General features: G+C 40.8%; 30 protein-coding genes, 3 long non-coding RNA genes and 1 other non-coding gene across 73 annotated transcripts in view; 22 read left to right on the top strand and 12 right to left on the bottom strand.

Moving 5' to 3' along the window:
* The window catches only part of skib (SKI proto-oncogene b), a 29442-nt gene extending 26228 nt beyond the window's left edge, over positions 1–3214 (top strand). Inside the window, exons 2-7 of the mRNA XM_026167606.2 lie at positions 282–389; positions 569–669; positions 807–1036; positions 1475–1749; positions 1844–2074; positions 2201–3214. Of these exons, the coding sequence (XP_026023391.2) occupies positions 282–389; positions 569–669; positions 807–1036; positions 1475–1749; positions 1844–2074; positions 2201–2422 (1167 nt within the window). The 3' untranslated portion in view covers positions 2423–3214. The remainder of the gene's footprint in view (positions 1–281; positions 390–568; positions 670–806; positions 1037–1474; positions 1750–1843; positions 2075–2200) is intronic.
* Positions 3215–7369: 4155 nt separating this feature from the next.
* On the top strand, positions 7370–18768 carry plch2b (phospholipase C, eta 2b). The gene is made up of 21 exons (XM_026167603.2): positions 7370–8004; positions 8942–9088; positions 9568–9811; positions 9927–10056; positions 11560–11730; positions 12037–12130; positions 12256–12459; positions 12555–12675; positions 12767–12938; positions 14055–14165; positions 14253–14336; positions 14419–14516; positions 14609–14697; positions 14810–14995; positions 15091–15198; positions 15301–15425; positions 15519–15603; positions 15694–15840; positions 17034–17113; positions 17203–18283; positions 18371–18768. The coding sequence occupies exons 1-21, from the start codon at positions 7653–7655 to the stop codon at positions 18376–18378; spliced, it is 3837 nt and encodes a 1278-aa protein (XP_026023388.2). The 5' UTR covers positions 7370–7652; the 3' UTR covers positions 18379–18768.
* Positions 18518–25901, bottom strand: grik6 (glutamate receptor, ionotropic, kainate 6). The gene is made up of 10 exons (XM_026167604.2): positions 25753–25901; positions 25542–25631; positions 21316–21347; positions 21051–21230; positions 20675–20898; positions 20415–20512; positions 20091–20308; positions 19788–20007; positions 19436–19680; positions 18518–19131 (listed from the first exon to the last, which is right to left on the bottom strand). The coding sequence occupies exons 2-10, from the start codon at positions 25606–25608 to the stop codon at positions 19027–19029; spliced, it is 1389 nt and encodes a 462-aa protein (XP_026023389.1). The 5' UTR covers positions 25609–25631; positions 25753–25901; the 3' UTR covers positions 18518–19026.
* Positions 25902–28956: 3055 nt separating this feature from the next.
* Positions 28957–42456, top strand: brpf3a (bromodomain and PHD finger containing, 3a). Of its 4 annotated transcripts, none has more exons than XM_026167601.2 (13): positions 28957–29257; positions 32679–34202; positions 34373–34529; positions 36315–36446; positions 36649–36777; positions 36890–37202; positions 37323–37661; positions 37889–38422; positions 38526–38583; positions 38703–38785; positions 38960–39057; positions 39520–39674; positions 39788–42456. In XM_026167601.2, coding segments are annotated over exons 1-13 (3708 nt in total). In that variant the 5' UTR covers positions 28957–29255; the 3' UTR covers positions 39972–42456. The 4 variants fall into 4 exon arrangements, with proteins under 4 accessions (XP_026023386.1, XP_026023387.1, XP_026023383.1 ...); XM_026167602.2 differs by having other exon boundaries at positions 28959–29257; positions 37868–38422; positions 38984–39057; XM_026167598.2 differs by having other exon boundaries at positions 28959–29257; positions 37868–38422.
* trnae-uuc (transfer RNA glutamic acid (anticodon UUC)) lies at positions 29263–29334 on the top strand. The gene has a single exon. It is a non-coding gene; the product is annotated as a tRNA-Glu (tRNA).
* Positions 42457–44017: 1561 nt separating the features above from the next.
* Positions 44018–52144, bottom strand: mon1bb (MON1 secretory trafficking family member Bb). Of its 4 annotated transcripts, XM_080301753.1 has the most exons (8): positions 51419–51526; positions 51240–51334; positions 50820–50933; positions 50086–50180; positions 49403–49996; positions 48233–49025; positions 47699–47846; positions 44018–47002 (listed from the first exon to the last, which is right to left on the bottom strand). In XM_080301753.1, exons 2-8 carry the CDS (start codon positions 51329–51331, stop codon positions 46775–46777), a joined length of 2064 nt encoding a protein of 687 aa, XP_080157879.1. In that variant the 5' UTR covers positions 51332–51334; positions 51419–51526; the 3' UTR covers positions 44018–46774. The 4 variants fall into 4 exon arrangements, with proteins under 4 accessions (XP_080157879.1, XP_080157880.1, XP_080157881.1 ...); XM_080301754.1 differs by lacking the exons at positions 51240–51334; positions 51419–51526 and adding an exon at positions 52035–52144; XM_080301755.1 differs by lacking the exon at positions 51240–51334 and having other exon boundaries at positions 51419–51498.
* On the top strand, positions 51553–53635 carry tcta (T cell leukemia translocation altered). The gene is made up of 3 exons (XM_026167597.2): positions 51553–52012; positions 52098–52149; positions 52998–53635. The coding sequence occupies exons 1-3, from the start codon at positions 51802–51804 to the stop codon at positions 53038–53040; spliced, it is 306 nt and encodes a 101-aa protein (XP_026023382.1). The 5' UTR covers positions 51553–51801; the 3' UTR covers positions 53041–53635.
* On the bottom strand, positions 53626–59958 carry glyctk (glycerate kinase). Of its 7 annotated transcripts, none has more exons than XM_080301759.1 (7): positions 59639–59957; positions 57883–58202; positions 57668–57780; positions 57123–57509; positions 56891–57042; positions 55965–56140; positions 53626–55867 (listed from the first exon to the last, which is right to left on the bottom strand). In XM_080301759.1, exons 4-7 carry the CDS (start codon positions 57476–57478, stop codon positions 54977–54979), a joined length of 1575 nt encoding a protein of 524 aa, XP_080157885.1. In that variant the 5' UTR covers positions 57479–57509; positions 57668–57780; positions 57883–58202; positions 59639–59957; the 3' UTR covers positions 53626–54976. The 7 variants fall into 7 exon arrangements, with proteins under 7 accessions (XP_080157885.1, XP_026023361.2, XP_080157883.1 ...); XM_026167576.2 differs by having other exon boundaries at positions 57668–57742; positions 57835–58008; XM_080301757.1 differs by having other exon boundaries at positions 57883–58008.
* Positions 59959–60015: 57 nt separating this feature from the next.
* LOC113022318 (twinfilin-2) lies at positions 60016–72438 on the top strand. Its single transcript, XM_080301761.1, has 16 exons — positions 60016–60409; positions 61046–61143; positions 61657–61723; positions 61820–61919; positions 62047–62163; positions 62256–62411; positions 62548–62617; positions 64563–64705; positions 69299–69472; positions 70053–70148; positions 70236–70340; positions 70479–70493; positions 70678–70803; positions 70893–71043; positions 71307–71428; positions 71821–72438. Exons 1-16 carry the CDS (start codon positions 60249–60251, stop codon positions 71986–71988), a joined length of 1869 nt encoding a protein of 622 aa, XP_080157887.1. The 5' UTR covers positions 60016–60248; the 3' UTR covers positions 71989–72438.
* A 5163-nt stretch (positions 72439–77601) lies between these two features.
* On the top strand, positions 77602–79574 carry cisha (cytokine inducible SH2-containing protein a). Its single transcript, XM_026167590.2, has 3 exons — positions 77602–77744; positions 78161–78324; positions 78547–79574. The coding sequence occupies exons 1-3, from the start codon at positions 77725–77727 to the stop codon at positions 79041–79043; spliced, it is 681 nt and encodes a 226-aa protein (XP_026023375.1). The 5' UTR covers positions 77602–77724; the 3' UTR covers positions 79044–79574.
* On the bottom strand, positions 79245–93063 carry hemk1 (HemK methyltransferase family member 1). 2 transcript variants are annotated; one of them, XM_026167583.2, is made up of 11 exons: positions 92777–93063; positions 91244–91417; positions 91066–91157; positions 90891–90984; positions 90653–90790; positions 81958–82022; positions 81779–81828; positions 81580–81685; positions 80843–80968; positions 80451–80561; positions 79245–80301 (listed from the first exon to the last, which is right to left on the bottom strand). In XM_026167583.2, the coding sequence occupies exons 1-11, from the start codon at positions 92840–92842 to the stop codon at positions 80229–80231; spliced, it is 1095 nt and encodes a 364-aa protein (XP_026023368.2). In that variant the 5' UTR covers positions 92843–93063; the 3' UTR covers positions 79245–80228. The 2 variants fall into 2 exon arrangements, with proteins under 2 accessions (XP_026023368.2, XP_026023369.2); XM_026167584.2 differs by having other exon boundaries at positions 80843–80938.
* nprl2 (NPR2 like, GATOR1 complex subunit) lies at positions 92429–101121 on the top strand. 3 transcript variants are annotated; one of them, XM_026167582.2, is made up of 11 exons: positions 92429–92602; positions 94140–94231; positions 94343–94511; positions 94598–94706; positions 97372–97508; positions 97817–97914; positions 99059–99095; positions 99646–99739; positions 99828–99945; positions 100059–100201; positions 100291–101121. In XM_026167582.2, the coding sequence occupies exons 3-11, from the start codon at positions 94350–94352 to the stop codon at positions 100356–100358; spliced, it is 966 nt and encodes a 321-aa protein (XP_026023367.1). In that variant the 5' UTR covers positions 92429–92602; positions 94140–94231; positions 94343–94349; the 3' UTR covers positions 100359–101121. The 3 variants fall into 3 exon arrangements, with proteins under 3 accessions (XP_026023367.1, XP_026023366.1, XP_026023365.1); XM_026167581.2 differs by having other exon boundaries at positions 92429–92619; XM_026167580.2 differs by lacking the exon at positions 92429–92602 and adding an exon at positions 93181–93892.
* Positions 101122–101296: 175 nt separating this feature from the next.
* On the top strand, positions 101297–111012 carry zmynd10 (zinc finger, MYND-type containing 10). 2 transcript variants are annotated; one of them, XM_026167565.2, is made up of 12 exons: positions 101297–102930; positions 106341–106449; positions 106560–106676; positions 106754–106807; positions 107985–108122; positions 108208–108296; positions 108401–108495; positions 108677–108849; positions 109269–109394; positions 109481–109602; positions 109692–109817; positions 110770–111012. In XM_026167565.2, the coding sequence occupies exons 1-12, from the start codon at positions 102842–102844 to the stop codon at positions 110849–110851; spliced, it is 1320 nt and encodes a 439-aa protein (XP_026023350.1). In that variant the 5' UTR covers positions 101297–102841; the 3' UTR covers positions 110852–111012. The 2 variants fall into 2 exon arrangements, with proteins under 2 accessions (XP_026023350.1, XP_026023349.1); XM_026167564.2 differs by having other exon boundaries at positions 106338–106449.
* A 280-nt stretch (positions 111013–111292) lies between these two features.
* Positions 111293–125645, top strand: LOC113022310 (ras association domain-containing protein 1). 3 transcript variants are annotated; one of them, XM_026167567.2, is made up of 7 exons: positions 111293–111618; positions 113808–114167; positions 115127–115251; positions 123863–123967; positions 124059–124344; positions 124433–124548; positions 124642–125645. In XM_026167567.2, the coding sequence occupies exons 2-7, from the start codon at positions 113849–113851 to the stop codon at positions 124786–124788; spliced, it is 1098 nt and encodes a 365-aa protein (XP_026023352.1). In that variant the 5' UTR covers positions 111293–111618; positions 113808–113848; the 3' UTR covers positions 124789–125645. The 3 variants fall into 3 exon arrangements, with proteins under 3 accessions (XP_026023352.1, XP_026023353.1, XP_026023354.1); XM_026167568.2 differs by having other exon boundaries at positions 111339–111618; positions 113769–114167; XM_026167569.2 differs by lacking the exons at positions 111293–111618; positions 113808–114167; positions 115127–115251 and adding an exon at positions 120747–121932.
* Positions 125646–125790: 145 nt separating this feature from the next.
* tusc2a (tumor suppressor 2, mitochondrial calcium regulator a) lies at positions 125791–132999 on the top strand. Of its 2 annotated transcripts, none has more exons than XM_026167570.2 (4): positions 125791–126742; positions 127369–127598; positions 132085–132205; positions 132293–132999. In XM_026167570.2, exons 2-4 carry the CDS (start codon positions 127456–127458, stop codon positions 132356–132358), a joined length of 330 nt encoding a protein of 109 aa, XP_026023355.1. In that variant the 5' UTR covers positions 125791–126742; positions 127369–127455; the 3' UTR covers positions 132359–132999. The 2 variants fall into 2 exon arrangements, with proteins under 2 accessions (XP_026023355.1, XP_026023356.1); XM_026167571.2 differs by having other exon boundaries at positions 125791–127153.
* A 5583-nt stretch (positions 133000–138582) lies between these two features.
* On the top strand, positions 138583–143452 carry hyal2a (hyaluronidase 2a). Of its 3 annotated transcripts, none has more exons than XM_026167560.2 (5): positions 138583–138723; positions 138870–138941; positions 139362–140334; positions 140807–140896; positions 142449–143452. In XM_026167560.2, exons 3-5 carry the CDS (start codon positions 139405–139407, stop codon positions 142839–142841), a joined length of 1413 nt encoding a protein of 470 aa, XP_026023345.1. In that variant the 5' UTR covers positions 138583–138723; positions 138870–138941; positions 139362–139404; the 3' UTR covers positions 142842–143452. The 3 variants fall into 3 exon arrangements, with proteins under 3 accessions (XP_026023345.1, XP_026023346.1, XP_080157877.1); XM_026167561.2 differs by lacking the exon at positions 138583–138723 and adding an exon at positions 138731–138774; XM_080301751.1 differs by lacking the exon at positions 138583–138723 and having other exon boundaries at positions 138782–138941.
* Positions 143453–143757: 305 nt separating this feature from the next.
* hyal1 (hyaluronidase 1) lies at positions 143758–151225 on the top strand. 2 transcript variants are annotated; one of them, XM_026167563.2, is made up of 4 exons: positions 143758–144439; positions 144782–145692; positions 145782–145871; positions 149149–151225. In XM_026167563.2, the coding sequence occupies exons 1-4, from the start codon at positions 144379–144381 to the stop codon at positions 149473–149475; spliced, it is 1389 nt and encodes a 462-aa protein (XP_026023348.1). In that variant the 5' UTR covers positions 143758–144378; the 3' UTR covers positions 149476–151225. The 2 variants fall into 2 exon arrangements, with proteins under 2 accessions (XP_026023348.1, XP_080157878.1); XM_080301752.1 differs by having other exon boundaries at positions 144417–144435.
* Positions 151226–160649: 9424 nt separating this feature from the next.
* Positions 160650–162596, bottom strand: LOC113021682 (uncharacterized). Its single transcript, XR_003272338.2, has 2 exons — positions 161542–162596; positions 160650–160786 (listed from the first exon to the last, which is right to left on the bottom strand). It is a non-coding gene; the product is annotated as an uncharacterized LOC113021682 (long non-coding RNA).
* A 55053-nt stretch (positions 162597–217649) lies between these two features.
* Positions 217650–399555, top strand: cacna2d2a (calcium channel, voltage-dependent, alpha 2/delta subunit 2a). 2 transcript variants are annotated; one of them, XM_026167551.2, is made up of 38 exons: positions 217650–218067; positions 223833–223914; positions 272505–272621; positions 308251–308310; positions 335234–335278; positions 340154–340292; positions 358787–358918; positions 359152–359209; positions 370432–370482; positions 370814–370913; positions 372308–372469; positions 373998–374108; positions 374794–374872; positions 381219–381268; positions 384084–384173; positions 384904–384972; positions 385548–385622; positions 385712–385786; positions 385912–385983; positions 386142–386213; positions 386367–386428; positions 388496–388572; positions 391564–391624; positions 392275–392372; positions 393856–393946; positions 394044–394106; positions 394297–394400; positions 394503–394601; positions 394795–394886; positions 394975–395022; positions 395125–395196; positions 395288–395440; positions 395836–395888; positions 396873–396928; positions 397173–397296; positions 397599–397708; positions 397993–398075; positions 398988–399555. In XM_026167551.2, exons 1-38 carry the CDS (start codon positions 217952–217954, stop codon positions 399108–399110), a joined length of 3324 nt encoding a protein of 1107 aa, XP_026023336.1. In that variant the 5' UTR covers positions 217650–217951; the 3' UTR covers positions 399111–399555. The 2 variants fall into 2 exon arrangements, with proteins under 2 accessions (XP_026023336.1, XP_080157873.1); XM_080301747.1 differs by lacking the exon at positions 335234–335278.
* LOC145428884 (uncharacterized) lies at positions 244130–245594 on the bottom strand. The gene is made up of 3 exons (XR_013909216.1): positions 245291–245594; positions 244996–245155; positions 244130–244418 (listed from the first exon to the last, which is right to left on the bottom strand). It is a non-coding gene; the product is annotated as an uncharacterized LOC145428884 (long non-coding RNA).
* A 3893-nt stretch (positions 399556–403448) lies between the features above and the next one.
* abhd14b (abhydrolase domain containing 14B) lies at positions 403449–408655 on the bottom strand. The gene is made up of 4 exons (XM_026167544.2): positions 408402–408655; positions 407380–407594; positions 406317–406558; positions 403449–404606 (listed from the first exon to the last, which is right to left on the bottom strand). Exons 2-4 carry the CDS (start codon positions 407591–407593, stop codon positions 404427–404429), a joined length of 636 nt encoding a protein of 211 aa, XP_026023329.1. The 5' UTR covers position 407594; positions 408402–408655; the 3' UTR covers positions 403449–404426.
* A 117-nt stretch (positions 408656–408772) lies between these two features.
* mst1 (macrophage stimulating 1) lies at positions 408773–423727 on the top strand. Its single transcript, XM_026167543.2, has 18 exons — positions 408773–409034; positions 409752–409896; positions 412186–412301; positions 412382–412496; positions 413295–413431; positions 413779–413899; positions 414039–414157; positions 415483–415657; positions 416095–416225; positions 419155–419257; positions 419598–419734; positions 419841–419873; positions 419957–420074; positions 420162–420239; positions 421525–421671; positions 421777–421883; positions 422150–422289; positions 423004–423727. Exons 1-18 carry the CDS (start codon positions 408986–408988, stop codon positions 423163–423165), a joined length of 2133 nt encoding a protein of 710 aa, XP_026023328.2. The 5' UTR covers positions 408773–408985; the 3' UTR covers positions 423166–423727.
* A 2032-nt stretch (positions 423728–425759) lies between these two features.
* LOC113022301 (uncharacterized) lies at positions 425760–433992 on the top strand. 6 transcript variants are annotated; one of them, XM_026167542.2, is made up of 6 exons: positions 425760–426130; positions 428065–428234; positions 428337–428420; positions 429824–429874; positions 430021–430059; positions 432444–433992. In XM_026167542.2, the coding sequence occupies exons 2-6, from the start codon at positions 428130–428132 to the stop codon at positions 432510–432512; spliced, it is 348 nt and encodes a 115-aa protein (XP_026023327.1). In that variant the 5' UTR covers positions 425760–426130; positions 428065–428129; the 3' UTR covers positions 432513–433992. The 6 variants fall into 6 exon arrangements, with proteins under 6 accessions (XP_026023327.1, XP_026023325.1, XP_080157876.1 ...); XM_026167540.2 differs by having other exon boundaries at positions 425791–426130; positions 428018–428234; XM_080301750.1 differs by having other exon boundaries at positions 425791–426130; positions 428018–428234; positions 432249–433646.
* Positions 433993–437329: 3337 nt separating this feature from the next.
* Positions 437330–441167, bottom strand: c5h3orf18 (chromosome 5 C3orf18 homolog). 3 transcript variants are annotated; one of them, XM_026167539.2, is made up of 6 exons: positions 440781–441144; positions 439380–439816; positions 439251–439276; positions 438825–438954; positions 438630–438665; positions 437817–437919 (listed from the first exon to the last, which is right to left on the bottom strand). In XM_026167539.2, the coding sequence occupies exons 2-5, from the start codon at positions 439644–439646 to the stop codon at positions 438660–438662; spliced, it is 429 nt and encodes a 142-aa protein (XP_026023324.1). In that variant the 5' UTR covers positions 439647–439816; positions 440781–441144; the 3' UTR covers positions 437817–437919; positions 438630–438659. The 3 variants fall into 3 exon arrangements, with proteins under 3 accessions (XP_026023323.1, XP_080157872.1, XP_026023324.1); XM_026167538.2 differs by lacking the exon at positions 438630–438665 and having other exon boundaries at positions 437330–437919; positions 440781–441167; XM_080301746.1 differs by lacking the exon at positions 438630–438665 and having other exon boundaries at positions 437330–437919; positions 439380–439802; positions 440781–441116.
* Positions 441168–442647: 1480 nt separating this feature from the next.
* LOC113021899 (calmodulin-like protein 6) lies at positions 442648–444956 on the bottom strand (the record flags this gene model as incomplete). The annotated part of the gene is made up of 2 exons (XM_080301507.1): positions 442648–442875; positions 444760–444956. Coding segments are annotated over 2 exons (333 nt in total), but the record flags the coding sequence as incomplete, so codon positions are not given.
* A 3390-nt stretch (positions 444957–448346) lies between these two features.
* Positions 448347–458991, top strand: gnb1b (guanine nucleotide binding protein (G protein), beta polypeptide 1b). Of its 3 annotated transcripts, none has more exons than XM_026167532.2 (11): positions 448347–448781; positions 453192–453301; positions 453461–453499; positions 453580–453686; positions 453862–453925; positions 455500–455662; positions 455966–456032; positions 456122–456323; positions 456428–456644; positions 456782–456897; positions 457227–458991. In XM_026167532.2, exons 2-10 carry the CDS (start codon positions 453245–453247, stop codon positions 456886–456888), a joined length of 1023 nt encoding a protein of 340 aa, XP_026023317.1. In that variant the 5' UTR covers positions 448347–448781; positions 453192–453244; the 3' UTR covers positions 456889–456897; positions 457227–458991. The 3 variants fall into 3 exon arrangements, with proteins under 3 accessions (XP_026023317.1, XP_026023318.1, XP_026023319.1); XM_026167533.2 differs by lacking the exon at positions 448347–448781 and adding an exon at positions 451875–452010; XM_026167534.2 differs by lacking the exon at positions 448347–448781 and adding an exon at positions 452970–452992.
* Positions 458992–460349: 1358 nt separating this feature from the next.
* tardbpb (TAR DNA binding protein b) lies at positions 460350–465015 on the top strand. Of its 3 annotated transcripts, XR_003272417.2 has the most exons (6): positions 460350–461141; positions 461698–461861; positions 461961–462110; positions 462213–462383; positions 462476–463540; positions 464202–465015. XR_003272417.2 is itself a non-coding variant. In XM_026167531.2 (5 exons), the coding sequence occupies exons 1-5, from the start codon at positions 460901–460903 to the stop codon at positions 462965–462967; spliced, it is 1209 nt and encodes a 402-aa protein (XP_026023316.1). In that variant the 5' UTR covers positions 460350–460900; the 3' UTR covers positions 462968–464132. The 3 variants fall into 3 exon arrangements, 2 of the variants coding, with proteins under 2 accessions (XP_026023316.1, XP_026023315.1); XM_026167531.2 differs by lacking the exon at positions 464202–465015 and having other exon boundaries at positions 461961–462101; positions 462476–464132; XM_026167530.2 differs by lacking the exon at positions 464202–465015 and having other exon boundaries at positions 462476–464132.
* On the bottom strand, positions 464583–469982 carry cenps (centromere protein S). Of its 2 annotated transcripts, XM_026167537.2 has the most exons (6): positions 469850–469982; positions 469624–469665; positions 469372–469495; positions 465375–465408; positions 465179–465245; positions 464583–464983 (listed from the first exon to the last, which is right to left on the bottom strand). In XM_026167537.2, exons 2-6 carry the CDS (start codon positions 469651–469653, stop codon positions 464870–464872), a joined length of 369 nt encoding a protein of 122 aa, XP_026023322.1. In that variant the 5' UTR covers positions 469654–469665; positions 469850–469982; the 3' UTR covers positions 464583–464869. The 2 variants fall into 2 exon arrangements, with proteins under 2 accessions (XP_026023322.1, XP_026023321.1); XM_026167536.2 differs by having other exon boundaries at positions 469624–469899.
* A 1452-nt stretch (positions 469983–471434) lies between these two features.
* Positions 471435–472528, bottom strand: rbp7b (retinol binding protein 7b, cellular). The gene is made up of 4 exons (XM_026167529.2): positions 472395–472528; positions 472011–472189; positions 471732–471833; positions 471435–471506 (listed from the first exon to the last, which is right to left on the bottom strand). Exons 1-4 carry the CDS (start codon positions 472465–472467, stop codon positions 471453–471455), a joined length of 408 nt encoding a protein of 135 aa, XP_026023314.1. The 5' UTR covers positions 472468–472528; the 3' UTR covers positions 471435–471452.
* On the top strand, positions 472414–474934 carry LOC145428883 (uncharacterized). Of its 3 annotated transcripts, XM_080301743.1 has the most exons (7): positions 472414–472540; positions 473405–473440; positions 473520–473582; positions 473682–473761; positions 473850–473980; positions 474070–474136; positions 474234–474934. In XM_080301743.1, the coding sequence occupies exons 1-7, from the start codon at positions 472473–472475 to the stop codon at positions 474311–474313; spliced, it is 525 nt and encodes a 174-aa protein (XP_080157869.1). In that variant the 5' UTR covers positions 472414–472472; the 3' UTR covers positions 474314–474934. The 3 variants fall into 3 exon arrangements, with proteins under 3 accessions (XP_080157869.1, XP_080157871.1, XP_080157870.1); XM_080301745.1 differs by lacking the exon at positions 473405–473440 and having other exon boundaries at positions 472424–472540; positions 473566–473582; XM_080301744.1 differs by lacking the exon at positions 472414–472540 and having other exon boundaries at positions 473220–473440.
* h6pd (hexose-6-phosphate dehydrogenase (glucose 1-dehydrogenase)) lies at positions 474871–545319 on the bottom strand. 2 transcript variants are annotated; one of them, XM_026167527.2, is made up of 5 exons: positions 545188–545319; positions 478880–479546; positions 478667–478784; positions 478268–478537; positions 474871–478163 (listed from the first exon to the last, which is right to left on the bottom strand). In XM_026167527.2, exons 2-5 carry the CDS (start codon positions 479519–479521, stop codon positions 476818–476820), a joined length of 2376 nt encoding a protein of 791 aa, XP_026023312.2. In that variant the 5' UTR covers positions 479522–479546; positions 545188–545319; the 3' UTR covers positions 474871–476817. The 2 variants fall into 2 exon arrangements, with proteins under 2 accessions (XP_026023312.2, XP_026023311.2); XM_026167526.2 differs by lacking the exon at positions 545188–545319 and adding an exon at positions 480571–480711.
* Positions 545320–552546: 7227 nt separating this feature from the next.
* Positions 552547–565419, top strand: epha2a (eph receptor A2 a). Of its 2 annotated transcripts, XM_026167525.2 has the most exons (17): positions 552549–552780; positions 553571–553638; positions 555097–555733; positions 559157–559312; positions 559417–559749; positions 560147–560274; positions 560415–560592; positions 560710–560812; positions 561085–561137; positions 561227–561352; positions 561451–561636; positions 561724–561785; positions 562087–562296; positions 562485–562634; positions 562895–563088; positions 563930–564085; positions 564633–565419. In XM_026167525.2, the coding sequence occupies exons 1-17, from the start codon at positions 552705–552707 to the stop codon at positions 564739–564741; spliced, it is 2925 nt and encodes a 974-aa protein (XP_026023310.1). In that variant the 5' UTR covers positions 552549–552704; the 3' UTR covers positions 564742–565419. The 2 variants fall into 2 exon arrangements, with proteins under 2 accessions (XP_026023309.1, XP_026023310.1); XM_026167524.2 differs by having other exon boundaries at positions 552547–552780; positions 561451–561785.
* Positions 565420–567410: 1991 nt separating this feature from the next.
* Positions 567411–568499, top strand: LOC113021681 (uncharacterized). The gene is made up of 3 exons (XR_013909217.1): positions 567411–567635; positions 567853–567986; positions 568322–568499. It is a non-coding gene; the product is annotated as an uncharacterized LOC113021681 (long non-coding RNA).
* A 381-nt stretch (positions 568500–568880) lies between these two features.
* Positions 568881–571590, top strand: cplane2 (ciliogenesis and planar polarity effector 2). The gene is made up of 5 exons (XM_026166378.2): positions 568881–569230; positions 570319–570471; positions 570631–570755; positions 570852–570991; positions 571192–571590. The coding sequence occupies exons 1-5, from the start codon at positions 569119–569121 to the stop codon at positions 571409–571411; spliced, it is 750 nt and encodes a 249-aa protein (XP_026022163.2). The 5' UTR covers positions 568881–569118; the 3' UTR covers positions 571412–571590.
* The last annotated feature ends 415 nt before the right edge of the window (positions 571591–572005 follow it).

Here is a 572005-nt window from a genome sequence, read left to right as displayed (position 1 = left end):
AGGCTCTGTTGCTGAACGCTTGCACAGATGCATCGTCTATCCTCCTCGCCTCTCTGAGACTTCTCTGCAATATTTTCTCATTCTGTGACCTTCTGCTCTTTTACTGTAAAACATCTCTACATGTGCTGACAAATTGACGAGTTGCTCATGAATAATGCCATTTACAGTCACACTGTAGCATTTTTAGAAATTGTGTGGTTTTTCTCAGCTGTCTATGATGTGCCGTATCTCTGCCTGGATCGTGATGATTAATCGTTTACTCCCCTTTTCTCCCTTGTCAGTCTCCCAGCCCCATCCGAGCCAAGAGGTCCAAATTCGACAAATTGCAGTCAGCTGACAAAGACAGGAAACCCGATTGGCTCCAGTCACTGTCAAAGTCTGCACACAAGGTTTGTACACTATATGTCTGCGTAACTTATGTGTAATTTAAAAGATTAAAGATCTAAGGACTTTAAAGCATGGCCTCTCTTCATCTGGCTTCTTTGAATAAAGAGGGGCCTTTGAATGAATGTTCTAGCAGCAGTTTTCTGAGTTTATCCAAGCTTGTTGTGTTGTTGTGTTGCTTCAGGATCTGAAACAGGTCCAACTAAAACAGAGGCCCTCTGCTTTCCGCCCCTGGTCTCCTAAGCCAGCAGAAAAAGAGAAACCGGCCAAGAATGAGGTGGAGAGGTGAGCCTTCCAAACAAAAGATGTCACAGTTTTGGTTTTAAGTACAGCTTAAAACTGTTTACAGTTCCTCTTTAATCAAGCCCCTTTTTTTTAGCATTTAAATGCTTTAAGTCTGGCTGTGTTTATTATCCTCACAGGTCGTGCTCGAGGAATCAGGAGACACACAATTTGGCATTTGCCCACCTGGCCCCTGCGGTCCATCCCAAGGACAGCAACACTCCTGACAGGGGGACAGCTGCCATTTCCGTGCAGGAGCTGCATAATGGTGACGCACAGCCTACAACAAAGCCGGCCCACTCCAGCAACACCAACCGAGCCGAAGACATGGACACAGATGGAGAGATTGATGTGGATGACTGTGATGATGGTGAGTACCACCCACCATCTTTTCTGGTTTTTTTGAAGTGTAATCACAAAAATAAACTGTAGTTGAGCTTTAGAAAAAGCGTATATAGGGCACAGACTCTTCGATTCCAACTTTTATTGCACAGTAAAGGAGCAGGCTTGTTCATGGTGATTCCTGTGCAGCTGCGCCACCTGGTGTCAAGGGGGGAAAGTACAAGAGGAATAATGGCTTTCTATTTATGTAGCAAAAAATGCAAATATTTGTAGCAAATAATTAAAGATGCAAAGCAAGAAGAACAAGTGAACATCAATGATCTTCTGCTTTTTGTAACGCTTGTCTTCTCTGTTAGTGGTTATTTGCAGCATCTCAATTTTATGTTGAGTCTTTGAGAATCACAACACTAATATTGTTGGGGTTTCATCACAATCTTAATAATAAAAAACCTCTCTCTGTCCTCAGGTCCAGTGCAGTCTTCCTCCCTGGCTTCACCTCCGTCTGCCTGCACCAGTGTGTCTCAGACTCTGACTCCTCAGAGCATGGCTCGGGCTCAGGAGAGGCCTTCCTGGCTGCCAGGGACTGTTTGCCCAGAGATGGACACCATGAGACAGATGCTGTATGCTGGTCTTGACACCAAGGAGGCGCGGGAAAAACTCCTGCAGGAGATTGTCAGGATGAGAGTGAAGCAGGAGGAGAAGCTGGCAGCTGCTCTTCAAGCTAAACGCAGCCTTCAGCAGGTAACCCGTGAGACCAATCTCACCAAAACTAAATAATATTAAAGCTTCACTGGATTTCATTTTCACAACTCTGATGATTCGAATGTTTTTGCAGGAGCTGGAGTTTGTGAGAGTGGCTAAGAAGGGGCGTCTTCGCGAGGCCATCGAGGCCAAGCGCAACCTGCGAAAGGAGATCGAACGCCTTCGCGTGGACTGGGAGAGGAAGATGAGGGATGCGGAGGAGTCTTGTGGGCGGCTGAAGAGAGAGCTGGAGAGAGAGAGACAGCAGCGAGTTTGCGATAAAGGCTGCGAAGCCGAACGCCTCCGGGTCAAATACTCTACTCAGGTGAGATGCCCCCAAGATGACCAAAGCCAGCGAGAGCACTAGAAAATATTGTGCACTCGGTTGTGGTTATTGATCCCATTCCTTGGCTGCCGTTCATTTAATCTTGCTGCTTCCTGTGTTGCGCAGATTGAAGAGCTTCATGTGCAGCTGCAACAGGCAGAAGCCGATCGTGAGCAGCTGAGACGGGAGCTGCAGCAGGAGAGAGAAGCTCGACAGAGCCTGGAAAGCGTCGTCAAAGACCTGCAAACCCAGCTGGCCCTGCAGGCCGGCGGCATCCTTCCTGGAGAATGCAAGGACACGAGCACAGAGGCGCACAGACAGACCGCACAACCCACCAACGGATCCTAAAGTTGCACATTTAAAACGAGACAGAAAGATTCAGTAAAAGGAGCATGTTTAAGGGGGAAAAGAAACGAAGAGTGTTTTTGGTATGGGGGAAAAAATTAGTCATATACATTATGATACAGTATACGTCATTATTATTATGACATTATGAATTTTATCAAATGAACTGGAAAGCAGCACGATGTCCGAGCATGTAATAGAGCGTGAAACTGCGAGAGACTTTCTTCAGCGATGGAAAACCACATCTTTCCGGTGACGTCAGAGCCTGCGGTCAGACACCCGACGCCGTGCAAGGATTTCATTTCAGTATAAGCTATTCTAAGATGTGCAAATATAGCTACATAACACTACTTGAATATGAAGGGAAGAAACACGTTGCGCCTGGTGAGCAGTTGATGAAACTCTTGTTGCCACAATATACTGGTACACACAAAGGTGTCATTGCAGACCACTGGAAACAAGAGACACGAGTTTACCACTATTTACTTTTAATATCCGCTTGCTTTTTAAGAAATTCCTGCTTACGCAGCACTGTTATTCCACAAGCAACAAAAAAAAAGGGGGGAAAAAAAGAAAAACATTCATATATAAACATGTACGCATGTAAACCAGCTTATCTACCTTTTGTATTTTATAAGCCTGAAGTATTGGAGGTTCTGTGGGCTGCCTTCAGGTCCACCACTGTTTTATTCTTAGATATTTTATGGAAGTATTACGTTTTTCGTTGTTTTGTTTTTTTGTTGTTGCTGTTATCCAGTAATGTTTTTGGCTAAATAAACAATAAGTTAGATGAAACTTGCCCACATTAGTCTAGTTAAATCTATAAACACTCCTAAAAGAGAGGAAGAAAAAAATACTCTCAGTAGTTTCTGTTTATGCTAAAATGCGGTACTTCTGATTTTCTATGGAGTATTATAAAATAATTTATATTTTAGCGATAATTTGCTGCCTATCAATAACACACATTCATTTTTCGTCACTGGCTTTAGGGCTCTTAAATCAACAGTTGCTGTTTATATGAACAACATTTCTACATATATACAGAAGTAAGGAGATATATTTTTTTACTTTAAGAAAAAGGAATTGCACTTTTTAAAGAAAGAACCTTGCATTGTGCATCGTATTCCCTGTTACATTTTTCAAATAACAAGTTAAACATGGACTTTAAATTTAAATACTTTCCCTCAGTATCCCCTGATGTAAATACAATTATAATGTAAATAAGATATCGGTATGGTATGGTATGGTATGGTATGTTTGCTTGCTCCAGACTTAAATTGATTGATTATGAATATTATTTTTTGCTCTTACTTGAAACCAAAAATAGACTATATTTGGATTTGTAAACTGCAGTTTCTTTGTTGCTGATCCCTGAGCATCATTGCAATCACGGGGCATTCACCAGAACAGACGGACTCTTTTTATTTTAAACCACTCTTTTTGTTTTGTGAACTTCTGTAGTTTTGTGGGTTTGACCCATGGACAGAATATTACCATTTATCTGTTGATTGTTGATCTTTTTTCTAAAAAGCGCTTTGCTATTTGATTTTATATATATATATATATATATATATATATATATATATATATATATATTACATTACAGACCAAAAAACTGAAAAATGGATTTTAATTCTTTGCACCTCCGGCTCCATCATCAGGTAGAGTAGAAATGACACCTTCTCCTGGTTTAAACTTTAGGTGGTCTCATATGTTTTAGAGAAGAAAACACTTTTATGTCTTATTATAATGATACCCTTGCTCAGTATTTGTTGGGTACAGTGTAATAGCACTATCCATTTTGTTAGCTGATATTGTTGTAGTTTTGGTTTGGAACTGGGGTTTCATTCGCCTCTTGTTTCAGTGTTTCCTTTTTCCTTCGGATGACTTGTATAATACCCATTAAAATCTAAATCATTCCTTCTTCTGAGAACTTTGTTTTTTCTCACCGTTAAAGATTCGTGTGTTGTTGTGTGTGGTTTTACTTTTAGCCACTTTGGGAACCTTTGTCCGTCCGTCTGCAGCGTCCACATATTTGTTCCAGACTGAAAATAAATTTATAGAGATTATTGCGTTTCCCAGAGGATGAAGATAATGACTAGAAGCCATTAGTCTTGCTCTGCTCTGTGGAAGTTTTTTTTTTTTTTTTTTTTGTTCCAGCAAATAGCAGCAAAACTGAAGTAATTCCCATCAGCCTCACACATAAAAGTTATGTGCATGTAAGAGTTTTATGGTAAAAATCTAACATTTAAAATATTAAAGTAAAGTGCTCTCTGTTCATTCAGTACACCTGTTCAGCTCTTCATTAATACCAATATCTAATCAGCTAATCAACCTAATGCATTTCAGCATGTAGATGTGGTCAATTTGACCTGCTGATGTTAAAATGAAGCATCGGGATGGGGAAGAAAGGCGATTTAACTGATTTCAAACATGGCCAGACATGCTGGTCTAAGTATTTCAGAAGCTGACGAGCTACTAGGATTTTCCATCCTTAACCATCTCTAGGGTTTACAGAGAATGGAAAAAGAAACAATATCCAGGGAGCAGCAGTTCTCTGGGAGAAAATGCTTTGTTGATGCCTGAGGTTAGAGGGGAATGGCCGACTGTTTCTAACTGCTCTTGTTACAAGCAAGGTATGAAAGAGAGCATCTCTGAATGCACAGCACGTTGAAACGTGAAGCAGATGTGCTACATCAGCAGAAGGCCACACTGGTTGCTACTCCTGTCAGCTAAAAATGGGATACTGAGGCTATAACTTAAACATCCTCAGAGTGGAAAAATGTCGCCTGGTCTGATGAGTCCTGATTTCTGCTTCAACACTTAAATGGTGGCGTCCAAATTTGGCTGAAACAACATGAAAACATTGATCCATTTTACCTTGTATTTAAAGGTACATGCTGCTGGGAGTGGTGTAATTGAGTAGTGTTTTCTGTGTATTATTGTAGCGCTGTTGTTGTGTATATAAATAAAACTGAATTGTTTGTTTCATTATAACAAATGATGATCACATAAATCACTTTATGACCACAGTGCACTCATCCCCTGATGGCTGCTTCCAGCAGGATAACGCACTGTGTCAAAAACTCAGATCTTGTTAAACTGATTTCTTGATCATAACAGTGAGTTCAACGTACTCAAATGTCCTCCACAATCACCAGAACCTAATCTAATAGAGCCCCTTTGGGATGTGGTAGAAGGGGAGATTCATATGATGAATGTTTCCAGCACCTTGTTAAATCTGTGCAATGAAGGCAGTTTCTCAAGGAAAAAGGTGGTCCAGCTTGGAACTAGTGAACTAGTGTACCTACCAAAGTGCCCACTGAACGTAGAAAAATCATAAATGCATAAAACTCCATTTAGTCCACACATACTGTATACAACATAATCATAGAGCCTGAGAGTTACAACGCTTTGTAAATATGGAGGCGCATGAGAAGACAACATCTTTCAAGAGTCCATGGGTGAAGAAGAGAATGCGTGGTCGTGAATCAAGGGGGAGACAACAGAATAAAGGAGGATGGCAAAAGCACACGCTGTAGTTCTTCCCCCATTAGCATGCTTTTTGTCCCGCTCACGTAACATGCAAATGAAAGGAGTTCTTTTGCCATACAAAGTAGAATGTAAAACCCAGTAAAATAAACACCTGAAGAGCATCCACCCTGATACACCACAGCAGTACAGAAGCCATTCATTGACACAAAGCTTTTATTTTGACTCAAATGTGTTTCCCTGCATGCGCGTTTTTAGAAATGTATCTTCCGTAGTGCAACCTTAAAAAAGGTTTCAAAAATACTCAGAAGCAATTGAGAAAACGTGAAAATGTCCACGTTTCCTATCACAGCTTTTCTCAGTTGCTTTAGAATATTTCTCAACACAGTTTCGATGTTCCTCGAAGTGTTGATGCATTTCCCAAAGCAGCTCATGCGTTTAGCAAAACACCACAGTTCTGCTGGATGCATGAGCTTTTTCTAATGTCACTGAATGAGTTATTGCCAGGTTCCTTTGACATTGTGTAAGCATGAGTGGTCAAAATATTTAGCCATTTTCTCAGAATGAAAGCCTTTCTGTGGCTGACTAACTGCTATTGTGTGGTTTCACGTTCAATTATTCTATTAACATCTTATGACAAGTGCAAATAAACTATTTTATTTGTCCTGCCATGATCTCACAAAACTTTTACACTGCACAGAACATTACCATGGAGACCATCAATACCAAGAACATGAACTGTGGTAAGAAAACAGTGCTGCAACACTGAACAGCCTGTTGCTTCTGTCCTTTTGGACACCAGTAAGAACTGGTGTCCAAAAGGACGCCTGATTCTCTCCCTTGCAATGCAGCAAAGCCAGAACCACAATGTGCACCACATCCACCCTCTGCATTCTACACCTACACACATCCTTACATCTCTTCTTCTTCCAAGGCAGAATTGTTGCCTCCAGGAATGTTTATCTGAGAAGGCTGCTACATGTTTATTTGTACTTTGATTTATTTTTTAAGAAGCACAAAGACACAACCAATAACTGTAAACCAATTGTAGAATTTGTATTAAGCTTCTGAAACATTTGCAGATAGCTAGACCCTTTCTCTTGTGTACAAGTAAAAATATTGTGAAAAATTTCACACATTGGTTTGACAGCTTCACCTGCCATTCGAGAAGCGTCTGCTCTATGTCAGACTTTTGCCTCTAGGGGGAAATCACTGCACACAGTATGACGATACTTCAAGCTTCTTAAAACCTTAATGGCTCTAGTGGTAAAGCCTAATACTGTGTGTCATAAACATGGTTATGAAATCTACTTTAATGTCCATATTCTGTAATAACTTTGACTCTCATAGGTATGGTTAAAATAAAATGTGCAGCCACCGTGTCCCACTGTCTTCCTTCAGAGGCTTACTGGAAAATCCCTCTATGAAAGCAAGGCTGAAGCCTCACTCCGGGATTACAGCTTCAGGAAGATTTACTGACACAAACAAGGTGCACACTTCTTCCAATCTGAGAGCCCTCTCTGCATGAAAACATTCATAGAAGAACACTTGATGGTCACTACACTGGAAACCCGGACAAACAATGTCAAGGAATGAGCTTCCAGGGTGGGAATGTCAGTCCTTGCTCCCATGTAGGAATGCTTTAACTACAAGATGAGGATATGCTGACCCGCGTTACAAAGAAACCTGTCTGAAGAGTCCAACAGAGTGGGGAGGAAGAAGGTGGGTTCTCGTGGTGTGGATGGGCCAGGAGAGCTGGACCCAAATGTACAACTCAGGGATGAACATCAGCTCTGCGATGGCACCACAGTCTCCCGGACACAGTGGAACTCCACCACTGTCCTCTCTGCCTCCTAAGAAGACAACCTTTCAGTCCTTGGGATCTCTGTCATCAGGAGTGTTTTCACCGTCTCCGGCTAAAGCCTCCACTCATCAGGCAAACCCTGGCTCCAGCCGACTGAATTCCCCCACTCCATCTATTATGAGCTCCCCAAAACTTTGGCAGAAAGCATCTGTTTCTCGACTCGCAGAGGAATTCTTCTGGATTGGTGGAAGTGTGGTTGCACAGCCTAAATGGAGACTGGGTCAGATAGGTAATATTAAGTCAACTGATCACTAAATAATACTTAAATAATCACAGAAGCTCAGCAGCCTGTTTAGCAGAGGTGCTTGCTGTCTGCACCACACTGAGAGGGAAGAGGGAAAAGTTTTACTGGACATTTTTATTCCGGGTGTTGTAAATTTAAAACATTTGCCGTGACGTGTTGTCGCGAATGGCCTTCAAAACAAGGAGCTCGCACGTATAACAAATTAGGGAAGCAGTGAAGCAGATAATGGGCATATGGACAGTGGACAATCCTTTAGGATTAGCCTGAATGGTGTGCCAGGTTGCGTCACATGCACCTGAGCTTCAGATTACAAACAAAGGTTACTCGCACACAACATATAAACTGGTGACCTGATAATGACTTCATTGTTAGGAGAAAAAAGTGGTTCTGTTAAACGCTTTCCCAGTATACTTACTGTGGGCGCACACACCATTAAAGATTTCATGGAAAGTCACTGAAGGAAAGTCAGAAGAGACACTGTAGAGCACTGTGACGCATCTGACTGTAGGCACAGGCGTTTCTTTTTAGACAATAAGTAGTTTGTGTATTTTCATGGTGTAACTCAGCCTGTAATCTCACGAAGTAATGCTTGATAGTAAACCTCTAATCATCCCTTTGAGCTCATGATACTTCCCAACACAAAATAATGTGGTGTAGGATTTCATAAGTTACAAACATTCTCAGTCAATGACAACAGTAAGGCTCTTTTGACTTGGTGGTGGTGTAAGTATGGCACCAACATGATATTTTTACTCATAACCTCAGCATGCACGGTCCCAACATAGCAAGATTTTATTATTAAACTGAACATTTGATATCTTTGGGCACCCTGTGGTGCTGTCCATAAATTAATCGCAGTGGATTTCTGACAATCTTGACTAAAGAAGCCTTTGATAAATTTGTTTCTTGTGTTGTCCTGTAGTGGAGAGGTGTATGTGCACCATGCAAACTGGCACTCAGTTAACCAAAATGAAGGGGAAGAAGAAAGGACTGGTGCGATTCTTTTACCTGGACGAGCACAAATCCTGCATCCGATGGCGACCCTCCAGAAAACATGACAAGGCCAAAAGTGAGTGACCAGCTTTTGGTGTGGACGATCACTCGGGACTATTCGTATTGCATGAGAATTGAATTCAGCTCAAAGTTCATATTTGTATTTACTGATTATGATGTCTTAAAGAAACCACATTTTAGGCGTGGCCCTTCAGCTGAGGAAAAGCCACAAAAAGCTGTTTTGATGAATATTTGGTTTGGACCATCAGTTATAACTCCTGTTAGTTCGGCAAAGTTTCTTTTGGTTGATGGCAAATTTACCAGAAGAGTTGGATTTCAGCTCTTTAAAAAGCTGACATGTTTTACATCTGATAAACTGTTGTATTGTTGGGCGTTGGGACATTTGTATGTTTGCACATGGTTCAATAAATCATTTTCCTGGCAAGATTTATAATGAAATGGAGGTTTTTGCACAATACTGCATATTATTGTTTATAATTTATTTATTTTCAATGCTGCAGAGACATGAATGACCTCTCTGTTTTTGTTTTTCAGTAACTATTGATTCCATTCATGAGGTGTGTGAGGGGAAAAAGTCAGAGGTCTTCAGGCGTTACGCAGACAACCGTTTCGACCCAAACTGCTGCTTCAGTATTTACTACGGGGACCGTGTGAAGTCCCTGGACCTGGTCTCCACCAACGCAGAGGAGACCCGCACTTGGATCACTGGGCTGAAATACCTCATGGCTGGTATCAGTGATGAAGATAGTTTGGCTCGGAGGCAGCGCACCCGTGATCAATATCCTTTATCCGCCCACACAACTGTTCAACATGGTTTATAGGCACAAATACATCACTTTATATTTGGTAAACTGATTGTTTAGCGTATGGTTCAGCCTTAACTGCAGCTGAACGTGGTTACAGCAGACTTTCTCTGAGGCAGATAAAAATGGAGATGGCACCCTGAGCATCGGAGAAGTTCACCAGCTGCTCCACAAGCTCAATGTGAATTTACCCAAGCAGAAAGTCAGGGCGATGTTTCAGGTAAGACTTAAACTTGACAGACTTAACATGAATGTAACCTCTAATTGACACTTGCCCTCTGCTCCCCTACACTCAAAAAGTGATTCTTTGACCTGAAACATATAAGGTCAAAGGTTAACTTATTCAAACAATGAATCATTAAGGAAAAAATGCCTGGTGAAAACTGAATGTATACCAATCAAGTCAAATTTATTTGCCTAGATGTGATAAAATGTAGCGTTTTACACTGTACTTATATAACAAACTTACATAACAAAAGTTCACATTTAGGGCGTAAATATTTTTTGAGTGCAGACATGTTTCATATAATTTTAAACTACAACATGTTGGTTACTTGAATGATAGCTTTACCTGAGTTTATTTGTCAATGATATGTAGTAACAAGCCTCATCTTTATTGAGCACGAGCATTGCTGCCACTGTCATAGTCGCTGCCTTTGTCTTGTTGGCATGCGTGTATTCTCATTGATAATAACTGATCCTAAGGGAAGGGAAATGTATATATCAGAACAAATTTTCATGGCAAATTATTCAGTAGGTTCAGTAGCTTAAAGTGTTTCTGACATGATGCCCTTCAGAACCAGAAGAAGTCCTCCTACTGCGCCAAACTATTTTTTTTTAACTCACTTAAAATAAAAAGAGATCCAAGTTGAATTTTTACACGTGCAAAGTTAGCACAATAGCTTCCATATTCATAAACTCAGGGTCACTACTTTTTTAATGATATGGACTAATTTTGTTTAATAAATAAAGTGAGAGACTACATAGGTGTGTATGTCTCTCTTCTGGTAATGTCATTGTCTGTTTCCAGTAAGAAGGCAAGTCCCACATTCTGAGAAAAACTCACAGTCACTGTCGAGACATTTAACACCACACCTTTCGTGGTAGTGACAAAGCAAAAGCATCACCAGAGATAGCACGATTCCTCCTCAGAGGACCATGTCAGTAGTTAAATCTGCACAAAACAAGTATACCAATACTTGCAGAGCCAAACCGTGCAACTAAAATGGCTAAAATAAATAAATAGAGCAAGAAAAAATATGACAGCTAGTAAATCTAGTAAAATGTTTCAAACCCAGAAAATATGACAGGACACAAATCCTGCACTCTGGGGCAGCCTAAAGAAACCAGATTGGAAAGTGTATTAACCAATAAAAAAATATGTAAAATCCTTAAGCAGACTCTCCCTGTGATCTTCCCATGCTTCCCATCATCCCATGATTATATACAGAGAAGCATAAAATGCTACAGATGGAGCCAGCAGACAAATATGTGCATTCAGTGTTTTTGTTGGAACGGTGGAAAAGGCTATCACCGGAAGCCCATATGGTTGTCACAGATGGCCTTTGTTGTATCGCAATATTGCTTTAGTTGCAGTAGCTCACTGCCCGTCCTCCCCTCCCCCACCTGTGAATGAGCTCTGTTTTGATGCTGACAGATATATCATTCAGAAGGTACTGAGAGAGAGACAGACATCATAAAATGTTTTCGCCACTATCTGCAGGAAGCAGACACGGACGAGAACCAGGGCTCTCTCGGCTTTGATGAATTTTGTTCATTCTACAAGATGATTTCCACACGCAGAGACCTCTACCTGATTCTGATCTCCTACAGCAATCAGAAAGAAGTCCTGGATCTCCATGACCTTGCACGCTTTCTGGAAAATGAACAGAAGGTAGTCAAAAGTCAAACCAATCACAATCATCTGTTTGATACTATTTATCCCCATTTTTACCTCTCCTTGAAATGTATTTTAAGTGTATCAGATTGACATCAGTGATGGTGTCTAAGAAGAAGCTAAAATGTATTTTAACCAATCACTGCAGTGCAAGAGACAAACGTGAAGTCATGAAATTGAGATATAACAAGCAATAAAGTGCTTTAAAAGATTGAATGAAATTATTGCTAATAGCAGTTTTCAAAAAGCTTTTAACTTTTGGATCCAATAAGATAAAAACAGTTCATTGTGTTCTATTTGTAGATGCGAGGCCTAAACAGAGAGCATCTAGTGGACATAGTGGCCAAGTTTGAGCCGTGTCCTGAGAACCTCCAGCGTATGGTACTGGGTATTGATGGTATGTAGGCCTTGCTCAAAGTGCCTGTGGCCGGTGAAACGTCGTTATTATCACATGTCAGTCAAACCAGATTTAATTTTCAGTCTGCAAATAAAATAGCTGCTCCAACAACTCTCTTCCTTTAGGTTTCACCAACTACATGCGGAGTCCTGCAGGCGATATCTTCAACCCCGAGCACAATCAGGTAAACCAGGACATGACGCAGCCTCTAACCAACTACTTCATTGCCACGTCTCACAACACCTACCTGACAGGAGACCAGCTGCTCTCTCAGTCTAGAGTGGAAATGTATGCCTACGTCCTGCAGGCAGGCTGTCGCTGTGTGGAGGGTAAGAGCCGACACAACAAGAACCTGAGCTGTTATTTCAGTGTGTGATTTTTTATAAGATTACAAATGGTTGTCAGCTCTTTCCCCCTCTCTTAGTGGACTGCTGGGATGGACCAGATGGAGAGCCCATTGTCCATCATGGTTATACCTTGACATCCAAAATTCTCTTCAAAGATGTAATTGAAACAATTGACAAATATGCCTTCACAAAATCACAGTAAGATTTTTTTTTATTCCTGGTGCTGATTACAATTTTGTCGAGCTGGTGCACCTGCGCAGTCATTCAGTTATTGTCACCTCACTGCCAGGTATCCCGTGATCCTGTCCATAGAGAACCACTGCACTGTGCCTCAGCAGAAAAAGATGGCTAAATATCTGAGAGAGGTGCTGCAGGACAAACTGGATCTGAGCAATGTCAGCGTGCATGAATGCAAAAAGCTGCCATCCCCTGAGATCCTGAAAGGAAAGATTTTGGTCAAGGTAGAGTTGTTTTTACCCACACACACAATCACAATCACACACAAGCACACACACGCGCGCGCACACACACACGCACGCGCGCACACACACACACACCTATATGCTATTCAGACGTCACCTGACTACAGTAGGTAGTCGCTTCCAAGTATCATCTCATTGTAGTTATGACATGCAAAGTGGATGAACCAGCTGACAAAATACCTCACTGAGCTGATAGGAAGTTAACTTTAAACCAAATATTTAATCATCACAACCAAGGAATGCAGACGAGCATCTCTGATCGTGCAACGTGTTGAACCTTAAAGCAGATGGGCTACAGCAACAGAAGACCACACCAGGTGCCACTCCCTTTAGACGAGAACAGGAAACTGAAACTAAAGTTCACATGGGTTTGCCAAACGTGGACAATCCTCATTACCTCACCGTCTTGTGTCAACAGTTCAGTCTGGTGTGGTGTTGCTATAGTCTGGGTATATTTTCTTGTCAAATTTTGGGCTTGAGCATCAGAATAAGGACCAAAATCTCAGAGGAATGTTTCTAGCACCATGGAGTTAAGAGTTAAGGCAGCTATGAAGGAAAAAGGAGGGTTAAACCCAGGACCAGCAAGGTGTACCTAATGAAATGGCTGGTGAAATTTGAAATTAAGCAATACTGTTCACGTTTAGCTCAAAAACAATTTACAATGATGTAACTTTTAGCACCTGTGAGGCCACAGACTCTCATTCACATTACATCTCAGGAATGTGACTCTGCAGATGTTGAGGTGTGTTCATTTCCCTTTGTGAGACACAATGCTGAAAACTGTCTTTTTTCTTTTCTGTAACAAAGTCTGTCAACACAACACGAAGGTGTAAATGTAAACCCTGTCCAGTCTGTTGCAATCACTATCCCTCATGCAGTGATGTGTAACCCACACAGTACTTGTGTAGGTTACAAACTGCACACAGCAAGTAGAAAGAGTGCAGCTTTGTGCTTTCTCTATCATTGTCCTTGGCAGATCCTTGGCAGTTTACAAAATAAATGATTATATGTATATTATTACACACACACACACACACACACACACACACACACACACACACACACACAAGGTGATTGTTAATTTTCTGTTTTTAGGGGAAGAAGCTGCCAGCAAACCTTGATCCTGATGTGGAGGAGGGTGATGTGTCTGATGAAGACACTGGAAATGAGGAAGAAGAGGACGATGATGACGATGATAACCCACAGGCAAATGAAACATTTAAACAGAAAGAAAGAAACAAAGTAAGTAAGAAAGAAGGTAAATATAGTAAGATTGCAATTTGAACTTTTCAGGATGGGAATAGCGTTAACTCTACTAATCAGCCTAAGAAGAAGAGACGATTTGGGAGATCAATCATGAGAAGCTTCAAAAGAAAGGTCAGCTGATATAAAACCAATATCTGACAGCTTTCCGTTTGGGTGACTTTGACTTAAAATATTCGATTTTTTTTTCTTTCAGAGAAAAAAGAGAATACGAGTGAAAAACAAGGCCATGTCTGATGGTGAATCAGACTACAGCAGCAGCAGGGAGAGGACACAAATTGTTTACCATCCTAAGTAAGACCCGTTACTAAACGTCAAAAACAGCTGACAATCTAAACGTTATCATATCTGGGATTACACGTATATGATTCCCTCTGTCTCCGTAGAAAAAGGAAAACAATGAGGCTCTCCCGAGCTCTCTCTGATCTGGTCAAATACACAAAATCTGTCCGTGTGCATGACATAGAAACACAAGGTAAATCCAACTAGAAACCTTTGCCTGCATTTTTGTTTTCACTAAGCACATCCCAACTCATAGAAACTTTTCAGAGTGAGTGTCTCATACATTTTAATTTTCTTTTTGGCAGCATTCATGAGCAGTTGGCAGGTATCATCCCTGGATGAGACAGTAATGAACCAGATCTTACAGCTTAAACCGGGTGAGCTGGTGCGTTTCAACCAGCGCCAGCTTCTAAGAGTCTATCCGTCCAACTACAGAGTGGACTCAAGCAACTTCAACCCACAATCATACTGGAACTCAGGATGCCATATGGGTAACAAAAGTGTCACTAAAACTCAATACTAGCGTTATGTGATACTGTTTGTTGTTAACTTGTTAACTTGTTGTCACGTTGCTGTTTCATCTTAGTTGCTATGAATTATCAAACAGAAGGTCGCATGCTTGAACTGAACCAAGCCAAGTTCTCGAGCAATGGAAACTGTGGATATATTCTGAAGCCCAAGTGCATGTGTAAAGGTACGTGGTGTTCACTCACACTTAGTAGATTTCTGCAGATTACAAAGTGAAGAGCAATGAATCCTGGATCAGCACCTAATAAATACTATTGCTTTTCATAAGGTGCCTTTAACCCAGTGTTGGAGGAGCCCCTGCCAGGACACAGAAAAACTCAGTTAGTGCTGAAGATCATTAGTGGACAGCAACTTCCTAAACCCAAAGACTCCATGTTTGGGGACAGAGGAGAGGTCAGGTCAAAATACAGTAGATATAAAGTCAAAGAGTTCAACAAAAAATACGTTTTTAACACTAAAGTCAAGTTTTTCTTGGACTTTTTTTAGATAATTGATCCCTTTGTTGAAGTCGAGATCATCGGCCTACCTGTTGACTGCTCCAAGCAGCAGACTAGAGTAGTGCATGATAACGGTACGTGTGAAGCTCCACGTTGCAGTTTAAATCACTCCGAGCCAAGCTGACTTTGTGTTTCTCAGTCTTGGTGACATTCTTTTCTTTCAGGTTTCAACCCAATGTGGGAGGAAACCCTCGTCTTCAACATTCAAATGCCTCAAATCGCCCTGGTGCGATTCCAGGTGTGGGATCACGATCCTATTGGAAGAGACTTCATTGGACAGAGGACTGTAGCTTTTACCAGCATGATGCCAGGTGGAGTACCTGTACACTTGTTTGCTTGGTTCCAGAAGTTATACTTCTGAAAGGATACTCCTTTATTCTGTTAAAATTGTTGCCTTTTGAAAGGTTATTAATTTTTCAGTGTTGCAAAAACTTCATTTTTACAAATAAATTAAAGATTTAGGACAACTTCCCACTTTCTGCAGAGTATCATTAGTGTTTTGTTTTAACTATGAGGCATTTGGGAAATGCATCTTCAGAACATCAAAAATATGAGAAACGTGCTAAAGCGATTGAGCAAAACTTTATGAATTTGATTGTTTATCCTTGCCAGTGTTGCAGATTTGTTTTGAGTCCTTACGTGTTAAAAAAGTGAAAGAATATAAGGACTGAGCTTCCATCAGTGGACTTATATACATATACACACAACGGTGCAAGAAAAGAGCACAACACATTGTCATCATCCAGTCCAGATCACACCCCCCTCAGACCAAAACAATCAGCATAAACCATCAGAGGCAGCAGAGCGGACGGTCTGATCTCACACGCTTCCACAGCAGCTTCTTTCCTAATACAGGAAATACAGTTTTTATACTTGAAATTACCTGACATATTGTCCTTTCCACAAAAAAAATTCTGAAGTAATTTTGTGGACTTGAAAATCTAACTAGAGTAAAATAAAAATAGAGCAAATATCTTGAGTTGGAGCGTTTTTTAATTTGGTGGAAATATTATGAAAACTTGTCTCATGAGACTTTGATGTATTTATTGAGACTGGATGTCTAAAATACTTCAACTGCTTTCAAAATGTTCTGTGCTTTTATTGTAATACCTGTGCTGATTTTCCTATAATATAAATTTCCTCTGACTTATGCTCTCCACAATACAACAATAATTAATAACGACTAAAACTAAGATTGAAACCAGTGAAAACTAAACTGAAGTGAGCAAACAAACCCTGAGACTATTTTAAACTAAACTAAACTGAAAGCAAAAAGTGAAAACAGAAAAAACAAAAACTAATTCATAAACAAAACTAAGATAACTCTGGTCTTGACTTTATCTCCGTGCGCATTTTTTATGTTGGCATTCATTTGTCTCTGACTCTAAGCTCTCCACAAGATGTCCTACATATCCAAACCCAGTGTAAGTGTACAGATGCCAAATAAAAGATTTCAAATCTAAATAATTTTTTTCCTGTTGTTTGTTTGTGTGCTTGTTCGCAGGTTACCGCCATGTCTACCTGGAGGAAATGGCAGAATCATCGATCTTTGTTCATGTCGCTATTATTGGCATGGCAGGAAAGGTATGGCATTATAAAATACACTTACAGATCTAAGATCATCTTCACCTGACAACTCTATCTTATGATTTCTGATTTCCTTTGTGTGACAGATCAAACCAGCAAATGCTGTGCAAGCAGCTAGGAAACACATCCAAAAAGCAGCCCAGAAGCATATGAAGAGCCATCAAAGGCAGCCATCTCTAGATTTTTCTGTCCAGTCTTCAGAAGATGGACGTGCTTTGTACTTCCGCAAAGATCTGGACACCATCTCTCAGGACAGCAGGAGTGGGGAAACGTCTCATCTGGTTCAAGGGCCCGCAGCCAAAGCTGCCATCCACAAAGGGGCCATGAGTGAACCTGTCAGACGAGCTCACAGAGTTAAAATTCTTGAACCACAAGAGACAAAGAGAGGGATCTTTAGCCGGATGTCTTCCACTGACTCCCAGCACACTGGGGTTGCTCCCTGCGTGATAGCTGAAAGCTTTGACCTTGAGACCTCTTCCCAGACTTCTTCTCCTGACAGTCCTGCTCCAGACAGCCAAAATCCAGTAATTCAAGAGGAGCTGGAAAATGACCCCAGTGAATTACAACAGTCCAACTGTGCTGGGCAGCAGATAGAGTCAGAGCAGCCTGAACCACCTGAGGAATTACCACCAGAATCAAAACCAGGCAATGACATTGCCACAGAGCCTGAGCCACTGCCAGAAGCTCAGAGTCAGACCGACACAGTCCCTCAGCCTCCACTCGTGCCACAGCCAGAAGCCAAACCTTCTCCTCTTGTCCCTCCATCATCCCCTGCAAGGGTTAGACGGACTTTAGAAGCTCCCGTGACCCCCTGGCCATCCACCCCAATAAGGACAAAGGGCCGCTCACGCAGTTGCCCTCGAAAACAGACTACCTCTGCTCAGACACCGATGCTGAACCGAAAGCCTACTTTCCACTGTCAGATGCGCGGAGCTCAAAACTACAGCAGCTACAGCAACCCTGTGAGACGCATACCCAACGGTCTCTGCCTGTTGGACACCACGTCCAGCAGCAGCAGCGACAGCAGCACCGACAGCCTAGACTTTGTGCCCCCGCCCTCATCAACTGGGTCAGAGCAACACGAAGGGACACTGCAGAGAGAGATGAAGGCCCTCTTTGACCAGAAGATGAGGGAGATCCGCTGTAAATCACCGCTTTTTCTAGATGGTGAGTCACATTTGCAAAAGAATGAAAAGAAGTTTGATTACAAAAGCTAAGTGGCTTTTTGTTCTTTACTGTTTTTGTGATTTTTAGATTTGTGACAGGAAGAGATCAAGGTCGTCCTGAAAAAAGAAAAGGATCAACAACAAGAAAAAAGAGGAATGATGGTGATGGTGGAGTGATATGTGTCAGATATGTAGCTTTTCTTTCTAGAATGATGGACGACGCAAAGCATTAAAACACTGTTAGATGGTTTTTTTTTATTTCTTTTCTAATCTTGCTGAAATGTTTACAATCATCCCAGTTTTTATGCATGAAGTAGTTTTTAAAAAGAAATTGCTGAAGTCACATGATGCCACTGCCAAGTGTACAAAATACATGATGCAGAGTTGCAAGCAGTAAACCTAGAAAGTAAACATGTGCACAGTTTGTTAGCAAAATGTTGAGTTTACAAGTGTAAACTGAAATTAAAAACGTTTTTTTATACTGAAGTGTTTGATTTTTCATTGAAAGAGTAGCAGTTGTACTGAAAAATCAGTAATTTATATATCTGAAAAAGTTGGACTTTTTTTTACATTTTAGTTCAAATGTAAATAATAAGGTTTACAGTCTACTGAGTTAATATTTCTGTAAATTCTTTGAACAAAGTTATCAAGTGTTATCAAGCCAAATGGAAAACAATAATTAAATCAAACATAAAAAGCTCTAAAAACTAAACGTTTCATAGTAGTTGAATCTTCCAAAGGCTTCTATGCCTTTTCCTTGTCTTTATCTACATTTTCCTGGGATCTGTTCCCACTGCTGGTCCTCAAGCGCAGACTCAGCTCCTCAGTCAGTACAGAGCAACATGTCTTCTGTGGGATGGACATGCAATCAAGATTAACACCAGTGCAACAAAAACACTTTATTCCACCTATTAGTTTAATGCAAATACAGATGAATGGATGGGTAGGCATCCCAGTCATCTGTATTTTCTAAAATCCATGTAATAAATGACAATGTTGCTTCAAATTGCAACCAATAAAAAAACAATCTTCTAATGGCAGAAGAACTGCCGCAGCCAAAAAAAATCATCAATTAATTTAAAATCTTAAAGAATAAACACACACACACACTGTTTCACTTGAGACATGTAAGTTGCGACAACCTTGCGCGTACCTTGTGCTCTGCTGCACGCCTGCGACTCTTGAAGGTCAGCTCCAGGACAGCCACAATTGTTCCCAGCCCAAGGCCGAGGGAAAGCACCAGAAATATCCCCTTGAGGTTATGCGGCTGCACAGCTGACACCTTGCCCTTGTCTGCTATGCAGCTGCTTGCCCACCACTTGCTTCGCAAGTAAGCCAGCTCCCCTGCCTCACTTAGCTGTAGGATTGCCACACTGAGGTTCTTTATGATTGGAGAACCTTTGAGGAAAAAAAATGATAGTTTTGGGTTATGTGCTGAATTTGATTTTACCATCTTTCATCTAAACTTAACTGTTTAATTAGAGTTTAAAAATAAATAACCTCACCAAGAGCAGCAGCAATGCTGTATCCCCTCATGCCAACGACTTCATGCGCCCGGACTAGTTCACAGTAACGCGCTACGGCTAAGTCCAGAGAAACAGACTCTCCAATGAAGGCGTAGTTGCCCTCTTTTGCACGTCGAATGCCTTCATCCATACTCGACACAAAACTCTTTGTCCGCTCCATGTGCTCATAGATTCTGCGGTACACTGGGTTGTTTGAATTCTAAATGAAGAAAAAAGAATAGCTTAGAGAGAAAAGCTCTCTAATTCCAGCTGAACTAGACACTTTAGGGCTGCAGTACTCACCTTAAAGAAAGCAAGTGTGGAAGAGCCAGCCAGGCAGCCATATTCAATCACATCCTGATTGGCCAAGTCCTCAAACCCTTTCACCATCAGGTGAGAGGACTCTGGGGTCTTAGTGGAGCTGAGGTTGGAGAAATAGCAAGCCAAGAGGACAACGCTAAATAACCACCAACTGCTGCAGATGACACGCCCCGAAAGGGCTTTGGGATGAGGGCCGGCACCTGAAACACAAAAAAGGCTCAACAAATGCCACAAAAGGGAGAGATGTTCACTTGTTTGTTGTTCAGATGCTTATCGGATTAGGTGGTGTCTGGATTTGCCATTAACCTTGAAGAGTCAGAGCTCCAGCTGTGTACCAAAGGCTGTGGAGGAGACCGAACGTGTTTTTCTCACTCTGAGGCTGACTCCACTCAGAAGGGCTGAGTCTGCAATTTGGATCAAAGGTGTTAATTGTTAATGAGACAGCACTCAGAGTAACCCACTGCCCGAAGGAATACAGATATAACCTCAAAACCCTCAAGAACTTAAATCAATCATTATTAAATGAATCATAATAATCACTTTAAAGAACTGCTTTCATGACCAACCTGGCAACTATGAAGATGCAAGCAGCCGTCCCCAGATAGGCAATGAGTATGCCAACCCAGGTCTGTGCTGAGAAAGGGGAAAGGAAATCAAAGAAGCCTGCATCCTCTGAAATGTCCTTCCTCAGCAGAATACTGATTCCCGTCTGCATGAATGGTTTGGTCATTCCCACAGCTTTCTCCCGAGCTGCAGTGAGAGTCAGTGGAGCAATAGCGAGGTCTGCTTCCTGTAGGATAAAAATATATTTGGCTAGTTTGGATATATAATGTGGATACTTTATTGGAACTTCTTAACATAGTTAGGTTTAAAGTCATGTTGATTTTTTTTTCAAAAACACCACATATTCACTTCTTCTTTTGAGAGTGCTTTGCTGCTCACCCCTCTCACCACCTCTCCAACCATCCCGTTCCAGTTCCCGCTCTCTTCCTGTCTACCATACGCGCCATCTTTCACCAGCTGCACTTTGTACTTGAAGCCCACTTTCTTGGCTACTTCAGAGAGCAGGTCCACGCAAAAGCCTTCCAGCTGAGCACCTTTGGACATCACATACGGCTCTTGCTGAAAGAATCGATGTGAAAGTCAGTGGGATTTATTTCACACTTAATTTTGTATTCACAAAGATATGCAAAGCCAGATTAGGTACCTTTATTGTTGTGATTCTGAGCTCTGACTGCACTGTTGTTGAGAGACAAAAATAATTAGATCAGCAATTCCATGAATTTTAAAAACCACAGCACACCTACATAACAGCTGTTTTCTGATTTTTATGGGACATTATTTGGAGTGTTATGTATTTTATTTACTGTCAAATATTTTTTAAATCTACTCAAAAAATCTGCACATTTTTAGCACACGCATCCCCAGGTCTCTGTTTATGTTTGAAAATGTCCTATAATATGTGTACCAATCAGGAATAACACTGATTATCACTGCATGCTGGCACCTGTTGGTAGGTGGGATATATTAGGGAGCAATTGAATATTTTGTTCTCAAAGTTTATGTGTTAGAAGCAGGAAAAATGGCCACAAGGATTTGAGTTAGTCTGACGGGGGCAAATTTGGATGGTAGACAACTGAGTCAGAGCATCATCAGAACTGCAGGTCTTGTGGGTTGTTCCCGGTCTGTAGTTGTCAATATCTGTCAAAAGTGGTCCAAAGAAGAAACAGTGATGAACCAGCAGCATCATAGGCTCATTGGTTGACCCATGTGGTCTGATACAACAGACAAGCTACTATCGCTGAAATTGCTGAAAAATGTTAATGCTGCTCCTGATAGAAAGGTGTCAGAATACACAGTCCATTACACTTGGTTCGGTACGGGACTGCATAGCTGCAGACCAGTCAAGGTTTCCTTGCTGATCCCTGTCCACTGGCAAAACCATGAACAATGGGCATGTGAGCATCTGAACTGGACCACAGAGTGATGGAAGAAGGTGGCCTAGTCTGACAAATCATGTTTTCTCTTAATCACAAAGCTGGCCGGCTGCATGTGCATCACTAGAAGGAAGCAGGGTAATGGTTTGGGCAATGATCTGCTGGGAAACCTTGGGTTCCACCATCCATGTGGATGTTTAACACCTATCACCAACCTAAGTATTGTTGCAGATCATGTAGAGCTGGGCGATAGAACGATAACGATATGTATCGCGATATAACTTTTACTCGATAGAGAAATTAAACTATCGCGATAGACTTCGCCACTCTTGTCCTCTTAAAAAAAAAAAAAAAAAAAGGTCAGCCAATCCAAATTAAGTAGCGCAGAGCCGAACCAATCACAGCCGCAGCGTCACGTCGCGTGACTTGTTACGTACAGCACAAGTGCCAAGCCGCACGTGTGTTTGTTTGGGAAGCAGCCAGCGCATAATGGAGGAAATGAGTGTGCCGACTAGAAAAATCAACCGAGCGTGACCGAAGAGAAAACAGATGATGGTTCCAATGCCGGAGAGATTGTCGAACGGAAGAGCCATAGAAGTTCCGTAGTGTGAAGGTATTTCGGCTATTTCAAGTCTGACGAAAAACAGAGTAGCATGCACTGTAAATTGTGCCGAAAGCAAGTCTGGAAATACAATAAACTGGTGCATGCGTCACACTGTGCACCACGTTATTGTTTCGGTGAAATGAATTTCTACAATACTGTTAATTCTACTCTCTGCAGTGTTTAAATGCTTACATATACACACAGTTACTGTCCGTCCACACATACGACTCTGTTCTGCTTCTATGCCCCAGCTTTGTTTACTTTTTCCCACCGAGGCTTCTAGACTTCTGATTGGCCAACATTTCTGCACGGTTAGGAATCTAGCGCCACCTGCTGCTTTGGCATGTTCATAGCAGCGTTTTCCTTCATTTCTGCCTTTATGTGTGGACAGGATTATTTTTTAAAACGAAAACGGAAAATCTCCGTTTTCAAAAATACCCGTGTACGTGTGGACGTAGCCTCAGTCTCTGACTGGAAGCGCTAATTCGTCATTCGGCTTTTGTCAGACTAAAGTAACTGTTAAAACTGTTTGAAAAGCTCAGCTATACAACAAGGAGAGATTGAGAATTTCCTTTTAGTTCTCAGTTTATTTGATATTGACAAAGGTTAGTCAGTTTTGTCTGTTCTTCTGTAAAACAAACTAAGATTTATTTTTAGAATTAATATTTTGTTTCTAAGTGGAATTGACAATTTAGTAGTCTGTTTCGTTTGTTCTATTTTGAAACTTAAACGCTTTAGCGGCTGCCTTTTGTGTAGTTTGTAATATTTGCCTTTATTTATCTGAAAAAGTCTCATGTTCCTTAAGTACATCTACCCTGTTGAACTTATTATGGGAAATAAATATTTAAATAAAAACAAGCTGCTGATTATTTCACATTTTACTTGTGAGCAACGGCACATTTAAATCTTACAAATATAGTTATTTGGCTTATATCGTGATAGATATCGTTATCGCCTGAAATGAAAAAAACATATCGTGATATGAAAAAATCTCATATCGCCCAGCTCTAAGATCATGTACACCCTTTCATGGAAACAGTACTCCCTGATGGCTGTGGTCTGTTTCAGCAGGATAATGTGGCCTGCCACAACAACAAAAAAATGAGTTAATTTAAACCAAGAGTGGTTTAAATTCCTGCAGATGCACTTGACAAACAAGTCTGATCCACGGAGGCCCCATCTCACAACTTACAGGACTTATAGGCTCTGTTGCTAAAATCTTGGTGCCATATACCACAGCAAACCTTCAGGGGCCTAGTGGAGTCCATGCCTTGACAGATAAAGGCTGTTTTGGCAGCAGAAGAGGGACCAACATAATATTATGCAGGTTGTAACAATGTGTATATTGTATTTGTGTAAATGTTTCTCTCTCTTTGTGTGTTACCTTTGCAACAGGCTAACAACCTGTCCTGGGTGTAGCCAAACCTTTGTCCATGTGATGTTTTGCCATAATGCACAAAACCAAACACAGTAGATCTGCACCTGGTTTACTGTTTTTGGTCAACACCTCATATCAACTGTGAAACATGGTGGTGGAAGTTGATGATTTGGGATTGTTTTGCAGCCACAGGCCCTGGGCACCTCCCACTCACTGAGTGGACCACAAAATCTTCTCTATATCAAAGTATTCTAGAGACAAATGTGAGGCCATCTGCCTAACTTTGGCTGGATTTACTTCATTTTAAAACCTGCAATAGAGTACAGTAGATATTTTTTGTGTGTCCTGAAAATGCCCTGATATAAAAAAAACCATACAATTGACACAGAGTTTACTTTCTTTTATGTCTGTAAGCTGTACTAACAAATATTCACATTTTTACATGTTTATAAAAGCTCAAAGATTAGAAAGACACAATGGGAAGAATAAGTTAAAAACAAGTCCTTGTATGCTTTTACCATCACAGATGTTTTCATAGTTGGAGTCCAAACTAAATTTAGAAGAATCAAAAACTCCTTTGTGCAGCTTTTCATCTTCAGACTTTAACACACAGAGACGTCCCTGAGGTGAAATTTGGGGTCCATCTACTGACTTTTTGAGCTCAAGTGGTTTCCGGTATCCTGGAGATCTGGCGGCTCTGCTCGCCTACTTGAAAAGTGTCCACAATCTATTTAGAGCAGTGTGTTATTCCAAAGAATTACAATGCTATGGCGCTGTGAGATGGGAGGGCAGTCAAAGAGCATCAAAAGCCTCAATTCAGGCCAAGGCCTAGGGGATCCGTCACCACAGGGTGACCCTGACAACCATCAGATCCTCCTTTTCAAGAGATGACACCAACACAAGCTCTTAAAGCCCCTGTCAGTTTTTGGCCACTCTTACAGACAGGGTCATTGTTTGCTCCATGGACTTGATTTATTATCGTTTTTTGTGTCCGCTGGCTAGCTTTCTTGGACAGGATGTAGTGCAACACTTTGATATTCAGCAAGGCTGACAGTTTATGTATTTGTTTGCTGTCAACCATGATCATTTTCTACCAATTACTGGGGAGGAAACATGAGGAATTTGGCAAAGAAAGAAAGCAAGCTGCCACCACTCTGGATTACAAATGCAGTGACCGGGTCAAACTGTAACGTATCAGTCTGTAGAAGCAAACTTAACAAACACAATGTTGTTGTTGAGGGATGGATGGATGGATGGATGGATGGATGGATGGATGGATGGAGAGATGGAGGACCGGACATCCATCCATCTCTCCATCCATCCATCCATCTCTCCATCCATCCATCCATCAACAACATTGTTGGATGGATGGATGGATGGATGGATGGATGGATGGATGGATGGATGGATGGATGGATGGATGGATAGATGGATTGATGTCCATCCATCCATCCATCCATCCATCCTTATCTTTTATGCATAGATGTGATCTAAATAAATAAACAGTCTCTTACTTGCAGTACATGTGCCCCTGTCCAGGAGAAATCCAAAGGACAGCAAAAACAATCCAAGCAGCATCATCTCTCTTAATCTAGACTTGCAACCTACAAATTATTAGGAGAGTAGTAGTAGTTTAAGGAGCATGCATAGAAGAGATGCATCAACTTTATAACACAAAAGCAAAAAACAAAGCAATCAAAGCAATAAAAAAGCTTAAAAACTAACCTGAAAAGAGTCCAGGATTTGACAGCACGTCAGCTTCGAACTGACCCTGACAGTAGCCAGCGCTCGACTGTGATTCACTGTGAACTGGCGTTTTTCAGATTGCAGTGAAACAAGAGATAGCCAACCAAGACTTTGTGGGTGGAGAATGTGGAGTAATTATTTTAAGGGGGTGGAGACAAGCAGCATAATGTTCAAACATATAGCTTCCAGTGTGAATTAAAATGTGATTCATTCTAATGATGACTAAACAGATTATGCAAATAAACATAATCCGATTCACAGGAGGTTGCATTATAGTTAAGCTGAGCCCCCATAAGTTGCATGATACTTAAATTGCATGCTGGGCATTTGAAGCAAGATTTCTCTCATCGTAAAAGTAATTGTAGAAAGAGCGAAAGCTAGGGCATATTTGACTGGTTATTGGAGATGCTGATGTTACATATGCACAAAACACAAAACACTCAGTGGGGAAAGAGTCAAAATATGACTTTTTGCAGTGTTACACTCTCTGGTGAAATGAGACCATGTCGATCAAAGGGTTGCAGTACACAGAAAGAAGATAAAATAACGTTCTCTCTCAGAGAACATAAACAAGGCTTTATTGGACAGTGTTCACTGCCCTTGGAGAGACATCTGAAGCTCTGTGAAGTGTCAAATTGCTAAGAAAGCCTTTGAAATAGTGCAAATGAAACAGTGCTAAAGGTAATATGGAGTGAGAGACTGTTTTTTCCTTGCAGCTCTAAAACCAGTGTTTGACCTGTTCCCCCTCTTCAGGTTTGTATTTCTGATTGACTGCATGTTTTTTACAGTATGGTTTAATTATTAATGGAAAACCAAGAAGTTAAAGTTTTATTTACACCCAAATGAATCTGAATTCTGAAAATGTACACAGTCTTAAAACATTTATTAAAATATGAACTAAGAGGCTTCCTAGCAGCCGAACTGCAATTATTTTTTTCAGTTTTGCAGTAGGAACTGGTTACTTAATAAATACACATGATGTTAAAAATAAATAAATAAATAAAGGAATGATGCTAAACTGTCTATATGAATTTGTTCTTCTATTGAATCAGTATGTATGTGTGTTTTCAGTGGGTGTCTTGTAGCTTCAAAATGTAGAACAGACCTAAAGAAGTGAGTAAGCCAGTGATTATATAATCAATCTATCTCATCTTTCATCTTATGCAGAAAGAGTAATAAATTAAAGTAATAAAGTAAATAAATCACTGCTGATTTAAGCAGGACTGAAATATGATTGAACTACCTTTTCCTAAAAACCTGTCCCACTAAACCATCTACAGGTCACTCTTCTGTTGCAGGGCTAATGTTGTAACATTGTAGAATGTGGCACAGTGGAATCATTATGAGGATCTTCTGCCAGCTATTGGCTTAGGACTATTCTTCTTCTTTTGCATGTTTTTATTTATTTATTTGATGTGTGGACTTTAGCCACATCCACGTGGGAGGTTCCCCTCTTGTCTAGCTGCCAGCTATTTGAAGTTGAATACTGTTAGTGTGGATTTGGAGCCCTTTTCGATGAGGACAGAAAGGGGGAAACTCTGGTGTGGAGAGGGAGGAAACAAAGGTGCTGGAGATCACATGAGGAGCTGGTTGAATTAGTTGTATGGGAAAAAGCACACCTTTATTGCAAATGGTTTTACCCTGGACTGGCCGGTTCTTTTTTAGTGGAAGGAAGATCCATTTTTAAGGGAATATGTGGAGTTTTTAAGAAAAAACTGGACTGGGAACTGATGCTAGCAACTTATGTATTATGAGAGTCAAAGGAGGAAAAGCCTACTGCACAATTAGTAGGTGACCAACCTGATGGAAGCACTAAGACCAAGAGATTGAAAGTGGCATTCCCAGGACTTGATGTAGAAACTCACTCCCACCAACACAAAGCTTTTTTAAGTGGAAGGTGGGTGGAAACTCTTTTAGGAAGCTACAAAATTAACATATGATTGACTGCTTATTTCGTTGAGTGACCATCTTTTCCTGTCTATGACCAAGCTAAAAACTCAGACCATGTTCTTAGGCCATGGACTGTGGACCGGAATTGCACTCCCAGTGCAGTAGTCTGCTATGAAAAGAAAAAAATGTATTGCTTATTTCCTGTGAGTGTGGTGGTTTTCTCCAGAGTGCTATTAGGATTTGTTTCCTTCTTATACCGAGACAACTTTTCCCCATTTTACATAGACTAATACATAGACAACTATTCAAGCCTACAGTCTGATAAGAATCACCAATAAAACTAGCCCGATGCATGCTTTTAAGTTGTGGGAGGAAGCCAAAGTACATGGGAAAGAAAAAAAACCCCACTCAGACACACTGAAAACATACAAGCTGCCTAGACTGGATTCAAATCCAGGACCAGAAGATCAAAATTTTAGCTGTAATCATGCTTATAGAATTGGGTTTTGTCCACTCAGCTGATGGCAGCATCAATAATTTGTATGAATAAAATGAAATGTGGCATCAGAAGGAGGATGTAAGGTCAGAAAGTTTAGGGAAAGTGCCCAATCTAAGAGTGGGGTGTGAGGATTTGATGTTTAAGGGTATTTACTGAAATGAATAAAAGGGGCTAGCTGCGGGATGCTGGTAGTGAAGAGGTCCAACAAAGTAAACCAACCAAAAATTGAGATGGCATGAGGAACACCAGCAAAGAAAATGAGCAATTGGTAAAAACTGGGAAACCGATTGGGGGCACACAAAGAATTAAGAAGATGATGGCAGGGGAAACTGATGAGGATGGCAAAAAAGATCAAAAACAAAGACAGGAAGCAAATGAAGAAAAAAAATCTCACTATAGCAACTGTGATAACCAACAGAAAACAGGAAGTGGCTATAACAGAAGCACACAAATGCGCTTTAAAGGCTTTATGTTCCCCCGGAGGACACACCCATGCATACTTGATCAAGTCTCCTCTGTCCTTTCAACATGACCTTCTAGGTCAGGTCAGGTCAGAGTAGACCAGGAGGTACACATTAGAGAAATGAAAGAAGCCCATAGAGACATGCAGAAAGGGTCAGTGGGAAATAAAATGTAAAAAATAAAATAAAAATAACCCATGCAAGAGGCTTTGTGTTTTCTTTCGTGCGGATATGGTCTTGAAACTACACATGTGACAAACAAAAATCTATTCAGAGCTGCCAAACGTCAGTCTACATCTGCAGTGGGTGGAGCTCGCTCGGTTGTCATGAAGACGGTCCGTTGGGTTGCCGTTGTGTGCACAAAAAGTATCGGCGTGGCTTTAAATTAATTTAATGAAATTTCCTTCATTTAGCCAGTCATGGAGTAGTATTATTGTTATTTTTTTATTTCCCAAAGAAAGTCGGAATTTAAAATTCACAGCAGCAAGAGAATCGCTCCAAACGGGTCTAAATGAAGCAGTAACAGCTGCCAGTGACTGTCAACAAATCCACTACACCCACTGCGAAGGACTGTGGAGAAGTTTCCTCATTATTTAACCTTTTTTTTTCATCTGCACACATCTCTGACGTGAATGTAAGTCCCATATGGTCTAGCGGTTAGGATTCCTGGTTTTCACCCAGGCGGCCCGGGTTCGACTCCCGGTATGGGAACTCCTTTTCACAGTGTTCATGCTCACGCGGTTAAAAGATCTCTACCAATGAGAAAGGCGATGGAAAAAGTTTCTCCTCGTAAACACTAAGTGTGTTGTGTTTTCTGCTCCTTTCTGTTGTTATAGAATATAATGTTGAGGCATTTTCCTGCTGTTGTTGCTGGATGTTGGAGTTTTTGGCATACTGTTGTTGGACCCCACTTTACCTACACAAGTGCTTTAATTCAATACTTAATTCCAATTCCATAGAGGTGATTCTGTTCATCTGGATATCCTTACATGGATGACTGAGCGTGCCTCAAGCCAAGTCTTCATGACATAGATTCAACAAGGTCCTGTAAACGTTCCTCAAAAGGTTTGGTCCAGATTGACATGACAACAGCAGAAGTTATCATTTCAGTATGGTTGCCAGTTGTACCGCCACGATGTGACTCTCCCATCACTTCCACCTCATCCTCCTAAAGGTGCTCTGTTGGCTCGAGGCTTGGTGACTGTGGGGGTGATTGGAGTTTGGCGAACTCATTGTCATGTTTAAGAAATCAGTAAGCAACAATATTCAGGTAGCCTTAGGCATTTAAAGGAAGAAAGCACTGTTGTGCACACAAACAAGCATAAACACCCATACCGTCAGGATAAAAGAGTAATCACAAATGAAAATAATAAATAGATAGGTAACAGTCCTGATGGTAGCAGCAATGTGTTTTCTTCACTGATCGTTTCTGCTACGAGCTCCACAAACTAACCCGCATGTTCCCCTTTGAAAATGTGGTGAAACGGGTACTGCGCTGGTCTGGAGGAGATGGGAGACAAGGCCAGAAGGCGCGCAATAAATTTCAGGTTGTTTTCCTCACCGCTTCTTTCGATGATGAGCTCTAGAACGAGTCCGATGAGTCCGCTTTAGCCCATCGACCAATCAGAAGTCGGTGCGCGTTGAATGCGAGGTGCAGCGGCGCCCTGTGATTGGCTGAGGTGGGTTTTTTCTAAAGGGGCGTATTTTTCAAGCCATCTTGACTGAATATTTAGCCTCATCCAAGGTACATTAATTTGATATCTTCAGGATTTCGGTGTCCCTAGTTTGATGACCACTATCGTTTGAAAGGTTAAAACCACACCAATGAAACCGGGTCGAGTTTGTGTGTTTAAGCGCAGTCACGGCGGAGAACGGGAGTGCTGAAGATGACGCTGTCGCTCCTGAAATTACCGGCTAGCTAAGCTAACGGCTAGCATGTCTGCCTTGATTGTAGTCTGTCAGTAGCTGACATTTAGCTTGGTGCAGTTTTTCTGTCGGGCACTCGCACTGCAGAGGACGACTGAACAAGGTAAACAACTCTGGTGTGTTTTTTAAAGGGCACTTTCAGGACTGATAGGAAAATCAGCCTTTCTGTCACACGGCATCCGTGTGTCCTGTCCGACCGAGAAACGTTATCACATCGGCAAAGAGACGGTCTTTTTTTTTTTTTTGCAGGGGTCTGGACTACAAAGCAATACCCGAAAACGTTGCACGTTTGCACTCTCGTGATCTAAAGCATTCATGCAATGTAATATGCATTCGGACTCGGTGCATACAGTGCACCTGCTCTCTGGCTGCTGTTTGCATGTATAATTGGGCTGCTAATCAACTTGCAATACAGTCGTTGTCTCTGCTGTTGTGCGCCTAAAATGGCTGACAGATGTTAGATACTCGGGTTGGTATTTAGCGCGCTTCAACCTAACTAGGCACAGCAACAAGGGGGTAGAAAAAAAACATGGTGCTAGCGTTTTATTGGTGGGCGAGACTTGTGCTCGCGTTACGGACTCCCCTTTTGACCAATGGTGAGAGAGGCGAGATGCAAGCAGTGCAAGTTACTGTAGTTGTGTTTGTGCAACATGAGTGCTTACTGTGTTATTACAGAGCACAGCACCCGAGCTGACCCCCTTTTACCCTGTAATTATTTACACAGGAATAAAAAAGAAAACACCAATAAACAGAATAAAGCAAGCTTTTAGGGCAGAATTAATTAAAAAAAAAAACACGTTAATGGATACATAAAACCTATATATTCTCATTATGTCTTTATAACGTGTTTTAGGGGCTTTATTTTTCTTACTCTGGAAATGTGGTGATAAAAATATATGTAATGTGTGAATGCTGGGTGTGACCCTTAATTTACATACACAAAACCACATTAAGAGCCACAGGCATACAAAAACTACTTTACCTGGCAGAGCAGATTATTGAGTGTTGCTTTATATTGGTCGGTAAATTTTGCAAATTATTCCCGAATATCGGAAAAGTGCAATAATAATGAAAATAATAGAAAAATAAATGGGCCCCTGTCAAATTGGATTCATTGTTAGTGCACAATTGGTACAGTGCAACATCAAGTCAAATCACTTTACTGCCATTTGAACCATATACAGGTAATGCTGTACATAAATTGGTGCACCATAAATTACCTTCCACATGACCAAAATTGCAGCCAAAAATTATATGTAACGTTTTGCTTGTCTTGTAGAAATAAAATTAAACAGACAGTTTTAATGTGAAATGCTTTCATTGTTAATCCAAACAACGTGATCTCAGTGACTAAATAAGACCGAGATAGAGCATTAAAAGAATGTATTTTGGGTAGGGGGCTTTTTAGTCTTTATTTGGTAGGATAGTAGAAAGAAGACAACAAAAACTGAACCCAGGCCTCCACATTAGCCATATGCCAAAGGAGTCGCCTGCTTAACCCAGTGAGCTTAATCAGGACCAAAGATGATTTGAAATCTGTAATGGCAGAAGTGGCAGTCAACCAGTAGTTTTATTGTCTGACGCACATGCACGACTGAGGTTCATGATAGTTTCAGCTGTATCGCAGCAGGCGTTTCTACTTGCTTTTTGTACAATCTACTGTACAATATAAAGCGCCTTGAGGCGACTGTTGTTGTGATTTGGCGCTATATAAATAAAATTGAATTGAATTGAATTTTGCAGCAAAGCGTTCGGATCGTGTCTGCACTCTGGATGAATCCTTAAGGGAAGCTGTGTTGTTTTGAATTTTTGCAAATGTGTAGTAGAAAAAATGGCTATTTTGCCTTGTTAGGGTATCAAAATAGCTGCCTAAATGAGTTACCAAGGTGGCTACTGAGTGGCGAAAGTTGCTTGTAGAAGAAATTTGGTGATATGTTGTTTTTTGTTTTCACTAATCTTAATATAGGCACTCTGTTTTTCTCCCCTAAGCTTTTATATCTTCCATGCTCTCCAATGTGAATATACAGCAGCTACAGTAAATCTTTGCATATAATTTCACAAAGTACCAAATAGTGTTGACGCTGCAATTTCAATCGTTGCATTAAACATTTTTCTTCTCTATTTCTAAGGGCGCTAGTGCAAAGTCCCATGCAGAAGACGAGGAGGTGGGAATGCGAGGCAGTTGTTAGCAGACTCAGCATGGGTAGGGGTCGAGGCAGAGGGAGAGGAAGGGGCAGGGGTACATCTGGCCAGTTGCGGCCCCCCTCCCCTTACAGACTGCAGCTCTCTCCATCCAGGGAGACTTTGACATACGCTCAGGCTCAGAAAATAGTGGAAGTGGACCTAGATGGAAGACTCCATCGGATTAACATCACAGATCCTCTGCCAGTTATCACAGAGGACGAGATGATGGCCCAGGACATTGCAGAGTGCAACAGTAACAAGGAGAACAGTGAGCAGACACAGAGTAAAACCAGGACGTGGAGGAAACCCGCAAACGGCAAAAACAGGAGGAGTGGTAAAAACACATCAAACCAGAACCAGCGCTCCAGCTCTAATCAGCACACAGGATCGGCTTTTTCCTTTCAGCAGCCGGCCCTCCAAACACCTCTGCCTGAGCCGACCTTCCGCGTGCTGAGTTCGGTTTCCCCCACAGAGGCGCCTCCTCTCCCGGCAGCCTACTATCGTTACATAGAAAAATCTGGGGAGGAGCAGGACAGCGTGGCAGAGTACGACATGGACGAGGAGGACCTCGCCTGGCTGGAGATGGTGAACCAGAAGAGGGTGTCCGATGGCCATGCATCCGTATCTCCGGACACTTTTGAGCTGCTCATCGACCGCCTGGAGAGGGAGTCCATCTTGGAGTCCCGCAGCCAGGCTCTGTCCCAGAATGCTGTCGACGAGGACGCCTTCTGCTGCGTCTGCTTGGATGACGAATGTCTGAACAGTAACGTCATCCTGTTCTGTGACATCTGTAACCTGGCCGTCCACCAGGAGTGTTACGGTGTGCCCTACGTCCCCGAGGGCCAGTGGCTGTGCCGCTGCTGCCTGCAGTCCCCCTCCCGCCCTGTAGACTGTGTTCTCTGTCCCAACCGAGGAGGTGCCTTCAAACAGACAAGTGATGGGCGTTGGGCCCATGTTGTCTGTGCCATATGGATCCCAGAAGTTTGCTTTGCCAACACGGTGTTCCTTGAGCCCGTGGAGGGGGTCAGTAACATCCCTCCCGCTCGTTGGAAGCTCACCTGCTACCTGTGTAAGCAGAAAGGCAGAGGAGCCTCCATTCAGTGCCACAAAGCCAACTGTTACAGGGCTTTTCACGTCACCTGCGCCCAGAAGGCTGGCTTGTTCATGAAGATAGACCCAGTCCGGGAGACAGGTGTTAACGGCACCACCTTCTCCGTGAAGAAGACCGCTTTCTGTGAGCATCACTCTCCTGTTGGGTCTCGGCGAGACGGGTCTGGAGATGAGTCGGTGGAAGGGAGGCTCGTGGGGGGCAGGGGTAATCGGGGTCAGCGGTCTTATACTCAGAGTCCCCCCTCATCACCAAACAAGAAAGCTACCAAAGGACAAAAGAAGAAGAATTCAAAAGGGTCTGGTGGGTCACGTCGCTCCAATATTCCTGTGCTGCTGGTGCCTCAGATCCCGTCGCACAGGTGTGTCATTTGCATACTGTACAAATTTCCATAGTTTACCATTTGCTGTCTGATTTTAATCTATGTCACAGAGATTTTTACAGATAGCCTTATCATAATGTCACTATCCAGTGGTTATAATGTTAATACTAGTATTTTAATCTATAAACTCTCACGTTGTGTCTCAACAGGCTGAACAAGATCTGCACAGGAGCTGAAGTCCAGAGAAAGAACCAGTTCATGCAGCGGCTTCATAACTACTGGTTGCTGAAACGACAGTCGCGAAATGGGATGCCTTTAATACGGCGGCTTCATTCCCACCTACAGGCCCACAGGACTGCAGAGCAGGTGAGGAGAGACGTCATCAAATGTACCTATAACACAACAGTGACTGTTCAGTAATAACTGCACTGCAGTGGTGTGTAAATGACTGAGCACAAATGAAAATAAACAGTCTACATTTTTAGCATTCACACATGTGACTGCAAACGCAGCACCTGTGGTTTTGCCATCGCTGACCCATGTGACTGTAGTCAGATCTCTCACTTCTGTAAAGCTGGTGTCTGTACTGATAGCAGCAGAAACAATATGTGTCACGTGGAGTTGGAAAAAGGACCCAAGAGCAAGCAGTGTATGAAAAGATTAGTGGAGTTTATTTACAAGGTGTCAGTGGCAGGAACAGAAAACGAATAATGAGACAAACTAACGGAAACCTAAACTGGGAAAACTAAAGAGCAACTAGAAATCCACAGGACACGGGGTGAAAGGCAGAGAGACGCAGACTGACGGAGGATACAAAAACGCAGAGAGACACAGATGAATGCAGAAAAGCGCGGACTTACATGGAGTAATACAGACGAACCGGCAACAGGCAGGAGAACACACAGGGCTTAAATACACACACACCAGTAATCAGGGGATAAGAGACAGGAGGGCAACACAGCTGGGAGAAATCAGAGCTGACGGGACAGGGGAAATGTAAACTGAACACACTCACATCAGACATGAACCTTCAGAATAAAACAGGAAATTAACAGACAGAGAACCAGACAGGACACTGAACTTGACAGGCAGACTCATGAGCAGACACAATAACACCATGGACAGACAGAGGGAACACAGAGAAGTGGGAGCAGGCAGGCAAAGAACAGAAACCTAACAAATGGCAAAATAACAACAGAATACACACTCGGAATGAACAAAAGCATAAGGAAACACAAAACACTGAGTCCTCAGACTCAGGACCATGACAATATGAATGCAGCTGAGTGTTTAAATTATATAAATGACAAAATAAAATGAAATATTTCTATTCTGCTGTCAGTGGAGGATGTAACTGGTGTCTGGGGCCTTCAGAGAGTCTGTTCAGATCAGAATCAGCCAAGTCACGGGAATAAAATCACTTCACACCTTATTCTCCATCCTCACACACTGAAATCCAACATAAGCCCAGACATCACACTTTGCAGTGGCTGATTTTGAATATGGCAAGCTTCCACAAAATCCTTCACAGTTCTGCTGCTGCTGCTGGGCAGTGTGTCGAGATGGCCTGTAAAATGTTGTGAAAATGTGTCGTTAGTTATTATCAGAGATGGCAAAGATGTCCTACGCAATACACAGCTGATAAGAGATGTGTTCACAGTTGCTAAGTTGGTAAATATACTTTATTTCAACTCACGTTCTTTTGGTTTCTTTTAAACTTTTATAACAACTTTGGATGTGCAGCTTGTGTAGATCCTAGGGCTGCACAATTAATCGTTAGAAAATCGCGATTCATACTTACTTACACGCAGCGTCGAGCAACGGTGGAGACGGAATTTCAAGCAGTACAACAACAAAACGTGAGACATTTGTTGTTTTTATGTTTATTTATTGTTTTTATGTTCAGTCTCAACTGTTACAAAGTTGATGTGCAGTTAATAAGTGCAATAAATATTTATACTGGAAAAGAAAATCGTGAGAGAATCGTGATCTCAATTCTAAGCCAAAAAATCGTGATTCTCATTTTATGCAAAATCGTGCAGCCCTAGTAGATCCCCAAAACTTGATGCTGTTCATCTGGACAGAGAGAACTAAAGAGAGACAAAAAGAATAATTATGGTGTTTTTTTAAAGCTTTTTCTATCATTTTCAGAGGGAGCCTGATGAAAAGCTGAGTGCCGCGCGAGAGGAGCTGCGATACTGGCAAAAGTTGAGGCAAGACCTGGAAAGAGCGAGACTTTTGGTGGAGCTCATCCGCAAGAGGGAGCGGCTAAAGAGAGAGCAGGTGTGTTTAAAAGGAAGTCTGAGACAAGTTTATAGACCAAACATTAAATGTTTTCATTTAAGAAATCACCAGCTGATGAGGAGAAATTAACATAACAGTTCGAGGGAGCATGAATTTCTGTTCCCCGCAGCATTTGTCATTCTTTTGCACCCCGCAGAGTGACCTTGTATTCTCCCCTGTGTGATTATGTCACCACACACAGATGAAAATTCAGCAGGCTGCTCTTGAGCTGAAGTTGACTCCTGCGCTGGTGCTTCTGAGATCCACCCTGGAGCAACTACAAGAGAAGGACACAGCCAAAATCTTCTCTCAGCCCGTCAATCTGTCAGAGGTCGGTGCAGTTAGACAGCAGCCTGTTCTGAATGCACTCTTCACTCAGCAGCATGGCTACTTTGACTGTACTGTGACTCTGCTGACATTCCTTTTTTCTGTGATTTGCCGAGGTCCCAGATTACCTGGAGTTTATTACCCAACCCATGGACTTCTCCACTATGCGCACCAAACTGGAGGGACATGCCTACTGTTCCATCACTGACCTAGAAGAGGACTTCGACCTCATGATCTCGAACTGCCTCAAGTACAACTCCAAGGACACCATGTTCCACAGAGCAGCCTTACAACTGCGGGAGGTGGGAGGTGCCGTTCTCCGCCACGCCCACAGGCAGTCTCAGAGCATCGGCCTGGACCCCAGTACAGGCATGCACCTGCCAGAGGCTCCAAACAAACATGGCTTCTACAACTGTACATGGGATGATGGTGAGTTGAGCACGGGACATAGATCACATCTTTTCTTGGATGTAACCCTCAGGCTTCATTTGTTCATCTGGCTTTTTTTTTCTTTCCTCCTTCTTGTTTTTGTGGTTGTAATCTCTGTAGTTGACTCTCTGTTGGACCCAGAGAACAGACTGCACTTAACCACAGAGGAGCAACTAAAGGCCTTACTGGATAAACTGGACGTAGTCGCATCCATGCGTACCAGCGGCGGTCGCACCAAGCGCATTAGGCTGCTGCGCCGAGAGATCAACACTCTGAGGCAGAAGATGAACCAGCAGCAAAGTGCTCAGTCTGTGAATGGCATTGAGAAGGTGGATGAAGGAAAGGAAGAAGAGGGAGAGGAGGAGGAGGAAGACGAGGCGGAGAAGAAGAAGGAAAAGAAAAGGGAGAAGACAAATGTGGAGAATGGACTATTGACAGCAGTGTCAAATCCTAAAGCAGGTAATTAAGCCAGTAATTGTGCAGTTTATACATAATTACTATTACTTATTATTGTTTTTTTAATAAAATTCATAGAGTCTAATTTCTGGCTTTTTTCAGTTTTAATTTAGCAAAGTTAAATTCTCACACTGGAAAATCTGCATCCAGTGAAGATTTTAGGTGATGAATTACTTGTAAGATGAAAAAAAAAATTCTCTTTTACCCAGATGACTCTCCACCTGTGCTAGAGCTTACCTGCCCAGTATCATCACCGCTGCCAGGCGATGCTCCCCTGGAGCCCCCTATCCTGGGCATTGTAACGGGAGGACGAAGGTCACCCGGACGTTCCTACAAACGTCAGAGGTCCTCCCGGAGTGGAAGCAAAAGCCAAGGCGAAGATGAGGCTGAAGTCGGAGAAACGCCTTCTTCGGAACCAGACGCTGTTCACGAGGTCACGCCACTGGGCACGCCTCCAACACTGTCTCTGGTCGGAGTCGGTCGTCGCACGTCAGTTTTGTTTAAGAAAGCAAAAAATGGCGCGCGAATGGTGAAGAACAAGTCCCTTCCACAACAGAACGGTAAAACCTCTGAGGCTAAAAGCAACGGGTTGGATAGCACCGCCACCAGCCCGAATTCACCCAGTGTGAACAACATCACCACATTACCTCCTACCCCAAACGCCTCCCCAGCACCTCCTTCTCCCTCCTCACACCGCCTGAGGTCTAGAGGCCACAGCTCAGAAAGTGAGGCAGACAAACTCCCTCCTCCGCCCACAGAAGGAGGTAAGGACCGGATGGATCACTGCATTACAGATATTTGATTTTCTAAAGAAAACAGGGGGAAGAAAGTCTGTATTTGTCACCATGTGGTTTGTGGTGTTGCTAGGCCTGACAAATGGAAAGCACAGCTCTGCAGAACACGATGAAGACGACTCCAACCTAAGGTGAGTATGAGTAGGACAGGAAAAACTAGTGCTGAACTGAAGCATGCATGTTTTTTTCCATAAATTTGACTTGAATTTAAAAAGGTCCTTCTTGTTTTGGTTTCCACTCCTCTCTGCAGTGTCTCCCCTCCCAAACGCAGTCGGGGTAAACCTGCTTTGGCTAAAGTTCCTAGCAGCGAGAACGGAGACATCTCCGGATCTGGTGTGTATCACGAGAAGACAAAACACAGTGAAATGGCTCTGTTTTCTGTTTAGATTAGTAATTTATGAGCCTACACACATAAAAAAAATACACATTTCATTTTATTCTCAGTTTGGGCTCAGGATCTGTCATGAATACAAATTAATTGCATGTATTGGGATATCCTGTTCACAGGAAAGTCTACACTTCTGTCTTTAGATAGCGAGACTAAACTTGCACCACTGGACCTAGTCTGGGCCAAATGCAGGGGATATCCATCGTATCCGGCAATGGTGAGGATGCATTCAATCTTACACTCCATGGTCTAAATCAGGGATGTCAAACTCATTTTACATCGCGAGCTGCATACAATGCACTTTGATATTAAATGGGCCGGACCAAAAAAAACTCCTCTTTCCATCAACCTAAACAAGTTTCATTACTCATTATAAAAATGGTTGTAGATGGTGTTTACTTATTACTAAATTAAACTCTTATGTGGTGATTTTCCACTCTCCCATTTACACAAGCACTTTCTTCTATGCTGTAGTGCTTTCTGTCTAACAATCACCCACATGGCACGAAGGAGCAACCTCCTAAACTGCAGCCACCCCACATTACTTGGGTGTAGTATGATTGGAGTTTTTGTCGGGCAGTCTCCTGCCCCCTGGCCTTATGTTTGACAGCCTTGGTCTAGATAAACGTTGTTCCTGTGTTGCTAAATGTGCCGTATATGACATAATCTGCTGTTACAGATTGTTGATCCTGACATGCCCCAGGAAGGACTTCTCCACAATGGCATACCCATTCCCGTGCCTCCTCTGGAGGTGCTCAAACTTGGTGAATGGAGGCAAATGGAGGAAGACCAGAAGCTCTTCTTAGTGCTCTTTTTTGACACCAAAAGAACTTGGTGAGATTCACACAGTCAGGGATAAACTCATGTTGAATTTTAGTGTTAGTCTTTGTCACCTAAATTTAAAACGTAAAATGAAAAGAAAAAAAAATGTCCCTCTTCATTTTCAGGCAATGGCTCCCTCGTAACAAACTACTGCCGCTGGGAATGGACGACACTGTAGACAAGCTGCGGTTAATGGAAGGCAAAAAACCCAGCGTTCGCAAGTCTGTGCACACTGCTTATGACCGAGCTATGGTACATTTAAACCACGTGAGAGGAAATCTTAACTTCACACCCTCCAATTTTATATAAAATTTAAAAAATACAATTTATATAAAATTTAATTTTAAAGATTTTATCATCTTAAATAAGCTGCCTGGTTGTGTGTACAAAGCTTCTTCAATGCTCTTAAAAAATTTGGGAAAGTAAAACAAACGCTTCCCAACAGGTGTAGTATTTGAAGGTTATCTGCATAAAAAGTTTTTTTAAAACTGATTTTTGAAATGAGGAGGGGAAAAAGTGCTTTTTTGTAGATTTACTTGTTCATTTATTTGTGTACGTTTTTTTAAAATTGTTTTCCACAACCACTGTTGCTACGTGTTCATATAAAGATTTTATTTTAGGCCAAAGTGAGTCGAGACTTTCGTGAGAAAAGTGTAATTATTTAATCGTGAATGGGATTTTCTTGATTGAAAATATATTTAGATTGTATTTGCCATTGAAACGTCACTGTGTATACTGAAGTGTGAAAGTCCCACTTAACATTCACGTCATATCTGGACTTGGACAGCTATGGACACGGGTTTGTCTTCAAGAGTTCTCTATAATAACAATAATAATATCATTTGCATGTTGTTGTTTGCATGTTGCAGGTGATGTATAAGCTGCTCCTTCAGATCCTCTGTTTGTTCAGTTACTATGAGTTTTGTTCCATTAATATTCAGAGAGATAGACTGGTGCAGTGTTGCTGAAGCTGTCGGTTTATCAGTGGACCTTATTTTCCCGCCCTCTTCTACAGCCACAAGCTGCAGGTGGTGAGATCAAGATTGTGGATACAAGTGGTGGTAAAGAGCTTCCTCCGAGGGGTTTTTGGATCTCTCTTAGCAACAAGGAGAGAAGCTCCTTTATTCCAGAGGAGGTCGGAGTAGCTTCTTCATATTGAAAGGAGCCAGTTGAGGTGGTTCAGGCATCTGTCATGACGCCTCCTGGATGCCTCTTTTGTGAAATGTTTAGGCCACTTCCAACTGGAAGGAGGACCTGGACACACGAGAGAGATTAAGAATGTCTCAGGGTCTCCTTCAGAACAGCTGGGAGTGGGAGGTTGGGGGGGATCTCTGCTTAGACTCGTTTCTCTGACCAAGATAAGCAGCAATGCATGGGAGGATAATATTCATGGTATTACATCAAAGCCGTTACTGCAGGCATTCACATTGAAATTATATCAGAAGGGGTGCAAATAACTTTTTCTTTTTTTTTTGGTAACATTTGACTCCGGGACTTTGTTTTTCATGTGCTCATGTTTATTCAGCAGTTCTGGGAATTACTTGGTGCATGCACGATAACCATGCATCATTTGTTCTCTGACTGATATTGCTGAGCATCTGGCTACACCTGAATGCTGCAGGTAGTTGGAAGTCTCAGTGAGCTCTCTCGCTGTATCCTGTAATCTTCCAGTCATTCTTGGATATATATTTATATTTTTTCCTCCTCCTTCCTGAAAAGGGTCACTTCAGAGTCACGTCACCTGAGTTGAATTAAAAAAATATATAAAGGGAATTTATCTGTTATAACAGCGTTTTATATTTGAGCACAAAATTAAAAGTTTTTTGAAATAGATTTTTAAAAAAAAACTTTTTCAGGGATGAGGCTTAGGCTTTGGAAACGAGCACTAAAAATATTTTTTTATTTTACTATATTTTGAAAAACAAATTGAATTGAGCATTAAAGGAACAAGTGATTCCATTTGCTCCGAGGTCCCAAACTCTCAGTCCAGCTATGACGTGTCGTTGGTGAGACTTTAGAGTGTTTACTTAATTTTTCCATATTGTGAAACTGTACGGTGATATGAGAATGTCGGCGTACCCGGTGCAGCTACCTGGTTAGTTAGATGTGAAGTCACTACAGAGGTGAGATGATTTGTGGGGGAGGGAGGGGCAAAAAGAAAAAAGTCTACTGCGATCCTCACTCGAGAATTTGCACTTGAATGCAAATGTGGCTGAGGAAACTTGAAAAGCACAAATGGTTACTTTTAAGGATTGGATTGGTGACTCCTGGAGCCATATGTGTGGCAAAACCTTGTGTGTGTGTGTGCGTGCGTGTGTGCGTGAGAGTGTGTGTGTGTGTGTGTACAGCTTATACATACATGTGTACAACCTCAGTGTAGTAAAAGTGCATGTGTATAGTTTTGTAAATATGTAAATGTATGTTTATATCGGCTTACATGAAGTAATTTAAGGAATGCAAAAATCGAGTTTAGATTTTAATTTATAATTTGTGGCAGTTGAGAGTGTTATTTAAAAAGTTAAATATTGAAAAGATTTATGTATGATGCTACGTAGCTCTTTGTAACAGTGATGGTATTCGCCAACATATGGAACATATTCTCTAAAAGCGAGGAGGCACAAGACCTTAACTCTGTGGGCAGAAGCTGCTGCACCTGCCTGCAAGTTTTGTTCGTTTTTTTTCCCTTGGTGGCACAGGAGATTTTTGATCTTGTCATTTAAATTGTATTGCAAGATCTATAATCTGCCCGAGACAATATTTTCTCACACAACAATAAATGCTGTTTGAAACAGTTTAATGTGCGTAGCGTGTTTTATTTTTATTCGTTTTAGTGAATTAAATGTATTGTTTGAAGATAAATCTAAATGGAAGTAAATCATCTACTAAGACGTCCTTCCACACGGCTAATAAATATATTAGCAGTGTGTAGCACATTTCTACATTGTAGGTACGTACTGAAGACATCAAATATATGAAGCAAGATTTATGATAATGTAGCAGAGAAAAAATTGAAATCAAGTTAACAGCACCTCAGATTAGAGCCCAGATAAATGCCACACAGAGTTCCAGTAGCAGACACATCTCTACATCAACTGTTCAGAGGAGACAGCGAATGAGGCCTTTATGGCCAAATAGCTGCTAAGAAACCACAACTAAGGAAAAGCAACAAGCAGAAGAGATTTGTGGCCCAGAAACACAAGCAATGGACATTAGACCAGTGGAAGTCTGTGCTTTGGTCTAATGAGTCAAAATCTGAGATGTTTGGTTTTGCCTGTCATGTCTTTGAGCGACGCAGAAAAAGTGAACGGATGATCTCTACATGCATGATTCCCACTGTGAAGCATGGAGGAAGTGGTGTGATGGATGCTGCTTTGCTGGTGACACTGTTGGGGATTTATTCCAAATTGAAGGCACACTGAACCAGCATGGCTACCACAGGCATCCTGCAGCGACATGCCATCCCATCCGGTTTGCGTTTAGTTGGACCATCATTTATTTTTTAACAGGACAATGACCCCAAACACACCTCTGGGCTGTTTAAGGGCTATTTGCCCAAGACGAGTGCTGCCGAATGGCCTGGCCTCCAGAGTCACCAGACCTAAAACCAATCGAGATGGTTTGGGATGAGATGGATCGCAGAGTGAAGGCAAAGTGAACAACAAGTGCTCATCATCTCTGGGAACTCCATCAAGACTGTTGGAAAACCACTTCAGGTGACAAACCTCATGAAGCTCATCGAGGGAATGCCGAGAGCGTGCACAGCAGTGATCGAAGGGTGGATAGTTTGAAGAATCTAAACTATAGAACGTGTTTTGAGTTATTTCACACTTTTTTGTTTACTACATAATTCCATATGTGTTCATTCATAGTTTTGATGCCTTCAGTGACAATGTACAATGTAAATAGTCATGAAAATAAAGAAAAAACATTGAATGACAAGGCGTGTCCAAACTTTTTATTTTAATAAAAAAATATATATTTTAATAGAACTTGGAAATCTGTTCTGAAGGGCTTCCACCTTTTACTTAATGTTGTGATTTGATGCTATATAAATAAAATTGAATAGTGCAAAATTCAACAACAGCTGCAACCAGAAGGGAGTGAGTGGACCACCAAAGGAGGGAAGATGGTGTTCTCTATTGCATCAGTACTTCTTCATATCTAGTATGTATGGAGAGTGACAGTTTGAATGGAACAAGCTGCATTAGGTCTCTTATTTAGAGAACCAAGGTTCCAACGTAACCAAACATCCAGAGACTTTTAAGCCATAGGACTGGAAGACACTTACAGGAAGTTCATTCAGCCTTTTTTTTTCTCCTTTTTCCAGTTTTAAGCACATAAATAAATCACACATATGACACAAAACTATTTCTGTTTATTAGCTGAAAATTCTGCCTTTGTAAAACATACCTTGAAATGATGTTAAAATAATGGCATGTTGCTCTCTAAGACCAAGTAGACAGTAAAAAATGATATAATCCTTAATGCTGAGGGTGCAAATAAAAAGGAACCATAAAAAAAATCAAACAGCCTTGCAGAATGGAGCCTTGTTCTAAATCACTGTTTTAAATTTCAACCATACATTTTTTTCTGGCCACATCACTGAATTACTGAGTCTCTCCTGGAGGAAAGCTTTAACAGTCTTTGCTCGGTGAAAATCTTCATTATCGTGACTTCATCATCATCAAAGCCACTTTCAATCGGAGGAATGAGAAAAGTGCCCAAGGTTTCAGTGTAGACCTGTTCATTTACTAATAATAAATGCCTTCTCTGCTGGTCTTTTACCTGACATGTCACGACATTAGAACAACACCAGACAAAAGTTGCAGATTTATCAGCAAACATCACTTTCATCCAAACATCCACAGATAAGGATTGCCCCTCGTTATCCCACTCTAGCCTCATTTTCGTCCGCGTTTTGATACTGGTGCAAATTTGACTCATTTCTTACAACAACTCCAGTGTCTACATTTTATATTTTAAAGGCGTATTGCTTTATGGGTAAGACATATGGGTAAGTTTACATCTTACCCATGTCTTCCTTTTATAACCTTACCAATTTCTTTGTATTTGCTACAAAGTTTGGTCACAGCTGACTGGGAACAACAACATGTTTTACCACAGAGTTACAGAGTTACATGTTCCCTTTCATTATTTCAGCTGACAGCCCTTTTGTTGGAGCCTCGCTCCTTTTCAATCAGCAACAGCTGGTTAAGCAATGCAGATCCTCCCTTTTAACTACACACCTTGTTGGATATTTAGATATCTGCAATTATATGTTTTATAAGTGGGAATAACAAAACGCTTCTATATTTTTATCGATAAAATTAAAAATGGGCCATTAATTTTAAACCATTTGGTTCGTTCAAGGTATGTTTAATGAAGACAGTGTGTTCGACTACCAAACAAAACTTGTTTTGCAATCTATCTATGATTTGTTTATTTGTTACAAACTGCAAGATCATTTTTCTTGCCGTGGGTTTTAAAGCCAAATTGCTTTGAAGCTATTTTGGTGACAAGTTGCTCCAACATGTTACCAAGATGCCTTTCCTTCCTCTAAAGTCATCACCTACTTTTAGCTTTGACTATATTGAACAGTACAGCTGCACAGAAACAAGATGCTAACACTTGTTAGCAGCCTGCACTTGTTATGAGTCATGCCACATTAAAGCTGGTGGAATGCAAGACTTACCGTTAGACTACACAAGGTGATTCTGATAGTTTGAGGCGAAATTCCTGGTGATAAATATTCAACTAGCACTAGTTTGGTTTCTGCAAAGCTACACTGCTTTATAAAAAGATGGAAGGTTCAGAATTTAAGAATCAAAGACGTGATATCAATAACAGCTTAATTAATTTACCAGTTATGTCATTTGGGGTTTCTTGTAAGGACATATATAATGTGGCACTAATTAAGGCATACTCCCTTCAAACCATAACTTTAAAAGTAAGTTTTAGATATTTCTGTCATTCTTATTTATTGCTTGGCTGTACTGTACATCCCCAAAACTGCATGTTAAGCTCACCTGCTTTTCCCATGCTTGGCTCTTTCCACAAAACAGTCATCTGATTTTTTTTTCTCTTTGTAATAGTCCACTTAAATAGGACAACTGCTTTTATGCATCCTGGGATTTATTTTGTAACACTACAGACAAACTCTTAAGACTTGACAGGAAATTCCTCATTGGTCACAAGGATGAAACAACTTTTCAGACCACCTTTAGAAAACTATTATGCAAAAAGAATACCTGAACTCACTACATTAGATGTCATACTAAAGGTATCTGCAGAGCAAAACATGTGAGCTCATTGGCATCTTCCCACCTTATCAAGAAACTGATAAGGTCTGCCTTGTTTCAATGGAAACACTTAACAGTGACAATAATCAGGCTGGGGTTCCTACTAATCTGCTGCACAAAATGAAACATCAATAAAACTCAAAGTCTCGTTTCGAGTCTAAACATCAGCAAGATGAGAAACGACATGTTTTCAAATTCTGTGAAGGAGGAAAAACATTCTGCTTGTGGCCTCATGTGACTCACGCCGGGCCTCTCCCTCCTCTGGCAGTTCCAGTTCTTATTCCAGTTTATGCTGATCCCAAAAAGCACACACGCTAACAACTTGTATATCCTGTTTTGTGACATCATGTTATGCAACATAATTTTGTGATTAGGGCGAGGAGATAAAGATTATGAACGATCTTATCTTCCAAAGGTAGTTTAACTTAATTTTTCCTCCTCATGCTAACTCATTAAATATGTAATATATGTTCCATTCACTGTTCATGTTGTTGCTGTAATAAAACAATATAAAAATGCTTAAATACACCATTGCAAATATGTTCTGCCACAGTTCATTTTAAAATCTACTAATGTGCTTCTGCCCTGTTTCTGCTCAAAAGCAGCAATGTGATGACATGCTTCCTGGAGAACTAATAACACCGGTTTCAAAGACACCAGTCCTCCTTAAATAGTGTAAAACGTAGTGTTGGATTCCAGTGGTCAAAGTTTGTCGGTCTCGTAAGTGTCAAGAGGGTTGAAAAATATCTTGAAACCAGTGTACAAACTATTTTTGGATGAGGCAGAGCCACTTCTATTAGTGCTAACAGAGTCCTATAGAAGAGATAAGAAGCCATTATCTGTGGAGTCTTGCTGGTCAGATTTGCCTCCTCGAGAGCTTTTGCTGGGGTTTGGAGTGGTTGAATACTTTGGGGGGTATCTGATGAACAGACGGTCCTCCTCCTTTTTAATCCATCTTAGAAGCTTAGTGATAGCAGTAATGGCACAGGCCTTTGTCACCAGGGGGCTGAAGCAGGTGTACAGCTCAAATTTACTTGTGACCTTGAGTAAAGAAGAAAACAATCAAGAGAAGACTGTGAAATACATTTAGGAATAAGAAATAGAGCTATTACATTTCTTGCTATGTTAGATGAGAAGATCAATGATGCTTCAGTTAGGAGCTGGTTATCTTAGCTAAGGAAAATACCTGGAAGCAAGCTAACAGCTTTTTTTCAACGCCTTCTGAAAAAAGCTTCCCAATGAATGGACTATTAAGCCCCAGTTCCAAGGCTTTGTGCTAAGCTAAGCTGCCACTTACTGGCAACTGTCTTTCTTTTTTCTTTCTTTTTAAAGGTATCCCGTTCAACTGCTCTTTAATGCAATTATCTAATCAGCCAATCACATGTCAACAGTTCAATGCATTTAGGCATGTAGAGATGGTTGCATTTTCTGCTGAAATGATTTGAGTGACGCAAAGTGTGAGCATTTCAGAAACTGCTGATCCCCCCCCCCCCCGAATGATCTGAACATTGAAGCAGATGGGCTTCTGTGAGCGAAACACAGGCTCAACTGAGGACTGTGCCATGAAAAATTAAGGAAGTTCTGAAAGCAAGAGAGGGTCCAACCAGGTACTAGCCAGGTGTACCTAATAAAGTGGTCGTTGACTGTTTTGAGTGTAGTGTCGATCTTTTGGAAGAATCATTTCAAAGTTGGACAAACACAGTAAGAAAGAATACAACCACAAACTAATGTACGTACCCAGGCTAGCAGAGTTTCCCTCTCAGCAACATGGTAGATAAGCTTAAGGGGTCGTGAGGTGCTGTGGATGCGGCCGTGCATATAACGATAAAGATCCAGCAGTCTCATTTTCTCCTCTTCACTGCTGTATGGTGCCTCCATCTCTGGGCTACATACAGAAAAGCATCATAGGACACAAGTTACACACAAAAAACACCCAAAACATGTTCAATAACACTGTAGTGGAAAGAGAAACACACAATGCTTGATTTGTAAACTATTAAAACTCCATTTCTAACACCGACAGGACAATGTTGCCTAAAAATATCTTAGTGGGCACTTTTGTACTTCTCACACATGATTATTATCATTAGCAGCAAAAGGTTTTTAAACTTCTACACAGCTAGAAGATAATAAAATGTTATGCAAGACAAATATCACTAACTAACATGCAGCGCAAACACTCGGCATGTTTGCATTTTTAAACTCTAGTTTAGGCTCATATCAGCCTTATGCAACTGCAAGGACAGCAAGCATACACAAACAAACACACACCTGGTGAACTGAGTGAGCTGGCGGTAGTTGTCTGGCACATCAAAGGGCTTGTACATGAAGTGTCTGAGGTCTGAGACGCCCACCTGGCTCACACTGTACGTCTGAGCTTTGGCAATGAGGCTCAGGGAGTTCTGAGCCATCATAGCCTCCTCTATCTTTCTCTTGCACTCAGCTACAGAGTAAAAAGCCTCTTTGTCTGTCGAGAGCAGCAGCAAACAAACAGTGCATTCTGGAGGGTCCAGGTAAGAAATGTATGCATAAAAGTAACAGTCAGGATTAAAGAGCGGGAGGCAAATGGGGGTCCAGATCTCGCCAGCCTGAAAGGCAGAGGAAGCTCCAATGAGGTTAAGCAGAAGGTGAACATCAGCAGGCTCCAGCCGCGAGTCCTCAATGACTGTCTTTTCTTGGACGATGGTTAGAAGCTGGTTCTTGGCGATGAGGATGGAGAAAACGAGATTGGGTGTGATAGCTTTCTGCAGGATCTGGCTGAGAGAGTCCCTGAGAGAGGAGGCTAGAGGCAAGCAGTGCACTGCCGATAGCAGGAAGCTGGGGTCAGAATCCACCAAGTTGAGGAGACCATCCAGGATCTTTTCTGAGCCCGCTAGGAGTCTCCTCAGGTCGTAGTTTTTCTTGTGTTCAAAGATGCGGGATATACTGGCCTGAGTGAGCATGCTGATGATCTGATAGTAGACATAGAGGAGCTCTCCCCGCAGCTGCTGCTCAGACTGATGACTGCTGGAGACGCACACCAGAACTAGGGGCCCTTTCTGCAGGAACACTACGGTGTGCTCGTCTGAGGGAAGGGGGAAAAAACATGAGCAAATGTCAGAAAAAAAACAACACAAAAAAACAATCAATGAAAACTAAAACTGCTCCTAAGGATACCACCGATCCCCTAAACTCACTGTTCTCAAAATAAAACAATACAGGGAATGCACTGCTTATTATATTTCAGATACTGTTCTCTATGGTCCAGGAGCTTTTTGACAAGCTGGCAACAATTTTGCCCTGTACAGTGAGTCAGAGCCACACTTGCTCTTGTTGGTGTGTTTAAAAAAAGTCAGATTTCCTTTTAACGTAGTGAATATGAACATGAAAGTGGCTGGAAAAAACCATCATAGATAAAAATCTGTTCAAATTTGCATTTTGGCCGACGCCCAACATTCTTACCTGAGTAGACTGAGCGAATGATATTATCTCCACTTTGGACAAAAGACACCAGCGCCATCATCACTCCCATTGTTGATGAAAGAGCCTCTTCGCTGCCATATCGGGAATAAATGGGCTTACCGGCTTCGCTTAGCACAAAAACATGTTTCCTGTGCTGCCGCCAGCTGTCAGCTGTAACATCCTCATCGCGATGAGATGTAAATGACGAAGATTCCAGTGTGCCTGCCTCCAACAGCGGGGACGACCTCCCCTTCACACCTATACCTTGTTCTTCAAGCTTGGCCTTGGCCAGCATTGTTACAACAAATTCCCCAGAGTCGTTCTGGTCATTGTCAGTGGCATCATCTTCAGTTGTTCCATCAGTTGGCTGCGTGGACGCGTTGTTTTGGCACTCAGTTTCTGTCTCTTCGGGCTCTAGCTTCATCACTTGGTCAGAAGGAGGCTTCTCATCCAAACCGAGATGCTCTGCCGAAACATCTGGTGGGTGCGAATTCAAAGGCTCGATTCTGCTAACAGCGGCGCTCCCATTACTCTCTACTGAATCAGGAAACATGTGATTCTCCAAAAGGGAGAAGGAGGCTGCCAATGAGTCAGCTACAATGAAAACAAAAACCAACGTGTGATGTAAGTGATGAAGATTAAAATTAGACAAGCTTCAAAGAGTGATTACGTAGCTTATTTACCAGGTTGATTACTCTCTAAAGGGCTATCACCAATCTTCACTGCCGCCGCCTCTCCTTCTTGATGATTGGCTGTTTCCATGATACCATCCCAGTCTCTGGAAAGAATAAAGACAGAGAGGAATAAGCTGCTTTATAAATCATGCATTGTAGTTTTTGCAGATAAAAATCAGAGATCCCATGCATCTCCAGTCTGTTATGAATAGAAGCACTCATACTGGACCAGTGGTCAGGTCACATGATTACAGAGGAGAGTTACTCCAACTCCAAGTTACTAACACTGTGGAATTTAAACCTGATTACAGCTAGCAGTCTGTCTAATGTTACACTACATATCAACACGGAGAAACGGGACTAAGTGGCTGGTAGATTAAGAGCGCTAACGTCCGCATGATAACAACTTATCTACACATGCACGATAAATTTCAGACGTCCTGTAATGCTTACCTTTCTAATAAGTAACTAATAAATGAACGCTGACTGTAGTTACACGGCTAACACTGGGTGCTAGCAAGCAACACATACAGATCAATTTCATGGCCTTGGCTTAACAGTGCTCATGCAGCCAACCGTGGCTATCTAAAATTAGCCAGATAAACAGAGAAAGAGTGAAACTTACGGTTTTGTACCGTTGACGACTTGGACTGAATGTCTAATGTCAACACTGACTTTTATCAGCAGCCCCACTGCAAACAAGCTGTCAAGAATGAGAAGCAGAAAACAAATTTTCCCCTTACCGAAGCCGACATCCGGAATCTCTGATGACAACTTCAGCTGACCAATCAGCGCGCTCGCTGGCGTCGGTTAGTCCCGCCCCTCCCCACTCTCTGGTTGTGGGCTCGTAACAGAAACTTGAAGAGACAAATCTCAGATAAACGTGCAGCACATGTATGGGTGCTGCTGTAGCAGATATAATACAGCGAAACGCTTTCTGTGACAAAGAAAGAACGGAGAACTTAAACCCCCCCAATGTGAATTAAAACAAAAATGTTTTTACGTCTATATTGACCAATAAAATGTTTTTTTTTCTGGATTAAACTAATACTTAAATCCAGTATTTTCCATTTTCCGTATTACACTGGTGGCTAATACTAAAGCTAGCATGTACTCCCGTCCCCAACTTGAACCTTCTGACATCTGTCGTTCCTATAGCACACCTCATTACCGTCTTGCTGTCCTCATACATGCCTTTAACCAGGGTCCCTCCTGACCGCCTTCTCATACAGTTCCTCTCCTGGCAACCAATCATCTTCTTCAAATACACAAACACACAGTGTAGGTAACTCTGACCTTCTCTATACTTCTCCGTCAACACTCACTGCTCACTGATAGTCACCTCTCTTTAAACGAGCTTCAACGACTCTTTCCCATATCTTCATGGCACACATGAATCGGATTGACGGTTTAGCTGAGGTTTAAAAAAAAAAGGGGGGGGGCATAACACAACCTGGACAAATGATGTCGAAATATAGATTTTTATCCACGCACATTTGTTTAACTTCACTGTGTTGGTGCTGAAAGGCTCTGTTGTGTACGTGATGAAGTAGTCGTCCTGCGTACCACGTCACGTCCGATTGCCTCTCCTCTCCGTACGTAAACATCATAACGGTAGAAATGGGGAATATGACATCTCCAAACCAGAGTGCTGATTTATAAATCACTAAAACAGACACCGCAGCCCAGTCACTTAATTTGACACCAGTTGAATAAACGGACGCCATGGAGGAGCCGTGGGACTTTGAGTTTCTGTCCCGCATTGCTGACAGCTGCCTGTCGTTTCTCTCTGAGTTTGTAGACGACTGGCTCGCCAACGACATGAGAGTGTCCATATTCAAAATACTCCTCAGCTGGTTAATTTTTAGTCTAATCGCCATTCACTTCGCGTGGAAAGTCTATGGGAATACAGTGAACGATATGTATTACAGACAAGGTGAGTTTTTCCTCCTGCTTACCGGTGCGCTGCCTGCTAAGTGAGCGCTAACACGCTAGCTTGATCTGTGTGTGTTGATTTTCAGGGACCGGACAGAACGGAGGCACACCTGATACAGCTGCACACACGAGTGGATGGTAGGTGGCCGATTTCGGGGTCAGGTTTGCATTGCACAAGTGATTAATAAGAAATCGTGTTCATTATCACCGCACCATCACCAGTCACTTTATTAGGTAAACCTTGCTAGCACCCAGTTTGACACTCTTTTTGCCTTCAGCGTTGCCTTAATTTTCCATGGCTTAGATTCAACAAGTTGCAAGTTGAGATAATAGCATCGCACATTTGCTGCAGCTGTGTTTTGGCTGTACAGCCATTAGATGATGAGTACACTGTGATCACAAAGAGATGAACATGGTCAGCAACAATACTCGGGTAGGCTGTGATCCTCAGGCCCAGAACTTGACAAGAAAATATGCCCACACGTTTACAGCACCAACATGAGTGAGCCCATGTGAATTGTAGCCTCAGTTTCTGTGCTGTACTAAACTAAAGGGAGTGTCACGTGGTGTGGTCTTCTGCTGCTGTGGCCCATCACCTTCAATGCCCTACATGTTGTGCATTCAGAGATGCTCTTCTGCATAGCCCAATTCTGATGGTTGGGTATTCGAGGCACTGCCATCTTCCTTTCAGCTCGAAGCAGTCTGGCAATTCTCTGACCTCTTTTTGGGCACTTTGGCCCAAAATGCTATAGCTTACTTGACATTTTCTCCTTTTCGGACCAGTGTCTCAAAATCCTAGACATGCTTGTATGAAAAAATCCCAGTAGATCAGCAGTTTCTTAAATACTCAGACCAGCTCGTCTAGCACTTGTGCCATGCAGTAAGTTGCTGCCACAGTTGACTGGACAGAGGTACCTAACAAAGTGACTGGCAAGTGCATGTTTCACCACACTTAAATGGTTTATTAGATTTTGTTATCTTTGCAGGGAAGGTAAAGCAGGGGATGGTCCAAAGATTCATCGGGATTAATGGGAGCTTGATCGCTGGACTTTACCCAAGTGAAGGCTGGACAATTTGTATGTCCCACAGAGACACGAAATGCACACCAGTTTTTGGTTTTTTCATTAACAAAGCGTTACCTTCCATGGATTAAAGATGGTGTTGAGACAGCTTCACCTTCTGCGAATCACTTAGCCATGCCATTGGACATCACTCTAACAGTGTTAGAGTGATGGCCACTATTCATACAATGTTTAATTTGACCTCTTGATACTGCTCACTAAGCAGGACCTTATTGTGCATAAAGAACTAAAAGGACGTGTTTAACTGGTCACTTGGTGATACGTGATCAAGACTGTACTTGAATGGTGCATGAAAGGAAAACAAATCATCATTTTCCAAGTAATGACACAGGCTCACATGTATAGTTTTTGTAATATATATACATATATAATACGCTGATTTGAGTATTGCATTGACTTGTGTATGTGAATATTTATGATCCAAATAATTTGCAGTGAACTGTGTGATTTTGTTTTTGATTTTTTTTTAATCTTTGCTGTATTATAAATGGTCATCTATGGTCATTTTAAAATCAGACACAATAAAAGCAGATCATGTTTTATATCTTCAGTCTTTATTTTAACAGGCATTTTGCATTTAGTTCATTTGAAATCTACATTAAGTAATATTTTGGCAAACAGTCAAAACATTAAAAAATAAATAAATAAATGAAGCACAAAAACTTGAGGGGTATTGAAACAATACATTTTTCACCAAGGCCACTTTTAATGTTATTCTGTTTACCTCTGGAAAGATTAGCGGAAGTATACAAGAGAGGACTTTTAATTGTCACTGAGATTGTTGATTGTAACGACAATGTGATGTGTAATCTTTTCTCATATGTGCAGTAGTTACCAAGGGGGAAGATGCCGTATCTGAGCTACACTCAACAGAACCCCAATAGCTTACCATGAAGCTTAATGGCACAATGTATAAAGCAAGCTGCCTTTTGCAAGAAAAAGCCAAAGGTGCCAGATTACGTCAGTTTGTTTCTTTATGATAATATTTGTCTGTTAATGGTTCAAAATCGAGCTTATTACAAACTAAAAACTAGAGCTGGGTGCCTTTTTTTGTTTTTTTGTTTTTAGTTAATTAAAATAAAAATACAAACTAGATTTTTTTGAGAAAAAAATAAACCGACACAATTTTTGGAACCTGGAAAAAAAACTGAAATAAATTAAAAATCTACAGGAAATATCTTCGGTTTTAAAATTAATTACTTTAGTTTTTACCACAACTTGCCTGATGAGGCTTTGATGAACATATTAGGACGTGTAAAAGACTTTGAGTTAAGTCAAAAAGTTATTGTTTTTATTTTAATACCATTACTAAATCATGCCTTAATAATTAAAGAAATGACTTCAAACTAATACTGAAACTGGTCAAAACTAAACATATTCAAACTGTAACTAAAATGAGTAAAACCACTCAGGCAACTATAATAAATTAAAAATAACAACAAAAAAACTAAAGAAAAAAAATAAAAAAATAGAACAACTGTAACCAAACATCCAAAAACATCTAATTAAAACTACTGAAGGATGGTGGAGATTTTTAAACTGTACAAGTGTTTTTATTGCTATTATAATGGCAGTGTGTATTTCCAGAAATTTAAATTATGTACTCAGTCCTTGTAAGATGTGGGAGGGAGCTGGAGTACCCACAGAGAACCAACAGACTCCATAAAGAAACCCGGGAGCTTTTTTTGTTGTGAGACGTCAGTACTAACCCCCACCCTCACACTTCTTCATTTACTGTTTGCGTTGTAATGCTTTTACATATATATGTCTGTTTTTTTCCAATTACATCTTTATTTACCAATACCAACAATCCTTCATTTAGATTCATAAATATGGTGCAAAAATGTCTTCATAGTTTCCTTTAATTTTTTTGTGTTTTGGGATTATCTGATGATAATAGGAATAGCTGGAATCAGTAGCATGTGCACATCCATTACATTCGTGCAAGTTAGGCCGGGTACGAGTAATTGCTGCCCACCAGAAAGACGAGAAAAAAACGTGTAAGAATCATTGTTGATAAGGAAGTTGTCGATGTCCAGGCCCTGAGCTTTCGCTTCATCGTACAAACCACCATCAGTAATCGCCCCTGCTGCCTCAGTGGGTCCATCCTGACCATCAGTGCCCCCACTCAGAAAGACTGGCCCTTTAGGCGAAAGCCCTAAGCTTCTCAGTTCCAGCCCCACTCGCATAGCCAGCTCCTGGTTCCGACCACCTCGGCCTTTACCTGTTAGCTCCACAGTGGGTTCGCCTCCAGCTAACAGACATGTGGCACCCCATCCCTCTGTACGCCCTTTTTCTAAAACCTGCATTGTACGGCAGAGGTCCCAGCTCTCCACACCAACTTCAGGGCCCAGCTTCAGCACCTCAGTGGCAATGTCAGGAGGAGGTTCCTCTCGAGAACAGGCAAAGCGGGCCAGCAGGCCGTAGAGTCTAGACACAGACCGCACATCTCCACACACACTTGGCGAAAGGACTACAGGGAGGAAGCCCAGCTCTCGAGCACGGAGACCAGCGTGTTTAAGGGCAACACCGTTGGAGCCAATCACAGCATTGAGAACATGTCCCGATGTATCAGATTCCTCCTTATTCTCTTTCCACCTAGAATTCGGTTTGTCAAGGACTTCCTTTACTGATGTCGGAAGCAAGTTTAACAGCTTGTAACGCTCAAGGATTGACAAAACTTCCTCAGGCCACACCCGACTCATCACTGTGGGGCCACTAGCTATCATGTCAATAGGATCCCCGATCACATCAGATAGTATCAGTGCAACAACCTGTGAAGACGTTATAAGAGTGATATTTGACATACAAATTACAATACTGAGAATTTTAAACTCTGTTTAAAAGAAGGCTAAAAAAACTGTCTGTTACCTGTGCAGGGTGAGCATGATGTGCAAGCCCTCCACCCTTTAACAACGAAAGGGCACGACGTATGGTGTTCAGCTCCTGAATAGTCGCACCAGCACCTGCAAGTCTGCAGGTAACATCTAGCTTTTCTTGCAAGGTGATTGGCGGGATGGGTGCAGGTAGCAATGCAGAGCCCCCACCTAAACAATGATGAAAACCAGCATGCGTTACAGATATCTTGGAGTCGTTTATGACCAGGATATGTCCACCAGTGTGTATATTAAACAAATATTTTCACTGCTTTTTTGCATTTGTGGAATTTCTCTAAAATTAGAAACATCTAATTTTAGAAATTGTTATTTTATTTATTTATAAATTTCTTCTAGGCTGTACTACTGTAGTTCATTATTATCGTGAACTAAATTCCCTGAAAAGCCTTTAGCCAATCTAAAATGCTGCAGAGTACTGACAGGGTCTAGAAAGACAAAGCATATTTCTCCCATATCGTCTTCTCTTCACTGGCTCCCTGTTAAGTCCAGAATCAATTTTTAAAATCCTTCTCTTCACATACAAAGTCTTGGATCATCAGGCACAATCTTATCTTAAATACCTCAGGGTACTGTAACACCACAATAGAGCGCTATACTCTCAGACAGCGGGTTGACTTGTGGTTCCTAGTATTTTAAAAGTTGAATGGAAGGCAAAACCTTCAGCTTTTCAGACACCCTCTCTACTTTTAACATTAGGCTTAAAATTTCTTCTGACTGTTGGGGCTTTCTTTGTATTATTGAAGGGTCTTCATTTTACACTATAAAGTGTCTTGAGGTGACTGTTGTTGTGAATTGGTGCTATATAAACAAAACTGAATTTAAATTAATATTTTTAATGATATCTGTGAAACGATTATTGTTTTATTATTTTTAACAATAACCAAGAAGTGCCATTCGTACCTGAAATCAGTACAATAAGCAAGTCTTTCTCTGTCAGCTCACTGGCTAAATGCTTGATCTCCTCAGCTGCCTTCTGGGCATCCGGATCAGGCAAGTTGTGTTTAGCTCCCTCTATTACTTTGATGCGGCTGTTTTCTTTCAGCAGCAGATGGCTGTGATGGAAAAATAAATATTATTAACTTTACTGAGTTAACACTTTAAGTTGCTTTTACCTCTAAATGCATTTGCTTACTCTTTCCCATGCTGCTGTAATGTCTGCTGAATCCCATGTGGCACACTTATGACTCCTTTCACTAAATGATCACCCACAATCCTCTCTACCTCAGCGGCCATTCCCAGCACAGCTTTTCCAAAGCCCACCAAGTGCAGGTTGTGTTTGAGCGTGAATGTGCGACCATCAATAACAACAGAGTCCTCCTTGCGCTCAATACTTTGACAGACCACAGTATCTGGCTGCACGGCTTCCACTGCAGCTGCAAACACTTCACGTGCCCGCGTGTCCATTGACATTTTGCAGAACGTGGGTTTTCTCCTCGCCACAAGATGCAGAAAAGGCTGAGACCGGAACAATGAAAGAACACGGGCCATTGATAATTCAGTGGATCTGAGCAGAAATGTCCTAAGGGATATAGAAGAATTGAACAGATTTTTAAAGAGAGCACAATTTAAACAAACCATAAATAACCTGCAAAGGAAAAGGAAATAGTCATGTAGAAGTCATGAAGCAATTATAATTAGAACTTTTTCTTAAATTTACTTTGTGTGCCTCAAATTCACCTTTTTTAAGAGCTTGTTTTGTGTTGTTCAGTCATCACACTTCTTGTAAGTCTTGTTTATGGTCAAGTCTGATGACTGCAGGAATACAGAGGAATACGTTTCGCTTAAATGTTCTGAAAACAAAAAGAACACCTTTTTATTCTTATACTAGCTAAAGCTATACTTACATAAATGCATTTAGGTTTGTGTTTCAGTAGAGTCACGAGGCTGCCTACCCGAGAAGGTTGCAAATGTCATATGAAGCTGGTGTTTCCCTGTGGAAGCCTGCTGCGTTTGGACTCCAGCTCAGAGGTTAGGCAGTGTGGCAACAATCTGGCCAGACACTGGCTGGAGTTGTGTACCTTTGGTGTAATGATTGACTTCAGAGGATAACATGCCACATGAAAGTGCTGACACTGCAGCTGCGCATTAAGTCGTTTTTGTTGTAATTTGATTTTTTTCTGCCACAGATTGCATTAAACTCAGTGATACCCATACTTTGTTCATTGCTGTTAAACAAAGCAGCCTCTTGTGTAGCCACACCCGTCTTTAAGCCCTGTAGACATAATTTTAATTTATTTATTTAGTAGGGACAATGCAGTTTAACATAGTTCTGATGTGGAGCATGAAACTGATGTGGTGCAAATAGAGTTTATAGCTATTGCTAAATTCCAACCCTTGTTGGGCTTCTTCATTCACGATGCAAAAACAAAAATTACAACATTCAGTTACAGAAAACCATAATACACCATGAATACAAAACTACAAGAAATACACAGTAAAATAAAGTAAAATATAGTATAAAAAACAGAGAGAGATAGGTTGTGCATCTGGTTTTTAGGTAGTTTGCTTGTTTTCTTTTTCTTCTTTTTTTTTACAAATGAAAGCTGAGCCACTGGGATTGTGGTATTTTAATGTGATTAGATGTACATGCTAGAAATCCAGACAATAATGACAATGTTATATGATGAGATTTTAGATTTGTTAAATTTGTAAAAAAAACAAACAAACAAACAAACAAACAAAACAAAGAAACAAAATAAAACCCCTCAGAAACACTTACAGGTCGTTTTGTTAGGCACACCTCTGTAATACCACATTCTACCTCTTTCTTGCCTTCAGAACGACCTTAATTCTTCATGGCACAAATTCAAAAAGGTGCTGGAAACACCCTGGTGCACCACAGTTGCTGCAGATTTGTCAGCTTCACATGCATATCTCCTATATCACCACATCCACAAATTGCTCTACTAAGATCTGGCAACTGTGGAGGCCATTTGAATTCAATGAAATTATTGACATGTTCAAGAAACTAGTCTGACAAGATCTGAGCTTTATGACATGGTGAGTTATCCTGCTGGAAGCAGCCATCAAAAGATGGGCAATTTTTGGTCATAAAGGGATGGAGTGTCTCAACATTGCAGCAAAAATCAAGACTTGTGAGATCTGGAAACGTTCATGACAATTTTGGTGAGCCTGTATGAATTGTAGCGTGAGTTTTCTGTTCTTAGCCGATAGGAGTGGCACACACTGTGGGCTTCTGTTGCTGTAGCCCATCTGCCTATTCTGCTCACCTGGTTATAACCAGTGTTCTTTATGTAGTGTGACCATTCTCCCTGGAGTGTTTTTTTTCTACAGATGGTTGATGGTTGGGAAAGTCCCAGAAGTCAGTTTCTGAAATACTCATACGAGCTCGTCTTGGCACCAGCGACCATGCCACCTAACTATATTTGCCTTAACAAGTAGCAAAACAGGTGTACCTAACAAAGTGACCGGTGTGGATAACTTAAATATCATGCTACTTTTTATCTCAGTAAATCAAACGCCTATTGGCAAATTATTTTTAATTTACCCCTGCATGAAATGCATTGGCATTTAGTAAAGCAAAATTCTTCCTCTACAACCAAACTTTAGAGATTTCCATTAAAAAATATCCAAAAAAAAAAAAAAAGCACAAGCGGCAAACAGAACATTTCACTTAATTAATCGTACCATGGACTTGTCTTTCTGTGAGGACAAAACTGTCGTTGGTACTTTCTTCTTCACTTCTGCGTCCATCCTGCAAATCTAGAGGCTGCCAGATAACTGGACCCAACTGATAAACACACAAGGCTAACGGTGACAGCCAGAAAGTGCTAATGCGAATGCAAGAAGGCTTTGCTTTTTAAAAACAGACATTCTAAAACAAACTCGACTACAGTAGAGCTTTTTAAAAAAAGACAATAAGCTTTTAACTCCTAAACTGCATTTGGTAAGCAAACTGTGTAAATAACGACGCTGTTGCTGGTACAATGCAGCTATCGCGATAACATCTTGCAATATCGCGTGGTTTCCTAGGCCCGAGTTTGTCAGGTGACGAATATATATGCGCGTCACTGACGTGGCGAAAGCGGCGCTTTTCCCTCCTCCTCCTCTCCGCCGAGGACAGAGAAGTATCCCAGGCGGGATTTGTCGCTGTGTTTGAAAGATCCTTCTTTTAGGAAAAAAGACCCCTTTCACATCTCCGCAGCTCATATATTTGTAAAGATTACACAAGTGACACTAGTGATTCGATTTAAATCAAAACGAGGGCGCGCTTACCCTCAGACACAGACAGGCCATCATGAAGCTAACGGACAATGTGCTGCGGAGCTTCAGGGTTGCTAAAGTGTTTCGCGAAAACACAGACAAAATTAATTGCTTCGACTTCAGCTCGAATGGTGAAACGATTATTTCCAGCAGCGACGATGACTCGCTAGTCTTGTATGACTGCCAGGAGGGAAAGTAAGAGCGAGTTCTCCGTATTTTATTTTATTTTTTACTTTGCTGTTTTTTGACGTTAGCTATTTGCTATGCTAACTAGCGAGGCCTGTGCTGCACTGCGTTAATGCTCAGCGTAAAATTGTCCGAGTGCAAGCAACATCAAATTAACAATAAATCTGTTAGATTTAGTGTCTGCAGTTATGCACTATATTAGCAAATAAATATATAGTCACATTGCTCGAACCAAACCCTTAACGTTGAAAGGACTGTTCTCAGTATGTGTGTGTTTTTGATGGGTTTGTGTTGATGATCTCTGGTAGGATTTGCAGGGTCCGCTTATGTAAATATAATCACCGATAAATGTAAAAGCTCATGACTGAATGACAGAGAAATCCTTCATTGCTAGGAACCGTGTGCCCTTTTGCTGCGTTGTCTTTCTTTTTGTTGGTGGTGTTTTTTGGGAGGGTTTCGTGCAGCAGCTGCTTCATCCCATATTTCCCCTACGGGAGACAGTAAAGTTATTTTGTCTTAAACTGATGCAGTACATAAACACTTAAGATAAAGAGCACAATGCTCAGTTTTAATGAAATGTTTTTGGTGTGTTTCTTCACTGACAAAGGGGTTATTTTAAAAGTCCATATGGTTGTTTGTTTGCAGACCCAAGAGGACTCTCTACAGTAAAAAGTATGGCGTGGATCTGATCAGGTACACACATGCTGCAAACACTGTGGTCTACAGTTCCAACAAAATCGATGGTATGTTGATGCACAAGTGTTTTTTTTTTTTTGTTGTTTTTTTTTTGTAGTTTTTGCTTGGTAGTGTAGTAGGCTTGAGGTTTTTTTTTTATGTAATAAGATGTCTCACATGGTCAAAATAATAACAACAGCAGTGTAGGAGTAAACAAGGAGGCATGTTTGTTGTGCATTTAACATTGAAGTTATCACATTTAAGGTAAGATGATATGTGTTTCGATGGTTGGCGTGGACGGGCTGCTGCATGCCAGTTGATGACTGCTGGACTGACTGCTCACTTTGGTCTGAGGTAGTTGTTTGTACAGTTTGAGGGTCTGTGATTCTGCCCAATACAGGAGCTAACTGTACAAGTGACTGCCTTGCCCAAGGTTGAGTCTCCTCATCAGATCGACCTGTAATAAACTTCACGCGTGGAAGACAACATGTTTTGGGTTTTGCTCTTGCTGTCTTGTTTAATGTATAACTTGGCTGTGGGCTTCTCCTCCTTTTTTGATTATGTTTGTCTTTTTCTCCAAGACACTATTCGGTACTTGTCCCTTCATGACAACAAATACATCCGCTACTTTCCGGGGCATAACAAAAGGTGAGAACTGGATTTTATTTTGGTTTGAATTGCAGTGTTACATTCAAGGTTACCCTGTTGTAATTTTTTTTTCTTTTTTGTTTGTTTTGTGACCAGAGTGACATCTCTCTCCATGTCTCCTGTGGATGACACATTTATTTCTGGCTCATTAGATAAAACAATCAGACTGTGGGATCTGCGATCACCCAACTGTCAGGTGAGTATATTTGGTTGTAGTTAGGTGAGCTCCAAATGTTGTTATACCTGTATGCAACCTATTGTTTAATATTGGAGAAGAGCTGTATAACTGACACCGGCTTTATCATGTCACCTTGAAATTTCAGGGTCTGATGCACCTGCAGGGAAAGCCAGTTTGCTCATTTGACCCAGAGGGTCTGATTTTTGCTGCTGGAATAAATTCAGAAATGGTTAAACTTTATGATTTGCGGTCGTTTGATAAGGTAAGAGGCATTAATTCATTAGAGACTTTTTTTTTTTTTGTTTCGTTTTTTATTGGGGGGAAAAGTACTGAGTGGTCACCTATCGTCCACAGGGTCCATTTGCAACCTTTAAGCTTCAGTATGATCGAACATGTGAGTGGACAGGACTGAAGTTTAGCAATGATGGAAAGCTCATTCTTCTCTCTACTAATGGTGGAGCTCTGCGCATCTTAGATGCTTTTAAGGGTGCTGTGCTTCACTCCTTTGGGGTAAGAGACAAGTTATTACAACACAAAAAATTACTGGATAAAATAAAGCTCAAGTGTTTAAATATGAAAAATAAAAACCAATCCAGTAAAATGGATTCAACATGTATAACTGAATATACTGTTCATGTACACTCAGGGTTACAACAACAGTAAAGGTGTAACACTGGAGGCTTCATTCACTCCTGATTCTCAGTTTGTTATGATAGGTAAGTTAAGATGACCGCTTCTGTCTTGCCTTAATGTTTAGAATAAAATCTTTTATTCCATATATTTGTTAGTTTGATTTATATGTAAGTAGCATGTAAATAAGCAAATTAACAGATGTACAGAAACGTACCCCTGAAGTCTGTTAACGATACATGGCGCACATTCTGCATTTTGAAGACCAGATTTACTAACAGGTTGCACCAGTGCAAACTTGATTTTTTCTTTTCTTATTGTCAGTACTTTTAGTATTAACGTTTTTTTAACCTTATTGCATATGTATTTGTAGAATTAGTAGAATACTGAATTGCGTAAACCAATCGAATAACGTTTTCGACATGCAGTTTACCACTCATTGCCTTGAATACTTAACACCATAATAAAAGCTTGTTTGTTTTTGTTTTTATGCAGCTGGAATTATTATTACAAATAGATGGGGCAACTTATTTTTAATAGAGAGGCACCTGTGTACAAAAAACATATATAACACATTTTATTTAATAGTGCCTTTATTACTGTAGTAATCCACTCTTTTATAACTGGGGAAAAAATCCTTGATGTCATAATGACACTATCGCAATATCAGCACACACCCAAAGCTGACTCTGCATTCTATTTACCTCGAAAGTCAGATGTCATAGCTGGGAGTGATTTCACTCTCGAGATTCTAGGAAAAGTGAGGAAAAGCAGGTTTTGTGCCCTGGCAAGGTAGAGCCATTCATGCATGACAAGCAGCACTGCACAGTGCGTGGTGTATTTCCACTTAAAAATACCACCACAGCACTTTCATGGATGGTGTCCAGTCGGTGGTTTGCAGATAGCTTATTTAGCGAGTCACAAATACACAACAGTGACAGTTAAGATCACAAGTTTTACATTTTTACTTCTTGCATTCACTGTTGCTGAGTCAGGTTGGTGATTGATCTGCTTGCTCTGACATTATTGAGTTTAATCATAAAAAAATTTAAAAAGTAATTATTGTCAACTTTAGAGGACACAGGTATCGTGGGGATCACAGGAAAGACAAGAGTTTATTGTTTCAAACAGGACCTTAGAATTTTTCTTATATGAAGAAATAAGATTAGGAAAATATTCCAGCCAAAGTTTTCTTAGGTGGAGCCTGTGAACCTCGAGGTTAGTGGATTTCCACAGCCGTTCTACCTTACGACAGTTTCTTTTGGATTTACGAATTGATTCATTTATCCATGAAGTGAGTTTTGTTAGTGGTATGAAGGCAGGTTTTATTGGTGCTGCTATTTTAAGAATAACTGAGCAATGATTATTAAAACATGTAGCAACATCAGGGCAATCCCTCAGCAAAGATGGATTAAACAAATGAGAGAACTTCTGAGCAACATCCTGAGTAATAACTGGCTTTACGATTCTACATTTAACTGGTGTTGGGTCCAAAGGAAAACTAAGGTTTAAAAAATGCACAGCAATAAACAATCAAATGAATATCATTAACACATAAATTACTGATATTAAGGCCAAGAGAGAAAACAACATCCAAGGTGTGACCTTTTGTATGTGGGGGACCAGAGACATGTTGAATGAAATTAAGCATTAGTAATGGATAGAGTTAGAACACACTTGGACTTAAAACATTAATATATAATATACAGCATCATGAGTTTGTGTGTGTCTGATATCAATTGCTAATGAGGATCATCATGAAAGATTAATTGATCAGGAAAGAAATAATTACCTGTGATATTTACAATCAACAGACTTCAAGGTGGTGGTTGTGGGGCACACGTATAAACACTAACACCATAACCAAAAGTGTAGGTTCTATACTGATCTCACTCAGGACTAGCAGAACAGAAATGAGATTTGATTTTGCACTAAAATCCACCTTAAATGAAATTAAGACAATTGTTAAAACAGTGTGAGATCATAGGAGACAGGCTGAACATTTATCACATTTCTGCACACCTGTTTCAGGCTCCGAGGACGGAAAGATCCACGTGTGGAACGCCGAGAGTGGAATGAAGGTGGCTTTGTTAGACGGGAAGCACACGGGCCCGATTACCTGCCTGCAGTTCAATCCGAAGTTCATGACGTTTGCAAGCGCATGCTCTAACATGGTCAGTGGAAGCAGCAATGTGGGCTTAGTTGAAAAGACAACAGCCCAGAGAATGTAGCTCTGCTTGGTCTTAATTTTTATGCTGGGGTTGAACTGTGGGATAGTTACCAGTATCCATTTATTTAAAAGAAATAAAAAAATAAATAAAAGCCTGTTTATTCTTTTGTACTGCTGGCATGCAAACGGCTTCATATTGATGAAATGTAACCAGAATTGTTCATATTTAATCTTTCAGGCATTCTGGCTCCCCACCATTGATGAATGATGACGGGAAGCAGAGTAACCAGCAGGGGTCATCGCAGTCAGCTCCGTATGGACCTGTGTGAAGAATGAGATGAAATTTGTAAATAATGACTTTACAGAAATGATCAGTTGTGCATTCTTTTTTTTATAAATGTTTTTCTATTTAACATTAAAGAGTTTCTAAGAAGTTTGTTTTTGGTTTTTGTGTCTGTGATTTTGAAATGAGTTGGATTTTTAGAATGGGAGGGTTCCTCAATCACTGCCTACTTTATTAGGTAGTACCAGGTTGGAGCCCCTTATTGCCTTCAGAGCAACCTTAACTCTTTATTGCATCAATTCAACAAGGTGCTGAAAACAGTATCAGTAGAGATTTGGGTTCATATTACAAAGACGGCGTCACACAGTTGGAGCACATTTGTCTGCACCACATCCTAAAGGTGTGGAGGCCAGTTTAAACCAGTTTGAGATGATCTGAGCTTTGTGACACGGTGTGTTATAATCATGGAGGCAGCTATCATAAGATGTGGTCACAAAGGGGTTGGCATTGTGTAGCAGCAATACTTAATCGGGCTGTGGTGGAGGGGCACTACCAGGAGCCTTAAGCACCAGGAAACATTTCGTAGTCTTTACACAGATGGCTGTAGGCCATCTGCTTCAAGGTTTGAAGGTGATGTGTTCAGACATGCTCTTCTGCATACCTTGGTTGTATTGAGTTACTGTTGGCCGTCCTGCCAGCTGAAATCATTCTGGTCCTTCACCTCAAGTATCTATGAGGCCTATTGTCGTTTTTGTTTGTTTTGTATTAGAGATGGCTGTGTGGGAAAACCAGCCTGTCTGCCACCAACAACAACAAAACTACAATCAGTCTCTTAAAATCACGTTTCTTATGCATTCTGATGCTCACTGTAATCTGCATCAGGTCGTCCTCACCAAGTCTATGTGCCTAAATGCATTGACTGGCTCATTAGAAAGTTTTGTAAATGATCATTTGAGCAGGTGTACCAGTCATGGCTGGATGAGTGTATTAAGATATATATTTACAAAAGTATGACTTTAAACTCAATTAACGAGGGTTTTCTTTGGCGTGTTTGTCCAGAAGGACAGTTCAAATAGACACAAGGAAAATTAGTTGAATTTGATCGTTTTCAATCACAATATATTTTATGAGGTGTTTTATGATGTTTGCGCACCGTACTGACAGAATTTGAGCTAGTGCGGGGCTGGGTTTTTATTTTTGTTTCAACTTTGAATTGAGATTGACTTTCAGGTGTAATGTGATGTAGCACAAACAGCTGGAGATATTTTTAGCCTCGACTTGTCAGATTTAAAATATGTTTCTCAGACTAGGAGAGTGCTGTTGGCGTGACCAGGTATTTAGAGCTACAAAAACATCTTTCACAATCTGAGACATTAATGGGCAGTTTTTCACACCGTAACTCAAATTGTTTATAATATTTTGTTGTTTTTGTGTTAAATTCTACTAATAGGTATAGCATTGGTGTGGTTCAGTCCCACATGTGTTAATGGTAAAACAACAGCATCCTACACAGTCCTGCGTTGTGACCGATAATTTGCCCGCAGCAGTAAATATTTACCTTTTTCTTTGTAAAGATAACTTCTTCAGTCATTCAGAAGTTGGTAATCAGGTCTGGAGGTCATGCTCTCTTGCTCCACTGCTTGGTCTTGGTGTGTGGTGGGCTGTTCACAGGCCGTAGCTACTCAGTGGGAGCTAAATTTAGGAGAGGTGATCAGGTTCTCTCTCTCTCTGTGCACATGATACTGTCCTAGTTACTTGAGCAATGTCCCTTCTCATACTGTCGCACACTTTCAACAAACCCAGACGCACAGTGATCCTCTTCTTCAGGAGCTCTGTCCTCGTACTCATCGATCAAGCGAAGGACGCGTACACGCCGGACTTTGGTTGGACTTGAATAATTTCGGCCTGGCCCTGTGGAGCTTTCACTTCTGTCTCCTGCTTCTGTGTCTTCATCCTACAGCCAGCCCCTGGCGGGAGAAAAACACAGCTGACCCGCCATGTTTCTTGCACTTGTGGTGACACCAGAGTTGAGGCAGTTCTTGGCCAGGGCAAGAGGTGGAACAGTGCGCCTCATCAAGGTGCGCATCCAAGACGGTGAGTGACCAAGGACAGTGTAGAATGGAGATGCCGAAAATAAAAACCTCAAGAGGACCGACATTTTATCATTTTAAACCAAGCATCGTGTTTGTTTTTGTGTCTCTTTGAACACACCAAAACTCTTCTTCTGTCTCCTTTGAAACTGAGCTACAGACGCAACTAAGATTTCTTCTTCTTTCATAAACAAATTGTTAGTTCTATTTAATGTTTAAAAATGTAAATCGCAGTATTCTGAAGCCTGAGGTGATGCTTTTAGCTGCTCTGGTTTGTCTGAAAACCAGCTAAACTGAGATGAAGCACAGGATGATTTTAGTTGGAGAAAGTCATGGAAAGAAAAATGTAAGCAGTTGATCATTTGTCTTATTGCTAGAGGGCTAGATCATTGACGTCCGTTTGTGACCACTAATCATAAGTTATCTCCCTGATCATCTATGAACAGCTACACTTTGTTTCCTGTAAAGGTCTCCCTTTTTTTTTCTTAGAGGCCAGGAGGGTCGACGAGCCTGAAAACATTTGAGCAGGACTTTTAGAATTACCCTGAAATCGGCAGTAAATGTGTTCCTAACAACCTTCTGGGTTTTTCATAGCTGATGATGGTTTCTCAGATCTTCAAGTCATCTGTGGATGAAAGCAAAAAACAAAGTTGGGAATTGCAACACTCCGTGTCTGACGTCTAGGAAAAGCAGACTGTTGGCAGCTGTTGTGTGACAGCAGTCACTCAGCGTGTCAGCTGAGCAGCTTGTGGAAACAGTCAGTTTGGCAATAGGTGTCCGGGTGGCTGATTATGGAGGCAGACAGAAATGTTCATGATGTGTTTACGCCTTGTTTTTGGTATCTGATCAATGCCACGCTGTAATTTGATTCAAGGTGAATGCATTCTGGGCCTTTTTTTCAGGGGGGGGGGGGGCTATCTTTGTGGACTGTGCCTATCACGTTGAATATTTGGAAGGACACAGATGGACAGACTCAGCAGAAGGGCGTCAGGCCTGTTTTACTTCCCGACTAAAGCGTTTGGATGACTCCGTGTGCTATTTTGGAGTGACGTGACACGGTTGCACACTGCTGCAGTAACCATGTCACCGGTCTCCTCTCGTGTTTGTTCCAATGTCAAAAAGAGAAACACGATCATTCAAGCTGATTTCATCACTGCTGCCTCAGGAGGGCACACGGTCGTGTCCTCTGTAGTAGTGGTGGAGTCTAACCAGTGACTAGAAAAGACGAGGCCCTCCACCTACGAGTGGATAGTTTAAATGCAGTTTTATACTAATATGGATCTGGGGAGATGGGAGAGACTGGCTGATGGAAAATATGTGCGTGCAGAGCTGGAATGCTTTACAGCTCAGAATAGCAGCATGCCCCCAGAGACAGTCAGGAAATCCCCCTGCACCCCTGAGAAACATCAGACTTTGGGTTAATGTGTGCGTTTCAGAGTGTTTGTCACTGCTACGGACAGATTTAACCCGCTATCGTTGTGTCAGTCAGAAATGAAGCCAGAGATATTTTTAGCACGCCGTTGCTCTTCTCGTTCTTTCTCCATAGCAGTTGGGGCTCTCAGAATCACAATAGTCATGTGGCTTTATATAGGATGAAGTTATTTAGTCCGCATTATTCCCACATCCAAGTTTTGTATCGGAAATTGCTGCTTTTCTGTAATATGACCATTCTAACCATCTTAGGAAGGAAATAATGAGCGTGTTTCTCACGGTTTTCTCTTTCTGATGATAGTGGATGGCTTCAGAGAGCACATTTCTGAAATTTTACAGACCAAACCATTAATCTTTTCAGTTTAAGTTCTGTCTTTCTTCACATGCTTTAGTTGTTTATAAAAAAAAAAAAAAGCGCTCTAGCTCTTTGAAAATGAGAGAGACGTGATTGGAAATGTAAGAAGCTATTCATCTCTAAGAAATTTTATAGCAATTGTTACACAGACCTGAAAATGAGTTGTGTTTCAGAAATGTTGGAAAGTAGCGAAAGAGTACACATTTGGTCAGATGTAACGTTTCTCATGTACTATAAATAGAGAGGCACCTTCTGCTGTAGCATGCTGCTGAATAATTAGCCAGCAACAAGTGAGGTCAACTTCACCCTCTTGCTTTATAATCACAAACAAGAATCCTTCGTGTAAATTTACTGTGAGTGTGGACTACAGCGTCTGAATGTGCTGTGTGAAGGCCGTGCTGAGGTATGTGATGAGTAGTGGTCGGATTTTCAGAGCAGCTGGTGCTGGGGGCCTACAGAGAGCCAGAGAAGAGCTGGGACCAGGATTATGATCGCTTTCTGCTTCCTCTCCTCGATGACCAGGAGCCCTGCTACATCCTGTACCGCCTAGACTCCCAGAATGCACTGGGCTACGAGTGGGTCTTTATTTCGTGGTCTCCAGACCAGTCTCCAGTAAGAAATACCAGTTTTCTTTATTCTGTGCCAAAAAAATAAGCCACGTGAACACAGAGTTGCTGAGCTTTTATGAGAGGATGTATTGCTCCGGGTAGAGGGTAGTGACAGACTGAAGCAGAGGTCACAACATCCTTTTAACTTAAATTTTGATATTGATCCGATACCATGCATCAATTCTATCATGCTAGTATCAATACCAGCACTGGTATCAATACTGTTGATATTTGGATCTATTCCGCCACCTCTAAAAATGAACCCCAATGACCTGAATAATTCCATATAGACATTTGAAGCATACTATTAGGCCTTTATTAAACATGAAACACAGCTAAGTTTAATAAAGTGAAACACAATTTTAAAAAACTTTCTTTACAAAAAAAGATGCCTAATTTGTGAAAGGCTATCTCAGGGCTAGGAGATCCTAGCAATAAATGAATAGATCCTCATCTCCATTAAACTAACTCTGCACTGTCTGTGATCATTCTTGCTTATTTATGTGGGCCCACCACTTTAACATAAACTCCACACTTTCAGATTTTAAAGCTGGCACATTCATTTCCCTCTCTGACGGCTGCAGGTGAAACAAAAGATGTTATATGCTGCCACGCGGGCCACAGTGAAGAAGGAGTTTGGCGGTGGCCACATCAAATACGAGCTATTTGGCACAACCGAAGTGAGGACCAGCTAAATTTATACCTCTCCGATGACATGTTTTGGCAGCTTCCTGTAAAAGACTTGCTTGTTGTGCTTTCAACACTAGGAGGACATCTGCTTGCTGGGCTACCAGCACCACGTGTCATCCTGCTCAGGTCCTGCCCCGCTCACATTAGCTGAGCAGGAGCTCCAGAGGATCAAAATTACAGAGGTAAAAGGTCAACAAGCTTTCAGGCGTACTGTCGTTATTGCAACACAGCTTTGCATGTGAGCTGCTTCTTCTGAAACATGAGCTACAGACTGGTTGTTTCATACATTGAACTTATAACTGTTGTGGTTGTCTTTTCAGGGCCGGGTTAAACAGGTATGTGGATGAACTCTGCTGTAATACTGAATGAATGTGATCCAGTGGTCATACCAACTTATCCTTTTTGCAAAAGTCCTGCAGCCACAGAAAGTGTTGCTATTGAACATATTGAACACTTTGAGAATTTTGTTTTCCAGAAGCTTGAAAACACAGATGCCCCTCTGCTTGCTGCCCTCTGCAGGTGACGACAGAGATCAGCGTTGAGAGTAAGCACCAGACTCTTCAGGGCCTCGCGTTTCCCTTACAGGATGCAGCCAAAAGAGCCCTACAGCAGCTCGCCCAAAAACGCATCAACTACGTGCAGCTGGTGAGCCAACTTTAGCTCATATTTCAGAGTTCCTTAAAAACTAATATGAGGAGTGGTCTTTTAGCGTGCATTTGTTCGCTGTGTTTCAGAGGCTGGATGTAGAGAAGGAGACAATTGAGCTGGTCCACTCTAACCCGACAGAAACTCGAGATTTGCCCTGCAGAGTTCCCAGAGACACTCCCAGATACCACTTCTTCCTTTACAAACACTCCCATGAAGGGGACTACCTGGAATCTGTCGGTATGATACTGATCCTTGCACTCTGATAATCCTCCTGCATTTTGTTTCTGTGGAAAGACAGCTGTACACTCACTGGCACTGACACCACATTTATTGTGGATATTTATTGAAAGCTTTTGATATTACGATTTAAAACAAAGCTACACTGTGTACAAAGACTGTGAGCAGTGCGACCAAATACCGATTCTATTTGTGGAGGCTATACACTTTAATGAATCTTAAATGTGTATTTATTAACTCTCATAATGTTTCCCTGTCTCCAGTGTTCATATATTCCATGCCAGGCTACAGCTGCAGCATTAAGGAGCGGATGCTGTACTCCAGCTGCAAGAGCAGACTATTAGAGGAGGTGGAGAAAGATTACCATTTGGAAATCGCTAAAAAGGTATAACAGATGGATAGATATGGGTCTGGTGGGTTGGTATATTAGATAACATTGTTTCATAATGGGTTGTAGCTACTGCTAAGATCATGTCATCGTGATCATTGTTTTTGAGTCTGGTGGTTTTAGATGCAGCGTGTTTACTTCATTTTAAATCTTACTGGTACACATACATGCAGGATTTAGGATTTATTCAGCTGAATTATCTCATAACTGTTAAAAAATAAAGTATACTGAAGCAGTAATTTTCTTTAAGATGACAAGACTTTACCACCTCTGGGGCCTCTGAAGTCCTGACTACAGTATTGATGGAATTTCTAAGACTTCAAGCTGAAATATCTTTAATGAACTTCTGAATACAGCCCGTTTTTGGGGGGTGGGGCTATTTTTTGCAGTTGGAGATCGACGATGGAGATGAACTGACGGCCGACTTTCTGTACGATGAGGTCCATCCTAAGCAGCACACCCACAAACAGGCTTTTGCTAAGCCCCGAGGCCCTGCAGGAAAAAGGGGACACAAGCGGCTTATTAAGGGGACAGAAGAGGCCGTGCAGGACAGCTAGTTCTGTCTGCAGATCCTGGACTTCCCCTCTCTTCCTCCAGACCCATTAACACCTCATTAGGACACAGTGATGCCTTTCCTCTACCGTCTGTGCGTTGAAACAATTGTGATACACAGAAAATTTGTTTTTAGTGGAAATGTTCTGATGAATTATCTTGACTGTGCCTCTCTGGATCAGTTTACTACAGACAAAGAGCATTCAGAAAGATAGATAGTGATTTTATTTTTATTTTTAAAGCAAATCTGTTCTTGAATAATATGAAATAACTCTGCCGTTTACAATATGATACAAAAGGACTGAATTAGAAATGCATGGGGAAATGTTTCAGACGTCATCTTGCCTCCAGTACAAGTTTTGTATCAACCGTGTTTGTAAGAACAGTCATAATTAAAAAGAGAAAAAAAAAGTGACATGAAAAGAAATTCAAAATAAAATTTTGTTTATACTGTGCTATTGTTTACACTTCAGGGTATTTCCACTCCAGCACTTTTCATTGAAGAGAAGTCAAGCTCTGGCTTTTGAAAGACCTCACTGTGTCGCGTTAACTAGATAAAAATCAGTTCAGCCTGAGCGCTGGCCTGTGGATTCATACCATACAAATCTGCATCCAAGGCCCGCCGTGAACAGTTTCTTCATAATCCTCTTCCGCTGTGTCTTCCACACGATTCCACAAAACACAATGTTACTTTATCCCATTTACTACATTGTTTATATTGTTACATTGTTACTCCTGAGTGGAATGGCTATTCTAATATAGGTCAAGTTTTCTAGTAACAGAATTTACCCTAATGAGTAGATGTAGTGCCTTTGATCATACTTTCACTACTATGAGCATCAGCATGACTTACAAGCAAAGGGTGCTGCTGTTTAACAGGTGCGTGTGTGTAATGCTTATTTAGGGCAATCTTGCAAATAATTAACTACAGCTGAGGAAAATGTCATTAGTTTTTGTAGCAATAAAAAAACTTTGAGACTAAAGATACTTAAAGGAACGCTGACTTGCCGCACTCCAAACTGTTCACGCATTTTAGACAAATTCCCAAAAGCCAGCGTCGTGGTGTCGCAGGAGGAAAAAGTCCAGCAGACGTTAAGGTTCTTCAGCCTGGATTGAAGCAGTGGGCGGACTGACCGACCAACCTCTCACTGCCATCCAACTTACCTACACCAAAGCACTGCTAATGTCTTTTAAACATTGCATCAGCATAGTCATGGACATGATTTAGTTTTAATGAAGCCAGCCTTGTGTTTTCTCCAGTGTAACACATTATCACATTTATTTGGAGAAAGAAAGAAAAATCCACAAAAATAATGCCACAGCTTTGGTCAGTTAAATCTACTAAATCAAACAGTTAAAAAAAAAAGCAAACAATTTCTCTAGTCAGTGCCTGCCAGCAGTTCTTTTCAGGACTGTTTCTCTGAACAAATGTGGATGCTCAAGGTTTTTTTTTTCTCCCAACGCAGCACGGATGAATTTATGTTGCTGATTCCAGGCAAAGCTTTTCTCAGAATCCTTTTGAGCCTTCTTTTCTTCAGTTGAGCGCAGGACAACAGTTATTCATTGTTTCCGAGACATCTCTCAACTACTAAATCATTGCAAGTTCTGGGTATGCGGCGCGTTTTCTAGTGGTGGAAGTATAATCAAGTACATTTACTCAAACAATGGACTGCAGTACAAAGTTTAGGTATTTCAACTTTTAGCCCACCACATCCCAGAGGGGGAATACAGTGCTGTTATTTGATTGCACTTACGTGGCAGTCGTAGTTCTTTTAAAAATAAAGATTTTCACCAAAAAAACATGTAAAGAACTTGTGAAGTTTTATGTTTTTTGTGAAAAGATGTTTTACAATTAGAGCTGACAGGATTATGCGATGAATAAATCAATCAATAACTGTGAAAATTTAAGAAATGAGGGAAGTTATCCGTTTTCTTTTCAGAATGCAAGACTAGACAATCATGTTTAATGGAACTGAATGTGGAAGAAAAAGGAGCTCAACTTTAACAAACTACACTGAAAAATCTGGCTTTTACACACCTGCATGAGTCATGTATGCTCCTGAGATCCTTCATCGTCATATGGAGGCATTAAATGCAGGCTTTTCGCACCTTACACTTCATTCTGCTCAATAAAGCCTTTTAAACTTAGTTAAATGGTGCTGACTTAATTACGAGGACATACTTTCAAAAATAATGATGCTTAGGTTTTTTTCTTTTTTTATAACCCAAATAGCTGGGATATATTGAAAATGCAAACCAAACCAGAGCTGGGGTTTCATGAGGATAGGATACTATAAAGGTCACTGGGATATTTTCCACATCAAGCACATTTCAGTGCTTGTGCATTGTGACAATGTGTGTAGTCAGATAACATTTTTATGGCCTGATATTACTTCATATTAAGGACCTGAGCTTAGCTCAAACAGGAAAATTATATTCCATATGCACATATGCGATTGGCTAGGGTGTTGGTTTTGGAGCTATTGCTGATAAGCATGTTTGTCCTGGAATGTGAAAATTAAGAGGTCATTTACAGCTGGAAATTCTTAAAATGAATACATTTGTGAACAGGTGGCAATGCAAATTTATGGCAATACTGCACAGCACAGAAAACGAGTACACAGAGCTGATTTATTAGGCAGTGTAGCCCTACTATCAGATTTATTGATGCTTACTGGCAGACTATTAATTTTATTGCAGTATAAAAAGGGTAATATATGACAAACGTGCCAAACAAAGGCTGGGGCATTAAGAAACACATGCATGTGTTTTGTCTTTATTTTTTAAAAAACATTGGAAAGAAAATAAGTAATTTCTGTTTAAAATAAACAAATAAAAGAGATTTTTAGTAGGCGTAGGTGCGGTGTTACAGAAGATGTGCAATAATATTCTCGGATAGGCCGAAACAACACGTGAACCCATCTGACTTCGAGAAGCTTGAAGATAAAGAGGACTGTAACTTTGAAATATTTTATTATCAACTTAGTGTAGTGCAACTGAAGAGAAGCATAAAAAGACGTATGAATCCCTTCTGCTTTTTCTTTTAGGACTTAATCCAAAAACAGGCAAACACATAAACTATGCGCACTAGTGTCTCGGCATTAATGAGCGCAAAAGTGCAAGTAAATGGGGAAGTGCAATCCACAAATGCTGCCCTCAAGTCTACACTAAAGCGGATGTTGATGGTTAGAACATGATTTAGCAAGTATTTTGACAGCTGAAGTGTAATTTTAAGTTCTTTAAAGCTAAAACCACATTTTCTGTTTTTAGACTTTCAGATGTTTCTTTACTTGAGATTTCTTTTGTCTTCCACGGTAGTAACAGGAATTTTTGCACACACACAACCCCCTCCCCAACAACGGCATTTTAACACTGAAAAAAACAATTAGTCCACGGATCAAGAAAATAACTGCACTCCACGTACACAGGAAGCTCGCGCGCGCGCGCGCACGCACGCACTCTCTCTCGCACACACACAGCCTTTCTCTTTATCTTCATGCTTCCGGCTTTCTAGAAACTTGTGCCGTGACTGCAGTGGCCTTTTCAAAAGCAACAACTATAAAATTACACTGCAATTAAAAAAGAAAAAAGAATCTCAATTAGAACATCTGCACTTCTTCATCTTGACATTTTCACTAAAACTGTTTGCCTGCTTCATAAAACCACACACACACACACACACACACACACACACACACACACACACACACACACACACACACACACACACACACACAGCTGTTCCCTCTTACATTTTAGCACCGTGTTATGACCTTCTCAAACCTGCTCACACAAACTTATGAAATTATCTGCTGCAATTTTTTTTTAAAAGAGAGAAAAGCAACAGAAGGAATGACTGCTTTTCGAACGTCTGTCTAACAAACCTGCCTGTTTTTATCATGCAGAAGGGGATTGCTATAAATTACAGACCATTTATAAACAGGCGTTCAAACAAAGTGATTTATGAGGAATGTAATTTCTTTAAATCTAGTTTCTTGTGTCTGTGTGCTTTAATGAACTGCATGTGACTGCCTTAACCTGCCTGCTGCTGGTTTCTTTTTACTATAGCAATGATTACATCTGTAGACTTTCTGTTTCCATGATACGTATGTAAAATATGATTGCAGTAGCATAAAAAAAATTATGCTACTGCAATCATATTTGAAAAATGTAGATGTGTTTTTTTGCCTAAGGCCTCAAAAGGTATTTGTTCAACCTCACCCAGCAGGGACAGATAAAGTCCACAGAACTTCTTAGAAAGAAGCTCATTTCAGGATTTCTGAGAAGACGCTATTCAGGATCAGCGCGCTCTCCTGGGTATGGTTATGATTATGACGCAGCATATTTCACATATTACTCTGCTTCCAAACTACCACATATGTCTGAGCGATGGCTCTTAGTATTATTGGAATAAATATTTTAAAAAGCCGGACAGGATATGCCACAGATTTTACAACAATACGCAAAAACCCAGCGTCAGAAATAATCCTTAACAGCCCTTATTTGGCCATATTCTCGTAAATGAAACAAGATATCAACACCTACATGCATTGGAGTGTAAGCTGCAGGCCGATGCAGGGATCTCTTAGATACATTCCCGGGAAAATAAATACCAGGAGAGATCAAATAAGCAGAAATGTAACTGCAAATGAACTATAGTTTAATCTAGGGCTGCATGTGTGCAAACAAGACACAAAAGAGCAATAAAAGTGAAGATTATCAGAAGTCACAAACTGAAGCACAATCAGCTTTTCTCTGTCTCTACGGCAGTCTTAACCCGGTTTATATATTTTTTTTAGTTTATTGTCACAATAACAACTTGTTTTCTCGAGCGTAATTACTCTAAAGCTCCTAGAAAACCTCTCGCCGTGTTTTTCCACCAGGATCGAGGGAAATCTATATTACTGGAAATAGCCAGTGAGCATTCCTATTATCTTTAATGTCGAGGCGGTGAATTCCCAGAATGAAGCCTCTGTCAGGGCCGCCCGGCGGGGCGGAGTCAAGCTCTGCAATTATTCCTGGAAAGCGACTAGGCAGAAGCTGCCGCGCGGTTCCTGGGAGCGGAGCGCAGGTTCAGCGAAGGCGGGGAGCCGCCGGGTGAAACGAGGGGAGAGATGCCAGAGAAAAACAGCACGGTTCGGGGCGGTTGTCCTGGGAATTAACCGAAACACAAAAAACCCCACACACATATATGTGCGAACCCGGTTTGTCCGTCGAAGGAGCGCTAATAGAGGAGCTGTAGCCCTGCCGCGAAGCGAAACAACCGGCGGCGGTTGGAGCGGAGTGGGAGTTGGTGCGGCCGGCGTGACGTCAGAGCCGCCGGTGCTGCGAGTTCTCAGAATAGACTTCTAGGAAACGGTAAATTTTAAAAGCCAAGCCTTTACACTCTGTCCTTCACACATCGGGATCTCATTCTGGCGACAACACACTCCAACGCAGTGCTGCGGAGAGCTGAGCTTTACAGTAGAGCCGCTTTTAGGTCGTTTCTATTATATTTTATTGTTGTTCTCCTCTCTGCTGATCAGTGTTAAGGACAGGAGCAGAGCCTGTTTGCGTGCACGGAGCTCTTCGGGTTACAATCGAGCTATTCATACATGAAACCCATGTCACCGCGGATTGTTTGTTAGCCAGATTTTTATTTTTTTCCCCTCCTTTTTCTTTAGATACATTTTAGTCTCTGTATGTTTTGATTGTTTTCTGAAGTCCGATTGGATTTAAGCCCAGAGAAGTGAAGAAATAGAATGATTCTTTGTGTACCCGGGTGAGTTGACTTTTCTTTGTGTCTCTGCTTTCTCTTTGCTCGTCATTGTAAAGAAACCCAGCCGGGAAATTTCAGTTACACACATATATATATACACTTATATATATATAAATATATAAGTGTAAAATTGCCTTAATTGGCCTTAATTATTATTATTGTTGTTCAGGTGAAAACAAGACAAATGCAAGCCTGTTGCAAGATCTAACGTAACCTTTAAAAAATACTAGTTATTAGTAGTTCATTGTTTAGGTCAGTAGTAAAAATAGGATAAAATGCGATAAAGTCAGTTTTTTGAAAAATAAATAAATCAGCCAAAAAATATTAAAATTCCAGGGTTAAAAACAAGGAAGCTGTGATAAATCCTCCTGCTGTGTTTGTTTATGTCTGCTAACTAGTATCTTCCATCTGATTTCCAGTCCTGGAGCTCTTCTGCCCACTACCCCGTCCACTGAATCCCCGCGGGGTATGCGGGCAGGAACTGCAACTCCCACCCCCTGCTTCCAAAGCACCAGTCCACGATGGGACCCCACAAAAGATCTGAGGGCCATTGCCAGCAACTTCTGCTACCTAGAAAATTCAGGTGTGGTTTAAAACATGCTTCACATCTTTCTCATTCCAAAAAAAAAAGGAGAAAAAAAAAGCATTCCTAAAAATCCTCGATGTGTTCCAGGTATTGTTTGGTACATTTCATTATCTGCTCTGAGAGATTAGTTGATTGTTCATCGCTAAGTAAACATCAGGCTTCATGCAGGACAACACGATCTGTTCACGGTGACTAATATTTAGGAATTTGTGTGTGTAGGATGGTACTGGGGAGCTGTGACTGCAGCCCAGGCCCACGCTGCTCTTCAGGAGGCATCTGAAGGAGCCTTTTTGGTACGGGACAGCAGTCACCCTCTGTACATGCTGACCCTGTCGGTCAGAACCGCGCGTGGCCCCACAAGCATACGGATCCAGTACAGCTGCGCCCAGTTTCTGCTCGACTCCAGCTCCCCGGCCAGACCCAGCCTGTCATCCTTCCCCAGCGTTCCCAGTCTGGTGCAGCACTACATGGGACCAGAGAGAAAGGCAGAGGAGGGAAGAGTGGAGGAGGAGCCTCCTTCAAAAGCCTCTCAGCAGGGCATCCAGCAGACCACAGTGGTACTAAAACTCAAGCAGGCTCTGTACAAGCCCCAAAGCCTCCCCTCTCTTCAGCACCTCACACGTCTCGTCATTAACAGACAAACTGACTGTCCCGATCAGCTACCACTCCCAAGGCCCCTGCTGCGTTACTTACAGGACTATCCCTTCAAGGTCTGAGGGGGCGGAGGAGGAGGAGAAAGAGGAGAGGAGGTTCACTGAATCACTATTAATGGCTGAATCTCAGCTTAAGGGAAAAAAAAACAAAAAAAACAACACTTTTAAGCGGGTCCTTTGTGTCCGTAAAAGACATTGCTGCTTCAGCAGTTGGAGGCCAGTTGCAAAAATACTGGACACAGGGTGATGTTTTTGGTGACAAAATGTGTACAAATTCAGTTAATCCTGCTGTGTCTGGTTTCAGACTTAAATTGTTGAGGACTGGATGTCGAAGCACCCCAGGAAAAAGGAAAACAACAACAACAACAAAAACTTGTGAGAAACATGAAGTACTGTACTCTGTTTTATGATGGATGTGGAAAACTGTCCATATCTTCTCCCCTCCTTCATCAGTTCAAGATGTATATAGTTTCCTGAGAAGTACACTGATTACACTGAGACATCTTTTATGCCATTTTATTTTTGTTTTCTCAGTACAGCATCTTTTTGTACCTTTTACATGTGTACGTTTTTGTATTAAAACCACCAGCTGGACTCTTGGCGTGTCATGCTTTTACATTTGTATCCACTTGTTATTCATCTGTGTTGTTTGAAATGCCAAACGTTTCTGTTGTGTTAAGGCTTGCGATCGCCATCACCAACCCCCGCATGACGACTGCTCTTGTGACACTTGTTAGGAAATATTTTCCCTTAAATCACCTTTGAAACACAAAGACTTAGTGGCCTTTAAACTCTAAGTATGCGAGAGAAGCAGATTGTGTGAGGAAGTAAAGGCCGTGCTGCGTGAGCTTTTGCTCAACAATGCACGCCGCTTGCATCTGAGTCAGCGAGAGGACAAGCTGAGGGGAGGACCGTTCGTCAGTGGATTCACAGAACTACTGAATGCTTCCTGGGAGGAGGGTGAGCTTCTGAGAGGGAGGGTTCCGAGAAAAGCTTCGGTAATTACCTTCAGCTTTGGAGCCTGCGTTTTTTTTGTGCCTTCGTGCACACATTTTTTATTGTGACGCAGGATGTGATCACGACTGTTACTAGATTAAAAGTGCAGCGGTGACATGAAAACAATGTGCGCTTGTGCAAATTATGAATGCTGGGTGTTATCAGATCAGTGTGAGCGCGTGCTTGGTGGTTCAGTGGGGGTAGGGGAGCTGAGGCAGCGGCGACCTGAGCTAAAGCCAGCGTAATAGGATCTTAATTTCTCAGTCCAGATCCTGCTTGTGGTCCTTGTTTGACTTCTTCCTTCTGAAGGATGCAGAATCGAGGCCTAGGAAACACAAAAAACGAGCCGGCGTCACTGATGCCCAAACCCCAGACCCCTTAATCAAGTCACAGCGATGGCCCTGAAAGTGGGCTCACGCAGAGTGATTTCATATGAAAACTGATATTGATGTAAAGCAGTTTTATTGAACAGACCTGCCGGTGATGTCATGCCGTGCCTCCTTAAACTGCAGCCCGTCCACGTTCCCCTCCACCCACTGTCGAATGAGTGGGGGGTGTCTGGGGTCCACCTCCAAGTAAGCACGACTGTTTCTCACCAGGAAATAAAACAAAAAACCCACAGAAATGGGGTAAAAATTAATCATCAACAGGACTCGATTTTGAAAAGTAACCCTGAGATGAGAGCAGCACATGCCTGGAAGTGCATTCACTGGAAGTCTTTTAGAAAGCTTAACACATTAAAGAGGCAACACGATACATGTGTTTTTCAGAACATGCTGTTCTTGTGACAAGGCGCTTTTGCCTTTAGGAATTGAACACAGGTGTGTCCGTCTGTGTGTGAGAGTTGGCTTTTTTTTGGTTTTTACCCATAACTGGACAGAATCTGGGGAGCCAGGGTCAAAATCTGCTTGATCACTTTCAGGCCGTCTTCGCCTCCGTCTAAAGCTGCCGGGTCTTCAAATCTGGGGAGCAGCACACAGCAAAAGCACACACTGTAAAATAGATACAAACATCACATATTTTAAAATGTTTTCTAATGAAATCTGATAAGCTTATTTATTAGATTTACATTTTACATGCAAATTACAGCTAAAAGTAAAGGATGAGTGCACATTTCCTTCACTATGATCATTTCTTCTAATTTAAAGATCCCAACATTGATTAAATGGTCAGCTACTCATAAATAACATATACTAAACAGTATGTTAATATTGTTATATTGGTTTCATTGTATTTATTAAACAGCTTTAACAAATACAATGTTTAACAAATTGTAACAATTGTACAATTTTTTATAAATACAACTATATTTGTAAGCAACCTAAAACAGTAAATTCTGCTTGGTTTTATATGCCCAGAGATTATCTTTCATAAATCTTTTACAGTTTCATATATTTCCACCTTCTCCTATAAACCCAACAGATGAATGCTTAATGACATTGTAATTACTCACAATTATTTAAACAATACAACCTTAATAGCTCACTCTAAAGATTTGTACATTCTGCATTTAATAACAACTTTTGCGAATCCAACTGAATAAAGCTTTTTTTAATGTTAAACATAGACAGGTTTAATATATATAAAATGAGAATTTAGTCACCTTAAAATTTCAGGTTCAAGGGACGCCATGTCTTCTGAAAACAGGTACGGAGGGTTACTGACCAAAGTTGTAACTGGCCTAATGAGACTGAGCAGAGTTTCTGCATCTGATAAAAAACAAAACAAAACAAAAGAATCTTTTTATCAGCAGAGGGATCAGCTTTGTTATTTAGAAAAAAACATGCAAAACTTTCACTGACCCTTCATGACATCGATGTGATGAATCTCTAATCTATCCTCAAGTCCCAATCTGCAGACGAAAATCCTTTTTCAGATTTTATGAAATCTTTATAACAATGTAATGTAATCTTTATAATAAAAATAAATCAATGCTAAAGGACATTTACAACATAGTTTTCATGGGTTGTGCTGCAATTACCTTAGTGCGTTCTCTCTTGTTAAATCCACTGCATCCTGGCTCTGATCCAGGGTGACGCCTTTAAGCTGGAAAACAAAACACAAGAACTAACTTTACGCAGAAGTTTTCTCTCTGTTTTCCTGTATTTGTATGCACGGGAAAATTGGGACATTTTTACTTCTTTATAATCTGATAACAGAAGAGAGTCTAAAATATGCAAACACAATATCACAGTATAACTGGAGTGCATGTTTGATCAGCTGAGATGAGAAGATGTACATGTGATGTGAGGATAGCAGCTTATCAACTGGAAATCTATAACTAATGATTTATCATATCAGTTATCCTATTGATTTTTTTCCCTGTTAATCAATGTGGCTCGGCTACAGGGAGGGGTGGAGCGGGGGGTTCAGTGTGTTGTGTCAGGGGAGGTTGACCCACACAGCTGTTCTCCATCACCGGGTCATGCCTTCCCTATTTCAGGGGGATGCCGGGACCGGACGAGAGAGCGGTGTGTGCTGCGCAGAGCGAGGCAGCTGGAAAGCTGCACTTTAACTCTGTAAATAAAAAACACTCAACAAACTGTAACACTGTGGTTGTCTGGTCCTTCGCCATTACAGTCTATTAATAGTAAATAAATAAGTCATCACTAAAAAATGAAACATAACATATGGTCATCACAAGCCTCAAAAAAACACTCAATTAGCTCAGCCTAAAGAATCCACTGTCAAATGTTCTTTAGAATAACTAAATGACACATAAAAAGCTGCAGCCTTTGTATCAATACTCACTGTTAGGTTAAGGCAATTTATCTATTTAGACTTAAGCTGACAATAGTAGTGAGCAACACTTTCCAATGGCTATGGGTCAAAAAGCTCAAACAGCAGTTTGAGTGTATAAGGCCATGACATTCACCTGTGTCAGTACCTGACTTTCCCGAGGTGAGCATGGTGTTCCATTCCTCCAGAGGAATTTATTTAACTCAGAGAATTAATGCCAGGATTGAAACTGTTCTCATAACACACGACTGCCCACCAACTTACGTCGGTGTTTTTCGTAATTTGTAATTTTTCTCTAACTGATGCATCACGTTCAGCATCTAAACAAGCTGACATTTGCTTGTTATATGGGATTAGTTTCAAAAATGCTTGGTGCTACAGGAAATGTCACAACTTCCTGAAGAGAACATGAAAGTCTGTACACAACGTTACTGATTGCAAAGAGGATCCTGATCAAAACCACAGATGTTCAAAACACAACCTCATCTGACAGATGTTGATGAGGAAGAAAAAACGTCTGGGTCTTGAGATTTTGCAGACACACGACCACTAACCGCCAGACATTCAGTTTGTAGCTCATTTGGACGCATGACCGTCATGGTGACAGTGTAGGATCAAGCGAATAAGGTCCCGGTCACACAGGCTTAAAGACCTGTCAGTGACCATCTGGCAACCTCCGGGTCATGGAGGAATAATGAGTTTACCCTGACCGATTGCAAGTGGTTGCTGAAGGCTGATGGCAGTCGCTGGGAAAATAACTGTTAAAGCTGCAGCCACTCATGCCTAAAGACCGGACTCTTTATGGCGTTATTTTTGTGCCACTATTCTGAGCGCACATAAAAAAATTTTTTGCAGGTGCAAGTGTTGCATTTTGAGGAGAAATTTATTTTGAGTGAAGAAAAGCTACATTTGAGTGAACAAAATTCATTGCTGCGTGCAAAAACTGTGTTTGCTGTTATCCCCACACACACAATAGCAGCCCCTCTCGCTCAGTTTTTGCATTTGAGCTCGCTCGCTATGTGTGCTCTCAACATTTCTGCCCGTGCGCATTCAACTCTTTCTGTACGCCATGTGCCACAAAACCAGCCAATCACAGACTTGGATGCAAAAAAATCTGATTGGCTATTTTGGTCTCCAATCAGCTCGAAATGACGAAATGCAATATCCCAGAATCCATTTCGTCCAAACTCAAACGAGGCAGTGGCGGAGTTTGAAATATCACTCTTTCTGGGTTACAAAATAAACTTTTAAGATATTTTCATACGATAATGGTTCTGTGTAAACTTCAAAAACCTGCTCGATTTATCAAGACATCACATATTTGCAAAAGTGCTCTAATGTTTTCGGAGATGCCTGTTACCCACCAGCTGACCGCATAGCTGGACTGGCTATTGCGCATACCGGACATTTGCCCGGTGGGCCGATGGTGATCTTTCATTTTTATGTTTGCTTGTTTGTTTTTGTAATGGTATAAACAATGAAAGGTGGTGGATTAGCCAATTGGCTAATCAACTCTGGGCTGGACCAATTACAATACATCCTTATTGAGGTGAAAAGGAACGCGATTAGTCCCGTACTTCAGCTAGAATGAAAAAAGACACAAAGCTGGAGTTATTCTGTGTTTTTGCTGTACAACTGCCTGTTCTTCTCTCATTCTCTCCCCTCCCTCTCTTGTTGCTACTTCAATCATGAAACTGATCAATGATCAGCTGATGTCTCTCTTGTTTGTTTATCGCCCACTTTGCACCAGAAACAGGAAACCAGCGGATGTTGCGCTAAACAACACCAGCACGTTTAAGCTTGATAAGCTGTTGTTAGAATTTATTTAATATTACTTTCTAGTATCAGCTGATGTTTGCCAGAGCCACAGCTGTAAAAGCTGCTGGTCATGATATCGGTTTGGATATGTGGTGAGAGGGAAACATGAAGGTGATACAAATCATACATATATACCAACAAGACAGTGTACATCACTGTGACAACAGCGTTTGTTTTCATTCAAAAGCTTTATGGTTTTTCCTACAATACCTGGTGGTGTAGTCGGCCGATTTTTTGTCAGTTCAGCCTTATACTATGTTTAACCCGAGTGACCACCCGGTCAGCTGGTGGGTAACAGGCATCTCCGAAAACATTAGAGCACTTATGCAAATATGTGATGTTTTGATAAATCGAGCAGATATTTGACGTTTACACAGCACCATTCTCGCATGAAAATATCTTAAAAGTTTATTTTGTGACCCAGAAAGAGTGATATTTCAAACTCCACCACTCTGTGTTCCTCTGCCACTGCCTCGTTTGAGTTTTGGACAAAATGGATTCTGGGATATTGCATTTCGTCATTTCGATCTGATTGGAGACCAAAGTAGCCGATCAGATTTTTTTGCATCCAAGTCTGTGATTGGCTGGTTTTGTGGCACAAATATAACGGCATACAGAAAGAGTTGAACGCACACGGGCAGAAATGTTGAGGGTTGCTATTGTGTGTGTGTGGATAATAGCAAACCCTGAAATACAGTTTTTGCATGCAGCAATGAGTTTTGTTCACTCAAATTTAGCTTTTCTTCGCTCAAAATAAATTTCTCCTCAAAATGCAACACTTGCACCTACAATTCTTTTTTTCACGTGCGCTCAGAATAGTGGCACAAAAATAAAGCCATAGACTCTGACCCCTGACAACCACCTGTTGCTAGGGAAAAACATGTATTCTCTGACTGGTTGGCACAAAACTCGTTGTGATTGCTTTGTGTTACAGCATATTGCTGTGATCATAGTTTGAATGGAAGTGACAGACCTGTCTACAAACTAGTGCGAATAATTCGATGATAAAAAATTCTCGACACAAATTCTTTGACTCGATGCTTCGTTTAACACTTGGCTCTGAAGCATGTGTTAAACATTGTAAACGCAAGTGTTTCCCCCTCATTTGCGACTAAAAACAGTCCTACAATAGAGATATTTCATCACAGGATCCCTAAAAATAACTATAATAATAGTAGTAATGATAATAGATTTTAATATTATTTTCTGACATTGTCTTCTAATGCTATATTTTGCTACAGTGGGGCAAAAAAGTATTTAGTCAGCCACCAATTGTGCAAGTTCCCCCACTTAAAATGATGACAGAAGTCAGTAATTTGCACCAGAGGTACACTTCAACTGTGAGAGACAGAATGTGAAAAAAAAATCCATGAATTCACATGGTAGGATTTGTAAAGAATTTATTCGTAAATCAGGGTGGAAATAAGTATTTGGTCACCTCAAACAAGGAAAATCTCTGGCTCTCACAGACCTGTAACGTCTTCTGTAAGAAGCTTTTCTGTCCCCCACTCATTACCTGTATGAATGGCACCTGTTTGAACCCATCATCTGTATAAAAGACACCTGTCCACAGCCTCAAACAGTCAGACTCCAAACTCCGCCATGGCCAAGACCAAAGAGCTCTCGAAGGACACCAGGAAAAGTATTGTAGACCTGCACCAGACTGGGAAGAGTGAATCTACAATAGGCAAGCAGCTTGGTGTGAAAAAATCAACTGTGGGAGCAATCATCAGAAAATGGAAGACATACAAGACCACTGATAATCTCCCTCGATCTGGGGCTCCACGCAAGATCTCATCCCGTGGGGTCAAAATGATCATGAGAACGGTGAGCAAAGATCCCAGAACCACACGGGGGGACCTGGTGAATGACCTGCAGAGAGCTGGGACCAAAGTAACAAAGGTCACCATCAGTAACACACTACAACGGCAGGGAATCAAATCCCACAGTGCCAGACGTGTTCCGCTGCTGAAGCCAGTGCATGTCCAGGCCCGTCTGAAGTTTGCCAGAGAGCACATGGATGATACAGCAGAGGATTGGGAGAATGTCATGTGGTCAGATGAAACCAAAGTAGAACTTTTTGGTATAAACTCAACTCGTCGTGTTTGGAGGAAGAAGAATACTGAGTTGCATCCCAAGAACACCATACCTACTGTGAAGCATGGGGGTGGAAACATCATGCTATGGGGCTGTTTTTCTGCCAAGGGGACAGGACGACTGATCCGTGTTAAGGACAGAATGAATGGGGCCATGTATCGTGAGATTTTGAGCCAAAACCTCCTTCCATCAGTGAGAACTTTGAAGATGAAACGAGGCTGGGTCTTCCAACATGACAATGATCCAAAACACACCGCCCGGGCAACAAAGGAGTGGCTCCGTAAGAAGCATTTGAAAGTCCTGGAGTGGCCTAGCCAGTCTCCAGACCTCAACCCCATAGAAAATCTGTGGCGGGAGTTGAAAGTCTGTGTTGCTCGGCGACAGCCCCAAAACATCACTGCTCTGGAGAAGATCTGCATGGAGGAATGGGCCAAAATACCAGCTACTGTGTGTGCAAACCTGGTAAAGACCTATAGTAAACGTTTGACCTCTGTTATTGCCAACAAAGGTTATGTTACAAAGTATTGAGTTGTATTTTTGTTATTGACCAAATACTTATTTTCCACCCTGATTTACGAATAAATTCTTTACAAATCCTACCATGTGGATTCATGGATTTTTTTTTCACATTCTGTCTCTCACAGTTGAAGTGTACCTCTGGTGCAAATTACTGACCTCTGTCATCATTTTAAGTGGGGGAACTTGCACAATCGGTGGCTGACTAAATACTTTTTGCCCCACTGTAACTCCTCTACTGAAGAGTGAAAACTGCCCAGCGTTGTTGTACGTTTTTCGTTGCTGCGGCAGAAAGAAGATGGAGAGGCAATTTCATGACACAAATAAGTGATGCAGACTCAAAACAAACTTTAACTGAAATATAGCAAAAGTGCAAACTGTTCTGATAATGCAGGGGCGATGTTGTGACTTCTCTAAATAACGTCAAAAATGTTAGCTAAAGTAGCCTAAGTCACTCGAAATTATTAGCTAATTGTAGCTTTCGGAGCCATTAGTCTGCTGGTATATCGCTAGCTGCCAGCAAAAGGGGCTGATGTAGTTTATTATTTTAGTTTGTTATAGATGTCTATTCCTGTTCTGTGCTTCATTGTTTGTCTACAGTACAGCTCCAGATCCAACTGAGAGCATGTCAAAAGGAAATCTGTGTCCAGTAGCAGCCTTTATTCAGTCTGAATATTGTTCTAAACATGGATCAGTTTATGCCTTTTATTGGTTTTAAATTCTGTTTCACTGTTACATTCAACCTTTGGTTGACAGCATAGTCTCAGAGAGGAGCAGAGAGGGAGAGGAAGGGAGAAAAGGAGAGAAAGAGAGAAAAAAATAAACAGGCAAGAGTGAACATGTATATTTCAAAGGGAGTGTAGCTTCTGTTTTGCCCATTTTCTTTCATGACGAAATGTTTCTCCTTGTGTCTAGGATGGTTCTTTCCAGGTATTCCAGATTCCTCCAACAGAATAAACATGTGCAGTTAGTGGGGTTAGGTTAACTGTGAGTGTGAATGGTTGTGTGTAGGGCTGCTCAATTAATCGAATTTTAATCACGATTATGATCTGGGCTTTCAACGATCATTAGAAATGACTGAGCCGATTATTAGCCCCTCCCTCGTGCTTTACTCTCGCGCTGCTCCATGTGGCAAATCCAGCGCACCTCTCTGCATTTCAAATAGCATCACAAAAATTAAGAGGACCCAAGGGAAGCTCGGAAAGCTAAGCAGAAGTTATTTGGAGTGTAGACATAGTGTGTAAACTTTGCTACAGTGTCGTAGCTGCACCACAGAGCAACACTGCAAAGTTCACTAAACATAGATGTTTACATTTTTCATTTATTTTTTATATTGCAAACATTTGCACTGTTATCAGTATTTGCACACTATTTTATATTATTTTTTAAAGTCATTATTCAATACATTGTTATTGTTAACCCTTTAAATCCCTGTAGAACCGGAACCACGTAAGCTAGCGCAATAATTTGTTTTGCATATGAAACCGGAGGAGTTGTACTTACATCTTATGCCATCAGCTTAAGTGACGGAAGTGACGTCATTTTCACGGAAAATGTAGTTTTTTACTTGTAGGCCTTAAAAGCCTATACTGGTGTTTTTATAAGTCATGTTAACTTTTCTGAATAGTTTCTGGGATGCTTAGAACTCGAATTGCTCAGCTGGAAATAGTTTATTTTGATGCACCTGCTGTTTTCTTTCCAAATTTGCATCATAGGATTGTTTTTTGTTTTTCCTGTAGTATATAAAAATTGCTGTATCTCCAAAATAAAACTATGAAGACACTTAAAATAAATTTTCTGTGGTGGGAAACTATTTTTTTGCAACTTTTTTGTATTTAAAGTTTTGAGGGATAAACCTCTTAAATTTCCCCAAGTAGAAATATATGTAAAAAAAACAAAACAAAAACGATTGTCAATTTCTTTTGTAGTTTATTGCACTTTTTTGCAATTAATGTAGTTACTATGGACTTAATGCATACATATTATTAAAATATGGGCTATAACAGTTGTATTGATGTATAGCAACTTGAAATGCTCCCAAAAATGGCACTACAGCATGTAAAAAAAAAGTAATATAAGCTCTGGCGGACTTGGTTCTATGGTAGGTCTTAAAGGGTTAAATAAATATCGTCAAATAATCGAGATCTCAATTTCAGTGAAAATAATCGTGATTATCATTTTTGCCATAATCGAGCAGCCCTAGTTGTGTGTCAGTGTTAGCCCTGTGACAGTCTGGCAATGTCCTAAATAATACCTGCAATAATATCAAATATTGCGTTAGTTAAATTACAAAAATATTTAAAAATATAAAAATGAAATCTTTTTTCAAAAGCCAACAAAAGTGCACACAGGCCATAAAACTCCGATCCACTGACCTAAGGGTTGTTAGGTGGAACACTGAATTATTATTAATATAAATTATTAAAATCTACACTATCATAACGTCTGGATTTAGCAGCACAAAAACTTGCCTCTTGTTAATGTCCGAAATCTTTCCAAGAAAATAAAGTAAAGGTACATTTTTATGCCTTAGTCTGGACTTCATATATGTCTTATTTTATTTAATTTGAGAATGTAATTTTAATATTACACGTGCACACCGTCAAAGGGTTTATTTGGTTTGTTTTTTTGTTTGTTTTTTGACAAATGTATGCAGTTAAAATATAAACATTGCAATTTCTAAAATGGAAACTAATGAGGTGAGGTGTTCCGGGCATGTCCCACCAGGAGGAGGCCCCGGGGCAGACCCAGGACACGCTGGAGAGATTATATCTCTCAGCTGGCCTGGGAACGCCTTGGTGTCCCCCCGGACAAGCTGGAGGAGGTGGCTGGGGAGAACGAGGTCTGGGCTTCTCTGCTTGGGTGGCTGCCCCCGTGACCCGGCCCCGGATAAGCAGAAGAAAATGGATGGATGGAAACAGTTAATTTTGAAAGGTCTGTGTTTATTCTCTTTTGAATATTTATTATCGTTCATTGATATGACAGAAGTGTTTCTTATACGATTACTTATTTCCAGTCTGAATCACACTATTTCAATTTTTTTACCGCTTAGGTCGCAGTTAGCGAGTATTTGCAGACAAACATTAAAAACTTTGACGGCTGCCAGCTCCACCCCTCACGACACATCAACTCCTGTCAGTTGCACACGTGGTATAAATGTAAAAATGTATACTTCAGGTGACCTACTTCTCGAGTTATCGCATTCACAAGATTTGCAGAAAACCTGACCTCAATGAAATTCAATTTCAATCAGTGAGGGTAGAAATGAGAACCAGTCATAGGAATACACATTTTTCCCTAGCAACCAGTGGTTATATCACGACCAATGAGAAACCTCAATATACTGCATATATTTCACTGTTGTAATGAAAAATTTGACTCATTGTCAGTGTATTAAGACCCAAAGTGAGGGGTAATACATTAATAAGTTAAACAGCCTTTTTCCTGTGGGGTCCCTTATTGTAATTCCACTCGTCTGAAATCTTACGAGAAGCACAAAATTCTACCTGAGGCAGACTCTTCAGCAGGCTAAGAGAAATGGCACCAGACCCACATCCCACTTCCAGGCACGTAGGCTCCGTCTCAGCAGGCACTCCCATCTCAGTCTTCATCTGCAGATCATTGAGCACCAGCTCGACCAACTCCTGCATCAGCAAAGACGAAATACAAATCACATTTCGGCTTATTCGTGATCATTTGCTGGGTCTTCACTGCGAGCATGCACTGCCTTGTCTTTTCTTTTACCTCCGTTTCAGGTCGTGGTATGAACACAGGAGGCCTCATCTTCAGCGTCAGGTCCCTGAAGTCCCACTCTTCAATCACGTACTGCACGGGCATCCTAACCCAAACATGCAACATTGTAAATATTTTAATTGAAAATCACTGAAATGCATATAGAGAGATCTATGCACAAACTCACCTGGAGAGACGTGTGGTGCAGAGCTTCCATATCTGCTCTGTTTGTTCTCGGCTGAGAAACTCTGTTAATCTCTCCTGCTCAAGACTTTCTATCTGGATAAAGAAACGCTATGTGAACTTGATCCACGTTTACTGCATGTCAGTGCAAGTGCTGAGGCAATGTAGATTTTGCAAATTACAGTTTTAGCTCCGAGGAGATGAGCAATGATGTACTGGCTGGACTGCTCAGGCTCCGTCACACCTCTCTCCTCAAAGCGCCTCTTCCATAACTTCACCGCCTGAAGTGGTGTAATCCTGCCTGCGGGTAAGGCTGGAGCGCTGCATGTACGGACAGCTTGGGACTTCCAAAGTACCTAAAAGCATGACATTTAGGATTTATTTTTATAGCGAGCATTATCGCCTTTATTTTGATAGTGAAGCAGTGTGGAGTAGAAAGGAAAGAAGGGAGAAAGGACGAGGGAAGGCACACAGTAAAGGGCTGAGGGTTGAACTCAAACCCAGGCTGCTGAGTTCTGAACCATATGGCACATGTTCACCAGCTCAACCAGGGAGCCAAACTGGCACCTGTCGCATTTAAGTTCAAATAAAATTTCCAAGTATCAACTGCAGTTTTTTAACACTGATGTTAGACTCCCATTAAGCATTTCCTCGGGGGAATTTCCAGCAACTTTGGAAATCATCACGATTTATTTTAGATCAAACCTCAGACACCACTCACGATTACTCATAACACGTGTCTAGCTGACAAGTCATAAATAATTTTCACTTCCTCCCTATAACCAAGGGGTTAAGAGGGAATCTGTAAGTCAAGTTAACTTACATTAGTTTAATGTAATCCAGTAAGAGAGAAGTGTTATTATTAGTTACTGTATGTGTATGGACAATAATCATTTTGTTTATTTATTTGAGTTATTCAAGCTTATATAGTATTTATTTAGTACAGGTATAAGTTATGTGCCATGATAGATCGAAAGATACTTTACTGATCCTAAAGGGGAAATTACTATGTGATAGTAGCAGCATAAAGAACTATAACCTACAATAAAATTGCTTGAAAGTACCACGGGCCCATAATAAAGGCCTTATAATGTGAAGTAGTGCAAAATTTTATATGCAACAGCGATTTTAAAAAATGAAGCAAAAGAAAGACAAATAAATACAAAATAAGGCTGGGATTGTGCAAAAAAAAAATTATACTGGGATATAGAAGTGCAAACGGCTTCAATAAATAACAAGTACAATTTCAAATCCAACAGACACCAAGCAGCAGGAAGGTTTGATACTGATAAGTCTGAGGAATACGGACAGGTGTGTTCGCCTGTCAACAAGCAGGAGAGCTTTTGTAAAGCTTTATCGAGAACTGCAGGAATGTTTTCCTGAAGGCTTGACTCAGTCTGAGCTCTGCTGCCTCTGTGTGTGCCTGCCACTTTATTTTGTTAAAAAGAAGATAACAGAAAACAGATTTGGTCCAGTTGCGTCAATGGAAATCAACTGATAAACAGATCAAGAAACTCATTTGACCTGGTCTGTGCTTACAGGTGCGCCAGTTTGTAATGTGAGTAATATTTCCAGTTAGGAAGGCAACAGGAACAGGTTTGGACTGTTGGTTTTTAAAGCCGTGACACTGTCATGTTTTTGTTTGTTCAACACTTTGGACGCAACGTGTCGACTTCCCGGGAAAAAAAAATAAAAAAAATAACTTGACCAGTTACCTTTGGTCCACTACTCCTGCACCCAAAACATCTGTAGTAGCTTGTACTCAGCGACCTTCTCCACATGGTTAACAGTATTAAGTCTTTACATCGTTATTCATTGGGTTTCCGGAGTCTATGCGCTCTCGGGCTGAACTCGCTGCATGGCGGCAGTAGTCTGTTAGATCAGCATGCTACACTTTACGGTCCTGTATGAAATTCAAACATTTTTCTGTGTCGGAACAACAAGCTAACTGGCAGGGCTCTTACTGTGTCCTGCACGCGGCACAGAGAGCGACTGCGGCGCAGTCTGCGCAGCGCTGACGCCACTGAACGACGTTGCCTTCACGGACTGTAAAACATATAAAGCTACACCGTCACATACGTTAAGTCTGTAAAGTAAGATGGTAAAATAGCATCTATAAATGTAAAAGTCATTAGCAAGTAATAAAAGTAATATTACATTTGGTAAATACTATTATTCGAAACCTTTAAATTGTCTAAAAGGGAAATTTTCCTTAGTGTTGCGCAATTGTTCAGGGCCCAATACTTTAAAGCGTTTTTATACGACAACAGAGTTCGTGTTACTTTTATATTAATTTTAAAACATTATTGGTGCTACATACGCCACGACTTCCTCTGTCTTATTGTTGCCTTTACAGTTTTTGCGACGTCAATTTTTATTCTAAAGCTAAGTTACTGGGTGTCCCTGAAGGCGATATTATTGTTGTTCTTCCCTGTCTGGTTTTTGCATGCGTTGATGTGTCGAGTTATTGAATAGTTTGATGCCTGGGTGACCATAACCTCTGCTTAATACATTAATAACAGATTTTATAGGGCGTCTCTTAACTTTAGACCTGCGTTTAAGTACCTAAGGACGTCGCTAAGTTGTCTTTAAACGTTAAAGCTATATGCTAGCTCATGCTGCTGTAAATAAACTGGGAAGATCCACAGTAGACACACAGGAGATACCTTGTTAACGCAATTTGGGGCAAGTTAATAGGACTCAGCAGGGTTTACACACCTCTGGATTAGTTCTCCATGAGGATAAAATCTATGATGGGCATGCCCACTCGGATAGAGTGTATATTTTTCAGCGAATTTCATCCTACTCTGGGTCCCAAGATAACATATCAGGTAAGTCTGCAGATGGTCTGGTAAAGTAGTTTTATGTTATGTTATTTATTTTATAGCTACTGTCGTTATGATTATCTTTATAAATGCCCCAATTGCGAGCTTGTTCATGACTGAGTGTGTTTTAAACGTGCGAGGCAGGTTTTTAATCCTTCATAGTCATTTGGCATTGACATGTACTCTGCATAATCCTTCTGAGCTCATGTATCGTATTGGGCATAGTTTGTCATACTGTGTCCTCTCCTAACAGGTTCCAGAAGAGTACATCTCACGGGAGCTCTTTGACACCGTTCAGGTTTATATTATCACCAAGCCAGAGCTACAAAACAAATTAATAACAGTGTATGTAGTCTTATTCTGCTCGTCTGTCTCCCTGCCTTGTTTGAAGTCCTTAGTATTTAAATAATAGTGTATTAACTTAATCAACCAATCTCTTTTTTTTTTTAATCTTAGCACTGCAATGGGAAAAAAGTTAATTGGCTGCCCAGTGTGCATCGAACATAAGAAATATAGCCGAAATGCCCTCCTGTTTAACCTCGGCCTTGTTTGCGATGCCCGAACCAATACTTGCAGCCTCGAGCCTATTGTTAAGAAGCTATCTGGATACCTTACAACTCTGGAGGTAAAGAGTATCACATTTTCACATGTTCACGTGATCGCTTTCTTCGGGATGATTCCTTAGAGATTTTCTGTCTTGTTGTGTTGCAGCTGGAGAGCGGCTTTATATCCAAAGAGGAGAGCAAACAGAAGCTTTTACCCATTATGTCAACTTTGTTAGAGGATCTTAATGCCACGGGAGCCTGCACCCTACCCATTGGTATTATTTGGCATCTTACTGGCTATAAGTTTTATCTGTGGCAAGGAGCAATATATCTTTTTAATATATAGCTGTGGTCAGACGTTTACACACATTCATCATGGGCATGAATGTCATGGTAATTTTGTACTGTTTCATTGAACTGTTCTTTTTTCCAGGGTGGAATTATTTTAAATCTTTAATGACTTAAAAAGACAAGAATTTGGCACACAAGTTAGAACTTATTTTGGATGTTCTCTAATCCACACAGGGCCAGAAGTATATACATAACTTAAATATACACACTCACTTAAATCTTTTAATAAGTGGTGCTGAAGTTTCTACAATGTCTTTTAACTCTCCGAGACTAACTTCTTGTTAGTGATCATGATTTACATGATTTTTCTGGTACGTTTTCTTTTCCAGCATAAAAATGCTTGTTTGACATCACCCATTAGATTGCCAATACTCAGAACAATGGGTGTAGGAAGGGAAATTATAGATTTCCCTTCCGCAAGTTTGACTGCAGATTCCAAGATAATCTGTTTAAACAACTACATGTAAGTACAATGTATTCTGATGTGTCAACACTGCTGAAGTCTGGAAGATTGTCACCATCACATAAGAGGAAATTGGTTAGGATTTTCAGGAACAGCACAGGAACCACCAAAGCTCAAAGCAGCCATAAACAGGTGCCAACTAAGAAAGAAGCCCCTACTCCATAGTTGACAGCTGCCCACACAGATAAGCCAAATGCTTTCTGGAGAAAGGTTTTATGGACAGATGAGACAAAGACTGAGCTGCAGTACTGTAAAAAAGTAATTGCTCCCTTCCTGATTTGTCACATTTACATGTTTTAGATCATCAAATAAATTTTAACTGTAGACAAAGACTAAAGACCTGAGTAAATACAAAATGTACACAGCGTTTACAACTGAATCCTGTACAGTCTGTGGGTTTTAGGCTGTGGAGGTCCAAAGTTCAAATGTTCTTCGTCCTCCTACCGTCTACTTTTATAGCTAGGTTAACATAAATATGATGTTGTGTAATTAAAAATCAGTACATACAGACGCTGCAGAGACTTAAAGCTGTTATCTGGGTAAAGTTAATTACTCCATCAAATATGTCTTGATGCATGCTCAATCATCCAGGTCAGTAAATCCCAAAAGGTTGATTCTACTCATCTGGATGTAGCGTTTTCAATGGAAGAAACGTTTCGTCACTCATCCAAGTGATTGCTTCAGTCTCAGCTGACCACAGGTCTTTGATCAATGGGCATTTATCAGTGGTTGTTGATCAATGGTCATGACAATTTGCATATTAATGATCAAGGAACTGACCTCACAGCGCATTGTTCATTCAGTGGGCTGGTTTCAGTAATTGTGCAAATGTACTGTTTATAAGGTTGGAGAAACCGGCAGTCAGCTGAGACTGAAGAAGTCACTTAGATGAGTGACGAAACGTTTCTCCCATTGAAAAGGCTACATCCAGATGAACAGAATCAACCTTTTGGTACTCCATCAAATACATATTAATATTAGACAATAACTAGAGTAAATACAACATGCATTTTTAAAGTACATTACGGATGCATGCTGTATGTTCATTCCACCCTAGAAAAAGAAAAGCTCAGAGAAATCTTTAAAAGCCCAAAATTGTAATGATCCATGTACTTAGTAATAATGTGACATGTGCTCTGTTACTGTGCTGCAGATCATACTGAAAGTATCATAAACGATAGAGCTGCAGCTGCTCTACTAGACAAATCATGTGATTACGGCATTTCTAAATGAACTAAAGCATCTAGAATAGAATAGAATAGAATAGAATAGAATGGCCCATTATGTTCATTGCACACGTACAACTAAATTGTGGGTCCTCCACACCAACTGTGCCGGAATAGAATATAAATAGTAAGACAGCAGGAATAAATAACAAGCAGGAGAAATATATACAGGGCAAGATAAAAGCTGATGAGGGTTACTCAGGCCATGACTCTGGTTGGTTGGTGGGTGGGAGGGTAGGGGTGGGGTAGTGTTTGTCAACACTCCGAATGACCCAGGGGAAGAAACTGTTTGTCTGGAGGCGTGGGGCCTGATTTACTGGAGGTTTCGACCAGAGGGCAACGGGTCAAACAGGGATGGCGGGACACGAGGGGTCACCTGTGATGGCCCTGGATATCCTGAGGAAAGAGGATCTCCAGGAGTGGCAGAGAGCAGCCAGTTATGTTTGGGGCAGTATTAATTACCCTCTGCACAGCCTTCCTGGTTTTAGTAGTTGCCCCTGCGTGGCAGACATCCAGGCAGTAGGAGAGCACACTCTTCACTGAGGAGAGCTTTGTTATGCATTATGTTCGCTAACAACAGGTTTTCCAATATCTCTGATAAGCCCTTATCAGCCAACCAACATGCTGGCTGGGTTATGGCCCAAAGTGAAATTATGTGGTTGTTTGGATTGATTAGGTAAAGTCAAGACAAAGCAGTGCCACTATGCAAGCGGCTTTGCTCTGACTGTTACTCTTTTTAGAAATTCAGAGATGGGAAATGCAGGCTGATGTTTCTGAGTCAAAAATTTTATTTAAGAATTTACCAGCTACACATAGGCAGTATTCACATGTTGGTTGGCAGCAACAGTGTTTTGTTTTTTTTAAACTGCTCTTACTCTTGTTTGTTGTATCCTTTTTAAGATGAGTCTAACACCATTCATCTAAAGCTGATTCAGCTGCGAAAAGACCCCCCAATAGTTCAGGAGTACGACGTGCCAGTCTTTACCCAGTGCAAAGACCATTTTATCAAGTCTCAGTGGGATCTCACCACTCAACAGGTAGGCTTTCAATGTCAACAACCTCTGGCTGCGGCTCTTGAGAGGTATTTGATAGCACTCTAAGAAGTGCTTGGAAGAAAGATCAGTGTTTAAACACTTATCAGCTGTGCTGGAAGTGATATAAGCACGTTTTTATATCCTTTGTTTTATGATTTGCAAGAAGGCATTAGTGCAAGACAAGATGCCCTTTATTGGTACAATACTGTTTTATTGCTTTTATGAGTTAACATGTTTACAGCATTTAGTTACACAGTAATGCAAAAAGCACTACGTGCCTCTAACCCTTATCTATTTGCTGCTAACTGCAGATTCTTCCCTACATCGATGGATTTAGACACATCCAGAAAATTTCTGCTGAAGCAGACGTTGAGCTGAATCTTGTTCGTATTGCAGTGCAGAATCTCCTGTAAGTATTTTTCAGTAAATACAGTTGTACTCTTTAGTAACCTCACACACGTACTGCTTCATCCCAAAACTTTGTTTTATGTTGTTGTTTTGATTAACTGATAAACCAAGTGTGAACGCCTCTGTAAATGCAGAAGTTTTAATAGTTTGCTGTGGACCATTCAGGTGGGAGCTAACACAATCCCACAATCTTCCCGGGACTTCTTGTAGGTTAACATCCCAGCAGATTCACTTCAAGGTCAGGTCGTACAGTACTCAGCGAAACCTTTAACACAAACACACACACACACACACACACACACACACACACACACACACACACACACACACACACACACTCACACTGACAAGAGCTCAGTTAGCATGTTAAAGTTGATGGCAGCACAATTAGAAAAGACTGAAGAAGTATGGCTTGTTTGGAAGGACTGCTTCTCTGTAAAAGGAGCATGGTGGCACAGTGTAGGTTTGCAAAGTTGGATCTGAACAAACCACAAGACTTCTGAAACAATGTCCTTTGGAAAGATGAGACCAAAAGTGTTGACATTTAACCAGAATGCACAGCGCTGTTTGACAAAACCCAAACACGGCATATCAGCACAAACACCTCGCACCAGCTGTCAAGCACAGTGGTAGAGGGGTGATGTTTTGAACTTTGCAGCCACAGAACCCGGTGACCTTGCAGTCATTGAGTCAACCATGAACTCCTGTGTATCCCAAAATATTCCAAAGTCAAATGTGAGGCCATCGGTCCCAAAGCTACTGTAAGGCTTGGCCAAAACTGGGTTATCTGACAGGACAATGATCCAAAGCACAGCAGCAAATCTGCAACAGAATGACTGAAAAATAAAAGAGTCAGGATGTTGCAATCACCAGTCAAAGTCCAAACCTCAACCTGATTGAAGTGCTGTTGTGGGACCTTCAGAGAGCTGCGCATAAATAAATGCCCACAAACCTCAGTGAATGGAAACATTATAACACAATGACGCGAGAGACTGATAAAGTCATAGAGACAACGATAAGCTGAAGTTATTGCAGCTAAAGGTGGTTTTTCAAGCTACCGAATGAGGGGGGTGTACTTGCATTTTCACTCTGTAATCAAAATACACTTCAAAAAGATGTATTTACTTCTCTTTTTAACTTCACAGGTACTATGGTGTTGTGACTCTGGTGTCAATTTTCCAGGTATTAAACTAATTTCACATCACACATATATGAGTGTAGTGGAACAGTTTATCAGGGACCATTAGGGCCGATGTTAGTTTTAATTGAGAAGTTGTAATTTTTTTTTCATATAATTCCTTCTGTGTTCTGGAAATGTTTTGTTTTTTTCTGTTTTTGTGAAAGTGAATTTTCTTGTGCAGAAAAACTTTTTTTGGGGGGGGGAGCAGTACAGGTTGTAAAGCCGTAAAGCAAGCATCGGTTCTGAAGGCCATTCTGATAAAAGGGTTCATTTATTTCAAAAGAAAGCCAATTTATATATTGCACATTGCTCTCTATGCACCACTTTGAATACAGAATATTAGGGCAGGTTTTTTTAAGTGAGGGAAGGCTAACTGTGCAAGGCCTTTTATTTAAAACTTTAATTTTAATCTTTTCCTCTTTTTTTTTTTAACAAATACATTAAATTATTGTCTCTAGTCTTCTGATATTCTGCTGTAAAAAGCAAGCTATTAAAAAGTGGCTAATACTTCCTGATGACTTGTTCTGGTTGCCTTCATGGGTCTTTCTCTAGTACTCTAATGTGTACTGCACCACCCCAAAAGTCCAGAGCCTCATAGATGACAAGTCCATTCAGGAGGAGTGCCTTAACTACGTCACTAAGCAGGGTTAGTTGGGGTCATGACCATTAAAACACGTGTTAATCTTTATTTATTTTGTGACGTTAACTGTGCAGCTTTGCCCTGTCACTTTCAGGTCAGAAACGTGCGAGTCTGAGAGATGTGTTCCAGCTGTATTGTGGGCTAAGTCCGGGAACAACAGTCCGAGACCTTTGCTCACGCTACTCACAGCAGCTTCAAAGGGTCGACGAGAGGTTAGCGTCGCTCAAATGATCAGTTCCTGAAAAGACTTAGCGCTCCTGAAAATTCAGGTCAAAGTGGCACTGGCTCATACTGTATGTGTGTCATGTCACTCGTTTCTCCTAAGGAGGCTGATCCAGTTTGGACTAATGAAGTGTCTTATTCGACGGCTGCAGAAGTATCCCGTGAAGGTGATCCGCGACGAGAGAAGCAGGCCTCCTCGACTCTATACCGGTTGTCATAGTTACGATGAGATCTGCTGCAAAACAGGCAGGGTTTGAAGCCTTCTTTGATTGTTGGACAAAACTTAAGAACTGATGGTGTGAAACAAGTGTGCTTACAATGTCCTAATTTTACAGGGATTACTTACCAGGAGCTTGATGAACGTTTGGAAAACGATCCTAATATTGTCGTGTGCTGGAAGTGATGGGGCAGAAGGGTACAGCAGTGCCTAAGCAGCCAAAGATGCCTTGAACTAGAGAAGGAGGTTTCTTCAATTAACAGAGAAAATAATGAGTAGCGTTTTGCAGTTTTCTTAGCTTAGTTTTGTTCAAAAAAGAAAAAAAACTTGAAAGATTGGATATCACACACATTATGTGGCTATACAATCCATTCATTAAATGGAAAAAAGGCTAAAAATATCTATTTATGTGGGTTTCATACTTCATACATATTTTGCTATCTTTATTGCTTTGACTCTACTTATAACCCCAAATTCATGTCATTTCTACCGCACAAATAACATTCCAACATAAAAACAGATTGCACTGCCACATATCCTTTAGCTGATTCTACTCATTCCTGGAGGGTTGAAGATCCGTTTGCAGTTAGTTAATGCAATGTTATTAGCATTTGTATTTGAATTTGTACTTTATTTATATGCTGCATTTTTGCTCTAACAGAAGCACTGAAAGCGTTTCTTACTGCAAGATACATCCACCCATTCACACACAGATAAGGGCAGTTTCGGTTCTTTTTTTTACCCAAGGATATTTAAATATGTCTGACCTTCAGATTAGTAGGTGATGAAACATATTATTTATAACTGTTTACAAAATAGTAAAAACTTTTTAATGTAACTTAGCGGCAGTAAAATTCATCATGGGAGTGAAGCCCTGGAACAAGCAGGTACAGTCTTATGTTATCACACTGTGAAGAAAATATTTGAAATAAAATGCTTTGAAATGACACCCGCCATTAATACGTTTTTAATAATAATTTCATGTACTTTTATTTAGAAGGATGACTTGAATTTCATGTTTGCAAGTACTTTTTTCACTACCATATAAACTCACCTTAAGAAGCACACCGGTTCAGCTGCTAATAAGATAACACAAATGTCTAATTAGCTAATCACGTGGCAGCAACTCAATACAGACTTGTACTGGGATTTTCCTACACAACCATCACTAGTGTTTACAGAGAATGGCCCAAAAAAAGAGAAAATATTCAGTGAGCGGTACTTCTCTGTGCATAAAGGCCTTTACTAATCCCAGAGGTAAGAAGAAAATGGTCAGACAGCTTTGAGCTGATAAGAGGGCTACAGTAACTCAAATAACCAGTCGTTACAACCAAGGTATTCAGAGGAGCGTTAATGAAAGCACAACATGCCAAATCTTAAAGTAGATGGCCTACAGCAGCAGAAAACAAGGCATCGGGTGCCACTCCTATCAGCTAAGAACAAGAACCTGAGGTTGCAATTCACACAGGCTCGCCAATTTTGGACAACAAGACTGGAAAAATGTTGCCTGGTCTGATCTCAATTTCTGCTGCAACAGTCCAAAAGTGGGTCCAAACCAGTACTAACAGGGTCTATCTAATTGGTGATTTAACAACTTTCTGATATGTACGAACTAGAGTACATTATACGTAAAATAATTTGTTTTGACCAACAACATGAATGATTTAATCCAAATAGTATGGTCTGATTGATTTTTGCCATGAGGACATTGTAGACAGGTGCAGCTGCTACACATTTTTATTTTATTGAATAAAATTCAGCCCTGAAGGACAGACCGTTTTAGTAAAGACTAACTTCATCCAAGGACTGTGAGGAAAAAAGCAGGAAAGTCATCATCATGAGTCACCTGCAGGTTAGGCTGTCTCTCTTTTGCTGCATACTCTGGAGTATGAGCAACAGGGGAAACTTCGAGTCACCAAAAAGAAAATCACTGGAGTATGATGAAGACATCCATTAAAAAGGAACTAGCTACTCTAAAAACTTTGAAACCAGTTGTAACAGGGTGAAGCTGGTAATCAGGTTAATTTACAATAAGCTGGTTATCATAGTTTTGTATTTTACTTTTTATTCTTTTTTTTGTTTATGTGTTCAGCATTTTCTTGTTATCCATTCATTTTAGTTTTATTATTACCACCATCCTGGTTGAGTTTGAACATTGAACCTTGGGCTATTGTGAGAGTGTAATGGTTCATTTAATGGATAAAATCCTCCTCAGCCTATGAGCAGACTATCTTCTGCAGGTCTAGTATCTTGATATTACTAGGACCCTCTTTAGGAATATTTTGTTTATGTTGCTTTAGTTATAATTTACTTAGTTTAATTAATATGATGTCTGCACAAGGAAAAAAAAAGTTTTCTGGCGCTTTGCTGATGATGTCATATTTCACAACAACTCACCTTGGATTATTTTTATTGACATAACTGATTTTTTTTAAGGTTTTGCCAGAAATGTACAACTGTATTATGTTGTGTATTTGTTTGAGGTTCTGCTGCCCCTCTATGGCGGGAAAAAAAACTGCACCGTTCCCTTGGTTTTCCGTAACCATGACAACTACCGGAAACACTTCGTGTTGCTAACTTCGAACCGTTAACAGTACGAACAAGTCTACTCAAGCTCCAGTTAGACAAGTCATTTATTTCTTTATTACGTAATATCTTTTCTCAACGTAATGGATACATCAGTGATTCTTCCCGTTGAAGCGGAAGGCTTTATCCAGAGTCTGGAAACTTTCTCCCTCAAGGAAGTGGGCTCAGAGAGGTGAGACGAAACAACTAACTCTGCACCTGAGTTAAATTAGCTTGTAAACACGATGGAACGTACAAAAAAGGGAAAAAAGAAAGAAAAACAATGTGATAAATAAATAGAGACTATATTAGATTATTTCTCATTAGCCAGTACAGATTGTAAATGCTAAATAAGGGAGCTTAATGTGCTTTGTTATACAAATAAAATAAAATAAAAAATCAACCCAAAGCACTCAGTGGTGCAAATTAAACAGCTGAAATTGAGCAAAACGTCAGATTCAGATGTAGTTATAATATTGCTATCATATATAACTAAATAACGCTGATTGCATTTTTGCCGCGAACCCATGCAGACTGTAGGTTTGAGCATTGGAGGGGGCCCTCAGCCAAGAAATTCACATTTCAAACACTTACTTATTTCTGGTGATGCTTTTGTCCATCAGTTTTTGTCAATGAGAAGTAACCATCACAATACAACTCTGACCTTCTGATATTCATATTGAATATGAAAGTGCAGCAGCCAGAGCTCCCCCCCCCCCCCCCCCCCCCCCCCTTCTCTTTAATTCAACCAAATATATCATTCCTTTGTGAAATAAACACATCAATATATATACCAATTATTTGGGTAATAAAAACATCAAGAGCTAAAAAAAAATTTTTATAATGTGCAGGAAACCATCTGCTACACTTAGGTCCATAAATATTTGGACAGAGACACTTTTTTTTCTAATTTTGGTTCTGTACATTAACACAATGAATTTTAAATTAAATAGCTCAGATGGAGTTGAAGTGACTTTCAGCTTTAATTCAGTGGGTTGAACAAAAAGATTGGCTAAAAATGTTAGAAACTAAAGCATTTTAATCCCTTCATTTCAAGGGCTCAAAAGTAATTGGTCAAATTAAATAACTGAAAATAAAATGTTAATTTCTAATATTGAAAAACCCTTTGCTGGCAATGACAGCCTGAAGTCTTGAACTCATGGACACCCCCCGATGCTGGGATTTCGCCTTTTTAATGCTCCGCCAGACCTTTACTGCAGCGGCTTTACTTTTAATGCAATATTTTCCTTACGGGAGACTTGGATATTAATACACCTACCTCCTGGAGAATGTTGTTCACTTGTTTGGTTGTTGTGAAACGTTTTCTCTTCACCATAGAAAGTGTTCTGCTATCACCCAGGACTGCCGTTTTCTATGGATGGCCAGGTCTTTTTTTGTTGCTGAGTTCACTAGTGCTTTCTTTCTTTCTCAGGACCTAACTGTAGACTTTGCCACTTCTAAACTCGTAACAATTTCTCAGATGTTTTTTTTTTCCCTCTGTTTTTGCAGCTTAAGGATCACTTGTTTCACCTGCATGGAGAGCAAAATCTTCCAAATGCAAGCACAACACCTCAAATCAACTCTAAATCTTTATCTCCTTAATTGATAATGACATAATGAGGGAATTGACCAAACCTGCCCATGAAATTGCCTTTGAGTCAATTGTCCAATTAGTTTTGGTCCCTTTAAAAAGAGGGTGGCACATGTTTCAAGGGGCTGAAACTCCATAATATAGCTGTAATTGGAATATGTTTCAGTAAACAAGTAAAAACACAAAACTTGTGTCAGTATCCAAATATATATGGACCTAACTGTACTTTGGGATTCAATGTAATACATTAAAATACATTATTAATACCCTTTACAGGTTCAATAGACACACAGGAATGTCTCTTCTGTCCTAGTTTTCTGCTTCGTTTCAGACACAAGTAAAGTTGCCTTAGTTTCCCAGTCTGACTTCCTTCTTTTTCCTCTTTTGGCTTTTTCATGATTATCAGCCTGCCTGTGTATGGCACCATAACAGAGGTCATGCAGCTGCTGCCTGACATTGTAGCACTGTCTAGCTGTGTGAATATGTGTGTACGTTGACTGCGTCTCCCCAAAATCTGCACATATAAAGAAACTTATCAGTGTGGTCAAGTATAAAAGAGAAATGCATTCAGGACTCTACAGCTCATGACGTGTTTCTATTTTCTCCACTTCCTCTTTGCGTCATTTTGAAAGAGATAGAGATTTTTTGTCAGATCTTTGTTCATCAACTTCTGTTGGTTACTTTTAGTTTCTTTCCCTTTATTTGTGATGACAAATCTGGTCCTTTTTTGAGGCTTATCAGTCATTTGCATGTTGTGGTGAATCCCCTGAGGTTCTGGCCATGTAGTCGTCTTGTGATGTTTATATTGAGAAATATGTACATCTGCATCCTGTGAATGTTCAACCACATAAACCTAATATGTCTCTGATAGATTTTGTTATTAACCCACATTATTACCGTCTTCACTTGCATGATTAGCTCTTTTTTTTTCTCCTGAAAATAGCTTTTAATCTATGTGATCTATTGGTTTTTGACTGGTTGTCAAAAAGGAAACATCTGCCAAAGAACACTGTTAGTTTTGACTCCTTGAAATCAGTGTATGTTTCAAGTTCTTGAAATATAGATTAAAATCTACACAAACTAAAACTGACACTCTAATTTGCGTAATTTGACGCACTTTACTCAAGCATTGTTTGAAATTGAATGCACTGAAGCAGAGAGCCTGATAATATGTGTCTTTTAAATACTTAAGAAAGAGATGATCTGGTCCAGACAGATAAGATTCTCTGTAAAGAATATTCAAATCAGAAGTTATACTTCATTATAATAAAGGCCCTGGGCCTTGACTAAAAGGAACTGAGAGTTAAATCAGACTTATTTTAGAGCTAACTGGGATTTTTGTTGTGTGTTAGCTTTTGCATTCTTGTATTTTTACTTAGTTTTTGTTCCTGCTTTGGTTTATTCTTTCTTCTCCTGTGTCTTGGTCAGATTGTCCGTCTTCATTTGATTCCCTGGTTTCCCATCTCATGACTTGGTTTTCCCTCTATGTCTTTAGTTTTGGGGTTTCCTGCCAGTTTTTTGCAGCACCCTTTGTTCACATTTTATGAGTCAATAAAGCTACTTTTGCATACAGAGATTCTGTGTCCTGCTTTTGGATTCGCTCCTCATTACATCCTGATAAAATCTGGAGGTAGCTTCCTCATGTTTGAATTTCTCTCTGGGGACAGAAATTGGACTCCCTGCTGCCACTCCATAAGTATACCCTAATTCTGTGCATTTCGGTGTGATATTCGATGATTTACACACTTAGCTGCTGTAACTGATTGCATTCAATTGCTAACTTGACCCCATTCAGTCGCAGACTGTCTACAGACTGATTCCATCTTATGTCAACATATAGAGCAGATTTTGGTGACAGTGTTGGTATGTTGACAATCTCAGCATCAAAACATAACTTTATCTTATTGAATAACACTAATGTAATATTATGAGTATTGTGACAATATCATTGGTTGTCTGGTGATTCCGACCTTTAGAAGTGATGCTTTTTTATTGTCTTTGTGTGCTAGCAGATGGTTCAAGCAGCATGATTATATTGAGAAACTTAACATGCAGGCAATACTGAATGCCTCTGCCATGCACGATGAGTTTGTCAAGGACCTCCTGGTTTCATTTGGAAAGGTGACTGCCACAACTGCATATAAACAATAATAAAATGTCAGCTTTTACGCAAGCCCTTTTACAATTTTCTAAGAAGTGCTTAGAGGGGAGTGATTCCTTTCCCTTTCCAGATACACATCCTGGTCCATGAGATGATCCTTATTGAGGTGTGGAAGAAAAAAGTGTTTCCCATCTTATGCCAGCTGGAGGATTTCAATCCAGAGAAGACTTTTCATCTTTACATGGTGGTGAGTGTTAAATGAGATGTTAAATGAGCAGCTCACATTGCTCATGTTTCATGTGTTCTGTTATGACTCCTTTTTAGATCCATCATGAAGCCACCATCATAAATCTACTTGAAACCATAATGTTTCACAAGGTCAGTAAGAACTCAAATAATCCCTACATATCTTAAAACATTTCACACACCAAGAAAGCACGGACTGTCATTCTCTGAGAACATAAATTGTAGGGATGGGTACCGGTGTCCGGTGCCATGATGGCACCGGTTCTGACATAAACGGTAGTAACCAGACCGAAAAGCAGCGCACATTTCGGTGCTTTATTTCGGTGCTTTTTTTTCCTGAGCTGTGATACACTTCTAGCCAATCATTTTACGTTTCCGAGGATAGTAGGCGGGTCCAGGTACGTACGTTCTTTTAGAGCAGAGCTACAGATTAAAAATGTCCAAGGCGAAGCTGTCAAAAGTCTGGCTGTACTTCACAGCAAAATATGCAAACTCAGCAGCCTGCAACAAGTGCTTTAAGCTGATACTGTGATACTGTCAAAGGAGGTAACACCTCGAATCCGATGAAACACCTGGCGACGCATAGCGTTTTTTTTAAAAGCCCAGAAATGCGCCATATGATAGCTTGCTGCGAGACCTCACACCAAGCGCATCTACTGTGCATGGGTTGCCTGTTATCGGACCCGGAGTTAGCGGGTCACGAAGAGTAGAGTCCTGGCCCCTAGCCCTGCCAGTGTATCAGAAATGATGAGGATGATGATGGCAGCAGCAGCCGTTCTTCTCTGGGCGAGTAGCTTAATGTTGTTCGTGTGTAATTTACGTTGAGTAGGCTAACCACGTTATTACATTAATGCATGTAAGGTGAACTAGCAAACATCATCATAGCTACATGCGGCTGTCTTCTTGTTTGATGGCAGATACTCCCTTCACCCTGGCCAAAAAGGCTAAAATGACCAAAGAAAAAGTGGAAAACAGCTAAACATGAGAGGTTTTGGACAAAGTTTGTGTTTTTTCCATTGATTAAGCACTGCTTCCAGCCAAGAGTGATACCATATATGCCCCATAGCTGCAGAAAAGGCTAACACCGTTATCTTTTTACAAAAAACCAGCTGAACATGAGAGGTTTTTGGACAAAGTTTGTGTTCTCCATTCTTTAAGCACCGGTTTGAGCACCGTTTGAGCACCGGCACCGTTTCAAAAGTACCGATTTGGCACTGGTATCGGATAAAACCTAAACGATACCCATCCCTAATAAATTGTAAATTAAGCATTATGGCAAGTGTTCAAGCGGTTGTGTCTTGTTATGCAGGATTCATGTGATGCAGCAGATGACTCTCTTCTTGACTTGGTGGATTACTGCCATCGAAAACTCACCCTGCTGGCGAGTGAAGCGATTAAGGATGTTGCTGTGACATATGACCAACACAAACAGACATCCTCTCTAGAGGTGAGAATGTATGTTTTGTTTTTGGTTTGACACATTCGCCGAAGTCTGTCGCAAACTTTTGAACGCTTTGTTTTGTTTCTTGAAGGAGCTGCAGGTGCAGAGTGCAGCTTTGGAGTTTGAAATCTCTCTGAAAGCCGTGTCAGTGCTGCGCTACATTACAGACCACGCAGACAGGTATGGCGCCCTGGAATTCACTTGGTTATGTTCTAGTGGAAGTATACTCAGTATTACACTGAGAAACACGCTGCAGCTGACCAAAGGAAAGTGTTTCTTTGCAGCATCAGCATTATCAGTCGAATGCTGTGCACCCATAACCTTCCTTGTGTACTGGTTCAGCTGATTGACCACTGCCCCTGGAGTCGCTGCAGAGAAGGTATCACCTCAAACATGAGATTGGTGTTGATCTACTAATCTATATCACTGGTAAAAAAAAAACAAACAAAAAAAAAAAAACTTTAAAGGCTTCTAAAAGCTACCCAAGCCAGGAAGCTTACCTTTCACACCTGCTAAAGTTTCTTACTATTCAATAACCTACTCATTGTCTCCCACTGTAGGTAACGTGCAAAAGCACATTGATGGCAAGTGGCAGACGATACCTGTAGAGGATCATTTAAAAATGAACAAACTGGACGGTCAGGTCTGGCTTTCCCTTTACAATCTGCTGCTAAAAGAAGAATTCCAGAGAAAATACAACTTCAACAGTTTCAACAAGAGCCAGCTTCTGAAGGTATACAGTGGATGATTGTTTTATTATAACTTTAGATGCACTGATCATGCAGAGTTGTTGTCATTCATTGCCTGTGCTGATATTAAATTGGATCAACTCGTCCGTCCAAATGGCTGCTGGATAGTAGCTGTAATCTGGTGTTTGGCAAGTGTGTGAGTGCCGGGTTATTGTCCTCCAGCATCATATCTCATCTCCTCCCTTGTTAGAGCACACATTCAGTTTCCAAGGGTTGTTTTGACCAAGATGTTTCCTCCTATTATGAGCTTTCTCATCCTCTTCCTGTTCCATTAATTACATAACCAGCCAGCCATGTGCATCCTCCTGTAATCACATTTTATTCTTATGCAGTCTGTGTAAACTGATGATTCATACATTGTTATTCTTGCTTCACTGTATTTGTTGTCATTCATGTGCCACAGCTCAGAGGTTTCTTGACTGATGTCTTGATTGATCAGCTGCCAAATCTGGTGGATCTGCAACGTTTCCTGGCTCATCTTGCTGTTTCAGATCCAGCCCCTCCAAAAAAAGAGCTGATTTTGGAGCAGGTGCAGTCACACTCACAAATGTTCACTTATCCCTGTACCTAAACAATGTGCCTGTTCGTTTACACTCGGCTCTACTCTATTTATAGATCCCAGAAATGTGGAACCGCATTATCAGTGAGAATTCTAGAAAGTGGAAGGCAATAGCAAAGTATCAAGTCAAAGAAACATTCAGCCCATCTGAAAGTGACTTGAGACAACAGGCCCAGAGGTAACACTGAAAACACAGGTCTGACTGATTAGAGAAGGAACAGAGAAACGACTCAGGCGCTCTGAATAATCAGCGCTTGTTTTAACTAGGCTGGCCCAGACGTACAACTTGGATGTAATGGAGAGTTTACTTCCTGAGAAACCAAAATGTGGATCCTGTGGGAGAGAGGCCACAAAGAGATGTTCTCGCTGCCGAGGAGAGTGGTACTGTCACAGGTACTGACAGACTCTGAGCTGAGCCTGAAGGCAAAGCTCAGGGCTGTTTTAACACATGCATGAAAGTCCTGCACCTTCCTAGGACTCTGTCAGCACTACATGCAAAACACCAGGACACGACCACATGGTTATTACACATAATGCACCACACACAATAATCATAAATGCTAGCAATGAAGTTGGCCACTTCCATAGGTTACGTTGTAGGCTACAAAGATTCCCTGCAGAAGTGCACATGTGAGAGTCACTAACAGTATTAAAGATGGCCTTAACCACCATGAGCTCATTGGTTTTGGACTTTGCAGCTTTAGTTTTAGTTTTTGGTCACCACCGTTTTCATTTTTTGAAGCCAGGTTAGAAGCCAGTTACCTTATATAGATTAGAGGGTGGAGTCCTAATTTACTTTTTGCGTTTTTTTCGTTTACTTTTTGTTTTTGAAGCCAGCCTCGAAAAGCTAAAAAAAGTGTTTGTGTGAATGGGTGAATGTGGCAAGTTGTATAAAATACTTTGAGTTGTCAGGTAGAGTAGAAAAGCACCATATAAAAACCAGTCCATTTACCACTGGTAGCGAATGCGTGTCATGTGTGCTGCCTCCTGCATGCTCACGTAAACCACACAAAGTACTTCCAGTACTGCAAAGGTGTCTGAAGGGGAATAATTCCTGCAGATTACCACAAGTAAGACAAAACAAATGTGCTGCTTCTCTTTTCAAAATATCAAAAGGTCACGTGTGAGAGCGGCTCAGTACTTTCCCCCTCTCACTCATCGCTCCTAAGGTTTTGATAAAGTTGACGTAAGCCTCGCCGGGGCACTGAGAAAGAAATTTAAACACATTTGAGAAACAAATGGAGTACACAGAGGTGTGTTTCTTCAGTATTGGATGCAAAATGCATATTTTTGTTTAGAATGTGCTAAATGTCTGCGTTATTATCTTGCTGATGTATGTTTTCAGAGAGTGTCAAGTGAAGCACTGGCCAAAACACAAGAAAGCCTGCCAGCTCATGACCGAGACCACCGAGAAGATCATCAGCTGAGGGAGACCAAACGGCTCTTTCTGTGGCTGATGACAGAAAGAGAACAGTGTGTTTCCTTAGTAGCCCGACACATTTATACATAGACTCTTTTTTCTTTTATCATTAAAACTGTTGAAGAATTTAGGACGTTGTAATCAAACTGCAATAAAGTTTTAAACCTGCATGCATCTGTGTTTGCCTGTTTCATCAAAGTGCCAGGGAAGCGCTGCATCTTCTCTTTCACCAACAGCACCGTTTTGACCTTTGTATGCAATGCAGAGAAGGTACGAAGCAAAATACCACAATAACCCATTTTCCTATTGCTTTTAGGTAGAGCCACCCAGTTTGAAGCTCAGGTCTGTGATGCGTTCAGATAGTGGCTTTAGGAGTGGGGAGGGGGACTTTGCACGCCCACTCAGCTGTGCTCGGGACTCAGAAGCACCCCCTGTTTGAAAACATTCCGGATGTCGGTGCAGCTCAGTCTCATCTCACTCTCTCTTTTTCATGATGGGCCGCTTCCTCCTGCGCCGCAGTCCGACTTGAACAGATGGGTAACATCTTGAAAGACGTGCTCCGGCTCTGCCGTGAAAAGGAGGGCCCGGGGTTTCGTTCGCTGTAAGCGGCTGGTGATGAGAAATTATTTCCAGAGATGTCGCCGAGACTGCACACCTCCGTTATTTGGAAACCTTAAGACATTTCAGCGGAAAGTTTTTTTTTCTTTTCGACCTCGGATGGAAGAACTTTTGAGACAAAGCGGTAGCCACGGGGCTGTTTTCTCCCGTGTTTTGGTGAGTTAGACTTAAAATCACTGGATTTTGTTTCACTTCGCTGTTTATGAGTGACTAGTTTAATATGCAGCTGTGTTGGGAATTAGGTTTTGAATGATCTCCCCGCGTGTGTTTTTTTTTCATGGACACGGAGCTGATATATTTCTACTACTAAACTGAACTACATTTGACGGCACATGTCATTCTTTAGCTTTTTGTATTATTGTTAGGCTTAATTCTACATGACAGTGGTTTGAGGGGGGAAATTACTAAAGTAGAAAGCAATAGCAAGTCTACAAATCTTCGTTGTATTTTATTAAAGTTTTAAGGTATTTGTACTCAGGGGCGTTTCCATGATTTTCTTTTTAAACAAACAAGAAAAGAGGGTGGTCCCCCAGGATTTCAAAATAAACACCAAATTAAACCACTTGAAAAATGATTGGAAGTTACGTGAGTGTGAATTATTTTGTGGACGCGCATCCTCCCTGAATGGAGATGTGGCTGACCGTCAACAGACCACAGTACCGAAACAACTACAAAGTGACAGAGCTAATAAAAAGTAGTTTGATTACAGTTACAGATATGTTTTTCCACACTGAAAGGTAGTAGGAAAGAGCAATGCCACATACAGTAGGAGAAATAATTATTTGATCCCCTGCTGAATTTGTAAGTTTGCTCCCTTACGAAGAAATGAAAAGTCTAGTCTAGTCAAGTCTTTTCACCGTAGCTTCATTTTAATGGAGAAAGACTGAAGGTCAACCAAAAATCCCCCCAAAATAAACCCCAAAAAAGTGATTTGCATGTTATTCAGTGAAATAAGTATTTGATCCCCAAATAACACATCATTTAGTACTTGTTGAAGAAACCCTTGTTTGCAAACACAGTAAGTGTGTAAGACGTTTCTTGTACTTGGTCACCAGGTTTTCTTCCCACACACACATATCTCAGGAGGGATTTTGGCCCACTCCTCTTTACAGAAACTCTCCAAATCCTTTAGGTTTCCTGGCTGCTGTTTGCCCCCTCAGTGCAGTGAAATCGTCCTGTACCCCAAAGCATAATGTTTCCACCTCCATGCTTTCTCTTCCTCCAGACACAGCAGGTCGACTTGATGCCAAAGAGCTCCATTAAGGTTTCATCTGACCGCAGCACTTTCTCCCAAACCTTCTCTGAATCACTTGGGTGTTCTTGGGCAAACTTCAAATGTACATGTGCCTTCTTGAGCAGGGGGACTTTGTGGGTGTTGCAAGATTTCAGTCCATTACAGTGTAGAGTGTTGCTGATGGTGTTCTCAGCAACTTTGGTCCCTACTGCCATCAGATTATTAACAAGCTCCTCCCATGTAGTTTTGGGCTGATCGAGCACCTTTCTCATGATCATCCTCACATGAGGTAAGATCTTGCATGGCGATCCAGACCGAAAGTTCTCACCTTCTTGTCAAGCTTCTTGCTTGTTGCTGATGTTCTTTTAGCCCTTTCCAGCCCAAAGAGCCTTGGACAGCTCTTTGGTCTTGCCTATGGTGATAGTAAGTTTCGAATAAAAGAAGAAACTGATTATCTGGAGACAAGTGAACTTTATACATGTAATGACATTAAGAGTATGTTTAACTGATTGGTTGAGCGATTAATTGTCACGTGGACACACAGCCAATCCATGGAAGTCAGAGTGTGTTGTAGAAGATTACATATTTACCTTACTCAATGAGTTTCATGACTTGATACAATGTGGGGTTTTTCTGGATTTGTGATTGGTATTCTGTCTCTCTCCTTCAACATGAAACTACCATAAAAATTAGATACTGTTCATTTCTTTTCAAGCGAGCAAACTTACAAATTCATCAGTTAATCAATCAAATAATCAGTCAATGAATTGTTTCTCCCACTGTATACTCTTTTATTTATGCTGCTTTATGTTTATATTTCACTGCTTGTAAACTTTTATTCTTCTGAATTTGCAGACTTGAGATTTGCATAAAAAACTGTCCGTTTTTAAGTTATAATGCACTATTAATGGTGCAATGGTGCCAAACAGTCAGAATGCACCTTGACAATATATAACATCATTATGCTCTTTATGTGTTTAACCTAACTGTCCTACTAAGAGTACTACTAAGTACATTCATATTTGGTACCTTAGTACATTAAGCTGAATTAACACTAACTTCATGATTTCAGGTTGCACTCTGATTATACAGAGTCTGTGTTTTTTGTCAGTTAGTGATAAAAATGGAGGAAACCCGGCCCTGAGTGACACAATGTCTTGGGAGGAGTTCATCGAGCTCCGTGACCTCAGGTCGACCAAAGAGCAGATAGAGCTGACGGGGACGCGCGCTCCGTGCTCACCTCCGCGCCTAGAGAGAACCAACGCCCTGAGGATCAGCCCGGGAAGGGTCCCAGACCTACTGAGTCGTGTGGGCATTATCAGAGTCCTGAGCAGCAGCCAGGACCCACAGCTCACAGAGGAGAAAGGAGAGGGCCACGACTTCCAACCCTGTAGCCACGCTCAGCCCACGTGGTGCGACCTGTGTGGAGACTTTATCTGGGGCCTTTACAAGCAGAGCCTGCGGTGTGTCAGTGAGTTGGCTTACATATGCTTTTTGTGCATCTGGGTGTGTGCATGTGTCAGTGCTTTGGTGCATTTGCATGAAATGAGCGTACTGACAGAAAGAGGAAATTTACTAACACAGAGGAAGAGGCAACCACCAGTGTACCTGCAAGCCCAGATTACAGTCATTCCAGCCTGATGGCTTAAACAAGGCTTCATACTAAATAAACATAAATGCTCTCTATGTTAACATTCTGGAAAAAATAAAGAGAATTGTTGCCTGTACAATTTTTATAATTATTCACATCTACCCAGTATCTAACCTGCATACACTTAAGGGTTTGGTTATTGTCTAGGCTGAGGTTCAGCTACACTCATATGTGCATTTGCAAAAGTTTCATTAACTGAAACCCACCTAAATAAAGAGCAGTGGTTTGTACAAAGCATTTAGTGTGGGGAAATAGGGGTCCCTTACTGTAACCTGAACAGGAAACATTGTCACAGTCTTTGCAAAGAGACATAAGCTTTCCAGCTGACTATATGTTTTCACAGCTGCATTCAGCTGATTGGAATTGCTATTTATATTTCTTCAAGTATTTGCAATTTATTTTATATAGGTGACTATACGGTCTGGTACTTACATAATGCTTTTCTACACTATTGAAACACTGCTGCATTCACCCATACACTCGTTTGTATGCATAAGCACTTTTAATCTAAGATTCACACTCCAGTGAATGCAGCCGGGCAATTTAGGGTTCAGTATCTTACCTAAGGATATTCCAACATGCAGACCAGAGGAGGCAGGGAATCAAAACAACATTGTTGTTTTACTAAAAACAGTGAATAACTGCAGGTAAAACTGTAGTAACCTTTACCCTCCAGCAGAGGAGAGGCAATCACACTTACACAACATTATGACTTTCATTTTGCACATTCTCATGTATGGCAACATGAGTCTAAACTCTAGGACTTTCTTCATTTACAGATTGTAAATTCACATGTCACTACCGATGCCGTGCCCTGATTCAACTGGACTGCAGCTGGGAACGAGGCTCCTTGGCTGACCCCACATGTGTCGTGGAGTACACCATAGAAACGGACACAAACGTGGTAAGGAGCTGTGCATTAGGAAGCTGACAGCTGACACGGCGCCCCTTTATTACTTTACTACCACCTTTGTTCTTAATCAGCTGCGTTGCTAGTTGGTTTCACTTGCTTTTTTATGCTAGCGTCAATGTCGCAAACTTTACACCGCATAACATACATCATTTCTTAAGACCTCTGCACTCTGCATGTTATGCAATGCACTGCCTGTTTTGGATTGCATGTTACTGTACTAGATAGGAAAGAAATCAGGAACAATAACAATAAATGCACACAGTTCACACCTCTTTACTAACTGCACACGATCAACTGAAAGTTGCACCACTCTTTCAGATTTAGTTGTATTTACTCTTAGCATTGAAACTCCAGACAGGACAAACATTTCAAATATAACATTGCTCAGGGGAAGTAAAGTCTTTCAAAGGGGAAGCTTGTCTGCAGAGGAACAGAAAATGTTACCTTGAACACTTTTTGTAAAATGTGGCTTAGTTTAGTCAGTCACAAAAGTGAAATGTCAGTTTTTAAAGTACTTAAGCCTGTTGTAAAACCTATGTGCGAATATGAAACATTCAAGAAAAAAAAAACAGAGCACACTACAGCAACAAATTTTCATAAGAATCATTGTCTATTGGGCATAGCATAAAGTACAAATACAGACAGGTATTGTCCAATCTACAGCATTAGTTTTATGTCTTAGTTCAGAAAAAGAAAGCTTTCATAGCAGTAGTAGTAATAGTAGTTCTGTCTGAAGTTTTTTTTAAATACAAAACTGGTGTTTTTCCTTCCCACTGTCACCATGTTCTTGCTCATAAGGGGGGTCGTTTGATTTTGGGGGTTTCTTTGTATTATTGCAGGGTCTTTACCTTCCATAATAAAGGCCTCGAGGCAACTGTTGTTGTGATTTAGTGCTACATAAATAAAATAAAATTGAATTGAATAGTACTTTATGGATTCCTGTGAAAAAAAGTACAGCCCATGATTCAGTAGCTTGTGGAACCACCTTCAGCAGAAATAACTTGCGCAATTATTTTCTGTATGACTTTATCAGTCTCTCACATACACATGTGGGAGAATTTTGGGTCCACTCTTCTGCGATGTTTTTCACTGTTGAGGTTTGTTAGTTTATGCACAGTTGTCTGAAGATCAGACCACAGCATTTCAGTAGGTTGAAGTCAAGCGTTTGATTGGGCCATCTTGACTCTTTTTCAGCCATTCTGTTTTAGATTTGCTGTTGTGATACGGATGATGGATGGCCTCACGTTTGACTCTAGATTATTTAGGTGTGCATGGTTGACTCAGTGACTGCCCAGGTATTGTGGCTGCTGTACAAGCACAAATCATTACTCCTCCACAACCATGCTTGACAGCTGGTATGAGGTGTTTCTGCTGATATGCGTTGTTCTATTTTCGCCAGGCATGCATTGTGGCCAAACATTTCCACGTTGATCTCATCTGTCCAAAGACCTTTTTTCAAATTGTACTGTCATGAATTTTAGCATTTGACATGCTAACTGAGGCCTGTAGAGTCTGAGGTTGGAATACTTTTTATTTTGCTGAGCATTGCTCTGTCTCTGGGTGGAATTTGCTGGAGAGATTGTAGGATTATGTTAACACACACCTGAATGCTTCAGACCAGCAAACTACCAAAACATCTGCTTTTATAGAGGTCCTCAATCTTGCTGATGATCAGTTATTAAGTTCATTTGATTAGCAACACCTGCCTGCTTTTTATCCTCTTAATTTCTATACCAGCAATAAGAATGTACTTAACTTTTAAAATCTCTGAAAACTTTCCTTCTTACATAAACTGTAAGCTCAGAACAAGCAGCTAAACTATTTTTAGATTTTCCTATCATATAAGTATGAAGTACCAGGAATTAGTTAACGGGTTCAGAGAAAATCTTTTATTCTGTTTTTAATGGGGTTTTTCAAGGCCAGTTAGGCTGCTGTATTCAATAGTAGAAGAAATCCCATCACAATCTTTTTTTTTGTACCATGGTAGTATAATCCATTAAGTGGGAACTTAGTACAGTAGATATCCAGCAGAGCAGGTATCTTTTCATCATGTTAGCTGTTATTATTCACTTTATTAAGCGCCTGTTACTTATCAAAAGAATATAACTACAAACATAAACTTGAGCAAGCCGACACCAAGGCATGGCTAAAAAAACATGTTGGTATTTGAGCTTTTGTGTGCACACTTGCAGTCCTTGTATAATAGCAAAATGACTAGCTGCCAGGAAAATAACAGTCAAATTCAGAGCATTAAAAACCAAAAACAAATCACAGATATCTACTGACATTTTTGCAATACTACCCTCTGCAAACTATCATTCAAATGTTTCACTCTTAGCTCAGTAAGAGTGGGCTGCTCAGGTTAATATTTTGAACTGTTAGTTAATATTTGAATAATAAAGATGACACCGAGTCATACCTGTGCTATAGACATGCACAACCAGTACATAAATGTATGTTTATTGCAGTCATATTGACTGCTTGAGATGCCTGTACACCAGTGTGCCACCACTAACTTCAGATGCACCACAAATATTTTTGTTTTTGAATCAGTCCTGGTCGGCTCAATCTAAGAGCAGTATGGAGGTTTTCTGGGTTTAGCACCGGAAAACTCATTAGTTCACATTAGCAGGTTTCAGTGTATTTCCTTTTAATACATATCTGATCATATTTACCCTCTCCTTATTGATCTCTAAATGCACAAAGATGAAAAGAGATGTTCAAAAATACTTGAATCACTGTGCTGCTTGCTCTTGAATTGAGGTTCTTCTCAGTGTTATTTCCATATAACATGTTAATACCTTATAACATAACATATTGTCTGTGAAAACTATGGATGTTTTAGGTGAACAGAGGCAAGACTTTCATAAGACTTTGTCAGAAATTGTAAAGGCTGGACAAAAAAAACCAAACTAAACAACTGGTGTCCTGCAGTTTGAATGACGGTTATTTTGTAGCAATTTTGTCAACGTGTCTGATTTTAGTTATTTGGTAGCTAGGGTTAGCCACAGAATATACAAACTTTTACATAAGTCTTTTCATCTTTAGTCATTTCACAGTAACACCTCCCCTGCTGGTTTGGGAGGTTTTTCCATTGCTGCACACAGGAACTGAAAATCTGGGCTGCAGCTGGAGCAGTTTTTTTTCTCTCTTTTAATTAGTAATCTAACACAGAGCTGCATTTTTCCCTAATTACTTAATGTGTGACCAGAAACTGTTTTGACACTAAAAGCTGATCTTGCTTTTAGTCTAGCTTTACAGATTTTACAATAAGATTAAACAACCCCCCCCCCCCCCCCAACAAAAAAATTGCATTTGGTCCTGATTCGCTACAGTATGGCACATATGTGCTGTATCAACAGCTATACTTTTTCATTCATTTAGGGGTTTTATTTTTTCAGACTGATATGCGTTTTTGAGAGAAAATGTCATTGCAACATTTCAGTGCTCGCTGTAATATATTTAGATTGCTTGTATTTTCTGAACAGCCATCATATTATATCTATATTAATTAAAATCAGGGGAGGGGAAGAAAATACCCAGAATAAGCAACTGATGAATAATGTGAAACGCATTTTGGTGAAACTGACTGTGAAACAGTAGTATCATTATTAAAACAGGAACTGCCTTCCAGTCCGTGTCAGCTGGGTAGGCTCCAGCACCCCCGTGACCCTAAGTTGGACGAGTGGTTAAGAAGGTGGATGAAGTGATTTAAGGATCATGCTTTTTCATGTGACTTTTAATGTGCTCATCATGTGGATTGTTTCATAGCTTGTACAACTGTATAGTTTTATGTTAAGGGAGGTTTGGGGTAATTACTTTGGCTTATCTCGACTTGAGTTTAGACAAACTACTGACGGACGAGACAGAAAGTCTGTGTTCGAAATGAGATGGATTTGCAGGAAGTGGATACTCATGACAGAGTCTATTTATGCTTTTAGTGGGGGATGGGTAGTAGAAACAGGAAAGATTCTTATGGTGACTTCTTACATTTCCTTTGTGTTCAGGCACATGTCTTTTAGCTAACTGCTATACTTCCAGCCTTCTTGACATAATTACACCCCAAAAGCTGAAATAATTCTTTAGAAGTCACCAACTCATATCTTGGTATAATACAACAAATCGTCAAATTGAGCTACCAAGTTGAAACACGGGTATGTCTCAAGCCCTGTAAGCTTTTATCTATATCAGATGTTATGATGTGTTTCCTAGCAACCAGGCCTAAATGACCCATATTTAGCATTTGTGCACTTACAGTTGTGGTCAGAAGTTTACAGACTCATCGTGGGCATGAATGTGATGGTAGTTTTGGTCTTTTAATGATTTCTTTGAACAATTCTTTTTTCCAGGGTGGAACAATTGGACAGCATTCATCTTTAATTCCTTTAAAAAAACAAGAATTGGGTGCAGAAGTCTGAATTTTGGATTTTCTCTAATCCACATGGGCTCAGAAGTACATATACAACTAAGCCAGTATTTCATTAAATGTTCCTTAGCACCTTAATGCAAAGCTTTTGGTTTCCATCAACAAGCTTCTGGCATGATTCTGTCTGACCACTCTTCTTGGTCGACTTCATTTAATTGGTTGGTTTCCTGGCACAGACGTGTTTTCAAGCAAATTTTCAAAGGGGTTGAGATCGGTGCTTTAAAAAGGCCATTCCAGAAGCTTAATGCTAGCCTGCTTTTTCCATTGAAAAACAAGCTGTGATGTAGCTTTGGGATTATTGTCCTGCTAGAACAACTAATTCTGCACAAGTTTCAACGGTACAGCTGCTGATTTAATTTAGGTAGTCCTCCTTCTCCATTATTCTATCCACTTTGTGCAATATACCAGCAAAACAGCCACAGAACATGATGCTACTGCCACCGTGCTTGACCGTTTTTGTTTACTCCTTCAAACATAAGTCTTATTGAGGGCAACATTTCAATCTTTTTCTCATCTGACCATATGACTTTTCTCCAGAATGCATTTGGCTTGTCAGTGTGGGCAACTGCAAATTTCAGTCGAGCTTGAAGGTATTAGTTTTGGAGCAGGGGCTTCTTTATTGGTAAGCATCTTCTTAGTGTTCAAGCAGTTTCCAGGGCAGGCTTCAGGCTTCAGGCTTCCTGGGTTGTTTATGAACATCCAAACTATATTTCCTTTCATCTGAGGGTGAAAGTTTGGTTCTTCTTCCCGATCTTGGTAAAGTGGTGACACTAATTACAGTACAAGTCATTTAGAAATGCTTTCATGAAACCTTCACAACTTATTGAAATCTACAATTTGCCTTCCCAGACTTCTTTATTATTTTGTGTCAAGCAAATCTTTTTCATGTTGGCAAAAAACCCCCAGAATAATTCAAACCCGTTCTCCCAATTCTTGTTTTTTTAAAGTAACTAAAGGTGTATCTCCACCCTGGGGGAAAAAAGGACAGTTCAAAGAAGTCATTAAAAGTCTGTGAAATTCAAAGCCATGATGAGAGTATTTTTCACAAGAACCACCTTTTAATTTTACATTTAATGGGTATATGTCTAATAAGTGTACTAGTACACCTGTTATTTTAGACCTTGTGCAGCTGACATGGTCCCTTAATCGTGAATAAATGTAAACACATTTTGCTGTATACAAACTTGTAATCAGCCCCATATTTATTTTGTATTTATATAAACAAAATCTACCAGAGGTGGTCTTTACTTTTCTCATTGGGAATATCAGTTTGCTGTAGGGTTGTAGCATAATGAATTGCATTGTGGGAGTTGTAGGCTCCAGTGTTATGGGATGGCATTTTTCTAAGAAAGTAAAATAATCAATACAGCACCATTTAAATTTTCTATTGATCAACACTGAATAACGAGACATAAAAACATAATAAAGCTACATAACTGTTAGATACGTTAGGTTGGCATGGTAAATACAGTTTTAATATTTGTATTTAGTGCAAAAGTTAAAAAATGCTAGCAGCGAGCCCCAGCATCACATGACTGGGTCAGCGGTCCGTGGGGACACAGAAGGTCCACCAGCAGCACCCCCACGCTGGGAAAAAAGGGCAGAAAGACGGGTGAAACAGGGCTTTGAGGAGAGGAGAGGGCTTTGGTATTTCCCGTGCTGTCCAATCACTGCCGGCTGAAGCGGTTTGTGTATTTCCAAACTCAGCGGACCTGGGTGGGGCCTCTTCGGGGGAAGGAAGCGGGGCATCTAGGGCGGGGACCTGCACACATCCTGTTTCACACAGAGTTTGTACGGCGGAAACGTGGCTGGTAGGCTGAGTTTGAGGAGAAGATTCGTGAGATCTTGTTGATAGTCGTCGACATTTTTTAGCGGTATTTTGTCCTGCGCGAGATTATTTAATATTATCGTTAAAAGCTAGCACTGTTGCCGGTTAGGACTTTTTGTAAGGCATAGTTCAGTCAGTAAATTCCAATTAAGCTCAATCGAGAGCGATTCGGGGTAACAGCGTAGTAAAGTTAAAGGTTCCCGACTCTCTTATTGGATATATGCCGGTAGTCAGCATGACCACCGCGGCTAGCAGCTCGGATAAAACTCCCTCCTTTGAGATGACCTGGGGCAGCTCCACCAGCAGCGGCTACTGCAGCGACTCGGACTCTGACTCCGAGTTCGAGCAGTACTTCACCGCCCGGACATCTTTCTTCCCCAAAATCCGAAAAGATACTGTCAGTCCCGCAGTTAAGCAGGTGAGAAATTTTACAAGTTTAAAAACACATAGGTTTCATAAAAATCATTAGCTTTAAAATAAAGGGGAAGTGAAACTGTGGGTGTTTCGCAGCAGGACTGTATTCTCGCGTTATTTCCCCATTTCTGCTTATTAGCTGTCAGTGTTGGGTCTGTTATTGAGTTGTGTTTGTGTTCTTTTACTTCTGGGATGAGTTGCTGGGCGTCCTACTTTGTAGATGCTGCTGGGAATGAGTTGTTTTGCTCAAAGGAACCCCAGCAGACTAGATGGTTGGCAAGCCTGCAAGGCTCAAGGGTGGAGTTCCTCTAGTTCTAAGTAAACAGGTTAAAGACTTGTGTGAACTTTTTAAAATGCAAATGAGCACTCGTTACGTCTAGATTACACACACATACCGGTATATATGTGTCTTGTTGTAACAAGCACAGACCCACAGATGAACCTGTGACGCACTCAAGTTTCCAGCCAAACACCCACCATTCATTGACTCTCAGGTTGTTCACATTAATTTCTCAGTCACACATGAGTCATGGAGTGTTTTGGATTTCTTCATTTTCTTATCTTTTAGTCATACGCACACCCACATGGGTATCGGGTTTCTTTCCTGTGAGATGTGGGTACAGTTTACTGTAGAAATATTTGACTCCCCCTTTGCCAGCCGGCAGAGGCACAGTTGTGCATAATTTTCTCCCACCACTTATTGACTTTATTGATTTGTTTAACAGCAGCATATTAACTCTACGGCCCATGGATCTCCCTAGACATTTGCAGCTATGGATCTTTCTGGATGTCTAATTAACAATCTTTCTTAGGCAGTGTGTGGTTCAGCAGATAATTAAGCAAAAGGTAGCCTATAAGAATTCGCATTTGTTTTTTAATCTCACATTTACTGGCAGTCCTGCATCTACAATATTGGCTACTACTCCTGAGAAAACCCCTACCATGAATAATTATAGTGTAAATTGGAAGACACAAGAAAACCTGATTTTTAATCTGGCAGCCCTGCATCTGCTGGGGGGGCAAATGTGCATGACTGAAACATGACTGGGAGTTTGCGGTTGCTGAGGCAGCTGACTTCACAGGATGTGCCTGCAAAACAGAGGAGGGCATTGTCTCTCCCGCTTGTGAGAGCCTGTGAGGGGTGGCTATTTTTACATGAACACCAAGTTGAGGAATGCAGCGCAGAGCCGTTGGCCACAGTCATCATTGCAAACAGCTGCAAGTTGCAAACCCCCTCCCTTTTCCTCCCTCTTCCTCCTCCCTCCCTTCTCCCATCAGCCCTCCTACATGGAGGCATCAGAGCCGCTGAACTGGATTGGACAGAGCTGACATCATTGTGTTCGCCTCTTTTGCTGCGTTGTCCGGAAGTTGAAAGTCTGATGCAACTGGTGTTCGCTGTTAGAAATGCCGAACATCAGTTAAAACCAGCTTTTACTCTCGTGTTTCAGCAGTATTGCTGAAGAAAAAAAACACGGAAGACTTGTTTAAATCAAATTTGACTTTTTCAACACTAATGCAGGGTTTTTCCTGCATATAATTTTTTTTTCCACGTTGACCAAAAAGATTTTGGCCAACCACCAAAGGGAAACCAACAGAACTGTGATTTTTAAACCAGTTGTTTTTAAATGGGGTTTAATTCACTTGAGCTTAAGATGCATTTTAATTATCAAATGTCCAGAAAAAAATAAAAAGGCAGAAAATGTCTTAGATTTTTCTTGAGTAAGTGGCCACGGGGACATGGTCTTGTGTAGTCACCCTCTCAAAGGCTCATTTTGAGCGGGAAAATCCCTGTAATGCTGTAAGACACAATCATATAAAGGGCCTTTCCTCTGCTAATCAGTGTTTTGTCCTGCTCTCTGGCTTGTCCCTGCTTTTTTTTGAGGTGAGCACTGACACCTGGTGGTTAAAGACTGTAACTCTTCTGTTCCTTCCAGGATGAACAGATTGAATTGAGTAAGCAGGAGCTGACAGTGGTGGACATTCAGCAGAAAGTGAAGGAGTACAATGCTCAGATCAACAGCAATCTGTTCATGAACATGGTGAGCTGTGATTCTTCACAACAAATCCCTGCTTTTCCCTCCAAAGCATTTTTATCTTTTAGTTTAATATTTGTTTTTTTCCCTTTAACAGAACAAGGATGGGTCCTACACCGGCTTCATAAAGGTGCAGTTCAAGCTGGCCCGACCCGTGTCTGTTCCCACCCCAAAGAAAGGAGGCAACGACACAGGCGGGAGGCGGGCCAGCGGAGTGAAGCGGCGCACCTCTTTCTACCTGCCGAAGGACGCGTCCAAGCATTTGCACATAAGTTCTCGAACTTCGGCTCGTGAGGTCATCGAGGCTTTGTTGAAGAAGTTCACCGTTGTGGACAATCCCGCCAAGTTTGCTCTATTTGAGCGCAGCGAGCGTCACGACCAAGGTATTCTGCTTTAACATTAAATCGTGATTTCGTTTCTTTTTTTATTTAATGTGTTTGGTGATCGCTAAATGGTTTCTTTCTCCTCCAGTTTATATCCGTAAGCTGTCTGATACCGAGCGTCCCCTTCGTCTGCGTCTGTGCGCTGGACCGAATGAGAAAGTCCTCAGTTTTGTGCTGAAAGAGAACGAAACTGGCGAAGTCAATGTGAGTAAAACATAAACAGCTCTACATCCAACACGTATGGATCGTTCACCTTCAGATATACCAATTTAACTTCTCTCTCGCTCTCGGTTGCAGTGGCATGCCTTCTCCATGCCCGAGTTAAAGAACTTCCTGCGGATTCTGCAGCGTGAAGAGGAGGAACATATCAAGCAGATCGTGCAGCGCTACGCGTTGGCTCGCACTAAAATGCAGGAGGCTCTGGCTGGCTCAACGCCCGGCTGAGATGCCTACGCTCAGAGGGGCTTTAGCGTGCACCTTTCGGCTGGACGATCGCCAGAAGTTGACCGGCCATCGATGCATTCAAAGATCCCAGAGAATCCAACTCCAAACGCCTCTTGGTGAACGAGAGTGTGAGACAGGGCGCGAGACTATGAGAGAGAGAGAGAGCGCTAGCGCGAATGTGCATGTGAGATGATGTGAGAGATGAGACGTGCCTTACACCTGGAGAGTCTGATGTGCCTGAGAGAATGAGTTGAGAGAATTGACGACTGGCAGATGAGACAGTAATGTCTTTAGCTTTTGGTTACTGTAGGATTATCCTGCACCTCAGCTGTGTTATTTTTCCAGAAAACCAAAATTGGTAATATTTCAAATAATGCATTTAATCCCCTTTGCCTTCACTCAACAACCCACCATAATAATGATGCTTCTCACCCTCGGGTTAAACACATACTTGCTGCAAGGTATTTGGATTTTCACTTGACCTAAGCTCCGAGTCTGCCATGTCCTCTCTTACACCCCTGATGGGTGCAACTCTGAATTTCACTGACAATTTGTGAGTGTGACTGATGTATGGACATTTGTATGGAACTATGAATGTCTGCGAAAACAGTGCCCAAGTCACCCTGGTTGACTGGAACCTTGAATGAATATTTCTTTGGATGTGTTTAACTGGAAGTTTCCTGTCATTCCTTTATATCTTTGTTTTGTTCTGTCCTTTAAAACAAAATGTTTGTCTTCTGTCACTCTGTTCACTTTCACTGTATGGAAGTCTATGCACAAATTTACTTGTTGTAGCAATCTTAAGAATGTCGTGACTAATGTGCACTGCGTTTAGTAAAGAATTACCAAAAAATCTATTACGTTTTTGTATTTTTTTTCTTTTTTTTACAGGTGCAGTGCTGTGAAAAAGCATTTGCCCCCTCTCAAATTTTCATTATTTATTAATTTTTTTTATTGCGTATTTGTCACATTTAATGTTTTAGATCATAAGCTCATTTCAATATTAGACAAAGGCTTATCCAGGGCTGGGTTGTGGGGCCAGCAGCAAACCGAGAGCCAACTCACCCAGGAGCAATCCAAGACAGATACCCGAACCACCTTAACACTTTTCAATACAAAATGCCCCCACCCTTTTTTTAATGATGACTATATTTATTAAGGCTAAAACAAAACAAAACAACACAAACAGCTATCGAAACCAATCTGGTCCTATGTGGGGAAAAAGTAATTGCTACCTAAGCTGGTTGTGTCAGCCATGGCAGCAAAAACGGCAGTGAGGAATTTGGCCCGATCTTTGCAGTATTGTTTTGGGACACATTGGAGTGTTTTCAAGCGTGAATGGTCTGTTTAAGGTCACACCAAAGCATCTCATCTGTCCTCTGAAAAGTCTTGGGAATCTATAGGATCTTTTTTTGTTCGCCCGTGGCATAGATATGCTCTTGGGACTAATTTTGATACACTGGCCACTCCTGGGAAGGTTAACCACTGTCCCAAAGCTTTAAAATGGCTTTATAGCCCTTTCCTGACTGATAGACGTCAATGATTATTTTGTTGCTGTTCTGGACAGATCTTTAAACTGCTTCCCTTTGTTAAACAAGTCTTATTTAAGTTATGTTTTGATTCGACAGGTCTGAAAGTAATCAGGGTTAGGTCAGGGTTTTTTTGTTTTGTTTTTTTAACGAAATGGGGGTAAATACTTTCTCACAGTACAGTGTGCATACTATACATTTTTAAATCCAGATATAGGTATGAACACCCACTTTAAACATAAAAAAGATTCATTTAACGCACCTTTGAATAAATTCTTTAGTTAAATATTGGTGACGTTTTTTCTTTAATAGTCGGTCAGATCAGCTGATCTCCATCGTCGGTCGGACAGCAACGGCCAGCGCTAGCTAAACATAGCTAGTAGTAAAAGTTATGACAGGACATGTCAGGTTTAGTGTACCATAAGGTAAGATGTTTGTCAGAATCCCGTGTATAAAGCAGCAGTGTGTTTGCAGACTCGTCTATTGTTTAACCTGCGTCTGTAGTCGGAAGCTAACAGTCTGTTAGCTTACCTCACCTAACTGTGCAGGTACCGTTAGCCGGTAGTCATTAGCCACATGTAGGTCACCACACATCAAACGGGCGCCGTTGCAAAATATTAGACGATGTACAATATATTGTGAAGCCGTGGGTGTGTTTTTAAGTAACTTGTAAGGTGTCAAGCGTTTTGAGTGACACTTAATGCGTTTAGGTTCGGCTTTTTTGTGGCCCGTTGGTTAGCTTACGGTGAAGCTACCGTAGTGTAACGTAACGATATAAAACAGACGGAACTTTTTTTTATAGAAGTGAAGAAGCCCCTTGAAATATCTCATACCTAGTAAGTCTAGTTGCCTTGTCTTTCAAGCTCTCAAGATTATACTTAGATGTTTCTGAGTTTAGCTTGGCCATTTTCTGCCAACAGAGTCCTCTGTGCACCAAAATAGAGCCAGCAGTCAGTAAGCAAACAACGTCTTAACAGCTGGCAGCTGAGTAAACAGTTCACTCGGACACCAGACAGTGAAATTTACTTATTTATGTACTTTCACTTTTCAGGTTCTGACCTTGGTAAGCAATTGAGCATCTGGCTACCAACCAGACTGAACGCTCTAATCTGAGACTAACTATGCCTTATCTCTGAGAATGGGAGGAAGTGGATCCAAAGCCAAAGGTGTCTGGCCTTTCTCAGGCAGCGGAGGCGAGTCAGGAAATGATGGGAACGAGCAGTCTCTGGCCCGGCTGAAAGGCTCTAAGAATGCAACACCATTTGTTTTTACAAGGAGAAGGTAAATAAATAATACAGTGGATATGCTGTTGAAAGGACGTTTTCTATCCCACCCTTGAGTTTGAAAATAATCCATGCACACAATACTAACACATACATTTGCTATGCAAATTACACTCGCCCTGAGACAAAATGCAAGCCTAGTTAGCAGTTCCAAAATATTATTTAAATTACAAAAACAGCTCTTGAGGAATACTGCCAAAATGGCATTTTGCTTTTGTCCTAAGTTCTTAATAAGCAAATTGCATGCCAAATATTAAAGGTCATCTTTAATTAATTTTTTGTTTTGATTTTGTTGACATGTCTTAAACTGTCATATCCCACTAAGTCATTTCTTATCCTGATAACAATATAAATCAATATAGTGCATTTATTGTAAATTCTGTGAAAGGTTTATATAATCACCACGCGGAATCACCTGCTCCAAACACTGAGTTAAACTGGCGCCGATTTCTTTTGTACATTTAACTTAAATAATCAAAAGTGAAATAATTATGGGCCTTGTGTGGAGTTACCCATAGTGACACATACTAGATGACCCTACGCATTCCCCATGACTCAAGTGCTTCCCCAAAGCCTCTGACTATCATTACTGCTCCTGTATGGTTGTATCCTGTTTAGAGATGGACCGATCCGATATTACGTATCGGTATCGGTCCGATACTGACCTAAATTACTGGATCGGATATCGGAGAAAAATAAAAAATGTAATCCGATCCATTAAATATCACGAAAGCACCTCACAAAACTTGCAACGCGCCGTAACTCGCCTCAGAACGTTAGCACTCGGAGCAGTATGCATCACGTGATAGAGCAGCTGTGGCATGCGGGACCTGTCGGTGGTCTGGATAGCATTTGGAGCTTCGCTAGCAACCCGGCATTTCATCTCCGACAAAGTTATCCCCGAGAGAAGTAAAGCAAGTGTGTAAGTCCATCTCTGAATGTTTGTAAAGCATTCCTGCGTTAAGCTTAACAAGCGACTGCCTCTTCTTGCTGCTACTTCAATCATGAAACTGCTTAATGATCAGCTGATCGGCTTTTCTGTCGCGAGTCCGTCTCTCTGGTTTGCTTTTGGCCCACTTTGCACCAGAAAGAGGAAACCAGCGGCTGAACAACAGCAGAACGTTTAAGCTTGATAAGCTGTTGTTAGAATTTATTTAATATTACTTTCTACTCCAGGATCTTTTTCTACGTAGCTGACGCTGGTAACTGTGCAGGGGCGGATCTAGCAAAGTTTAGCCAGGGGGCCGATAGGGCATGAACAGGGAAAATGGGGCACAAAGACATACTTTTCTTTCTTATTCTCATTTAAAATGTCGAGCTTTTAATAAATAATTATCCAAATCTTACACCCAAAGTTTTAATCTGATGTAAAAGGAATAGAAGTCAATTACTGTATATAGTAACTATTAAGTCTAAAATATATATATATATATATATATATATATATATATATATATATATATATATATATATACCCTAGTAAGCTATAGTACTTTTTCCTTTGGGAAGGTACTGTCTGTGCAGTCTGCAATTTTGTTGAAGAAAGATGTTGAATCTATTTAATATTTCTTGAAAAATAATTGATTTCTGTGTATTTTTTTCACACTGCATCAAATTAAGGTTGATTACGTCGATTAAGCATCATGAGGTGGAGCGTGAGGGGTGGTTCCCTATTTTTTATTTATTTATTTTTGTTGTTGCTGGGAGTTGGAACCCTATTAGTTAGGTTGCTTAATATTTATGCTAAGTACTCTTTAAAATACCAGAATAGGGAGGATGGTGTAGGTTTAAGTTTATTAGATTGATCAGTATTGCTGAACTATGAAAATTTTTTTTTTGCATACAGGTATAACAGAATAGCTTTAGTGTAGTTGTTGTTTTAAACTTGAGTATGAACTTATACAAAATGCAGCAAGATATTTAAAAAACAGTTTTGTTGATTAAAAAACACTATATCGGATTCATATCGGTATCGGCAGATATCCAAATTTATGATATCGGTATCGGACATAAAAAAGTGGTATCGTGCCATCTCTAATCCTGTTGTCAGGATAATAGCCTGTCTGAAAATATCGACTGCAGATTGTTCAGTTTTGGATGAAGTGCAATGTTAAGCTCATACACCGATGTGTTGTTCGAATTGTTCACATATCTGTTGTTGCAGCATAATATGTTACGTCGTGGATTTCCTCCAATACTTTGGCTCGACACTTGTAATATAAATGAGATAAACAGACTTGTGCTAAGTGCTTTTGGTTGGGGATTGTATACCTTAAGTCGAGTGTTTTGACCAATGCACAAAATCTATTTCTAGATATAAGTTGAAATGACTGCCATTATCTTTGTGAGTCTTTATTATGTGGTGTACCACAGGCAAGAACTTGTTCCAACATTTCAGTCTGAGGTTTATTAACACTTGATGGCTCTCTTTTGTTTCCCATTTGTAAATTCTCTTTGTGCTGTGTAGAAAAGTTTTGTTGTGTGTTGCCTGTGGTGGGCACCGGTGGTCCACATCAGACTTTTCATTACCAAACCATGTCCATTTTACAGATTTAACCCCCACATTTAGGAATGAGCTCTGCAATTTGTTTTGGCTGGTCCTTCTGGGATGTCATGGTGACTATTGCAAACCATCATTTAAGGCAGCGAAAAAATTCTGTAGTAAAAGCAATAAACAATAGTGTATAATATGAAAATGATAAACGTTTTAATATTGTCATCTCACATATTTCATTGTATCACAGAGCCCTAAATCAAAGAATAGTAATTATGCACTGCAATATTTGCAGCTCTGTTACCGAAACCTATTTAGCATAACACAACAGTGCCATGACAAAGAGGAAGGGACATAACTGAGTCATGTGCTAACACTAGGGGTGTGTTTTCCGATCTATTTTGATTAGATCGAGTGTGTCATTTTAACTGCAACCCTTTTACCCGTATTAGCAAAGTAGAAAAAAATAATTTGAAAGCTTCCTTTCATTCTTTTATTTATATACAGTGGTCTGAAAAAGTGTTTGTCCACTTCCTGATTTTCTATTTTGTGTGTTTGACACACCTAAAACTTTCAGATCATCAAGCAAATGTAAATATTAGACAAAAATAACACAAGTAAGCACAAAATGCACTTTCTAAATAAAGTTTTAATTATTAAGGGGGGAAAAATCCAAACCTGCATGGGCCTGTGTAAAAAAGTGATTACTCCCTAAATCTAATCACTTGTTGGGCCACCCTTAGCAGCAACAGACTGCAATCAAGCATTTGTGATGCCTGGCAAAAAGTCTTTTACAGCGCAGTGGAGAAATTATGGCCCACTCATCTTTGCAGAAATCACCCACATTGGAGGGTTTTCAAGCATGAACCACCTTTTTATGGTCATACCACAGCATCTCAATCGGATTCAGGTCACACCACTTCAAATCACTCAAACTATATTTACTTGCATGGAGTTAGCATGCATATAACAGAAACACGTTACAAACCTAAAAAAATATTAAACCACATTTCTGTGGTTCTTGTCACATTCATTCAAGTTACCATATTCTTTTTATATCATCTAATCCTAGATGATTTTCTTTGCTCACAAGGGTTTAATCTATTGACTTTGTAATAGTTTGAATAACTGTATGAGAGGTTTATTTGAGAGGAAGATTTGAAAATAAATACTAAAATGACTTTAAACTGAAAAGTTGGGCAAAGCAGATTCTGAAAGTTGCTTAAATTAATATAAGTTGGGTCTTATATGAAGTTGAATGAATAGTCACTATCTTTAATAAATTCTTGAGTGTTAAATTAAATTATTTTTTTGTACTTGATGACAAAGTACACAGCAACTAAAATAGCTCAAAAAGTGGATCTTTGATGCCTGGGCAGATCTGATCAGCTGATGGTTTACTATTTGTTATTTTTAAATACATACCAGAAAACTATAAAATAAAGGATGATATTAAAAAAGAAATTACATTTTTATATAATTTTTAAAGCCTGTTTTGTCCTCCATTTGTAGAATGACCCTTATCTACTCACCCATTCAAATGCCTAGTACTACCTAGTAGCATATTTTTTTTGTGCCAGAGTGGCATTTGTGCATTTACAGTTTTATAGGCCACACTTTACTTTATTACTGAAATATTGTCCCACTTTAAACTGTCCACAGTAAGGTTTCTAGATTATTCTTGATTTCAAAGCCAATAATTTTATTCCTAGTGGGGTTAAGCATTAATGTCAAAATAATCCAGTAAATAATTTTTGTCACATTTAAAAACCCAGACAAACCAAAAAGGCACATTAATAAATACATGAGGCTCAAACGTTGGAGGGGAGTGAGAAATTTGGGTGGGAGGGGGGTTTGTTGTTGTTGTTGTTGTTTTTTTTGTTTTTTTTAAACTTGACAACCGTTTTAGATGCGACTATCAGCAAGCAAGTAACGCCTACACCTCCTCTATGTTAATCCTGACACAATTGTCCACCTTCTGTGTTGGCAGTTCTTTGTATTATGATGAGGACGGTGACCTCGCCCATGAATTCTACGAGGAGACGGTCGTGACAAAAAATGGCAGAAAGAAGTCCAAGTTGAAGAGGATCCAGAAAAATCTAATTCCACAGGTGAGCTAGGAACACGCTTTTGCAGTGGCAGGGCGATATAGGGTCAGTGCCATCACTCCTCCTCCTTTTTCTTTTTCCTTTTTCCAGGGAATTGTGAAGCTCGACCACCCGTGTATTCATGTCGATTTCCCCATCGTCCTCTGTGAGGTGTGACACGTTGCACAGTGACCGGTCTACAATGACGTGCAGCCACAGATCCTCTTTGCTGAGCATCATTCAAGTCTCGAGAGCTGCAGTCAAGAACTGCCGAATGGGGCTTGCAGAGGAAAAAGGAAAATTCAAACTGTCACATGAAAAATGATATATTGAATTAAATGTTATACATTTGAATTCAACAAGTCTTTATTTTGACATTCACAAAAATAGTGATGGTACAAGTTGTGTTTCCACTACCCAGCTGATATGTATGCAGACTTGGAGAATACTTCGGATGAATTCGTGTTTCTCCTGTTGAGTTTTTTTTTGTTTGTTTTTTTTAATTTTGCAGGGCAAAACATCTGTGACGTGAAAAGGGTTTAATGGTTCATGCCTTCTGTGAGATGTAGACTCTGTATGTGTCTTTGTACATGTGCTAGTTTTGGGTTCATGTGTGAACTACAAATGCAAGATGTATTTGCAGGGTGGGAATGATGAGGGATTGTGGAATTTGTATATATTTATGTTCTGTATTGTCACGTCTGAGTTAGTCTCAGTTATTGGCGCTCAGACCTGCACTAGTGAACATAATGTACTGTAAATAACATCAGATTTCTTAGTTGAAAATACTTGAATAAATGGTTTATTGAGCAAAATCACTCAAATCTTCTTTTTTTGTGTGTTATTTTTCATATTGGCTGAAGCTTTCTGGTGCAGTTCATCTTGTTTATTGTTACTGCACTGGGATGTTTGACCTTACAGTGCAGAATAAAAAGTTAGACACCGGAAGACCGTGTTCTCATTTATCATATTAGGAAGTGAAGTTCTTCCCCTTACATCTGAGTTTAGGTCCTGGATTTACACTAGTGTGCAAAAAGTCTTTAGTCACCCTTCCTTTCTTTGTATTTTGCTGGGAAAATGGGAAATCGGTGCAGTGATTTATTGAAATTTGCAGACGTAGATGGAAACACAACATACGAGGTCAAAAACAGTTTTTCCACAGTTTTAACAAGCTTGAAAATCAAGATTTGTTACAACTATTTTTATTTTTCCACACGGCCTAAACTTTTGCATTCAAGCTTTATTCTTCAGGAATAGTTCTCCAGGTTTATTGAAGGACTTTCAGAGTTTTGGTTTTTGGCTCCCTTTTATTCTCTGTTGATATGATCCCACACTGCTTCATTAATGTTGAGGTCCAATCCATGGTTGAGACTTCCACTGTATGTTTTACTTTCCAGGTGTTATGGCAGGTCATTGTCATCCTGAGAAATGAAGCCTTTGTCAATCAAATGCTTTCCATATTATTTTGCATGGTGGATCAAAATCATATGTATTCACTTCCATCAGTTTTGACGAAGATCCCCAACACAACTGGCTTAAATGAAGCAAAAAATCATGACAAAGCCTCTACTGTATCTTATAGATGAAGTTGAATGACCTACAGAAAAACCTGGAGAGCTGTTCCTCTAGACCACGTGAAAAAAAAAATACAGAAATGTCTGGTCCATTGATGTAAAATATGAAGAAATGAGGCCTAACAATTTTTTTCACACTACACTACAAGGAAGATTTTGTTACTTTAGTATTCTGGTAGCCAGTCATGATTCTTACATGGCTTACATGAGTGTAATGTGGTAACTTGAGACTTGTTGGCGTCTGTGAAATAGGAAACATCTTGTGTTTTGTACTACAGTAAAAACATTACACAGAACCGGTCGTGCTTCTCTTTTCTAAGAAAACAAGTAAAACTAAAATGTCAAGCTATTTCTGTGAACTTTAGAAAGCTAACAGCAATTTTTATTTTTAGCTGAAGAGGAAGTAGACAAGATTGAATTGATTTTATACATGTTCGCAAGAAATCCTTTAAGTTGCTAACTATTCAGAAAATATTAAGTGAAGTGCAGATTGCATTCAACCAAATGGTGACTTTTGAATGTGGGGTCAGTGATCCCTGTACTTGTGAAACAGCTGTAAGCGTAACCCTGGCATCTCCAGATTCTGGCTTATATTTAGTTTTCCTCGTCACCTTCTTGAATTTCTGTCTGGCTGTGCTTTGAGGCTGCCGGTGAAAATCAAACTTCTTTTTTTCCCCCCTTAATTTTTTTCTCCCATTTTTATAAAAAAAAATAAATAAATCTAAACTCAAGACATCTGCAACATAAAAGCCACATTTCCTCTAGATGGCAGCAAAAAGCTATACCTGCTTTAACTTTTTTAAATCATGCATATTTACTTCTTTGTGTGGAGTTTGCTTTCCCAAATAGATAAGGATGAAATTAAAAGCTCAGCCTCAGATCGTGACAGGTTTTGGTTGTTGTTGCCAGTATCAACTTTTAATGGCGATGTAAACATATTTCACTGCGCTCAGATGACAAATCCCCACAATAAATGGGTAGGGCTTCCTTTGCAGGCATTCTCTGGTGTCTGTAATTGTGTGGAATGCGGTCGGAGCGTTTCGAGGCCAAAGGTCAGCCCCTTTGATGTGTTTCCTCTCCATTGGTCTTTGATGTTTCGCTTAAAGGATGAACGCTTTCCTGTAAAGTCATAAAAAATGCACTAAGTTCATGAATATGACACCAAATAGCAGCGCTCTGATCTGCGTAATGTGCTCTCTGATGTATGCAGTGTGTTTATACGGGGAAAAGTTGTCCATGGGGCTGAGGCTGAGAGAGGCAGTCACTATAAATTATCAGCAGCCTTGAAATACAACTAAACCATACTTTGAATTATGAACAGTAAAATAGATATATTGTTTACATGGGAGTAATTTAACAAGCTGTAGTGCTTTAAAGTAAAACAAAGGCGCTTACTGTAGCCATTTTTGTGCTAGTTCTCACATGGATTCTGTTACATTTGACTGTGTTACAGTGAGATCATATGTAGTCATTACAAATAAGTCGAGGAAACTTGGTGGTAATCTCCTATTTTTTCTAGTAAAGCCACAAAATAAGGTTATAGTTACAAATGATGTAATGTATGCACTCCTCAGAGACTGAAGAATTTATTTTGATGAGTGATGAAATTTTTCCCCCACTCAAAATGTTACGTCCGTATCAACGTTTTGGGATACGTGCTCCTCAGTTTCAGACTTTGTTTGCATTATGAACCTTTAAATGTGGGTTTTGTTGTATTCTTATATAAACTGGATGTTTGGATGTTACAACCATTTATAATTCCTCAGTTCAAATTTACCAAGTCAGAGCATTACCCCAAATGTATCACAATTCATAAAGTGTTTGGGACAAAAAGTGAAGATAGTAGGGTGTGTTGGCAGTTTCCCTGCCATTGTTTTAGCTTCCTGACGATCCCTGACTTCAGCTGATGTAATGTTCAGGAGGCAGAGGTCAAAGGGAAGCCGAGAGTAGACGGAAATGAAGCCATTCCTTTGTTCCTTTCCCTCCCTGTTCATTCACACGGGTCTGTCCGTGGTCCACTTTTTCCTTACTCTGCAGAGCCCTAGAGAGAAGCTGATGACATGGTGAGGTGAGTCAGCAAAGTTCAAAAGCAAAACAAGCGGAATGGATTTTGGCACAGGAAACCAGAGAATTTCCAGGCTCCCCCACCTCTTCCTAGTCATGTGCTCAGGGATCTTTTAGTTAACATGTATCTCCTGGGGAAAATGTTACCTTTTCCAGGAATGCCGTGTTTCAGATCTTATTCATTGAGTACAGACGTAAGCAAAAGTTGTACCTGTTATTAGAAAATCACCTTCAAGTACAGCGCACATATGGATTCCCCAATTTTTCCAAATCATCCCAGGTTGTTAAATTTAGGTAATTACGTGTTGGTACATGGCCTTTACTATCTCCTCTCCACTGCCATATCTACTGTGCTTGGCAACATGACAGTATGTGGTACTCGGTTCCTCTGTTAAGCCCTCGCCAGTGGCTGTCATCACATGCTCCAGGCAGCAGTGAAATCTGTGTGCCAGATGCCTCTTGCCCACTTTCTGAAGTGTGTTCAAGACATTCAAGTCTGCATGAGTGGAAGGAAACTTTAAAATACTTAAGTACCAGCAACCAAAAGACTTGAGATAATAATTTTTCACTAGTCAAATAAAAAGAAGCTTTGAAAAATACACCACTGGTAAATTTAAAAAATATATTCATCAGACCAGTGAGATATATATATCTCAAAGGTAAATGTTATACCTGTAAACTGAACTGCACATGAAAGATGATGCACTGTGTAGCCCAAACAACCAAACTGTAAATTTATTAAAACATACTGTTGACATAAAAAAATCACGTTTTCAGAAGAGTCTGTGGAGTCCATTGAAAGATTAAGTAAGGCTAAGTAGCAGCCAGGTGCTACTAATCAAATGCACTTGATTAACTGATTATCAGCAAGCATGAGAACCTCTATAAAAGCAGAAACGTGGACAGTTTGCTGCCACAGTCATCCTAAAATCAAATCCCTCAGCAAATTAATTCTATTGGTCAGACTGTGCAATCCTCAGAGAAATTTCAAAAAAAATTTTCAGATTGCATCTTAGACTCTACAGGTCTCGGTTAGCATGCTACATGTTAAAGTTTACGGCGCTACAATTAGAAAAAGACTGAACAAGTATGACTTGTTTAGAAGGATTCAAATCACAAGACTTGGACATGCTGTGTCCTTTGTGTCCTTTGGGCATATGAGATCAAAGTGAAGATGTCTGGCCATAATGAGTGCTGTTTGACAAAAACCAAAGCATACCAGCAGGTCACCATAGCATTTCAAAGAGGAAAGATCATTTGGAAGAACCAAACATGATTTATTGAGATAGAGAAATTAATTTATTTGGCAGTTAGACTTCAATGACCCATCATGGCAGGATGGATTCCCAGAGGTGACAGGATTTAGGACAGGACTCCCCAGAGCCTGAGGTGGAGATGGGGAGGAGGTATGAATGCATGAATGAGAATCTGAAAGGGAGAATGATGGAGAGCACAGATTTAAAACATGCAGATTGGAAGCTGATTGGGTCAAAGAAGGCGGGCCGGAAGATGATTGGAATCGAGTAATGATAACAGAAATGAGTTTGGCAATGTGAGAAAGTGGTTATGAAGTACAGACCAGAAGCGGCCAAACACTCAGAAAAGGAGGCAGATGAATGATTACAGATATTCCGTACTGAACTTATGGACGACCTTCATATGAGCACAAACACCTCATACCAACTGTCAGCACGGTGGTGCCGGGGTGATAATTGGGGCTTGTTTTGCAGGCATAGGACACTTTGCGGTCGTTGAGTCGACCATGAACTACTCTGTGTACCAAAGTACTCTAGAGTCAAATGTGAGTCCAACAGCTAAAATTTGGCTGAAACTGGGTCATGCAACAGGATGATGATCCCACGCACAGCAGGAACTCTACCAGAATGCCTGAAAAAGAAAAGAATCAAGGTGTTGCAATAGTCAAAACCCAGCTGTTTATCCGCCTGAAATGCTGTGGCTGGACCTCAAGAGAGTTGTGCAAAAATGAATCTCTGGAAACATCAACAAACAGAAGGAACATTGTAGAGCAGAGTGGGTCGAAATTCCTCCACGGAGATTAGAGAGACTGATAAAGTCAAACAGAAAACAAACACTTCACGTTACTGCTGCTACAGGTGGCTCTACAGGCTACTGGATTCTTTGGTGTACTTAGCACATTTCCAGTCTTACTGAGTGCTCAAAGAGATTTAGATGTATCATGATATCATTCTCTTGGTACATTTTACTGTGTACAGTATAGAGCAGTTATGACTGAACAGCTTTGGGGTGTTTCTACAGTATTACCACCTTAAGCAAAAGATTTGAATATTTAAATAATAATTTAAAAAAAAACCCGGATGCTATATCTGCTCTTTTGTTTAAGCTATTAAAGTGATCTCAATGAATAACTGAATGTAGGAAGTTTTACAGTGGGACAAGTCTCACAAAAAGAAAAGAAAAGAAATATCAACACTCCATCAGATTTCTCAATATCCTTAACACGATTGTCATGCAGCTGAAAGGTGAGTTGTAAGCATGGTCTTATATTTAGGGATGTGGTACAGTGCCCTGCTGTGACCTTTTGTAGATATTGGCATCCCTGGTTACAGTGTATCTGTTTCACGGAGAGTGGAGGCGAACTTTCTCGGACCGACCCATTCAGGCGCTGAGCCGGGACACGAGGGTTAGCCTTGAGGAACAAGAAAAACAGGACGCAATCAAAGCACGTCTCGCTAAGCTGATACTCGAAGCAGTTTGAAGTAGTGACGTGAAGAAACGAATTAGAGCCGCTGACAGATTTTTTTAAAGGATGTCCATTTCCTTTCTCCGGCCCCCCCTTTTTCCTCAGACCGAATGGAACATCCCATCCCGAGAGTGGTTTGGCACTCGGGACTGAACGAGTTGCAACTGACAACATCGCAGGGGGTAAGTTGACTTCTGTGAGTTTTACATACCGCAAGGAGCCGGAGAGCCGAGGTTATAAGACACAGCACAGCTGCATGTGCTCCTGTAAAGTTACCCCGTCGTCTTTTTCTTTATACTGAATTTTCTTTTCCTATTTGTTTTTAAAGCAACGCCAAAACGCGGAGTGAAGTTGTAGGCTTCTGTCTTCGGGGGAATGCTTCCCCAGCCTGCCAGTAAAGGTAAGTGTATCCATCTGTAGGGAAGCTGAAGTTGATTAACTTTACCTTTTTATCGTTGCTAATAAAAGAGCTGCAAACAGTAATTAAATTGAAGGCAATTTATGTTAACAGCTTGCTAGAGGTAGAATCCAGTTTAAAGAAGCCTATTTTTTGGATAAAAATTGTATTACCATTTTTCTTTTATTTTCTTTTATTTATTTTCTTGTTTTTAAGAAAATATTAATAGTCTGCAGACATTTATGTAAATTAATCTGCAGTGGCAATGTCACAAAAGAGAAGCTTGTGCTTCATGTCCATGTAATTATAAAGTTGGTTTTGAATAAATAAAATGGAAACATGTTTAAGGTTTGTTTAAGAGAAAACACCTTATTAAATGTGCATTCAGGAAACTAACATGTCATTCCCTCCTGTGGATTGTAGAGCAGAGTGTGGCAGTCCTTTTTGTCCATCCACATCTGAAGACATGTTGCACGGGACTTTGTCAGCTTGGAAAGCTCTGCTGCTGATTGTCCCGCTGTGGGATTGCCTCTTTGCTCTGGGACTGCAGCCCACGAGATGGCCACTGTATTCCCGAAAGCCTCTGCTCCTTGCTTGGAACGCCCCGATTGAAGATTGTGCCCCGCGGCATAGAATTCATTTCCAGCTGGACCAGTTCCAGATTGTGGCTACACCCAATGAGGGCTTTGTTAATCAGAACCTGACCATCTTCTACAAGGAGCGCTTGGGCTTGTACCCCTATTTTGAACAAGATGAAACACCGGTGAATGGGGGACTTCCGCAGGTGGCCAGTCGCACACGGCACCTGGAGAAAATGCCAGAAGATGTTAAGAAGTACATACGTTCAGAATGGGCCACTGGTTTAGCTGTTATCGACTGGGAGGATTGGCGTCCCCTCTGGATACGTAACTGGGAAGCCAAAGACATTTATCGCAGACATTCTGAGGAATTGGTGCGCCAGAAGAACCCAACCTGGCTTCCTGATCAGGTGAAAAAAGTGGCCCAGCAGGAGTTTGAGTTGTCTGCCAGGCTGTTCATGTTAGACACACTGAAGCAAGCTAAGAACCTGAGGCCCAACCAGCTGTGGGGTTTCTACCTGTTTCCTGACTGCTACAACCACAACTACGTGCGCACTCTGGAGAGCTACACGGGCCGCTGTCCTGATGTGGAGGTGTCTCGCAATGACCAGCTGAAATGGTTGTGGACTGAGAGCACAGCCCTCTTCCCTTCCATCTACATGAGCAGCTTGCTGCGCTCATCAGCCGCCGGACGCCAGTTTGTGCGGAACCGTGTGAAAGAGGGGATGCGTTTGGCCTCATCGGGCGATGGCTTGGCACGTCCTGTCTTTGTGTACACGCGGCCCACGTACATGAACTCCCTGGAGCAGCTGACCGAGGTGACAGTCTAACTTTGGAAACAGTGCCAGTGTTGAATTTGGTTCCTCTTCCTGGAACTTTTTTCCTGCTTTTTCCTTTAAGACACTAATGAAGTTTCGAACCAGCCATGTTACTGACTATATTCCGAAACATTTCTTCTATCTTTTTCCTGCTAATTCTTAGTAAAAGCCTGACATATAGAACCGTCACTGAGCACTAATGTTAATGCATGCTGTGTAGATTCATCTCTTATCTGCTGCTACAGTCCCTTCCTGTGCTGCTGGCATTCAGACACCCCAATAATCTTTCATTTGTGCAGAGTAGGCAGGATGGGTGTTGGTCAAGTTAAAAGTCACTCTAAACACCCTTATTTGCTTATAGGAGAATGAGAACAGAAGAGCTGGGCCTCTACTTCACATACAGTAGCCTATGAACCTCTGACACTTACTTAGCTGACTATTTTCCTTTTGTTTGACCTGTAATTTTTTGCAGACTGACCTTGTGTCCACGATCGGGGAGAGTGTGGCCCTGGGAGCAGCTGGAATAATCATGTGGGGAGATATTGCTTATGCACACAACAAAGTAAGCGTCCACACATCAATTGCGAAACGAACACATCAATCACTCAGATATGGTGTATGCATTTTTTTGGAACAGATGTTATCATCTTAACTTTTGAGCTGCTCTTCTCGTCTGTGACATGCGAAGGCATTTCATACTAGGAGATATTTCTCAAAGTTCAGGGTTTACGGTTAATGTCTTTGGCCACATGATCAGGTGCTGATTAAACACATATACGCTGACTGGGGCTTTGACTTCGATTCCATTTTGGGGCATTAAATCCAAAATCTTGAAATCATCATTAAAAAAAAGGGATGTTCTGCAGCAGTTGACCTGTTTATTTATTTTTTCAAAGTTTAGTTTTCAAACGTATTGGACAAGGATACATTTGAAAAGGTTTAAATCATGTCATAATATAACAACAGACACGCAAAACTAGACTTTTGTAACGATTTGAAGTGCAAAAGGCCCAAGCATAAAGAGACTTCAACAAGACAATTTAATTTCCGCACAGTGAGCTAACAAAACTTTTTCTGTAATTTTACATGTTTATTTCTTTCAATTTAAGCCCAAACAACACTTCTATATTATGCAAAAAAAAATCTTAGATCTTTGTTGGAAAAAACACTTGTTTTCCTTATATTAAAATATCTCAGGGATTAAATGTGTAAGTAAAGTTCTTTACACACCGATATAGAGGAGCTTCATTGGTCCAACCCACTTAGGATCAAAGTGGACTGTTCAATGTAAAATCATTTTGACATCCGTGGATTAGAGTGACTGTTAATCTAGCAGTCCCCAGCACCACTGGATGTAACTGAGTACATTTACTCAGGTACTTTATTCAGAATAAATGTATTTGTACTTTAAGTATTTCCACACAGCGTCCTGCTTTTACTCCATTACGCTTAACCAGCTTGGATAAATAATCTCTTTCATGCCTCCAAGCTATAAAAACGCATATTCCAGACTATTGATGCTCAGATCACACCTATTTTATACTCTTTACACTGGCTCCCAATAGATTTAGGATTCTGGCATTTGCATACAGAGCACTTTAGTTATCCCAGCTGCTCGCTGTCTTCATTCACAACTCAGAATCTGTTGTTCTGCGTACGTGACTAAAGACTAGGTAGAAGAGAGCCGTTCACTCTGTGGCACTACATGTATAATTATTATTGTTATTACTCTTTTATTATAAAATACCCATTTTATGGGCTATTATGACACTTAATTTTCCTATTTATTGTACTCTTTGTTGTGTAACAGCGCTTTGTGACATCTTTCTGTGAAATACGCTTCATAAATAAACTTGTGCACACAACCAAAGTAAGCATGCACACAACGATTGTGAAATTAAACACATCACTTGGATACGTCGCATTTATTTTTAACCACAGATGATATCATCTAAACTTCTGAGAGCATGCTGATTAATAAACAGCCTTTACTCACTTACAAAGTGTATTTATAGCAATTTGTACTCCATACCAGAGCTTTAGTTACTTCATATTTTTCAGATTAATTGCGCAGTACTTGAAGATTTCATGTATCCACTTATTTTTTCCCATAGACCACCTGCTCTGATCTGGATAAATATCTGCGGGGCACACTGAGTCAGTACCTCCTGAACGTTTCCACGGCAGCAGAACTGTGCAGCCAGACCCTTTGCGGCTCTCACGGGCGATGTCTGCGCAGAAACTCAAACAGCGACGTTTACTTGCATCTGAATCCCCTCACCCACGACATCGTCGAGAAGAACGGCAAGCTGACGGTCACCGGTGAGCTCGGCAAAGCAGACGGGTTAAGTTTTGAAGCAGACTTTCAGTGTCAGTGTTACAGCGGGTATCAGGGGGAGCTCTGCGATCAAACAGACCCGCTACACCAAAAAGGGACGGCGACTCGAGCCACAGCAGTGGCTCTGCAGTGTTTGATCTTACTGATTGTCTGCCTGCTCATCTGTTAATACCTATTATGTAACTGTAAAAGTCTAAAAGGAGCACAAGAGGAGAGGTGAAGGGAAGATAGGTGTGTGTGGTTTTTTTCTGTTGCTGTATATCGTAAGAACCGCTGTGGAAATTCCAAGGTAGTGTTTGTTTCTAACTTTTAATCATTTAAAAAAAGAAAAAAACTTGCTGGAAATGACCCTGTTTACATTGTCCTCTCACTCGCCGCTTGCCAAGGTGTCCATGCTTCTTGTAGAGAGGATGCTTCTGTGGTAAATGCTGCGAATGAGTAAATGTATGTGGTGAAAGTGGAAAACGATTCACTTAAATCTGATAACAGCACAATATATTTGAAGTGCCTAATTTCTTTTAAATCTTCTTTAAATTGGCCTCTTTCTGACATCTGATGTGTTTATAGAGGCATTCGCAGTGTTATTATTTATTTGAATGTATTTTTTATACGATATTATTGTCCAAAACATGACTACTACTTTTTTAAAAGGGTGACACATCTCCACTCTACGAGCCTCATGTTTCAGTGGCCTTTTGACTCCAGAAGCACAGTGTTTCTCATATTGATGTCTCTCATACAAAAATGGCATTTGTCGGTGTAAATAAACTTCTTTGTTGAGGTTGTTGTGTTTTAATTTAAGGCTGCCTAAGCGACACTGGGCGAGGGGCCATGGTCACAACTGACACAGGAGGGAGAACTCAGGTGTATTAGTGGTTCAGGATTTGCGCAGGCGGTTTGTGCGGAAAAGCCATTCAGGCTCAGACAAATATAGCATCTCCAATCAGCCTAAGATGAATGTGTTTGGACTGTGGGAGGAAATTGGAAAGCTCCAGCTAACGTGCAAGTTCAAACCCAGAACCTTCCGGTTGTGAGGCCATGGTGCTAACCGCTGTGCCAGCCAGTTTTGGATAAATAAACTGCTTTATCGTGCTTTGTGTGTATTTTTAGTAAAGTAAGTGTGACGCTTTTCTTTTTTTTGTAACTACATAAGGAGATAATATAGCTGAGATATGGTTTTGGGAGTAATACAGGCATGATTTTGTTGTCAGTAGTTGAGAGTGAAGCCTCTGCGGGAAGCCTCTGTGGCCAGGGGAGTCCGAGCCAGCTAGTTCTCAGGGATTGACTCATTTTGCCAGCAGCACCCTCATACCCCCTTCCCCATGTAATTGTAGGTTTTCGTTAACCACTGGTTATTTTTATATGCTTTTAAGAGTTGAGCAAAGCACGCATTTAAATTGCAAGGTGGAAGAGTTCATTATGGCTTCGCTTGGTGGTTTTTCAGAAAACGTCAAGCTTTCTTAAGTCCCCCAATAAACTGTTGATTGTCATATTTATATTCTTTTTAAATTCAAACAATCTGAAAACTGTTTTCAAGCTGTACAGTGTGATGGGAGGAAGTGCTAACTTGCCTGTGACTTTAAATCTGTGTTCTCCATAGAATGATTTGCATGTCTCTTGTTATTGGTTGTTGGAGGTCCTGTGGACACTTCTAATTGGTTCAGCGTTTGTTACTTCCCATTTTTCCTGAATATGTGTTTCAGATCATGAGACTTGTGGGTATTTCACAAGGCCACACGCTCCAATCCTTCTCTACTTATAAAGTCGGTGAGTCAGTGTTTGCAAGCTTAATGTTAGTTAATTTCACACATTATTTTGACACTAGAGCCTGTTATTTCTAGCCAAGTTTACTGCATTACACAACATCTGTAATGATCAGAAAGCTTTTGGCGTGTTAAAGGTGTTTGAAAAGTATTAAAGAAACAAGTAGTAAATAGACACATTTAAAATTCCTGGCTCGTAAACAGTAGAAACTCTTAAAACTCTTATTGATTTGATTTGCCTTACAACTGGAAAAGCTTTGTTTAAACAAATAGCAACATTTTGCAATATGCTCTTAAAATTTCACAATACTGCTGGGTAACATAAACACTGTTTCCTTCCTGCCAGGGATGAGGTCCTTGAAGCCTGCGGTGCTGCAGCACTTAATTCTGATCAGCCTTGTCTCAGGGCTGCACTATCCAAATTCACCTTTTTCCAAAGTACCTTTCCTGACTGTGTGGAACGCCCCAACTGCCAAATGCCTCTCTCAGTATGGCGTTAACCTTGACCTGGGGATGTTTAACATTGTCCACAACCAGAATCAAACCTTTGTGGGTCAGAACATAACCATCTTTTATGATGATAAGCTTGGTCTGTATCCAAGGTATTCCCCCCAGGGAGAGGCTATTAATGGCGGGGTTCCACAAAACAGCAGCCTTGACAAACATCTCAAAGTTGCCAGGGAGAATGTAAACACCTATATCCCTGACAGGGGTTTCCCAGGCCTGGGTGTGGTGGATTGGGAAAGTTGGAGACCTGAATGGGAGAGAAACTGGGACACTAAGAAGATATACCAGGATGGGTCAAAAGCACTAGTGAGGTCTAAGCATCCAGACTGGAGCCCCAAACAAGTAGATGACGCAGCACGCATGGAGTTTAGCAAAGCTGCGAGGAATTTCATGGAGGAAACTCTGAAACTGGGGCAGGCGGCAAGACCTGATGGTTTGTGGGGCTATTATGGTTTTCCAAACTGCTACAACTACTACAGCAACAAAAGCACAGGCTACACAGGGGAGTGTCCAGCTGTGGAGTTAAAGAGAAATAACAGGCTTCTATGGCTGTGGAGCACCTCCTCTGCTCTGTATCCCGACATCTATCTCAGCATCCAGATGCAAAGTCTCAGCAGAGAAGTGCTCCTCTACTGCCACCACCGCATCCTGGAGGCAATGAGAGTAGCGGATCAGGTGACTCCGTTCGCACCGCCCGTGTACGCCTATGCTCGCATCGTCTACACATACACGCTGGAATTTCTCTCTCAGGCAAGAATCAGACGTTTCAACTCAAACATTCTGTGTCTGTCGTGACTGGGGCTGCGTGTTTTGCTCACCTCTCTGTTTCTGTCTAACAGGAGCACCTGGTCTACACTATCGGAGAGAGTGCCGCTTTAGGCTCTGCTGGTGTAGTTCTTTGGGGTGACCACGCTCTTTCTAAAACTCAGGTACAATAACTGACTTGTCCATTTGATGTAATTGGCTGTAATAGTGAAAGTGAGGATGTTACATTTCTCACTGATGCCTACAAGGGTCTTTGTTTTATAAGTTATGCTTTTAAAAAATTTTGAAAGTTACACACAGGAAACTGTATTGCACAAAAATTACTGAAATGAAAAAGAAAAAACGTACTTTAAAACTTCCTTATTTCATATTCAAGCGCTTTAGTTTTAAGGTCTGTTTGGAATCGCTCCACTGTATATTTCATTTGTTACCTCTCCGCAACAAGGCCTCTCAATCCTGCTGAACACACACAGTACTGGTAAAAAAGACAGTACACCCTTTTTCAACCATAAGGATTTAAGTTTCAGGACATATTCAAATCATCCCGCTCTTAGCAGGTCTTAAAGTTAAGTGAATACAACCTCAGATGGAAAACAAGATATGATATATTGCACCAGGTCATTATTTATTTAACAAAAACGAATCCAAAATGCAGAAGCAGTGTGTGGAAAAATACAAAATATCCTTACTGCTACCTAAGAAATTGAGATGGAGAATAAACTTACACTTGATTAGCTGATCATCAGCAGTGTTGGGAAGGTTACTTTTAAAATATATTCCACTACAGATTACAGATTACATGCCCCAAAATGTATTTAGTAATATATTCTGAATACTTTGGATTACTTGATATATCATCATGCTTTTTTTTTTTTTTTACAACTACATGAATGTATTGCTGTGTGATTTATTACTATTACTGAAGACTACTCGCCATACCAATACCAACTAGATTTTTAAATCTTAATATAAAATGAGTAACAGTAGGGTGGACATTAGGGTAAGGCTGCACTTTTTGCAGTGATCTCGTATAGAAAACTATTCCACGCGTATATAAAACAGGTCTGCGTCTCCGAACCGTATTAAAGGGACCTCTGGCTAATACGTTAAGTTTTGGGCTCATAGACGAAAACTCGCTTGACTTTGTTGTCTGGGTCAACTTTGCTTGCGAGAGACAGAGAGAGGCGCTGAAAGGCTGCTCCAACGGAACTTATTGTTTCGGAGGAAAACACGAACACGGTGTACAATCGAGTCTTAATAATATCTTATTTACAACTGGGCTCGTCAGGCACTCTTTTTGGCTGTAGTGGTTATTATTATATTTACATGCTTCCAGCTCCCATTTCTGCTCAATGACAACTCGTACTTTTCGACTATCCTTTTTCTCCCTCCTCGCGCTCACAGATACATAACGAGTATGGCAGTCCATTCTCCCTGCAGCACGGACTACACTGCCCATGAGGCTACATTCTTTAGGGCGATGCCTGTAACACTCTATTGCCTTCATATTAAATCATTTTTGTGAATAATTTTTGTAAAATAATTCTTCACGTCATTATGTGGGCCGCAAATAGAGGTGACATGGGCCGCCAGATTGACAGACAGGCATAAGAGCCTCTAAATAGGCTACGCGTGTTGTTTAGGTTTCCTCCGGTGTGGAATTACCAAAAATAGAGAGAGCATAGCCTAATATGTGAAACAGGAAAAGACCGCCGTGTAATCCATTTATTTCAACAAAGTAACTGTATTCTGAATACCACCCTTGTAACTGTAATGGAATACAGTCACTCATATTTTGTATTTAAAATACGTAACGGCGGTACATGTATTCCGTTACTCCCCAACACTGATCATCAGCAAGCGTGAGCACCTGTGTGAAAGCAGAAGTTTTACCAATTTAATGGTCTGGAGCAAGACCCAGAGGTCAGACTGTGCAATGCTGATAAGAGAAATCGCAATAAAAAACCCCTGAGCTTCATTTCAGACTTCACGGGCTTCCATCAGCTTATTAAATGTTCAAGTTCATGACTGTGCAATTAGAAAAAGACTGAACAAGTATGGTTGTTTGAAAGGGTTGCTAGGAGTACCTGTTCTCTCTCTGAAAGAATGTTTCGGCATGTTCGGCATGTGCCCGCAAACCACGTTGAACTGAAGCAACATTGTAAAGAAGAGTGGGCCAAAATTCCTCCAGAACCATGTGAGAGACTGCTAAAGTCATACAAACAAAGCTGTTTCGGCATGTTCTGGAACAACGTCCTTGACGGATTGTTAAAACCACACACTGCATATCAGCACAAATACCTCACACCAGCTGTCAGGCACAGTGGTAGAGGGGTGATTCGACACCTTGCAGTCACTGAGTCGATCACGAACTCCTCTTCACACCAAAATATTCTAGCATTTAAAACTTAGTTGAAACTGGGTCATGCAACAGGGCAATGATTCCCAGCGAGGCAGCAATCTCCTACAGAGTGGCTGAAAAAGAAGAGAATGAAGGTGTTGCAATGAGAATTAAGAGAGCTGTAAACAAGTGCCCGCAAACCACATTGAACTGAAGCAACATTGTAAAGAAGAGTGGGCCAAAATTCCTCCAGAAGCATGTGAGAGGCTGCTAAAGTCATACAGAAAGCTATTACTTCAAGCTACTGCTGTTAAAAGTGGTTCTCCAAGCAGCTGAATCGTGGGGTGCACTTAGCTTTTCACACGTGTCTTCTGCATTTCGCTTTAGTTTTTGTTAAATAAACAACATGGTGCAATATGTCACATGTTGTTTTTCATCCAAGGTTGTAGTTACGTGATTTTAAGACCTGCTAATGTCTAGATAATGCTTTTATCCTATCCTGATATTTAGAAACCTCAGAAATGTCAGAGGGCGTACTTTCTTTTTTAATGTGACAAATATGTGGTTTCATTTTATAAAAGGAGCTCTCTGCACAGCTGGACACTGATATTTGGCAAACATTACTCAGATGGGAGTAAATGAAGCATTTACTGGAGATTTTTTTTCAGCTGCAGATTAAAGTGGTTTAAACAACAGGTCTTTTGTATATGGGACTGAGTCAAAAGAAGCCAGAGCGCTTGTTTATGTGTTCATGAGCATCACCGGGTAAAAAACAAGGTGGCACATTGTGTTTTTAACAGTCTATTGATGATGATGCTAGAGTGGCGCTTTTCTCAGCACCTTTTGCTTTGACCACTGATAATATCTTTAACAGTCTTAATGTATTTTTTTCATGCTGAGTAAAACAGGACATGTTACCTGCTCTGAAATACGTCTTTGTTCATTTTGTAATAACTTTAGACTAAATAACATATTCATGCTGTTACCTGAGCATGCATATAGCTTAAAGATTCTGTTATGTAAAGTTGCATTAAAGCTTTTATTGGGCATTCTTCTGCACATCCCTGGTTTATCATATCCTGTTTCTTTCCTGCTTTCAGGCTACCTGTGCTGCCGTCAAGTCCTACATCGATAACACTCTGGGTCCTTACCTGGTAAACGTGACATCAGCGGCTACGCTTTGCAGTCAGACCATGTGTTCCTCTCATGGACGGTGTCAGAGGAAGGATCCACAGTCGAAGGCCTACCTCCACCTTGACCCTGCCTCGTGGAAGGTGGTGTCCAAGAGGAAACCAAATGGATGGAGGAAATACAGAGTTTTAGGACATTTGCAGCCACGTCATGTAAAGCTAATGGAGTCTGAGTTTCAGTGCAGGTGTTATGCTGGATGGAGGGGTCAGAGCTGCTCTGAGCCTGTTCAGCTATAAGACTTAGGCACTTTTGAAACTAGTAGCTAATTAATGGCTTCTTAGCAGTGAATGTATCAAGATACACTAAGACACTTTATTAGGTACACCTGGTTAGTACCTGGCTGGACCCTCTTCTGCCCTAATTCTTTGTGGCATAGATTCAACAAAGTGCAGGAAACATTCCTCAGACATTTTGGTCCACACTGACACGATAACATCACGCCGTTGCTGCCAATTTGTCAGCTGCACATTCATGGTGCAAGCCTCTGATATCACCACATCCTAATGGTGCTCTTTTGGATTGAGATCTGGTGACTGTGGAGGCCGTTTGAGTGCACTGTCATGTTCAAAAAACTAATTTGAGACGATTTGAGCTTTGGGATATGAAAGCATCTATCAGAATATGAATACACTGTTGTCATAAAGGGATAGCTATGTTTAGCAACAATACTCAGGTAGGCTACGGTGCCCAAAATGTGCTAAGAGAAAATCCCTCACACCACTATTTCATCACCACCAGCATGAGCCGTTCATACAAGGCAGGATGGATCCATGTTTACATGTTGTTTACACTGACTGTACCATCCCAGTTTCACAGCAGAAACTGAGCCTTGGCAGACCAGGCAAAACTTTTATAATCTTCTATTGTCCAACTCTGGTGACCTTATTCGAATGGTACCCTTAGTTTCCTATTCTTAGCTGAGAGGAAGAGCACCCGGTGTGGGCTTCTGCTGCTGCTTCTGTTTCAAAATTTGACGCGTCATGTGTTCAGAGATGTTCTTCTGCATACCTTGTGCTAATGAGTTGACCTCTGACCTCCAGTATCAACAAGAAATTTTCCCCCAGAGTAACTGCTGCTCACGGGATATTTCCTCTTTGTCAGATCATTCTCTGCAAACCTTAGAGATAATTGTGTGGGAAAATCCCAGAAGATCAGCAGTTTCTGAAACGCTCAGGCTAACCTATCTGGCACCAACAACCATGCCATGTTCGAAGTCACATAAAATCACCTTTCTTCCACATTCCGACGCTCAGTTTGAGCAGCAGGTCGTCTCGACCGTGTCTGCATTCCTAACGAGGCATTATCCCATGCATCAATAAGCTGTTAGACAGATGTACCTAATAAAATGTCCGGTGATTGTATATTATTATTTGAGTGACAGAAATCAGCTTTAAACTTTGATGCACTACAGTTTTTACAGAGGGTTTCCTCTACTGCAGTATTTTGTTTTATTACTTTGAACTTTTCTTACTTTGTCCATAATAAGGTTGGGCACAGAGTCTGAATTCAGTGCTCGCTTTCTGTTCTTTAATGGTATTTTAAGGCGTGTTACTAAGGGTAAAAAAAAAAACTCAGCTTATCAGTGAAGGAGCGCTGGTGTCCAGCAGCTGAACAATGCAGTATTTGTATACTCAGAGACATTCTGATTTCATTTAGGGAAAAGGTTTGATTGCAACTCCGTCCTGTATTCACGTTAAACAAAGAAGCAAGAAACAACTGTCAAGACTGAGCAACAATTTAAAGTTGAAATATTTAAATACATTATTATGAGTTCTTTGGGGGTAAAAACAGTTACAAATTAGTGCTCAGAGAACACTATTATAATCTCTTTAAACATTTGTGCAAGGACCAATTAATGCATGAAACCTGCAGGTGTTCTCCTGGATTTTAAACGTCAGAACTGGATGATCATGGCTGCTGTAGCACCATCTCTCTTTTCCTTGATAGTTTATTTCCATAATAAAGTCATATATATTTGATACTTTACATTAGCGTCTCTTGAAATATCATTTCTGCACGTTAAACCTGATCTCACCAGCATTCCCAATGTTGGTGGAACTACTACATGTTGATAGTGCATGACACAAGACCATGGACCTGCTCACCTAAATAGTCAAAAGAAGGAACACTAGAGTCCTACTCAGACAGCTGCAGGGCAGGGCTGCGGCTGCAAGAATGCAATAAAATACAAGTTGAAGCAGCTCATCGCAGTTTTCTACCAGGAATATGAGATCAGAGACGGTGCACTCGTAAAGTGAAGTAATTGTGACCCCAACTGCTGATTAAAATCAATCAACTGGAACCAAGAACTACTCACAGAATATGTTTGGTTCTTCCAAAAGGTTAAAATAATGTGCAGAAAAACTGAAAATCCATCTCACAATATAAAACTTATTTTGTGACGAGTATAGAACACATCAACATTAATAATGTTAAAAAGTACATCGGGGCTCTTTGTTTTGTAGTTAACATTTATGCTTTCTCTAAACTTTTCTATGTAAAATTTATACATTTATGCCTTTACACCAGCAGGTGGTGGTGCTGGACAACTTACTAACAGCAAAAGGGCATCAGACATCAAGGTCAAAGCTCTGAGTGCTAGTAATAACCGAAAAAGTCAAATAAAAGCAGAAGTAAAGCCCGGTTTGGCTGTGTATGTCAGGTTCTGATAAGTTTACATCTGTGCTGTGCAACAGCTGGGGTGCCCACTATGAACTGAACCCGCTATAACACAGAAGCAAAGGGAGCAAAGAGGTGACCTTGATTGATTTAAGAGTGGCGTGTACAATTCTGCCTTATCTGATAGAAACGGCTGCCGCAAACTGGTGTCACTGATGGTAATTTCCCTCCTCTGTCCCCCGAGGCTCAGTATACCAGAAGAATAGACTCCTACAAGGCCCCACTGTTTCCCATTTCCGGCTTTATCATAACTGGCTGGATTGTGAGGAAATGAGAAGAAGATGGGTGCTTATTTTGAAGGCGCTGGTGAGTCTGTGCTTTTTGAACATCATTTTGGCCTTCATAGGTCATTTTGCAGTTGTTTTCTAAAGAAGACAGCTGCCTCGACTGGTTTTCAGCGACCAAGGACAAAATTGAATCTATCTCCTTAAACGCTGTGTTTACCTGTAGTTACCTTATAATGACAGTCTATAATAACTGGTGGTGACAGTGGGAAGGAAAAACTCCCTTTTAACAGAAAGAAACCTAATGATTACATGAATAAACCTAAATGCAAGTTTGAAGTCCGGCCTTAAAAGTAAAGATCATTGTATCAAAGTCATTTAAGTATAAGAAAGAAAAATCTGATTCAAAATAAAGTCTTGAATTTTAGGCAGACTTTTACACAGTGTTACCATCCCTCCATTTTTCTGATTAAACCATAGTTGTGCTGGTTCTGATCCCCAAAACCCTTCTTTGCTAAAGTTATACAGGTCATAAGTCCTTCACTTTATAAACAGCCTTTTCAAATCCTTTAAAAAAAACAAAACAAAGACCCTTTAAGTATCTGTACATTCACGGAGGCCGTTCTGATCACTTTATCTGCTTCGAGCGGTCGTTTCCTCTTCCTACACCCTCCATCAGGTCTCTCAGGCCCTCTATTTCTCTATCCTCTCATCTCTGCATTTCTTCATTTTGGCATCTCGCTCTGTCACCCTTTCATGGTCACGTCTCCCCTTCCCCTGCTGCTCGGTCTAGAGATCGTCTCGCTTGCGCTCGGTTTAATAACTGTTTTGTCACGCTCGGTCTCTGTGTCCTTCAGAGGAGTCGACTCTCTGATCAGGTTTCTTAAAGATCTGATGCGCACTTGTTTACATGATTTATGTGTGTATATGCCACCCCGGCCTCGGCATTGTGCACTCATCGGGCTGTTAAATGCTGAATAGTCACCGTGAGAATGTGAAGAGAAGAATGATGCCACATTAATGTGTGCGTGATAAATCTGCGTGCTTAACAAACAGCTGAAGTCAGGGGAAACACGGATTCTGGTGCTGTGTATAGGGGGAGGGGAAAGTGCTATGTTAGAGAGCAGAGGGAGGAGTTTGGGTTTGATGGAAGGGTCAACAGAGAACAAATAGCACTGATTTCTTTGAACCCTAATTATAACTAAGAAGTAATCATAGCCATGACGAAGGTTTGTTTTTCTGCAGAAATATGAGCATTTAATTTTTCCTACCATTAAGCAAATGGCTTTCCAGTCTAAACTTGGCTACAGAATAAAAGCTTCTTTTTTTTTTTTTTAATTTTTGAACCAACATTGTTACCCAACATTGTTACATTGTTACCCTATTTAAATATATAAATGCTAGTTTGTTTCATTTGAAAGACTTGGTACCAAATATGCAGTGACTTTTTGGACTCTGAGCAGTTTTTTAAAATTGTTTTTTTTTAAAGATTTGTAATACATTAATTTGTGATCTTGTCAACAGAGCTGCTTTTTATGTCAGAGATTTTATAAAAATCAAGTGTTGACAAGCAGCACATGAACTTTTATATCCTTTAGGCAAACAGCACCTCTCATGTGATGCACGGCTCTATTTCAAAGTAAAAGGAGCTCATAATGAGCGAGCAGGCTGTAAAACCTGATGGAGAGCTGTCTTTGAATCACCTTTTATAACAACTCTTTGTAACTAAATGTAATCAGAGCAGTGAATCGGAGACATAAAATGAAAGGCTGAAAAAGCAGCACGCCGGGGAGGTCACCGCGTCCTATCTCGAAGGAGATGCAGTTTTGATATCTTTCCACTCCGAGCTTGCTCGTCCACTGGCGGACTCACAACCAGGCCACGTCACGCAATAGCGATGATTGATGCATTCGCACGTGAACTAGTGTAAAGATAATACAAGGATGTACAGCAACTTGATGTGTTTTATGTGCACATTTGCACATAAAACACACCAATGTGATATGAAATGTGTTTCTGCGTTATTGCCGTTGAAGATTTGCTTTCTGTGCTGTACACCTCCTGACGAGAGGTGACCTGACAGACTGCCACGTGACTTGTCGTGCGACGGGCAACACTGTGCTCAACCTCAGTCCCTGCCCCGCAAGACCCCATCAAAGCTCAGAGAATATCATTCAAAAGCAAGAGGAAACTCACATTCACACACTTACTATACAAAGGTGGCTCCTGCCAAAGTCACACAATAACTGTGTGTGTCCGGGGGCCACTCAGGTGGAAAATTACACTGCCCAATCAATCGCTAATACAAAGTATTTCCTCCGGCAGGGGCCAATCAAACGCTCACAATATGCCTTCTCCTTGAGACAACGGCCAATCAGTTGCTCACAATGCTTGCCACTGTCATGTTGATGCTGATAAAATGTAATTATTCTCTGCTTTTCACACACACATATTGATGACACAGGGCAGTGATGAATGTGACAATAAATAAATGTAAGCTAATAAGAAAATAAGTGAGGAAATGGAGGAAGAGAAAGCATTTTTTCAGCACCGATGGCCTTTCAGTTTGTAATTAATTCAAATATGATTTTTTTTCTGCAAGCATATAATCCATTTCAGCATTTTCACATTCATTTTTATAGGATTTGATCTTGGCTCATTTGAATAAACATTTTGCTCCATATTAGTCTGGGTAATGAAGTGGATCTCAGAAGAAAAATGCTTTTGTTATGAGAGTGGCACAAAGGAGTGTCACACTGGTCAGCTCAGCAGGGAAATTGCTGATTGGATAGCAGATTCCATCTAATGCAGAATACTAACGACTAATACCCCCCCGCCGTTCTTTTTGACAAAGTTTGATTGTCAAGAATGATGAAAATGTGGTTGTTTAAGCAGGAAGTGGGGATTCAAAACTCTGTTCTTTAGTCACAGAGTTTTTATTTATTAATGGAATTTGCTAAAATCTTTTATGGCATCCGCAAGATAAACATGTAGAGTTGTGTTCAGAAGTTTACATATACTCATCATGGGTATGTATTCTTTTGGATTTTCTATAATGAACACAGGATCAAATGTATATATAAGGTCCCACTAATATTTGGTTAAATGGCTCTTAGCTTCTTGCACGTCCACCAGGCTTTGGTAGCAATCAACAAGCTTCTGGAATAATTGCAGCTGGATATTTGACCACTCTCCTTGGTAGAAATATTAGAGTTCATTTAAACTGGTTGGTTTACTGATCCAGACTCAACTTTCAAGCACAGTCAACACATTTTCAATAGGGTTGAGGTCAGAGCTGTGGGAAAGTCATTCCAGAAGCTTAATGTTAGCCTGTTTTATCTACTCCAAAACCAGTTTTGATGTGGCTTTGCGATCATTGTTCAACCATGTTTCAACCGTGTAGCTGTTCAGCTGAGGTGAAGTTGAAGAACTTGGAGTTAGTTCTCCTTCTTAATTATTCCATCCACTTTGTGCAATGTACCAGTGCCAATGGCAGCAAATCAGCTTCAGAGCAGGATGCTACCGCCAAATATCTCAATTTTTGTCTCATCTGACAACAAAACTTGTCCATGTGGGCAACTGCAAATTTCAGTCGATTTTGAAGGTGTAAATTTTGAACAGGGACTTTCTTTGTGGCGTCTTCTTAGTCCATGATGATGTAAAACTCACATCACTGTGGACAGTGACACTGGTATTCGAGAAATTTCCAGTTCATGGCAGGCTTCAGCCTTGGTGGTGAGGGTGACACTTTGGGTCTTCTTAAGGGAAGAAGGGAAGGGAAGGGCCATGGGAAAGTTGCAACACATCCAAATGACTTGTACATACAATAGTTTGAACGGATGATTTTGGAATCTGCAGTAGTTTAGAAATGGCTTCAAGAGACCTTCACAAATGTAAACCTACAATTCTACTTCCTTGGATTTTCCCATTGTTCCCAGTTGTCAATCACGATCACAAATGAGATGCTAATAGGTCTTGGTCTTGTCAAGTGAAAAGACATCATAGAACCTACCTGTATGTAAACTTTTGACATTGTGTAGATTCATACTTGTGCACCCAATTCTTGTTTTTTTTACAGTCTTTAAAGACGTATTTGGTGCAATCATTCTACCCTGAAAAAAGAAACAGTTTAAGGAGATCATGAAAAGTCCAAACTCACTGTACAACAACATTCATGCCCATGATGAGTGTATATAAACTCATAATGTATGTAGAAACGTACATGGAAGTCATCATACTTTTGGCTACTCGTGCTACGAGTCTGTTTTTCATGGCTTGTCAGAGACCTCTGAAATTCCCTGATAGAGATCAATATTTCACACTTTTTTGTTTGAAACACCCCGACGACCCATCATCACCAATCAAGTTCATGATGTCAGTGGTGTATTTGCCTCGAAAACCCCACTGCCCTCATTTAAGAATCACTTCCCCTTTTTTCTGCTGTTATATTAAAATGTACAGTCACACAAATCCATGTCTGTAATCCTGTTTCAAGATTGGTTTGGAAAAACCTGGCTGCACTGAACTGACCTTTAACAACTACTGCAAGCCAGACTCTCTCACCCCACATCAGTGGTGTGTCGCAGTGGTGGATAAATGGAAACACAGCTGTCTAGGTTCCAAACTGATTTTCGAAAGAGGTAGAGAGATTTTCCATTTTCTTTGGAGGAAGCTCCTCAGGTGTCCACATACTTTTGCCCCTGATATAGAGGCCCTAAGTAAAACTAACTAAAACATCAGTCTTGCCTACACATTTGTGGAAGCGTTGAATTTTCTTTAGGAAGACTCTGGATAAACTAAAACAAGGGCGAAAAACTCACCTCTTTCTGTTTCTCCCATATTCACAAGGAGTGCAGAGTTTTATCCCAAATACTCTTCTTGATGCAGTGCTCCCTGGGATTTAATAGGATCCTGATCTTGAGTTGGGAACCTTTCGAGTTTTAGGTGAATGCATTAATCATTACACTTTTTAAACACAGCAGTCTCTCTTGTTTCATGTTTCTATTATTTGCTGAAATTGTCAAATGCATCTTCTAATTCAGACCTTCCCAAAGTGTGGGGCCCGCCCCCTAGAGGGGGCGCAGGGCCATTGCAGGGGGGGCGCGGTGTGAAAAGGGGGAAAAAAACAAAATGCTTGGACACTGCTAGCACGGGGCGCCCACAGAAACGCAAAGCAGGAGATGAAGCATCGCTGAATATGTTTCCAAACCAACTTCATTCTAAGCCAAAGACTAGAAAATATGGTGAAGCATATCTGCCCTTTGGTTTCACCTGCACAAGTGCCAGGTAGGTCTCCCCTGCAGAATTGGTTTTTCCTTTGTTGGGAGCAGCCCTGGGCTGTTTAAATCACGGACAAACAGGATCCCACAGTTGTTTATGTTTTTAAACCCATTTTGCACAGAGAGGCATTTTTTGAAAAATGTATTGATAGCAATATTGAATATAATTACACATGAAAAAAAAAACAACTACACCTAAAATAATTACACCCAGACGCCTCTGCCTTTCTAAATAGAGGGACAGTAACTGCGTCCCTATGTAAACGTGTAAAACCTGAAGATAGTCAGATTAACAGTATTTTGTCTCTATCTGCCATTCTGCACTTCATCTCATGTAAACAAAAACGTGGGGCACAGCGTGACGTGAAAAAAGGCACATACCTTTGACGTTGAGTGATGAACTCTGTATCCCTTGTCCACAGGTAAACGCAAAAAAGGAGTTTTAAAAAATCTCCGTTTTCGGTGATTCGAAACGCCGTTTACGCCTGGACGAAACAGCTGCGTTTTCAAAAATACCCATGTAGGTGTGGACGTAGCGTAAAAGAGTTAGTAGTTTATTTTATTACTACCTGTAATTTATTGCAGATTACTTGTATTTGCTTAATTGTTTACTAAATGTTTGAGGTGTGAAATAAACCGCAATGGAGCAAAATATGGGTGCGTGTGGTTGGAGGATGTGTTTGCGCGAACATTTTTCTCGTAAAACAAAGGGGGGGGGGGGCTAGCAAAATAAGTTTGGGAACCACTGTTCTAATTGATTTACTGATTTGAGTTTGCATGCTGTGCTTCTGATTTTTTAATTCTTCTTGATGTTTCAGGGAATAGCATCTGAAAGCAAACACGAAAAAAGTGATATTTTTTTCCCACGTACGTTCATGAATAAGGTCAAAAAAGTGCATAACAGTCATTTCCTGCCTCTCGAAAGTGCTCTGCTCTCTTGATGATCTCTGAACCTAAAGTGTGTTTTAATGGGATTCATGACTCCCATTTCGCTTTCATCTTAATCGACTGTTTGTTCCTTATGCTTTGATTTACTTTTTCTCTTTATTCTATAACCTTTTATCATAAACAAAGAGTGTGGAGCCCGTGCACACACTTCAAAGGCAGGGAAGCACTCATACAAACACACATGGATTCAAGATTAGTCTACAGAAATCAGGGTTTGTTGGGTCTCAACAGAAATGTCATGGTGAGTCGTAACCTTTACTGGAGCACGTTATCTGCTCTGATAGCGTGGCCAGACCGGGACGGGGACCTACGCGATGCGATTGGATTTGAAAGGTCCCCATCCCAGTCATGCCCACCGGCTATCTTGCCTCCACAGTTCAGCAACACCAGCATAACGGCATGCCGCAAAGTTTCAAGGATCTGATCTGTCCTGCTGCATCTACATCTCCCTGCCCCTAATTAATCAGCTGAGGCCGGAGAATAGGAGCTGGGTCATTCTGTGTTTGAGCGGAGAGGATGTATGACGTGAGGAAGCGTGACACAGAAAGGGATAGCAGTGAAAGAAATCAGTTCGACATTTCTCAGCTGCTCTTTTTTTTTTTTTTTGCTTAAATGTGGGAGTGGGATATGAGAAGCTGTTGAGAGAAAAGATGGATGGGATAGGTGTTATTAAATGCAGATCTGTTTAGAGAAGTGCTGACATGTGTATCTGTCACTTTGGGTCATGAGTTATGAAAGTGACAATGCCACCTCTTTGCTTAAACCAGAGAGATCCGAGGATGTCCTTGATGTCAGCTTGGATAGACAAATGGATATCTACATTTCATAAACCACGCTACATTTTTAAAAAGGAAGCCATAGGGGTGATGATCTGTCTTTTTTTTTTTGTCACATTCATTATTAAAACAGCTACAGAGAGTAAAATGTGGTGACATAATTAGCGGGATTGTTGCAAAGCAAAGATCTGAGTCCAGCTCAGGTCATACTGCAGTTTAAAGACAACTGCACCTTCAAATATTTAAGCTGCCATTCACAATTTAATTAAAACTGCTCCTGCCTGCCACACACACACACACACACACACACACACACACACACACACACACACACACACACACACACACACACCTTTTAGCCTGACGGTGAGGTGCAGAAGGTTTCAGGCGTGTGTAAGAGTTTCAAAATAAGAGCTCTCAATGTGATGCAGAAGATTAGTTAGTTGACCACAACCACGTCCAAAAAAATAAAAAATAAAAGCCTTGGTTTAAAGATGCTTTAGTCACACATTTTCAAACAACAACAACAACAAAAAGCCTCCAGTTGTATGCATAAAGGCACTGGGATCTCTATTAAAGACCAGTAAACTACAGAAAATGACAAATCTCCCCTCAAAAAAGAAAAGAAAATGTCCATAGTTAGTTCTATAAACTTAAAAACATGATAAGAGTAAATATAACGTTTAACAATAGTTAGGTTTTCAAATTAAAAACCCTGGACTACCTGAAGAGGAATCTATTCTATCAAAATAAAACTCTCCAGTTATTATCGGATGTTTTAAAGAAGCTTTAATGCCATGAGCATTTCAAAATAAACTTGTTAAAAATCATTTGAAAAAAAAATACGGATCCTGAAAAGTCACAGACTTTCAAAGTAAAAGCCATCATTGAGTTACAGGAACTTATCAGCATTCTTTAAGGTGCCAGTTCTTTTCAAAATAAAAGTCTTTCATTAAAATTTTTTTATTTATTTACTATATGAGTATTGCCTAGTATCTTCACTCAACTTTTTTTTTTTTTTTTTTTTTTTTTTTTTTTTTTTAAAAAGCTGACCTTTTTAGCAGGAAACAACAGAATCCAGCAGTAGCGACAGTCCCAACACAGTTTCTCCAGAATTTGCACAGTCTTGTTTAAGCGAGTGTTTTGTTCTAGCTTTTGACATATTTCACCTTTAGCTTATTGTCTCAGAGCAATTCACCTTTCAGCCAGGGGAAACTCAAAACACACACAGACTTCAACGTAAATACATGAAACCTCTCACTAGGTTTCAAGGCTAAGTGTCCCAGGATGTTGTCAATGTTTTGTTTTTGCAATCATTTCCCACACTAATGGACAACATCGAAATTATTTGATATATTGATGGTAATAAATTAATGAGAAGCCTCAATATATTAGAATTTGGCCTAATAGATTTCAGGATACCAGGTGTGACTATAGCTACATACAACTTATACATACATACATACAGACTTTTTTTTCTTTATTTTTTTTTTTCAAACCAAACCTGGCATAAATTTGGCCAGTCTTCCCTTGTTGTGTGTTGTCTCCTAGTGCCCCTCTGGACAGCTTCCAGTACTGCTGCTTATTTTAGATCCGTGCCTCTTCTGAACATCTGGACATTTCCAATGAGCTCATGATTGCCTTCAATTTGGGGAAGAAGAGAAAATTACAGGGAGTCAGATCCAACACAACAACATTCAAGTCGTTTACACAGAATGTTCTCCCTTAAATGTAGTAAAATTTTGCATTGATAGTTGTTACGTCCCCTGGCTAGTCTAGGGGGTTGAAGGGACGAACATAAATGTGGATAGAGAAGGAGGAGCCAAGATGGTAAATTTAAAAGGTTTATTTAATACTGGTGATGGGACGTGGGTTCAGACCGAGGTGTAACGTCAGGGAGAGCCAAGGCCAACATAACAAACAAAACATCCCTGACGTAGAAATAAAAGAAACTTACCTAACTCCAAAGAAACAAAATATACAACCTATAACCATAACCTACCTAACAACACATAAACAGGAGAAAACAGGGTGTCAAAACAAAAGGCAGCTCTCCCCTACAAGCAGTCTGAACATGAAACAATAATGCTCACACAAAATACAAAGGCATGCAAGCCTGCACCAGTATGGCAACCAAAATGGCCGGAGGGCTCAGAAGCACAGCTCCACAGGCCTTAAATAGTGCTCTGCTGATTACCAATCAGCCGGACTCTGCACAGCATCCAATCAGGACAGAGGAGGTGGAGCCTGGACAAAACAAAGGGTTAATAGGGAGAAGAGACATCCTCCTGGGGGATGTAACAATAGTCCAAGTTTTGGGAGGATTCACTGTGAATCCTCCCAAACCCTTGAATATCAGTAAAAAACAACAAGCATGCCCCCAGTACTACCCTGACCTGACGCTCCTCATTTGAGGTTGGACACTGGAGGCAGATTTTACTGAAAACTGCAGTACAACTCGAACTCATAGTTAGAAATCCAGCTCTCATCACCAGTGATGACAGTCAACATGAAAGCTGAGTCACTTTGACACAAAAGAGTTATTCTTTCCATCCTCTCAGCTCGAAGCAGTCTGGCCATTCTCTCCTCTGACCTCTGGCATCAACAAAGCATTTTCACTCAGAGAACCGCCGCTCTCTGGATATTCACTCTTTTTGGGATCATTCTCTACAAACCCTAGACTTGGTTATGCAGGAAAATCCCAGCAGAATAGCAGTTTCTGAAATACTTAAACAAGCCTGTCTGGCACCAACAACCGTTGCACATTCAAAATCAACGTTCTTCCCCACTCGGTTTGAACTTCAGCAGGTCGGCTTGACCATGTCTACATTTCTAAAGGGCTTGAGCTACTGTGACGTGATTGGCTGGCTAGATATTTGCATTAACAAGCAGTGAAACAGCTGTGCCAGATGAAGTACTAAGTGAGAATATATTATTGAGTATGCTAAAACAAGGCCACGTGTTTTCATCAACACTTTGGCAGAAAACCTTGTCCATGCCACCATCAAATTATGAGGGGATATAACAGCTTCTCCCACTGGTTGTTTCTATTAGAAACTTGTGAACAGTTTGATAGAGTTTCATGGCGGTGAAAGAATCAGTCACCCTGTTAGTCCCGGTCTTTTGTACTCAGCTCCACCCTGAAGTGAAAAGCTCAAGGTGAAAGCAGACCGTAAAATTAGTTGATCCTTTAAAAGCTGTCTTCTGTTGCTGACTTGGTGAGACAGATTCTGCACAATATAGATTATATCCTCTAAAAATCTAATTGTACACAACTACATGTGAGACTTTCCTTTGACTAAAGAGCTTCTGACTTTTACTTACTTTTGGTTTTGAACAGCCTCTTTTGGGAAGGCCAGAATTTTAGAGCGGCACAGTTTATGTATATCTAAGCTTATTCCATTTAAATCATCTCTTATTTTTAAATCAGCTTTTAGGAAAGAGTCATTAATACAAGATTATCTTCTTCTTTGGCGCTCATGCCTGATTTGCCAGGATTCCATATTTCACCTCTGACTGTGGCCATAAGTGTTGGCCTGCTGTCCACCACGGGTGAAAGCGTTGACACTCTGAGATAAAGTATGGCTCAGGTTAGTGTCACAGCAGGGGGCAGTAGTGAATAGTGTTTCTGCTGGGAGTCTGTACCAAGATGCCTCTTCTTTTTTTTTTCCAGTATTTCTGGGCGAGGTCATAAGTCTGTTGTTTTTTTGATGTTGTTTTTTTGCTGGTGAGTGCCGAGTGTCTTCTGTTGGCAGAAAATCTGGTGTAATAAGTGGTATTGTGTGCTCGATATGTAGATGACAAAAAACTGACTGATAGGACATAGTATTCAGCATAAATTGATTTTTTTTTAAAGACATGGGTAAAGAAAGGGGAAATTTACACTACAAAGACGTGTGAAGTGTTAATTTTGAGAACTGTTCTTTTCAAACAGTTTGCTCCATGTTGTATTAGTTCCACATTTATTTTTCATGAATTATGCTGAAGATGAGGATTATACCATCAGGTGGTCTTTTTTCTTTTTCCATGGTCTTCTACCCCCCCAGTTTGCTTGAATTGCAGCTTTCATTGGTTCAGTGGAGCAGTGTGGCTCCACAGGGTGACATTCGCCTGGCGCGCTGTTGTTCTTGGGCGTTGCTAAACGGCAGCTCCTGGGCTGCTCAGCCAGTGTCGAAATTCTTCAATTCTGCACCTGTTTCCTAGACAACTGACATTTAAAGGGGCGGCTCTGGTTATTGACTGTTTGCCCTTGACCCGCACTCGGCTTTAGCTTAAAAAACTGTTTGTTTCAACCTGTGACTGTTTGAGTTTTTCTCTGTAAAGTTGTTGTCAAATCACAGCCGACTGCAGCAGATGTGGCTGAAAGCTGCATTTGAACTATTTGGGTGGAGCAACTTGGGGGGGGATTACACACACGAGCATTGACTTTGCCTTGTCTCCAGCGCTTTAATTCAAAAACAGCTTTCCACTGAGAATGCTTTTGAGTCATAGTTTAAGCTTAATGTGGGAAATCAGCCTAAATGAGCAGTGAAATGAGCAAACTCCAAACGCTATGCTGCCAAAATCAGTTGGCGGCAAAGCACTTGTGTAGGTGTAGCTGTGGATTCACATGAGTGACTGAAAAACAGGTTTATGTAGACACTGGCACCCTACAGTGCAACTGCCACACCACCAAATTAAAATTAAACCACCTAAGATGAGTGTAGAGGAGAATGTTTTCCTCCCTCCTTCTCCTCTGATCTCTGGTGGAGTCCTCCTTGAATGCTCTTTTATGTTATCAACAGAGAGCCTGATGTCTCAATCTGGCAACTCATCTCTTGTTTCCCAGTGATGGTTAGGGTGAAATTATTCACTAGCAGGTAAAACCAGCAAAAATAATGGGATTCCTCACCTCGAAATAGCAGAACAGATTTTGTGTCTGAAACCAGATATTTTAAGAGCTGCATGGAAATGAACAACTAAAGGAAATAGATACAAATTTCACTTATGCTGGAAAAAATGGTAAAGTATGTAAATTTGTAATTCATTGCATGCAGCGGGGTAGTAGCTCTAAGCAGAACATTAATGGGTCCACTCAAAGGAGACCGCTTTTATAAGGGACTGGTCCAAAATAGGAAAAGATAAAGTGCTTTTAAAGATGGAGTTTTTGTTATCCAACAGATTTTGACTTGCCTAAAATATGCCAGTCACAGCTCTCGCATACTCAACATATTCACAACAAGATTCACTTCAAATTTCATTGTCAAGGAAATCAAAATTAAGTTACCATTACCACTACTAGAACCATTAAACACAACAAACACATAACGAGATTATATAAATCTGTTAAAATAAGTCTGGATAAGAGGTTAAGGAGATGGGTGGAAGCAGATTGTTGTAGTTCAGTCCATAATTTGTTGTACAAAGACACAATTAAGTATCTTTCCTTCTGTATGCCACCAGACTGGATTGTAAATCAAACAATCGATGTGATTAAAGTGCAGACTCTCAGCAGACTTTTAATTTAAGTGGTTTAACAAAAAATCTTTTTTTGAAATAGCTGTTTGGAATTGCAGCAATTTTTGGACACAGACTCAAAAAACAGGGTGCAATTGACAAAACTTGCATCTTTGTCCAACAAATTTTGGATTTATGGTAAGTGTACGTGTATCAGAGGACACCGAAGTTGCCTAGTGTAACAGTGTAAAGTGTCCTGGATGGTGCAGGATTACACACACACACACACACACACACACACACACACACACACACACACACACACACACACACACACACACACGGAATGCATAAAACTGTACAAGATCAACATGACCCTAAGAATCAGGAACTCAATGAGAATGTGGTGAACAGCACTAGAGACCAACTTTAAGCCAATCGCACAAGTCAACATCAAGTGTGGGATTTACCAAGGAGATGCTCTGTCCCCACTGCTGTTCTTCATAGGCTTGAACCCACTCATTGAGGTCATTGACTGATTACGGATACAGACTATGGAATGGAGCAATCTTCAGCCACCTCCTCTACCTGCATGACATCAAGCGGTCCTGATGTTGCTGTCATGCGGTATCGCTACGTTTGTCACTACGGCCGTCTTTCTCTGCTTGTCCACCACTAGTATGTCCGGTTGGTTAGCCATCATAGTTTTATCTGTCTGTATCTGAAAGTCCCACAGGATCTTAGCTCGGTCATTCTCGGTCTAACCTCTCATATTTACATTAAACAACATAAAATATAACACTACAAACCTTAAAATAGCCCATTAGACTCAAACAATAATCAACTAAATAATGTATGACAGTAGGCTTTTTGAAATTTTTTTGGTAGTGTGCTATTTTGACTTAAAGCCGATCTTCTCCATTACCAGCTGTAACACACTGCTGCCTTGCAAATCTGTGAGCCAGTTTAAGAAGGCTGAACTGTGACCCACGATTCTGACAGAGTGATCACATCAAAACAAGAAGTGGGTTCTTGTATTTTTCAGTTGTTAATCAGCGATCAATGTAGAAATATCTGAAGCCTTTAATTCTGTTTAATTAGAATTACATAATTCCCATTATTCTTTTCTTTTTCACATTATCAAACCAATTTCAAGGCCTTAGTTATGGTTGTACAGAGAACAAAGAGAAGAGATTGTTTCTTTTTAATTCTAGTCTTTTTTTTTCTATAGAAAGTTGGATTTAAAGACTTATTAAATAGTTTGGATGGTTACAATAGATCAGACCCAATTTCAGTTCTGCACTTGTAACATCCTGTGAAATGTCTGCAGGTGAAGATATTTTTAGCGTTTGAAAAGTCAGCTGTATTTCAGACTTTGATCAAATGATTCAGTTACATTTGCTGTACCATGTTAACCCTGAATATTACCCTACCGTGCTTGAGGGATTTCTCTCTTTGTAGTCATTAAACTCTATTGACAGCATACTGAATGAACACTGATAAATATTTGAGCTAACTGGTTTTAGAAGCAGCTTTTGTGACATATTCAGTCTTTTTTGGGGGGAGTTCACAGTCAGGACATCACAGCTCAAGACGCTCAAAATAAACAGAAAAAGCCAATTTATTGAGTCGCTTCTTAGCTGCTACAATGCTTATTCATAAATTTCTAATTGCAGCAGGCAAAAGTTAATTAGACTAGAGGACTTAGACCTGTATGAAAATTAGTGCTGGTGTCATCACAAAGGGGTCTTATAGGTTTAGTCAGTAAATACTGTCTCGGGTCACACTGGTCTGTGAGTTTAGTCGATGTTCTTGACTTCTAAATAGATCAAGCAAATAAATGAAGACTAAAGAAGCAGGTTATATAAGATGCCTCACATCTGTTTACATTCTTCTTCATTTTGTGTCAGAAAAAGATTCATGCAGTTGGTACAGATGTTGTGTTCAAGGTGCAAATCTGTTTGTTTTTTTTTCACAAAAGTTTCATGTCTCAGAAATAAGGCCATTTAAGGAGCCCCTCATGTCATGTGCTGCTACAATGCTCAAATCTTCTTTTGATGCCATGTGCAATTCCATCAAAGGCCATCAGTGCAGTACAATATTGTCATCTGGATAAAGGACTATGTGAAGTTGAGGGGAGATGGCTGAAAGCAGATGGACAAATGGAGCAGTGGACACACATTCAGTCCAACTTACACCCCCTGACAAAAGCTTTCAAGGTCACTAAGATGAAAAAGCCAAACCAAAATCTTGAAGTCCCACTTTTGCCTTTCCCTCACAAACAGCACCTCCATTCATTTCTTTGTTTTTTCCCCCCCCTTTCTTTCTTTTTCTGTCTCTTTCGCTCTCCTCTCCCTGCATCGTCTCCCTGATCGGGCGGCAGACAGCGTGTAAGTGCTCTAACCCAGAGAAGTCTCCAGGAGCTCTTGTGATTGGCTGTGCTCTGCAGCACTGTTCACAATCGATTAAGGCACGGTGAGCTCCCGTTAACAGCTTTTCTCTGCTGCTCCTGTGGCTTTGATACCGTCACACAGACTCCAACTTCGCCCTTAACCCTTCAACCGCTGTCCTCTCTTTTTCTCTTTGTCTCTTTCACGTTTTCTCTTTAAACTTTTACCTTCATTTTCAAAGCCCCAGACTCCCCCCCCCCCCCCCCCCCCCCCCAACTCTATTGGCCCTCAAAGACATTTCTTATAACTCTCACTCCAGGCTTGTGTTATCCCCCCACCCTTGAGTTCTTACTCTTAAGTCACTTAGAGCCTCTTCTACCCTCACTCACCTTGTGCTGTCATCTGAAATTTCACTCACAGTTCTCCGCTCAGGGGAAAAGCTCAAAAGATAGACAGAACTGGAGATAGAAGAAAGATGGAGCTCTTTAAATGTAATAATACAACTGTTGCCAGACCCTACAGATGGTCTTGTTCATAATATTGGCTAACTAAGGATGTCATGATGGGTTTTTCCGAGCCAGAAGTTACCAAGTTTGGATGAGAGGTTGGAGAGCCAAGTTATCAGCTAACACCAGCGAGCTTGGTTAGCAAACAGCATCTTTTTTTCCTGCCATGTTATTCTGTCTTTAAAACTTCTTATTACACAATAATCCCACAGCATATGAAACTCAAATGAAGAACACAGGAAGAGTAAATGTTCAAAATCTCTTTAACCCTGGAGAACCCATGGGGTCAGAGCCGACCCCATTGGTTTTCTAGGGAAACCATGGGGTCAAATTTGACCCCATGGGTTCTCCAGGGTTAATTTAGGCTGATGTTATGCACAGCTCAGCAAATAAACCAGGAAAGGAGAAAGCCACAGGCAAAAAGTTTAAAGATGAGGAGAGAAACTAGAAATAGTGAAAATCTGAGGAATACAAAATTTGCTGGACTGGAGTGACTGATGAGTAACTTGACAATTTGACAGGAAACAAAGGGTAGCAGGAGCAGTAGTGTGTCTAAAAAAATGTGAATATTATGAATATCCTGGTAGGTGGCCGAGCTGACTTTGGACTTGATGAAACACAATGCACAGACCACCACCAAAACCAGCAGGTGACACGAGCACCCAAAATCATCACAGCCGCAGAAACTTCAAACTGGACTTCAAACACTTTGTATTTTGTGCCTCATCTCTTTTTCTCCGGACTTTGGGACTCTGGTTTCCAAATGAAATGCAAAATTTGCTTTCATCTGAAAAGAGGACTTTGAACAATTGAGCAACAGCCCAGAGAAGATGCTTCTAATGTGGTCTCTGGTTCAGAAGTGGATTGATATTATGAATGCCGCAGCTGTAGCCCCTTTCCTGGAAACACCTGTGCGTGCGTAACAGCTCCTGATGCAAGCACGCTAACCTCAGTCAACTCCCTGGAACAGCCAGCCTATTCAGCAGCGACCTTCTGTGGCTTGTGGAGGGTGCTGATGATTGTCATCTGCACAGCCATCAAGTTAGCACACTTCCCCGTAATTGCAGTTGTGTTTACTGAACTAGGCGAGAGATATGTGGTATTTATACTGGTGATTTACTCTGACTGAAAACTACATATTTAAATAATTTGAGATACTGGTTTTCTGATTTTCTATATAAAAGCTTACCTTTTTTGAATTAAGTTGCAGAGAATTATTTTTCTTTTTTTCCTTGTGCATTAGTATGTACACACTAACAGGAATGACTGGATAATGCAACACGGGTGATACTAACTGTGGTGGGACAGACCATAGCAACAAAAGGTAGAAACAGAAACAAAGGCTACAAGCAAAGCTAACAGCGATAAAACAGGGTGAGCAAAAACGAAACAGCAACTGACAGAAGTAGCTCAAATCCATGAACCATGACAGCACCAGTAGTGCAGACAGTGACATTTCTGGAAAGAAAATTTCCTTTTAAAAACAAAACATTGGTCTGTTTCTAATGTCAAAAAATTTGTAGCTGTCTCATTCCCAACCTCAAATGCATCCAACACCTTTGGGATCAGTTGAGGCAGATTGTGAGCCAGGATTTTTTGGCAAGCATTTGTGGTTCTTGAGGGTAAAAGGGATAAAAAAAACAACAAAAAAACCCTGCTGCCAGTTTCTAAAACGATGTAGAAAATCCCCTTAAAGTGCAAAGTTTGAAGAAAAAAAATTGCGCAACAACAGTCTCTGGATGAGATGTTTAGAAATCAGATATGGATACAGTGCTTTCGTATCCACAGGCTTCTGGCCAAAATAAAATTTCACATTATGTTTAAAATCATTTGTTTAGTACTTCTCTAAATGTGGTTTTAACAGTTCTTTTTTGTGTTACACACACAAAAGAAATCACCAGTGCCACTTCAGCTCAGTGGGTGAGCAGGGAACCACATGCTACACAGTATCACCAAAAGTGTTCACTTACCCATCCAAATCATTGAATTCACTCACTTCCACAGCCACAGGTGTATAAAATCAACCACCTACACATGCAGACTGCTTCTACAAACCTTTGTGAAATAATGGGACATTCATAGGAGCTCAGTGATTTCATGCATGTTACTGTGATAGGACGCCACCTGTCCATTTGTGAAATTTCCTCGTTACTAAATATTCCACAGTCAACTTTTAATGTCATTATAACAAACTGGAAGCGACTGGGAATGAAATCTACAGAGTGGGTCACACCTCTAAAGTGGCCTTCATGGAATGGGTTTCCATGGCCGAGAAGATTCCAAGTCTTACATCACCAAGCGCCAAAGTGATTTGTGTGCTGTCCCGTATCCAGTGGACTCTAAATCAGTGCAGAAGTGTTCTCTGGAGTGATGAATCACACTTCATTGACTGGCAATCTGAAGGACGATTCTGGGTTTGGCAGAAACTCGTCTGCCTGCATGCGAAGGAAACAGTGTACATGGCACGGGCTCAACCGGTGGGCCTTTGCTGCATATCTTAATAATAATGGATTGGATTTATATAGCGCTTTTCAAGGCACCCAAAGCGCTTTACAATGCCACTATTCATTCACTCTCACATTCACACACTGGTGGAGGCAGCTACAGTTGTAGCCACAGCTGTCCTGGGGCAGACTGACAGAAGCGAGGCTCCCATATCGCGCCATCGGCCCCTCTGGCCAACACCAGTAGGCAAGTAGGGTAAAGTGTCTTGCCCAAGGACACAACGACCAGGACAGAGAGCCCAGGGATTGAACCGGCGACCTTCCGGTTACAGATGCGATTCCCAACCCCCTGAGCCACGGGCGCTTTCCTGTCCATATTCACTGCCCTACTATCCAATGCAGGAAAAAAATGCTAAAGAAATGATATTTTAAAAAAATCACCAAAATAACAAGTAGGTAAGCAAGAACTTACTTTTTATATAAATACTAATTCCCCTCTTCACTCGTTTTTGCTTTTAAACACAAAAGCTGACTTTGTGACCTTCTCTGTATTTCTTCAGTCTGAATTGAATGTTTTGGTCTAATTCGATTTAATAACATGATACATATCTAACCGCCTTTGCTTTCTGTATCCCTCTGCCTGCAATTAAGTCATTACTTTGTTGCAGCTTTTGTGCTGGAGCATGTTATCTCCGCCTACTTGAGACGAATGAGAAATTAGTATGTTTAAGTACAGGCAGGAATGCAGTTCATCCAAAACTGTGACCAAAATGTGAATTTCCAGCTTTTTGTGACTGTTCATCGAGAAATGGAGGACAGCACTGCCTGAAGAAAATTACGTTTTTATTGTAGAAAAGCAATGAACCATTCTCTATGAAACATAAAAGATGTGCAGCGAGAGAGGCCAGTGGCTCAATCTGCCCAGACAGGGTGTTCTTTTCTTCTGCTGTTTTTTTTTTCATTTTTCTCTATTGTGGCTCACAGAGAAAGCTTTAAGGAGCATTTAGCCCGTCTACTTGGTGCAAACATGGCCTACAGCTGCTAACGTCTGCTGTCTGGTATAGGGGAGCGTATGGTATGGTCCGCAATTATTATTATTGTGATGCACATCTGTTCAGTCATACATATCATTGACACATTTTTTAGCTCAAGCTTAATTGTTTTAAAGAATAAAAATATCCCATGCTTCCCAAACAAATAAACTAAAGATGATGATTAAAAAGGTGGCACCTTCACAGCACCACAAAGTTGCTGGAAAAAAACTAGAACCACCAAACGCCAATATATCCACCAGAGAATAGCAAATGGTTTATTTCTTTTCGACTGAAAACACCGCAACTTCTGCTAGTAACATTATTAGGGATGTAATAGTACACACTGATCATGATTTACTATGTATTTTGGTTTTGAGTTGCTTTTTTATAACTTACTGTAGCCCTTGATGTCCACCAATCACAGAAGAAGCCTCGGGTTGAGAATTCAAGCCTGTACTTGTTTATAAAAGGTTGGGATGATCTGCTAGCTAAAATGTACACAAGAAGGAACTTTGCGCCGTTACTTTCAGCATGTGTTTTAAGTCTTTACCCCTCAAAAGTCAAAGGAGCTTGCAAAGAAAAGCGTCTGGACTTCTTTAAGTTACTTGAAGACGTTTCACCTCTCATCCGAGAAGCTTCTTCAGTTCTAAGGTCAAATGGTGGAGAGTCCCAGATATAAACCTAGTGGGAGTGACCCCCCACAGAGGGACAAAAGGACCCCCTGATGATCCTCGAATCCCCTGAGCCAAGGTGTGAAACTGTTAAGTCTGTGTTTTGGCGTTTTGTCTTTCGGGTGAACCAGTTTCTGTCTGAGCGTGTTGCTGGGTCTAAAATACACCGGGATGTCATGCTGGGAGAAAACTCTCCTGAGTTTTTCTGATACACCGGCTACATAGGGGATGACAATGTTGTTGCGTCTGTCTTTCTTATCCTCCCTCGCTGGTGTCTGATCTTCTTTTCTGTGCCTCTTTGCTGACTTTAAGAACGCCCATTTAGGATAGCCGCACGTTTTGAGTGCTTCCTTTACATGTGTGTGTTCCTTCTTTTTTCCTTCAGGCTTAGAGGGAACATGTTCTGCCCAGTGGTGTAGGGTCCTAATTACTCCAAGTTTGTGTTCCAGAGGGTGATGGGAGTCGAACAGGAGGTACTGGTCCGTGTGTGTGGGCTTCCGGTAGGGCTGCTCGATTATGGCAAAAATGATAATCACGATTATTTTCACTGAAATTGAGATCATGATTATTTGACGATATTTATTTAACCCTTTAAGACCTACTATAGAACCAAGTCCACCAGAGCTTATATTATTTTTTTTACATGCTGTAGTGCCATTTGTGGGAGCATTTCAAGTTGCTATACATCAATACAACTGTTATAGCCCATATTTTAATAATATGTATGCATTAAGTGCATAGTAATTACATAAATTGCAAAAAAGTGCAATAAACTACAAAAAAAATTGAAAATCGCTTTTGTTTTGTTTACATATATTTCTACTTGGAGAAGTTTAAGAGGTTTATCCCTCAAAACTTTAAATACAATAAAGTTGCAAAAAATAGTTTCCCACCACAGGAAATTTATTTTGAGTGTCTTCATAGTTTTATTTTGGAGATACAGCAATTTTTATATACTGCAGGAAAAACAAAAAACAATCCTATGATGCAAATTTGCAAAGAAAACAGCATGTGCATCATTTCACAGTGGGAAGTGTTACGAACAGCTGATAGGAACGGCAAAGCGTGTTTCTGGAATATTATGCTTTTGTTCCTGCAAGCGCTTTTTATGCAGTTTTTGCAAAGCTATATGTGGAACGAGACCGTGACCGAGGACAAGCTGATGGCATCAGATGTAAGTACAACTCCTCCGGTTTCATATGCAAAACAAATACTTACACGGTTCAGGTTCTACAGGGATTTAAAAATAGTTACGCAAAACGGAGCGTGCTGCTCTGACCGGCTTTAAAGGGTTAACAATGACTTTAAAAAAATATATATATAAAATAGTGTGCAACACCACTGAAGTTTTTTTTTTTTTTTTAACTCTTTTCAACCAACGGCAGTCACTCTCCAAATAACTTCTGCTTAGCTTTCCGAGCTTCCCTCGGGTCCTCTTAATCAGCGGTCTCCACCCTTTTTTGCGCCACGGACGGTTTATGCCCGACAATATTTTCACGGACCGGCCTTTAAGGTGTCGCGGATAAATGAGGGAGGGGCTAATAATCGGCTCAGTCATTTTTAATGATCGTTGAAAGCCCAGATCGTAATCGTGATTAAAATTCGATTAATTGAGCAGCCCTAGCTTCCGGTAAACTTCGATGTTGAGGTTGCCATTCTCTTCAATGTGCACAGCGCAGTCCAGGAAAGGCAAACAGTTGTCCTTTGTGTCTTCCCTGGTGAACTTGATGTTTTTATCCACAGCGTTAATGTGCGCAGTGAAGGATTCCACTTCTTGTGTCTTGATTTTGACCCAGGTGTCGTCCACATATCTGTACCAGTGGCTGGGTACTCTTCCTTTGAAAGAGCCAAGAGCCTTCCTTTCCACTTCCTCCATGTAAAGGTTGGCTACAATAGGTGACACGGGGGAGCCCATGGCACAGCCATGTTTTTGTCTGTAGAAGCCTTCGTTGTATTTGAAATATGTAGTGGTGAGGCAGAGGTCTAACAGTGTGCAAATCCGATCGGGTGTGAAGTTGGTCCTGTCCTCCAAGGAGCTGTCTTCTTGTAGTCGTTTTCTGACAGTCTCCACGGCCTCCGTGGTGGGTATGCAAGTGAAGAGAGAGACTACATCAAAGGACACCATGGTTTCATCTGGATCCAGGGTAAGTTTCTGGACCTTGTCGGTGAAGTCGGTGGAGTTCTTGATGTGGTGTGGGGTGTTCCCCACGAGAGGAGCAAGGATGGTAGCAAGGTGTTTAGCAATGTTATAAGTGGCTGAGTTTATGCTACTGACTATGGGTATGAAAGGGAATCAAGGAAACTAGCGGATTATAGGAACCATCTCCGTTTCAACCTAAGATGTAGACAAAGCAGAGTTGTTCCTAAGAGCCTGCGCCTTGGATCCACTGTCAGGGGATACAGAGCAGACTTGATTCTACACAGAGCACAAAATCACCTTTTAAGTGAAAGGATAAGACAGGTCCATTTCACTATAGATGCCCTCCAGATCAAGATCAGCCAGACCCTGTAGGAACTGGAAACCCTTCTACCCTCTCCAATCTTAGAAGAGGTTTACAAGTTTGTGGACAAGGCTCAGCGGGCCCAACACTCTAAAGGAAAAGAAAGACAACGCAGGAAATTTCACACCTTGCTTTGAAAAACACACACTCCTCATCCTGAACCTACACAACCCAGAGAAGAAAACACACCTGAAGTCAGTCAGGAGAAATGGGTTAAGAACTTTTCAGACAGGATTCTCACTGAACCTGAAAAGAGAGTATTAGCCAAAGGACTCAATTTTGCCATTTCTCCACAACAGTTGCCCATAGTGGACCTCATCACAGCCAGAGAATCTGCCATACGGATTAATAAATTATCACAGACAGAAGCAGAGCAAATCAGGATGAAAGTCTCAGCCACGCTCTCCAGTGCCAAAGTCCCTCCATCCAACCTCACAATACAGGAAAAGAAGGCCGTCGCTTCCCTGAGCAAAGACCACAACATCACTGTTTTACCAGCTGATAAGGGAAGATGCACCGTGGTCCTAAACACTACAGATTACCATACAAAGATCACTACTCTCCTCAGTGACAACAATACCTACGAAGCCCTAAAGCGAGACCCCACAAGCAGCTACAAAAAGAAAGTTATAGCTTGCCTTCAAGACTTTGAAAAGGACAAAATTATTGACCGCCTTACATATCACCGCCTTTACCCAGAGTTAGCAGTCCCTTTTAGCAAGGGACTGCGAACTTTGCTATTGCTACATGTTTTTTTGCCCATACCAGTTCTGTTTACATTTATGTAGTGCTGTTTCAAATGAATAATCAAATTGAACAGAGTCAGCTCCATACCCAATTGCAGTTGAAAAATGTCAGCATATAGCTTTTGTCCGATCCACCTGCCGTTGTCCGTTGCCTGAGGAAACTGTAATATTCTCAACTGAAAGACTTTAATGATGGTGTAGGGACTTAACTACATACATGCGTCAAACCAAAAGAATTATACCAAAAAGCTATGGGACTCTTACACCTCTCAGACATGTTGAAATGCTTGGTTCTCAAAAGAAAGGCATTAATGACCCAATGATCTGACATTTAAGCCTGGCACATGAGGAGGTGAGAAGAGCTTGGTATTATACTCTGATTGATTTTTCACCTTGGTGCTCAACTATAAGTGAGACTTTTCATATAAATACACCCATATCACAAGATCCCTGGAGAGACTGTCAGAAAATGTATGCACAGTCCTCAGTTTAACATTAATATTTCCCATCTTCTTCTCATGTCCATATTTTCTCTTTAGCTTGTATTATGTCAATTTGGATGTCAAGTTGGAACACATCTGATTTCTCTAACTCTTATAGTTAGACATCAGACGTCTTATTGACTCTTTTAAGTACTCCTAAATTAGACAACAGAATATTATCACTGTTTAATTTAGCTATGAATAATGGCTGGCTTACTTTAGGCCTTTAAAGCACTTGAGGATTACCAATATTTTTTGGTCTTTATTGAAAAGAATATTATTTGATTCCCAGCCCATACAGCATTTTACTTTTTCTTTTCTTTGCCACGGAGAGAAGAAACTAAGTCTACTGAACTATGGAAGTTGTTGCCACAAGAATATTATTTCAGTGTGTTGCTTTTTTGGGGGGTTTGCTGAAATTCATGGATTGCTGAGGACAGTTTGCTTTAGGTAGCAAGACAGAAAGGAAGCATTTGAAGGGGATGGATGGCCCTGTCAGCCCGTCCTTATTCCCAAGACATCAAATACTGCCCTTTTGTCAAAGCCGATGGCACCTCACAGATACGCACAAGGTGTCCTTTTGGTGTCTGTGCTGTGAAGCACATGACATCTTTCCGTGAAGTTTATGGGAACAGTGAAGTAAGTTTGTCTCACCTAACATGTCAAATATGGACACTTCTACAGAAACCTTTGGTTCATAGTTAAACTTCACTGTTTTGAAAACACAAAATACTGCTTAAATTACTGCGTTTTCCTAAAACTAACCAAGTATATTTGACAACAACAAGGTGCAGCATATTTTACTCATAAATATGCACAGATTAGTTTGTAATTAGGCTATGTCTTCCAAGAAATTCATGAGTTCTCATAAATTCATAATTAATCCATTAAAAATAGATAGTTGTGGGTTTGCAGTTTGTGGAAGCCACCATGTTCCGCAACAGCTAACAGAGGCTAACGGCAGCACAAGCAGCAGATTTACTGACAACTCACGGTACCACTGTCTGGAAGTGAGCTTTTCTGGTTCATTGACCTGTTTTAGACTCTTTTCACAAGATTTTAGAGTTAGAGTAAATAAAGGTGGATGCAGAGACAGCACTGAAGGCTGAGGTAAACAGTGGAATGACAGCCTACCACAGGCAGGGGGCAGTTCTGGGGCAAATCCAGATGTGGTCTAAACCAGCGGTCCCCAACCCTTTTCCCCGCCACGGACCAGTTTATATCGGACAATATTTTGACGCCTTTAAGGTGTCGCAGATAAATCCAACAAAATAAAACCAGTACCAAAAAAACAAGATTTATTCCAGCCCGTTCTCCCTCCCGAGGCGTAACATCCTGACGATTTGTCACGTCCCGCGGCGTTCCTGAGGAAGCGAAAGGTGACCTTCTGCGTTATGCGTGAAATACAGTAGAATGTCCCGCGGCAATACACGTTCCAGCCCTGACCCCAACCCTATCTGGAACCCTAACTGTAACTTTATCCCTAACCTAAACCAGCACTTTAATGACCTTAAATAGTGTTTTCCAAAGTGATCTAAGTAAAATGAACGAACATGTGTAGATTGATTCCAAACGGTTCTCATGTTTCCTCATTTTTCCGATCTCGTCATTTAGGGATGTGTTGGGTGCCCGCCCGGAAGTGTAATATGTTGACGATTTGTCACCTAGCGTAAAATATTACGCACGGAAAAGACCCAGGAAAACCGAGTTAACGATAAAAACCCTGAAAACCATACATTTCAAATCTGAGCCTCAACTCTCGCGGCCCGGTACCAAACAACTCAAGGACCGGTACACGTCCGTGGCCTGGGGGTTGGGGACTGCTGGTCTAAACAGTAGTAGAAACCACCCAGCCAGCCTTTGCTGTTATGGGAACCAGTCTAAATGTGATGTTTTTTTTATGTCGCACCGCACCAAAAGTGTCATGCACTTGGATTAGGAGGGATAAGAAAACAGAATTTAGTTGACTACATTCTGCAATCCTCTGACATTTAGTGTTAAAAAATTGTACACACTGTAACTGTAAAGGAAGTAAAATAGTGAAAACAAAAGAAATAAAATGGTGAAGAAACAAAATTAGAAAGAAGCAAGTGAGCAAATGAAAAACAGCTGATAAAAAAATCTAAATCAGGGCCTGTACAGCTATCTCCTGGTTAAAAAAAGCTTGTGATTCACTCCTTCACCAGCCCTCTAGCTGTCAAATACAGACTTTGTAGATCTTTAAAAGCTGTCTTTTGATGTTCATGCCCAGCTCATCTAGGCACCGCTGCAAAAGGCCACCTTACACAATATTCGATTCCCGGGGATGAGAGTATGCGGGCCATGTAAACAGAGTGGCACAAATTTTAGTTAACAAGCTTTAGGTACACCTTAACTGCTCATTTTTTAACACAGATAATTAAATATTCCCAAAGCACAAGTTTGTTTTTATGCTTGTTTGCTGGTTTTCTGCCCTTTTTCTAACTCACAGTGCTTCCAGTGATACTCTTTTGATGACTTGACCCCTTTCTATCCCAGCAGAAACTGTGAAACTGAATTTCTGTACTGAGGTTGCATATCGACTCCTGGGCAAGTTCCTTTCACTGAAAAAAACTTGTGCAATCCCCTCAAAAGCTCAAGAAATACAGCATATAAAAGAAGCTTTTATTTTAACACAGTATTTCATGCCATCTATTATTGTATATGCTGTAATTTGGAAACAGCAACTAGCAACCTCACCACAGAATTAAAAAAAGAAGAAGCGCTGATTGAAATGAGCTTGTTTCCTCTGCTGAAGTATTATTGACAGCTCATTAAATATTACACGACCCTTTAAAGTGAGTCTGTTTCTAAAGTCTTGAAAGTCAAATTTCTGTCTCAATCTTTGAGCCAACATGCATAATAAATCCTTAAAATGCTCAGAAAAAGAACATTTAAACTTCTTAATTTTTACAGGAAACTGCAAACTTCACATGATGAAAAGTTTTAGATAAATTGACCTTGTTTGAGTTTTTTTTTTTTTACTGCCAGCTATATTATTCTACTGCAGAAATGTCGATAAAAGTGTTTCACTTTATTGACTTTTAAAATGTGTACAATATGTTTTTTTTACCACTCTTTATGTTGTCTGCTGTGTCATTATATGCTTTATACCTTGAATGCATCTTAGAGAGATGCTGACACATTCAATGCCACAATTTGTGCCACGCTTTCTCTTTCTATTATCATCTCATCATCGCAGAGATGAGAAAAGTTTCTTCACTCCCCCGCTGCTGCTCTATGACTCGTATTCATCTGTCACATGCCTTTCACAATGGATACAAACTTGTGCAGGATTATAGCAAAGCAGCGCGTGTAGCGTGTGACAGGTGATGAAGATCTCCAGCAGAGAATAATACTGGACAGTCAACCTGTCGGCGTATGATATGTGCCTAGAGCCCTCTGGGTGTTGTAGTTTGTACTCGTCTCTCTGTTGGTATCACTGCTCACTGCGTTTGATGGCAGGTGCCACATGTAATGGAGAGATGAGGATGTGGCGTCTTCAAAGCAGACATGACCTCCAGGGGCCGTGGTTCAATGTGTTTGTTTGGAGATGGATCTTGTTGGGACTTTGCCGGTGTATGGTCCCACCCCCCCCAGAAGTCCTGTCTCCTCAGAGCTGTAATCACAGCAGACTGCATGTCACAGCACCCTGCTCTAATTGGCCTGTCACTCTCAGTGCACTGGGGGGGGGGGAAGAGGGGCTGGCCTTTGTAGGGCTGCCATGGCGACTGGGCCATTTAATGAGAACGAGCACGCTGTGACTAATGACATCCCTGAGCCCATCGGATATACTGCAAATGGACAATTTGCTGCATCACTCACACACTCGCACAACAATACACAAAAATAAAGGCACAGAGCTCGGCGTGGTCAGACCTCATTGAATAGAGGACAGTTTCCCCTTCTGCCTTTTTTCACCATGAATCAATAAGTGACAAGTGGACTTCAGTAGTAATGCGAGCTTTTAGCGATTGTTTTATTTAATAAGGCCACTGCTAATATCATGCAGTGATATTAACTACAGCTTAAACACATAAGCTATTGGGTGCGTTATTGCTCAGCAGACCTTAATAGGAGATATGAGGCATATCGTGAATAATAGGACTATGGATCTGATGCGAGGTAGGATAACACAGTCGAGCACGTTTGCAGCGGAGAGAAACACATTAGCTCAACCATCTTCTCTTCCTATCATACTGTTTATTGGTCCATTAGTGACCAAGTGACAGCTTGAAATTTGTGGACATCTATCAAATATATCACTTCCTGAGCTGGATGGGATGGTAACCCAACATGTTTTGGGTTTTTTTGTCTGAAAGTATTAATGTGCTTAAAACAACAACCATTCACAGGGGTTAAGGTCACGGTTCACACAAGTTTATAAGGCGGAAACAATGCGTCTGTCATGGGTGGGTTCGATCTGGTCCACCGGTTGGCTTTAGAAAAGTGAAAAATGGAAAAGATGGCCTTTAATTTGGAGCTTTTTGTATATTTTGGTCAGTTTTACAGCCTTCTTACTGACAAAGACATCACCCACACCCTAGCATACTAACCAAAGTGAGCAAGTACAACAAAACCTACCTAACCCCATCTCTTTTAACAGTGGGAGGAAGGTGGAGAACCCACGCAGACACAGGGAAAACCTGCAAACTCCACACAGAAAGACCAGATGATGGATTCAAACCCATCTTACTGTGAGACAACAGTGTTAACCACCAGGCCAACTTACTGCCCCGCTTTTGAAATGCTATATTAAAAAACTGGGACCAGATCTATGACCACTTACAGTCATTTGCCTTCTTCAAAGCAACTTTCTATTAAAAATTAAAGTCTGGCTTATGAACTGCCTTTGGTTTTTGTGTAATTTTATGCAATTATTTCTTAGATGTAAATCCAGAGAACTATGCAGCAACACTAGGCCTGGTAATCATAGACTGTATATAAAAGATGTGGCCACCACAATGTTAGCGATTGGTTTGTGAAAACATTGTTAATCTGATTTTCTTTACACATTTTGACTTATTTTTTCAACCCAAGGAGTCGTCCCCTATTTGCCATTAGACAGAATACAGACTCAAAGCCCTTTCACATTACATTTACTTTTCAAACCCAGAAACTGCATGTATTTTCGGTCTAATATGGCAACCTGTACTAGTCATATGACCATTTCCATGCAGGTTGTAAGACTGCAGAGAATCTCCTAGCTCCCTCTTTTGAATGCCAAGAGCATTGCCAGGAGTGAATATCACCTGAAAAACTACTGTAGCATGTCATGTCTGATCAGGCTGTCCTCACTCTCATCGCCTGCCTCCTCGCTCTCATTTTCAATAGTTTCTGGTTCCTCTTGACAAGCTTTTTATCGTGCAACTTTGCATACTAAAGCAAACTAAATAGCAATTTACTTAAGTAAATACATTTTGCACAATGTAAGTAGCATGCACTCCCTTAGGATTGCCAATATTGAACTGGAGAGTGTGATAAACAGACATCAAATAAAGGATATCAGCTCAAATATCTGCAGAGCTACATCCCCATTTACCATCACCTTAACGCTGCCTATCTCCAGTGACACGGTGTGACAGAGCACACTGGTTTGGTCAGGCACTGGGGAATATGAAGAAAGGGACACTGCTTTTTATGTTTGTGCAATTAGACTGATTACCATTAATGCCTTGGTGATTCAGCATACCCAGAGTTCAACATGTTTGAAAAATCAAAACATGAATCAAAATGCCAGAGAAAATCTGGCCCTCGCTGCAATCCCCAGTTAATCAGCACAAATAATGTTTTGCTAAACTATAATCTTGTCTGTGAATAATAATAAGGGCTCTAAGGGACCTCAGTTGAGTGATGAGGGAGTGCTCGTGGCTCCCATCTGAAAAGTGGGCAAACCATAGAGACAGACCGTTGCACCACTCAGCTATCAGTTGGCCGTCTTTGTTTTCCTCAGTGACCCTTAAGTGTGAAAGCAATATGTGGCTATGTTTCAGTAACAGCAGACAGCTCTGTCAACAAACTGCCATTTTGCATGCAACATGGACACCCAAGAACACACACACACACACACACACACACACACACACACACACACACACACACACACACACACACACACACACACACACACACACACACACACACAGGAATGAACAGAGCATGAGATTAGACAGAAGCTTTTTCTTTTTGCACATTTGAGTGTTCCACGTTGGCTAAGAGTGATATCTCTGAAGGGTCATCAGGAGCGTTTACAGCCCATGTAGCCTTTGGAGAATCGATAACAACACGAGGACTGTGGACAGGTTAATGGTGTGTGAAGGGACTGTTACATGTAAAATCCAAATTGTTACTTGTAGAAATGGTGCACACATCACCATCAGAGTATTGAAGTCTGACTGTTGTGCCTGATCTAAGCCCGGACTGTGACCCACGAGATGCACATCAAATAAGAAGAATCAATCATGGAGACGGCGTCCAGCCATTACAGACCGAATGTGATCACCAATGCGGTCAGCCGTGTTAGGTTTGCCTTCATTCAACAACGCATTATAAACACACTGGTGACAGTGGCGGATGAGAGGAGGCTGTTCTGGGTTAAGTAATCGTAACACTAAGCTATAATGGAAACAGAGTGAAAAGCACCCTGAGATCAGAACCAAGGGGCAACTGCAGCGTGTTTCTTGTGGCTAACCATCTATGGTTTGGTTTCTGGCAGGGGCATCCCCAGCTGGTGGGACATGCAACCCCTTGGAGGTGAAATTTATTGGTATGGGTTTTGTGCTGCTACTGGTGGATTGAATCAGTGTGACCAAGCAGGCAGGCAGAGGGAAATGGGGCTGTTCTGAGAGTGAATTATAAGCAGTCACACACTCAATTTACCCCTGAAAACCTAGTTATGGAGGGAACAGACATGGAGGCATACACATGCTGTGGGGTAGCAAGCATGCACGCTGGCGCGCATGCATCCGTTAAAGCATGCACTCGTCATTAGTTAACAGGATTAAGGACATTAAGTCAAGACAGAAATGAAATCCAATTTTTAATTTGTGCAGCAAATTGGAACGATACATTATTTTAGGCAATGACATGAAATGTTTCACAACACTGACATAAAAATGTGCTTAAAACAAAAACATATGAAAGAGTGAATGCAGCCAGCACTGATTAAAATATAGATTAATATCAGTTCGTTTGCGTCATTAATTTCCAGTTTGAACAAATACTCTTCATGGATATTGAACCCCAACTCCACACCAGCCCACCATGTAATTGATCACGTTACTGCCAGCAGCCGTACAGACAGTCAGTGGAGAATCGCGCTGCCAGGCTGTTCTGTTTGATCTGGATGACTGTGTTGAAACCTCTTAATGCCAGTTCATATAAAATATTCATCTTCATTTCGCAGGCCATGAATCATCAAGGTGTTTCTGGCCCTCCGCCCTCACTCCTGTCCTGTGGCAGAGCAGACAGCTGTTTGAAATTAGACACCAGATTGTGTTACTTAAACCCGCTTGCAGGAGTAATGCTGATCGCTCCCTAACCCAGCGAGCAATCTGTTAGCGTGCTGAATCATGTGAATGTGATCATGGGGGTGCTGTTGTAGTAGTTAAAGCCTGGCCTCCCTCCCAAACAAAGAGTCGCTTCTAAACACGAACACAGTGATCCTGTTATGTATTATTCTAAAAAGAAAAATACTCACAGTATATTATAGCTGCAGCACGTAGAGGCTTGTTTCTAGCACTGAAAAAAGAATCTGCAGTGGAATTTTTTTCTTCCTTTTTTCTATCCATAAGTCAAAATTGTTTGACTTAATAATTCAAAATGTAAAGTTTTCATTTATTTATTTGGTCAATTTGAGTAGTTTCTTCACCATTTTAAGTTAGTAAAACCCAGACAAACCTAACCTCTAACCCTCAACCTAATTTTGTAGAACATCAAAAAATTTTAGATAACATTTTGTGTTTTGAGTGTTTGAAGATCACAACAAGGAGCACAGGGTTATGACACAACCTGTAATTTCTCAGATGCTAATCTTATTTATCAGCTCAGTGATGTGCAGGACCAACCTGATCCATGCATCTCCACCCTGATGGCACAAGACCTAAAGTATCCAGTGCCAAGATTCAAAATGGTGCGAAGAGGAATAAAAAAAGAAATAAAATATAAAGTCATGCCAAAAAGGTTTGTAGACAAATGCATCAACTATAAGAGAGAAATTATATAAACTACATCACTCTCACTGATCAGAATCAGTCTTGCTACATGATGGCATTTGTGTCTATTAGTTAATAACAGTGGTATAAAGCAAATGTGTTGGTCTGTGACAATGACTGTAGAAAACAGACTGTTTTCTAAAGTCATTGGTCTGTGAGGTTGCACCTGGGCACTGCTGACACCAGCAGGTTAAAAAGCTCACAATTTACTCTGTTAGCAGGATAATGTTTGCTAAGTAGTACTAAACAAAAAGCATATGAATGAGGAAAAAAAAATACTACTCTGACCTGATGATAGGACGAAATTGCTCTTTGTTGTTGCAGAATTGATCTTGAGGGCAAAATGACCAAGCATCTGATGATCCAGCAGTTGTTGCACTAATTAATTAGGGCCCTTGTTAACTTGTTAACAGATTTCTGAAACACAGTTTTTTGTGACATACAAAATGTTGCCCAATTTGTTTTAACTTCTCATTGATAATAAATGGTTTCTCCAATTCCCATTAAATCTTCTGTGTGCAATCTTCACTCTACTTTTAATATTAGGCGTAAAACTTTCCTCTTCATAAACCATATCGTTAGGGCTGGATCAGGTGACCCTGAACCCTCCCTTAGTTACTGTGTAATAGGCCTAGGCTGCTTCTCACAATTCACTCACCTATTTTAATTTTATATCTACAGCACTCTGAATGTAATCATTAGTTATCATTAACAAACTTCCACCATGTGTCTTTTATTCTGTCTTCCTCCCCTCACCCCACACCAGTCCCATCAGACGACTGCCCCTCACTGAGCCTGGTTCTCCTGGAGGTTTCTTCCTGTGAAAAGTTAGTTTTTTCTTTCCACTGTCACCAAGCGCTAACATGGGGTGTTGTTTCATTGCTGAGGTTTTCTCTCTCTCTATATATATATATTGTAGGGTCTTTACCTTACAATATAAAGCACCTTGAGGTGACTGTTTGGTAATATACAAATCAAATTGAATAGAACTGTATACATTCCTTAGTGCTTCTACTTTAATTTGTATTGACACAGACTGACACAGATTTTGATTAAGAAAAAAACCCCTATACTAATACAAAGCACATTTTATGCTAAGTAATTCGGTAGGAATAACGACAATTACACAGCTTCTTTCTCTGCTCTCAAGTTCTGGCTCGCTGAATGTCCATCTATGGTTCATTCACGTTTTTCTGGGGGGGTGTTCACACTCCATCTTGGAGAAGAGCAGACTTGTTTGTCTCTTCCTACAACGGGACTCTTTCTTTTTCTGGTGAAATGTCCACAGCTATCCCAGTTGTTCCACAGTTTCAGATATCCGTAGCTACCATTCATTAACCTGGGAGCAAAAGTCGTGTCATTTTCTTGTTCCGACATCACAATCAAGCTAGCAGACAGAATATTATATCGTCAGTGTGGCTCATAGACTACCAATTGAGATAACAAAGGTGCCATTACTCTTTAGCTAATACCTAGTGCAATCAACATTTATTTGGTAAGTTAAAGCAAAAAGTTACCTTTTGCAAGTTTCATTTTGAGTTTTTATCAGTGATTGATGAGGTAATTACCTCAGATATTTGAGATTTGGCTTCTTAAGTGACTGATTATTGCAGCCTGTGGCTCGGTTATATAGAAGGTATAGTATATATATATATATAAATATATATATATGATACCAATATGGGCCCATAGTGGAAACACTGTATCCCAAATAAATTCACTGTCACAGTAATGACACCTAAAGGCAACACGTTATTCGTTTAACTGTTAAGCATCAGTCAACGGTTTATAAATAATGCCATTAGGCTTTTCATATTATATAGGGTACCCGTGCTTTCACTGCTTTAACCATTTTAGCAGTTGGCATGTTTCAGTTTGTACCTGTGGTGAGGCTCTTTGATCTTCTGCTTTTGAATTTTAACAGATTATGACAGAAAATGAGGAATTATTACTCACTTCTTCAATACTTGCTTTGCCCGTGGGTTAGCATAAGTCAATACTGTGCAATTACACGTGGAATATGATACGGAAATGATAATCCCCAGTAGCTGTCTTGTAAAATCAATCAGGCCATTGAAGCCCAGGGACAATGGTGGTGAGATGACTAGTGAATCCTGTGGTCTGGTGAGGACAAGCGAAGGCTTTGATAGATGGCCGTATTCTCTGAAGCAGGCAGGGAACAGACTGTGATTAATTCTCTGAGAATGATTTGCCGGAAGTAGCAAAGAAATCGTTGCGGTTATTTCCTCTTTTCTATCTGTTAATAACGTGTGTACGAGAATATTCCACCGAATGCATCTTTTTCTTGCTCTACACGCGAAGCTTAGCGTTTGTAATGCAAATCACAAAGCCACTCACTCACTCTTATCATTTTTAGTGATCCTCTCATAATGACGTTTAGGAAGAAAACGAATAATTGTCTTACACTGACAGCCGGTTTGGCGAGCATTTACTACCAGCAGATGAAAAGGGGCTGAAATGACACACGAGCTAATCAAAACTGGATATTAAGTATTGAATTGAAGCAGGCCCTTCTCGACAGTCAATTTTTTATAAAGCTCTTTAATGTTCTGTTATATGAATCAAGCTCATATTAACCTTCAGCTTTGTTCCCCCATTTTTCCCAGCGTTCACCGCTCACTCAGATTGTCAGAGAACCTGCAAGCTGTGTTTTACATCTAAATGTGTGTGCAAAACAGACAGCATTTTAGTATTGGTAAATGTGGCTTGTTTATCCTTCAAAAGAAACCATTAGTCAAACAAACAAAGAGCGGTATGTGAGCAGACGTTACTGGCAGAAGCATTAAAATCCACTGCAACTCTCTGCCAGGTTAGTAATTGCTCTTTTTATGGTGGTAATTATTTCCTCTAAGGTGCGCACTGTTGCACACTGCAATTATACATGTGCTGCTATCTCTGTGTGGAAGAGAATGTGGGAGGAGAGATGTGGAAAGTATTCTGAAAAATTGTGCATTTTGCGTGTGTGGATGTGAGCATGTGTGTGTGTGTGTAGGTGTATGTGTGTGGGATGTGCAGTGAGAGAGAAAAGAAAAATTGACGCTGCTGCTGCGATCTGAATTGATGCACAGTTTCTAACAAGACAACAAAACAACAAAAATCAAACAACGGTGTGACACAGCACCGTGTTTCCAGTATATTTTTTCTGTTTTTCTGCCTTCAGTTAAGTCCTCGCTTCAATAACACGACCCTGCTGAAAGGCATTGTACAGAAAAGCCAGCATGTTAGGCATGATAAGGCCAATACCCTACTATTCATAATTCTGTTTCCTTTGTCCCCCCTGTCCTCTCCCTCCATCTCGTTCTCAGTTGTTGTTCGGTTTGTTTTTTTCCTCCCTCCACTTGCTCCAAACATTGTGACCTGCAGGGCCAGCCTGGAAAAACGCCATTACACAAACACCTCTCACTGATAAGGTCTCCGCTGGGAAACGGAGCAGACAGTGTTTCCTGATGTTTCTCAGATGCTGCGAGGACACGGGTGCTGCTGAGCCGGAGAACAGAAAGCAGAAATTCATATGGATGATTCTGTGAAAATGCAGCAACAGCAGCTTTCGGCGGTTTCAGCTGATCTAAGGAGAAGAAGTCCGATTTGCATATTATTCAGTGAAATCGCTCTCTGCACCTTTGTCCCAGTCAGTGTATAGTATGAGTGAATAGATGTTTTTTTTTCTTTGTGAAAACACTGTTGTATAAATATATGAGAATCCTTAGGTGTCCTACTGAAGAAGAAATTCTATTGTACTAAAGGGACGGTATATAATAGATATAAATGTACCAGTTACTTTTCTCTGTGTAAAAGGAAATCATTCGTGGAGGTGATTATCAGAACTTCTAACAACTAAGATGATGGGAAACAAAATGGGTAACACGGAAACAAGCGACGGCCATAAAAACAGCCAAATTCTTCTGTTTGCTGAGTGATCATTAACCACAAATAGATTCAAAGTTATGCATTTCCAGTGTCTTTATTTTTGCCTTTATTGGACATGAATTCAGCAAAAACCTCAGTTAAAACATTGCATGTGACAAAAAAAAAAAAGAAATGCCATTGGCGAGGGACGCAAATCTGTAAAGCTGGAACACTGAACGTTTTTTATGAACAACAGCCGAGCGTAGTGTGAAATTGCTTGCTCATTATAACCAACTCACAGAGGAATTATCACCTGACTTGGCAGGTATTCTCAGCTCTACAGCGGCATTTGAGCATTTTTAGCACATTGTTTTGGTTTTTATGGCCTTCACACAGAAGCAGAAACACTGCAGCTTTTACCTAAATTGAAAAATCAATATATGAGAACGAAAGAACTAAAAAGTGCTAACAGCAATTTTTACAGCTATGAATGTTGGTAGAATTGCTGCTAAATGGTCTGCATGTGGGATTCTTTCATTAGACTCTGGGAAAGTTTAACAAATGTATCCTGTTACTTTTTCTACTTCATATCATCTTCCTTCCAGATCTTTAAGACTGACAGCAACGAAACAGCACAAGGAATAAGCAATCAATTATTATTAGCACTATTATTTGCAGCAGATTTGCCGTTACATACATTTGTCTTCCTCTCCTCACCCCCCAACCTAACTGCTGCTCCTCCTTGATCCTGGTTCTGCTGGAAGTTCCTTCCTATTAAAAGGGAGTTTTTCCTTCCCCTTTTCTGGATAATTGTAGGTTGTTTACTTTGCAACAGCTCCTTGAAGCAACTGTTGTTGTGATTTGGCACTATATAAATAATATTGAATTGAACTAAATAGACTGGCAACCAAAATACACAAGCAAGTTTGTATCTTAGCTGTAAGGTGTTGACTTTGAAGATATTTTTTTTTTTACATCTTTTTTTAATATCTAACATTTAAATCTCTATCCCAGCCTCTAAAACTTCTTAGATACACTAAGGTCAAATGTGTAGCATAATCAAGCAGACAGAAGTGTAAGTTTTCAGTTCAATTCAATTCAGTTTTATTTATACAGCACCAAATCACAACAACAGTCGCCTCAAGATGCTTATTGCAACGTAGACCCTACAATAATACATACAGAGAAAAACCTAACAATCATATGACCCCCTGTGAGTAAGCACTTTGGCGACAGTGGGAAGGAAAAACTCCCTTCCAACAGGAAGAAACCTTCAGCAGAACCAGGCTCAGGGAGGGGCGGGGCCATCTGCTGCGACCGGTTGGGGTGAGAGAAGGAAGACAGGATAAAGACATGCTGAGGATAAGAGAGACAGAGATTAATAAGAAATATGATTCAGTGCAGAGAGGTCTATTAACACATAGTGAGTGAGAAAGGTGACTGAAGAAGAAGAAATACTCAGTGCATCATGGGAATCCCCCAGCAGACTACGCCTACTGCAGCATAACTAAGGGAGGATTCAGGGTCACCCGATCCAGCTCTAACTATATGCTTTAGCAAAAAGGAAAGTTTAAGCCTAATCTTAAACGTAGAGACAGTGTCTGTCTCCCGAATCCAAACTGGAAGCTAAGTTGGAAGTTAAAATGTGTAAAATGTTTAATAAACAACAATACTGTTTTTTAACAGTATTTTAATGTGCACATTAATTAAAGAACGTGAGCACTGGATTGTAAAAATGTGTCAGTAACAAGTACAATATGTAACACTTCTTCTTGTCTTTAAGAATGAACACTACATCCACTCCTCACTTTGTCTGATTCTAGTAACAACAGTCTGAGTCCTCAGGGCATCTTATCAATCACCGAGTGCGGTTGGATGGGAGGAGATGTGATAATTGTCCCTTCCTCTATCTAGTACGGTATCGTGCCCTAATTCTGAGAGATAACATCTCCTGGGAGAATTCCTTCTGCCATCACACTGTTCCACATTCCCATTCAGCTGAACTGGAAACTATATTTATCCTGTTTTTCCCCAGTTAACATTTGGAGGATTTGTAATCATCATTCAACCTGAGATTTCCTGAGCAGCTCCCAATTAACCTGACTCTCCTCTCTTTTTGACCTCATCAGTGCTCCATTAAGCGCACACTGTCACTAGGGTCCTGTTCTGCATCGTAAAACTGTACAGATGGAGAGGGGCGGTGTCTTTGCTAGTAAATTTGTGCCACAACACGTTATTGTATCGCTCATAAGAAAGAACGTGCTGTCTGTTTGTGCTTTAGTCTTTACTGCAGATTTATACAGTATATCTACTAGTATTTAAATATGCATGGGTGTAGTTTTATTCCTTATATTGTGAGGTCCTATGTTTACACAGTCATACTGTAGGGACGTGCCTCTCTTTTGGGGACAAAGACTTAATCTGAGTTTTGCATAAGTCGTAATAAGAGCATAATATTACTTTGGTGTAGGTCTGTGTATTCCTGGCAGCCGCTTTGCAACCCACCAACACTAGCTCCTCCTGTCATGCTATAATAATACCTGCTGCCACTGAATCTGTGCTGGGATCTTGCTGCTGCTCACAGAAGCATGATGCAAAATATCAATTATTGCAGTTGGAAATGACAGTTTTCCTTTGACTGAGTCTTCAGAAAATGACTGTAAGCCCTCTGAAGTGATGTGTCTGTGTGCACGGCAGTACGTGGTAGTGCTTTCACTTGACTTTTGTTTACATTGTATCTAAATTCTGTGGAACCTCTGTCCACCTCTCTATTGACCTTTGTCTTGTTTTGAATCTCATTACTGTGTGGCTGTGTATATGTGTAGAGTGTGTGTGTATGCGCGTAGCATGTGTGTCTGTGGATTGAAATGCATTAGCTCACTCCTCCCAGTGGAATGCCAGTCTAAACTAAGCAGCATGATGATGATGCTCTCTGTGAGCTGACACAACCCATTTGGCAATTTGGAGCTGATCTACACCAGCGCTGCTCATTTACAGTATGGGAGGGGTAGGGAGGATGGCGTCTGTCTGCGTCCACTCAACCCTCGTGTCCTTGTCTGGGTGTGAACAGGACTAGCAGCAGAGAGAATGAGGCAGCTTCATCTGTTGAACATTAGGCATCCCTTAAGTGTGTAAGAGCTCAAAGAATATTTGTATGTTAAAATAAACTTTTTAATTCTTATGAATGGGATCCATAAATGTTAGTTTTTGTACCTGCGTCCACTTTCCAGGACTTTTTCACTACACTGTTTCGGTTTCTCCAGTCTGTTTACTCTCAGACTGTATAGGCCTTTTATACACAGGTCTCTTTTGAAAAAGTATCAAGTGTCAAGCTTATTATTATTAGCAGTAGTACTAGTTTCATCTATGTCTTGTTCCCCACCTGTGACTAATCACCAGTCATTAGAAGACTGAGTAACCTTATCAAGTCATAAGTGTCTTATGACATGATAATGCTCACTCAAACCTCGTCTTCTTATCCCCACATCGCCGAGGTCTGCTCTGCTACACTATTTTCTGGACAGCTAGTGTTTTTATAACTTGATTGATGATCAGTGGCGCGACGATCGTAGAAAATGCACAAAGCAAAGGGATGTATCGTGTGCCCACTAAACATCAACAAATGTGAACACACGTCGTAAGGTCACGATTCAATGCTCAATTGAACTGACAAATGTACAGTGCCCTAAGCACTGTTTATGCAAAGGTTCATCATTAATGGTCCACACGTGTCCCAGGAGCAGATAAGGAACATATGTTGTTAGTATGATGCTACGACAGGCAGCTGATAGACTACATATGTATCTTTATATTTGTTGACCTGTGGACATTAGAGCTGATTTTGACACATTACAGCAACTTTGTATAAAATACATTCAGTTGAATGGTTTTAATTGTTTCTATAAGCTTACATTTTCTTGAAAACAAAAGAATAGATGGACAATTATTTTGAAAGGATAAGTTAAAAAATGACATCTTTCATATCCATACAAGTAGAGCAGCTGATTAAATACAGAATGCAATACTCAGTACTGCAGTACTCAGATTCTTACCCCTGTATGTTAATGTATGCACAGCACATACCCGTTTACCATTTTGGGCTGACACATGCAGTCTGTATTATCTGTCATGCTATTTTAATCTAGATTTAGAAACCTAACCAGGGAGAGGGCTGTAAATTAGCTTCACAGATAGATGTCCTACATACAATAAATCTGCTGCATTGCTTATCCGTATACAACAATCTTTGATCTGTATGTTTGTTGTTTTGTTTTTTTAAAGAAAATACATTTAGTCTTTCAATAATCAGAATGCGTATGTTTTTTTAAGATCCCCAAAACAATGCTTAATAAAAATAAATAAATTGACATCTTTGAAGACATAGCTGCAGTGACGAGGGAAAAATGTAACGTGTAGGTTGAATAATAAAATGATGCGGAACCATTATGGTGACAAATTACATGTGATATTTATAAATTTATTAGAACACCTTATATTTGTGTTACAGGTGTGGAGATCTGATGCTAGTATGTTACAAAGAGAACGTGCTGTACTACTCCTATGTATCACCAAAGCTGCTGTTCAGCTGATAAGTGGCAATGATTGCTATCGCTGGCACTATAAACCGACTGCGTTTATTTGTGTAATGACTCATATTAAACATCCGACTGAGCAAGCTACAATCTTAAAGAGGCAATATCACCGAGGAGCCGCAAGATCAGTGCTCAAAGCTACACCATCATCTCTGTTTCCACACTCTTCTCTCTGTTAAGCAAACGAGATAAAGGAGAAGATGCAGGAAAACAAAGAATGTTTGTCTGGCCACAGCTCAAATAGGAAGGAAGCTTCCTATTAGCACTGGTGAGATAAGGTCCAGGTGGCTAAATTGCATCTGCAAATGTGTTTCATCTGCACAGACATGTAGCTAGGCAACAAAGCGCAGGACTGTAGCATATTTGATTTATCTTGTCTCTAATTTTTACACTTTCAGTCAGTCAGTTAGTGATTTAAGAATGCTCGGGAACTAGAATCGGAGCATATTAGTAATACTTCATGTAAAAAGTCAGAAACTAACTTGAAATTTTATTTGTTTGTTTTTGATAGTTTGCAATAATTATAGCTTAAATGTAGTGAGTTCACAGGTCAGCTGAAAGGTCAAATATGTACACTTCGATTTCAGGTATGTGCTTATAATAGTGTGTTCATTAATAACTGAATGATGACATTTACTTGAGTCATTCAATCAAAGAGAATTGGTTCAGTTCAGTAAACCTAACAGTCCTCTTTGACTGCTCAATTAGAACAAAATGACAGACAGCAATTCTCAAGAATTAATTGAGAAACAATGGCTCTGCCTTCTCATCACTATTAAAGAATCCCTGGTGCTTTCTTGTAAACATAATATGTGTTTACAGTGAGCGTTAATCACCAAAACACATTTTCTATCCTAACTGTTTCCTTGCCAGCAGCCTCACTCTCTGCCTTTCTGGGTGCGTTGCTGCATTTTCATCTGCCATGTTTCCTTTAACTATTAGACTACTGTGAAATCAACATCAGGATGTTTATCGTGTCACCTGCTTACAAGCATTAATAGACACATACACAAAATCAAGAAGTGGTAGAAGAAACAAAGAAAAAGACCTCATTAGGTGGTCATTTTTGTTTTGTCCACAGCTACTTGCTAAGTAGGTCAGACTTAATTCATCCAGATGAACACAGTAACAAAATGCATGATGATTACACGCATGTTTTGCAAAACCTTAATATTTAAAGTCCCCAGCTCAACATGTATGAGAGAGAAAAAGAACAGATATGGATGTTAATGATTGAAGCTCTGTGTCCACAGGGATGGAAGCTCAGTGTTGACAGCATTCAGAGTCTTTAGAGCCAAAATCCCCTGAGCACCAAGTGTTTTAATCTCACTACACTCACGATGCACTCCTAGTTGGTATTGGCTGATATGCTGGTATTGGTATTGGATCGATATTAGCGTGATATGATCAATACTTTGTTTCTGTTCTCTAAGTTCGGCATGTAGCCCGCTAAATTGTATTAAATGAATTTTGTTTTTAAATTAAAATCCATATTTCAACCATGCAATATGAAAAATGTTTGAACCATTTTGTGTTAAGTGTCACGTCTATTTTATTTATAGCCCACAGCACATTTAAATAGCAGAGGCTGACTCAAAGTTCTTCAGAGACAGGCATATTCACAGGTCTCTCAAAATACATGAAAAGCTAAAAGGTGTGTCTCCGTGTGTTAATTAACTATTGCGGAAAGTAAAAGTCACAGTGATTTAGTGGTCATTAAAATGTGTCAAGAATTTAAATTCGTGATGATTCATCTCATAAATCATGACACACTGCTCTCCATGACATAAGCTGTCTTTATAAGTTAAAAGTATTGGTATGGGCAATGCTGGCCCTGTATTTAATTGGCATCAGATCATGAGTATCAAGAAGGTTTTTCAATGCTGTAAATATTGAGGAGATATAAATAGTGATGGTGCCGTCTGTGGAAACAAACCCTAAATAATGAGCGGTATCATTTTATTGAGAACAAAGAAGATAACCAGAGAAAAAAAACTTAATTTCTGATTGTTTTCACAGTAGTTATAGCCTGCTACCCACCTTTAAATATTACATAATGAATTTACCCTCAGAGAGAGACCACTCCGATCAAGCCACAAACTAGCCGTTGCTGTTTCAGAGCCCAATACTTTAGCCTCCTCTTCAGTGGGACCTGCCACTTGCACTGTATAGCTGTGCTTAGCTTGCAGGCACTCCTCCAATTCTGAAGTAGAGCTCTTTGCAGCTGACAGACTCGTCACCGTGGCGCATTTTGCATTTCACCGTGATGTTGTTCTTTTCCTTTTTAACAACAAGTTCAAAACACTTTCATAACATGAATGCTGGCCTTTTCTGCCATCTCACTCTTTGACCTATGAATGTGCACAATAGTAGGCATGGATAACAAAAGGAACAGAGAAATGCAGTAGCTACAGTTTTATCTGTGACACATTGCTTTTGTGAAAAAGTAAATAGCTGCTTACTCGAATTGCAGACTAACATTTGTGAAAAGTTAATCTTCAGTCATGTGAAAAAGAAAGTGGACTCTCTTTTGATTTCAATTTTCTACAGATCAGAAGATAATAATAAAATTTGTCTTAAAGTGAGGTAAATACATCCTCAAACGAACAACAACTTATATTGTATTACACCACATCGTTAATCTTGCAAAAACAAGCCAAAATACAGAAGCAGTGTGTGAAGAATAATAAATAATAAATAAAATCTTTTCTGCTCCTAAAGTAATCAAGAGTGTAAGTAGCAGCCACATGCTGCTTATCAGATGTATTTGATTAACTTGTCATCAACAAGTGTGACTATCTCTGTAAACGCCGGATTTTTATCAGCTGGCAGGTCTGGAGTGGTGTGTCTTAACACAATGCCAAGTAATGATCTTACTTGATGCTGGCCGTCAGTCTGTGGAAAGTTATGAGCCATTTCCAAATTTAGCTTTAGCTTGTTAACTGTTAAAGTTCATAATTGTAAAATTAGAAAAAGGCTAAACAAGTATGACATGTTTGGAAGGATTGCCAGGAGCAAGCTTCTTCTCTCTAAAAAGAACACGACAGCATGGCCCACGTTTGCAAAGATGCATCTGACCAGACCACAAAACTTCTAGAGCAGTGTCCTTTGGACAGGTGAGACCAAAGTGGAGATGTCAGGGCAGATGTGCCATGATGCACAGCACCATGTTTGATGAAAAACACAACATATCGGCACAAACACCTCATACCGGTGTCAGCACAGTGGTCGAGGGGTGGCTGTAGAGCAGGTCACCTAATAATCAGAAGGTTGGTGGTTTGAGCCCCCTCTCCTCCAGTCTGCATGCCAAATATTTTGGTAAGACATTAACCCCAAGTTGCTCTCTGATGCATCCATCAGAGTATGAATGCATCTCACTGTGATAGTGTCCTTTTCCTTTTTAACAACAAGTTCAAACCACTTTCATAACATGAATGTTTAAGGTTACGTGATAGTGTATAGATAGAAAGAGCACAGAAAGAAAAAAGCACTTGTGTGAATGGGTGAATGAGACAAGTTGTGTAAAGCGTTTTGAGAAGAAAAGTGCTATAAAAGAACCATTTACCATGATTTGGGCTTTTTCAGCAGCCACAAGACCTACGCACCTGAGCTGCAACACCTGCTACAGCCAAAAGTAACATGTCGCATACAACACTGGTTTTGGTCCAGTCAAAGATCAGACTTGCCTGAAATGCTGTGATGTGACGTCAAGAGAGCTGTGCATAAACAGATGCCTTCAAACCTCAGGAACTAAAGCAACATTGTAAAGAAAAATGAGCCAAATCTACCTCACAGTAATGTAAGAGACTGATTACATCATACAGAACATGATACTTCAAGTTAATGCTACTGAATCATAGAGTGTACTTACTTTTTCATTCCCAGCATTCTGGCTTAGTTTTTGTTAAATAGGAAATGACCAGAGGTTAGAGATACTTCATTACTAGACTTAAGCAGAATTGTTTGAGTATTTCTTTTACTTTTTACTTTTACACCCTAGAGTTTGACACTTTCAACTCAAAACCGGCTTGTTACGTTTGTTTTAAGACATCCGAGGAGTTATTTCACGTCACAGTGAACCTTTAAACATCAAACCGATTTGAGCCTAAACAGTGAAATGCAATCCTATTGGTGTGTCAGTCATCAGGGGCTATCCTATACAAAGTGATGAAAGAGGCGAAACCATGCAATTGAGGCATTACTTATATCATCATATTAGGAGTTAAAGTGGGCCGTTTTTTTGTTTGTTTGTTTGTTTTTTGGCACAACACCGAACTCGAAACAACAGAAACAGTCATGTAACCTTAAACTACACACACACTGCTCAGAGTTTGCAGCCCACAAACATCCCAAACACAGCAAAAAAAAAGAAGAAAACTATAGCCAGAGGGAAGGGTCTCTTCAGATAAATACTCTGCCACACACCGGTGGTTCATGAGTGATGGCTAAAAAGAGAGATTACCTTTGTCTATATACTTCATGCACTTTCAGGGGCACCAAACTTAAAATGAATTAAACTGAAAGAAAACACATTTTGTGATAAACAGACATTTACAGCGACGTTATTGCAAAAAGTAAACAATTTAAAAATTATTTTCCGTGCACATATTGAACCCGTGTTGAAGTCCTCTTAGCATGGATTAAAAAATAGCCCCAAATTCCCACCACAGCCACCTTTACAGTGACTGTGAATGGCTCTTTAAAGGCGCAGCTGAACAGCCCTCACTCGAGCACAAATGACCAAATCACCAGACGGCTGCTGCCTCATTCTGTTCATAATTGTAATCCCTTGGACCGATGAAAGGGGCGAACTATGCCGGTTAATTAAAACTGCAATCAAATTCACCCCTTAAACTGGCTGCAGAAAGGGACCTCATTCAATTAAATCATGCATCACTTTCTTTTCAATAACACACAAACAAACAAGTGAGCGGGAAAGAGTCATGTAAATCCACGTTCGTGTTGATTGCCTTCTGCAGCTGGGATTTTTTTTTTTTATTTGGTAAACAGTGGCTGAGGTGGCGCTTGAGGTGGTGTGGAGGAGAGTCCGGGGAGCAAAGGGGATTAAAGACCATTCCACTGGCCTTCTATTGGCACTTGTCACGCACTTAATTTGATGCTGTAATTAACTTTGGAAATCTCAAGGCATTTTCAGCATGTATACATGGGATTCTTTGCAGATAACTGCCAGGCTGAGGCTGATAGGATAAAGTAGCTGACTCACTGCTGCAGAAAGCACTTACTGTTTATCTCTTCCCACTACAAGAAAGTGCATGATCCCAAAGCCCTCTGAAGGCCTTTTGTTATACATCCGCATTATGTGTGTTCATGTGTATTTGTGTGAAAGCAATTACGCTGACGGAAAAACTTTGTGCTTTGTCACATTTTGCCCACCTGCTACATGTCGTCCGCCTGCTTGACAGAAGAAAGACTCGCGTGCTGTGAAGGGTATGAGATTTTTCTTTTGTACTTATACACAAGCACACAGAGACACAGTACACACCAAGATTCACACTCACGCAGGTAAATCAATTCATGCAGAAATCCACAAGGGTTTAGCTGAATGGAGAGTGGGCGACTTTTTCATCTGGGCCAGCCAATCACGCGATAATTGCTTTGAAATTAAGTACCTTTTGTATTTGAATGCTAATTAACTGATGAAAGAAAAATGCTCAATAAGTCATTAACAGAAACCTAAACGAACGTGTTGATCAAGTTCTTTTTAATTTTTAAGCACCGACCGCAGACAGATTGAGTGTTTAAATGAGAGTTTGACTGCCATTGACCTCGATACGCGGTCATTACAGTCCAAGCAATCAGACGCAGTCCTGTTGATTATTTACTGTAGACTGTTGATGAAGTTTATCTTAGTTTAGAGTTGAGAATTTGGTCCTCAAACTACAGAATTAATGTATATTAAATACTTCTGGTTTGTGAGTGATACATATAGAATAGTTTTGACCTTTTAAGGCTTCTTTTAATATATGAAAAACGCAGTATTCAGATGGTCAATTTCACATTTCGACTCCATTGCCCTCTACTCCTCAGCCGTTTGCAGTTTTTGCTAAGCTCTCTGGGTCACTGAAAAACTTCCAATGTCAGGCTTTCCTCTTTTTGCACTTCTGAGATAAAATTCTGCGTGCACATCCAGCCTCTCCCATAAGTAATGTGCATTACTTTAAAAAAACCCCACTGAAAATCATTTGAATATCTTCTTGGGAAAATGGTTCTGTAAGTGGGACGAGACCCTGTTGAACTGTCGAGATGTGAGCAAGGGCACAGCGAAGGGACAACAGCAAGATAAAGTGTCTCTGTTTGCTTTGTGCATGTCAATGTGTGTAATGGAAAGAAAGAGGGAAAGTCATTTGCACGCGAGTAGAAGTCTTTATATTTTACTAAAGTTAAAGTAAAATGACTGTATTCATGTGAAAAAATGCACCCGTTAAACTAGTAGTTTCTGTAAATCAGGAGTGGCCAATTAATTTTCCCAAAGTGCTACATGAAAAACTAGGACTGTTTTCAAGCTTATAAACAAATAAAATAAATACTGGGCAGAACTGAGTTCAGCGAATTGAAGAGTCCCAGTTTCTCATTTGGCCCCTTGTGAAAAGTATTGGTTACTCCTTGTGTATAATATGGAAGCGATGACTTGTAGAGGGTGTACCCTGCCTATCACCTAATGGCAGGTGGGATAGGCTCCATGGGCGGAGGGATGGATATGGTATGGTTAAATAATATAACTATTAAATGAAACAACACCTTAACACAGGTCACCGAATTCAGTGTGTGTGTGTGTGTGTGTGTGTGTGTGTGTGTGTGTGTGTGTGTGTGTGTGTGTGTGTGTGTGTGTGTGTGTGTGTGTGTGTGTGTGTGTGTGTGTGTGTGACTGACTACGTTGTATGGACTACACAGTGTACTTCACTAACACGTACACAGAAAAGGTTTCTCTCCAAATTGAGTTACAACAATCTTTGAGTCAATTATTGTACTTGTCTGAACGATCGGTCTACAACAGTTCGATCAAGTCCCCAGCAATCTGCTCGAGCTTCAACTTCACAACTGAGTAACACTCAGTCGCACAGACAGCACAAATGTGATCCACATGTCAGCAGAGAATGCACCAATTGTAATTTTTCAAAAACAAGCTTTTCTCACAGTAAACTATATAAGATACAAGTGATAGGATTGTCACAAATTGAAAAATAAAGTGCTCTGCTACTACAAAGAGGCTCAAATAATTTCTGCACCCAGCATTACCTGACATAGTTTATCTTGGCAAACAAGAGCAGGTGCGACAGATTAATATAACAAAACAAACGTCGGGTATTTAGTTTATTTTCCAGTATGTTTTTAAATTGTCCAGACAAGAGGAACTTGAACCTTTTTTCTTTTTTTACTCATCTGCATAATTTTCACTAATTTGATCCTTTGCTCATACCGAGGCTGTTGGCGCTGAGCTCTGGATACACTGTAAAAAAAAATTGTACTATAAAAGTATTTTACTGTGTATTTTACAGTTTTGTACTGTTCTTCTAGAATATCATTACATTTACATAAATAGACTGTGATTTTACATTTCAAATGTAACTTAAAGTAAAATCACTGTAAATATAATAAAACATAATTTTCTTGTTTATTAAATGTATTTGTCTGTACATATGCATATTTAGATTGTTAAAATATATTCAGAAATGTATCATAATTTCACAAATATTTGTCCGTTATTTGAAAGATTGAACTGTTAAATTCAAATGTAATGCTATGGGAAAATATATAAAATGATTCTTATAAACTTTTTTTTACATCAAATAATTATTGTTGTTTAGGGCAATCATGGCTCAAGACTTGGCAGTTCGCCTTGTAATCAGAAGGTTGCCGGTTCGAGCCCCGACTTGGACACTCTTCGTCGTTGTGCCCTTGGGCAAGACACTTCACCTACCACCTCCTGGTGATGGCCAGAGGGGAATTATAAAGCGCTTTGAGGGTCTCATAAAGCGCTATATGAATGCAATCCATTATTATTTAAACCAACTGTTAACTGTGTATTTCTGTACATTTAAGTATTATTATTCATATTGCCACATTCATTGACCTTGTTTATCGGTAATTTCATTGTTTAATCACATTAAAATGTTCCTAATTTAATGTTTAAAAGCACTTGAAAAAGGCAAAATCCCATGTAAAATTAGGGCAACAAACTGTATTGTCATTACTGAAAATAACCGTATTTTCATGAGAAAGTTATTTTCTGGTATTTTCTGGTATTATTTTGGCGTCCCAGCTGCCGGAATATTACTGTTTTTTTAGGATTTTTTTTTTTACAGTGTAGCTTTAGCTTTGTTGCTTTGTTAGTTTCTTTAAAGTTTCAGCGTTCAGCTGGATGACGGTGATTTCAGCATCTGATTAGGTTTGTTGTTACAAAGTTTTTTTTTTGGTTTAATTTAGTGAATGCCATTCATAATGAAGCGCTGTAACTGTGTGGCTGCTAGTGTGAATGACTGTTTGCCTGCAACCTTTCATGTGTATTAGGCATGCTTCAAACACAGCAGCTCTTAATCAGACGATGGTAGGTTGACCGGCTGAGCACGCTGAAAATTGGCCAATTCTGGTCCCTAACATTTGGATCGCTGCATCTTTCAGTAACTTTGAAGTTACTCCCGAAGAGTCAACTGTTAGCATCTTGGCCTTAAGAATCAGCTAGACTCACAATTTGAACTTTTTTGGCCCACTTAGTATGTTTGAATAGGTGGCGTATCTGTACTGAGTAACAAAGTTGACACCAGTTATTTCCATAAAGGCATCCTGTGCTTTTCTGTAAGATCCTTTTCAGAAACCCCAGGCCAAGTGTGACCATACTCCTGTGACACTTAATGAACAATATTAATTGTCATGTACAGATGTCAGTAGGAGCCTTGAAAGAAACTTGGACTTGGATGTTTAACTTTTCATCCAAAATGGCTTCTTCAGTTCCAAAACCAAATGTAAATGTGCAAGATAAACAACATGTACACTATAAATATATGTATGAGGAATTGTATGCCTGACAGGTGTGTTCTCCTGTCACTAAAAAAATAATTTTTGTACAGTTTTATGAAGAATGGAAGGAATGACTTCCTGAAGTGTTCTTTATGGCACAGGTCTGAATAAGAGCCCTGGTGCCGCAGTAGAATCGTGGAATATCCAGGAGGGAATTTCAAACTGACTGCAACGGTTGCATCCTGTTACAGTAACACACTCAGATTGCTCTTTCGAATGAAAGCCATTCTTTCACAAATGGCTGCAGAGGTAGAACACAGAGCTAGGTGTTTGATTATTTTATACATCCGAGGCACTGAACACAACTGAACACAAAGATTAAGAAGTGTGGCCCAGTACTTCCCTTCATACAGTGTATGCTCTCACAAACAATAAAAAACATTAAAGTAAAGAAAAATTTAAAAATGAAAGAAAATTTAATTTGTGTTGCAGAAGAGTTTGTTTTCTTTTAACCATCTTGAGGTTTATCTTGTAACCCTTTGAGTTTGGGAACAACTTTATAGTAGGAGACTAAATGCATATTAAACATGTATTAACTTTTTATAACAATGCAGTTACATAATATACCAGCCACAGAGAGCTAATGTGATACGGGGTAATGTGTTTAATAGACAGTATTGCATGTAAGTAAAATGACTTTGCTCCTTCAATTTATGTGTAGTTATACAAGTGGCTTCGTGCTTAAGATGGTTGTTATGTCACCTCCTGACGTTTGTCCCCGTCATTAACCTGGGATTAGCGTGGCAGAAATGGAAGTGAAGGGTCAGAGAGTAAGTGAGTCACCCCACTGCACAGTCTGTTTTCCAAGCCCTGAATTAGCAGTTAATGCTTCCCTCTTATAAGTGAAAAAAATAAAAACATCTTTCCTCACCTCAAGGGAATTTGTGCAAGTGTGCATTTTCTGTGGATGTGCAGCCGATAGTTGCACAAGTGGCCAGGAGATATTACATGAAGCTGCTACTTTTTAATCTTTTTTCTGTGTGATTGTGATTCTCATCAGAAACGTGCTGCCGATTTGCACATCGAGTTCAAAGTTTAAGGCGGTTGTGGCTATTTGGCTGCCAAGGAGGTATGAATGGGGAACGCGTTTGGCTGACGCTTCTGAAGGGGGCAGAATTTGTTTTATGAGGGTAATTGATGCTTTGCTGCAGGAGAAGAGGGCAAAGCAGGCATGAAATTGTGCAGGGGATCAGATCCGTATCGGAGCATACGGGAGAGCTGAGGGAGAACAACGGAGCCTAGCAGCCCGGGGGCGGCTGGATTAGGGTGCTGCTCAGCACTGAGGTACAGTTAAGAGCCAATTTTATTCTCTAGCAACCCAATCAGTGGAAAAGCCCTGTATCCTATTAGAGTCAAGTTTAGGGAGGAGAAGCAGAGCTGCTGCAGAACGGCCATTAAGACATTCGTATATATAGCCATCCGAACAGAAAAAAAATAAAATAAGAAAACCCCCAAAATATTCACCCAAGAAACTTTTCTATAAGTAAACTCACAACTTGATATCTTGAAACTAAAACTGATAGAAAAACTGATGACTTTGTGCCTTTTCAGGGGTCATCCAGCACTAAAGGCTAAGAAAATGAACAACTGAGCAGGTGGTTGCCTGGTCATTTTACACCTGATTAAACCGCTGATCTCTCATTGTACCCAGGTTTACACCGCGTGAGCAGCGAGCAGGGTCATCGGTTCAATTCCCCCTGCGCATTCTTGTGTCATTGTGTTTGGAGGCGGCGTGGAGCTCGCTGCTGACAAATGCATAGAGGGCACAGCTCATCAGGATTCCAGAGCTGTCTATCTGTGAATAAGGAGACCGAATTGGCTGTCAATCCCTAATTAATAAACTCTGCTTCTCTCCCCCTCAACTCTGCACGGGGTTGTCTGATCAATAACCATTGTGCACTGCCTCAGATGGAAGCCATTCAGATTTATCTGCTAATATCCTGGGTGATAGCCGGAGCTAGACTGGAGATGACAGTAGGCTCAAAGCCCATTACCTCCCTATTTACTGTTTTAAATTCTGCTATAGTCACAGCCAGTTGGTGTCTCTAGAGTAACAAATAGGGGAAAATCTCCTCCCACTTCCTGGGACAAGTCAAGGACAAAGCCGATTGAAAACATATGACTGTCTCTTCGTTTTAGCTTGATTTCTGGGCAAGCACGTGCAAACACGTGCACGTGTGTGTATGCAGATGTAGACATCTCTGTTTCAATATACTCAATGTGAAATATGCAAGTTTAAACCGGTGACCTGCTTTTCCTGTCTGGCAAAGATTTTTAAAATAATCAATTCACTTGCCATCGCCTTCTTTCCAATCAATGCTCCATCTCCTCTAAAAATGACAACCCGTTTCAAAACAAGCTGGTTAATTTCTAAATCCTCATCCTGTTATATATAAATCCTGCTGCTTTATCTTCAGCCCAGTCAGCTGCAGTCAGTCTGCACATCCTGTTCATCTATCAGCAAAGTCTGACAGTAGTACAAATATTCCTGTTATTCACAGTGATCTACAGCCGATGAATAAAATCAGACACAGAAGCAGAAGCTTGGAAACAGAGACGAAGAGCTTCACAATTAAGAGTGGCACTGGATCGACTCCAGTATCTACTCTGGTGCCACATAAAAAGCTTAAGAGTGAATTCATGAGTCCCAACCTTCACTCACAGGGACAGCTTTTATAGAATTTACAAGAAGATTTATTTTACGGTTGTACCCATAGACTATATAAAAGATGGAGGTAGCCACTGTGACGACACAGAATGGTTTGTAGAGGCCATTTTTAAGCTGTGGCTTTAGCGAAACATAGCAGTTGGCAGGCAAAAATGGCATTATTGGGATGAGAGGGTGAAATCCAAAAGTTATCAGTTAATGTTCGCAGGCTTAATTAGTTATTTTGTTGTATCCTATTGATTATGTGGATGAACTGGTCACCTAATTCTATTATTTGTTGGATTACGGCATTATAAATGCCAAAAAACGACTGCACGACCTGATGATTAGGTTCAGAGTCCAGTTTTTCAACACATCCCACAGGGGCTCTGTTGGATTGAGATCTGATGACTGAGGAGGCCAGTGAACTCAGCGTCAGGTGCAAGAAACTAGTCGGAGATAATTTGAGCTTTGTGACATGGTGCATTAACTTGTGGGAAAAAGTAACGAGAAGGTGGGTAGAATGAGTTCCTAAAGGGATGGACATGTTAAGGAACAATACTCAGGTAGACTGTGGTGTTAACCTCCTAAGACTCGAACTCTTCCACGGCATGCATTTTTTATTTCTCTTTGATATTTGGGCTGATTGGGACCTAATGAATGTAAAAACAAAGAATTACCAGATTTTTTTTTTTACCTAATTTTTGTTTCTAAGAAAAATGAGAGCCACATATGAGAATATTCGTTTCAAATTTCGATAGAACAGTAGCAGTATAATGTCCTCGTCAGTGGATATCAGGCCCTTGTAGAGCAAAATTGAGTATTTTGGTCTAAATAACCCAAAATGTAATGTCAACATATGTGGACGCCAGGTCCTAGGAGGTTAAATGATGCTCAGCTCGTACTAAGGGGAACACCATTACACCACCAAAACCTTGCTTTTCATGCTCAACCTGAACTTCAACAGGTTGTCTTGAACATGTCTACGGGCCTAAATGAGTTGCTACCATGTGATTAGCTGAGTAGATGTATTAACAAGCATTTGACAAGCGTAGCTAATAACACAACTCACCGTTACTTCTCATCACTTCCACTCTTCACTTTCCACTCCAACAACAGCAACTTATACTCTCTGATTTAAAAGTATGGCAACTCATTTCAGACTTTGGAGTTTGGAGGATGTAGTTTGTGGTAGACAACTGCAGTACACAGACAGGGCTCTTTCCCACCCTTATTCACACTATGTTGACAGCTTACTTGGTCTAATAACAGTTACAACAGAAAGATTCTACTGGCGTTAATGTTATAATGCTCAGGTTTGTTTAGACCAGTCAAATGCAATGCTGATTCATCTTTATGGTTTCAGTAGTTTCCAGTGCCATTAAATTATTGCATGCTTGCTTCAACCCAGGTAGACACACTATATAAGACAGGCTTTAAATAAACCCTAAGGTAAGCTAACCTTCATTTGGGAGAGAAAAACAAACATAAGGATTTCCTGGTTCAACTTCACACTTCTGTCTTTGTCCTGGCAGCTGCTGACACATTTCCCTTTCTAATAAGGGTGTATTTTGCTGGGTGTGTTCACTTCTGCAGCTGAAGGGCAGCCATGTTATGACACTTGAGCAATTACTATATTTTGGCCAGTAAATTATAATTAATGAAGTTTAAAAATTAGATTATAGCTGCGACAAACCACACATTTCACTGTGAGGTCAAACTGTGCCTTATTATACAATCATCATAATTATGTGCACAATCAGCTTTGAGGGCAGATTTTAGGATACTGGTGGGGCTGGAGTCTTTAGGTTCATTGCGGCTCCGCACAGGCTTCAGGTGGCCCACACATGGGAGGTCTTGATAAGCACTTTGCCACAATCATTATTCTTGTTCAATGGAGTTGAACTGAATTATCAGAACATCCAAGAAGGGATTTGAATTCAAGGTGCGAAACTGGGTGATGTTTATGCTCCATCACCCAATTTCAGTGGCAAACTTGTTGTTAGTGCCGTCCTGCGGAGTGAGCTTTCCTCGATGTTATCTCTGTTGATCACTTGGGGGCTGATTACAGAGGCTGGCCTGAGATACGATGGTGTCGGCACACAAATTCAGAGTGCGGAGGGAGGATTGAAGCACACGGGAGACCCATGCTCGGGAATGAGATGTTAGCACCCTCAACAAGCTTTCACATCGTTTTTTTCAACGATTGAAACTATCTACTGGATCACAGCCTGTCGCAAACTGGGGATTATTCTGCATATGCTTACAAAGCTTTAAAGTGACATTTTGGAAGTGTGTTTGACTTGCAAAGTGGTCGCTTGTGTGTGGTATTTAACGGTGATAAAGACTGCAACAGGCCAAAGTCCATGTACTATTTAAATAGACATATTTGCCCAATTAGATGATCCGTAGAGGGTTAAAAGCAAACACATACACAAATCCCCCCGCCTCAAAATAACCACTAACCCAGCCGCCCACACAGGCATGCACACACATACACAAATACAATCCATTAATCTGCTTTTTGATTCAGGTCTTAATCTCCTGTCTGCTACTCCACTGGCAGGTCCCGCCTTCCAGCTTAGTAGTAACAAAGAGGCTGGAGATTCGTGAAGAGGCTCAAACAGGCAGCATGCATCATAAAACCTGTTTATCTCTGCTGTAACCTTGTTGCCCATGCACATGTGTGTGTTTGCAGGGACCCGTGTTAAAAACACGTTTAGCTGCAGGTTTGGGGGTTGATTACATGTATTTACTAATGAGACTTTTCTCAGTCTCACAGTTTCTTTCTGTTTGTCTACAGCTGTGTTGTACAACAACATGCGATCAGAGTTGGTTTATTAAATTGTTGGTCCTTGCAGCGGTGCTGGAGCAAACTGGAATTTGATGTCGATCCAAAACGTAAAAGCCTGATGATTTACTGCTAATAACCATGCAGGGAGTGCGAGGCCTGTTTACTCATGTGCAGATGTCTTGATTACCGAGCCATTAGATGAATTGAGATAAGCTTTACCATGCTGCTCGTAGATCCTGAATATCCCCCCGTGCAAATAATCAGCGCTTGTCAGTGCAAGGTTAATACAATATTCTATAGAGGGCCTCGAAAGACAACAACACGGCAGTGCAGAAAAAAACTCGAAGAATGAAATGAGACACCCGCCTTAAAAACTGTGCTGAATCATGTCTGCAGCCTTGTGGGACCAATGGACTATGTCCCAGCACTGATAGCTTGACAGATGATACATTACCATCAGCTGCAGACTCTATTGTTATGACAGCAGGAAAGATGCTATCATTGGAGCAATATCCACAATCTGATAAACACACACAGCATACTGTAACACAAAGTAAACACTAATTATAGTGACTTTTTCCTGCCATAAAAGCACACACAAATGCAGTTTTTGCTTCTCTTTACAAGTCACACTGGAATATTGGTGAAGTACTGTGCAGTTGCCACTAGATGTCTCACTCCATGCTTGTTTTTAGGCCACACACATTTATACACACACACACACACACATGCACACGCACGGTCACATGCAGGGTGCACATGGTGTGTTTAATATGACCAGCCTAGCCACTCTCCACATGTGTCGTAGTCTCCTCTGGGAGGACAGGAATGCATCTGCCTCCCTCTGTCTGTCTAACACATTTCTGGGAAAATAGCCCAAATCTGAGGCTCAGGAGGAGGGATACACATACTCACACAAACAAATATACACCTGCGCGTCTGAGCAAAAATAACAATCATTTGTGCAAATATATTAATGCGCTCCAATTTTCATTTCATATTATTGAATTTAGAAAACATTGGTGTAATGCTGATTATCCCTACATGCTGGAAGAAATGCAGTAATAACGCTGGTAATGATAAAGATTTATGCAGCAGTTTTCTAAGCCCGGGTCCAAATAAAAAAGTGAGCATATCAGCAATCCATTAGCTCTAATGAGGGGAGAGTTAAACTTCTAGATCTGTCAGGTACTCAGAAGCAGTTTCAGCAAATACAGAAGGGTTTGCCTATTTGCTCTAGTAGTGTTTTGAATTTCTGTGTTGTGTTTTGCTGAGGGCAATAGGTGCCTTCTGGACGACGGAAAGCAATGAATAAAGGAAATGCAGCATGCACTATTGGAGCAGGAATTATGGTAAAATTCATAGAAGCATAAGCCACTTCTAGGTCGATAGCCCTTACTTCTAGGGAGAAGCTTGCTGATTAATTAAGCGTGAACTGTTCAAGGATTTTCTCAGATAGGATTGTTCTCCAGCAGCAGAGTGCTGTTAACATTAGAACTTCAAAATTTAGTTGGAAAATTAATTAACAGAATTTCCATTATCAGTTAATCAGTCAGCACAAACATACATTCACTGGCTTGAGTTTCTGCTGCCTTTTATGTTTTGTATTACTGTAAATGTAATACGCATATTTGTGCTTTATTTACTGTTAGGAAAGGAAAATAGCATTTTTCTACTTTAACTACCTAATTTCTAAATCAATTATGTCATAAATGATTTAAATATAATTAAATCAAGTCCAAGTCCAAGATAAGCATGTACTTTATATATAAAAGGGGGATGACGCTTTGATGTTGCCCATTGGTTTGTTGGCTATTATGATAGTGTTCACATATAATAATTATATGTAATTCAGGAATTGCATGCATTGAAAAACTGAGCACAGACTTCTTGAATTGGCTGTTGGTGCAATTAACCACAGGGGCTATGTGCAACCCATTAACCACACGCAAGTCATATTATTTGTCTGATAATGGCATTAAAATGCTCCTGAAGGCACCAACACCACAATCATGATAGAGCGGTCGAATTAGTCACCTAGCAGACTCTGTGAGTATCCACCTATCATTCAAAGTGGTCACGTCCCAAATTGAAAAGTATTAATACAAATCCATGAGTCATCAAAAGATTTATACCTGTAGATGTCATGAAAGGGCAAATTAGCTATAGAGAAAAAAGCAACGTCTTGTTGGGTATTTCAACAGTAACTCTGTGAGGACGGACCAATAACTATATAAAAGAAGAACATATTGTGGCATCATTCGCTAGCTGTGGACTTGAGTGTTAATTTTGGTATTTTGAAGCCAACAGTGACCTTACAAAGCTAGTTAGCTTGGTTACAAACTTATATAAGCAATAAGCCATCCAAAATGCGCCAAGAGCACACAAACTGTTAAGCACTCTAGGTTATTGATTCAAAGTAGTAGCAGACTAGCAGACTCCAGCCACAGCAATCTTTGTCAGGATATTTGTCAATCGGCAGGCCACACCTCTAACTCAATCATGGAGGTGGAGGAATCACAACACAGAGTTGTTACAAGGGGGGAAACTATCTTTGTACCAGGCTGTGAAGACACCATTAACGCTATAATACTGGTCTTTTTAACATAGGGATTGACTCCTTTTTGAAGTCAGCTACAAATGAGAGTTGGGCACATCTGGACCTTCAAACACATTCTCATCCCGCACGTAACATACCGACGCTATGTGACAAATTGTCAGTATGTTACGCTTTCGGAGGCTTGAGAGCCGGTTGGAATGAATGTAAATATGTTTTATATTGTGATCATGAATCGCTTTGGAAAACACTATCTGACAGGGTAAAGGTTATGGTTAAGGTTTGGGCCGGAACTGATGGCTGGAGCATATCTTACTGCCACAAGCGGCATTCTATTGGATTCGAATGCAAATGTGGTGCGTCTCATAAGGATGCAGAAGGGTACCTTTCACGTTACTATGAGATGTTACGCATTGGGAATGAGAATGCTCTGGGACCTTTGGTTGTCCCTGACCTGCCCAATGTCCATGGGAAATTAGGATTCAAATGCAAATAAGTATACCATGAAGTTTACTCCCCAAATGGCTTTCTATTTTGTGTGATTTGTGTGAAATCACAATATGACTTTGTAGCTTTTATTACGAATGGAACTGCTGTTTTTTTGGTTTTCAAATTAAAATCTACACATATGGGTTTGTGTTCAAGGATGCAGTTTCACTTGAAATGCATTTATGAGAAAGTTCGTTTGTCATCCCTAGAAGATATTAGGTCACATCAAAAAAAAGAAAATGGAGAATGTTGAGTTTTTAACAAGACATTTACTTCTAAGTATTGATTTACTGAAGTCAGAGGTAAACGTGTGTGCTCAGTTTCTGGAAAGCCGATGTTTTTAAGGGTTACAATTTGAATCATCAGAATGAGACCAAACATGCAGAGAAATACAGGAATCTGACTGATGCAGATCATGTACATTTGAACCTTTTTTTTTCAAGGGATGGAGCAGTCAAGACCAGCTTTGTGATTTCTCACAAAATCACAAAAAACAGTAAGTCTAATGGGGTGTTTATCAAAGAGTGTTTGGTGGAGGGTGGGGGGTCTGTCACGCTAATATGCCCTGAGAAAAAGACAAAGAAACATTTGAGAAAGTGCACCTCTCCAGGCAATTCGTAACAAGACGGATGGAGGACACCGCGGGAAATATGGAGCTTCAGCTGAAAAACAAAGCAGACAATCTTGACTTTTTCTCTTTGGCTTTGGATGAGGACTGTGATCTCTGCAATACAGCCCAGTTACTCATCTTCGTACATGGGATAATGAAAGTATTTGAGATTATGGAGGAGCTGGCAGCAAAGCGTTCAATAAAAGGGACTAGGCATGGAGTGATTTGAGGTAAGTGCATGCTTGGATAAGCTGGGACTGAAATGGAACAAACTGGCAGATGTTACAACCAATGGCTGTCCAACTCTGACAGGGAAAATTTTGGGATTGTTGAAACAGATGCAAGATAGGGGACTGAAATAAATCCAGAACTGAAATGGATACACCAGGAGGTGTTGTATAAGTCAGTGCCAAAAATTAACTATATTGTTTATGTTGTAACTAAAACAGTTAGCAGTGAATTGCAGGTAGGTTGTTGCAATTTTGGAGGTTCTTTAGACTGAAAATGGTGACGTAGGCTACCACTGAGGAATAAACTAAATTAAATGTACAGCCTGGTGAAGGCTTACACGGGAAAATGACAGATTCTTTCAAACTAACTGGAGAGCAACATTATTACTCACTTAGTTGCTTGCAATGAAGATGTTGGTTCTCCTTGGATCGACCTTCATGTGTGAACAAACTTTCTCATTGATGAAGTTCACCAAATCAAGATACAGATCCTTCCTCAGTCATAATCACATATCTGCTGTTCTTTGCATTTCTAACTCAGATATTGAGTCTAACTTTTATGCACTTGTACGAACCAGTACTACTATAAACTGGTACTCTAACCAGTACCAGTTTATAAAGAAATAAAATTAATTTTATGCAGAACTGAGTTCCTCTTATTGGTGTGGCCTTCCATAACAGTTTCAGTTTCTTATATGGCCCCTTGAGATTAATTCGCCACCCCTGACCTCATGTGTTGATTTCATTTTTCAGTGCTGGATGGAGACTACTCCAAGGGATTGGAGCCAGCCTCAAGTGGCCATTTGGGGAACTGCAGCTTTTGGTTTCACTTTTAAGCCCCAGACTTTGGTATTTACTCAGAATTAAGTTTCATTTGAAACATTTTTAAAAGGTAAGTTGACCTGTAACGAGGTGAAAACTGCAAAATCTGCATGTTCATGTAGAAACTAATTGAAATTACTGTGTATTGCGGGTTTGCATGAATGTGAAAGTAAGCCACTTATAGGTTAACCTAAACCATTCAGTAGAACTAACAACAAGTAAGTTATCTGCAGATAATAGATTCATCGATGTAATTATTGTGCTTTGCATGTGCTTTAGTTGCATATTTTGGTATACTGGGCACTGCAGACCTGCTCTGTCTATGAAATGCTGTTGTATGTTGTATTAATCAGTTTAAATTGCACTTCTAATAGATGCGTATCTGTTAATAGGTGAATAACCAAAACAGTTCTGACCCGACTAACAAGCATGCCATGAATCCTCTTAAAAGCCTAGAGTGATTGCAGCACATGCTTTTTCCATTCAAACCAATGCTCCAGCTGTAAAACCTGTGAAGGTTAGCTGTTGTCATGCATGGTGATGTGATGTATTACAGGCTTTCAGTCTTGGTACTGCCTCTCGCTGCAGGCCACCTATTTCCCCATGAATCCTCACTCGCTCTGTCTTGGGTTGTAAAATCTGCCCGTTTGAGTACAGCTGTGTGTGTTTGTGTCTGTCAGTGTGACTATGGCGAATAAGCTCCAGAATGTGTGTTATCTATTAATTCCTTCATTAAGCTCTTATCACCAGTTTTAATGCCAATTAAGATGCGCTTTAATGTGACGGCAGGGCGGGCAAGCGACTATGCACTTCTCACTCCACAGTGACAAGAGAAGAGGGGTAGACCACGTTCAGACAGGACCACCCGCTTGCCTTATCAAACCACCAAAGGCACCACAGGCCTGTTAGTTTTGCCTCTTTAGTACTGACACTGTTTAATGTGCTCTGTATGGCAACACCTAGCACTTCAGTCACTGCCAACATATTGAAGGCCCATTTGATGTGGGCATCCCACCGTAGAGCAGATTGTAGTGGTTCCTGCTTGAGTTTTTTTTTTTTTTTTAACATAAACTCAACACATTTCATCTGATTTTTAAAATAGATTAAACTTTAGAAGCATTTGAATGGAGGGTTTCTGAGTTTCACCAGAAGACAGAACTGGGAGATGAGTTGAAAATTGTTGCGAAGAGGCAAAAATCACATGCTCCACTTCACAACGTAGGACATGTAGAAGTCAGAGCTTTCTCTGAATGTGAGCTGACACTGCTCTGCTATATGAACGCACAGGATAGAGACCACATTTAGATGGGTACGTAGCCACATACAGACAGGTGCCTTCTGTGTTCGTACCATATGGAACAAGGCAAAACTTTTGCAAACACAGCCAGGGTCACGATGAGCACTTTTCTGTGCATTATAATTAGGCAGCATTGACAGATCTGCAATATGCAGAGTAAGCAGATGGCTCATGGACAGTGAGAGGGAGGGGCAGGGGGTGTTGTGCCACGACGGGCTACAGGTCTCGTGTTATAGCAGCTGGCTGTCAACTCTGGGATGTTGTATGTCAGCAAAACGAGTTTTTAAAAAGGAGACTGAAGAGTGATGGAGATTGAAAGAAAAGAGAATAATGGTGGATTGAGGATAAGGAGATCTAATATTGGATCATAAATGATATACTGCAACTTATGACTGTCACTATCAATACGGGGTTTTTGGCACTTTTTAAAGCGATCAATTATTTTGTCAGAATGATACTGAATCAGTCAGACTATTGTGTAATTCTAAATAAAGCCAATGTATGATTTGTATTTTCTGACAGTAAAAGATCAGAATAATATCTGGTATATTGAAACGTATGACAAATAGCATAAAATGCTTATACTTTCAGAAGCTGCAAGCAGCAAATTTTTTAGCAGTTTTGCTCAAAAATCTGATTATTTTATGGTTACAATAATTCAATTTTGTCTTTTGACTATTTTAGTATTTGGCTATTTGTTTGGGCAACAGACTTACAGTGGCCAAATGGAAGTGACTATAAGGCTGATTTTGACTGTAAAAAGTTTTTTTTTTCTTCAGACATAGAACCCAAAGATGTCAAATGCTAATTATAGTATATGTAAATAGTCATACAAGGTTATGGTCTAAATCAAGATAGCTAAAAATAGCTAAATAAGAATACAAATCTGAGCAGTCTGCAGAAACATTCAGTCAATACCAAAGGCAAACTGTCTTCAAACAGTGCTGCTATAGCCCTGGTGTACTACGCTGACACGAACCGCAAGTCTAAAATATACTGGACTGACCTTTCTATGAATGTCATAAACCAGAACTACAGCACTTCCTTTCGTGTGTTTCTTCATCTCCTCTCCCTGTGTGGCACTGATGTCTCTTTCCTCCCCTCTATTTTCACTCTCTATCCTTCTCAATCCCAGCTTTGATGTATGCATGAGGGAGGATTTCCTGAAGACCAAAGAGGCCATTACCCAGGGGCCATTAGGCCTCTAGTAGAGCATGTCAATGAGTGCTGAGTCTTGCTCTGTTTTCACATGCGACCACTTGCCTATGTGGGTGAGGCAGGGAAAGATTCTCCGGGGGAGATAAAATAAAATGTAGCTTTTAAATGCTCATATTTCTTGCAAATACATCTCTACTTGTAATATCGCAGCGCTGTTTGTGTGCCCTGCTGTAGAATTTAATATAGGGTTTGTTTACTGTACTGTTGCACGTGTTGAGGTTGGGTCATTAATTGGCGCTGTTGTTCTTTCATGCAGACTAAGAACGAGGGGAGTGAGTCATCATCATCAGGATGAAACGCTCTGACATTTGAGCACGAAAGTCCCAGAGTGCTTTGGAGCCCATCGTCTCTGGGTATGTTTGTATTTTACAGTAAGGTATACAGAGCACTGGGGCCTGAATCAGGGATTTCCCTTATTGATTTTTTCACAAAGCGGTTAGGTCGTGTAGGAAAACACTGTGTTATAGAGCCAAGCAAATAATATGGCATGGTGGGCTATATAAATATTTATGTAAAATAAATGTCTTGTTTGGAGGTTTTTTCCTGATCTTCTTAGTGGATAAAACTAAATAGGGGGATAAGCTGTGAGGTGAGCAGGGAGCGAAGTAAAAGAGACACAAAGGGAAAATAACCTTGATTACTGGAATCACTTTGCTGATCTTTTCAGTACATCCCCGTGGAAGACAAGGGCGCAGTGCCTTTTCTCTGCTATGGTTAAAAAAAATACTCTCAAAGAGAGCATGTGGCAAATGAGTGACAGTATATCATGCTGTTTTTTTTTTTACAGGAAACACTTGAGAGGATCATTGAAGTTTTCTGAGAGCCTTGGGGCTCTCTCTCAAGGGCAACTGACTCTATCATCTGCACTGAATGCGATGCACAGTCATTGTCTAATCAGAAAAATAAAATCTTAGCATTCAGCATGCTGACTAGAGTCGGTTTTACAGAGGGTGAAGCCTCACATTTTCTGTCCAGCCCACCAGAACGTCAGCACAGAGGCCACAGAAAGAGACGGAGGAGGAGGTTAAGGGAGAGAGAACGATGGATAAGGTGGAGGAAAAGTGAGATAAGAGACCAGTGCATCTCTGTGTGTATGTGTGTGTACTTGTCTGGATGTGTGGAGCGTGCCTTTACTGGTGACTTCCCCTGAGGCCTGCAGACAGGGAAACAAGGAGTGATTAATTTTACTCTAACCTACTTGGCCTCTGTCTAGGAGAGCACTCCTCAGAAAGGAAGCTGGAGTCCAATACACAGCTACGAATCCTGCCTCCTTTTGCAACACTCACAAGGATCAATAACAGATTGGCAGGTCAATCACTTCAGACCAAAACGCACGGCCAATGGGAGACACCCTATGTAGCGGAGCCCCGCCTCTTGTCTACTTTTCTCACCCTCTGAAGGCTCAGCAAAGCTTGAGGCCATTGATCTGTGTGTTTTCACTGAGCAGATCCCTTAGCTGGCCTGATCGATCAGCTATAATAAAGAGTGGATTCTCTATAAGCGTTGCAGCGTGGTCAATGAGATCCAAGGCCCCAGGGTGACAATCACCTCTTTTATCTTCCTCTCTTCTGCCCACGAACGCCACTGCAAGTACGGGTGAATTAAATTACATTTGCATTTAAGGTGTGACATTGTTGAATATGACCCAGCCAACACGCAGTGTTACTTAAATTGGTTGCCAGTGTTATTTTGGTCCCCAAAGGTATGTGTACACACTGTTATTTTATTTGCATAGATTAAAAAAAAAGTCCAGCTCTGGACAGCTCTTTTATTGAGAGAAATCTACAAACTGTTCGCTCATTTAAAATTAGTTAATTTTTCCATGTCCTGGCCCTTTGAGTCAGGTGAATTGAGATACGTTGGCCTAATGTATGTTTGAGTGGACGGATTGAACCAGGGGTGTCAGTGAGTCAGCACAAACGTTTAGTGTGAGTCAGCCAACCTACCGGTATCTGGTTGCTGTTATTATTAATGCGACGATGGGGAGTATAATGGTGTAAATTAATGTGTGAGAGTAGCCATCAATTAAGGTTCTTTTTCCCAGCGTGGGGAATAGTAATGTATCAAAACATGACCGTTTCCTGCCTCTCTGCTACACATTTGTTTGAATGAGAGGGAGATGTTCAATATGATTAAAAAAAACTATAGCTCTGGGAACTATAGAAGTGTATTTGTTTCCTCATTTCCTGAGAAACAGATGTTTGTTCTGACTGAATGATCCGTGACAACTATGTACATGAGCAGGGGACTGCTGCTGCTGTAGCTCTTCATCCCTGCCATCAGGTGGGTTTTTCCCCCTCCTGCTGAGGTCCATGCCCCGCAGTGTGTCCTTTCTACCAAAACAGCCCCGTCTTCTCTGTCAGGGAAGAGACAGAAATGCTGTGCAGCAACCCTGCCGACTGCTGTGCGGCTTTCTGTAGCAGAGCACCTGTGTGTCCCCTGCCGAATGACTGAGCCAAGGACAACACAGCTACAAGAACGACTGTCTCTCTGTGCCCAGCAAATGAGCTGAGAGATGCATGGCTCCCCCAGGAGCAGCCGAAGGGGACCGAGTGTCCCGAGCCTGCGCTTTTGACTGGCAGACAACTGGAAAAATCAGGAAAAAACCCCAAACCCGAAGCCCTGAGCACCTTAATCCCTAAACTCTGGGATTTTATAGTGTTGCTTGATCGCAGTAATGAGAATAAATATGAAGTGGCACACCTTAAGTCAGAAACTATACCGTTTCTATATATTGTATGAATGTATCTGAAATATGGGTTTTGTTTAGGTGCAAATGTGCCCTCCAGTTATGGAAACAGGAAGATCAGAGAACAGAGCAGTGCAGGAAAAGGTAAAAAAGCAGGTACAGGTGTGCATGTGTGCACACATACAAAGACACAAGCACACACACACGCACACAGCTGATAGAAGGAGATAGTCACTTCTCCAGGGGGGACTTCATGCTGAATTACATTTACTCTGAGGTTTCTGTGCATCTCTCCTCCTTGTTTACCTTTAAAATGAACGCTATCTGACTTATATGTCCAGAGGAAAAGTTGCTCCACTCAAATATGACCTATTAAATAGCTTATGATAATGGGAGGTTGCTATTTATGAGAAACAAGGAGCCAGACCCTGCCTTTCTGTAAATTCAAAGCCCCTCATTCCAAATAGCCGGTGAGAGCATGAAACACTATTGCTAGGTATCTAGGTGGCTAATTTTCCTTGCATCCATTTAAATGTTCATCCACTGGACGAGAGGTCTTAATGAGTAGAACAAATATAGTTTGGGAAGCAGCCCCAAGGCCACTGCTGCTGACTGTTTATACTCTAGTTAATATAACATGGCCCTCTGGTATTATGCTTCCAATTACCCCAAATGACACCTTGGTTTCTGATCATAATCTCGAGTCTGGTGAAAACATAAGAGTATGAACTGGACATGAGGAGGAGGAGGAGGAGGTGGCCTGATGCGCGCCCCCGTCTGTTGCACAGAAGTAGGTTGTTTGAATGGAGGAAGGGCCGCCAGTGCCAACAGCTGAGTCAAGTGTCACAGATGGACGAGGCGATTACAGGAAGTTGAGCTACCAGGCTTACAAAAATAAAATCCTACAACTCTAAAGCTTAAATCTAGCCAGAGAGCTTCCTTTAAAAAAGCAGCTAATTTTCGAAGTTGGTGAAAAAAGCGCATCATATGTGGTCAAAAAATGCTCATATGATGTAAGACCGCTGAATTTCGGGTATTTTCTGATTAAAAAAAAACACTTTTGGCAGGTTTTTGGTCTCTTTTCTGTTGGATACTGGCCTAAAGGCGTCACATTGTTTTATTTTGAAAGTCACAATGGGAAAATTGAAGCGGCACAGCGACCAGCTTCACCTTGTATGGTTGTTACATTGGAGACGTTGGGAGAGAAAAGGAGCAAATGTGCGCGGCGACGGAGAGGGAGGGAGGAAAGCGAGCGCGCAAATAGGCAGCCAGGCACATCGGCAGCCGCGGCAGAGCATCTTCCTGATCCTGATCTCCCGTGTCTTCAGCTGCCAATTCTTCGTGTGCGTCTCTGATTGAGATTTCACTGCCGGGCTGAAGTGTCCAGAAGCCTCCGCCAACCATCACCTCCCACTACACACTTTCTCCGGAGCTCGGTTATTCTTAGCTCAGCTGTGAGAGACTGCCCTTCCGGTCCTTCTCTTATTTATCTCAGTTTCTTGAATATTTAATGGAAAATGGCGATCTGCGCACAGTCGTACGGTGTCTTCTGCCTCTTGACAATCCAAACTGTACTTATCATATGCGTCTCCACGCCGACAGCCGGGACCCACCTCTTCCCACAGCACTACACGTAAGTACCCTGCACGGTTTTGGTGGGGAGGATAAACTGGGGGGGGTGCGGAGTGCGGAACTAGGACAGGTGGCCCCAGACGAGCCTGCACATGAAGCGGCGCTTACCTTGGTGCGAGATGAGCCGCTGTCCCTGATGCTGACACGCAGACGCAGCTTCCGTCTCCGATGCTGCGTTATGAGTGTCATTCTCACACGGCTTGTGTTGTTGTTGTGGTGGTGTTGGTGGGCACTGGCATTAAAGCCCAAAGTCTTATTCCGCTAGTGACAGTCAACATGGAGTACGCACATGTGGCGAAAGAAAAAGGAGGTGGGGGGAGAAAACACAGTGCCAGCGATAGTTAAAAATACAAAAATATTAAAGAGATAGTCCGAGTGTTGTTTTGCTGTCAGTGCAGGAGGGAGAATATCCCGCTTAGACGCAGTCCTCTACAAAGTCTCTAAAAGCACTCGCACCGTGAAAGTAATCATATCTATCTCACCTCAGGGTGTGTTTTTTTGTTTTGTTTTTGCTTTTAATGGCTCATTTTGTTTCAGACTCTAAATGTGGAAACGTCACACTCGAAATTTAGACGCACTTGAGGGCAGCATTACAAGTGACCGCAGGGCGCAGAAAGTAGTAAAGCATCCAGCTGTGAGGAGAGCACAAAAAATAAAGCAAAAATACAAACACACAAACAAAAAACAACAGCAACAAAAAAAGCTATTTCTGGAATTATTCAGCGCACATCTGTTGGGGGGAATATTTAGCATTTATACCCCCATTCCCTTCTCTTATGCGAACATTATAATAATTTCACCTTGAAGGACGCGCAAAGGCGACTGAAGCCAAATGTTTACCGCGACAGTTTACCACCTGTGCACCGTCAAATGTTCAATGAAAGTCAGTAATTTACCCCCCAAAAAATATTTTTCCCTATTTTTTTCTTCTTTCAATGGCTATTACTTCACTTAAGATTGTATTTCAGAGTTCCGATAATCCTCTTTATGCAACAATAAACCCTCGTGAGTGCAACAGTTAGGCTCACACTGAAGTATCGTTCCAAATGTCGCCCTCTTTATAATAACCATGACGTGATGATCTGATGCGAAGACTGTGTGTAGCCCGAAGTGCTGTTTAGTCAGTCAGGCTCCCAGAAATGATTCCTGTGTGATGCATCAACCAGATCATGTCTTTAAAATCTCCGGGGCTCTGTTAATTCGATGGCCAAGGTGACTTTCAAAAAAATAAAAAAAATAAATCAGTTATCTTTTATTCTACTGTGGATTGACTTAAAACTACAATTTACCGGATCACTGATTTGATTGTTTTAGCTCTGTAAGTGATGCAGTTAATTTATCTTACACCCGAGTTACTTTGCAAACAAAACCCTGAAATTCAGTTTATTATGACTTTTAAGCAACCCTAATTTCCATCTCCCCCCGTTTAAAGACACGTTTATTTTCCAAAACTACGTTTTCTTTAACTATACATTATTGTTCCTTTTTAATAGAGAAACTGTGTCATTATTTCTTACTTTCCCAGTGTCCTTGTTTAAGCAGATAAAGAGAAGCTAAATATTCTGTAGGGCTGGTTATATATGCAGTCTGTCATCTCTTGAGATTTCTAAACTGGGTTTTGGGTCACCCACATCACTGTGGTATTTGCCAGAATTTGACAGTTAATTGAAGTGTATTGGGAGCAATGGTGGCAGTTTATTTGATGTATATTGCTGACACACACAGACACACAAACACGCCCATGCACGGGTCAGAGCTTCTCCGTGTTCGAGGTCTAGCTGAAGAAATGCACGTATAAGGATGCTCGCTTCGTTTTCACAGCAGTCTCCAGAAAGTGTGCGTTTTCTACAGCTTGCCATCTACCAGTATGGTCTGCATAGTACTAAATATTACACTGAAGTGTTGTTTATGCTTATAATTTAGTGTGTATGTAGGTGTCTGTGGTAGACTGAGAGGTAGCTGCAGGGAAGTTATTTCCTCATTTTTAAAAAAAAAAAAGTTGATAACTGGAATCTAAAAGTCAAAATATCATCAGCACTTTGCACCAGATGATATGACCACACACAAAAATAGCCCACCTTCTGCCCTAATAGATAGATGAGAGTGGCACTTCGAATGATGAGATCCATTGCGGCCGAATGAGCGTAGTGACAGTATGGGTCTGACTCACACAGGTCTTCCATCCAAACTCATTTCATCACACTTTCTGCTTTTCCATAATGTTTGGCTAACATAAATCATAAAACAACTAAGACGAATCAAAACACAAGAAGGCAAATGGCAAAGTTGTACTGCTGCTTTGGACTACAGAGAGCCAGAGAGCACCAGTCGGCTTTCATGTAGTGCATTATGACAACTTTTGTCAATTAAAGAGAGATCACAGCTTTCATAATGCAGAAGGTCTCCGAGCACTCACTGAGCATTAGGCCACAGTAATGCATATAATTTACCAAACAACAGCGTCCTGCTATCTCTGCAGCTGCTATTGAATGAACATACTTCATACTGCAAGATATTTTTTGCCACGCAGTCTCCAACTTCTTGCTTTGTGCTTTAAAACATTGTTATTCCAGCTTTATTTGACCTGGTGCGATGCAAGTCGTGTAGTCTGTTCACACACAGAATATAAATATGGCACAGATGTTATATTAAGTGCTAAATGTATTCAACTTAGACTGAAACCAGGCCTTTGTGCATCAGTGCACGTGTGTATAAATGACCAGAGGTGGGACCAAGTCATTGTTTTGCAAGTCTCAAGTAAGTCTCAAGTCTTTATCCTCAAGTCTCAAGTCAAGTCTCAAGTAATGTCAGGCAAGTCAGAGTCGAGTCTCAAGTCACTGGTGTAAAAGTCCGAGTCAAGTCACAAGTCTGAAACTTTGAATTTCAAGTCCTTTCGAGTCTTTAAAAAAAACAAACGAAAAAATAATGTTGCAGTTATGCTAAATGTAAATATTAGACCATGTAATTTTAAAATCTGTGTTTTTCTCAACACATGACAAAATAGTGAACTTAGAAAATATACACAAATTGTGAAATTGCACCTCTTTAAAATGCAGCTCAATTAAACCTAGCTCCAAGAATAATTTTCACCGACAGTTCTGAGATAAGCTGCATGTTATTCTTGGATGCGGTTGTAGGACCGGCTTTAAAATCGCATGACAAAAATATCATACACATTAAAAAAAACTGTATCACCAACGTAGCCTGGACAACATTTGCTAGTTAGATGAAGTCAGCTATCTCATCTTAGCATATTTATATGCATATTTATAATTATACGCTTCTTGGAGTGAGTGCATACACTCATGAAGTTTAGTAACTTCAGGTCACTGCAACAAGCCCAGGTACAGTTTACCGACGGATGGGTACAGGACCTTGAAATGCACCGTGTAGAACGAAAGACCATCGTACGTATCATAAGTTTACCAGTCTCACAAATCGTCATCATAAATACACATTCCTTAACCGTTTATTAATAGGACCTTTGAGCTCAACGGTAATTAATTAGTAGTGGAAATAATTTCTGGTAGCGTTACAGAAATGTAGCAGTGACAACAATATTGTATGCTGTAATCGTACTGGGCAATTAGTGATACAAAAAACCTGTTTTAAACTGTGAATAAAAGTATATGTTTTTGTCAATGTACCTTAATAACAGAAGCGAAACGCAATATTGTGTCAGGACAATTCACTATTTATGCACAATAAATAAAGGAGCATAGCGCGACAATTTCTGTTCAGCGCCAGACTTGCTTGTAACCTATATCACCAATTATGTTATGAAAATGACGTATTAACTACTAAAAAACACTGACCTTCGTGTAAATGCTTGGAGCAAACTAACCTGTGAGCTGGAGTGTTCTGGGACGTTATATTTGATCTTTGAATGGCTGCAATCCAGGCCATCCGTCGCATCTTTGTTACTTCGGAAACATGGCTCGAACAATTTCTCTTCAACGACGTAATCCGATAACAACCGATCTCTTTACCCGTCGGCTTCCCGTGGCTGTCATGTGACCGGCTATTGCAGTTAATAATACAACAGCTTCTTGACATTTTTGTGTTTCTTTTTATCGCTGTATAACTGATTTTAATTGAAAGCCTGCGTGCGCTAGTACCGCTTGCCACGAGTTCCCAGAATCCTTTGCGGTTCTACCCGTGAATGACGTCACATTTTCAATCTCTATATAATATGCATGTTAAATTTTATATTTGGGGTAAAATATCAAGTCTTTTCAAGTAAACCGGTTCAAGTCCAATTCAAGTCCCAAGTCATTGGTGTAAAAGTCCAAGTCAAGTCACAAGTCTTAGAACATTTTTTCAAGTCAAGTCTAAAGTCATAAAATTAATGACTCGAGTCTGACTCGAGTCCAAGTCATGTGACTCGAGTCCACACCTCTGTAAATGACCTATAGATACTTTTATCACAATATGAGACACAATAATGTTAGAGATTACACAATGAAAAGGTAAATGAAAATATTAAGTTACTGCCAAACTATCTATCTATCTATCTATCTATCTATCTATCTATCTATCTATCTATCTATCTATCTATCTATCTATCTATCTATCTATCTATCTATCTATCTATCTATCTATCTATCATGTTGTGTGTAGTATCCAGACTAAAGAGGTTGCGTAAGAAGTCTGCCTGGCTCGGGGACAGAGGTATTGTCCCTCACTGTTAGTATCACTGTGTCCTGCTCAGCTCTGTTCTCACTGTAAACTTGTTTTCATTTCATATTGAATGACCTTTTTATAGTCACAGCTTCCCCCCCTTCTCTGCTCCTTTTAGAGGCCCTCTTGCTCTCCTTTAATCACGGTCCCTATAAACACAGGGAACTTGCTCACTCGCTGGCGTGTTTGCTCTGCTGTTACTCGCTTGATGAAGCCCGCTCTGGCTTGGTGATTATGGCGGGCGCTGTCACTACTTGGCAGATTTGTGCAATTTAATAAATCTGTCTCCCCTCTTGTCTTCAGAGCAAATCTGACATTTAAAGATGACATTTGTCTCCGTCATCATATTAAAAGACAAACGGCTGTGTTGTTGATGCTAGTGATTAGCTATCTGCAGGCTGCTGAAAGGAAAAAGGTTGGCATGGAATCAGCGGTTGGCTAGCAAACACATGACATAATTTATTCATCTGATTGCTGAAAGATGAGCTTTCATAATAGGTTTTTTTTTTGTTCTCCTTTTTTTCTGTGAAAATTTCTTCTTGGCTTTTCACATGAGTTGTTCAGCATGAATCTTGGTTGGCAGGTTGGCCCCTGCTGCTTCTCTAAAGTGATCTGGTAAAAATCTTCATCCATTAAGTCATTTGTTGCTTGCTGAGAGATATACAGTGATGAGCTCCAGTCGTTTGATCTCTTAATTCCAAACTTGGCTCCGTCTAACGGAGATCAGCTCCTGCTTAGGCTGCACTTCTGTCAGACCTGAGCAGTTTTATTGTAGAACCGCTGATCCCAGCCGAGCGTAGACAGGCACGTACGCTGCCGGTCCTGGACGGAACACATACATGCAAGATGTGATGGGGAGAGAAGATGCTGATGACCAACCCAGACATTAACTGGAGATAGGATAGTGATACTTCCAGACAGGCATCCCAAAAGGGGCAGAGTGTGGCAGTTTTCCAGCAGAAAGAGAGCCACACACTGCCGCCGTCTTGCAAATGCACTCACTTATACGCAGTGGTAGAGAAATGAAAGTTTTCGTGATGATGTTGAAATAATAATGTTGAAAATGTCTTAACTTTACTTTTGCAGAATGATTCACTGGGCTGGACGCATTGAGAAGGAGCTGGAAAAGGTTCTGCAGCACGTCACCGGAGCTCAGCAGATGAGATCGGTAAGTTGACGTCACGCCTGCAAGTGACGCCCCGCATTTTCCTGCATTATTAATCAGTATGATTGCACTCCTCTTCAAGGTCCAGCGTGAGGGTGTGGATATCTTTAAGGTACTGTGTTGACTTGAGTGATGAAGTGAGATAATATAGAAGCAGTGATCTTCTATATTAGTGTGACATAACTTCACGAGTGGAGATGACTGCCTTTTTTCCAAATCATCTTTTGCTGTCAAGAATTTTCCTTTGGCCGGATCCCCCTTAACTTCTAGTAACCTCTAGATTGATTGCTCATTTAATTTGAAATAAGCATTTAAAAAATCGAGACACACATTAGGCATGATTATGGTGTTGGATATTTAAGTGTCTATTTAAGTGTTTCCTTCTGGTTTTTTGCACCACGTGTCTGTCCTGTGATAGGCAGATGGTTTAGCATAGTGTGACTGACACAGTTTCATCATATTTGTGCTGCGTGCGCGTGTTGGCCACGTTTCCAGAGTTTGTCATTCACCCTGAAATAAATGCTTCATTATTGCTGTGTAGATGAAAATGATTCATCCAGCCAGTACGGAGCCTGTGGCTTTAATTCCAGCAGCAACAGTGGTTAGTGCGATAGCAATGTTGATCTGCAGGGCCCACGATCCCTTTATAGGAAGTCTGGTTCAGCTCTCTGTTAAAAAGGTCCTAGCCTCTGATCCTATGAGTCTTACCCAGTACGTAACGCAGAGTTCAGATGAAGCCGATGTGGGTGAGGGGGCTCGCCCAGTCCTGACTGCCTCGAAATCATCCCAATGTCTTCCCTTTATTCATCTGGTAAATTTTATGAAATCATACATTTTTAAAGTCAGACATTCAGAGATCAGAGCGTCCGCTGTGGCACGTCATTCCTCACACACACACACCCTCATATTTCTTAAGGCCGTTTCTACACAGGCTTTCAGTTAGGCCTGCCCTTAGAATGGTTGCTGTATTTTCACATTATTATATTGGTTAACTTAAACATAATTATACCTGTCTGGTTATATTCTTATCAGTATTTAGCATAGTGAACTATCAGCAAAATTACATATGAATCATATTTCTGTGTCTATAAATCACATAAAAACCTGGATGATGAGTATTTTACTTGTGGTTGGAGCTGAGCTGAGAGATCTCAGGCTCCATGACAGCTGTTAGTATAGTGGCGACACTGATGGATCCCAGAGAGGAGGAAGTAAGCTGACAGAAATCGCGCTGCTGTAAAGGGTAATGACCATTAGTGGATATCAGGCGCGCACTCAGACAGCATGATAGAGACAGGTTGATTTTTAGCTCTCATCCAGTGTAAACAAAACACAGAGAGTGTTTACCTGCTAAAATATTTGCCTTTTGCTTTTTTGTTGCTCCCACTGGGTAGTGTGGATATCTACACAGGCAGTAGACTTTAAAAATAAGGCGACTCATTGTTTGAAAGTCAAAGTATCTGAAAAATGTATTCTATCTCAAGAATATTGTCATTTTTAAAACATTATTGATTTAAATGTGGTGTAGATGGGGATAAACTGGGTGGAGAAAGGCTTTTTCAGCTAAAGAGTTTGAAGAGTTTTCTCAACGTATAAAGTTGCCGATCACCCTTTAACTGATCTAAAAGGTTAATAAACTACTAAAGTACTACCCTCTTTTTAAAAAAAACAAAAAACAACTCAGCTTGTGCATTTTGGTGATAATTTGCTGCCAATTTTGATCTCAAGTTGGCCGGGTCTGTAAATCCACTGAAAAGTAACCAATAAAAACCCTCCACATTTCCCCACTTTCTTGTAGTGTAAAGACAGAAAACATTCACATTTAGTGCAGTTCAGCTGTAGCAATAAGTCACTTTTCATCACATTCACATGTTTGCTGTCATTGAAAAGAAATGCTGCTGCCATAAATCACACAAACACGTTTGTTACTTCATGGGTAATGTCTCTGTCAGGAGGAAGGCTGTAAAACGGACAATTTGTTTTATGCCATGGCTCGGGTTTAACTAGCAGTTTGGACGGCTGTCACGACCCGATCACTTCCGTCAATAATGACCTGCAACACAATGTTCCTGATGCAATATCCCCCTTAGATTTGTTGGCTTATGTTACAATTTTTTATGTTTTGTTTTGGATTTCTGATTATTGTTAAATTACTCCATTCTTTTCTTCACTAAATGTTGGAAATGGCCAAAAAAGGCTGTCATATTACTACTCATTATAAAACTCATTCAGCATGTATAGCTGAATGAACCTGAACTTAATGATTCCTAAAGCTGCAAAGTGGTGTTGACATGACGTTAAATGCTCAGTAGGATTTAAGTTCTGTGGATTTAAACTAATTTTCACTGGCGGTGACTCGAGTTTATTCTGTGGACCAAACCCAGTGAAGCCACTCTCTTCTGAAAACGCTGCGTCTGCCTGGCGATGGTTTGCGTGGGGTGCCCATATGGCTGTGCGTGCATGTGTATGCGGTGGCCTGACTGTGTGCACAGGCCGGGTGCGAAAGAACATTTATCATTGCCCCAAACAGGAGTCGTCACAGGGTGTGCTAAATGGCCCAGCATGCCTAGAAAAGCCATTTTCTAAATGGATGCCTCTCTCTATACGTGTGTCTGATAGAAATCTTCCCAGGGCTATGCCGGCTGGTAACAAGATTGCCTCCCTCTGCGCCCCCTTCCTCTTCATGCGCAGTTTATTCTCAGAGACAAAAAATGTAAAGTGTGTGCAAATTATTTTTGAGTTTGTCTTACATGGGGAGAGACAAGGGAACTAAGTTGAATGTAATGTGGCATGCTCAGTTGGTCTCGGTCGAGATTTTATTTTCTCTGACAAGCGAGGTAGTGGGTGAAAGAGAGAGAAAGGCCAAGACAGTCCGAAGTCGCACAAGTAAATAAGGAAAAAACAACAAAAAAACATGCTCCGCTCAAGCATTGCCCCGTACGCTATATGAAGCTAATATTTCTTTGTTATTGACCTATTGCTTTGTTGAATTTGGATATGAAAATTTTCACTAAAATTTTGGCAAACAGATTAAATGGACATGTTGGGTCAATTATCCATCTGGATCAAACTGGGTTTGTCCCCCAGAGGTTTTCCTTCTTTAATGTTCGAAGATTGATGAATATTATGTATCATAGGCACTGGGGAGCTTCCAAGATCGCAGTACTGAGCTTAGATGCTGAAAAGGCGTTTGACCAGGTCGAGTGGGCCTATATGCTTTGGGTACTGGAGAAGTTTGGTTTAGGCGAACAGTTTATATCATATGATATATAGGCATCCTTCTTCTTCCATTCTTACTAACCAAGATAGATCAGCGCCTTTTTTTTTTACACCGCAGGACATGACAAGGCTGCCCTTTGAACCCTTTGCTTTTCACTATTTCTATTGAACCTCTTGCAGTAGCCATTAGGAATGAGCCCTCTATTGACCCTGTCCGATTGGGGAATATCAAGCACTACATTTCTTTATATGCGGATGATGTTGTTTTGTTCTTGTCAAATCCTGAGCGATCTGTTCCTGTACTTTTAGATGTGGTGAGGTCGTTTGGGGAAATCTCAGGTTATACAATTAATTGGCAGAAGAGTGAGTTTGTGGCTTTAACTGCAAACTTGGATGTTGATTTTTTTTTTTTTTTTAATTTTGCCTTTTAAAATTACAGACAGATTGAAATACTTAGGTGTTATTTTGCCTAAGGATCCTAAATTGATCTTCAAGTTGAATTATCTTGAACAAGTTGAAAAATTGAAAAAGGACATTGAGAAATGGAGGGCTCTCCCTATTTCCATGGTAGGTCGCATTAATGTAATTAAAATGGTTTCCCTTCCTAAATTTTTATATTTATTTTTAAACTTACCTATTTTTTTGAATAAGCAATTTTTTTTAAAGTGATCGACTCAGTAGTATTACCATTTGCTTGGGGCTTTAAAACTCACAGGATATCAAAAGTTCATCTATGTAAGTCTAAACTTAAGGGTGGATTTGCTCTGCCATTGTTTCAGTTTTATTATTGGGCTGCAAATGCTAGAACTCTTGCTTACTGGCAGGAAGGGTACAAAAAGGTCATGTCTGCCGATACCCACCTTGGGTGGTCATAGAGAGTGGTGGGGTTGAGAATAGTTCCCTCCCTGCTCTTCTTTTTTCGTCCTCTAATCCGCGAACCAAGGTCAATAATTTTACAGTTTTGAACTGCGTTAAAATCTTTAGTCAGATCAAAAAAGGTTGTGCTCTACCAGACACTTCGATCCACACTCCAATACTGTATATTGTAATCATGCATTTCCACCCTCATGTTTAGATCCCTCTTTTGAGGTCTGGACACAGAAAGGTATTATTACTCTCAAAGACTTATATATATTGACAGGCAGTTTGCATCATTTACTCAGTTGCAAAACAAGTTCTCTCTCCCTGCATCACATTTTTTTCATTATTTACAGATAAGAAACTGTTCGTCAGAGTATTCTTAATTTTCTATCTCTTCCGGAAGAGGGGTCAATTTTTACACTCCTTCTGAGTTCCCCGGATTCTAAAAAATTGGTTGTTGGTTTTGTGAAAGCTTTTTCTGAGTATTTCAATTTTAAATCTGACTTTTTGAAGATGGCATGGGAGGAGGAGCTTGGTTTGCAAATAGGAGATGAGGTGTGGGAGAGGAGTCTGTGTAGGATCCATTCTTGCTCTATAAATGCAAGGCATCAGTTAATTCAATTCAAAGTGCTTCACAGACTTCATTATACAAAAACTAAACTGCACAGGATTTTTCCTTCTATTAGTCCGATATGTGATCGTTGTAAACTTGGAGAAGGCTCTCTCACTCATTTATTTTGGACTTGTCCCAAATTGCATAACTATTGGTTGGACATTTTTAAATGTTTTTCTGATATAATTGAACATTAGAGCCAGACCCAATAATTGCATTGTTTGGATCTTCCTCTTCCCTTTTACACCTCAGGTCTGCTGCACAAACTACAGTTTTGTTCAGAATGGTAATTGCTGAGAAAATTATCTTGACTCTCTGGAAGTCGGATATTGTACCTCAATTCAAAATCAGGCGATCGTGGCTCAAGAGTTGGGAGTTCGCCTTGTAATCGGAAGGTTGCCGGTTCGAGCCCCGGCTTAGACAGCCTTGGTCGTTGTGTCCTTGTGCAAGACACTTCACCTGTTTGCCTACTAGTGGTGGTCAGAGGTGGCGCCAGTGTCCGGCAGCCTCGCCTCTGTCCGTCCGCCCCAGGGTGGCTGTGGCTACAATGTAGCTTGCCACCAGTGTGTGAATGGGTGGATGACTGGATGTGTAAAGCGCTTTGGGGTCCTTAGGGACTAGTAAAGCGTATGGAGAGAACTAGGTACACATTAGCGGACAAACTTAGTAATTTCTTTGATGTGGGGCAGCCATTTTTAGACCATGTATTAAAACAAAGTCCTGTTTGATCGATCACCAATAACTTAGCCTACCACCTTAGCGTTTTATTTCTGTTTATTGCCAGTGTTGAAGTAGTATTTTTGTCTTTGCAGTGTAATCTTTTGTCTTATTTGTGTTTTTTAGCCCTTGCTGTTGTGTTGTCTGTTGTTTTTTTTTTGTGTCCCTTTTTTTGTGTCCCTTTTTTTCCTTATATCAAAAAATCTCAATAAACATACTTAAAAAAAAAACATGCTCCGAATTGGTTGACTTTTAAAGCAGCTCACAGATGTGCGTCTCTGTTCCAAATGTTCAGGTCCCTCTGAAGATAAATAAGAAGATTCAAGCTCTTCAAATGTTTAATAAAATCACGCTCTAATATATTTGGCCCAGGTTTGGTCAAGATGTTCTTCTCGCCCAGGGGAGTGAAAGAAAGCTAGAGGGTGAGTGCACTGGAGGAGTTGGAAGTTTCAAATGGAAGAGCGCAGATAGACAAGGAGAGTGGGCGGCTTTCAGAGCGGAGGAGGGTTTTTTAGAGAGAAAAGGAATGAAGGATGGCTTGACAATTGAGATTGATGTTCAGGCGATTTTGTGTGTATATTTAGTGTCAAACTACTTGAGATGGATGAAATGATAGAGGGAAAGGACGAGAATTGGTAAATTTAAATATGAGCAGACAGATGCTGTTTATAGTCCTTATCCTCCTCATTATCCTCCGTGCCGCTGCTTTTGATGTGTTACAGTACGTGGTGATGATGAGAGGCGGTGGTGGACACTGGCATTGTTTTCTTATCCTCGGGCTTATTCAAAGCAGTTTTAATAGGGAACACATGAGCAGCGCGCCCACGCCCACATACTGTCGTTACAGATAGTTAATCAGAGATACAGACTTGCAAAAATTCCATTAATCCAATAATAATAATTATTTAGATATTTGAAGATTTATTGGAGTTATTTTTGAAAGCAAAAATAAAAACGAGTTACTGGTTAAAAGCCCATCAAGTGAGAAGATTTAATATTTTGGCTGCATGCTGGGGGGTTGCTCAGACAAAATAAAACAATACACTGAAGATTTAATGGCGAATCAAATATATGACTGATTGATTATTTGTTATGTTTATAGATTGAACAAAATGATAGAACAGGATTGGTCCATATTGACATAACTGCATCACACAGTTCCTGTATCCCAAAGGTCCTCTCTTGAATTGAGACCTAGTGACCACGGAAGCTGTTTGAGTGCAGCGAACTCATTGCCATGTTCAAAAAACCAGTTTGAGAAGGTCTGAGGTTTGATTTGAGCGTATTCATTCAGAGAACTGCCGCTCACTGGATATTTTATCTTTTTCAGCCCATTCTCTGTAAACCCTACAAATGGTTATGAGGAAAAAAGTCCCAGTGCATGAACGATTTCTGAAATACTCATACCAGCCTGTCGGACATCAACAACCATGGCATGGTGAAAATGACTAAAATAAAAGCCTTTCTTCCCCATTCTGATGCTCATTTTGAACTTCATCTTGCTCATGTCTACATGCCCGAATGCACTGAATTGTTGTCATTGTGATTAGATATCTGCCTTAAAAAGCCGCTGAACAGGTGTACCTAACTTGACTTTCCTCTCCCATCACTAAAGGTCGATATATCTACGTGGATTTAACCACAGCAGCTACACAATAGCCCCCTCTATGATTCCGAATGGCTAATTGCTTGCCCTCCTGCAGCCCTCGTTGGACTGATTGCTTTGTTTAAACTAAAAAAAACTGCGGTTTCATGTCGCAATTCAAGATAAACCAATCAGCTGGATGGAGTGGACAGACTCAAAGATATGGTCCCAAGCAAGAAAAAGCTGCCAATCAGTAATCAGTGACTGCAGAAGGACTTGGTTTGATTGGTGTGTTCTGCGGGAATGCCTTCGAGACATGACCACTACAAGTAACCCCCTCTGCAGGGCATACCTACTTAAGAGGAAAGTCCCACTATAAGTAACATCCACTACACGAGACTGCATTTGTGTGTTGGTTAAGGCTAGGGTCGCAATTGGAAAATAACAACTTATAGGTATGCTTGGGTGATTCACACACCTCCAGCTACAACTTATATCGCTACATGCTCCACACTTTGGCGACTTTCAATGAGCCCTAAGTGTTCTTATTCCATATCTGAGGCTCTGAATGGTGTTAGGGAGACTTCTGTTTTAGGCTGAGTGTCTTTACTCTAGCCTGACTGAGCCCTGAATGTCTCGACCAGCTCTGCAGAGTCACAGAGGACAGGGTGTACAACATTTGGATAAATCTAGTGCAACTTGTCAGAACCTGGCCCCAGTGAAAGATATGATAGGCCTTGCCTATCACAGTGCATCGTGAAGTTCTTCTTTCTATTCAGTCTGCCACCTGCCTTCTTTGTGCCTTTTCTCAAAGTGTGCTGCCACTCTGATATTTACAGCGGCTGCTTAAAACATAGTTTAGCCAAAACTGGCCCCTAATTTTCCTCACCAGCAGCTCCTTCAATCTCACAATATCATTGTCAGCCATAACACGATATGCCAGCAGCAAATAAAGCTTTAAAGCAACCAGCAACAGACAATTGCACGATGCAGTAGTCACCTAAATGAAATTACCACTAAAACACACCCCTGTGCTCTACTGCACACAGTTGTGTTGGTGGAGATTTACAACAAATGATAGCAAAATTGGCAACAGCGCACAATAACACAGATGAAAGCATAACTGGTTATGGGACACCTGTGCATTAACTACATTAGTCATGTCTGCACTTATGCCTTATAAAGAAAAACACAAGCGTGACACTCAGATACCTCACGCTCACCATCTCCAGGTGGTGGCTAGCATTAGCACTAGCAGGTGTGCTCACAGAGTGCTTTTAAAGAATCTGACATTTCTGTGCTCGTACTCCATTTCATCTGAGTCACCGTCTCTCTTCTGTGTAGATTTTTGCAGTTGGAGGCACGTAGGGAGAGTTTTTTAGCTTCAATATGTTCACTAAGAGTTAAAAAGAATTACTGTTTGGGCAGCAGAGCTAACTAAGACTGATTCAGCCACAGCTAGTAGGTGACGGGATGTAAACAGAGGGTTTATGGAGATGAACAGGAAATGAAACAACGTGCTACATTACAAATTTTCTGTTTAATTTTTTGGGGGGGCCATTTCTTTCATTTTTTGTTTTTTTTGTAAAATACTGAAAAATATTCCAAACCCTTTGGATTCAGATACTCATTTATAGGAATCTGAGACATGTTTGAGCAAAATCTTTGGGGTAACTATGCAGCAACTTACTTCTGGTCTGCAACAAGGCAGAGTACACTAGGTCTAACTAGACACTGGTTGTGTAATTATAAGCACAGACTTTATAATACATATATGTGTATATATTATCTTGTATTTATAAATTTCATGGCTGCAGAAAGAGAGGGTGCTATCCTTGTTGCAAAAGGCACATTAAATATCACAGCAACCTCTGCCAAATGGAAAAGAAATACATAGATGACTAAATAAACGTGTTAAAACACTTTCAGTAATAAAATTGCCTTTAATTTGCCTTAAAAATAAATGGCAAGCATCATTGCATAATAACATTGCATAGCATAGTCACCAGTAGCTAGACATCGCACGTTTTTCTAAGTAAGCTATCAGGTCAGTTATCATAATAGCACAGTAAGATTATTTTCTTTTAAAGTTTTTGATAACCAGCTTATAAAAAACGCAGCAGCTTTAAGAAGCTCAATGCAGCTGTTCACAGAGGCTGAAAACTTTTGCAGTTGTCCCACTATCGTCTGAGTGATAGTTCCTCGAAACATGGTTACACTCTACCACAAACCAAAGAGACTCACATACTGCCACTGATGAATGTCCTTACACACATTTTGAACATGTTGGACATGTTGGAAATTTATCGCCTAAACGTCTGAGTGCAAAGTGACATTTGGGGTGTTACAACCGTGCCTGCAGATGAAGGTAATGCTTTGGCTTAAGGCGAGGTGCTGCCGAGCAGTTTAACATTATCATTAAGCTGCAAAAAGGGCATTTGACTTTTTTGTTGCCCAAATTGGACTTTTGGGTCTGGTAAAATATTGTGCATATTTGGATGTGTTCTAGTCTGCTGTGCATAAATAGGCTTATTGTATGTTATCGGCGGCTGTGTCTAAAGGAAGCCTGCAGTTCAGTGCTGCCGTACTTTTTTTCATTATGAATTTGCTCACCTGTGTGTGACCAACCTAGGCACCCTCTCATATAGCAGAAGTTTAATTACTCATATTTGTGCTATTAAAATATTGTGCTTGTTTCAATGATCTTTTTCCCTTCTCTTCGGCCAAGTATTGCATGCTTATTCTGGCCAGTTGTGTGCAGCATGCTTTGGTAGTCCCAAGACTGGTTTACTTTGATTTATTCTCCAGTTAATTTAAAAAAAAAAAAAAAAAGCTCGAGCTGCTCCCTTAATCACAAGGGGCGGCCACAGTGGGAGCGCTGCATGTTTGATTTGGTTTTTTTTATGCTAGATGCCCTTCCTGATGCAACCCCATAGAGATTTGTGTCCATGACTACTAAAGAAAACTAAGTAAACTTTGAGGGCTTTCCTACAGCTCTGGTCCTTTTTATGTAAAATTTTAATCTCTCAAGTACATCCTGACCATGCAGCAAATGAATGCACGGCTGTTAAAACTACAGTATTTCCCACTGACTTTTAGTGGAGTACTTCAGTACATGTAATTAAGTATATTCATGAACTTTTATAAACGTGCAAAAATCACACACATGCCCATCGTGTCAGAGCAGTTTCCACAAATTCAGTTTAGAAAAAAAAAAAATAATAATTTTAATGACAAGATAATAATCAGCATGAATGATTTAGACTTATACATATCAGTTTATAACGCTGCACTCTGAGGATCTGACAGCTCGCCTCCACGCCCTGTCTGCCTGCCATTTACTGCTCTTTGCTGGGAACCTGATAGCAGCATCAAGATCAATATACCAACATGTTAACGTAGGGTGGAAGGACTTAATGCCAATTAATGGACATGTGATTCAATCAGTTTTCATTCAAGTTCTGTTTTGTTTTTGTTTTTGTGCTCTCTTTCTTTCCTTTCCCTCATTCTCACTCTGTTTGTATCTTTGTGCCGGATGGTCAACACTGTATCAGTCGGCACCACCGACCACATGCTGGTAGCAAGTTTATCTCAGTGCAGCACAGACCTTCTCGCCTCTAGTGCTGCCAGTGCACACACGCACACAGTCATGAGCGTGCACGTGTGCACCGGCAGCGCTAAAGCCGTCTTTTCTTTATGTTGTTGACATTGCTGATGATCTTCTGGTTCAATTTGGTCAGTTCGATTTGGTTTTGTTATATGCAGGCTGAATGCAATTTCAAATGTCTTTTCTACTTCTCTAAACCTTCTCTCTTCCTCCACTCCAAAAAAAAGAGACGGTTACTCACAGCCGAGACAACCAGCTTGGACAAACAGATATCTCTCTAAAGTGCACTGGTGGATTTACTCAGTATTGCTGACTACAGAAATTTCCAATAATCTGTCTGAAATGCGGAATCCTATGCTAGACATCTCCTGTGCTCTCACACCACACCTCCTTTTTTCCTATAGCTGATGTCAGCTTCAACCCCCCCCCCCCCCCCACACACACACACACACACACACCTCACACCTCAGTCCCTCTGCAGGCTCATCCGTCAGTAGATGATTATGTGAGGGCTGATCAATCCCATTCATTCTGTGATTTAATGGCTTCCTTGGACTACACATGGCTTACAGAAGAGTTAAAGGTCCCTCCTCTCAATGCGAGCAGTTACCTTTAAAGGAATGAGAGATGGAGCGTGCTCAGGCCTCCTCTGTCTGTTCTCCTTCTGCCCTTCCCCCTCTATCTTCTGGCCTGGACCTTACACAACAGCTACTTGTTATCTAGTTGTGTGAAACATCAGAGGCTATTTCTGAACAACAGTTGACTCTCTGGCTCTCGTATTCTTTACCCGTGGCTTGTGTTTGGCTTGAGTATCCCTGAGTCATTGCGTAGCTCACGTCAGTGTACACCATAGTTTATTCTGTCCGTTAAAATGGGTGATTAATTCACTGCAGCTTTTTAAAAAACATTTTACATCAGCAGCAAAAGCTGTGGACAAATAGAGGCTTTCTCTGCATTTTTGTGGCACCAAATTTGCAGTTGATTATTATGTACGCTCAAAGTGTTTGATACTTTCCTCTTGGACTATTAAAACTAAACATGCTAAACAAGTTATGGTAGGGCAAAAACAGTTAAGTAACTGTGCTAAAAAAAAATAAAATTACGCTTAGGTTGTAAGGAATATAATGCAATCATGACTTTTTCCCACTTTATAATTGAACAAATGTTTAATATTATGTATGTAACTTCTAAATCAGATAAGCGAACAGAGACATGCATCACTAAGTGGTTTCGGGTGTGCTGGTTTAGATAGAAGCAGAATAATATTGTAAAATAAAAGAATTTAAGCTTACGTCCAAAAACACTGAATGAACTGAACATTATGAAGGTGTTTGCATTAAAAATGCATTTTAGCCTGTTGCTTTTGAATTTTCTTGTTGCGAGAAATACGAGGTAAACACTAGAAACGCCATTTGTGTAACGGAATAATGTAATAGTAATGTAACAGGGTTTTTTCTGTAGTATCCTTCTGTATTGATGCAACTACAATGTCAATGGAATAGAAATGTCAAATCAATGAGGGTCTGCAGTTTGTTTGTTTTTTACACAGTGCTAAATTAAGATTGAGCGTGGCATAATGGGGCCATTTCGTTAGGCACTAGAGCACCGAGGTTAAGTACGGCTAATTGTGATGCATTGATACAGTAATAAATTATGCACCATTGTTTGTCTACATTTCTATCCAGTTGCGCTTTTGCCGAGGATGTACTGTTTAAACCTGGACGAATCCCCATCGAGATGTCTCATTAGCCGTCCCAGTGGTGTCCGAAGGGTTGTGAAAACGTAGAGTCTGCTAGCAAACGACTTTTTATTCTGCTTGCCTCTCTGTTTGTGTGCTTTCTCTGACAGCTACTGTGTATTTACCATGGGAAAAATAAAAAATAAAACCATGAGAAAATAACTGGACATTAGAGGCACATAAAACCAGAAGTCGGTTAAATGTTATGCAGTGTGAGGGAGCTGGTCAGCACCATTACTCCCAGCCCCAGCCTCCCCTGAGCTGACAGGAGAACAGAAGGGCATGCAACCACACACTGTTTATTTTTCTGCCTTTTTATTGGTTTTCTGACACCGGGGAAGGTTACAAGGATTCCTCAGCTCCCGAGCTTGATGGCCTGGCACTGGTTGGCGGTGTTTGTATAAATGAAAATACATACGTATATCTGCAGAGTGCAACCCTGGGATGCATGCTGATATCTCTGGGTTAGCGTTAGGAGCAATTACTAGAAATAGCTTTGCAATAAAAAATATGACAGTTTGGAAAAAGTGGAACCAGATTATGTAGCGCCAGTCCCCCGTCTTCAGTTTCACATGAGGTCTGTTTTTTTTTGTTTTTTTTAAATTATGATTAATATTTTCCCCAGCTTGCTAAAAGCTGTTGAAAACCTCCAGTATTTGATCCAGTATGATTTTCTAATGATCGTTATTAAATCTTAACTCTAAAATATTTTATTTTGAAACTGTCAGAAGATTCCTCGACACCCTTGACTTCAAAGAAAAGCCTGTTTTTCCTTCTTGTGATGTAAACGCTGAGTCCTAGGGTAAAGTCATCTGACTGACATCAATAATGCAGGCTTGAAAGACACAGTGCTACATGCTACATCATGAAGCAGCTTACCTTTATTTTACCAGGAAGTGAACGAGATTAAGAGTCTCTGTGTTTTATACGTTTTAGTCTTTGTGCAAACACTTGGAGAACATGCAAATCCACATAGAAAGTCTCTGGATTTGAACTCTGGACCTTGTTGCTGTGTACATCCAATGAAATGAATTACTAGGACAGAGTAGGAGAAGCCAGCCGGGGGGAAATGGCTTCTTGAGTGTCAGCATGAAACTAACCAGGATGGTCGCAGTGTCTGATTCTCACTGACATGCACTCTGATACATTAGGGGACTATATTTGTGTAACTAATTGCCTGATGAATTCAAGGAAGACAAAAGGCCGATGCATTCATCCTACTAGAGGCTTTTTGGGGAGAAGAGAAGGCCTTGCACTTGTTTAAAGGAAGACAATATAGCATTATGTGTCAAAATAGGATTAGGGGGTCTGCTAAAGCTCCAGCCCTGTCAAAGGAAGATGCTTTATTTTGCCGATGCTGCAAATCTCTTCCCCTTGTCTCTGTCTCTTGGCATTACTTGCGAAGCGTGTGTTCACATGCTTGTGCGATTTTCATTGGTTCTTCTGTTTGATTGTTCAGGCACCACATGACATGTCTTTGGTGCTATCTGCGCTTGACAGAAAGAAACAACTGGGTACAGTTCCCTGAATGGGTTGCACTGGTAATGTGGAGTGGCGTGATGCCCTAGAAAATTCCAGGTGTGAAGTGCTTTATTCACTCCACTGCAGAGGGAGTGCTTCTGCATGTGTGAAGTGGTAGGTGTGACGCTTATTCTCCATTGTGAGCAAAATATATTTGTGTCTTTTTATGGGTGTTTGCATGTGAGAGAGTTTGGTTGCGCCGAAGTCTCTGAGGTTTTGTCCTCTTCTTCTTCTCTTCCTCCTCCACCTGCCTCGTCTGTGATTGATTGGTCACAGTTCTGAATAACTTTAATTGGCTTGCCTCAGCAGTGGGTGGTTCTCAAACACAGGACTGCTGTGGAAGTCCTAGAAAACTGTTTTAATTTTTGATCATGTAGGCAGTAAGGACTCTCTGCTGCCTTCTGAGAGGGGTCTTCAGAAGTGCTACCTACAGTGTTTTAATTCTGTAAATCATCGTGTCTTCTGCCTTGTTATCTTTCTCTTCAAAAGCTGGAAGTGAAGCTCCCGCTCCCTCCGCAATCTGTCCACCCCCTTATTTGGCTTCGAGCTGGACTCGCTCTCATCTCTGCCTCTGGCCCTTCTCCCAGGGCCTCGTTGTTTGATGGGATTTGCTCCACCAGTACAATTGCTGCTTCACGCATACACTCGTGTATGTGTACGCATTCATATTCCATATTTACAAAAAACATACAGTATAGCAACCGTGTCTTCTAAAAATTACATTTATGTAATTTGTAAGTGAAAATATGCTTTAAGAGGGAGTGCACGCGCAGCCTTACAATTTTGATGTTGATGTTAAAATATATATGTTTTTGCTATCCAAGTGAAGGTTTGATAGTTGGAGATAGTGAGTAGCTAAATACAGAACCAGCATTACTGATACTTTTAAATTTGAAAGGCAGCTTATGTAGGGGAGAGCAGTATGTCATGATTTATGAGATGAATCAACATTAATTATCAAATTCTGAACACATTTCAATGACCACTAAATGACTTTCCACAGTAATAAGTTAACACAGTAAAACACACCTATGATTTGGCCTCATGCGGAGGACAGAAACAAAATATCGGTCCTATTTGCGCTAGTATTATTCCAGTACCAATAACAGTGCTTGAATTGATACTGTTGATATTTGAATCGATCCGCCCACTTCTAATGGTGAGACGAAAGAAGTGCAATTTCAGCAGTAAATCTCAGTTTTTCTATATAATACAGAAATGCTGATGTAGTAAATGCAAGAAATCTGTCAGCACTTATAAATAAATGTGTAAAATTACAGAAGAAGCTGGTGGCTGACTAGTACTCTTGATGATCCATGTAAAAAATAGAAAGAAAATAGAATAGAAAAAGAAAATTCTATAGCAGATTGTGAAAAAATACATGAACCTTTCTGTGATTTAATTGTTATTGTTTATCTATTACTTAATTACTTTGGTGTAGTATGAATGGCAATAATGGAGGTTTTTGTCAGTAGGAAACACTGTAAAAACATTAAAGTTAAAAATAGTTAAAAGTTACAGTTAAAATTAGGCATTGTGTCAGCCTGATGGGGTCTTTGCTGGGCTAATTCTGGGCATTGGGCATTGTGTTTGTGACACAACCCTACACAACCCTTCTCCATCCTTTTCCAGCCCCCTTGTCTCCTTCACGTAAGTGTCTTGCCACTGTTTTGTAGAGGTGGGAATCACCATACATCCCACGATACGATATTATCACAATACTTAACGCACGATACGATATTATTGCAATTTTTAAAAATATTTTGCGATATTCAGATTCTGTACATAAAGGTAAACTTTATTAATATTCATTTTATCTAATAACAAAGTCTCACACTCAGTCTTTCTCTCATTTCAGTCAGTTTTATTGTTGACAAACTGAACGGTTTGTATTACAGTCTAGTCCAACTTACCATCTGGTACAATTATAGCTATTCTGAACTATGAAATTTGTGAAAACTATGCAGCCCCTTCAGCAACTGAAGAATTTGAAAGTAAATTAAAACAAGATATAATTTTACATTAAATAAAAAAGTTTTAAACTTAATTAAAATACAACATGTATTAAATGAAAATAAGTAAACTTTTTATGGCAGCAATGAACATGACAAACACATTTGGACAGTGAAGGAATGTCAGGATGTCAGAATGTCAGGATTCTTGCTCAGAAAAAGGAGCTGATCAACATGCTCTGAAGTCAGAGCATGTTCCAGTCCACAAAAACGTTTTTTGTAACAAAATATCGATTTCTGCTGTCCCTGTATCGATACATTATTAGCAAACAAAATATCACGATACTACACAGTATCGATTTTTTCCCCCACCCCTACTGTTTTGGATATAAACCAGTCCTTTATATTCCCAAACAACCCAAAACTGAAATAAAATAATTTTAAGCTCCCATCCTGTTTTTACTGCTTCAGTCACACCTGCTCCTTCATAGTGATCCCCATAACAAAAGCAGACAGGGGCATGTGGTCCTCCTGTTGCCGTTTTTGGCCATCAAAACTTGTGGACCTGAAAGCCTCTCATAAAGGCCGGTCAGTATAAAATACTGACGTAGCTCCAAGCAGGATGTAGTAAAAAGCATCGCTATCAACACATTAGACTGATTAGAGACAAAGAGAACACCATTACCTCCCTTTACGAGTTATTTCACAGTGAAATTGAAAGATAACGAGCCGCGTTTCCATTTTCCCCAACCAATATTACAAACTCAAAATGTTTAGCACTCGCATACTCATTAAACTTGTTGAGCAACTTTCCACAATCAAACGTTTCGCCAGTGCCGCTGTGCCATTTATTATCTTCACATTCAGAGAGTATCCTACCATAAAAGTAAATAAATGATTTTAATGCTCATATAAGTCATTTATTTTTGAAAAAAAGCATCCGGCAGTGCACAGTCGCCCCGACTTCCAACCTCACAATTTGCACAAATCTGTGTGTTTGTTTATAAATAATTCTGTTTATGTTTTTTCTGTCACCGGTTTCAATGCAGCGGCCAATTGTCTGAGTTACAACCGACGTTGCTATTTACATTAGCATCAACACTGTAATTACTATCACTCAGCGTGTATTTAGAAATGACACAGCTGATCTAATTGAATTCGAGCTAAATGCATTCGTTTATTGTGAGTTATAATTACATTAATGACAGTGTAGGTGTGACTTTAAAGGCTCTGTAACTTTTGGCGAAGCAGAAATAAATCATAAAAGTGCTTGAGGGAAAAATACAACAAATGCTTGATTCGGGTTACTGACACCTAAGAGCTTAATCAGATACGTTTTGTGTACGACAGTTAAAATTTCATCCTGACATTTACTGCTGTGCAGCTGCGTCTGCTTTGCACAGGTATTGTGTGTGTAAGCCAGCCGTCTGTTGTTGCCTACAGGCTGCTTAAGCTTCCATTGTCATGTGGATGGTATGTGAGTGAATGTTTTGGGGATGCTCAAGAGTTAAATCCTGAAGAGTGCAATGGATTTGCTTCTCAACACAGCGAGGCAGAGTTTCTGATGGTGTTTTGGCGCTGTAGAATATGCGATATGAGCTGATTGATTACTGTGTGGCTGGATTCACGTGCCCACATCAGTGGTCCCTCCAGTTTTTCTCTCTCTTTTTTTAGGTGTGATGAGTATGCGCGTACGACCGTGTATGTATGTGCTGGCATGTGTATGAGTGAACCCTGGACCACCAGCTCATTTCACACGCAGGCAGACATCAAAGGCGTTTTGAATTAACCCTGCGTGTCGGGGCCGCTCTGCATGCCATCCGCAATTTCACATCTCTGCCGCTCCAGCGGCACCAAACTTACATGCCCATTCATATTGAAATGAACAGATGGAGTTTTGCCATGCAGCGAATCGCCATCCTTCACTGAGAAAAGATAAAACTTCAAAAGAGCGGAGATACATTGGGATCTGTTTTAGCAGGTGGTGAGGCTGTGTATCGTCGCAGGTGGAGTGAAGGTGTTCTGTGTCTCTGTGAAAGTGTGGGCAAAGTGCAAGTATCGTGTTTTTTCTTATTAAAGCAGGTCAATTGTGTTTACATTACAGCTCCCTTGCAAAAGCTGGCTCCCTTTCTCCTTGATTAGACACTGCAGAAATGATGTCATGGTCACGCGCACACACGCACACACGCACACACTCACAGACGCGCGCACAGGTACAAACATCAAAGCATATGTGGCTCACCTCTTTTAACTCATTTCATAAATCCATAACAGGAAGCCTGTCGCCTCACCGCGATGTTTGCTTGTGTCCGAAATGTGTTTTTTGATTGTTTCGACTGGATAGCGTTACCTCTGCCTTTGCCTCCAAACACTTATTCTCACATTTTCACCTCATCTTGGCAGCTAATTTAATTTTATATTGTATTTATTGATCTGGCCGACTTCAATTTCCTGCAGCGGCGTGATTCCGCCGCGCGATGAAAGCGATAATGTAGATGAACAGGCGATGGCTGATGGTGAGGATGGGAATAGTGATGAAGAGTGTGATGATGATCATTTCTGTGGGTGATTGTGATTGCGATGAGTTTGTGTGCTGATTAGAGTAGTTTCTGAAGATGGCGGGGGTCGCTGAAGTGTAGGTGAAGCCATCAGCTGCGCCGTGTATTTTTAATATCCCTGAGCCATCAGTAGGCTGCCATGACAGCTGTTCAGTAAACACATTCATATTTCATTAATCTAGCCTCTCCCCTCTCCGCCCCTGATGGCCTCTTATTGTCTCCTTTAGAGGTTGTTCAGTAATCCACTGAGACCTTACCTCGTCCTGCTGTGCTACCTGCACCCACACTCCCACACTCTGCTGTAAGTACTATACGAGGAAGTCTTTTCTCATGGTTATTTGTCATACTCTTAGTGTTCTCCATGACAGCTAAATTTAACAGTGTATAGGGCCACTGTTAATACAGATACACCCACACACATATGCGTTCACCCATCCATATTTATAGCGTGTAAGCACACAGACAGGATCATACTACACACCCTCACTGACATGCAAACATATGTAAAATTACATAAAACCACTCAAATTTGTGCATAACAGACTTTCTAGTCATGTCTATAATATGTCTATGTGTCTTACTTATATTTACCAAAATGCTGTTTAAACATGTATTAGTCAGCCCTCTTGCGCCAAGTACATCATATTTGACACATGAGTTTTTGAGACCTCCACATCATCAGTGTGATTTTTGAATCATAACACTAACTCCCTTATAGGTTTTTGTGTGTTTAAGATAAACAATGTAGCAAAAAGGATACAAATTAAAACTCATATATGCACATTTATATTCAGTTTGATCTTTTTAAATATAATTGATAAAAGATTTAATAAACACTTGGTGTAAAAAAAAAAAAAAATTCTGGCCATTACTTCATGGTTCAGGTTTTACAGGGTTAAGACAGAGTCACAAAAAAGAGCACAAAATGGATAATATGGCTCAACTTAACTCTCATTATTCCAAGTTAGACGGCCTTATTTATGAATATTTGCATGGAATCATTCTTAACCTGTGCGAAAAATAAATAAATAATAATGTTTGCATGCAAAATTTATTGTTGCATTTATGAAATGTGCATACCCACCTGTTTTGCTCTCAGCCTGGTACATTCTCCATACAGTTTGCATGCTATCTGCATACTGTTCCGCCTCCATTTCTCTATATAAGGAAACACACTTACATCTAGGTGAAGCAGAGGAAGTGGTGATGATGTTGTAAGAGAGAAGCCTGCACCTCTACGCAAGAAATAAGGAGAAAGCCTGACTGTACGAAATTGAATAATAGCGTCTGAGGTTTGAGGAGGAAGCCAGAAGAGGTGCAGCTTTCCAAAGTGCTTCCACGGGAGTGACGAATGTTTAAAAATAAATAAATTAAAATTGACTCTCAGTGAAAAAAAATAAGCTTGGACTCAGAGTTGATTGAAGACTAACACAAAAACAAGACTCAAGCATCTGTGGGAAAGTGCCAAGAAATGATACAGCAAGTGATGACATCCAGCAATGATAGTCGTAATTTTTGATGAAAGATAAGAACAATTTAAGATATGTCACGATGAGATAAGAATAATGGAATATGTTTAAATTAAACCAACAGTGCAGGCAGGGCTGGATCCAGATATGAGGTCTGGACTTTGGTCATTTTGTTTTCAGAACAAGACAGTAAAACTGGATCATTGTGGCTTTTACTTTGAAAAGACTACGGGAATTCTGGGAATTCTGCAGTGACTCTGACTGGCTTGTGTTTAGGAGGTTAGGTTAACACAGGACTCATGAGGAATGATAATTGGTTGGTTTAGACACCAGGAGTGAGTCAGAGGCACAGTGGAGCCAGGGCCAGGAGTGAGTAACTTTTTTTCTTTCTGCCGTTTTAATTTCAAGGGAGGGAATAATTCTTTTGTGTTTTATTTTATTTTATTTTTTTTTACAGCCAGACAAGATTCAACTTCCACATTTATATATATATACAAAGTAGCTTCTGTGAAAAAGAGGGAAGCTATACAAAATAAAGTACTTTACAGTTTTCAGAATTTCTGGTGTGAATTTCTTTGTACCGAATCTCTTCAGAAGTCTGGCCTTTTCTGCTGGTCACTGAAGCACACATGTTGTAAAGAGAAAAAATTCTGGACCTCATTCATTTCTAGAACAGGAACAGAACAGGAAATGTTAACATTGTACTTTACTGACAGGACACAGACTGAAGTGTTGGGGTGGTTTCCGAGCAGCCTACTAACGTTACTACGAGGTGAAATCTTATTCACATTACTTTAGCTTAAGCATTTATATAATGTTAACTGCTGCAACCATTTTAGCCCATTTCACTGCTCAGTGACATCTGTCTCAAACTAATTTAGCACTGTTGCCTCACAGTAAGAAGGTCCACCACCAGGCCGGGGCCTTCCCCCCCCCCCGAGTCTCCTTGTGTTTGCTTCTCACCGGGTACTCCAGCTTCCTCCCACAGTCCAAAGACATGCAGTTAGTGGGGTTAAGTTAACTGGCGATTCTAAATTGCCTACAGGTATGAATGTGAGTGCGACTGGTTGTTTGTCTTTCTGTGTTAGCCCTACATAGGCTGGCTACTTGTCCAGGGTGTTCCAGCTACCATAGGGTGAGAGCCCTATGGTAGTACAGGTCTGCGCTCCACAGGCTCTAGTTATCACCCTTTGTTCATCCCTGACTCTTTCTTGTCAATGAGTTGGGTTGTTGTTAACTTTTACCTGTGCTTGTGGGCATCCTCCTCCTTCAGCATGTCAGGTTAGACTAGAACACTTGTGGGTGTATGCTGCCTCCATCACTTACAGACGAATTACAGCCTCGGCACATGCGCTGCCTACAGTTGCTGCCACGCGTTAAAAAACTGGTGCTGTGCAAAGCTGCCTGAAAAATATCACAAAGAACGCATTAACCCATCCTCCAAACCGTGAAAAAGATTTCAAGCTGTGAGGTTTCACCAGAACAAGCCCACTGGGCCAGCATAGATGACAAGTTCAGAATGCTCAGAATAGACCTTACCCTGTGAAGAGGTGACTCCACTAAAAAGAAAAAGCCACATCTTAGTCTGGCAAAAGTCTCTCTTCTTGTCCTTTGCAACTTTTCCTCAAAAGAAAGGATTCAGGGATTTCCTTTTCACTCATAACTCGTGTTTTTCAGGTAAGACCTGTGAGACATCGGTCTCAAACTAACTAATGTTCCTGACCTTGTGCTCAGTTGTGCACCAGGCCTTAGTGCACAGTGTTATATGATATCCTCCATTCTTTAGAAATTTCCTTTTTCCTTTTTTGTGTGGCTATTCTAAGACTGTAATCGAGCAACAAAGGCTGAGGCTCCAGACACTTAACTAGCCACATTTATTGCTCCTTTAATCAGCATAACTGTTTTCAGCTGTGTTAGCATAATTGGAAAATGGTTGTTTTAATGATCAGTTAGCCTTTTAACATGATAAACTTGCATTAGGTAACACAGTGTGCCACTGGGTGGTTGCTGTGTGGAATATGGGCCTCTGTATACCTGCACAGTCCATTTAAAGTCATAAATGGTCATCTGACTAATTATTCCATTACCCATTAATTATCTTCAACATTTATGATCAAGTTTGTTATTTTAATGTATCATTGAAAACAAATCCACTCTTTTTTCCCTGAAACCCAGTGTTGCTTCACTCTAAAAAACTTTTTGTCTTTTATTTATGGGCACGCTCAGCGATCCAGTAAGTTGTGAACCAGCTCAACCAATGATCGAGCTCGCACAACACCAGGACTTGAAAGCCAAAGCAGCTAAATGGAATTTAGCCATTGCTCTTTGTGTTATTTACGTCAGCGCTTTTCAAAGATGAAAATCACCTGCAATGGAAACATTTAACAGCTACAGTTCGATGACAGCTGAGCAAATTCCATCTGCTGATGAAGGCCACTGATGTAAAAGCAAATGGAGCTACTGAAAAGTGTGTGCTTGAAAGCTCTTGTGCGTCACTGTGTAGTTCAAGGTGAGATAAGTTGTAGAAGTTGAGGATAAATTACACCTTAAGTGCTCTAGGAATGCATCAGTGATCTTTTTTTGTAGTATTTTGTAGAAAGTTAGATTTGTGCCTATTGTTTCTTTTATTTTAATGATCAGTAGTATTGACCTTAAGGGATATTATGAAGGAATTTTCAGCATTCAAACCTGGACCTTGCACTACAAAACAAGTTCAACATACCCAGAATATTACTCTGACATGGTTTGAATGTCTGTGCTTTAAACGTTTCAGTCAGTATGAAAGAGCTACTATTTTAATGAAGCATAGCCAATTTGAAGGCAGGAAGAAAAGCTGGCAACGTGTGAGTTTACAGTGAAGGAATAAAATTGCATCCAAGAATCTGTATTTATTACTCATCCTCATCTGGGAAACACAGAGACATTAGACGGAATTTCAAGAGAACTTCCAGGAACGGTGACGCTGTTTCCTGGAGATTTGATTGATCAATAGACAGTGATTGCATACCTTTTGATCTCTAATCAGGAACATAAGCAGATTAGGTTTGGAGCATTAGTTACCATGGTGATGTACCCCTGTACGAACTGGACCACATTCATAGTACAGAAACATAAAACCTGTAGTACAGGTCTGCGCTCCACAGCTCACCGAGGAGTGATTGAACAAATGAAAGAGCGAATGACTGGAAGCAACGGCATTAAGGAGAACAAAGCAGTGAATCAGAGAATTAAACAATTTTCTGCTCGTTTGAGAGTGGCTACGTTCTAAAACAGAAATACAAACACCCACACCTCTGCAAACCTTCACACTGCCCTGCAGCGAGGCTTCGCATTGCCGGATTTTGTGTGAATGCATCCGAGGCGCTCGCCGTCATCCTGTCCACTGTGGCTTCTCCGCTCTGTAAGTGTTTGCAATCAGCATCAAGCGAGCGGCCACGCAGCTCTTTATACATTCATGACACAGGCAGAGAGCACTGCAGTGACAGAGACAGTCATGTAACCAGAGACCGTACGCAAAAAAATGGACTTAACCAGCTGTAAGTCTATTTAAACACTTTGGTTGTCGGCGTCTAACAAGTAAGGTAGCAGCTTGCCAGTCACCTGTTCTGTTCTATATGGAAACATAATTTAGGACAATATAAACATTGTGTTGTAGTTAAGACTTTAACGTAGAAAACGAGATCATAAACTGTTTACTGAGGTCGTAAATACTGTGAGCAGGATTCTCAAAAGCTTCTGTATAGTCAAACTTATTTTTTTAATCAGTGCTGGCGATTGAAATTGATTGTTTTATATATGGGCTCATGTGTAACCTGGTTGCAGTGTTTTCTACTTGTTCTGCCCTCACAGCCTGGACATTGCTGCTGCCTGGTGTTACACAACCTCTCAGCAAAGGTTGCAGCCCAGCAATGTCCAAAACAGAGCAAAATAAGAGAGAAAGGAGACAGCAGAGGCAGAAGGAAGAGTCTCGTTAGATGAATATGCATACGCACTTTGAGTGGGTTGTGAGTAATGGCTGAGAGGGACTATTTTTGTATCGGTCTGTTTAGGTTTTTTTTTTTTTTTAAATGAAAGTGTTGCATACTTTACCTTTAAAGTTAATTTTGATATCTAAAAGAGGAGATGACCAGAAGCACGACTTGTTGCCTCTTCCGTTGGCGTGATTTCAGGCCATTTGCTTTATATTCAATGCCATTCATTAGTTTGAGGCTCCCGTGTGTCATGTTGTGTTTTTCTTGAATGCAAAAAGCTATTACAGCTCTGCGGAGTTAATTTCAGGCTGATTTCTGGTGTAATTTACTTCTGCATGCCAATAATATGGTAATGGGTCACTGCGTATAGGGTGGCATTTTTTTGAAGGGCTGTCTCATAGTTCTTGTACCATACAAAACAAGCATTTGTCCCTGCTCATAATGAAGGCTCGTAGTAAATTTTTCCTGATATGAATTATTCAGGTGCACTCAGCTCAACTGATCTAGGTGCATTTGTAGATTGTGCGTGCGTGCATGTGTGTTTGTAGCTGTTCCAGATAAAGATGGTCTGCAGAGCGGGAAAAGGGATGAAGCTGTTTGTTATTGGGTAGGATTCAGTGTCAAATTTGGAGGATGAATAGTCCATCCAGGACTGATTGAGCCTCGTCATATGATATAGACACAAGGATAAAAAAAAAAAGTGTAGTGAAGCATGTGTTTATATATGTGCCTGGGTGGAGCTTAGATCTGAGTTTGTGTACATGAGGAAAGAATCTGGAAGCATGAAGACTGAGAGTGAAATCCCCTTTTGTTCACCAGTGTGGTGTATTTTTTGCAGAGATTTTGACAGTGAATGTAGCTCAAGAGGTTGTGTGTGTGTGATGAAATCCTAGTGATGAAAACCCCGTATGGCCTCTGGGGTCTGTAATGTTAAATTCACTGTTAAATGTGTGGACTAGTTCAGCCTTCTGCTGGGACACCTTAGCGTTTGAGCACTGCCAACGAGACCAGAAGATATGAGCTAATGACATGCAGACATGGAAGCTGCACACCAGCTCCGTGGTCCAGACTCACTCTGGGGTTTAGTCACTCCTATTTTGCCATACCAACGTCTGCATGTCTATTTTCAAACTGGCTCTTAGTCACTTCTTTCTATGGCTCTCATGCCATTAAGATACAGTTGGCTGGTGTCTCAAAAGGCATGTGTCTAACACAGCTAGAGTCTCTCTGTATGTAGTGGACTGCTGCACTCAAATTAGCAGCTTTTAGTCACAGTTCTCTTTGTGACTCAACTATACAGCCTCTGTGTGAGTTGATAGGCAAGGCTGAGGTCAACTCTGCACTTCTCTTTTTGTATACGGCACACTTTAATATAGCTTTTACTGTGAAACAGCTGAAAAAATGCATTATTTTGGGGGGGAGAGATTTACTTGCTAAATGGTTAAACTATGTTCTGGCCATTAAGAATCCATTTAAAGTCACATAATAACAGTAGGTGGGATGGTGCTTAGCACTGATTCAGTTCAGTTCAGTTTTATTTATATAGCACCAAATCACAACAGTTGCCTCAAGGTGGTTTATATTATAAGGTAAAGATCTTACAGTAATACAGAACAAACCCCGACAATCAGACGACCCCCCGTGAGCAAGCACTTGGCGACAGTGGGAACAAGCGCACTCAGAGAGCAACTCACCCCTGAAAGGCAAAGGCTATACTAAAACTTTGATGTTTAATGATGTTTTTATTACATGCTGACATCCGCCTGCTTTTCTAACAACACGCTGACCTATGACCTTGAAGCATTAGATACTAAAATGGTGTATTTTATTATTATCTTATATTTTTTGACTTTACGCTATAAAAACTTGAGATTTTAACCCTTTAAAGCCGGTCGGAGCAGGCACGCTCTGTTTTGCTTAACTATTTTAAAATCCCGGTAGCACTGCAACCACATAAGCTAGCGCAATAATTTGTTTTGCATATGAAACCGGAGGAGTTGTACTTACATCTTATGCCATCAGCTTGTCCTAGGTCACAGTTTCCTTCCACATAAAGCTTTGCAAAAACTGCATAAAAAGCACTTGCAGCAACAAAAAACATAATATTCCAGAAACACGCTTTGGCGATCTGATCAGCTGTTTGTAACACTTCCTACGTCCATCAGCGCGAACTATCGCATGACCTGCCCGAAACCGGAAGTGACGCCATTTTGCGGAAATATAGTTTTTTACCATCAGGGCCTAGCGAGCCTTTACTGGTGTTTTTAAAAGTTATGTTTGACTTTATGACTTTCTGTGTCATTTCTGGAATGCATAGAACAAAAATTGCACTGCTGGAAATAGTTTATTTTGATGCATGTGCTGTTTTTTTTTTTGCAAATTTGCAGTATAATATTTATTTTCGTTTTTCCTGCATTCCTGCAATTGGTGTATTTCAAAAATAAAACTATGAAGACACTTAAAATAAATTTCCTGTGGTGGGAAACTATTTTGTGCAACCTTTTTGTATTTACAGTTTTGAGGGATAAGCCTCTTAAATTTCTCTAACTAGAAATATATGGTAAAAAAACAAAAACGATTTTCAATTTTTTTGTAGTTTATTGCACTTTTTTGCAATTTATGTAATTACTATAAACTTAATGCATACATATTATTAAAATTTGGGCTATAATGGTTGTATTGATGTATATCAACTTGAAATGCTCCAAAAAATGGCACTACAACATGTAAAAATATGATATAAGCCCTGGAGGACTTGGTTCTATGGTAGGTCTTAAAGGGTTAAGATGTATTTATGCAGTGTGTGATTTTGCAAAACTTTATGTCGTCATGGGTTTGAGTGAACCAGCTGCCTGTGTGTAGTTAGATTGTTTTCCTTTGCAGTCCAAAGACATGTATGTTCGGTTAACTAGGTTAACTGGTGATTGTAAACTTACTGTAAGTGAAAGTATGAGAGGTTGTCTGTCTCACTGTGGTGTCGCCTGCCTCTCACTGTATGTTCAGCCCAACTGAACTGGATAAGCAGAAAATGCATGGATTGCTGTAATAATTACTCCACAAATACATTCATTTGAATTTGAAAATGGTACTATGGTATGGAGTGGTAGGGGTTTAGGAACACAATAGTTGAGTTCACCATCAGGCTTTCTAAAATAGATAAGTAAAGAATATCGAGCAGCTAAGTCATTTCTAATATGTCCAACTGAAGTAGAACAGAAAGGCAGAAATAGTGACCGTACCTCAATAGTTTAGTTTAATTTAACCCTGAAAAGAGTGTTATTAACGTTGCACGTGTTGGAGTTTTTGGAAATGGTGTTATTGCTTGTGACTTTAATCAGTGACAATTTAAGACAAAACTAGTAACTGGAGGCACCAGAAGGTGTATATGCCACAAGAGCCAAATGCAGCAGTCCGGGTTTGGCTCAAACAGACCTTCCTCTCTCCTTCCTCTCCCTGCTACTCTTCATTGTGCTACAGTATCTAAACAAATGATTAATTGGCTGTGGTGTGAATGAGACACGGCGGGTCCAGGGATCATAGGTTTGAGCCATTTTATTCAATATTTGTCACACTACAACACCCACCAACCCCTGAGTCCTCGTGTTTTTAACTAGGCGGGCGTGATTAAGGATGCCGTGCAGGTGCGTCCGCCCTCCCTGCACGGCACCACAGACCACGCCCCACCACATTGGCCAATCAATCATCAATATGGATCATGATTAATGCAATGGACTGAAGGGGATCATTTATAAACCAAACTAAGCTGAAACATCAAACTAAATAATGGTTACAATAAATAAGTCAATTTATGTAAAAGAGACTTTATATGATTGTTGTGCAGGTAAAAGTATCTCCACAAGTTATCGTCGAACTAGAGATTTAAAAATGCCACATTCTGCTTATAATACTCAGATAACTCATATAAAAGGAAACCACACAGTCTTGGTCAGACTCTGCTCGCCTTTTTCTTCACAGACTTAAAGACTCCACAATGACAGAGCCACTAAAGTGGAAATTGAAACTTACAGCTTGAAGAATGAGCATTTTATGAAACATTTTCCTTTGTACTGTAGCTTTTCAAATTTGTGCACCAAAGCGTAAACTTTCTGGCTCTAAAGAGGATCATTCTTTTCAGCCATCAGTCAGGCTGGTTCACAGTCGCTCTGCATCAAATATTTCTGCCACACACAAACACTCGAGCATACATATGAGACATAAATGATGAAACAGTGACATCTTTCTTCAGTATATCTCCACAGCTCTGTGCCTTGCTGCAGGAAATCAGACATTTAGCTGCAGTTTCTCATGTAATATAGATGACATAGCGAGAACCAAGGCTCATCCTTATAAATAATCTTTACGATAACAAACTATGATATATTCTGTCCCAGAGATATTCATTTTGATGCTATGAGTGAGAAAGAAAATAGATTGTGACTTTCAAAACTGATCATTTTTAGGCTGAAATTAAGGTTTATTTTAAGGCAACCTGGATTATTTTGGATTATTTTGACATTGGGAATAATTCTCTGCACTTAGTTTTGTGAAAAATGTTTTTGTGAGTCAAACCCTTTAGCAGTGTTTAGCTGTGAAATAAAAGGAGCGGCACAGTTACAGACCGCATGCTCATTACTGAGGGTCTTAGCCTTGATCCTGAAAGGTTGTGTTAAATGTGTTTTTGTTTGGTTTTTAGGAGTACTAAGCAGTCGTTAGGACCCAGCATGCGTGTCTGTGTCGTATGATAACATAGTAAGGAAGGCCCTGCATTGATCTCTGTTTTAATAGTGTGTTTGTAGAGCCTTTCAAAGAGCAGCCCTCGTGTTCAAGGCATTGATCGTTGCACAGTCACACGCTTTGTACAAATGCTGATCGACAGCTCTTTCTTGAATGTTGTCTCCGTTTGGGCCACGCAACTTCGGGGGAATTGAAGCCGTCTCTCTGACTCTCTGAATTTGTTGTTCTAAATTGTCAAAATTGAGTTTCCTTCGGAAGGAATATGGCAAGCAGCGTTGGCTCCAAAAAATGGTTTGGAGTCAGAATTTTCAGGATAACACAAGGAAGCTAAAAGCTAAAAGCTCTTATGTGTGTTTCCCAAAAAAAGGGTTTGCCAGATACTATTAGTCGTGCCTGTCCCTGAGTAAGCATTCAAGTTCACTGTATTCATTGTACAGTTGTTTTAATTAATCAGTACTAGTTTTGTTTCTGTCTTGTATATTTAATCATTTGTTCTATATTTTCAGCAATAACGCATTAGTATACTGTGATTGTACATGTGAAACTATAGATAAAGATGGACAGTTACACATTATAGGTTTTTTATTGATTCATTTTAATAATTAATGTATACTTCATATGTTTATACAAAGAACTTTAATGCTGTATAAACCTTTAAGAAACCTCCTATAGCTCATATTTTTATATCTAAAGAGCAAACATTATTTGTAGGTTTTAATATAAATCTTATGTAATTCTTATTTATCTCACATCTCGTAGCTCTCGATTTAATTTCATTTATTTTTTTGATTCATTCTCGTTGCACCCTGTGGGTCAGAGAGAGATGACATTTCATTTTCCTGTGTAAACCCTGTAATTACAGCATATAGGAATTAACAAGGAAGTTGACTTTGATGATTACAAATAACAAAAATCTACTATGTAAAGCCACAGTAAGAACTCAAAGTAATGTAAAGTCAGTGAAAAAAAGACGCCTTTGTAAAATGTAGCATCACATTTGGCTGAAAGAATGAAGAAAAGGCTGGAATGAGACTATTATTAAACATTTACATTCAGGACACTGAAAGCTCAATTACACACTTCATAAAACAGGTAGACAACCAACAAAGTACGCACACACACACACACACACACGCGCACACACACACACACATTGCATAATGTAATCAGTTACAACCAGTTGTCTTTTTGGAAAGAACCTAAGAAACCTGTATCTTTGCCAGCCGTCTCTGGAAGAAACACAGTAACAATGTTTTACGTGACGACGTAACGTCACCCTGCCTGGAAAAAGTAATGGGCCTGTATTTGAAGCAGGCTCGTATATAATTGCTGATATTAAGTCGTTTTTCTTTCATAGCAGGGACTTGAACGATTATCTTTTTCATAAAGCGTTATTTTAGGATCTGCCCTAGTTTTCTCTGTTAAAGGTGGTTTGTTATGCTGTTAGTACAAACTCAGTGCTTCCTGTAACTGTCAAATTAAAGGTCTGTAGTATTTCAGTGGTCACTACTCACTACTTTTATTGTGAACATTAGATGGCAAGTAGCAGCCTAATGGGATAAAAGACAGGGAAAAGCAAAGCGTATCACAGTAAATGAATTAAAAGTAAAGAAAGAACAAGAAGTATTGGAAACAGTGTTGTCATATTCCTGAATGCATTATTAAGGTAGTAGAAATGCACAGTGCATTACATGCAGTATACACTTTACACTTTACATAATGCCAGGAATCTAGTACCATCCCTGTTTCACCGGTTTGGTGCCAGGCAATTAGTACCTATTTTTACGATTTAATCGTGGTTGGCAAACAGCTTACAGGTCCATTACCAGGCTCTTGACCACACCCTGTGCCATTATTGGAGAGCCAGCTTTTAGTTGACTACTGGCTTTTAACAGAGGAAACACTACAGTTTGTTCATACGAGATTGGCAGTGTCTTTGGAGGCACACTTACTCAAGAATGAAGACGTTTAAAGCTTTTTAGTTTGTGGCCACAGTTTTGTCTTCAGGTTCTGAGGGTCTAAATTTTTAATAGGATTTCAGTCAACAATTATTTTTGAATGCGTTTTGTCTCACAGGTTGCGGATGTTTTCGGAAACTAACCTAATTCACGTGAAACTTTTGCCAATCCTGGATTTTGTATTTGCAATTTTAATGGATGTGTAATTGCTTGCTTTATGAATAATCAGATCAGCTCATGCAAAGAGGAGTGAAAGTGTGGGCTTTCAGCAGCCAAACAGTGTGCTGCTTCTGTTGAGAGGGATCAGATCCAGTTATGTGGAAACCACCGACTAAGCTGTGCAGAGAGACATTAAGGTGCATGGTGTGTGTGTGTATATGTGTGTGTGTGTGTGTGTGAGAGAGTGAGTGTGATGTGATTGGTGCTCACGTGTGAGATTTTACATCTGACCTGTCAGTGTTGTGTCAAATATTTACATATTAATGTCACACTAACAGGTCATCACTACAGGCCTCATAGCTAATGACAGCTGTAGGATTAGGTTTATATATTCTAAATTAATCAGGCTAATATTTTCAGTTAGTGTAAAAATGCACAGAATATTATAATAATGGTTCATTTAACACAGAAGCTCTCTGGTTATCAGTTTAGTCATGCACTGGAGGTCCTAATTCCTCATGCATGCTGCAATATAGCAAATTGAAACCATTGTTTTAATGGGAATAACCACTAGGGGCCAGCTTCAAAACAACATGGAAAAATATTATGGATTGGATCAGATTTGTAGTGGAAAATGCAGAATCTCATCTTTTTTTTCTGCTCTTAGATAAATTGCTGGTTCGGGCACATTGCAGATTAAGAGAATGGAAATGATAAAGAACTGGATTTGGGTTAAGCTAAATATTTAAAGCTGAAGTAGAGTTCACAAAAACGACAATGCAAGGAACTGCTGCATTTGATGAAACAGTTTCCAGCTCATTAATTATTATTATTATTTATTTTCTGGTTTTACTTTGTGGTGATGGTTGGTTTTCATTGCCAGACTAATGAAAAATTCAAAACAATAGGCAAACTGACAGAGTGACAGTATCCACTATCCACGTATATCCAGTTATAGGTGCCGGTGTGGTCAAGCCACAGCTCTTTTTCAGGCCACGCTTGCTGTCGTAGGGGTGTCCCATGAAATGGTTAAGCCCAGGCTCTCTTTCTACCCTGCAGAATGGGTAGGCATTAATCTGGCCCAGCTGGACAGAAGGAAATTAATGATCATTTACACTGACGACATAATCAGGCTTCACGCTGTCCTCCGATACTAAATTGCTTCTTTTGTTCCACAAGATCTCCGTCTTTCTCTCGCCATCTCTCTCTGTCAGTGGCTTTCTCTTTCTCGCTTGCTCTCAACTCCCTTTTTTCCCAGGTCGTTCTCTGTTATCGGTCATTAAGTGCTACGTTTCCATGGAAACAGCCAGTTTGGCAGGAATTGGCATGCTGTAAAAGTGGCCCTGTGATGTTCAATATGGAGAACTATCTGCCTTCCGCTGAGAGCTTGTCCAGTTTAGTGTGTCACTGCAAACCTGTTAGGGCTGTTAGGGCTGCGAGTTGCTGAGGGAGCGAACGGGGCTGGATGCGACTCTGACATCTCTGCGGGTTAGATATGGAGGGTTGTTAAGGGCCCCCAACCCCACCTCCACCCGAAGACATCCCAGCCGTCCCTTATCTCTCCACAAGGGTTTGCGTCGCCGTATGCTTAATGCAGTCACTTCTAAGAGCAGTAACCCTGTTGGCAGGTTACATGGGGCCGTCTGTGTGTAATTAGGCTGTGCTCCGTGTGTAATGACTTAGCATGGAGCCACTCTCTATCAGGCCCAGCAGACAGCCACTGTTAGCGTCACACAGCGGGAAGGAGGGAGGAAGAGGTTTGGCCGTCACCAAGGGCAAGCCTATAGGACGTTTCTGCAGCCATGTCTCTCAGAGGGGAGGTTAAATTGAGTTCCTGAGTCAGTGAAAATCCCCCTATCACTTATCGAAAGGCAAGAGGGTTAAATATTCAGTCTGGGAGGTTTGAAATGTAATCGGCACTGTGAGTTTAAATTGTCTTTGGATTTCTCCCTCTCTGCTCTCTTCTGCCTGTGGTAAGACAGATAAGTTGGCCAGAATAAAATGGCTGTCATAGCGGCTGTCACTCAGGTAGGTGCCGGGCCTGCAGAGTCAAAAGCTAAACTTAACTCACCAACCATTTGATTTAAATTTGGTAGCTAATTTAAAGGCAGCATCAAGAGATGTGTTTTAAGCTTCAGTAGGCAGAAATCTAGAAATGGCAAGGTCTTTTAAGCTCCTCCCACCAGGTAAGGACTTGCATACGCTGCGGCTCATATTCAGTGAAAGTAAGTCAATCCTGATTTTTGGCTACCAGGGGTTTTCAAACGCTGCTCAGTGAGGTTAGAGTCGTCTCCTTAAGCCATCTTGATTCCAGTGTGGATTTTTATTCTTTATTCTTCTTTATATTACTCTGATTTAGTCTGACCTATGCTTGGCCCATTTCCTGGCCTGAACTTGATTTTTTTTTTTTTTATTATTGTTATGTCAGATTTTTAAGGCTAAAAGGGTAAAAAGGAGTTTCCGTCACCTTTCAGAAAACCAACAATATGCTGAAAGCTTATTAAGGATTTTCTTTTCATCCAATGACAAAAACATGTTGAGTCCCCTAGCTTAAATCAAGAAGTTCACTGCATAAAACATTAATCCTCAGATTTTGCCAAAAATATATTTTTCTCAGAGCACAACAACAGATGGATGGGATAATTCCATTTGTTCGTGGTAAAAGCTTTAAAACAAGATGAAATGCAAGATGAAATGTGCCAGATTGCTGCTAGGATTAGGCAGATGTATTTCAGGTGGTTAACTGGGTCGCCTGTTAATTGTAAGGCTGCTGGTGCAATTTCCTTACTGTTCCCGCCTACATCTTTCAGCGTTCTCGAGGAAAACGGAGAACCCTAAATTGCTCCACATGCTAATGCGTTTTGGGTTGTAATCAAGTTGATTTGAAAAAAGGTTCATAAATGTAATTCAGGTGTAAGAGGAGAGTTGCAAAGCAGCTTGCAGATGTACATTAACTGTAGCAATTTAAAAGCTGCAACCTCTAGTTCCCCATAAGATGCATATGCATGTGTCAGCTGAGACATCAGCTGCTGAAGGCTAAAAGAGAACCCTGCATCCTTGCAACTATTCCCAAAAGCTCTTAAAAACGAACATTTATTTTGAAATCAGACTAAAATCATAATAAAAAATGACTCAGTAATAAACATTACTAAGATGCAGATTTTTTTTTCTTTTGCAAGGTTACTCTGTGTGACATATCATCTGTATTTTATGATAACGAGTACTGAATTCCACTGCTGTGCATCTTTTAAGCCATTTGAATTATATAATAGCTCCTCATTGACCTCTGCTGCTCTAATACCTCTATGAAGCCTTATCTCCAAATTATAGCTGATCCATGCTTGGCTGTTTCTGGCTGTGCAAGTTGCTTACTCTTAGCTCATTATTCATCTCATATTTACTCATGTTTTACAAGGGAGAACTTAACAGGGGAGATTTAGGTTAACTCGTCTTATTTAAAGAGCTGACAAAAGCAGTAACGCTGCCAGGAAGGTAGTATTTTTTTAATACGTATAGTCCAGCGCGGTGGAAACGGATAGTCACTCCAGGTTAAAATCTAACACTAAAGCTTGGCAGAGATGGTCAGAGACCGGAGGAGCAGTTTATGCAGCGTAGGACAGATTAGGCTTCGGTGTAACAGATGCTGTATAGATATGAGCTAACGGACAGAAACAGACAGATTGCGTGTAAAAGCAGCAGTGCCTATATTTTGTGTCACAGATTACCTAAGAACATTAGCATGAGCAGTGAACTGCAAACCAAAAATAATGCAATTGGACATTGGATATTTAAAAACATAATGAACCAAAGCTGCTATCTTTGCTATAGTATTTGTGGATGTGCTGAAAGTCATGCTGAGAGAAGTCTAGTTCCTGTCAAAGTACATTTTCCTGCTAACCCTTCGTATCAATGGTTTAAAACAAGTCAACCTAACAGACTGATGGACAGCTGCCAGGCTTCATCAGTGGCGTGGAAGTTGCGCAGTAATTAGTCAAATGAGGAGGAAGTGGAGGAGACAATACAGAAAGAGAAGCCCCCTGGGGCTCTGTCTCCTCATCAAGAGGACCGCCGTGGCCATTCAAACACACACACAGTGAAAACACAGCCACTCAAACGCTAATTAAACCAACATATATATACCGCAACATCTAGAGTCACACACAAAATGAAGCACGTATGCCACCCAATAAGGTACATGCTCACACATGCTCTCGCACAGGCTGACACTGATCACATGTTACTTTGCTGCTGCTGTGAGTTAATGCGATGGGATGGGAGATGAAATTTGGATGATTGTATGTGTGATATACAGCAGGCCCTGACAGAGACATTACTGTGACAATATGCAGGCAGTTTTAGTGCCGCATAAACTATTGAATAGGGGGTGTTGATGGGGAGGGGGCTGAGGAAGTCAAGAAAATAAGAGAAATGGGCGATGGAAGAATTATAGGGAGGATATTTTTGCTGCTGTCTATTTGAGAAAAGCTAGTGGATGGAAAAAACAATTCCCTACCATCAGCAAGTTAATAAAAAGGCTGCAGTTTATCTCTGTCTAAAAGACAAATACCCTGACTGAGGCAGGATGGAAGGGAGGAGAGGAGCAGGGGTGAGGCTGCCCCACATTTACCTTCGTCCTTCCCCGCTCCAACAAGTCACTTACTATGAATCCCTCAGTCCGATATTTGCTAACCGGCTGGCTGGTTTTCAGCGAACAATTCTGGGATCACACACCACTTCTGCATGACCCTTTGGTTGTGTTGACAGGGCTAATTAATGAATTCATACTAAACCTGGCAGTTAAAAGATTGCTGTGGGCTCCATCTGTCCAGTTGGTCAGATTTGCGGTTCAGCATAGCGAACGTCCCCTCACATCCCCACATGCAGTATTGGCATGCATTGTTTTTTAAAAGAGTCATTTTTAAAATCTTCTTTTTTCTCTTTTTTTGAATTAGTTAAGTTGTGCGACACTTCTTGTAAAGGGTGTTTTATTCCGGGATGGTTGAGCTATAATGTTGAGTAAATTATGACCCAGATTTTTACATCACTACAAGTGCAAACACTTTGGGGACCTCCGTATCTTGTAAAATGTGACACGAGTAAGCTCTGTTCGATCACTATCACTGCACGTCCAACTAAAATGTGGGGAAAGATGGCGAATTTAAATAGTCTGATGAGATTTGTATGAGACCGTACCTGCAGGTGAATAGGCTATGTCAGCACGGAGATTAAGCGAGGCTAAGCGTATGCAAAGTCCTGTCTCTGTGGGCTGTTTGTTCACGTGTGTGTGGCTTTGGTTGTGTGTATGCAAATGTTGTTTCCCTTTGTTTAAACCTGTTTGTATCACTGGATGACAATCCCTCTGATAATGTTACAGAAGCCAACACACCCTTACCCCCAATCCCCCTCTGCCGGATTTCATCCTTCTGTTTCTTTCTTGCTCCGGTTTCAAACTCTCCCCATGGGGTTTATGTAAATATTTAGCCCAGCCTTACTCTCACATGATGGGTGCCCGGATGGAGTCTGCTCTGATTTACTTTGTGTTGGGACAGGCACCCTGGATTGCCTCTGAGGCTGTACTCAGATGTTTATTTTTCTTTCTTTCCCCCCCCGCCTCTACTCAATGCCCAACAATATCTGGCTGTGACACTTTGTGGCTGACCCAGGCTCATTTGCACCTCTGTCACTATTTTAATATTCTTTGAAAGCATTTCATGTGTAGAGCAGCTGTTTTTTCGCCAACATTTCTAAAGCCGCTTTTAAACAAGCCCCGCAAACCCGCTCACGACCAAATTGGCACGATGCGTAAAGAGTAAATAAAAACAGGAAGCAATGATTTGCAAATTATTGCCTTCAATGTTTTAATGAAAAAAGTATAAAGACAACAAATAAATGACAAAATTATATTCTAGTTTTGAAACAAAAATGTGGGCTCGTTTTCAATTTTCAGTTTACGCAGGAGGACACACACACACACACACACACACACACACACACACACACACACACACACACACACACACACACACACACACACACACACACACACAGCCTTCCCAGCACTGACAAGGATAGCCAGAGGAGCAGTTTATGCAGCTTCCGTGATTTTGCCTTCTATAAAAGTGAAAATTGAGTTTGATTGAAGTCGGAGAGCTATTAGATTTTGTGGCGTCTGCTCAGCTCCGCCCTCCCCAACACACATCTAAAGCGAGGGGAGGGGAACTTGTGCGACCATAAATGACATCAAAATGCAGTACACAGACACTTTCACTAAGCTGAAATGAAACAAGTACACTTAAATTTGGGGAATGACATTAACCAAACATTCATATGCATGCCCCCACCACTGCTTTGAGAAACTTCTCTACGACGTAATTGTTGGTAAAGACACTGACATTTTAAACAGATTTGGGTGGGGGGGTGTTTACCTCTTTTTAAAAAAACAATACACAACCGTTCACAGAGCTGGTTGCTGTAGTTTTGAAAAGTGGAATATTTTTCAATTCTTGCTTAGTTCCTTTTTTCTTGTATGCTGTAGATGTTAGAGGGGCCAGCTCAGTGTGCTGACTCTGACTACAGATGCATGTTGTAGTCTGCAGTGTGGTTGGACATTATTATGATGGGTCAGCAAAGCCTCTCCTGTAAAGCATGGAGTGAATGGCATCTTAGCATTTAGTATTAATGGAGTCTTTACAGATTTGCAGTTTAGCCATGCCACGTACAGGCACCGTAGGAACTGCAATTTAACTGCACTGGATAGTCCCTATATTTTTTAATCCAGAGGATGTTGTTATTTTTAGGCCATAAGGCCACCTTAAATAAGCTTTAATTTTGGGAATGGCTGGGGGTCAGGTGGTAGAGCAGGTTGTCTACAGGTGGATCAGTAGATCTTGGGCATGATACTGAACCTCGTGTTGCTCCCAGGGCACCTATTAGTGTGTGAGTGTGTGTGAAAAGCAGCGATTAATGTGTGTGTGACTGGGGGATGAGACTTGTTGTAGAAACTGATTTGAGCGCTCAAAATGGAGTCGAATGCTGCTATATAAGTGCTACTTATCATTTGGCCACAGAGGAGATGACTTTAGTGTTTTTTTTAAGCCTGAGTGCATAAAAGAAACATATGATCAACATGTGTGAAGAAGGTAGCTGTGGATGTAGTGTAAGGTACTCGAATGAGTAAAAAAACACCAGTCCATAGTCCTGAGGACATGTAATGTTGATGTATGTGAGTAGGTGTCTGTCTCTCCTCCACTGTGCCCACACAGGTACAGAGTGGTACTCCTCCACACATAGGCTGTGAGTCTTTTGCTGACATGAAAAGTTGTTAAGGGGGACATAAAGTAGTATCCCTGCAAACACAGTTACCTTAAGCACAAATTTAAAATCAAATTAGCAGGCACGCACCTTGATTTCAAATGGGGCAAAGGTGCGACCTAAACTTGTGTGTCAGTTTTATGCAAAGATGCTTACGTTACACAATAGCGAGGCATATTTAACCGAACATGAATTGTTAATGCTGATATTGATTTGATGGATTATTCTGAAAGCGAGCTAAAATCGCCTTGATTCTCAAGCTATTGACAATCACTCAGATCTCTGGTCTCCAAGGTCATCATCCATCAGCACGGCCCTACACCAAAAAAATGTTTCTCTCAGCCTTATGCTGCTTTATGTGCAGAAATTCAAAAGCTGACAGACCTGCCATGTTTGGTCATGGCTGCTCAGCTGTGATCTGGCCGTCCATGTGCATTCACTGAATGAAAAGTGCAGAAATTCAAAGAAAATTCAACAGCAAAACATAAAGCTTCAGTATTGTTTTTGGCTCATACAGATGTATGAACCATCTTCCTGGTGTGCTACATTCTAATCTGTTTGCGTGATGCGGTGCCTGCCCTGGTATACAGGAGCAAAGAGGGACATAGGAGTAAAGTATATGTCATCAAAGCAGGCGACAGATTAATTGGGTGCGTGTTGTCCATTTCTTTTCCTCCTCTGTCTCAAAGGGATAGAAAACCTCCTTGTGTTACTAACTTAACAGTAGCAGTTAGAGTCTGCTTTTTTCTGCATCTGACTGGACTTTCAGAGTCCTATTGAACTGTAAGAGCTTTCTGGTGTGTTGTGTCTTATCGAGCTCCTCTGAGGGCCCGCTGCTCCCTATGTGTTCTTTCTTATTGAACTCTTCCTGGGGCCTCTGGAAGCCCGGTCTGCTCGACAGAACCCACTAATATTCCTTAATGATGTGGCATCAGTCTCTGTCAACTTCTGCGTCGCCGCAGCCAGACGTGGCCTATTGTGGCTGACTTCACAGAGAGATAAGCAGTCCTCTCCTTTAGACACAGGCGAAGGCACAATAACATCAGCACTGCTGAGGAACATCAGTGCTACCGGCAAACATAGCAAAAAAAAAAAGTCAACAAACAAGTCTTTATAAAAAGTGTCAGAGGCAGAGAGAAATGGTTTTCATTTTTTTATCATTTTCACTGTTTTGCCTTTCCTCTGCTCTGTTGATGACAGGAGGAACATTTTGAAATATTCAAGGTTTGTGTGATAACATGAGTCGGTACTGAAATGTTATGCAGCATTAACAATTTAAAAAAAAAATAGTATGGAAATTGACTTGCAGAGCGGTGGACTGCTTTGATGAAAATTTGAAGCCAGCTGAATCTGCATACCACTTTTTAACAGTCTTTTTTTTTTTTGAAGTCTTGTCACCCTCTGTCTTTCCATCTGCGTGTTTACAGTGACACTTAGGGCTTGGCACATTGAAACCAGTCATCAGGGCTAATGATGAGAATGTGAGTATGTGCGACGCTGCACAGAGGGTGTGAGTTTGCAGACAAGCACATTTGTATCTCTCGCTGTGTGTGCAATTTTTCAGAACTTGAATGTCCCGACTGCCAGTGAAAGCATATTGGTGGCGATTGGCAGAGATACTGTCGTATCCTGTGTGAGCGTTAGCGGCAGAAGGTTTGACTGGCCGTCAGAGGCGCTCTGGAGAGCCACCTCTCCTCTTTTCCTGTGAGAATGACAGGCCTGCACAGAAAGCTGTCTAAGCGTCACAGATTCCAGCCAACAGCATAACTGATTAACGCTGCTAATTTGCTCCACATTTTCCAGTACGTGAATTATCATTCCTCTTTACAAAAAAAGGACGGGCACCGCTTAACAGTCACATCCACATCTTGTCTGTTTTGATTGTAATTTTTATACTGTAAAATGCTGCTCAGAGCTGTCATGTCTGTGTATTATAAATGGGACTTAACCATGCCTCTAATCTTTCAGTGGGGGGGGACGACATCAATCATCGGCCTACTTTCGTGTCTATAAATGCATAAAATGATTTGTATTTGTTGCCTTTATATTGTGGTGATGTGAACTGCAGAAGCTGCCCTATATAGTGGGGGGAAATAAATAAGTTTAAGTACTCTTCCTGAATTCAATTTAACCCTTACCCTTTACTTGAGCTTCTTTTTTTTTTACTTGAGTTGTACTCTACAATATATTGGATTGAAAGAGTCCTACTCCACATCACCAGCCCTGGGTTTTAGCCCTGGGATTCAACATCACTTGAATTGGAAACCCCTGGGGTTGATTTACACAAAAATTGCTTTGGTCCTGCAGAAGGTAAAAATGTGGATTCCTCTAATAAATCTATTGTGACACAGTGTAAGTCAGATGTAAGTAGTATACTAAGTAGTGTTTTCTCTGGAAACATTAAGTAAAAATATAAAATAACTGCTTAATACTTTAATATAACAGTAGTTAAAGTAACTTAACCTTAGATCTCATCGTAAGCTGCACAATATTGTCAAATAGTAAAACTGAAAAATATTTTGGAACTGTAAGCAGCTGCTTTTTCACCGTGTAAGCACATCAGTAATTTCTATCCACTGATGCTGTTTCTGTCAAATGGAGTGCAACTAGTGAGTGCTCCAGCGATGCTCGGTGGAGTCTTTTGTTTACTTTACATCACCAGCTGCTCATATCTCCTACTTCATAGTCAGGTTGTGCTCAAAGGTGTGCTTTTGTCTCCAGTGGTGAAACAAGTTTGCCGTTTCCACCTTTAGCGGGAACAGTTTTCTTGTATATTTTGCATAGCACTGTAGTTGTTTAGAAGTTGAAGGAGCTCCCTTTTTAGATACTAAGTCATCACGGGAGGTGACACGTGTCTCTTGCTCTCAAACAGGCTCCAGACAAGGATGAGGGACCATAAACTACACCAATGATATTGGGATATGACAGTTTTAGATCACGTAAGAATTTATACCAGTATTACTGCAGATGATGTAACATGGCAAAGTGTATTTTATTATGGGCAGTTGACAATGCAGCCAGGTAAGCATCCATTCAGATATAGTGTCATCTGAACCAAAATTCTACTTCCTTAAAAGACTGACTACAGTGACCACGAAAACAATGAGTCAGCCTTACGCAGCTATGCAGCGCTCACCTTTCCATTCGCACTGAAGGATTCTTAGTTTGTTCTTATATTTTCCAAATGTTCACATTATTGTCCCATTTAAATCAGTTTATATAACAATCTGTATTTTTATGCACATTAATCCTGATTGCAGTGGAAGGGAAGGGATTCTCCACATGATATATGTAAATATGCCAAACTGGAGCTCCAGGGGGGACTTTTAGTTTTAGTTTAGCTTTAGTATTTAGTGGTCTAAGTACTGCAAGAGCTACTGTGTAAAAATAGAAATAGATGAAAACATGGACAGGCTTTACTGCAGTATTTGAAGTGGAGAGTGTTGACCAGCATCAGTATTCAGTATTGAATTCAGTATTCTTGATTATATCTGAATAAAGTACTTATTTTGTATTTATTTTATATGAAACTAGACAAAACATATTCAAAAATCCAATTATGTGCATCAAGTACAGTTAAATTCACTACTCATATTGGTAGGCTTAGTTGGATTTCATAGCTATAGTTGGATTATAGATGCACAGCACATCAGTAAGTGAACAGACCTCTAATATTTCTGCTGTTATTTATTTTTACAAGCCCAGAGTGCCTGAAGTGGTTTGCCTCAGCTGAAACACTGCATATGATTTTCAGAAGAGTTGCCAGCGACTGCGTTTGTGTGTTTTTTTTCCTCCGGTAGCTGCCCCATTACCTGAGCGAGTCAAGCTCTAAAGCCCTCAAATATAATTTCACACAGGCTGATGTACTTATGGCCCTTCAGCGATGATGGTCACTCATCTCCAACCTCTAGGTAAAGGGTATTTAAAGCTCCTCAGGCCCTTCATGCCAGCATTACCATGCGCTGTCAGTCTACACCCAATACTCCTCCAGCACAATTCTCATTGGCCGGCCAGAGCTTAGTCTAGCTGACAGCGCTGCTCAATCCTCTCCCGGAGTAAACAGAAACCTCATCTGCTTGTTGAAGGAGATTGTAATGGCCAACCTGTCGGATAGATGAGTACCCTACAGTACTATCGGCCTTTATTTGTTGTGGTTTTTTATGAGTGTATGTACAGCGATGATGGAGATAAGTTTGCCTTTCATCAGGTAAACATAATAAAAAAGTAGAGAGAAACTGATACCAGCAGGGCTTATGTGACAGCAGGGCACGATTAAAAAAAATAGGCATAGGTCACCGGAGAAGGAGACATGATGTGTAGGTGGATACAGTGCAGCGGTGTCATGCTCATTTAAACTGAAAGAGCACTTGCCAGCACAGGTATATTTAACTGACATCTAATCTGTAGACTTATGTAAATATGGTCTTGAAGGGGCAAATGGATGAAATGATAATTACCATTAACCAGACAAACTTGAATAGCTGGAAAAAACTTATAATTTCAATGTATTTAACATATAATTAATTATTAAAATAGAATTTATTATGCATTTAGACAGCAGCGCTATGGGGAATGTTTAGTGAAGTAGATCAAATTTCACCACAAAGAGAGATCATGGTAATATGCGGTGCAGCACACAGTAACCCTGTGAGGTGTTTTTCCTTGGCAAACAGCAGCGTGTATTATGGGCAACAGAATCCAAGTAGTTTGAGATTTTAGTAGGTGTTCTGCTTTTATTTTAGACCTGCACGTACCAACCTAATGTTTGCTGCACAAGCCAATTTTCATATATTTTGGACCAATGACAATAGTTGACTTAATTTCTTAATGGTTAGCCGACTCTGCGCTTTGAGGAGGTAATTAAGGAGTGCATTTTCCGACATGTCTGTTTGATGAGTATAGCAGTATAGCAGCAGACGCTGCACAATTATGCAGTCCATTTGAATGATTTTTAATTCCCTAAATGATGGCAGTTGCATTAGAGCAGTGTCTCTTTCCTGTAAAAATCCTCCCCAAAGCTATATTTTGATAAAGAGGATTCGCAAACGAGGAACGATAAAAACACTGACCTCACTATAAGTCGTGGCGGATAAAGTGATTTGGAATTTGTACATTAAGCATTATGAATTTTTATCGATCTCTCTCTTTGTGTTTTGTTTCAAGGATCAGGATAGAGAAAGTCCTGTTTGTAATGTCCCCGAGACTGCCATGAATCTTCCAGGGTGAGGCGGACCCAGAAAGTACTACCGCACATTAAGGGAATGAATATTGATTTAAAACCAAATTTGACATGGTTTTAAAATTGACTAGAAAAATGCATCACTTAAAAGAGTCAGGGGTTTGTAGTCTGTCAATGGAGCGGAAAAAATTCGCTTTTGTTTTATGGTTTAATAAGATTCCATTAACGGCTTCTTGCACCTTGGAGAAAAAAAAGGTCTGAAGCAGGGGTAATGAGTAATTTATCTGTGTGTGTGAATTCAGAGTGGGACAAAATAATGGTTTGGCGATATTTTCCAAGCTTCCTTTTTCAATATGGTATCAAAATCTGGTGCCCGATGCTGTTATTTCTTAACAAGTTCTTCAAAAAAGATTCCCACGGCAGCTTAACTCACCAGACTCACAAATTCATGACTCTTTCTTGTGGTCCTTATCAAACGAATGAGGGGATCGTCAATATAAGTTAACCAGAGAAGAAGAAAAACTCATAAGGATAAAATGGCAGACAACTTAAACAACTAATTGAATTGACATTTTATTTATGTCACCAAATGAGTTTCCTCCAAATGGTCTCTGGGCTGTGGAGCTCGGTATTCCTCGATATTGAAAGGAGCCAGCGGAGGTGTTTTGAGGATGCCTCCCAAGTGAGGTGTTTCTGGCATGTCCAACCCAGGGCAAACCCTGGACACGCTGGAAAGATTAAGACTCTCTGCTGGCTTGGAAGCTACTCGGTGTCCCTCCGAAGAGCTGGAAGAGGTGACTGGGGAGAAAAGTGATGTCTAAGCATCTCTGCTAATGACTGTTGTCTACATGTTGTAGCTGTTTACTGTCACCAGGGGGCAGTGTCACAAACAACCCATCTGTGGGACACTCTTGCTCGTTCTGTTCTTGGTCCTTGCCGATGTAGAGAAGAGTACGGTAGCTCCAAGAGGTCAAACAGACTGCAGCTGCAAATTATATGAATCATGCGATTACAACACATAATACCTTCATCATGTAATCCCTGACAACACTGATGAACCCTCGTGTTCTGGTTTCTGTCACTTCCACAGCTGGTTCGCCACATTATGTGTTTTCAGGCTTCACTCTGAAGACTGCTCCTTTCTTTGTTCTGGCTCACCTTTCAACCAATCAGCATTTGACCAATGCACAGTGTCACCCATGTTTGAAGACGCTGTTTGTAGGTCAAATGTGTGGGCTGTTGTGTTTCTGGAGGACTGCACACAAGAATATTTGCATAGGGTGAAAACCCCTCCCTGTTGTCTCTCTGTGGCAAAATACCTTCAAATCAGACACAACCAATAGACCATAAATTTAGCATCACACTGCTGCACCTGTGACAGAGACCCGGATAGGGAGGTTTTTCTCCTCCAGGTTTAGATATGGTGACGCGTTACGTATAGCTATTTTGCAGTATTTTTAGTATCACGAAATTGCTGTATCATGGTCAAACTTTTATTGTGGGCAATGTATCACAATAATCTTGAACAGTGAGTGACTCTGTGGTGTGCCAAAAGAAGATTTCACCTTCACATTTCACTTTGTGTTGTTTGAAACTAAGCAAGATCCCTGGTGCTTGAGAGGGCGGCCAACTTAAACATCAGGCAATCTCAACAGAGTGCTCGGCTGGCATGGTTTTAGCTTCTCAGGCTTGCATGTTCAGTGGGCCAGTGGAGGGAGACTGCGTCTGGCTGCTTGCCCAGCTTTCAGCTTGACAGAGACGGATCAAATGGATGGCTGTGATTTCCTTTCCTAATTGTCCACAGCAACACATCAATCCAACAGAAATGGATTTTTTTTTTTTAATTTCAAGCAAGAAATCGGAAGTTCATCAAGTCTTGAATAAATATGTGTTTGGTTTGTAAACGTTCAGTTTTAACCTTTGAGCAAAAAACATTAGTTTTGTTTATGTGCATAAATTTTTGCATCTGTTATTCCAGATATCAGCAGATACTGGGTGATTAGATTAGATCCAATATTTTAATAAATTTCTCTCAGTTCTAAAGTATACAACCACACAGGGGCAATGCAATAATAGCAGGTTGGACCCCTGGAAAGTCTGTAATAGTCAGCATTTGCGGTTGACTGGTGTACAAAAGATATGCATTAAAAAAAAGTACTACTGTTCATTTAGGAGCACTTTAGTCAAAAGAAAATTGGTATTTCCATTAGAAGCAATTTAGAGGCCTCTGTTCTGGAAGAGCATATCTCTCTGCCCTTCATAACCGGAAGCAGGCAGAGTAGCAGCAGCCAGAGCAGGAACCACTCAGTACAGAGGAGGTACGAAGGACAGCCTGTCAGACACAGCATAGAAAAGAGGGGCGGGGCTGTTGGTGGGTTTTGAAGCAGTTTGTAGATGTTCGGTAACTGTGGGCAGCTTAAATAGGACACCCTATTTGAGATTTGTCAAATACAGGGAGTGCAGAATTATTAGGCAAATGAGTATTTTGTCCACATCATCCTCTTCATGCATGTTGTCTTACTCCAAGCTGTATAGGCTCGAAAGCCTACTACCAATTAAGCATATTAGGTGATGTGCATCTCTGTAATGAGAAGGGGTGTGGTCTAATGACATCAACACCCTATATCAGGTGTGCATAATTATTAGGCAACGGCCTTTCCTTTGGCAAAATGGGTCAAAAGAAGGACTTGACAGGCTCAGAAAAGTCAAAAATAGTGAGATATCTTGCAGAGGGATGCAGCAGTCTCAAAATTGCAAAGCTTCTGAAGCGTGATCATCGAACAATCAAGCGTTTCATTCAAAATAGTCAACAGGGTCGCAAGAAGCGTGTGGAAAAACCAAGGCGCAAAATAACTGCCCATGAACTGAGAAAAGTCAAGCGTGCAGCTGCCAAGATGCCACTTGCCACCAGTTTGGCCATATTTCAGAGCTGCAACATCACTGGAGTGCCCAAAAGCACAAGGTGTGCAATACTCAGAGACATGGCCAAGGTAAGAAAGGCTGAAAGACGACCACCACTGAACAAGACACACAAGCTGAAACGTCAAGACTGGGCCAAGAAATATCTCAAGACTGGTTTTTCTAAGGTTTTATGGACTGATGAAATGAGAGTGAGTCTTGATGGGCCAGATGGATGGGCCCGTGGCTGGATTGGTAAAGGGCAGAGAGCTCCAGTCCGACTCAGACGCCAGCAAGGTGGAGGTGGAGTACTGGTTTGGGCTGGTATCATCAAAGATGAGCTTGTGGGGCCTTTTCGGGTTGAGGATGGAGTCAAGCTCAACTCCCAGTCCTACTGCCAGTTTCTGGAAGACACCTTCTTCAAGCAGTGGTACAGGAAGAAGTCTGCATCCTTCAAGAAAAACATGCTTTTCATGCAGGACAATGCTCCATCACACGCGTCCAAGTACTCCACAGCGTGGCTGGCAAGAAAGGGTATAAAAGAAGAAAAACTAATGACATGGCCACCTTGTTCACCTGATCTGAACCCCATTGAGAACCTGTGGTCCATCATCAAATGTGAGATTTACAAGGAGGGAAAACAGTACACCTCTCTGAACAGTGTCTGGGAGGCTGTGGTTGCTGCTGCACGCAATGTTGATGGTGAACAGATCAAAACACTGACAGAATCCATGGATGGCAGGCTTTTGAGTGTCCTTGCAAAGAAAGGTGGCTATATTGGTCGCTGATTTGTTTTTGTTTTGTTTTTGAATGTCAGAAATGTATATTTGTGAATGTGGAGATGTTATATTGGTTTCACTGGTAAAAATAAATAATTGAAATGGGTATATATTTGTTTTTTGTTAAGTTGCCTAATAATTATGCACAGTAATAGTCACCTGCACACACAGATATCCCCCTAAAATAGCTAAAACTAAAAACAAACTAAAAACTACTTCCAAAAACATTCAGCTTTGATATTAATGAGCTTTTTTGGGTTCATTGAGAACATGGTTGTTGTTCAATAATAAAATTATTCCTCAAAAATACAACTTGCCTAATAATTCTGCACTCCCTGTAGAAATATAGGAAGGCTTCAGTTCAGTCATCTGCTGATGTGGGCTGACAGATCACTGAGATCAGATGATCTGGTGGGGGTTGCGTTAACCTTGACTTTATGGTCTGCCACCTTTGATTTTAAACCAGTCTGAAGCCTTGCTGAAAAAACAACAGGAAAAAATCAATCTCTAAAAACAAGATGATGAGTATTTAAGAAGCAGCTACTTGAGCCCAATGCTGCACCCTGCTGACTGCTGTTTTTAAGAAGATTTGGAAATTTTCTAATTAATTTTAGACATCTTAGCATCTCCTGAATTAGTTATGACAGCTTGTGTTCATGCTGCGTCAGATCCCCTTTTCTGTATTGTGGAGCTTAACACGCACCTTCATTTTATAATTGATTTGCATGCACGGTGATATGTCCTTATTTATGAAGAGTTTAGTATAAACTAAATTATTACCGATTCTTAGCTTTCAGTATGTGATTGACTGATTGAGGAAGTCAGTAGTACCAGTGAGGCCAGCTAAACACCCTGCAAATGCAGCATTTCAGGCTGACGTGACTCTAATTGCTTTAACATATTCAACAACAACAACAACAGGCTTCTTTTTGGGCTTCCTTCAAAAGAACTATACAAAATGGTTTTATGGAGTGAAAATGGGTCTTGTGGTGTCTTAGGGCAGCAGGATAAGTGGTAATCCCTCGGGTGGTGCTCTGTTGTAGTCTACAGATCCTATAGAGAGCTCTGGCTGCTGAGTCAGCCTTCACAATTCTTCCAGGGGAGCAGACTAATCTCTGTAGCACCGTCCCTTTAAGCGGCCCAAGTATGCACAGTTCTACCTCGGGATATCCGTCCTTATCAAACATCCCATTCCCTGGTGGCATCCGAAGCTGATTTTCTATGTGTTTTGCAATGTCCGTCGCTGTTTTAAGTGTTATTGATTGATTGCTAATTGCTGATTTAGTATAAGTACAATTCCCTTTTTCACATAATCTTCTAGTGATCATAAATTATGCATCTAGATTGATTAAAGTTAATCTGTAGCTAACACAATGGATTGAACTGCAGATATTTGGTCAGCAAGTTGTGAATACCTCTGCTTGTCTCAGAGTTAGAGGCCTAAAGGGTTAACACAGTCGAACTACAAGGTGCTCACCCAGTGGTGAGAATCCGCTGGAGTTTGTGTTTATTTAATTTGAGCCTAACTGCCAGATGCAGCTAGCTAAGTGCTTTGCCATTAAGGCTCTGTTCTGTGTTTAATTCTGCTACAGTGCCGAGGCTTACTGGCGTAATGGCAGGTTCCTTACTGCCTGCTCTATAGTAAATGTTTACCATTCTCTGTGCTACATTGTGAATAGGGCAACCTGCTCCTCTGTGATACTCTTAATTAAACAAATGTCTCCAATAACCCGACCTTTGATTCCCCGTGTTTTCTTTTTGCAGATTTATAACGAGAAGAAGAGCCAGTTTGAAATCAAGCGAAACAACCCCAGGGATTTGGTGGAGAGGGTGGCACGGGACATCTCCAAGCTGCTCAACAGCAAGAGAAAAGCCCTGGAGGTAAGAGGATGATGCTCCACATGTATTAAAACACCTGTGCACAAACACATGCTATGCACCACTGCACACATACATGGTGAGTGTTTTAGATTCTTCTGAAAGGTGAACCTTTTGTGCATACAAATGCATCCGCTGCCGTTATATTTTTCAGTGCCAGCACTCTGAAAGCTCAATTTAATTAATTAAGACTTGCTTGAAGAATCTCCTGCTTTTGTAAATCAGAGTTAGCTGTGATGGATCTAAGGAGTTTTAGGCACGCATTACAATAACGATGTCTTTTTTTGGCTGTGACTACAAATGCTAAATACTTGACAGAAACATATTGGTCAATCATCCATAATTGAATAGTTTCCTGCACATTATAAATGATGCATTGTTTTTATGTTGCAGTTAATCTTTCCTCCTACTTACTTCAAAACAACGGATTTTCTTTAAATTTGATGGAAAAAGCTGCATAGTTTTTCTTTACAGTTAAAATACAGTTTGAGCTAATTATATTTTGTCGACAACTGAGGTAACCGTATTCATGCTTTGTTTTTCAAATTAGTTTTGAGGGGTTTTATTTTTCTGTTAAATGTTGAAGGCGTATATTCTGAAATATAGTTTGTATGGTGTGTGAGAAGGTTATCATTTCAATGTCCCGCATTTTAGGATGTAATTATTACCACTGTTATGCTCAGGCAGTGCTGTGATTAGTTAAAAATGTGTTTCACTCTCCCAGTGGGAAACCTCTAACCCAGAGGAGAAGGGGGTGGTTGGGGAATAAACGCCAAGAAGATGAGTGGCAAGTAGATAAATGAGAAAGTGGAGACGGTTAATTTTTTTAATTTAAATAGACAGAGATAAAGTAAAAGACTGTTTGTAAAATCCACCATTTCAGAATTAGTCCAATCTAATGTCTCCTGTTTAGTATTTTGTTTTGCTGAGCAGAAATATGTTGAAAAATTGTGAAAAACTCGTCACCGCTCGTTCCTGTTTGGTTTAAAGGAGCCAGACTTTCTCGCTCTTAATTAAATGCAATAGAACTATTGAGCAATAGTTCCTCAGGTTCCCTGAAGGTCATTCAAAGGTTTTCTTTGCACATTGGCTGCTTTTTCACTCACTTTCTGTTCAGTCCCTGTACATGACTATTTTCTGAGGAAGGGTTTTAGTTTGGTAGGGCCACTTAACACTGGCCTGTGAATCATAAAACACACATGAACCCAATAACAGACATCTTAGCAAATTGTATCTGAAGGTACTTTGTTACCCTGTTGCAATAAAAAAAAAGCCAAACAACATAGTTTGACAGACATAAAATAATCTTATTACATCAAGCAGATGATTATTAAAGAGGTATTAATCTAAAATGATGAATCAATATTTGAACATTTTTATTCAAATTGTCATCAGTATGTAAAGAGGTCAGGATAGAGTTACAATAGACAGTGACAATGATCCAGACACACTGTCAGTGCAGTAAAAAGATAGCTGTGTAGAAAAGCACACAGTGGAACGCTATCAGTCATGGATTGGCCTTCCCAGAGCTGAGACCTCAACATTATTGAAGCAGTATGGGATCATCTTGACAGAGAACAGAACAAAAAAAGCTAAAAACCAAAGAAGAGCTTTAAATGTCCTTCAGAAAAGCCCGGAGAGCAATCCCTGAAGACCACTTAAAGCAATTACAAGAAAGCTGCCTAAAAGAGTTCAGGCTGTGTTGAAAAGTAGTCGGAGCTAAATGTTGACTTTGAGGCTCATCACACGTAGAGTGGTGCAAACACTGTTTTTGCTTTATATGTTGCATTTCTAGTTATACTTGCACGTTTCAATAAATTGCTGCACCTTATTTCCATTTTCCCAGCAAAATATAAAGAAACAAGTGTTGGCTCAAGAATTTTGCACTTTACTGTAGTTCTCCAAACCTTGCCTTAGATGGAGCACACTGTGTGTGGGTATGTACAAGATATACTTTGACTTTAGTCCATATGGCACATCGTTTAAAGATGGAGGTGACCGAGGGACTGTCTGCTTTCCTTCCCTCTGTCTCTGCCCAAATACGGTCACTCAAGGCCAAAGCAGTGATATTTATGAAGTCCTCTGAAGGAGCAGAAGTGTATATCTTTTAAGAGCATGAGGTCTTGTGGGAAGTGAGGCACATTCATGCTAAGGAGCAAAAGTTTCTCAAAGGCACGGTTAATTCTGCAGCTTGGATCCTTAAAGCGAAGAAAACGTAACTGTAGGTCTCCTGTGGTCATGTCCAGGATTGAATTTGGAACGGCAAAAACCCTCTTCATCTTTTTTTTTTTTGGACTATACCCCCCACCTTAACCCCTTCCACCTTCCTCAACACACACACATGCACGCACATGTACGGACACACACACTGAAGCCCCACACCCCCGCCCTAACTTCCACAGGCCACGCTGTCACCTCACATCCTGTCTGGGAGATTCAGACTCAGGAGGGAGGAAATGAGGTGAAAAAAGAGAAGGTCTGGAATGAGAATGTCTCCCTGAGGCGTGGAAAAATCAAGAAAATGATGTTCAGAAATTCATAGATTTGAAAATGAGCAGCCAGCGAGAGGGAAGGAAAGAGGTAGCAGGAGGGGTAGGAAGGGAGAGAAAGAGTGTGCAAAAAAAATAAAAAATAATCGGAAGAAGAAAGCAGGTGGACGGGAAAAAAAGGGAGTCGGATGATTAAAGGGAAAGAAGAAATGGAGTGATTATGGCATCATAAAACATAAATGTTAACACAAAGTATGCAACAAGCTAATATGTTTCATTTAGGCAGGTTATGATTTCTTCATTATTATTATTTTCACTAAAACTGAAAATTCAAGACTGTAGGGCAAATAAATTCATGTGGACTTATTATTCATACAGGGAGGAAAGTGAAAGCCATGTCTTAATGCAGTCTGTAGATAAGAAGGTCTCAAACTCCGCTCAGCGCGCCGTTGACAGCGTTTTATATTCCAGCCTGTTTCTACCCCCTGTAATGGTTATTTAGTTCCAAATATTCCCTGCCACACATTTAAAAAATGAGGAAATGTGTGCGTGTGTGCGCGCACGTGTGTGTTTGTGTGCACGAAGAAATTATTCTCCTGCAACCTATTTAAATAATGCTTCGGGTGCTTCGTTGTAATTCATGTTTATATTACTAATGAGAAAATGCACATTGACTCTAAACACTGGTTACTGATATATAAGGGAGAGCGAAGCCTTTCTCACTGCTCAGCATTGACTTGATTCGGCCTAAATTCCTAAATTAGCAGCACATTTATTCATTTAAGTGCTCCGGTTGTATAGTTGTAAAGGTGTGAAGCAAAATAAATCAGTCTACTGAGTTTTTATTTGTTTTGTTTTCTAATTCTTACTTTCTTTACCTGCGAGAGCTCACACTCGTACAGGTATATTTGGGTAACATGGTGATGCAGTGTTTAGCACTGTCATTTCACAGAAAGACGGTTCCTGGTTCGAATCTCCTGCTCAGCTGACGCTTTTCCTGTCTATACGTTCTCCCTATGCGTGTGTGGGTTTCCTCCCACAGGCCATTGACACATGCCTGTAAGGTTAATTGGCAATCAGGCGTTTGAAGTGTATAAAATAAAGCGTTGGATGAATATATGCTTGAAATTTATGGCAGATGGAATGTTTTTGGTCTTCAGGTTTTTAACTTTAATGTCTAGTAGCGTGATGTATGCCTGCGTTCATACAGCTACTGTCAAAATAGGTATTTAAATATGTATTATTTAAAGTGCACTGTACTCAGTCTACCCCATTCTAAAAATGGAAGCGATATAAGCTGACTTACTTTTTTGTCAAAAGCCTCTCCGTGTTTATTCTTTTCCTTCCCTTGTCTTAATCTCCTCCTTTGAATGTATCTGTCTGCTCTACCTCTCTTGCCTCTGGCTTCAGCCATCTCCTCAAACAATGATCTGATTCTACGGTCTGTGCCAAAATTAAAATGTGGCAAAAACCTTCAGCTAGCTGAAAGGCTCGCATGTTGCCGGTGGACATTTTTATATAAAGCTGTCTTTTTTTTTTGTGCACGAGGTACGTTGAAATTTGATACAAGAGTTTTCTCTCTCTGATGTTTTTTTTTTTTTTAATTTCAGTGACTTTTTGACTTGAACCTGACATCTAGACAGTTACTTTTTATTTGAGGGGTACAAGTATTTGTGTTTGGACTTTTTCCTGTTTTATGTGAGCTCCAACTTTTTGCTTAATGCGCATTCGAAGATATAAAAGATGTCCTTGTTCACTTGTACTCATATGAAACTAATGTATGTTAGAAGACTTTGGAAACACTTTATTTTATGCGCTGGTAATTTCTGAGTACTAGCCGCATAATTTCCAAGAATTTACTTTTCATTACAGAGAAAATCAAAACAGTTTTCACTTGACAGACTTCCATTTAGCTATTTCCAATTAGTGACATAACCTGTAGCGTCATCTAGTCTATATGCCGAGCACAAACTGTGAAAAGTTTTCTGTGGGTAAGCATGCAGTTTACTTACTCAACATGCTGTATATGGTAGATGAATTCTCCGATAATAAGCTGATGATACAAGCACATTTACTTAATGTTGTATTTGTAGAATAAAGTAAGGCAAATGACACCTTAATAGAAAAGCATAAACTTTATTTATAAGGTGCTTTAAAACAACAAGTATACGAAATAAAAATACCCCCAAAATAAAGTGTGTTAGGCTGTTTTGTCTCCATGCTCCACGCTCCAGCTTCAATACCTTTACAATAATTCTCCAAGTCTCTGGATTTCTACAGGAGTGAAACACCAAAAATTTAGTGACCACAAGATCCACGGCAGTCAGTGAAACCGTAATCTCAGGCGAGACCACTCCCTTTTAGGATACAAATGCTTCATCAAGGGACAAAGGTCATCAATTCTTAGCAACCTTGCATTGATTCTTGATAAGTGATCAAGTGGGCCAGAAGTGTGCCAACTAAATAACCCTATCAGTATAACAGTGGCGCTGGATTCTCTCACCGTGACGGTCAACAGTTCAAGCCTGTAGTGTTGTTTCAGTAAATACACACGTGCACCAACCCACTTGTCAAGAATATGTTGAAGGATGACTCATTTGACATATCACTATTTTCCACATTTCTGTAGAACAGTGCCTTTTTATTTGCACCAGTGAACTCTCAAATGTGCACTCGTCTTTGTAATGAGGGGTGTATGCACTGCGAGCCTCCTTTAATATTCCTCTTGGTGTAATTTTTGACGAACTCTTCTTATTGGCCGTCTGATCACGTCCCGCTCTGACATTCTCATTCACCTGAGGAAGAGTCGATCTTCCGTTATTCTAATTCACGAGTATCGCACGCATCGAATGTGAAATGTGGACCACGATTTACACTAATTCTCCACTAGCCGTGTTCATAGATTATAAATGGAGATTTCAATTAAGTCGGGAGTACGATTGACACGCTGGCCAGCCGAGCACTCTTTGAGGTTGAAGCTTCAGCCATCAGAACCCAAATAATGAAACTCTTCTGCAATGTGACATAGATTTTTTTACCCTTTCAATCTTGATATAAAATCAGTATCATATGGGCCTCTTTTGCATTTTATTCATACCCCACCCAGTACATGATCCAAAGTTAACTCTTTGTACCAGGGAGAGCATCCGTGTAAATGAATCTGGATTCATTTATTCGTTTATTTATTTATTTTTATTATGGTTTTTCCTTTAATTTGTCAGATCTTGTCATATTCATTTTATTTCCCTGAATCAGACACATTTGGATCATATTCAAACTAGTATTTATAATTAGTATCATCTAAAAATGCAAATAAGATGAGCTACAGGTTGGAGTAACTGTGTAACTGTTTAAACTTTCACTTTGGCTTGATTATCTGAGATCACATTTACTGAAATGTTGCAGTAGCATCTGAACTCCCCAGTGTGTGCATGTGCACGTCTGTCTGCTTAATATCTTCATTGTGTCTGCCTATATGTTTGTGCATGTGTTATCTGAGCAACAGGCTCACGCCTGACTGATACTGCAAGTGTCAGTCTGACAGGCCTTTTAACCCAGAGCAGCCAAAGAGAACACAGCCCTTCATGTAATCTGTCATGTGTATAAAGCCAAACAGGTGTGATAGACCTCCCAGACTGATGCTAGCTCTCATACCTTCCATTGCCCCTCGCTGTGATGCGCCATATCATTGCCACAGAGTCCTGAGATCAGTGGGGCCCTTTAGAACCAGCTGAAACGGGAAAATATCCTGTATGCTGTCAAAGATAGGCAGAGTCGAGCTGTCAGTCAGGCTTCTGCTGGGACTTTTTAGTCTCTGTAAGGGAAGACAAGGCCACGAGCCACAGGCAGAGATCATTCTACATTCCCATCAGCTGTTGCTCAGCAAAACTACCATTGTCAAAGCTCCTGAGTTATGATTTCACAGAGGAGACTGGTGAAATAGAAAAGGGACTAAGGTTGGTCTAATCCAATTACACAGATCTCAAAACTATTCCAATACCTCTTATAGGCTGAAGGATGAGTGCCTCTGGCCTGCTGGCTGTTTGATAGAAACACACCCAACACTTTGCTGGGATAGTTTTGGGGTTGGGATAGTCAGAAAATGAAAGCATGGAAATGATGTAGAAAGCAAAGGGACAGTGTAAAGATTAAGTTTAAAAAACAAACTAAAAGTGGAAGCAGACTTAGGCAGCAAGTGCAGAGATATAATTCAAGTAAAAAAAAAGACAAAAACAATAATAATTTGTGGCTCACTTCACTGCTCTGGAAAACAAATATGTGTGAAGTGGCCACTTCTGACGGCAGCTCTCTCTCCACGTTGCTCACACCTTCTGAAGGAAAGACCTGTCCTCTCCACTCCAGCGTCACTAAAAGCAGTAGAGAGCTTGTCAGTGCCATCACCACCACCTGTTCACTCACTTGGCTGGCACCGCCCCTTGAGCTCACTGCGCCACACCTCCCCTGCAGCTGAGCCACACCTCCGCCACAATATGATTTAGTCTGAAGTTGACAGCAGATGTGCAACAAGCATCTTTTTGACCAAAGTTAAACTGATGTGTGATGCCGTTCCACCTGGCACGTTCACACCTGACGTATAGCTTTTCGAGGAGCTCTGCTGATGTCTTGCTAAAAGATCATCTACAGCATTCACAGCATCTAAACTTTTTTCCTGTTTGATAGCGTCTGTGTCAGTAATACAGTTCAGTGTGTTATCACATGTTGTATAGACTGACTTAATCTTACCTGTCACACTGGGGGAAGCAGTGGTTGGAGACCTAAAAATTATTGTGACCATGTGCAATGAACTTGTGATCTTGTTGCCTTTGAAATTGTTGCTTAGAAGACGAGAAAATGGTCTCAGCTGCCATCTTCAAAGCAACTTTGGTCTGCCAAGATGGTAATAAAATGTTGGGGCAATGAGACAGAGTCAGTCTGCTGTTAGTTTGGACTAAATTGGATCATGCAATTTGTGATAAACTGGTGAAAATCACAAAACTGTTGTCTTTCATACACACAGAAATTCATATTAACTACATACATTTAGAGTCCAGAGAAGCTCACACATTTATGACAGAACTTTAGAAAGTTTTCCACAAATAGTCACACGATAACAGCAGGACAAAATGTGTCAGACTGAGTCACCTACTGCAAAGAGATACAGTTTCAGCCATTATGCAGATGTACTGTTTATAAGGTTGTTGATACCTGCAGTCAGCTGAGACTCAAGAAGCCACTTAGATGAGTGATGAAACGATCCTCCCACTGAAAACGCTACACCTATACGTCCAGATGAAAAGAATCAGCTCTTTGTGATTTCCTTACCTGGATGATTGAGCGTGCATTGACTTAGATGTTTTGCGACTTTGCGGTCATGCTGATAGTGATTGTGAAAGATTGCAGGAGAGCTCAGATTGGACACTGTGCAGGGAAAACAAAAGAGTTCTTGACAGAATTAATCAATCGGACTGCATGGCCCTCCGTCTCTTTACTAACCATGGAAACCAAGACGACACAGGGATGGGGAGGGATCATCCGCTCCGAGTCATCTGTCATCATATTGCATCCATAAATAATTCACTAAGACAATGACTCTCATGCATGGCTCTCACTGACAACATGCATGCTGAAAGTAGTGTCAGCGTGCACGTGTTGACACAGGTGTGACCATTTGGACCTGCTCAGAGTTAAAATGAAGTATACTGACATTTTTACAGTGCTTAAAAATTACATCTGAAATACCCACTGGTATTTCTGCCAAAGAGACCGCGAATTACCGCTCACACTGAACAGTCATCAAACTGCAAAAAGGCAGCAGCAAGTTGTTGGTCAGCAGCTTTCTTCTTCTGTGACCTTGTTTTCAAGTCAATCATTCTGATGGTTTTGTATACCTCACTGTGACAAAGAACACACACAAAAGAAAAGAAAAACACACAAAAACTCAACGTCCAGTTAAAGCTTCAACATCACTCACTGACCACCACAAAGCTGTATCCGCTATATGAGGAGACAAAACCAACTGGCAGCTCAAAAATATTTATCAAAGGATGTCAAGCCTTTATGAAGATTGGAGACTGACAGCATGTTTTTTTGAAGTAACATATTTACCCAGAGCTTTGTTTTTATTTCTCTCTGTATACTGGCATATGTAGTATTCACTGGCCACTTAGTTAGGTATGCCTTGCTAATACCAGATTGGACTTTTGCCTTCAGAACTGCCTTAATTTTTCATAGCACAGATTCAGCAAGGGGCTGAAAACTTGGAGATCCATTTTGACATGATGAAATCACTCAGTTAATACAGATGTGAATCTCTTGTTTCACCCCATCCCAAAGGTGCTCTTTGGACTGAGATTTGGTGACTGTGTAGGTCATTTAAGCGCAGCGAACTCATTGTCATGTTCTATAAACCAGTTTGAGATGATTTGACCTTTTGTGACATGGTGCGATATCCTGCTAGAAGCAGTGATCAATAAATGGGTACACAGTTGTCATGAAGGGAAAGACATGGTCACATGTAGGCTGTGGGTTTCTAATCTTCTGTCCAATTTTGGTGAGTCTGCGCGGTGTAGCATCAGTTTGCTGTTCTTAGCTGACAGGAGTGTGAGCTGGCATGGTTTTCTGCTCCTTTAAGGTTAAATGTGTAGTCCTTATTTGACTTTGTGGTGTCACATTCAAAATCATTTAAATCAACTTTCTTCTCCGTTCTGATGCTCTGTTTGAGCTTCTGTACATGCCTAAATAGATTGAGCTGCTGCCATGTGATTGGCTGATTAGATATTTGTGTTAACGAGCAATTGAACAAATGTACCTAATGAAGTGGCCAGCGAGTGTATAATTAAAAGGCTTATTAGTTAACTGTGGGCCAAAAGAACAACAAAGAAAAATCAACAGTTTCATTGCTGTTACTGATGGTTGTACTCCGGATGTTAGCACAGTAACATCAGGAGTACAACCACCTCCTTAGAGTTTGTGGTTGATGACTTGGATCATCATCCCAGCGAGATCTCAAATGCTTCAGTGAGTGGCTTTAATTGAACAGGCATCCGGCACAAATAACCAATTTATAACAGCTAAATTTAGCCCTCGGTCTTTTAAAGGCTCACCAGTCCTAAAAATCAGAATCCTGCTGAAGCTGCTGTGACTAGCAAGCGCTGTCACTTGGATCTGGATTGGCCCTCAGTGGTAGAGGGTACTAGAGCTCAAGGATTAGTAAGTGTCTGGTTACTGATTGCAGTACGACTGCCGGTGATTCTTTTCAGTTACCTAGACTATTCTGTGCTACGTTGTGTTGTACGTCGCCCACTGTGGCTGTAATTGTACTGTATACATCCTTTAGAAGAGAGATTTTTTTTTTTAAAAAAAGTATCGCCATAGTTTCTAGATCACTTGAAAGACTTGATTTCGAAAGTTTCTGCCATTCCAACTAGCGGCAGTATGGCACCAGCTGTTCTGACTGCAATGAATTACACCACTGGCAGAAAGTGATTATGTCCCTCCTGTTTGCATGATGCAATAACAAATGAAGGAGTTGTCTCCCACTTTGAGGGGGGAGGCAGATTTCCCTGCAGCCTTGTTTCCCTTATTCTCCATTCTGGGATGGGATTTAAGTGATTTTATTTATAAATTAATTTTATTTTTGTACGTCTGCTGTGATTATTATCTGAAGTCATCTTCTTATGTAGATACATAGCATTGTTTATTGTATATCCATATTGATATATGCATTTTTGGTATTGTGATTTGTTTATTTTACTTAAATGCCTAATCAAATACTTATGGACAATATTGTCTGACAGTCTTATTTTTATAGCTTATATTTTATATCCTTTAACTCATCTATCGTAATCTACTCTAAGTAGTTAACCTGAAGCCCTGGCCTCATCACAGTATTAAAACTTGATCCACATACTTATTATTAACCTCCTTGACGCACAGCATGCCACTCAGTAATAGCAAGCACCCCTCAGTATGGCTTGTGTTCATTTAGGGGGCTTAATGAATTACAAGGGCTTCATAATGACTGTGTCTGAGCAGTGCTGTGGGGAGGTCAGATGGTTAGAATAACTAATGAACCCAATCACCAGTCAGAACTTTAACATGCATGAAACATTTGGTATATGCTGTTGGAGGAGGCGTACAGATACATACTGCAACCCTAGCCCACCCACTACCACCACCGCAAGCACTGCAAGAAAGTGAAGAAACTAAATTAAAGAGGAGACTCTAACAAAGTAATTTGGTTTTCCATTTCCTGTAGGCCTTTGGAGAGGCAGTTATAACTCTCAGGTCCCATTAGAGAAGAACAGGGGAAGTAGGGCGAGCTCTACTTGGGTTAAAATAGAAAAGTTTCAGTGCGCAGTGATTGGCAAATCAAATTTCTGTAGTTGTAAAAGAATGCTTATTAATGAATAAGTAGCACATTTAACAGGCTCTCAATGAGTCCCTTGAAAAAGATATTTCTCCAGATGTTTTGGGTTTTCTTAATTTAAATGTAGAATAAGTCCATTTAAAGTCCAATCATACTGCATAAGATGTGTATTTTTGTATGTGGCTGTATTTATCCAGCATTGTCTCACTAAGTCACAGTAACATATTCACATATTTTTCTGAATGATGTGAAAGCTGCTCAGCTGTCAAGCTGAAAAGGAACTTTCATAGGTTTGATTATCAGGTCAAAGTAAAAGATTTGACCTGATAATGGTGCTATAGCACGCTTAAGTTTAATTCAGTTCAATTACGTTTTATTCTATAACAGGTGTCTGAAGGTGCTTTATATTGTAAGGTTACAATAAAACAAAGAAAACAATCACGAGCAAACTTAAAGGTGGCACAAAAACATTGATTTCATTTTTTCTGCCCCAAATTTCTGCCTATTTTTAATCAATATTCACATAATATTATGTGGATATTTAGCTCAAAACTATGAGTGTTATCCACATGTTAGAGCTACTGAGGATCACATCAGAATTCATTCTCATGGCACCGTAAATATCTGACAGTCTCTGCGATAATTAGTGTGGACCAAAATCTAAGGACTAGAAGCACTAAATGGTCTACTTTCTAAGGGACCCACAGTAATTGTGCATATGTACTCAGAGATAGACACACTCTAACACATGGATGTGCACATACACACATGCACGCAAAATCACACATTCCCTCTCATAATCTCATCCCCAATCCCCTGGCCCCTGTCATTCAGATCTATGAACTTCCATTAGCAACCATCTGTTACAACCTGCAGCAAAGCTATTACACTTCAAACACGCACTCTATCGCTCGCTCTCTTTTACTCGCACACACGCAAGCCTGTGAATGGACACACTTGCTTCGCTCGACGTATGGCGGACTAACTTCGTCTAAGCCTTGAGAGAATTTGCCGTTTCCTGTTTAACCTTCAAAGCAGAAGTCACCCGTGCGCTCGCAAACACCTGCGATAGCGTCACTGCGCCGCTGCCCACTACAGATGCGTCAGAAGGTCAACAACCCTCATGGTCTCACACACGCACACTGATGCACACAAACGGGAAGGCGGGCTTAACGACACACACACGCACCCGCAGGAACACTGGAGGTCATGGCATTGTGTTGTAAAAACAGATTGTCGTATCTCTAGATTATTCTATCCATAGTATTGGGTCGTTCTGTCATTCCCACTGATAAAGGTCACAACATCGCACCCACTGCTCCTTGGCAGCATTTCACATTAGACAAAATGTCAGAACCTGATCTGCTTCATGGCAGCATGCTGCCTCCAGCACTTTTCTTCACATCTCCAATGCACACATTTATTTTAGGTCTGAATGTACAATTTTCAGCTCCATTTGAATGTTCTGCTTTTTTTTTCCTTCTAAACAAATCTCAGTGTACAGCAGAAGATTTATATTTTTTGCTGTGTTCCTGCCTGAATCAAAATCATTCATTTGAGTGACAATATGGGTTCCAGGCAGGAAGTCGAGGGGTGGGGGTTGGGGCGGGGGGGGTTTGATTCAGCATCTAATTATCCAACTTCTTCTCGAAAGGGGGGGAAAAATGCTTTCTGTGTTTAAGCAACTTGTTCACGTAGCAGTGGCATCTGCTTCACTCCTTCATTTCCCCGTCAGCGAGAGACAAATGAATAGAAATGACTGCTTTGTGCTTTTATGCAGCCAAGCCGCATAAAACATATATTTCCAGCCTCCCATGTGCAAATTTGTATCTGCAGAGAGGGAAAAGAAAAGGACAGACACACTCGAATCAGGAATTGCTGTGCTAAAATGCCGATTTTTTTTCTTTCTTATTGCAAGGCAGTACTCTTGTCTGTTCGTTGTTTTCTTTCCTAGAGGGCACAATTGAAAAAGATCATTTTTATGAAAGGGGCCTTTGAAAAGCACCTCAGCAATCAAACCGAAAACATATGTAATACCACTTTGGGGATGAAAAAAATGAAATAAGCACTGTGCAAAATAGTGCCTGCTACAAATAGAAAATTGCATTTTGACAGACAAAAATGCACAGTGTGACCATCTGCTTTTCTTGGCGAGACCCTGCTGTAGAGTGACAAAATGATTTGTTAAAATAAAATATATCATTATTGTTTGCCATCCTAAGCAGGTCGAAATCCACTCTGCTTTTAGTCCTCCAGCCCTCTCTTGTGGCAGATCCCTTCACCTCTGCAACCTCCTCATCACCCCACTGATTCTCTGCCAGCATTATCAACCGAGAGACATTAAAGCAATGTGCTTCCTATGGAGGAAAGTTACAGTGCAAATCACAAATATTAGGTTTTTACAATAATTACATATTCATTCACTACTGTTTTCTTTTTTTGCCTGAGTGGCTCTTTGCACTTTGTTGCAGTGAAAGTGAACATTACTGGACGTATTTACAATGTTTGGCAAAGACAAGGTCTTTGCTTTTAAGCAGACGTTGAATGGAAGGCTGGATGTTGCTTGTGTGTTGTAAGTAGCTATTGATGGGGAGGTAAATAATCCCTGTCTCCGAATGCTAGCCTGATATCCATAGCCTGTCTCTGACCCTGGGAAGCTGTGCCTTAATTCCAGTGTGATGGAGTGTCGGGTTCTGCTTGAGCGAGCCCCTTCTTTTATTCCTTGTGGAATGGACAAGGCAAATAATGGGCTTGTGTCCTGACAAGGAGTTCTTAGTTCCTGACAGACCATTGATCGCGAGAACAAGGGCTGTTTTCACAGTATGGTGTGCTTACATAACCAGATACTTGCACAGACACACTCACCCACACGCGCACGCACACATACAAGAACTCCAGGTTTATGTTAATCTTAGCTAATACAGACAGACAAGTCAATTTTCTCTTTACTAAGGCTTTTGAAAGTATCAACCTCACAACAGAGGATGTCAGACGGTATAGAAAGGAACCAGATGCTGAGAGAAATCTGTGCATGAAATCAGAGAATACATTAATGTGACATAGAGAGAATAAACCACCTTTTACCTGCATTTGATTGGGCATTCAGTCACAATCACAATTCAATAAAGCTAATTTGATATTTTAAAACAAAGATGCGTTTTCTTCCTAGGATGTAGTGATTACATTTGTGTAATTTTATCTGTTCTTTTTAAAGCAATACATTTTGTCTCTGTCAATGCAAATGTCATTGAATTTTATTCAGTTTTGTTCAAAATGATACAGCACATTGTCTGTCTGAGACCTCTGGCTATAACATGCACTTAGTTAGATATCGTTTTTGTTTGAGAAGGATGCTACTAGAAGATTATAACCTGGTTACTTAAGTGCATGTTACACACCAATGATGATAAATATCGCTGCATATATGTGTGTAATCTAATTGGCAGACAGTTTACTTTTTTTTGCATCCAACAACACAGATGATGTAGAGGTTTCACAAAGTACTGATGTTTTATCAGTTAAGCAATAATAGCTTTTTTGAGGAGCCAAAATGATCCATTTAGGTGTTTCATTTTAAACAAAAATCACACAACAAAAATTAAAAAAAGGTCCAAATAAAACACAATTGTTACCCGTCTCACATGATTAACACAAGTCTGTTTCAAGGGCTGAATAGCAGCACTGTTTCTCCCACCTTTTGTCTCCCACTTCTTTTTGGAGTCTTATTGAACATGTCATCTGTTCCAGGGTATGTAAATTTTTAACACTGTTAATGAACAAGGTGCATATAGGTCAGTCTTTCTGAAGCCAGAACTTTGTGATGGCTTTTTTTTTTTTTTGCTACCTGCCAGCAGGACCTTTAGAAGGTATTATCCATAGAGTTTAATCCACGTGGGATGTGTTCAAGCTAAAAAGAAGGATATTTATACCTACAAATAAATACTGATACATCTTTCCAAAAATGTTGAATGGAAGTCCAGAAAATGTGTCCACAATCTGCTGTGTTTTCTCCACGTTCTCTCCAACACACTAGATGAGTTCCAGTTAATTTGGGTTTGTGATTGGGAGTAACAAAAAAAAACATATTAATTTTTTTTCTAGAAAATCCCTCCAGGTCCAGGAATTAGATGATTATTGCGTCGTCCAAGCTGTTTGCCACACATCCGTGAATATCACAATGCCTAAATTCTTTCTCCCATTATTGTTTCAGTTGCTCTGTATTGTCCTTGTTCAGTAAAGCAATACTATGATACAGTTTATTTAATACTTATGTTGTTTTGACAAAGCTGTATGCATCAATAATTAGCTGTGTGATATGTGACAGTTCTTTTTTGTTCATATCTATAAAAAGGCTGTTTTGCTAACTCCTCTGATGCAAAGTATTAAAATCACATAGCTCCCAACCTTTAACCATCTTCCATATGGAGGTAATACCAAAATATATTCATTGCACAAACCTACTGTCTTGCATTGCTGGTTGTAGGCTCGCTGTCTGAGCGGTTTGTGGTTCTTGTTTTCTTGAAGGTGTAAGCATTTACACAGGTCTCCAACAGTAAGGAAAGTTTAATGGGTAAGATCTACCTTTTGCTGAGCCTTAGCACTCAATCTGCAATGATCCAAGAGATCAACGTCACGGCTCCACTACAGTTCTTGCAGAACCGCTCAGTTTTACCTGCAAACTTCTGTCTTTTTGTAATTCCTCTGCTTCAACACTGAATGGGCTTAGACAATTAGAAGTGATCTTCAGAGAAGCCTTTTGCTGGTGCACCCACCAAAGCTATTGTATGATTCTCTGGTGAAAGACTGCGGGAAAATGAAAAGTCTGACTCTAAAGACAAAAAGGGATGAGTTTGAAAGGCTGTGAGGGGTCGTGCAGCTCCTATTCCACACAGGAGGAATGTCATTCGTTTCTTTCTGCCTTGGCTGTTGTTGACTGTTTAAAAATTCTCATCATGGTTATTGTGCACGATCCCCACCACTTGTCCCCACTGAGTAAGGACACTCATGCAGAGAGGCCAAGGGAATCAGAGGTCGACTTGCCTTTATTTTGCTCTTCCATCAGAGCAAGCAGTTAATCTTTGGTTGGCCCCAGCTTATCTGGGTGCCTGCCACCCTAGCCCTGCCCAGGGAGAAAGGCATCATACGCCTCAGCCCTCTCTCCTCCTCCTCCGCCTTCCCCTCAGCTCAGTTCTCCTTGGCTGACTGGAGGAGGTGGCTGCAGATTGAATTATTCTCTCCGTTCCATTTCTCCCAAGTATGCATTCATTTGCAGTGCGCTGTCACTTCTCTTCTGTTGTGTTTGTTTCTTAAGTGGAAGCCATTCAGAGTCTGTCTCAGCTTGTTGCATCATCTCATATCAGTTGTGGCACTGGTCTGCAATAGTGGTTAGACAAAAAAAAAAAAAAAGAGCGAATCAGTGCTGTTATTGGTGTTAAAGCACATTTGCGGAAGCAAATGCCCAGAGCTTCCCTTCTGTTTTACACATGCTCTTTTTATGCGTGTGCGAATTGGTAGTGGTAGCGAAGAGGTCACACGCTGGGACCGCTTCGACTTTCAAAGTCTTCGACATAACGTTTGCCAAATGCACCTGTTTAGGGGTTCAAGCTTTGGTTTGGGTTAAGAAAAATGTATATTAACTTTTTAAATTAGATTTAACATTTATTTTCAATGCTAGTTTGCTGATATGTAAAAAAGAGAATTGTGGCAGAACCTTAAATTGTGTGTTTCTACCTGTTCAAGAGGAATTAGACAGTTAAATAATAACTCATTTAAAATAACTGTTTTTGTCATGTTAAATATTTGATTTATTTTGGACGCATTACCACGAAATTGCATTTTTACTGTGTATTACTAAATGTTTGGAAAAACTCTTTGTTAGATTTTTCAATTAGTTTGTTCTGCATTTAGTGGTGATTGAAAATTTTAGAAATGATTTAGAAATTTTGGTGACCGTTAAATGACGTGTGCACATTAAGCGTAACATGTGGAATAACCACAAATGGAGAACATGAGATTGCATTTACGGGGAAATGATAAAATGAACTTACTACAAGGAAGAATTAAAATAATTAAAATGATAACATAATAAAAATATCAACACATTGAGAATTCCTGTATGTGTGTAGATGTTTGTGCAAAGTTTCACCGAGACTGGCCGGCCTGATTGCGCTAATCTAGGAAGAATTATACAGCAACAGTTCTCAACAGTTATTCATGGCACTTTATATTGAAAACTAACATTTTACCGAGCCCTTATGGTTCAGTGATGCACTAATAGCCAGCACTTGGTGAAGGTGGGGAGGACATCATTTGGAGGGTGAGAAGAAAGAGAAGACAAGTGCACTTTCTCAAATATTTATCAGTCTGTTGTTTTGGGAGTTTAGTAAGTTGGAAAAGTTTAAAGACACTTAAAGTTATATTAGTCCTGTATGTACTTTCGAGTCTTTAGGATGAGTTTTGAATTCATGCTGTCAAACTCTGGTTCACCGGCCCCTCTTTTGCAGCCCGTTGCCCTTTGTCCTCCTCCTTTTCCTCATTCGTGTTTTCTGCCCCACTGTCTTGAGCTTTGACAGCCTGTCATAACTCTGTCAGCCTGTTATAGCCTGTCTTAACATAATGACCTAACACTTTTCATGATTGGCAGGTGTTTTTCCTTACAGGCCAATGAAGTAGGGGCTGAAAGATGTGGTTTGATGCTCAGTTACCTTGTTTTTTTTTCCCCTGACTGACAGGTGCCTCCTCAAACTACACAGAGAAATGGCCCAGTGGTGTGTTTATTGACCATTTAATTTGTCCTGTGTTTGAAAAGCTATGTGGTCGCTGTCAGCTGTAGCTTTGGCTCATTCGAAGAAGTGACCAGAGGGATGGGACAGTTTTCCTCCACTGGATGAGTGACAGAGGAAAGGCGCAGAAATTGAAGAAGAAGGGAAAGGAAGATAGGAGTGTGCCTGGAGGCAGTCGAGGAGAGAGGAGGTGCTGGAGGAAGCTCGGGGGGTTGGGGAGTTATACTTTTGAGAGACAGTTGAGGAGAATCGCAAATATTGACCTTGGAAAACCACCTCTGTGATAATAATTATCTCACACTGTCTCTTCTTGTTCACTTCTCTTCTCTACACTTGCCTGTTTTACCAGCCTGCTCCCTTTCTTTTTTTGCTCTCACTTTTTTGTGTTTGTCCTTTGCTCCTGTAATCTTAGCGACCTCAGATAAAAGCAACCCAGCTTCTTTTCTTCTTTTTGATACACATTAATCCCTATCATTGATTACAAACTTACAAGCTCAGGTTCAGCTTATCACAGTAAGCCTCAAACATTTGACCCCCTCTCCCCCTGCTAAGATTTATAATACTGAGCACGATACAGTGCATTAAACACTGCATTAAGTTTTGATTTTCCAAAGTGTTCTTTGCAAAATAAAACAAATGTCATGCAATTACTATGAGCCTGAATATCAGGCCTTCCAAAATAATGGTACCTTCATTGTGAGCACCATCTTCTGCAAGTAGCAGAAACTTCAAAGGCAAGTCTGTCCCCTTGACCTGCATCGTAAAAACATGTCTACAGCCTCAAACAAACACATTTTATGTCTCTATATAGCTAATTTACTTTGAAGAAGGTGCAACTTTTGTATAACTCAACTATTTCTTTGTATTAAGCTTTAGGGCTATGCGTTGTTAAGAAATTCAATGTGTCAAACTGGACCGTTCGGGTAGGGTTATGGTCTCTCTGTCTTCTAGAACATAATAATATGATAAATAATACAATATGCTATAATAATACAATATGAATAATTGTTTTTGTTAATTAAATTATATTATTATGTATATATTAGCACTAATGAGCAGAACTGCACCACTCGAACGGCCGGGGACCAGAATCAGCCGATTTCTTGCATTCCCAGCCCCGATGGGTGACCAGCCAATCCTTGTGTAAGTCAGATTATGATCTGATTCATTTCGTGCAACACACACAGACTAAAATGTCATTAACCTTCAATCTCCTCACTATGAGTGAAGACACAAAGTCAGCCGGCACGGAAACATTCGTAACATCAGACCTAATCAGAATAGCCCATCTGCAGCTGAAAATTGGCGTTTCAGAAACGCCTATAAAGGCGAAGTAGCTAAAGCTAAAAGAAAGAAAGGAGTCAATGTCCTGTTATCTGGTAAAGTTATAAACATATATACTCCATTGGAAATGGTGTAACTGACATTTGTTTTGTCATATAAAACCTGTTGGACCTGCTTTTGTTTGGTAAATAAGTCAGGTAACGGTGGGCGTACTGCAACTCGTTTGTAGAGCATTTTATTTCCAGTTGAAAATAAGAAAGAGAAGATCCTGTAACTTACTGAAGTTTGGGAGAAAGTGTTCAATAATTTCTTTTATTATAAATACAAATAGCATTTAAGAAAATCTGAATTTTCTTTCTGTATGCTGTCAGTTTTAATTCTTAGAAAAAAAGACTGGGATTGACAAAAATTGCACCTTTTTCTCCAAGGTAGCTAGCATTATTCACTCGATCCTCTCGTTCAAATATGGCCACTTCTGGCTCGCTCAACATGCAGTACAAACCTCCAGGCTGTAGTAACCAAACCAATGGATGACGTCACAGTGGTTGTGCCCATCAGGTGTTTACAGTCTATGGTTAGTTGCAATATTTCTTGCTAACTAAATATGCAAGTTGCAAGCATATTTACAGCGTAGTTTTGAGCAAATGTAGGTATTTAGTGTGTAAAAGCATGCAAACCCAAATAGTTTGGAATGCACTATAATATGAGTGCTTATAAATGCAAATAACAAGCAGACCTTTATAGAGAAATATTAGTGAGTAAAATGAACTAAAATCAATTTAAAAAATAGTTCTTTGTCCCATTATGTCTTACAGAACCTGAAAAGTTCAGGCTACACCTCTCTCACACACTCTCACACAGGTGGCTTAGTGTGAATGCCTAACACGATACTATAATCATGGTCTGTATACATGATAATCACACACTTTAGAGGCTTTTTTTTGTCCCCATTCTGTTTTGAGATCTTGCTTGCTGCACTGCCATTTCACATGACACAGTGGTGGTGTTTCTTAAAATCAACCACAGCAAAGTGTGCTAAGTGAAGGCGGAGGAGTACATCTATTCATTTAAATTGGTGCTAATGGCACACTATTTAAAAGTCAATTAATTGCTAGGGGCCAAATGCACAGTGGCAGTTAATGCTGTCACAACGCTGAGTAGTAATTGGATGTGTTGATGGGGTGTGCATGTGTGTGCTAGTGTGTATTCCTTTTTTCCAAAACTGGGTGGCCACCTGCTGTACTAAAAAAATGCTTGTAACAAAAGGATTTTCTGTTGTCCACTGGATAATATTTGCCATAAAGCAAAGCATCACGGGGAAGCGGCATAATAGCCCAAATTCTCTTTGTCTTGCAGTTTTGTGGATATGTATTTGCTTTCTTTGTCAAAAAATGTTTCTTTTCAATTTTCTCTCGCTTCGTTTTCTTTTTACTTTGCGCTGCTGTTTCTGAAATTAGCTTTTGAATCTGTATCATTTTTGTTCTTCTCAGTTTGGCATCACTACTGCCATCTCCATTCTCTCGCACCTTTTCATCGTCTTCCTCACTTTATCACGCTCGTCTGTACGACAGAGGGGGGGGAGGCCTGAGATCGATGTTAGGCCTGCGCACACAGAGACCGGCAGCTGGCTGAATCGGAGTGATCGATCAGGCACAGAGCATTTACTCTGCCAGACTGCTGGGCCTTTGTGGATGGAGATTATTTCTAAATTATTACAGGAGGCAGATGCTTGTCAGAAGATGCACTCTGTCAAGGTTAGACTGCTCCAGTCCTACCTACCTCGCTCCCTCTCTCTCCCCTTGAATCACACTTTGTGCTTTTTAAATGATTCTACTTTGCCGTAGAGTTTTTTTTTTTTTTTTTAATCTTTCACCCCTTTCTTCTTTCCTTCAATGGTTTTTCTGTAATTTAAGATATTCCACATTGCCTTTTTGTTTTATGGAGTTGTCTTTCTTGCAGTGTGTTGTTTCTCCAACAGCAGATATTTTTAGCACGTAATAGGTGAGATAAAAGGTGCGCAGTGTATACCACTTGGGTAATGAGAAGCTGGAAATGCCTTCTTCTAAATTGACTTCATCCACACAGACAGACCAAATGGGCTACCCGCTATAATCTTTGACCAATGTTAGTCTGTAATGATACTGAATATGCCATCAGACCGCTGTGTGCATGACACATTTTCAAAAATGAGTTTGTTCTTTTTGAAATGATTTAAATGAGGTATTTTCAATCTCTGCCTTTGCACAGTGCTTAGCGCCTAAGAAACAGATGTATGTGAATGGATTTTTTTGCGCGTGTGTGTGTGCGCTTTTGAGTTGGGGAATCTGTACGTGTGTGTGTGTTTAAAACTGATAATTCAAGTATGAGATATCTCTAGTATTTGTAATTCAGCCGTGTTAGACTGATTAGACTTGGTAGCGTTCTTGTAGGCCCAGGGCTCTACCCCTTGTGTTATCAGTCATTTATCCAGAGCTGTGTCTTATTCTCGTGGTCAGCATAAATGATCCAAGTTCTCCTCTCTTACAGTATATCACAGCCACTGCTATCTTTATTAAGTTTTTTTTAAACTTTAATTCTTAATCCAATCTCTTTACAGCGTCAGTGGATTGATGTATGTGGATGTTGCTATCATACACTAAAATAATCAAATCAGATAAGATAAATAAAAGATCCCTGACTTTAGAATAAAAGAAATAGTCTAGTTGTTTTGGTTAAAGGTACAATGTATAAAATCTCACTGCTAGCCAACAAATTCTGTTTTCTTACCACTCCCAATTCAAGTGCTTAATCCTAGCTACGGTAGCTGCTGTAGGACAAACGTGTTTAGTCTGCCAAGAGAGATCAAAAACATTACATTAGGACTGCACCCCTTAATGGCCTGGCCAGTCACTTAGTGTTTCCCTATAACTGTGGCCATGTTTGTTGGCATGTTTTTCCTACTGCTTGTGTATCCAATCATTTTTGTACGCACTGCATTTTAACATATTTGAATAACTTAGCTATTAACTTATGATAGCTATTAACATATTGCTAATAACTAATAACTAACTAATAACTTGCTAATAAGCAACATGTTTTAATTATATAATTTGTGGTATTTTACATTTTTTCCCCCGAGTCCACTTGAAAAGTCTAGCTACTGTTCATCTGTAGTGACTGTCAGCTGTCAGTCTGATATTTAATTCACAAGGTGCCCATGTTTATTTACTCTGTCTGTAAAACTTTGCGAAGGAAGTCCAGATACGAGTCAATGAGTTAGTGTAGCTCACTTTTGTCTGATGGCTTTCTGTGCTGCAGTAAACACTGCTGTATTTGGTGCTTGCATTAGCTAGCATAATGTTAGCTTATAACCAGCTGTCGTTTAGTCAGCTTGTTGTCAGCTGTACAGAGACGGACAATAACTAATCGCGAGAATATTGGGCGTGCTATGCATTTTCCTGGTCTTTAGCCACATGTGTAGTATGAGCGCAATCTTTTTTGTAGATAATCTAAAAAGAATTATAAACGGTACCTTTAAACCATTACACTTTAGCATATGCACACAAAGCCAAATCATTTCCACTGAGAGAAAATGTGAATATTGTCAAGAGAATGAGTAAAGTTTAAATGCAGGAATAAATCGAGCACGATTTCACTTTTTTTTTTTGCTTTCTCTGCTTTTGCACTATATCAGTTTATTGAAAAATGCAGTCTCTTCTCTGCTTTTAAACCCATTTACAGGCCTGCAAATAGTTGATTGGTCTGCAGCATGGCACACACTGTAGAAGGGCACTTACTCCCATTGTACCTAAAACCTGGGTGTAGCTCTTGGTCTAAAAAGGCCAGCAAGTTGCAAACACACAACTCAATAAACCTGATAAGGTGTGGCTACTTTGTGAATGACAAATCACAAACATATGTCCAGTCTGTGCTTAGTCAAGTTCGGTTTTAAAGATGACTATGGCCAAACTACTTGTTGAGGCAAGCCGAGTAGCGAGACAGCACAGCTCTGTCTACAGCGTGTTCCCCAACACTCACAAATGCTTTCCCATACTACTTACATATTTTATTTACACCAACAGTTCACAATCCACCACTGTGTTTTATACACTCGTGCACTTTGCACTCAGGGTCAGCTTCCTTGGTTGTATTGTGGCTGCGGCTACACCAGCCGCTGTCTATGCTTGCACAGGTTGCCCCTATTGTGCTCCTGCATCAATTATTATGCATTATCTGTGCAACGTAGCATCTCATCACTTCTAACCTCTGAACCAAAACCACACCCCACTGCCACATTTGCAACACTGACAGGCACACAGAGGATGATCATGATGGCTGCCAGCATCTTTTATATACAGTCTATGCTCTCTCCATATAAAATACTCACTGTAATCTGATTTTCATGTTAAAACACAGTTATGGATCGTTTATTTCATTTCTGCCCATAGATATCCACCACTCTGATCCTATGGTAGCTATTAACACTGTAATGGTATCTTTCAATAATTACTTTTTGGGTGATAATTTGCTCTTCATCAAGCCCAGGTTATGGGCAAAATGCCATCTTATATAGGAAAAGTGAAAAATCAGCTCTCCAAACCCCACAAAGATGTCTTATTTACATGTTTATTCTGTTATCTAGTGTGCTTGGCACCAGTGTATTCATGAGTCAGCAAGGTTTTAAATTACAACATTTGCAGGCTCAGTGTGTGATGGCAGGACTCCTGACACGCTGTGAGCACTATTTGCACCCAGCAGTTGTACTTTTATTTTTCTATATGCCACAGCTAGACAACTTATATGCACAAAAGTTATTCAGAAGGGTTTCTTTGCAGTGGTACTTAGTTACAATGCCACATCATATGTAAGCTTTGCATTGTACACACTGTAACTTACCCAAGAAAAGCAGTATTTCAGTTTACATTTATTTTGTAATTTAATTCAGAATAAAACAGGAAATGGTCCCATATTGGATTCTAGAATATACTGTGCATATGGTATAATTAAGTTCAGCTGGTTCTTTGATGACACTTTGAAGTCCAGATTAATTTTCACAAAAAAAGAAGAAGAAAAAAAACCCCACAATACCAGTCACCCTAGTGTATCAGCAGCTCAGAGAGAAGCACTCTCAGTCTATCCACATCACACTGTAATGAAAAGAAAGCTTTGGGATTCTTTGAGAGAGAATTTAAAATCGGGGAGAAAAAGAATTGAGCTATATTGTTGCATACTGTGTCACGATGGACCTCCCAGCACATAGTCACAGACACACGTTTTCAAACCTTTTAATAATTACGTCTTTAGTTTTCTGTTTGTTCTGTCTGCCTCTACAAATTGCCTCATATAGATCTTGCATATGTTAGTCTCAGCTGAATTCTGAGCATCGCTGCTTGGTTAAATATTCAACACATCATGTCTCAGTGGCTGAGGAGCATGAACTGCATGAGGACAAGCCACAGCAGACTGATCAAACATTTACATAGTTAGCCAGATGTGATTTGACATTATCATACGAAAACCTGCGAGCTTATTCTTATTCTCCACACAAGGATGACAGTATCATTTATGTGTTAGTCAGAAGGCACATTGCCAGTTAAAGTCATTTCATAGTTTTACTTGTAGTAAACCTGATTATGAATCCATGTAGTATTGGTTTTGCTCTTTAAACAAATCACACCAATTGTGGGGCACTGACTAGTGATTATAAAAACTTAATTTTGTGTCCACTTACACAGCTCAAACATCAGGCCACTTAGCTCTATTTCTCTCTAGTAAAAAAAAGAAAAGAAAAAACAGAGAAAAGAAGGCAAGTTAAGGCCTGGATGGGGAGTGAGAGAGAGGGTGATGAGAAGAAGGGAAATAAGGGGGGATTAATTGTTCACCCAGGAGAGCGAGATAACATCAGATGTTTAAAAGCCGCCACAACTAATCCTGTCATTTCTTGGACTAGAATAATGAAAATGGTGAAATGATATCTCGTGGAGAACTGGAAACTGAGCTAATCTGTATGCCTGTAACGAGCGCATGTTTGTGATTGCTAAGTGGTCTACAGATAGTATAATTCTACTTGCGTGGCATCAGTTTCCAGCGTTAAAGCAGTTTTTTTTAAAAGAAGTGCTTTTATTATTCAATGAAAGAACATTTTCATTTCAGCGTTTTCATAGTGTTGTAGTTTTTGTTGCCTTCTCAGATAATTATTTTTGAATAAATAATTACTTGGTAAGTTGTAAAATATACTACGTTTAGCAGGAATTCCATTGGCGAAGTCTTGTGAACTGTAGGAGTTTTGCATGTTTTACTCAATTAATTGCAATACTTTGTCCCAAAGCATACCACATGGTTTCAGAATGAGTTCCAAACTTTTAGAAGCTTTTCTTTTTCCCATTACTTTTATTAGAGTAAGGAAAGCTACTCATATGGATAATATTGTCGGTTAAATAATACAATTTGGGTCTCTACACTTTTTTTGGTGGGGGGTGCTGTCACAGTTGCAGTATGTCATTGACAAAATTTTATATACTGGATAAAAAGTGTTGCTCAGCAGATGCAAATGTGAAATTTTATGGTAAACATTTACTGTTTTAAGCAAAGCTCCAAGTTAATTCCTGAAATTATTATACAGACGATGCCAAATCAGTCCAACAACATATGGCGTGTTTTCGAACGTGTCTGCAGTGAACTTGAGCTAACGCGTTCTAAACCATCTGAACCGTCCTTTAAATCTCGGTTGAGTTCATTCCCGATGCTCTCTGCGTGGGACCAGCTCTCTGCCCCACTTCTGTCTATTTGCTCTTCTATCCAAGTAGCTTTCTCTTCCTCTCTGACCCACACCTGGCGTTCTCTTCATCATGTCTTCCACCCTTTGGTCCCGCAGCACTCCCTTTCCTCCCCTGTCATATCTGTCATAGACATTCAGTCGCTAGTGTTGCTCTAGGCTTCAAATTTAATTTGGTTTCAGTCTGCTGTAATTGCTTTGAGAGACAGCCGTGTCTGCATGTTTTTCCTCTCTTATGTCTGCTGGAATACTGGATAGGGTATGTGCGCGTGTGTGTGTCCACGTGCGTGCGTGCGTGCGTGTGTGTATGCATGGATAAATATGACTGAAGGTTTGTATTCATGTGTTCACATGTGTAAATCCTCAACAACTGACCTGCCGTGCGCTGTCAGTGATATACTTTGTCAAACACCAACTGCTGTCATTGAGCTTTCTTGCACTCTGACAGTGGTTTTGTCAGGAAGCATACATTTTCCCTTTGTAGCCGTAAAGACGAAAGGGAGGGAGCAAAGTAAATCTGCAAGACATAAAATAGCTTTTAGGAAACGCATCGTGGCCTTTTAGTTGAATTAGAACTGCCCTTATAAGCTCCCGCAGTATAACTCTTTTCATTAAACTATCAGTAATCTTCAAGTAAGAGGGAAGCTGATTGAAGTAAAGGGCAAAAATAGACAGAAAAAATATACAGTTTGCCCTTGAACTGCAGACATCGCTGTGGAAAGGTGAGGTGAGACGAGCCAAGCTAAGCTGATGGGCTGAGATTATATTGGTATGGCTCTAAGCAAAAAAATAAAAAGAGCCTTTCCTCCTCTTGTTGTTCTTTCTTTTCCCCCGTCTTTCTTATTTTTTCATCTCTGCATCAATATATTTAAAACATAACATAAAAAACTATATTGTAGTACATTAGATTCAATGTTGATGCAACCCTAACCTCCAGACATTAACTATATCAGGTGATGATGTTAGATATTAGTTTGCATTTAAGAATAAGAGCTGGAGAATGGCTTTATGGGCAGTCCGATGATTCCTGGGAGGCATGGGGGCAATAGGACAGTGACATCCTCCCGATATATTAGCTATGTGGCAATACAGTATACTGGTGTCTTTGTTTATATTGGCAGATAAATGGACATTTTAAAAACTAAGGAGGAGGCATGAGAAACTGCCTTTAGCCATGTCGCGAGTGTTGCTGTTACACAGTTTGTCCACCAGAGGCCACTCATTAATTTTCAACAGCAGGGCTAATTGGATGATGATAACAATAAAACAAGATTATTTTTAAACTGTCCTCTCATATTATTTTAGTAAGGAGTCCTATGAAACACATATTAAAAAATCATTTTATTATTTTATCTTTCACGTGTGTGAAAGGAACAAAAATTTCGGCTGTGATATCAGATTTTACCAAATATCGGTATCGATCTTAAAGATCCTACATCGATCGGGCTTAACCTGATTGGAGCCCATACATAATAACTAGAGATTCATCTCTTAGTTAACGGGTAAGATACACGTTGTGCATGTCTGCTAAAAATCTTTCGAGGGTTATTTAGTCATATTAACCAGAAAACTACAATCTGATCAAAACAAGCAAAAAACTACAACTATGTGTGGGAACTGTTTTGCTTGCTCTATCAGCAAACGAGGACAAAATAACAGTAATTATATGGCAACTGAATCAACATTATGTTCATGCAAACTTAATGCTGATTCACCCACCCAGATCAGATGTGCCAATAAAGCATCGCACGCCCAAACAAGTCCAAATATGTTTTATTTTGTAATTATTTTCAAATAGTCCACAGCACAGTGATCAAAACATATGTAGCTTTAGTATTTCACAAAACAGATTTTGATGCTTATTAACTGAGAGTCTAGTGATGTCAGACTGCCCCCCCCCCCCCCCCCCCACTGCTATTGCATGTTTCTGCACAATTTCAAGCTTTGGTTGTTTGCTCGTCTCCATCCCATTAAATGGTCTACATTGTCTCATTTGTTTCAGCAACACACATCTGACTGTCCAACTGTTTTTCCATCCAAGCCCAGCACTCAGCGTACGTCTGCCAGAGAAGGGACACACAGCATACAAATGCTTGTATAACTGATTGCCTGTTGATTAATGAGGGCTCTTTTGGTCTGATTGCAAGTGTACAGTATGAACATACATCTCAGTGGAGTCTGTGTCGGTGCGCCGCGTGACCAGTGGTGATTAAAAGTGCGCCTTAGCGTGTGCATGTACAATCATGCTTGTCTTCCATTCAAGATGTCAGCTGCCGCTGTTTTCGTGCTCATTTTAAATGTTTGCGTGTGTGTTTTTACATAATGTGTGCGTGTGTGTTTTGGCAATGATTGGGGTTTTTGTCATGATGCGACACAAATAACAGATTGCTGAAATATAGAACAGCGGCGGAGTACAGACATGAGCTCTCTGTCTTGTTCTGTTGTTGTTGGTTGTGATGCCGCATGCTTATGTCACTCTAACCTCTGAAGACATGCTTAATGATGCTGTTCCCACCCACTCCACCTACACAGGAGGAGGTGGACGCAACATGTGGGTCGTCTGTGAAGCCCCATGAACATGTTAACATTTGTGCCACGTAAAAGGGAAGTGATGTGCTCACTTTTTCTCTTGTGGAACGTCAGTGGGCTTCTTCTTTTTGACTTATGGATTTTATTAACCACTTTTTTTACTAGACAAGTATGCAGCTTTCTTCGTCTAAGTCACCCACAAGGTCAGTGCTTTATGAGCTGCTGGAGAACCTTTTTTCTGAAATGTTACTTCCTCCCTTTCTCTCCCTCTCTGCTCCTGTGTCTGGTTGATGCCAGTAACAGCAGGAAAGGCTGGGCACGTCTGCGACTATCTGTCAAACAATAGACAGTGAGCCCAACCAGCCAGACACTCGCATGTCACTGAGCTGATCCTGGCCCCATCAACACACTGCTCAGTCTGCACGCTCACCCTGAGCCCCCTGCTGGCCTCTGCATGTAGGAATCATGGCTACCTGTGAGCATTCAAGGCTGCAGATCTCTATGGCATGTTCTTGCAGTGACCTTGTTTTACCGTAACGCACGCGTGCTGCATTGGTGCACGGTGACTTGTGTGGATTCATAGTTTTGAAAGCATGCGTTTTATCTACATAGAGCTTGTTTGTAGCAGTTATACCATAGGAGGTTTAATTGAAATTACAGTGGTAGCAGCTCCAGTGAATGATAATGTGTAGCACAATGGTCTTTGGCCTCATTCTGTGCTATGATGAGCCTGCCACTTAGCTTCAAAGGCACTGTGGTTTAATGAGTGAAATGCATATTATTTTGAGTGTATCTCAAATGAAACAAAGAGCATCCCAATTAAAAGAGAATTAGTTTTTAGCGAGAATTGTTTTTATGGAGATACTTCAGCAGTCAGTAATATATTAGATTAGCACGTTTGCTCCTGTGATATTGCTTCTATCATAATCGTATTTTGATTATATCCATATCATAAACTTAGAAGTAGATCTGTTAGCACACAAGGGTTTATGATCAAGGTCGATCCCTTTGGCGTAACGCTGAAGAACCACTGTGAGGTTACAGGAGCTCTTTGCAGCAGCTATTGTTCCAGAGTAAAGACAGCTGCCTTTTTTGTCTCAGTGAACTACACAGAAGCTTCCGCACAATGCTGGCAATCGTCTTTGGAAATGTAGTGTTTCCGCGAGGCTCTGTGGAGTGTAGAGAAAGAAAAAAGAGTGTTTGATTTTGAAAAGCTGGTGAGCTGATGCTGCTGTGGGTAGGTGACATCTCACATCTTCCAGATCCAGCCTCTGTGGAAACAGAAGTGGAGTTGGGAATGCGCTGCCATGAGTGGGGAAAAGCAAAAGACAGTGTTAACATTTCCGTTGTGGTGGAGGAAGATTATGGGTGAGAAACAAAGGCAGGGATTATCTCAGCACATGCTACAATAGCACTACACACACACACACACACACAGCCTCTGCAAACTGGTCTGCCACAGGGTGCTTTGGATCACAGAACAAAGGCAGGGTCTCCCACCCATCCATGCACATCCTCTGTCAGAGTTAGCTAATAGCGGCTACAATACCCAGCTGCCAGTAGCTAACCAACCAGGGACTTGGAATTAAGGGTCATTATTGCACCTCATTATGGACTTTTACATTGTTTGGCAACTCTAAAGGGGGAACGTCTATTGTTATTATCAGTGTCCTCCTCGGAGGAACTTTGCGTGGCAATCTTGAAATTTGATAGTCTGTCAGAAGGCTGGGTTGCAGTCAAAACAAGTTATAAGTTTTCCAGCTCTTTCCCAGTTCAAAGTACTTCACAGAGGAAATTCTCCAATCTGTGAAGTCAATTAAACTTTTCTGCAGTTGATTTGAGTGTGTTGTTGGAATTAATATGGCTTTAGTGGAGGGAGAAAGTTTGGGGGCAGTAAACTGAGACAGATGGAGAGAAATGGAGTACAGCATATGATGGCAGGATAAAACAGCCGAGCGGAGAGGAGAGATAAAAGGATGGTGCGAGAATGAAAGATGGTGGCGGCGGTGGGGGATGGTGGCGGCGAGGGTGCGAGGCCGAGTGAAAGTGAGTTTGTCTGTGATGTTTTAAAATTCTGGAGTGGAAAGTCCCTCCATCTGTTATTGTGGGACGGTTCTGACTCAGTGATTTCTATGATTGGCCTTAATCCCGGCCGAGTGGAGAAGACAGAATGAAGAGCTTAAAGCAGACTGCTCTCACTCTGACAGGCTCCACTGGCTGCTGCTGCTGCTGGCGCTCAGTCTGCTGCCCCCTAATGGACTAACTGCCGCATGACATTACGTCTCCCTGCATTACTACAGCACACTGAGCAGCTCTTAGGGCCATGACACATCTGTGACCTTGTGAGTGCAAGAAGTATTTTATCAGCAGATATAACAAACAGCAGTCTGTACTCAAACTCTAATCATCATATCGTACTTATCTCCTAATACAACAATATTTTATGGAGCTGTGACATGCCTTTCAAACTGTCTCTTGGTAGATCTACCAGTGCTGGAAATTCGTCTCTATCATGCATGTGTCAGAGGATACTTGGGAGGACTATAGAGATGCTGTGGTTTGATGTTTAATTCAACATTGCTGGAAGGACCCTTGAGAAAACGGTTCTATATTTAGAAATATTTTTTTTGTTTGTTTTCAAAGAACCCGGCTTACCTTTATGTCTGCAGCCAGCTGTAATTTTAAAAAAAACTCTCATTGAAAAATGTACCAAGGGTCTTCCCTCGCTGTATTAGTTGCAGTGAGAAGGTTAAGTGACCTCAGCAGAGTCATTTCACAATCTTTTGGTCTCCAAGGTGACTTAAGTGTTCGCATAAACCGAGCTAAAGGGGTCATTTGAGAATGTGTCGAGTACCTTAGTCAAAGCCGCCATCACATGTACAGTCCGTGTCGTGTTTTCTCAAGTGTCCTCGCGGTCAAACACACGCATTGTGAGGCTGTTTTTTAAGATCACACAGGCGGCAATGTGTTGAGTGCCCTTTAAGTTAATGCTCAGTGGAAAGGCCTAACAGGCTACGGCGGCCCAGTGTCGAGTTGGCGCTCACCACAGCATGACGCTGCCCGTCCCTGGTGTGCTGTCATTCCTTTAGAAATAACATGACTTTGACTGATTAAACCGCTCCCCTCTGGAAGAGAGGAAACTTAACAGTTATGAATATTAAAGATCCTAATCGTCTCATGCTGAGCTTTTCGTTACTTTTTTTCCCGCTCTCTCTCTCTCGCCGTCTTCTTGCTCTGTGAGTTCACAGTGAGGGACCGCGGCTCTTCGCCGGCAGCGTTCTACGACAGCGGAGGCATCGGCAAGCTGCTGCTGTCTGCTCTTTGGTTGTTTGCACAATTACGCTGTCACCTGCGCTATTACGTACAATGTTCCCATACGTGACAGATTCCACTGCGTGTTGTTTAAGTCTGCAGAAGTGGTAGAAGCACTTCAAACGCCACTACAGATCGCAGAGTTGTGTTTATGGTTCTTGACCTTGCCCGACGACTGCGTGACAAATGGCCCAACATGTGAGGCGTTTTGTGTCAAGGTTACAATAGCGGTAACATTAGCGCTTCACGCTCATGTTGTTGACTGTCCTGATGTATTTGTGCCTGCATGCTGTAGTGTAGCTGAGTTTCTGTGTTGTGTGGGCCTGTACTGGGCTTATCTGTGCTGTACTGCGCTGATCTCACTATGCTCATCCAGTGCTCTAAGCTGCTTGGGCTCCAGCCACCAGCATAGATGATATATCCCTGCCCCCCTCCTTCCCACATCTCTCACTGTGATTCATTGGCTGTTTGTGTTGCCCATCCATCTGGGCCAGCACAGAGGAAGGAAAGACACATGAAGACACATGGCTGTTTTGGAGCGGGGACTGCATTAAGCAGCGAGAGAAGCGATAGGATCCCAGAGAAATGTTTGCCTACCAGGACGAGAGGAAGGAAGAAGACCAGGAGAAAGGCAGCTGGAGAAAACCGAGAACTGGAAAAACAAGATGTGTTGGCCACTCATGGGGTGGGAAATGGATTTTCTGAAGGAACAAAGTCGAGATTCTTACTGACAGACTATATCCTGAGGGGAATGGCTAGATCATAGATCATAAAAGAGGACTGAGAAAAGACTGCTAAGAAAATGCAACTTGCTACTATATCTTCACAAATATTTGCATATTAATGAAAAGCTTTACGTGTACCATGTGTTGAGACAGAGTTTGAAATCATGTGGCTAACCTCTGAGCTGCCACAGTGTAGTGAAATCTTTGTTTGGCTCCTCTGTTTGTCCCGAATTGAATATGGGAGTGCTGATAGCTATGAGATTATTGTTGTGGTGCTGCCCTTTAGCGAAGTTGACCGTCCTTAACAAAAAGCTGTGCAATTACTGCTTTTTATAATGGACTCTGGTAATAATTTCAATAAGCTAATTAGATCCTTATTTCTTTGTTTTAGCTTTCTATTGTCTCAACAGGAAATGAATGAAATCATTATTAAAAGCTTATTCAGGTGCTTAATAGCACAATGCAAAAGTGGCTTTAAAGATCCAGATTTATTGCTACCGCACGCCACAAATTATGCTAGTGATATCACATTGTGTACATGCTTAGAGCGAAGCAATTATCTTTACTAACATCCCGCATGACCACACATAGAGCTTGTGTGCGTGCATTGAGATGTATTGTTTCTGCAGAAATGGGGTGGGCGGGGCACTTAATAGAAATAGGACAGCTTCCACTATAATGACAGTTTATGTCTTGCGTGTTTTTTGTAGATAAAAAGGCTCTCATAGCAGGGGACAGGCTCCTTCGGTGTAGCTCCGCAAATGAATGAGATCTCTTTGCAGCAGGGGTCTAAATTAGGGTTAGTAATTTTTCGAGCCTTGGGATTTGTGGCTGATCACACTATTCTGTGACGAAAATAACATCGCCCCCTAGAGGGCTGGGGAAACCTAGATACTGAAGCACAAGAGGGAAGGAGGGTGAGTTTCACTGTGGGGTAGGAGGCGTATTTGTCACTTGGACGACTTCCTATAAGAGAAGTTTCTACAGGGATGAACCACATCATAGCAAATGATGTTAGAACATGAAAGAACATCACGGGCAGTGGTGCTAAATATCAGTTTAAGATGATAATATTATGTGTATGTCAGCAGAATAGTAACAGAAGCTCAAGTTAAAACACTTTATATTCAGTCAGACTTTTGACTGACATTTTATGACACGATTTTCAGCAACTCTTCTATTTGGCCGTTGTTGTTTCACTGCATGAGGGGAAAGAAATCAAGTTTCATATTTGACGTTATCACGAAGGTGACCCTTGTCTGTGTTGATGGAGAGTATTTGTGCATATTGAGAGAGAAAAAAAAACAGTAAAAAGAAGTGTGTGCTGCCAGGGTGTTCGAACGTTTAACAAGATAAGCATACGCGTTGGTGTTTAAGAAATGTGCGCATTAAATATAAAAGTCATGGTGCACAGAAACTTCTGTTGTCAATATGGACTAAATCAAATAATGCATTCTTAACTTGACTGCAGCTGAAGATAACAATTTTAAATCATAGCAAACACTGCCTTTCAAGTTAATGTCCATCTCTTATCTGCATGCGTGGAAAAATGTGGATATTATTGACAAACAGCCATTCAAGATGAGTCTTTGTTTGGAGCGATGAGGATCAGCACCAGTACTTATTGTAAACATCGTATGGTACTATGTCACATTTGTTTACATTGTGTCTCAGCTCTCAAATAAATGGATACACTTGCAGTATAAGATTATTATTACCTGTGCAATATGTAATAACATCTTATATAAAAATAATAATTTTATAATAAAAATCATCCATCCATCCATTTTCTATGATCTTTGTCTTTTTTCATGAACATCTTTTGAGCCCTTTGAGGGATTTTCTTCAAATTTGGCTCAAAGGTTCACCTGGAATTAGTTAAAGGTTATCTTGACTTTTTCCATCCTTCTTCTTATCTCTGGGCTACTGTTATAGATGGCGCACTTCCTAATTTAAAGTGTGAATCTACTGAAACAAGGAGCCAGCAGCAGCATTGTAGTGCAATAGCAGTGACTCAGCAGTATTTCCAGTAACACAGCATGAAGGGAATATACGCACAAAAGTAGCTTTAGTAGTGTTTGCCCTGGAACTATTTAGTGAAAGCATAACATAACTATGTAGCACTTCAGTTTGACAAGAGCTAAAGCAATTAGCTAACTCTTCAGGATCTGCACAATATTGTCACATAATAAAAGTGAAAAATATTTTATAACTAGGATGTTGTATCTTGGGTTGAGATTTTTAACCAGTTGCTTAAAGCTCTGCTTTTCCATCATGTAACCACATAAGAAATTTCTATCTACCATTTGAACTTTCTGTCGAATGGAGTGCAACAAGCGATGTTTGGTTGACTTGTTTACGTTTGGGTTGCAAGTTTGCAGAACTAGATACCTAATTGCCGTTGGAGACTGACAAGCGGCTCTTGCTCTCAGACATGCCCGGGCTTGTCTCGTTGTTGTACACACCATGGAACATATGCATATGTTTGTTATTGTAATGTGACACTTTCATATCAGGTAAAAATGTATCAAGTATTAATGTGGGCAATATGATATGGCACAGCCTTAGCCTTTCAGATTTCACAAACCATGTCCAGTTATTTACAAATCAGTACCTATTACCCATTACCCACTCCTACATAGTGTTTGTGCAATCAAACAGTGTGTCATATATACGTTTTTACTGCACTACGAACGTCTTAAAGTACACTTAACAAGAACAAAGAAAATTAAATTAATATATACACAATATGATACTATTGCCTTAAATTATCACCAGAGTGTGAGTTGCCTTGGTGGGGATTTGGACTCTCGGTGTGCTTCTTGGCAACAAGTGTGAATATTATTTAAATATTAAATCCTAAAGTTTTGACTACATACAGTATGTCAATTAGACAGACATGGATTTGAAGATACAAGTGCAAAGTGATATTTTCTACACTGTAATACAGAGAGTGCACTGTATAAGATTAATAAAGCATTAACAAACTGAACAAACAGTTTTTAGGTTGACTGAGACGATGAAAATTGGATATTTTCTTGCTTATAATTGTTATTTCAGTGCAGATAAAAATAATAATAATAACATTTATTTTTTAATTTGTCTTTTAAATTTTATTTTATTTTTTGTAAGTTGGAGAGGATATAGGGCAGTGGTAGGGGAAACATTGAATGCTCATCTCCTGGTGCTGTGAGACCGGTGCTTAAAGGAGGACAGCTGCCGTTCTAATCATCAGCTTTTATAGGGAACAAGGTCACCATTTCCATTCTGTCTGTTTGTCCGTGGCACACACAAACACGCCCACACACACACACACACAAACAAATCAATTTTCTATTGACTTCTGATACTGACACTGCTATTTTTTTTCTCTTTTTGCTACCTTGTAGAAACTGGCCAGAGAAGCAGAGCAGCTTCAGAAGGAACACGTCTGGCAAGATGGTGTGACGGTAAAGTAGGACACCCGCTCCTCTCCCTCCTTTCCAAGACTTCTGCCTTTTTCCCTTTTTTCTTTTCTAGGCAAACTGGTTTATCTTCCTGTCATCTGCTTTCCAATTTCCCCTCAATTTAACACCTTTAAAGGTAACCCTTTGATGACAATGTGATCAGCATCACAGAGACAATGTGGTGATTAGTACAAAAAACAGTAATGCACATTATGACCTTAGCATTATATCCATACACCCTGAAATTGCTTACTTAAAATTGCTTGAAAATTACTTCTGGGGTTGTTATTTTTATGGTATATAAAGCTTTTGCTCTTTTTGTTTTGCGGGCCGTAGTAACTTGAACATTACATTCTCCTGCAGCTGACCTTTTAAAATACTAGACATCTGCTCTTGAAATCTAAAAAAGGAGAAACGGTATTACTCTGGCTTGTGTGTCTTTGAGCCGGTGTGCTCCAGTGACTCTCAAATTTGCAAACATTCAGATGCCCTGCACACACAATGCACACATATATGCATGTATATATAGCCTCACCCGACGCATGCACACTCCCTACTGTCACATCCTCTGTCTCCAGGGAGACAAGCTCGATGTCATGGTACACTTCTCACAAATGGATTTTTAACCCCACGCCTCCTGGGGGATATTTGAGAAAAGGCTTTAACTGATTTTAAAACGAATAATTATTATGAAGCCTACTTCCCTGCAAGTCCATTTTTATTCATGGTTGCTTACACTCTAAAGCTGTACTCTTGGGGTGGGGCTGGTTCTGCAATCCTCCGTCTCACCCTGCTGGTCCAAGGGACAGAGCTGCAGTGTGGATGTCCCTTCATCTTAGACCTGAGTGGGGTTGATGCCTGCCTCTCCCTGCCCGGATCTGATGCACCTCAATGGGATGTGTAACCATGCAGGAAGTGAAGCCTGGGTCACAGGGACCAAGCACAGCACACCTGTTCATAAGTAGCTCCGTCCAATATGGCATCAATACCTCCTCGTGTGGAAAAGCCAGCACTCTCTTTAAACTAACCCTCCCCCTCCAGAACACCTCTCTCTGTCCCTCTGTTTCGACTCTTTCGCCTTTTCTCCTTCATTTTTTGCATCTCTTTCTGTCCAGTCACCAGTCTCATTCGCACTCTAACCTTCAGCACTTCCATCACATTCATAAACCTTTTTTTTCCCCTCCCTATGTGTCTTTAATCAGCCATGAAAACATTTGGAATATACCATATTGTTGCAAATACTGCAAATGAATCCTAATAGTGTTTCTCTATTAATAATGTATTGAGCTGATTTCATTTGCCTTTATAATTAGAACAGGTAATGAATCTCAGCAGGGGCAACTGTGAAACCATTAAAAAATATCACAAAAAGGTGGTGGCGGTGGTAGATATGCCACATCCCTGCAAGATTTTTTTTTTCTCCTGTTTGTAGATTTTGTGCTCTCCTAATTTCTCTTTGGGTGAACACTCTGCTGACTGACACTCTAATTAGATTAGGGCTGCATGCTCTTTGGGTATATTAGGCGAAATGTGTTGCATCTTAAACTAGCGGGTGGAGCAGTCTGTCAAATGAAGAGAAAAGGTGTTTATGCATGCGAGACGGTGCATTTTGGTAGAGCTCGTGTGTGTGGGTGCGCGTGCTCTCTGCTCTGGGTCGAAAATGCATAATGTGGCTGTGTTTGTCAGCGAGTGGGTATTCATTTGTATGTGTTTATTAATGGTAGGTTCTGTACCTGGCCCAGCCCATCTGCTTGCCTCGCCAAAGAGTGACATCATAGAAACTCAATGACACGCTTGTTCCTCATAGCGGCTGCCATCGCAGCTGTTACCCATGCAGTGGGAAGACCTCACTTCTTCTCTCCCCGCCTCACTCTCACACACACATTCAAGCATTTTCCCGGTTTAACTGCAGAGGCGATGCCTGACCACCCCGACTGCTGGACATTATGGATGTCAAAATGTTGATCGTAACAACTGTTGAAATGGTCGTTCAGGGTTTTAAATCCATTGGAATCAAATGGTGTGTGAAATAGACATTAAAGTGTTGGATTGCCGCTGATTTCTCAAGGTCAGGTGCCCATCGCTCTGTGACACCCGGCTACCGTGTTGGCAACAGAGTCATCCCCAGGCGACTCGAGTCATTTCAGTGCTGTTGTGCTTTTCTCTTAAGGGCAAAGAGAACCAACATCTTTAGAGCCAAGTATCACATATCTCTGTTTTGTATACTGAAAATTGGCTGCGTGACAGTGGAGCACTATGAAACTGCTCAGAGTAACGTCAGCAACGTCTAATATTTCTGTATCAGAATGAAGTGATTAAGCAGTCCCGGGTCTTACAGCTTTGACCACTGCTGAAAGTCTGCATGCGAGGTGTTTAGAGTGTCATTTAAATCCCGTCCTGCAGAGGAAAGTGCATTTTTCTTGGTAATATGATTGCCTGGGTGTTTACCCGCTCAAAGTAGCTGCTGAAATGTTTTATTGCTTTTAATGGTTTTTCTCCCAGAACACCAGCGAATACATACCCCGTGTTAGCGACTTTTGAAGCTGAATTTGCAGCTAGAGGGGTTTTGGAGCAGCTTGGCTTCACACTAAAATTGTAATCTTTTATATAGAAGCGCTTTTATATGTTTATAGCATGACAGAAATGCAAAAATTATATTATATCCACTTACATGGGACATAGTCTCGTCTAAAATGTGCAGGGAGGTTTTCCCCAGTCTTTATACCCCATCTCTTCTGTCAGGTTATGCTGCTTAGACTGCAGGCACGTTAGGCTTATGGACAATGGTGTTGTTGAAACAGCAAAACTACTGCCATTATCAAAATATAGTGTATTAAATGAGACATAAGATATGCTGTTGAAAGACAGAGGCTGTATTCTGTGATTATCTGTTGTATTTGCATAGTTGGAAATGGTAATGTGATTTTGAATTTGGCTCTCTTTCAGAAACTGGGGGTGGGCAGTAAAAGGGCCAGATGTCCTGTTTTAGGTTCTGTCCCATACATAGCAAAATCTGGAAGTTCCTGATTCACTTGAACTTCATATATGATAAAATGACGTAATGAGGCCTGTAATTTAAATGTAGACGTAGATATCTGGAGACGCAGCACATCTCATTGTAGTTCATGCAGTAGTCACAACCTCTAAGTCATATTTCCAGATACAGATCTAACACTTGTTTATGGTTTTTTTTTCTGAAACATGAATTTCCCAAATTTATTTTGATCTACTGATTTGTGAACTGATTCTTGTCCATGCAGAGAAAATGAGCATTTTTCGGATTTAATAGGTGAAAAAGTCACACTTAAGAGGTCAGAGGGGTTGGTGCTGGTGGGGCAATTCAATCACTGCTCACACCAGAGAGCCAAGTTAGCATTATACACATCAAAGATTTTTAATGGAATTTCTATTTTTAATACATTAATAATTTTGTTCAATTCATTAATTATCATTAAAAACTACTTGGTTAGTTTTAGGCAATACAAACTACTTGGTGATTTAGTTGAAAATATTGCCACTTTTTTGAAAAGTCAGTTTCCGTAGTTGCCATGGTAAATGGCCTGTATTTATATAGCGCTTTACTAGTCCCTAAGGACCCCAAAGCGCTTTACATATCCAGTCATCCACCCATTCACACACTGGTGATGGCAAGCTACATTGTAGCCACAGCCACCCTGGGGCGCACTGACAGAGGCGAGGCTGCCAGACACTGGCACCACCGGGCCCTCTGACCACCACCAGTAGGCTACGGGTGAAGTGTCTTGCCCAAGGACACAACGACTGAGACTGTCCAAGCCGGGGCTCGAACCGGCAACCTTCCGATTACAAGGCGAACTCCCAACTCTTGAGCCACAATTGCCCAGGATGGTGATGCATCCTCTGCTAAAGGCTCTGGAAAACATATGTGCTACAAACATGAAATATATCTTAGTTACTTAGTATACCTCAGTTACAAAACAATGCTGACTGTCATGAAAAAAACATTTCTCTTAGGGCTGTGCGATATGACCAAAATCTCATATCCCGATATAAGACATCTATCATCCGATAACGATATAAATCACAAAATTTTTACATTTTCTGTAAATTCTGTGAATATCGGGCAGCTCGACTTGCGGGAAGTGTTTCCAGCTGCGCGTCATGTAGCTGGAGTCGAGTGTTTTAACAGATGCATGAAACGATAAATTTTTAGACATAGGTTGTAACAGCCGCCGTTTTCTTTGTGAGTATTTATTACTCAGCATGCCTGTTCTAACGTTTGAGTAAGGTTTATTTTTTAGCATCTGACGGCTCTTTTTTGCTTCTCATCCATAAATACTCGGCATAATCTTTCACGTGATTCAGTTTATTTTGAAAAGTCTCAACAGGATCTTGAGCTTTATTGTGAAAGGTTTATGTGGAAAATAAACAAGCGGACACGCTATGGTTTTACCGTCGTTGTTGCTAACTACAACGCATAAAAACAGGCGCTTGTCCGTCCTTAGTGTGGTTATATTAAATATAAGAGAAAGAGAGAACTTTAAGAAATTAATATAGCCACTACAGTGACCATCAAAACGATGAAACAATATGGCTGTAAACAGTTTATTTTGCGAAACAAACGATAGTGTAAAATGAAACGATAGACGTTTTTATATCGTCATCCGATATATATCGTTATATCGAACAGCCCTAATTTCCCTTATATTTCACATTTTGCTACTGGCAGAGACGGGGCTGGGAGATGGACAGATATTGTTCCAACAACGTAATTATGACTTCATATTTCAGTGTGGATATTAGCGAGTTAGACATTTGTTAAACACTTTTGGGGAGTTCTGCAATCTTCTGGCTAGAGCTAAAAAAAAGTTTGGTTTTAGTAGTTTTAATGTTGGGACGCTGTGTAACAAGTAAATAAAGAATGCAAGAATTTACAAACCTCATACAATGTTTTTCCAGTCATGTCTGAGAGGATTCGGGATCCATCATCTATCGATATATATATATATATATATATATATATATATATATATATATATATATAATATATATATATATTATATATATATATATATATATATATATATATATATATATATATATATATATATATATATATATATATGGCGAGCTACTTTGTAGGTATATTAGCAATGTTATTATCAGCCACACGTCCCATATCACGTATAGAGGTTGCTGTTGATGACCACTGTCATATATCTGAGGAAGAGTTGACATAAGGCGCAGCACATTAGGACCGAGACACAAGATTGGATGAAGAAAGGACAGAGATTGGAGAGATTGGAGGAAGACATGTCCTTTCATTCAGATTGCGATGTGGCAGCTGCTGTATGTTTGAAATGCATTAGTACTAATAGCTGTGCCATTAGGAGAGAGAGAGAGAGAAAGAGGCGCTGTGTTGATGGGTTGCCATGATGAAACCAGGGAGAAGAGGGGGTGACAAAGAGAAGCACGACGGGAATGAGAGAGAGAGTGAGAGAGGTGTAAGTGAGAAAGCAAGTGAGTGAGGGAAGAAGGTATAAGAGATGGAGAAAACGGGAAACAGAGATGGAGCCATCTTCCAGGCCATTTACTGCAATCATCACTCTCTAATCAATCAAGCCTTTCATCATAGGACAACACAATCTCTCCTTCTCTTTCTCTTCTTCTCTCTCTCTCTGCTTCTCTCTCTTCAACTCCACTCAGCCACCCACTCTCATACATAATAGTGGTATTCATGTGACCTCTTTATGGCTCTCAGCACATGTACATACAGGTGACAAATTAAAGGAAAAACCTGACCCCCCTCCACCCCTAGCCCAGCAGCTTTGTTATGCTGTCGGGGCATTTTGCTGCCATGCTTATAATCTGAAAGGAAAGGATTGTGCAAATCAATATAAAGTGTTTCTGATCGTGCTGGAAGGGGTCTCTTCCAGGATGACAGGGCATGAGGGGTCTTGAGATGATCTGATAAGAAAAAGCACACTGTGTGGCCTTTTTCAGTCATCAGACCTAAATCCAGTTAAAAATCTCTCCGTCACCAAGGATTTGCAAGAACAATATTTCATTCTTATTGTAGCATTTCAGATACTCATATTAATCAACACCAACAGACATCACTAACATACTGTGTTTTTTTTCTTTAATTTGTCACCCTTCTATAGTAGCTACATTTAGTCAGTATTTCCAGCCACATTAAATGTCCTTAAATCACTATAGGTCCCCTTAGAGGTGTAACATGACCTGAAGTGCTGGGAGCGCGAGCTGCAAGGGTTTGTTCACTTGACCAAGTTCGGCTCCTTTCATAATGCCTCTATTTGAGATAATTGGCCCTTCAGAGGAAATGAGTGAGAATCATTGTGGCGACTCTCAGCCCAGCCCTCGAAGCAACCAGCTCCATTAACCACAGAATACATTAGTCTTATGAGGGCTGCCTTGGACACATTCAAATTCTGGTAAAATAGACAGAAATGAAGGGTGCCTGTCCCTGGCTCCTCTCTACATGTTAATCTTATGTGTTATTTCTCCTTTTCTGTGGTTATCTGAAAATGTTTTACTTGCCTCTTGTTATTATCTCTTCATTTTACTGTATTAACTAAAAGGAAGACGTTTCGATTTTTTTTTTGTTAGCACACACTACTGTGCCAACAATTAAGAATTGTTTATATGTGCAGGAGTTAGGAGTAAATTAGTAATTTGGCATAAAACAGACCAAGGTTAATGAGTTTTAAAAAGAGGAAAAATTATATATTAAATTATATATAATTTAAGTGGACTGATATTAAAGTCAAAGCTGCCACTCAAGATGATTCTCACATTAAATAGTCTTCAGGTAGAAAGCACATTTTAACCTTAGCTGTTATACAAAGCACTCGACAATGCTTATATCTCTGACAGTAAATTAGCTTGTTATAAATGTACAAAACCAATAATAAACATATTGGGATGTTATCTGAAAAGCAGAATGGAATGATATGCACAACTTTACTCACAGTGGACCACAGAAAACATAGAAGTTTGTTGCTATTTCATCAAAAATATTAGTGCATTTTGAATTTCTGTGACACAACACATTTAAAAAAAAAAGTTGGAATTAATTGGCAACAGGTCAATATGATTGGGTATAAAAAGCATATTTTGGAGTTTTTCTGAAGTAATGATAAGCAAAAACCAGTTTGACTAAAATTGTGCAACACTTTCAGAATAGTGTTTTTCCCTTAAAAGTGGTGAAAACTAAAGATTTTGTCATCTGCAGTGCATAATATCATCTAAAGATTCAGAAAATCTGGAGAAATCTCTGTGAACTAGGGACAAGGCCAGAAACTAATATTTAAATGCCTATTATCTTTGGGCCCTCAGGTGGTTTCACATTAACATTTTTAGAAGTAAAATGTGACTTTTTTGTGGAAAACATAGACACCGTATCCTCTGGACAAAGGAGGGTAGGGACCAAGCAGCTAGGGCTGCTCAATTAATCGAATTTTAATCACGATTACGATCTGGGCTTTCAACGATCATTAAAAATGACTGAGCCGATTATTAGCCCCTCCCTCGTGCTTTACTCCGTGTGGCAAATCGAGCGCACCTCTCTGCATTTCGAACACCCGTCACAACAATTAAGAGGACCCAAGGGAAGCTCAAAAAGCTAAGCAGAAGTTATTTGGAGAGGAGAGTGACTGCCGTTGGTTGAAAAGAGAGGTAAAAAAACCTTCAGTGGTGTGTAAACATTATGGGATCGCAGAGTCAGACATCAAGTAGACATAGTGTGTAAACGTTGCCACGGTGTAGTAGCTGCACCACAGAGCAACACTGCAAAGTTCACTAAGCATAGATGTTTACATTTTTCATTTATTTTTTATATCGCAAACATTTGCACTGTTATCAGTATTTGCACACTATTTTATATTATTTTTTTAAAGTCATTATTCAATACATTGTTATTGTTAACCCTTTAAATCCCTGTAGAACCGGAACCGTGTAAGCTAGCGCAATAATTTGTTTTGCATAAGAAACCGGAGGAGTTGTACTTACATCTTATGTAAATGGCCTGTATTTATATAGCGCTTTACTAGTCCCTAAGGACATATCCAGTCATCCACCCATTCACACACTGGTGATGGCAAGCCAGTGACAAGCTTAAGTCATCAGCTTGTCCTCGGTCACTTAATGCATACATATTATTAAAATATGGGCTATAACAGTTGTATTGATGTATAGCAACTTGAAATGCTCCCAAAAATGGCACTACAGCATGTAAAAAAAATAATATAAGCTCTGGCGGACTTGGTTCTATGGTAGGTCTTAAAGGGTTAAATAAATATCGTCAAATAATCGAGATCTCAATTTCAGTGAAAATAATCGTGATTATCATTTTTGCCAGAATCGAGCAGCCCTACATGCAGCTTGTCATAACTGGGCCTCTCTGATGGGGATGGATTACTGCCTATGGAATTGGCTGCTGGTACATCTGGAAAGGCACCATCAGTGCTGACAGGTATTACAGGTTTTAAGGCAACATGTGCTCCTGTCCAGATGGATTTTTCAGGAAAGGTCTTGCATATTCCACTAACACACTGATAAACCGCATACTATATCTATTACAGAAGTATGGCTTCCTAGATAAAAAGTCCAGGTCCTGAAGTGGGCTGCATGCAGTCCAGACTTTTCAACAACTGAAAACACTGGCTGCATCATGAAATAAAAAATACCACAAGGAAGACCCAAGAGTCCAGCAGCTGGTCTTCTCAGTTCCCAGACATTTATGGGCTGCTGAAAATAACAAGGAATGTTATTTCAACTTTTTTCAGACATCAAATTCTGCCATCAACTTGATGGGACAGTGAGTCTTGATTAGACCAGGACTTTTTGTAGTTTAATATCTACAAATCATAATCTGACAGCATAAAGCCTATTTTTCCTGTAATTATAGCTTTTGCTATTCAAAACAGTAATCAAACTGTTGGTGTGGTTCTGTGTTTTATGGGATATCCAGTCCTCTTTTCAAACATCAGCTACAGACCTTGTAAATAAAAATTGAATCCATCTTGTGTTAGCAGAACCAAACTCAAAACGTCTCCGCTGCAGAGGGCTGATGGAAAAAAGTCTGGAATATAGCCGTGTGAACCCGTTTTTTAACGCACAGTTCTTATTTCAAACACTGATAAGCATAGTCACAAATAAACTGCATCTATTTCCATTGTGAGCTTTCACCCCTTCCACTTCCTTATAGCTGCACTGAGACAGAGTGCTCGCAGGCTGCCGAGCACGTAATGGAACTCGTAAACAGTGTTATCACTGAATCCTGAACCATGGAACGGCCTTCCATCTGCTCATCACTGGAAGGGAAAATATGTGGATGGGATATATGGACAGAAATTTCCTACACATTTTGCTTTTTCGCTGTTTGAAAAGGATGTCTCTTCCCTTTCAAATGTGATGGTGTGAGGGGCTCAGTAGAATAAGGATTAAACATAACTCGTGCTCATACTCAGTGACAACCACAACAACAATAGGAATAGGAAATTGGATAAAAGGGATAGGATAGAATTAGGGGTGCAACGATATTCGTATCGATATTGAACCGGTCGATACAGTGCTTTCGGTTTGGTACGCATATGTATCGAACAATACAACATTTGTAATTTATTTTATCAACTTTCCTTCCGACGATGCTGTCTGTGTTGAGCGCTCAGTGAATCTGCGTTCGACTACTCCGCCTAGGCTGCACTGTCGAGCGCAGATCCACTGAGCACTCAACACAGACAGCATAGTCAGAAGGAAGAGCGCAGGGCAAGCTAGCAAGACACATGGACCTCCCCCACCCTCATTCAGATCTGGCGTTTGGAATTATTTTGGTTTTCATGTGACGTATGACCCTGAAGGTAAGCGAGTCATGGACTAAAGTAAAACAGTATGTTGGATGTGCCATGCAATGCTCAATTACATGGGTGGGAACTAGTGTGTTAGCGCAGTTAGCTCGTTAACGTGTTGGCCGTCTAGCCCCACACACGGGGCGATCGGCGGTAGCTCGTTAACGGAGATTTGCCGTGTTGTGGCGTTAAGGTCATTTCAACGAGATTAACCTGAAAGCACTAGTGGGAACACAACGAATATGACTGCACATTTACGCAGACATCATCCTAGTGCAAAGACCAAAACAACAACCATGCTACTAACTTTAGCCGAGTCATTTAGACAGCTGTTAGCACATGATTCTCCTTATGCTGCTGAGAATATAGCCCAGAAGAAGCGGATAGTATAGCTTTTATTTTGGAAAGAGACATTTCTCTGTAATAAACTCTCTTTTCCAAAGATGAGTGATTCCTCAATCAGATACAGGGCTTGCAATATCGCTAGCCCGACGTCCTGGAGCTAGCGATTTTTTTCAGTCGGGCTACCAAAATCTATCTCTTCCCTGCCCGTCGGGCTATTGTAGGAAGGAAAAATATATGTCAATGCTTTTGCATTCTTTCAGAAATGTAGCTGGGTAATTATGTCATTGGCATCGGTGAGCCACTGTCAATATGTGAAATATTGAAATCGCGTTTGAATTTGCGCTTGTTTTTTTGCTTTCACTTTGCAATCGTGCGAACTGTGTATAGAGAGCGACAGCACTGATCTGTGAGTGATGATAATTTGTGCACCAATTCCTCTGACATAGTAAGCTAACGATTAATAAGACTATGTTAAGCTGCGGGAGATTTCACTTGTCATGTTTAAACATGACAAGTGAAATCTCCCGCAGCTTAAACATGTGAGAGGTTGATCGCGCAGAGAATCGCTGAGCTTATGTGAGTCCGTGTGTAAAAGCATTTCAGTTCTGCTGAGCCAAATAAGACAGGTCAGGGTGAAGAAGTGACAGCCAAAGAAAAGCTTACCACAAAATGGAGAAGTTATGACAAATCAGACTATAAGGCAAAAAGAAAGTGCAGCTTTATGGTTTTGTTTTGAAGGGAGGAAGGTTCAGGGCTGAAGCAAACAGCCGCCCCCATATTTCTAGTGAGAAATATGTTGATATGATCAGGATCAGTCTTCGTCAGGAAGCGAGGGCAGGGGGATCAGACAGGAGACAGGGCGGATATAGGTTTTATCCTGTACTAAGACCTCCACAGTTCTGATGTGGTCATCTGGGCTTTTCAGCAAGCGCGTCACTCTTCCTACAGGCCAAAGGGCTCGTGGAAGGTGTGAATCCATAATCATGACGACAGAGTTCAATGTGAGATCTGGTTTTTCCTTCTGCCATTTGGGTCTTCTTTGGAGGGATGGTAGATAGTCTCTTATGAAGTGTCGCCAGAAGTGATCTGCCAATATTTGTGCATGTAGCCATCGTCGTCGGCCTAGGAGGTCAGAATCAGAATAGGATACCAGGGGAGTGATGAATCATGTCGGCCCATAAGGAGAAGGTTTGGGGTTACGGGGTCAATGTCCGCAATGTCTGAGGATACATAGCCTAGGGGTTTTGAGTTAAGAATGCCTTCAATCTCAATTAGGACTGTTCTTAAGACCTCTTCAGTGACCATCTGTGCACCAATGGTTCTCTTCAGAGCATTCTTCACAGAACGTATCTCCCTCTCCCAGGCTCCGCCGAAATGGGGTGCATGTGGGGGATTGAATTTGAAATGGATTCTTTTAGTCATTAGGACCGGCTGCAGAGTCGGAGCAAGGTTGTTAAAAGCTGCCCGTAGTTCCTTATCTCCTCCTTTGAAGTTAGTTCCTTGATCACATATAATTTCCAGGGGTGTTCCTCGTCGAGAAATGAATCGTTGGAGGGCCATGAGGAAGGAGTCTGTATCCATACTGTTTAGGAGGTCAAGATGTATACACCGAGTGGTGAGACATTTGAATATTATTCCCCACCTTTTCTCCGATCTGCGGCCTGTCTTGACCTTGTATGGCCCAAAGCAGTCTATTCCTGTGGAATAGAAAGGTGGTTTGAATAACCTAAGACGAGCAGCAGGCAAGTCTGACATTTTTGGAATGATGGGCTGTGCTCTCCATTTCTGACATGCGACGCAGCTATACCGATGCCTGCGTACGGCTTCCCTTCCTCTGAGAATCCAGAATTTCCGACGTAGTTCAGCAAAAAGTCTTTCTGAACCAGCATGATGCAGTTTGTCATCATAATTTTGTATGATCAGTTTGGTCACTGGATGAGCAGGATCAAGTACTATTGGGTGAATGACATTCAATTCCAAGTCTGGGCTTTGCCGTAATCGGCCTCCTACATGGATAAGTCCAGAATTCCTGCACAACACTGGTGACAAACACAATAGACGGCTGTCGGATGAGAGGGGTTTGTCTGACTGTAAACGGGCTAAGTCTTCACCGAAACTGTCCAGTTGTGCCTGACGAAGGATTTCTTGTTCTGCTGTTTGATAATCAGCTGCAGAAGGAATGTTACCCTTTTGGTTGGAGAGTGAATGAGCCGTGAAATCCAATAGCTCTTGATACGTTCTGAAGCTGGGTGTGTATGTATGGGAGGGTATACTGACAATACCAAAGAAGTAGGATTTCTTTAACTCAGTCTGATCATCATCAGGATGGAGATCTGTAACTGTGGGCCAGTTATTTGGAGGTTCATGCAGAAACGAGGGACCCTCAGTCCACCTGTTTGGGCTAAGGAACTCTTTCAGGGATTTACCTCTCGTAACATCATCAGCAGGATTTGTGGCTGAATTGATGTATCTCCAGTCTTGACTGTTTGTGAGGTTTTGAATTTCTGAGACTCTGGCTCCTACGAATACCTTGAAACGGCAGGAATCTGACTGAAGCCAGTGAAGTACAGTTGTCGAGTCAGACCAAAGGGTGGTAGTCCTGACTGGTAAGGTGAGTTCTGTTTGTATGAGCTCACTGAGGCGTGCGCCTAGTAGGGCTGCGCATAGCTCCAGTCTGGGTATTGTTAAATGCCGTTTAGGAGCAACACGTGAGCGAGCTAACAAGAAACTCAGTTCTACATGGCCTTCAAGATCATCTGATCTCAAATATGCGACAGCACCATAAGCGTCACAGAAGATATGAATGTCTCGAACTGTGGTAGAAACATCCATTTCCTTAGACGTATAGCAACGTGGGATGGCAATTTGTGGGAGATAACAAAGTTCTTCTTCCCAGGACTTCCATGCCTCTAAGAGGTCGTGTGGAAGGGAAGGGTCGTCCCAATCTCTCTCTTTTCTCCATAGCTCTTGCACCAAGGTTTTGGCACGTGTTGTGAATGGGAGTAAGTAGCCTAATGGGTCATACAGACGAGCAAGTACTGCATAGATACGACGCATTGTGGTGGGGTGTGAGGCTAGAGTTCTGTATTTATAGGCAAACAAATCAGTCTCACAATTCCACAATAATCCTAATGTGCGTTCATGTGGGCCAGATGGCTTGTCTTCAGTCAGGCAAAGTTCATTACTTGCCGTTCTTACCTCAGATGGTAGATGGCTAATCACAACAGGATTATTGCTGGCCCACTGGCGGAGGTCGAAGCCTCCTTCTGATAGATGGTTTCTTAATTTGTCTAGGAGTGTTCGAGCTAACTCTGCTGATGGAAAACTCTGCAAGCAGTTATCAACATAGAAACACTGCATTACTGAAGACTGCACATCTTTGTCAGATTGATATTCCTTCACATGTTTCTGCAGTGCATAGATTGCACAACAAGGGCTGCAGGTCGTGCCAAAGGGGAGTACCTGCCACTCATACACTGAAGGGGGAGCTGCTTTGTTCATGTCACGCCACAGGAATCGGAGGAGTGGTTTATCAGGAGGCAGAAGACGGACTTGGTGAAACATGCCTTTGATGTCGCCACTTATTGCTACTGAATGTTGCCTAAAACGCAACAAAACACCAAGAAGTGTTGGGCCTAGGATTGGTCCTGGCAATAGGTACTTATTGAGACACTGACCTTGAAATGTGAAAGAGCAGTCAAATATAGCCTGCTTGCTCCAATTTCAAAATCTGATCCTTGTAAGACATGGCTTTGCCAGGATCTTTAGCTAACCGAGCCTCAGTGTTGCGGAGTCTAGACATGACTACATTTGGAGGGACATTCAAAGGAGGAAAGTTTGCCATCCGAAGAAGAGGAGTGGCGTAGCGATTAACACCATTGATCTCAACCCTTTTTGTGGCCTGTTCAAGGAGTTCCAGTGCCAGTTGATCTTGCTTTGATCGGATCACAGATTTCTCACTGTATTCAGGTAAAGTGTCTAGTTGCCATAGCTTCTCAACATGATAACGCAGTACATCTGCAGATGAACTGAGAGATGTGAACAAACACTGCACGTGCTCTGTACTGCTCTGGGGATGAAAATCTGTGATCGGGCCTTGAAGTGTCCATCCTAATTGGGTTTTAACTCCTGCAGGAGACCCATATGGTCCCTGTCTCAATGGAGCAGTAGGCGTGATGAGGTGAGTATGATCTGAGCCTATGAGTAGGAGTGGCGCTGCTTTATTAATAATGGGTAATGGGATACCTTGAAGATGCTTGTATCTCCGTTGGAGAGATGATACAGGGTAGGTGTGGTCTGAAAGTGCTAGGTGATTTGCAGTGAAGGCATTAGTAATTGTGTAGGTTTTCTCTGGGTGTGCGATGGGTGAGATTTTGAAACTTACGGAAGAACCATGAATAGTTTCAACTTCTTGACGGACCGTTCTAAGTGATAATCTCTCTGCTTCCCCAGTTAGGTTGAGATGCTGTGCAGCTGATGTCAGAAGAATGGTACGCTGGGAGCCATCGTCAAGTACTGCATATGTTTCAAGGGTTCTTTTGCCATTTCGCAGGAGCACTTTCACGACCTTTAAAAGGACACTAGGACAATCACTAGGTCTATCAAAGTATAGCGTCCTCACTACAGGATGAGTGTCAGTTTTAGATCTCTTATTTACATCGCATAGGATCTGGAGATGTAGTCCCATACAGGTGGCACATGCTTTCTTCAGGTCACACTTTGCGGCCTGATGATTCCTAGCACAACGCCAACACCGTTTGTTTACTTTTATCCAGTTTGTTTTCTCATCCTTTGTCTTCTGGATAAACCCAGGACACTTACTAATGTGATGTTCTGGTGAGCAGCAATATGCACATGTAGCCTTAGTTGTCATGATCGGCTGTGTTGCATGTACAGAATCATCAGATGTATTTGCTTCATGTAATATTGTTGTAAGTGGAGAAGCGTACTTACGGGCAGGTCGTGTCTGGTTGAAGGATGGAACAGGACTGGCCTTCTTTGGTTGACACCTGCATTCCATTTGCAACCAGGATGAGAACAAAGGCAAGGTATACGTCATTTCTCCCTGTTCCCTGTAAACATGCCGTTTGAAGCGACTGAAATGCTCTGCAGGCAACTTCACTAACAAGCGATCGACATGGGAGCCACAGTCTAGTTCTGCACGTCCTTGTTCTCCCATAGTGCTAAGCAACCCAACTAAAGCCTGTACTCGAAGAGCAAAATTATCAAGGCTCTGACCATCACCTGCTCTGATAGGAGGCAGTTCCAGTATATTCTTTAGCTCTTTCAATGCCAGCTGTCTTGGTTGCCCATAACGCTCATCAAGGGCTTTGATGGCTTGAGTGTATGGGTCAGGAGCGTAGGAAAAGGCAAGAGCTAATCGTTTAGCTTGGTCTACTTTGAGGTGATCAAGAAGGACATGATATTTGAAGTGCTCTGTCTCATGAGGATCAAGAAGGTTTGTAAGGGCCATCCGTAACATCCTGTATTGCATTTCGTCTTCTCTACTAAGGTCTGGAAATGAAGGACCTTCAAGCTTATATACATGTGTTCTCGTGCTAGAGGAGTGACCCGAGCTAGCAGTACCAGATATCAAAGGTTTCTGTTCATATGAGGTATTGGATGTAGCTGGTTGCTGCTCTAGAGGAGGGCAATGCTTGTGGTCAGATATGCGAATGAGAGGTTGAACAGGGTCTTCAGCTAAAGGAACAGCAGGTTGAACACATGAGATCTGGTCGGGATCCTGCCGTGATAAGGCCAGGAAATCAAAGGGAGTCTCATCTTCTGTAGCAAGGACTGGTCTAGGCAAACCAGTTGAAGGGATAGCAGCATCTAGTATTGTTGAATTAGGTAAAGGAGGGCTGGCAGCTGTAACTAAGCCAGACTGACGGCTAATCTGCGGGGGCTGGAAGGGTGATTGACAGGTTACTGTATCAATCACTGGGAGCTGCTCATGTTGTTGATGTGTTTGAGGACTGGCTCGTAAACTGCATACAGAAGCTTTGATTCCATCTGATGAGACTGTGCGAATGGAAGATCTGGAGCTACAAGAATGGGAAGGAGATGATTGAATCATAAATTGCTTAATCTCCCTCATGGTCGTTAGGAGTTCCCTCATGACCTCATCTTGGGTGGTGGGTAAAGGAACAAGGGATGTCTCTGGTGGTCTTTCTGACTCTCCGACAGGATCCTGCAGCCCATGTGTGTCTTTATCACTGTGCTGACATTCAGTTTGGCTCTCTGTCTCACATGTAGCTCTTCTAGCTCCAGGGTACTGAACTTTATACTGTTGCAGGTAGGCAGGAGGTCTACTATCACGACTGGATTTTCTAGATGGCTGCTGTGTATCCATGATGCTAATACCTCTCCGGCTCGGAGGACCATGTTTTGAAGGGAGGAAGGTTCAGGGCTGAAGCAATCAGCTTCATGGGCTCATCTGGTTAGAATAAGAAAAGCAGCCATCTAATGCAGAATTATTTTCAGGGTACTCCTTTTATTCTCAAATAAATAAGGCAAAAAAGGAAGGAAACAAAGACACACATGGACTGCCAATGCTGAAAGAAAACAGAGATTCAAGTTACTCATTACCTTAACATTACATAAAATAAAAACCCAAACAGAACCTCACCTCAGCTGCCGCCCCGTGTGGAAGTGAGGAAAGAGTGAGCCAAAAGTGAATGCAGTCCTTATGTACTGTGTGACATATAATGTGTGACAGGTGAGTGCAATCAAGGACAAGCACCACACCCAATCAAAGGTGAGAGAACTAAACAAGGTGCATCTGGTGAAGTGAGTGGGTGTGCTGGGATGTGCTAAAAGGTGGATCTCTACAACAGGTTTCATGGACAAAAGAATTTCTGTGGCTGCAATATGACGAGCTATATAACCAGGGCTGCACATAAGTGGTCCGCAGGTGCGCATTCGCTGTCAAAATAAAAAACATGCACAAGGGTTAGGGTTAAATTTAAAAACTGTACTTTTGAGTTAAAATATATATTTATAATTTTAATAAATGACAAATTAAAAAGGCATGAACATTTTTTTTGTATCGAAAAAATATCGAACCGTGACACCAAAGTATCGAACCGAACCGTGAATTTTGTGTATCGTTGCACCCCTAGATAGAATAGGAAAGCTGGTAATCTGTGCTTGAAGAATATGTGCTGATTAAGACACTCCTGATCAACTGATTTGTTAGTCTTATGCCAGTACAGTTAAAATCTAAACCTGTGTTTTGACCGCAGTTTCCCTCGTCTCCTCAGCTCTCCCATCCCTTTAGCACCTCCTCCCCTGTTACCTCCCTTCATTTTTCTATCAACTGCTGTGCTGCTCACAGCTTTGATCAGACTTCTGGTTGCTGTGGTGACCCAGCAGTTTGGTAATTTCAGCTCCTTGATTGCAGACCGTTGTAATTTGTTTAAGTGGTGCGCTCTGAGGTGGAAATGTCCTTTTCACCTTTTTTTCCCCTTTTCCCGCTCAGACTCTTTTCTCATCTCTCTGAGGTATTTTCCCCCCCACGTTTCATAACTAATGTGTTGCTGTTACCTTAAGAAACACCTTTTCACAAAAACACGAGCAGGGGGGACATCACAAAGTGTAAGGTGACTCAGAATGGAAGAAGCATTAAAGTGCAGAAACATTAAGAAAAAAAAAAGATGACAGAGAAAGAAAAGTTCAGAGATGTCAATAAGCCTTCTGTCAGGAGGAGTTTGCTCAACTGTGATGCGGCATGCAGGCCAGGAGGGAGGGCTGAGAAAGTGGCCCCCATGTCTAAATCCCACTGATCGATCCCTCTGCCTCTCAGGAGATGGGAATCAATAGTCAGAGAAATCCACCGAGTTATGCTGCAGAACTTGATTTTCCCATTTGAACACATGGCTAACGCCCATGAAATGTTATTTTAAAGGGTAAACCTGCTGCCTGTTGGCTCTTCTGGTCAGAGCTGAATAGTAAAAAACGAAGTCACAATGGACTGATAAGCACTTGAGATACAGCTTTCTGTATTCAAGTATTCTCACTTTTTGAGATGTTGACGTTTAGTCTTAAAGACTAAATGAATAGATCATATACTGATAGATAACTATTCTACAGCAACCCTGGGGACTTGAAAAAAATACATTTCTTTTGTTATAGAGCTGACAGTGTAGAGATGACTAGAAATTAGAGGAGAGAGAGATAATATTGATCACCTACTGTACATCCAGTTAGAGTTAGGCACTGTGTATTTACCTGCAAGTCCAACAAGTGGTAATTGCTGATATATTAACATAAGTGTGATGGGTACCTTTCTTTTTCTACTGCACTTAATATTGATCATATATTCATCCATTCCCTTCAATCCTAGTTACAGTTCAGTGTCAAATCCCTATTCCTCTATAACAATTTTTACATCTGCTAAATCCTAAAGTGATAGAAAAATATCAGAAACTTTATTTATTAATGTAAGTTTCAGCTTTTCTACAATGTAACATTTAAGGTTGTCATAATACTAGAATTTCAAACTCAATATCAATAGCCAGGAAAATACTCAATACCATTTCTGATACCACAGAGGGAAAATAACCTTTTAACCTTAAATAAGAGGTATAGTTTTTGTAAACAAAGATTAGTACAATATTGTCCATGCACATGTAATCAGCTGCAGCTCTATTTATTTCCTGTAATTCTGTAATTAAGGTAAGTTGCTGTTGTTTCATTCTAGCTACTGATATCTACCTTTCTCAGCTTCAGCCTAGAAGCATAATATATTTTAGAGGCACATAATTGCATAATCCTGTTAAATTAACATGTCTATTACCACTGCAGTTCAAAACTGATAACATCTGCTGCTTAACTCCCACATCAAATTTATTGTTTTATTATTAGTCATAGTGTCATGGGGGTTTGGCAAAAAAGAAGCCAAATGCAGGACTCACAGACAAAGCAAGGTAACCTTTATTTGGTTTAAAGCTGATAAGCAATACCTTTACGATCATTTAACAGGTGGCTAACATGAGTAGCTGCCAATAATTAAACAGCTAACATTAACATTAACGTGTGCCCTGGCCAAGTCAGTATTTATGACAGTTGTTTGATACTTGACTGTTGTTGAAACAACTTTACTGATATCATGAAATTCTTCATAAAGACCGGGCTGTCATTCTTTAAGGTGCTTCACTGAGTTTGCTGTGCTGCTGTCCATGTGTTCAGCTGCTAGTGAGAGGCGGGGCTAGCTAAAGTTGTATGTTAGCTGGAGGAGGCCAAGGCCGCACTGTTGCAAATAAATATGTAATCAGATGGTAATTTAATATCAATTAGCCTCCAAGTATGAGTATAGTTATCTCTAGTTATCTAGTTATAGGTATCTCTAGGTTTTGTCCAAAATTTTGTACACAAGAAGCACTCTTGCCTTGATCTCTGGTGATACCCATTTATTAACTGCAGAGGTACAGCCCCATATTGTCTCATTTTGCCTCCATTAGATAGGATGTTTGCAAGAAACCTGCTCATTTTCTCTCTGTGTTTGAGGCCACCACAGCTTTCCAGGAAAGTGATGCCTCTCATCAGCTAGGCTGTCATTTTGTGAGCGGTGAGAGCTTGGTTATGCTGCAGCTGAGGAAAGATTCCTGCTTGGGTTTTAGCACTCGCTTGATGAATTCTGTCCCTGCTGTCCTTGGTTCCTATCTGCAGATATCTTAAAGCAGGGTTCCCTTTGTCATTTCAATGTTCAAATCATTGTGAGGTACAGCAAGGCATGTGATGGAAATGATTATGGGGTCGAAAATAACAGGTTTCCTTTGGCTGGCGCTGATTGTTGATTGGGCACTCTCAGTCAGGCTGTAAAGAGGGGGTGGTGACTTTTAGGGACTCTACGGACTAGCGGTGGTAAAATGGCTGAAAAACATCAGTGAAATGAAAAGCAGCATTCAGCCCTCTGAGAAAAATGCAACCTGGAAACATTTTGCTAAGATAAGCGTAGAACCAGTGTCATACCAAGCTGCAGTGTGATTGGCGGGGCGGTCCACACAGAGCGCTGGAGTGTATGTGATTGGTCACTTCAGCTATGGAAGCCGTACAATGTTAGACGCACGTAATTGCATTTGCTTTATCAAATCCCTAGGGAATCCAATGATAGCGTTAGTATTGTCACGCCCTGTTTATCTTATTTGTCTTTATTTGGTGTTACAGCACCTCTTTCCTTCTTTTCCTGTGATGATCAGATTGCAGGCTTGTTTGGAGGTGTGGGCATGCGTGTGCCACATTGGATAGGCTTTTTATCTGGCACTGTGTCCATGCAGGGTGGTGATGCTATCAGCGTTAAAACCTGCTACTCAATGGAGCCCTGTCAGCCAACAATGGAGTGCAGCATTACCCAGAGTGCAGCAGGACAAAGCCTTCTTTCCTTATCACAGGATTGAAATATTCACAGACTGATTTAACTGCTTTTACCGAGGGAAAGTGTCAGGCTCTGAAAGAAAAAGACAGCACAGCAGAGATGTAAACGAAAGAGGAAAAGAGAGGGAGGAAGGATATAAGAGGAGAAAAAAAGTTGGCATCTTTGACCTGCAGGGTGTTTACAAAGAGAGACTTAAAGAAGGGAATTTACAGATTCATGGGCCAAATTGGGGGGACATATAACATAATATAATGTATTCAAATAAACTATTTCGTTTTCATTTTAAAATAATCAAGACTCTTCTCTTTCTTCACTCGTTTCTTCTAATATCTCGCGGATTTTTGCCCATCATTGCCAGTCTTTGAAGTCAGCGTGCAGTTCGGAGGAGGCATGGGGTTGTGCGTGAAGAGGAGCAAGACATTGATGAGTTGTCCATGGAGAATGTCATTCACTTTGCTGAATTTGCACTGTGTATTGGAGCTTTAATCTGGGGGCACATTTGTTTATTGGCATACAAATGAACATCTGCATGGAGCTATGCTTGGACGCCATGGTCTCAGCAGCTCCCTAATCGCTTAAAAGCCTCGAGATACAGAGCATGCCAATGAGAGAGCAAGAGAGAGAGAGCGAGGCAGCCGCGCCCAAGGCCTCAATCATACACCCCTTTATCTGAGTTTCACTTCAGCTCAATAGCTCTCTCCTTCTCTTGTTTTCTTATTCTTCCGGGCCAGCGGTTTAATTTCCAGTTTGCCTGTTGACTCTTCTCATTGACTTGGAATTATAAAGAGCCATTTTTCTAACCTTCACTGGTTAAAAAAAAAAAAAGGACCTGACACATCAAACAGCAGTCTGCCTTGAAGAGCTGAAGTTAAAAGGCATTAGCAATACTTTGCCTTAAACCCACAGAAAAATACATAAATGAAAACATGTTTGCACCTCTTATTTTTAGACTTTAGATGTAGTTTGCTTCTGTTAATGAGAGTTAGGGTTTTCTGTGCATGTGTGTGTTTGGAAAAATGTGTGTCTGCCTGTCTGTATTCATTCTGACTGGAGAGTTGGCACACATACAGAGACAGAACAGGAACTACTCAAGCTGATGACCACTCGTTATGTTACTGTAAGTACAACGAAGGCTTCAAGCCACAGCACTAATAGCTCCCACGCTGATAACTCTACAGCTGCACCCCACAGCAAGCGCACTAGGACTGGCAATGCCCCGCACCAACCACCCCTCCCCCAGAAATGCAGTCTGCTATAGGTGGAAGTCCTGCACTGTAAAATGTTCCATGCATTTTAATTACAAACGTCCACATACTGTGCTTTTTATGAGCATACAGTGAGAAGGAAAAAAAAAACACTGCCAGCAGCGAGAACAGCTCCCCTAAAGAACAAAGTTTCATATTTTATTCACAGGCAACCTCTGCAGTTCAAGATCAAAGTGGTAAAAGGCCCCTCAGATTTCTGACAATTTTTTTTTTAAATGTCTATGATTAATATAGTACTAAATATATACTAAAGAAAACGAGCTGAACAAATTAGTTTCTGATGGCGTATTACGATTTAATTTGGATGTCTCTCCTTTTAGTATGAATGCCCTTGTGTATGTATTTCCTCTGTCTCCATAAGAAATTGGATGTCAGTCATTTCTTGCTTAACATACGGAAATTGTATTATGTGTGTGTGGTGTGCGCACAGGAGTTGACGTGTGCCAAACACGAAGGGTAGCGTCTCTTACTGCAAAGAATCACCTTCTAATATTGTCCAGTTTTATCAAGTTCAAACGTCTGGAGAGTGAAGTCAGGATAAAGTCTGAACATGTGACATTTCACATATGTGACGTTTTAGATGAGATGTGCTGCCTGGGTAGAGCGTGCAGGAGGTGGGAGACATGATGCTCGCACACTTGCTGTGAATTCTCCAGACAATTACCTGCTATATTCTCATATAGGTGCAATCAGACTGTAATAGCGAGCGTCCAATCTGACTTAGTCAGAGATTTGTATTCTCACTCATCACCCAGCCGGATAATGGACTGCAGTTCATGTGCTAAACTGGTATCTAGCTAAAGATAGGAGTGGAAATCAGAGCCAAGGAGATATGAAGGGGGTGAAAATGTAAAGCATCTTAACTGGTTTCCAGCAAAACTTCACAGATTAGTTCTCTGGAGTCGGATCACATTGTATCAGCTTTCCTTTTTTATTCTACTTCAATTTTCACACTAACTGAGCTGTGTGCGCATGTGTGCATGTGTTTGTGTGGTAGTGTGTACCTTATGGGCTGATGTGCGTGGGTTAATGAAGAGCAGTAAATGAAAAACTTTATTGTGTTTGATATAATGTCAGCTTCCATTAGGGAAACTGGTGCTTGGAATGATTGCAAGACTATCGGGGCCAAGAGAGAGGTTCACAGTGTGTGCGTGTCTGTGTGTGTGTTTGTGTTACTCCATGCTTGTGTGCACACCCCAGGGCACAGCAGAAGCACAAAGTGTGTTCTGTAATTATAAATTCATTAGCAGGTGTCCAGAGGAGATATGAATATGACTGTAATCTGTCCCCACCGATGATGGAGCGCTTGTCTCGCATTCAAATGTCAACCTGTCGCAGCCAGCATGCTGAGAGAGCTCACAGATTCAAATTCAGAAGATTGAGCCCCAGCGACCGTGCTCAGTCATAACATGTACCCCTACATTTAGCATCCTTTTATAGGTGCCAGCCATTTTTCAGTCAGAATTGTTATGACGCACTTTAGAAGATGAATTATCTGCCAAGCTCTTCTTCACATATCATGAAATTTTGGGCTCTGACCTTCACCTGAAAGTGGATATTGAAGTTTAAATGTGTAACTACAAGCAATAGCCGAATTTGAAATAGCATGCATCACCTGTGAGAAGAAAACACAATGAAGAAGAACAACCTTTCACAGAGACATTTAAAAAAACAAACAAAGCAAAGATAGGCAAGCATGTATCTGGTCAGACATAAAAACGAGCAGGCATAGGAGCCCTGGCGAGGAGACAAAGTCACATTGTGATCTAGAGCACAGGGGCGGTTTCTATAGCAACAGTAGGCATCTAACCTACGCGCTGCTGCTTTTGGTGAAATCAGAAATTGGCAAGAGGAGGCCGGTATTGAGGAAAGAGAGATTGGAAAAGATGAAGATAAGACGGGGCAGGGGGGAGGAGAAGGGGAGTTGGGGCAAAGGGAGAAAAGAGGAAGCAGATCAAGATAACGGTGAGCGGAGGAGGGCGGTAGGAGATGAGCAGGGGAAGATTGATGTAGGGGAGTGGCTGGAGATCATCAGCTGACCTCAGTGTTTGTCTCCTGAATTTGTTGGTCCACTCAGCATGATAGATTTAATTTACTGATAGCACTGTGTCAGTGGGAATTTCTCCTACTTTGTGTGTTTCTGTTTTGTGGGTATGTACATGCAAGCTATAGTTTGCATGTACACACCCAGTTTCTGTAGACATAAGATCATACATTTTTTCGTGCATGTGTAAACCAGCCATGTGCAGAGGGCAAGGAGATCAGTGAGGGATAATTGCTGGCTTGGTGTTGTATGAGATGTGTGTTTAACCCAGACCCTGAGCCCTTGGAGGCCTGTGACCAGCCACAGCAGATGGCCATGTTACCCTAGTGAATGCTCAAAGGGTCATGGTGGCCTCGGACCCGTCTTCTGTGCGTGCTTGTGAGTGGTTGGATGTGTGGTGGAGTAGGCAGGCTCTCATAGTCAGGAGTTTGATTTTTGGTGGTGTTTGTGATCATGAATCCGATTCCTGATGGGTAAATGTCTGTCCCCACTGGCTGCTGCCTCTACCACAAGAGGTCGAGCCTCGGCGCTGTCCAGGATGACTCACATCTCTGGGAACTTGGCCATGGGAGGCCAGACAGAACCTTCTTATGACTTTTAACTCCTTTACTTAGATCTTGTTTGCCAAAGTTGCCAAAGGCTCTTTGTCATGCAGCTTGGCTCGAGCTGAACTAAACAGTGAGTTTGGGCTTTTAGGCATTAGCAGTCGCTGCAACAATGTAAAAGAAAAAGGGTGTGCTTGGTTTTTAGGAATACAAAACAATGCTGCTGCAAAACAGGAATGCAGCAAAACAATCAGGATTATGATGTTTACCAGCAGCAGGATCATAACAGATGTGATACGAATATCATCAAAAAGACAGAAAATTAACTGTTAATTTTTTTTAAATGAGCCTCAGAAAAGCTACACTACTCCGTGGCAAAGACTATAGACACTTTTCTCCTTAAACACAATACTTCATTTGGAGTTTGATGACATTGGCAGAGGCTGCTGTTCAAAATAGCCCAGATGCATTTAACCAGGTTGAGGTCTAGTGACTGTATCGTTTTTATGAGTGTTAAATTAGTGACCCCTTGTGTCCTATATGGAAGTATGTGCAACTGTTATGTAGTCACATATTTAGTTTTTACATTTGAATTACCGTCTGACCTAATAAGGGCTACATAGCAAAACAGCAGTTCAAATGGTAATCGGGAAGTAGGCAACTACAGTTTGAGTAAAGATGCTGGACGGTGTTCCTTGGGTGTGAGGAACCAAGCTTTTATTTACAGGAAGCAGTTCTGAATAATGACTTGTAATGCCGCAGCAGTGAGAGTAAACTCTTTAGAAGCATGGGACCAGTCTAAGCAGGACTGGGCTCCGGATCAATCCAGCTGGCAGACACAACAATCCTGTTGCTTTGCCATAGTCCCTCTCTCGCTCTCACTTCATTTCTCTTCTCTCTCTGCAGAGGCATGGGCTATTTTTAGCCCTGGCAGCTCTTTCCCCACTGCACCCAACCACAACCACCCATCGCTCGTCCTCTCTCTCTCTCTCTCTCTCTCTCTCTCTCGCTTCACAATTCATCCCTTCATATCAGCCTGGCCTGAGCCTCCAACTTAACCCAGTGTACTCCCTGAAAGATCTGCTCTGATCCTCCACTCAGCTCCTTTCCTTACTTTGCTCACTCCTGATGTCTGAAAGAGCTGGGCGCCACAGGGAGTGCTGGTAAGTTGAGGAGATGTGTCGGGAAGGAAATCCTGTTCTTCCTCTCTCTTGTCCTCTCTAATTTCCCAAACAAGCTGAGCCCAGACTCACCCACCCCATGTTTGGTGTCAGCTTGAGTTTTGATCTTTTTTTCCTTTTTTTTTGGTTTTGTTTTGTTTTGCTTTTTTCTTTCTTTGATGGATTGTTTGGTACTGAGCTGATGACTGACTAGCTGATTATCGCTGCAGGCGTGCCAAGACCTCGGCTGTTGTGTGTAGAAAGGCTTTTACATTGAAAGAGAATGACGGGATGATGAGCGCTGGCTGAAAGAGAGGACCTGTCCATATAGATACATGCGAGTGTATAGGTGTGTGTTTTTGTCTTGAGATCAATAAATGCACAGAGCACCTGAGAGATGCGAATAATTATGTACCAAACAGTAGGAGTAAGAAAGAGCCTAATAGAAACTGAGTAAATTAATCAGGCTGAGTACTCATTGTTTAAGACTTTGTACACCTGTATAGAAAACTCTATTTCTCTGTCAGCTATCCTCCTTCATCAGACCATGACCAGCTCTTACAGTGTGGGCGAGGCGGTCACTGGGCTGCCCTTGAGAGTGCATCCTCAGCCAGCCTTCTCATGATAATGAGGCAGGCCACACGGATCCTGGGCGATACACGCAGCCCCTGCCCGCCCTCACGCCTGCCTTTGTGGGAGATAAGCATGCCATTTCACTGAAAAAGCGCGGCAGGGAAGCTAACATCCTGGGAATAGTGCCAGGTAAAGGCTGAAAACTGAATTTGGGGCTTCAGCAGGTGACCACAAACTTTACTTGTTAATTAAGTAATGCAAATAAATTTTCATTCTTTTCCTTTTTCTGTTTCTTCCCTCCCACGAGAGCTGTTTGCCTAGACTGAAAACACAACCAGCAGAGGTTGATAAGACTCCCAGAGAGAGTAATGTTTTGAGTTTATTTTTGCTCGCACACGAACCACTTTACTCCATGTTACATCTGAGCTCATGCCACAGCGCCACACAAGGGGACAACAGTTTCCACAGCACCAGAAACTGTTCCTATAGCGTCTCAAACAAAGCGCAAACATGTGCCACGTACATTTGCATCTTATTAACAAAAGCATCGTCCAGATGCAGCACATCCTACAGCTATCTTCTCACCTTCTCATGACATTCCACATCACACTACTCCTCTGTGTTCTGTGATGCTGATTATATTCTCATGCTGAACAGTGTGATTGAATATAACCATGAGTCTCTTTACCTTACCACCGCAGGTCCGGGCTGATATAGGCACTGCTATATCTTCTCTCATCATCTTTCTTTTTACTTTTCTTTTCTGTACAGGAGAATGCCATTTCATACTACGATTCCAAAGCGGATTCAGACTATGTGAGTACAGTACGGACTGCTACCCCCTCCCACGCACACGTCTGCCTGCCTTAAACCCCAAATCCCACCCACTCAACTTCCTACCCCTGCCACCGTGTCCTGCAACCCTACCCCATCCTTTCCCTTCTTGGTGTTGATGCACCCCTCCCCGCCTTCCCCTTCCTCCGGTCATAGGCCCCTGGGCTGTCTGTGTGCGTTAGCGAGGTGACACTGCTATATGGTGAGCTGGTGTGACAGAGCAGGGCTAGGCTGACATGCATGTGACAGTGATTTTAGATGTCCTCCCTCCGGTCTAATTTCCAGAGTTTTCTCCTTCCTCTGGACCACGATGGTTGTCAGACCTCTGTGCTCATCGAGACACCTCAGACCTAAACACAGGTCACATCGCAGTTTCATACAGTGGGAACAATTTCTATCACTCGTGCCGTTCACACTGAAGAATATGAGTGGCATTCAAAGAAGCAGAAAAGCCCAGCAAATCATTGGTCTCACCAGGCCGCCACTCTGGTTGCAGCCTGCAGTTCCTCCTCAGGATGGGGTGCACTTGGAGCCCGTGCCCGCTGATTGATTAAGTTTCAAGGAGGAGTGCAAGAATCCTCTTTAGATCACCAAAGCACAAAAAAAGGATGGGAAGAGAGTGAGAAAGGGAGGCAGAGGAGCAATAAATCATGATGTGATTTTCTCTTTGTGCACGCCACTCCCTTGATTAATGACACAGCGCTTTAGGGCCTGTCAGCGCATCTAATTGGAGAACATCGGTCATCATTAACATGGCACGCTGAGGCCAAACCAGCGACACACCTCTGACCCCCACATCACCAAGTCCACAACCACCACCACCCCCAAAAAAGACAGGATAAGTCAGGCAGAGGTCATTCCTCTCTAAAATCCCAACAGTAGTCCACCAGTACTCCCTTGTCTGAATCTTGATTCCTCCCTCGATGACTTTTTCTTTCAGTTAAGCTCCACTTCTTGAGTAAAAACCTTTTAATGATAGAGCAATGGGATGTTTGAAGACTGTTTTCAAGAATGGTAAGTAACTGGCAGGCTCTTTTCTCTCTTCTACACTGTACCCTGTTAACTTCTCCTGTTGTCAGTGTGCGCTTGATATAAATGTGGAATGCGATGATTCATTTTAAGTTAAAAACCGGTCATGTCCCAAAGCATGTCTGATGTTCATTCTAATGTGGAAGCTGAAGAATGTTTTATTTGCCTCTTTAGATATGTTCAGCTATCGAGCTTTTTAAATAGCGAGTTTGTTTGGATGTGAAATAACACTGTGACTTTTGGGTCCCGTGTGGCCGTGAGTTAAAACACTTGTATCTTTGCAAAAACAAACAAAAGCAGCTCCCTCTCACCTCCTAAAAGATTATAAGATACGCTTCGGCAGAGAGCAGACAAAGCATCCCGGGTGAAAATGCAAATATTATTTGGACTGCGTGATCCCGCTTTCAGCACAATACTTATATCTGCCTGGCTGAAAAATATTGTCAATCATGTCTCACTAGGTTGTAATTTACTTGGAGGACAAGCATCAGACACATAAAATATATTATTACAAGTGTGATTAGTGTAATTGTGACTCAAAATTGAAATGGTTTTTCACAGTTTTTCAGATGTGACGTGCAAATGCAAATAGCACTACTTGTTAAGCATGTTAAACATCTGTTTAGTGCTCATATTGTTGCTTTCTGTGAAGCAGCCATTGTTTAAAAGGATTATCTTAGTCTTAGGTTATCATAGTCTTTTTTTCTTTCCCTCCACCTAAGCACTCTCTCGTGCAAGCACATACACAGGGTCACAAGCAGTATGTCTCAGGTTAGCCCTGGTTGGCTGAAGGTGAGATAGAAAGAAGCTTTAAAATGTCATCTCTGGCCTCTTCAATCTTTAATTAAACCTTGAGAACGGGTAGATAAAATTAACAAATTGGGTAATGAATGGGGCAAAACAGGTGGTGGATGGTTGAAGAAAATGAACCAATCAGTCTTTCCTGTGTGGATTTATTCAGCTCCTAATTAGACACTGCCTTGGTTAATTATGATTGGGCTCTTCTGAAGAAAGGGGAGGAAAAAAAAGAGGCTCCATGCCCGACATTGACAGAATTAGTGTCACACTGAGTGATAAACAAACTCACAGTTAGTGCCGCTGAAAAGCCAACATCCCTAACCCAATCAGGTTCACTGTTGTTTGATAGTCAAAGCTCAAAGCATTTCAGATTCACAGTGGAAACAATATGTTAAACTGACATGAATCCAGCAGACATCTATTTGCTATCAAACCCCTGTGTAACCAGTAATATTATAGTGTGATCATGCTTTTACAGTAACTAATTCTTATGTGTTTTCCTTCTTAGAAAATTACCTCCCTCTCTAGCTTAGCCTCAGTTTATTTTTCTTATGAAGTTGGAACATAAAAAGCCCCATTAAACCAGGACAAGAGGACAACATTATGTGTATTGTGTATTTGTTGTTGTTGCCTGATAGTGTAAGAATTGTGTTTGTAACTTTTAATGAACTGGGAGTGTTTAAAGAGAGAGACTTTGAAAAATCCTGGCACATGCCAATGTGGCTGACATAGGCGGTTGCCTGTGTCAGGGTTACAGTAACAACATATCAACAAAAACAGGTTTTTAATTACAGTAATGAACATAGTGCACCCCCTGAACTGTCAGTCACAGGTTGACAATATGAAGGAATAAACGGTGCCTGCTATCAAAACTGATACATGTAATCAATGCACAACAACATGCGCTCTATTCATGCTGCCAACTCAGTGATTTTTTTTTTCAGGGAAAAAATACAAAACAACTCTGAACATCAGGGTTTTTCCACATTTCAGCTGCAGCACTGGTTAATTGGTGTTACAAAGAGCATAAAAAAGCACACACAAGCTTGTCTATAAAGGAATTAATCCTGGTTGTGGTTTTTGCTTACTGCTGTTTGTAGGTGTCTTTCTTTTGACAGTATTAAAAACCTGAAGCTTCACAGGGTTACCTCAAGCAGCAGGATCCATATGAGCACTGTGAAAATGAGAGAACTGTTTGCATTTACAATATGAATTATTCCAAAAGTAGACAGAATAGAATAGGGCAAGACTCGAAGCTTTTACAGACAGGATGCGTTCAATCATAGTTCTTTTTACACCGCAGCAGAACTTCGCTATTTTATTACCAGTTTACTAAATTCAAAATATTTTTCACGTGAATTGTATTTTTATAAGTCTTTCCTCTTAAATTCAAACTCAAAATTTGTGGTAGACTTTATTCTACATTTGTTGTGTGCAACAGATCTTCAGTATAACTAAACAGAGGAGGTAAACTCTCTAATATTAAAGAAACAATGGGTATAGGTGACCTTGTAACAAAAAACATTACATTGTGCCATGAGTTTAAGTTGAATTAGTAATTTAGTTAGTGGAACTAATACTCATTATTAATTGATTTTCTAAAACATTGCCAGTTAGGTAAATTAGATTTAACTAGACACTTTTTTGAGAGGTCATTAGTTTTAATGTTTAACTATTTTAAAAACACAAATAAAGTAGTGGTCTATGGGTTAAATATCATATGTGCAAGCATACTGTATATTTCCCAATGTATATTTTTCCTGTGCTATAATATATTATTTATAGTAATGAAAACTTTCCCCTGAGCTGGGGAACAATACTCACAATACTCATCGTCTCTTCTGCTGTCTGTCAATGGGGCTTCAGCAAAGCTATCGCTCGGCTCATTTCGACAACAGTTTGTAATTGCATTTTAATAGTCAATTAAAGTGTGCCCATCAATCAAATTTTGCTCTGGACGTGGGGTTTTGATTTAATTTCTTCAAAAAACAACCTTTTTTTTTCATGTCAGGTCCAATTAACCCGTGCTGCTTTATCAAAGCGATGCGATGTGAAATGCTGCTCTTTGGCTATTCAAATGCACGAAGAATGATCTGAGATATGAGTTTTTTGTTTTGCAAGCATTAAGTGAATGAAATCAAATGAAGGATCACTAATAAAAAAGGAATTAGAGAAGCATGATGCCTGAGTTTGCTGAGGGTTACTTCTGTATCACAGGTTGGTGCATGAGTACACATAAATTTAATATTTCTTTTTACTTTGTAGCAAGGAGTCAACGACGTTGACTTGTCAGCTTTACCTGTTTTTTAGAAAGTGCATCTAACAGGGCTTTAGAGGGCACACACAGTAATATCAGATCAAGATGAGCTAATAAACAGAGTCAGGCGGCAGGCTTATATCTTGTTTTTTTCACAACCTAAAATCTCTTCATCCGGTGTTAACAGGCACAGATTGTACTACAGTGATAACTTATCAAGATAAAAAGCTCAAATGTCAGTTTAGCTCTTTTTTTAATATTCAGGCTCTCTTTGATATCTAGAGTTCCTAATGTAATATGTGTCAAGCTTTCTCATCTTTACTCTCGGCGCTGAACATGCTATAAGTAGAAAAATTAGATGCTAATTATTTATTTCTTTAAATGTTAAATGTTCATCGGTGAGAGAAGTGAAACAGCGCTGCTCTCGTTCGTCCTGGCGGTATACTAAACCGTGATTAAGTGGTGCTAGGTGCTAGTTATTGTTGGGGTTAATTTGTGCGACACCTCATGTGTCTGAGATTGTCATCAGGAGTACTAATGAGTACCTCCGTTTGGTGTCTGCGCTAATACCTGCTATTGTTCTCCTACGAGAACCGAAGCATCTAAACCAGGAAGCAGACAATAGGTCCTGTAAAACCACAATAAGCGAGGTGACAAAATACGGTTCTACATTAGCGTGTTTCTCCATCTTTTTCCTGTCTGTTCTTATTTGTGTTCTCACTTAGATTTGTGTGTGTGTGTGTGTGTGTGTGTGCGCGCATGTGTGTCTGCAGACCGAGGACGGGGAAGAGGAGAATCCACTGGAGACTTCATCGTCTTTGGAACTGGAGTTTGTGGACGATCCCAATTTTAAAAACAAGGTCAACTACTCTTCGAGTGCAGTCCAGATTCCTACAGACATATACAAAGGCTGTAAGTTACAACTTTTTTGCTGCTATTGTTTACATTGTTGGTATGTGTGTGAATGGCCAGTGTGAGATGGTGGCGAAACGGTGAAAAGGAAGGCAAATTCATAACACTGAATGCACCTTCGGATTTGCACAGCTGCCAGCAGCTTTCACATATGTGCTGGATGCACCAAAAGGCCTGTTTTTCGTAGGTAGCAGTGGGTCACGGATAGATGACAGTCTGTTTTAACTTGATCTCTCTTCTTTTTCTCAGCATGTTAACACAATCTCTCCCTCCTCCACTTTAACACACTAACATGATTTTTGATGACAGTCACTCCCTCACACCAGATCTGCACTATTATTTTTTTTTCCTTTTGTCATGAGTGGGCACAGTCCCCCCTGCTCATGGACCTTGCCCTTCCTGCTTGGCACTGTCCTGCCCTGTAGACATAACACTCTCCTTACTCTGTCGCTGCCAAATGGACAAAAGCGAACACGCGCACCTTCCGGGACTCTGATTTCTCTTGGCATGCTCCCTCTGTTATCCACCTCTAACCTTTTGGATATTCTATGCCTGTCTCTTTAAAGACTCAAAAACCACAGCATGTGCAGACAGACAGCCATTTTCACAGTGGCAGCTCCCCCCCCCCCCCCTTTTCTGTTATTGTCTAGCTCTTCACTGTCTTTGTTGAACAGGCAGTATATGGCACCTGTCTGTAACAATGCCCTCCAGCTGTGTCTCCAGACAAATCTTGTCAGAATTAGACACTCTTGGTTCAGGAGGAGATGTCAAAGGCCACAGCTAACTCACAATAGAGCAATCAGGCCTGCACATTGTTCCCGGAGCCATTTTGTTGCAGCTCTGGTTCCCCTGACTGAAGATATGAGTCAGAGAATAAAGCCCTCTTGATTGAGGCTGGTGGAGACTACAGGAGTAGAGTGGTACTGTGCACAGAGTTAGTTTTTGCTCCGCTGTTCTGTGGAAAATGTTTACTATTAATGTTGTTTAGTTAGCTCCCATAGTGCGGTCTGCTGTGCAGAGATTACCAACTGCAGACTTTGTGCCAACTCCATTATGAACATGTGTGCTGTGTTTTAGCTGCGGATAAATACACAATTGAAAAACACGTTGTTAAACAAATGTGCATTAATTCTTTAAAAATGTCCTGGAATCAGTCTTTAGATACTAAAGGTAGAGCTTCCTTTAGCTAATGTTAAAAAGTAAATTCAATCTGCTTGATCTATAAAATCCTTGCAGCTCTTAGAGCAGGAGTGTCCATCTAATATTACATCATGGGCCACACCTTGTGAAGCCAAGTGTGTCATATTTGACACATGAGACATTTTTTCCCCAAAAAAGCCAAAAGAAATTACACAAGCAATAAATTGCAAAATTGCTATATCATATTTTTTATTGATGTAAGTTAGAACTCATATATTTGAATTACCATCATTATTTTAATTTCATCAGAAAAGAAGTTTTCATGGTTCAAGCTTGAAAGTGTTAAGCTGACCAGACAGGACAGTGAAACTCTCCTTTCTTACAGTGTAAAGACTTTTAAATAAACATTTAATCTCTCAAATATCTTCATATAAAAAGTGCAATTTTGTATGTCTCAGTTTTTCGACATGACAAATGTGTAAAATTACTGAAAAAGTTCTGGCAGCTCATTGCCCAGTTTGGTTCATTCACAGAAGATAGTGAAAAACAGAAACCTTTCTGTCATTTAATTGTTTATCTATTGCTTAACTGCGTTGGTGTACTATGAATGACAATAGGTGAGGTCTTTATCAACAGTAAAAGCTGTAAAACTTATCAAAATACCGTTAACAGTTTAAATTTTTGTCATGTTCCTGGGTCTGTTGACTCAGCGTTTTAAGTTTTAGTTTATTTGGATGTTGATGTTTAAGTTCTTTAGGTTAGCTAAGTTCAGTTGTTTATTAGATTCCTTTTGTGTTTTTCTACCCCTGTGTTTAAGTTTCCCCGAGCCCTTTATGTGTTTCATGCTGCGTGTCTTATCTTGTCAAGTTCGTATTGCCATGTCTGCGTCTCATATTTCCTGTTTTATTTTGAAGGTATGTGTCCTATGTCAGTGTAGTCAGATTTGCTTCCTTTGTCTCGTTATGTCAGATTACTGTCAGCTGTTTCCCCGTGTGTTTCCACTTCCCCTAATCACCCTTGTTTAGGCTACGTCCACACGTAAACGGGTATTTTTGAAAACGGAGATTTTCTGTTTTCGTTTTTTTTTTTTTTTTTTAAATCCCGTCCACACGTAAAGGCAAAAACGCTGCTAGGAACATGCCAAAGCAACGGGTGGCGATATATACCTAACCGTGTAGAAATGTTGGCCAATCAGAAGTCTAGAAGCCTCGGTGGGAAACAGTAAACAAAGATGGCGCATAGAAGCAGAACCGAGTCCTATGTGTGGAGGGACAGTAACTGTGTGTGTATATGTAAGCATGTAAACACTGCAGAGAGTAAAATTAACAGTAACAGTATTTTGTCTAAGTCCGCCATTGTAGAAATCCATTTCACCGAAACAATAACGTGGCGCACAGCGTTGCGCTGCATTTTCTCCGTTTTCTTCGTCCCCACGAAAATGCAAAACCTGAGTTTTTGAAAATGTCCACCCTGGCAGGAGTTTTTAAAAATCTCAGTTTTCAGTGACCGAAAATGCCGTTTACGTGTGGACGAAAGGATAAAAACGCATAGAAAAATCTACCCGGGTACCTGTGGACGTAGCCTTAGTCTGTGTGTTTCTGTTCATTTATTGTCAGGTTGTGTTGTTCTTTGTGCCACGTTTCCATGTTCCATGTATCTTTGTATCCATGTCAAGTTTCATTTCTTGTTTTTTTTAATGTTTAGTTTCTCCAGTTTAAGTTATCGTTTAGCTTCATCTCTGCCTTTTGTTTTGTAATCTTTTACCAGCCTTAATAAACGGCTCACTTTCTGTTAACATTCAAGTTTTGTTCCACGTTCCTTGGTGTCCGCATTTTGGGTCCTCTTCGTCACTCCACACAGTCTGCCTCTCCCAGACTTTGACATCTATGCCTTCCTTCACTTTTTCCAAAGCCTTTGCTGGGCTCATTCTGGCCCCCCGCCTTATGTTTGATACCCTGGTTTTGCATATCGCTTCAGACGAAGCTGTGGAAAGTCAGATCAACCAGCTTCTGACAATTTAAAGACACAGCTTTATTGATTTTGACACAGTTGTCTTAAATAAGAAAACGAAAACAGAAAAAAGTGCTAATTTATGTTAATTAGTACATTGTTTGACCCTTCTGTGCTGCTGGCAAACTGGTGTACTTAATCACAATAAGAAAGTTAAAAACAAATAGTTTATGTGGAAAAAAATGGGCAATTTTACCCTGTTGCCAGGTGATTGCTAGGTATGTATAAATCAAAGCTGAGTTAGTGTTAGCGCTGTGAAATTAAAACGATAAGATGTTTTCATAAAGTGTTGTAGCTGCATAAAGGCTAAAAATGTGTCATTGCCAGGCAATTTATTGGCATATAAAAATATAATATATATGCTGAGTACAGATGAAGTCCTGACAAAAAGTTTTTACTTTTTGAAACGAGGATCAATCTTAAGGTAAAGTGTGTCACACGTGAGCACAGTTCAACACTGTATGTGTGTTGGTGTAGTCTCCTTTTAATGTGTGTGTAAACTATCCACATGTATATGTATGAGTAGATAACTACTGAGCTGGTGGAATATTTTAACTAACACTTAAAGGAATTTACATCAAGTTTTTATGACGGCTCTACAGACACGGTCAGAGTGGATTGTTATCTATATGTCATGCTCTGCTGTGGTCCTACCAGTGGGAGCCTGCAAGGTGCCTTGGATGTCTGAGGAAACTAATGTGGGCGGTTTGTTGTCCTCTGGGTCTGAAGTGCAGAAACATTGTATGTGGGTAGATTCAGTACTTATTTCTCAGGGGAGGCCAGAGGAAAAAGAAAACACTAGGAAGAACAGTGTACAGTCCAAAGAACAGCATAATGTTCAACAGTTGATCGAAGATAGTGTGCTATTTATTAGCATGCATGCCCTGTGTAGTTGAAGTAGCTTGCTTTGATTTGCACACATTGTTAATGCACTGAATAAATTGACTATTTTACAGAAAATGGCAGTTTGTATTCTCTATTGCATCCAAATGGGTGTCCTTAGAGATGGACTTTGAGAGAGGTGTAGATAGAAGAACAGATAGAAGGAAAAGAGGTGAGAGGAGAAGAAACACTTTAATAATAGAAACCATTTAGTGAGGGGAAAAAAAAGAATTTTCTTTCCTTTTTTTTTATTGTGATCCTTTCAGCAAGTAAATGAGGCGAGGTATGCGTCTTGGTTTGATTTGTCTGCTAGGCCCCATGTCCGTTTATTGAGATTGAGAGTGTTCCCTGAGCGCAGTAATGAACCATTTTATGATTCATTATCCCGCTGCTGATTCCTGCTGCCAAGTCTGCAAACTTTCTAATTAGCTTAGGTCAAACATTCATACAGTTTTCTTCTAATTATCATTGCCTATTACAAAATGGACATCACAACACAACCACTGAGGAATAAACTGAGGTGGCTGGTGTTGCCCATGGAGGAAGAGGTTGCAGAAGTAGTGGGGTGCTGCAGGGAAGAAGGGCTCTCATAATCTCACATAACAAATAAGCACAAATATTGATTAAAAAATAAGTATAAAAGCAGTGAGAGGATATATGCAGGGGTTAAAGAGGCCCATAATGATCCAGAACGGCTTTTGACACCTTCACATAACAAGCAATTAAATCTGGTAGGCAGGTTCCTGCATATTACTGGTGAATGAATGAATTTTGCGTGTGCTGCAGCCCAACGTTGCTTTCAGAGATACCTGCTCAGTAATAAGAAAATAATGAAATGATTGCATTTTTTTCTCATCCCTGTGATGTGTTCATGGTGCAGATGTAAAGTTGCGGTCGCTGTACTTAAGCGTCTAGCTAGCTAATGAAAAGGCACAAACATAAACAGAGTGCATTTTTCTAAGTGGCAGCTAATTTCAAATGCAACTATTCACGCAGCTCAACTAACATCAGCAAACATGCAAACTGTTTCTGTGCTGTCGGTCACAAAGATGTGCTGGTGTTTGTTCTGTGTAGGGGTTAGAAAATCAGCAACAGAGCTCGTGACACATCTGCTTATATGTTGAAAGCACTTGGCTAAATATACAAAGAGCAGTAAATAAAAGTTGATCACAGACTCACAAAAACAAGTTATTATGTGACTTATTCCTTACTAATTCTTTTCCCATGCTGCATTGCTCCCCCCCCCCTACATATTTATAAATAGATAGATAGACATTTGTGTTCAGTGTTGCATGTTGAAATTTGAAATTATAGGATGTTATAAATTAGACTTTTTTTTTTAATTGTGTGCAAATGTGTGTGTATTGTACACATAATTTGGGAATACATTAGTGCTAGTTGGAGAATAAGCAGCCACTGTTCCCAGCAGGGAATAAAGGAAACCACCACTGAATGTGGGAAGGCCTTTCATGAAATTTGAAGTTTAAATCCGCCGCATGCTGCTTCTTTTCCAGCAGCCTAACGTCATCTTGTCAGTTTGCTATTGTAGTCAGGCACAGTCACAAACTTGGTTATTAGAAATGAATGGCTACAACTGGCTGATTGTGTGTGCAGATGAAAGAGCAGAGCTTAAATGTTCTGCATGGTACGATTAACCCTCCCACCCCATCCTCCACACACACACACACGCACACACACACGCGCACACACACACACACACACACACGCACACACACACACACACACGCACACACACACACACACACACACGCACACACACACACGCACACACACACACACACACACACACGCACACACACACACACACACACACACACGGACACACCATAGCCATTGTTACCACCCCTTTCTATACTTGGTTGTCTGTCTTCCACCCACTGCTTCATTCAAAATTGCAAATTTTGCTTTGCACTCAACCGATATTTTTTCAAAGTACGCCATACTTTTTAAGGCGAATTTTCTACCATTTATGCAGCCACTGGCTGCATTGCAACCTTCTGGGTGTACCCAACCTGAGATAACAAATTGCTTTTATCAACAACAAAGGCGAGAACAAAAACCTGGTTATAATGAAGGTTTCTTCCTGTTAAAATAGAGTTCTTTCTCCCCAGTGTCAACGAGTGCTTGCTCATAGGGGATTATCAGATTTTCCCTATAAGATAAACATGTCAGGTGTGTTGTACAATGGTTTTTCTCATCTGTTAACAGTGTCAGTATAACAGCGAAATAACCATACCTGCTTTTATTCCATCAAATTTTTTATCTTTTCTCAAAAGAAGCAGATTTCCCTAATATTTGTTATTTTTATTCTGCAAATTCTGCTTGGATCAGCTGGCTGCTATATTTGTGGCATTTCAAAACATGTTGCCAACATTGCTGAGTGCCCTCTGGTGGACAATCTATGCAATGTCAACACTGATAACAGGGTTGAAGGGTGTTTTTTTCCCCCCCATTTCTCCTTTATTTAATTTAACTTTGCTTTATGTTAGGATGACACTTTTCATTTATCAGCATTTATAAATGCTTTTACAAAAAGATCAGTAAATGGCTAACATCTGCAATAAAATCAGCCCACTGATTAATCGATCCACTTCTACTTGAGATCTGAGCACGCTGTTGTTAGCGTCAAAAATAAGCGAAAGACCCACCTGTGCAAGCTTGATTTTGCTTAGTTTGGTCTCTTTTAGTTGTTGTAGCTACACATTTTTATCTATTTTATAGTATGCTGTGAGGCTCTCTATGATTTTTCTTCTTGAAACAAGCTATATAAATACATTTGACTTAATTACCTCACAGTCTAAAGCACCTTTTAAATGACTGCAGTTTTTAACTTGCACTGTATAAGTAAAATTGAAATGAACTGAATATTTATTTGCACACCAATACATTTCTGTACTTCTCAGACTCTGAAGTAAAATGCCTTTCTTAGACATCAACAGAAATTATCCTTTGGAGAATATTCAGGAATAGTATAAACTATAAACAATGCGCAATTGACAACATTTCCTTAGGTATACAATTTAACAGGAGGAATTACAGTTTTTTGCCTAAACTAGCTTCTTCTGCTCCTCACTGTTTAAAAGTTACAATACACTAGTCTGTGGTTAGATCCGCTCTGGAAAGTGGTGATCCTGTTCACCTCTGCAAACGACAAATTTCACAGAATGTGTATAATTTGCAAACTTTAATGTGCATCAAATATATAGAAGTGAGCATCAATGCAAAAGAAATATTTGTAAACATCTGTCAGTCAAACTGCTGCTGATGTTGAAAATGAACATGGAGAGGTGTATATGAAAGGGTCATAGCTGAGTTCTGGCTCAGTTTTCTTCAGAAAGGAAGAGGAAATAATAACGACCCCCGTTTAATTTTGTCTTTGCGTCAGATAAGTTTAAATAAAAAGCTACATTTGTCATCTTAAAGCAAAAAACTATCACGCTTGCGATTTGCCTCAGTTAAATGTAAAATGTCATCGCTGTCAGTGAGAAGTTATGTGTGTGTGTGTTTGTGCACATGCAGTACATGCGCTCTTTATTTGTTTCTCACGCCCCAGGTTCCTTCCAGTAGAGGAAGCTTCGCTGTCAACTTGCTCACACCACACTGGAGATCAACTCAGCCCCTCTCAACATCAAACCAGATTTAAATGTGTGGAAAAGAGCAAAAGTGATTTGTGGGGAAAAAGGGAGAAAGTGGGGAAAAAAGAGGAAGGGATTTAAAGTTAAAGCAAAAAAAGAAGAAAGGCGTATAAACACTGCGGGCTCTATTTTGTTCCCAAATTTACAGGCTCCATCTCTCGCTCTCTCTCCGCCGACCCCTCCCCGATCTCACCCATCCAAACCCTATAGTGTGTGCCCATTGAAGGGGCACTATCATTTACCTGCACACTAATTAGAACAGTCAGCACAGCAAACTCCACTTCACTCACCACCAGGCTCACAAATTACATTTCATGTGTTTGTTATTTACTGCTCTTCTTTAATTAGAAAAAGTATTTGGAGGAGCATTCTTGAGGTACGGTGAAATGTTTTCCTCTCCCCCCTGTTTTATTCTCCATACTGAATAGTCGTCCCTCCTCAGAGAAATTCTCTTTTGTTTCACTCTCTATAGGCACTTTCAGACCAATCTGTTTATCATGTCTGCATTGCATGGGCCGGGGTCCATTGTGGTTCTTGAAACTGTTTTTAGATTCTTTTTTTATGGTCCTAACATAAAATAGGTACATTTCCAGCATAGGAGTAAATTTAAGCGATGCAGGTGTACTGTGATTGGTCCATTGGGGTATATTTACCGCTCAAAATTCATGAATGCAGCAGCAAGAATAACTGTTTTAAAAAGTGTTAACCATATTAAATGACTTCACACAGCACCTCTTAATGTTAGCCTTAAGATAAGAGCAAAAAATGAGCTGACAGTGAAGTCAGGCTTTATTGAGATACGACAGAGGACTCATCACAGTAAAACAAAAATCTTAGCTGTCAGTTTCCCCGAATTGCTGCTAGGCATCCACTACACATTAAAGCAATGTAGAGAGAAAATGAAGAGGCTGCTTTACCGAAAGATTCAGTCACTGAATCTGGTTACTAAGTTCACTTTGTTTTACTTGAATTTTATAGTACCCCATATCTAGCAACCACTTCACCATACAAGTTTTTTTTTTTAAATTGATGAAAATATTGTATTTACGCTGGTTTTATTTAGCTTTTTGGGTTTCTGCATGATTGTGTCTTTTGTAAAGCAAGCCTTCACCCACTGTGTTCCTTTCTTAGGGTCTGCCTTCGAAAAGAAAATAGTATTTGGAGCTACCATCTTCACTTTTGTTGTTGCAAGTACCTTCAATTTATCGTTTTACTAAGGTTATGCATGGGGATTGGAAAAAAATACTTTAGCTGATGATCTTGCGAGCTCAGTGGTAACGCTCTGTTTGCACCTCCAACTTGATGGCTTTTAATCTGCACAGAACTGTGAACAGAGTGTTGCATCGCTGTATCTGGAGATAAGTATGGAGGATGCTGCAGAAACAACAAGAAGCAGTCTGAGAGCACAAGCCTCCACCAAGGAAGCTCACCATCTGGGCAGTATTTACTTTTAAGTTGCCATAACGATCAATGGCAGTAAGAATTATAGTTTTAATAGTTCTACATAGGATTATGATTAAAACTTTGGCCTTCAGATCATTCTATTGACCTTGTAGGAGAGGTCAAAGGTTAAATGTAATATGATATTTTAAATTTTTAATGCGGTACTTGTGGGGCGATTGTGGTTCAGGGGGTTTGGAAGTTCATCTTGTAACTGGAAGGTTGCCGGTTTGATCCCCAGCTCTGTCTGTCTTGGTTGTTGTGTCCTTGGGCAACACACTTCACCTACTGCTTACTGGTGATGGCCAGAGGGGCCGATGGCGCGATATGGCAGCCTCGCTTCTGTCAGTCTGCCCCAGGGCAGCTGTGGCTACAACTGTAGCTGCCTCCACCAGTGTGTGAATGTGAGAGTGAATGAATAGTGGCATTGCAAAGCGCTTTGAGGATCTGAAAAAGCGCTATATAAATGCAATCCATTATTATTATTATTACTTTCTCTATATTGACTATGCACACCACATTTGAAAGAATCATAGCTTCTAAGTTATAAGGCTTTTCAAGGCTTTGTCAATTTTCAACTAATAAGCTATTAAATCGACCCTGAAAACCTTGGTGGATATAAACCAAATCTTAACAGATTGTTAACAAAACGCCACTCTACGTGATAAAAAGAAGGGACAGGAAGAAAGCAGGAGAGAGGAAGTAAGAAAAAGGGGGCATATGGAGTAGCAATTTGGGTTGACAAGACGAAAAGCAGGAGAAGGCAGGCGGTGGATGCATCTGAGATTACCTTGAACTGTGCAGGAAGCTTTTTGTTTCTCACTTAATGTACATTTAGTATGCTTTTTTTATTACGTGCTCACTGTGAAGTCTTGAAATTATCCAGCAATATTGTTTCTCAGCATACACATTGCTAATGAATTTTGTAATTGAAACGCTTCAAAAATGTGAGCACGACAAATAACATTTTATTCATCTGAATTGTTTTGGTATGAAAACAAAAAAGCTCACAGGTGGATATCTGAAAGTCTAGAGAAAAAACAAACATACCATTCCAACCATTTTCATGGTTCGAACCCATTCTTACAGCTTCAGCTTTTACAATTTAGTGAAATACCTGAATACATAGTGCGTAAAAAAAACAAAACAAACATATTTATATTTTTCTTACATCTTAACCCACTAATATTTCCATGCATATCTCGGTGTTTTGCTTAATGAAAACAGTCTACAGAGAAGCATAACTACAAACTACAAAAAAAAAAGAGGCATAAACAAAAGCAGGAACATGAGAAATAAATGGTTAACATTTAGAGAACAGAGGCAGACGAGCAGGCAGAGAACACATTCACCCTGAAACTATAATATAAAGTGGAAACGTCAGGGTAACAAGACACAGCTGAACTAGAAGATGAGACACAGGGCAGTAAAACTGATTGCAAGGTACAGTTAGAAGGTGAGTAACAAACTAAAGCAGGAAGTAACTGAGAGTAACTGAGTAATGCAGCAGCATGAGACCCACACTGAGCGTGGTATAGTACAAAGGTGGGCAAATCCAGGCCTGCAGGTTTTAAATGAGTCCTTCATCCATCACAGCTGATTTAAATGGCTAAATTACCTCCTCAACATGTCTTGCAGTTTTCCAGAAGCCTGGTAATGAACTAATCATTTGATTCAGGTATGCTGACCCAGGTTGAAACCTGCAGGACACTGGCCCTTGAGGCCTGGAGTTGACACCCCTCATATACTAGAACACTGGGAGGGTATATAATCTCTTTGTTTAACATGATCGTTAAATTAAAATTTAAACAAGAACTAAAAGACTCAGAATACAAGTTCTGCTATAGCTGGAAAAGGCAAAATAATAAACAAAATCACAAGGAATTAAAACCCAACTAGATTAGCGAAGTGACTGAACAAAAACTCAAACATGAATGAAACAAAGAGAAAATTTCCAGAAGCTCAAAACTCTGCCTCCAAAACACAGGAACCATTCACTAACATTTAGTCGCTCTGTTTAAAACACAGAAATATATAATGCTTATGGTCATGACGGCGTTGATGGTTATGGCTCTTCAGAGGGTCTCTGGTAATAGATTTAGCTCCATTACAATTATGGATTTCTTAGAAGGCGCCACTTGTGTTGCTTGATGATATACTGCAGGTCATTTTTCTGCTCTCTATGCACAGCAGTGGTGCAACGACTTGTTTCTGAATGTTGGATTAACACAGAACATAAGGGACATATTGTTTTAGATGGGTTTTTTTTTGTTTGTTTGTTTATCACAGGTACATCACGGTGAGTAATGTGTGTACTTGGAGTTAAGGGGTGGGGGTCACAGGATCGAGGTGGGAGGAGATGAGGAATGATCTCACACAGAGATGCTCCATAAATCCCACTCATAATTGTTTCCCTACTTGGTGTGCAGTCTTGCTTCATAAAGGGGGCAAAGCCAAGGGTGCTCTAAATGTCAGGGGAGCGGTGCGCTGATGAATTACCTTTTAAAGATATCAGAGAGAGGCGCATTTCATGTGAAAGATGAGGCCAACACAGTCCTCTTAGGCCCTGTCTGCCTGTGTGAGCATATTTCCCCCCCAGGGGAAATTTGTCTTTTTATCAACTGTCCAGAGAAGTCACAGCTTATCCTAACTGAATAAATCAAAGAGAATTAGTTTGCTAGCTTCTCTTATCTGGGATGTGCCTGTTTTTCTGCAGAGATCACCTGCAGATGTGGGTAAATATGTGTGTGCGTGTTTGCTGAATTGGCCTGACAGTAGCGATGGCTCAAATATGAATGGTTTAGTTTCAGCTGGCAGTGTGAATGTACTGCTCTGTCTTTTTTAGAGGAACAAGACTGACCAACAGTAGGGTGTAAACAAAAACTCATACATAGCTGCTGAGTTAGCATGCTTATATGTGTGCAAAGCAAGTACGAAGTAGTACATCGTGTGTTTGTGGGTGAGTTGAGCAAAGTCCTGTACATCTAAAATTACCAAATAAGATAAAACATAGGTCAGAATGACATGACAGAGTTTAAGAAAATAAATATGAGACAAAACAGTAAAAACAACACAGATTTGAAAAAGGTCAGAATTCCTTGTGATTTAAAAACCAGAGTTCAGTTACTACCTTGATCTTCGTCGAGGCAGCTGAAACGATGCTAGTTTTAACAGAGGTCACCGGATGTCTCGTTGCCCTTGGCCTGTCTGGGACAGCTATCATTACAGAACCGGTGCTTCTTCAGATAAGAGCACCAGGACTTCACAGCACATGGGCTGCCACTGCAGTAACCTGCTGTGATAGCTCATGCTTAAAGGATAATACTTTTTTACACATTAATCAGATGGCTCTTTGACCACAGAGTATTGCACGGCACAGGTGAAATTGAAAAGCGTGGTTTGGTTCCCTGATAATCTCCACGCAAGTATCAGTAGAATATAGCCACTGGTGTCACTGAAATGCTTCGGAGTCTTGGAAGCGATGACAGCAAGTTTGAAAATACATGGTTATAATGTCAGACATACTGCAATTCGCACAAATTTCGCTCTCCGCTTTAATCTCTCTGGCTCTTCATACCATCTGGATTCTTGGCGAATGTAAACACTGAGTTATGAGAGACAGAACAGAAAGCTCTTTTGCTTTCTAATTCTGGTAGAATGCAATTTATTTTGTAGCAGGCGTGTTAGTGGCATCATTCACAAATGAATCATCAAAATAGCCACACACACACACACACACAGACACAAAATAACTGACAAGGCATGAGAAAATAGAGTCCTCTAATACAATAATGTGCATAATTCTTGAACCAACCCTCAATTCTTTATATTTTGCAAGGAAAATGGGAAAGAAGTGCATTGATTGATTGAAACATAGCTAATCATAAATGGAAATACAGCATATACGGCAAAAACAGAGCTTGGAAGGCAGTACTTGGTATGACCACCTTTGTTCACGCACAGCCTGAACTCTCTTAGAGAAGCTTTCTGGTAATTTCTTTAAGTAGGCTTCAGAAATAGTTCCCCAGGCTTCTTGAAGGACATTCAAAGCTCTTGTTTGGATGTTGGTTGTCTTTTGTTCTGTTCTTTCTAAGTTCCCACACTGCTTCACAAAGGCTCTGAGGAGGCCAATCCATGGCTGATAGTGTTCCATTGTGTGCTTCTCTATCCAGATATGCTTTTACTTTTGCCTATCAGATGCTATCCAGATGGTACTGCATGGCAGATCAAACTCCAGTGCCATCAATTTCAAAGATCCCTATTTCTTTTTTTTCTTAATCATCTGTTATTTGGTTAACACTGGTTCATCTCTTGAGTAGGGCTGAACGATTATGGAAAATAATCTAATTGCGATTTTTTGCCCCAATATTGCGATTGCGATGCGATATGCGATTATTTTTTAAGGTCTTTGTCTTCTGTATTATTAAACAAAGACAAGCAATACATCATATAGTATGGCCAATACTATATTACATTAATTTTAAACTGTTCTTTCCTGGAAGACAGACCTCTGTTATGATGACATGAGGTGATGCATGAATTGATGACTGACATTTTTATTTAACTTCTTCAATCACAACAGTATATTTGAACATACACAATAGTTTATTTTTAGCTTACAAACATCTGAGCATAAAGTGCTGACAAGGAACCCTGGTGTAAACATTAAAATGAAAGTCAGTACAATGTGCAGATTGCAGAAATATACATAAACAAAATCAGTGGCTTTACCACACTCAGTTTTTCGACATCTGTGAACTACTAGACAGTCATTCAATTAAAAAATAATATTAAATAAATAAAACTAATAAATAAAAAATACACACATCTTACTGATCTTTGCAGTCAGTAACATTACACATAAAGTGCAAACATAATAGCAATTGTATAAACACACACACAAACACGCCTTTAAAATTTAAAGGTGTGAAATTGGACGGTCTAGCCTTCTGAATCAGAAGGCTAGTTCTGATTAGCGTCACCGCTGTCTCGGTGGAGTTTATTAAACTCGGCCGTCTGCTTCTTGCTATCTAAAATATAACCAGACACTGGCGTAAATTCTCGACTGTCTCATACTTCTGTTTAATAAGTTTTCTGTTTGACGTTTAGTCAGCTGTGTGAAAACCAAGGAGGAACCCACCCGGGGGATTAATAAAGTTTTATTTTATCTAATCTAATAACTTTAATCTCAGCCAAACCGATTTACTCACGAACAAACAAAACACTGAAAAAAGCCCAACAATAACATTTTTAGGTTGTCTAAGTGACTTATATATCACGTTTAACCCGAGCAGCGAAACTCCGCGGTGATCTGAAAATGATGTGCCGGGAGTTGTGCCGTTCTCGGCCGCATCAGTAACCCTCGAGCTCCCGGCTAGCTGTCGAGCTGGTGGGTAGCAGACGCCTCTGAAAACGTCGAAGCACTTTTGCAAATATGGGATATCTTGATAAACCGAGCAGATATTTGATGTTTACACAACTACTTTCTCGCCTGAAAATATGTTAAAAGTTTATTTTGTGACCCAGAAAGATTAGTATGAGTAATTTTAAAACTTAGTAGCGGCCGCCATTGTTGGAAACTGGAGTTTGGCTGGGCCGCGCTATGAATTCTGGGATATGGTAGTAATTTGGACAGCCTTCGGCGCGTCGCTGTGACGTAATCGGTCTACAAATGCGGCCTCAGGAGGATGCAGCCCATGAATTTGGACATGTCCAGAGTATAATCGCAGCCTTTGCGGCTAGAAAATTGCACTTGATCATGTCGCGATATTATCGCAAATGCGATATATCGTTCAGCCCTACTCTTGAGTTAGATGGCTTTTTGTGCCTGAATGGTTCATAGGTCATTGGCTTAACAAAAAAAACAACAAAACAACACAAAAAACAACATCCGTCTGAAAATGGTCATGAACAAGGACCAGACTGAAAATGTATGGATAAGCAGCCAGTTTAAAGAAGTGTCAAGAAAACCTTCCTGAAAGCCTGTTACTGTTCCTTAAGACCATTTAGAACATTTTAAAAATTACTAAAAATGTCTGACTCCTGGAAGCAAAACGTAAAGACATGCATATATCATGTATGCATCAAAATATTGCTGAACTCAGACCTTATAACTGAACCTCTGAAACTGTGTTTAACAACGTCAAAGGTGATCCGTCATTTGTTCTTTGCTGTTACACGATCTAAAAATAAACCGAATAATCAGTTCTTTGACCTAAATAGCGTCTTAGGTTTTCAATTTAACAGTTGAACATCAAGTTTGTTTTGGGTATTTTTTTTCCTCTGCCCCCATGGGCGAGAAATTGCTTTCTTTCTTGCTGTGAAAGCAGCCAGTCACTCGTGTTAATTTTTGTGTTTCTTTCCATCAATCACCCCCCCTCCCCCAAATGTGTTTTTATGTTTGTGCCCATTTGCAGGGCTGCCTCTATCCTCTTCCATTCTTCTTTTGTGTTTGTGTCTATGAATTTCGAGAAAAAAAGCATGTCGAGGAGCTGCCTTTGGTGATGGCAGCAATTTGGCCTTCATATCCTCCAAACGTTGCTTAGTGCTGCGTTATGGTGTGTGTGTGTGTGTGTGTGTGTGTGTGTGTGTGTGTGTGTGTGTGTGTGTGTGTGTGTGTGTGTGTGCGTGCGTGCATTTTAGGATGCAGGATACAGGTTGTTTTGAGCCACAATTTTAAAAAGACTTTGGCAGCTTTCAACTAAAAACAATAAACAGTGTTATATTTTTCTATAATGTGTGACAGCTCACAGTAAAGGAGGTGAGAAGTGAATGATGGAAGGCTAGTGTCATATTTCTTACCTCTTAAACTGACAGGTTGTCAAAGACTGAGCAGTAATTGAAAAGCATGGAAAAGTGGATAATGATCGTTTATTTGTGTGAAATTCAAACGTGGGGTTGAGAAAAGCTGGACTTGTCGGTTCAGGGGCTTATCTAGCTTTGGTTGGCTGAGTAATTAAATCAGAGAAGCGAGTGAAGTTCTCCTCAGCTCAGCGCCTCGTCTTGTTTCCTCTTTAATCAGGTGGCTATTAAACCTCTGATTGCACTCCCCATCTTCTGACTTCAGCTTAGCTATTAAACACAGACTGAAAGCATTTTTTTTGGCTTATGTGTGTGTGGATGCACATTGCGTCACGCAGGGATATGCACGAATGGAAAGCATGATTTAGATCACGAGTGCAAGCAAAACAACGACAGCGTAAAAACAACAGAAGACAGGCGGAAGCAGAAAAGATGCGCGTTTTACACTTGCGTCGTGTTCCTCCACCTATTGTTGACTAGATGATAAATGCTTCTTTCCGCAGTTATAAATCCATTTCTGTCTGACATGTGCGATCTATGACCTTATGCTTCAGCTCAGAACATGCACAATAATGCATCTGGTCGTGCATGCACAAGCATTTACTTTACTATATAAAGCACCTTGTGATTTGGCACTATATTAATAAAGTTGACTTGAATAGTCTTTTTCCTTTTACCTGTTTCTCCTCTCCAAATAACCAAGCACCCGTAAATCCTCTAACACCCTAATGGATGTCTGCAGAAACAGTTTATGGGCCCCTATTATCAAACATTCAGCAGTTGTTTCTCTCTCCAAAACCTGCTAGTGACAGTATGACTGTACGACCTCCTCCAAGGTCATATCAGATCCTTCCCCTGCCCTCCAAAGAAGATTTCCCAGATTAGACTAATTCCATACTCAGACGTGACCTCCGGCCAAGCCGCCTGCATACATGCATTCTTATGTTTTAAGCTTTCTTTGCTGGTGTGGACAAGGTTGTTCAGCAAGAGAGTTGACCTTTGGGTTCGTAACAGAGAAAAGCTGCAGTTATGTTACACTCAGGTCCACTATCTTTGCAGGCAACAGCCATTAGGCTGGTGTTGTTTTCACCTTGTACCTGTCTTGGTACGTGTGTCATCTGAGCAAAACTTTATCCAGGAGACACCTGCTGAAAAGAGAACAAGCGCAACGGTGTTTTTGATTACTTTGTAGAAATCTGTGTTTCTGTGGGGGTTTTTTAGCACTGCAACCTTGCAACAGACCATAACAAAACTATGGAGAGCAGAACTTGACCCCTGAATACCTGCAAATCATGTAATAATATATAGTATTGACAAGTGACTACTTTTTTTTTTCTCAGAAAATCAGCATGCCGAGAGGCATTGAGAGTTGCCCTTAAATAATGGGGTCTACTTACATCTTTGTATTTCTGCAATTTGATGAATAACAAAGCCTTTGGTGCCTGAGTTGCATCTATTGTGCACCACAAAATGCAAAAATCACTAAAGAAAAGAACAAATCAGTGTAAGGCTGAAGTAGGGCTGGGCGATATATCGAGTTTTTAAAAAATATCGATATATTTTCATACGAGATATAAGATGTGACAATATCGTTTATATCGATATAGTCTATGTTATGTTATAATTATACTTGTGGAGCCGCAGGTTTGCCTCTCTTTCGTCCACTTTTGTCTCTACGCAATGTTACTCTGCCTCGCCTCTCATTCACTGAACACAACTCCGCCTCCCTCATAGCTTCACCTGCAGGCAATGACAAGATGAAAGCGGAAAATCTCAGTTAGCGAGTTACCGTGCGTGGGGCTGGACGGCGTCAACGTGTTAGCGAGCTAACCGCGCTAACGACATGCAGCCCGGAGGGGCTGCAAGGCCTAAAATCCTTTCATTTTCTCAAAAATCGTCAGTGCGCCTTATGTATGAATTCTGGTTGTGCTTACTGACCGCGAACCGATTTTATGTGGTACACAGCGCTCAGCAATCTGTCAAAAAATGTTTTAATATGACTTTGCTAAGCTACGGAGCTGCACCACTTGATGGATTGTCGGAGGATTACGGCTACCGGGGAGGAGCCTCGCGGAGTGATACGTACTGTGTGTGTATAAGGACCACAAATGGCACCTGTTCAGAGACGTGGTGCAGCTGTGAAATCTGTCTCTTTGTTATTATGCTCAGCGTCTATTAGTTTACATTTTGACTGCACAATTGTGAGCTTTTTGTTATGCACAAAAACAACATTGTTTTCTTTTATTTATGGACCATGATTATTTAATAAATGCTGATAATTTATTTTTAAGTAATTTCTTCATGTACATCTACGCTGTATGTAAATAAAAGTGCCCGTGTGACATCTGGGACACAGTGTGACTAAGAACTCTCTTTTTGTTCTCAACTTATGGCTTTAAAAAAAATATCAAGATATATATCTTATATCGCCATCCAGCTAAAAAATATCGAGATATGAATTTTGGGTCATATCGCCCAGCCCTAGGCTGAAGCCTGCATAAATCTGTTCCAATTAGTCATAATGAGTCTTTTCTCATGTGCTTTGCTCTCTGTGTTTTCTCTCAGCCCCCGTCATCCTTAATGAATTAAACTGGACCCAGGCACTGGAGAGGGTCTTCATTGAAAACCGTAGGGAGGACAGCTCTCTCCGCTGGCAGGTGTTTGGGAGTGCCACGGGCATGACACGATACTACCCAGGTAGGCTGCAGAGTACTGAGTCAACAGTGATGCCTCAGTCATAACTTACTGCATGATAGAGTCTAAATTGACCCTAGGGCTCCTCAGCTGGAGAACATTGCCAATCTCTTATCAGATGGCTCTACTGGTAACTTGATAGAGAGACTGAAATTATGATTACCTTGATCTAATCTGATCTGAAACATCCAACAGTGCACTGGATGGGCTATAATTTGTTTTCTTGTGCTCTCTAGCAACTCCATGGAGGGCACCCAACAAGATTGACCTATACGATGTCCGCAGAAGACCATGGTAAGTGCCCTCTTTATAGAGAACTCCTGTCCACAAGTCATTATTTGCATGCTTTGTTGCACTATTATTAATGCCTGCTGGTGTTTTTAAGAAGAATAGGAAAACAGCTGCCTTTACTTAGAGCCAGATATGTAAGTGGTGAATGCAAAAATTTTATTATTGTCCTATAACACTGCACAGTGTTGCACATAAATAATTTGGATCATCATTCAATGAACTCAGCTCGGGCCAGCTGAGCGGGAAGTATTCCTGCTGTGTAAACACATTTTACCTGTTAATGAAAAAATGTAACTATTTTTAACGTCCTCTAAATTCTTAGATAAAGTTGTTAGACTTTGAAATTTGCAGGGTGTTCCATCTTTGTATTGAATTTGAGTGCTTACCAGGTGAGTCCCATTGAACATTGAGGGGCAAAGAGTTTGCTCAGGTGACTCCTAACCTATGCAAAAATCAGCAGTAGCAACAGAGTGAAATTAAAAAGTGAAAAAAGCAACAGCTTTCCTGCCGTACTATCTTAAGACTATGGCAAATTGTGTTCTGTTTTCAACCTCTACATACACACACACACACGCGCACTGTAACCATTTTCACATTTTAATATAACAGAGGCAGCGGCCTGTGTCACTTCACTGCATATGCCTTTTGTTTTTATATTGAAAATAATCTGTGGTAATTTCATCTTCATAAGCCTTATAATTATTTGCTTGGTGAAACAGCATAACCTGTGATTGCATTTACAATGCTCTTCACATTGATGCAGCTATTATAAAAATGCTCAAAATACCCCGTTTGAATTTAAAAAGGACATCATTTTCAGAGGATTTCCCTAACTGGCTTCACATGAAGAAAAACAAACAGAAGAAGTAGGAGTCCTGTGCTCAGCTCAGAGCTAAGAGAATAATATTTAACTCAATCAGATCATTGACTGTTTCCAGACTTATCACAGTAGTATACATATAGTAAGAGCATATATGATGCCTTTTCTCGGGTGCCCACTTTGACGTGTGTTCTGTGTTCAAATGCTAATACCTATACAGAGTGATGAGCTGGACAGAAATAGGCAGCGTTGGGCTAAACACCCACCCGCCCGAGCTTTCTGTCCACCCCTTGACTTTCTGTCTACCTGCCACTGTCACATCAGCTTTGTGGTAGCGCTGCCTGTTGCCTGGTTACAGGTTGGAGTGAACTGGACATAATCATGACAGCAATGTTGATTAGACCTGACCCCATTTTCCATCTCTGTCTTCAGCCAGCTCAAAGTGAGTGGCTGTTTGAGGTCAGGCCAGGCTGGCAGACGAAGTCAACAAGAACTACCTCAGAACTAAACAAACGCCAGCGACCCTTTCTATTGTGCTACTGTTTATATGAAACTCAATATTCCACAGGTAATATCTTAAAATGTATCCGAGTCTAACGATGACTCAGACAAAAGCCTCGATCTTCTAAATGAAATGAAATGAAACATAAAATCAGTTACTCGTTTCATGTTCTAGTGGAGTTTTAAGGTCCCATCAAGGTTCAGTTTATTCATCCGTGAAAACTGAGAGATTACTCTGCACCCAACCTGATCAACAAGTGCAGATTGCATCAAATAAACACATCCGGTGGCTCGTAAAGCTATTCATATTCCCTCAGACAATTATTACTACTGTATTTGCAAGTAGTCGATTTAAAGCTGAGTCTATAGGATGTCTCACAACAATGCAAACAAATAGAGGCCTGTCCCCAAATGCAGTGTAGGGATCGTGTTTACTGTTCAGTTCCTCGGGTTGGTGTTTTATTTATCTTCAGGCCACATGAGAGAACCAAGCCATGATGCTGTAAATGCAGTCTGTGTTAGCACAGGTAGATCTGCACATGCAGAGAAACTCAAACTTTCTATTAAAGGTGAGTCATGGCTTTCTACAGAAAAACCCCCCAAAGGAACTTGTGTCTCTTGTTTTGAAATCTTTAAAAAAACAATAAAAAAAACTGGTCTAGCTATTTAATAAACTGCATCAAATCTATATGCAAAATCAGAATTGTTAACAAAAAATGTATTTTAAAAAGGTACATTTGAATATTTGATGATATATTTGATAATATTTGAAAATAATTGAGTTTAAATGACTGGTTGTGACCTGGCTCAAAGTTGGTGCTCTCTTTAAAATGATTAACACTGGATTCATTCAAGTACTTATAACTGTGACTTATAATATCAGCTAAAAGCAAAAAGCATGGAGGCAAGAAGTGGTGTCTCTCACTTCAAGCCACCCTCGGGCAAGCCTTAATCCTCACCTCCTCAGGCGTAGACAATTAGCAGGTAACCCTTAGCAACACCCAGAGACGGCACTGCCGCTGCAAGGTGAGCAGGGGTGGCAGACGGGCCTAACACTCAAGCAAGAGCAGATTTTGTTCGGGGTGACACTTCTATTTACAGTAAGATCACGGATTGTGCCTCCGAATGAAAACATTAACATCACAGTGTACAAACATGAGACTAACAAGGTGTTCCCCGACAGTTTAATTAAGTTAACACCAGGCTTAAGTCTCTAAAGTTGTGCTGCACTGTCACATCAGGCAACACTAGAAACATGTAAAACACTGGAAAACACAAGGCAGTGTCTAGCGGGACATGTTAAAACAGTGATCCTGTCGGTGATCTGTCAGTGCAATAACAGAAGTAAACCTGATTTTAATTCTTGTTACACATGTTGTGACTGGGGGACTCTTCCCGGAGACAGAAATGAGGCGGATGAGAAGGTTGACGAGGACGGTGCAGCAGGAGCATGTGTGATGGGGTGGACAAGAGGAAGTGGGGGGTTTTTGCAAAGAGGAACACCTTGTCACCCACCCACCGCCCCGGTTGTCCATGTTTGTCACTGTCATTTCTGTTGAGCTTTTACTCATGTTGGAGATTTCGACATTCCCGTTGCCTGTTGCTTAGCAACTTGTGCCCAGCCGCGCTGAATGGCACAGCCGTGGCAGGGAGTGTCATGATATGTCAGGTCAGACTTGTGTGATTATACTTTAACGTGCTGTCTCCCCAACTGACATTCTCCGGAGAGGTCAGCCAATCACGCATTTTCCAAAACCAGTCTCCTGGTGTTAGGTAAGCCCGTCGTGTGGCAGCTGTAGATAGCGGCATCCGTTGCGACGACAGATGCAAGGTGTACAGAAGCTAAGAAGAGCACAATATATGTGTCTGTGTGGCATTTAGGTAGGACTAAAATCCTTCCCTTCTTTTTTTTTTTTTTGTATATGTGTAAAAAAATATGAATTGTGCATTTGTAGCTGCTGCTATGCACATTTTCTAAGTTTTATTTTACAGTTGTTTCTACGCTTGGTAGTCCAGTCGATAGGCGCCAAAATTTTGTGATACATCAACTGAAGGTAGAAAAAAGCACATAAAAAGCACATAAACAAAGCATGTTTTTCATATTCTCTAAGATTTGTAATTTGAAAAACAGATAATAAACGAATATGATGGAACAGAAAAATGGCACATGCTACACCTGAACTCATGTTATTTCCTAATAGAAGCTCTAATTGAGCTTAAGTTAGGTGTGACAGTGGGCAGAGGTTCCTCTACATGTATAAAAAAAAAAACCTACAGAATGAATATCTTGATGCACAGGAAATACAACACTACAAACACATATGGTGAAAATTTCAAATCCGAGAATATATTGATTCATCAACTATAGTCTTCTATTTCAGTGTGAGAAGCTAACTAGCATTTGAAAGCCTGTTCAAATTGCCACCTTATTTGTTGAAGCACATTAAAGCTCTGTCAAGTCTACCGGTGTTCATACAAAGGTTTTCCTTTTGTAAAGTGATCTCGCATCTTGAGAAACAGAAGCTCATTTGGGCAAATGTCATCCAGTAGCTTCACAGTATAATGTGCAATATCTAGAGTTAGCTAATATAAGGTGCTGGCATTTCTGATGCTATAAAATTATTCACGTTAAAGACTTCATAAGAAACAAACTTGAACTTTTGAACAATCACCTTAAAAATAGCCTATATAACATGAATATTTACACATTGGTATATGAGAGACAGCAGCGTGAAGCAGTAAAAACATCTACATCTACTTGTTAAGGGAAGATGTATCAACCCTGTTTCTATTGGTTGAGGCTGTTTTGTTTATATTTTTAACATTTGCAGCTTATACACATTGTACACCACAGCCTGTGGATTCAGAGTGTAGCAGACACCAAATATTTGCACTTATCTGCAAAGACTCACTCACAGGCTGACTAAAATCTTAGTGTGGATATCAAGCTTTGGATCAGGACTTTTTCACAGTGAGTAATCCAAACCACGCAGGAGCATATTAATAACTACCCTTGTGCTGTGGATGGATCACTTTAGATGCTCTTTTGGCTGAAGTTTAGCCTGTTTTTGGCATTTTCTCCCTGTCATATGATCCTTAACATGAAGATTATTGAGAAAAGTTTAACCTTCATCCTACATCTTCCCTGTGGTCGTGTGTTTATGTTAGCCTAGTTCCCCACCAAGGAGCACGTCATTATATGTCAGCTTGCCTAATTTCATTAACCCTCCAGATTCCATTAAAATGTATTTTTGTGTTTTTGTTTAACTGAAAACATATTGCAGTGCTATATGTTTTAGTCTTTTAGAACTACTCTGCTCAGAACATGGCATATGCTAACTTCCTGCTAACTCGTGATTCCTCTAAACCTTATAAATTGACTTTTTCATGAAAGCCTTGGCAGTAAAAATTTCTTGCCAAACCAGGGAGAAAAGCTACTCTGTTTCTTTTATTGGAACTGAAAGAATTTGGACCGTCTTTGATTCTCAGTAGTGCTTCAGAGTTTCTTTGATTTTGGAAACCAAAGGAGCGTTTGGACCCAGATACATCGCTATTAAACCCTCACTACGTATTGCACGTTAAGATTCGTTGCACAATTTGTTGATTTGTTTGGCTAGTCACCATTTCAGTGACCTCAAGGAATGTCGAGATTTGGCCCTTGGTTCCAAATAGGACAAATGCTAGATTTGAAATTTTTGATGACAGTAATTATCCCTGTCCAGTTGTCTCAGTAGTTTTTAAATTGCCTATAATTTTACATGACGAATGGTGCAGTGGCTGGCTTTTCAGTTCTGGCCCTGAAATTCAACTTTTCTATCATCTCATGTCAAGTCACTGTGACTTAACTTAACTGTACTATTCTATGTAGTTTTGTGCTCATCTCACATCATGCAAGGTACAACTTTAAATTGCTTTCATTTACAGCAACAGCAAACCCACAACACAGAGGTGTACCAAAAGTAAATACACTGGCATTGGAGCTTCCTGCAGGCTAGAAAATGTGCACAAATAGTGACTAAAAGTGACAAACACACACTTTCTACTCACATACCGACCGGCCCTTTTCCTCCTACACATAAATCAGATCACATGCTGTGATACCGGTCAGATGCTATAGATTCTACACCTTTGCAAATACCAGTAAAGCCAGAGAATACACAGATCTAATCTCAGTACCATCCTTCAGTAATATAAGGAGTGATATCGTCTATAAGAAGAGTCCCATCAAAGAGCAGCAGCTCTTTTGTAGTGTAAACCTGTAGTTTTACTGGGAGTAACTGATAGTGGTGTGACTGACCTAGCCAGAGCTGTCCAGGTGGTCTTCTGTGGAAAGAAAACATAATTAATTAATAAATTTTAAAAAACAGAGGGGCCGCCTTCCTTTACAGATGGTCTTTCTCGCCTTCTGCTCCCCTACCAACAGCCCCAGGAAAATTAATGGTCCAGTCAACACACTTAATTGTTTCCAATTGCTCTGACATTAATTATTAACATTTGTCCATTATAATGTCTGCACTTGTTATCAAGGGAAGCGAAGCAGAGGTTGAAGTGAGGGAGAGGGAGATGGGGAAAGTGAAAGGCGAAGAAAGAAATAACCAGAGACAGGCGTGGAGTCCTGTTAGCCAAGCGTTGCAAAGATCCCATTACCTCCCAGGTTCACAACAGCATGTAGGCTGTATCACATATTGATTTTTTCAAGAAGTCAATCTAACCTCTTTATAAATATTATGACTATGGCGGTCAATCCGCGAAGCTGAAGCTCCCGAAAACACAATTCTAATATATATAGATCCCCGGGCTTTGCCTCCTCTTTTCTCTTTGTTCTCCCGACTTCAGGTAGAAGCCGGGTCAAAAGAGAGGCCTACTGAAGGTGATGCAGCAGGCTTTTATCAGAAGGTTTGCACTAAAAAAAGATCTTTCATCTGCTAAAACAACAATGTCAGGCTGATACTTGGTTGCTAAACTTTACTATAAAGAAATGTGCATGACTAATTCAATATTCAGTATTTATTTCAGATTGAAAAGTGGTGAAAGAAAACCCAAAACAAAACAACTGTATTTACAGGCATATCTGAAAATATGCACACGTGAATCATCTCGGTGCCAGCACTTCCAATAATCAACAGAAAGTGGACTAAATAAATGGCAGACAACATCTTTTTCTCCTGCAGGCTCTCTGGGCGCTGTCCTCCTATATTGTTATCTTAATTCAATCTTTATTTGCCTGCCACATCCACAGGAGCACTAAGAGAGCAGCAGTCCATAAAATAATAAGCCCATCAGCACAACACAAATCCACGCGCATAAGGGAGCAGACACGCATCCACACACACACGCGCGTGGACACACACACACACACACACACACACACACACACACACACGCATAAACAGACTTTCCCTGTGTTACAATTCTCCCATTAATCTGTGGTTATTCGCCATATATCTATTTTATATGATGCATCCTTATCAAGCGTATCGCGGTGAGGAAAACTCACATTTTGTAGTGTCAGTTTCATTATACAGAGTATGTGTGTATGCATGCAGCTCATTATCAGCACAGTGCGTTTAATAAGCACAACTCACTTCAACAATACAGAAAACCTTTTTTTCCCACTCCATGGATCGTGTTATATGCATGTGCATGTTTCTGAAATGTATGTAGAAGATGATTCCTCCAATTTAAATGTAATGCACAGCATTTCGGTGAATGGGTCAGGGTGCATAAACACAATCTCCTGAGAGAGTTATGCACACATACACGCATGCCCCTCCCCCCACGGCACAGTTAACGTATTGATTTTACAACGTGGTGCCTCGATACAACTACTTCATGAATTCCAATGAGACTCCCTTTACTAGACTGTTACAAAAGGAGCAAAACACAATCACCGCAACGTAGAATATGTCATTGTGTTCATTGCTTGTGTAATGCATTTCTTTTTGATTTATTTATCACTTAGAGCAATACCTCCTTCCACCTCAGTGTAAAGAGCACATGTCTGCTGCACGCACAAATCAGGCTGTGTCTTGATTTTCGATATTTGTGAGTGTATGGATGCATTTATACATGAGTACATGATGTGTTTTGTGATTATGGGTGTTAAAATCAATACTTTTGCTTTTTATTTAAAATAACCACTAACCAGTTAAACCTCGGCAGTTGCAATTAGCTATTATGTCACATGTCATGCATGCTTTCCTAAACGACCGCTCCAGTGATTATTGCCTTACTGATTAATTTAGGGTTTCTGCTTTTGATGAATATTTTATTCAACAAGACGTCGACAACTAGAAGTAATTGCTCTTCACGTGTTCTCGGAGGTAATGTCAGCCCATTAATTGTTTTGTCCAACTAACAGTCAAAAAGATAAATTTTCCAGCAGCATTATAAGGTAGTGATTTCAAAATAAAGGACTGTAACAAGGTGCAAAATCCCTTTTATTAATCATTTTTTCAAGTTTACATAATGTCACAATGTTCACAAGTCACACTAAATGGTCTATTACCACCATACAGTGATCCTTGCATGCCTAGTAGCCATTTCTATATGATATTTAATATTTTATGAGGTGTAATATTTTACTTAGCATCCTAGATGCAATGGACAGGTGTAATGAACAGGCTGAATTAAATTTGGGCTCACGAGGTGGACTCAGAAGGAGACCTTTCGCATTAGTTTATCTACTGTAATGAGCTGTTCACGGGTAAACAAGAACTGACACCTCGTCATATGAAATACATGTAGTAAAATACCCTCTGTCACTATTTCTGATGGGTCATTGTCTGTGGTAAAATATTGACCATAACTAAAAGAGAATGGACTGCTAGGACACAGGCCGAGATGTTGTGTCTGCTGGCGGTCCTGTCGCCGGGGGACAGAATGGGCGACAGGGCTCCGTTCAGCACCAGCCAGGCCCATCTGCTTGTCACCTGGCCTTGGCACGCAGGAGACTGGGTAATGACAGGGAAAGAATGGCATCAGTGGGCAGAAGCTGAGAGGTAATTACTGACTGGAATCCATGCAGAAACAACACATCTGGATCCATGAGTCAAAATGTGGAGAATTATATATTAATACCGGCCTCGATTTATGATTTTTATCTGTCAGAACAGTAGAACGACGTATCAGCCCGGAGACTGAAACTTCTTGACTCCATTGCACTCTCTCTGATCCTGTTGCTCTCTGCTCAGAGGCATAGAGAAAATTCATTTGTACTTCAGGCACTGGAAAGGCTGAGAAAGAGAGGAGTGCTGATACACTAAGACAATCTTTGTGGAAGATCAGCCATGGCAGCACTATAGCTCCAGTGTTGAGTGACGCTATCCTTGCTCATGTGTTACTCTTCCTTACTCTATCACTGCGTGCACATTCTTCTTAAACCCCATTACTGCTGATCAATGCTGCCTCTCTCACAGTTAGGGAGAAACGATCTGCTTGAAAGTAATATTTTCTCGCCATATTTCACGTCCAGAACTCGCACGGTTTTCCATTGTGCGATTTTACATTGGTGCAGCTGAAGATGACCTATAATGACTAAGTAATAGAGGTCTGCATTGCATTACAATTAACATTTAGCCCCCTTCAAAATAACTCCAAGACCCATTGAAGGACTATTCTCCTCTATGAGAAATAGACTGACCACAGAAGTTAATGAAATCCTGCAGTAGGTCTGTGTTCATCAGCCGTCACCAAATGACCCTCGCTCAATCTCCAGACAGGGTGTCTCCATCCACGAGCCTGAGGGACTGAAGACGTGGGCCACATTCTGACCGAGTTTCGGTCCTGCATCGATGATCGCTTTCACAAACCCCTTCCGCTCAAAAGAAAGTGGTGGAGTCTCAGCCCCCCTGCCTCTGCCTCAAATTAAGATTTCAGTAATTAAATTGATAAAAGTCATGCATGCCAGCATGCCTCATGGTTCCAGGCCTGATTTCATACGCCACACACTTTTGGAGAGCTGTGGAAGTTCTACCTTTGATGTGGCATTCTTTATTATTGAAAATAATTGGTTTCTCCCTCCTCCTACTCCGCTCTCTCTCACTCTCTCTTTTATGCATGCATACATTTTGCCTATGCTCACTCTGGGCATGCTCAGTTAATCGACCTCACGGGAGACAGTGCTGGTACATCGCCCTGGTTCCATCTGGGAGGTTGCAGAGTAAGGTCCAGATCGTGTCTTAAAGTGGATTAGAACCCAGGCAGAATGGGTCAGAGGTCATTCTGCAGGTTGAAGTGGCGCCTGCCAGTGAATGGGAGCACTGGGACTTGCGGCGAGGCCTACCGAGGCTCCGCTGCTCTACCTCCACATCAGCTTGGCCGAGCATAAGAAAAGAGCCTCTCTGGCCCACAGGCAGCTGGCTTCTCTCCACACTCAGTGGAATGGCTGATTATCAGCTGTAAGAGACCCCTGATGATTACGCTGCCGAAGACGGCTGCTAACTGCTTGCCTGCTCGCTTCCCAGAATGTCAAACTAGTGCTCACATTTGAACCCCCCCACCCCACCACCACCACCACTCCAACCCCCACCGCTTCCCTCGTTCCAGCGCTCCACAGAAAAGCATATAATGTCCATCAATCTCAGCTCTCTTTGCATCAGTGGTAAATGTGAATTTAATTGCCGCTGGAAGAGACTGAGGGGATTTCAGATTTCCTTCTGTATGTCATCCTCTATCAACGCTGGACAGATGTTATGTGCGCGCCTCTTCCAGGACGCAAGTTGTCTGGGCAGCTAGCTCACTGCTGCGTCTGCCTTGTGGGCTTGTGTCGTGGCAGACGCACACATCAGAAAAGCCCTATTTTAGAAGTTGCTTTGCAGATGAAGCACAATGGTCTTAAGCTGCTTGTGCACCCCTCCCCCACCCCCAATAAATAAATAAAAATAAGAAACAAAGGGCCTGCCAGAGTAAATAATGTGGTTTGACGCCCAACTGATGAGTCATCAAAGGAACAGAACATCAGCTGTCTTCTTTTACTGACAGCACTTAGCTCAGCACAGGCTCTCCACTGAGCAGGTCAACACTACTCAGGCTGCTCCTTTACAGTAAATATCAAGTGACTAAATATATTGCACGGTAGATTCCATGAGTCACAGTAGCATAACAGGATAAATAAAGATGTATTTTCTATGTGACTCCTACAATTATTTGATGAAATAATTATCAATGAAAGCTGCAAGATTACTAGCACTACAAAAACAAATTGTCTTGGAAATTTTAATGCTGTTGGAATTTAGTGACACAAAGTGTGATTTGAAATTCAAGACTCCAGCAATCTCAGCACGTCTCCAGCACAGCTTATGGTGACCTGACTGATATCAATTTAAAAAAAAAAAGAACAACAAGAAACTTGCTCATCTATGTCGAAAGTAAAATAAATATCTGTAGCAGTAAAATAGTATGTCTGAATATCAAAACAGCCTAGCCCTTGTAAAAATAGTAACTCGGCTACTGGTACTAATTAATAATTGAGTCAATCTTCTGGTGATACTGAATACATTTTTATTTTTCACAGGTCTTTTTAAAAGTGCCATCTTAAAAGGGGGTTGTGCAGATCAGTACAGCCAGTTGTACTAAATATGTTATTATACACTTAGTCTGTAAACTAGTAATTACTTTGTCTCACGCAGTAATTATTTAGAGTGGGCATTGTTGTTCGGCAAAGAGGACTATCTGTGTTGAAGTCAGCTCGCAGAAGCTGTAGCCAACACTGAAGTATATAACAACTTATTAACTCTTCTAAGCACATAAGCCTTTTCAGTATTCTGTAGCTTAAGTGGGCTGAGCCGTGGTTGCTCCATATTATGATGGCTCAGCTCATTGTGACTTTGGCTTCTTTTTAAAGTGCAATTTTCAGAGATTACGGGAACAAATTAAAGCCCATTCTTTGTCTCCCTTTGTCCAGGTATATCCAAGGTGCATCATCTCCAAAGGACATGGTCATCATTGTGGATGTGTGAGTGTCTCGCTTCTCTTTTAACCTTTTTTTTTTCTTCTGGTATGAGTGTGTGCCTCCTTTGAAGGGTGCTAGTGCCACCTGTTGGTCTGACAAAAGACCAAACATAAAGGAAGATTCATATTCTCCTTTTTTTTTAGCTTTAATTACTTTTATGTTGGTCTTATTCCTAAATATGCATGTCATTTATTGAATACATGTCCAAATATGGAGTGATTTTCTAAGTATAACCCACAATTTTGATTTAAAAAGTAGACACGACCAAAAAATAAAAATGAAACGTCTGTCTATAACTTGAGCGTGCAAGTGCTTCGTTGCTTCTTTTCTGCAGGAGTGGGAGTGTCAGCGGACTCACTCTGAAGCTCATGAAGACCTCCGTAGTGGAGATGCTAGACACTTTATCAGATGATGACTATGTGAATGTGGCTAGTGTAAGTGGAAGCTTGCAGACCACATTTGCAGTGAACACAAATACGAATCTCTTCGGAAAACAACATCAACACAAATATTTGTGGCACTCATTAAGCAGGTGGTACTCAAGCAGGGAGTTAGTAAGCTGGTCATTCAGCTCCCAGTTGTTGTGGAAACCATTCTCTTTCCTCATTACATTGTCTGCTTGTCCTCCCTCACTGCTGTCCCTGTAGGATTGAGGCCGTCTACTTATTACCAAGTTTTCTATTGAGACTTATGTGTAGGGGAACCTTAGTGTTATTCTATATTGCAGGGCCGATAACACATAAACACACACACACGCACAGAAACACGTCCTCTTGCTCGGTGTGGTGGCTCTGTTTGTCAACTCCCTTCAGTAATCCCTCATAATCCATTGCTCTTAGCCACTGTATGCCTCTAAATCCCAGCTCTAAGAGCAATAAATGAGCATGGTAATCTGGGTGGGAAAGCATCTGATTTTCCCCTTATAAATAAAAAAAAAGTGTGGGCTTAGAAAAACTTGCTCTGAATTCCTTCCAAACCCAAAATGCATTAAAAAAAATACAAATGAAACAAAAGTAATCATCTGGTTTCACTTGTAAGGGCTTGTATAATTAGTTATAATAATATATGGTAATGTATTAGCACATGTGACAGATTAATTTTGTCTTGATCATATGGCGCAGATTAGAATAGAATAGAATAGAATAGAATTCAACTTTATTGTCATTGCACATGCACAGGTACAGGGCAACGAAATGCAGTTTGCATCCATCCAGAAGTGCTTTAGTGATATCGATATTACAATATATATTAGCATTAATATAGATATGTAAGATTCTGCTTTCCCTAACATTTGAAGAAGCAGCACTGTAATTCTGTCTGTCTTTGTCTGCCAGTTTAAATATGACATGATACCGACCTAATCAAAATGCCATCTTTTCTCTCATGTAGCAGTTTACATCAATCTGTCCTGAAAACATTAATTGATTCTGAAGCTGACCTTCGAGAAGAAACATCATTTGAAACATGCTATTACAAACATGCTGCTAATAGCGCGCAGAGATGCCACACACACGAGCACGAGCACATGCATATACACAGGTTTAGGCTAATTTGGTAGATGAGATGAGACAGATTATATTACCTTGGCTGGGTTTCTGTTCAGTGTAATGCACTGGCGTTTCAGGTGCACCTGTTCTTGGTGTGGAAAGTTGTAATTACCAGTGTTTACTGCCAGCCAGGAGCAGGGTAGCTTACATCTGCACACACCCACGTCTGCATCCTGTCTCCATGAACTGTGCACACATGCATACGTTACATAGAAATATGCACTTTTACAACTGTTTTTTAAACGGGCAAATCATTCAATTCTTCTTATGTCTCCTTCCAGTTCAATGAAAAGGCCGTTTTTGTAGTTGATTGCTTCAGGACTTTGGTCCAGGCCAACGTTCGTAACAAGAAGATCTTCAAGGAAGCCGTCATGCGTATGCAAGCTAAGGGGACCACAGATTACAAATCTGGCTTCACATTCGCCTTTGAACAGCTTCTCAATGTAAGAGCCAACAAGCCTTTCAGGGAAAGGCGATCCTCGAGCGCCTTGTTTGTCTGTGGCTGACGTTGCTGTCTAATCCAATTAATAAAACAGAATTTACAGTGATAACACAAAGCTGACAGTGAGTGGCTGAGGTTTGCGTAAGACATTTCCAGAGGGCTGTCAGTGTTGAAGGCAAGTCTGATTATAACTGCGGTAGCAATGGAGTGACGCTAGCTTTTTCAGCAGCCAGCACCGTGGCGAGGTCTGTCAGCAGCAGGGAGCCACGTGCTCCCGACACAGGTGCTGCCTCAGCTCCGTATGCTGCTGTGTATTTTAGGAGGCTGCCACCCTAATGGGCTCTGATGGGATGATTGATGAGCGCAGCCCAGAGGATATCAGCCACAGACACTTTATATTCCTCTGGTGGGCTCGGAGGCATGGAGCCAAGTGATCTCCCCTCCATACCCGCACCCTCACAACTTCCCTTTTGCCGGCAGAATGAGAAATAAAAAGGCCCCTTTTAATCGCTGTCTGTAGATGACTCACTGCCGTGATTGGAGACAAAAGCACAATAAAAATATGTAATTGTCGCAATATTATTTGTCTTTATTAGAATCTTGTCAGATTGACTTGCTGCTGGTCTGCATATCAATGACAGCTGCAGTGCAAGAGGGTGGCGGGGACTATAATGCCAGTGAAAATGTTTTCGAGACAACCAGATTTAATGCTAGAATAAGGTTGTATACTTAAGATGCAATCCTAAAATTACGCCAATGTGAAGAAGCCTTTGGCTGCCAAGTAAGAAATCTATAAATGTTTCAGTAAAGCAATGAGTGGATTAGAGGAGGTTTTTTTAAACAGATGAAGGAAAAAAAGAAAAAATATAGAAGAATTAATACATGAAGAGGAAGGGAATAATAGATACGAGTACTGGTCGGATTTGATCACATATGGACTCTTATTCAGAACTCTTGGTTTTACAATGATGGGCAGTGGAGCGGGTTGTTTAGCAACTGAAAGGTTAATGGTTCGATTCCCACTTTCTCTAGTGAATATGTTGAAGTGTCCTTTATAGTTTGATTTTGAGAAGGGGAATGTTTTAACCTAAAGCACAATCTTTTCCAGAACTTAATCAAGTAGCTTTAGTGGTTGAAACTCAACCACAAAAGGAGTGAAAATGAAATCAAAGAGCGAAAGAAACACAAACCGCAGCGCCCAGGTCAGATTTACACCCCTGGCAATATACTATCCCATCAGTGTTAAACTGTTTAATAACCATTTACAATGTTTTATAAACCTCATTTCCAGCTTTACAATATCTAGCAGCTCAAATATATGGTTTAAAGACCAATTATTAACCAATTACTAAGCACTTTGTAATCATTTTGTTGTTAACATAACTAAAGCTAATTAAGTACTTGTAATTATTGCATTGGGATCATACAGTGGATATGTTTTAGTAGCTTGCCCCTTTACTGCTGCATTTTTTAGCATATCTCCCTGCCTTGTTTCCCTTTATCTTCTCATTTTGTTTCTTGTGCCACAGGAGAGCAATGCCCCAAGGGCCAACTGCAATAAGATGATAATGATGTTTACAGATGGCGGGGAGGATCGCGCACAGGAAATCTTTGAGAAGTACAACTGGCCCAACAAAACAGTGAGTTTGTCCCTATGAGGATGTTATCTGTTCAGCCCAAGAGATCACGCATCTCTAGAAACAGCCTTTTCTCTCCCTGTTTCCATTGTTTTCTGCTGACATTGTCTGAATATAGCATAAACAGATCTTTTAGCTAGACAGTCAGACATGCCAAGCCTTCCAATCTGTGCATATAAAGTGCTCTCCAAGCTTCTTCACTCCCATTTGTTTTGTTTTTTAAATCTCCTTAGTCTTTCTTCAACTCGCTCCTCTCTCGCATTCCTTCCCTCTTATTTCGTCTCTTTTGTTGTGTAGCTGCTGGTGTTAACAGCTCTGACCTGCTGACTAATTAGCCACTTTATCATCAGAGCCTGTAATATTACAGCCAGTAGATACTCCACTAGTAGCTTGTTGTCACTTCCACCCTTCATTTCCCTGATTTCATAGTTCTACCATTATTCATTACTCTGCGGTTCCTTCATGACGAATGCTGTCATATAGGATTAATCTGCAGTTTCACTTCTGTATCACTGTCGTCTACTGTTGGAGATGTTTGTGAGGTCAGTCAGTATAGTTTATGTACATGATGCTGACTTTATTGCCAGTAAGTAAGTTTGTGGATTATTGTCAGTTACTTTTTTATTTATATATATATAAATTTCCTTGATGTGATTCGTCTCTTTTATCTGTTGTTTTCGTCAATCAGGTTCGTGTTTTCACTTTCTCTGTTGGCCAGCATAACTACGATGTCACCCCTTTGCAGTGGATAGCATGCGCCAATAAAGGTAAGTGGAGAAGTTCATACTTGTATGCAAAGTCTAAGAAAAGGGAATGATTTGTGTCACCCATTAATCACAGTGTAGGCATCTACATACTTGATGTGTGCTTGAAAACATGCAGTGCCGTGATTATACATCCACCACATGCCCTCGAATCAATATAATGCTATTTATTAGAACACTTTTGGACCCTGATGAATGATATTGTCTTAGTCAAGCCATTCTGAGGGGGGAAGTGTAAAAAAAAAAAAAGCAAGAAAATAGCTAAATTTAGCGTGCCTAGTTTATTTTTCAGAACTTCCATGCTGTAATTATTTATACAGATAGGCTGTGTCCACTTGTTTGCAGAGCACAATTCAAAATACAGAATGCCTCTGTAAACTTATTACTTAAAGTTATATGAAAAGTGTGTTAAATGATCGTTTTTAGAATAATTAGGGTGCTGTTCTTGCCAAAGAGCTAACATGTCTAAACAGAACATCTACAGGGAATGAGACTGTGGGGAAGTCTGAACTTTCCATGTTGTGAGGCGATACTTCTTACTGTTAAACTAAAATTCTGAAAATAAATTTGGTGTATTATGTGTAGAAACCCTTGTATTATAATGAAACTGTCAAAATTGTATTACCTTTCAATTCTGTTTTTTTCTATGAAGTAAACTGGGAGATTTTTTTTAGCTTTTAGTTTAAAATAGAATAGAGAGACAGCATTGAAACTACCAGCATCATCCTAAACCAGCTGTGGTTTAGGAGGTCTGGTTGGTGGTTTGGTCCCTCTAGTCTGCATGTAGAAGTGTTCTTGGAGAAGATATTGAACCCTGATTTTCCCCGATCCACCCATCAGAGTGTGAATGTGTGAATATTAGGTTTAAAGCACTTAGGCATAGAAAAAGGCACTTGTATGAATGGGTGAATAAGGCTTATCGTGAAAAGGCTTTGAGTGCTCAACTAGAGTGGAAAGTGCTTTACAAGTACCATTGCACCAAAAGTCTGTTTATCTGTGAATTCTGTTACAAAAGTTATTACACATGCTGTTCACAGTTTTTGGATTTCACAAGATTTTAAAAGAAAACTCCACACGGCTTTCTTTCTTTCCCTCTTTTGTCCTGGGATAATGAAATACAAACTGCCTGAAGATGTAAACCCCTGAAAGCTTGTCGGCTGACCTCAGGAGTGCGTTGGTGTACAATTAGCAATTTTCACAACCATATATTGGAACAACAGATTTTCGTAAGAATCTGCTTTGGCAGTCATCAAACCACTAAGCAAAGGACTTTTCCTTATGAGAGGGCACAAAATTGCGCAATTACGCCTTACAAAAGAAAGCCTGATGAGTACAAGCAACACATTCTTTATTCAGATGAAGCAAAAAGCCATTTGTCTGGATTTCAGTGTTTGGTGTGGACCTGGCAATGAATGCCAGAGTGACTGCATAGGTCTGACCTTGAAACATGGAGGTGGGAGCATGTTGATATGGGTCTGCAGTAATGCCAGAGGTTTAGAGGAGGTGGCGTTTGCAAAGTGAGCTCACTCAAATGCAGAATAAAGAGTGGGCTCGTAGTGTCAAGAAGCTTGGCAAAAGACACAAACAATCGCACATCTTTTGTTTGTTTTTTTCAAGAAAAGTGAACTATGACTTAGCCAAGTATGTCTTCTGACGTGAATCCAACAGAACACCCACATCTGGAGAACTTAAAGTGCAACCCCTGCAGCAAAGAGGATCTGAAAAGAAACATCTGTGAATAATGGCAGAACATCTCTTCACAGATTTGTGCCAGACTGATATCATGCAGAAAATATTTAAGCATGGGTGCACTGACTTGTGTTGTTGTTCCTTAATTAGTTAAAAGATGAATTAGTCAAGTAAATATTCAGTTATTTAAGAATAAATGGTTTAATTAATGAGATTAACGTTATTAACCCTCTCAAGGCAGGTGTTGCAGATTTGCAACAGTTAAAAACTAACAACCTGATTACCCCACATACATATTTTATGAGTTCTTTTTACTCAGAAGTACCACTGCAGGACTTGGTTGTGCATTACCAACAAAAAGTTTAATTTGAGCCCCAAGGGTTAATGTTGTCCCAGACCTTCGTCAGTTTTGTTATACATTGTGTATACACAATCACAAAATTTGGCTACTTCACCCATAGTAATCAAAAACCAAGCCTGATATTTTTTGATAGCACCTTAAGGGTCCCTTTCTGACCACCAGTGCTTAACAAATTGATATTGCAGAAAGTCCAAACTTCCACCTTTTACATCAAACTGAGCCAATTTAGGCAAGGATCGTCATTGCTGAAGGGAGCTGGATCTCTAGCTATAGCCCAGAGATGTAGAGGAGGTGACATTTATAAAAAGGCCGTTTTCAGCTAAATCGGTCGCAGTATCCAATCCCGAGTGCTTCACGGGGTTGTGCACCTTGAACTTTTCCTGCTGGGTCTCAGACTGTCGACACAGAGTTCTGCTGTAACATCCACTGACGACTGAGGAAACAAAAACTCAGCTCACAGGAGCTGAAAACCCAGCAGATTGAAAATCTGGAGTTTTTTGTTTTTTTTACCAGAACCAGTAGCATCTTGGTAGATTTGACTCCCTCCAACAACATTGTTTCCCCAGAATTGGAATTAAAGTTAATGCGTCACTGTTTTGATGGGAAATACTTGAAACAATCCAAAAACACTAAGAGCTAGAGCATTGCCCCAGGAGACTATAAGTTCAGTATGACAGTGCAACTTTGTAATCACACGTTGTCACTTTTATTTTTTAGACCCTGTTGATTCTGTTGATTTAACCTGTTGCCTTGCAGCAGTGATAAAAGGTGTCCACCGGGACAGTGTGACTTCACATCCGAACCCAACCACGCCCATCAGTGATGCTCACTGTGCTCTGAAATAAAACAGGTTTAAAGCTTTCAGAAAGATAAGGTATTAAGACACTGCCTTCCATCTGTTGTTGAGTTGCTTTAAAATAATGTCTTCTGGCATATGATGCTGAGATCAGCAGCCCTGAAATAACCCAGCAAACAGGCAGCTCTGCCTCTGACCCTCAGTCTGACAGCCCACATGACTCAGCTGGTCTTCCTGTGAGCTACTTTGTCTTCATGCATCTCATCTTGACTTAGCTCATTTGTCTCCAGCCTAGTTTGGTGTTGTTGTCGAGCTCACTCTTATGTTTTTAACCCGCTTCTCTTTTGGCCTGTTGTGGTTTGTTTAATTTTGTTTCTCAGTGTTGTGATTTATCTGAAACTGCTCCTTTATGTGGCCTTTAGTTGTGTGCCGATTAGCTTATTGCCAGTGAAGCCACGTGCTTCAGAAGTATCTCCCCAGAAGTTGTTATTAATTAGCAGGAGGAGTCTGGTAGCAGGATGATTACCATGCCATCTCCCTGTCAGGCTGGGGAAAGTCCAGGATTATGCCTCTGTGCCAACAAGCTCTCCTCTGTTCATGACTGTAGTGATTACCATGCTACTAAAGTCTATGCTGGCATAAGACAATAGTGTTGACACACAAGCCTCAATGGAGCTGTCCTCTCGTATCTTCAGTACTTATTACTCTTTGGTATCTCACTCCAGCAGAGCTAGCTCCCTGACACTTCCAGGCCCTAACCCTTCACCCATGACACACACACACACACACATTCGACAAACCACATTAATGCACACCAACAAGCACAAACATGCACAACTAGGGCACTTGAAGATGCTAGTTGTTGCCTCACTTGAGCTGCAATCCCATTCTAAGAAGAAAGCAACCTCTCTGTGACTCTGAGGACAATGGGACCATTTCGGCATGCTCTCACACAGTGTAACAAAATCCAAAACAGAAAAGAAAGTTATCTCCAAAAAACAGGTGAAGTCGAGGATACAAACAGCAAACGTCACATGCCGCGCGGGTGATCCTAATACTCCCACAAAAGTGTTGAATTTAATCCAAAGTTAGAAGTACAATATTCCACAAATCATAATGCCCACCACCAAGAGAAATAAAATCAATTACACCATGAAATTAGGTGCACGGGTTTACTGGGTAAACTTCAGTTTAAATACTTTGTCTCAGTAAAAGCATTAAGGAAACTGGATGTCATCAGAAAGCTGTTTATTCTGTTCTTCTGAGCAGGAGATTGCATTCTTCTTTACACAGTAAAAACTATCAGGCCCAAAAGAAGTCACCACCTCGATTTAACTAAGAAAACAGGAGAAGACGAGCCTTCCATTGAATAATTACTGCAGTGGTTAATATGTTTGGGCTGGCAACAGTTTGGGTTATTTAAACCCGAACTGATGCAGTGAGTAACTTCTCATTACTTAAATATGTTGGAAGGCACATTGGAAAGATGTTATTCCATTTTGGAAGCTTCACATTATCAGCAAAGAAAACATCTAAGGGCATTACTGAAACTACAAAACCGGGTTAAGACCTGTTCAGTGAATTATTGAAATCTGGAAAGATACTGTGATCCATCATCTGTGAGGACGGCTGGAAAAATGTCTCGAATGATTGTGATCGCGAAACTACACGACTATAATGAATAACCAGGTTTTTGTCATCAGTGGATTCTTTTTCTTCCCTGATGGATATATTCCAGGAGAACAAAACCAGGATTCATCAGGGTCAAAGTGGGACAGAGACATAATTTCACCCATGGATTGGCCACCAGAGTCCACTGAAAATGTTTAAATGTGCTGGGGAAGACTTTACGCGGTGGTCTGACTCTCGCATCATCAATACAAGAGCTATAGACAGAAATAAATGTTGTGACACTGCATATATTTATCAAAAAGGATCAAAGCTAAAAGTTTTCTAGTGTAATATTAGTGTGGATGTTTTTGGCCACGCAGTGTTTAAGTTTACATCAATGATTAGTTTTTTGTTTTTTATAGAAATCAAAGTTATTTTTAATAGAAAGGCTTGATATGTATTTGGTAATCAGTGTATGTGATTTCTTTAGACTCCAGTACTTAAAACATGTATTAGACCATGACTAAACATAAGGTTTGAAATGTCACAGCTGCCCTAAATTTACATTACTGGTATTTAACAAAATCATTTTTGTATTTTTCTGTGATTGTTAATTCCCCGTTATGCACAAGCACATGTTAAAATCGAATTATTGTTGGATTATTGTTGTAATACATGATTTTTGAAATTCACCATTTAAAAAAGCAAAATAATAATAATATTAAAATAAATGAATAGAAGAGCACACTATTTATTTTTTACTAAGATGCCAAATTACAGTTATTTACTCAGATTCCTGAACAGAAAAATTAGTTTGAGTGCTTGAGTAATTTCTGACCACTCCAGTATACCAGCTCAAATTTGTGTGTAAAACACAAACTCAGTTCATTGAATTCAGTGTTTTGTTTTGTTTTTCATTTTAAATAAGTTTTTGGCACATTTCTAAAACATTTACATGTTCTTATTTTTTATGGCAGGGGAATAAAAAAGTGTGTTATCACCAAGCACTGTATTTGTTTAACAGAGACCCAAATTACTTCCTAAATGTGAAGAAGGAGTTTGAGGAAAACTGAATTATAGTCAAAGAAAATAAATGATTGATAAAGCCCGTAACTGAAAATCTTCACTGAACCTGCAGCGCAGAGCGGAGATTTACATTTTGGTCACTGCACACATTTTCCTTTTTTCACCCCTTGCCGTGCTTTGCTCCATAACCACTTCCCTGGCACACAGTCAGAAATCACTTGGACAATGGCTGTTATTAACAGAGCAGTAACAAATGGCTGTGCCCTGCGTGTGTGCACATGTGAACCTCAGTCTGAGGGTGCAGAGATGTGTACGGATGAGCACGTGCGCTAATGAATGAGACACAGGAGACAAATTTCAACGCAGACCAGGCGAGTAAAAAAACCGCATAATGTATCAAAATAATGAAAGTTATCTCCACCTTTTAACATTCTGGGGATGCTGCCTCCATTTCGCAGCTCTTTGTATAAACATTCATGGCTTTAATAACTTGAGGAGCAGCGTGGTTATTGACCCAGTCGGGCATTCTCCTCCATTCCTAATCAGCAGAAGCAGAGCCTTGGGCTCAGCATTCCCAATGAGCCACCACATTTACATCCTGCAACGCAGCCACGAGTCTGAAAGGGTCAGTGGCTACAGGCTCCTCCATGCCTGCAGTGCCCAACATCATCAGCTGAAGATGGTGTTATTAAGTGTGCCTCATAACATGAAGAGATTAGACTCCAATCTTTAATGGATCACTTTACTGCACACTGTGACTGTTTAATTTTTGAAAATATATGTATGACACGGGCTGCTCCATGAAGCAGACTGGATGCAAGCTCGGCGTGGAGATAGTGCATTAATTCTCTCCTCTTAATCTTCAGGTTACTACTTTGAAATTCCATCTATTGGAGCCATCAGAATCAACACTCAGGTAAGATATAAAGAGTTTGTATTAGCTGCAAAATGGTGTTGGGAATACTACTTTTAAAATTAAAAGTTAGTAATGGCACCACTTCTACAGGCTGTTGATTCTTCACCAGCTTTGACAATAGGAGCACAAAAGATCTTTGTGTAATAATTTGAAGGAATATCATGGAAAATTCTTGGATGTAGTGAATGACAATATGAAGAGGGTTGGTGCAACAGTAGAGGATGTCAGGAAGAGGGTAAGAAGGAGGCAGATGATCTGCTGTGGTGTCCTCTAAAGGAAGCAAATGAAAGGAGAAGAAAACAGTAATGTGAAATCCTGTTTCTGATGTTAGAAGAAAAATGCTACTAAAACGTTAACAATGAAAGTCATTCTTATCCTATAATTTGACCACTAGCCTTAGCGTGTGTGGCTGGTCACACGCCTGTTGAGTTTAAGTTGCTTAAAGCAGCAGATGTTTATTTGGCAGATAAAAAGCTGCGCAAATTCAGAACGTTGCTTAAAAACATCCTACCAGATGAAAGGAACCAATCTAGCTCCGTGTAAGATATCCTACCCTAAAATTTGATTCGTAAATTTGATCAAATGGCTTTTGCTGATCCACCTGTACAGAAGAAGAAGACAATCTGCCACAGCAAAGGGATGCAAATGTTTATACATGCAGATTTCCAGAAAGATCTGTACTTTAGCTTTACTTTAATTTAGATGCATATTTTCGCTCAGAACTTCACCTGATTATTTTGTAGGTTAATTATATAATTCTGCTACTGACTCTCCGAATCCTTTCATGGACTCAAAAGTCCACAAAACGATATTTTAAATGAAGAACTTAGTTTACTTTTCTGCCATGCTGGCTTTGATGATAATTACACTGTAGCTTTGCTTTCAAGAGTTCCTGAGGAACAGAAGAAAGCACAGCTGGATGGCAATAAATTGGAAGTGACACGAGTTTAGATGTACCGATAACAAATCTGGTCTTTCCATGAGAACATACCTGAACGCTAAGTAAAGTAGAAGGCCCGCAGACGTCCCCTGCCCACCCCATGCACGCACACATACACATTTGCTTAAGGCACTTTGGGCTTCGAGAGGCCCTCGGGATAACCTCATTCTAGCTGGAGAAATTGACTCCATTGTTTGGTGGTGGGGGAGCTGCTCCAAACCCCTCCTCCCCTATGCTCCGCTTCCCACCCACCCCCAGTGCCGGTGAGTGATCAGGCCCTAGAATAGACTGTCAGCTGTTCCATTAACTCTGGCATATTTATATTCTGAGAGCCGCCACTTACTCTAATAGGTTTTCTGAAGGTGGGTGACTACAGCTTTCTGTGCAGGCCCAGAAGACACACTGGGGCCAGATGTTATTTAACCACCGTCTGCCCTTCAGTATCACACACTCATCGGGTAGTCTTGCTTAAATATGATAGTACTATTCAAATAGCAGATGGACTACAGAAGGCAAAAAATTATTATTATACTCACCATCCTGAGTCATACTTTTATGAATGAATAGTTGGAAATACTTTGACTTATATATCCTGGCTTCTTTGTATGGGATCTCAGTGGAGCAACAATAACAGTGCAGGCATTAGTTTGGATGTTTGGCTTCTGTGTGACCAGACTGGTGAGTTCACTGTCTGCATTTGTGTGTGTGGGGGGGGACCAGATATCTCCAGTTGCTGACTTTTTATGTTTCCCAGATTGTTGTAGCCGGGCAGAAAATTCCCCCTCTCTATCCTGTGAAGAGGTCTGGCTGTCACTGTCCTGATGGAATATCTCCCTGTGGCGCATTAAACCGGACTTTTATTGAGCTAATAATAGAATAGGTTACGCTTGTCAGCACCTTACTGTTCAGACGCTGGAAAACAACTGGTCAAAATCACGATACTGAAGTAGCTGCATGCTTATACAGGTCACGCCTTTTGTGTTTCAAGGGTAGATGGTGTCAGGGGTCAGACCTTTGCAATATCATTTCCCCTTTCGCTGCTGAAGGGATGGAAATTTGTCGTTATGTGCAAACTGTTAAATTAACATTTAACCCAGATGACCTGCTGGGTTTTTTTTTTGTTTGCTTTTTGCTGATCCTGTTACACTTAATTATATTGTGGTGATACATGACTTTATGGCTCACTGACTGCTGAGTAGGATACTCAGGAAAAAAGAAGCTATTATGGCAGAAGTATACAGTTAGTTTTAATTATACAACAGTTTTGCCTTCTTCTTCTGGTCTCTGTGAGATTATATTTCTGGCATCCATTTCTTTCCTCTGTCATAAGGTGACTTTTTAACCAGTTAAGCATCTCCTAACAGACACAGATCAATCAGTTGTTTTCAAAAAAGACATCCCAGTTTTTGTTTGAGGTGGCTTCAGACGGCAAAAAGAAAATAATGAATATGATGTATTACTAGTAGACTTAACCCCTCACCTCTATTCACAATTGCTGTGGGACGCTATCACATTCCTAGCATTGACAGGAAAGCCTCTGGGAAAATGGCGTGGTTGCACGTCGTGCCATTGACACCCTTAATGTGTTTTTAATAGCTCCTTCATAATGATGAAAAACGGCCTTGAGCGGCTCAGGACTGGAGGCTTTATGGCGCGGCAGGACCGGGACACGGCTGCTGCTGGTGGCCCGCTGCTTTATGTGGTGATAGAGACGAGGCCGGTCAGGGTCTTGTAGTTTTATGACAGATGAACGTCGGAAGGCTCTTCAAGTTCTCTGCTTTAATGGCAGTACATGACACGCACTATAAATGGCTGTTTGATTATGTGTGAATACTGTAGGCAGTCGTACTAGCATTTGTGGTTTTGCTGGTGCAGGAGTACCTGGATGTCCTGGGCCGTCCGATGGTGCTCGCCGGGACTAAAGCCAAGCAGGTGCAGTGGACAAACGTCTACCAGGATGCACTGGTAAGCAAGAATTTATAATCATAATGAATTTATAAGCATATCCTGTGCACGTATAGGCTAGGAGTTGATACACTGACAGTACAAAGCAGTGGTGAAGTCATACTATTTTTAAAGCAGGGGGTACTTTCATTGGCTGGCATATAAAGTGGTTTATTTTTTGCAAATCGCTGTAAATCGTCAGAACACTTTTATTCAATTCCATTTCACTGTACCGGTAGTTTTATTTATATAGCATCAAATCACAGCATTTAACCGCCTATGAGCAAGCACTTGGCGACAGGGGGAAAGAAAAAGTCCAGTTTTTCACAGGAAGAAACCTCTGACAGAAGTTTTCTCTGGGAAGACCAGCCATCTGCCGCAACCTGTTGGGGGTGGGAGGTCTTATCATTTACTAAATCGGGCATGACTGGTATGTAGAAACACGGTGCGTTCGAGATATGTTGGAACTCAGGACTCATGTTCCTGAAAACATGAGTTTGCCGTTAAAAGAATTCATGTGGCAACAACAGCGAGAAAGAAATGGAATTTTGCAAAACAAACAAAAAAAGGGGGCTATGACGTCGTCTATGTGGGGTGTCCATACCTTGGTTTATGGTGGGATTAGTCACCCATCTGGCCACCTCTTGCATTTGCCCCTGGTAAACAGTGTTCTTCATATTTTTGTTGTCATCTATATCTGGGCATGTGCTTTAAGGATACAATTAATTTGATTTCTAATGTGTTTTATTAGGGTTTGGGCCTTGTCATCACCGGCACAATGCCGGTCTTCAACCTCACTGCTGATACTGCAAGCTCTCGGGTAAAAGCAACACTGCAACATAGCATGTGACCTTAAAATAGCTGTGCTTTTGCACTTTATCATTATTATTTAGTAAATATAATGTTTTGGGTTGGGTTTTTTTTTACATCTATCCAGGCAGGTAGGGCTGTAAAGTTACTAAAAACAGACACAAGTTGGAGGAGCAGAAGGATTTGAGGTTTTATTTCTTGTTGTTGACCATCATCAATCATTTGTAACGGTGTCCGCCCAGCTGCTCTTCTATGCAACACCTCCCCCCTGAGGTGACGACAGACATCACAGCAACTCATCTGTACTATCTACTAACATCCATAGATGCATCCAGCTTTCAGTATCCATGACCAAAGTATTTACTCTGAGCTTATCACAAAGGCTTAAAGCAGCAAACCGACTCAGTTTAAGATAGACTGTGAAAATATGTGCTAATCAGATTGCGCACAAAGTGATAAGTCAGAGATGGCATAGAGATGTTCTTAGCACGCTCACGGCACAGCCACCAGCCCCGTTTGATTCTCTGATACTAGCGGCGGCTGTGGATAAAATGCTTATAATTGCTTTATGTCTTCTGCATACAGAACCAGCTCATCCTTGGAGTCATGGGAGTAGACATTGCAATCAACGAAATCAAAAAGAAGACACCTACATACAGAGTGAGCATGTCGCTGAAGATGTCTCTTGTGTTACTTTCAGATATGTGTGGTTTTTTAATAATTTCAAAATTCCCTTTTGTGCTGTGCAGCTTGGAGCTAATGGCTATACCTTTGCCATCGATCCAAATGGTTATGTACTGCTGCATCCCAACCTTCGGCCTAAGGTAGACCCAGTTATTAACACTTCTGTGCATCTAAAGAGTTGTCAATGTAAAATTCTGGACATTATTCCTGCTGACTGACGTTCAGCCTCCTCCTCCATCTTCCACTGCTTTGTCTCTCTGTGCAGATCATTAACTTCAGGGAGCCCGTCACTCTGGACTTTTTGGATGCAGAACTGCAAGACAGCAACAAAGAGGAGGTGCAGAACTATTCCCGTGCAATATCATGACTGTCACCACCTGTGTCTCATGCAATTTGTGTTACATTTAACCTTTTAACTGTCACTTGTTTTCAACCATTTTTGTCTTTCATTATGAACACTCACGCCACAGCCTCTGTGTTTCGCTTGCCTTTCAGATCCGCCGACAGATGATTGATGGCAAATCAGGGCAAAGGAAAATCAAGACGCTCATTAAATCAGTTGATGAGGCAAGTCATCAATATATGAAACTCAATCATGATCCGAAGTAGCACCTTACTGGTGTTGTAATGAATTTGAAGCGCTCGGTATGTTTAGTGTCTGTTGTTACTCTCCGATTATGGGAGGAGGTGTGAAGGTTACCTTTTTGTGGTTGCCAACAGAGGTACATCGACGAGGCCGTGCGGACGTACACGTGGACCCCTGTGGAGGGTACAGATTACAGGTAGGTTGGAAATGCAAACATGCATCACCTGACCGTCAGAGAAAAAGATGGCGCAACTTGAACCTGTGAGTGAAGTCCAGATTTTACACTTTAAATTGTTGAGTCACAAGTCTCAGATATCTGCTTGACAGCTTCTGCCTATGAATGTTTGTGAACAGTGGCTTCCCTGAATTAATGGCGGCTCGCTAATGAATTTGACTGAAAATTAAAAAGCCACTTCTTTTTCTATCTTTGCTAACATTTCTGAGGAGTAGCGTAAATTAACTGCTTAGTTTACTCATCTCAAAACTCGGTTGAACATTTGAAGTTGTATCATAATGACATTTCCTCTAGGCAACACTCTGCAAATTACAGTTTATGACATTCGGTAGTCCTACAAATGCCTGATTTGTGTTTTTTATTACGTCTGCTGGCTGCGTGCCTAGTCCTGGCAGAGTGCATATGAGGCTCTCGCTGCACAGTCCTATTAATATCCAACTCAAATGGTTATTCCAGTGTATTTAAGAATCTGTGTGAAACTCAAATAAACCGACATCCAAAGCTCTGCACAGTAGTGTATCCTACATTGTGCAGTTCAAGGCTCATAGAATTTTTTTTCTGTTTGAGTTTTAATCTCTTCCTATTATATCTGTGAAGACTTCTATTTTAGGCTTGCGTGGCAACAAAGATCAAGAAATGGGACATCTCTGTCCCGTTTAAATTCTGCTTTCGGCGATGACTGTTTGTACAATTTATGACCTATTATGTCTTAATGGTGATGTATTGCAGGGTAAAAGTGACGTACTTTCACAGTGGCCTCACTAGTATTGGATAAAAATCAGGCTCTCTGAGGTGTTTTCTATTTTTTCCATCTTTATTGTTTAGGGTCACTCTTACTGCGTTTACCTGCGTCATTTGTAGCTTCAGATGGCAGCTGTTTCCCAGAGAAAAAGCTTTGATGAACTGATTGTACACAAACTGCTCAGAGCCACTCAGCAGACAAATGCTTCCTGTATTTCTTGTTTCATTAGCATTTCATACAATGCAGGGGTACTTGGCGATATGATTATTATTAGTTTAATTGTTCTTTATTTATTGTTTTTCTTTTTTATGCCTTGGATTTTATTATCTTATTTGATTATGTGAGATTTTATATTGTAATGTAATTATTATTTATGTGGAGCCCAGGAAGGACTGTTCCATCTTTTTTATAGATTAAGGGGAATTCAAATAAACAGTAAACAAAGAAAGCAAGTGGCTGGTGAATATAGTGGATCTTCATCAGCTAAACTAGTGATTTTCCCTAAAGAAGGTTGGCCACAGTTTTAATGGTAATTGTTATCATTGCCAACAATCTATAGTGTCAAAACTCCCATTAGCTGCCTCACTTTAACTCAAGAAGAAATACAGCAAACTCACAGTTTCCAGCCAATACGTGAATTTGATTGTGATGCTGGTTTCCAACTCTATATTTTTAATCATGGACTACACCAAACTAGCTTTGGATGATTCAAAGTTCCAAATAATCCTTATTTACCTTTAACAGCCCCATCCACTGTCTGAAACAAGTCATTTGAGCTCTTTCCGCTCCTTTCTTTCGATTGGCTACCCCTCTCTAACAGAAGGGTTGAACACAGCAGATGGCGCTGTTTTACTGAAACCTAGAGTTGTGTATTTGACAGTACAAAGAGCTGTCTGTTTGAGCATTAGAGCCTTATCAATTTATTGGCAGGCCGATATTATCATCAATATTAGCTATAAATGCTGATCGTTAAATTACTAGATGCAGGTAAAAGATGCTAGGATTTTTTTATCTTTTTAAATTTTGTGTGTCTTAAAAAAAAATGTCGGCCAATGTATCAGAATATTGGAAAATTAAATCACCAAATACTTGTATCAGCCTTAAAAATCCTTTTCTGAACTGAGTGGTTTCCTCTTGCATATGCACAGACTTGATTTTTTTGAGAACAGAAAATAAGCAAAAGCAAACTAGGCGTGCAGTAAAGCACATATGTATTTTGTGTATTTGTGGCTTTTAACATAATCTTGCATTAAGTGTTCCTGTTTTTTTGGATCTTTTCACCTCAGTCTAGGGTTGGTACTGCCTACATATAGTGAGAACCACATCAAGGCCAATCTAAGTGACCAGATCCTCCAGGTGCAGTGTAAGTACTCTTGGGTATACCCAACATCCTTCACTCTCTGTCTCTACTACTCTGTCTCTCTTGCCTCTCTGCTCTCCGCCCAATATGACCTTTACGCTCTGGTTCAGTCCTCTGTCCCGGGTCTTCAACATCATCATAGAGAGTGTCCGAGCGGAGGCACCTGCCCAGTCCCCCCCCTCCCCCTCTCCTTCACTCCTTGTCTTCGCTCTATCTATGCTCTCTGATAGGCAGGATCATTCCTGAGTCCCCCCGACTCCTCTTCTGCCCCCGTTCCCTCCTGTCTTCATGCTGTGCTGTAAAAACGGTGATGTTTTTTCTTCACACTGGCTGAAGAAAAAAAACAACTGAACTAACAGAAAGGTGAAAGCTGTGGTCTTACTGTGTTACTCAGGTGAAAATAATGGTGACCTTTGTGCTATTATTTTTTTTGCCAAATGCTCTCGCCTCTTCTTCCACCAAGTAATGATTCTGAAGCGTCTGTGTTCAAAGTATTTGATGTTATGGATAACTGTGAAAACATGCATGCTTTTCACTCCTTATGATGATTTTTTAAAAATAATTTTGGGAACTTTTCCTTGTGTTATGTGTGTTATTTTTGATTTGATTTCATTTTTTTGTTAGACTGTGTGAGATGTTTCTCGGCTTTGGAATCATTCGACTGATAAACTCCCACATGGCCTGGGATACTGGCTTGTCAACTGTGGGAGTTTGGGTTTTTTGTGGGTCTGAATGGGGACACGTGTTGTCTCTCTCATTCTTTCTTTGTCCAGACCCCATTACTTCCCTCTTTTCCTGGTGCATTTGATTTTTTTCCCCATGGTTATCTCTCATAATTACTGGTTTGTCTTTGCTGTTTTTTTCTTTTCCTAGATTGTCATGTTTGGTTTTGTTTTTCCTTTCTTCCGTTGGTTTCCGTTTCCTCGTTTGCTCTTGCAAATAAGTTGTTTGCTCTTCATTTCTTTTTTCTCTCTTGTCTTGTTTGACTTTAATTGGTTTCTTTTTTTCAAGAAAACAATATTTTTATTCAAACAGTAATTGAATAAAATATTGTCTGTGATCCTCCCTTCCCACCCGATCCCCTGTTTCTTTTCTTGCTCACTCCTTCTCTGATGGATCCACACAGTGTCATACACCAAGGGCAAGTATACTCCATATTGGTCCACGTTCCCTACCTCTACTTCCTACTCCCTACCGCTTCCTCCCCTTTCCTACACCTCTCATCCTAAACCTTCTCCCGCTGACCCCCCCCCCCCCCCCCCTCCCTTCCCTCACCCATCCTAGCCTGCTTGCCTCTGTTCCTGCCCGTCTTGCCTTCAGGATTTCCTCCCCTTTCCCTCTTTTTTTCTCCTCCACTTTCTCCTCTAATCCCTCCTTCCTCCTCTTCCTTCTCACTCTCTTGCTGCAGCTCAGATCCCACATCTCTCACAGTGGCTCCTCCAGTCCCCAACCTCGACCACCTTCTCTCATATCCACTGCTCCAGAATCAGAAATAAATAAATAATTAAACAAACAGCTGTACCCGAGGAAGACAGATATTCATGTTTTCTGTTAAAACTTGTCTTTTGCTCCCTGCACCTCAGTCCTTTTCCTTTTGTAGATAGCTCCAAACACGTTGTCTACCTTCTTTCCTCTGCCTCTCTCTTCCACTTCATTTGCTTTGACTACATTTCTCTCTTTCCCTCATTTTTCTCTTCCTCACCTTCCCCATTTCTCTTTGGCTCTCTTCTTCTTCTCTTTCCGTATTTTTCTTACAGTGTAGTTTATAAACGTCTTAAGTAAGTCTAACACTAAGACTCAGGTATTGATAGATATTTAATTAAATAAATAAATATGTATACATTTTGTGGAATATCTATTGTTATTTGGGCACATCGAGCCCTACTAAAAGATCTGTAATTATTCAATGTAAGTCTGTGCAAGTTACTAGCTATAATAATATATCAGCTATTGATAGTGATGGCATTTTTTACAGTATAATAGGGATATGTTGAAGTCATGATTTTTTTAAAGGCATCTATATATAAATACACTGTTTGTTAGCTGCAGCAGTATCTCATGACTGGGAGCATTGCAGCTTGCAGACTGCAGACCTACAGTCTGAGCTGTGTCCTGCCCTCTCAGGTCCTCCCATATTGTCAGGTGTCAGGGTGCCAGTCGGCATGGCACCTCACTTCTATGTCGTCCCTCTGTACCCCCTATCTCCATCAGCTTGTCTCCCTCCCTCCTCACCCCTCAGACTGCCAGGTGCACGGCCCAACGCTTCCTCAATAAAGCTGACCCCGGATGTGCATGGCATTGTGGGCGGAAAACTACCTGGGCACTCTATTTTAGCTCTTCAAATGAATATTTAATTCCTCTTCTGGACACAGTTGCAGGTCACGACTTAATGAGAAAATGACATGTCGGATTCATCGCAGACTCACCTGCTGGTTGATATTTGTGTTCTGTTTTGTCTGTGATAGATTCACTGAAGTTGCCCTTTTGACATGCCCTTCACAATGCAATGCATTTCCTCTGATTATGTGTCTCTCCGAGTCCTCTCTCCTGCCAGTCTGAGGGGTGACCACTTCCATCAGGACCTTCACCCACCCCCCCTGCAATAGTTGGCCATGTTGATGCCTGCCTGATCTAAAAGCACTCACCGTGGATAACCTGTCTGAGAACTCACTTCCTGACAAATCAAGTCAGTTCTCCGACATCCCAAATATGTTAGATTGAAACCCGACACAATCAGAAAATGTTTGCCGGCAAAATAACAAACCAGAAACCAAAAGTGTGAGTGCTTCTGAAAGTAAAACGGTCTTCCATTGAGTCAGGTTCCTTTTTAGGCACCATATTGGCTAACGCTAGTGTTCCCATGATACCTCAGTGTTGCTATGGTAAACTCCCTTCTGCGTCCCCGCACCTCTGAAGAACAGCTGCTGTTTATCCACAACTCCCCACTGCTCTGCCCACTGCTCTTCCTGGATAATCTTCCCCTTTCTGTTGCAGATTTTGAGTCACTGCTGCCAAACACTTTTGAGTCTGAAGGACATGTATTCATTGCTCCCAGGTAGCCTTGTCTGTGATTGCTGCCTGTCGTTAATGGTCATCGGTTTTCGGTGCCGTCTTTGCATCCTGTTTTCTTTCCACCTCGTATTTCAAAGTTTCTTGTATGGTTTGATTTTACATTTTGAGTGGTGTGTTTACTCATAGTTAAAAGTTCATTTGACAAAAATTACATTTATGAGGAATAAAATTCATCTGGTTTTGATTTTTTTTTCATATATTATTCATAAATTGTATTCCCCAAGTTACACTCATTACACGAGACCACTGAAGACACATCAACCCTTCTTGCCTGCTGCTACTGTGGTGCTGCATGTTTTACACAAATTAAGCATTATTAATGCATTTGCACAATGTATTGTAAGGATTACTGAAGCTATTGGGCAAAAAATATCATCTGCATGTGCATACAGCCTATAATATGCTCGGTATTGCAGTACAAGTCCACCTTTTGTTTTGACTGACACCACTATAGCACATTAAAGCTTTGCCATGTGCATGCGGCACACAATAGCATCAAGTAATGTGTGTATGGGTTTGTGCATCTTCATCTCCATTGTGTGTCCATCTATGAGGAGCAAGTGAGGCAGAATAAGAGTAACGAGCTCTATTTTTGCCTTCTCTTTGAATTAAAACACTGCGTCTCCTCCTCAGGGAGTACTGCAATGATCTGGAACTGTCCAACAACAACACTGAGTTCCTGCTCAACTTCATTGCTCTAATGGAGAAGGTGACACCAGACTCCAAACAATGTGAGTTTCATTTTCTTTTCACCCACACAGTAAAGTCACAGTTTGTTCTACATTAAATAATTCACCATGAGCTCGTCTAGTGATGTTCTGTAAACATATCCCATAAAAAGGCAAAATAAACAGCAGTGATCCAACTAATAGGTATTTTCTTCGTAGCCAGAATCTGATATAACCTATTGCCTGTTGCCTAGATACAGTTAAAAAGCATCAGCAAGCCTCACTTCTGCACCTGATGACATGTTTCTTTCTTGTGACGAGCACAGTTTATTTCGAGATAATCCCACATGCTTTATCCTGCTGTCGCAAATCCTCCAATGATGAAAATGTGTATTAATTCACAGCTGTAAATAGTACGTAACAAATGCAATATTAAGCTTTCGGTGAGAAATATTTAGTAATAACCACAGCAGCTCAGTAGAAGAAAGTTGTTAGGTTGTTTTGTTTTGTTTGCCAAGGAGGTTATGATTTTGGCAGTCTTTGTGTTTGTAAATACGATGGCCGGAAAAGTTTTGAATGAATTCTGATAGAAGTTTGTAGCGGTGCAGAGTGCGGTCATGTTAAAAAATCCAGCATAATTCTGTTTACATCCACTAAAGTCTTCAAAGTCGACTTAATGATTTTTTGACCAAAAGCCTATTTAAAGGTGTGGTGTGCATTATCGACATATAAAAAGTACCACAATTAAAAATATATCACATTTGATCTTTGACCTGGTGTTCAAGGTCAAAAAGGCCAAAGTGTTAATAACAATATATAGAGCTATTTAAATATTTGTTTCTACCTGTGGTTGTTTGTATTGACAGCATATAGGTAAATAGGGAATTATATATCACATTTCAGTTTGCATCCAAATCATCTTATGTTTGACCTCTGACCTCACTCTGACCTGCCTTTCTTTCAAATGTACCACAAAATGTGCTGCAAGTGTTTTCAGGAGAAGGACAATGAGCTGCCTAGTGGTGCCTATTATCCATTACCTACTCATACATAATGTTTGTGTAATCGAAGTAAGCGAATGTCTTGCTACCCATATCTGATTTTAACCCTTATCTGAGGGCTTCCTGTTTGTGCTAAGGGTTAGTCCTAGTAGGCTTTCAAGGAGGAAAGAGTTAAAATCGGGATTTGGTCCACACGTTCCACATTGGGCATCTGATATAGACCATGTGTCGCCTCAGTGCAGCTGTCAAATATGCCCAAATTGTTGTTGTTTTTTCTTCTTTTCAAGAACCATAAAATACGCTTTTTCATCGGGTTTTAAATGTAGAAGAACTGCTGAACTAATGATCCAGAATACCTGACATCTGCTATTAATGCAGTGTCACCTCAAACACCATCACTGTCAATCAGAGTTACCAGTCCTGGATTACTACCGTGGTGTTAACACAATCTCTATATTTCATTTTTTGAATATAACGACTATCATCAGCTGCTATATGGCAGCACCCCTAATGTGGATTAAACTCTCTAATCTCTCTTATGCCAGGTGACAATTTGCTCCTTCACAACCTCATTCTGGACACGGGCATCATCAGACAGTTGGTCGAGAAAGTGTGGAAGAATAAAGATTTGAACACGTGAGTGTGACCAGCCAGTATTGAGGGAAGTGCATTTTAAGATTTTTGGATATTGATTTGAAGCCCCTTTCTGTCTTTGCTTCCACCTGACATTTAGATACGGCTTCCTGGCTGTGTTTGCTGCAACAGATGGAGGTATAACGAGAGTGTTTCCAAACAAGTGAGTGCACTCTTCATCGAGGCCCATGTGTCTGGACTCCAGCTGCTTTGTAGTTCTGATACATTTTTCTCTTTGTTCTCTTTTGAAGTGGTATGCTGTTAAGTTTCAAAAAACATGTGGGATAGGCAAAGCAGGCAGCGTATACGTGAGAGACAATTACAGCTCTGGTATCTCTCGTTTTAAACCTTAGGGCTGCAGAAACCTGGGAGGAAGACCCTGAGCCGTTTAATGCCACCTATTACCGCCGCAGCCTCGACAACAAGGGTTACATCTTCCGAGCGCCTTATCGAACAGGTGAATGATGCTCTTAGTCTTGAGTTATATAACTCGCCTCGTAATAGAAAAGGCTGTTTGTTTCTAACCTCGCTCTCTTGGCTCGTTTTCCCTTTTTTGTAGCCAGGGACGAGCAGCTGAACCCAGAAAATGACACCGTAGGTATTCTGGTCAGCACAGCTTTGGAGATGACAATAGGAGGGAAGACCATCAAACCTGCAGGTGGGTACTCTTCTGAAAGAGGAAACAAATTGTTGAGATATAATGATAGAGAAAAGCTTTCGGAGCGAGATAATTACACGTCTGAGTTTGTTATTTTGTCACTTTGTGTTGGCATGTCTCTGCCCTGCATATATCTATTCTTTTTACACACCTGTCGTTTTCTTCTGTGAGCTTTTAAACTTTCTTTCCTCAGTTGTCGGAGTGAAGCTAGACCTCGAAGCCTGGACGGATAAGTTTAAGATTCTTGCCAGCAACCATACAGACAGCCGACAAGGCTCAAATACGGTAAAATACATATGTTTAATATAATATACGTAATATATAAATCTTTTTTAATTTGGCTAACACTGTTTTTTTTCCTTGTCTGTGACAGTGTGGACCAAACAGGGGCTGTGAAATGGACTGTGAAGCCAACAGTGATGTAAGTATTGATGCAAATTTTAACTGGACCTTCTGAATCTGAGCACTCCCCAGCTTATCTCTGTACTTCCAGTTAGCAGTGCGTTTCTGTGTCTGTCCGCAGGATCTGCTGTGTTATTTAGTAGATGACGGCGGATTCCTAATCATGTCCAATCAGAAGGACGACTGGAACAAGGTTTTATTAAAAAAGAATTCGTTCTTCCGCTGATCGTAGCCTCGCGCTTAGCTTTACACTGAGCTTGCCCTCGTGTTTTTTACCCCCACAGGTGGGCATGTTCTTCAGTGATGTTGACCCCTACTTGATGTACGCGCTCTACAACAATTCTTTCTACAACAGCAAACAATCATTTGATTACCAGTCTGTTTGTGAACGGATGCCCAACAGCGAAGCCGGAGCTGCACCCAGAGGAGTGTTCGTGGTAAGATAACACTTGAAAGAGAGATACCGTGAGTGAAATGAAGGAGGCAGAGTAGAAGACAATTAGTTTAATCTATGCATGGACGTATGGGGAAACTATAGCTGCATTCACACTGCAAGTCTGTGTGCAAAAATCAGATCAGCTACTGACTTTTTAAGAATTAGTTTTTGTTTAATTGGACTAATATCAGATTCCAGGGTGAACTAGTGAGAGATATCACTTTTATATTAAAGTGGGTTCCATTTACTTTATAGACTTTCTCCACACAGGTGTCAGTGGATATGGCGTCAATGGCAGGAATAGTTTGATTCCAAAAGCAGCCCGAATGTAGCCTAATGGGTGTTTGATTGAACTTAAATATTGATTTTGTTTTTTATTTCCCTCTGTATCTGTAGCCCACTATTGCAGATTTTGCCAACCTGGCTTGGTGGACATCAGCTGCTGCATGGTAAGATTATTAATGTATAGTAACATACAGCAAGTGTTATACGTATTACAAACTGATAATATTTGTTGTTATTAGCCAGCATTATTTCATAGATCCATAATTTGTTAATACAAAAAAAAGAAAGAAAAAGGTTGGGCCAGGTGAACCCTCCTCACATAATATTTGGATTTAATTCAAAGTGTTGAATTTATATTTTACTTCTCTTCACTGTTATTTTAAATACCCAAAGACCATGATTTGGACAGATGAAACAAACATTAACTTGGAAACAAAGCATGCCACATCATCTGTCAAACATGGTGGAGGCAGTATTATGGCATGAACATATTTGGCTGCCACTGGAACTGGGCCAGTAGTGTTTTATGATGCTGTGACTGCTAAAGCAGCAGGATGAGCTGTGACGTGTACAGGGCTACACTCTCAATCTCAGATTCAGCTAAATGCTGCACAACTTATCAGACAGCGCTTTGGGGTGAAAATGGATAATGACCCGAAGGATAGTGCAGAAACACGAATTTCTCAAGGAAAGAAATGGTATATTCTTCAATGATCTCAGCCCAACAGAGCGTATTTTTCACACACTTAAAAAAGGCTGAATGACTACATTTAAAACAGTCCTTATATTTAAAATAATGTTAGTTTATGCCTCTCAAAATTTGAGACTATGTAAAACAATGTGTATAATACCTGAACAGTTACTGCACATATTTTTGTTAAATTACTTGAATTAAAGCTGAAAGTCTGCATTTCAATCACATGTTATACTGTACTGTATTGCACTGCCATCATTTTCATAGTTATTTCTGTGGTCAGGTAATTGTGACTCGTTTTGTAAAGTTTTACGGCCTGCCATACTCATTACCTGGACTGCTGCATGTGCAGTATTCCTGCTAACAAAAAAGCTTGACTCATGATTTTAATCATTGCACAATGTTACATTTTTTTGTCCACAAGTTGAATTAAAAACAAATCCTGTCTCCTCAGGTCTTTATTCCAACAGTTCATATATGGACTGGCATACCACAGTTGGTTTGTCACAGGTGGGTGACATGTTTTATACGATACCATTTTTATACAATATTGGAAAAAAGGTTTAAAAGTGCTAAAAGTAGATTTTGATCAAATCTATTTGGAGCTTTAAGCCAACAGCAAATAAACCTTAAATCCAAATGTAGTGAAAAAATTACACATGACATACATCTTTGGGCATTAAGCTGAAAATAAGATCTGAGAAATGAGTTAAAGAGATAATCATCTCTTTTTTTTTTCTTTTTTTTTATGCAGATGAGGTGGATGCCGAAGGAATCGACTCTAAAGAGAGAAGCTGTGTAATGATCCAGACCCAGTACTTCTTTAGTAATCTCAGCAGTTCCTACTACATACTGCAGGACTGTGGCAACTGCTCCAGGTCTGTATGCGTGACGTAGTACTTTTAACACTCACACATAATCAGACATGCATATGCTTAGACAAGTAGCATGAAGAATCGCGGTGTGACAGCGACGCAGTTAGTGAGACAGATTCATCTTTCTGTTGGAGTTAATAAACTCTGCTGATGATTAACCCATATCAGCTCTAATGAAATCGTCGTATCATTGGCTAAATGAGCCTTATAAGACTGTCTCATGAATCTCGCTCATCCATTAGCAAATGAGTCTGTGATGTAAGTGAGCAGAGGGGGGTTGTTGACAGAGCTGTCTCTCTCTGCAGGCTGATTCATGCCAAGAGGATAAACAACACCAACTTGCTGTTTGTGGTAGCAGAAAAGATGCCATGCAACACCTGCGAGATAGAGAAGCTATCCCAGGAGGAGAAGGAGTGTATCCTTTTTTTTCCCTTCACATTGTACACCAGCTGGCACTGGAGAAGAAACACTCTGTCATCTCTAGATTTTCTCTCCTCATCACCATACCTGTGGAAACGCGAACATTTCACATTCATTTTAAGGCTATTTTTAAGATTGATGGCATGAATTATAGCCAGTCATTTACATGTGTAGGGCTGCATGAGGAATTGGTGCTCAGGCGGATAATGAAAAATTGCACAGAAGAAAGAAAAAGAAATACAAAGGAGTTTCATTTTCCTTAATGGAGTCAATTTTCAGTCAAGGAGGAGGATCCATGTAAAGAACCGCCTGAGGCACGCTATCGAAAAGGACCCTCCACCTGCTTCGACAGTAACATCGCTGTAAGATTTTCAGATAACACAACACATGAATATCCACCTTACTGTGAAGAAAAACAAAAACATTATTTAGCATTGAATCCTGGTGCTTGCTAGTTAAATATACTATGTTTAAAATTTGTCACCAGAGCATAGCTAAAATCCTATCGCTATGTTCAGTTGGCTCCAGCTGGGGTTTTGAGCTTTCTCTGATTTTCTAATGCAGCTGGTAACAGTTGGTTCATTATGTAACACAAAAAAATATCCTATTTTTATTCTGAGATCAAGTATTGACCTGGTAATTATATGCCGTTAGGCCCATTATTTGCTGGATAAAGACCCAGTTTTTGTAGATTTGCCTCTGTACACCACAGCAGTGGATTTCAAAAATCAAACAATCAAGATGCTTTAATTCAAGGGATTTTGTGAAATTTGTTGCATTAAGTGTACTGAGGCAAAACTACCAAAAATTGTGTGTACACTTTTAAAGATTTACAACTCGCTCACGCTCTATTGCAGTTCTTGCTGCCAAAGGTGGCACAACCAGTTATTAGGTTTAGGGAGGAATTACTTTTTCACATCAGGCGAGGTAGGTATGGATAGCCTTTATCCCTTAATAAATGAAATCTTCATTTAATAAAATAGTTTTTATCTAATACTAAAATTTGTTTGATGAACTGTGGCAAATACAAAAACACTTCAACGACACTAAAAACTGAGGAAGGGGGCGATTACATTTTCACAGCACTGTATAGTCAACTAAATGAAAATGACTTTGTTCAGACTCTGTTGGCAATATAGAGCTCGATGCAGATAGAAGGTAAGATAAAAGTGTTACCAGAGAGCGATTATTGAATGTAAGTGTTTATTTGATGGTGGAAGAACTTTCATATAAACTCAGTTTATAACTCAAGCTTCCTTTCTGTGGTTTTGCAGGAGAACACGTCGGACTGCGGGCGAGGTCACTCCTTCCGCCCATCCCTCTACACTTTACTGCTCATTCAGCTGCTTCTGCTTTATCCAGCTGTCAGTCCTCACCTTCTCTCCCTACTACATTAATTTCATTTTCCTGCACTTGTCCTCCTTTTCACCCTCCTCAGCTTCTGTCCCATCCTAAGCCCCCCTCATCCACCTCCTAGCCCCTTCGCCCTCCACCTTGGTATAGTCATAGGTAATTATGGGACTTCCCATCATGGTGAGTTGGAAGCCCTGAGCGCTGCGCTACCCAGCTTGCTTTGGTCTGTGTTGCTTTGTGAAAACAGAGACATTTGCGTCCTCACCTTCATCTGCGAGATGAGCTAGGGTGGTGCTGGACCACTTGGATCATCAGAGGCAATGTCAGAAAAGAGATATCAAGCCACCCAACCACCCCGTCAAGCCTACAACCATCCCACCACCTTCTCCATCCAGACAAGGGAGGGTGAAAAGGACAGGCCGATGTCCTCGTCAAAGACCTCCCACCACAGACTGGAGAACTGAGTTTGCGTGTCCACCTTCACCTCTGTCTGTCAGAGGGACAGCAGGACTCCTCCTCCTTCTCCTTTCCTCCATCTCAGAGTCTCATCGCTCTGTCATTTGCCTCTTGTAAGAGGCTGTGGACCATTCAGCCAGTAATAGCCACCATAGAAGAAAAATAGCAGAAAAATAAAAGAACTGTTAAGTATACAAAATGTCACATATAAACTGCTGAAGTGATGAGTATTCTAAACATACAGTATATTTAGGTTTTAACATGAAAAGGAAGTTAAGTGTAAAAAAGACAAGAATTAGTTTATGCGCTATATCTACTTGCCAAAATGAGATATACTTTCGTGTGGTCTTATTTTTATAGCCAAAACACGAAGATGAAATGGATTTAGATTTAGGATAAAGCTCGAGAGGAAGAGGAGACACTCGGCAGCTGAATGCTGACTCATAATTACAGATTAATGCTTTTAAAAGACATCCACTGGGGATTAATGTAATTACACGATGGTAATCTCATTTTCTTGAAGTATTTTTCCTCATACTTACTATTTGAGGTTAGTGCTATCTGGCTTTTATTGTAAAATATGAATCAGTGTTCGGTTGCTGCAGGAACTTGTTGTGTAGTATTCTCCTTTACGATTAATCGACCACGCTGACCTCGGCTTTGGACTGATGTTTAAAGGGGAAAAAAAAATCTCTGCACCCTCTGATGAAAAAGCTCACCTCTGCCACTCCTCATGAGGCTTCTCCAACAACCTCGACTAACGCTCCTAACCGCGATTTGTATTCGTGCTTTACTTTTGTCACACAGCAAACACTCAAATCTCCCCGCCATAGTAGTTCCAGTTTTTTTGTCCCTTCCTTTCTTCCTCATCTGTGCTTGGGTTGGGGGGGGTGCTAATCATTTTTCTTTTGGTGTGTGCTTGTATTACCTTTGAATGATGCTGTTCAAACTTCAAAACCATTCGCTGCTGGGGGATAGGGGCTTATCAACATTTCCAACAAAAGTGCAGAAGAGGCCACTAAATATGGTGATCATGTGCAGTAAGTAGTGTGGTTGTAATCCATCGCAGTCCGTCATTTGATCATGTGTGAAAAGTCATTTTAGACTCCCATGTTTAGGAGCCGCTCTGTTTCATAGTGCCTTGATGCACTTTGTTTTGGAACGCACCGGCTGTATAAGAGTAGAGCTACTGTATAGTACCTTTATAAAGCAGCCGTCTTTGAGGCTTTGGACACTACAGGAGCCTAAGACTGAATCTGTTGGCTAAAGAAATAGCTTTACACAGAGCCATCGAACTGACTGGCTCGGCTTAATGTATTTTCCCCTCTTGGCTGTTGTTGCTGTACTCCTCCAACGCCACCTGACTGTCATCATATGGAGTTACTATACCGTTCCTTTACAAAGCCATGTATAGAGCTACACTATCAGTATACAGCAACTTAACTGGCCATAGAGCTTTTTTTTGTGTTGTTTTCTTTTCCTTTCTTTTAGGGCCACCTGACTGCTATAGTTCTGCCTGAATCGTATGTGTTTGTGTGTGGATGTATGCGCGTTAGTTTAAAAACCCTCAAAGGGAATGTCTTTTTAAATGAGTCGTGGAGTGCTCGGGGGATGGCAGTTGTGCCCGTGTAACTGTTTTTCCTCGGCGTGTTGCGACAGACAAAAAACAAATCCAGTGTTGCTGTGGAGAAAAGGGGGGGATTTTATGAAAACAAAAGGAGATCCATGTTGACTGCTTAAATATTAATATACGGGGGCAGAGGAGGCAGAAAGAATGTGTAGTTCATCAGTGTTTTCTGTTTCAAAACCTCGCTAAATGCCTTAGTGTTACACGTATGGAGCTCCGATACCCCCAGATAACCCTCTTTCTCACACACAAATCGATCCTGAAGTATTTCCCTCCCCTGGGCTTTTTTTTTTTCTTGGTGTTATGCAGTAAATATAGTGAGCTCTGATTTTATATTTTTACGTCTCGGAATGATTAGTTATCGATCGATGCCTGTTTGATTAAATGCTTGAAAGTGGGTGGAAGTTTTTAAAATTAAAAAAAAAAAACAAGACAAAGAAAAAAAAGCCTCTGACCTTCGATGTTCACATCCCACCCGAGACTTGCCGTAGTATTGCTCAGGTGGGATGATTCACTCGACATTTTGAAGCTTAACTAGACACTCTGTACAGTCGTAGGTACTATTTGATGTGACAAATGTTGCTGGCACAGTAACTGCAGCTCAGCTCTGGACAAATCAGAGGAAAAACAAAATTCATACTGTTAAAGACAATGAAAATCAGAATGAGCATTTCCAATGTGGCCCGTTACTATCTGATGCTGGATGCAGTTTCACTTTTCTGCCATCTGTTTGTCTCTGTCCTGTGCCACTATTCTGTCTGTATTTCTCTATTTCCACTGTCTGTAAATGAACGCTACACGTGCCTGTGGAAATGTACCCCCTGCAACTTACTCTCCTTTTCCTGACTGTGTGCGCACACAATCTCACTCCCAAACTGAATACACTCTGTGCACCTGCACTCAGACATTATGCACACACACACGCACACACCTATAAGCAACCATGTAATGACACTGACTCATCCCCCGCTGGGAGATGTCAAACACCAGGAAGAAGTAAGCCAAGGACGTCACCTTCCAGGTGTTTTTATTTTATTTTATTTATTTTTTCGTGAGCGGACGGGATGTCAGAGGCAAGCTCAGGGAGTGGGTCTCCACAGAGCATCACGAGCCTGGTAAACAGAAGGTCGTGGGAGAGACATCTAGTGACGTCTGTGTGTGCATCCTGATGGAAAATAGCTTCCGAAGGGACACACATGTCTGATTTCTGTGGTTTGACAAATTTAATTTTGCCAAAAAAAAAGGGAACATAAATAGATAATTGGACCAGCTTGGGGGACGAGAGGGAGGGGTCAGCTTTAAAACATCACCCTAAAGTAGATTAATGCGGGTTTTCACGAAGCGTCTCCCTTCCCCTCCACCGACCCTCGCTGCGACCCTTTGTGTTGGTGCGTCTATGTGGGAAAGACACGTGTGTATGTGATTCTGTAGTCTGTAGTCTGGTGCTATGTGACCATGTTTGACACGTGTGTGAAAAAAATAACAGCAACAATTTAGAGAGAAAAAAAAAAAGTAAATTCAGTCAAACTTTCAGTGAAGTTTAAAAAAATATAGGAATACAGCACTGTTGATAAGTTTGAGATCTGATGTCAAAATGTTTTCTCTTTTTTTTTTTGGTTTTTCTTTTCTTCCTCGTACGTGTGTGAGTGTGAATGTTTGTATGTGTGGAAGATTTAGCTCCTTCTTTTCTGGGCACTAGTCCATGTCGTCGCTCCATTCTTTTGTACAGATGAAGCTTAAAAAAAAGAAGAAGAAAACAAAAAAGAAGAGGGCAAAATTTGTAAAATATTGTGTCTGTGACTCCTTGTAAAATATTTTCAAATTGTTTATTACAGAGAATCAGTTATTAAATAATGTTCATATTTTTCACTTCATTTTATTGTGTGGTGTTTTGTTTTTTGGGGGGGGTGGAAAAATTCCCCAGTAAAAATTCCAATCTGGCTGGAAAATGTGAACGAGTGCGTAGATTTTTAACTGTTTTTTGTGGGTTTTACAGATTTTCCTATTGATAAAGACAGCACCACATTGCTATTCATACTATTCTAAAGTCATTAAGTAATAGATAAACAATTAAATGACAGAAAAGTTCCCGCTTTTCCACAATCTACCCATCTATCTATAGAAACATCAGCTGGGTAATGAACTAAACTGTAATTTTACATGTTTCTCATGTACTTTCACTGGGCTGACCCACTTGAAGTCGAAGCTGTCTGTGGCCCGTGATGTAAAATCAGTTTGACGTTACCTGCTTTAACTCCTCGGTTAAATAGAAAACACAGTCTGTTGAGAACCAAGCAAATATATAATAATTATGATGCTTTATTAAAAATATTCACTTCTAACGCTGGGATGAGACGATTAATACAACCCTGGTGTGTATGAGTGCAATGTGTAGGCAGCTAGCATTTGGCAAACGTAACATGGTGCAGAGACATGAAAGTGACCTGCAGCCTGCTCTCTTTGAACTTTATTCTGTTTGTGCCATTTAGACACATCACGAACATTTCCATGTTCATAACATGCTCCCTTCTGATTGCTTCATAATTACAGAGTTTCAGTGTGTGAGGCATAAAGTGTCATTCTTTTATTAAAACTTGGGTTCAGTTATATTGAAAAATGGTCTTTGGCGAATTTAAGGCATCGTTCGTGCTGATTTCAGGCAGTTCTGTAATGATTACTGCAAAGTCAGATAAACTGCATTAGGACAGAAACACTGAGACATAAAAGCGACGCATGTTTAACACATTTCTATCTTGCTTCGCAACCTTGACCAGGTGACCGTTGGAAGACTTGCAGTTTTGTGTGCACTCAAACACTAAAACAACCACGGTCATTTTATATGATGTTAGTGAACTGTAGCTTCAGTCACCTAAATTAAACCAAAATTACTCAAACGAAATATTTTACAACAACGAAACAGGAAACAAAGTTTCCAGAGTGGAAATACTGGACGCTGTTCAGTGATGTGGGTGAACCACGTGTCGTAATCCTACACGCCTGGGTTCAGTAGTCGGCTGCAGACTTGAGCTTTGTGTTTAGTGTACAGATTCAAGACTGACATCAGGTTTTCTCATTTAAGAAACAATATTTCTCAAAAAGCTTCAGGCTTCAACTGCTGTCACCATTAGAAAAGGCCCGATTTGCAGACGTATCAAAACATACAAATCAGGTTAAGCATTGGGAATACGTGAGTTCAATTCTTCACAAGTGATTAATGTGTTTGCCTATGCATGACCGCATTCTTGGCGATCGCGCTGCTAATGCACAGCAAAGAGCTTCACAGCGTGTTAAGGAAGTCTGTAAGAGCTTTGTGCCAAGTGTCTGGGTCGTCCAGGTAACAGGGGTGGCCTGCTCCCTTCATCACCACCACTTTGTGATTGGCCAGATTGCTCAGGTTACGGAGCGACACCTCCCCGAGTTGATGGTCCTGGTCACCGTAAACGATCAGCGATGGGACCTGGACACAAAAATCACAACAATAATGAAAGAAAAAAAAAAAGAGCCCTTTGCAGAGTGATTTCCACTGTCCTTTTTCTGGCATTTGAAAATCTGTCTCTCTTTTATTTGTTTTTAAATTCAAACCCATAGCTAAAGGGATTTTGCAGATGTCCTAAATTTCACCTCAAGCTGGAAAAAAAAAAAAAAAAAGGAAAGAAGGAAATCAAAACAAGTCCTGTGAAAAGCTAAGACTAAAAGATTTTAGGTGTAACAGATTTATGTGTCTAGTAGTCAATAAGAATTATAAAAGTGAGAAAAACTACAGTCTTAGTTTTTCCAGCCTGAGAAGAGACGTTCAGATCTCTCATCTTATTAAAAAAAAAATACAGCAATATGAACAAACTCTATTACAAGTAAAAGGTTATAAAAAGCATTTATTTTTGTACCAGTTTTTTTTTAACTGGTACAAAACATCGATCAGATTACTTCATCAGAAAACCTGAAGAACTTGTGAATACAACTTAATCGTTTCCCACATATTCACTGCATCATTGCAGAAATACACATGAATGCAGTTACTCCGGCTTAGTTATTTTAGTTGTAACACACTTTGACACTTAATGACAGCATAAATGTTTGTTTTATGCTTTTTTATCATCAGTAAGTTGCATTTATTACTCTATTGTCCATCTTTTGAGTTACTCTGCTGCTCCGATGTCTCTTTGTTTGCTAAGAGATTGCTGAAAGTGGAGATACAAATACAGAGGCCTGTAACAACCTGTCACAAAAGGGACAGAGGAGCAGGTTCTTTGTATCAAGCGCAGAGACCCTTTGGGTTTTTAATGATTTCAGAATCAGAATCAGAAAGGGTTTTATTGCCAAATGTTGAGCAGGTTTACAACATTAGGAAATTGCTGCGGTGCTTCAGTGCAAACATACTGTCAGAACCAGATTTGCTCTGCTCCCTGGGTTGACCAGCTTCTTTGCAATTTCTTAAGCAGTTATGATGAGTGTTTTCTAATCTCCATCTTATTTCTAAAATAGCTAAATTTCATTTATCAGATTTTTTTTCTTAAAATCTTTAGGATCTTTCTTGTAAAGTAAAACTTGGTCACTTAACATTCCCCGTTAGCTGTTTAACTGTTATTTATAAAACCAACAGTGTGCCTTTTAAAACACTTAATAAAAGATTAAATATGATATCCAAAAGTATTCTCTGCAAAACATCCTTTAAAACTAAAAACACTCATTATACAGAAAAACTGCTCCTGTTCGTGCCAATCTTCTTGCTGCGTTATAATTGCTGAGACTTTAATGTGTGAGCTGAGTCTTTAGAATATTGTTTGGATTAAAATAAAAAAAGAATGTACAACTTCTGCATTTAAACTGTTTATAAAGGAAAGCAAATTTTGTTAAGGTAAGTGCTTGTTCTAAATAAGTAAATTAGACAAATCGCTTTTCAGGCTAATGTGCCTACAATTGATTTCCCATTAAGACAATTCTGAGCTGGATGAAAGCCAGTGGCATCTGTGCAGGTAAAGTCACTGTCTCTTTTAAAAAGAAGAGTTGGAAAATTGGATGATATTCGCAGCTGCTCAAGTTATCCTTTAAAAAAGGAAATGACAGTGCATATACTATACCAAAAAAGAGAAAAAAAAGAAAACTTTTGCAGGAGAGGAACCTACAAAGGAATATCAAGCAGAGGCATATCCTCACACACAGACTCTACCTTTACGCTCTGGTACTGCTCCGCTGTGAATTTGTCCGTACAGATGGGAGCGACAGGGATGTAGGCTCGCACCAGAGCCTGGTGCTCGAGGAGGAAGGGCAGGGAATACATCCCGCTAAGGGATGGGCTGATCACCACCGCCGGGGTTAGATTCAGCTGCTCACACACCTCTTTGAGGAAACCTGCAGGGGCGGGTGTTCCCACTGCCGCTGGGGCTTTGGCCGATTTAGACTGACCAAGTTCTGTGGAGAGAGGGGAGGCACGAGAAAAGAAGAGGAGGAGAGGAGTAAGGTTTGTTGATGGACACTGACTTATTAACGTAATTACTGTCCCCAAGGCAAACATTTTTCTTTTGGGCCCATGCTGCCTCAGTGATCTATATAAATTGTAGAGTGCCTGCCAGATCATCACTAGAGGCTGTCAAAGCATGAGACAAAAATACCAGATTCTAAAAACAAGCAGAACACGGGCTGTAACAATGACTCATGGAAGCAATTCAGTTCACTTCAAATTTGAGCCCCCATGCACATTTGACTTTCCAAACAAAGCCAAAGTCCTGATGCCAACTGCAAATACATATCCATAAATATAATGCAAAAAGTTAAAGTTAAAACGACAGGACACAGCTAGCTTAAAAAAAGCTCTCATAAAAAGTTTAGAATATAAACAACAATAAGAAAGTTAAGAAACAGAGTTTTTGAGACTTTTTGTTGAAAAACTTACATTTTTAAAATAAAAGTTTTAAGCAATAAATTGCAAACAAAAAATTAAAACAAGTTATAACTCATATATCCCAGCTTATATTTAATTAATATGTTTGTTTTTCATTTTCAGAAGGGTTAGCATAGGGCCACACAATTAGGTATTACTGTCAATAGTCCCAATTTAATATTTGCGAGCATTCAAAACAGCGAAGAGCCAAAAGTTTGACCCTGAGACTTTTAGGAGCTCTTTATGTGCCGGTGGCAGCCTGTTGCCTTGCTGCGTTTCATTGGTCATGCTGACTTTTCAGTTAAAAGCTGAGTGACGGAAGGAGATGGTGTTTGTTCCCTGACAAACGCACCTGGCAGGTCGATGGCGACCGCGCGGCAACCCGCTTTGGCCAGCGTCTCCAGAGTGCCGATGCTGAGCCAGTTTTCTGAAGAGAAGCGTATGCCGTGAAGAAGCAGAACCGACACTTTTGCTCCTCCTGTCACAGGTTCGCTTTGTCTGTAAAACAGTGGCGCGTTGCAGCTCTCCACCTGCACTGTACCCTCCGTCATTTTAACAGCTGCCATCCTGAACAACAACAGAAGAAAGAGAAAGCAGTTGTTTCACATGGGTTTCCACTCTGTTATACCTCCCATTTTTCCTTCTCTTTAACAATATTAGTTCCTTCAGGTGGAAAACCCAATCATCTTCTATGCCGCCAGTTTCTGTGAAGCTCTTCTCTTGTCTCTTGACAGAATTAAAGATCACTCCAAGAGAGGACCATATTTCTTTGCAGAGAGAGAAAGTCTTGTGGAGATGCTAAAAAATAAAATTCCCAACCATAATGGGTGTACGCCATAAAAATGCAATTATGTAACTTCATTTGCTTTGTTTTCCTTACAAAGTGCAAGCACAGAAAGATAAACTTCATGTAACTTTATGTAACATTTTTCAGCACAATAATGATCCCAAACACACTGTCAGTCTGGTAAAAGCATATCTGATAACACTATCAGTCATGAATTGGTCAGACTTCAACATTATCGAAGCAGTGTGAGATCATCACGATCGAGAGAGAACAGAACAAAAGCCGACATCCAAAGAAAAGCTTTGAATGTCATTCAAGAAGCCTGGAGAACTATTAATAGACTATTTAAAGAAGTTTGTCCACGATCCCCGTGCTTTCAAAGATCAGCGTGGACTTAATCGGATGTTCCACGGACGCATAATCAGCAGACAGAAGTGTGTGCGCAGCTGCGGGTTAAACAAGTCGGATCAAAGTCCAGATTAGATCATTTTTATTTTACATCGAACTCGCCTATCTAGGTGCTTTATGCTCATCATTCAAAACACACGTGGCGACAGAATAACAACCCCCTCCTTCCCTTTTCTTACCCGACTGTGAATCCCCGATGATTAAAGGTGCAAAACAGAGAAAGTCAGACAGGTTCTTGAACCAGCTGCAGCTTAGCTTCAGTTTATCTCCCCCGGAAAACAAGAGAAAGAGAAAAACCTTTGGAAATCGTCCTACTGACGTCTAGCGTTTGTGGCGAGAATTGCGTTCATTGTGGCAGAAAAGAAAATCACAAGTTTTCTTTTTTTTTTTTCAGGATATTGAGCGTAATCCTGATGCAAATATTTATATATCTGAGGGGCATGAAGAAGGTTCATGAACAAGGACCAATGTGCCACTCCTCATTAATGATTAATACATGTATTGATCGGCTGTGTTTTGGGGATTAGGGCCACTGTTTGAGCAAAGGCGCGACGCTGGCGTGTGGGTGGTCGTGATTTAGACTTTTTGTGTGGATGTTTAACATCGTGCTGAGCTTCTGGGGGTATTTTTCTGCCTGTCAGGTCGAGCTGTTCGTTGTTTGAAGTTGACCACGGCATCAAAATACAGGAGATTTTAGAGCAGAGATCTCGTTTTGACCCCCATAACGTGATTATAATAGTTTTATTTTCCACCGATTCAAACAATGAAACCGTTTCTGCAGTGCATTCTCCTGACTGTCGGAGTGGTCACTGGTAAGTTTGATTAATTTCTTAGTTATTCTGTCTACTTTCATTATTTTTGGTTGTTTAAATCTATTTGGTTAAAGATGATGAGGCCTGACTGCCCAGATAGCAAGGAGACATTGAACAGATGTTGATTTTCCATCGGAACCATCAGAATCGTCAGGATTGAAATGTCAACACAAAACCAATGTTGAAACAACATTGAAATACTGATGAAACCTGACACTGACATTGAAATAACATTGATTCACTGTTGTTCTGTCATCGTTGATTGTTGATCTATTTATAGTTGACAAGGTGACAACAATCACGTTGAAAAACCATCGATTTATGGTTGAGGGGGAAATTAAAGCTGCACTGATGAGCACTTTCAAAACAAATAAACTATTTTAAAAGACAGCTATTTTCATTTTGACAGCACCACTATTAGTATGTGATGGATTTTATCATTTCATTAGTGTATACTGGCAGTATCTGTGTTAACAGGGGCCTGTTTGAGTTACCAGTAGTGTAACTGTTGCTGTTCAAACCTTTTCTGGATATCTGCTGTCTCAAACTAGCAGCAGAGCGTTGGTCCAAAGGTTATATGTGTCCAGGCTCCTGCCCAAATATTCCATGTGGTGCCACTGCTCTCCAGTTAAAACCAGGACTAAACAGATGCAGATACTGCATGGTCCCCACATCAGTCTGTAAGCATTATGTTTGTGGTTTGTTATACATGAACAGGGTACCGCAGTCCTCTGAATGACTTCCAGCGCTCGGAGGGCCGAGAGCTCGTTCCTACCTCCTGGAACTCTGCTCGAGTGCAGATTTTACCAGGCCTGAACCTTGAGGACTGTGCCACACGCTGCTCACAGTCACTGGACTGCAGGTAAACAACACACTTAAACTACTTAAAGATTACAGTTTGCAAAAGGACTTTGCTTATAAATTGGCCAAGAACTTAAAACATATTCTCATAATAGATATGGATGTCATTGTCACTTTGGGAATTTGGAATTGGGCGAAAAACTTTTTTTGATATATTTTGAATTCTCTCTAATTCACACAGGGTCAAAAGTATACACCCCCATTAATAGTTAGTCAATAGAAGGTGCTTCTGATTGAAGTGCAACTTGGCAAATTGCACTTCAATTAGGGGCTTTTTTTGTTTTTTTGCCATCAACAAGCTTCTGGGTGCTGGTTTAGCTCAGTGGGTTAGCAGGCGACCATTTCCCGTATGACCGCAGAGAAGTACACCGAGGTTTGAGTCCCACAGCCCTCTCCTTGCTTTCCTGCCTCTATCCAATAAAGGCTAAAAGGCCAAAAAAATCATCTGTAAAAGAAACAGGCTTCTGGCATAATTCTGGATCAATATTTGACCACTGTTCTTGGCATAAATGCTGGAGTTCATTTAGCTGACTTCTTGGTACGGCCAAGGCTTTTGATTTCCTTAAGGATTATTCAAGTTTTCTGATTAAGCATAGTGCACAAATTTTCAGTAGGGTTAACATCAAGGCTTTGGAAAGTCCATTCCTGAAGCTTAACGGAGCCATTGCCAAACAACTGCACATTCTAAGATCATCAGTTTAAACAATTGCACATAAGTACAAGCTTTTCTGATGTGTCACAATTTTACTAAGGTCCAGAACAATACCTAAACTCTTATCCTTAGATGAAAGGAAATTAATTAGGATGTTCAGAAGCAACCCAGGAACCGCCAAGAGCACCTGACTCACCGTTCACAGTTATATCGCCAAGGACTGAAACAGTGTCAACCAAGAAAGAAGCCCCCGTTTCAAAATTGACGCTTTCATGCTGACTGAGATGTGCAGCTTTCCATACAGACGAGCCAAATGCCTTCTCGATTAAAGTTTTATGGTTACGTGATACAGAAATTTAGCTGTTTGGCTAGTATGACAAAGAGGAGAAGGTGGTGCTAGCATCATCCTCTGGTGCTGTTTTACTGCCAGTACAACTGACACATTGCAAAAAGTGGATGGAATAATGAAAAAGGCAGACTACCACCAAATTCTTCAGCTCAAATTAGCAACTAGATGGTTGAAATTACCAGCAGGACAAATTCACATGAAAAGTTTTGGAAGGATAAAGCAGGCTGACATTAAACTTCTGGAATGTTTTTCCACAACAAAGTCCTGACCTCCTGGACTATAAAAATTTGTGGACTATGCTTAAAAGCCGGATCCATGCCAAGAAACCAACCAACCATTCTGAATGAGCTCTACCAGTTCTACCAAGCAGAGTGGTCAAATATTCAGCCAGAATTGTGCGAGAAACTTGTTGATGGAAACCAAAAGCATCTGGTTGAGGTGCAACTTGCTAAGGGACATTCAACCAAATATTAATGGACTCAGGGCTTTGAGAAAATCTAGAGTCAATTAAAACCTGTGCACCCAATTCTTGTTTTTTAAAGCCATTAAAGATGTATGCTGCACAACCTTTCCACCCTGGAATGAATGTCTAGCCTTGTAGATATTTATTAGTAAAAGGCTAGATGATGTGAGGCTTTCCACCACAGAATGAGTCCTTATTCAGTCTGGACTATCAACATTGTCATTGCAGCTTCTTTCCCCATAGTTTTGCCATCTTAAGACTAGAACAGTAGATAATAATGGCGGGCCATTACTATCTACTGATATTAGGTAATCGCCAGCAACATCGACATTTATAAATGCCAATAAATTTAAAAGAAAGAAGAAGAAATGGGAGAAACACTCTTCAAACACATCATGTTGCTGTTTCATAGTTTCTAAATATGAACTTAACTGTCTGCAACACATGTTTGGAGCACCAGAAACACAACAAACAGTGAATTGTGTCCCTGAAAGAAAAAGAAATCAACCGATATATCAGAATAGTCTTAAATGATTAAATATTGGTATTGATATCAATATTAAAATCTGTATCTTTACCAATCGGGGTCTAGTTAAGACAGCATTTATTTAATAATGCTGACACAGATATATCGGCAATCAGCTGACATGTCATCCCTGCCAGTATATCAGTCGGGCTTTCATTATACTGTCTGTTAAATGTTAAACGTAATATTCTTAAAAATAACTTTAAAATGTTCACCGATTAATTTAAAAACACTTTGCAGACATCAGGTTTATCCTCTGAAAGTAAAGAGCTTTGACGTGAAAATATTTCTCAACATTAGAGCTTTCAACTATGAGACTCGTCCAGTTGTCACCTGTAAACATCTGCCCTGGGTGGGTGATGGCACCAATGCAGAAGTGAAGAGAAACGTGAACTGTGATCTTTATGAGAAGAAGGGTAAGACTCACATCGGTGATATCACAGAGATCAGTGCTTCCCATCGATACTGTAACCACTGATTGCTTTTTTTTATGCAGTCTATGTAAGGAAGTGCATTGTGGGTAAAGGGGAAGACTATCGAGGCAAAGTGTCCACCACAAGAAGCGGACTCACCTGCCAACAGTGGTGGTCCAAATTTCCTCACGATCACAGGTGAGTTACATCTTCACTGTACTGGAAAAAAACATTGTGAAGATAAAGTGCTGCATTTCACTTTCAGTTCAGAGGTGAACAACAGCACAGCTCTATTTATAATTATTTTCCAATTGTGGGAGAGAGATGAAGAGGTGGGAAATTCAAGAAACTTTCCTGAATAACCGTGTCTTTCATTTCCCTTAAAGCCAGACTGAAGGCAGAAAGCCAGAGTGCATTACTGCTCGTACCCCTTTCACTGTTGTGGTATCTCTAAATTTCACTGTTTTTAAGCCTTATTTCCACCAGTGTGGGTGCCTGTTTTCTTCAGAAAAACTGATAAGCAAAATATCATAAGCAGTCTTCAGAGCAAAGTAAGGAGCCAGATCTTTTCTCTGTACCTGACAGCGATTAAATCGTGATGAATATCTGAGTAATAGCCATCAGGTGGCCAGCAGTTCTCTAACTACACCACCGTGAAGGAGGTATACAGGTGTGCCTGATAAAACTGCAAATGATAGCAGATTTACATGTGATAACCAAAACAAATTTATGTCAGATATGTGTGCTCTTCAGCTTGTAAAAATCCATTAATACATCTGTAAGTGTTTAAGATTGAACCCAGTCACTTTCTGTCATAGTTGTCTGAATCCATCCCTCGGGCTTAAGAACAGCTGCAGCGTCTATATTATTCATCCACACTAGAAGTTGACACTCCCAGATTAGGGAGTTGTCACTTCAACTGCATTGTTTGTTTTATTTTAAACGACCAGTTGTACCAAAGTGTTTGACTAACTGAAAATTTTTTTTTTTTCTCAGGTGGACTCCTACAGCTACCAATGGTCTGGAGCTGAACTACTGCAGGAATCCGGATGGGGATCGGATCGGTCCGTGGTGCTACACCACCGACCCGGAGCGACGCTATGAAAGCTGCAACATTCCCCAATGCAAAGATGGTACATCCCATAAATTACCACACATCATCCTGCTTATCTAAACTGCAAATGTGAGATTTGTAAAGCTTTACGTAAGCTTTATTTCCTCCAAATGTCTCGTAATTAGCACTTTAATTTGGTGGAACTGGAAAACTTGTTACTCGTTTTTTGGCTTACCTGCTGATAGCAGTGCACTTACAATAGTTACTGTTTCAAGTTGCCTCATGAATAGCTTCAAGTTTCATTCTTTAAATGTGCTTTAAGAAAATTATTCAGCAATTATAGAAGCTGTTAAAAAGTGCTGTTAAAAAATGTGTGTTTCTCTTTACTTCAAGCAGCTTTCACTTTGTGAGTCATTCTGCTTGCAGAGGTGTGCATCACATGTAATGGAGAGGACTACAGGGGCCAGGTTGACCACACTGTGAATGGCAGAGAGTGTCAGAGATGGGACCAGCAGTACCCTCACCAACACATCTACCAACCTGAAAAGTATGCAATCATTACTACTGTTTTGTTTGCACCTGAGTTAGCATTGTACAACATATTTTGCTGTTGCACCTGAACTATTTAAGTCATTTCTTTTTTCCATTTCCAGGTGATTAAAAACCTGCCTATGTGTATTTTTCAGGTACCCTGATAAGAGTTTAGATGACAACTACTGCCGTAACCCTGATGCCTCTCCGGTGCCTTGGTGTTACACCACTGACCCTGAGGTGGAAAGGGAAAACTGTGACATCAGCCGATGTAGTAAGAGCTTGCATTTATTGGACCTTTACTGGACCAACTCCTATAGTAGAGTCTTTACTTTTACTTTTTCAGAGAGAGGAAAAAGGAAAGGCAAAAAATCTCCATCCTTTCTTTCTTCTCCAAAATTCAGTATCTTTTGGAAATGTTTATAGGCAAAATTGCTGGCTTATATAGCGAGTAAGATAATTACTAGATGTTACTGTAATGTTTTCTCTCACTGTATAAATTTACTGGATTAAACTTGTGGCTTATTTGTTTGTTCTGTTCTTGTCAGTGGGTCCCTCAGGCAAGAAAGAGGAAGCCAAATTGATTCCTGTAGTACTCTGAGACGGTGGGATTAGAGAGTCTCATTAAGTTGCTGTAATTAAATCTAGAAAAATCACCTTTTCTGTGTTTGTACAAATTGCGTTCAGAAATGTGAGACATTTCAGGGCAGACGATGATTCTCTTTAAACGAATCAATTTTAAAAAGTGTTTTTTCATTGATTTAAGGCTGTATAACAGGCTGTGTTTGCCAGATATAGTGGCTTCAGTTGTAGTAGTAATAGTAGTTTTATTACACCCCCCCAGCCTTTTTTTTCTATGCCTTTTTGTACTGCTTTTAATTCCAGTGTATTTTTGTAGGTCTTTGTAACTCTTGCCTATGAAAGGCACTTTAAAATGTTGCTTACTTTTAACAATAGCTAAGAGTTTTATTGGGTTTTTTTGTTTGTTTGTTTGTTTTTTAAATTACATTCATCACATACAGGCCCATACTTTAAAAAATAATTGTAATTCTAAAGCAGGTAGATGATGGCCACGTGTGTTTTTTTTATACACTCAAGGACTAAGAGAGAACGTGAACAACCAGCAAAACAAATCAAATAAACAGGGCATTAGTGTTCTCCCAAAAATTTCAACAGAAGTTGTGTAACCTGGGGATTTCCAATGAGAATCATTGACACAAGAGAAGATCACGATAAAACAGTGCCATCCTGTGGTGTGATTAGTATTATGTAACATGTTATTATCCTTCACACGTGGAAACCACGGCTTTTTCCTGAGCTTCTTGTGTTTTCACCGTCACTTTCACATCTTAATTTTCTCATGATTTTTATCCTGTTTCGTTAGGTAATTATTCTCCTCTTTTATATCTGTGTTTATTTGATCCTCCGCGTAGTTTCTCTCTGCCGCTGTAAATCAGCATCATTTGGTCCTTAAAGGTGATTCATTAAAAAATGAGGTCACGTTGTTCTTTTATCTCATGAGACTATTCCAACAAACTTTCGTTTTCTCCTGCATTTTGTTGATGTTTATGTCATCTTTAACCTGTTCCTTCTCTCCAGCTGAAGTTCACGTAGAGAAGCGCCAGCGCTCCAGCTTCACCACCAAGTGTTTCCGTGGGCGCGGGGAGGATTACCGCGGGAGAGTCAACGAGACCACGTCAGGCATCCCCTGCCAGCGGTGGGATGCCCAGCAACCCCATGAGCACCCCTTCTACCCAAACATATATGAGTGCAAGTAAGCGTTGATCGCTGTTAAGGTTAACCTTTTCATTTAGTCTTTTTTTTTTTTTGTCACAACTTGTTAGTTTGATAGTGCTCTCGCTGCATTGCACATGAATATTAATGTCAAAACGTCATTGCAGTGAGATTTCTTGCATCTTATTTCTCTGCTGACAGTTGGCAGTAGATGATGGATAGTCAGTAATTCTCCATTAAAAGCAGATCGCTCTCAGAGTGGCAGCATGCATGTGAAATGAATATTAAACTTCTTTGTGATGCTGTGATCGCTCATCATGCCAGAAGTGATTAGCAGCATTTCATTCACTCAAGGGTGGGGGGACAAGAACTTAGTTATTTCAGCGTGATCTCTGTGTCTCTACACTAACCCGGCACAGTGTCAGTGACCAATAATTTAATGCATCAATGATGAGGTGAATCTTACATTTCATCCAGGGGTTTGGAGGAGAACTACTGTCGTAACCCAGATGGGTCGGAGGCTCCCTGGTGCTTCACATCTGTCCCAGCGATGAGGACTGCTCTCTGCTTGCAAATTAAACGCTGTGCAGACGACATAGAAGCTGAGGGTATTAGCCTTCTTCTCCATTTTAATATGAATCCAGCGAACAGGCTCCTGTTGGCATTAATGAATAAAGATGACCTTACGATGCATCGACTGTATGAATATTCATATGAGGACGTGCAGGGCTGTAATATCAATGTGATGAAGACCCCTCCAGCGAGAGCCCCAAATCCCTGGAATATCTGACGAGTCGCCAGAAATTGTTTCTTTTTTTCTTTTTCTCTGTTTGAACATTTAACTATAGATGAGGACAGAATTATTAGCCCTCCTATGCAAATATACTTAAAAAAAAAAAAAAAACAGCAAAGAGACAATTTTGGATGCTTACATTATTTTACTCTGAAACAAAACAACGAAATTATTTCTCAAAAAGCCAAAACTACTAGGGGCAGGATTATTATTCACTTTGGTCTTCAGTTCTCTCTCCACAGACCTTCAGTGGGATTAAAGTCAGGACTTTGTGCAGGCCACTCAGTGAAGTTCACTTTGGTCTTCTCGAAAAACGACGTTTGTTTTAAGTTGTTGTCATCTTGGAAGACAAAGCAAAGTCTTCACCAGAAGTGACATTATTACTTGATCTGCCACACGGGGTCCATTCCTGTGCAGGCTTCTAGTAATTGTCTTCTTTTAAACAACAATTCCTAACTTGGCTAAGTCATTTACTAGTGTCTTGGTAGTTGTTCTTACAGTGGGGCAGAAAAGTATTTAGTCAGCCACCGATTGTGCAAGTTCCCCCACTTAAAATGATGACAGAGGTCAGTAATTTGCACCAGAGGTACACTTCAACTGTGAGAGACAGAATGTGAAAAAAAAAATCCATGAATTCACATGGTAGGATTTGTAAAGAATTTATTCATAAATCAGGGTGGAAAATAAGTATTTGGTCACCTCAAACAAGGAAAATCTCTGGCTCTCACAGACCTGTAACGTCTTCTGTAAGAAGCTTTTCTGTCCCCCACTCGTTACCTGTATGAATGGCACCTGTTTGAACTCATCATCTGTATAAAAGACACCTGTCCACAGCCTCAAACAGTCAGACTCCAAACTCCGCCATGGCCAAGACCAAAGAGCTTTCGAAGGACACCAGGAAAAGTATTGTAGACCTGCACCAGACTGGGAAGAGTGAATCTACAATAGGCAAGCAGCTTGGTGTGAAAAAAATCAACTGTGGGAGCAATCATCAGAAAATGGAAGACATACAAGACCACTGATAATCTCCCTCGATCTGGGGCTCCACGCAAGATCTCATCCCGTGGGGTCAAAATGATCATGAGAACGGTGAGCAAAGATCCCAGAACCACACGGGGGGACCTGGTGAATGACCTGCAGAGAGCTGGGACCAAAGTAACAAAGGTCACCATCAGTAACACACTACAACGGCAGGGAATCAAATCCCGCAGTGCCAGACGTGTTCCGCTGCTGAAGCCAGTGCATGTCCAGGCCCGTCTGAAGTTTGCCAGAGAGCACATGGATGATACAGCAGAGGATTGGGAGAATGTCATGTGGTCAGATGAAACCAAAGTAGAACTTTTTGGTATAAACTCAACTCGTCGTGTTTGGAGGAAGAAGAATACTGAGTTGCATCCCAAGAACACCATACCTACTGTGTAGCATGGGGGTGGAAACATCATGCTATGGGGCTGTTTTTCTGCCAAGGGGACAGGACGACTGATCCGTGTTAAGGACAGAATGAATGGGGCCATGTATCGTGAGATTTTGAGCCAAAACCTCCTTCCATCAGTGAGAACTTTGAAGATGAAACGAGGCTGGGTCTTCCAACATGACAATGATCCAAAACACACCGCCCGGGCAACAAAGGAGTGGTTCCGTAAGAAGCATTTGAAAGTCCTGGAGTGGCCTAGCCAGTCTCCAGACCTCAACCCCATAGAAAATCTGTGGCGGGAGTTGAAAGTCCGTGTTGCTCGGCGACAGCCCCAAAACATCACTGCTCTGGAGAAGATCTGCATGGAGGAATGGGTCAAAATACCAGCTACTGTGTGTGCAAACCTGGTAAAGACCTATAGTAAACGTTTGACCTCTGTTATTGCCAACAACGGTTATGTTACAAAGTATTGAGTTGTATTTTTGTTATTGACCAAATACTTATTTTCCACCCTGATTTACGAATAAATTCTTTACAAATCCTACCATGTGGATTCATGGATTTTTTTTTTCACATTCTGTCTCTCACAGTTGAAGTGTACCTCTGGTGCAAATTACTGACCTCTGTCATCATTTTAGGTGGGGGAACTTGCACAATCGGTGGCTGACTAAATACTTTTTTGCCCCACTGTAAATCTTTAGAGACATCTCTCACGAGTCTTTAAAATCTTTTCTCCCTCTGCCAGGCTTGTTCTGTGCGGCTCTTTGAATTTCCTGATGATACTTCTCACTCTAATTCTCGACACTTAGAAAGATTGTGAATCCATTTTGTTTTAACTTTGATTTTGGCACAATGCTTTCTCAAGTGGCAGCTCACTTATGGGTAAATTGGAAGAGGTTTACCTCAGGTTTAACTTTATAAAGCTCAAAGCTTGTAATATAAAAGTTAAATCACACCATTGCACAGCAGCGGTTTGTGCTATGGCTCAACAAAAAGGTCAGTTTTCAGGGGCTCATAATATGTCATTCATTTTTTTCCCTTTAATAATTTGATTACCGTGTGCTAAAAGAAATGATTTATGCATTGTAAATAAAACTACCATGTTGAAAAATTCTTTCTCTGTTAAACAATTAAATAATTTCTCTGCATACCATTATTATAAGGCAGAAATAAGAAACTTTGTAATGCCCAGACTTCACCTCAAATGTAGCTTTGATTCTAAATGAAGACAAAGTGCAGTGTTGTTCTGTCCCATTATGCTCATTTGACAGTCTGCCATACTTAGTAATGGCCGTTGCAATGATGATGAAGTCTTTCGTCTTCTTTCCAGACTGTTACCATGAAAACGGAAGAAACTACAGAGGCACTGTGCGTAAAACTCGTAAGGGCATAACCTGCCAGAAATGGAACGTTAACACGCCTCACAGGACAAAGTAAGATAAACATTTAAGCTATTAAACAGCAGAGGATTTATTTTATGCACATGTATGACTATGACCACTAATTGGCTTTATATTGAAAGTGTATCTGCACTTCATACTAACATCGAGTGGATTTTGTTTTCTGTTCGAACCGATGAATACATTAGAAAATGTACTATTAAAAAATAGGCTCTATACTTTATATTTTATTAAGGTGGTCTGTAACATAATAGCTGGTAACAGTGTCTTGAGCAAGAAAAAAAGAATAATATTGTTACAAACAGAAGGACTGTCGTGTTTTCAGCATTTTTAGCATGCCTATATATTTTAAGAGATCTGTGTGATCTTCCAGGATAAACCCAAGAACGCATCCAGATGCCAATCTGACAGAAAACTATTGTCGCAACCCAGATGGTGACCATCACGGACCCTGGTGCTACACCACAGACCACAAAACAGAGTTTGACTACTGTGCCATCAAACAGTGCGGTACAGATCTTTTCTACCTGTCTCTTGTAGCACTTTATTGGGCTGTGTGGTGATGGTTCATCCAGAGTTTGAGTTTAACATTCAGTCTGTTGGTGTTTTTACACAGCTGGGGAGAAAGTGTCTATCACTGAACCAGTAGGTTAGTTGAGCAGGCTTTCTAATATATTTCAAACATCTGCAAAATATGTTTTACAGTATTGAGTCGCCTTTTTGTGATCACAGAAAACGTGGAGTTTAGTGAGTGTGGAAAGAGAGAAGACCGGGCCCATTCGAGTCCCATAATGCGTATAGTGAATGGGATTCCTGGGAACTCACCTTGGACGGTGAGCCTGAGAGACAGGTGAGTCTGACAGCTGATGGTGTTTAACAGTTATAGTAAAAGGCTTTCTGCTATGTTGGATGTAACCTCTGACCTGTGTGTGTGCAGAAAAGGAAACCACTTCTGTGGAGGATCCCTGGTTAATGCTAGATGGGTGATCAGCACCAAACAGTGTTTCTCCTCCTGGTAAGTCTGGTTCTTTTAAAAGTGCTCTCTGATTTCACACATCTAAAGTTTTTGGCATTTTTGCAAATGTTTATTCTTAATAAGCGTTAGATGAGAAAACTGATTCCAGTTGTATGTCCAGTCACAAATAAAAACAACTCCACGTTAGCATTTCAGCGTGCAGCTTGTCTGTACTGGTTTAAACCAGATGCAGAGGTTTTCTTACTTGTGTAAAATACCACAGAGAGTACAACAATAGCAAAAGACCAGAGATTATTTCGGTGTTTGTGTGTTTAAAGTAGCACGAGAGCATGAAGAAGACTGGGATCATTGCAAAACATTCATGCAAAGATATTAGAGCAGTAAAGAGAGGCAGCGTTCACCTGTTCAACTGCTCTTGACACAAATATTCAATCAGCCAATTGCATGGCAGTAATTTAATACATTTACACATGGACAAGGTCCAGATGACGTCGTTGATAGAAAGACAACGGTAACTCAAATAATCACTTGTTACAACAACCAAGGTATGCAGCAGACACACAGCAGCCTGTCGACAGCAGACCACACCGGGTGCCACTCCTGTGAGCTAAGAACAGGAAACTGAGGCTACAATTGATACGGGCTCCCCCTAACCGGACAACAGAAGATTGGAAAAATGTTGCCTGGTCTGCTGAGTCTCAATTTCTGCAGTGACACTCAGATAGTAGGGTCAGAATTTGGAGTAAACAACATGAAAGCTTGAATCCATCCTGCTTTGTATCAACGGTTCAGGCTGGTGGTGGTATGTAATGGCACAGTCTGGGCCTCTTAATACCAACTGAACATTATTTACGCACCACAGCTTACCCGAATGTTGTTGCTGACGATGTCCATCTTCTGATCAAACTGGTTTCTTGAACATGACTGTGAGTTCAGACTACTCGAATGCCCTCCACAGTCGCCAGAACTTAATCCAATAGAATCTGAATGTGGTGAAGGCAGAACGGGTCCTAACACAGTTTTAGGAACCTAATTACTACCTAATAAAGTGGTTGGTGAGTGCATGTAAAAGTGTGAAATTTAAATTAAATCTCTAATAGGTCTGACTTACTGTTAGACTTTGGATATTTCTAAGACATGTCTAAATTTCTCAGTTTCTCAGTTTACAAAGCCTCAGATTTACCATCCAGATATGATAGAGAGAAAAAGCCGTTCATTTAAATCTCATCAGGAAAGTAAATAAGTAAATAATTTCCAAACTTTCAAAACTCAAAAATGCTTTAATATATATTGATAGTGCTTAATCATCTGAATGTGTGCATAGCTACGTTGACCTGCCTGGATATTCAGCCAAGATGGGAACTCTGTTTCGTGATCCTCAAGAAGGAGAACCCGGTGTGCAAACCATCCCTCTCACTAAGATTGTTTGCGGACCTTCTGAGTCTCAACTGGTCATGCTACAACTGGAATAGTGTGTACTGTCAAGTCCCACCAGCACACACACACATGCATGCATATGTACACAGACATATACCTAAAAGTCCTCCTGACTCTTTTTCCTCCTCCCTTTCTGTAGCCCGGCCGAGTTTAATGCGCGTGTCTCTCAGATTTGCCTCCCTCCTGAGCGCTACATTGTAAGCGAGGGGACGAGGTGTGAAATTGCAGGATGGGGCGAGACAAGAGGCAAGTATAATCCTTCGGAAGTGCCGACTTCATGCAGTACCCTTCTACTTCGAATAATTAATAAAAGGTGTCTTCCTTAGAACGAGCATCTTGTTTCTGCCCTTGAAGTAATGTTTCTTCTAAATGAGGGCTATCCAGGCTACTGAGCAACAGATGGCACTGCTATTTTCAAAATCTTTCAACAGCTGTCCAACTTCCTTTTCGTTTCACTGTGCCTCTAAATACATTAGCTGCTAACTAATTCCTTCTTCTTAATCTTTTTCAAGGGACTGGTAATGAGGCTGTCCTCAATGTGGCCCACATGTCTGTTATTAGTAACAAGGAGTGCAACAAATACTTCAGAGGTCGTGTTCGTGAAAATGAGATGTGCACAAACGCCTTCCAAGCTGGAGTAGGCGCGTGCGAGGTACGTATCTGCGTAAAAGTGGTGGACCATTTCAAAACTTTGCCGCTGTGATGTTACAGGAGAAATGCAAGGTCCCCTGCTTGAAGTGGTTTCTTAACCAAGTCATAACAGAAACACAGCACTGACCATCTTTGGTATTAATAGCTGTAAAAATTAATAGAATAGTTTGATGTTTAAAAATGGGAAAGTACGTGCTTAAACTGTGAGTTTAAGAGACACTGTTTAAATGTTCTCTTAAGCTGTGAGTTTATAAGGTCCTGGTAGGTGGATTTCATTACCTTTGGGCAGAGCCGATCCAGCTGGTTCCACCAGCTGTTTCCGCCGCTGTTTGTGTTAAGCTAAACTAACCAACTGCTTGTCTAGCTTTGTGTTAAAAGTGCAGATACTTGAAACCCCCGGCAAGAAAGTGAACACAAGTATCTTCCCAAAGTGTCAAACTATGTTCCTTAAGTGCCACAAAATAACGGCGTAACGTGTTAGGACTTAACGCTTCAAATACTGATGGTTGGGAAAACTGTTTGATAATGAAAGTTACTTTAAGCAAAGCGCATACAGTTATTTATATGTTCCTATAAATCAAACACAGTCACCAGTTGGATAATGGAAGTGAACTGGACAAGATGTGACTGCAAGATGTTTCTAACTTCAGCAGTGACAGTCAGTCATAACAGAGACAAATAATGACCCCGGAGTGTTGTTCCTGTGTGTCTGCAGCGAGACTATGGCGGACCTCTGGCGTGTCAGAACACGGACTGTTGGGTACTCGAGGGGGTGATCATCCCCATGAGGCGCTGTGGACACCCGGGGCAGCCCAACATCTTTATCCGCGTGTCTATGTACGTGGACTGGATAAAGAAAGTCATGGAGATGGCTTAGAAAGAGAGAGCGCCGTTAAACACAGAACTGATTATTCTGAGTGTTATCAAAACTTGCGAGACCTTTTCATGCGCTGAACATGTACACGTTTCCTCTTCTCAGATGCCTCTTTGTCTATAAAATCTATCCCTAACACAAATCCAGATTTATAATTAGAATGTGTTATATGACTTGTATTACTATTACATTACTATATTATGAAAAAAATGTTTTGTAGTAATGCATCTTTCGGGATTTCTTCTGTTATGTCTGCATTACATCTGCATGATTTAATGAATCCTTTCAGTCGCAATAACTAACATTAGGTGGATCAGAATCCATTTTTTTTCGTTTTTTTTTTTTTGTTGCTGCTGGCAGCCAGAAACCAACAGATATGCCAAAATGATAAGAACTCAATAATCACGCACGCTGACATGCAAAATAAAAAGCCATGCGGAAAAGGTTCATCATAAAAATGTGAGCTGCTTTTCAGTTTTACTTCGATGAGATTTTTCATTTTTATTACCACTACTCTTCCAGTCTTTATTCACCTTTACCCTGATAAATGTTTATCTGCTCACAACTACTTTTTCTTTCTTTTTTTTAAAACCTTTTTTTGTAATGTTTATGCATCGCAAACAGGCATTAAAGGGCTTCTAATTTTGCCCGTTTTTGCACCAACTTCTAAAAAGATTTAAAAGCTTTCAAATGAATCAAATCAAATATAGCCCCCGAAGAGTCAGAGGAAAATATCGTCCCTAATTAACTTCCAGTTAGAGCAGGGGTGCAGAGGTTTACGGCACAGTTTCGGAGTTCCTAACATCCCCTGGAAATGCACCCTTTATTGCAAAACTGTACGCCTCCCCTGCTCTCCCTGGCAATGAATGGAACTCCGAAATACCTTCTTTGCCCCCAGCCTCTAAAGAAATCCCTCCTCTGCCTGTCTTTTGATGCCTGCCCCCACCTCTAAAGACATGCCTTTGTGCCTTATGCAGAACTGTATGCGCTGCACATTCTTTCTAGTTCTATAGGAGGATTTTTGTAACGCGGTCCTGATGAGCCCACGGAATTCAGCTTAAATAAACCTCAAGATCAGAGTCCAACCGAATCTCAGACACACCACACGCCGCGGAAGGCCAGTGAACTCTCTCATACATTGACACACACACACACGCATAATTTCTCTCTCGCGACCCCCCCCCCTCCTCCCCACCACCACCACTACCACCTCCTCCCCCTACCTCTACCTTCTCCCCCATTCTATCTTTCTGTGTCTTTCTCAGTAAAACGTAAACTTTTTTTTTTTTATCTCAGATAATCCCAAGATTTATGTTTATATTTGTTTGCAGAAATAGAACCCGATAAGAGAAAAGCTTAGACCGCGTTCCTGTCTAACTGATGATGGCCAGTTATGCTCCTGTTCTATAGAGTGTTTGGAAACAGCAGACTGGCGGTTGTGATTTCAGAGTCATCCTGTTCACTTTCATTTAGTAATATTTATAGTAGATGACTAATGAAAATTTGTATATGACTACCAGTTCTAAGTAACTGTTGACAAAAGCTGCTGGGAAACCCGACTGAAATCTGTAATAAATGCTGCCATAAAAAAACATGCAGATGTTTTCTTCTTTATTTTGCTTTTGTGCATTTTATGGTAATAACCTGAGACATATAGGCTACGTTTGGTTGAATTATTATTATTTATTTTTATCTGGTTTTGCAAGATGTTCAGTTTAAGAATGTATTAATTACATGATGAAAGTGACACTGCAAATCACCCAAACTAATCTCCGTGCTTCATCTTTTTTAACTTAAAGCTTTATATTTTGGTCGTACGCCAACGTGTTCACCTGACATGACTCCGTGAGCGGTCCAGTGGCAGCAGCAGCTGCCCCTGGAATGTGTATTCTCTGCGGTGGTTCAAACATTTCCATCCAATTTTTATCAGTTTGTGTAAATGCAAAAAGTTACATCTTGAAAATATATTATTTTTAGGGTTTTTTTTCCAGCTGCACACAGGCAGCATGTAAAGCAGAAATCCACACAGAAAGGGACCTTTTAATCTAAAAATGCTCCATGTTGACTTATTATTATTTCATTATTATTATTTGAAAATAAACAGTTGTATAATTTTTTTAATAACTGGGCTACACTTGTTAAAAGTACTTGAATACAAAATCCAAAGATTGCATCTAATCGCAACTTTTTGCGTGCTCTATAAGTTTTTCTGCTGATGACTTCAAATGCTCTTTGCACAGTTTTTGAAATGAGCTGAGCCGGGGTTACATTTTCCCCTAAAGAAAATGTATATGATAGTGCTGCTGAGCAAACTTTGTTCTTCTGAAACTCCATTTGATGTTTTATTCCTTTATGACACAGTTAACATCTCTTAGCACTGTAGGTGGGGAGATAACAGAGGGACAGAGAGTGAAACTTTTTGCTTGAAACAGTGCAGACAGTCTGCTCTCACAACTCTGTTCTGCTGAAACAAACTGAACCTTTTCCTCCCTTCTTTGGGGAACTTCCCAGCCCCCAAACCCCACTTTGGGAACCCCGGAACCAGACCCTCCTGTCTGATGCCCGACTTTCTCCCTCTTAAGTGGGTGGTCCAGGGAGCTTTTAGGGGCGGGGTCCGCTGTTTCAACCCTCCTACCCTCGTTCTTTCTTGAAACATGCTTTAATAGAGAAAGTATGCAATGCATACAGCTCTGCTACAACCCCCCACTATACTGCATCTGGGGTATTCGTGACTGGACGTCTGGGGGATCACACACATTTCCGATTAGGAGGAGGGAGGGAGAGAGAGAGAGCGAGAGAGAGAGAGCGAGAGAGAGCGAGGGAGAGAGAGAGAGAGAGAGAGAGAGCGATTACCCTTTCATTCCAGCCAATGAGACGGTCGATACACTAAGATTTTCATAGTTGTGCAGGAGCACAAAGTGGAGTGAGTGTGTGTGAACTTCCAGGTAAAACTGCAAACCAACTTAAGGTAAGTCGAACCGCCTCTGCTCCCTCTGTTATTTGGCGCTGGCTGCATGGGCAGGATTGCTCAGCCAGAACACGGAGCCTATAGCCTAAATGTATGTCCTGCTTTTGAAAGCAGAGGTTTTGCACCTGTGTTGCTTGCCTTTGTCCTTGGCAATGTTTTTTTTTCCTTCTTCTTCCTCCAGCTCTTTCTAGCACACGGTTCATCCACTTTGGCGAACCTGTTATCGGTCCAAAAACCCAAACACATTAGAGATCGATTGCGCAAGTGATGGAAGCAGGGGGATGTTGTTTGGTCAGCGTCGACTTTACGCTTTAAAACACTGCTGGCCTGTTGCTCGACTGTTGTTTTGGCGTTTGCATGTGCCAGTTACCAAACTCAAGTCGACGCTTTAGGCTCACGGCTTCGCTTCAGGAGCGCCTCGCGCACCTTGGTAAACGCTGTAAAAGAATGTGTTTTTATGGTTGTAATTGCCGCCCATATGCAAAAAGTACATTCAGTCCCGTACTTGACTGCCAAACGCGGACTAGTTGAGCGGACGGTCTGCTGCTGCAAGAGAAGTGCACGTCGCCTGTTGAGCTGTTTGGAAACGAGTTTTAAAAGCGACGAAACGACGTCGTGCGTCTCGTTTGGCTTTAAATCGTTTCAAGCGAGGACGTATTTCTCAAATTACTCCGACTTCCTGCTTCGGTGCAGCCGTTTTTGATAGGCTGTGTTGGCAATTAGTGTTTGGCACATTCCTCGCAGAGCTGCCCGTTGTGGTAAGCGACCACCTTGGGACATTACCAAAAGTCAGTTTTAAGTGGTTATTTATTGTTTGTTCTACCCATGGAAATAAACCCATCACGTTTACAAATGGTTCGACCAGTGATCAAAGTGGAATATACAATGTTTACAGTACCAGTGCTATTAATCAGGCCCGTGATGGGCTGCAACTAGAGCTGAAACAAGTCAGTCGACAAAATAATTCACCTATTGATTTTTTTAAAATTAATTTATTAATTTATTTTTTACAAAGACTTAACTGGCAATTGTTGTGAAAATCGATTTAACGTGAAAAGTAGTTTTTTTTTTTTTTGCAAATGTATGTAATGCAAACGTTATAGCCACCTGAATGTTGGTCAGGCAGTCCAAGCGACACGAAGACGTCCTGAAGGGCTGCAGGAGCTGTGAGGGCCATTTCTCGCCATTTTATTGAGTAGACAGTTAATCAGCTGTAAAGGCCTATTTAGAGATTACAGATTTACTTTGTAAATCTATCTTTTTGACCAAACCAAATACATTCACCTAAACCTTACACATTACTATAAGAAATTAAATGACTCTTACATTATCCAAATAGCTGTAGCTTTATTTCCCAGTTTTGCACTACAGGCTCCAAACTGTAAATTTACTAGCAGTTTCAATTCTTTTTGTTAAGTTTTTGCATGTAGCGTCTTTCATTTCTTGCAAATCATTGTCTGAGTTGCACAAGTTTTATGTCGCATCACCACACATACAACATGCAACGCCTAGCAGAGGGCAGATGGAAGTGGGGAGTGTAGTTCAGTAGATGCAGATTTTGGATGGTAGATTGAGTTGTGAATATCTGTGCTACTTTTAGTCTCTGCACACCATTCTCATGTTTCCTTGCATTTGCCAGACCCCTGTCTGTGTTCCGATGAACTTGGTGCCAAGGCTTATGTATAAGCAGTTCCCACGCTTGCTCTTGGAAAAGAGTCCTGTGTGATCCTGAATTATCCTGTTAATGATGTCATTAAGCACTGATTGGAACTCATTGTGGTAATTGTGCAAAAAGAAAATTATTTGAAGTGGTATAATAGAGCTGATTATGCTAAATTTGTCAGAGACGATTGCTGCGCTGCATTCAAAACGAGTCATTTTTTCCAGGTTCCTTTGCTCGCATCTCCAGCTACTCAACTCTGCTCCTCTTTAAGCCCTCGAGGCCGCTGCTCCAGGCTTTGATGCCCACACAGTTTGAAGCAGGTGGACAGACGCAGGCATGAGTAACAGTGGGACCAAAGAGCCATCTCCTCAGCCAAGCACTGCCCAGTCACCTCCTGAGCCTCAGCGTAGGGGCAGAGGTCGACCAAGGAAACAGCAGCAGGTAGGACTCCATTTATTAAGCATGTGAATGTGATGAGCTTTGCCTTACTGAGCCGATGGCGTGTTTACATCTACTAGATCCGCATCTAATGTTTCTTCACAGGAGCCTGTTGGACCACCAACTCCAAAGCGGCCAAGAGGACGACCAAAAGGCAGCAAGAACAAAGGCCCCAGAACTGCACTGAAGGTTGAAACTGATCAGAGTATAATTTCATCACAGTTAATTTGTTTCAAATAACCAAACATTACATAATTGAAATTGGCATAATAAGAAAGCTGAAATGGATGCAGATGCTTAGGGTTTAGTGGCAGTGTCTGCACTTTTTAAAAAATAATTCAGACTTTGCAATCTTAGTGGGCTTAACTTTGCAATGTACCTGTGTTAGTGAGGGGTTTTTTTTGTGTGTAATACAATTTAATTCAATTATACTTTTGTGGCTACAAAGCAGCCATCACAGGGGCAAAAATGAGGTTGCAAAACAGACAGAAAGAAGGACAAGCTCAAGTTAAATCACTGCAGTTTTTATGCCTCATGCGTTATTATTCTGACAAATAAAACATTGTCTTGTCAGGAACAATGATTACATTACATAAGTGGTTGGAAGTATCAGAGTGGATGGACTTCCTTACACCACCTTGCTTACACCAGCTTTAAAGACTTATTTTACTGTAAAGATCAGCAATTTTCTGGCAATAGACTCGTGAATGATTTGATTAGTCTTTTCCCATATAAACCAACCAATATTCATCGTTTTGCTGCTTGTAAAATTAGACAGAAATTTGTGTGCATATAAAAAAATTAGGTTTCACTGTAGTTTAAAAATAAAGTAAAGAAAACTTGCTGTAGAAGGTGTGACATCATCATCATCATCATCATCATTGATCCACATCTTGTAGTGGATCAACTATTTGGCTAATCATAAAAAAATATGCTGAAAAATATAATTTGAAAATTTTCTGTTTTGTCAGGAGACATCAGACTCACAAGATTTCTTTTTTATTCTTCATCACTAGCTGTGAGGGGGAAGTGTTATTGTCAGGCAACTGAGCTTGTTAAACTTGTTACAACATGGCAGAGAGAGGTATTTCATGTGTAAGCCTGCAATTAGACATGGCAAATAACACAAATCCATCCTTTGTGTTTTCAACCTGAACATTTCTCAAAACAGAATGATTTTAAAGAAAAGAACTCCACGAATATTAATTTAAACGTTCCTCTTTAATTGTTTAAAATCATTTTACTTGGTTGCCAAGTAAACTTTGCACATGCTGATGCCTGCGAAAACTTTAATTTGGCATATTGTTCATCTGTGCAGGCACTGTACATGCATACAACTCCTAAATTCTGAAGTTTTGTTTCAACTGTTGACTTTACCAACAGGAGTTGTACAGCCCCATCAAAGTATTCACCAAAATGTTTCTTTAATTAAGGAAATGGTGCCACTCCTGAGAGGGGTGTTCCCCCCTTGACCTACAGGAAACTGTATCTAGCAAATAAATATGGCTGCTGGATTGAAGATTGAAAAACTACAATACTCTAAAGAAAACCACAGGATTTGTGTTTTCAACCGTTTTTCTCTTCCTCTGCAGAAAGTAGAGCCCATTGGAGAGAAGCGACCACGTGGGCGACCAAGGAAATGGGTATGAAGCAATCACTGACATTCATGGAGTTAATTGTAAATGTGTGTCCAAAGCCTCCAAGGTGTCTGTGTATGCTGGAGCTGAGCAGTCCTTGAGGGCCCGTTTTCCTTCATGTTTAATTAATTCTGCTGCCTCTCTTTTCACAGCCCCAGAAAGTAGTGCTAGAAGTAACTGAAGAACAGCAGGTGAGGAAAACGAAATCTTTAAAGGGCAGTAGGGTGGTCCGGTTTTGTTTTGATGTAGCACTTTGAGACGCAGGTTCCCACAACTGAAACGCTGTTGTTGTTGTGAAAGTGCCGCTGTTTGAATAATGGAATTAGGGCCTGTGTTTAAGATACGCTTGAGACAACTTCACAAAATAAAGTAAACCACTTAACATTCACAGCCGCGTTCCCCACTATATCAAATTTATGGCTTAACAAACTTAGCAGTGGCTTTGCGGCGGAATCCTTAAAACATTTACAATCATCAAATCATTGAAGTCTCTTGCAGTGTAATCTGCATTATTATAACTCACTTTCAGAGTTTGTGACTGTGGTGTAATGTGAGCCCTGCTTCAGTTGGGCAGAAATCTCATTTTGTGTCATACATTTACCTTTTGACTAATGTCAGTTACATTTATGTTGTGAGACCTGCAGTGCTGATTTGCATAGCTTATCTTATTTATTAATATCAAAAGTTCATCATCAAAGAAAAACTACATTCAAAAGTCCCTTGTACTTTTTAGTGAAGCTGCAACTAAAACAACACGCTATAATCTGGCCTGCAAACTCTACAGGGTGAGTAAAAAACAACAAAACAAAAACATTAACAGTTGCGCAAGTAGTGTATGCACTGTACATTTACATAACCAGTCTACTCACAAGTATTGATAAATATCTAAAACGAAGAGCAAAATACAAAAAAATGTCTAACATTAAGTTTTAAAATATTGAATCTGCTTGAAACTAGTAGATAAAGGTTTCTAGAAAGTTGCACCAGCTAGTGATGAATATTTATATAATACAAATAAATATTTTCTACTAAATGTTATTTGCCCCCTTTAAGATATTTAATATAGTATACTCAGTAACTTACAAACTTAAGTCCCTAAAATGACATGGTGTTGACATGTCCTCCATGATGCTGCAGATACTATTTTTTTAAGCTGCCTTTAGTCCTGGTAGGATTTACTGATAGCAATAAAAGTGAGATAGAGAGAGAGACATGATGGAAACACAGCCGCTAATCTACTAGGATCCGCGGGTTATATAAAATTAGGCTTAGTGATGTGCAGCCTGTTGACTTTAAACTGGTCGTGGCACAGAATCCCATCCTCTGGCTTTGTCATTTTAACAGTAAAGTCCTTTATGCTATATGTATACACTCAGCTGCCACTTAATGCATTAAGTGTCACCATAACGCTCATGGTCCATATTCTGAAAAGTGTCCAGTTAGCTGCCTGATAAATTTGCAGTACTGTTGATCTGTATTGCAGTACTGGTAAAGTAGCAAGTGACACCAGTGACAGAACAGAAATGCCTCTTAGTGTCAAAATAAAGCCTTTCCTTATATTTTTCTGTATCTGTTCATGGAAGAACATCCCAAATAATTCCATCTTCTGAAAAGTGCCCCAAAATCTAACAATTGTAAAAGGGAAAGACTTTCAAGAAGCGAAACTGCCTTGTTTCCAGGGTACTGAAGCACATTGTCTTTAATGAATCCTTTTTACTCCCCTGCATGTTGCGTATCTGCTCTTTTTAAATATATGGATTTCACTTTGCGCAATGCTGTGTTTCAGTTCAGTACTCCTAGGATTTGTGTATGTTATAACCTTCTCAGGCCTTGGCACATTTTTACTAAAATGCAACTATAAAACCACTTAAAAAGTCATTACCTTAGCACATTTGATAGCAAAGCTGCCAATGCACATGCTTCTTGCGCTTCATGTACACTGACTTCATGAGGATATGCCAAATTCTTGAAAATTCACAGATGCCGTTGCTAAATTCCCCAGATAAACCGCCAGAAACATCATCTTGTGACACCAAGTGCTTCTCTGTAACTTTGGTTCGTTTAGCCCTTTTTTTTCTTCTTCTTTTTTTTTTTTGAATTTCAAATGAAGTTGCACAACAGTTCTCACCGAAGCGGGGCAGTTCTCTTGATGCCCCTCGTGTGTCTTATCGCATCCTCTCCACTAAGCAGTTTGTCAAAGGGGTTGAGATGCTTTAAGAACTGAAACCGTTGAGACAGACTCCATTTCTCAGACGCACACACATGAAGGGGAAGAATGAGTCAATATAGTGAGGGGAAACCTGCTCTAACTGTTCTCTTCCCCTGTCTTTTTGGTTTCCTGATGTAACCGTCATCTTCCTCACATTTCTGGGTCTGACAGCTGGAACCTGCTTCCTCGCACGCAATCGCTCCATGAGATTTTAACAGTCATTCTTGTATTCTCGTGCGTTTTCTAGTATTGATTCATGTGCTTGAGCATCATGAGTCAGTAGACCAAAAGAGATAACAACAAAGTGAAAAAGTGTTTTGGGTTTTTTTTGTTTTTGTTTTTTTTTTGGGTGTCCTGCTGTTCCAGGGCGCTTCAGAAGAGGCTGAGGAGGGTCCCTCGTCATCTCAGGCGGCAGCACAGGAGGAAGGGGAGTAGATAGGGCACCTCTCTACCTACCTCAAGGTTTGGCCTCCGATAAACAGGGGTTTAAATCTGACTCCTATCTGTGATGGGGATTCAGGAACACACAGACACACACACACTCAAAAGTAATTGCAGTCAGTAATTTCTTCTCCTGATGTGATACCTTGGATTTGTTATAAATTTTTTAAGAGTTTTGGATTTTTGGTGAGCAAACTGTGTTTTAACATTGGAGTATTTGATCTTTCAGTAAGGTTTATTGAATAGGAATAGTTCCACTTTTTGGGAAATGCACTTGAGACATACCATTTTCACATATAAATATGCCGTTCATACCTGCAGCATCTCTGAAGCTCGCACACACATATTGTCTCATTTCTGAAATCTAAAAATGTAAAAGCAGTTTTTGTGGTCGTTTTAGACGTGCCTGCTTCTCATGTGACTTTAAGCAGTGAAGGAAAAACAAAAAGGGTGCATTTCCCATAAAAATTGAACTATTCCTACAAGTATGCCAGCTTTCCTGAGCCCCTTAGTGTGCATGGTTGCGTGTGAGCGAGTGTGAGCGCGTATGTGCGGCGGTTGCATGGAGAGGGGACTAGGCTGCTGGCTGAAATGAGACTGGTTAAGAAAAACAAAGGAACCAAACTGAATTGTTTTTATTGAAACATGTTTCTAAATCAAATATCACAAACCCTCGTATGAAACATCGTTACAATATAGACATGGTGCGCTGAAGTCATTATGATGAAAGTTGTGTGAAAGGTTTAAACTGAAAATGAAATATCAAATTATTTGAGGTGTGGGGCAGGGGCTCCTTACAAAAAAAAAAGAAGATTAAATTGGATCCAGGGTTTTGTTTTTCTTCAATCCAGCAGCTGATTTGAGAGAAATTGTTTGAATATTTCATTTAGAAAAGAGAAACCCTTCACACATCATTTAGTCAACAAGGATGTTGACATGTCATTTTTTTTTCACTCAGGATTTCACTATTAACAGTGCTTTTACACCATATTGAAACCTCAGGTACAAAACTATTCAGGAACATGTTGTCTACTCAGAAATAATTATGGTGCTGTGTTTGTTGTGCATTTCTGATCTGTATTTGACATTACCAGTATGCCTTGACACAAAGACCTCATTTAAACCTCAGTTACCTTCAGCTTCTTAATCTCTCATTCTACCTCAGTAACACAAAATGATCTCCTGCAAAGTAATCCTTCGCTCCCTCAACAGTGATATACACAATTACTGTACACACACACACACACACGCGCAAACACACACAGGTTTTTGTGCAGATATACAGTACGATTAAACACGAGGTTTTCAGGGCTGCAGGCCAACATGTGGAAGCAGATGTTACACTCCAGTCGGGGAGTACAAATAAAAGCATCAGTATAATTTTTTTTTTTTAACTGTATTTGATATAAACTGAAGTGAGATTTTGTTTGTTTGCTCTCCTGGGAAATAAAATGCAGCCAATAGTTTACAACAACCTGATGAAATACTTGCTTTTTAGGGTGCAGTTCTTCATGAAATACTTGTTTTTGTTTTTTGGGGGTGGGGTGGGGATTGTTATTCTTTTCTCATTTTTATTCTATCATGTATTTTCTGATTCTTACACTGTAAATTGTATGTGTGACACTCTTAATACATGGCAGCAAATAACCACAAAGTGCTGAAATACATAAGCGTTATGGCTAACTTCAGGCACCGGCCATACCAGACCGACTAAGGCTATAGCAACAAAACACCTCGTTGTACTGAAGGTATTGGGAGTGCATTTTATGGTCTATCAATTAAACAAGTTTAACTTTATTTAGTTTCATAGAGAGGAAGTGCATCATATCTTGTTGCAAATTTTACAGTCTTCCTTTAAAGGATTGTTTCACTTACCTCTAAAAGCATGCAGCTACATAGCTACAGTACGTACACCTCAATGCAACAAAGTGCATGGGATTTATTTTGTGGTGCTTAATGAACATTTTCTGTTGAAGCTACTTTCTACTTAAGAAAATGTTAACAAAGTGGTTTAAGACTTGTCCACACTAACATACTGTGGTAACTCCCAGTCTGTAAGAACTCTATAAATAAAACTCAGTTCATCTCCATTGCATTCAGAAATCTTTAAAAAAAAAAAAAAAAACGAAATGGGAGATTTTCAAATAGAAACATTAATTCAGAACTAGCTGCATGCCACCAGAAAAAGTGAATGTAGTATTTTTCCCCATGAATACAGTACTGTGCAAAAGTCACCATCATTTCTATATTTTGCATACAAGGAGCCAGACTTTCTTGTAATTTTTTAGGTGGACTTGAGCAATAGTTCTCCAGGTTTTCTGAAGGTCTTTCAAAGTTTTTCTTTGGATATTGGCTACTTTCAATCCAGTCTTTGTAGCTGACCATTTATATAGAAATGTTTTTGTTCGTTAAACCACTAAACGCTGTGCTGGGAATCATTCACGCATAAAAAAGGCACCTAACTCAAGGGATGAAGAGTGCTGTGTCTACACATAACAGACAACTTGGCAAATAACCAATTATAAGTTCTTTGTAAGTATCTTTGGGCGCTTAAAAAGAACAAAGACTTCTTTAGTTGAATCTACAAAATATAACAGTTTTTCAGGCAAATACTAGTTTTGCTCCAACAAGGTGACTCCTAAAGATCTACTAGAAAGAAAATCCAGCAAAGCCCTGATACAGGACCTGAAGGGTATACCTGACCCTTTAGCTCAGGGGTGTCAAACTCAAATACACAGTGGGCCAAAATTCAAAACTGGAACAAAGTTGCAGGCTAACATTAATATTTATTGAAAAAAAAATCTTCCTCCAGATATAAGAATGAATCTTTTCTTATGGATCAAATAAGTTTTGCTGGAAAACTGAATATGGAACAAGCAAAGCTTAATACTAAACGATATATATATTAGCTGTATAATACCAGTAGGCCATCTCTGATAATAATTTGGTATGGCTTCGCGGGCCAAATGTAATTAGGCTGCGGGCCAGAGTTTGACACCTATGCTTTAGCTGATTTATTTAGTGTTCAAGCCTCATCAGAAATGGTTTTCTGCCCTTCTTAAGGCAGAAACGAGGAGAAAAGGATGAGGTATGCCAAATTACACAAAAACTGGACCAAAAATCGGTGTCAATGGGGCTTATGGATTGATGAATATAAATTTGGGTACAAATCACAGAAAGGAACACTATCAGTCATAGATTGGCCTCCTCAGACCCCAGACCTCAACGTTATTGAAGCATTGTGGGCTCATCTTGAAAGAGAACAGAACAAAAGAAGAGCTTTGATGTCCTTCAAGAAGCCCGGAGAACTATTCCTGAAGACTACTTAAAGAAATTACAAAAAGGTTGCCTAAGAGAGTTCAGGCTGTGGTAAAGAATAAATGTGGTCATACCAAATATTGAGTTTTTTTCCTTAGAAACTGTATTTCCATGTGTCTAAATGTTTCAGTAAGTTGGTGCACCTATTTCCAAATTCCATCCATCATCCATCCATTCGCTTCCGCTTATCCTTTTCAGGGTCGCGGGGGGGCGCTGGAGCCTATCCCAGCTGTCATAGGGCGAAAGATTTCCTAGCAAAATTTAAAGAAATGAGTGACTTTTGCACAGCACTGTCTCTGGCACCAGACAGTAATGCAGGGAAATGAAATTTACAAAAAAAAATGTAATTGAACGTTAAAGGTATTTTATATATATATATATATATATAATATATATATATTATATATGTTCGTAGATAGTAAATCTGGTTTCTATCATGAATCAACATAAGTAGCCACATAGATATATAGAATAATCTGGAGAGCTCAGGATGTCTTTTTCCCTCATGGAGATGTTTCTCATACAAATGACTGAATCCTTTATGTCTAAAACATCAGAGGTTAAGAAATTTCCTGCCTCCATGTAGTTTAAAAAATGTTTTGAGAAGTCGTTTTGTGAACATTTATCCAAATTAGATATCACAAGTTGCTAATTACTGCACATTACTTGAATATCACCATTATTTACTGTATATATGTTTCTTCCACGTAAAATGTACTCATATTATCATTGATATTTTGTATTTCAGTCATTTCATGTATTTCAGCATTGTTGACAAAATTGCAGCCGGATTAGATATTGATTCAGTGTTCATCTGCATTGACTTTAATTTTGTTTTTTGCTTTTGGGTTGTTTTTGCTTTTTTTTTTTTTTTTTTTTGACTATGCTCCCTGGACTACCTCTGAAAACCAACACACCGGGGTCATCTCTGGGGGAAACTCTTGGTTAAATATGTCTAATAGTTCCCATTAGACCTGCAGGTCATGTGGATCATGAAATTTTGAAGTAACTGTCAAACTAGTACTGTTGTAGTCCACATCACTCATCTCACTACATTCATATGACCATAAGTGAATGGAAGTCAGCCTTAAAGGGTGCCTTTTAATTTAACTACAGCTGAGTCAATGTGTGTTATTTTACAAGAGCTGTCTAGATATTTACTCTCTAAATGGGGACAATGTTTTGTGATTTTACTGATAGTTATATAGTTACATACAGTACTTGATCCATTTTCAACTCTTGAAAAGGTTGAAGTGTAACTTGAGAAATCAACTTTTTATGCCTTACTCTTAACACCATTTTGTAGTTATGTTATGTGTTGATGTGTCCTCATCCACTTCCTTAATAGAACTCACAAACCTGTGATATATATTTTGTTTTGATTCTTTACCTTGTGATTTGTGTTACTCAACGTCTGCGCATCACTTATTAATAAAATATCACCTATCAACTCCTTTGTTCTAGATTTGTACAACAAGAACATTTCGTTAGAAAAAGGTTTAAATAACTTTAATGTACACACACGCAGAGAGACAATCCTTAAACGCTCACAAAAGAATAAACCGACTGGGGAGAAACACTTTACTTAAGGATGGAAACACATCCAGCTTTGAATCTTGTCAGGAATGTAGGACCAAAAAAAAAAAAAAATCACTAGAACACAGATATACACTTCTCTTTTATGAAACATAGACGTAGATACTGAAGCTCAGAAGAACTTTCCTGACAAGCTACCGAATATTTTAACAGCAATGACATGACATGATTTTTTTCCCTTAAAAAAAGTGCATCCCACTTCATTTGTGTGCCCATATGATAACAGTGCAAGATCATACGTGATGCTTCCCGTTGCCCTTCTCCACCATACATGCAACCGCTGCCGTTCCACGCATGGTGACGATAACCTTCATCAGAGCTCCAGTTGCTCCGCCACACAGTCTGGTTTCCCTTTATAGAGGCCAGCAAACCTCGCAAACTGATTTTATCCAATGGAAGAGAGCTGTTAAGCGTTGAGAGCTTTGGCTACATCTGTGAAGACAAGACGACTGGGCCTTTGTGTTGTCCCTTGGGAGCTTGTAAGAGTCTGCAGGAAAGCGGTAGCAGAAAGCAGGAAAGCGAAAACCGTTACATTAAGATCATGTGATGACACAAGCTTTATAGTGTCATTAGTAATAAAAGACAGAAGGAAACTATAACAATAACTAAATTATTCTTTTCCCAGTAATGTTTTGCTACTTTTAGAACAATAAGATCACCTACACAGACTGTGCCAGAAGCCACAGACCACAGATGATGTAAATCATAAAATCCGGAATTATGAAAATACCGGCATGTGTTATAAAACTGATTGATGCCGTTGTCCTGGTTGTTTTACACAGCCAAAATAAAGTTTTGAAAAAAATATTAAGGTTTGAAAGCCATTTTTAGGCTTTCAAATGCATTTAATGCACAACATCAACAAGGACACAGTGGGATAGATTTAGTCGACATCTGAAAACTCTGAAAATGTGTTTGCTTCATGTGGCCCCTGGGGTAGTTTATGTGTAAGGATTTAGTTGAAAGAGTGAGAAGGAAAGGATGTGAAAGGTAATATGAATGTAGGTTCAAAGGAAAAGGCAGTATGATGTAGCGCTGTTTGTCCTCCATGTACATACTCTAATGCAGATTAGGTCAATGAATTAGAGGTTGTAGTTTATTTGAGATACAGATACAAAGACAGCATGAAAGAATAAGGGTAGTGAGAAAAGGGGGTTTTAGAGAAATGGTTGAAACGACACACAGGCCATACTTTACCATTTTTTGCCTTTTATAACTATGCCATTGTCAAAACTTAAAAGGAATTAAAGAAAATAAAGAATTATGACAGCGAAAACACTAAACAGGAAAGCAATGTCATAAGAAAAACATACAAAAAATCTGCACTGAAATCTTCAGATTATACATAAAAATAAACACAAACAGTAAAAAAAGAAAAACTGTCAGTCCTACCTTGGCGTTGGGCCCTGTGATGCTGCCTTCCCGACCGTGATCCAGTAGTTCCTGTTCCAGCAGGTCATCTTGTTCTTCAGCTGGATCGAAGTTGTACATGGGCATGAGCTGGTGTCTCAATTTCTCCAACCTGTATGATGACAGGTTAAAGATGAGTAAGGGGGAGGAAAGACTTTGAAATTAACATAATAATCATGTTGAACACACACTGAGCCAAACTTGGTGCCCTCTGTGTGATCCTAGTGGTACTAATTTGAGCAAATGATTTGCTTTTTTCAGGAATGATTATGCACTAGATCTCAATGTAAGCTTAAACCCATGAAATACCTAATAAAGATATGTTTTAGTTGAGTTAATTGATTATTTTCCTTTTGTGAAGACTCAAAACAGATGGTAATCCAGCCTTGCTTGGTTGTGGCAACTTACCGCTTCCGTTTCCTGATATACAGCATCTGGAATGGAGAAGCAAAGATATGACGGAGAAAGTTAAATAACTTTTATGTTTTATACTGTGTGAAATGGTTTTGAAGAGACCATGTTTAAATGATTCCTTACTATTGCCACTGCTAAGCCAATGACTGTGATGATGCCAAAAGGTACAAGCAACATTCCCATGCCTGAGCTCTCAATCACGACTTCTGGCAACGCGGTGGCATTCAAATTGGTCTCATTTGTCGTTATAGTCACAGTCATTAACATTCTTGAGGTGATATTGTCTCTGCTTCCAGGACTTGTCGAGAGGAAGGGGATCGTGGAGGTTGTAGGGGTTGTGGCAGTTGTTGAGAAAAAACTTGTAGTTGTCCTAGTTCCATTTGCAGCCATGTTCGAGTGTAGCTGTTCCAACTGGAGTGTGGATCTTCACTATTTGTGTAGATGCTGTTATACTGCTCAGCTTCTAGTGTGTGTCATGATCAGCAAAAGTGTCTTCGTGCTGGTCCGACGTCTCCTGAGGCATCGACGGTGCTTTGGCCATAAGATCTGTAAAATAAAACCTAACACACGAAGGAGAAGCTGATAACTATTTTGCTACAATGAATCTGTAGAAGGTTTCATGTGATAAAATGAATTGAATGAACCATAACCATATATATGAAAATGCTTACATCCTATTTTCTTATTGCTTTTTTACTCATGATTTAGTTAGATCTTTAAAAAAAAGAAAAAAGAAGAAGAAGCAAAGAATTAACATTTCACTTTTGGAACCCTCACCCTCATATTTACTCAAACCATGGTGATTGTGCCAGTGGGTTGTGGTAGGTGTTTTGGGCAGGATGTGGGTCGTAAACGCACAGAAGGAAATCGGTATGCAGAAAAAAAAAGCTTCATGAATTTCAGCGGAATGGTAAGCGTTCAAACTTCAATATGCACTGTGAGGAAATGTGTTGGCAGCGTATTCTAACATCAAAATCAACTTACATCCACCCCCCCACACACACACAAACACACACACACACACAGGTTCCATAAATATCCTCTGCATCCAAGACTTGGTACATGTACTATGCACATCCCATGAGAGTGCAAAGCAGTTTTTCCTTAAGATTTACATTATATGAGGAGTGCTAAAAGACGAACATGCTTTCCATTTTGTTATATGGTGACACAGAAAGGCATAGACATATGATCCATTCCTCCCTCCTCATCCTGTCTGCTTGTGCTCTTAATGAGGAACATGTGCAACTGAAGCCAACCAATGAAAAACAAAGACTGGATTCAGTCATTGCTCTTGTCCAGTTAGCAATTCCTACACTCCACAAAGACGGAGCATGCAACATTTTACATGGTCTTTGTGAGGATGATTGTATGATTGTATTACCATGTGATACGGATGCGTGTTATGTTCAGTTAACGTGTAGTGGATCTCAGCTGTCCTGCACTAACAGCTGAAGCTAATAATCCTGCCACCAGGACCAGGTCTTACTCATGTGTCCTCTCAGATTAGAGATCCATACGTACCTTAACATACAACATGCATGCTCAGAGGTGACCTGCGGCAGACTAGGGGCAGCTAAAGACAGAGAATTTTCACTGTAAGAGGCAACATTTGCTCCAGTATTTGCCCCTCCTCCTCTTCTGCTTCCCCCTTTAGCAATGCAGGTATTGGACAAGCTGTTTACATTGACAAAACAGCCATTTTCTCTGAAGATGGTTTCCACACGTCAAAGAAACCCTACCCTGGTAACCCCCAAGATCTTCCTTTCCAGTTCTTTGATAGCCTCCTAGGATCTACTCCCGTCGTCTTGCCCTTTCTTGTATTTCACACAGCAGAGGTTGCTCTGGGGATGCTGCAAACAGAGATCAGTGCGGCAAGCTCCCTCCCCCTTTACCCTGCAATTGGTCTAATGGCTTCAAGATGATAAATGTGGTTGGCTCCCTCAGCTGTCTGTTTGGCTTTGCAAGGATGAGAATGGGATTTAATGGGACTGCACACCAGATGCTGTCAGACCCGTGTGAATGACTGCATCCGGGTGGCAGGTCTGAGGAAATTAACCCTGTGATGTCTTCTGTCCGAACCTCAATGACCCGAATTCCCCCAGGAACACATGAACAGAAGAAGAAACCAGCAAAGAAATTAGCATTAAAATTTTGTTTCACTGGTAAGGATTTGCACAGTTGCACAAAAATCACCACACAGATAAGTGACTGAACACATTTTATTTTCCATTTTTTTGTCGATTTTAAGAAAATCTGTAGATTCTTCAGGTCATTTTGAACAAGTTTCCAGTCATCATTGCCACAAATTCTGAAAAAATAAAAATAAGGACCCAGATCTGTCTCAGGATCTCCTCTTAGTTGGATATGCCTAAAATACCTCACAGAGTAAGCACCCAAGAGGGACCCTAGTCAGATCCCAAAACTAAATAAGCCGGATCCTTTTAATTGTGGACTGTTAGGAGTTTCAAACCCTTCATGAATTACTGAGTTCCTAACTCAATGTCTAATAGACCCGGCAGCCACCCTTCAGAGGAAGCTCATTTGTAGATTTAGATAAAATGTGTAAAAGCAATAATGACTTGATACACTAAACATTTTCTGATTGATTTGAACAAAATAAAATTTATCACAATCATTGAAATGATAAAATATAAAAGAGAATGCATATAACATGCCTTCATAATCAGTCTCCATCTGCCTACATTGATATTAAACATGAAAAAAATACTAAAGACAAATTCCAATTAACACTAAGTGAAACTACGATGGCGTATTAGGGCCACATTAAGAAAATTATAAATTATTGTCCAATTTGAGAAAGAAGATGAAATGTGGAGGTTAAAGTTGTTGTTTTTTTTCAAGTCAAACACTGCCATGGCTGATATACCCTCTACAAAATACCTTGTGTATGATGAGTTAGTGAAACAACTTGATGAGCTGTCTTATTGTGTCTTGTGATGCAACACGACTGGATGAGAGTGTGACCATCGACACCCTTGCATCTGTCCATTTCCAGTAATTTTATTTTGCAAACCCGGCCAACTCATTCAAATTTGTGTGTTTTTTCCTTCTGACCAGAAGCAGCTTTCTGCACCATCTCTTCAATGGTGTTATACTTCTCACACTGTGTGTATGTGCTAAAAATAATAATTATTTTTTACTAATACTGATCCCGAAGTATGATTTCACTAGCTTGTCTACACAGGGCATTTTGTAGAGCAGTCGTGGCAACTTAATCTCCACATTTTGACCTTTTTCCTCCCTTTATGCTCAAAATGAACAATAATATTTTTATTCTTAATGTGACCCTAACACCCCCGTATAGAAAACAGTCTGATTAGCATATCCATGCTTACTGTGTTTTTCGCAGAATATGTTATAGCTTGATTTGAATTAGGGAACTTTTGTGCCGTGTAACAAGAGTGGAGAAGTATGATGTCTTTGTTACAACTTTGTTGTGTTTTACTTACTTGAGCGTGTTCAGGCAATATATTTCTTACCCTCTTTATCAAATACTCTAAAAGCAGCTCTGAGTTCAGAATCCTGGTTCTTTGTTCTTTCATGGTATAGAACCATGAGACCCAGAAAGCTTTCATAGTTAAATACTCTTTTTCCTGAAACATCGCAAAAATAATACATTTTAATCTGCTCCATGTGTGATTTTTATGCATAAAAAAAATCAATACATTTACATGTATAGGGGCTACATATACCCTTTTAATTACACAGTACATAATAACTACACCTAAAGAAGATCCTCTCCAAGCAATATATCTCCTTTAAAGGGATGTATTCTACAGATATATATCAAAATTGTGGGTATGTCTCAGCTTGCATTGGTTCAGACAGAAAACGGAGGAGGGAGGTGTAAAGAGAGCAGGGAAGACAATAGGAAATCGGAAACAGGAAAGGAAATTGCAATATTTCCTCCAGTTCTTCAGATGAAATGACACATAACATAACTAACACAGTTTTGCTAAGTTAAAGTGACATGAAAACTATACTTCAGCATAAGTTAAATCCCAGGAATGCAGTGTTTCAGTGCATCACAGGTCATATAATGGTTAATTCATTATATCATTCATTTCACAAATGCAAGAAACTTTTAAATCACACTAGGAACAACTGAGGAACAATGAGCATTTCATTTCTACAAAAATTAACAAATAAATGTATAATTTAATAGTTTAAATGTTGGACTCTGTGTGTGTGTGTGTGTGTGTGTGTGTGTGTGTGTGTGTGTGTGTGTGTGTGTGTGTGTGTGTGTGTGTGTGTGTATTTTCGGTTGCTTGGGAGATTCGGCAATGCAAATAATCATAAAACCACTAGACACTTCTCAGGTTACACACTGTAAAACAATGCCACCTAGTGATTCACAGAGAAACCTGCAGTAAGACTGCGGCATACATAATGTTTTTAAATGCATTTTGGAATATTATTGTTCTCTGGGAAAGCTGCTTCATAAATCCTTAATCGATTAAGATGTGTATTAAAATTCTGGGCCCGAATAGGCACAAAGGATAATACCACAAATATCTTAAGATTAATTTATCAGATCAACAAACACCAAACAGCAATTTCATATCAGCACTTTTCCTAAGTTGAATAAGCCACATTATCGCTACAGCATTTTACTTGTCTGGTTTGGGCTGATTCTAAAGAGATGAAGCTTCCACTAATGCGCACATTAATATGCAGTGGATGTAGAAAAAGACATTTCTAAAGTATGTAAATAGAACCGGTTTACGTGCAACACAGTATAATAAAGCATAACAACTGCAACAACTTGATTAAAGCTCAATCAGCAGACAACAGAAGTAGAACCTTAGAAAGTTCTATGTCCACTTGCTAGATAGATACAGTACATTGCAAAAGTCTTGAGCCATGCCATACCTAGCATGTTTTGCTAAGAAAATGATGAATAGGTGCAGTGATTTATTGAAACATGTTCAAACATAATTTGAAATTTAGTATATAAGGCAGAAACGGTGTTTGTACACTTGAGAGTCAATATTTGGTATGACCACCTTCATTCTTCCACACAGCCTGAACTCTCTTTGCCAGGTTTTCTTGTAATTTCTTTAAGAAGTCTTCAAAAAATGTTTTCCACGCTTCTTGGAGGACATTCAAAGTTCGTTTTTAGAACAAATTTTGCATTTTTGAGAAGAGCTGCTAGTAACAAAGTGCCCAAAGATACGTTGTCTGTTACATGTAGACACAACACTGGTTCACCTCTTGACTTTGGTGCTTTTTTAATGCTTGAATGTATGTTGAGGTGAAATGGTTTAACAAACAAAAGAAAAATCCTATGAAAATGGTCAGGGGCAAGAACTGGGCTGAAAATGAGTGAAAAAGCAGCCAATGGCCAAAGAAAACATTTGCTATTCTTCAGTCTAAGATCACTATAGAGAACATATGGAGAAATTATGGGTAGCTCAAGAACTCTGCAGAGTAAGACAGAGGGTTTTTATTCCCATAGCAAGGAATTTTGCAGGTATCTTCTTTGTCCACATCTTTGGCCATCTGGATGAGCTCGCTCTTGGTAGGATTGATTCCAGTTAAACTCATCATCCTCTCTAGCTCTTGTGTCTTCACTTCTCCATTTCCTTCTTCATCAAACATCTCAAAAATTACATTGTATTTTTTGATCTTGTGATAATTTGCTGACCTGGAAGGAAATGAAAATGGGGAAACTTTTTAAGAAGCTGCAGTTTTATGCTGCCAACAATATTTATTAGAGGATTGTTAATCATGATCCTAAAACCTCTCATTTCAAGTTAGTCATTTTAGATATTATTCAAATTAATAACTATTAATAGTTAATTCTCAAGATAGCATACTCACCAATTTTTCAGGATTATATAGAAACGAGTCAGTGCAAGTACTGTGTGTACCAAAAACACTTAATGCACAATAAGAGGATGTCTTAGCCTCATCATTTCTAAATGTTTAATGCTCTTTCCCCAGAGTTTAGAAAAGCCTGCCAGAAGACCATTTATGGCACTTAGAGGGTGGACTTGCTAATCACCCATGAGGAATAATTTGATACTGATCTCACCCATCAAATGCAACACAGCTACACTGGAAAATAACTAGTTTGTATAGCTTTAAATTCGTCAAATATCCGTATTTTTAGAGAAAGTAACAGCAACGCAGCAAAATATTGTAAACAATCAGATGCATTTTTGTGTGACCTCAGTGTCACATGACGACACAGTTATGGGAACTGCAATTAGCTTAGTGTGGCCCATTAGCAGGTGTTTGCACAGCCCCCCGGTGACTTTTATGAAAGCTGACATCCAAATAAGGAGGCACTCAACTGCAAGATGTTATTTTCAACATTACAATGGGAACATTAAGAATTTCACATTTGTTAGCTGAGTGAAAGAGCTGTGTATCAGTGTACACCTCATTCCTCTTGTGGGCTAATTCAGTGCAGAGTGCAGAATTTAAAAGGACACAACATAGAAATCAAAATTAAAAGTTATGTGAAGCTATTAGCATTTAATATGTAGATTAGGTAATAGGCAATGAAATAATAGTTACTTTTTAAAAAAAACATTACTACCAGCTGTCAGGTGAATTTCATGAGCTGAATTTACCAGGTTCCTGTCCTTCTAGTTAAGCAATTACATGGCTAATAGATCATTGTGACATTTGCAAATAAAAATAATATGACCGGGAGAATTCACATACATTGAATTATAACTTACACAGCAATGTGGGAATACTTTTCTTTCTGTATCTGCATGTTGAAATCAAATAACTGCTTTCATTCATGATCAAAATGTAATATTAAAATGATACTGACAAGCCATAATAAAGATGGTCATGATAATCCAAATGTTATGCCATTTGTTTTTATTCCACGGGGTCACTCAGAGGTATGGTACTAAAGAGATTCTATGTATTCTTCGTTTTGCTGATGGCAAAGATTATAGTAGATAAATCCTGTCGTAAAATGTGAGTCTAACAAAAATAAAGAGGGAAAGGTAAACACAGTGGCTTTTCACATGCTGTGTATTAAGAAGAGATTTGTCAAACACTATTTTCAATGCAACCGATTCCCATCTTGTCTTTATATTTTTATATATATGTGGACCATCAGTACCAATAATCGATTCAAGGTTTTCAAGGTTTAGTTACGCAGGGTAGTGATGGATGATGAATGGATGATGCGAGAAGGAAATGAATGTAGGAAGATCAGGTCTTATGTCATCTGAGCCTACTTTGAGCTCCAGATGGTATCTTGAAAATGGAGAGAAGGGAGAGTAGTCTGATTGAAAGAGGAAGGATGGACAAGATGCAGCGAGGGCTTAGATAATGAGAGGATGTGGTGACGGGTATGAATAAGATGGAATTTGTGAGGCAAGTGAGACAAAGAGGTTGGTAGTCGCTAACTAGGTAGCTAAGAAATTTGCCTGACAGGTGATTACATGTGGAACTTTAGTTAACGTCTTTACTACATTTACTCAACCAAATCCATTGCAGGTTGTTTTTTTTCTGTATGACATTCCTGAGCTACTTATTTTTTCTGGTATGGATTAATTGGATTGTTATATTCTAGTTTGTCTAGTATGTATTTCTTACATGAACTGGGTCCAATTAGGATTTTTTTACGAGTGTATTTGTGCATCAGATGACTGCTTAGTATGACTAAATTAAATATCAAAACCGCTCATGCCACCAAAATAGCTTTATTCTGTCAGGTCATGAAACGGGACCTCTGGGGGTGTCCTGTGGTATCTGGCACTGTGAAGTTGACGGGGGATCCTTTGGGTCCCATGGATTGTGGGGTGGGAACAGATAAGGTTTGTTTCATGCCATCTCACAAATGCACTATAGCTCACATGGGTAAAATAATGCTCGAGGGCAGGGATCAGCCTTGAACCATCTCAATCTAACCCCTGATGTCCTAAGAGAAAAGCAAAACAAATGCCAGTGAAATCAGAGTGTAATCACTGATGAAGGAATCTTGAGGTGAATGACTGCACTGGGTCCACACAGCTATTTAATTTTAATTCAGTGCTGTTTTTTTTTTTTTTTTAATATCAGTGACCTAGTAGTAGTGCAGTAGTACATATCATACAACTGGCAAGATGTAGGCTAATTTAAAATGTATATAACAACTTTTTCATTTGGATTTTTTAAGCCTGTGCGGCCCTCTGGGAAAAAAAATCTTACCTACCCCCTACTCTATCAGTTAGGGATTCATGGAATGTTGAGGCAGGGTCAAGTAGCAGCTATGTCATTGTGTCTTTGCTAGGGTGTGTATACTCACTCTGCAAGAGCATTTTGGCTGCTGGTGCAATCAAAGTAGCATTGATATGTATGCTCACCAACAAGATTTTCCAGCAGAAAATTGCATTGCATCGCGGCATATGTTGAAAAAGTAATCATACAATTTTTGTGAGTGTTTTTTCCCCAGTTGCTTTCTTATTTTGAATCATGAACTTTGACCTTAAGTGCAATAACTGAGGCTTCCAGTTCTTTAGATGTTGTAATGGGTTCTTTGTGACCTCCTGGATGAGTCGTTGGTGCACTCATGGAGTAATTTTGACAGATCGGCCACTCATGGGAAGGTTCACCTCTGTTCTACGTTTTTTAAATTTGTGGATAATGGCCTTCACCGTGGTTGACTGGAAAAAAAATCTTGGAAATGGATTTGTAACCCAGAATCATAGATGTGAGTGGCTTTATCTATTCTTGGGTTGCTTTTGAGAGCTTTTAACTTGCTATTTAATTACTTGATGTCTTGATTCTGCAGGTCTGGCAGTAATCAGGCCTGGGTGTAGCTCCTGAAATTGAGCAAATGCCCCCCCCTACAGTACTGTACTGAAATCATGATTACCACTTCCTACTTTAGAAGCGAAGTTGGGGCCCTGTTTACTCGATCTTTAACTTAGGCTCCTTTGCTGAGAACATAAGCGAACACTGTGCTCTCTTAAACTGTATTGTGCTCGAATTAAATACGCGTGTACAAAATTAGACGTGCTAAACATCGCTGCAAGGGGGCTGATGATAATTGTAGCATCTCCAGTTATAGAACTCCAATCGAAGGTTCTCTCTCCCTCTCTGCTGCAACGTGGGGTTTCCCAGCGCTAACTGCAGGGTTACCGCGCCCATCTCATTGCTCGGTGGCCGGACAAGAGTGTTACTACGGAAAGGGCAGATGTTAAGCTCGGCAAAAGGGAGACAGTAGGCTGTCTTGTTGGGTGAGCTTTAGTGAATTTAAAGATTGGCTTTTTATCTGCCTGGGCAGTGCCTTCATTAAAGGGCTTTAGTGGGTGTGATTCCCCCCTCTCCGTCCCCTCCCCTCTCCGGTTGGTTGACTGAGGTTGTCAAGCTCCCCCAGCCGTAGCCTGCGTTCGGGAAGGGCTACTCCTCGGAAAACTACGCTAGCTGGCTTAAGCTAGTTAGTAAGCTAGCGTTGTGGTGTTCGTTGATGCGTGGATCGGAGATACACACCGTCCCGTGTTCCAGTCAATGCCCAAACTCAAAAACAGGCGCAAATTGAATCAGGTAAGGCAAAATGAAGCGACCAGCACACTGCTTTTAGAGCTGTAATTGTAACTGTTCTACCTTTAGCTAATGAATTGTGGCGGAATTGAACTGCCCGGGGGTGGGGTAGCAGTAGCCTAGCCTTCTAGTTAGCAGGGGTTAGCTAGCATTAAGTTGGCTATTTTGCCATAAGAGTGTTTGCATCGGTGGATCCCGGTGTAGAGTATTAGCTGCAAATTAAATGACAGAACTTAACTAGTATCCAAGCATCTGAGCAACGTTAGCTACAATTAATGTCGGAGGAAGCTTCTGGCTGGCGTTTAAGTAATAATGTTGGCCCAGCGGAGGTGCTTCTTGATATAAAATGCATTGATAACCATATGATATAAGAGACAACTGCAGTAATCATGCTTAAATTTAAAGCTTCACTGATTGCACTGACTTACATTATAATCGAAATGGTATATTTAAAGATTTTGTGAGTTGATGATGACATACTGGGTTGGGCTGGAACAATAAACGTCCCGTAATAACAGCAAACAGTGTTTTTCTTGTGATTAAAAAGAGTGGGTTATAGCATCACTTGTTAACTCTGCGCACGCTTCTGTGGATTAAATTGCAACACTTATTTAACGTAAATGCCATTGCCGCGTTTACACCCTGTTTTTACCAGCCGAGCAAATAAGTTAGCAAATCGGTGCCTGTCTGCAACAAAACGGCCGCATCGATGCAACGCCTTAACTCGTGTTGGGAACATTACTTATAAACAGCCAGCTAACTTGCAGGTTTCATGGATTTAGTTTATTTTTTCTTTCTGTATTCGCTTATTTTCTGAAAGGTCATTTGCTTTATGAAAAACACCCAGCCCCCCCCCCCTTTTTTTTTTCTTCTTGCATTTGTCGCTTGCTGGAGTAAAACAGGCCATCGCCGCCCGACCTTGCAGTTTTACAGTCTTCCCCCTCCCTCCGTCTGCTGCAAGATTAAAAGGACCAAATAAATTTACGCGGTAATCAAATTAACTTGGAAGTACTGCGTTTAACAAGATTGTTAGTATGTAAGTAAGTGGATCTCCGAAGGCCAATCCACAAGCCAGTTTTCTGGTTTACCCACTGTTGCTTAAAAGCTAACTACATAGCACCCTGTATAATTGCGGAAGAGCGGCGGAGTCTTCCCTGAAGTGACTGTGGTTACGTTATTTTGCATTAGATAATTCTGGCTATTTGGTTCGCGTGTTATGAAATTTTGCGAGTGTTGCGTTACATTGACTCTGCTCGTTTCCAGACATTTTTAACCCTTGTGTGTAACTGTTCTTAATAAGGTGACTTTAATTTTTTGAATATTAGCTCTGCCCTGCCTGCAGGCCTACTCTGTCGAGCTTGCTAACTAGCGGACAGCAGTCTGCAAGATGGCGTTTAGCTGCATCTTCAGTGCAAGTCATATTATCTTTACACTGTGCAGCACTCAGTATTTTTGCCACCTTATTGTGCAGAATTGCTTGTAATTTCCTCCTGAAATGTGCGTGCAGCCTCTGTAGAGTAACCTACTAAACAAATTCAAACCAAAAGCGGAGTTAAAACAGCTATCCGGCAGCCATTCAAATGCAACGCAAAGTCCAATGCAAATGATTTCATTGTGACTGTTGTAGGCAAATCACAGTACTGCACACAATGTCTGTGTCAACTATCAGTACAACCCGTACACTGTTGGTTAAACCTTTGCACACAAACACGTTAGTTCATGCTGTTGATTTATACTAGTACATTTTATTTCTGTCACAAAGTCTGTTTGCATTGTTGTTAAAACTACCAATAGTGTTTTGAAGTTAATTGTATGTTACTGGATTCCTTCAGAAAGTAGTCCTACTTGTATCTGGTCACAACTGCATGAAAGGATCTGTAATATGGTTGCGATGTCATTGGAAGCTGAAAATCCTGGCAATTTCTCAAAGCAAGTGCCTGGATTAGTTGTGTGTAAAAGAATTAAGATTAATCTCATCCTTTTATGATTGGAAAAACATATTTCTAATGCCTGGACAGGCTTTGCCAGCTGTTTACATTTGTGGACATGGATAGGATTAGAGACTCATTGACTGAGGATTTTAGCTTTTAGGATTATGGAGTTGCTCAGTGATACTGCTGGTTATGGCTTTTTCTGTGATCCAGCTTTAGACCTGTGAAATATTGCATTATTATTATTATTATTATTATTATTATCTAACAGTACAGATAAGCCGGTATGTTCTTGAGAACAAATGTTTGTTTATCTAGTGAAACATACACATTTAACTGAAAATGTAGAAGACACCTAAAATAGCAGACGCAATCTACCCTTAAGGGACTTGAAAACTAGTGAGCTGCAACTTCAGGCTGTTTGCCACTGCTCATTGTTTATCATGCAGTCAGCTGACCCTGATCAGGCGCTTGGAAAGGAGAAGTGATGAGGGAGAGGAACTCCTTAACTGTAAGCATCCACAGAGGTCAACAAGATTGAATTTGTATTTTATTTTTTTAATTTCTGAATGTAGAATATTTAAAACTCAGATTTATAACATGACTTCAGGCTATTCCACATTAATATTTGCCACTGGAATTTATTTTTATTTTTTGGGGAATTTGGCAGTTTAAGAAAGAACAAAAAGATGTAGGTGTCTTATTTCATCTGACTCAAGTTTGAATTTAAAACATTGAACATTGAGTAGCACTTTAAAACTAACAGCTTTTCATAGTTTAGTTGTGATAGATACTCATCAGTTTAACTTAAAAGAATTTAATTTAAATTCATTGGAAAAGTTCAAAATCAGGCAGAGTTACTTATGTAACCTCCTTTTTCTGTAGTTGTTTCCAACTCTGTGTACTAAATAAAAACTCTTGTTTTATTTTTGAGTTCATGGGATTAATTATACTTAAAGTTAAGACAGGAAACTCTACATTAGTGTAGTAAATATTTCTAACTTCAATTATTAGTTCTTTTATTTTTCTCAGGTTGAGAGAAGTTGGGAATATAGTTTTAAAATTATGTTTTAAGAGGTTTTCAAGGTGAGAATGGCATCCTGCTGTCACTGGATGATGCTTAATCATGATTACTTTCCATGACACATTTATTATAAGATTAATGAGCATAAGAGGATAACTTGAGTTAGAAAGGCCAACCAGTCAGACAACTTAGACGATTGTGTAGATAAGGTTGAGAAGACTTTCAGTCTTGTCCTGCAACTTCCAGTAACATAGGTGAGCTGACGGAAAAACACAAGGTAAGGTAACTAGTAGGGCAGTGCTAGTTAACTTGATCTTTAGTAACTTTACAATCATATTTAAATCTGTATTGCATTTTGTTTTTAATTTCTGGGTTAATTAGGTTTGGTAATGTTATTTATTTTTCACTTTTAAGCTGTTACATGTGTAACAAGTAAAAATTGAGTTTAACTTTGTGACCGTCGTCTTCAGTATCCGTATAATAGAAGGAAGTTACAATTCTTTAGAAAAAATTTGGCTTCCAAGCGTTCACATGTTCTAACAATACAATAACTCTTGAATCTGTAGAAAATTATGGCTGATCTTACATTTGGTCAAAACTGAGTGTTTTCTCCACTTCAGGTTGGTAACTTATTTACTCTTTGCAGTTCAATACAGAAGTATCCGTTTCCCATTTTAAATGCAAAGAGATGTCCCGTGTGCAGCTTCAGGTTGGTTTTGTAAAGTATTTTTGTTCACCGCACTTGTTCACAACTAATAATCCTCCTACTGACCTTATTATTAAATTCAATACTATATTCATAAATCCATTCCTACCTGTTGATTGCAGCCATCTTTTAGGTGTTTCATTCTTCTACCTTAGGAAAACCTTACTTTTCGTTACTCTAAGTATGCTGACGTGGACGTTACTGAAATGGACAGTTAACAAATGTTCCAACCATAACAGAAATTATATATATATATATATATATATATATATATATATAAAAAATCAGTAAAATTAATATGTATATATTTTATTAGCTGAACTTTGAGCGTGCTTTGCGGCTCTGTATTAATATAAGTGGCTTATTGATCACTGAAATTCTGAGTATCCCAGGGATTAAGGTCAACAGGATAATGACTGCTTTTCGGATCACTGGAAAGTCATGCGTTAACAAGATTTGTCTGGCAATATGAATTGTGTGTCAGGATTTAGCTGGTGACATTGAGGTGGGAAAGTAAGGTTGAAGCATGAACTGCACATTGGACATATTGTAGGTAAACAATTTTTATTTATTTATTTTTTTGCCATCAATTCAATCAAAACAATCTTGGTGAAAATCTTTATCCACTGCAGGTCTGTGAGCTGCGTTCAGACCCATTTTGCGTTTGTCTTCATTACAGCTTTGATTTTAAAATGGTTTGCTTGAAAGATTAAAGTTCCTCATATTTCCTTTGTTTGTGTTGCTTTTTTTAGAGCAACAAGTGCCCGTGGTAGCTGGAGTAAGGTAATTGAAAAAGCAGAATAAGATGAGTGAACTGGACCAGTTACGCCAAGAGGCAGAGCAGCTCAAGAATCAGATCAGAGTGAGTAACAAAGTATCACTTCTCCACATAAAAGCATACAGACGTTTATTCTGAAAAATCTGACAGCCCTTCCAGTCGAGACTGGTGTGAGATGGAAAATGTCTGACCAAAGTGTTGACCCCCCCCCCCCCCTTTTTTTTTTTTTTTGTGTCTCCTCAGGATGCCAGGAAAGCATGTGCAGATGCCACACTATCACAGGTAACATTTAACTTTTCATAGTGTTTGGGTTGAAAAGCATTTGATGGGAAATGAACCTTATAGCACTTAATGTTTTACAGATCACAGCTAATATTGACCCCGTTGGCCGAATCCAGATGCGTACAAGACGAACGCTGCGGGGCCATTTGGCTAAAATATATGCCATGCATTGGGGAACAGATTCTAGGTAAAACCTAACAGCCAGAATATGATTTGTGGAGCATAGTGAACTTTGTGTCTTTCAGCAGTTTATGCATATTTTTCTATTGTTTTTAACTCTGGATAAAAAATAGATGCGTGACAACCCCTGGATACTGTGTTAGTGATGTTCATATTACTGTTCTTTTCTTTTTTTTTTGTAGGCTCTTGGTCAGTGCCTCTCAAGATGGCAAACTTATTATTTGGGATAGCTATACCACAAATAAGGTAATTTTCTTCATTATTATTTTATAATGAGGACTAATGGAATAATAGGCAAACCTTGTGTTTAATCTAGTTGAGAGTCAGTAACAACACAGCCTTACAAAGCGCAGACAAAAAAAGTGCGGTCATCTTCATTCTGATTTTTTAAAATGTTTACATAGATTGGATACTAAGTGATCTTGAAATTAATAAAACTATATAAATTTAGTTTACCTTTTAAGTTGTTCCTTTTGTACTATGTTGTACTTCTTTATGGGATAAAACAATTTTTTTTGAACCTATGAGGCTATGTTGAATTGAAAAGAGGGAAAACTTATATTTAAAAGTGTTGCAGATCAGCTGAGCAAGAGGCATTTGTGCCCTTTCCCCTGAGGCTGATGTGTCTGGTGTGCAGTTGTTGATATCGGAGGAATGAGTACACTGTTTTAATGCCTAAAAGGTAATCTGGCTTCTCCACCAAAGACAGAAGTTTCTTCGGGAAGCTTTCTGACTTGTTTGGGATACTGAAGAACCTTTTGGGATAATATAATTTAACATGATACTGTGGACAATGATCCAGCTGGTAATAAAAAGATTAAAGGGTAATTCTTCCAACATTAAAGGGTAGATGGAGGTTTGATTTGTTTATGGGATACTTTAATGCAAGGCTGGTTATTTCATCCTCTTGTTTAATTAAGCTGTTGCATTATGGTGTCCCTAAGCAGCAGATTATTGACTAATATCATGTTCCCATTGAAATGGAAAAATTACGGCCGTGATTTTTACAGGATGCTGTCTAATATCTCAACAGTGCAGCCTCTTCTGAGTTGTAGCTTGGGTCACAAGAACTTACTTTGTGATCTGGCAGTACCTCACAATAGCTTATTTTTATAGTTTAGACTTGAAAAGAATTTGGCAGTTTTTTTTTGTTTTTGTTTTTTTTTTGTTTAGAAACATCTTTTGTTCAGTTTAAATTTCAGGCCTAGGCTTGTCCTCGAAGGAACCATTGGAAACTTGTCAGCAAGCCACCAGAGCGTTCTTTGCTGTAAGCTTTGGTTCACTGCTGCAGTCAGGTTGTTGCGCTCTGGAGATTTTTTTTCTTTTCTCTTAAAGGAACCTTGTGTTTGGCTTCTGTCTAACTACTCTACCATAAAGACCTTTTTGATGACGTGCTGACATGATTGTCTTCCTGGCAGAACTTTCTAAACTGTTTAATCCAATAATTTTGACATAGGTCAACTCTACTGAAGCCCTACACACAAATTTTAAGGACACATTAAATCCAGCAGGACACAGCTGACTACAGCGTTGAGTGCTATAGCAAAGGGTCTGAATACTTGTTTAAAAGAAAGCTTGAAACTTTGAAGTGTAAAAAGTGAAGGAGTTGCAGTACTTTCTAAATTGTATAAATAAGTATTGACATTTATTTTATGCTTTATAAAGGCAGACTGACATTGTTGTGTGTTAGTGTTTAAATGCCAAATTTAGTTATTGTAACATTGCTCTCCAAAAGGTATGTAATCCTATTTTGAAGATTTTGTTTCTTTGACAAAATGGAACTTAAGTATCTGTGCATGTGTCTGTTTGTTACTCTATAGGTTCATGCCATTCCACTTCGATCTTCCTGGGTCATGACTTGCGCATATGCGCCTTCAGGAAACTATGTGGCCTGTGGTGGCTTAGATAACATCTGTTCCATCTACAACCTGAAAACACGTGAGGGGAATGTACGTGTGAGCCGTGAGCTCGCTGGACATACAGGTAAATGGTTGTAAATGTCTTCTCAAACAGCAAAGTATCAGTTAAAACATGCTTCTTTTGCCATATTGTCTATGTTAACTTATAGTTGGATTCAACAAAACAGTGGCATGATAAGGTGTATGTTGCTTTAAAAATTTGTTAGTCTTTTTTTTTTTTTAATTTTCAATGAATTTTAAATAACTGATCTATTTACTGCTAATTGATGATTAGTCGTAACTGCAAGTAGGGGTTAAATGTGCACTGCTAGTTCTACATTTGTCTTTCACTTGTGTATTAATGACTTCTATTGACTCTCAATATTAGGATACCTGTCCTGTTGTCGCTTTCTTGATGACAACCAGATTGTTACAAGCTCTGGAGATACCACTTGGTGAGTGAAAAGATGACATTGAGTTCCGTTAATGAGCAGTTAACGTGCTAGACAACAGGCAAACTGATTCTAAATCCTTTATTTCACAGTGCACTTTGGGACATTGAGACTGGCCAGCAGACAACCACATTTGCTGGACACACCGGTGATGTCATGAGCCTGTCACTCGCCCCTGACTCAAGGTTATTTGTCTCTGGTGCTTGTGATGCCTCTGCTAAACTCTGGGATGTTCGAGAGGGCATGTGCAGACAGACATTTACTGGCCATGAGTCTGACATTAATGCCATCTGTGTAAGTTCCATACACATGTAAATACAAGTGTTTTGCTTGCTAAATTTGTTTCCTGTTTCAATCAATAATTGGACAATAATTATTTCTGTTTTTGGAACTTGCAGTTTTTCCCTAATGGAAATGCCTTTGCCACGGGCTCTGATGATGCCACCTGCAGGCTGTTCGATCTGCGTGCTGATCAGGAATTAATGATCTATTCTCATGACAATATCATATGTGGCATCACCTCTGTGGCATTCTCAAAGAGTGGCCGCCTTCTTCTGGCAGGATATGATGACTTTAACTGCAATGTGTGGGACACACTAAAAGCTGATCGTGCTGGTTAGTATTGCTGAAAAAGCCTTTTATCTCCTTAGTGTTGGTAAATCCCAAGAGCACTTTGTAACATCCAAATTGATGTGACCTGTATTTCCTTAGTGCACTACTGTTAACTAAATGACAATTATGATTGCTTATAGGTGTGTTGGCTGGACATGACAACCGCGTTAGCTGCCTGGGGGTTACTGATGATGGCATGGCAGTTGCAACAGGATCCTGGGACAGTTTTCTGAAGATCTGGAATTGAAGCCTGAAGGTTCTTTTACTGTTTGATTGTTTTTGGGGTTTTTTTGTTGTTTTTTGTTTTTTGTTTTTTTTGCATATATTATTATTATTTTTTTTTGTTATTATTATTATTTTTTTACATTTGTATCCAAATAAATGCCAATTTCCCTCCAAAATCCAGTTACCTTTACGCTTGTTCCACACTTGGTTGTTGTTTGTAATGGGACACAATCAGTGCTTGATCTTTGTCCATCAAGTTTTAAGGTCTTAACCTGGCAGAACATTAAAAAAAAAAAAGGCTAAACAGTAGGTCAGATTATATTATTCAAATCTTAAATTTAACCTTTCTTTGTTTCTCAGATGTTCATTTAACTCCAAAGTTGACTGGAAGACCATTACAACTTGAGAATGTTCACAGCATCTTCTTCAACACTGTTTAAACTGACTTGGACACCACAAAAACGAAGGGAAACCAATGCCTTTCCTACACAAAGAAGAGCACAATTGTTTATCACCTAGTTAAGAAAGGATCTCCTGTGGTATCAAATCCAAAACTTGTGCATTCCTTCTTGGACCATTTTATGTTACCTTGAAAGAGAAAACAACACTATCATCCCATGCAAATGTGTGCGTCTTGAAAGCAAATGTTGGAGTGTAATTGTACAAATTATTTAACTTTTTTCCTTTTTTTTTTCTTTTTTTTTTTCTTTTTTTTCTTTTCTTTTTTTTTTTAAGATTTCTATTCTGATGGTTTGTTATTCTTGATGGCTTTTTTTTTTTTGTCATATTTCTTTAGTGGTTTTAGATATGTTTGAATTACAGCTTGTCTTTCTAATCCAGGTGAATCATATAAGACAGATGAGAAAACCATGCAGAAGTAAAAAGCTTGGATCATATTACACGAGCAGCTTTCAAAATGTCCATGATGTATTTATATACTAGCTGTTTTTGTTTCATCACAGCCTTTTGCACATGAAGCTTTGCCTCTCAACTAATACTGTGTTAACTAACCAAGCACATGCTATAAGTTATGAATGCTCATTCCAGTACAGAAAGAGTTATTACCAGTAAATTATCCAGTTAAGCCCCTTAATTCTTGTACATGCCTTTGACTTTTGGTGGGAAGGGTTTGGTTTAGGGTGCTGAGGTAACTGAGGCATGGCTCGATTTTACTATATGAAAGGGGATTTGTGTTTCGTATCCACTTTGAGTGAAACACCTCACCTGACTTAATAGACACTTCCTTTGCTTGGGACTGCAGTTGCAACTCTGTGAATGAAATGTACAAAATCAATGTCTGAAAATAATGGTCTGTTTTAAGTTAAGACATTTAATTTTGTCTGCCACGAGTTAATTTAGATGTGCATGCTGTAGACTTGCTTTCAATGGTGCAAAAATCCTAGATTTTTCTTTTGTTTCCAAAAAGGAGAGTAACCTGTTGATTGAACTTAATAGAGGCCAATTTATTTTTGGCTCAAACTCTGCATACATACATCATGTACTAATACTGGTAACGCTATGCACCAGAATGAGCAAGAATGGAAACAGACTTATTATTGACTGCATACTTAATGTAAATTATGCTTACCAGTTCTATTGATGCCAATTTTGTAATAATTATTACAATCATTGTGAGAAATCTATCCTTGAAAAGTCCTCTCTCCTTCAAATCTTCACACACACAATGGAACAGAAATGTCCTCACACACTGTCCATACTAAAACTTTTTGTACACCCCCCCCCCCCCCTCCATTGGTCTTAAATTTGAAAATCAGAACATCTGAATGACAACATTTTCACTGTATACAGAAGCACTTTTGTTAAAGTTGTGACATATTTTCACTTTTTTTCTTTTTTTTCTTTTTTTTTTCCTTTCTGCGATGATGTACAATAAATGTGATGTATTCGTGTATGGCCACAAGTGAAAATGCAATTCAACTGAGGTGGATTCCCTTTTCTCTTTCCATTAATATTATAGAGCTCTGCACCCTTATGTACCTATTCACTTTTTGTATTTCATTTCGGTCTGTTGGTGTTCCACGGTGAGCTGGATGCAAGATAGATACTGTACTAAATTGTACTGTTATTGATTGGAAAATGTAATAAAAAGCTGTTTGAGATCTTGCTTTGTGTTTTTGTGAGGGTTCTGTCAGAATCTTCTGATGTGCCATTTAAACAATTCACTGCTTTGTGCAGCTTTGAGTTTTTGGAGGGAGCCTTAAAAAAAAAAAAAGAACTAACTTGTATGCAGTAATTGTATTGTGTTCACTAAAGAGAGACCGGATTTGTTTTTCTGATCTATGCAGAAGGAATTGTGATGCATCTGGATGCAGAAATTTTTTTGAGTTTTTTAAAAATTGTGTAACAGTGCTTGTATTATTACTCTTTATTGTCAGATTTCAGCAACATAATTTTATATGGTACTTTTTTTTTTTTTCCTTCCAAGGATTTCAAAGTCACTTTCATATGACTTGAAGTAAAAATTTTCATTTGCACCCTGGTTAAAAACCAAGAAGAAGGCCCTGCTTCTGCTGGTGTAGATGTCTGTGCTGGTGGGGCTTTCACCGCCCTCACCAGAGTACTAGCATACCTCAGGTTCATGAGAAAGAAATGGTGTCCCTTCGTAAGTAGGTAGCAATTGTTATGGCTCCAGGTAAAGTTTCCAATGAGATACACCAAGGTACCTGAAAGTGGAGGCCACTCCCACAGATGAAGTGCAGAGGAGGAGGGGAGTTACCTTTTCTGCCGAAACCAATGATCATCACCTTTATTATCCCTGCACCAGCTTCCGTTGCTTTACCTCTTGTCTGTAGTCAGTCAATGTTGATCCCCAAACTTCTAAAATTGGTTTGTAAAACTGCTGCATGCACATGGAACTTTAAAGTTTCACTGTTCAAGTGAACAACATCCTATTAGGGGGATAAGCCATGCAGAAAGACCAATTATCTGAAAATGACTTAATATTGAAAAAGCCAGTCTCTTCATCATAACTGGATTTTTTTAAGTTCACCCCAAACCGACGCAATAATGCATTTTACATTAACATGGGCATGACAGCTATGCTTTAGACACGCTCCAGTCTTCTGAAATTTGAAAGGCGGGGGCGCATTTACCTACAATTTAAAAATGTAGGTAAATACTTGTGATCCTAACTTCTTATTATCTGTCTGGCTTTCAAAGTTTGTATAGCTCATTCAAACCGCCATCTTCCAATCTCCAGCCAACAAACGGAAGCTGTTGTTGTAAATGACATACACTAGGCCTTATCTACTCCGTTTACGGGGGGGGAAACAAAATTAACTGTTAAGTTTAATTGTTTATATTGCATTTAATCAATATAAACCAGTAAAGTAAAACATAAAATATTAGCCTTAGAATGCATTACGTAGGTACTTACTTACAACTGCTACTTACTTTTACCGACACAGACAGGACACCGGCCCCCGCCTGCCTGGGTGAAATGAAACCTTCCAGTTTAGTGACGTAGTTCCTTCTTCGCTTAGATAATGCCATTTTGCTCGCCTTACATGGCGCTGTTATTTTTCGCCTCGTGGAAAAATACTCGTCTGAGCTTTCCTTACTTTGCATGTTGGACGAGACAAGCGCTTTATTTAAGTTGCACCACTCCTCTGGGCCGAGCAAACTATTTTTAGGAAAACGTTACATCTTTTTGTTTAGCTGACGGAATTTGCGCAGTTTTCTTTTCAACAGGCACGTTAGAGCGGTCGTCGTCCGGTGTTGACGGCACAGATCCCCGTCCCAGCAAACAAAGGAGCAGTAATATCGTTGCCCGCTTTTTAGCGCAATCTAAAAGTAGCATTATTGATTAAATCATTTGGATGTAAACTAGCCCCGACGCCGTTTTAGTTTTTTGTATTTGAGAAGTCTTTGTCTCAAGTATAATAAACAGTTTAGCCTGACTCATTCAGTCCTGTTAGCGTCATCGGCTAAGGTTAGCCGATTCTGTGGACAATTAGCGAGCTAACCGCTAGCATTGTTTTGCTTCTGCGAGTAAGTTTTATTTTTGCGGGGAAATGGCTGAGGTGTACATTCGAGTGGCGGAGGAAGAAAATGAGGAGCCCATGGAGATTCCCTCCGAAGACGACGGCACTGTTCTTCTTTCCACCGTGGCGGCTCAGTTTCCTGGGGCTTGCGGCCTGCGGTTCAGGAGCCCCGTGTCTCAGTGCATGAGAGGAGTGCGACTCGTGGAAGGGGTCCTGCACGCGCCAGAAAATGGATGGGGGAATGTCGTGTACGTGGTGAACTATCCAAAAGGTAAGGATTGGTGTTTTTCCTTGTTCTTATTTAAACCTAGAGACTTTATCCGAACAGGTGGGCAGATGTTATTTATAATTCATGAAGTAGCTTCAGGTTACTGAAAATAGATAAGTGACGTGACAAGTGACTTGGTCACGCCCACCAGAGTTCGGGCACTAAATCCATTCATTAAAAAGAGCACCAAAGGATTGATTTTGTTCCTTAAAGTCCTTCTGCCAAACCAAGTACCTATATTGCTGGACTTTGTTTTGAAGGGCATGATTATTTTAACCTTACCATTTGGTGGTGTTTTTGTTTCGCCCGATTCCATTAAGGAACTTTTTAATTAAGATTTAATTAAGAGCTGACTGGGTTTTCGCCAAAGGAATATCACCAGAACTGATTTTAAATTATTATTATTCAAGTGGTGTGCAATTTGTTTTATTAAATGTCAAGGGAAAGAGGGAAATGCATAAACTACTAACTATATAAGAATTTTATATTTTGCATTTTGGTTGTATAGCTTTTAAAATATTAACCCCCCCCCCCCCCCCCCCCCAAACTTTCCATTTAGACAATAAAAGAAAAATGGATGAAATCGATGCCTCTTCTGCCGTGAAAATGAAGAGGGGAGATATGAAAACATCGGACCTGATTGTATTGGGTCTTCCTTGGAAAACGACCGAACAGGACCTTAAAGACTACTTTAGCACGTTTGGTGAAGTCATCATGGTTCAGGTATTACTTGGATAGTAAAACATTTGCGTTGATTTGCAATTTTTTATTTGTTTTATTTTATTATTTTTGCTGGTGTTTTATTTTTTTCTTCTTTCATAGGTGAAACGGGATGCCAAGACCGGAAACTCTAAAGGATTTGGCTTTGTGAGGTTCACAGAGTATGAAGCTCAGGAAAAGGTGATCTCTCAGCGCCATATGATCGATGGGAGGTGGTGCGACTGCAAGCTCCCTAACTCGAAGGTGAATATGGTAATGCCCATGCATATACCCACACACTATGGGAATCAAAACTAAGCCAATACTGTGGTTAACAATCTGTAATGCTAATGCACCCTCCTTTCCTCTTTACAGCAAGGTCCTGATGAGCCACTAAGAAGCCGCAAAGTGTTTGTAGGCCGTTGCACGGAAGACATGACCACAGATGATCTACGACAGTTCTTTATGCAGTATGGAGAAGTCACAGATGTGTTCATTCCCAAGCCATTCCGTGCTTTTGCCTTTGTTACATTTGCAGATGATCAGGTAACGTATGAAATATGTAGACGGTATTTCTTTCCTTCTTTGTTGGTGTTGCTTGCGTCCACATAATCAAAATTTTTTTTCTCCTTTCACAGGTTGCCCAGTCTCTCTGTGGAGAAGACCTTATTATCAAAGGAGTCAGTGTTCACATCTCAAATGCTGAGCCCAAACATGGCAATAGGCAGTTTGATCGCACAGCACGATTCGGAAATGGTTTTGGGGCTCAAGCATTTGGTAGCAGCCGTAGTGGGTTAGGGAGCAGCACTAACAGTAGTCTGGCTAATTTTGGTTCCTTCAGCTTGAACCCTGCCATGATGGCTGCTGCACAGGCTGCTCTGCAGAGTAGTTGGGGTATGATGGGTATGCTGGCTAGCCAGCAGCAGACATCCACCTCAGGCAGCACCTCCAGTGGAACAAGCTCTAGTAGAGACCAGAGTCAGTCTTTCAGTACAGGCAACAGTAACTACGGCACCAGCTCAGCCAGTCTTGGCTGGGGAACAGGGTCAAACTCTACAACCAGTGGTAGTGGGTTTAGCTCAGGTTTTGGGTCCAGCATGGAGTCAAAGTCATCTGGGTGGGGTATGTAAGTTAAGTGTTTGTATGGTAAGTACTGCGAGAAAGACGAGTCATTTCGAAATTTATTTCTGGTGTTGATGCGTATCTGAAAACTTAACACTTTTGCGTGAAGATGTTTTGTACATTTGGAAAAAAATGCTAAAGATTTAATTTAGGAAGTGTTGAAGTGAATTGTTTACCAGGATGTCTGAGAAAAGTGCTATTTTTGATGTCTCATTTGTTTGTATCCATTTCAACTGGATTCTCTAATGCATGTATTGTGAAATGTGATAACCATCTTTGAAAATGCATGAATGTTCGTGGTTCACCATTATCCGGCATTGTCATCGACCTAAAAGGCAATCTTGCATTGGGAAGAATCTGGTTGAAACATAAATGTTTTAAGTGCAACTTTATTTGCAGTCAAGTTCTATGGAAAAGCCTTCATTGAAATCTCTTCTGCAGTTCACCTCTCTTCCATTTCCCTGCGAGGAAGCTCCTCTTTGGCAGCATTCTTGGGGTGATATCGGTATCATTCTCCCTCTTCCCACCTGTAAATGCTATGCCATCAAAGAACGGCTTCACTCCGCATGTTCTAAGAGACGGTGGGTGTTTTCACTTTTATCCACTTTTACATGGAAAGAACAGCGCAACTGACATTTTAAGAACTGATGAGTGCGATTGAGGATGGCTTGTGGCGAAGAGTGAAGCGATGAGTGAGCGAACGGAGAGAGACGCGTGAAACGGACTGGTTGTGCAGTGAAAGAGCCCAAGTTGACTGCTTTCTGAGTGTGTGAGTGGAAGCTGCAGATGCTACGAGCGCCTCCCCTAACATGGACATTGTTTAATTAGTACTTCAAGATTTTTTTTTTTTTTAATCTTTGCAAGTTTTTCCTTATTCTTAAGTATGTCTGTCAAGTGCAGAAATATCAAAATGTAGTGGAATGTTGTGATGAATATTTGTATTGCTTATATTATCTGATTTGAATGCCGTATGGTGTGTGCTTTCATGTTAATGAACTGATCTGTAAGTGTGTACTTGATGTGGATGACACCTGCTGAAGACACTGGGGGACGCGAGTGATGGTGTGCGAACGTGGAGTGGTGTGTCCAATGGTTCCCAGTAGATTTTGTTTGTGAGGTGTTTATAAACATGTCAAATGAAGGGAGTTCTCTAATAAAGTTCATTTGAATAGATGCTTAGTTGATATTACTTGAGTCAAGTTTGTCAAATCAAAAACCATCTAATTCGATTCACACATCTAGGGACTTTGGGCTCTGCTGGTCGAGGTCTCCGTTTGAACCCTGACTGAAGTCTGTTCTGAAGGAAGAAGATGGAAGTTCCAACACTTTCAGTGTGTGGCCTTCTCAGACATGGGGTAGTACCTGTCTTTTTGCTGCTTTTGATGGCTTGTTCGTGAATGATCCCCTTTTTTTAATTATCCACACTTATGAGGTACTGGGAAGGTAAAACAGTCCAGCTCAGCAATGTGGCTTTGCTTTCCTTCAGCAATATTCTCTCTCTCCCGAATTGGCTATTATACTAGAGCTAATGTCAGGTTTCTGTGCCTTGGAATTGGGGATTTGTTTTAAGAGTCTCACTGAAAAACATGAAGGGAACAGTTTCTGTAGGGTCCCTTTGGCGAATGCTTTAAAAATCAAGTTTAATGTTTCATTCATACATGGTAACAAATCAGGTCAAAATTGTTACATGCACTAAAATTCAACATCACATTAGCAGATCCTGGGATGGAACTTTTCACTTATTTGCTCCAAATCTTTGCTACATAACTGTTTTGACAGGCACATGTCCCATGAAAGAACTAGGACTTTTGTTGGCTCTTGGCTTTATCAGATACATGTAAGTCAGTCTTCATGTTTATTTGATTGATTGGGCTGAAGTCAGATACCGCAGGCTTGCCTGTGTCCTGTCCTTATTCTCTGCTTTCCTCCTCAGTTTCTGTGTTCTTTCTCTTTGCAGTAGTCTTCTTTTTTAAACTCATGTGCTCCTGGGTCAGTTCGTCACTTTTATTTTGTATGTGGATGGACTGAAATAAATAAAGACAAATTAAACATTAAATTTGCTGTCTGCTGTAGATTATATACGCAATACACAGGTTCAGTAAACAATTATTTGAAATTATTTTAGTGGTTAACATTGGCATGACTACATGTTTGTTGTACTGTAAGTTAACTGTACAGAAATCATGTCACTGAATGTGTTGTTTCTTTGAATAACTCACCAAAGCAGTACTGCGGCGGGCTACAAGTTTCACATCATCTACAGACACTGTGCTTCTTTTAGCATGCCTGAAATGAAATTTGGGATTGGAAGCCACGTGGACATATTTGAATAGCTGCAGTTTGAGTAACAAAGTATTTTTGGTAAAGTTGTTAATATGGTGCTGGGACAAAAAAAAAAAAAAAAAAAATGCTTACCTTGCAAAAGCCTCCAGGTCTTTGGCAAATATATCTGTTAAAAACAAAGAGTGAAATGTTGATTTCAGTCTGTTGCAAAACTGCATTAATGTTGACTGTTGTAAAACTGCATTAATGTTGACTGTTGTGGATCCTTGGTCCACTTGAGTTAGAATCATTTCAGATTATAACTCCATTCATTTCCATAGATATTGCTCAAAAGTTAAATAAAAATAAGGGAACGTGAGCACAGTATAACAAGGCATATTGCAGTTTTCATGTAAATGGACCCTTTAGAAGCCATATCACCTTCTTTGATGCAAATGAAAGGGAGAACAGGTTCACTAGAGGTGAAACAAGATGCCCCCAAAAAGGAAATGGTTTTGCAGGTTGTGGCTTTCTTCTTATCCTTATCTGACTGATACATATACGTGCTTCTCGTGATGCCTGTCTACAGCTCTGTCCAGCCCTCCTCCTCTAATAGCCCATCTCCTGGTTTCTCCTCCACACTATGCTTGGAAACAAAACAAATCTTGTGACAGACCATATGGATGTGCTAACCTGGACTGCCTGTGCAACCTAAAAAGGCTGCAGGTGCTGTTTCATGTTCCAGTAATGACAAGGACATCAACGAAAAGCAAAACTATATGTTAAAAATAAATAAACAGAAGAGAAAGAGTGAGAGCGCTGCCTATGGCCACCACCTGTATTGCATTTTTACCTTGATAAACCTAACACACCACAACAAAAGACTACTGTACATGGACCAAACTTGACTCCATTATTGTTTTGACACAATTTTTGAATTCAGTGACAACTCATAATTAAGTAACTGCACTTTATTCCAGGAATGGGGTTTAGGGTAAGCTTAGGAAAAGTGTGTTTCCTGTTCTCTTTCTGAACTCAAGAAACCCAGAGTTTACCTCTGTCTCTTTTCCTTTTTGATGAAATCTAAGGAGTTCTGTAATGTCATTTCATTTCTACAATCCACACCAAAGAGCATATTAGCACACTGAGTTGCAAAAAGTTATATCAGGAAAAAAAGCTGGAATTGTATCCCCATATTTAGACTAAATTTTACATGCTTGCAAATTGTTGATTTAATCTGAGCCTGGAAGGAAAACTATACAGTCTTGATAATGCAAAATAATTTTACATGTGACTGGTCAAATCATATGATATATATATCATATATGTTGAAATATGCTCATTAAAAACGAAGAGTGAAAACAACTACTTGAGTGTAACTGAATTACAAAAAAGAAGCAGCTAAAAACTGAATTTCACAATAATTTCATATGGAAAGGTATATTAAGTTTTCTAAACAATAACTATTATGGGTTTAAAAATGCAAAACTGTACATTATGAATCTGCATGATATTTTATATATCCGTTATTGAAAAATGTGTTCCAACACAGTGAGATAGAGCTGCTGTTAGGCAGGGTATGTAAATACCGCCACACTTTGTACTGATGTGCCAGTAAATTTTCATATTTTATAACATATACCATCAGAGGATAAACAATGTTAAAAAAAACACACACACACACACACACACACACACACACACACACACACACACACACACACACACACACACACACACACACACACACACACACACACACACACACACACACACACACACACACACACACACACACACTTCATTATGTACACCATGCTATAGTCCTGTGTTGGACCCCCCTTTTGCTTTCAGGACTGTCTTATTTCTTCATAGCATAGATTTAATAATGTGCTGGAAACACAGAGATTTTGGTCCATATTGACATGTTAGCATGATATAGTTGCTGCAGATTTGTCACCTGCACATCATGATGTGATTGTCTTTTTCCACCACATCCCAAAGGTACTGTTGGATTGAGATCTGGTGACTGTGCAGGCTATTTGAGTACAGTGAACTCATTGTCATGTTCAAGAAACCATTTTGAGATGATCTGAGTTTCGTCACATGATGTGTGATTCCTTTGGAAACCAGAATAATGCACTATGTCATACAATGGATATACTATTGGCATAAAAGAGAGGACATGGATATGCAACAATACTAACAGTACTAAGTACTACAATCAGTACTAACAGACTGACAGTTCATTCATTCATTTTCTACTGCTTATCCAGGGCCAGGCAGCAAAAGCAGCAACCTAAGCTGAGAAGCCCAGACCTCCCTCTACCTCAGCTAACCAACTGAACCATTGATACAAGACAGGATAGATCCATGCTTTCATGTTGTTTATGCAAAATCCTGGTCCTGCCATCTGTTCCAGCACAAATTGAGAATAAGCAGACTAGGCAACATTTTTCAAATGTTGTAATGTACAGTTTTAGTGACTCCATGTGAAATGTAGCTTAAGTTTTCTATTCTTAGCTAGGGATGGGTACCGGTATCCAGTGCCATTATGGCACCAGTTCTGACATAAACGGTAGTACCCAGACCGAAAAGCAGCGCACATTTCAGTGCTTTATTTCTGTGCTTTTTTTTTCTTGAGATGTCATACACTTTGGATTCTAGCCAATCATTTTACCTTTCCAAGGATAGTAGGCAGGCCCAGGTATGTACGTTCTTTTAGAGCAGAGCTGCAGATTAAAAATGCCCAAGGCAAAGCAGTTAAAAGTCTGGCTGTACTTCACAGCAAAAGATGCAAACTCAGCAGCCTGCAACAAGTGCTTTAAGCTGATACTGTGCAAAGGAGGTAAAACCTTGAACCTGATGAAACACCTGGCGACACATAGCGTTTTGTTTTTTTTTAAAGCCGAGAAATGCACCGTATTTGATAGCTTGCTGCAAGACCTCACACCGTGCACATCTACTGCGGGAGTGGTGCCTGTTATCGGACCTGGAGTTAGCAACATCCCCCAAAAACCGAAGAGGAGAGTCGTGGCCCCTAGCCCTGCCAGTGTAGCAGAAATGATGACGGATGATGATAGCAGCAGCAGCCGTTCTTCTCTGGGCGAGTAGCTTAATGTTGCTCGTGTGTAATACGTTGAGTAGGCTAACCACGTTATTACATTAATGCATGTAAGGTGAACTAGCAAACACCGTTGTAGTTACATGCGGCTGTCTTCTTGTTTGACAGAGTGATACCATATATGCCCTATAGCTGCAGAAAAGACAAACATTGTTATCTTTTTACAAAAACAAAAACAAACAACAAAAAAAAACAGCTAAACATGAGAGGTTTTAGGACAAAGTTTGTGTTTTCCATTGTTTAAGCACCGGTTCCAACCAAAGGAGGTATGTTGTATCAACAGAAAAGGCTAACTTGGTTATCATTTTGCAGAAAAAAAGAGACTTCTAAAAATAAAAACGTAAGAGGTTTTTGGACAAAGTTTGTGTTCTCCATTCTTTAATCAAAGGAGCTTGCAAAGAAAAGCGTCTGGACTTCTTTAAGTTACTTGCAGACATTTCACCTCTCATCTGAGAAGCTTCTTCAGTTCTTAGGTCAAATGGTGGGGAGTCCCAGATTAAGTCAGTCCCAGGTGGGGAGTCTCCATTCTTTAAGCACCAGTTAGAGCACCGTTTAAGCACCAGCTCCATTTCAAAAGTACCGGTTTGGCCCCGGTATCGGATAAAACCTAAACGATACCCATCTCTATTCTTAGCTGACAAGAGCGAAAGCTGGTGTGGTATTCTACTGCTGTAGCCCATCTACTTTGATATACTGTGCTGATGCGCTTCTGTATGTTAGTTGAAATGAGGGGGTATTGTGTTATTGTTGCCTTCCTATCACCTCAAAGCGATCTGGCCAACAAAGCATATTCACTCAGGGAAATGGGCTTCCTGTATATTTTCTCTTCTTCAGACCATTCTCTATAAACGCTTGAGATGGCTGTGTGCGGAGAAAAAAAATCACAGTAGTTTCTGAAACACTCGGAAAACTAACCACATCACGTTTGAAGTCACTTAACCCCTGCAATCTGATTGGCTGATTAGAAATCAGGTATGCCTAATAAAGTGGTCAGTGAAAGAATATCCTCATTAGTTGAACACCTACCACACTGTCTGAATGTCGTCTCGGCTATTGCCGCTATAGCTTGTCGGCTGAACGGTCTCCGGTGGTCTTCACCGATCTTCTGGCAGAGACGACCCACTGTATAATGAACTGCAGCTTTTAACCTCTAAAACCCCAAAACACATCACGTTAAAACACATCATAACGGTCCTGTGTAGTAGCTTTCGCAACGTCCCTTTGTGTTAGCTAATATTAGCCAAACAGGCAATCAGTGAAGAGAACTGAAACACTTACCTGGTGAGTTTCCTCTGTATCCACTGACATTTTCAAGCAGAACTGTTGACAAACCAAACCGAAGATTTCCCAGACAACCACAACAAAAAGGAAAGTCACAAACTGAAGATTAACTACTGCTGAAAACACGATATGTAACCTGTAAACTGATTTTTAAGCTATTTGTTCAGAGATAACTGTCTGATAGCTACAAAATTAAACTCGCGGCATAAATGCGTCAACAAACCAACGAGTCCGCCGCTTCTTCTTCAGTGTTTTGCTTCAATTGGTATCCACAGTTTCCGCTTACTGCCCCCTCCTGGTGTTATTAGTCTTTTACATTTCAGTTCACTTCCAACCAGTGTGCTTTGACTGTGGAAAAAATGACGTCCCCATTGTTTGACTTCCCTAAAGCGAAGCCCAAACGTCTCTATCGCCCCCTGGCGTCTGGCTTCCGTAAAGGCTATTAACCCCACACACTCAATGTTAGCGTATGGGCCAGGGGGGTTAAGTAAAACACTCAAGTCCACCTCAGATATACATATAACAGACACATTCTTCCATGTTAAGTAGTTTGTGTGGTCAATGGGTCACTTCTCCCAAAAGTCTGATTTTAATTAATAACTTCTAAAATTGTAAAACTGTGGTCTGACAGGGTTATGATGACAGCTTTGATTGATAGCTGTTGTCCCTGAAAATCTTGCTTATCTCAGTTCAGGAACTAAAGCTGTTAAGTTTACTTAAACTATGGGTTAGATGCTTTATTTAATGTTTGTAGAAGATAACAGCAATGATCAATGAAAACATCTTCAAAATGAACCAGCCAACAATTATAAGTAACCCTGGACGATCTTTTTCTGCTCATGACCTCATGAGATTTTGTGATGCATTAAAAGAATGAAAGATAACCCCAACGCTCTTTTTTTTCATGTCACAGAAGGAGGAAAATCAAAAAGGCTTTTCTGGAGCACTGATGGTGCTCTCTGTGGACAGCGCCCTCCAGAAAGAAATCGATCAGCTCTCCACCTCCTCCTGAGTAATCACGGTGCACGATCATGCAGTCAAAGGAAGTACATAGTTTACAAAGTCCAGGATTTGAATGAGATCTTTCCTCAGCTTGTACTTCAATTGCCAATCAGCTTGAGAAGTCTGACAGTGTGTCATGCTTAATTTCTGCAACTTAGGTCACAGTATTACAGTCATGCTGATCAGTTGGGCAAAACCTCAGAGAGAAATGCTGCATGTGCACACGTTGAAATAGTTTTAAAACGTCTAGTGCTAACATGATGCATGTGTGTCGTCTGTCAGATGGTGCCAACAAGGACACTTCATCAGCGAGCAAGTCTAAACAACATCATGTATTTACTGTACTGGCAGACATGTTTTGGTTCTGTGATACTGGAAGCCGAAGGGCACCGTTGCTAAAAGTTAACACCTCCCCCACACTTTACTATAAAACAATCATTTCTTTCATACGTCCACTTCTTTCCTTTATCTTTTTATAAAAGTTATTTAACCTCCCTCTACTTTTACTGCTTTTTTTTAAAGCAGAGAAATTTAATCTCAACATCTGTTAACACCATGTTTTAGAAAGTGAGAAAGCTTGCCATTTTCATTATGGCAACATGAAATGAATCTGTATGCGGAAAGACTAGCATTTCGTTTGATAAATATCTACAAAGGTAGCTTTAAATTCCTAAGAAAGCTTTAGTATAAAACACTTTAGGATTGTGGAAAGTGTTTTGTGCATCATTCTAAAATATAAAAAGGAAAAGATATAGTTTTTGTTGTGTTATGATGTCAGTTAACGAGACAATAAACACACAATGCACTTCATTTTGAGAGTTTAATCACATAGTCCTTTTATAAATTTGTTTGCAGACTTGATCCCCACAAGTGAGCTCCTGAAAAAAAGAAAAAAAAAATTGTAATTGAAGATCAGTTTTAAAAGGGTAATACAAACAACAAACAAACAAAAACAGCAGGAGTTCAATGAATGGCATCAGTGTTCAGAGGGAGCAGCATTTTCATTTGTATGGTTACAGTTGTACACATGTACAATCACAGGATTGTGAATGTTATAAGTTAAAATATTAACAGGGACACCAGCATAAAGTTCAGAGTCATACCAGATGAAGCTCATCTCCCTCAAGCCAGTGAGCCCACCCTCGGTTTCTCTTTTCTCCTTTTTGGACACACACCAGCTTTTCATTTTCCCAGTTGACCACAGACTGTTAGAGTAACATAAAAAAATAAAATAAATAAAAAATGAACTACACAGTTTCCCCAATACTTAAACATAAATGGAGTTTACACTTTGTAAAGAGGCTGATTTTGTTTTGCACCACTGATCACAAATCTAATAGCGACCTTTAAAACTGGAGGTTACATTTTGGTAACATTTTTACCTTACAGGTGCGGTTGTCCATTCCTTTCGTTACCTCCTCGAACTCCTCTCCGGTCTTGAATGAACACTCGTAGTTTCTTAAACTACTAAGTGTCTGAATTGTGAAGCAATGTCCGTCCTGCTTAATCACTTTCTGAGGCTTCAACATAGAAGCAATCTTGCGCGTTGCAAAATCAACACCTGCATGTCAAAATGAGAGGGATAAGTGACAACACTTTCTACAAAATGTTTACACTCCAAAAAGAGTAAAAACTATAACCTGCCATATATAAGTTTTACGTACACCCAAGTTCAAGAACTCTAAACCAACTAAATATGAGGTTTTCTACTCATCTCATTTTCTGCACGCAGTCTTCCAATTTGCTTTAAAAAGGGTGAAACTTACCAAGTGCAACCATGTAGCCCTCAAAATTGACATTGCTGACCATGTTCCACGTCCCACTGAGGTTGGCAGGCATTTTGGATGTTAGGTGGCCTCTTTGGAAGACGCAACAGCAGAATTTCAAGAGTGGAAGGATGCGAAGTTGTTGGGTGGGCTCTTTTTATTGTGTGTCAAATGTGGGGTAAGGGTGATGCGTTGCTTATGCTCTAGTTAATTTGGGCACATACGCAGGAGGGTGGAGCAAGACTTTTGAAATAATGTGAGGAAACTATCCTGTTCCAAATAGATTAACAGCCTTGCACGACGCAAGGTTTTTTATTTTAATTTTAATATACTCAGTTTTATTCGTACTTTTACGTGGGCTTTGTACTAAAAGAGGACTTGTGCGCAGATGTGATAATAGCGTAAAAAGCTCGAGGTAATTAAATCTGTAAGCATGCACACCTGGAGTCAGTGTTTCTTTATGAATCGTAGTTTGTGTGGAGAGGATCGGCCTCACATCCAGCCCTGCATCCGCCCAGTTTCTACCATACATGGTCGATGCTAACCTCATGAATAGAAAGTTACCGATCACTGTATTTCTCTGTGCCAGTGCAGCCGCCATGAGTCAGTATAATGCAGTAAGCGATTAAACCCAGTAGCCAAGTATCAGAAGTTCAGGCCTGTGCATTCCGGGAGTGGGTGAGGGGGTAAAAGTGATGGCGAAAGGGCGCTGAAGAAATCTCATACAATTTCAGAGTGTTAGCGAGTTTTAACAAAAATAATTTATAAGCGTCTAAAATGTTAAAACCAACTTTAAAAAAATTTAAGCATAACTTATTGGGGCAAATGTTCTGAGTTCAAGGAGTAAAAAGTGCAGGCTTGGACAGGATGAAATACAATCCTTCCTCTGGTCAACAAGGGCGTTTGGCACTTTAATACAACACGTGCCAGGGACAGTGTTACAGTACATACGCGTCTGGATGTGCAGCATCCATGTTTCTTTACTTGCTGGTCTTCATGGCATTTCACAGCAGCAGATGGATACCAAAGAATCAGAGATTAAGATTGTAAGTACTCTCATACATAAAGATTTCAGAATGTTTACTATGACCTTAATCTATTTTCCGTTCACTTCCCCCTTCACAGTCAACTACTGAATGTACTGTTCATCACAATTGTTCTGGTTCCTCAGTTCTACGTGATGGGAAGGTAAGTGGGACGCAGGCAATGGCATCATGCCATACAGCCCGCAGGTTACTCATACAAGAAGGAACATGAAGTTAACAATGGTTTCTATTTTGGTTAAAGGCCCAAATCCTCAAGATACTGCAGGCAGCCCCTTCTGAACAACCTGTCAGCCTCAGTTGCTCTGTCCTTGATGGCTTCAGGTAAGTCTCCTCAGCTCAGCAGTCCCAAAGCAGATACTCTCACAGCATTTACACAGGTTTAATAGGAACAGTGATTGTTTTTTTCAAGGTTTTGCAGTGATATTCACACTGACAGACCCAGTTCATCAGAGCTTGTGGGCTGCCTACCATGTGTTTGGTCTACTGTCATGTGGCCAAGGTTTGTGCACTACTATCCTGACTCTGACAGCAGCAGCATGTGTAAGAAAAAAAAGCAATATTAGCCAGTTCAACCCCTCAAAAAAACTCCTGCAGCATATCAATGATTTCTATGTACGGTATGTTCACAGGCCAAAACCACCCCTGAGCTGTACTACATGTCCCTTGTCCTAACAGTGGTCTCTGCTATCAGTACAGGTGAAAGACAACTCTCCCTTTCTCTTGCACACTGGATAATTCATTCATTCATAAAATCTTCATTTCGAAGGACTAACACCTGCTTCTGTCCGTTCAGGTTTTTTCATGGTCAGAGGAGGACTGTGGCTAACCAACAGGCACTCTGTGACAGATCCAAGCAGAAACAATGAGTTATAAAACACTCCAGCTGTCCCACAATGATATGTGACACTACACATGTAAAGAATTCATGAGGGCTCCTTGCCACCAGCAGCTTGTAATTTTAAACCAGGAGAAAGAAAAAGGGAAAGTGACTTAATCCAGCTCACATTTTTTTAATGCACACTTCAGAAAAGCAGCTGTTGATTTTCTTTTTGCACCGAGGAAATGTATTTCATGTAACAATTTATTACTAAAAAAAACAATATTTCATACAGTAGATTTGACATGATTACAAGCAATGGTGTGACTGTAAATTCTGAACTGGATTTTTATCTTATTACTGAAGCTACAATAACTGACTTCTCACAATTCAGTTTCCCAGGTGAAATTTTGAAATTAACTGTAAATTCAGTTAATCGTTTGCCTATTAAATAAATTTTTTCTGTATTGTCTTGTTTTTAAATGGCAGGTGCTACTAAATTTGTTAAACACCATATTCACAACAGACTAATATAGCTAAAGAGATGACGGATGTGTTTAGCATGTTTTCTTACTTTGTTCCTAATCTTGAGGCACAAAGACAACACCACTGCTGACACTTAGTGGAATTGAGCTTTTATTTAAAGATGGTCTTCAATAAAGAAACCAAAAATATGATGTAGTGTTAATGTTGTTTTCAATCATTTTGACTCAAAAGCACCTCCAGGTTACATTAATAGAAGAAAAATGTGATCCGAGTATGGGAATGTGATTATCTCTTTAGTAAAACACATATTTTACATCACCTGATTGTGTATGTATGGCAGTACCACTCCACAAAATAAAACATTCATCCAATAAGAGCAGATTATACAGTAAACTGGATATCTTTAAATTCACCTGAGATCAGTTATAATTCACACATACAAACACCTTAATTCATCCGTGTGTTGTAACTGTCTTCCAGCAACACAACAATCGTCTGCGCTGTGTAATTTGCAAAGGAAACTTCATATATTCCTCTAGATTCCCACTCACTTCACACTTAGACTTAAATGATCAAAAATCTTCATATGCATTTCACACACACACTCACACACACACACACACACATAAAAAAATACTCATATGAGGTTAAAACTTTTAAGAACATGGACCAATGATTTCATTAATGACAAATTACATACACTCAGCATCCCTTCTAACTCATTTCTGGTTTATAGTACCGTGTTAAACCTACGCCATAACCTATCCTTTGGCCTGACATGCACTGTCAACAGGTGTGACAGGTATGTTTGGTAATATCCTCTGTAAACACAGATTATTGATTAGCACCAGTATAATTCCTCTATTTAACAAAATCTAATAGGCTGTAATTGTATAGCCTGCTTATTGTGCTAATGAAAGTGGATACATGCTGTTATTCTTGTTTCCCAAGCTCCAACATAACTTTTAAAAAAGTGATTCTTTGCCTTCATAAACTCAAATAATTTTGAGTAAAATGAAACTAAAATATATAAAAATATATATAAAAGGTTTATTTATTCATATAATTTATCATTAAGGAAAATATGCTAGGTGCTAGGTTAATGCTTGGTATAAACTAAATGTGTACCAATCAAGTAATTATGTAACAAATGCTTGGAAAATATACATGTAATCAAATTACCTAAAGTCAGCATTTTGGGCATAAATATTTTTTGGGTGCACCTGTATAGACTGAGTCGTTTCTGAACTCTTATCTACTTCTTGCGGTGCTGTAAAGCTAACTATTTATCAAGATTTCCCATATGGAAAAGATATATATAAATCTTATAAAGTTTGTATCTGTCTTGTGTGAAACTTGTATGAAAAGCATACAAAAATTATATAATGAAACTTGTATGTTTTGGATACTTACTAAAGCAATATATGAAAATAATGAGAAAGTGGCCACTTTCATGAGTAAATCATATAAGTTTTTACTATTTCTTTTCCATATGGGTTATTATCTCCAAGTCCAACATAAACGGCTCAGTTTCACTTGTAATGGAAGTTCAATGCACCAGCGTACAATGCAAACTATGTCCGCTCACTATGGTTGCGATGCAGATTTATTGCAGTGCAATAAACTAGGCTTAACTCTAAAGTTAGGGCTATCGTCACATTATAAAACACTTACACCTTACATTCACCTTGTGGAAAACTCCTGTTCCATTAGTCAAGCCTTACTGAAGACGAGCAGTTCTTTAAATGTAAGAAACCACAAACGTCTTCGCTGCTTCACAACCACATGGACACCAACAAAGGGCTGTTTTCAACAATGTTCTACTGATTTCCTATTTTGATCAAGTTTGGTCTATGTATACACTGTTATGATCTCAAACGGTGCGCTGGAGGGAAATAAATTAGAAGCCTGAAAGAGTTTAGCAGTTCTGCTCAGTACATGTGATTTGAGTTAATAACCTTTCCTATATGGTCCTCCTATATGTGCTGGTTCATATATTCTTTCTCATCAACCAACAGTCCAATTAAAGCAGCTCCAAAGACATTTGTCTGATTGCAAGGTAGAGATTACATTCTTATCCTAAAAGTGCATCATAGTCTATGTACCAAACAAGGTTACCATTAGTAGGCTTCACACCAGTGACAGGCCATTTGTCTGGGTTGTCCTTCACGCGGCTCAGCTGGGTGATCAGCTCGTGTTTGCCTTTGCCCATCACCAAAAGGGCAACTTTGCGGGCTCGATTAATGACATTAAAGGTGAGGCTCATACGCTGGTGTGGCTTGGAGGGGCTCTCAGTGAGGGCCACCAGACTATCGCCAAGTTCATCAGCTTTGCCACCGGGGAACAAAGAGGCTGTGTGGCCATCATAGCCGACACCCAGCAGTACAAAGTGGAAGCTGGAGCTGTTAACCAATTTAACGAGTTGCTTCTCATACATTAGCGCTCCTCCATCTTCCTCCACACATAGGCGCTGGTTGAGATGCACTGGCATGGGGTGGATGTTGTAATACGGGATTCTCACATGTTGCAGTAGATGGTCATGCAAGTTGCGGAAGTTGGACTCCAGTTCCGTCGGCAGCACGCAGCGCTCGTCCACCATCCAAACATGTGTGTTCCTCCAGGGGAAGGTGAAATGGTGATCGGCCAACCTGTGAAACAGAGCAAGGGGAGTAGATCCACCGGAGAGGGCGAGATGGAAAACACCACCCTCATAAATAGCTACCTCTGCTGCTTCCTGAATATCTGCAGCGAGCTTGTCAACAAGCTGCTCGGCCCATGCAGACACCATTTCAGAACTGCGAAATTTACCTTGCATCACTTGGAAACCATTTGTGGATGTGCCACCCAAATGATCAGTACTGATTATCACCACCTCATTGTTGTAGCTAACGTCTTTCCCTTTCAGATGGATGTCCAGCACGTCTGCATTATCAGCACCACCTGGGTAGATGCGCGGAAATGTGCTGGCTAAACTGCTGAGCAGCGGTGTCCATAAGTCCCAGGAAGCCAACAGGTTCTCTGTACTAATGAAGCTATTCTTCTGTCCCAAAAAGATGTGAGAAATAAGTTCTGCATAAGCTTCCTTCTGCTCCATTGGAATCTGGATGTAGAAGTCTGAAATAGGCAATCCAAAAACGTTGACGTCTTTGTGCTCCGTCACTTCCTTCCACTCACTGTCTACTAGAGCTGGCTTGAACAAATTCTTACTAACAAGAATTGCTGGATATTGAAGGCTGCCATGTCCAAAGTAGAAAACTATCTGCTTGGGCTTGCAGTGAACGTTATTGTGGTTTTGAACACAAAATATGTCATTTTTAAAAAGAACACGTGCGTATCCCACCCGCTCATCTAGCATCTTCCCTGAGATCAAAAGGATCGGCATGCCTTCATATTGTGCGTCATCAATCTGTGCGAGTACAGCTAAAAAATAGAAACACGAGTAAATATTAGCATCTAAACAGTGAAGGAGATGTAATGCAGCACACTTACAGCAGAATGTAAGGAGACAAACTTTCAGTACTTGCCTGCAAATGTTGGAGTGTGACTGACGTGATCTTTGGTCTTATTCAGCTCCTGCTGAACTTCTGCTTTGTAAGTTTGGTACTGACCGATCACAGCTTGATTCTTTCCTAAAGGAAGCATGGAACTAAGGATCTGCAGCTTGTTTCCAAGGACTTCCTCACTTCTGCTCACGTTCTTGGGAAGCCTCATGGTCAACAGTGTCATGACCTCAGTCAGGTGGTTCTGTAGCACATCCCTGATGACCCCATACTGGTCATAGAAGGCAATGCGACCTTTTGAGGAGAAAATAACAAAGACAGGGTAAGAATACATGATTCAATCACCAAAAAAAAAATGTCTATGATTTACCCATGTCTCAAAATACCGTAGTAATTAAGAGAGTTGATAAACCCTTTAATCACCTTTAACATCCAGAGTCTCTTTCAGTACAATCTCCACTCTCTCGATGTGGTGCTTGTTCCAGATGGGATCAAGTAATTTTTTGTTTTGTATTCTAAAAGGAAGCATCTTTGAAACCACCTTTGGAAAAAAGGAAACATAAGATGTTTGGATTTGGATTCAGATTCATTTAAGAGTCAAGGGTGGAAGGCATGCACTGTGTAGGACTTCCATACCTGTTTCCCCAAGTAGTGGTCAATTCTGTACATTTCTTCTTCCGTCAGTGAGCTGCGAAGTTGAGATGCCAGTACCTGAGCACTCCCGTAGTCATGTCCAAAAGGTTTTTCAAGCACCACCCTCAGCCAAGCCCCACTTTTTGGCCTGCAACTACTATTAATCTTCTCAGCAATATCTGCATATGCAAAAGCTGGTACAGAGAGGTAAAAGAGCCTGCCTGCCTCCGTCATTCCCTCTTCTTGAAGCTGTTGCTCAATGTGCTTGGCCAGATCCTGATAGTCCTCTAATGACTTTAGTTGGCGATACTGTGCGAGCCGCAGAAACTGGTCTTTCAGCAGAGCACAGCGCTCCTGAGAAACATCCTTTGAGCAGGAGACTGCCTTCAGAATCTCAAAGAGCACTGGTGTGGCCTTTTCAGTGGGGGACTGTCCCCCGCCATAGAAAGAAAAGGTGTTTCCACTACTGACTTGGTTGATATACAGCTGGAAGAATCCCTGCCACAGGTACTTCTTCGCCAGGTCACCCGTGCCTCCCACTATGACTACCGAAACATGGCCAGGTCTCTGTGCTTCCTCGCCCTCCTTACCATTTCCTCCCTGGGTGCACAACGCGACCAGGAGGAAGAACACAGTCAAAAACATTGTCCGGTCCTAATGGTCCAAACCCCTGTATGAACACAGCAATGAAAGAAGGGCATTCATCTCAGGAACACTATGCAATAGCAGATTATATTAAAGCTAGACAAAGTTTGCAGATTGTTTTCATAAGCTAATCGTTCAAGTGAATAGTTGTCTGTGTCTATGTGACAGCCCTGCAACAGTATGATAACTGGTCAGCTGTGACACACAGTGGCAGCCACCGTGGGGAATATTTTCTTGGCACACTTTGTACCAAGCATGTTTTAAACACCCTAGCCTACCTGAATATTGTTGCTAACCATGTCCATCCTTTTAAAAGCTCATTGTACCCATCTTCTCATGGCTATTTCCAACAGGTTAATGTGCTATGTCAAAGAGCTCAACTGGTTTCTTGAACATTGACAATTAATTCACTGTATGCAAATGGACTCCACAGTGACAAGTTCTTCATCCAGCAGAGCACCTTTGGGATGTGGTAATTCACATCATTGATGTGCAGCAACAAATCTGGAGCAATAAAACCTTTACAGCACCATAGATATGCTATGAAGAATTAAGGCAGCTCTAAAGGCAAAGGAGGATCTGACCCGGTGCTAAGAAGATGTAACTAACAGCCAGTGGGTGTATTTGTGACATACAGAGTGCCGTCTGACAAGAAAAGCCCCCAAAACGGTCAGTTTTACTAACCTGATGCATAAACAAACAGTTAATCAGAATATTTGAATATTGATTTTCTGTTCATCAACTTTCAGCTCTGAGCGCTTCATAAAAGAAATTCCTCTGGTTACAAAGTCAAATGAAATATTAACAGAGACATTAATGCAGTTACGCTCGTGATGTAATATACATGCAATGTCTGTCTTTGGTCATATCGACTGTCCAAAATATCATGTGCAAAATAATGTTTAAAGCATATCACTTAATACAGTACACAACCATCAACTTGTATGCCAGAAATCTAAGAAATATGCCAGACAACCATTTTAAAAAGCAACAGTTAGCAGTGGTAAATGTATATAAATAGAGCTAAAAAAAAAAACAACAACCCATACTTAGCAAAATCTCTGTCCTGAGCTTTTCCGAAGTCCCTTGAGAGGCAGAGATACTGTCATGAGTGTAATGATTACCGGATACTGGTGGATAAGGGGCGTAGCTTTTGCACTTTGCTCGGGGCGTTGAGCTTCCAGTACAAGAGCTGAGCTGTTCTTGGCGTTTTGGGGAAATCCAAATAACTTACTGATGATTTTTCAAGGACCTGCAAACATTTATTGAGCAAGTAACACATTTAATGGGAGCAAAGGGGATCCCATGCTCTGCTGGATGAACACAGGGTCACAAACTGTAATCAGAGGGGAACAGTCTGAGAACAGGTAAACAATCCGCACTCATTAATATCCAAAACACCGCTATCAGGCACACGAAAATCTCTTAAAGGTATCTGTTGAACTTTGTTTTCTCACCGCAAAATGTGACTATGACGGAGAGTGAAAATTATTCACAGTGAACTGAAAACCAGCAGAAAGAGGCTGATTTTATTACGGAGTGCAATATCTGGAATCGCTGCAGCTTGCATGTTTGCACAATGCAAAGCAAACAGCAAAGGCCACCCTCATGAAGGCAGGCTGCTTCAGCGGCAGCTGATTTTTTTGTTTTACTTTTTTTAGAAGTACTGCAGTCATCAAAACTGTTGGTACTATTTCTTTGTAGTATTTTTAGGGCCCGAGCACCGAGAGTGCGAAGGCCCTATTGTATCTGCTCCGTTTCTTATTATTATTATTAGGGCCCGAGCACTGAGAGTGCGAAGGCCCTATTGTATCTGCTCCGTTTCTTATTATTATTATTATTAGGGCCCGAGCACCGAGAGTGCGAAGGCCCTATTGTATCTGCTCCGTTTCTTATTAGGGCCCGAGCACTGAGAGTGCGAAGGCCCTATTGTATCTGCTCCGTTTCTTATTATTATTAGGGCCCGAGCACCGAGAGTGCGAAGGCCCTATTGTATCTGCTCCGTTTCTTATTAGGGCCCGAGCACTGACAGTGCGAAGGCCCTATTGTAATTGCTCTGTTTATTATTATTATTATTATTATTATTATTAGGGCCCGAGCACTGACAGTGCGAAGGCCCTATTGTAATTGCTCTGTTTATTAGGGCCCGAGCACCGAGAGTGCGAAGGCCCTATTGTATCTGCTCCGTTTCTTATTAGGGCCCGAGCACTGAGAGTGCGAAGGCCCTATTGTATCTGCTCCGTTTCTTATTATTATTATTATTAGGGCCCGAGCACCGAGAGTGCGAAGGCCCTATTGTATCTGCTCCGTTTCTTATTATTATTATTATTATTATTATTATTATTATTATTATTATTATTATTATTATTATTATTATTCACCCCAAACAAGGGCCTTTTTGAGGGCCTAAACATGCTCAAAAACTCATGAAATTTTGCACACATGCTAGGTCTGGTGAAAAATTTTGTATTTTAATGGTTTTACATATGAGCACTGGGAAATGGCTCTACAGCGCCACCTATGCCTTGTTAAATGCAGCCCTACGACCACATCGTTTGTGCTACATGTATGAAATTTGGCACACATGTGTATCATGCCAAGACGAACAAAAAAGTCTGTGGGCCCATTGACGCAAACCCAACAGGAAGTCCGCCATTTGGAAGAGAAGGTGACATTTTGGCTCTAATTTTGCCGTTTCCATGCCTCGAACTTTTTCGAACTCCTCCTTGGGATTTGGTCGTATAAGCTTCATCTTTGGTCAGTGTCAACTACACACCTGGGCCATGTTAAATTGCGGAGCTTTTGAGTTTTCACAATACTATGAGGCCGTGGCGCCACGGCGAATTTCGATGACTCGCCATGAAAATCTTATTGCCTCTCATTTAGTCATACATTTTCTGACCTTGACCAAAGTGAACACATATGATAAGGCTCCACCCCTGAACATATTTCAACTGCCATATTTGACACCAGGGACAGCGCCACCTAGTGGGAACAGGAAATGTCATGTTTTACACTTTGGGGTACAGTATTGTGATGGGTGACATCTGCAGCCTCAAATTTCTCCAGGAAAGCCTTAAGGAGTTGGTCTTGGGTTACAGTGAAAACTGTGACTTTTCGCAAAAGGGTGTGACCCCAGCGGCATGGCGAACTTTGATGTCACGCCATGAAGAAACAAATTAGTATAACTCAATGAAATCCAGTCTGATCAGTACCAGACTTTACAGGCATGATGTCAGACCCGCCCTGAACAGATTGATGTGCCCATTGTCGGGAATACGGACAGCGCCACCTAGTGGGAACAGGAAATGTCATGGCTTTAATTTTGTTGTACTGATTTTCACAGGTTCATCGTGGCCACCTCAAAAGCGGTGAATATCACCATCAGTCCCTTGTGATGCTTCAGTGCAAAAATTGTGACTTTAAACTGAACGCCGCACCCTGGTGGCAACGCGGTTCACCATGAAAGATGAAGTGGCTTTTGAGGGGCTTGGAAAGTTTAAAAAGTCTTGAAATTTGGCGCACTCCTCCAATGTGGATAAGGCTTTGTTGTTATGTGATCATTTTCATTGAATATCCCAAAATGGCTCCACAGCGCCCCCTACAAAATTTCAAAATCACAGCCCCTGCTCTGTGTTTTATGTATGAGTCTGAAACCTGGTAAGCTTATAGGAGATATCAAGATGTACAAAAAAGTCTCTTGGAGCAATATCCCAAATCCAACAGGAAGTCAGCCATTTTAAAATTAATGTGCAATTTTGGCAACATTTTCCCCTCTTTTCAGGCATCGTTCTTTGACGAACTCCTCCAAGGGATTTCATCATATTGCACTATTCTTCAGTGTGTGGAATCCAAAGACCTTTGTGTTGTTAAATTGCGAAGCTTTTTACGTTCAGGGAAACGGGGTGGTTATGGCGGCACGTAGACTCTCAATCACTCGCCAAAACGCAGTAATCTGCTGTTACTCAAAAACACAATGTCCAATCTCACCCAAAGGTCGCAGGCATAATGAGACTCGAGTTCGGAAATGTTTGTTATGCCATTTGTACATAATGGTTAGAGTGCCACCTAGTGGAACGACTAGCTAATCATGAATGAATGAGTTGAAATGTTAGCTGGTGGTTAAATGCATGAATTCCATCAATGTGACATCGATCGGACGTGCTGGTTTTAGGTGTTGGGCGTGGCTCGACGCGCCGGGGGTGCGAGGGCCCTCATAACGCTGCTTGCAGCTTTAATTATTATTATTATTCACCCCAAACAAGGGCCTTTTTGAGGGCCTAAACATGCTCAAAAACTCATGAAATTTTGCACACATGCCAGGTCTGGTGAAAAATTTTGTATTTTAATGGTTTTACATATGAGCACTGGGAAATGGCTCTAGAGCGCCACCTATGCCTTGTTAAATGCAGCCCTACGACCACATCGTTTGAGCTACATGTATGAAATTTGGCACACATGTGTATCATGCCAAGACGAACAAAAAAGTCAGTGGGCCCATTGACGCAAACCCAACAGGAAGTCCGCCATTTGGAAGAGAAGGTGACATTTTGGCTCTAATTTTGCCATTTCCATGCCTCGAACTTTTGCGAACTCCTCCTTGGGATTTGGTTGTATAAGCTTCATCTTTGGTCAGTGTCAACTACACACCTGGGCCATGTTAAATTGCGGAGCTTTTGAGTTTTCACAATACTATGAGGCCGTGGCGCCATGGCGAATTTCGATGACTCGCCATGAAAATCTTATTGCCTCTCATTTTGTCATACATTTTCTGACCTTGACCAAAGTGAACACATATGATAAGGCTCCACCCCTGAACATATTTCAACTGCCATATTTGACACCAGGGACAGCGCCACCTAGTGGGAACAGGAAATGTCATGTTTTACACTTTGGGGTACAGTATAGTGATGGGTGACATCTGCAGCCTCAAATTTCTCCAGGAAAGCCTTAAGGAGTTGGTCTTGGGTTACAGTGAAAACTGTGAGTTTTCGCGAAAGGGTGTGACCCCAGCAGCATGGCGAACTTTGATGTCACGCCATGAAGAAACAAATTAGTATAACTCAATGAAATCCAGTCTGATCAGTACCAGACTTTACAGGCATGATGTCAGACCCGCCCTGAACAGATTGATGTGCCCATTGTCGGAAATACGGACAGCGCCACCTAGTGGGAACAGGAAATGTCATGGCTTTCATTTTGTTGTACTGATTTTCACAGGTTCATCGTGGCCACCTGAAAAGCGGTGAATATCACCATCAGTCCCTCGTGATGCTTCAGTGCAAAAATTGTGACTTTAAACTGAACGGCGCACCCTGGTGGCAACGCTGTTCAACATGAAAGATGAAGTGGCTTTTGAGGGTCTTGGCAAGTGTATAGAGGCTTGAAATTTGGCACACACCTCCAATGTGACAAAGGCTTTGTTGTCATGTGATCATTTTCATTGAATATCCCAAAATGGCTCCACAGCGCCCCCTACAAAATTTCAAAACCACAGCCCCAGCTCTGTGTTTTATGTATGAATCTGAAACCTGGTAGGCTTATAGGAGATATCAAGATGTACAAAAAAGTCTCTTGGAGCAATATCCCAAATCCAACAGGAAGTCAGCCATTTTAAAATTAATGTGTAATTTTGGTGACATTTTCCCCTCTTTTCAGGCTTCATACTTTGACGAACTCCTCCAAGGGATTTCATCAGATTGGACCGATCTGAAGTTTGTGGAATCTAAAGACCTTTGTGATGTTAAATTGCGAAGCTTTTTACGTTCAGGGAAACGGGGTGGTCATGGCGGCACTTAGAGTTTCAATCACTCACCAAAAAGCAGTAATCTGCTGTCACTCAAAAACACAATATCCAATCTCTCCCAAACGTCGCAGGTGTGATGAGACTCGAGCTCGGAAATGTTTGTTATGCCATTTGTCGGTAATAGTTAGAGCGCCACCTAGTGGGACGACTATAATCATGGTTCAATGAGATGAAATGTTAGCTGGTGGTTAAATGCATGAATTCCATCAATGTGACATCACATCGGACGTGCTGGTTTTAGGTGTTGGGCGTGGCTCGACACGCCAGGGTGCGAGGGCCCTCATAACGCTGCTTGCAGCTTTAATTATTATTATTATTATTATTCAGGCGAAACAAGGGCCTTTTTGAGGGCCTAAACATGCTCAAAAACTCATGAAATTTTGCACACATGCCAGGTCTGGTGAAAAATTTTGTATTTTAATGGTTTTACATATGAGCACTGGGAAATGGCTCTAGAGCGCCACCTATGCCTTGTTAAATGCAGCCCTACGACCACATCGTTTGAGCTACATGTATGAAATTTGGCACACATGTGTATCATGCCAAGACGAACAAAAAAGTCTGTGGGCCCATTGACGCAAACCCAACAGGAAGTCCGCCATTTGGAAGAGAAGGTGACATTTTGGCTCTAATTTTGCCATTTCCATGCCTCGAACTTTTGCGAACTCCTCCTTGGGATTTGGTCGTATAAGCTTCATCTTTGGTCAGTTTCAACTACACACCTGGGCCATGTTAAATTGCGGAGCTTTTGAGTTTTCACAATACCATGAGGCCGTGGCGCCATGGCGAATTTCGATGACTCGCCATGAAAATCTTATTGCCTCTCATTTTGTCATACATTTTCTGACCTTGACCAAAGTGAACACATATGATAAGGCTCCACCCCTGAACATATTTCAACTGCCATATTTGACACCAGGGACAGCGCCACCTAGTGGGAACAGGAAATGTCATGTTTTACACTTTGGGGTACAGTATTGTGATGGGTGACATCTGCAGCCTCAAATTTCTCCAGGAAAGCCTTAAGGAGTTGGTCTTGGGTTACAGTGAAAACTGTGACTTTTCGCAAAAGGGTGTGACCCCAGTGGCATGGCGAACTTTGATGTCACGCCATGAAGAAACAAATTAGTATAACTCAATGAAATCCAGTCTGATCAGTACCAGACTTTACAGGCATGATGTCAGACCCGCCCTGAACAGATTGATGTGCCCATTGTCGGGAATACGGACAGCGCCACCTAGTGGGAACAGGAAATGTCATGGCTTTAATTTTGTTGTACTGATTTTCACAGGTTCATCGTGGCCACCTCAAAAGCGGTGAATATCACCATCAGTCCCTTGTGATGCTTCAGTGCAAAAATTGTGACTTTAAACTGAACGGCGCACCCTGGTGGCAACGCGGTTCACCATGAAAGATGAAGTGGCTTTTGAGGGGCTTGGAAAGTTTAAAAAGTCTTGAAATTTGGCGCACACCTCCAATGTGGTTAAGGCTTTGTTGTTATGTGATCATTTTCATTGAATATCCCAAAATGGCTCCACAGCGCCCCCTACAAAATTTCAAAATCACAGCCCCTGCTCTGTGTTTTATGTATGAGTCTGAAACCTGGTAAGCTTATAGGAGATATCAAGATGTACAAAAAAGTCTCTTGGTGCAATATCCCAAATCCAACAGGAAGTCAGCCATTTTAAAATTAATGTGCAATTTTGGCAACATTTTCCCCTCTTTCCAGGCATCGTTCTTTGACGAACTCCTCCAAGGGATTTCATCATATTGCACTATTCTTCAGTGTGTGGAATCCAAAGACCTTTGTGTTGTTAAATTGCGAAGCTTTTTACGTCCAGGGAAACGGGGTGGTTATGGCGGCACTTAGAGTTTGAATCACTCGCCAAAAAGCAGTAATCTGCTGTCACTCAAAAACACAATGTCCAATCTCTCCCAAACGTCTCAGGTGTGATGAGACTCGAGCTTGGAAGTGTTTGTTATGCCATTTGTACATAATGGTTAGAGCGCCACCTAGTGGAACGACTAACTAATCATGAATGAATGAGTTGAAATGTTAGCTGGTGGTTAAATGCATGAATTCCATCAATGTGACATCAGATCGGACGTGCTGGTTTTAGGTGTTGGGCGTGGCTCGACGCGCCGGGGGTGCGAGGGCCCTCATAACGCTGCTTGCAGCTTTAATTAGGGCCCGAGCACTGACAGTGCGAAGGCCCTATTGTAATTGCTCTGTTTATTATTATTATTATTATTATTATTCCGGCAAATGAATTGGCCGTTTGAGGGCCTAAACATGCTCGAAAACTCATGAAATTTTGCACACGCGTCAGGTCTGGTGAAAATTTACGTATTTTAATGTTCTCAGACATGGCCAGGGAAAATTAGCTCAGTAGCGCCACCTAGCAAAATGAAAAACGCGAGCCCCCGGTATGGGTATGACCTACATGTTTGAAAGTCGGTACACCTATATAACGTTCAGAGTCGAACAAAAAAGTCTATTATGGCAATGTCCTAAACCCAACAGGAAGTCCGCCATTTTGGATTGAAGGTGACATTTTGGCTCTGATTTTACCATTTCCATGCCTCGAACTTTGACGAACTCCTCCTTGGGGTTTGATTTCATAACCTTCATATTTGGTCAGTGCCAACTACACCCTTATGCCATGTTAAATTGCGGAGCTTTTGAGTTTTCACAATACCATGAGGCCGTGGCGCCACGGCGAATTTCGATGACTCGCCATGAAAATCTTATTGCCTCTCATTCTGTCATACATGTTCCGATCTGGACCAAAGAGCACACATATGATAAGGCTCCACCCATGAACATATTTCAACTGCCATATTTTACATCAGGGACAGCGCCACCTAGTGGGAACAGGAAATGTCATGTTTTACACTTTGGGGTACAGTATAGTGATGGGTGACATCTGCAGCCTCAAATTTCTCCAGGAAAGCCTTAAGGAGTTGGTCTTGGGTTACAGTGAAAACTGTGAGTTTTCGCAAAAGGGTGTGACCCCAGCGGCATGGCGAACTTTGATGTCACGCCATGAAGAAACAAATTAGTCTAACTCAATGAAATCCAGTCTGATCAGTACCAGACTTTACAGGCATGATGTCAGACCCGCCCTGAACAGATTGATGTGCCCATTGTCGGAAATACGGACAGCGCCACCTAGTGGGAACAGGAAATGTCATGGCTTTAATTTTGTTGTACTGATTTTCACAGGTTCATCGTGGCCACCTCAAAAGCGGTAAATATCAACATCAGTCCCTCGTGATGCTTCAGTGCAAAAATTGTGACTTTAAACTGAACGGTGCACCCTGGTGGCAACGCGGTTCACCATGAAAGATGAAGTGGCTTTTGAGGGGCTTGGAAAGTTTATAGAGGCTTGAAATTTGGCACACACCTCCAAATGGATGTAGGCTTTGTTGTCATGTGATCATTTTCATTGAATATCCCAAAATGGCTCCACAGCGCCCCCTTCAAAATTTCAAAACATCAGCCCCTGCTCTGTGTTTTATGTATGAGTCTGACACTTGGTAAGCTTGTGTAAGATATCAAGATGTACAAAAAAGTCTCTTGGAGCAATATCCCAAATCCAACAGGAAGTCAGCCATTTTAAAATTAATGTGTAATTTTGATGACATTTTCCCCCCTTTTCAGGCCTCATACTTTGACGAACTCCTCCAAGGGATTTCATCATATTGAAGCATTCTTCAGTGTGTAGAATCTAAAGACCTTTGTGATGTTAAATTGCGAAGCTTTTTCCGTTCAGGGAAACGGGGTGGTCATGGCGGCACGTAGAGTTTCAATCACTCGCAAAAAGCAGTAATCTGCTGTCACTAAAAAACACAATGTCCAATCTCTCCCAAAGGTCGCAGGTGTGATGAGACTCGAGCTTGGAAATGTTTGTTATGCTATTTGTCATTAATGGTTAGAGCGCCACCTAGTGGCATGACTATAATCCTGGTTGAATAAGATGAAATGTTAGCTGGTGATTAAAAGCATGAAATCCATCAATGTGACATCACATCGGACGTGCCGGTTTGAGGTGTTGGCAGTGGCTCGACTTGCCGGGGGTGCGAGGGCCCTCATAACGCTGCTTGCAGCTTTAATTATTAGGGCCCGAGCACCGAGAGTGCGAAGGCCCTATTGTATCTGCTCCGTTTCTTATTATTATTATTATTATTATTATTATTATTATTCAGGCGAAACAAGGGCCTTTTTGAGGGCCTAAACATGCTCAAAAACTCATGAAATTTTGCACACATGCCAGGTCTGGTGAAAAATTTTGTATTTTAATGGTTTTACATATGAGCACTGGGAAATGGCTCTAGAGCGCCACCTATGCCTTGTTAAATGCAGCCCTACGACCACATCGTTTGAGCTACATGTATGAAATTTGGCACACATATGTATCATGCCAAGACGAACAAAAAAGTCTGTGGGCCCATTGACGCAAACCCAACAGGAAGTCCGCCATTTGGAAGAGAATGTGACATTTTGGCTCAAATTTTGCCATTTCCATGCCTCGAACTTTTGCGAACTCCTCCTTGGGGTTTGATTTCATAACCTTCATATTTGGTCAGTGTCAACTACACCCTTGTGCCATGTTAAATTGCGGAGCTTTTGAGTTTTCACAATAGTATGAGGCCGTGGCGCCATGGCGAATTTTGATGACTCGCCATGAAAATCTTATTGCCTCTCATTCTGTCATACATGTTCCGATCTGGACCAAACAGATCACATATGATAAGGCTCCACCCCTGAACATATTTCAACTGCCATATTTGACACCAGGGACAGCGCCACCTAGTGGGAACAGGAAATGTCATGTTTTACACTTTGGGGTACAGTATAGTGATGGGTGACATCTGCAGCCTCAAATTTCTCCAGGAAAGCCTTAAGGAGTTGGTCTTGGGTTACAGTGAAAACTGTGAGTTTTCGCGAAAGGGTGTGACCCCAGCAGCATGGCGAACTTTGATGTCACGCCATGAAGAAACAAATTAGTATAACTCAATGAAATCCAGTCTGATCAGTACCAGACTTTACAGGCATGATGTCAGACGCGCCCTGAACAGATTGATGTGCCCATTGTCGGAAATACGGACAGCGCCACCTAGTGGCAACAGGAAATGTCATGGCTTTAATTTTGTTGTACTGATTTTCACAGGTTCATCGTGGCCACCTCAAAAGCGGTGAATATCACCATCAGTGCCTCGTGATGCTTCAGTGCAAAAATTGTGACTTTAAACTGAACGGCGCACCCTGGTGGCAACGCTGTTCACGATGAAAGATGAAGTGGCTTTTGAGGGTCTTGGCAAGTTTATAGAGGCTTGAAATTTGGCACACACCTCCAATGTGACGAAGGCTTTGTTGTTATGTGATCATTTTCATTGAATATCCCAAAATGGCTCCACAGCGCCCCCTACAAAATTTCAAAACATCAGCCCCAGCTCTGTGTTTTATGTATGAATCTGAAACCTGGTAGGCTTATAGGAGATATCAAGATGTACAAAAAAGTCTCTTGGAGCAATATCCCAAATCCAACAGGAAGTCAGCCATTTTAAAATTAATGTGCAATTTTGGCGACATTTTCTCCTCTTTTCAGGCTTCATACTTTGACGAACTCCTCCAAGGGATTTCATCATATTGAACCATTCTCCAGTGTGTGGAATCTAAAGACCTTTGTGATGTTAAATTGCGAAGCTTTTTACGTCCAGGGAAACGGGGTGGTTATGGCGGCACTTAGAGTTTGAATCACTCGCCAAAAAGCAGTAATCTGCTGTCACTCAAAAACACAATGTCCAATCTCTCCCAAACGTCTCAGGTGTGATGAGACTCGAGCTTGGAAGTGTTTGTTATGCCATTTGTCAGTAATGGTTAGAGCGCCACCTAGTGGGACGACTATAATGATGATTGAATGAGATGAAATGTTAGCTGGTGGTTAAATGCATGAATTCCATCAATGTGACATCAGATCGGAGGTGCTGGTTGTAGGTGTTGGGCGGGGCTCGACGCGATGGGGTGCGAGGGCCCTCATAACGCTGCTTGCAGCTTTAATTATTATTATTATTATTCCGGCAAATGAATCGGCCTTTTGAGGGCCTAAACATGCTCGAAAACTCTTGAAATTTTGCGCACGCGTCAGGTCTGGTGAAAATTTACGTATTTTAATGGTTTTACATATGAGCACTGGGAAATGGCTCTACAGCGCCACCTATGCCTTGTTAAATGCAGCCCTACGACCACATCGTTTGAGCTACATGTATGAAATTTGGCACACATGTGTATCATGCCAAGACGAACAAAAAAGTCTGGGGGCCCATTGACGCAAACCCAACAGGAAGTCCGCCATTTGGAAGAGAAGGTGATATTTTGGCTCTAATTTTGCCATTTCCATGCCTCGAACTTTTGCGAACTCCTCCTTGGGGTTTCATTTCTTAACCTTCAAATTTGGACAGTGTCAACTACACCCTTGTGCCATGTTAAATTGCGGAGCTTTTGAGTTTTCACAATACTATGAGGCCGTGGCGCCATGGCGAATTTCGATGACTCGCCATGAAAATCTTATTGCCTCTCATTTTGTCATACATTTTCTGACCTTGACCAAAGTGAACACATATGATAAGGCTCCACCCCTGAACATATTTCAACTGCCATATTTGACCTCAAGGACAGCGCCACCTAGTGGGAACAGGAAATGTCATGTTTTACACTTTGGGGTACAGTATAGTAATGGGTGACATCTGCAGCCTCAAATTTCTCCAGGAAAGCCTTAAGGAGTTGGTCTTGGGTTACAGTGAAAACTGTGAGTTTTCGCGAAAGGGTGTGACCCCAGCAGCATGGCGAACTTTGATGTCACGCCATGAAGAAACAAATTAGTATAACTCAATGAAATCCAGTCTGATCAGTACCAGACTTTACAGGCATGATGTCAGACCCGCCCTGAACAGATTGATGTGCCCATTGTCGGAAATACGGACAGCGCCACCTAGTGGCAACAGGAAATGTCATGGCTTTAATTTTGTTGTACTGATTTTCACAGGTTCATCCTGGCCACCTCAAAAGCGGTGAATATCACCATCAGTCCCTCGTGATGCTTCAGTGCAAAAATTGTGACTTTAAACTGAACGCCGCACCCTGGTGGCAACGCGGTTCACCATGAAAGATGAAGTGGCTTTTGAGGGGCTTGGAAAGTTTAAAAAGTCTTGAAATTTGGCGCACACCTCCAATGTGGTTAAGGCTTTGTTGTTATGTGATCATTTTCATTGAATATCCCAAAATGGCTCCACAGCGCCCCCTACAAAATTTCAAAACCACAGCCCCTGCTCTGTGTTTTATGTATGAGTCTGAAACCTGGTAAGCTTATAGGAGATATCAAGATGTACAAAAAAGTCTCTTGGAGCAATATCCCAAATCCAACAGGAAGTCATCCATTTTAAAATTAATGTGCAATTTTGGCAACATTTTCCCCTCTTTTCAGGCATCGTTCTTTGCCGAACTCCTCCAAGGGATTTCATCAGATTGCACTATTCTTCAGTGTGTGGAATCCAAAGACCTTTGTGTTGTTAAATTGCGAAGCTTTTTACGTTCAGGGAAACGGGGTGGTTATGGCGGCATGTAGACTCTCAATCACTCGCCAAAACGCAGTAATCTGCTGTTACTCAAAAACACAATGTCCAATCTCACCCAAAGGTCGCAGGCATAATGAGACTCGAGTTCGGAAATGTTTGTTATGCCATTTGTACATAATGGTTAGAGTGCCACCTAGTGGAACGACTAGCTAATCATGAATGAATGAGTTGAAATGTTAGCTGGTGGTTAAATGCATGAATTCCATCAATGTGACATCGATCGGACGTGCTGGTTTTAGGTGTTGGGCGTGGCTCGACGCGCCGGGGGTGCGAGGGCCCTCATAACGCTGCTTGCAGCTTTAATTATTATTATTATTAGGGCCCGAGCACTGAGAGTGCGAAGGCCCTATTGTATCTGCTCCGTTTCTTATTATTATTATTATTATTATTATTATTATTCAGGCGAAACAAGGGCCTTTTTGAGGGCCTAAACATGCTCAAAAACTCATGAAATTTTGCACACATGCCAGGTCTGGTGAAAAATTTTGTATTTTAATGGTTTTACATATGAGCACTGGGAAATGGCTCTACAGCGCCACCTATGCCTTGTTAAATGCAGCCCTACGACCACATCGTTTGAGCTACATGTATGAAATTTGGCACACATGTGTATCATGCCAAGACGAACAAAAAAGTCTGTGGGCCCATTGACGCAAACCCAACAGGAAGTCCGCCATTTGGAAGAGAAGGTGACATTTTGGCTCTAATTTTGCCATTTCCATGCCTCGAACTTTTGCGAACTCCTCCTTGGGGTTTCATTTCATAACCTTCAAATTTGGACAGTGTCAACTACACCCTTGTGCCATGTTAAATTGCGGAGCTTTTGAGTTTTCACAATACTATGAGGCCGTGGCGCCATGGCGAATTTCGATGACTCGCCATGAAAATCTTATTGCCTCTCATTTTGTCATACATTTTCTGACCTTGACCAAAGTGAACACATATGATAAGGCTCCACCCCTGAACATATTTCAACTGCCATATTTGACACCAGGGACAGCGCCACCTAGTGGGAACAGGAAATGTCATGTTTTACACTTTGGGGTACAGTATAGTGATGGGTGACACCTGCAGCCTCAAATTTCTCCAGGAAAGCCTTAAGGAGTTGGTCTTGGGTTACAGTGAAAACTGTGACTTTTCGCAAAAGGGTGTGACCCCAGCAGCATGGCGAACTTTGATGTCACGCCATGAAGAAACAAATTAGTATAACTCAATGAAATCCAGTCTGATCAGTACCAGACTTTACAGGCATGATGTCAGACCCGCCCTGAACAGATTGACGTGCCCATTGTCGGAAATACGGACAGCGCCACCTAGTGGCCACAGGAAATGTCATGGCTTTAATTTTGTTGTACTGATTTTCACAGGTTCATCGTGGCCACCTCAAAAGCGGTGAATATCACCATCAGTCCCTCGTGATGCTTCAGTGCAAAAATTGTGACTTTACACTGAACGGCGCACCCTGGTGGCAACGCGGTTCAACATGAAAGATGAAGTGGCTTTTGAGGGGCTTGGAAAGTTTATAGAGGCTTTAAATTTGGCACACACCCCCAAATGGATGAAGGCTTTGTTGTCATGTGATCATTTTCATTGAATAGCGCGAAATTGCTCCACAGCGCCCCCTACAAAGTTTCAAAATATCAGCCCCTGCTCTGTGTTTTATCTATGAGTCTGAAACTTGGTAAGCTCATGGAAGATATTAAGATGTACAAAAAAGTCTCTTGGAGCAATATCCCAAATCCAACAGGAAGTCAGCCATTTTAAAATTAATGTGTAATTTTGGCGACATTTTCCCCTCTTTTCAGGCTTCATACTTTGACGAACTCCTCCAAGGGATTTCATCAGATTGGACCGATCTGAAGTTTGTGGAATCTAAAGACCTTTGTGATGTTAAATTGCGAAGCTTTTTACGTTCAGTGAAACGGGGTGGTCATGGCGGCACTTAGAGTTTCAATCACTCGCCAAAAAGCAGTAATCTGCTGTCACTCAAAAACACAATATCCAATCTCTCCCAAACGTCGCAGGTGTGATGAGACTCGAGCTCGGAAATGTTTGTTATGCCATTTGTCAGTAATAGTTAGAGCGCCACCTAGTGGGACGACTATAATCATGGTTCAATGAGATGAAATGTTAGCTGGTGGTTAAATGCATGAATTCCATCAATGTGACATCACATTGGACGTGCTGGTTTTAGGTGTTGGGCGTGGCTCGACACGCCAGGGTGCGAGGGCCCTCATAACGCTGCTTGCAGCTTTAATTAGGGCCCGAGCACTGAGAGTGCGAAGGCCCTATTGTATCTGCTCCGTTTCTTATTAGGGCCCGAGCACTGACAGTGCGAAGGCCCTATTGTAATTGCTCTGTTTATTATTATTATTATTATTATTATTATTTCGGCAAATGAATTGGCCGTTTGAGGGCCTAAACATTCTCGAAAACTCATGAAATTTTGCACACGCGTCAGGTCTGGTGAAAATTTACGTATTTTAATGTTCTCAGACATGGCCAGGGAAAATTAGCTCAGTAGCGCCACCTAGAAAAATGAAAAACGCGAGCCCCCGGTATGGGTATGACCTACATGTTTGAAAGTCGGTACACCTATATAACGTTCAGAGTCGAACAAAAAAGTCTATTATGGCAATGTCCTAAACCCAACAGGAAGTCCGCCATTTTGGATTGAAGGTGACATTTTGGCTCTGATTTTACCATTTCCATGCCTCGAACTTTAACGAACTCCTCCTTGGGGTTTGATTTCATAACCTTCATATTTGGTCAGTGCCAACTACACCCTTGTGCCATGTTAAATTGCGGAGCTTTTGAGTTTTCACAATACTATGAGGCCGTGGCGCCATGGCGAATTTCGATGACTCGCCATGAAAATCTTATTGCCTCTCCTTTTGTCATACATTTTCTGACCTTGACCAAAGTGAACACATATGATAAGGCTCCACCCCTGAACATATTTCAACTGCCATATTTGACATCAGCGACAGCGCCACCTAGTGGGAACAGGAAATGTCATGTTTTACACTTTGGGGTACAGTATTGTGATGGGTGACATTTGCAGCCTCAAATTTCTCCAGGAAAGCCTTAAGGAGTTGGTCTTGGGGTACAGTGAAAACTGTGACTTTTCACGAAAGGGTGTGACCTCAGCAGCATGGCGAACTTTGATATCTCGCCATGAAGAAACAAATTAGTATAACTCAATGAAATCCAGTCTGATCAGTACCAGACTTTACAGGCATGATGTCAGACCCGCCCTGAACAGATTGATGTGCCCATTGTCGGAAATACGGACAGCGCCACCTAGTGGCAACAGGAAATGTCATGGCTTTAACTTTGTTGTACTGATTTTCACAGGTTGATCGTGGCCACCTCAAAAGCGGTGAATATCACCATCAGTCCCTCGTGATGCTTCAGTGCAAAAATTGTGACTTTAAACTGAACGGCGCACCCTGGTGGCAACGCGGTTCATCATGAAAGATGAAGTGGCTTTTGAGGGGCTTGGAAAGTTTATAGAGGCTTGAAATTTGGCACACACCTCCAAATGGATGAAGGCATTGTTGTTATGTAACCATTTTCCTTGAATAGCGCAAAATGGCTCCACAGCGCCCCCTACAATATTTCAAAACATCAGCCCCTGCTCTGTGTTTCATCTATGAGTCTGACACTTGGTAAGCTTGTGTAAGATATCAAGATGTACAAAAAAGTCTCTTGGAGCAATATCCCAAATCCAACAGGAAGTCAGCCATTTTAAAATTAATGTGTAATTTTGATGACATTTTCCCCCCTTTTCAGGCCTCATACTTTGACGAACTCCTCCAAGGGATTTCATCATATTGAAGCATTCTTCAGTGTGTAGAATCTAAAGACCTTTGTGATGTTAAATTGCGAAGCTTTTTCCGTTCAGGGAAACGGGGTGGTCATGGCGGCACGTAGAGTTTCAATCACTCGCAAAAAGCAGTAATCTGCTGTCACTAAAAAACACAATGTCCAATCTCTCCCAAAGGTCGCAGGTGTGATGAGACTCGAGCTTGGAAATGTTTGTTATGCTATTTGTCAATAATGGTTAGAGCGCCACCTAGTGGCATGACTATAATCTTGGTTGAATAAGATGAAATGTTAGCTGGTGATTAAAAGCATGAAATCCATCAATGTGACATCACATCGGACGTGCCGGTTTGAGGTGTTGGCAGTGGCTCAACGTGCCGGGGGTGCGAGGGCCCTCATAACGCTGCTTGCAGCTTTAATTATTAGGGCCCGAGCACCGAGAGTGCGAAGGCCCTATTGTATCTGCTCCGTTTCTTATTATTATTATTATTATTATTATTATTATTATTATTCACCCCAAACAAGGGCCTTTTTGAGGGCCTAAACATGCTCAAAAACTCATGAAATTTTGCACACATGCCAGGTCTGGTGAAAAATTTTGTATTTTAATGGTTTTACATATGAGCACTGGGAAATGGCTCTACAGCGCCACCTATGCCTTGTTAAATGCAGCCCTACGACCACATCGTTTGAGCTACATGTATGAAATTTGGCACACATGTGTATCATGCCAAGACGAACAAAAAAGTCAGTGGGCCCATTGACGCAAACCCAACAGGAAGTCCGCCATTTGGAAGAGAAGGTGACATTTTGGCTCTAATTTTGCCATTTCCATGCCTCGAACTTTTGCGAACTCCTCCTTGGGGTTTCATTTCATAAGCTTCAAATTTGGACAGTGTCAACTACACCCTTGTGCCATGTTAAATTGCGGAGCTTTTGAGTTTTCACAATACTATGAGGCCGTGGCGCCATGGCGAATTTCGATGACTCGCCATGAAAATCTTATTGCCTCTCATTTTGTCATACATTTTCTGACCTTGACCAAAGTGAACACATATGATAAGGCTCCACCCCTGAACATATTTCAACTGCCATATTTGACATGAAGGACAGCGCCACCTAGTGGGAACAGGAAATGTCATGTTTTACACTTTGGGGTACAGTATAGTGATGGGTGACATCTGCAGCCTCAAATTTCTCCAGGAAAGCCTTAAGGAGTTGGTCTTGGGTTACAGTGAAAACTGTGAGTTTTCGCAAAAGGGTGTGACCCCAGCAGCATGGCGAACTTTGATGTCACGCCATGAAGAAACAAATTAGTATAACTCAATGAAATCCAGTCTGATCAGTACCAGACTTTACAGGCATGATGTCAGACCCGCCCTGAACAGATTGATGTGCCCATTGTCGGAAATACGGACAGCGCCACCTAGTGGGAACAGGAAATGTCATGGCTTTCATTTTGTTGTACTGATTTTCACAGGTTCATCGTGGCCACCTGAAAAGCGGTGAATATCACCATCAGTCCCTCGTGATGCTTCAGTGCAAAAATTGTGACTTTAAACTGAACGGCGCACCCTGGTGGCAACGCTGTTCACCATGAAAGATGAAGTGGCTTTTGAGGGTCTTGGCAAGTGTATAGAGGCTTGAAATTTGGCACACACCTCCAATGTGACGAAGGCTTTGTTGTCATGTGATCATTTTCATTGAATATCCCAAAATGGCTCCACAGCGCCCCCTACAAAATTTCAAAACCACAGCCCCTGCTCTGTGTTTTATGTATGAGTCTGAAACCTGGTAAGCTTATAGGAGATATCAAGATGTACAAAAAAGTCTCTTGGAGCAATATCCCAAATCCAACAGGAAGTCAGCCATTTTAAAATTAATGTGCAATTTTGGCAACATTTTCCCCTCTTTTCAGGCATCGTTCTTTGCCGAACTCCTCCAAGGGATTTCATCAGATTGCACTATTCTTCAGTGTGTGGAATCCAAAGACCTTTGTGTTGTTAAATTGCGAAGCTTTTTACGTTCAGGGAAACGGGGTGGTTATGGCGGCACGTAGACTCTCAATCACTCGCCAAAACGCAGTAATCTGCTGTTACTCAAAAACACAATGTCCAATCTCACCCAAAGGTCGCAGGCATAATGAGACTCGAGTTCGGAAATGTTTGTTATGCCATTTGTACATAATGGTTAGAGTGCCACCTAGTGGAACGACTAGCTAATCATGAATGAATGAGTTGAAATGTTAGCTGGTGGTTAAATGCATGAATTCCATCAATGTGACATCGATCGGACGTGCTGGTTTTAGGTGTTGGGCGTGGCTCGACGCGCCGGGGGTGCGAGGGCCCTCATAACGCTGCTTGCAGCTTTAATTAGGGCCCGAGCACTGACTGTGCGAAGGCCCTATTGTATCTGCTCTGTTTCTTATTATTATTATTATTATTATTATTATTCACCCCAAACAAGGGCCTTTTTGAGGGCCTAAACATGCTCAAAAACTCATGAAATTTTGCACACATGCCAGGTCTGGTGAAAAATTTTGTATTTTAATGGTTTTACATATGAGCACTGGGAAATGGCTCTAGAGCGCCACCTATGCCTTGTTAAATGCAGCCCTACGACCACATAGTTTGAGCTACATGTATGAAATTTGGCACACATGTGTATCATGCCAAGACGAACAAAAAAGTCTGTGGGCCCAACGACGCAAACCCAACAGGAAGTCCGCCATTTGGAAGAGAAGGTGACATTTTGGCTCTGATTTTACCGTTTCCATGGCTTGTACTTTAACGAACTCCTCCTTGGGATTTGGTCCTATAAACTTCAAATTTGGACAGTGTCAACTACACCCTTGTGCCATGTTAAATTGCGGAGCTTTTGAGTTTTCACAATACTATGAGGCCGTGGCGCCATGGCGAGTTTCGATGACTCGCCATGAAAATCTTATTGCCTCTCATTTTGTCATACATTTTCCGACCTTGACCAAAGTAAACACATATGATAAGGCTCCACCCCTGAACATATTTCTACTGCCATATTTTACATCAAGGACAGCGCCACCTAGTGGGAACAGGAAATGTCATGTTTTACACTTTGGGGTACAGTATAGTGATGGGTGACATCTGCAGCCTCAAATTTCTCCAGGAAAGCCTTAAGGAGTTGGTCTTGGGTTACAGTGAAAACTGTGAGTTTTCGCAAAAGGGTGTGACCCCAGCAGCATGGCGAACTTTGATGTCACGCCATGAAGAAACAAATGAGTATAACTCAATGAAATCCAGTCTGATCAGTACCAGACTTTACAGGCATGATGTCAGACCCGCCCTGAACAGATTGATGTGCCCATTGTCAGGAATATAAAGAGCGCCACCTAGTGGGAACAGGAAATGTCATGGCTTTAATTTTGTTGTACTGATTTTCACAGGTTCATCGTGGACACCTCAAAAGCGGTGAATATCACCATGAGTCCCTCATGATGCTTCAGTGCAAAAATTGTGACTTTAAACTGAACGGCGCACCCTGGTGGCAACGCTGTTCACCATGAAAGATAAAGTGGCTTTTGAGGGGCTTGGAAAGTTTATAGAGGCTTGAAATTTGGCACGCACCTCCAAATCGATGAAGGCTTTGTTGTCATGTGATCATTTTCATTGAATAGCGCGAAATTGCTCCACAGCGCCCCCTACAAAATTTCAAAACATCAGCCCCAGCTCTGTGTTTTATCTATGAGTCTGAAACCTGGTAAGCTTATGGAAAATATGAAGATGTACAAAAAAGTCTCTTGGAGCAATATCCCAAATCCAACAGGAAGTCAGCCATTTTAAAATTAATGTGTAATTTTGGCGACATTTTCCCCTCTTTTCAGGCTTCATACTTTGACGAACTCCTCCAAGGGATTTCATCATATTGAACCATTCTCCAGTGTGTGGAATCTAAAGACCTTTGTGATGTTAAATTGCGAAGCTTTTTACGTTCAAGGAAACGGGGTGGTTATGGCGGCACGTAGAGTTTAAATCACTCGCAAAAAGCAGTAATCTGCTGTCACTAAAAAAAACAATGTCCAATCTCTTCCAAAGCTCATAGGCGTGATGAGACTCCAGCTCGGAAATGTTTGTTATGCCATTTGTACATAATGGTTAGAGCGCCACCTAGTGGCATGACTATAATCCTGGTTGAATAAGATGAAATGTTAGCTGGTGATTATAAGCATGAAATCCATCAATGTGACATCACTTCGGACGTGCCGGTTTCAGATGTTGGGCATGGCTTGACACGCCGGGGGTGCGAGGGCCCTCATAACGCTGCTTGCAGCTTTAATTATTATTATTATTCAGGCGAAACAAGGGCCTTTTTGAGGGCCTAAACATGCTCAAAAACTCATGAAATTTTGCACACATGCCAGGTTTGGTGAAAAATTTTGTGTTTTAATGGTTTTACATATGAGCACTGGGAAATGGCTCTACAGCGCCACCTATGCCTTGTTAAATGCAGCCCTACGACCACATCGTTTGAGCTACATGTATGAAATTTGGCACACATGTGTATCATGCCAAGACGAACAAAAAAGTCAGTGGGCCCATTGACGCAAACCCAACAGGAAGTCCGCCATTTGGAAGAGAAGGTGACATTTTGGCTCTAATTTTGCCATTTCCATGCCTCGAACTTTAACGAACTCCTCCTTGGGATTTGGTCCTATAAGCTTCAAATTTGGACAGTGTCAACTACACCCTTGTGCCATGTTAAATTGCGGAGCTTTTGAGTTTTCACAATAGTATGAGGCCGTGGCGCCATGGCGAATTTTGATGACTCGCCATGAAAATCTTATTGCCTCTCATTCTGTCATACATGTTCCGATCTGGACCAAAGAGCACACATATGATAAGGCTCCACCCCTGAACATATTTCAACTGCCATATTTGACATCAAGGACAGCGCCACCTAGTGGGAACAGGAAATGGCATGTTTTACACTTTGGGGTACAGTATTGTGATGGGTGACATCTGCAGCCTCAAATTTCTCCAGGAAAGCCTTAAGGAGTTGGTCTTGGGTTACAGTGAAAACTGTGACTTTTCACGAAAGGGTGTGACCCCAGCAGCATGGCGAACTTTGATGTCACGCCATGAAGAAACAAATTAGTATAACTCAATGAAATCCAGTCTGATCAGTACCAGACTTTACAGGCATGATGTCAGACCCGCCCTGAACAGATTGATATGCCCATTGTCGGAAATACGGACAGCGCCACCTAGTGGCAACAGGAAATGTCATGGCTTTAACTTTGTTGTACTGATTTTCACAGGTTCATCGTGGCCACCTCAAAAGCGGTGAATATCACCATCAGTCCTTGATGATGCTTCAGTGCAAAAATTGTGACTTTAAACTGAACGGCGCACCCTGGTGGCAACGCGGTTCATCATGAAAGATGAAGTGGCTTTTGAGGGGCTTGGAAAGTGTATAGAGGCTTGAAATTTGGCACACACCTCCAAATGGATGACGGCATTGTTGTTATGTAACCATTTTCCTTGAATAGCGCAAAATGGCTCCACAGCGCCCCCTACAATATTTCAAAACATCAGCCCCTGCTCTGTGTTTCATCTATGAGTCTGACACTTGGTAAGCTTGTGTAAGATATCAAGGTGTACAAAAAAGTCTCTTGGAGCAATATCCCAAATCCAACAGGAAGTCAGCCATTTTAAAATTAATGTGTAATTTTGATGACATTTTCCCCCCTTTTCAGGCCTCATACTTTGACAAACTCCTCCAAGGGATTTCATCATATTGAAGCATTCTTCAGTGTGTAGAATCTAAAGACCTTTGTGATGTTAAATTGCGAAGCTTTTTCCGTTCAGGGAAACGGGGTGGTCATGGCGGCACGTAGAGTTTCAATCACTCGCAAAAAGCAGTAATCTGCTGTCACTAAAAAACACAATGTCCAATCTCTCCCAAAGGTCGCAGGTGTGATGAGACTCGAGCTTGGAAATGTTTGTTATGCTATTTGTCAATAATGGTTAGAGCGCCACCTAGTGGCATGACTATAATCCTGGTTGAATAAGATGAAATGTTAGCTGGTGATTAAAAGCATGAAATCCATCAATGTGACATCACATCGGACGTGCCGGTTTGAGGTGTTGGCAGTGGCTCGACGTGCCGGGGGTGCGAGGGCCCTCATAACGCTGCTTGCAGCTTTAATTAGGGCCCGAGCACTGACAGTGCGAAGGCCCTATTGTAATTGCTCTGTTTATTATTATTATTATTATTATTCCGGCAAATGAATCGGCCTTTTGGGGGCCTAAACATGCTCGAAAACTCTTGAAATTTTGCGCACGCGTCAGGTCTGGTGAAAATTTACGTATTTTAATGGTTTTACATATGAGCACTGGGAAATGGCTCTAGAGCGCCACCTATGCCTTGTTAAATGCAGCCCTACGACCACATCGTTTGAGCTACATGTATGAAATTTGGCACACATATGTATCATGCCAAGACGAACAAAAAAGTCTGTGGGCCCATTGACGCAAACCCAACAGGAAGTCCGCCATTTGGAAGAGAAGGTGACATTTTGGCTCTAATTTTGCCATTTCCATGCCTCGAACTTTTTCGAACTCCTCCTTGGGATTTGGTCGTATAAGCTTCAAATTTGGACAGTGTCAACTACACCCTTGTGCCATGTTAAATTGCGGAGCTTTTGAGTTTTCACAATACTATGAGGCCGTGGCGCCATGGCGAATTTCGATGACTCGCCATGAAAATCTTATTGCCTCTCATTCTGTCATACATGTTCCGATCTGGACCAAAGAGCACACATATGATAAGGCTCCACCCCTGAACATATTTCAACTGCCATATTTGACATCAAGGACAGCGCCACCTAGTGGGAACAGGAAATGTCATGTTTTACACTTTGGGGTACAGTATAGTGAAGAGTGACATCTGCAGCCTCAAATTTCTCCAGGAAAGCCTTAAGGAGTTGGTCTTGGGTTACAGTGAAAACTGTGAGTTTTCGCGAAAGGGTGTGACCCCAGCAGCATGGCGAACTTTGATGTCACGCCATGAAGAAACAAATTAGTATAACTCAATGAAATCCAGTCTGATCAGTACCAGACTTTACAGGCATGATGTCAGACCCGCCCTGAACAGATTGATGTGTCCATTGTCGGGAATAGGTACAGCGCCACCTGGTGGCAACAGGAAATGTCATGGCTTTAATTTTGTTGTACTGATTTTCACAGGTTCATCGTGGCCACCTCAAAAGCGGTGAATATCAACATCAGTCCCTCGTGATGCTTCAGTGCAAAAATTGTGACTTTAAACTGAACGGCGCACCCTGGTGGCAACCCGGTCCACCATGAAAGATGAAGTGGCTTTTGAGGGGCTTGGAAAGTATATAGAGGCTTTAAATTTAGCACACCCCTCCAAATGGATGAAGGCTTTGTTGTCATGTGATCATTTTCCTTGAATAGCGCGAAATGGCTCCACAGCGCCCCCTACAAAATTTCAAAACCACAGCCCCAGCTCTGTGTTTTATGTATGAGTCTGAAACCTGGTAAGCTTATAGGAGATATCAAGATGTACAAAAAAGTCTCTTGGAGCAATATCCAAAATCCAACAGGAAGTCAGCCATTTTAAAATTAATGTGCAATTTTGGCAACATTTTCCCCTCTTTCCAGGCAACGTTCTTTGGCGAACTCCTCCAAGGGATTTCATCAGATTGATGCAATCTCCTGTGTGTGGAATCTAAAGACCTTTGTGATGTTAAATTGCGAAGCTTTTTACATTCAGGGAAACGGGGTGGTCATGGCGGCACGTGGAGTTTCAATCACTCGCCAAAAAGCAGTAATCTGCTGTCACTCAAAAACACAATGTCCAATCTCTCCCAAAGCTCATAGGCGTGATGAGACTCGAGCTCGGAAATGTTTGTTATGCCCTTTGTCTATAATGGTTAGAGCGCCACCTAGTGGGACGACTATACTCATGGTTGAACCAAATGAAATGTTAACTGGTGGTTAAATGCATGAATTCCATCAATGTGACATCAGATCGGACGTGCTGGTTTCAGGTGTTGGGCATGGCTCGACACGCCGGGGGTGCGAGGGCCCTCATAACGCTGCTTGCAGCTTTAATTATTATTATTATTATTCCGGCAAATGAATTGGCCGTTTGAGGGCCTAAACATGCTCGAAAACTCATGAAATTTTGCACACGCGTCAGGTCTGGTGAAAATTTACGTATTTTAATGTTCCCAGACATGGCCAGGGAAAATTAGCTCAGTAGCGCCACCTAGAAAAATGAAAAACGCGAGCCCCCGGTATGGGTATGACCTACATGTTTGAAAGTCGGTACACCTATATAACGTTCAGAGTCGAACAAAAAAGTCTATTATGGCAATGTCCTAAACCCAACAGGAAGTCCGCCATTTTGGATTGAAGGTGACATTTTGGGTCTGATTTTACCGTTTCCATGCCTTGTACTTTAACGAACTCCTCCTTGGGATTTGGTCCTATAAACTTCAAATTTGGACAGTGTCAACTACACCCTTGTGCCATGTTAAATTGCGGAGCTTTTGAGTTTTCACAATACTATGAGGCCGTGGCGCCATGGCGAATTTTGATGACTCGCCATGAAAATCTTATTGCCTCTCATTCTGTCATACATGTTCCGATCTGGACCAAAGAGCACACATATGATAAGGCTCCACCCCTGAACATATTTCAACTGCCATATTTGACATAAGGGCCAGCGCCACCTAGTGGGAACAGGAAATGTCATGTTTTACACTTTGGGGTACAGTATAGTGATGGGTGACATCTGCAGCCTCAAATTTCTCCAGGAAAGCCTTAAGGAGTTGGTCTTGGGTTACAGTGAAAACTGTGACTTTTCGTGAAAGGGTGTGACCCCAGCAGCATGGCGAACTTTGATGTCACGCCATGAAGAAACAAATTAGTATAACTCAATGAAATCCAGTCTGATCAGTACCAGACTTTACAGGCATGATGTCAGACCCGCCCTGAACAGATTGATGTGCCCATTGTCGGAAATACGGACAGCGCCACCTAGTGGCAACAGGAAATGTCATGGCTTTAATTTTGTTGTACTGATTTTCACAGGTTCATCTTGGCCACCTCAAAAGCGGTGAATATCACCATCAGTCCCTCGTGATGCTTCAGTGCAAAAATTGTGAGTTTAAACTGAACGGCGCACCCTGGTGGCAACGCTGTTCAACATGAAAGATGAAGTGGCTTTTGAGGGTCTTGGCAAGTTTATAGAGGCTTGAAATTTGGCACACACCTCCAAATGGATGAACGCTTTGTTGTTATGTAACCATTTTCCTTGAATAGCGCAAAATGGCACCACAGCGCCCCCTACAATATTTCAAAACATCAGCCCCTGCTCTGTGTTTCATCTATGAGTCTGACACTTGGTAAGCTTGTGTAAGATATCAAGATGTACAAAGAAGTCTCTTGGAGCAATATCCCAAATCCAACAGGAAGTCAGCCATTTTAAAATTAATGTGTAATTTTGATGACATTTTCCCCTCTTTTCAGGCTTCATACTTTGACGAACTCCTCCAAGGGATTTCATCATATTGAAGCATTCTCCAGTGTGTGGAATCTAAAGACCTTTGTGATGTTAAATTGCGAAGCTTTTTACGTTCAAGGAAACGGGGTGGTCATGGCGGCACGTGGAGTTTCAATCACTGGCCAAAAAGCAGTAATATGCTGTCACTCAAAGACACAAAGTCCAATCTCTCCCAAAGGTCGCAGGCGTGATGAGACTCGAGCTTGGAAATGTTTGTTATTCCCTTTGTCTATAATGGTTAGAGCGCCACCTAGTGGGACGACTATACTCATGGTTGAACCAAATGAAATGTTAACTGGTGGTTAAATGCATGAATTCCATCAATGTGACATCAGATCGGAGGTGCTGGTTTCAGGTGTTGGGCATGGCTCGACACGCCGGGGGTGCGAGGGCCCTCATAACGCTGCTTGCAGCTTTAATTAGGGCCCGAGCACTGAGAGTGCGAAGGCCCTATTGTATCTGCTCCGTTTCTTATTATTATTATTATTATTATTATTATTATTATTATTATTATTATTATTATTATTATTATTATTCACCCCAAACAAGGGCCTTTTTGAGGGCCTAAACATGCTCAAAAACTCATGAAATTTTGCACACATGCCAGGTCTGGTGAAAAATTTTGTATTTTAATGGTTTTACATATGAGCACTGGGAAATGGCTCTACAGCGCCACCTATGCCTTGTTAAATGCAGCCCTACGACCACATCGTTTGAGCTACATGTATGAAATTTGGCACACATGTGTATCATGCCAAGACGAACAAAAAAGTCTGTGGGCCCATTGACGCAAACCCAACAGGAAGTCCGCCATTTGGAAGAGAAGGTGACATTTTGGCTCTAATTTTGCCATTTCCATGCCTCGAACTTTTGCGAACTCCTCCTTGGGGTTTCATTTCATAACCTTCAAATTTGGACAGTGTCAACTACACCCTTGTGCCATGTTAAATTGCGGAGCTTTTGAGTTTTCACAATACTATGAGGCCGTGGCGCCATGGCGAATTTCGATGACTCGCCATGAAAATCTTATTGCCTCTCATTTTGTCATACATTTTCTGACCTTGACCAAAGTGAACACATATGATAAGGCTCCACCCCTGAACATATTTCAACTGCCATATTTGACACCAGGGACAGTGCCACCTAGTGGGAACAGGAAATGTCATGTTTTACACTTTGGGGTACAGTATAGTGATGGGTGACATCTGCAGCCTCAAATTTCTCCAGGAAAGCCTTAAGGAGTTGGTCTTGGGTTACAGTGAAAACTGTGACTTTTCACGCAAGGGTGTGACCCCAGCAGCATGACGAACTTTGATGTCACGCCATGAAGAAACAAATTAGTATAACTCAATGAAATCCAGTCTGATCAGTACCAGACTTTACAGGCATGATGTCAGACCCGCCCTGAACAGATTGATGTGCCCATTGTCGGAAATACGGACAGCGCCACCTAGTGGCAACAGGAAATGTCATGGCTTTAACTTTGTTGTACTGATTTTCACAGGTTGATCGTGGCCACCTCAAAAGCGGTGAATATCACCATCAGTCCCTCGTGATGCTTCAGTGCAAAAATTGTGACTTTAAACTGAACGGCGCACCCTGGTGGCAACGCGGTTCATCATGAAAGATGAAGTGGCTTTTGAGGGGCTTGGAAAGTTTATAGAGGCTTGAAATTTGGCACACACCTCCAAATGGATGAAGGCATTGTTGTCATGTAACCATTTTCCTTGAATAGCGCAAAATGGCTCCACAGCGCCCCCTACAATATTTCAAAACATCAGCCCCTGCTCTGTGTTTCATCTATGAGTCTGACACTTGGTAAGCTTGTGTAAGACATCAAGATGTACAAAAAAGTCTCTTGGAGCAATATCCCAAATCCAACAGGAAGTCAGCCATTTTAAAATTAATGTGCAATTTTGGCAACATTTTCCCCTCTTTTCAGGCATCGTTCTTTGACGAACTCCTCCAAGGGATTTCATCATATTGCACTATTCTTCAGTGTGTGGAATCCAAAGACCTTTGTGTTGTTAAATTGCGAAGCTTTTTACGTTCAGGGAAACGGGGTGGTTATGGCGGCACGTAGACTCTCAATCACTCGCCAAAACGCAGTAATCTGCTGTTACTCAAAAACACAATGTCCAATCTCGCCCAAAGGTCGCAGGCATAATGAGACTCGAGTTCGGAAATGTTTGTTATGCCATTTGTACATAATGGTTAGAGTGCCACCTAGTGGAACGACTAGCTAATCATGAATGAATGAGTTGAAATGTTAGCTGGTGGTTAAATGCATGAATTCCATCAATGTGACATCGATCGGACGTGCTGGTTTTAGGTGTTGGGCGTGGCTCGACGCGCCGGGGGTGCGAGGGCCCTCATAACGCTGCTTGCAGCTTTAATTATTATTATTATTATTATTATTATTATTATTATTCACCCCAAACAAGGGCCTTTTTGAGGGCCTAAACATGCTCAAAAACTCATGAAATTTTGCACACATGCCAGGTCTGGTGAAAAATTTTGTATTTTAATGGTTTTACATATGAGCACTGGGAAATGGCTCTACAGCGCCACCTATGCCTTGTTAAATGCAGCCCTACGACCACATGGTTTGAGCTACATGTATGAAATTTGGCACACATGTGTATCATGCCAAGACGAACAAAAAAGTCTGTGGGCCCATTGACGCAAACCCAACAGGAAGTCCGCCATTTGGAAGAGAAGGTGACATTTTGGCTCTAATTTTGCCATTTCCATGCCTCGAACTTTTGCGAACTCCTCCTTGGGGTTTCATTTCATAACCTTCAAATTTGGACAGTGTCAACTACACCCTTGTGCCATGTTAAATTGCGGAGCTTTTGAGTTTTCACAATACTATGAGGCCGTGGCGCCATGGCGAATTTCGATGACTCGCCATGAAAATCTTATTGCCTCTCATTTTGTCATACATTTTCTGACCTTGACCAAAGTGAACACATATGATAAGGCTCCACCCCTGAACATATTTCAACTGCCATATTTGACACCAGGGACAGCGCCACCTAGTGGGAACAGGAAATGTCATGTTTTACACTTTGGGGTACAGTATTGTGATGGGTGACATCTGCAGCCTCAAATTTCTCCAGGAAAGGCGTAAGGAGTTGGTCTTGGGTTACAGTGAAAACTGTGACTTTTCGCAAAAGGGTGTGACCCCAGCAGCATGGCAAACTTTGATGTCACGCCATGAAGAAACAAATTAGTATAACTCAATGAAATCCAGTCTGATCAGTACCAGACTTTACAGGCATGATGTCAGACCCGCCCTGAACAGATTGATGTGCCCATTGTCGGAAATACGCACAGCGCCACCTACTGGCAACAGGAAATGTCATGGCTTTAATTTTGTTGTACTGATTTTCACAGGTTCATCGTGGCCACCTCAAAAGCGGTGAATATCAACATCAGTCCCTCGTGATGCTTCAGTGCAAAAATTGTGACTTTAAACTGAACGGCGCACCCTGGTGGCAACGCGGTTCACCATGAAAGATGAAGTGGCTTTTGAGGGTCTTGGCAAGTTTATAGAGGCTTGAAATTTGGCACACACCTCCAAATGGATGAAGGCTTTGTTGGCATGTGATCATTTTCATTGAATAGCGCAAAATGGCTCCACAGCGCCCCCTACAAACATTCAAAACCACAGCCCCTGCTCTGTGTTTTATGTATGAGTCTGAAACCTGGTAAGCTTATAGGAGATATCAAGATGTACAAAAAAGTCTCTTGGAGCAATATCCCAAATCCAACAGGAAGTCAGCCATTTTAAAATTAATGTGTAATTTTGGCAACATTTTCCCATCTTTTCAGGCACCGTACTTTGACGAACTCCTCCAAGGGATTTCATCATATTGGACCAATCTCCAGTGTGTGGAATCTAAAGACCTTTGTGATGTTAAATTGCGAAGCTTTTTACGTTCAGCGAAACGGGGTGGTTATGGCGGCACTTAGAGTTTGAATAACTCGCCACAAAGCAGTAATCTGCTGTCACTCAAAAACACAATGTCCAATCTCTCCCAAACGTCTCAGGTGTGATGAGACTGGAGCTCGGAAATGTTTGGTATTCCATTTGTCGGTAATAGTTAGAGCGCCACCTATTGGGACGACTATAATCATGGTTCAATGAGATGAAATGTTAGCTGGTGGTTAAATGCATGAATTCCATCAATGTGACATCACATTGGACGTGCTGGTTTTAGGTGTTGGGCGTGGCTCGACACGCCGGGGTGCGAGGGCCCTCATAACGCTGCTTGCAGCTTTAATTATTATTATTATTATTATTATTATTATTCACCCCAAACAAGGGCCTTTTTGAGGGCCTAAACATGCTCAAAAACTCATGAAATTTTGCACACATGCCAGGTCTGGTGAAAAATTTTGTATTTTAATGGTTTTACATATGAGCACTGGGAAATGGCTCTACAGCGCCACCTATGCCTTGTTAAATGCAGCCCTACGACCACATCGTTTGAGCTACATGTATGAAATTTGGCACACATGTGTATCATGCCAAGACGAACAAAAAAGTCAGTGGGCCCATTGACGCAAACCCAACAGGAAGTCCGCCATTTGGAAGAGAAGGTGACATTTTGGCTCTAATTTTGCCATTTCCATGCCTCGAACTTTTGCGAACTCCTCCTTGGGGTTTCATTTCATAACCTTCAAATTTGGACAGTGTCAACTACACCCTTGTGCCATGTTAAATTGCGGAGCTTTTGAGTTTTCACAATACTATGAGGCCGTGGCGCCATGGCGAATTTCGATGACTCGCCATGAAAATCTTATTGCCTCTCATTTTGTCATACATTTTCTGACCTTGACCAAAGTGAACACATATGATAAGGCTCCACCCCTGAACATATTTCAACTGCCATATTTGACATGAAGGACAGCGCCACCTAGTGGGAACAGGAAATGTCATGTTTTACACTTTGGGGTACAGTATAGTGATGGGTAACATCTGCAGCCTCAAATTTCTCCAGGAAAGCCTTAAGGAGTTGGTCTTGGGTTACAGTGAAAACTGTGAGTTTTCGCGAAAGGGTGTGACCCCAGCAGCATGGCGAACTTTGATGTCACGCCATGAAGAAACAAATTAGTATAACTCAATGAAATCCAGTCTGATCAGTACCAGACTTTACAGGCATGATGTCAGACGCGCCCTGAACAGATTGATGTGCCCATTGTCGGAAATACGGACAGCGCCACCTAGTGGCAACAGGAAATGTCATGGCTTTCATTTTGTTGTACTGATTTTCACAGGTTCATCGTGGCCACCTCAAAAGCGGTGAATATCACCATCAGTCCCTCGTGATGCTTCAGTGCAAAAATTGTGACTTTAAACTGAACGGCGCACCCTGGTGGCAACGCTGTTCACGATGAAAGATGAAGTGGCTTTTGAGGGTCTTGGCAAGTTTATAGAGGCTTGAAATTTGGCACACACCTCCAATGTGACGAAGGCTTTGTTGTCATGTGATCATTTTCATTGAATATCCCAAAATGGCTCCACAGCGCCCCCTACAAAATTTCAAAACCACAGCCCCAGCTCTGTGTTTTATGTATGAATCTGAAACCTGGTAGGCTTATAGGAGATATCAAGATGTACAAAAAAGTCTCTTGGAGCAATATCCCAAATCCAACAGGAAGTCAGCCATTTTAAAATTAATGTGCAATTTTGGCGACATTTTCTCCTCTTTTCAGGCTTCATACTTTGACGAACTCCTCCAAGGGATTTCATCATATTGAACCATTCTCCAGTGTGTGGAATCTAAAGACCTTTGTGATGTTAAATTGCGAAGCTTTTTACATTCAGGGAAACGGGGTGGTTATGGCGGCACTTAGAGTTTGAATCACTCGCCAAAAAGCAGTAATCTGCTGTCACTCAAAAACACAATATCCAATCTCTCCCAAAGGTCGCAGGCGTGATGAGACTCGAGCTCGGAAATGTTTGTTATGCCATTTGTACATAATGGTTAGAGCGCCACCTAGTGGAATGACTAACTAATCATGAATGAATGAGTTGAAATGTTAGCTGGTGGTTAAATGCATGAATTCCATCAATGTGACATCAGATCGGAGGTGCTGGTTTTAGGTGTTGGGCGTGGCTCGACGTGCCGGGGGTGCGAGGGCCCTCATAACGCTGCTTGCAGCTTTAATTAGGGCCCGAGCACCGAGAGTGCGAAGGCCCTATTGTATCTGCTCCGTTTCTTATTATTAGGGCCCGAGCACCGAGAGTGCGAAGGCCCTATTGTATCTGCTCCGTTTCTTATTATTATTATTATTATTATTATTATTATTATTATTATTATTATTATTATTATTCAGGCGAAACAAGGGCCTTTTTGAGGGCCTAAACATGCTCAAAAACTCATGAAATTTTGCACACATGCCAGGTCTGGTGAAAAATTTTGTATTTTAATGGTTTTACATATGAGCACTGGGAAATGGCTCTAGAGCGCCACCTATGCCTTGTTAAATGCAGCCCTACGACCACATCGTTTCAGCTACATGTATGAAATTTGGCACACATGTGTATCATGCCAAGACGAACAAAAAAGTCTGTGGGCCCATTGACGCAAACCCAACAGGAAGTCCGCCATTTGGAAGAGAAGGTGACATTTTGGCTCTAATTTTGCCATTTCCATGCCTCGAACTTTTGCGAACTCCTCCTTGGGGTTTCATTTCATAACCTTCAAATTTGGACAGTGTCAACTACACCCTTGTGCCATGTTAAATTGCGGAGCTTTTGAGTTTTCACAATACTATGAGGCCGTGGCGCCATGGCGAATTTCGATGACTCGCCATGAAAATCTTATTGCCTCTCATTTTGTCATACATTTTCTGACCTTGACCAAAGTGAACACATATGATAAGGCTCCACCCCTAAACATATTTCAACTGCCATATTTGACATGAAGGACAGCGCCACCTAGTGGGAACAGGAAATGTCATGTTTTACACTTTGGGGTACAGTATAGTGATGGGTGACATCTGCAGCCTCAAATTTCTCCAGAAAACCCTTAAGGAGTTGGTCTTGGGTTACAGTGAAAACTGTGACTTTTCGCAAAAGGGTGTGACCCCAGCAGCATGGCGAACTTTGATGTCACGCCATGAAGAAACAAATTAGTATAACTCCATGAAATCCAGTCTGATCAGTACCAAACTTTACAGGCATGAAGTCAGACCCGCCCTGAACAGATTGATGTGCCCATTGTCGGGAATACGGACAGCGCCACCTAGTGGCAACAGGAAATGTCATGGCTTTAATTTTGTTGTACTGATTTTCACAGGTTCATCGTGGCCACCTCAAAAGCGGTGAATATCACCATCAGTCCCTCGTGATGCTTCAGTGCAAAAATTGTGACTTTAAACTGAACGCCGCACCCTGGTGGCAACGCAGTTCACCATGAAAGATGAAGTGGCTTTTGAGGGGCTTGGAAAGTTTAAAAAGTCTTGAAATTTGGCGCACACCTCCAATGTGGTTAAGGCTTTGTTGTTATGTGATCATTTTCATTGAATATCCCAAAATGGCTCCACAGCGCCCCCTACAAAATTTCAAAATCACAGCCCCTGCTCTGTGTTTTATGTATGAGTCTGAAACCTGGTAAGCTTATAGGAGATATCAAGATGTACAAAAAAGTCTCTTGGAGCAATATCCCAAATCCAACAGGAAGTCAGCCATTTTAAAATTAATGTGCAATTTTGGCAACATTTTCCCCTCTTTTCAGGCATCGTTCTTTGACGAACTCCTCCAAGGGATTTCATCATATTGCACTATTCTTCAGTGTGTGGAATCCAAAGACCTTTGTGTTGTTAAATTGCGAAGCTTTTTACGTTCAGGGAAACGGGGTGGTTATGGCGGCACGTAGACTCTCAATCACTCGCCAAAACGCAGTAATCTGCTGTTACTCAAAAACACAATGTCCAATCTCGCCCAAAGGTCGCAGGCATAATGAGACTCGAGTTCGGAAATGTTTGTTATGCCATTTGTACATAATGGTTAGAGTGCCACCTAGTGGAACGACTAGCTAATCATGAATGAATGAGTTGAAATGTTAGCTGGTGGTTAAATGCATGAATTCCATCAATGTGACATCGATCGGACGTGCTGGTTTTAGGTGTTGGGCGTGGCTCGACGCGCCGGGGGTGCGAGGGCCCTCATAACGCTGCTTGCAGCTTTAATTAGGGCCCGAGCACCGAGAGTGCGAAGGCCCTATTGTATCTGCTCCGTTTCTTATTATTATTATTATTATTATTATTATTATTATTCACCCCAAACAAGGGCCTTTTTGAGGGCCTAAACATGCTCAAAAACTCATGAAATTTTGCACACATGCCAGGTCTGGTGAAAAATTTTGTATTTTAATGGTTTTACATATGAGCACTGGGAAATGGCTCTAGAGCGCCACCTATGCCTTGTTAAATGCAGCCCTACGACCACATCGTTTGGGCTACATGTATGAAATTTGGCACACATGTGTATCATGCCAAGACGAACAAAAAAGTCAGTGGGCCCATTGACGCAAACCCAACAGGAAGTCCGCCATTTTGGATTGAAGGTGACATTTTGGCTCTGATTTTACCGTTTCCATGCCTTGTACTTTAACGAACTCCTCCTTGGGATTTGGTCCTATAAACTTCAAATTTGGACAGTGTCAACTACACCCTTGTGCCATGTTAAATTGCGGAGCTTTTGAGTTTTCACAATACTATGAGGCCGTGGCGCCATGGCGAATTTCGATGACTCGCCATCAAAATCTTATTGCCTCTCATTTTGTCATACATTTTCTGACCTTGACCAAAGTGAACACATATGATAAGGCTCCACCCCTGAACATATTTCAACTGCCATATTTGACATGAAGGACAGCGCCACCTAGTGGGAACAGGAAATGTCATGTTTTACACTTTGGGGTACAGTATAGTGATGGGTGACATCTGCAGCCTCAAATTTCTCCAGAAAAGCCTTAAGGAGTTGGTCTTGGGTTACAGTGAAAACTGTGAGTTTTCGCGAAAGGGTGTGACCCCAGCAGCATGGCGAACTTTGATGTCACGCCATGAAGAAACAAATTAGTATAACTCAATGAAATCCAGTCTGATCAGTACCAGACTTTACAGGCATGATGTCAGACCCGCCCTGAACAGATTGATGTGCCCATTGTCGGGAATACGGACAGCGCCACCTAGTGGCAACAGGAAATGTCATGGCTTTAACTTTGTTGTACTGATTTTCACAGGTTGATCGTGGCCACCTCAAAAGCGGTGAATATCACCATCAGTCCCTCGTGATGCTTCAGTGCAAAAATTGTGACTTTAAACTGAATGGCGCACCCTGGTGGCAACGCGGTTCATCATGAAAGATGAAGTGGCTTTTGAGGGGCTTGGAAAGTTTATAGAGGCTTGAAATTTGGCACACACCTCCAGATGGATGAAGGCCTTGTTGTTATGTAACCATTTTCCTTGAATAGCGCGAAATGGCTCCACAGCGCCCCCTACAATATTTCAAAACATCAGCCCCTGCTCTGTGTTTCATCTATGAGTCTGACACTTGGTAAGCTTGTGTAAGATATCAAGATGTACAAAAAAGTCTCTTGGAGCAATATCCCAAATCCAACAGGAAGTCAGCCATTTTAAAATTAATGTGTAATTTTGATGACATTTTCCCCCCTTTTCAGGCCTCATACTTTGACGAACTCCTCCAAGGGATTTCATCATATTGAAGCATTCTTCAGTGTGTAGAATCTAAAGACCTTTGTGATGTTAAATTGCAAAGCTTTTTCCGTTCAGGGAAACGGGGTGGTCATGGCGGCACGTAGAGTTTCAATCACTCGCAAAAAGCAGTAATCTGCTGTCACTAAAAAACACAATGTCCAATCTCTCCCAAAGGTCGCAGGTGTGATGAGACTCGAGCTTGGAAATGTTTGTTATGCTATTTGTCAATAATGGTTAGAGCGCCACCTAGTGGCATGACTATAATCCTGGTTGAATAAGATGAAATGTTAGCTGGTGATTAAAAGCATGAAATCCATCAATGTGACATCACATCGTACATGCCGGTTTGAGGTGTTGGCAGTGGCTCGACGTGCCGGGGGTGCGAGGGCCCTCATAACGCTGCTTGCAGCTTTAATTAGGGCCCGAGCACTGAGAGTGCGAAGGCCCTATTGTATCTGCTCCGTTTCTTATTATTATTATTATTATTATTATTCACCCCAAACAAGGGCCTTTTTGAGGGCCTAAACATGCTCAAAAACTCATGAAATTTTGCACACATGCCAGGTCTGGTGAAAAATTTTGTATTTTAATGGTTTTACATATGAGCACTGGGAAATGGCTCTACGGCGCCACCTATGCCTTGTTAAATGCAGCCCTACGACCACATCGTTTGAGCTACATGTATGAAATTTGGCACACATGTGTATCATGCCAAGACGAACAAAAAAGTCAGTGGGCCCATTGACGCAAACCCAACAGGAAGTCCGCCATTTGGAAGAGAAGGTGACATTTTGTCTCTAATTTTGCCATTTCCATGCCTCGAACTTTAACGAACTCCTCCTTGGCATTTGTTCCTATAAGCTTCAAATTTGGACAGTGTCAACTACACCCTTGTGCCATGTTAAATTGCGGAGCTTTTGAGTTTTCACAATACTATGAGGCCGTGGCGCCATGGCGAATTTCGATGACTCGCCATGAAAATCTTATTGCCTCTCATTCTGTCATACATGTTCCGATCTGGACCAAAGAGCACACATATGATAAGGCTCCACCCCTGAACATATTTCAACTGCCATATTTGACATCAAGGACAGCGCCACCTAGTGGGAACAGGAAATGTCATGTTTTACACTTTGGGGTACAGTATAGTGATGGGTGACATCTGCAGCCTCAAATTTCTCCAGGAAAGCCTTAAGGAGTTGGTCTTGGGTTACAGTGAAAACTGTGAGTTTTCGCGAAAGGGTGTGACCCCAGCAGCATGGCGAACTTTGATGTCACGCCATGAAGAAAGAAATTAGTATAACTCAATGAAATCCAGTCTGATCAGTACCAGACTTTACAGGCATGATGTCAGACGTGCCCTGAACAGATTGATGTGCCCATTGTCGGAAATACGGACAGCGCCACCTAGTGGCAACAGGAAATGTCATGGCTTTAATTTTGTTGTACTGATTTTCACAGGTTCATCGTGGCCACCTCAAAAGCGGTGAATATCACCATCAGTCCCTCGTGATGCTTCAGTGCAAAAATTGTGACTTTAAACTGAACGGCGCACCCTGGTGGCAACGCTGTTCACCATGAAAGATGAAGTGGCTTTTGAGGGTCTTGGCAAGTTTATAGAGGCTTGAAATTTGGCGCACACCTCCAATGTGGTTAAGGCTTTGTTGTTATGTGATCATTTTCATTGAATATCCCAAAATGGCTCCACAGCGCCCCCTACAAAATTTCAAAATCACAGCCCCTGCTCTGTGTTTTATGTATGAGTCTGAAACCTGGTAAGCTTATAGGAGATATCAAGATGTACAAAAAAGTCTCTTGGAGCAATATCCCAAATCCAACAGGAAGTCAGCCATTTTAAAATTAATGTGCAATTTTGGCAACATTTTCCCCTCTTTTAAGGCATCGTTCTTTGACGAACTCCTCCAAGGGATTTCATCAGATTGCACTATTCTTCAGTGTGTGGAATCCAAAGACCTTTGTGTTGTTAAATTGCGAAGCTTTTTACGTTCAGGGAAACGGGGTGGTTATGGCGGCACGTAGGCTCTCAATCACTCGCCAAAACGCAGTAATCTGCTGTTACTCAAAAACACAATGTCCAATCTCACCCAAAGGTCGCAGGCATAATGAGACTCGAGTTCAGAAGTGTTTGTTATGCCATTTGTACATAATGGTTAGAGTGCCACCTAGTGGAACGACTAGCTAATCATGAATGAATGAGTTGAAATGTTAGCTGGTGGTTAAATGCATGAATTCCATCAATGTGACATCAGATCGGACGTGCTGGTTGTAGGTGTTGGGCGTGGCTCGACGCGTCGGGGGTGCGAGGGCCCTCATAACGCTGCTTGCAGCTTTAATTATTATTATTATTATTATTATTATTATTATTCACCCCAAACAAGGGCCTTTTTGAGGGCCTAAACATGCTCAAAAACTCATGAAATTTTGCACACATGCCAGGTCTGGTGAAAAATTTTGTATTTTAATGGTTTTACATATGAGCACTGGGAAATGGCTCTAGAGCGCCACCTATGCCTTGTTAAATGCAGCCCTACGACCACATGGTTTGAGCTACATGTATGAAATTTGGCACACATGTGTATCATGCCAAGACGAACAAAAAAGTCTGTGGGCCCATTGACGCAAACCCAACAGGAAGTCCGCCATTTGGAAGAGAAGGTGACATTTTGGCTCTAATTTTGCCATTTCCATGCCTCGAACTTTTGCGAACTCCTCCTTGGGGTTTCATTTCATAACCTTCAAATTTGGTCAGTGTCAACTACACCCTTGTGCCATGTTAAATTGCGGAGCTTTTGAGTTTTCACAATACTATGAGGCCGTGGCGCCATGGCGAATTTCGATGACTCGCCATGAAAATCTTATTGCCTCTCATTTTGTCATACATTTTTTGACCTTGACCAAAGTGAACACATATGATAAGGCTCCACCCCTGAACATATTTCAACTGCCATATTTGACCTCAAGGACAGCGCCACCTAGTGGGAACAGGAAATGTTATGTTTTACACTTTGGGGTACAGTATAGTGATGGGTGACATCTGCAGCCTCAAATTTCTCCAGAAAACCCTTAAGGAGTTGGTCTTGGGTTACAGTGAAAACTGTGAGTTTTCGCGAAAGGGTGTGACCCCAGCAGCATGGCGAACTTTGATGTCACGCCATGAAGAAACAAATTAGTATAACTCAATGAAATCCAGTCTGATCAGTACCAGACTTTACAGGCATGATGTCAGACCCGCCCTGAACAGATTGATGTGCCCATTGTCGGAAATACGGACAGCGCCACCTAGTGGCAACAGGAAATGTCATGGCTTTAATTTTGTTGTACTGATTTTCACAGGTTCATCGTGGTCACCTCAAAAGCGGTGAATATCACCATCAGTCCTTGATGATGCTTTAGTGCAAAAATTGTGACTTTAAACTGAACGGTGCACCCTGGTGGCAACGCAGTTCATCATGAAAGATGAAGTGGCTTTTGAGGGGCTTGGAAAGTTTATAGAGGCTTGAAATTTGGCACACACCTCCAAATGGTTGAAGGCTTTGTTGTCATGTAACCATTTTCCTTGAATAGCGCAAAATGGCTCCACAGCGCCCCCTAAAATATTTCAAAACATCAGCCCCTGCTCTGTGTTTCATCTATGAGTCTGACACTTGGTAAGCTTGTGTAAGATATCAAGATGTACAAAAAAGTCTCTTGGAGCAATATCCCAAATCGAACAGGAAGTCAGCCATTTTAAAATTAATGTGTAATTTTGATGACATTTTCCCCCCTTTTCAGGCCTCATACTTTGACGAACTCCTCCAAGGGATTTCATCATTTTGAACCATTCTTCAGTGTGTGGAATCTAAAGACCTTTGTGATGTTAAATTGCGAAGCTTTTTCCGTTCAGGGAAACGGGGTGGTCATGGCGGCACGTAGAGTTTCAATCACTCGCAAAAAGCAGTAATCTGCTGTCACTAAAAAACACAATGTCCAATCTCTCCCAAAGGTCGCAGGTGTGATGAGACTCGAGCTTGGAAATGTTTGTTATGCTATTTGTCAATAATGGTTAGAGCGCCACCTAGTGGCATGACTATAATCCTGGTTGAATAAGATGAAATGTTAGCTGGTGATTAAAAGCATGAAATCCATCAATGTGACATCACATCGGACGTGCCGGTTTGAGGTGTTGGCAGTGGCTCGACGTGCCGGGGGTGCGAGGGCCCTCATAACGCTGCTTGCAGCTTTAATTAGGGCCCGAGCACTGACAGTGCGAAGGCCCTATTGTAATTGCTCTGTTTATTAGGGCCCGAGCACTGACAGTGCGAAGGCCCTATTGTAATTGCTCCGTTTATTATTATTATTATTATTAGGGCCCGAGCACTGACTGTGCGAAGGCCCTATTGTATCTGCTCCGTTTCTTATTATTATTATTATTATTATTATTATTATTATTATTATTATTATTATTATTATTATTATTATTATTATTATTATTATTCACCCCAAACAAGGGCCTTTTTGAGGGCCTAAACATGCTCAAAAACTCATGAAATTTTGCACACATGCCAGGTCTGGTGAAAAATTTTGTATTTTAATGGTTTTACATATGAGCACTGGGAAATGGCTCTAGAGCGCCACCTATGCCTTGTTAAATGCAGCCCTACGACCACATCGTTTGAGCTACATGTATGAAATTTGGCACACATGTGTATCATGCCAAGACGAACAAAAAAGTCATTGGGCCCATTGACGCAAACCCAACAGGAAGTCCGCCATTTGGAAGAGAAGGTGACATTTTGGCTCTAATTTTGCCATTTCCATGCCTCGAACTTTAACGAACTCCTCCTTGGGATTTGGTTGTATAAGCTTCATCTTTGGTCAGTTTCAACTACACACCTGGGCCATGTTAAATTGCGGAGCTTTTGAGTTTTCACAATACGGTGAGGCCGTGGCGCCATGGCGAATTTCGATGACTCGCCATGAAAATCTTATTGCCTCTCATTTTGTCATAGATTATCTGACCTTGACCAAAGTGAACACATATGATAAGGCTCCACCCCTGAACATATTTCAACTGCCATATTTCACATCAAGGACAGCGCCACCTAGTGGGAACAGGAAATGTCATGTTTTACACTTTGGGGTACAGTATAGTGATGGGTGACATCTGCAGCCTCAAATTTCTCCAGGAAAGCCTTAAGGAGTTGGTCTTGGGTTACAGTGAAAACTGTGACTTTTCACAAAAGGGTGTGACCCCAGCAGCATGGCGAACTTTGATGTCACGCCATGAAGAAACAAATTAGTATAACTCAATGAAATCCAGTCTGATCAGTACCAGACTTTACAGGCATGATGTCAGACCCGCCCTGAACAGATTGATATGCCCATTGTCGGAAATACGGACAGCGCCACCTAGTGGCAACAGGAAATGTCATGGCTTTAACTTTGTTGTACTGATTTTCACAGGTTGATCATGGCCACCTCAAAAGCGGTGAATATCACCATCAGTCCCTCATGATGCTTCAGTGCAAAAATTGTGACTTTAAACTGAACGGCGCACCCTGGTGGCAACGCGGTTCATCATGAAAGATGAAGTGGCTTTTGAGGGGCTTGGAAAGTTTATAGAGGCTTGAAATTTGGCACACACCTCCAAATGGATGAAGGCATTGTTGTTATGTAACCATTTTCCTTGAATAGCGCAAAATGGCTCCACAGCGCCCCCTACAATATTTCAAAACATCAGCCCCTGCTCTGTGTTTCATCTATGAGTCTGACACTTGGTAAGCTTGTGTAAGATATCAAGATGTACAAAAAAGTCTCTTGGAGCAATATCCCAAATCCAACAGGAAGTCAGCCATTTTAAAATTAATGTGTAATTTTGATGACATTTTCCCCTCTTTTCAGGCCTCATACTTTGACGAACTCCTCCAAGGGATTTCATCATATTGAAGCATTCTTCAGTGTGTAGAATCTAAAGACCTTTGTGATGTTAAATTGCGAAGCTTTTTCCGTTCAGGGAAACGGGGTGGTCATGGCGGCACGTAGAGTTTCAATCACTCGCAAAAAGCAGTAATCTGCTGTCACTAAAAAACACAATGTCCAATCTCTCCCAAAGGTCGCAGGTGTGATGAGACTCGAGCTTGGAAATGTTTGTTATGCTATTTGTCAATAATGGTTAGAGCGCCACCTAGTGGCATGACTATAATCCTGGTTGAATAAGATGAAATGTTAGCTGGTGATTAAAAGCATGAAATCCATCAATGTGACATCACATCGGACGTGCCGGTTTGAGGTGTTGGCAGTGGCTCGACGTGCCGGGGGTGCGAGGGCCCTCATAACGCTGCTTGCAGCTTTAATTATTATTATTATTATTATTTCGGCAAATGAATCGGCCTTTTGAGGACCTAAACATGCTCGAAAACTCATGAAATTTTGCAGACGCGTCAGGTCTGGTGAAAATTTACGTATTTTAATGTTCTCAGACATGGCCAGGGAAAATTAGCTCAGTAGCGCCACCTAGAAAAATGAAAAACGCGAGCCCCCGGTATGGGTATGACCTACATGTTTGAAAGTCGGTACACCTATATAACTTTCAGAGTCGAACAAAAAAGTCTATTATGGCAATGTCCTAAACCCAACAGGAAGTCCGCCATTTTGGATTGAAGGTGACATTTTGGCTCTGATTTTACCGTTTCCATGCCTCGAACTTTAACGAACTCCTCCTTGGGATTTGGTCCTACAAGCTTCAAATTTGGACAGTGTCAACTACACCCTTGTGCCATGTTAAATTGCGGAGCTTTTGAGTTTTCACAATACTATGAGGCCGTGGCGCCATGGCGAATTTCGATGACTCGCCATGAAAATCTTATTGCCTCTCATTTTGTCATACATTTTCTGACCTTGACCAAAGTGAACACATATGATAAGGCTCCACCCCTGAACATATTTCAACTGCCATATTTGACATCAAGGACAGCGCCACCTAGTGGGAACAGGAAATGTCATGTTTTACACTTTGGGGTACAGTATAGTGATGGGTGACATCTGCAGCCTCAAATTTCTCCAGGAAAGCCTTAAGGAGTTGGTCTTGGGGTACAGTGAAAACTGTGAGTTTTCGCGAAAGGGTGTGACCCCAGCAGCATGGCGAACTTTGATGTCACGCCATGAAGAAACAAATTAGTATAACTCAATGAAATCCAGTCTGATCAGTACCAGACTTTACAGGCATGATGTCAGACCCGCCCTGAACAGATTGATGTGCCCAATGTCGAAAATACGGACAGCGCCACCTAGTGGCAACAGGAAATGTCATGGCTTTAATTTTGTTGTACTGATTTTCACAGGTTCATCGTGGCCACCTCAAAAGCGGTGAATATCACCATCAGTCCCTCGTGATGCTTCAGTGCAAAAATTGTGACTTTAAACTGAACGGCGCACCCTGGTGGCAACGCTGTTCACCATGAAAGATGAAGTGGCTTTTGAGGGTCTTGGCAAGTTTATAGAGGCTTGAAATTTGGCACACACCTCCAAATGGATGAAGGCTTTGTTGTTATGTGATCATTTTCATTGAATAGTGCGAAATTGCTCCACAGCGCCCCCTACAAAATTTCAAAACCACAGCCCCTGCTCTGTGTTCTATGTATGATTCTGAAACCTGGTAAGCTTATAGGAGATATCAAGATGTACAAAAAAGTCTCTTGGTGCAATATCCCAAATCCAACAGGAAGTCAGCCATTTTAAAATGACTGTGCAATTTTGGCAACATTTTGCCCTCTTTCCAGGCACCGTTCTTTGACGAACTCCTCCAAGGGATTTCATTATATTGAACCAATCTCCAGTGTGTGGAATCTAAAGACCTTTGTGATGTTAAATTGCGAAGGTTTTTACGTTCAGGGAAACGGGGTTGTCATGGCGGCACGTGGAGTTTCAGTCACTCGCCAAAAAGCAGTAATCTGCTGTCACTCAAAATCAAAATGTCCAATATGTCCCAAAGGTCGCAGGCGTGATGAGACTCGAGCTGGGAAATGTTTGTTTTGCCATTTGTCAGTAATGGTTAGAGCGCCACCTAGTGGGACGACTATAATCATGATTGAATGAGATGAAATGTTAGCTGGTGGTTGAATGCATGAATTTCATCAATGTGACATCAGATCGGACGTGCTGGTTGTAGGTGTTGGGCGTGGCTCGACGCGATGGGGTGCGAGGGCCCTCATAACGCTGCTTGCAGCTTTAATTATTATTATTATTATTATTATTATTATTATTATTATTATTTCGGCAAATGAATTGGCCGTTTGAGGGCCTAAACATGCTCGAAAACTCATGAAATTTTGCACACGCGTCAGGTCTGGTGAAAATTTACGTATTTTAATGTTCTCAGACATGGCCAGGGAAAATTAGCTCAGTAGCGCCACCTAGAAAAATGAAAAACGCGAGCCCCCGGTATGGGTATGACCTACACGTTTGAAAGTCGGTACACCTATATAACGTTCAGAGTCGAACAAAAAAGTCTATTATGGCAATGTCCTAAACCCAACAGGAAGTCCGCCATTTTGGATTGAAGGTGACATTTTGGGTCTGATTTTACCGTTTCCATGCCTTGTACTTTAACGAACTCCTCCTTGGGATTTGGTCGTATAAGCTTCAAATTTGGACAGTGTCAACTACACCCTTGTGCCATGTTAAATTGCGGAGCTTTTGAGTTTTCACAATACTATGAGGCCGTGGCGCCATGGCGAATTTCGATGACTCGCCATGAAAATCTTATTGCCTCTCATTCTGTCATACATGTTCCGATCTGGACCAAAGAGCACACATATGATAAGGCTCCACCCCTGAACATATTTCAACTGCCATATTTGACATCAAGGACAGCGCCACCTAGTGGGAACAGGAAATGTCATGTTTTACACTTTGGGGTACAGTATAGTGAAGGGTGACATCTGCAGCCTCAAATTTCTCCAGGAAAGCCTTAAGGAGTTGGTCTTGGGTTACAGTGAAAACTGTGACTTTTCGCCAAAGGGTGTGACCCCAGCAGCATGGCGAACTTTGATGTCACGCCATGAAGAAACAAATTAGTATAACTCAATGAAATCCAGTCTGATCAGTACCAGACTTTACAGGCATGATGTCAGACCCGCCCTGAACAGATTGATGTGCCCATTGTCGGAAATACGGACAGCGCCACCTAGTGGCAACAGGAAATGTCATGGCTTTAATTTTGTTGTACTGATTTTCACAGGTTCATCGTGGCCACCTGAAAAGCGGTGAATATCACCATCAGTCCCTCGTGATGCTTCAGTGCAGAAATTGTGACTTTAAACTGAACGGCGCACCCTGGTGGCAACGCGGTCCACCATGAAAGATGAAGTGGCTTTTGAGGGGCTTGGAAAGTTTATAGAGGCTTGAAATTTGGCACACACCTCCAATGTGATGAAGACTTTGTTGTCATGTCATCATTTTCATTGAATAGCGCAAAATGGCTCCACAGCGCCCCCTACAATATTTCAAAATATCAGCCCCTGCTCTGTGGTTTATGTATGAATCTGAAACCTGGTAGGCTTATAGGAGATATCAAGATGTACAAAAAAGTCTCTTGGAGCAATATCCCAAATCCAACAGGAAGTCAGCCATTTTAAAATTAATGTGCAATTTTGGCGACATTTTCCCCTCTTTTCAGGCTTCATACTTTGACGAACTCCTCCAAGGGATTTCATCATATTGAACCATTCTCCAGTGTGTGGAATCTAAAGACCTTTGTGATGTTAAATTGCGAAGCTTTTTACGTCCAGGGAAACGGGGTGGTTATGGCGGCACTTAGAGTTTGAATCATTCGCCAAAAAGCAGTAATCTGCTGTCACTCAAAAACACAATGTCCAATCTCTCCCAAACGTCTCAGGTGTGATTAGACTCGAGCTCGGAAGTGTTTGTTATGCCATTTGTACATAATGGTTAGAGCGCCACCTAGTGGAACGACTAACTAATCATGAATGAATGAGTTGAAATGTTAGCTGGTGGTTAAATGCATGAATTCCATCAATGTGACATCAGATCGGACGTGCTGGTTTTAGGTGTTGGGCGTGGCTCGACGCGCCGGGGGTGCGAGGGCCCTCATAACGCTGCTTGCAGCTTTAATTAGGGCCCGAGCACTGAGAGTGCGAAGGCCCTATTGTATCTGCTCCGTTTCTTATTAGGGCCCGAGCACTGACAGTGCGAAGGCCCTATTGTAATTGCTCTGTTTATTAGGGCCCGAGCACTGAGAGTGCGAAGGCCCTATTGTATCTGCTCCGTTTCTTATTATTATTATTATTATTATTATTATTATTATTATTCACCCCAAACAAGGGCCTTTTTGAGGGCCTAAACATGCTCAAAAACTCATGAAATTTTGCACACATGCCAGGTCTGGTGAAAAATTTTGTATTTTAATGGTTTTACATATGAGCACTGGGAAATGGCTCTACAGCGCCACCTATGCCTTGTTAAATGCAGCCCTACGACCACATGGTTTGAGCTACATGTATGAAATTTGGCACACATGTGTATCATGCCAAGACGAACAAAAAAGTCAGTGGGCCCATTGACGCAAACCCAACAGGAAGTCCGCCATTTGGAAGAGAAGGTGACATTTTGGCTCTAATTTTGCCATTTCCATGCCTCGAACTTTTGCGAACTCCTCCTTGGGGTTTCATTTCTTAACCTTCAAATTTGGACAGTGTCAACTACACCCTTGTGCCATGTTAAATTGCGGAGCTTTTGAGTTTTCACAATACTATGAGGCCGTGGCGCCATGGCGAATTTCGATGACTCGCCATGAAAATCTTATTGCCTCTCATTTTGTCATACATTTTCTGACCTTGACCAAAGTGAACACATATGATAAGGCTCCACCCCTGAACATATTTCAACTGCCATATTTGACATGAAGGACAGCGCCACCTAGTGGGAACAGGAAATGTCATGTTTTACACTTTGGGGTACAGTATAGTGATGGGTGACATCTGCAGCCTCAAATTTCTCCAGGAAAGCCTTAAGGAGTTGGTCTTGGGTTACAGTGAAAACTGTGACTTTTCGCAAAAGGGTGTGACCCCAGCAGCATGGCGAACTTTGATGTCACGCCATGAAGAAACAAATTAGTATAACTCAATGAAATCCAGTCTGATCAGTACCAGACTTTACAGGCATGATGTCAGACGCGCCCTGAACAGATTGATGTGCCCATTGTCGGAAATACGGACAGCGCCACCTAGTGGCAACAGGAAATGTCATGGCTTTAATTTTGTTGTACTGATTTTCACAGGTTGATCGTGGCCACCTCAAAAGCGGTGAATATCACCATCAGTCCCTCGTGATGCTTCAGTGCAAAAATTGTGACTTTAAACTGAACGGCGCACCCTGGTGGCAACGCTGTTCACGATGAAAGATGAAGTGGCTTTTGAGGGTCTTGGCAAGTTTATAGAGGCTTGAAATTTGGCACACACCTCCAATGTGACGAAGGCTTTGTTGTTATGTGATCATTTTCATTGAATATCCCAAAATGGCTCCACAGCGCCCCCTACAAAATTTCAAAACCACAGCCCCAGCTCTGTGTTTTATGTATGAATCTGAAACCTGGTAGGCTTATAGGAGATATCAAGATGTACAAAAAAGTCTCTTGGAGCAATATCCCAAATCCAACAGGAAGTCAGCCATTTTAAAATTAATGTGCAATTTTGGCGACATTTTCTCCTCTTTTCAGGCTTCATACTTTGACGAACTCCTCCAAGGGATTTCATCATATTGAACCATTCTCCAGTGTGTGGAATCTAAAGACCTTTGTGATTTTAAATTGCGAAGCTTTTTACGTCCAGGGAAACGGGGTGGTTATGGCGGCACTTAGAGTTTGAATCACTCGCCAAAAAGCAGTAATCTGCTGTCACTCAAAAACACAATATCCAATCTCTCCCAAAGGTCGCAGGCGTGATGAGACTCGAGCTCGGAAATGTTTGTTATGCCATTTGTACATAATGGTTAGAGCGCCACCTAGTGGAACGACTAACTAATCATGAATGAATGAGTTGAAATGTTAGCTGGTGGTTAAATGCATGAATTCCATCAATGTGACATCAGATCGGAGGTGCTGGTTTTAGGTGTTGGGCGTGGCTCGACGTGCCGGGGGTGCGAGGGCCCTCATAACGCTGCTTGCAGCTTTAATTATTATTATTATTATTATTATTATTTCGGCAAATGAATTGGCCGTTTGAGGGCCTAAACATGCTCGAAAACTCATGAAATTTTGCACACGCGTCAGGTCTGGTGAAAATTTACGTATTTTAATGTTCTCAGACATGGCCTGGGAAAATTAGCTCAGTAGCGCCACCTAGAAAAATGAAAAACGCGAGCCCCCGGTATGGGTATGACCTACATGTTTGAAAGTCGGTACACCTATATAACGTTCAGAGTCGAACAAAAAAGTCTATTATGGCAATGTCCTAAACCCAACAGGAAGTCCGCCATTTTGGATTGAAGGTGACATTTTGGCTCTGATTTTACCATTTCCATGCCTCGAACTTTAACGAACTCCTCCTTGGGGTTTGATTTCATAACCTTCATATTTGGTCAGTGCCAACTACACCCTTATGCCATGTTAAATTGCGGAGCTTTTGAGTTTTCACAATACCATGAGGCCGTGGCGCCACGGCGAATTTCGATGACTCGCCATGAAAATCTTATTGCCTCTCATTCTGTCATACATGTTCCGATCTGGACCAAAGAGCACACATATGATAAGGCTCCACCCCTGAACATATTTCAACTGCCATATTTGACATCAAGGACAGCGCCACCTAGTGGGAACAGGAAATGTCATGTTTTACACTTTGGGGTACAGTATAGTGAAGTGTGACATCTGCAGCCTCAAATTTCTCCAGGAAAGCCTTAAGGAGTTGGTCTTGGGTTACAGTGAAAACTGTGAGTTTTCGCGAAAGGGTGTGACCCCAGCAGCATGGCGAACTTTGATGTCACGCCATGAAGAAACAAATTAGTATAACTCAATGAAATCCAGTCTGATCAGTACCAGACTTTACAGGCATGATGTCAGACCCGCCCTGAACAGATTGATGTGCCCATTGTCGGAAATACGGACAGCGCCACCTAGTGGCAACAGGAAATGTCATGGCTTTAATTTTGTTGTACTGATTTTCACAGGTTCATCTTGGCCACCTCAAAAGCGGTGAATATCAACATCAGTCCTTCATGATGCTGCAGTGCAAAAATTGTGAGTTTAAACTGAACGGCGCACCCTGGTGGCAACGCTGTTCAACATGAAAGATGAAGTGGCTTTTGAGGGTCTTGGCAAGTTTATAGAGGCTTGAAATTTGGCACACACCTCCAAATGGATGAAGGCTTTGTTGGCATGTGATCATTTTCATTGAATAGCGCGAAATTGCTCCACAGCGCCCCCTACAAAATTTCAAAACCACAGCCCCTGCTCTGTGTTCTATGTATGATTCTGAAACCTGGTAAGCTTATAGGAGATATCAAGATGTACAAAAAAGTCTCTTGGTGCAATATCCCAAATCCAACAGGAAGTCAGCCATTTTAAAATTAATGTGTAATTTTGGCGACATTTTCCCATCTTTTCAGGCACCGTACTTTGACGAACTCCTCCAAGGGATTTCATCAGATTGGACCGATCTGCAGCTTGTGGAATCTAAAGACCTTTGTGATGTTAAATTGCGAAGCTTTTTACGTTCAGGGAAACTGGGTGGTTATGGCGGCACTTAGAGTTTGAATCGCTCTCCAAAAAGCAGTAATCTGCTGTCACTCAAAGACACAATGTCCAATCTCTTCCAAAGCTCATAGGCGTGATGAGACTCGAGCTCGGAAATGTTTGTTATGCCATTTGTACATAATGGTTAGAGCGCCACCTAGTGGAACGACTAACTAATCATGAATGAATGAGTTGAAATGTTAGCTGGTGGTTAAATGCATGAATTCCATCAATGTGACATCAGATCGGACGTGCTGGTTTTAGGTGTTGGGCGTGGCTCGACGCGAAGGGGGTGCGAGGGCCCTCATAACGCTGCTTGCAGCTTTAATTAGGGCCCGAGCACTGACAGTGCGAAGGCCCTATTGTAATTGCTCTGTTTATTATTATTATTATTATTATTATTCCGGCAAATGAATCGGCCTTTTGAGGGCCTAAACATGCTCGAAAACTCATGAAATTTTGCACACGCGTCAGGTCTGGTGAAAATTTACGTATTTTAATGTTCTCCGACATGGCCAGGGAAAATTAGCTCAGTAGCGCCACCTAGAAAAATGAAAAACGCGAGCCCCCGGTATGGGTATTGCCTACAAGTTTGAAATTCGGTACACCTATATAACGTTCAGAGTCGAACAAAAAAGTCTATTATGGCAATGTCCTAAACCCAACAGGAAGTCCGCCATTTTGGATTGAAGGTGACATTTTGGCTCTGATTTTACCGTTTCCATGCCTCGAACTTTAACGAACTCCTCCTTGGGGTTTGATTTCATAACCTTCATATTTGGTCAGTGCCAACTACACCCTTGTGCCATGTTAAATTGCGGAGCTTTTGAGTTTTCACAATACTATGAGGCCGTGGCGCCATGGCGAATTTCGATGACTCGCCATGAAAATCTTATTGCCTCTCATTTTGTCATACATTTTCTGACCTTGACCAAAGTGAACACATATGATAAGGCTCCACCCCTGAACATATTTCAACTGCCATATTTGACACCAGGGACAGCGCCACCTAGTGGGAACAGGAAATGTCATGTTTTACACTTTGGGGTACAGTATAGTGATGGGTGACACCTGCAGCCTCAAATTTCTCCAGGAAAGCCTTAAGGAGTTGGTCTTGGGTTACAGTGAAAACTGTGACTTTTCGCAAAAGGGTGTGACCCCAGCAGCATGGCGAACTTTGATGTCACGCCATGAAGAAACAAATTAGTATAACTCAATGAAATCCAGTCTGTTCAGTACCAGACTTTACAGGCATGATGTCAGACCCGCCCTGAACAGATTGATGTGCCCATTGTCGGGAATACGTACAGCGCCACCTAGTGGCAACAGGAAATGTCATGGCTTTAATTTTGTTGTACTGATTTTCACAGGTTCATCGTGGCCACCTCAAAAGCGGTGAATATCAACATCAGTCCCTCGTGATGCTTCAGTGCAAAAATTGTGACTTTAAACTGAACGGCGCACCCTGGTGGCAACGCGGTTCATCATGAAAGATGAAGTGGCTTTTGAGGGGCTTGGAAAGTGTATAGAGGCTTGAAATTTGGCACACACCTCCAAATGTATGAAGGCATTGTTGTTATGTAACCATTTTCCTTGAATAGCGCAAAATGGCTCCACAGCGCCCCCTACAATATTTCAAAACATCAGCCCCTGCTCTGTGTTTCATCTATGAGTCTGACACTTGGTAAGCTTGTGTAAGATATCAAGATGTACAAAAAAGTCTCTTGGAGCAATATCCCAAATCCAACAGGAAGTCAGCCATTTTAAAATTAATGTGTAATTTTGATGACATTTTCCCCCCTTTTCAGGCCTCATACTTTGACGAACTCCTCCAAGGGATTTCATCATATTGAAGCATTCTTCAGTGTGTAGAATCTAAAGACCTTTGTGATGTTAAATTGCGAAGCTTTTTCCGTTCAGGGAAACGGGGTGGTCATGGCGGCACGTAGAGTTTCAATCACTCGCAAAAAGCAGTAATCTGCTGTCACTAAAAAACACAATGTCCAATCTCTCCCAAAGGTCGCAGGTGTGATGAGTCTCGAGCTTGGAAATGTTTGTTATGCTATTTGTCAATAATGGTTAGAGCGCCACCTAGTGGCATGACTATAATCCTGGTTGAATAAGATGAAATGTTAGCTGGTGATTAAAAGCATGAAATCCATCAATGTGACATCACATCGGACGTGCCGGTTTGAGGTGTTGGCAGTGGCTCGACGTGCCGGGGGTGCGAGGGCCCTCATAATGCTGCTTGCAGCTTTAATTATTATTATTATTATTATTCAGGCGAAACAAGGGCCTTTTTGAGGGCCTAAACATGCTCAAAAACTCATGAAATTTTGCACACATGCCAGGTCTGGTGAAAAATTTTGTATTTTAATGGTTTTACATATGAGCACTGGGAAATGGCTCTAGAGCGCCACCTATGCCTTGTTAAATGCAGCCCTACGACCACATCGTTTGAGCTACATGTATGAAATTTGGCACACATGTGTATCATGCCAAGACGAACAAAAAAGTCTGTGGGCCCATTGACGCAAACCCAACAGGAAGTCCGCCATTTTGAAGAGAAGGTGACATTTTGGCTCTAATTTTGCCATTTCCATGCCTCGAACTTTTGCGAACTCCTCCTTGGGGTTTCATTTCATAACCTTCAAATTTGGACAGTGTCAACTACACCCTTGTGCCATGTTAAATTGCGGAGCTTTTGAGTTTTCACAATACTATGAGGCCGTGGCGCCATGGCGAATTTCGATGACTCGCCATGAAAATCTTATTGCCTCTCATTTTGTCATACATTTTCTGACCTTGACCAAAGTGAACACATATGATAAGGCTCCACCCCTGAACATATTTCAACTGCCATATTTGACACCAGGGACAGCGCCACCTAGTGGGAACAGGAAATGTCATGTTTTACACTTTGGGGTACAGTATAGTGATGGGTGACATCTGCAGCCTCAAATTTCTCCAGGAAAGCCTTAAGGAGTTGGTCTTGGGTTACAGTGAAAACTGTGACTTTTTGCAAAAGGGTGTGACCCCAGCAGCATGGCGAACTTTGATGTCACGCCATGAAGAAAGAAATTAGTATAACTCAATGAAATCCAGTCTGATCAGTACCAGACTTTACAGGCATGATGTCAGACCCGCCCTGAAGAGATTGACGTGCCCATTATCGGAAATACGGACAGCGCCACCTAGTGGCCACAGGAAATGTCATGGCTTTAATTTTGTTGTACTGATTTTCACAGGTTCATCGTGGCCACCTCAAAAGCGGTGAATATCACCATCAGTCCCTCGTGATGCTTCAGTGCAAAAATTGTGACTTTACACTGAACGGCGCACCCTGGTGGCAACGCGGTTCAACATGAAAGATGAAGTGGCTTTTGAGGGGCTTGGAAAGTTTATAGAGGCTTTAAATTTGGCACACACCCCCAAATGGATGAAGGCTTTGTTGTCATATGATCATTTTCATTGAATAGCGCGAAATTGCTCCACAGCGCCCCCTACAAAGTTTCAAAATATCAGCCCCTGCTCTGTGTTTTATCTATGAGTCTGAAACTTGGTAAGCTCATGGAAGATATTAAGATGTACAAAAAAGTCTCTTGGAGCAATATCCCAAATCCAACAGGAAGTCAGCCATTTTAAAATTCATGTGTTATTTTGGCGACATTTTCCCCTCTTTTCAGGCTTCATACTTTGACGAACTCCTCCAAGGGATTTCATCAGATTGGACCGATCTGAAGTTTGTGGAATCTAAAGACCTTTGTGATGTTAAATTGCGAAGCTTTTTACGTTCAGGGAAACGGGGTGGTCATGGCGGCACTTAGAGTTTCAATCACTCGCCAAAAAGCAATAATCTGCTGTCACTCAAAAACACAATATCCAATCTCTCCCAAACGTCGCAGGTGTGATGAGACTCGAGTTCGGAAATGTTTGTTATGCCATTTGTCAGTAATAGTTAGAGCGCCACCTAGTGGGACGACTATAATCATGGTTCAATGAGATGAAATGTTAGCTGGTGGTTAAATGCATGAATTCCATCAATGTGACATCACATTGGACGTGCTGGTTTTAGGTGTTGGGCGTGGCTCGACACGCCAGGGTGCGAGGGCCCTCATAACGCTGCTTGCAGCTTTAATTATTATTAGGGCCCGAGCACTGACAGTGCGAAGGCCCTATTGTAATTGCTCTGTTTATTATTATTATTATTATTATTATTCCGGCAAATGAATTGGCCGTTTGAGGGCCTAAACATGCTCGAAAACTCATGAAATTTTGCACACGCGTCAGGTCTGGTGAAAATTTACGTATTTTAATGTTCCCAGACATGGCCAGGGAAAATTAGCTCAGTAGCGCCACCTAGAAAAATTAAAAACGCGAGCCCCCGGTATGGGTATGACCTACACGTTTGAAAGTCGGTACACCTATATAACGTTCAGAGTCGAACAAAAAAGTCTATTATGGCAATGTCCTAAACCCAACAGGAAGTCCGCCATTTTGGATTGAAGGTGACATTTTGGGTCTGATTTTACCGTTTCCATGCCTTGTACTTTAACGAACTCCTCCTTGGGATTTGGTCCTATAAACTTCAAATTTGGACAGTGTCAACTACACCCTTGTGCCATGTTAAATTGCGGAGCTTTTGAGTTTTCACAATACTATGAGGCCGTGGCGCCATGGCGAATTTCGATGACTCGCCATGAAAATCTTATTGCCTCTCATTCTGTCATACATGTTCCGATCTGGACCAAAGAGCACACATATGATAAGGCTCCACCCCTGAACATATTTCAACTGCCATATTTGACATCAAGGACAGCGCCACCTAGTGGAAACAGGAAATGTCATGTTTTACACTTTGGGGTACAGTATAGTGATGGGTGACATCTGCAGCCTCAAATTTCTCCAGGAAAGCCTTAAGGAGTTGGTCTTGGGTTACAGTGAAAACTGTGACTTTTTGCAAAAGGGTGTGACCCCAGCAGCATGGCGAACTTTGATGTCACGCCATGAAGGAACAAATTAGTATAACTCAATGAAATCCAGTCTGATCAGTATCAGACTTTACAGGCATGATGTCAGACCCGCCCTGAACAGATTGATGTGCCCATTGTCGGAAATACGGACAGCGCCACCTAGTGGCAACAGGAAATGTCATGGCTTTAATTTTGTTGTACTGATTTTCACAGGTTCATCTTGGCCACCTCAAAAGCGGTGAATATCACCATCAGTCCCTCGTGATGCTGCAGTGCAAAAATTGTGACTTTAAACTGAACGGCGCACCCTGGTGGCAACGCTGTTCACCATGAAAAATGAAGTGGCTTTTAAGGGGCTTGGAAAGTTTAAAAAGTCTTGAAATTTGGCGCACACCTCCAATGTGCATAAGGCTTTGTTGTTATGTGATCATTTTCATTGAATAGCGCGAAATGGCTCCACAGCGCCCCCTACAAAATTTCAAAACCACAGCCCCTGCTCTGTGTTCTATGTATGATTCTGAAACCTGGTAAGCTTATAGGAGATATCAAGATGTACAAAAAAGTCTCTTGGTGCAATATCCCAAATCCAACAGGAAGTCAGCCATTTTAAAATTAATGTGCAATTTTGGCAACATTTTCCCCTCTTTCCAGGCACCGTTCTTTGACGAACTCCTCCAAGGGATTTCATCATATTGAACCAATCTCCAGTGTGTGGAATCTAAAGACCTTTGTGATGTTAAATTGCGAAGCTTTTTACGTTCAGTGAAACGGGGTGGTTATGGCGGCACTTAGAGTTTGAATCACTCGCCAAAAAGCAGTAATCTGCTGTCACTCAAAAACACAATGTCCAATCTCTCCCAAACGTCTCAGGTGTGATAAGACTCGAGCTCGGAAGTGTTTGTTATGCCATTTGTACATAATGGTTAGAGCGCCACCTAGTGGAACGACTAACTAATCATGAATGAATGAGTTGAAATGTTAGCTGGTGGTTAAATGCATGAATTCCATCAATGTGACATCAGATCGGAGGTGCTGGTTTTAGGTGTTGGGCTTGGCTCGACGCGCCGGGGGTGCGAGGGCCCTCGTAACGCTGCTTGCAGCTTTAATTATTATTATTATTCCGGCAAATGAATCGGCCTTTTGAGGGCCTAAACATGCTCGAAAACTCTTGAAATTTTGCGCACGCGTCAGGTCTGGTGAAAATTTACGTATTTTAATGGTTTTACATATGAGCACTGGGAAATGGCTCTACAGCGCCACCTATGCCTTATTAAATGCAGCCCTACGACCACATGGTTTGAGCTACATGTATGAAATTTGGCACACATGTGTATCATGCCAAGACGAACAAAAAAGTCTGTGGGCCCATTGACGCAAACCTAACAGGAAGTCCGCCATTTTGGATTGAAGGTGACATTTTGGCTCTGATTTTACCGTTTCCATGCCTTGTACTTTAACGAACTCCTCCTTGGGATTTGGTCGTATAAGCTTCAAATTTGGACAGTGTCAACTACACCCTTGTGCCATGTTAAATTGCGGAGCTTTTGAGTTTTCACAATACTATGAGGCCGTGGGGCCATGGCGAATTTCGATGACTCGCCATGAAAATCTTATTGCCTCTCATTCTGTCATACATGTTCCGATCTGGACCAAAGTGAACACATATGATAAGGCTCCACCCCTGAACATATTTCAACTGCCATATTTGACATCAAGGACAGCGCCACCTAGTGGGAACAGGAAATGTCATGTTTTACACTTTGGGGTACAGTATAGTGAAGGGTGACATCTGCAGCCTCAAATTTCTCCAGGAAAGCCTTAAGGAGTTGGTCTTGGGTTACAGTGAAAACTGTGACTTTTCGCAAAAGGGTGTGACCCCAGCAGCATGGCGAACTTTGATGTCACGCCATGAAGAAACAAATTAGTATAACTCAATGAAATCCAGTCTGATCAGTACCAGACTTTACAGGCATGATGTCAGACCCGCCCTGAACAGATTGATGTGCCCATTGTCGGAAATACGGACAGCGCCACCTAGTGGCAACAGGAAATGTCATGGCTTTAATTTTGTTGTACTGATTTTCACAGGTTCATCGTGGCCACCTCAAAAGCGGTGAATATCCCCATCAGTCCCTCGTGATGCTTCAGTGCAAAAATTGTGACTTTAAACTGAACGGCGCACCCTGGTGGCAACGCAGTTCATCATGAAAGATGAAGTGGCTTTTGAGGGGCTTGGAAAGTTTATAGAGGCTTGAAATTTGGCACACACCTCCAAATGGATGAAAGCATTGTTGTTATGTAACCATTTTCCTTGAATAGCGCAAAATGGCTCCACAGCGCCCCCTACAATATTTCAAAACATCAGCCCCTGCTCTGTGTTTCATCTATGAGTCTGACACTTGGTAAGCTTGTGTAAGATATCAAGATGTACAAAAAAGTCTCTTGGAGCGATATCCCAAATCCAACAGGAAGTCAGCCATTTTAAAATTAATGTGTAATTTTGATGACATTTTCCCCTCTTTTCAGGCTTCATACTTTGACGAACTCCTCCAAGGGATTTCATCATATTGAAGCATTCTTCAGTGTGTAGAATCTAAAGACCTTTGTGATGTTAAATTGCGAAGCTTTTTCCGTTCAGGGAAACGGGGTGGTCATGGCGGCACGTAGAGTTTCAATCACTCGCAAAAAGCAGTAATCTGCTGTCACTAAAAAACACAATGTCCAATCTCTCCCAAAGGTCGCAGGTGTGATGAGACTCGAGCTTGGAAATGTTTGTTATGCTATTTGTCAATAATGGTTAGAGCGCCACCTAGTGGCATGACTATAATCCTGGTTGAATAAGATGAAATGTTAGCTGGTGATTAAAAGCATGAAATCCATCAATGTGACATCACATCGGACGTGCCGGTTTGAGGTGTTGGCAGTGGCTCGACGTGCCGGGGGTGCGAGGGCCCTCATAACGCTGCTTGCAGCTTTAATTATTATTATTATTATTATTATTATTCAGGCGAAACAAGGGCCTTTTTGAGGGCCTAAACATGCTCAAAAACTCATGAAATTTTGCACACATGCCAGGTCTGGTGAAAAATTTTGTATTTTAATGGTTTTACATATGAGCACTGGGAAATGGCTCTACAGCGCCACCTATGCCTTGTTAAATGCAGCCCTACGACCACATCGTTTCAGCTACATGTATGAAATTTGGCACACATGTGTATCATGCCAAGACGAACAAAAAAGTCTGTGGGCCCATTGACGCAAACCCAACAGGAAGTCCGCCATTTGGAAGAGAAGGTGACATTTTGGCTCTAATTTTGCCATTTCCATGCCTCGAACTTTTGCGAACTCCTCCTTGGGGTTTCATTTCATAACCTTCAAATTTGGACAGTGTCAACTACACCCTTGTGCCATGTTAAATTGCGGAGCTTTTGAGTTTTCACAATACTATGAGGCCGTGGCGCCATGGCGAATTTCGATGACTCGCCATGAAAATCTTATTGCCTCTCATTTTGTCATACATTTTCTGACCTTGACCAAAGTGAACACATATGATAAGGCTCCACCCCTAAACATATTTCAACTGCCATATTTGACATGAAGGACAGCGCCACCTAGTGGGAACAGGAAATGTCATGTTTTACACTTTGGGGTACAGTATAGTGATGGGTGACATCTGCAGCCTCAAATTTCTCCAGAAAACCCTTAAGGAGTTGGTCTTGGGTTACAGTGAAAACTGTGACTTTTCGCAAAAGGGTGTGACCCCAGCAGCATGGCGAACTTTGATGTCACGCCATGAAGAAACAAATTAGTATAACTCCATGAAATCCAGTCTGATCAGTACCAGACTTTACAGGCATGAAGTCAGACCCGCCCTGAACAGATTGATGTGCCCATTGTCGGGAATACGGACAGCGCCACCTAGTGGGAACAGGAAATGTCATGGCTTTAATTTTGTTGTACTGATTTTCACAGGTTCATCGTGGCCACCTCAAAAGCGGTGAATATCACCATCAGTCCCTCGTGATGCTTCAGTGCAAAAATTGTGACTTTAAACTGAACGCCGCACCCTGGTGGCAACGCGGTTCACCATGAAAGATGAAGTGGCTTTTGAGGGGCTTGGAAAGTTTAAAAAGTCTTGAAATTTGGCGCACACCTCCAATGTGGTTAAGGCTTTGTTGTTATGTGATCATTTTCATTGAATATCCCAAAATGGCTCCACAGCGCCCCCTACAAAATTTCAAAATCACAGCCCCTGCTCTGTGTTTTATGTATGAGTCTGAAACCTGGTAAGCTTATAGGAGATATCAAGATGTACAAAAAAGTCTCTTGGAGCAATATCCCAAATCCAACAGGAAGTCAGCCATTTTAAAATTAATGTGCAATTTTGGCAACATTTTCCCCTCTTTTCAGGCATCGTTCTTTGACGAACTCCTCCAAGGGATTTCATCATATTGCACTATTCTTCAGTGTGTGGAATCCAAAGACCTTTGTGTTGTTAAATTGCGAAGCTTTTTACGTTCAGGGAAACGGGGTGGTTATGGCGGCACGTAGACTCTCAATCACTCGCCAAAACGCAGTAATCTGCTGTTACTCAAAAACACAATGTCCAATCTCGCCCAAAGGTCGCAGGCATAATGAGACTCGAGTTCGGAAATGTTTGTTATGCCATTTGTACATAATGGTTAGAGTGCCACCTAGTGGAACGACTAGCTAATCATGAATGAATGAGTTGAAATGTTAGCTGGTGGTTAAATGCATGAATTCCATCAATGTGACATCGATCGGACGTGCTGGTTTTAGGTGTTGGGCGTGGCTCGACGCGCCGGGGGTGCGAGGGCCCTCATAACGCTGCTTGCAGCTTTAATTATTATTATTATTATTATTATTATTATTCACCCCAAACAAGGGCCTTTTTGAGGGCCTAAACATGCTCAAAAACTCATGAAATTTTGCACACATGCCAGGTCTGGTGAAAAATTTTGTATTTTAATGGTTTTACATATGAGCACTGGGAAATGGCTCTACAGCGCCACCTATGCCTTGTTAAATGCAGCCCTACGACCACATCGTTTGAGCTACATGTATGAAATTTGGCACACATGTGTATCATGCCAAGACGAACAAAAAAGTCTGTGGGCCCATTGACGCAAACCCAACAGGAAGTCCGCCATTTGGAAGAGAAGGTGACATTTTGGCTCTAATTTTGCCATTTCCATGCCTCGAACTTTTGCGAACTCCTCCTTGGGGTTTCATTTCATAACCTTCAAATTTGGACAGTGTCAACTACACCCTTGTGCCATGTTAAATTGCGGAGCTTTTGAGTTTTCACAATACTATGAGGCCGTGGCGCCATGGCGAATTTCGATGACTCGCCATGAAAATCTTATTGCCTCTCATTCTGTCATACATGTTCCGATCTTGACCAAAGAGCACACATATGATAAGGCTCCACCCCTGAACATATTTCAACTGCCATATTTGACATCAAGGACAGCGCCACCTAGTGGGAACAGGAAATGTCATGTTTTACACTTTGGGGTACAGTATAGTGATGGGTGACATCTGCAGCCTCAAATTTCTCCAGGAAAGCCTTAAGGAGTTGTTCTTGGGTTACAGTGAAAACTGTGACTTTTCACGAAAGGGTGTGACCCCAGCAGCATGGCGAACTTTGATGTCACGCCATGAAGAAACAAATTAGTATAACTCAATGAAATCCAGTCTGATCAGTACCAGACTTTACAGGCATGATGTCAGACCCGCCCTGAACAGATTGATGTGCCCATTGTCGGAAATACGGACAGCGCCACCTAGTGGCAACAGGAAATGTCATGGCTTTAATTTTGTTGTACTGATTTTCACAGGTTCATCGTGGCCACCTCAAAAGCGGTGAATATCAACATCAGTCCCTCGTGATGCTTCAGTGCAAAAATTGTGACTTTAAACTGAACGGCGCACCCTGGTGGCAACGCGGTTCACCATGAAAGATGAAGTGGCTTTTGAGGGGCTTGGAAAGTTTATGGAGGCTTGAAATTTGGCACACACCTCCAAATGGATGAAGGCTTTGTTGTCATGTGATCATTTTCATTGAATAGCGCGAAATGGCTCCACAGCGCCCCCTACAATATTTCAAAACATCAGCCCCTGCTCTGTGTTTCATCTATGAGTCTGACACTTGGTAAGCTTGTGTAAGATATCAAGATGTACAAAAAAGTCTCTTGGAGCAATATCCCAAATCCAACAGGAAGTCAGCCATTTTAAAATTAATGTGTAATTTTGATGACATTTTCCCCCCTTTTCAGGCCTCATACTTTGACGAACTCCTCCAAGGGATTTCATCATATTGAAGCATTCTTCAGTGTGTAGAATCTAAAGACCTTTGTGATGTTAAATTGCGAAGCTTTTTCCGTTCAGGGAAACGGGGTGGTCATGGCGGCACGTAGAGTTTCAATCACTCGCAAAAAGCAGTAATCTGCTGTCACTAAAAAACACAATGTCCAATCTCTCCCAAAGGTCGCAGGTGTGATGAGACTCGAGCTTGGAAATGTTTGTTATGTTATTTGTCAATAATGGTTAGAGCGCCACCTAGTGGCATGACTATAATCCTGGTTGAATAAGATGAAATGTTAGCTGGTGATTAAAAGCATGAAATCCATCAATGTGACATCACATCGGACGTGCCGGTTTGAGGTGTTGGCAGTGGCTCGACGTGCCGGGGGTGCGAGGGCCCTCATAACGCTGCTTGCAGCTTTAATTATTATTATTATTATTATTATTATTATTATTATTATTATTATTATTATTATTCACCCCAAACAAGGGCCTTTTTGAGGGCCTAAACATGCTCAAAAACTCATGAAATTTTGCACACATGCCAGGTCTGGTGAAAAATTTTGTATTTTAATGGTTTTACATATGAGCACTGGGAAATGGCTCTACAGCGCCACCTATGCCTTGTTAAATGCAGCCCTACGACCACATCGTTTCAGCTACATGTATGAAATTTGGCACACATGTGTATCATGCCAAGACGAACAAAAAAGTCAGTGGGCCCATTGACGCAAACCCAACAGGAAGTCCGCCATTTGGAAGAGAAGGTGACATTTTGGCTCTAATTTTGCCATTTCCATGCCTCGAACTTTTGCGAACTCCTCCTTGGGGTTTCATTTCATAACCTTCAAATTTGGACAGTGTCAACTACACCCTTGTGCCATGTTAAATTGCGGAGCTTTTGAGTTTTCACAATACTATGAGGCCGTGGCGCCATGGCGAATTTCGATGACTCGCCATGAAAATCTTATTGCCTCTCATTCTGTCATACATGTTCCGATCTGGACCAAAGTGAACACATATGATAAGGCTCCACCCCTGAACATATTTCAACTGCCATATTTGACATCAAGGACAGCGCCACCTAGTGGGAACAGGAAATGTCATGTTTTACACTTTGGGGTACAGTATAGTGATGGGTGACATCTGCAGCCTCAAATTTCTCCAGGAAAGCCTTAAGGAGTTGGTCTTGGGTTACAGTGAAAACTGTGACTTTTCGTGAAAGGGTGTGACCCCAGCAGCATGGCGAACTTTGATGTCACGCCATGAAGAAACAAATTAGTATAACTCAATGAAATCCAGTCTGATTAGTACCAGACTTTACAGGCATGATGTCACACCCGCCCTGAACAGATTGATGTGCCCATTGTCAGGAATATGAAGAGCGCCACCTAGTGGGAAGAGGAAATGTCATGTCTTACACTTTGTTGTACTGATTTTCACAGGTTCATAGTGGCCACCTCAAAAGCGGTGAATATCACCATCAGTCCTTGATGATGCTTTAGTGCAAAAATTGTGACTTTAAACTGAACGGCGCACCCTGGTGGCAACGCTGTTCACCATGAAAAATGAAGTGGCTTTTGAGGGGCTTGGAAAGTTTATAGAGGCTTGAAATTTGGCGCACTCCTCCATTGTGCTTAAGGCTTTGTTGTTATGTGATCATTTTCATTGAATAGCGCAAAATGGCTCCACAGCGCCCCCTACAAAATTTCAAAACCACAGCCCCAGCTCTGTGTTTTATGTATGAATCTGAAACCTGGTAGGCTTATAGGAGATATCAAGATGTACAAAAAAGTCTCTTGGAGCAATATCCCAAATCCAACAGGAAGTCAGCCATTTTAAAATTAATGTGCAATTTTGGCGACATTTTCTCTTCTTTTCAGGCTTCATACTTTGACGAACTCCTCCAAGGGATTTCATCATATTGAACCATTCTCCAGTGTGTGGAATCTAAAGACCTTTGTGATTTTAAATTGCGAAGCTTTTTACGTCCAGGGAAACGGGGTGGTTATGGCGGCACTTAGAGTTTGAATCACTCGCCAAAAAGCAGTAATCTGCTGTCACTCAAAAACACAATATCCAATCTCTCCCAAAGGTCGCAGGCGTGATGAGACTCGAGCTCGGAAATGTTTGTTATGCCATTTGTACATAATGGTTAGAGCGCCACCTAGTGGAACGACTAACTAATCATGAATGAATGAGTTGAAATGTTAGCTGGTGGTTAAATGCATGAATTCCATCAATGTGACATCAGATCGGAGGTGCTGGTTTTAGGTGTTGGGCTTGGCTCGACGTGCCGGGGGTGCGAGGGCCCTCATAACGCTGCTTGCAGCTTTAATGTTTATATTGTAATCCTCCCTCACAGATCAGCAGCTTTTTAATATTTTTTGCTTCTTTAGGGTTCTTCTGTAGCTCTGACCTACATGTGACACTTTGTTCCTCGTCGGTCAAAAGCTACTTTCATTTTCTTTCCTCTTTAAATCAGCACAGACAATCTTCCTTGAGTCTTCCTGACTCATCTATCCGTGAAACTCTTTATAAATAGCAAAGGGGAAAAACAGGGAAAGACTGCATCTTCTGTTCTACCGTGCACATACGATCAAGTGACTATCCCATATCTTATATTCAAAAACCCGCCAGGCACTGGTGAAATTCTGTGGACATGAAGTGCTTTTTCCAGGTGCCAAGTTAAACGGCATTAGACAGAGTCCACTGACGATCGGCACAATAAAAGATTTGTCTGACAACTGAGGAGTATTGATGAGGACTGGAAAAAGCACTGAAGAGATATCCTGTGTTCGCTTTCTGTCATTGTGGTGAGATCTGTCACAGTCAAGCCTTAAGAAGAAACTCCAGATCAAACTGCTATTAATACTAATTCAAACGCTCACTTATGGATATTAAAAAAAAACTATAGAACCTATTCATTCATCCTATATTACCAATAAGTAATTTCAGTTACAAAATATAATGCGAACACCAAAGGTCACCTCATGAAAGGAGCTCTCAGTATAGCAGGACTTATTGAAATGTGGTCTGACTTTCATCTAAACTGCATGTAGAGACAAAACTCTACTCACTGGCACTTTATTACGCACACCTTGCTAGCACTGAGTTGACTGTGGGGGGTATTTGGGTACAAAGAATTCATTATTGGTGTTTAGGAAACCAGCTTGAGATGATTTGAGCTTTGAGATGTGGTGAGTTATCCCACAGTCATCAGAAGATGGGTACACTGTGGTCATAAAGACACGGACATGGTCAGCAAGATTTCACAGGTAGACCACCTGAGTAATAAAAAGTGTACCAAGAAACCAGTTTCTGAAATGCTCACAACAACAACAATTATGTCAACTTCAAAGTCACATAAATCACTTTTCTTCTCCCATTCTGATGCTCAGCAGGCCAGCCCCTCCTGACCGTCCCTACACGCTTAAAAGCACTGAGTGGCTGCCATATTGGATTGGCTGATTAGATATTTTGAGTTAAGGAGCAGCTAAACAAGTGCACTTAGTAAACTGCCCGGTCCATATGAGCACTTTCAGCAGCAGCAATCTGCAGGGGGAGTTTTAGATCACCCCCTTCTTTTTTCCTGAGCATTTTAAACGGCGAAAAAGCAAATACAATAACTAGTGCAGTAAACATAAATGCTGCTGACAGAGCTCAGCTGCCACCAGCTGTGTAACGTCCACAGGGATTTGATCCGAAATTCACAAGCCATCGCTACAAACTGTAAAACTGTACATAGACACAGATGCTGCATTGAAGCCGCCTGCTTTCCACACAGTCGCTCGCCTTCCTGGCACAACAAGCAAAAAAAACCACGACGTCACATGAAGGGTGGACAACATGTTTATCCCACGAGTCCACCTGCTAGCTGTCCCACTTCACTTCCGCTACCTACACACAATACACACGGCTCTGCAAGCGTCTCGGTAAAAGTACAGCCGTGTCGACGCTACAAAAACACGCGAAGCAACTAAAGCAGAAATGTTCGCAACAGACGCACTCTTTAAAAAGTTACAACTGGAAACGACGAACCTGCCCGGTGGCGAAGGCTACCGCGCGCTCTTCCTGTACCAGTCACGTGACACCCCTCAATCCAAAGGCAGGCTGCTAACATGATAAATACATGTTTTCCAAGACTTTGAGCTTCCTCTGCGCAGTTCTTTTGAATGATGCCGTTTGAAAACATTACCATGTTGACTAGCGTGTTGCAGGGTGTCATAAAATACAATTGTAAGGATGGTTTGTTAATGAGTGTCCCGAAAACCTTGAGTTGAAGTCAAGGTTGACTGAGTTTACGCACTGGAGGCATTAAAACATCATGGCAAGTGTCAAGGACCAGACTCACGGTCAGAATCACTTTGAAACTCGATTTGTATAAACCAGCTTATATTTGGAGAGGTAAAGTAGGAATTAAACGGTTCTTTGATTTACCTGAAAATGTCATGTTTTAATTTTAACCAAATACTTTCATATATGTTTTAGAGTTTTTTCTTTAAGAATAACACACTTTAAAATCTGAGGCGGTCTTAAATAAACTATTAAACATTAACGCCCACAAAACAACATGTTATATTGTTTCAATCCAGCATGAAAGTTGAATGAAAACTGCTTTCCCCCCATTTTTCAATACTTTCACGTTAAAAAGTAGTCTACAATTATTTTTTTTGCATTATTGTAAAATTTAACTAAATGCCGTTCAGAAATTGGCACTAATTATCTTTTGCAACATGAACTTTTTTTAATTATTATTATTAGTGAGTTCTCAAATGTGGGACAGGGTGGTTTTATGGCCTCCATATTTTAACTAGCCAGAAACTCACACTATAGATTGTAATTCACTTTGATGGTAAGAATGACCTGTCCTTGATATATGAAGTAAAAATTTTTACTGAAATTATTGTATATTGCCAAATATAAAATGAAACAGTCCCGTTTGCCCTTTATTGCACTTATATTGATTTCATAAAGAATCCACAGTTCAGGGTCAAGAGCCCAGCGCATGAGGATGAATATCTCACCGTGTTATATGACTTTTATCAGCTGTTCTGAGTCCCTGTCTGTTGCTCATGACTTGGTGGCAGATGCACTCTGCAGCGTTTTGCTGTAACAAGGGCGACCCCTGTTGGTGTCTGAGCGATACAGCTGTTCTACTCGTGTCCTCCCCTTCACCCTCTGAAAACTCAAAATACTTCGTCTCAGACTTAAAAATAACGTGGTTAAATAATCTGCCTTTCATCTGCAACTATAGAAAAATAGAATTACTTAATTAAGAGATTTTAACTGGATGGCATTCACTGCATTATTCAGCTGTCTCATGTCATCACGCCTACCTCGGACAAAGCAGGTGTCCTTTTGGCTGAATAATGATCTGATTGTTGTGGACCACACTGCCAGTAGTCCTTTCTGGTCCTCCCTTGTATTTTGGCTGAACAGATGTGGTTGTTTCAGCAGCTTTGATTCAGCGGGGTCATGTGTGTGTGAGTTAACAGCTAGTTAACTTCTCAACCTCTCAGAATCAGATTTAAAATCTTACTTTCTAACTTAGCTGGAAGTGTTTGTATTGCATGGATTTGGACACTTCTAGGCAAAGTACTTGTTAAACAATCTCACCACAGCATCCTTCAGTAGATGTTCAGTAGGAGTTTTGGAGCGTTTCAGCACAAAATCTTCCTAAACTACTTTTCCCAAGGTTATAGAATAATTTTGTTGTTTGATCTGTTGTACCAAGTGTGAAATAAATAAATAAATGAAAATGAAATGAAATGAAAATGAAATTTTCAACCTCAGCTTTTAGAAGATTTTAACGTGTTATTAAGCTAGTAGTTAATAACATAACAGGGCTTACAGAAAAAGAATAAATAAATAAATAAAAGAACCACCTAAACCTACAATTATGATTACGACAGGAGGCACACACAAACCAAATAACCTCACTACTACCTTACAAACAGCTGTAATGCCGGTGATCAAACCTCCCAAGTTGGCTGGCTACTGTGAAGTGTAAACAGTCAACAGGATGGAGCATCCTGTGTTTGTGTGTGTCACAGACTGTGTGTGTGCGGAGGGGAGGGGAGTGTGTTGCAAAAGAAAAAGAGCCCATGCAGAGTGTGCTAGGCCAGCTGTCACAGCTATAACCTCGACTTGAGAGCAAGCTGGAGGGCCACCGTCTGTGTGTGTGTGTGTTGCCACCCCACATCCCCCAGACATTCCCCACAACCCCTGGCTTCCTTCCTCCCCTTTGTTAAGCCTGCGGGGCAGACTTTGTCAAGCTGAGCACACAAACTGATGCATATGAATGCGTGCCGTCATCTTTATTAGGCCCCCTTGCCAACACCCATTACATTTAACACGGGTCTTTACTGAAGGAGATTTCACTCTCAGTCATGCTCTCATCCCCCAACTCACTCTCAGGCATGTAGGATTAAAGCAGCCGCAGTCTGGGAGAAATCCGAATACACAACCTGTTGCATGCTAATAAGGAAACTTAATACTGAGCAATGAACAAAGGCTCATATTTTTTAAATGACTGGTTGTTCCGGCGAGTAATTTTAAAGTTGGTTCAGACTTGTTATTTGATGTTTAGCTTTAAAGGTAAATTTAATTACAGACGGTTTTATATTTCAAAGGTGAGACAAAATGTGTCAAACTGTATTACTTTCTGTTCTTGCAAAAAAAAAAAAAATGCCCGTATTCTGTGTTGATTTTTCTGCAGCTGCTCTTTGAAGCAGGCAGTGCTGATTGATTGGGGCTAAGTCACAAGGAGACATAACCTATGTATGTATGAGTAATGCTTCTGTGTTTTAACCACATTCTCACATTTCTTTTCTTCATATTGCAAAACTTGTCTGAGCGTGTTCTTTCCTTTTGTTTCCAAGTGCTATGTTGCACATAACATAGTGCACAGAGACACCAGACACCCGCCCCAAATTCCAGTTCAGAGAGGCAGTATTTCCAGTGGTGGCATGTGGAGCTTTAAAAAGGAAATCACTGAGGACATGGGGGGGGGGGATGCACAACCTTTTCAGATAACAGACAGTGAAGAATAAAGACATTTCCATAGCATCTATTCACTGTTTGTAAGACAGATAAATGGGTGTTTTAAAAAACACAACCCCCCAAAAAAACCTAATGTGAGATTATGAGGTTTTGTGGTTTTTATTTAGTTTTCGGTGACATCCTGCCCCTTGCTTGTGTGAAGACATACATACTTTGTGCTCTTGTGCGGAGCTGAGATAACTCCTGTATTTGTCCGTACATGATTTTTGTTTTATATTCTTTTCAAGCTGTGAAACACAACACACGCATGGTGCAATTTTTCTTCCATCAGATAAGTTAAAGGATTTTAGGCTCACAGAAACCCTTTTGAAAGCAGCACGATTATCTCAAACATGTCTCTCATAAAGTGGTAACTGAAACTGAAGTGATTTTCCTGTGATTCAGATTTAGTCATCTCAACAACCTCTTAAAAAAAGCAGCCGTTTCACTGAAACTGTAACCCACATGTTTAAGTAAACTACTGGTTCCATTTAAAGCCAGTTATTTTGACTATAATAATGCAGCAAATGAATACAAATTTTGTAAATGTATTTACCTTAATATTTCCATTTTATGTTACTTTGTATTTCTACTTCACTGCACTTAAATTATTTGGTATTTTGTACAGTATTTACTTTACAGCAGTAGTAATTAGTTACATTTCAAGTTGAGATTTAAATACTTGGATGCTAGTACAGATCAGTCCAGAGGGCGACCCATATGCCGAAAGGCTACAGCAGGGGTCTGGGTTCAGTTCCGGCCCAGGCCATTTCCTGCATGTCATTTCCAGTGTTCTCTGCCCCTCTCTTCCTGTCTGCTTTACTGTTCTGTCATAAAATGAATTAAGACCAAAAAATACAACAAACACACAGGAAATAATAATGAAGAGTGGTTTTAAATTAAACTACCCAGTGGAACAAATGCAGCTCGCAAATAAAGTAAACAGTAATTTAATCATGTAAAACTGACAATGGTCTTTATTATGTAAGTTCATATTGTTGGTCATTAGTATTTACACTTATTTAAAAGAAAAAGTGATTTTTCACAGGACTCACCCAAGATTAGCTTGTAGGACCACATACTGAAGCAATCACTTTCACTTTGATTTTATCAGTCTCTCTTGTTTCAGTTTGTGAGCGTTTATTTATGCCCAGCTCTCTGAAGGTTGATGTCCGGACCTTCACAGGGCCATCACAGCACCCTGATTCTTTTCTTTTTCAGACATTTAGCTGTAGATTTGCTGCTATGGTTGGGATTATTGTCATGTTGCATGATCCACTTTTGGCCAAGCTTTAGCTGACAGACAAATGGCTTCATATTTGACTCTAGAATACTTTTCTATACAGAGGAGTTCACGGTCAACTACAATGTGCCCAGGGCCTGTGACTGTAAAACAAGCCCAAATCCTTATCCGTTCACTGCCGTGTTTGACGGCTGGTTTGAGGTATTTGCACTGATATGCTTTGTTGGGTTTTCTCCTACTTGGCATTGTGCATTATAGCCAGAAGTCTTGCAGTTAGTTCAGATGCAACTTTGCAAACTTTGCAGAGAAGAGGCAGTGAGTTTGCTGGGATGTCCACTTTTTGAAAGATTGTGGCAGTGTATTAACACACACCTCAGTGCTCCAGAAAACTGCCTTGACTTGAGTTAATCAAGTGCAATTTATCAGCAGCACTTTGCTACTAGTCTTAATTCCTATGGAAGCAGTAAGGATGTGCTTGGTTTTTCATAGAATTGCATAGAGTCCTGCTACTTTATTTAAGTAAATGATTAGAGGGCTTCCTTCACTGTTAGGTGATAGACATAAAAATGCATGCACAAACGTGTGAACTCATCATTTCGTAACAAGGGTTTTGGGGGCTCTCACTGAGAGTGTGGTGGAAAACAGTAGGTGCATTTCATGTTAGTGCTACACAAAAACACCCCAGTGCTTTCAGTGGTGTTCCACTTCTCTGTTTGCTGATACGACAAAAAGTGTAAGGAAAGCGAGGGTATGGGGGAGCCAGGTTTGAATGACATGGTGTTGCTGCCACGACTGTTGTTCACTGACCCACAAAATGCAGGCCCAGCCCCCAGTGTGAAGTACTTTTGTGTTGTCATCACCCTCAGAAGCCTGGGACCTGTGATGGGAGGGTGTTTGAGCGATCTGAGGCGGCAGTCCACTCTCCAGAAGGTTACATGCTCTGTTCGGTGGCTAAAAAGAAGCCTGTATTGTAATGAAAGCATTTGCATACTTTTGTATTAGAGAGGGTATTAACCTCTGACACCTTTGAGAACTGGTTGACAAGAGGCCACTTCTCACAGTCTAAGCGTTAACACACTTGAAAATAACACCTAAGCGTACCTCAGTGTGTATCAAAATCAATAAAGAGAGGAGGAAAAGGTCTGCTTAGGTTTTTGAGATTGAAGTTGGCTTCAAGTGGCCGTTCACCCTCAACAGAGAGTGTTGGAGGATTTGAAAATGAGAGATCTTGTGGATCTTAAGCATGATGTTGGCTCTTTGAGACTGAAAACCAGACCAAATGTTTTTTTTCTTAAAGAGAGTTGCAAAACTAAAGTCTCTTGTGTTGAGTGACTGACATGAAGAAAGTGTTTGGGGAGTCATTAACAAATTGCAGATGGAGAGAAACCAAATGGAGGGACATTTAGAATACTTTTTTGAAGTGAAAAAACAGTGAAAAAAGTTCACTGTTAATTGTTGTAAGCTGTAAAAATAGCCTAAAAGAATTACTCTTATCAGCCCAAAATACACTTTGATTTATAAGCAATTGAAGGAGGGTCATAGAGTCGTAACTCAACCCGCACTTAACTTGTTAATCTATTTCTTTCAGTGGTATCTTTCATTTTGTCTGTTGTATGATTAATGGCCGTGTAGGGTAGCGCTGGACAAGACATTGTCTGACTCTTCAGTTAAATTTTTTTTTACAGGGGTCTTTGTGAGGACCGTTGGCTGTGTATGGCTCTAAGCCTGAGGGGCTCTTCTCTCCAAGTACATGCTGCTTCACAGAGAAGACTTGACTCTGAAATTCCTCCAGATAAGAGTTGCTAGGTGATGTTATTGTTAGATCTTCTTTGTGGTCGCATATTCATATCCAAATTATAAGGTTCTTTATGAGGACTGTCTCATTAGTAGTCATATATTCATACCAGACCACCCCCCTACTTGACCCCTCCTTTACAAGTCGTGGGAAAGACAAGCCCTGGATGGGATGTGGAGAAGGACTCAGGCAATTACTTGGACGATGGTCAACTTAAACTCACTTTTAAAAAGGCCAAAAACATTTGTAGTGTATTATTGACATTTTATGGAAACATTTGAAATCAATGTAAAAAACAATTCCAGAACATAATCAAACATTGGCTATACATCTTTTTTTTTAGACAAGATTTAACATCAAACACAGCAAGAAAGAAAAGAGAGAAAAAACTATTAGCTGTTTATCTACATAGGTTGATGCTTAATCTTTAACTGAATTCCTATATCATGTGCAAAACTCTAAAGCTACATTAGCAACAGATGGAAAGAAATAAAAAGAGTTCAATGCAAATTTTGAACCCCCCAAAACAAAACAAACTAAAGCTAATTTTATATGTATTCTTTGTTCAAATTTGCTTAAAGCATGGCAACTATAGTATAATTAGGGAGAGATAAGATGGATTAGTTCTCCCTGTAGTAAAGACTTTAAAAGACACTTTTACAGATATAATTCCAACACAATATTTTTGAGATGGGATTTAAAGATCAGATGTAAATTTAATATGTCTTAAATTTGTGTAGACCCATTTGTTGACATTGGTGAAATATACTAAAATGCCATTTGCACTACTGTTTTGCACAGTATTTTACTTCAGTATCATTTTTAATTTGAACAATTATTCATTATGAAAAATAAACCCTATAAAATCCAATGTACAGTCAATATTATAGTCATTGAAACATCATTTAAAAATAAATAATAGGCATTAGGTAGGCTATTGAAGCATAAACATCAAGAGGCTGCCAGGATTATCGGTGCAAAAGTGTAACAATAGGAATAGACGCTGAGTTGTAGGATAATTGGTATTGTTAGTATGTGTGTTTGCATATTAATATTTATGTTTATACTTAACACATATATGATCAACAATAATTAAAAAGAAGTGTGCATTTACCCGGCTTTAACGCTGACAGAAACTGAGAGATATAAGCTATAAAAATTATACTGATTAAACCAATACTTAAAGAAGAAGAAGAAGGAGTAATAGTTGAAGAAGAACCTCTCGTTCTCAATGAAACAGGTGCTTCAGACGCCTAGCCCCAAACGCCAAATATGGAAGACTTCCACATTCCAAAGGACAAGGGGGGCGGGGCGATGACGCCACCTGTTTCTCAATGGGCTCGAGGACTGGAGAGCTCGTGCTCAGCCGGTGGAGTGAGGAATTCTGAGAAGTGTCGGCCGAAGGGTGGACGGAGGAGCGAGCGAGCGACTGACTGTAGGATACACGAGCAGGACTTTTAAAAGTTTTATGGAGCTATGGAGCTGCGTGGACTCAACTTATTCTTGTTTTTATTTATTAACCGAGTATTTCTCAGCCTCCAGTCGAAAGAACGTAAGTTACTTTTTCTTTTAAACTACTTTTATAAGAGATTAAAGTTTAGCTCGGCTTTACCGCATCCCGTGAATCATTCGGCTGGAATTTGAACTCTTTGAGTTTTGTCTTTCATTTTTGTCCTTATCAATGTTTTATTCTTCATTAAAAATAAATAAATAAAATAGTTTCACTGTAATTTTCTTTGTCAGCCAGCTGTTTAAAATCAAGAGCGATGTATTTTTGATGTCCGTTCGCTATACGGTTCTGGAAACAAATATATAGATTTTTCAAATCTATTATTACTTTTCTGTTATAGGCCTAAGTCTTATTTTATTTATTTTATTTTAATTAAAAAAAAGATTTTTATTAGTGATACTGCTAAACCTTGGGCCTAAGGGGCACCTGTTGAACTTTTTAATTCACTTGTGCAGGAGATACATGTATTTCTCTCGTCATGGCAATTTAACTGCCCACGCCTTTCACAGGCATTATTAGCCCTGAATCCTGAACCTGGAGGACACGGTCAATGAAGTCTTGAATTAAGCCGATATGCTGGATTAAAACGTCAGAAAGCATGGCATGCGCCCCCCATAAAGCTGCTGGCACCCAGAGATCAATGCAGACAATGTTACTGTACATGCAAAAATAAAAGCACAAAGCCAATAACTAATATAAAGACACACAGTTGTCTTTTCCAGCTGGGAATTAAATTGGTAAAATTAGTTAGCTGCACTTTTTTGTTGTGTCTATCTTAATATCACTTGATTATGTCCCTGTTGTAACAATTTATTCTTGTTTCTTCCTGCAGAAGTATTGCTGGATATGAGAGCTTCGGGATCAGAGTTGGGATGGTTGACATCGCCATATGAGAACGGAGTGAGTATTTATACCTCAGCAGGCATTTTTAAGACTGCAGGTTCATGGATCTAAGCTGCCTTTCGCTTTGCAGAACAACAAGCACACAAATTTCTCTTCAAGAATTTGAATAACAGAAGGCTTCTCCTTCTCTCACTCTCTCTGCTCATTCAGTCCTCTAAAAAAGCTCTCTGGGAGAGGTGGAATGAGTGGCAGCTAGATGAGGTTTGGCACATCTCAGCTTAGTCTTGTGTTAACGCTACCCTTTCATAAAGAACTTATGAATGCAGTTAAAATGTCAAGGCTCAACCTACATTTAAATTTACTGTACCAAAGACAGTTTTACACAATAGCTGCAGATTATTTTTCACTCCAAGCCCAAACCATAAAACCAAATTTTAGGATGATTTTTTTCCCCTCCCTCTCATGATTCCTTTCTGGATTTAGAGATGACAGAAACAAGATAATGTGTACAATATGAAGAGATGACTAAAAGAAAACACAAAAAATGTGGTCCATATGTGCAGAACCATCCTTCCTGCCTATCTATAGTTCAGTGGCTTTTTGTCTTAAAAAAGCAACAGGACATGGCCGGTTCCACTGTGTGGGCTACGTTTCTTCTCAAAGATCTGAAGATTGTTGCTGTTGTGGATAGGATTTCCCGTTGTCTATTAAAGCTTACGGTTGCCGTGAAACTTTCTCACGCTTAAAAAGTTTATTTTTAATTTGTACCAGGGATGGCTTCTTGTCTTCAGCAGTTTTGTTTTTTAACCAGCCAGACGTCCTCAATAATAAGAACTAAATACCTAAAAATTTGACTGAAAATTTAAGAGATTCAGTGAAGGTACCTAAAGCAGTGTTCTTCTAATGTACTGGCACAAATTACCTTTCTCCAAACATTTGCCACCTCTTTTTTCCCCCCAACTGCTCCCAAAGTTGTCTAAGTGGGAGAATTGATTTAGTTCCTGAAACCCATTCCCAACTGCTAACATATGAGGTGTTGAATTTTAATGGTTAATCTAGGCTTTTAATCCCTCTGCTTCTCTCTCTTAAAAAACTCTTAATAGCTGCCAATTTTGCTGCCATGCCTTAAGCAGGACTCTGCTCATAAAGCTCATTTAGCTGCTGTAAATGTTAGTTGGTGTTCTACAGTAGTGTTTGCTGGATTTATGTCTCACACACATGCAGGCTTGTGCGTTAGTGGAAAACCACACACGTCGTGAGCGCAGCACATGTCCAGGCCAATAATCCTTAAGCGTGGAAAAAAAAAAGCTCCAGTTCACTTCTGCACTTTTACAAGCTTCTTAGTAAGCATGAAAGAAGAGGTGTCTCATCAATGAAAGTGGGTTTTTTTTGGAAAGAACAAAGCTTCTACTTATTTCCTGAAAAGATGCCTTTTCTCCTTTCATCATTGTGTGCGACTTTACCCCCCTTACACTGATCCCTTTTGCTGTCTCTTTATCTTCTTCTGTTCTGCAGTGGGAAATTGTCCAGACAGTGGTGAATGGCACACTTTTTTACACTTACAGTGTTTGTAGCATAGAGACTACAGAACAGGATAACTGGCTGCGCACGACGTTTATTCAGCGGCGCCCGGGCACAAGCCGTGTCTCTGTGGAGCTCAGTTTTGTCGTGCGAGACTGCAACACTTTTGGTGGTGCGTCTGTTGGCTGCAAAGAAACCTTCAACCTATTCATCTCAGAGGCTGATGCTGACGTGGGAACGAACTTCCGTAAAGGACAGTTCCGCAAAGTGGCCACCATTGCTCCCGACGAGGTCACTCAGGGCCGGGTGCTAAAGGTGAACACAGAGACGAAGACTGTGGGGCCGCTGTCAAAGAAAGGCTTCTACCTGGGTTTTCAGGATGTGGGCGCTTGTGTGGCGCTGCTCTCTGTCCGAGTCTACTACAAGACATGCCCATCCACCGTGCAGAGCTTGGCAGTTTTCCCAGAGACTGTGGCAGATGCTCTCAGGGAGGTTGAGGGAGCCTGCGTAGAGAATGCCGTCAGCCAGGCCACCCCGCGCATCTACTGCACAGCTGAGGGTAAATGGGTGGTTCCCATGGTTCAATGCCAATGTCTCGCAGGCTACGAAGCCACAGGAGACTCCTGCCAAGGTAAGCACTGCCAGAAATATGCAACACTCTTGTCTGAGACGTGTTTGTGTTATTCTGTGAGTTAAAGCAAATGAAACGCCTTCAACCACTTACTTGTCATGGTGGAAATAATGAGTGCACGAGAATGTGAATTGTCTTTGTTTGCTTCGAAGTCTTGTGCAAAAAAAGGCTCCATATCATACTGTAGGTAAGGTACAGCAGGCAGGGCTGGGCATGGGAAAAAACGGAAGAAACGGATATCCAAACCTGTTTTGTTAAGCTTTTAAGGCAATCAAACATTTCTCCATATCACATTTCGTCACTTTCCCACTGATACCTCATCTTTATTGTCTTTATTTGCTAATGGCACATTATTTCCCCTGCCTTCCACTCAGGTCTCAGGAATGAGGCTTGGGTGAGACATTAGTTTATGGATAGCTCAGTGACTTTAGGTGATAATGTACAGTAAAAGAAGCTGTGGACTTTGGTTGTTTTACTACACTGGAAGCTTTTAAATGCAATTAAGAGTGGAAACTTAAAACATAACAGATTTTTGTTAGCAAAATTTTTTTTTTCCAATTTAAAAAAACAGAACAAAAAAATGGCTTTCATCAAAATTATATTTCCTTTCAGTGGATATACATAGCTTTTAATCATTTAAGTGTTAAAAAAAACCCTACATAATTTTTAACCTAAGGAGGTTTTGCCGATTCAACCAAGCTCAGGTAAAGTGTGCAAAAAGTTTGTGGTATGTACTTGGAGAAAGACGGTAAAGTCAGTACAAAAACACACAGCTGTGGGGTTCATAGTGTTTGTGCTCATGCTGGTCATGCAGAAGTTGGCCTGTGCGTTGGCATTCTGGGGTGTGGTGCACTGGACTGTCTGGAGGAAACGTGGGAGGAGAGAAGCTGCAGAGAGAAAAGGAAGGAGGAAGGGCACGATAGGCTGTGGGGATTTCTGAAAGGAATTCTTTTATCCTGGCGTCACCTACAGAAGTGACTGACTACAGGAAGGGCCGGGTGAATGTGAATGTGTCAGAATGACTACCTTAATGGTATGTCTTCTCCTCACAGGAATTTGTTTTGAGCAAGTTGCTAAGGCGACAGGAACCACAGATTACAGGGAAGAGGTTGACACGCCTGTTATAGTTTAGCCTGAGTCAAGCTGCGGTTTATGACTCTTGATGGTCTGAGCCACCTTGCCTGGCAGAGATTGGTTTCATTTTGAGTCTTTTCCAAGAAGAGCACATATTAGTCATACCAGGTGACAGAATTAAACTGTCATTAAGATGGCCATCCATCAAAAAATAATTTTTTGAGTGAAAGATCTTTGGATTTTTAACTTCTGGTCATACAAACAATGACATTTAATAGCTGTGAAACATTTACCACCATTTTTTCCACACTATATATTAATGAAACAAATAACTGATTGGAAGCTCTTCAAAGCATGAATCTTATTTATGGGTTAGGGAGTTGCAGGAATGTTGCAGCCTGAGCCAAGCACCTGAAACGTTGGCACAAGAAGGCAGGAAATCTTTATGACTGCAACAATTGTTCACGTTTCTTGTATAAATAAACAATGCTGTAGCTTCTTCTAATATGAAAAAAAAACAAAGCCTTATTCCAGTTTTTTGCAATAACTAGAGAAATTGTGGCCTCGAAGGGAAAAGGAAGTAAAGTGAGATGAGGAGGAATGCTGACTGACACAAATAAGCAGGTTGCCCGTGTTTTGAGTCAGAGGGTGGGGAGTGCGCCGACAGTTGGTGTGTGAGGGATGTTAGCTTCGTGGCCGCTTAGTTAGGTGTGGAGTGTAATTTGGTCAAAAGGATTAGTAGAGCAACAGGACAGCTGTTAGCCAATGACATGCTCTTCTTTTTGCTCTTTCATCCAGTTGTTAACACACGCAACGAGCTCCCTAATCCATGTTCCCACTCATTAGAACAATGGGCCGGTACAAAGAGTGAAAAACGGATTCAATTAACAGATGCATCAGTGCGGAACATAAGTCCTTTTCACATGCATGGCAGTCAAAGAGAACCTAGAACAATTGGAAGCACATTTTTCCATCAACAAGTGAGGACAAAAGTTGGGCAAAAGTTTAATTTTTTCTTAAACTAGCCTTTTTAAACATGAGCAAAACACGTTTTTAAGCCAAAACTGAAATGCTGAAGTACTGACATGAAAATCTGAAAGTTTGCATTAATGATGTTTGTATTCTTGCACGGCACACATGCTGCTATTTGTGAGCTATATAATGAGGAATACAACATATTTATAGCACCACTCTGTCCAATTTCAGAGACAATAGATGAATGGGGCTGGGGTTTCTTTGGTACGTGACAAAGGTCCTGCTGCTCCAGCTCAAGATAAAATGGGCTGGCCTCCTTTTCTTATGCGGAGGGGGGGAAAAAAGCCCCTCAGCTACACCCCCACTGCCGCCAAGTGACTCCCCAGAGAGAACTTCTGTTGGTGCTCCAGACCTTTACCCCATCCCCCGTCTTCTATCCATTCATCTCTATCCCTCCTACTCAATCTCAATCTGCACCTTCGCCTCCAATGCAACAGTAGTTGGGGTGCAAAGGTCCTTCTGCTTTGGCGTCTTCAATCCAGGGTTCACTCAGTTTTTTTTTTTTTTTTTCTTTTCTTTGACCACCAGCACAGGAGCCAGATGAAAGACTGCACCACAGGGAGACTGCAGAATCAAACCAGAGACAGGAGCTCTTTCATAAGATAAAATCTATTTTTCTAACAGTGCTCTGAGGGCTTACCTCAGTTAGAAAATATGTGCATCTGTATCCATGAAAGAGCAAAAAATATTCCTGTCCAGCTCTTCCTCTTTCCTGATTCAGAATGGGTCGCTGTAATTTGTGACTGATGTCGGGGGTTAGCGGAAGGAAGGAAGAAAGGGAGGAAACATCAGCCTTAGACGGAGTTGCAGTTCTAACCCTGCGCTCTGATTTTTGTCCTGTCTGCATGTTCGTTAACCTCTCATGCCCTGGAAGGCTGTTTATCTATGTGGCGAAATGCCCGCTACAGCATTGCACCAGTGTCCAATGTGCCATTTCCTTTGGCAAGACCGTAAATGTTAACTGCCAGAGAATATGAGCCAGGGGTTCACAGGGGAAGGGAAGATCAGATCACCTGATGGATTTAATGCTGTCATCCGGTTGACACTGGCAGTGCGACCTGAGATTAGGCCTCAAGGCAAAACAGGCGAGTGAAGGCAGATCGTCAGGGAAATCCCTATTCATTCCTCTGGGTACAAAGACTCTGTTATTATGGGTTACTCACAACAAATGCTTCCTGTCGGGTGGAAATGGCTGGTAACACAGAGAGAGCCTTATTGTTTGCATTTTGATCATTCATTCCTTCCTGTGTTTGTCTGATTCATATGTCATGTTTAAACCAACACACACCTTCTCCCCCTCTCTCTCACACACAGCATGCAAACCAGGATACTTCAAGCCCTCTGTATCGAACAACTTCTGTCAGGTTTGTCCTGATAACACCAAGCCCTCTGCTTCCGGAGCCAGTGAATGTCTGTGTGAAGAAGGTTTCTTCCGGGCTCCTTCAGACCCTCCTACATCAGCCTGCTCCGGTAAGACCCTGACTCAGATTTTTTTTTTTTAATTACTTTTATCACATGGAAAGTATTTTGAAGTATTTTTCTGACTGTTCTGTGTCATTTATTTATTTCCCTAGCTCCACCTAGTGCCCCTCGTGACCTTACCTCCATGACTCTGCCAGGGGAGGGCAAGTTGCAGCTGTTCTGGAGCCCACCACTGGTGACTGGGGGTCGCAGTGACCTTATGTACAGTGTGGTGTGCAAACTCTGTGACGAGGCCTCTTGCATCCCCTGCGGCGAGAAGATCCGCTTTGAGCCAGGACCTACGGACCTGCAGGACCCCACAGTTGTTGTTAGTGACCTGGACTCTCATCTCAACTACACGTTCACTGTAGAGGCTCAAAGTGGCGTGTCGCAGTTCAGTGCCGAGAGGCCCACTGCAACCATCACCACTGCTCTGGACTACACAGGTGAGCTTTTCTTTTTCGAACATTGGCTTTATATGATTATTGTTTTGGGGCTGTATGTGTGGCAACCACTGTTGTATGGTAAACACTACAATGTGACATATTCTGTAATATTAATGACGTATTCCCAGAAAGTCATCTTTCATATATCTTCTGAGAGAAGGGGTATCCAGGTTCCTAAACCGAAGAGTAGGGTTAAAAGAGTGACAAACTTTGGAGCTATTTTCATGTAATATCAGAGCTATAAATTAAAGGGTTTTGCAAAAGACAGACTCAATCCAGAGGAGAGGACTTCAGTCTGACCCACTGAATCCCAGAGGCTTTCATCTCCACATGTCCTTTCCAAAGACTATGATTAGTCACTAACCATTATTTTGCTTTCTGTCTCGCCAACCGTTAGATCCCCCCAAGGTGACGGAGATCCATCTGGATGATCGCAGCCCCACCAGTCTGTTTCTGTCCTGGACTCCTACTCGCCGACCTCCAGCCCACATCAATCATCGCTATGAGCTTATGTACCGCAGAAAAGTACGATGGAGAGCTTTGGGCTCTTTTGTTTTTTTTTTCCCCTCCTTTTTTCAAAATCGAGGCTGTTTTTTCATTTCAAATTCTAATCCATTTTCCTTTTCCTTTCTTTTTCTTTCTTTCTTTTTTTTTTTAATTTGTAGGACGACAGTACCGAGGGTGATGTGACCACCTACAAAGTCCTAATTTTGGACAAAAGCTTTGTGCAGATTGATGGTCTCATCCCAGCCACTACTTACACATTCAGGGTCCATGCTCTGGGCCCCGAAGGCAACCCTGGCAGCTACAGTGCCGACCATGAGTTTAATACTTTTCCATTAGGTACCAGCAGCCTTAAAATCTACAGTAGCCAAAACAGTTTCTCAAACATCTCTCTATACATGTGTATATTTTAATTACTTGAGTTGATACAGGTCTGTATTTCTGTCATTTATACAGCTGAGCCTCAGTTTGGGAACAAGCCCACCATGGTGATGGTAGCTGTATTCGGAGTAGCGGTTATTCTGCTTGTTGTGGTGGCTGGCCTGCTGCTGCGTAAACGGTTGGTAACTGTACACTTCATATCCACGGTCAATGTGTGTCATTCAGATAAATATTATCTACAGCCATGCAAACTGTGTGATTATGTGCCACAAGTTCAAGTAAATGAAGGATACTCTGGCATGACAGCTCAGGGAGAGGTTATGAGTAATAGCTGGTGCTGCTATTGAATACACCCTTTGTCTTTGTCAGCTCAAGCTGACCTGCAATTGTTTAAAAAGCCACTCTGTATTCTACCTAGTCCTCTGGTGATTAATCTTGTTTTCCTCTCAGGCGACTGAACGCTCGCAGGCGAGGAGGACCCGAGGATCCCTACTTTTCAACAGGTTTGCAAAGCTCAGCTGCAGTAAGAGTCAGAAAGTAGGTTGACTATTGAAACTGTAGGCTTATTTTTTGATTATGATCTTCTCACCAGATCAACATAAACCTCTCAAGACGTACATTGATCCACATACCTATGAGGACCCTAATATTGCCATCCACAAGTTTGTCACTGAAATTGACCCCAGTGTGATCGGCAAACAAAAAGTCATCGGTGTAGGTGAGTAGGTGTTTTCAAATCTCCTTCATTCCTTCACTTTTATGAACTCTCAGATCGGACTTTCTAACATTTCCACCTGCTGTTTGACTGCCAATCAGGAGAGTTTGGGGAAGTGTTTCGGGGTGTAATGAAGATTCCCGGGAGAGGCGAGGTGCCTGTAGCAATCAAGACCCTCAAGCCAGGCTACTCGGAGAAACAGAGGCAGGACTTCTTGAGTGAGGCCACCATCATGGGTCAATTCTCACACCCGAATATCATCCACCTGGAGGGAGTTATCACCAAATGTGAGTCAATGTTCTCAAAAGCCGACATATCTGTTAACTTCTTGTACTCATTTCCTCCATTAAACATATTTGTGTTTATATTCTCAGTTAAACATGCCATGATAGTGACTGAATACATGGAGAACGGAGCTCTCGACACATATCTGAAGGTAGGTGCATGCTAGTGGAAAAATAGCTTCATTATTTAATCATCACTTTGTAATCTTATATATATATATATATATAAAAATTAATTTGTCTCAAGCCTGACTCACTTTCATGTACAAACAGTATACACAGTACAAAGGATGACAGACAAATGAAACTACAACATTTTTTTTATCTATGCTTTTATGTTATATCACCCAGTTCTTTCCACGTTTTGTTTCATTCCTCTACATTTCCCCAGTAAAAACAAGAATGACAAAGAAAAAAACAATAATATCGCAATTATTTTTTTGTTCATTTTAGGGCCGTGATGGAGAGATTCCTCCGTACCAACTTGTGGGAATGCTGCGTGGAATAGCCGCTGGCATGAAATACCTCTCTGACATGAACTATGTCCACCGTGACCTGGCAGCAAGAAACGTTCTAGTCAACAGCAACCTGGAGTGTAAGGTGTCTGACTTTGGATTGTCACGTGTGCTGGAAGATGATGCTGAGGGCACCTACACAACCAGAGTAAGTCTAACAGCTACATTTCACAATGCAAACGTAGCAAAAGAGAGTTAAACTGGATTTTTTTGGTCTAGTAAGAAATGCCTTATTGTTAGCTGTATTTCCACTCTTAAGTATCCAGACTGTCAGCATGTCCTGTTTCCACTCTTTTCACCCATTAAATATGATTTGTTAATGTTTTTTTCTGTCAGGGAGGTAAAATCCCCATCCGCTGGACTGCGCCAGAGGCCATCGCATACAGGAAGTTCACCTCGGCCAGCGACGTGTGGAGCTTTGGTATTGTCATGTGGGAAGTCATGGCATTTGGAGAACGGCCCTACTGGGACATGAGCAACCACGAGGTATGTTTCATTTGCCACTTTTCGTGGAGATGAGGGATTGTTTTGGCCTGTGAGGGTCAAACTTTAATGTATATTAGCAGTGAGAGTCTGCGTGAGCTATGCGGTGATAGAAAGTTGCCAGACATCCAGTGTAGTCTCCAACCGTCCTCTTCAAATCTGTTAAATACTGTTAATGTCAACATATGAGCACAGCAGTTTATTGTAGCAATGGCAGGCAGTGGTCTATGATTAATCTAACCACTGCCTTCACTCCTTCCCAGGTCATGAAGGCTATCAACGAGAACTTCAGGCTTCCTGCTCCAATGGATTGCCCATCCGCTATCTACCAGCTCATGCTCCAGTGTTGGCTGCACGAACGCTTAAAGCGACCTCGCTTCTTAGACATCGTCAACTTTCTGGACAAACTTCTCAAAAGCCCAGAATCCTTAAAGACCATCGCAGACTTTGACCCACGGTATGAACACAATAAATAACAGGGAGGAATGTGCCTTCCATCTTTTTTTTTTATCTTTAAACAAAAACAGGGGGAAGTGTAACATGTTGCTTTACATCTTGTTTATTTGATCTGTACAAATACAGATAGGTGCGTTTGTGTGTATGCATGAGTGGAATTATTCCTTGGCAAGAAACAATGAGTCTCTGCTGGTTGTTATCCAGTTATTTTCTTCTGATAAGTACCGTAGTTCTTCATAAAACTACTGATCTTGTTTTTACATCTCCAAAAATTCAAACCATTTGGGGACAGTGTTAAAAGAAAGTGATTATGCTAACTTCCAACTTCATAGTTTTTAGTAGCTTTTAATTGCTCACAGTGCAAAATAATCCAATTTTATGTTATACCGGGCCTTAGTGCAGATCCTCAGTTCACTTATTGTCCTAAACATGCCAGCTTTTCTTCTGATTGGCTGCTCCTCATAAATGGTGCTTAAACAACAGCTCACAGCCAAAGCAGTGTGCCTGAGCTGACCACATTAAGGATATTTGCTATCAGTGAAATTGGTACAAAGGTCAATGGAAAATACTCTGTGAAACCGAGCCTGAACTTTCAGCACAGAGGGATTGGTTGGACGCTATTTGAAACTGTGGCCTATGTTTAATATAGAAAGCATCACAGGCCATATTTAGAGAGAATAAAGAGACTGTAGTGGATTGTAAAGTTACACAACTCACAGCTTGTAAGTGGACTTTAAAACAATAAAACAGGTTGTTTCCTGTTCAAACATCATCACATGTACTCAGCTTGCATAAACACACTGTTAATGATGAGTAATCCAACTACATTTTGTTCCTCACAGCGTCTCCATCCGGCTGCCCAGCACCAGCGGCGGCGACGGTACCATGTTCAGGTCGGTACCCGAGTGGCTGGAATCCATCAAAATGAGCCAGTACAAGGAAAGCTTCGCTCGCGCTGGGATAACGACCATGGAGCAGGTGCTCGCTTTGAGACATGAGTAAGTGCACACATGGCACAGGTGCAGCCTCCGTCATGCTGTACTAACTTATCCGGCACCGTTGCACATTTTTTCAGTGACACAGAGAAAGTGTCCGACTGTCAGCCTGAACATTTGTTAACCAGCGTGCGAATGCATGAGCACTCTGCTCCCCCTCTGCCACTCATGTCATTCCACTCATTCTCTGCTGCTGTTACTTCTGCATGAGTGGCTCACAGGCATTTTTTTTCTGAAATATGCCCCATAGCCCTGTCAGATAAACCCAAGTAACCATTTAATGACAACATCGCTTTAAACAAACCATTTTAAGCCCATTTGAAATAATAAACAATAATGGTTTGGTTCATTTGTACATATTTTTTTGTGTAGGTACAACTTTTATATTACCCTTAAGCCACTTATATAAACTGTCTTTGCCTTTTAAAGGAGTTAAAACACCCTGAAAATGTGTTCACATACACCACCGCTCTGCTGTTTTGATTTGTTTTTGTTTTGTTTTTTGTCGTTTCAATCCTGTGTTCACGAGATACTTATGTGTCATTTTCAGAGACATCAGGAACATCGGAGTGAGGCTGCCTGGTCACATGAAACGGATAGCATACAGCATCCTGGGCCTGAAAGACGAGACGAGCTCCCTCAGCGTGTTCGCCGTGTGATCTAAGCATTCCTTCAAATCAAAGTGCACTGACCGACCATGCCATTTCACTCACGGAAGACAAGGACTGAAGTGGAGGGGCTGGAACTGAGCTACACTACAGCAGAGTGGTATGACTGAAAGGGACCCTCAGAGAGGACTCAAAATGAGACCATTCATGTACTTAATAAGAGAAAAGTAATTTATCTTTATATAAAAGTGTTTATAATGTCGAACATAAGCAAGTTTTGCAATGCAGTAAATAAAATGATATAAATGAGGGTCAAATGTGGGATAATGTGAGAATGCTCGGCCCTGCATTTCCTGAAAGACTGAAATATCTAAGGCTCTTCAATGATAAAGAGCGACTTCTTAGAAGCACTCAGCATCCTGCCGGTGATTCTGAATCCTTAAATTTGTTTTGTTTACTTCTTGTGATCAGTGAGACTTTCTTTTAAATTAGGAATTGTTATTCCTCTCAGGGCAAAGAATCACATTCTTATGGTTTGTTTTTTTTAGTTAGTCTCTGTGTCACACCACGCATCTCTTTGTTTTATTTACATTATGTCTTAATACAAATGTTCATTTTTTTATTTATTATTTATTTTGTATTTATGTCAATTGTTACATGATAGATAACTCTGATCTTGTGCACAGGTGGTGTATTTCGTGTTTAAATAAAATCAGAGTTGCCTTGTAACTGTATCGCTTTCTTGTATTGGGCAGCAGTGAACATGTGTTTTTAGACTCATGGCTGTAGTGATGGCAAGTGTGACAGTCCGCTAAAATAGCTCAACACCAAGCTGGATGGATTGGCATGAAAGCTGATTCAAACGACTGTGGTCCCCTGGCAATGAATCACCTGCTGCTTTTTTTTTTTTTTAAAGCAACACAAGCAGGTTGACATTTGTGGGTCAGACAGACGGTTTCAATAACTTCCGGATGGATGACCATGCACATAGTCTTCCTAAACTTTGATCATCAGCTGAACTTTCAACTAGTGCTATCATTAAGTAAAACAAAAAAAGCTCTCCATCAGCCTCAGCTGTACTACTTTGTAGTTACAAGAAAATATTAAATTACATTAATACATAATACCTAAAAGTAAAAGGCCATGTTTTTAAAAACATAAGAACATACAAACTCTGCAAAAAGAGGTCCCAGTTGGCCAAAAGATTCAAACCCAGAACCTTCTTGCTGTGTGGGGCGGCACTAACCATTGCACCACCATGTCGTCCATATAATAGTGCCTCTCTCTGCAAAGTATGCAGAAATTTTCTTTGAACTTGAGCGTTGTCTCCATTGCAATGATCTTTCCATACTATCCCAATCTCCACGTGTTGTGATCATCTGTTTCTGGAAACCTGAAGCTCAATCAAAATCTATCCTAATCTGCTGTCTGTTCAATCTAAGATGTATTCACTGCTACAGATGTGCTTACATTAAACACACTTCATATTTAAGGCCTGCTACGATGTAGGGTTTGAAGTTGGATGGTGGCTCTGACATGCAGGCAGATGAGCTGCTGTGATGACCCTTAAAGGGAGCAGCCAAAAGAAGATACTTCATACTTGTTCATATTTGTCTTATTCCATTAGCTCTGCAACAACAGAGAGTGTGAATCAAACCTTCAGTCTCCTTTTCAAAAGGTAAAAGCATCATCATTATGCATTGCAGCTAATAGTTGCTCTGTTTCTAGACTACACTCAGTAATAGCATGTCACACAAGTGTGCTACACAAAAACTGAGGGCATGGTGTGATGGACCCGCACACAAGAATTTCACTCACATGTACTGTACCAGTGTACCTGCACATGTGATGTGACAATAAAAGTGATTTGATTTATTCAGTTTTTGCAGTGCTTTAACAATCCAACACCATAATTTCTTCACTATATTATGGAAATCATACTAAAAAAAACAAGAAAAGTAAAAGATAGTGGCTTACAAATTACAATGTCTTATTAAATAGTGTTGGGGACAGGTTGAGTTGTCCTAGTTCTTAATTATTTCAGAGCAGAGCGGTGCACAGGCACACATATTCAGACCAGGCTCTTAGGCCTATCTAAAGGCCTAAGGCTCAGTGGCCTTACTTACTTTAGCAAATGCACATGCCCCTCTAAAAGGCTTTACACAGGGTAACATCCCAACATGGACCCAACATGATATGAACCCATAAATTAGTTGATGATCAAACCAGCTTTTATCAGTGTGTTTTGCTTTTCATTCGCCGGTACAGCCTCACAGAGCTTGTTTTGCCGTGTTTGTCATGCAGATGGAATTGATAAGGCTTCGTTACTTTGGCAAGGTGGGCCAAAATGTCACACTTACTCATGAGTGTGCTCCTTCATACCCACAGCTGTGATTAATCACCCCTCTGCTCAGTTTAACTGGAAACTCATTGACACTGGGTCTTTTGTGTCAAATCCCCCTTACACATCCTTAAAATGAGCACAGTTAAATTATAAATTATGAAAGATAACGTGACCTTTGTGGCTTAAAGTTAAGACTGGCAGCTCACACAATGATAATTATTATAATTATAGTATATTGCTTCACACAGAAACATCTCCGCACCCCTTTCTCACACATAGACACAAAGACTCACATGGACCCCAGTCATGGGTGCGGCTAAAAATGTCAGACCCCCTTGACAACAGTTCAACAACAGTTCTGACACATTAAATATCTACAATCAGTGTCATGTTCCAGTCCAGCTGGATCATTAAGGGACCAAGCCACAGCCACACCCGGTGGTACACACAATTTCCCAGTAGCCTATAAAAGACTCAGTGCATGATGGTAAAGGTTTTAAGACAGACAAAGGAGAATTTACTATGGAGAAAAATGGGAGAAATTTATCTGAGGATTCAGGATTGCTAAATCAGCACAGCACCAGAGAACACAAATTTACAGGTCAGCTGGACAAAAACAGACACAGATATACTTTAATATATATATATATATATATATATATATATATATATATATATATATATATATATATATATATTTATTTATTTATTTATAGCACTGCAGGGAACATATTAGCTAAAGAAAAAACTAAATCAATATGTATCAAAATTTTGTGGATTTTATTTTAAAATCTCTATTATATAAATGACTATTTCAGATCATTTACAGCCTACAGGAAAGGTGCAGATCACTGGAGACATTTTTCAGTTCACTCTTGATGTGAGTGAATTTTCTCCAGAGGATGTCATCATTACATCCTCCAACAACCTAATAGAGGTGCATGCAGAGAAGGTGAGCCCTGCAGTCAGGCTGGTGTAAAATCAGATGTTATCTGTGACAGTAACTTAACTGATGGCCTGAGTTATATTATTAAGATATATTATTCATTTATTTAAATGAAATTAAAGCAATGCATTGGCTTTAGTTGTTTGATTGTGTGTTAAATTTTAGAACTATTTGTCTTCTTTTTTTGTGAAACAATACACTTTTGATTCAGGACCTGAAATTTGGATTTATATCTTTTGCTGTCTCTATGGTGTTTTCTTTGAATTTGATGGCTTGATGGTTTCATTGATGGTTTAACTTTCTGCTTTGTTCTGTTCTCATAACCTGTTTTTGCCGTGCAGCTGGGTGAAGATGGAACAGTCACAAATACTTTTTCCCACCAGTGCAAACTGCCATCTGATGTGGACCCCATATCTTTGAGCATGTCCATGGCGAGCGGTGGGCTCCTGACTGTCAGGGCTCACAGAGTGTGTTAGTGTATAATTTCTGTGCATTTCAATTAAAACACATCAAGCCTCATTTTATTTGAACTGTCTTCTTTGCTCCGTTGTATTTTGCCTGCTGTAACCTCAACATTAAGTGACTTACAAATAGAGTTCGATGGAGTTTAGCGACCTCAAGTGTCCGGGGGAAGGACTGGGGGAAAGTTTTTTTTAGAATGTAACATTTATCTTCAAATGGGAAGGAAATATACTGAAACATATAGTTGTTGAAATAAATGCAAATAAGAGTAAGTAACCTTTATCATATTAAAAAATATCAACTGTAAAATATCCAACAAAAAACTACGTTGAATTATTTCATCTACAACGGAATAAAGCAAATAAAAGAAGTAGTAAAGAGTATTTACGGGTAAACCTGAAGGCAACACCACAATTTGAGGGAAGTGACGACATAGGTTGTCAAGGGACGCTTTAGTTTACGGAAGTTTTTACATTTTGCGGACAGCGGTTGTTATAATTTATATTTAGGGGGTTTTGTGATTGATGTGGATGCTTTAAATGTTTTATTACTGCAGTTCAAGTCTGTAACAAGACAACGTTTAAAAAAATATCCTCTGGCCCAGACGGGAACCGACTTTTGGCCTTTTTAAGCGACAAACCCGAGCTCTGTGTGATGCTGTAGCTTTGTAACCGACATGGCAAAGGTTCCTCCCCCAGGATCAGTCGTAGTCGCAGACTGGCATCGATATAAAGACAGTAAAGAGTATTTCAGCAAAATCCTCCACAAGAAGAGACGGAGAAACTTTGGTAATGTCAGCTAAATAGATATGTTTCCAAATTACAACAGTTTTGTCTTTTTTTCTCCCCCAGGGGACCTTACGCACTCATATGTAAAGAAAAAAAACTATAAGTATTCAGAAATACCGCAAATTCTTCTTGCAGCTGATTTATTGCGACTGAGACTACTTGAAGTGCAGCCACTCATCAGACAAATGCAAAAACGTTTGTAGGCAGTATCTGTGTTTCACTGGAAATCAGCTATAAAAGTAGCTAGCGAATAAATGTGCATTTATTTCAAACCTCAACATAAGGGTTTTTATGAAGTACAAACTCCCCATTTGTTGTTGTTTGTGGAGGATAAAAACCCAGAATAATTTATAAATAGATTAAAGCAACCCACGAGGCTGTAAAATATTGGATTAAAACATATTGGGGACTATATTTTTAGCTGCACCATTTCTCGGTGAACAATCAGCTGCGGCAAATTGGCGGTTTTATTCATACATTGCTAAGTAGGCACCAGTGTGACAGAGTGAAATATGAACCATGGACAGTATGGGTACCTATGAGGACAGAGACAGCCACAAGCCTTAAGGTGGGACTGGGATCACATCAGGGAAAGTCTCTGGGCCCCTTCCTGTTTGCAGTTGTGATGGACAGACGGAGTCTCTGTGGATTATGATGTTTGCAGATTACAAGATACACTTGGGGTGTGCTGAGAAGACATGGCAGCATTTTAAATCATGGATTTATGACACGCAAGGAGATAAACAGGGGAGAGAATGATGCCATAGTGGCATCTTTAGTTTAGTTTACTAAGATCTCCATTAGCTGCAGCATTGCTATTCTTCCTGGGGTCACTTGTGATAGAAATGCCAAAATCTGGCCACACGTAGCACAAGTAGTCGGGGACATGCTCCACCCTTTGGTTTGGTTTGAAAGTTCTTCTTGATGTCCAGAGATGACCAAAAGTGCTGGACTTTCCTCCACGGTCACTCACTGGATGTTAATGGGGTGCTTTTAAAGACAAATTCTATTAACCCTATATCATATTCTATTATCCTGACTCAGGTGTGCAATTTCTTTCAGTGGTCCTTTTAAAATGTGTTTTTCAGGCCTTTTGGAGTCTCCAGTGATGCCTCCACATGTAGCTGTGGACACAGTTCATTATAAGATCTTCATCTCTGGTAAGAGCGGAGTTGGGAAAACTGCTATTGCTGCACGTCTTGCAGGCATGAATATTCCCAGCATGCACCATGAAACCACAGGTAAGCCATTCAAACTGCTGGTGTAAAAACACAGATTTTTAGCTAGATTACGTAGAACTAAGTGTGAGCCTTTTTAAAAAAAAAGTAGTTTACAAAGTTTCAAAAAGTTAAGAGGCTGACAATGTCACTAATATTCTTTGTCATCTTTTGTTGCTTAAGGCATTGAGACAACAGTGGTGTATTGGCCAGTGAAGCTAAAAGAAAGCAGCAGAGTGCTTTTCTTCCGTTTTCAGCTGTGGGACTGTGGAGAGAACGCCTTACGCAGATTTGACCATTTGCTTCCAGTATGAATGAGATAAAGCAAAGACTAAAACAATTATTCTAGATGTGGAAAACAAACAGATTTCTGTGTTTTGTCTGATCTCCTTTCTCTCTTCCAGTCCTGCAAGGAGCAAGTGGATGCGGTCCTCTTACTATTCTCCTTCACAGACAGGACATCATTTGATGATCTGCCAAATCAGCTCGCCAAATGGTCCGAGCCATCTGTCAGGCGTGTTGTGAAAATTGTGGTTGGCACCAAGTATCCTTTTATCTTCCTTACAAATAGTTGGAAATGCCAATCAGAAGTAATCATCCACTTTTCTATGGGATCATCTGTGGTTCTACAAGACCAGGAGGCACAACTTTGAAGTGCCAAAACCCCCCCAAAAAAACTAAGATGAGTCTGTGGCACAAACACACTCTTTACATAAACATATCCTTAATTAATGTTTCCTTCAGATTAGACCTTTTCATGCACTGTGATGTGGCAGAGAGAGATATAAGGGACTTCCAGGAGACATGGGGTATCCCGGTACTGCGTACAGGCGGGGAGGTCACAGACGGGCTGGGCGACGTAGCCTCGCTCCTCAACTGCCTTGCAGAAAACCTGTGGCATCAGGACTGCGTTACAGCTGGCTCAGCCAGCCACCATTCACAGGAGACAGTGACTCTGCTTTAAAAATGAACGTTGTTTTAAACAGCCTGGACTGAACCAGAGATGAGGGTGCTCACCTCTGAATGGGGCTCATGTTGAGATGATGATACTACATTACTTGGCTCCAAATTATGTATTCTAAACCCCCCCCCAAAAAAACCCAGTAATACTTAATAAAAAATAAAGTCCAATACTAAAAAAAACTGAAAAGAAAGTTTTGGATTATTAATATCACCTCAAAACATCTTTTGGTGACAGGATATACAGGGAGTGCAGAATTATTAGGCAAATGAGTATTTTGTCCACATCATCCTCTTCATGCATGTTGTCTTACTCCAAGCTGTATAGGCTCGAAAGCCTACTACCAATTAAACATATTAGGTGATGTGCATCTCTGTAATGAGAAGGGGTGTGGTCTAATGACATCAACACCCTATATCAGGTGTGCATAATTATTAGGCAACGTCCTTTCCTTTGGCAAAATGGGTCAAAAGAAGGACTTGACAGGCTCAGAAAAGTCAAAAATAGTGAGATATCTTGCAGAGGGATGCAGCAGTCTCAAAATTGCAAAGCTTCTGAAGCTTGATCATCGAACAATCAAGCGTTTCATTCAAAATA

This window comes from Astatotilapia calliptera, chromosome 5 (assembly GCF_964374335.1).
Source record: "Astatotilapia calliptera chromosome 5, fAstCal68.1, whole genome shotgun sequence".
NCBI lineage: Eukaryota > Metazoa > Chordata > Actinopteri > Cichliformes > Cichlidae > Astatotilapia > Astatotilapia calliptera.
Note: the sequence above shows the minus strand (reverse complement) of the source record. Positions and strands in the feature narration are given on the sequence as shown.

Excerpts from the sequence above, each read along its gene's own strand:
- plch2b (XM_026167603.2), top strand. The coding sequence starts at position 7,653 with ATGGGCCAGGAGAGCTGGACCCAAATGTACAACTCAGGGATGAACATC. Across the intron at positions 12,460-12,554 it reads AGGCTGTCGCTGTGTGGAGG|TGGACTGCTGGGATGGACCA; the intron begins GTAAGAGCCGAC and ends CCCCTCTCTTAG. Across the intron at positions 17,114-17,202 it reads TTATTGGCATGGCAGGAAAG|ATCAAACCAGCAAATGCTGT; the intron begins GTATGGCATTAT and ends TTTGTGTGACAG.
- grik6 (XM_026167604.2), bottom strand. The coding sequence starts at position 25,608 with ATGATGCTGCTTGGATTGTTTTTGCTGTCCTTTGGATTTCTCCTGGAC. Across the intron at positions 20,008-20,090 it reads CCACACTTGCTTTCTTTAAG|AATTCAAACAACCCAGTGTA; the intron begins GTGAGTACTGCA and ends TTCTTCATTTAG. Across the intron at positions 19,681-19,787 it reads CAGCATTGCTGCTGCTCTTG|GTTCTCCAATCATAAAGAAC; the intron begins GTGAGGTTATTT and ends TTTTCCTCAAAG.
- brpf3a (XM_026167598.2), top strand. Across the intron at positions 34,530-36,314 it reads CCCACAGGACTGCAGAGCAG|AGGGAGCCTGATGAAAAGCT; the intron begins GTGAGGAGAGAC and ends TATCATTTTCAG. Across the intron at positions 37,203-37,322 it reads CAACTGTACATGGGATGATG|TTGACTCTCTGTTGGACCCA; the intron begins GTGAGTTGAGCA and ends TAATCTCTGTAG.
- mon1bb (XM_080301753.1), bottom strand. The coding sequence starts at position 51,331 with ATGATTGGTTGCCAGGAGAGGAACTGTATGAGAAGGCGGTCAGGAGGG. Across the intron at positions 49,997-50,085 it reads TTTAGAGAGTAATCAACCTG|CTGACTCATTGGCAGCCTCC; the intron begins GTAAATAAGCTA and ends TTTTCATTGTAG. Across the intron at positions 47,847-48,232 it reads CAGCTCACTCAGTTCACCAG|CCCAGAGATGGAGGCACCAT; the intron begins GTGTGTGTTTGT and ends TTCTGTATGTAG.
- tcta (XM_026167597.2), top strand. The coding sequence starts at position 51,802 with ATGGAGGAGCCGTGGGACTTTGAGTTTCTGTCCCGCATTGCTGACAGC. Across the intron at positions 52,013-52,097 it reads CGATATGTATTACAGACAAG|GGACCGGACAGAACGGAGGC; the intron begins GTGAGTTTTTCC and ends GTTGATTTTCAG. Across the intron at positions 52,150-52,997 it reads GCTGCACACACGAGTGGATG|GGAAGGTAAAGCAGGGGATG; the intron begins GTAGGTGGCCGA and ends TTATCTTTGCAG.
- glyctk (XM_080301758.1), bottom strand. The coding sequence starts at position 57,478 with ATGGCCCGTGTTCTTTCATTGTTCCGGTCTCAGCCTTTTCTGCATCTT. Across the intron at positions 56,141-56,890 it reads GCTTATTGTACTGATTTCAG|GTGGGGGCTCTGCATTGCTA; the intron begins GTACGAATGGCA and ends ATCATTGTTTAG. Across the intron at positions 55,868-55,964 it reads ATCATGCTCACCCTGCACAG|GTTGTTGCACTGATACTATC; the intron begins GTAACAGACAGT and ends ACGTCTTCACAG.
- LOC113022318 (XM_080301761.1), top strand. The coding sequence starts at position 60,249 with ATGAAGCTAACGGACAATGTGCTGCGGAGCTTCAGGGTTGCTAAAGTG. Across the intron at positions 62,618-64,562 it reads TTCTCAGTTTGTTATGATAG|GCTCCGAGGACGGAAAGATC; the intron begins GTAAGTTAAGAT and ends CACCTGTTTCAG. Across the intron at positions 70,804-70,892 it reads GCATCAACTACGTGCAGCTG|AGGCTGGATGTAGAGAAGGA; the intron begins GTGAGCCAACTT and ends GCTGTGTTTCAG.
- cisha (XM_026167590.2), top strand. The coding sequence starts at position 77,725 with ATGATTCTTTGTGTACCCGG. Across the intron at positions 77,745-78,160 it reads ATGATTCTTTGTGTACCCGG|TCCTGGAGCTCTTCTGCCCA; the intron begins GTGAGTTGACTT and ends TCTGATTTCCAG. Across the intron at positions 78,325-78,546 it reads CTGCTACCTAGAAAATTCAG|GATGGTACTGGGGAGCTGTG; the intron begins GTGTGGTTTAAA and ends TTGTGTGTGTAG.
- hemk1 (XM_026167583.2), bottom strand. The coding sequence starts at position 92,842 with ATGTGGAGAAGGTCGCTGAGTACAAGCTACTACAGATGTTTTGGGTGC. Across the intron at positions 90,985-91,065 it reads TGCACCACACGTCTCTCCAG|GATGCCCGTGCAGTACGTGA; the intron begins GTGAGTTTGTGC and ends TGTTTGGGTTAG. Across the intron at positions 80,562-80,842 it reads CAGATTCTGTCCAGTTATGG|TCGTGCTTACTTGGAGGTGG; the intron begins GTAAAAACCAAA and ends GGTGAGAAACAG.
- nprl2 (XM_026167580.2), top strand. The coding sequence starts at position 93,797 with ATGAGGATAAAATCTATGATGGGCATGCCCACTCGGATAGAGTGTATA. Across the intron at positions 93,893-94,139 it reads GTCCCAAGATAACATATCAG|GTTCCAGAAGAGTACATCTC; the intron begins GTAAGTCTGCAG and ends CTCTCCTAACAG. Across the intron at positions 99,946-100,058 it reads CTTCAAAGGGTCGACGAGAG|GAGGCTGATCCAGTTTGGAC; the intron begins GTTAGCGTCGCT and ends GTTTCTCCTAAG.
- zmynd10 (XM_026167564.2), top strand. The coding sequence starts at position 102,842 with ATGGATACATCAGTGATTCTTCCCGTTGAAGCGGAAGGCTTTATCCAG. Across the intron at positions 106,808-107,984 it reads AAACCATAATGTTTCACAAG|GATTCATGTGATGCAGCAGA; the intron begins GTCAGTAAGAAC and ends CTTGTTATGCAG. Across the intron at positions 108,850-109,268 it reads ACAAGAGCCAGCTTCTGAAG|CTCAGAGGTTTCTTGACTGA; the intron begins GTATACAGTGGA and ends CATGTGCCACAG.
- LOC113022310 (XM_026167567.2), top strand. The coding sequence starts at position 113,849 with ATGTCTTGGGAGGAGTTCATCGAGCTCCGTGACCTCAGGTCGACCAAA. Across the intron at positions 123,968-124,058 it reads GCAATCTGTTCATGAACATG|AACAAGGATGGGTCCTACAC; the intron begins GTGAGCTGTGAT and ends TCCCTTTAACAG. Across the intron at positions 124,345-124,432 it reads CAGCGAGCGTCACGACCAAG|TTTATATCCGTAAGCTGTCT; the intron begins GTATTCTGCTTT and ends TTTCTCCTCCAG.
- tusc2a (XM_026167570.2), top strand. The coding sequence starts at position 127,456 with ATGGGAGGAAGTGGATCCAAAGCCAAAGGTGTCTGGCCTTTCTCAGGC. Across the intron at positions 127,599-132,084 it reads TTTGTTTTTACAAGGAGAAG|TTCTTTGTATTATGATGAGG; the intron begins GTAAATAAATAA and ends CTGTGTTGGCAG. Across the intron at positions 132,206-132,292 it reads AGAAAAATCTAATTCCACAG|GGAATTGTGAAGCTCGACCA; the intron begins GTGAGCTAGGAA and ends TCCTTTTTCCAG.
- hyal2a (XM_026167560.2), top strand. The coding sequence starts at position 139,405 with ATGTTGCACGGGACTTTGTCAGCTTGGAAAGCTCTGCTGCTGATTGTC. Across the intron at positions 140,335-140,806 it reads CCCTGGAGCAGCTGACCGAG|ACTGACCTTGTGTCCACGAT; the intron begins GTGACAGTCTAA and ends AATTTTTTGCAG. Across the intron at positions 140,897-142,448 it reads TTGCTTATGCACACAACAAA|ACCACCTGCTCTGATCTGGA; the intron begins GTAAGCGTCCAC and ends TTTTTCCCATAG.
- hyal1 (XM_026167563.2), top strand. The coding sequence starts at position 144,379 with ATGAGACTTGTGGGTATTTCACAAGGCCACACGCTCCAATCCTTCTCT. Across the intron at positions 144,440-144,781 it reads CTTCTCTACTTATAAAGTCG|GGATGAGGTCCTTGAAGCCT; the intron begins GTGAGTCAGTGT and ends CCTTCCTGCCAG. Across the intron at positions 145,693-145,781 it reads CGCTGGAATTTCTCTCTCAG|GAGCACCTGGTCTACACTAT; the intron begins GCAAGAATCAGA and ends TCTGTCTAACAG.
- cacna2d2a (XM_026167551.2), top strand. The coding sequence starts at position 217,952 with ATGGCGATCTGCGCACAGTCGTACGGTGTCTTCTGCCTCTTGACAATC. Across the intron at positions 223,915-272,504 it reads GAGCTCAGCAGATGAGATCG|ATTTATAACGAGAAGAAGAG; the intron begins GTAAGTTGACGT and ends TTCTTTTTGCAG. Across the intron at positions 392,373-393,855 it reads GACACCAGACTCCAAACAAT|GTGACAATTTGCTCCTTCAC; the intron begins GTGAGTTTCATT and ends CTCTTATGCCAG.
- abhd14b (XM_026167544.2), bottom strand. The coding sequence starts at position 407,593 with ATGGCAGCTGTTAAAATGACGGAGGGTACAGTGCAGGTGGAGAGCTGC. Across the intron at positions 406,559-407,379 it reads GGTCGCCATCGACCTGCCAG|AACTTGGTCAGTCTAAATCG; the intron begins GTGCGTTTGTCA and ends CTCTCTCCACAG. Across the intron at positions 404,607-406,316 it reads AGCAGTACCAGAGCGTAAAG|GTCCCATCGCTGATCGTTTA; the intron begins GTAGAGTCTGTG and ends TTTTGTGTCCAG.
- mst1 (XM_026167543.2), top strand. The coding sequence starts at position 408,986 with ATGAAACCGTTTCTGCAGTGCATTCTCCTGACTGTCGGAGTGGTCACT. Across the intron at positions 419,258-419,597 it reads AACACGCCTCACAGGACAAA|GATAAACCCAAGAACGCATC; the intron begins GTAAGATAAACA and ends GTGATCTTCCAG. Across the intron at positions 421,672-421,776 it reads GTCATGCTACAACTGGAATA|CCCGGCCGAGTTTAATGCGC; the intron begins GTGTGTACTGTC and ends CCCTTTCTGTAG.
- LOC113022301 (XM_026167542.2), top strand. The coding sequence starts at position 428,130 with ATGAGTAACAGTGGGACCAAAGAGCCATCTCCTCAGCCAAGCACTGCC. Across the intron at positions 428,235-428,336 it reads GACCAAGGAAACAGCAGCAG|GAGCCTGTTGGACCACCAAC; the intron begins GTAGGACTCCAT and ends GTTTCTTCACAG. Across the intron at positions 429,875-430,020 it reads GTGGGCGACCAAGGAAATGG|CCCCAGAAAGTAGTGCTAGA; the intron begins GTATGAAGCAAT and ends CTCTTTTCACAG.
- c5h3orf18 (XM_026167538.2), bottom strand. The coding sequence starts at position 439,646 with ATGGCTGCAAATGGAACTAGGACAACTACAAGTTTTTTCTCAACAACT. Across the intron at positions 438,955-439,250 it reads TATATCAGGAAACGGAAGCG|GTTGGAGAAATTGAGACACC; the intron begins GTAAGTTGCCAC and ends GTCATCATACAG. Across the intron at positions 437,920-438,824 it reads TCACAGGGCCCAACGCCAAG|ACTCTTACAAGCTCCCAAGG; the intron begins GTAGGACTGACA and ends GCTTTCCTGCAG.
- gnb1b (XM_026167532.2), top strand. The coding sequence starts at position 453,245 with ATGAGTGAACTGGACCAGTTACGCCAAGAGGCAGAGCAGCTCAAGAAT. Across the intron at positions 455,663-455,965 it reads TGAGCTCGCTGGACATACAG|GATACCTGTCCTGTTGTCGC; the intron begins GTAAATGGTTGT and ends TCTCAATATTAG. Across the intron at positions 456,645-456,781 it reads ACTAAAAGCTGATCGTGCTG|GTGTGTTGGCTGGACATGAC; the intron begins GTTAGTATTGCT and ends GATTGCTTATAG.
- tardbpb (XM_026167530.2), top strand. The coding sequence starts at position 460,901 with ATGGCTGAGGTGTACATTCGAGTGGCGGAGGAAGAAAATGAGGAGCCC. Across the intron at positions 461,142-461,697 it reads CGTGGTGAACTATCCAAAAG|ACAATAAAAGAAAAATGGAT; the intron begins GTAAGGATTGGT and ends CTTTCCATTTAG. Across the intron at positions 462,111-462,212 it reads CTAACTCGAAGGTGAATATG|CAAGGTCCTGATGAGCCACT; the intron begins GTAATGCCCATG and ends TCCTCTTTACAG.
- cenps (XM_026167537.2), bottom strand. The coding sequence starts at position 469,653 with ATGTCAGTGGATACAGAGGAAACTCACCAG. Across the intron at positions 465,409-469,371 it reads GACGACATTCAGACAGTGTG|ATATATTTGCCAAAGACCTG; the intron begins GTAGGTGTTCAA and ends TGTTTTTAACAG. Across the intron at positions 465,246-465,374 it reads GACCTGGAGGCTTTTGCAAG|GCATGCTAAAAGAAGCACAG; the intron begins GTAAGCATTTTT and ends ATTTCATTTCAG.
- rbp7b (XM_026167529.2), bottom strand. The coding sequence starts at position 472,467 with ATGCCTGCCAACCTCAGTGGGACGTGGAACATGGTCAGCAATGTCAAT. Across the intron at positions 472,190-472,394 it reads GGGCTACATGGTTGCACTTG|GTGTTGATTTTGCAACGCGC; the intron begins GTAAGTTTCACC and ends TTTGACATGCAG. Across the intron at positions 471,834-472,010 it reads TGGACAACCGCACCTGTAAG|TCTGTGGTCAACTGGGAAAA; the intron begins GTAAAAATGTTA and ends TTACTCTAACAG.
- LOC145428883 (XM_080301743.1), top strand. The coding sequence starts at position 472,473 with ATGTTAGGTGGCCTCTTTGGAAGACGCAACAGCAGAATTTCAAGAGTG. Across the intron at positions 472,541-473,404 it reads GAAGGATGCGAAGTTGTTGG|CAGCAGATGGATACCAAAGA; the intron begins GTGGGCTCTTTT and ends GGCATTTCACAG. Across the intron at positions 473,762-473,849 it reads TCTGTCCTTGATGGCTTCAG|GTTTTGCAGTGATATTCACA; the intron begins GTAAGTCTCCTC and ends GTTTTTTTCAAG.
- h6pd (XM_026167527.2), bottom strand. The coding sequence starts at position 479,521 with ATGTTTTTGACTGTGTTCTTCCTCCTGGTCGCGTTGTGCACCCAGGGA. Across the intron at positions 478,538-478,666 it reads AGAGACTCTGGATGTTAAAG|GTCGCATTGCCTTCTATGAC; the intron begins GTGATTAAAGGG and ends TCTCCTCAAAAG. Across the intron at positions 478,164-478,267 it reads TCACACTCCAACATTTGCAG|CTGTACTCGCACAGATTGAT; the intron begins GCAAGTACTGAA and ends TCTATTTTTTAG.
- epha2a (XM_026167524.2), top strand. The coding sequence starts at position 552,705 with ATGGAGCTGCGTGGACTCAACTTATTCTTGTTTTTATTTATTAACCGA. Across the intron at positions 559,750-560,146 it reads CACTGCTCTGGACTACACAG|ATCCCCCCAAGGTGACGGAG; the intron begins GTGAGCTTTTCT and ends GCCAACCGTTAG. Across the intron at positions 562,635-562,894 it reads GGGACATGAGCAACCACGAG|GTCATGAAGGCTATCAACGA; the intron begins GTATGTTTCATT and ends ACTCCTTCCCAG.
- cplane2 (XM_026166378.2), top strand. The coding sequence starts at position 569,119 with ATGGCAAAGGTTCCTCCCCCAGGATCAGTCGTAGTCGCAGACTGGCAT. Across the intron at positions 570,472-570,630 it reads CATGCACCATGAAACCACAG|GCATTGAGACAACAGTGGTG; the intron begins GTAAGCCATTCA and ends TTGTTGCTTAAG. Across the intron at positions 570,992-571,191 it reads AAAATTGTGGTTGGCACCAA|ATTAGACCTTTTCATGCACT; the intron begins GTATCCTTTTAT and ends TGTTTCCTTCAG.